Genomic DNA, 438,411 nt, shown 5'->3' with positions numbered 1-438,411 from the left:
ACAGGGCACAGCTCCCAGCAGGAGCAGCAGGGGCTCCACTGGGAGGGGTCTGAACCGGGGCTGAAGGAATCCAGACTGGTCTCTGGTGGTGCTGCTGAGGGATCAGGGCAGCACCTACCCAGTGATGGGCACGGTGCCACTGCCCGGCTGATCCCAGCGCAGCTCCCTGGAGCAGCAGGAATGCTCCCAGCAGGCAGGCAGGGATCAGCCCAGCCCTGCAGGGATGGGCCCTGCAGCCTTGAGCAACCTCCTGCAGCCCCAGGCGTGTTTGTGGTGGCTGCCTGAGGACTGGGGTTTAGAGGAACCCTTCAGGTAAGCAGGGTAAAGAACGCCACGCTGGTTTATGGTGTTGTCACAAGGCACTGGGGATGGGAAGGAAATTTCCACTGGTCTGTCCCTGTGGCCACACCACAGACAAGGGTCAGGCAGGAGAATCCCAGTAAAGGCACCTCTAAAGGAGCCCCCATCGGCCCATTTCCCCTCCCAAGAGCTCGCTTCCTACAGCCAAGAGGTCTTGGCATCAGCTTATAGATACCACTGGGATGTGGAGAGTGAGAGCTGGGCCTGCCTGGTCCTTGGGGCCCCCATGAACCCCCTGACCTGTGGGACAGGGAAATGCCTGATTCCACCCTGTCAGCTCACAGGGCACCATCTCCCAGGGCCAGCTTCCAACAGGTCCATGGAACCCATCAGTCACCTCGGCTCCCAGCACGACCAGCCGAGTGTGCCTTTGGGAAGAAACTGAACTTGGGCAGGAGGAATCCAGATTTCATTTATTTCTGGGGTACTTACTATGAGAGATGAATGTAACACATCTCCAGATTTCAGCTGGTCCTTCCTTGCAGCAGCTCCCACGGCGCCGCGCAGGCGCTGCCAGGAGCTGGGCTGTCCCAGAGCCCAGGGCCCAGAGCCCAGAATCCAGACACCAGACCCCAGATCCCAGACCCCAGATCCCAGATCCCAGATCCCAGATCCCAGACCCCAGATCCCAAACCCCAGACCCCAGACCCCAGATCCCAGATCCCAGACCCCAGATTCCAGACCCCAGATCTCAGATCCCAGACCCCAAACCCCAGACTCCAGACCCCAGACCCCAGATCCCAGATCTCAGATCCCAGACCCCAGATCCCAGATCCCAGATCCCAGACCCCAGATCCCAGGCCCCAGATCCCAGGCCCCAGATCCCAAACCCCAGATCCTAAACCCCAGATCCCAAACCCCAGATCCCAGATCTCAGACCCCAGATCCCAGATCCCAGATCCCCAGAGCCACCAGCAGCGTGGGTGACACCAGCACCATTCAGGACACCTCCCTGGCCAGGGAAAAGGCACCCAGGGCGCTGCCCAGGGTGGTGCCACCGTGCCCATGCTCTGCCTCCCACCTCAGTGGTGGCTGCAGAGCACGGCAGGGTCACAGCCCAAACGCAGGATTAACCCCCTGTCCTTGGCTTTTAAACATTTACCACTCTCCAGGGAGCGGGGATGTTTGCCTGAGGCTTGCAGAGGAAACGCTCCACATTCAGGCAACAAAGGCATTAATTATTGCTGAGCACAGGCCTGGCACGGGACAGAACAGAAGCACAGCCTTGAGGGAAGGGTTTCCCTTTGGTGGGAGCTTCAGCCTCAGCACCTGCCTCGTGTTCAGAGGTGCCACCAACACGCAAAGGCCAGAACCCTGCTCTGAGCAGGAGGTGGAATCCCCAGCAGCAAGGTTTGCTCAGTAAGATACACGGAAACTCTGCCCGTGGGAAAAGGCGTGGGGATGAGAACAGATAAATCTGTTCATATCAGCAGACACTTATTTTTGTCCTTGTTTGGGCTTGCACCGATTTGTTAGATAAGTGACAATAGCAACTGTGTCAATTAGTACAGGAAGTGGTGGCACCAAACAAGCCAAGGCTTCCAAGAATGGTTTTTAGGAATCACAGAGAACGTTTCCCTCATCCATCTACCTGGGCAGGAAAGCCAGAACACCCCTATTTTATCCACCCCCTGTGTTTCACTCCTCTCCTCATTTCACCCTGCAGATCTGCCACCTTTCCTTTGCTTTTCCATACAAACCAAAGCACCCAAATGAGGAGGGTCTGTAGAGAAAACCAGATTTGAGGGTTGGATGATCTTTAATGTCCCTTCCAACCCAAACCATTCTGGGGTTTAAACCCAAACCACCCAAAATCCAAAAAGCACTGAAGCAGATGCTAAAGAACATCATCAAGTACTGTTAACACTCAGTTATAGACTCCCAGGCTGGTTTGGGTTGGAAGGGACACTGAAACCCACCCCCACCCTCCCAGGGAATAATCTCATCCTAAAATGGAATCTAAACCTCCTCTCTGCCAGTTTGAATTCTTTCCCCTTTTTCCTGTCACTCCATGCTCTTGAAATGCTTCGAGTGCTCTCTGTGAGTCGGTGCTGGTACATTTTATAGACCAGAATTCCAGCTGGTGTCTATAAAAAAAGTTATTCCAAACTATTCTGGTGCTGCACAACGTGCTGCTGCAAGGAAAGACCCCGGCAAATCCAGCATGGGGGTCAGCTCTTTTAAAGAGCCATAAAGAATCAGGGCAGCTCCTCTGACACTCCTTATCTTCCCTCATTTATCTTGGAGTCCCGGGGATTACACAACCGGGGCTGAAAGAGAACTTGCAGAATGATTTGCAGCTGTGGCACAGGTGAGGTGACCTCTGCCCCTTTACAGAGCCCACGTTGTGTAAGAGTTTTCCTCCCAGTGGCTGCCTCAGTGCAGATGGAAATTTCCAGGGATCCCTAGCGCAGGCTGAGCGTTGCCTGCTGGAGAGCAGGGACGGATTTGTGCCAGTTCTGCAGCCCAGGCTGGTGTTTGAGCTGGGAAAATCACCACCCGGCTAGGATGAAGCCATTCAGACCTTAATTCTGCTATTTCTCATTCTTAATTCTGCTGCTTAGCGTTAAAATCCACCAAGATCCCACAGAAAGGGTGGATGCTCCTGGTCCCACACACCTTCCCTGCAATGACCTGGCCCCTGGCTGTCCTGTCAGCCCACCCACATTTCCATCCTCAATAACCACATTCTCCTGTGCCCCAGCAGCCCTGAAAAGCTGTGTAAACTCGAAATGGGGCGCTGGTAACTCTGCAGAGGGGCTGAAATACCAGGCACTGAGCCAACCACTGCTTTTCATTCAGCTCCTGCAGCTGGGCTAGCCCTGTCAGTTAAATAATTGAACTTCCTGGAAGGCAACTTCTTGTATCCATGTGTGCAGAGCGAGCAGGCGATGCTCAGGGATGGATGATGCAGGTGCAGGGCAGGGCCATCACCCCAAGCAAGGGTCCACAGGCAGACCTGAGCGTGGGCAGGCAGGAGGAGCCCCTGGCTCCTGCTGGAGCAGTGGGGGGCAGGCAGCTCACAGGCAGGGAGCACTGCCTCACTGTGCCAGGGACACGGGGCACAGCCTCCTCTGAGCAAAGCTTCCCAGTGCACTCCCCATCCTGGGGAACCCATCCCGCGCACGGCTCCTCGCCAGCCTCTCTGGGCACAATCCTGCCTTGGGAGGGTGGGCAGGCCCTGGCACAGGTGCCCAGAGCAGCTGGGGCTGCCCCTGCATCCCTGGCAGTGCCCAAGGCCAGGCTGGGCAGGGCTGGGAGCAGCCTGGGGCAGGGGAAGGTGTCCCTGCCATGGCAGGGGTGGCACTGGGTGAGCTTTAGAGGCTCCTTCCAGTCTGAACCATTCTGTGACTCTCAGAGATGAATTCTGTTGCCCCATCAGTAGCAATCTGCCAGGAAAAAGGCCAGGCTGGGGCAGGAGGGAGAGGCAGAGAGCCAGGGCACGTGCAGGGCTCACACATCCCAAGGGAGCAGCAGCAGAAGGCAGAGAACTGGAACCTCTCCTGCCTGGAAAAGCCTCCTGAGCCAGCAGCTTCCCAGCAGAGCAGCGCTGCTGCAGCAGCACCCTGCCCACCCAAACGTTCCCCGGGGAGAGGTGAAGGATTTCTTGATCTATTTCAGTCAGCACAAGCCTGAGCACCGGGCTGCCCACCCTGTCCTCCCCCAGCAGCTGCCAGGGTTGCTTTGATGCCGCTGGAACCCCGGAGCACGAGGTGACCCAATTCCCTCCCCGCTGCTGGCAGCAGCGAGGAGAGACTGGCAGAGCCTGGCAGGAGTGAATCCCCTTCTCCCAGCTGGGTGCTGAGAGCTGGCAGGGGAAAGGCAGGCTGCAGCAGGGCAGGGCCTCCCCTGCCAGGGCAGCGGGGACGCTGCGGGGCCACAGATTACACAGAAACAGGACTGAGAGGCACCAGGACCTGCCTCACGCCAGCACACACGTTATTCCCACACACAAAGGGATGAAATCGTGGCAAGAAAGACACAAAAGGCTGCTGGAGGCCAGGACAGCCCTGCAGTGAGCTGCGCTCCAGGCCTCTCAGATGAAAAATGCACCAGCCCAGGGGGTGTTTCCCAGGGGGGACCAGCTCCAAAGGAACACATTTGGATCTTCCAGGGCAGCCACAATTCCAGCTTGGCTCCCACCCAGAGAGGTGCTGCAGGAGCCTCAGGGAATATGGTCCCAAAGGGGGTCTGGCCAAAATGAAATTGATAGTAGAGATGGGCTGTCATGCAACTCTGCATCCCTCACTGAACTCCCAAGAAATGAGCAGGACAGGGTTGGTGCCTCTGGGCATTAGTGACTGCTCAGGAAGGGCCCTGAAGGAAAGGTCATTTCACAGGATCCCAGAATGGGTTGAAGGGACCTCAAAGCCCACCCAGTGCCACCCCTGCCATGGCAGGGACACCTCCCACTGTGCCAGGCTGCTCCAAGCCCTGTCCAGCCTGGCCTTGGGCACTGCCAGGGATCCAGGGGCAGCCACAGCTGCTCTGGGCCTGCCAGCAATTGCTGAAAAAAAATACTCCTGGTGAGGCACTGGGTGAGAGGAGAAATGCCACTAAATCAGACAGAAACCCGTCATTTCCAGCAAGTAAGATAGGAGACAAATTATAAATACTAAACATTTATTATTTTTCTCATAGGAAGGTTGCAAGATTCAATTTCAAACAACAGGACAAGGGCTTTCATTGCTGTTGGGATTTTGTTTTCCTTCTTTTAAGGGGAAAGAGAAGGAGGAACTGGTGTAAAGATACTACCAGAAGCAGTGCAAATTGAGATTAATTTCTTTCTTCAGCATGCCAGTGCTGAAACCACAAGCTAAGCCCTTCCCCATTAAATGGAGCCTATTTTCCAGTTTCTTGTGCATCACTGACCACAGTCAGGGCCCTCCTTGTCCTCCACCCTTCCCCTCCAAGAACCCCCAGCAGTGACAGCCTTGCACGGCACTGCAGCCTGGAGAAGCCAACACGGTGACACTTCATCCAAATTCGACCTGAACAGAACAAAAAAGCACAGAATTCCTCCTGCTCAGCCACCCCCTGCTGCAGCTCCCCAGGCTCCTGTCACAAACACGTGTTACACAGCCACAGAAACACACAAGAGGGAAATCAAAGAACCCAAGAACACTTTAGTTTCAGTTTTAAACGAAGGAAGGCAAGCTCTAAACAGGAGTTACTGACACCTTGTGCAAGTGCACCGTTGAGCGGCTGGGAACGGGAGGCAAGTCCTGCTCACAGGAAATGTTCCCTGAATGCACCCAGAGGCACCAGGCCCGTCCCCAGCAGCAGCACCAGGAGTGTCCCAGCCACAGCCCGGGGCTGGCACGTGCAAATCCCATCCTTTCCATGTCCTGGCCCGAGCCCTGAGCTCTCCAGGGCTCCCCTCCTGCAGCCCTCAGAAGTCGATGTTTGCCAGACCTGTGTGAAGAGAAAGAGGGATTTGGGGCAAGAAAGGAGGGTTTGTTCCTGCCCTCACTGCACCCAGGTCACTTCACACAGCAAGAAAGGTGCTTTCAGAGTTATTTCATTTTTTTAAACTTCAACATAAAGGATTTGGCGTGAGGAAAGCAGGAAACAGGTTGGGCTGTACTTTTTAACCCTTTTTTGATTGTGATGCAGCAATTAATCTGATGAAGTCAATCTGCAGGAGCACTGGAATTATTCATGGCAGAAGAAACAACACAATGTTCAGGAACCTCAGGGTCTGCCCATGAAATCAGGAAGACAAAGCAGGGGAAAGTACCATTAATGAGGGCAGTAAATTCAGAGTGGATAAAAAAGCCCTGCTTTAGATTAAGGCATACCCGTGCCAGGTCCATTGGACACTTGATGATCCCCCTTGAGATCACTCTTCTGTAACTGCTAAGATATCTCAGCCTCAGCACCCCAAATTGCCCTTTCTCTAATCACAGCAAAGAACAATGCTGAGACCCCCAAAACTGGGGCTGCTATGAACAGCTGAACTTTTGGGCCTCAGCTCCTCTCACAATAGCTTGTGTGTTACAGTCACCACTTTTCAGCCTGCAGAAATCCAACGCAGAACGTGGGGTTTTTGAGCTCAGAACTCTGGAGGACTCAGGAGAGCACCACCACAAGCAGCTCTGTCACAGCAGCAGCAGCAGGCTGTTGAAGAGCTCCTTTTACCCGTTTTTATTTGAAGATCTCCTTTCAGCAGCTCTGTCAGAGGCTTTGCTGCCCAGCCAGGCTGCGGAGACCAAATGTATTCCCATTTGCTGAGGAACAGTCAATAAATAAAATCTGCTCTTGGATACTCTGTCAGGAGCAGGGAAAGGGCAGAGAGGATGAAGGGGAGGAAATGATATAAGTGGCAGAGTTTTTCTGGAAAGACTGAAGTCCCTGAAATTGCAGCCAGAAGTAGAGACAAACTGTGACTGCAGAGTTGTCTTTCTAATCTGGACAAATACAGGCTGTGGCCATCCATGCTTCAAGCCAAGCAACAATTCCCCTCATTTTATCATTTCTTCAGCAGCAGCAACATCCAGAAAGCCTAAATCAAGTCTCTCTCTTTCACAGAAATTCCAGCCCAGGAGAGACAGAATTTTCAGAACGAAAGGAACAGGCAGGAGAGTTCATTTCAGAGGGAATATTTTCCCCAGGGAGAAAGCGGCGTGGAAAACTTCAATGTCAGATGGCTGCAAATGGGGACAGTGCAGAGAAGCCTGGGATAAGTAATACAAATTTATTTTTGTGTTGTCAGGACACTGTGCCTTCATATACCGTGTGCCCATATGGCACTTCCCATGCATGGGATTTGTAAACCTTTCAATTAGCACTGATGGGATAAAGCAGGCAGTTATTTAAAGTAACCCATACGGCATCTTCTGGTGGAAAAATTCCAACTCCCCTGTACTGGACAGGCTTCCCACTTGGATGCCCATAAAGCCTCCAAAGGCTGTGGAGGAGCAGTGGCCAGCTGGGAGGAGCTCCCAGGCCAGGGATGGAGCAGCAGCAGCCCTGGAGCAGGGGGGCTCTGAGGTACCTGGTGTAGCACCCCACCCCAGCCCTCCCACAGGACACGTCCATGGCAGGATCACCCCCAGGTGCTGGAGAACATTACCCAGGTTGCTGCTGTCCTTGGAAGCCCAGCAGATGCAGTAGTGCTGCATCAGCTGTTCAAACAGCTCCTTTTCATCCAGGAATTCAAGGGCTTCTATTCTGCAGGAATAAAATAAAAGTGGGGATTTGAGCTGGACTCTCAGCAGAATTTTTACTGAATTGTTCTCTCCATGGGAGTGAAAGCTATGGCCAGAAAGGCAGTTACATCTCCAGGGAATAGTTACAGGGATTGTCCATGATGCCACCACTGGTCCCACCCCTGTCAATGTATGGAACAAGTGACCCACAGGGTGCTTTCAACTCCTCATCCCTGAAATTCCCTGTTCCAGGACTCATCTGTGTAACTCCCCACAAATACCAGGGCTGCTACTGAGGGTCTAAGGGGCAAAAGTTCCTAAATGCACTCCCAAGTGTGAAGTGCTGCAGAGGAGCACTCTGGGAAAGACTTCTCTAAAGCAAAAGCATTTGCCTCACTGCGACTGGAGGACAGAGTTTACATAACCCTATTTCCTGGCATGTGGAACAAGTGCAAGGAGCTGAACAGATCCAAGGTAGCCAAAAATGCTGCAGAGAAAGCACGAGCTCTGTGTCTCCACCAGTGCCATATGGTCCCACCACACATCCCTGTTCCTATTTAAACCACCTCTGATTTCCACTCTCACCTGTTCAGTTCCAGGCTTTGAGAAACCCCCATAGGTGAATATTTTGACTAAGGTAACTTGCTCAGCTAATTCCAACTATGAATGACTCACAGCAATTCACGTTTCACATTATATCCCCAAGAAGTTACTCCTTAAAATTTCCCACTGTTTAGCATTTAATGCAGAAATATGAACAAAATCCAGGCAGATTAGTGACTGTTAAACAGCCTTTAGTTCCTGCTCTGTGCTCTGAGTTCTGCACACCCAGCAGTCTCCCCCTCACGATTTCAACGTGTTGTGGTCTAACCCCAGCCAAAATCTTCACAGGGAACATCGTGGGGACTGCAAAAAGTCAACACAGCATTTCTGTGGCATCTCCCATCCGCAAATTTCTGTCATGAGATGCCTTCTGTCACACCCAAATAAGCCATCACTGCTCCCAGCCTGCTCCTGGCAGCGTTCACCCTCTGGATCAGCAATGCAGGCATCACCCTGGAGGCTCTGCAGAGCTGCAGGAGTGCTGCATCCCCCTGGGCAGCACCTGGGGCAGCCTCCTCTGCTAACCAGGGGATCCCACGGCACACGTGCATGGCAAGGACCTTGGATGCCATCTGAGGATGACTCTGGGCTGCTCAAGTGGTACCTTTTGACGTCAGCCTGTGGCAGGAAGCTGTACACCTTCATCATGTCGATGGCACGGGCGTTTTCCCAGCCACTTGCCAGCAGTCGTTCCCTCTGGAAAACAAAGGGCAGCAGAGCTTTTGCAGCACTCCAGGGGAAGCACCAGGGGACAGCTTCTCCCCCTAAGGATCTCCCTGGGCAGCTGATTGACCTGTCCTTTGAAGAGCTCCCAAACCCTTCCCTAAGCGTGTGCTGCTGATCTCTGCGGGGCCAGGCAGGGCTGGGCTCTGAGCAGGTTGTTTGTGCAACCACTGACATTCAGCTAGCAAAGAGAAGCTCTGGGGTCACCTAATTGTGGCCTGCCAGGACCTGAAGGAGCCAACAGGATACATGGAGAGACACTGTTTACAAGGGATGGAGGGACAGGGCACAGGGAATGGCTTCCCACTGCCAGAGGGCAGGGATGGATGGGATATTGGGCAGGAATTGTTCCCTGGGAGGCTGGGCAGCCCTGGCACAGGTGCCCAGAGCAGCTGTGGCTGCCCCTGGATCCCTGGCAGTGCCCAAGGCCAGGCTGGACAGGGCCTGGAGCCCCCTGGGACAGTGGGAGGAGTCCCTGCCATGGCAGGGGTGGCACTGGATGGGCTCCACAATCCCTTCCAAACCAAACCGTGCCCCGATTCCACAGTAACGTGGCCAGCAAGGGGCTCAGTGCCTGCCCCACCCTGCCCTGGCCCCTGCTGAGCCCACAGGGCACGCTCAGAACTCGCAGCCAGGTTGACAAAGCCCAGTGCCAGCCCTGTGCCCCTCACCTGGGAGTCCAGGGAGCTGCAGAGCTCCACCCCGGCCAGGTTGCACTGCCGGCGCTGCAGGTTCTCGATCATGATCTGCCCGAAGCGGTCCCTCATGTTCACCTGGGGACAGGAGGAGACAGAAGTGTTCCCCTTCCCACCAAGCAGAACCTGCCTAAACCCTGCCACTGCCAGCTTGTAACTGCAGGTGAACCCGGGGGAAGGAACGCTGATGTGTGACTCCAGCTCAGGAGGCTGAATGATTTCTTTATTAGAACTATGCTAGAATACATTAATATACTATTTAAAGGAGATACTAACACTACAAACCTACTTGTTCTAACTCCCATCTCTAACTCACAACTGGTGCCCCTCTCTGAGAGCCCAGCCACAGGTGGGTTGGATTGGATTGGGTTGGATTGGGTTGGATTGGATTGGGTTGGATTGGGTTGGATTGGGTTGGATTGGATTGGATTGGGTTGGATTGGATTGGATTGGGTTGGATTGGGTTGGATTGGGTTGGATTGGGTTGGATTGGGTTGGATTGGATTGGGTTGGATTGGATTGGGTTGGATTGGGTTGGATTGGGTTGGATTGGCCACCAGGCTCAAACAATCCTCACCAGAATCCAACCAAGCCATCACCCCAGGTAAACAATTCTCCAACCACATTCCACATGGGGAAAACAAGGAGCAGAAATAGAAATTATTTTCTCTTTCTTCTCTCTGTGCTCCTCTATGAAAAATCCTGAGAGAGAGAAGAATGTGCCTGCCACAGCCTACGTCACAAATGCACAGGGTGCCAGCGAGTGGCACAGCAGCTGTCAGTCCCCAGGAGCACCCCAGTGCCAGGGGACAGTGCCACTGCCCCCAGGGACACGGGGGCTGGCAGCACTACTGCCTCTGCTGCAGCTCTCAGCACCTTGCTTCAGCTCTCCAGCAGTGATTTAAGGCTTGGAAGATCCTGTTAACTAATTCCTGGAGCCACCTAGTTCCCCCGAGGCAGTGTTTTACTTCCACAGGGAGAAACAGAGTTCATGCTGATGTGATTTTTGCTCCACTTTGCCAAAGAACACAGAGGTAATTATGTAATGTTACACACCCAGAGCCAGCACTCTGCATCATTTCTTTTTCCTCTGCTTTAGCTAAATCAATATTCTATGGTCTTTTCCACGTATGGATTAAGTCTCAATTATTTTGCTTCAACATAGTCCAGAAATTGTCTTTCAGAATAGCTGTATTTTCTCTACAATGAGCTAACCAAGCTACAAGTTAAAACACATTACTACAGAAATTCAGCAGAAACTGCTGTTTCTACAAAAGGACATGGCCCACTCTCATTCCTCAACAACTCCCACCCACGAGAGCAATTTTAATGACAACAATGCAGGTCTAAAAATGCCCCTTTGGTTTTACCTGCTCATAATTGATAACCATGGCCACGGGGAAGGTGCTTGCTGCCCACTTGAGCAGGTTTGCAGACTGCTGGGGGGTCATGTAAACCAGCACACACTCAGCCACCAGCAGCGTTGGCAAACTGTAAAACAAAACCAAAGGAGAACATGATTTCCAGCAAAAGAACAAGAAAAATCTGCTAAGGATTGTGAGCAAGCAAGTCACTTCATGTCTGCACAATTTCCTGAAAGAGCTCCATCTTTTATGAACTAGACACTGAAGATTGAATGAAATCTCTTCATCACGTTGACTCAAACTGGGCTTTCTGGCAGCTGTGAATTAATGAACCACAGGAGACTCCTGTGGCTGTAACCAGAGATTTTAGGGATCAATCTCCCCAAAAGTCAGCCTTGAGCACAGAACATTGTGCATTCTGTAAGTCCTCTCTGACAGCAGGAACTGGGATGTGTTAAAATTCCCTTTGCAGGACAACTGTGCCCTGTACACACAGCTCACACTCTTGTAGAGATCAGTGAAATCAGGCACTAATTACAAATAGAAAAAAAAAAAAAGTTTTCTTTTTAAAAAAAGTTCAAGGAAGAATTTTAATTAGACAAATTTGTTCAGTATCTGTAAAACAATCTTCACATATTATTATCTAACAAAATGTAATCTATAGTTTGCACGTTGCCTCTTCCCCCTCCATCCACAAAACAACAAAAATAGACATCTACACAAGTGATTTTCTTCACAATTACTGAGTTTGCTTTTAATTGCTGGAATGAAAGGGGGAAAAAAGTCACTAGAAGCAGGAGAAATTCCACAAGGAGCAGCAATGTAGGCAAGCAAGGCAACATTTCAGAGGATGGAAGTGTAAAGAATTAAATGGCAATTTGATGCATTCTGCTTCCCCATATGCTCTCTCCCACCCAGCCAGATCGCTGCTATTTATATTGCTTCCATTTGAAAGGTCTGTCCATCATCCACTCAAAAACTCAACTCCTGCCCCCCCAAGCCTCATGTTGAACAAGAAAACCCCGGGGGAGCTTTGGGATTCAGATCCCAAGGACTCCACTGCAGCCCCACCAAAAGGTTTAGGAAACAAGAAGGGTTTAAGAGGAGGCCACGGAAAAGAATTACAGAGATAAAGCTCAGAAATCCCAGAACCCTGGAATGGTTTGGGTTGGGAGGGATCAGAGACCACCCAGTGCCACCCCTGCCATGGCAGGGACACCTTGCACTGTCCCAGCTCCAAGCCCTGTCCAGCCTGGCCCTGACAAGGGCTTCCACAAGCCCCCATTAAAAAACCCCACAAAAAGCCAATGAAAGCTCTGTGATCTTACTGTACATCCAAGCTATGTTTCTTTAGCTTTTCCTCCAGATCTGAAGAGAAACGGAGGTCTGCTCCTACTATGGAATACCGACTGGAGTCCAGGCTGTGGGAATCTGCAAGGCAAATGTGGAGAGACTAACGTTACAAATGAGAGGGATTTGTGAATCAAAAACACTGCACGGGAGCACATGAATTGGGAGCCCAAGTTTGGTCTGTTATACCAAACTGTGAGCAGCAAACTCCTCTTTCTAAAACGTGAATTCCCCTCCCAGTTGTGTTTCCCAGTGCTCCATCCCCACCAGACCCTGCACTGAGCCTCCTCTCCCTCTGCAGCCACGCTGAAGCAGAGAGGTTAGCCCAGCTGTTACCATGGTTTCCAGGAATGCAGAGAGAAGAAAAATGGCAAGATTGAAGGCAGGGTTTTTGTTTTGTTTGGAGGGTCTTCTTAGATGGCCCAATGGATGTACATAGGAACTACATAAAAGTACATCAATTTCTGAAAAACTAAGCTAAGTGGCAATATTTCAAATATTAACAACAGATATAGCTATATAAATTAACTGTATATGTAGTTACATAATAAATATGGGGAGCAGCCATAGACTTGGGGCCAAAAAATGTTATCATTTAGCCTTTTGGTATGATTTAGTGGTGGCATTTAAGGAAAGAGCCAAATTACAGAAGTTATTCTGATTTTGTTGCTATTCCCCTGGGATACAACAGGATCCTGTGGATGCTCCCCAGAACGAAGGAGGGACAAATGCCAGAGTCCAAGGAGCCCCTGCCACCCTGGCTCAGCTGGGAGGAAGCAGCAGAGCCTCTTGCCATCAGTGATTCTGACCCCCAGCAGCACTGAGTGCACCCAGAGGAGCCCAGTGCCCACGGGAGGCACTTCCCACGTGCTCCATCAAACCCTCCCCGAGCCAAAGGCCTGCAGGAATACTGGGATGGCTCGGGAACGCCTCTGGAGGGGACTCCAGACCTCGCTGGGCAGCCCCTTCCAGTGCCTGGCCACCCTTTCCATGGAGAAATTCCTCCTGAGCCTCCCCTGGTACAGCTTGAGTGAGCAGCTGAAGGGGCAGGATGAAAGGGGTTTCCATTTCAGGAGAGGGGAACAAAACAAATGGGGACAAGTGTGGGTTTTCCCAATTGTTCCAGCAAGCAGTGATCAAACATCCCACAGGATGCACCTCTGTTCAGTCTTCAAGTGACCAAGTCCCTGGAAGTGGCACTAGCAAGGAAAATAGCTGCCATTCCAGCAACACTCGGGAGCAGATCCAGGAATCAGAAACAGTTCAGAAAGAGAGTTACAAGGGAAGAAAAGAGGAAAAAAAAGTTGTGCAGCATGCTGAATGATTCAACATTTTGAGTCAAGGCTTTTTCCATGTGCATGTTCTGTAATAGCTTTACTACTTCCCACACCCTTCTATTTAAGTGATTACATCAAGGCCATGATAATGGCATCAAAAAAAGCCACCCAAAAACCCCACCACACACAGGGAAGTGTTTAAATAGGGATTGGTTTCTGCCCATGGATACGGCACAGCGAGCGTCAGCCACCACAATTAGTAGGGAATTAATGCCAGCTCCCTGTCCAGCTTCGGAGGCTGGGTCACACAAATACATCAATGAAGAATAGAAATAAAAGCCAGAAATAAACCACAAAACTTTTTAAGTGATCCAGGAGAGAAGGAGCACAAACACTCCAAGGTGGAAGTAAACGTGCCTTGCTCACACCACACCGATTTGAGCATTTTTATCATAAAACCCTGAATTGGTCTGGGTTGGAAGGGACCATGGAGACCATCCAGTGCCACCCCTGCCATGGGCTGGGACACCTTCCACTACCCCAGGCTGCTCCAGCCTGGCCTTGAACAATTCCAGGGATCCAGGGGCAGCCATAGCTTCTCTGGGAATCTGTGCCAGGGTCTGCCCACCCTCCCAAGGAAGGAATTCTCCTCAGTATCTCACCTAAATTTCCCCCTTTTCAGTCTGATCATACTTAACCAGGCAAACTTCAACTGCTCCATCACCTCCCCCTTAGGGAGCAAACACACACTGATGGCAGGACAGTGGCAGCTGGGGACACCTGGAACTGCCACTGTCCCCAGCCCAGAGGCCACAAACATCCCAAAACCTGCTGGGACACGGTCTGGCACCAACTCCTACCTCACTGCAGAGCTGGAGGTTCTTGGGGCTGCACTGGGATGTGCCCTGAGGGTCCCTTCCCACTCAGGATATTCTGTGAAGTATGAAGTGAGCAATCTGCTGCCCAAGACTGAGCAGCCTTGCTGCAAATGGATTTTACAATTCCTGCCCATCCACAGGGCAGCTGGGAAAGGAAAAGAGAATTCCAGCTTGGCAGCGTGGCCACGTGGTCCCCATTGATTTCTCCTGAGGAACAAGAGCTTGTTTTAACTGAACTGATTTGGTGTGTATGTTCAAACCCCTCTGCTCACTCCCACTGCAGTGCTGTGACTCAGGCCAGCTGCCCTAATGCTGGCACAGCCAGTGACCTTTGGTGGCTTAAACCACTGCAAATCCCATATTCCAGGCTCTAATTCCTACCCAGGCACCACCACCTCGGGTTGTTTTTCAGTGAGGTTGTTTGGTTGGGTGCCCTCTAGAGCTGCCCTGGGGATCTGTGTGATGCACACACTCAGCCACGTACAAAGATTCTCTCTGTACCTGGCTGAAGCGAAGGTTTGAGAAACACCAGAAACTCAGATTTAATTGGAGAAAAACAAAGGAGGGGATGGAGAAGGGGAGAAAGATGAGCCCCCCCCTATCCCACCTACCCCAGCCAGGCTCTCCTGGCCTGGGCACAGGTTCAGCTCTCCAGGGATCATCAATAGAGAGTGCTCTGCTCTGGGCACACACCTGTGTGGTTATTTCCCACGACTCTGGCACACAGGTACCAACACAAGTGGTTCAGATTTCACAGGCATAGACCAAGACAAGCTTGTAGTAACTGAGTAGTAGCAGGAGCTGCTAATGGTTGCCTTCTGACCTGACCACGTTGAATCTCTTCTTCCCAGCTGTGTCAGGAGAAGTGCTGCTGTGCTGGAGGGAGCCCTCAGGCCCTCCCTGCTGCCCTAAGCCAGCTGCTGGGGCAGCACTGCAGCCTCCAGGCACACCAGGCTCTCCCTCTGCCACAAGAACTCAGCCTCCTTCTCTTACTCTCTTCTCACATTAGTGCAACAATTTCCTGGAGGTTTTCCAAGAGACAGCATGCAGGATACTATTGACTCCAAGTGATTTCATTAGGATTTTCATGCTAAGGTATCTCTGGCAGCTTTACAAAGCAGCAGCCCCTGCAGCCTGCTCTGCACGCTGCTCTCCCCCAGCTCAAGCTCCATTCCACCAGCTCAGCAGGCACTGCCACACACTCAGCTTGTCCTGAAAGGCCAGGGTCAGCCCTGCAAGTCCCCCTGACACCTACACTGGGGAAAGAAGGTCTGGGGATGGAGGGAAGCTGTGCCCAAGCTGGCCCAGATAGGGCAGAAGGTGTGAGAGGCACACAAAGGAACAGTCATGGTATGACACCGCTCAGGGGGAGCAGAACAGCAGAGAGAGCACCTGAATGGTGCCAATCCACATCAGCACAACTCAAACCAAAACTCCAAACAACCTAAACCAGTCATTCCTGGTGTACCAGAGACAGGAGGTGACTGATGTGGGGAGGCAGGCACGGGGAGGGACAGGATTGCAAAATCCTGGCCCACATCCCCACAGGAATGAGTCACATTTCCCTACCTGGCAGTGCTGCTCCCTGTGCCACTGGTAATCCCAGAATAGTGCAGGTCTAACACCTGTACCAGGTCAGACCAGAGGTCTCCCTAGGATGACACCCAGCCTTCCAGAGGCCAACAGCACCTCCAAAGGGAGAAGTCAAAGAGAGGAAACATCTACTAACAGTGGCACCTAAGTTGTCTTCTAGCTTTTTCTCAAAAGTACTTAAAATTGCTTTGTATTTCTGGACCATTACTGAGCTCATGCTTTCATCCATCTATTTATTCTAATACCCAGATCCTGCAGGAAGGCAGCAATAATCATTTACATGTGAGGCACAAACTGTTTTTCCCCCATGTGCATCACTTTCTATTAATCCACATTGAAATCATCATCAAGTCACTAATTTCACAAGATACTTCTGCAGTTCTTTACCACTCCTCAGAGTTTGGATTTGCCAACAAGCTGCCACTTACTAATCACTATTTTCCCAATTTTTTCTTAGTGTTGAACAACAACATACCCTCAAGCACAGATCTCCATCTCCTCCATAACAAAAATTAACAACATATGCTCGCCCTCCATCCCAGCTCCTCATCCATATGAGAACCATTCCTTCCCCACAACCACTGTGCCATTTCTTTGGCACACTTTGGCAGGGGACACAGTCAAAACACGTTCTTGAAATCCAAGCACTATGCTGATGTCCTTTTCCAATAGCTGTGTTGACTTGGAGAACTCCCACAGACCTGGGAAGCACAACTTACCTTTCCAAAAGCCACGGGGACTCTTGCTCAACACATCCCACGATTCCTGGGTTCCACTGAGCCTGTCTGCTGGAGCTCCTATGACTTCTTCACTAGAGACATCAGTCCTGCTGGCCTGGGGTTCCCTGGACTTGCCCTGGAGCCCATGTGAGGCATAGCCACAACCTTCCAGCTGGATTTAGCTTTAAATGAGAGGGCACAGACCAACCAGCAGCTGAGCAAATTCCTTGTCAAGCCCCTTCAGACCTGTAAGAACTCTGCTCACCTGTTTGATTTATCCACTTATTCCAGCACCTCTCCTGCTGGCACTTCCCCACGAAGCAGTTCCCTTAACTGGTCATAAACCAGAGTTCTCAGGCTCTGGCCTGTGGCTGGGGCTCAGCTCAAACTGGATTTCCACAACACCTCCACCAGCTCCCCACATCCTGGACACTGCTACATCCCAAAGATCTCGGTGCAGCAGAGCCTACACCAGCCTGGGACTGTGAAGCTGTGACACCCAGCCCTGAGAAGGAAGCAGAGGAGCAGCTCCAGAGAAACCAGTCCCACCAGTAGAGCTCAGTGCAGTGGGAACTGGCTATTAAGAGCCCCAGGTCAGAGCAGTGCAGGCTGACAGGCCTGCAGGTGCTCTGCAGTTCCAGATGTAGCTGCAGCTCTTCAGGAACACAAACCCAGCCCCTGGCACGGACCCAGGGCTGCCTCTGGGACTCTGCAGGTGCAGCAGATCTCCCTGGGGCCAGATGTGCCCCTGCCTGCAAGCCAGGGGTCCCCAGGAGCCCTTCTTCTGCTCTGGGCCTTCACCTTTGGAGGCCTGAGGTCCAAGGGAGAGCTCTGCCCTTGGAAGGACATCTGCAGGGCTGGGAAGGGAAGACCAATAGTGAGCAGCTGCTCACTATTAATAAAATAATTAATATTAAAAAATAATTAATAATAAAATCTGCAGAATGGGCCCAGAGCCTGGGCTAGAACTGTGCCCAGGGAAGGGCCACAGGTGGTCACAGCAGGAGCAGCAGGCACTGCAGGCTCTGCCAGGGTCACACTGCTCTCACACAGCAGTGCTGGGCTGCATGCAGGGAACTGCTGCCCCCTGAACTGTCCAAGGCAGCTGCTACAGCTCAGCACCTGCACTGAGAACACGACCTCAGTGGAACCCAGGGAATTTTCCACAGGTAAAAAGGTTTTCAAGTGCAGTCCTGACACAAACACACAATTATAGAATGACTTGGGCTGGGAGGGACATGAGAGATCACCCAGTGCCACCCCTGCCATGGGCAGGGACACCTTCCACTGTCCCAGGCTGCCCCAAGCCATGGCCAGCCTGGCCTTGGGCACTGCCAGGGATGGGGAGCCCACACCCTTCTGTTCCCTGATGAGGCTAGAAACCAAGAGAGCACTGCCACATCACACCACCTGAAATTATTATCCTTTTAATACTAAAATGTAACAAACAGCACTGGCTCACGAGCCTGGACTGTGCTGCAGGCTGTGTTTCTGCTGTGAAAACTGCTAAATGTAAAGATTTGTGCTCCTAATGAGACAGAAAGCAGATAAACACTCAACAGATATTTTAATCCAGTATCCATGCCTCTCTGTAGCACTTTTTCCTTTCCTGTGACAGAAAAGGAGCTACATATGAGAGAAAAAGAAAAAACCCAACAACTTTCTGCCAGAATAAAACCACTTAAAGAGAAGACATTTCTAACATGACACAGAACAAATGGGCAGGAGTCTGTAAGAGAAGAAAAAAACCTCTTTTCCCTCCCAATTCTCTGTCCAAACAGCATTTCAAACATTAAAAGCCTGCCCACATAGCAGAACAAAATGATCAGAAAAGTTTTAAAAGTGCTGCAGTACATCACTGACTGAGTTTGAAGATGACTCACCTATTAGAAGAGAGTCCCCTGAATGGGATTCCATAATTGGTTTTGACAGGGGAGGTTTTGATCTGTGGGAAGAAGGAAGAAGCATCTCAGAGCAGTTAAGCCTGTTGAACAGTGTGCTTACAGCTTTTTTCTTAACACATATATATATATGTGTGTGTGTCTGTGTGTGTGTCAAAAGCAGCTGAGGGAATATCTCTGCCCTCTGCTGGAAAGGAAAACCTTTGCAAGTCTGGTGAAGTTGGAGCTGAGTTTTGTACACAAATTCTTCAATTCTGAGAGACTCTTTCAAGAGAAATCCAGGCATTCTGTAACATGCCCTCAATAACCCTCAATGGATTCATTCCAACAGGACTTTCCCATGCAGCAGCAGCTTCCTGCTCCCAACTGAACGGGCACATCTGGGAATTCAGCGCTGTCCTCAACAGTAAGAGAAGATTTAATCACCTCTAATTGACAGGACACTGTCCCTGCCACACAGCAAGCTCTGCTTGGCTCCCTAAAGCTTCCACACATCCCCTTCAGCAGCCTGGGACAGTGCCTGCAGGGCCTGCCTGCACAATGAGCCTTTACTCTGCATACAATCCTGGCATGGTTTGGGAAACTCCCTCACAGCCCCTCCAGTGCCACCCTGCCATGGCAGGGACACCTCCCACTGTCCCAGGCTGTCCAAGCCCTGTCCAACCTGGCCTTGGGCACTGCCAGGGATCCAGGGACAGCCCCAGCTGCTCTGGGCACCCTGTGCCAGGGCCTGCCCACCCTCACATCCCAGAACATGAGGAGTTCCTCAGCAGAGATGAAGTAATGGCACTGACTGACAGCCAGTCTCCACAGCTGAACACTGGCCTCACACTTACTTGATATTATGGATTTTTCTTGCAACGATCATTGGAAAATCCACTTCAAAATATTTCCTAGGGAGAAGGTTTTCATCCTGGGAATTGCAGGAAGACACTAGAGTTAGGGACACTCAAGTTTCACGTGCACAGGACAAAACAGAAGCAAAATCCTGAACAGTTGTGCTTTGGCTTACAGTGCCATTTGTAACAGTGGTGTAACAGTGTCCCACAGCTAAAACCCCCTAAAATCCAACAAAAACCAGCTGAGAGACGTTAGCATGCCCTCTGAGAACTGAGGGAATTATTTAACACTTGATGTAGTCACAGAAGCCCAGGATAGCTGGGGTTGGAAGGGACCCTGGTGATCATCCAGCCCGAGCTGTGCCCAGGCAGGGTCACCCAGAGCAGGTGACAGGAACGTGCCCGGGGGGCTGGGATGGCTCCTGAGAGGAGAAGGACTCTACCCCCAGAGCAGTGAAACACACACTCCAGCCCTGTGCTCTGGTGTGGGAGAGCACAGCAAGCTGCCACAGCATTTACCAGGACTTCCAGCACAGCCTTCCACGGGCAGAACAGGAAGGGTTTGCACAGGCTCACCCAGACAGTGACCTCATCCCAGCTCTCCTCCAGCCCACAGCCAGAGCACAAGCAGCCTGCCAGGACTACAAAAGAGGGGAAAGCTCTTCATTCCACGCTGGCACCGTTTCCCAGCTGGAGAAGCTGTGCCAAGTCTCTCCCTTGCAGCAGTCCCTTTGTGATGGATGTTGCTGCCCGTGCTGGCTGTCAACCCGTGCCTTTCTGAGATGAAAGCAGCACTCAGAGCACTCAACACTCCAGGAACTGCCTCCCAGCTTCTGCACATTCATTACTGCACACCTGCTCTCTGCAAGGACAAAGAATTGGAATTACAGGCCCCACTTCAGCTTTTAAAATCACTGCTACCAAAACATTATATTGGCAGAGCTTTTATAGAAATGCAGGTAAGAGAAAAGCTTCACATCTCAGGGAAAAAACCCTCAGAATTGTCTCTCTTCCACTGATTGAATGAATACAATAAATTGTGACCAAGCAAAATGCTCCTCAGGCTTCCCTCCAGAACCCAGATTTACCAATGGAAATGCTAATGAGAAGACAGTTCACTCAGAGGTGTGTTCACCCAGAATGATACCATCACACAACACCTGAGTAACTGAATTTCCATGAATTACACACACACAAACACTCCTGTGTATGGAACAGGGTGCCCAGAGCAGCTGGGGCTGCCCCTGGATCCCTGGCAGTGTCCCAGGCCAGGCTGGACAGGGCTTGGACAGCCTGGGATAGAGGAAGGTGTCCCTGCCATGGCAGGGGTGGCAGTGGGTGGTTTTCCAGATCCCTTCCAACCCAAACCACTCTGTGGTTCCATGATTTACATAAATAAACTCACAGCTGGAATCCCAGGGATGTGGGCTAAGTGTGGCAGGAGGTCAGGGAGTGATCCTGCCCCTGCACTCATCCCTGGAGAGCTGCAGGGTCCAGTCCTGATCCCCAAGAAAGACAAGGAGCTGCTGGAGAGGGCCCAGCAGAGGCCACAGAGATGGTTTGGGGTGTGGAGCATCTCTGTGATGAGGAGAGACTGCAGGAGCTGGGCCTGGTCAGTGTGGAGAAGGGAAGGCTGAGAGGGGATCCCATCAATTCATACAAATCCCTCCCAGGGGTGTCAGAGGATGGTGCCACACTCTGTTCAGTGACAGGATGAGGAGCAGTGCCCAGGAACTAAAACACAACAAGTTCCATGCTGACATGAGGAGGAACCTCTTTGCAGTGAGGGTGGCAGAGCCCTGGAACAGCTGCCCAGGGAGGGTGTGGAGTCTCCCTCAGGAGACATCCCAAACCCACCCGGACACGTTCCTGTGTCACCTGCTCGGGGTGACCCTGCCTGGCTGGACTGGATGATCACCAGAGGTCCCCTCCCACCCCAGCTCTTGTGGGAGTGTGTGAGAGCTCCTGCTGTGCTGCCCCGTGGGTCAGAGCCAGCCTGCAGAGCCCAGAGCAGCCCCCCCAGCCCCCGTTACCTTCAGCCTCCAGAAGAGGGTGTCCATGCCAGCCCCGAGATTTACAATCTGACAGTTGCATTGTGTCTTCTCCAGGAAAGCCTTGATCAGGTAACTGACCCCGTGCACACGAGCATAATAACCTGCAGCACACACAGAGCTGGGAGTCAGCACTGGCACACAGCTCTCCATGCTTAACACCCGTGAAGATCCCTAGGCAGTCTGGAGGAAGAATAATGCCCTCTTTTGAAGGCACCTAAGGGCTTTTGGTTTTCTTTTTTAATTACAGACAAATCTCCATGCACTGATAAAACCCAACTCCTCGGGCAAACAGGAGTTTTAGTCAAGTTCCACCTCAAGCAGAGCAGAGTAATTCTACACTTGCAGAGACCCAGCTGTCCTGAGCCAAACCAACACTTCTGACTGCTTGGAGGAGATCTCTGCACTGGGACACGCAGGGACAGCCCATGCAGAACTCAGAAAGCAAAGGAAGAGGGTTTTGACTCACAGATTGATATTTAAAAGATCAGATACAGCCTGGAATCAGTGCTGTGAAGAAACCTCGTCTCACTCTTTCACATATTCCCTCCCTCCCCCCCAGCTCCCAGGGTGCAGGGGTTTTGTCAGGACAGGTGAGGTGTCCCCATCCCCATTCCTACTTGCCTCTGTTGATCTCAGGTGCCTTCCTTTCTTTGGCTTGTCTCACAAAATACTGGATGTAAGGGTCCTTCCAGTAGCCAACACTCACAGCAAACCTGTGCAGCAGCAGGGAAGAGACAGAATTATGAAATAAGGCCCCCAAAATTTACCCTGAAAGATACACAGGCTGGAAAGGTCCCTCTGGCCTGGGTGTGCACATGCAGGCATGGTTCAAAAATGTGTTCCATGTGTGGAACTACTTGAATTAAGAGATTATATAAAGTTTAGTTAGAAATTTTAGCTGTTGCTATGTTCAACAAGCATCCTTTTAATAGCCTCTTTGCTACCCGATGAAATTTTGTGATCAAAGACCCAAATGTCAGAAAGTCCCTCCTGGGGGACCCAGAGGATGAACTGTCTGTCTCCAGCTCCTCAGGCACACAGCTGAGGCTTTATTCCACACGCTGCTGTGTGACAAGGTGTTTGCACTGATCCCAGAGCTCCTACACGTCGGCTGAGCACAGCGCTGCCCTGCTTTATCAGCACTCACGAGTTTTACACTGACTCCCCAAGGAAAAGCCTCCACCCACCGCCCTGCTGCAAGGACTGCCCGAGCAAGCGGCAGCGACAGAGGCTCGCTTCACGGCCAGGCCCGGAGGCGAGAAGGAAGGAGATGGAAACCATCAGGCCGGCTCTCCGCTGAGCCATGCCCCGCTCCGCACGCTGTGAGCCAGCCCCGGGCGCTGCTCGGGAACGAGCCCCGGCAGCGGTGCCTCCGCCGCACCTCTCCTCACCCCGGGCTTCACCCGCGCACACGCCGGGATCAGCTCCGAGCGCGACCCCGGCCGGGCCCTGCGGCCGGTGAGGCCCGGGGCGCACGCACAGAGCCGGGCCCGCTGCCGCGAGCCGCCCGAGCCTCTGCCCACCCCCGCCACCGGGGAACACCGGCGGGCGCCGCGCCGCCCCAGCCCGGCCCGGTACCGTTTGCAGACGGACGCGTCCTCGCAGGTTCCCCGCACCGCCTCGTCCGCCTCGTCGGGGCCGGCCGCGGCCGCCATGGAGCGCGCGGGGCCCGGCCGCTGCCGCCGCCCCTGCGGCCCGCCCCCCGCCGCCTCCCATTGGGCAGCCCCCGCCGGAACTCGGCGGCCATTGGTCCGTGCGCTCACGGGTGTGCGCAGCGCCCAATGAGAGCGCGCGGGATGCGGCGCCTCGCCCCGGAAGCGGCGGCGGCGGTGGCGCAAGGCGAACCGGGAGCTGTAGTCCGGGAGCCGCTCGGCGGTAACGGCGCGGATGCCGGCTGGCGGCTGTCCCGGCACGGGCGGCCCCGCCCGGGGACTCGGTCCGGCCGGCCCTGGTGAGGCAGCAGCACCCGGCGCCACCGAGCGAGCGGCGCAGGACGAGCCATCCGGGCTGCGGGCGGGACATCCGGGCCGGGGGCTCCGATCACGTGCGGCGCGGGTGGAGGGGCAGGGCCGGAAGCGGCGGGGGCCGGGCCAGGCCGGGCCGGGCCGGGCGGGCGGTGCTGGGGCAGCGGCGGCGGCGGGGCCGGGCCAGGCCGGGGCAGAGCGGCGGGGCCCGGGCAGAGCCCGGAGCAGCGGCCGCCGCCATGAAGAAGCAGTTCAACCGCATGAAGCAGCTGGCCAACCAGACCGTGGGCAGGTGGGCGGCGGCGCCGGGGACGGGACCGGACGGGACGGGGCGCGGGGGCTCCGCTGCGCTGCTCGGCCCTGCGGGGCCGTTCGGGGGCGATGCCTCGGGGGCAGCGGCGGCCGCGGGCGCTCGGGGGGCGAAGGCTCGCTCCGCGCCGGACCCGGGGCTGTGCCTCGCCCGCCCGGGGGTCGCGGCCGCGCCGGGGTCCCGACGGCTCCGGGGGCTCTCGGGGGTCCCGAGCGCCTCCCCGGGCCCCGCGGGGCCGTTTGTATCGGGCGCTGCTTGTGTGCGCTGCGGCGGCTTTCGCTTCCTTTGTGGCGGCGGTGCTGTGGAGCTCTGTGCTCCGCCGCTCGCTCTCTCTCCCGTCTGTGGAGACTTCGAGAGCGCCTCTCCAGGGCTTCGCTTGCCTCCCCAGGACTTCATTTCAACAAAACCCACAGCAGCCCCCTAGGTACAATTGCCAGCAGTTTCCAGCTGTCGGAGCCTGGAAGGTTTTTTGACTCGGTCAGGTGGCAACAAATCCGTGCCCAGACAGGGAAGTGCCCTGCAGCAGCGGCTGTGCCCGAGCTCAGCATGCAAATGTCACCACACTGCTTCTCCAGCAGAAACCGATGCAGAAACTTCCTTCTGCTTTCAGAAAAGATTTCATTTGAAAATCAGCTCTTATGCTGAGAGTGTAAGTTGAAGGTCTGTGCTGGTGCTGACAGTGTAAAGTTGTTATCTGAGTTTGTGTCTTGGGGGCCTCCCTCAGCGGGGTGTTTGTTTTCCTTGGAGCCCTCACAGCCCAGGGCAGGTGTGCCAGCGAACAAAGCCCAGGGAGGAGATTTTTAATAGGTTTGCCTTGCTGTTAAAGACGGAACAACTCCCCAAGCAGCCTTGTCCTCTGGTTCCCGCTTCATGGGAATCGATGGATTTTTTTTTTTTTTTGTGTGGCCGGGGGGATTATCGGCGTTCCCTGTTTGCACGTGTCGGCCCCACAGCTCCAAATCCCGAGCGGAATGTGGAGCAATCCGGGCTGTCCTGAGCAGGATAAACAGCTTGGGGTGCTCTGTGCTGCCGGGGCCAGCTCCAGAGGAATGTGGGGCCGCGCTGGGCGTGTGGCTGGGGAGGCTGGCAGGGACCTTTGGCCGGGCAGGTGAGGGCTGCGGGTGCTGGGTGTGCTGTCCGGGCAGGTTCCTGCCCCACACCTGTGCCACGGACTCTGGGGTGCCCCGGGCACGCACGGGGTGGGGGGAGGCTGGTTCCACTGAAGTGCTGACGCTGCTGTCGCTGGTTTTCATTAAAAACTCTGTAAGTGACACCCAGCCGTTTGGTTTTACACGTTTGGTATTCTTTGGTGGTGACTGTTTCATATTGCTCACCTGCTGCTCACATTTCAGGTGCTAGTCAAGCATTCCTGTAGTCACCAGGGCCTTATTTTGTTTCCCAGAGCAAAACCCCATAGCTGGGATGGCTTTTAACAGGTTTCACTTGCAGGTGTCAGGGCTGAGGCTTTCAGGCTTGGTTTGAGAAGCACTGCAGGGCTCATGGAAGGCATGACAGACCTTCAGCGGGATCTCCCAGGCAGTAGTTTATGTTCTGTCGAGTTGCATTCTGTTCTGTTGAGCAGGGTGAACTCCTTTGTTAGTTTTTTGCACTGGGATGGAATGAGGAGACCAGTCCTGCATCAGGAGGACCCTGTGGTTGTGTGAATGCCTGAGGAGGTGATGATGGCTCAGTGTTCCAGGGCCCTGCACCGTGGGGAGCCCTGCAGGGAAGGAGCTGCTCCCAGGAGAAGCAGTTTTGGGAGGTGTTTGGGATCTGTCCATCCCCCTGTCCATCAGGGGCCGATCCCTGCTGGCTCCTGGTGCTGTGTTTGGAAGGGGGGTGTCTCCTCCTGCTCTGCTTTTCCCTCCCTCAGAGGTTCCTGGGCTGTGGGAGAGCAGCCACGTTCTCCTGAGGTCAGCAGGGCTGAGCGCCCTGGGGTTGTTGCCTTAATAAAGGCAAATAGTTTATCCTTAAAAAACCTTACAGAGAAAAAAAATACAGCTCCATTTTTTAGTCTATTAAAATACTATAAAACTCACGGTTTGTGAAACTAAAATATAGATAAAAACTAATAAACTTCTGAATCCAAACAAAAAATACCATCTCACACATTTAATCCCAACCCTAACAAAAAAAGGTGAAACTCCACAAGGGCTGTCTGAGTGGAGGGAGGAATGACACTGCCCTTCCTCCAGCCAGCTTCTGGGGGTCCCATCCTGGGCCTTGGACCCCAAATATCCGACCTGGCATCAGGGAAGTAACACCTTAATGTGGGAAATAAGAAAGGATGGGCAAGAGCTCCATCAAAGCTGAGGAATGGCATTTATGGGAAGCCTGTGAGTCCACAGATAGAATTACATGAGTTATGAAATACATGTAGGAAACTAATTAAAGAGGGGGTTAGCTCAGTGGAACAGGATTCCACAATAATTAATAGATGTGTTAAATATTTTTCAGCAATTACCTCATGCATGTTCTTGGCTGCCTTAAGTGTTCAATCTGCTGCTGAGGACTTTATATTTCATATATTGGACAGATTTGTTGGCAGTGCTGCTGAGGGGAGCCACACAAGCTCTGGGAAACCTAAAAAGTGAGATGTCAGAGCTTGGGCAGCGTGACTGGACACAGCCTGGCACTGGAGGTGGCATCACAAGGTGATCTCAGGGCAGGCTTAGCTGGAGGAGTGAACTGGGAGTCCTGGCGTGTGTTGGTGCTCGTGGCATCCTGCAGGCTCTCACACCCAGTCAGGATAATTCCCAAAAAGCAGGGCTGGGACCTGCAGGTGGGCAGAGGCAGGCCTTGCCAGGAAATCATCAGTTCCACAGGAGCTGAATGAATGCATTGCCATGAAGTGGCATCTTGCCCACAAGAGGCACAGGGCAGATCAGCCAGAGGAACGAGCTCAGAGCTGACTTTATCTTGGGCTGCATCCTCAATCCAGCTGCAAACAGCTGGGAAGTTTCAGTTAGGCTGAAAAAAACAGCTGGGGAGAGAGTGGAGAGGAAAGGAATAAGTTTAATTCTGAACTTCATGCATTTCAGGTGGCCTGTGATTCCTTAGAGGCCACGTGCTGGGGTTGCTTTTGGTGGGATTTCTCTCCTAATTCCTCCAAACCTTCATCTCTGTGGAGGCCCAGGGCTTGGATCCCCTGGAGCAGCTGTGTGTGCTTGGCCTGGGCACAGAGCAGTTGTGACTGGTTTAGGATCTGCTGTCTCACAGGTTTGAGGTTGTTCCTTCCCTTGGGATGCTTCCTGAGCAGATCCTCACTCCAGCAGAGCCCCTGAGTGTTAGGCTCAGAAATTTAAATGGTATTATGTGTGATGTCAGCAAAGTAATTCTTCACGTATCTACAAGGCCTTGTCTTGGTTTCCATACCCTTTTATAAATTACAAAGGAGACAGATTTGATTAGGAGCTTGGGAATATTCTCCTTTATAGCTACAGTCATCCCTAATGAAAATAAATGTTCAGAGCTATTGTCATCAAAGCTTTGCACTGATACACTAATAAGCATTTGAACTACATAGCTGAGTAATTTCCATGAGGAATGAGCCCATGGAGAGGTCTGGATCGTGCTGTTTGCTTACAGAGCTCAGGTTGGTAATTAATGACATTTCAGGCTGTGCCAATCTCCATGAGCTGGGCTTCCTGCCTCTGGGGACTGACTGCTGCTGCTGCCATCAGGATCTTTCTTCATCCTTTAGGTGCAATCCCTGAGTACCATTCTGATTAAAAATGATTCCAGACAACTGCTGGGGAGGTTTGGGTCTGGTGAAGTCGCCCAAGATCAGACAGGTGGATTTTCTTACTGCCTTTGCTGGGAGAGATACTCGATCTGCCCTGAGGCTCTTGCAGTAATTTAAACCAGGGACAGGCAGCTCTGACTAATTAGAAATCTGGAAGAGCCCACAGAGTGCCTCAGAAGGCTCTGGTTTTATGCAAGAGCCTGACTTACTGTAGCTTCTGTGCTCGTTTCCCACTGCTCAAATACAACTCCTTGTGTACAAATAGGTTTTTCCAGGCCCTGTACTCATGGCATTGCTGTGACTCACCAGGAGTTTTGGAACATGGCTTTTAATAGCTCATGTCCTGCATAAAAGTTACTGTGCTGAACTATATTTAGTGTTTCTTCAAGCCACTTGGCAATGTTTGAGTCTTGGGTTGGAACTGGAGTTGTAACATAATCATTACATTAAAGCAAATTATATTAAAATGCCTAATATTGAAATATTGTACAAGGGGGAGCTGCCTGCATTTATCTGTACATGGAAAACCTGCTGGAAAGCAATAATTTCTAGTAATACTTCATGGAAAATGTGGATGGTCCAAATTATTCCTTTTTTTTTCCTTGCTAAAGCATTATCCATTGGTTCTTGTCTTTCCCAGAAGTGCTCTGCCTGTTATTACTTAGGGAAGGTTGTTCTGCTTCTTCCTGTTGTGTTGGTAGTACTTTGAAACTCGCTTTTTCAACTGTCCAGGGTGGTAAAGCAAGAGTGCATCCATCTCTCTCAATACTCCCATCAGTATAACATTAACCCTACAGTGCCATTTAATATCAAAGAATTTCTTCTTTAATCTTTTTTTCTGGTTTCATGTGGGAGGAAAAAATTGAATATGACCCCAGTACATGAAAATTTCTGGCTCACCCAAACATCCTTTAATAGAAGTTAAATCTGCTGAGTGTTATTTACTTGCACTGCTTGTTGTGTTTGGCAGAGATATTTGAAGAAGTGGTAAACAGGGTTGAAATATTTCATATTTACTGGGAGCTTGCAGGTTGGCATTTGTCTCCATCGGAGTGCTCATGAAAAGAAAAATCTCATTTCAGTGTTTATAGTCGTTATCTTAAGCATTTCCTGTTTATCTCCAAATGAAGTTCCAGGTCTCTAATTAGGAAATTGAATTAGATCTTTCTGGATGGCAGCTGAAGCCAATGATGGGTTTAAAGGAGTCTGAGTGGATTTAATTAAGGGGATGCTGTTCCTGAGCAGGGACAGGGTTTGGGGCTGCAGGTCAGGCACTGGTGGGAGCAGAGAGTGAGGAATGACAGCCCAGGGATCACTGCTGGAATAAACATCTGGGGACGGGGCTGTGGGGCAGGGAGCACGGCAGGAGCTGCTCTGGGGGCTCTGCACAGGCACAAAACTCTGCCAAGTGGAGTTTCCATGCAGGGTGGGAGCAGGGAAAGAGCTCAGTTACCCCAGCAGCACTGCCCAGCCCCAGCAGGCTCAGCACAGTCTCGGTATCGGTGCATTTATCTGTTTCCTGCACCCTTTGGGGACCTGGGACACAATGGAATGGCTTGTGCAGCTTGGGAGTTGGATTTTTCTACCAGGACAAACTTCCAATTATAGAAAAACAGCTATTCTGTGTTCAGTTTGGGGCTGTGCTTGTGGCCAGACTTGGCACTGGTGGGGGGTTTGGGACTCTATCATCACTGTCATAAACCACAGACGATAGAAATCATTCCAGAAATGGATGCTAGAAGTTGGATCCAAGCTCTGGTCTAGATTGAATTTTGTGAGCATGTCTGTTAATCCCATTGCTTAATGTCCCCTTTGAAGCAGATTGCTGAAGCCAAAGGAAGAATCACCTGAATGTACTGAAGGTGAGGACTTTGTAGTGAGTTTATCCCAGTGTTCTGTCCCAGAACTTGGCAGCTGGGGAGACCCGTGAGGCTGAGCTGCTGCTCTGGTGGGCTGCTGGATTGCTGTGCTGGAACCCCTGGTAGGACCAGAGGTTCTGGCTGTGAACGGGGAAAAAAACATATTCTGGCCTAGTTCTGGTGTTTCCTTTAGGTTTTGTGAAGGCAGTGAGTTTATCAGGATCTTGTAATTCCTCATGGGCCAAGATGATCTCATGTTTCAAGTCCAGGTCATGAAGAATCCTGAAGATTAGACACTTCAGAAATTACGTTGTGTTTTTAAGAAACTTCTCTCTCATACCCTTACAAGGGCAGCCCCAGGTTTTACAGCAATGAGTAAGTAGTTGCTCAGCCCTCAGCCTCATTGCTTGTGATCTGCTTCCAGACCACATGAAACCTGGGAATGCCTTGCCCGGGCTGCCTGTGCCTTGCCCACGTCCAGAAGCGGTGACGTGGGCAGGGTGTGATGCCCAGGGATCCCGTGGGTGGCATTTCCTAGCTCTGAGCCAGGGGTGGCATCTGACAGCACCAGGTCTTCCCAGTGTCCCAGCTAGCCTGGGGATGCCATTCCCCCTTGGCCTGTCACTCCAGGCCCTTGTGAGCAGTCTCTCCCCATCCTTCTTAGAGCTCTTTCAGGTGCTGGAAGGCCACCCCAAAGCTTGTCTTTCCCAGAGAGAACTAAACAACAAACTAAATTTTGTTTACTTGAATAATAAATTGTTGTGAATTCCAGTAGGAACCAGCTAAAGCTGTTGCTGAAAAGAAAGAAGTAACTATATAACTTTGTGTTTGATTTGTGTGTCAGGTGCTGAGTGGGCAGTGGGTAAAATACTTGAGATTTTTGTTGCAGAAAAAGACAGTAAAAGATTCCAAGCTGGGGGATTGGGGTAGTATTAATTGCCTTCTTGCACGCGTGTCCTCTTCTCCTTTGGCCGTGTTCGAGCTGCTGCCTGATGAAACAGATGAGAGGGCTGATAAAATATTCACAATCCAGACAGACGCCGTGGGATCTGCCCTGCTGGATCAGCTCGGGCTCCCTGTTCTGCCAGGCTCAGGATGGTGTGAGGATAAAGGGAGCCTCTGTCTCGAGAAAGCCTGGTCTTGCAGAGCCTTGAAGTGGAGAATAGAGGGTCCTCTTTCTGTGCAGGTGACTGCCAGGTGGTTCCAGGAGGGTTTGAGGTGCAGGCCAGCGGGAAGGGCAGTGCCAAAGCTGGCACGCTGTGCCCGTGTCACAGCACATAACCAGAGCCTGAGTCACCACTCCTGGCTGGAGCTGCCCAGGGAGCTGGGGGAGTGCAAAGGGCTATTGTCCAGGGGGGTTAGGTGCATCCAGGGTGGAGGTTTTGGTGCCTGACATAACAGCAGGACAGGGAGGGAAGAGTACACCTGGATCTGCTTTAGTGGCAATGGCTCAGCTGAAGGCACAGGAGGTGCCTCTTTTCCTCCTGATATTTATTCATTTAAACAAAGTCATCCCCATCACGGATGATTCCTTGATTCTGACTTGATCTGGTGGGGGTTCTTCAGAGTGAGTAATTTTAGTATCAGGTTATGCCCAGAGTCAAAATCTTGAAATAGTCAGGATTTGATCTGCTGAAATAGCCAGAAGTGATGTAAGAGTCTGTTTCAGCCTGATGCTGTAATGGGATACACTTGGAATTGATGAAGGCAAATGTATTTCTTAGACACTTGCTTGTTATTTTAAGGTTATGATAATGGATCTGTGGCCAGAGCTGCTTGTTAGAGGTCATTGTATTAACAATGATGAAATGCCAAATAACAGGATCTTTCTAGGAAGGGGTTAAATGAAAAGTGTCTTTGTGTGTTAGAAATGCTTTCTAATACTCTGCAGAGTTTCTGGGAAGAAAGGAATTGTAACTTAAATGCAGTAGCTCCAATTTTTGGCGTTTAGGAGAACCTGCAGCCCACGGTATTGGACCTTGCCTAAGGCAGCAGTTGGCCATGGCACAGCTCTGACCTGAAACCATGGGAGTTTGGTTAAACACCACTTAAACTGGCTAAGGAAGTCTGATGTCAGGAATTCAGAACCAAGTGCCTTCACAGCAGCTGGTGGTGACATACCAAGTGATTTGGATGGATTACTGTACTGGGTTCCTCACTTTTCAGGCTGTTTGACTGTTATAGGTACCTGTCTTGAAGGCTAAACTCCATCCTTGGTCTCTTCCAACCCAAACCCTTCCAGGATTCTGTGGTTTTGATTAAGATTTATTCCTTAGGAACCAAATAGCCTTAGAACCTCGGAGCTGGAAGTTGCTATTCCATGGCTGATCCACAGGACAGTCGGGATACTTGTGCAACTTCTCCTTCTCACCAGGAAAGAGCTCCTCAAACCCGGGCCAGCTGGGTGAGGTCACAAGTGCTCCTCTCCTGAGGTGGAGCCTCTTTTCCTGGACAGGGATTGTTGTCTGCTGGAGTTAATTGCTCTGCAGCGTGCCAGGGACATCCTGGAGTGACTGCAGGGCAGTGAATCAAAGGGCCAGCGGGGTGCAGGATGGCCAAATGGCCTTTGGGGCAGAAGGATCAACAGAGGAGGAGTTTTTCCTTCTGTCTTGCAAATTGTCCTGTGCTCCACAATGCTGCAGTGAATTTTTTGTATTTTTTTGTATACATAACCTCACTGGTTTATCAGGATCTCAGTGATGCTTCCAGAGTGAAATTTAAAATGAATTAAAGGATAAGTGGTAGCTTGTACAGCTGAATATTGCACAGACAAGGTAGGTCATGGTGAGAGCTGAGAATGCTGTTGTACACACAGGTAACACATGCTCCATGTTTAAAGCTAAGAAAGCTACTTTAGCCAGTGACAGAAAAATGAATTTCAAAGGTGGGCTGGTTTTTAGAAGATAAATTGTCCTGCAGGCAGTTAGAAAATCTTCAGGCTGTGGGAAATACAGCAGTTACTCAAATGCAGTCTCTTCACATATAAATATCAAGCAGTTGTTAGGAAACATCAATCCCCAGATTAAAAATCCTATTTTCTGTAGGAAATGAAGCTGATAAAAAACCTGATATTCTCATGCAGAGAAATCAGTGTGTGAGCTGAGCTTGCAGCTTCTCTTTGGGTTGAGCATTGGGCTGCTCTGCCCTGCTGCAGAGTGATTTCACACGCAGATTAAGTGTTCTGAGCTGCTGGGCTCTGCTGAGCAGAACAGCGAGCTGAAGTAATCCTGCTTTTGTAACAGCAGGTCCAGGCGTGTGTGAAGTGCAGGGTCATAAACCTTGGTGAGTGCAAGGCTCCTGATATTCTCAGAAATGCAGGGGCTGAGCTGACTTCCAGTGTGGAGCCTGGTGGCAGGGTGGCAGTGGCCTGTGGCAGCACATTCTTCTCTCTCTCAGGATTTTTCATAGAGGAGCACAGAGAGAGGAAAGAGAAAACAATTTCTATTTCTGCTCCTTGTTTTTCCCATGTGGAATGTGTTTGGAGAATTGTTTACCTGGGGTGATGGCTTGGTTGGATTCTGGTGAGGATTGTTTGAGCCTGGTGGCCAACCCAATCCAACCCAATCCAATCCAATCCAACCCAATCCAATCCAACCCAATCCAACCCAATCCAACCCAACCCAATCCAACCCAATCCAACCCAATCCAACCCAATCCAACCCAATCCAATCCAACCCACCTGTGGCTGTACTCTCAGAGAGGGTCACAAGTTGTGAGTTAGAGATGGGAGTTAGAAAAGTAGGTTTGTAGTTTTAGTATCTCCTTTAAACAGTATATTAATGTATTCTAGCATAGTTCTAATAAAGAAATCATTCAGCCTCCTGAGCTGGAGTCACACATCAACGTTCCTTCCCCCGGGTTCCCCTGCAGTTACAGCAGTGGCCCAGCACTGGATGCTCTCAGCTCTGGGTGTGCTGTGTCCAGGCAACAGGAAACAGGAGCCGTGTCCAGCCGGGATCCCCAGCCCTGCCCCGGCCTCGCCTCCTCCTGCAGAAACACAATCAAGGGCTCAGCCATTAATTGTTAATCACGGCCGCGCTCAGGAAATCAGCGCAAAGGCTCCGTTGTGAAATCGTGGTCACAGGGAATAATGCCTGGTTTGTCCCCAGCTGACTTTATATAACTTCAGATCCCCGAATTCCCTTGCAGCTTTTTTTACTGTCATTTCAATGCTTCCAGCTCCTCTTTGCAGCCTGACTTTCTATTCCTGCTTCATTGTTCTGCCTTTTCTGCATTTCCTTGTTTTGCTTCTGGTGTTGATTCAGTTTGGTTCCTTCTCCAAGGCTTTCTCTTGCCAGTTTTGTGAGTCCCCAAACTTAAAATAGGTCAGGCTGGGCAATACATTAAAAAAGAGCAGCCTTACCTTTGGTGAAATAATAATTTCTGGACTGGAGTTTTTTGACACTTAAGAAAGACTGAAGCCATTGAATCCCTGGGTGCCCTGTGCCAGGGCCTCACCCCCTTCCCAGGGAAAAACTTATTTTTTAATATCTAATCTAAACCTATTTGCTGTCAGTGTGAAGCCATTCCCCCTTGTCTTGTCAAAGTTTAAAAAAAAGGAACCAAATATGCAAAAAACGCCCAGGGTTTTTTCAGCAGTTCACTGAATTTTGTTCATTCCTGTAGTGCATATTTTTCCTATTCAGACATGTCTGTCCTGTAAAAAGCTTGTCTGTGGAAAAGGCAGTGCTGCTTCTTGGAGTCCTTTCCAGCAACTGACAATGCAACACTTCTGGGAAAAGGAATCATGAAGCTTAACAATGTCTGAGTGGGTGCTAATCCACCTGTCTCATGGCTGGAGCAGGAATCAGGATCTGTTTGGAAGTTCAGGAGATGCTGGAGGGTGTTTTGGTAGTTTTTTTTTTAATTCCCTTTTCACATGTGGAGGAGTTCTCATGCCAGCAGGTGGCTTGGCAAGGGGACTGCAATCCTTGGCTGTGCCAGCTGCCAAAGGCACCTGTGGGAATCCCTGAGCCCTCCTGTTATCCCGAGCCCTCGGCTCTGCTCAGACCTGCAGCTGCACCAGTGCCCGGAGCCTGCATCAGTGCCCAGAGCCTGCATCAGTGCCCAGAGCCTGCATCAGTGCCCAGAGCCTGCATCAGTGCCCAGAGCCTGCATCAGTGCCCAGAGTTCTGCATCAGTGCCCAGAGTCCTGCATCAGTGCCCGGAGTTCTGCATCAGTGCCCAGAGTCCTGCATCGGTGCCCAGAACCCTGCATCAGTGCCCAGAGCCTGCACCAGTACTCAGAGCCTGCATCGGTGCCCGGAGTTCTGCATCAGTGCCCGGAGCCTGCATCGGTGCCCGGAGCCTGCATCAGTGCCCGGAGTTCTGCATTGGTGCCCAGAACCCTGCACCGGTGCCCGGAGTTCTGCATCAGTGCCCGGAGTTCTGCATCGGTGCCCAGAGTTCTGCATTAGTGCCCAGGGCCTGCATTAGTGCCAAGGGCCCTGCATCAGTGCCCGGAGTCCTGCATTGGTGCCCAGAACCCTGCATCGGTGCCCGGAGTTCTGCACCAGTGCCCGGAGTTCTGCATTAGTGCCCAGGGTCTGCATTAGTGCCAAGGGCCCTGCATCAGTGCCCAGAGTCCTGCACCAGTGCCCAGGGCCTGCATTAGTGCCAAGGGCCCTGCATCAGTGCCCAGAGTCCTGCACCAGTGCCCAGGGCTCTGCCAGCCTGATTCCCAGCTGCCCTGCCCTTTGTTCCCAGTCCTCTGAGCTCGCAGCCCTGGCCTCTGAGTGGAAAATGCCTTTTCTCCCAGCCAGGCGTGTCCCTGGAGCTGCTGCTGCCGGGCCAGGGAGAGGAGCAGGAGGACGCAGCCACTTGTGTCAGCAGCTCTGCCAGCTGATGTCACCTCCTGGGAATGAAACGTGGGCCCCAGGGTGCAGTTCCATTATCAGTTTAGGCTGATCTGAAGTGGCTGCTGTTGCTGAAAGGGACAGATTTCCCTGTCCCTGTCCAGCCCGTACCGCTGCTGCTTCCCCAGCCCATGCGCTGGCCAGGGAGAGGGCAACTGGGAACCAGTTTGTTGTACTGGATGTGATGGCAGCCTGAGCTGCTGCTGGTGCAGGGAGGGCTGTAAGGACCTACAGCTGACTTTTGGGAAGGGGAGTGCTTCAGGCAGGGCCCTGGAAGGACAGAGGTTGTGGGGAATTGAGTGAGGGCAGTCCAGCACTTGCTCCGTGCCCTGGGTTTGCCATGGGGTGAGTGGAGCTGGCACACACCTGGAGGGCCCAGGTGAGCAGCCCTGGCCAGCTGCTGGCCCCGAGGTGCTGCAGGATCGTTTCTTGCTCCTGGTGCCCAGGTTAAATTTCACCTGGAGCTGCTGCTGTGGCCCAAAGCACAGGAATCTCTGTTGTGGCAGCACCTAGTGTTTTGTTGGCACGCAGGGGTTGTAAAATTGCACCTGCCATTCAGGAATAACAATCCAGGAATTCCTTAGGTTGCTTTCTGCTGGACTGTGTCTTACAGCAAAGTTGTACCCAGCTAATTTTACAGAAATGATTCTGCATAAGTAAGAGGTTGTTGCTTGCTACACAGAGACCTTGTGTGAGAATAAACTTTTAAATGTAAATAAATACCTGGCAGTTAAATATTAAAAGCAGTTTCCAAGACATGGTGTGGAGTGTGTTTGTGTACCTTTTTTTAAACTAAATTATGTTAATAAACTGACATGTTTGGAAAGCTCAAGTTCTCTAGTAAAGCATAGCATAAGAAATGTAGATTGTAGTACTTAAGGAGGAAAAAGCAAAGCATAGGAAATACATCGTCATTTGATAAGCTACACCAGAAACTGTAAAAAGTTTGTCTCAGATTCTTTGGGGTTTTTTGGTCACTAATTTATGACAGCTTGTCATAGGACTTTTTTCTTTGGGGAGCACAAATGAGACCACTGCTGGATTGTAGCAGTTAGAGTGTTAATCCCCTGCAGCAGCACTTCGCCTTTCCTTCAGAAGCTATTAATAGTTTCACCAATCAAAGGCACTTTTTAGAAGAAGTCACATTGTTATTTGCCTGACAGAGGTTTGAGGTTTTTCAAAGTCAAAAAGAATATGGGGGAGAGCTTTAATAGCTGTGACTTTGTCCCAGCTATGAAATAGGAGGACAGCAGTCAGTATTTGGTTTGCTGGGATAGCAGGTGATTGGAAGCACTGAAATGTAAATTTTTATTTGTACCCAGAAGTTTACAAGCTGTTGGACTCATCAGGCTGCTCACTGAAACATCGCTTCCTTCCCTCAAACAAAACTGCTGTAAATGGCCTTCTACTTTTAGACCACAATTGTAGTTTTGCCTGTAGAAAGTTCAGCTTAAGCTCATCTCAGATTTGCAGTGCTGTGGCTCAAAGTGATCCACCCAGCTGTGCTAGACTGAAGCCCACAGTGCATTGTTGAACTGCAGTGTATTTGGTGGAGCTCTCAAGGTGTGACATTAAAACCACCCAGCGTGTGCTTTGCAGGGAGGAGCCGTGCAGGGCCTTGCTGCAGCGCCTGTCCCTCCGAGAGTGGCCTGAAAATAGGATTTGGCTTGAGCTGTGCTGGTTCTCCAGGGCTACATTTACTGCCTGGCTCTGGAGCCCAGCCTCGGATCCATCTCACCGGGGCAGGAATTTCAGTCCCCTCCTGTGCAGAGCCTGTCCTGGGTGTCCCTGCCCTGCACAGGAGCTCTCTGCTCTCCTTCCAGGATGATGCTCTCCCTGCAGCTCCCACGCCAGGGCTCAGGTGCAAGGGATCAAAGCTGAGCTTGCAGAGTGAGTGACCAGGCACAGTTTGATGGGGGAACCCACTAGAGATCATAAAGAAGGGAGGCAAAGCAGCAGAAATCTTTCTTTATCCACTCCCTGAGGCCTGAGCTGTACCTGTGCAGCTCTGAGGTGTTTGGATCACTGAAATGTCTGGGAGGTGATGCACCATTTTTAAAGCACTTCTAAAGGACTGGGAGCACAGGAGTTGCAGCTGGTGGGTGAGCTCCAGAACAGCAGCCTTTGGTGGGATTTCTGCAGCACTGAAACATCTGTGGTCACCAGATTTACAATTAAATCAATTTTAATACCTGTACTGAAACTTACATTTGGGTGAAAAATGAGAATAGGAGACAAACCAAAAGTCACGCTGATGGCTGGTTGTAGTGTTCCCTAAATACTAATACTGAAAATGAATGGTGGCTAGCACCTGACAGTGTTCTCTGAGTTAGTTTTGAACATTTGAAACCCACTTCAGAATGTTGATGTTTACCTTGGGTCATGCTGGTTTCCATTCAAAAATTAGCCTAAGGTCAAACGGGCAGGAGTGACTTGGTGGTCCTGAAACACCTTGGAGTTGTATTTTCTGTGGAGTTTGTCTTGGTGAGTGTTAGAAAAGCAAACTTTTTTGAAGGGAATTTGTCATCTAATTCTGGATTCCTTGTTTTGGAGCAGAGCTGCTGATTCTTTCATTTTTCCTGGCAGCAAGTGCTGCCTATTGTATGTGGAAAGCAGGCAGGATGTGCTGCCAGCCTGCCAAGGTGCTCGGTGTTACCTCACCAGCAGGCCGAGCTGGTTACTCCTGGTGACAAACACAGCCTTTGTTTGAGGAAAAAACCACCCAGCAGGGAAGGCTGGCTTTAATTCTGTCTCCAGTTTGGGGTGGATGTCTCCTTGCTTCCACTGAAACCTCTCCAGGGTTGTGGACGTGTCCCTGCCCTCCCTTGGCATCACCTCTGGCAGGGCCCCCGCCCAGCTGCTGGCTGAGTCAGGGGTTGGTTTCCACGGTGACATTTCCACTGAGTCACTTGTTCTGCTGGCAATGGCCAGGTTTTTATGGCTCGTGTGTCAGGTTTGCTCTCCTTCCTTCCTGGTCAGCCTTTCAGGAGGGTGGATTTCAGAGAATCTTGGAATGGTTTGGGGTGGAAGGGACCTTAAAGCCCATCCAGTGCCACCCCTGCCATGGCAGGGACACCTTCCACTGTGCCAGGCTGCTCCAAGCCCTGTCCAACCTTGCCTGGGACATTTCCAGGGATGCAGGGGCAGCCCCAGCTGCTCTGGGCACCTGTGCCAGGGCCTGCCCACCCTCCCAGGGATGAATTCCTTCCTGTATCCCATCCGTCCCTGCCCTCTGACAGAGGGAAGCCATTCCCCCAGGCCCCTGTAAAAAGTCTCTTGCAGTGGTTCTGTAGCTTTGGCCTGCCTTGGAGATCAGCCCTGCCTCAGCAGTGATGGGCAGGACCAGGGGGCTCTCAGATACCCTTTAGATGGAGCATTATGCATGGAAATGTAAATTCTTTCCTGACGGAAGATAAACACTTTTGTCTCAGGAATTCCCATCTGCTCTTTCCAGATGTACAGAGAAGACTTCTGGCCTGGAAGTGTGAAGGAGCTGCAAAATGACCAAGTGAGGGGATCAGTTTTTAACCTGTGGGGTGGGAGCTGTTCTGCCCACCCTGCCTGGGCCAGGCTTTGAGCTGCAGCAGAGCCCAGTGGCTTGGCTGAGCTTCAGGCTAGGTCAGAACGAAGGGAAAAAGTAAAGGGAATTAAAATGAATTATACCATAAAGCACTCTGACAGGAGTTCAATTAGGGCCACGTGGAATGCATTTTTAAAATATCACAGCAAGCCAAAGTATTGTGATTAACATGTCTAGAATAAAAAAATACAGTCTTTCCCTGTAAAACCAATTGCACTTTTGCTTGGAGTGAATTAAGGCCATGCCACCTGCAAGTAGAAATGGCACCAGCATTTCTGTTCCATATCCTGTTTCATGCTAAGTACTGTCTTTAGTGTCTTGGAAAGAAAATTTGCCTGAAGAACAAAGAGTTTTGTTAAAAATGAGAGTTTCTCCGTGTCCTGGGATCACGGGGGGCAAGGCTGGCTGTGCTCAGGGTTTGGGTGAGCCTGGCAGCTGAGCTGTGCTCGGAGCCTGCCCTTTGCTGCCTGCCCCAGCCTGGAGCTGTGGCAGGGAGGCTGTGTGTCCAGAGGGTGAGCTGGGGGGCTGCCTTGGCTGGGGGGCAGCTGCTTCTGTCAAATGATTGAATCCCTGCAGGAGAGGGGCAGTGCAGACAGGAGCAGCAGCACAGGGAGCTCTGCACAGCGGGCAGGACGTGGTGCTAACTCTGGGAAAGTCCTCATTTCAGAGAGCTCAGCCCTTTTATCCCCTTTTGTCATTAAGAGGATTATTATAGCCATAACAAATGGCTGTTCCGTTGTGTTTTTTACAATCAGCCTTTCAAAAGGCGCTGCTGGCTTGAGACCTCAGTTCCAGTTGATTCATGTCAAGGTTCTTGTGGTGTAGCAGAGAAGCTTCAGCTCTCAGAAACTCCTTTCCCAGGGGAGCAGCTCCATCCTGCTGCATGGAGCCCTGCCAGGCTGGCAGATATTCTGGATTTGGGCAGCTGGAGCCCCGGTGCTGTTGCTGTAGCTGGGGTGCCAGCCCTGCATGCCCAGTCCAACATTCCTGGGGTGCTGCCCGTGCCCTGCTCCGTGCCACCTGCCAGCCCCACCTCTGGGACTGCCACCTCTGTCAGCAGAGGTGGGGATCCCCATTTCCCTGGGGATCCTGTCCCCCCAAGGCACAGGGACAGCTCCTGCAGGACCATCCCGTGGTGGGGGCCTGGAGGGGCTGGGCAGGGCTAATTACCCATTAGTGATGGCTTGGAGGGACCTTTGCAGCCCAGGTTTAACTGCTTGGACCTCACTTTGCAGCCCAGGTTTAACTGTCTGGACCTCACTTTGCAGCCCAGGTTTAACTGCTTGGACCTCACTTTGCAGCCCAGGTTTAACTGTCTGGACCTCACTTTGCAGCCCAGGTTTAACTGCTTGGACCTCACTTTGCAGCCCAGGTTTAACTGTCTGGACCTCACTTTGCAGCCCAGGTTTATGTCTGGACCTCACTTTGCAGCCCAGGTTTAACTGTCTGGACCTCACTTTGCAGCCCAGGTTTAACTGTCTGGACTGAGTGGAATTCAGCTCTGGGAATGCAAACAGCCCTGGCTGCTGCAGCCTGGCCTCCAGAGGCTCAGCCTGGCCTGGGCTGGGCTCAGGGTGTCCCGTGGGGAAGGAAGCTCCAGTGCAGGCTCTCCAGGCTGGTGGCCAGTGACCAGCACTGCTGGGCTTGGGGAAGCCCTTGGGAACACTCTGCAGCTCAGGCTTCCATTTCTTGATTCCAGAAGGATTTCTTCACTGCTTCAATTAGATGAGATGCAAATAAGTCCTAAGAAGGGCTGAGGACAGAAGTTTAGCAGTGAAAAAGAAAATGTGTTCTTTTTTAGAAGTTTGCTGCTTCCCTGATGAGCTGGCAGAAGGAATTAGCATCCCTCGAAGCTGCAGTTGGATGGAAACTTCAAACTGGTCATACCTGTAATTCCAGGGGAGACAGAGGTTAATTCCAAGGGAGACAGAGGTTAATTCCAAGGGAGACAGAGGTTAATTCCAAGGAGACAGAGGTTAATTCCGAAAGAGCCAGGTCCCTTTGATGGTTTGCTGCTTTCCCCTGTGCAGAGAGGAGATGGGCTGTGCTGCTATCACAGGGTTGTGTTTTCTCTTTCATGGTTGTGATCACTGAAAAACAACATTATTTAGTGGCTCTTTCTTGGCTTCCTTATTAAAGGTGGAATGTGGGCCTGCAGGAAGGGTGAGGTCTTCCCTGCTGCACTTCCGACCCTGACATCATCACCAGGGGCTGTTGTGCCTCTGCCTGGCCTGGCCACGCTCCTGCTGCCACCCAGGGCTGGGCAGAGCATCCCACAGGGAGGAGCTCTGCCTTGTCCCACTGGGGCTCCAGCTCCTGCAGAAACCAGTGCAGCTTGAGAAAAACGAGTGCAGTCATTTTGCACTTTGCAGAATGATCCATAGTTTGTGGGTGGCCACACTTAAACTGGGAGCAAAGTTCTGCTAGCACAGAGCTGAGCCATCGTTCACTCCAATGGATAGAGTATCCTAGGAGGAAGGAAGGGAAGGAGAGATCAAACTTTGTATTACTCTAAAGTTGTATGGAAGCTCTGTTCTAATGTTTGAGGGGGTTTGAATTAAAGTTGTGGTTACGGCAGAGTGGGTTATGCAGGGATAAAAAAAATATATATAAATAATAAGTATAAATAATTGCTCTCTAACAGGATGTAATTTCCGTCAGATGAAATATTTCTGTTTGGGTGAGAGAAAAGTTTATCAGTCTTGTCTGTGTTTTCCTCAACAAATAAATATTCCAGTGCTGTCAGAGTGTTTCAGCTGCTTTTGCCTGCGTCTGGCTGAGGTTTTGAGCTTTCACTTTATTCTGGCATTTAATTATTAAACACCTTATGGTTCACAACTAGTTGAAGCAGATAGCGTGCTGTAAAATTGAAGTCACATAAATGCTATAAAAACACCAAGCCAAACCTGAAGGAATGTTGTCCTTGGAGGCTTTTGGCACGTTCAGCTGCTGGGGCCTGATCAGGAGCACGAGCTTGCCGTGCATGCCCCGCTTTGCAGTGGCTTATTTGACAGATTGCAGGAGCTGATAAAGCCTGGAGCAGCTGAGGGACTCTGGCAGCAGCAGGGGAAACTCTCAGAACAGGAAGAGAGTGTCCTGGAGTCCCTCCAAGTGCTCCGTGGTGTGGATGTGTAGTAACGGTGAGCAGCAGAGAGGGAGAGATCAGGGTGAACTGAATTTATCTTTATTTTATAGGCCTGGCAAAGGGAGACTCAATCACTGTTAGAGCCAAAGAGCCAACAACAAACAAACCTGTGTCAACATGAACCAATTTCAAGTTTGTAAAGTTTGTAAACTGGGCTGCCAAAAGGTGTGGAGGTGTGTGAGGGGAGACAGGAGGGTGTCTGCAGCCTTTGGCTGGAAGGGTGTGGGAGCCATCAGGGGTTTTCTGTGGAAGGCAGACTTTCCTGGGAATACCATGAACTCCTGCTGAGCTTGTCAAGTACCAAACCCCCTGGTTTAGTGTTAGGAGTTCAGCAGCATGAGGTGATGGGAGGTTTCTGGTGAAGGCTGTGTGTGTGTCGCTGTTGGACACTAAATGAGTACACAGAAGCTTGGTAAGCTCAAAGGAGAAAATAGAGAGTTTTATTGGAACATCTGGTATTTATAGAATTCTAAAGGTGACCGTGGATTGGAGAATGGAATTGCCACCTCTCCAACCACACTGGTCAAACCAACAGTCTATCAATTCTCTCTTCTTACAAAGAAGAATGCAAAACAATCATTATTTACATGAACAGTGCGTGAGGACTCTAGTAGAAATATGTAAACAGATCAGAAGGTTAAAGAAGTTTTGTGAGAACTTTAAAACTTTTAAAAGAGCTATAAAAGAAAACTTAACACTTTTAAAAATTAGGGCAACGTGTGTGTGTGGAGGGCTAAGGGAAGCTTCAGGCTGCCAAGGGACAAAGCTCTGCAGTGCTCCAGTACAGAGAGAGGATGGTGGCTCCCCTGCTCTTCTCGTGGGTTTAAATTCCTTTACACTCAGGTGCACTGGTTCTGTTTGCTTTGGGTTACTCCACGTGCAGCTGGAAACACGGTTTGGAGCTTGCTGCAATGGATTTGTGCTGCAGGCTGGGCATTCCAGGGATGTCAGGGCTTCCCAAACTCCCTGTGACACGGTGAACATGGTGCTCTCTCCAGCAGTGGCACTCATGGGGTCCTGACTTGGAACTGAGCAGCTTTTGTTGGAATTGTTGAGGCAGTCTGTGACCCTGAACGTGCCAACTGTCTGACAGTGGTCTTTTTTCCTCCTCCCTTAGGGCTGAGAGAACAGAGGTACTCAGTGAAGACCTGTTGCAGGTATTGTATCATGCTTCTTATGTATTTCTTTCAATGCTGTGATGTGTGAGCCTTCTGAGGTTTGTGGAGTACCCAACGTGGGGAGAAATACTGCACGTGTCAGGGATGGAACCCTGGATGTCTTTGACTTTTCAGCACCTGAAAAACGGGTACATTTTGAGTAGAAAAACTCAGTTACTTCAGTTTCTGACTCCAATCACATGGCTTGGAAGAGTGGAGGAGGAACCATTGCTGCTTTTAATGAGGTGAACAGGCCTGCTAAGCCCAGGAGCCATGGGTGCTGGTGACGTGCCAGTCTGTCTGGGGAGGATGAAGAAACCCTGGCTGGGCACAGCTGCTTTCTGTCCTCACTGCTTTCACCTGAACAGATCAACTGGGCAGAGTCTTGTGCTCTCAGAGCAATCTCTGGGCAGTTTCTCTGCAGCTTTTTCTACCCTAACAGATTTTTACTGATCTTTTTGAGCACAAGAAAGGTGGCACAGAAATCATTTTTGAGCACAAGAAAGGTGGCACAGAACTCATTCCAACTGCTCACTGATGAAGTCTGTTATTGCTTTAAGTGAGTGTACAAATGCTTCTTGTTTAGCTGTGATGCTCGTTCTCAGATTTGTCATGCTGACACCGCTTTGTTTGCAGACTTGTCATCTTTGTGCAGATTTATCATCTCATCAAACACGACTTTCATGGTGGGATTTAAACTGCAACTGTCACATTAACAAGGGTGACTGATTCCATGGAGCAAATTTGCCTGCAGACTTGTCCCACACAGTTGTCTTCCTCTGGTTTCTTGATGAAGGGTTTATGAAGAGAGCACAAATTGGCGAGGGAAGTCAGGCTGGCTGCTCCTGGCACCTCGAGTGTGGTGGTCATTTCTGATTAATGACAAAGCACCTCAGCCTGCTTGAGCTCAGGTGGAGCAGGGAGGTCGAGCAGATGATGGAAGTGCCTCTGGTTCAGAGCTCTCCAGGTTCAGGAGGCAGCTGAGGGGCTGTGTCAGCCTTCAGACACGAATTCAGCACAAATACACGGAATTACAGAATCCCAGGCTGGTTTGGGGTGGAGGGGACCTTGAAGCCCACCCAGTGCCACCCCTGCCATGGCAGGGACACCTCCCACCATCCCAGGCTGCTCCAAGCCCAGTGCCTGGCCTTGGCACTGCCAGGGATCCAGGGGCAGCCACAGCTGCTCTGGGCACCCTGTGCCAGTGTAATGCTGACCTGAAACATTTCACCCCATTTTCAGGGGGTTGATCTATTTAAACTAAAAATAACCTTCTCAGCTTGAGAGTTCTGTTGTTCATTTCCGAGGGGATGTGCAGCTCAGTGGCACAAAGGATGTCAAACACCTTGGTGGCCTGCGAGGGCCCATCTGGTTCCTTGCTTTAGCTGCAGAGTCCTAACAAGAAGTGAAAGCCAAAAGCTCTGCTGCTTGTTGCCAAAAAAATTTTGCAAGCAAGGCTTTCCCAGGCCCCGAGCAGCCGGGCTACACCCAAGTGGAAGAATTTACTCACTTGTTTGTTTGCTCTTGGGGGCTTGTGCAGGGGCAGGAGGCTCTTATCTAACCCAAGAGTTTGGAAACATGGTGCTGCTCACTTCACAAACATGGTTCACAGTTGGGCTTTTTTATATTTAGCCCCAGCTTTGCCACAGGATTGTTACAGCTTTTTTTTGTTCTGTTTTCTGAAGGGTTGTGCTCCATTTCAAGTGCCTGCTCAGTGTGTTTCATCTGAAGACAAGGGCTATAATTCAGTACTCAAAGGGCCTTTACAATAGCCCTGCTTTCTGGCACGGCCCTGTGGCAGATAATAAAGCAATTGTGTGATGTTCTGTACTCTGGGGATGGCCTGAGGGGACAGACAGCGTGGCCTGTGGGTCACATTGTCAGTTCAGAGGTGGCTTGAAGGAGATTAATGTCCTTTGTGGTTTTCTTGACATCTTTGCACTAGAAAGCAGATCAGAGAGGGGAGGGTAGGCTGTGAATTCTGGGCTCATGTTCCTGCTGCCAGTCATCTGCCCTCTCTGCAGCTCAGGGGGCCTGGAAGAGGCTGCTGGGGATGTGTGTGCTCCAGAGCCTTCCCCAGGGACCCCAGCCCCCATCCAGGGCTGCCCGGGGCTCTGGCTCCTGCCAGGGCCCCAGAGGTGCCTCAGCTCCAGGATGTCACCGGCTCAGCTGTGGGAAAACCCTGAGCTCAGTGGCAGAACTTTGAACCACCTGAGCTTGCAAAAGTGAATCCTTCTGTAACTAGAGCATGGCTTAGAGTGTGGTGGTGGTGTTTGCTCCCTGGCAGGGCAGGCAGGCCCTGGCACAGGTGCCCAGAGCAGCTGGGGCTGCCCCTGCATCCCTGGCAGTGCCCAGGGCCAGGCTGGACGAGGCTTGGAGCAGCCTGGGACAGTGGAAGGTGTCCCTGCCCATGGCAGGGGTGGCACTGGGTGGGATTTGGGGTCCCTTCCACCCCAAACCATTCCAGGATTTCATTTGGAAGACAACACAAGAGAAATGAATAATCTTGGCTGCAACAATAGACCACAAACAATACCTGCTTGTTCATTGATCTCCTTACGGGCTTTTTCCTCCTGGACTTCATTTTGAATTTGTTGCTCCATGCTTTGTAGATAAAGGCAGAGTCTTGTGCTCTCAGAGCAATCTCTGGGCAGTTTCTCTGCAGCTTTTTCTACCCTAGCAGATTTTTACTGATCTTTTTGAGCACTTCAACTTGGGTTCATTTTACCCTCCTGAAAATATAATAAAAGTGATTTAGAGCTATATCAAAAACTGGAATCTGTTCAGATTATTTCCACAGATGAAATCTAGTTTTTTTTCCCCTTGCTTTTAAAATAGAATCCATTCCAAAGGGCCTCCTGTTATTCTTGGTGAGTCATCAAAATGCAGATAAACAGCATTCTTTGGGTGCTGTGCACAGAGAGCTCAGTGCCACGAGCAGTTCTGTCCCACTGCTCATCACTTTGTTTGTGTTTGGTGTCCTTTGAAATAAAATAGTCCAAATTCCTTGCTTTAAGTCCCTTTAAAGAACACTTTATCATGTATATATTTGTCCTGTTCACAGGCTGTGTATTAAGCCATGTCTGAGTTAGATGCTGATAAACAGAGCTCTTGTTTGGGCTTTGACTCCTATTTTTTAATTCCATATCCCATTTGAATCTCAGTAGTCTCTCCCTGGAAATGCTGTTTTGCTCAGCATGTGGGAGCTTTGTCCTTGTGTGCAGCAGCCAGGGAAGGACATGCAGGAGGAGCTTGGAGTACAGGTTTGTACAGTGGGAGGGAGCTGGCAGATGTGTCTTCAGCACCTGCTCCACAAGGTCACAGTGAAAATTACGAGTTTTCCCACAGTTTTCTCTCTAAATCAGTGTCTTAGATACCTGCATGTGCCATTCATCTCAGGTGCCAAGTGTCACCCTGATTCCCTTTTGCTGAGATGCCAAGCAGGGCAATGTTTTTTCCCTTTCCCACTTTCCAGTGCTGTGAGCTCTGGCTGAATTTCTGTGCCACTGAAGAAAAAACCGATTTCAGTCTCCCCCCCCAGGCATTTTTGCTGTCAGGCACTTCTGCTAAGCAGCTGCACTTCTTGTAAGCTGGAGAATTTGAGAAATCTGCAACCCAGAGCGGCGTGTGGTACAGGGGGGGAGGTTTTCTGCTGAGGCCAGGGAAATGACTTCTGGTTTTTGTGTTGTTTTCCCTTCCTCCCCTGTGCCCGGGGCGGTCAGATCGAGAGGCGCCTGGACGCCGTGAGGTCCGTGTGCCACCTGGCCCAGAAGAGGCTGATTGCCTGTCTGCAGGGCCAGCATGGCACAGACCCTGACAAGAGACACGTGAGTACAGCTCTGGGTGCCACCTGCTGCTCCTGCCAGGGCAGCAAAGCTCTGCCAGAGGGCTCGCTGCTGGCACTGGGGACACCCCAGTGACAGCTCAGTGACACCCCAGTGACATCCCAGTGACAGCTCAGTGACACCCCAGTGATACCCCAGTGAAACAGCAGTGACATCCCAGTGACAGCTCAGTGATACCCCAGTGACACCCCAGTGACATCCCAGTGACATCCCAGTGACAGCTCAGTGACACCCCAGTGACAGCTCAGTGACACCCCAGTGATACCCCAGTGACACCCCAGTGACACTCCAGTGATACCCCAGTGATACCCCAGTGACACTCCAGTGATACCCCAGTGATACCCCAGTGACACCCCAGTGACACCCCAGTGACACCCCAGTGAAACAGCAGTGACACCCCAGTGACATCCCAGTGACACCCCAGTGACATCCCAGTGACACCCCAGTGACACCCCAGTGATACCCCAGTGAAACAGCAGTGACATCCCAGTGACAGCTCAGTGACACCCCAGTGACACCCCAGTGATACCCCAGTGACACCCCAGTGACATCCCAGTGACAGCTCAGTGACACCCCAGTGATACCCCACTGAAACAGCAGTGACAGCTCAGTGACAGCCCACTGAAACACTAGTGACACCCCAGTGAAGTCCCAGTGACACTCCAGTGACACTCCAGTGAAACCCCAGTGACACCCCAGTGATACCCCAGTGACACCCCTGTGAAATCCCAGTGACATCCCAGTAAAACCCCAGTGACACCCTAGTGACACTCCAATGAAACACCAGTGACAGCTCATTGAAACCCCAGTGACACCCCAGTGAAACAGCAGTGACACCCCAGTGACATCCCAGTGAAACTCCAGTGAAACCCCAGTGAAACCCCAGTAAAACCCCAATAACACCCTAGTGACACTCCAGTGAAACACCAGTAACACCTCAGTGAAATCCCAGTGGCACCCCACTGAAAACCCAGTGTCACCCAGTGTCACCCAGCATCACCCAGTGTCACCCCAGTGTCACCCCACTGAAATCCCAGTGTCACCCCAGCGTCTCCCCACCCCATCAGCAGCCCAGCACAGCTGGGCACACCTGAGCAGTGCCAGGACACTTCGTGTCCCTGCTGGGTGCGTGGGGCTCTCTGAGCCAGCAGGGGAAGATCATCTGCAGCTCTGAGCCAGCCCCTCAGCTCTGGGGGTGCCCTTGGGCTCTGACCCTGCAGCTGGCTGGAAATGGTTTTCTGTACACATTTCATTCTGCCCCTCCTTAGCAAAGCCAGGCTTCCTTAAAGCATCAGAGCAGGAAAGAATTCACATTGACACTTTCTCCTTTTGCTGAGTAACAGAGACCTGAGAGCAGGGGCACACAGGAGAGACGTGACAAGCTGGGTGCTTCAATCTCAGCTTAAAGCTGTTTATCTCTCCTTGGCAGTGGCTGAGGTGCTCTTTGGGCCAGTCATTCCAGCTAAAACTGAGAAGAAAGTGCTTTTCAGAGTGCCTGAGAACAGGAGTCTTGGGGCTTGAAACTTTTTGTGACTTGGCATTTTCTTGGAGTCCAAGAACGAGCTGTGTTTGTGGAATAGAAACCACATGGAAGAGGAGCAAAACCTGAGAGGGGAGGTACTGGGGAGGCTGGAAAGAGTGAGCAGCACTAAGCTAAGCACTGTTCCTTCTGTTCCACAGAAAAAACTTCCTCTAACAGCTCTGGCTCAAAACATGCAGGAAGGATCCATCCAGCTGAGTGATGAAACTCTGCTGGGGTAAGTGTTTGCCTTTTTTCCTGACTTGCTGTCTGACATCTTACTGCCTGCAGGGCTCTGATTAGACCCTCTGGGTGCACAAAGGCTGGTTTCAATCTAATAAAACTTAATATTTCTAGATTCTTTCATCCAAAGGGAGAAACAGTGAGCAAGCAATTCTTCTGGAACAATTTGGGGACAAGTTTTAGGCTGAATTGCATTCCAGAGGATTCTGATTCTGTGCTATCATAAAAGCTTTTAAAATGGCTTTTTTCCTTGTGGGTTAGTAGAATGACTGTCTCCATTTGAAGTTTAAAATATTGTGTATTCTACAATGAAACTGCATTTTTATTTTAAACTGTGTTCTGTAGGTTTGAATTGATGACTTAAAATAATGTCAATTTGCATTAATGGCTCCTAGTTCAAAGGAGCCCCACTTTATCTATCCTGGCAAAGTGGTTATTTGCAATTTACAGGAAAGTGGCTGAAACAAATGAACCTCCCTGTGCTGAATTCCTGGAGCCAAGTGGGTTTTTTTCCTTGCTGGTGGGAATTCTTATGGAGACAGTGTAGAATGACTTTAGAAACCTTTGAGAACTTATTTCTGAGCCACTGCAGGAGATTTAAACCTGGATAAAAATCTTACAGAAGAGGGGTTTTCCTTATAAGAAGCATAAAATGAAGGTCAGGTCATGGGTTTGGAGCCTGAGACTGCTGGGGATGGGATTGCTGGGAATTAGGGTGTTAAGACCTTCACATTAAAGGGGCTTAGGAGAAAATGAAATACTGCATTGAGCAATTTCTCTTGCATCTGTGAGATGGAAGGATGGGCTTGGAAATAAATACTGACATCTGTGCCCTCAGGGCTGGTATAATCACCTGGATGTCTAAAAGCCTCCAAAGAGTTGTCATGGCTCAGGAATTTAGGAGAAAAAGGTTTAATAACACCACTGGCCTGTCCCAGATTTCTCCAAGAGAGCACAGAGCAGTTTGGGTTCGGGCCATGAAGGGATGCTTTGCTTTCTACAGCACAAAGCTTTCCAAAGCTCTGCTCTGCCTTCAGTCCTCCTTCTTCAGTGGTAACTGCCATGACAATTTCCTGTAATTCTTACAGGAAAATGCTGGATACCTGTGGGGATGCAGAGAGTAAACTGGCAATGGAGCTCTCCCAGCATGAAGTACAGATTGAGAGAGAAGTTATAGACCCACTGTGCCAGCTGACAGAGGTGAGACAGCTCAGCCTGGGAGGAGGAGCACATCTGGATCGATGCATGAACTGAGCAAAAGTGGTTTCTCTCCGTGCTGGTATTAAAAAACTGCTTTAAGGAGCCCAGTGTCAGTGGTGGAAAGTGGGTATGAAGCCTACAACGTGCAGTTTGTTATGGTGCACAGTTTAAAATTCAATGTAAGCCCCTAATTCTCGTTTCAGACAGAAATCCCCAACATTCAGAAGCAGAGGAAGCAGCTTGCAAAGCTGGTGCTGGACTGGGATTCTGCAAGGGGAAGGTAGGAGAGCATTTTAGTTCCTGGGTGCTTTTCTGTCCATGTGAACTCCTTGTTGGCATCTCATGGCACCTTCTCTGCTCTGGTGCTTGCTCCTGAAATGCTGCTCTGAGCAGGCAGCAGGTGAAAAAAGACAAACTTACATTGAAGTTACACCAGAAGAGGATCCATGACTGCTAGATCCAAACAGAATCAAGATTTCAGAGCTCTTACGTGCGTGTATATAATTGGAAAAATGCTGGAAACTCGTCCAGTTTCCAGTTCATGCAAGTGCTTAACTTAAATAAAGAATCACTGAAGTTTTCAGCTTAAAGAGGGAACAGGAATCTCTCTGTGTAACCACACCAAGTGCTTTTACAGCCCTGTATGGAACCATCTCATTGGGAGGCTCCTGGTCGTTCATCTGACCCTTGAGTGCCTCTGAATGGTTTTACACTGCCCTGAGAATTGCTGGAGCCATTTTCAGCATATTCTACAGCCATGTTACAGGGCAGACACAGGATTCCTGGTGATTTTTATAGCTGCTGGTGGATTATGTCAGCAAGTCATGAATGGTGTGTTTGGAACCTTTTGGTTCTGTTGGAAAACCTCTGGAACTGTGGGGTTTGTTTCCTGTTGAAGGAAACCAATTCCAAGCAAGGAAGGAAACCAATTTATGGCTCCCTTGGAGCCATAAATGCACATTCGTGTTGAATATTGACTCTCACAGAATGAAACTTTCCTTCCCCAGATACAACCAAGCCCACAAGACTTCAGGAACAAATTTCCAAGTGCATCCTTCAAAAATAGAATCCCTTAAGGAAGAGATGGATGAAGCTGGAAATAAAGTAGAGCAGTGCAAGGTAAGGACAGGATGAGTGTCCCTTCCACACCTCCCTTGGAATTGCCCAGTTGTGCAGCTGCAAATCATGTGGCTGTGACAGTGTCTGTCCTGGGGGTATTTTCATGCCAGCTGATCTCTGGATTGCTTCAGTTCAATGAGGAACTCCATCCAGGGTGTTTCTAAGTTGGGTATTTGACTTTATTTTCAGTTTCAGTCTGAGCCAGCTGTGTCCTGGCCATGAATGAATGTTCAGGGTGTCTGGGTGCTCCAAGCCATGGAGCAGCTGTGCAGTAGGAGGCACCTGGAGGAAACTGAAGCTGGGCCATCCCAGGACCTGTGACACCTCTGAGCAGCTCACATTCATTTTCACTTCTCAGCAGCAAATGCTCCATTGAGTACTGAGAACTGAAACCATTTTTATGAGTACTTGTCTTTGAGTGCTATAAATAACTGGACTGAATGGCAATATGGTCTTGACTGAAGGGGAAAACTGCTTTGCTGGATAAAGCAGAGCTGAGATTTTGAAATCATTTTGCTTGAAGAGCACTTGGAGCAGAGCAGGTGCATTACAGCTTCTTAGTTCAAACTTCCCGCAGGCAAAATAAACACAAGAAACCTGTCTGTCTGTCCTGTCTGAGATGAGTAAATGTGCTGTCCTGGTTTGCATCTTTCCCAAAGGATCAGCTGGCTGCAGACATGTACAGCTTCGTGTCCAAGGAGGGGGAGTACGCCCGCTGCTTCGTCACGGTGAGTGCTGCCACGGGGGCTCTGTTCAGCACGGCTGGGCACACACACTCACTTCTCAGAGATGACATTTTGTGTGCTAAACCTTTCGTTTTGTCTTATGTGCTCATCAGAAGCTAATGCTCTTTTTGTTTTTAAAATGTGGCTTCTGTTCTCAGTTGTTAGAAGCACAAGCAGATTACCATAGAAAAGCATTAGCAGTCATAGAAAAGGTCCTACCCGAAATTCAAGCCCATCAAGGTAAAGTAACCTGTGCTCTGGCTGATGCTTCTCCTTGCCTGTGCCACCTATGCACAATATTCTCCTCCTCTATCTTGATTCTCTTGCATGCAGACTGATTTAATAAGGCCATTTTGATCTGCTTAACAATTTTACATTCCCGAGCATAATTCCGTCTTCGTGTTCTCCAGAGTTCCCCAGCCATGTTTAACACACTAATAAAATATTAACTGAGGATCTCTCTGATACCCAGGAGGGTAAAGGAAGGATTTTTCTATTTGCTTACCTGTCTTCCTTTTGCCCTTTTGTTGAGTCACAGCTGGCTCTTCAGGCCAATGAAAGTGTCATTGTGATTTGGTTCTTGAGTGAGTACAGGTGATTGATCAGGATTTTAAGGAGCTTCATTTTTTTCCCCCCTCATTTTGTGCAATCCTCTTTCCCAGAGTGCACTGCATGCAGGGAAATGGAGAGTTTGGGTTCTTGTGCTGATTATCAGTTGTTAAAAAAGTGAATTGTACAGCTTCATTTCTTCCCTAAGAAGACCTGGAACTGCTGCTAAGCTTCCACTGTCAGGGGACTTTCAGGTGTATCACTGATGATGTGGGATGAAGATGCACGGTGTGGTTTGGAACCACTCTCCAAAATATTGGCTGTGCTGTCCCTGAATCTTTAGAGAAATAGGTGAACAGAGTCTGAGGGAAAGCACAATCTGAGCTGAGGGGGGCTCAGGTATCTTCAGCTGATGAAGGTTGTTAAAGATGATCCAATCAAATACATAAATCAGTAGGAGCATTGTGGGAAATGCTGTGGGATATCTGCTCTGTGGGAGAGAGGTGATGCTGGTACAGCAGCAGGGCTGTGCAGGAGGTTCTTTGTGGATATGGCTGCTTGAAATTTGTTGTTGTTGCATGGGAAGTTTGGACAGAGCAGCTGAGCAACAAATGCTTCAGAACAGACTGGTGGCTAGAAGGGGGCTGGGAGCCGTGGTGGCCAAGTGGGTGAATGTAGGGGATGTCTCACCTTGTGTTTCTAGCTGCAGTGTAAATTAGAATCCCCTAAAGGTTTGGGTTTGCAGGGACCCCAAAGCCCATCGAGTGCCACCCCTGCCGGGGGCAGGGACGCCTTCCATGATCTCAGGGTGCTCCAAGCCCCGTCCAGCCTGGCCTGGGACACTGCCAGGGATGGGAGCTGGGACTGTGAACAGGCACTGAGGTTTCTGCTCGTGATGTTTGCTGTAATTTGCAAAGGTTGGGAAATGCCATGTGCATCTCGTGGCGTGTTAACGAATGAGAGGGACTAAAACGGGACAAGGGAGGTGATTGATGTGGTTTGGTAAAGAAAAGGGGTGAATGAAATCCTTTGCAGAAACACTTTGCCTTCAGAGCACTCTTTGAAGTCCTCTGAAGTTTTTGTCCTTCTTGGCCTCTTTTCCACATAAAAGAAATAACACATCTGTACTAACAATAACCTTTTACATCTGCATTTTTTCAGTTAAAATAGCAGAAATGGGTCAGAATGTAAATCGTAGGAAAGAAGAAATTCACATTCAATTTGGAGAAATTTGTGCAAATTGGAGTTAAACAAGAGTTGAAGAATCAAATTGAAACTTTGAATGTCATGGTGCTGGGCTGTTACCATGGTAGTTCTGACGTGATACCCTGGGGCTGTTAACATCCATTGTAATTTGCTGATTTAAGGAATCACATTTAAGGAATAAAACAGCTCAGTTTTTATTCACTTTAAATACAGTTAAAACCAAAATCAGCCCAGGTCATGCAGTCTGGGCAAAATTTGCCTCACAAATTCTTGCAGACCGGAGCCCAATCAGTGTTACTGGAACACGCAGCCTTGTGCTGGCACTTGTTGAGGTTTGTTATTTATAATTCCAGTTATACACAGAATTTGTATGTGATATTCCATCCAGAAAGATGCAGAAGTATTTTTTCTTGACCACCAGCAGCCTCATTTTCTCTTTGCTCATTATCCAAGGGACTTTACCAATCAAGGGCTGTAAAACTCCTGCTGTAGTCTGAATATTCCTGTGCTGTACTAGAGGCTTTCTTCTCTTCTTGCCTGGGCTGTAATTCAGGGGTTTGGTAGATATCCTGCTCAGTGTTTTGATACTCTCCAACATAGACAAATGGACTGAAAAACCAGCTTTTGGAACTCCCCTGGAAGAGCATCTCAAGCGCAGCGGGCGGGAAATCGCAGTTCCTATCGAAGCCTGTGTCATGATGCTCCTGGAAACAGGGATGAGAGAGGAGGTGGGTAATTCCAGATCACATGAAGCATGGCCAGGAAGCTGGGGGAAGAGGGCCCAGTGAAGCTCATGAGCTGGTGTCTGTTTGTTAACACGGTCCTTAACTAATCTCTTCATTAAGTAGTTGGCAAATGTTTTGCAACAGAATAACCTCAGCGCTGTGTGAAGTGTCTTGGAGGTGGATGCACATACAGTGAAATTAGGGGTGGGCCAAGGGTGGGAAAGAGCTGAACCATGGTCAGGTGGCAGTGACAGGGCACATGAAGGGTCAGCTGGGTCATAACTGTCAGGGGAAGGCACCAAAGCTGGAATGTTCTGAAAGAGGCTGTTGTAAAACCGGTGCTGTTCCAGGCTTGTGCCAATGTGTGGTTAGCAGTCAATACATTTTATTTCTCTGGTGCAGGGCTTGTTCAGAATTGCTGCTGGAGCCTCCAAGTTAAAAAAGTTGAAAGCTGCCCTGGACTGTTCCACGTCCCAGCTCGATGAGTTTTACTCAGATCCTCACGCTGTTGCAGGTATTGGGAGCGTTCTGAATCCAAACCAGGTGTAAATTGACACAGCACAACGTCGTGCTGTTCAGGTGTTCATGTCCACAGCTGGACTGGAGAAGTGACAGCCAGTGGAAAGTTCACTGCACAGTTTGACACAGATAAGTGTAGGGTGCCCGTGCTGATCACAGCTGATGTATTTGTGACAATGGTGTGTAAAATTCAGGTGATCACAATGGCCCAGCTGTCACGCCTCTCATGACAAGAGTGCTAACGTGGTCAAGGTAGATTAGAGCTGTGTGTAGACCTTCAGTACATCTTTATAAGAAGCCCTTTGTCTTGAAGAGACAATTCAGAGTTTTACAGCCTGTTTCTGCCAAATTGCACCAATTACTGACAGACCCTTTGTGCTGAGATCTGAGCACTTCCACCGTGCAAGTGTCAGGTCTTGCCACTTTCCCCGGTCCTTGGAATTTGTTGCACGGATAAAACTGCAAATGTGAGGGCAGAATTTTCCCTGAAGTGTGAAAGCAGTGGCTGAGGAGCCAGCCTGTCCCTGTCTGCATTGCAGGTGCCTTGAAATCCTATCTGCGGGAGCTGCCAGAGCCTCTCATGACCTACAGCCTGTACGAGGAGTGGACACAAGCTGCAAAGTAAGCATGCTAGAAATAGCTGTAGAGGAAGTCATGCTGCATATTTCTGTTTAATTTGATTCTTCATAGATGAATTCAAAAGAAACAGCCAAGCTCACACAGTTATGAATTATTTCACTAACAGGTATTTCATGTAACAAATTATTTTAAATAATAAATAGCTTCATACAACTTGCACCAAATGTGGTGAAATATCTGCTTTGTTTAACTGTTAGGGCTGCTTCAGGCTGCTGGCTGCACAGTATTGATGCTCAAGGAGTTTTGTTGCAGGTAGAGATAGTTCAGGGATCTGACAAGCAGGTTACCGAGTACAAAACATTTATTTGGCATAAATGGAAGTTGATACCATCATCTCTTTGTCACTGCAGAAACGAATTCCTGCCCTGAAAGTAAGGTGTCATGGCATTTTTTTGTCCTTTCAGTATTCAGGACCAGGATAAGAAGCTCCAGGAGTTATGGAGGATTTGTAACAGATTACCTGAGCATTACCGTGTTAACTTCAGGTGGGTGTGAACACCTCTTAGCTCAGCTGCTTTGCACCTCAAAGCCAGTTAAACTAAACTCTAATCCAGGTGTGCTGTTCTTGGCCAAATTCAGTGAGATTTATAAAAATACCTCTTATTTCATGCAGCAGTGGCTCTGCATAGGAGGTGTCCTCAGATTAATTCCCTGTCAACTGTCAGGAAATAGTGATGCACAGAGCCTTTCTACTTATGGCTCATGCTCTGCTCTTTGCTGTAGTTTCCACTCTTAGAAATCACCTGGATCTATCTTAAACATCTCATTTTTCCTTTTGGTTTTGCGTTTTGGAAATGGACCGGAGCAAAACCAGCTCTGGTGATTCCTAGAAGCATGGAATTTCCATTACAGGACATAAAACTAGCTGAAATGAAGCATTTTTCTCTGGAAGTATAATATTTCTGTGGTTCTGTTTTGCTAAGATGGGAGCTGCTTTCTTTGCTACCCAGTTCAACTTTTATGAGTCAGGAGCAGAAGCTTTGGGCAGCTGCCAAGCAAGAGGGCTGCTCATCTCATTTCCGTGTGGTTGGGAGCTCTCTGTACAAGTTCTTGAATTTTTATTTACTTGCTTTCAACAAGAAACACTCATGGTTCCTGCTGTTTAACTATTTCTTTCCTTTTTGAAGGTATTTAATCAAATTTTTAGCCAAGCTTGCCCAGAACAGTGACGTTAACAAAATGACACCGAGCAACATCGCCATAGTCTTGGGCCCCAACTTGTTGTGGGCAAAGAATGAAGGGTGAGTTCTTTTAAGAAAGCTACAAAGCAGAACTGGGTGAAGCTGTAGAACTGATAGGTTTAAATCATTTAGCAAGGAATTTAGCAATTCACAGCAACGGACTGTTTACCTAAAAAACATTTGAAGTGTTCTTTCAGCCCATGCCTCCAGGTCCTTTGAGGCAGGAGGGTTTTTAGGGGTGTTTCCAAAAGCTGGGAATGTCACTGAATAGTCTGGAGTCCAGCACAGTTGCTCTTTCTCTGGAACTGAGGAGCTGATCCATCATGCTTAGCCTGAGTTGTTATTTAGGTAGTCTGAATTGATTTTATTTTTTTACTTTGACGGAACTCTGAACGGAGCGTTGCCCAAACCTCTCCTGCAGATCCCTTGCTGAAATGGCAGCAGCCACTTCGGTGCACGTGGTAGCAGTTATTGAGCCCATTATTCAGCACGCAGACTGGTTCTTCCCTGGAGGTGAGTTCCTGCCACAGCTCAGCAGTTTTACACTACCCTCCAGCTCACCCTCAGTGCCCTGTGCAGTGAGGCACCCCTTGGGCTGTGTGTGTGTCTGAGGAGGCATTCTGTCTGTCCCTTTCCAGATGAAGATTTCAATGTGTCTGGGGCGTTTGTGGCAGTTCCTGCTGTAAATTCCAATCACTTGGCACACACTGGGAATGACTATGAATGTGGCACCCTGGAGAGGAAGAGGCCTCTGAGCATGACTGTGATGGAAGGGGATTTGCTGAAGAAGGAAAGGTAGGTGTAATTCTCTTAGGGGTCCATTACAGCCCTCTTCCAGTGAGGCTTCAATCAGACACCTTCATTGGTGTCAGGAGAGGAATTTCATGGAAATGCTGTAGGTAACCACAGTGATTTATTTCCCATTGTTGCAGCCTGAGGATGGCTCAAAGGTAATGTACTGTTACTTCCTTCCAGTTACACTCTGTGCATGATAAAGCCCAAGCAGATATTGCTGCTCCCAGTCTCCATCCTCCTGGTACACATTGGGGGTGGTCTGAGATTCACTGCAACAGAAGTGTCTGCAGTAGCCTCTCTCAGTCTCTAACTCCTGGTATTCCATGGCTTCTCTTTCAAAGCCCATAAGCTGAGGTGGTGTTACCTGGTGCCTTCATGATAGGACTTCTGAGTTGATGATGGTACAGTATTGCCACAGCAAGCAGTAGAATGCTAAAAGTTCCCAGTAAAACGTGCTGTTTCCCATATAACATGTAGTGTAACGTTCATTCTTATCACTCATCATGAGTATTCAAGTGATGTGCTTGTTTTGAGCTGTTGGTGCAAATGTTGTTACCTGTTAGCTATGACCAGCCACATGCAAATTTGTCAGCACTCACAGAGGAAGAAGAAAATCAGTTCAAGATTCAGAGTTTAACAAGACAAGAATAAAATAATTTCTAGAATGAATGTGCTGTATGCATTCTAAAATCTGTTAGAGTTGGGGTCTGTTTCTTCTCCACTGTTCTCCTTGAAACACAAATAGAATGATTTGGGTTGGAAAGGACTGTAAGGATCTCTCTTTCCAGCCCCCAAATCACAGCCTGTATCCAGTAGCTTTTTATTTTTTAATCTCTGCTGCAACTTAGTGCGTGATAGAAACAAAATTCATGTGGCAAAATACATTTGGTGAGGAGCTGCTCCGGTATGTAAGGAAACATCTGTATTTACATGTGAGATTCTGAGTGCTCTGACCTCATTGTCTTCAGTGTTTGTCTCCAAATGTAATTGAGTAGTTCGTTCACTGACGTTTAGCTTATCCCTCTGTGGGGATAAGCCAAATCCTGTTGCATGTCTTAACATTGCTGGTGTTCTGCAGCCAGTGGAGGCTTTAACATCGCGGTGTCGTGCAGCCAGCGGAGCTTTCCTCGTCGCTGCTTTGCATGTCGGGGTTTGTCTGGGGGTGGGACACCCACAGTCCTGCTGCAGCAGCACCCGGGGGTGGCCGCCTGCTGTGTTCACTCTCTCTTCTCTCTGTAGCTTTGGTGTGAAGGTGCTGGAGCTGCCCGCGACCCCGCGGCGATGTGGCACTGTAAACAGAAAGCTCACATCGCCCGCCTTCCAGCCGCCGCTGCCGCCCTGCGAGCCCGCGGCGGCGGCCGAGCAGCACTGCCCGCCTGCCGGGGCTGAGCCCGGCCCCGGCGCTGGCCCCGCTCCCCCTGCCGCCCCGGCGGAGCAGCCCCAGGCTCCAGGCACGGAGGATGCCAGGTAAGAGGCACGGCTTGCGCTGGCAGCGGCTTGGCAGCGCACTGGTGTCACCTGTGCCCCCGGGGCTGCGATGCGCCCTGGCAGGTGCGGGCAGCAGCGCCCTGCAGGAGCTCTCCTGCCATGGGCGTGGCTCCACAATTGGCCCTCTGGAACAGCACACAGAACTGGTCTAATAAAGTAGCGTCCGTGGTTCTGGGTGTTCCGGAATTCATCTGCTGATATGGCATACACAGTTCTGTCCGTTCTGGAGTTCATCTTCTGAGATACCGGAATTCTCGGGGGAAGAACTGATGATGAAAAATACACTCTGTTTCTACTGCCCACACTGACCTTCCCACGTTATGTTCTGGAGATGTGCACACAGGTGATACCAGTTTGCTGCTGAAAGAGCAAAACCTACGGTGGCGATACCAGAAACCTGTTGGTCTTGTTTGTTGTTTCTCGTACACGTTATCTGGAGATGTCTTGTTTTGTTTATTTGTCTGTGGCAGGTGTTAGTGACGAGCAGACTTGCTTACTAGAAAACTGGCAGTCAGTTTATCACATTTCAGGGTTAGTTTCTTTAGGACAGGTAGGTACACAGGCTCTTTGCTGTTTAGTTTCTCTTGAAGCTCTGCGCTGGTGTCCCTGGACTCCAAGGCTAATTGCAGCAGCCTGACTTCCTCCTGTGAGGTGGAAGCAGCACTTTGCTGTCAGCTCTTCAGTGTTCTGAGAGCTGTGACAAGCCACGTGTGAAGCCTGCAGTGTTTCCAAATGTCAGCCTCAGGGTGAAACCCCACCGTGGGGTTTGATGCAGCACTGACTCTTGTGCACAAAGCTTGTTCTCAGGTGACATATTTACAAAACCAGCTCCTCTGGAAATCCCCTGCACACCAGTATTTCCTCCACAGATGGCTTTTGCAGCAGAGGCAGCTGAAACGAAACCTCGGGGGTTGTGTCTGAAAGTGGCACTTAAAATCTGCACAGCCTCTGTGCAAGTACTCACAATTTGTTAACAGCACCTGGAGAAATGGGGATTGCAAAGTGCCAGTGGAAGTGAGTAAAGTCGGTGCTTTAGAGGGCTAAATTGAAGGGAGAGAAGCCTGCAGGTGCATGGCCACAGGAGGGGACCCTGCCCAAACCACCTCACCTGGCTCATCCTCCATCATCACCCATCAACACAGCACGCCACCACTGAACCATGTCCTTGAGTGCCACATCCACGTGTTTTTTGAACACTTCAGGGACTGTGACTCCACCGCTTCCCTGGGCACCTGTGCCAGGGCTTGACAATGCTTTCCATGAAAATTGTTCCCTCGTGTGTGATCCACAGCACGGTTTGTAAGGGAGCAGCTGCAGCTGAGCCAGACAAGGCACGTCACAACCATCTCTAACGTGGGCTCTTTCATTTCCAGTACCTCAAAATCCAAGGACAGCTCGTCTGCAGCCACTCCTCCCCCGGTGAGGAACGGCGGCCAGGCAGGGCCTGCCCCGGGCCAGGCAGCCCCCAGCAGCTCCCAGCTCTCTGTCAGCCAGCCCCAGAACGCTGCTGGTCCCAGTCCCCACGCCCTGAGGAGAGGTGTGTGTCTGTTTGCTTTCCAAGCCTTCCCACTATGTTCCAAGCCTTGATGTACTGCAGAAATGCTGCTGAAATAACTTCATCAGCATCTCTGCCCTTATACAGACAGCAGTTCAATCTGTTGGCTTGTCCCTAAGGCCTGGCTGTAAAGCAGCTGTGACTTTTGGACTCTCTGAATGGTGACAGTGTCACCAGTGCTGTTTAACAAACTCTCTCAAAAGCTACTGATCAGTAAATGCTTATATTTCATAATGCACCATTTTATTTTCATAACATTGCTGGGGGTGTTTTGTGCTGCTGATTGTTTTCTTTGGGAACTTAGTTTGGAATCGTAGAATTCCAAAATGGTTTGGGTTGGAAGGGACCTTAAAACTCATCTTGTTCTTTCTTTGCCACGGGCAGGGACAACTTCCATTGTCCCACAGTGCTCCAAGCCCTGTCCAGCCTGGCCTGGGTCACTGCCAGGGATCCAGGGGCAGCCCCAGCTGCTCTGGGCACCTGTGCCAGGGCCTGCCCACCCTCACAAGGACTAATTCCTTCCCCATATCCCATCTCACCCCAGTCCCTGGCAGTGGGAAGCCATTCCCCGTGTCCTGTCGCTGTCTGTCCCTGTAAATCCGCCGGTCCCTGATGCTGGACTCTCCCCTCTTCTCTCCACAGCTGTGAAGAAGCCGGCGCCAGCCCCCCCCAAACCAGCCAACCCCCCCCCGGGGCAGCCAGGAGGCCAAAGCTCTTCCCCAGCTGCTCAGCCACCTTCTGTCTCCCCAAAACCACCGGCCAGAAGCTCTTCTCCTCCTGCCCAACACGCCAACCAGGGAGCGGCCCCGACCTCCTCCCCGTGCCAGGTTTCTGCACCTCGGAGATCCTCCAGCAGCCTGTCCCCGCTCCAAGCTCCCAGCCACCCCCCCCCGCAGCCCCCAGCGCAGGCAACTCCTCCCCTGCAGCCCAAGGGCAGCAGCCAAGCATCTCCAGGCGAGCAGGGCCCCGAGCAGCCCTGCTGCTCCTCCGTGCCCCTGCCGCAGACTCCGACTCCGCCCGACACGCCGCCGCTGGGCAAGCGCCCGGGCAGCGTGCCCCCCGAGCCCTGCCCGGCTCCCTGCGTGCCCCACGGGGGCACCTTGCCCCGGCCACGGCCCGTGCCCAAGCCCAGGAACAGACCCAGCGTGCCCCCTCCGCCTCACCCTCCCTCGCAGCTGCCTGCGGACGGGCTGGCTGCAGCCCCCACGCAAACGGCCTCCAAAATAGTCACAGGTGAGTGCATCCCCCCTCCTCCCCTGGCTGCTGCCTCCCTGGGGACTGGCAGTGCAGGAAATAGTGCCTGGAGCTGGGGGTTCGTGGGGGGCAACCTGGAAAGCACAAAACCACAGCTGGAATGCTCGATAGCTCATTTCCAGTCAGTGCCCACCCAGCTGCTCTGCGCACCAGGGTGTCGTGCCTGAGGCAGAAGTGTCTGGGGGCAAGTGGAGATGAACTTCTGTTGGTTTTTTGGTCTTTTTTTTTTTTCCTGTTTGGAAGCTTAACGCTGTGACAGCAGCTCCAGCTCGGCATCTTGGCAGTCAATTCTGCTTGTACATCTGTTGCCAAAAAGCAAATATTTAGAGGAGGGAGAAGATGTAGCCAAGGATGGTGGATTTCAGCACATACTGAGATAAGAAGAGGGCACAAGTGGTCACTGACACGTGTTTTAGCAGGCAAAACATGCAGAGAATGTTTTACCTTGTGAGAACACAGCCTTCTGATGTGCATTTAAGTTGGACATCCAGAAGCTGAAGAATCACCTGTATTAAACTGTATTTCTTAGGCCAATATTTACAGAGCCTCACATTTTAAGTGCAGCCCTTGTTTTAAGACAACCATGAAGTAAAGAGAAACTTTTGTCTTCTCACAGAAGATTCACGAAGCTTGTAGTTACCAGTTTGGCTGGGACAATGTTACTTTAATAAAGTTTATTTTTTTTTTAATGTAGTTGCTAAGGCCATTCAAAACCAGCAGATTTTGGAATGTTTTCCTGCTGAGTCACTGCTTGTTCTGGGAAATTCTGAAGGAAGAGATACTGAATGTGGGAGACTAATGCTTTTAGATCTACTTATAATTAATAATGGTTGGAACTTTCCCATGACACTGCAGCTTCTCTAGAATTAGACTAATGTATTGGAATGCAGAGTATCAATTCTGTTGCCTAACAGCTCTACCCCAATGCCTTCACAGGTGGGGATGGTTACTGCGAATAAGGTTTGTACTCACAGAAACTGCAACTGCAGCTGAACTGCTCCTGTTTGTAGCTTTGAGTTCAGATGTGTGCTTGGCACTGTGCTCTGCCAGCCCTGTGTTCTCACCCTGCATAGGAAATGTGCTCTGCCAGCTCTGTATCACCCCTCCATAGCCTGCAAGAGGCTTCAAGGCCTCTGCTGCTCAGCTGCAATGGGCCAGTGCACATTCAGTTACTCCTGGAGTCCCTGGAAAGAATTAACCCCTGACACCAGGCCCCCAGCGTGAGCCCCCAAGTCAGGTGTGATCAGTGACCCCTTTCCAGCAGGCTTCTCCTCCTCAGTGCAGGCAAATAATGATTTTCCCCACAATTTGGTGGTTTGTGGTTCCGTTTTAATGTAGCTCTCACTTTAACTTTGCAGTTATTTTTAACCACTTGGAGTTTTTGTTTTTTTTTTTTTTTGGCAAAATCCAGGCTGATGTGCCTGAACCCATGGCAGAGCAGCCCCTGCAGCATGGCACGTTGGCCTCCAGGCTCCCTGCTGGCCCTGCCTGCTCAGCCCCACTCGTGCACACCCCACTGACATCCCTGCTGGGCTGGGAGGCCCTGGGCTGCTGCTGCTGCCTCCTGGGGAGCAGCTGGGGAGTCAGGGCTGCCTGAGAGAAATCAGGGCTTGCCCCTTTGCAGCCAGGACACTGACATCAGGGTTGCACTGGGAAGTCAGGCTGGAAGTCATTCAGGTTTGGGGTTTCTGGTAATTGGAGAAGGAGGTTGCCCAGAGCAGCTGTGGCTGGCCCTGGATCCCTGGAAGTGGCCAAGGCCAGGCTGGACAGGGCTTGGAGGAGCCTGGGACAGTCAGAGGTGTCCCTGCCCATTATAGGATTCCATGAAGGAACCTGCAGTGAATGAGCTGGAAAGTAGCTTTGATTTTTAAAATAACTGACTTCTGATTGTACTTTTGTCAGTATATTTAAACTATGAGGATAATTTATTCCCAAGCTGAAGTCAGAAGTGAGGCTGGGCTCTGAATCTTGACAGCACTTTACAGTGAAGTTAACAGCAGCAGCTGTGCTAATGAGTCCAACTTCAAGGAAAGGCTTAATCTAAATTTCCAAGTGTTTCATAGTTTGACCATATTTATTTTCGGTTTAGGGTTTTCCTGGTTCTGAAGAAATTGCTTCAATGCTAGCAGACAGGGAGGGTTTGTTTTACCCCAGTGCAATGGGAGAAATCCTTATCTTGTAATTAACATCCAGCTGGGGCTGCTTCATTAGAATTGGGCACGGCAAGCACCTGCCAGAGGGGACTGCAAACCAGAGCAAATTGGCCCAGGTGTGTGCTGTAAACACAGTGTGGGAGCTGCCACGCAGGGAAATTGGGAAAGGAAAGCTGCTGAGGGAGGATTCTCTCCAAAACTGGTGAAGGGACCTAGGAGATCCAGCCTGTTTAGAAAAAACCCCCTTGGGGAGGGGTTGAAGTGACACTCGGGCTCACCTCCAGCAGTACACTCCATGCTAAAGCATCCACCTTTTCCAGATCAATGTGTTTTTAAAGGATTCATAATCTGAATTAACACCACCACCTGTCACATAAGAGTGTCTGCTCTAATATGCACACCTGCACATACCAGCACTTACAGACTCACTAATTCACAGTGTGCAGCTGCAGGTTTTAATTTGGACCTTAACGAGTGGAATGAGGGAACAAACTTAAGGTGCCAGGAAACCTCATCCTGATCATGGGTTCTGAACTGTCCTCAGGATACTGTTGACTCCTTTGTCCCTGTACTGGGCTTTAGTAATGCCTCAAATTCTGTGTATGGTGTTCAAGTAAGAAGCCCTAGAGTATTCTAATCAAAGGTTTTATTAAATAATCCAGATGTTTGACCAGCATTCAGTAGGAACTGTATTGGCAAGTGCAATGGTAAGGAAAAGGCCCCTGATTGGCCGCCACTGCTGCTAATTGCTAATTGCTAATGATGTGTGTGCTAACTACTAACCCCCCCCCAGTGCCCTGCTGTGTGTGTGCCCGGCATGGCCAGAGAGGGGCTGCTGCTGCCCCCATTAACCCACTAAAGCGTTGGAGAGCAGAATGTGAAGCTCTTGGTGTCACCTTGTGCTGTCTCCGTGTACAGAAAACCCAGAACTGTTCCATGCTGCTGTGTCCGGTGTCACTGCCCTGTCCTGTGCCACAAGTGCTCCCTCCCCGTGTCACAGCCTCCCAGCGTGGCTGCTCCAGGGGCTGGGGCCACTGGGAGTGTCCCTGCCCACGCAGAGGCTGGGGTGGGATGGGATTTCAGGTCCCTTCCAGCCCGAACCATTCTGGGGTTCTGTGGCTGGAGCTCCTGCTCAGTGCCAGGCCAGACCAGGATGGGATTGCAGCTGCTCTGTGCAGGATGCCAGGACACAGATCCCTGAGGCTGCTGGGCTGTGGGGGCTCAGGAGCAGGGCAGGCTGCACTCAGGGGCTGCTCTCCCCTCTCCCAGGTCATTTAGCTCAGAAACCTTCAACGTGAGCTTTCCTGCAGTAACTTCTGGGTTAACTTCAGGATTTCATGCTTGAGTTTTGAGTCCCAGTCTCTCTAGGATGCCTGTCTGCACCTCCTGTGCTTGAAAACAAGGCATTTATTTGGATTTTTTGTTGATCTAAGTGATCTAAATTACTTCCTATGTGGAGCAGCTGCTGGACTGTGGTAAGGGTTGTCATGGCATGTTGTAAATCAGCTTTCCAAAATCCTGACAAGATTTTCAGTTACCTTTTTTTGAGCTGCTAGGGATTTTTCTGGTCTGATAATTCTAGCTGCCAGGGCAGTCAGTCACCAGAGATGCAGCATTTTGTGGTCCCTTTTGGACACCTTGGCTTGAACAAAATTCTCTCCTCAGAAGAGGCAAAGACCATGACATGCCCTCTTTACACAGGAGAGAGGTTTAATCTGCACTTGGTGTAAATAACTTCTGCCTCCTTTTGACACCATCCTTGTTCCTGTTGCTTCTCAAAGTCACAGGTGGTGTTCCCTGGTGCATGATTTAGGTGCCAAATGATTTCGCTGAGCGTTTTGACACGAAAGTCCAGAGTAGCTCTCCAGGGCCATTGAGGAATCTGATCCTAAATCAGACTCGCTGTCCTCCCTCCTTCAGGAAGAAGTGGTTTGTTACTCTGCCCAGGGCTGACCCAGGGTCTGTAGGAGGAGCAGTTGGGCTCAGCCCTGTGTGCCCACAGGGGCCAGCTCTGGTCCAGGAGCCTTCCTTGACCTTTGCTCTCCCTTCTCTGTCTAAGGAGATGCCCGGGAACTCCCGACTCAGTGAGCTGGCCCTGGCCCGGCTGCTAAACTTGCTGTTCCCTTTTTGTGCAGACTCTAATCCCAGTATTCCAGAACCGCTTCCAAACCCTCCTCCAGAGCTTCCTGCAGAGCTGGCGGGCAGAGAGCTGCACAACCACCTGCTGCTGGACATTGACAACGACACGGAGAGCACCGCGCTGTGACCCGGCGCTCCGGCTTCCCCGGGCTCCTCTCCGGGGGGAAAACCCGCAGACCTACCAGGGAAAGGCTTCTTCTGGCAGCGTGGCACAGCTGGGCACAGCTGGGGCTGGAGCCTCCTGGGGACGCTGGTCTCCAGGGTGGCCGAGGTTGGAGAAGACCTCTGAGAAAATGGAGCCCAACCTCTGGCCAGGCTCCGGTTTCGCCCTCAGAAGAAGTTTAATGATCTGGGTCTGGACAACGGTTTTCAAACTCTTGGATGGAAGGAATGAATTCCTGCAGGAACTCGCCTAGGAAGCGTGGTCAGTGCTGATACAGGTGGTATTAGCAGAAATTCCAAAAGAATAAGGAGCAGAACAGTAGTTATTTAAAGTGCATGTCTGTATTACGGAAATAATCCTTCTCACGGCACGGTTAGAGGTTGGTTGTAGTTCTTAGCCCGTACCAGGAGCTGCCTCCCAAGGGACATTCCCTCTCGGATTTGCTGCAGATTCCCCTCAAGCCATGAACCAAACCCCTGCCCCAGTGCTGGTGGTGACTGCTGGTTCTCAGTCACCCTGTGGAACTGTGGATGCATCCAGTGCCTTGAAGGACTGTCGTGCTGTAGGAGGAACTTCTGTCTCTTTAATCATTTCATTGCTACTTAGGATCAGTACTTACCCTGATTTCATAGTTATTTGTATTAACCTGCTTTGTTCATGTGCAACTGGCAACTGTTTCACGAGGAAACCGTGGAAATGGGGTTTGTGCTTTTGTTGAAAACGGTTGAATGTTGAAAGAACTTTGAAACAGCTGTTTGGATTCAGAAGTTGAGTGAACATTTATAAAATTAAAGATTGTTTTTTGTCAATTTAAGGCATCTTTATTCTAGTTTTGTTGCTTCCACTTGGTCCTGAAGGTCACAGTGATCCCCTGGACTGTGTTGCTTGGAGTCACTGGCTGCTCAGCTTGGTTTTCCCTTCAGGACTTCAGTGGGAGCACTTTGGGACCTTCCTCTGTCACCACACCAGCCCTGTAACAAATCTTTGTAACTCTGAGTTCAGTTTGAAGAGCCACAGGCTCCAGTCCTGTGACTGATGTTGGTGTTTATCCCCCACACTGTGCAGTTCCTCTCTCCCCCAGGGTTTCCAGCAGTGTTTCACAGGCTCAGGAAGGATCCCCAAGTGCCAATTCCCCTTATAAGGGTGGTTTAACAAGAGGATTTCCTGACTCTGTGGACTGCTGCAGGTTTCCAGGTGCTGCTGCCTGTTGGCACTGCCTGCACACACAGCTCTGGGGGTGATGTTTGCTACAGCCCTGCAGTATTTAATGAATTCTGGCCACCCCAGCAGCCTGGGGAGGGGAGCAGGAGGCTCTGCAGGGAGCCAGGACAGGTGAGGGGCTCCAGGAGGAGCTTCCTCCAACCTGGGCGTGGGGCCCAGAGGTCGTGGCAGCCCCCCATGCCCACAGAGTCCAGGCAGACAGGGAGCAGCTCTCACTCTTTAATGTTTCTCTGCAGCTGCACGAGGCCCAGGGCCAGCGATGGTCCCAGCCCAGGGTTCTCTGCTGAGGCACTCCCAGAACAGCTGTGGGTGCCCAGATGTGGGGGGCTGCCCCTGGGCACCTCTGCCCTGGCACACCCGGTGGGTTTGGCTGGTTTAGGTCCTTCAGCAGCAGCTGTGGGGCGGTTTCCACGCTGGGTGCTGGTGTTGGTGTTGCCATTGGAGTGTCAGAGGTCCCAGACAGGCCCAGCAGCACTCGCTGCACACAGGGAAGGAGCTGAACAGGCACAGAGGCACAACAGAGCCCAGACAACAGCCCTTGGCTCTGCTCCGGGCACTCGAGGTGTCACTCTTGTCCCTCAAGGCCAGAGGAGCTGAACCAGAGGGAACCCGAGTGGTCGTAGCTGGTTATAGAGGCATAAATAGGAAGAGAGTCCAGGCTTCCTGAATTCCAGGCAGTGCTCTAAGGCCAAAGAGCAAAATTAAATATTTAAAATAACCAAACCAACCTTCCTCAGCTGGTTGGTGCCAGGTGGGCTCTGACGGTGCCAGTGCCAAGTGCTCGGCCCCGGGCACAGCCAGGCCCCCATTAGAAATAAGGAAAATATTATGTCTTTAAAATGTCTTAAATAAAGAAATAAAATTTAGAAAGCATTAGGAATTACACGAACCCTCTGCTAATCATTAATATTTACACCAGTTAGGGTTAGATGGTGCTGTGTGGCCTGGCAGCCCCCTGGCTATGCGAAGTATGCCCAGAGGAAGACCCCGGCGCACACACACAGGAGCAGGTTGGCGTTCAGGACGTGCTTCACCAGCGGTTTCTCCTCCAGGGACACCGCGGGCAGGGGCTCGGCTTTGGGCACGTTCTCAGCCCCCTCCTGCCTGCTCTCCATCCCGCAGAGCCACAGCAAGGTGCTCAGCAGCTTCCAGCTCCCCTTGGCCTCGGCACCTGGAAGCAGAGACGAGGGGTGAGCCTGGCCAGCACGGCCAGGAGTGCCTCGTGCTCCTGCGCAGGGGGCTTGGTGCAGAAACGCCCGTGGTCTCCACGTGAACACCCTATTAACCTGTATTAACACCCTATTAACCTCTATTAACACCCTATTAACCTGTATTAACCCACACTGGCACCCCCAGTCAGCACCTGCAGCACCAGTTCCATCCTCCCTGCGGCTCCGAGCTCAGGCTCTGCTCCTCCAGCAGCCACGGAAACGATAAACCAAACCTCAAAACTGAGCTGTGGCTGCTTGGTGCCCCTCAGTTGAGTGCTGCTCCAGTCCATCCTGCCACACCTCTAAGCTGGACTTTCCCAGTGCCTTGGGACACACGGCATGAAACGCTGGGAAGGCAGCGCTGGTGTCCAGCAAGTGTGAGGCTTCCCAGCAGTGGGAGAGCTGCACCACAGCTCATTAACCCACACCAGCTTGTCACAGATCAAAGGGACACGCAGCAAAAGCTGACACGTTGCATAAACAGGGGCCTGAGCCTGGCAAAAACAAGGGGTGGGAATCACGGCTGCAGAATGCACGGGCAGCTCTGCCCGGTACCAACGAGCACAAGCTGTAAAAAATGCAAGTCCTCCTTCACTGATCTGCCAAGAGCTGGGCCCAGGGCTCTGGGCTCTCCCTGCTGCTAGAGCTGATCAGAGAGCACCGCTGGAAAACAGAAGGGGAATTTCATCAACATGACTGCGTTTTCCTCCACCCTCCCCTCTTCCAGCCAGTTCTGGCAGCAGGTGCCAGGGCACCAGCCCCGGGATAGTGGCCGTGGCTCTGTATCCCCTCCAGCTCCTTTGTTTCAAGCTTTTGTAATGCCATCAAGAGCTGGAAAAGAAACTCAACTCCTGCTTGGGTAAAATGTCAGGTAAAGCCTTTTTGCCCCTGGACAAGAGGAGATGGAGGTCAGACCCCACTGAGCTCTGCAGCTCCTCCCGAGGGACAGCTCCCATCCCTGCTCTGGGACAGGGACAGCACCCAGGGCACGGCTGGAGCTGGGCCAGGGAGGGTCAGGCTGGATTTTGGGAAAGGCTCTTCCCCCACAGGGTGCTGGCACTGCCCAGGCTCCCCAGGGAATGGGCACGACCCCGAGGCTGCCAGAGCTCCAGGGATGCTCAAGGTGGGGTTGTTGGGGGGGTCTGTGCAGGGCCAGGGGCTGGGCTGGATGATCCTTGTGCGTCCCTCCCCGCTCAGCAGACTCTGTTCTTTAACTCTGTGACTCTGCACACCCTGAGGCTCCAGAATTCCAGAGGAAGGAGCTTTAAGGCTCGCTGTCTTGCAGGCCGCTGGGAAGGGCTGCGGGGTGGGGGTGACCGAGCACTGACCTTTGCTCCCGTCGGAGCTGCTCTCGGCAGCGGGGCTCAGCTCCAGCTGCAGCGGCTCCTTGGCAGCGCCGGGGCCGGCTGCCGGCTCCTGCCGGGGCAGGGCATCCCCACGGGTGAACCAGGTGAGCCGACTTATCTGATGGCATGAAGAGTGCAGGTCAGGAACCGCTGGCCCGGGCTGCCCGCGGAGCCCTCCTGCCCCGGGAGCAGCCCGTGCCCCCGGAACGCAGCAGCTGCTCGTCCTCCACCTCCGGAAAATGAGTCTGAAAGGTCTGTAGTGAGGGGACAGCTCGGCCCCTGGGCACAGACTGACAGCAGGTCAGGGAGGAGCAAAAAGAACAGACATTGTGGCCAGGGAGGGCTGGCTTGAAATAGGGGTGCTGAGAGAAGAGGCAACAGGTGGGAAATAGGGGGTTTTTCCTTCAAATATCTAAAAGACTCATTATAGAGGGATGTCGTCAGTGGCACTGTGGATAGAGAGGGATGAGCACCACATAAAGCTGGAAAGATTTAGGCTGGAGATGAGGAAAAGCTGTTACAGGGAGGGCAGGTGAGCTCTGGCCTGATCACACACCTCTGGGCATCTCCCTTGCTGGGCACTTCTGAGTTCAGGGTTAGTCCTGTCCTGAAGCAAGAGGATGTGCTGCTGTGTGAGCTCTGAAGCCCCCCTGCCCCTCCTTTCTGCTCTCAGTGCCTTCCTGCAGCCTCAGCACCAGGACATCTACTGAAAACAGTCAGACTGGCACAAACCTGCTCCAGAGGAGAGGTGCTCCCTGCACTGGGCTTCTTTTCTGCGAGGAAAAATGTTTCCTCGCTGAGTTAGTAAGAGAGCTGGTAAAGATGACCCAGAAGCTGGAACTTCTTGGAAAATAGAGGGGGAAAGGCTAATTTGTCGTGGATGAAACACACACGCTTGAACTTAACAGCAGCTCGTGGTAGAATCTACTGCTGACCAGATCCAGGGTGGGATTTATGGGCCCCAGATCAGAAAGAGCAGCAAAGGGGCCGGAGCAGAGGAGGGGTCACTGCTCCAGGTGTGCCCATAAACCAAGAATGAACTGAGGCTTGCATCTGCAGCTTGCTTCTCCCCGGGGAGGCAGCGTGGGGCACCCTGGAAGGCGTTTGGGGCGCGCGGGGGGGGGGACGCACCATTTCGGGGGCCGGGGGCTCGGTGGCCACGCTGACCACGAGCACGGTGAGGGCGGTGATGGCTCCCAGCACCATGGAGAAGTAGAGGTAGTGCATGTACTTGACCACGCCGGGCCGGCCGTCGGGCTCGCCGCACCGCGGCTCGGGGTAGATGAAGTCCAGCACCAGGCGGACGCCGCCCAGCAGCAGCCCCAGCAGCAGCCCCCAGAAGGCTCCCTGGGAAGGGGAGGGAAGGGATTCTGTGTTGGAGCAGCATCCAGCGGGGTGCAGGGCTGCTCCCGGGCCGGCAGAGCCGCTACCTTCTCGTTGGCTCTCTTCCAGAAGCAGCCCAGGATGAACACCACGGCCACGGGCGGCTGCAGGTAGGAGCTGATGGACTGGATGTAGATGAAGAGCTGCCCGCCCTGGCCAGCCTGCACCAGGGGGATCCACAGGATGGACACCACGGTCAGCAGCAGCACAAAGACCCTGGGGAGACAAAGGGGCCCTTCCTGTGAGCTCAGGCCCTGCCCCTCCTGTTGCTCGGGGTGAGACTGTGACCAAGGTGTCCCACAACCCAACAGCCTCCGCTGCGGTCCTGCCCAAGCTGGGCAGGGTGGTGTCACCTCAGCAGCTGTGCCCAGCTGTGTCTGGCACCCAGGCTCTGATCCAGCTCATCCCAGTTCTCCCCACCTGCCCACGACCATCAGCTCCCACTCAGAGCAGCGAGGACGGAAGTGCTTCCAGAGGTCCATGGTGAAAATGGTGCTGGAGCTGTTGAAGATGGAAGTCAGGGAGGACATGAGGGCTGCAATCATCACGGACATCATCAGGCCCCTGAGTCCTGGAACAAGGAGAGGCAGAGCCACCCTGAGGAACCCTCAGTGGCTCCACTGCAGGGCGGCCTCGAGGTCTTCAGTGGGCTAGAACAGACTTTAAAACTGGCTTTAGCTCCAATTTAAAATGACAGTGATAGGTGCATCTCACACAAACCCCACTAAATGACAGTTCCAGGCTACTTGCCTCTCTGAACTTCCCTCCCAGACTCCTGTGCCAACCCCACCAGTGCCAGAACCATCACCAGGCTCTTACCCACAGGCAGGAGCTCCAGCACCAGCTTGGGATAAGCAATATCAGAACAGCCAGAGGGGTTCCCACAGATTTTTTGGCAAATTTCTGGGTCTGCACAAGCCACCAGATCTGAAACAAGCAGTGGGGAGTGAGAGGCAGCATTGCCAGGCACAGTACACCAGTGTCTCTGAACAAGCTCCTCTGCTGAACGGTGTAAACTGCTTTCTAAGGGAAATACTGGAGAGCCTGGGGGGCTTCCAGCCAGTGACACAGGGCTAGCTCAGCACGGGCATGTCTGGGGCTGCTCTGGCAGGACCTGCATCCTCCAGCTCCTCACTGGAAGGAAATTTCTCCGTGTGTTGGGCATTTGATGCGTTGGAACCGCCCAGCTTATTGAGGAAAGGCTTCTCCAGCTCAGTGCAGTTGGCACAGCCAGAGGGAGGGAAGAGATCTCTCCCTCAGCACTTACCTGGGAAGAGAACCCGGCTGATCATGCCTGGCATTACCATCATAAAGAGGGGCAAAATCTTCAAGTAGGAGGTCATCAAGGAGCCTCCTTTGGCGTGGGAGAGGTTTTTGGCAGCGAGGGACCTCTGAACAATGACCTAGGAATGAAGGAATGGGTTTGGTTGGCTGCCAGCAGCAGGAGCTGGCTGGGATGGAGCGATCCTGACTTTGATCTCCACTGAACTCTGGAAGTCTCAGAGGGTGATCACAGAGCTTGGCTGTGCCTCTGGAGCCCTCGCTTTGCATCCTGGCTCCTTTCAGAAGCACAGGCACTGCTTTGTGCCATTCCAGCCGAGCCTGGGAGGACACTGTGCTGCAGGGCCTGACCCTCACCTACCCATGCCCAGGATTTTCCATTCTTGCTGCTCTGGGGACTTCCCTGACCCTGTGGAGGAGCCTGGCCAAGGAGCAGGACAGAGCTGAAATGGGCAGAGTTAAATAAGAGAGCAAGAAAGCACAACTGGAGCAGCAGGAGGTGTTTTAGGGCTTTGGGTCCCTGGCTCTGATGGTGTCACTGGGAGGGATGGGAGCCAGACCCTGGGAAAGGTGAGAGAAGAAATTCACAGGTGGTTCACAAGGAACGAAAGGGTCAAGTTAAAAAAGCAAATAAACAAAAGGCTTCTTTATAGACTGGGATTAACACACAAACACATTCTTACCCCTTTTTCCACGGAGATGATTAGTAATATTTACTTGTGCATATCAAGATTTCCTTTTTAGGGCTTAACCATCTGCTTTTGATGATGGTAAAATAAGATTTTACTGATGATACCCCTCAGAAAATCAGTCCAGGTGAGGTGGCAACCCCCAGGTTTGTAAGGGGATTCAGCCAGCCACAGGAAGGAGCAGTGACCCACCTGATCTGTGCACCAGTACCACAGGGATGGGATGGTCATTCCCACCAAGACTCCTGGCCAGGGCAGGTCAGAGTCCACAGGGTCTCGGAAAATGTGGAAAGCATCTTCCCTGGGCAAGCCACAGCTGCTGTTCTCCTTGCGGATGCTGGGAATGGCATCAAAGTATTTTGCCTGTAAACCTTCAAGGCCACCAACTTCAATAAAACCTGAAATGGGTCATGAGAAGCTGTTACTGCATCCCCCCGGGTCAGGACTCTGATTCCAGTCTCTGGGTCACTGTGGGTGATGCTCCACGAGCATTCCTTAAAAATCAGCAGCTCTTGATTCTCCCACCGGGCCGGGGAAGATTCTCACTGCTGGCTGGAGCAGGTGCTGCCTCTCCTATGGAATCACAGAATCCTGGCATGCTTTGGGCTGGGAGGGCTCTCAAAGTCCACCCAGTGTCAGCTTAAAGCCCACCCAGTGCCACCCCTGCCATGGCAGGGACACCTCCCACCATCCCAGGCTGCTCCAAGCCCTGTCCAGCCAGGCCTTGGGCACTGCCAGGGATGCAGGGGCAGCCCCAGCTGCTCTGGGCACCCTGTGCCAGGGCCTCACCCTCCCAGGGAAAGGATTTCCCCCTAATATTTAACTTGATGAGGCTTCTGTCATAGCGTAAGTGACAAAGCCCCAGGCAAACACTCACTGAAGACCATGAGGGACACGGCCCCGATGAGCATGATGAGGGTCTGCAGGGCATCAGTGTAGATCACGGCTGCCAGGCCACCTGGGGAGCAGAGAGGCACAAACAGCCATGAACTGGGCTTGCTCTGTCACAGCACTTCACACTTTGCACGAGTTCTTGCCCAGCAGCACAAGCCGAGCCCTGAGCCTGGCTGGGGGGTTCTGTCCGTGCTGGGGGCAACTTTGGCCAAAGACACTTTGGAATTTCTCAGGATTTGAGTCATCACGAGTCACCATTTTGTCTCTATAAGCCAAAAGCAGAAGTAGTTCTACAGGAACTACATGGAAAAGCTCTAAAACAAAGCCCAAGCTGAAAAAAAAAAAGGAGGAAAAAAAAAAAGGGTTGTGATTTTACATCACTGGGGGTGAGCAGTGGGAAAGGAATAACCTTTATTTGTCTGGGATTTCTGTGTGGCTGTTTTCCATTTGGCCACTCCTAAGCTCTGAAAGGGCATCCAAGCCTGGAGTCTTTCCTCATTACACGGCTCATTGTGGTGCAAATCCCTCACACCTCCGCGGAGCCCCGGGGAAACAGGGGACGAGAATGCCTCGGCAGAGCTTCTCCTTGAGGCACAGCAGACCTGCACCCACCTGGGGTGGCCTCTGAGGAGGCTTCACTTACCCTCACCTGGCAATTTTTTCTAAAAGTGGGAGTTTTCAATCGCCTTCCCACCCCAGTATCCGTACCCATGGCACAACCAGGCTGCTGTGGGGCAGGACACAGTGCATGGCATGGATCCTGGAGTCCCACAATGGTTTGGGGTGGAAGGGGCCTTAAAGCCCATCCAGTGCCACCCCTGCCATGGCAGGGACACCTCCCACTGTCCCAGGCTGCTCCAAGCCCTGTCCAGCCTGGCCTGGAACACTTGAATGTCTCAGCTGAGTGGGCAGGGCAGGGCCAGGGTCAGTGCTGGTCACTGCTGGTCACTGCTGGTCTGGTCAGTGCTGGTCTGGTCAGGGCCAGGTCAGTGCTGGTCACTGCTGGTCACTGCTGGTCACTGCTGGTCTGGTCAGTGCTGGTCTGGTCAGTGCTGGTCACTGCTGGTCACTGCTGGTCTGGTCAGGGCCAGGTCAGTCCTGGTCACTGCTGGTCAGTGCTGGTCACTGCTGGTCTGGTCAGTGCTGGTCACTGCTGGTCTGGTCAGTGCTGGTCAGTGCTGGTCTGGTCAGTGCTGGTCACTGCTGGTCTGGTCAGTGCTGGTCACTGCTGGTCTGGTCAGTGCTGGTCACTGCTGGGCAGGGTCGGCTGTGTCCCCAGCACCCACCGGCCACGGTGTACACGGCAGTGATGGCCAGCAGCCCGGCCACGGCGATGTACAGGTCCCAGTGCAAGGCCTGCTGGATGAACAGGGCCCCGGCGTACATGTCCACCTGCAGGGACAGCAGGGACAGTCACACACTGCAGGGACAGCAGGGACACACACTGCAGGGACAGTCACACACTGCAGGGACAGCAGGGACAGCAGGGACAGTCACACACTGCAGGGACAGTCACACACTGCAGGGACAGCAGGGACAGTCACACACTGCAGGGGCAGCAGGGACACACACTGCAGGGACAGCAGGGACAGTCACAAACTGCAGGGACAGCACAGACACACACTGCAGGGACAGCCACACACTGCAGGGACAGCAGGGACAGCAGGGACAGTCACACACTGCAGGGACAGTCACACACTGCAGGGACAGCAGGGACAGCAGGGACAGTCACAAACTGCAGGGACAGCACAGACACACACTGCAGGGACAGTCACACACTGCAGGGACAGCACAGACACACACTGCAGGGACAGCAGGGACAGTCACACTCTTCAGGGACAGTCACACACTGCAGGGACAGCAGGGACATCCCCAGGGACAGCAGGGACAGTCACACACTGCAGGGACAGCACAGACACACACTGCAGGGACAGCAGGGACATCCCCAGGGACAGCAGGGACAGTCACACACTGCAGGGACAGTCACACACTGCAGGGACAGCACAGTCACACACTGCAGGGACAGCAGGGACAGTCACACTCTTCAGGGACAGTCACACACTGCAGGGACAGCCACACACTGCAGGGACAGCAGGGACAGTCACACACCGCAGGGACAGCAGAGTCACAAACTACAGCGACAGCACCACCCAGCCCCTCCCGGTGCGCACATTCAGCCCCCAAACCCCCCCTTTACTGGGCCCAGCCTGGTTTGGACACGGCCCCGGCCCCACAGCAGCACCAGGACCACTCCCCGGGCAGTTTGTCATTGCTGCTGGTCCCAGCGGTGACAGCGAGGGGGTGGCAGGGCTGTCCCGGGAGGGGACAAAGCTCTGGGGTGGGGGGAGCTCCTCTCTTTCCCCAAGCCCCAGGGTGGGGGGGCTGGGCTGGGCAATCTGCACTCCAAGCCCCCCCTCCCCGGCTCCCCCCGGGAATTGTCCCTGCTGCCATGGGGACAGGGTGATCAGCAGCAGAAGTGTCCCCAGGGCCGGGCCCAGCCCTGCCCAACCAGCTCTGCAGCTACGTGGAAATGCTGCGGGTTCGGGGAGCTCCGGGACAGGCGGGGGGGAGCAGACAGGGCTGAGAGCACCCTGAGCACAGGAGCTGCGCTGTCCCACATCCCAGCAGGTGGAAATGGAGTCATTCCGTTCAGTCCAGAGCACAAGCTGAGCCTTCCCCGTCGGTGCCATCTGAACCCCGGGACTCACACATCCATTCCATGCAACCCTGGAGTGCTTTGGGTGGGAGGAGACCCTAAAGCCCATTCCAGGGACACCTTCCCCTGCCCCAGGCTGTCCGAGCCCTGTCCAGCCTGGCCTGGGGCACTGCCAGGGATCCAGGGGCAGCCCCAGCTGCTCTGGGCCTCACACCTCCCCCGGGAAGAATTCCTGCCCAATATCCCATCCATCCCTGCCCTCTGGGAAGCCATTCCCTGTGTCCTGGCACTCCAAGCCTTGGTCAGAAGTTCTGGGGGGTTCAGAGGCAGGGTCAGACACCGTGTCCAGCTCTGGGACAGGAAAAACCCCAGCAGGGATCCGTCTGTTCCACGGATCCATGCCCTGGCTGGCAGTTAATGAACAGCCCCCGGGCTGTTGTGCAAGGCTTCATTCAGTTATTTATTCAAACAGGTGCAATTAAGGAATGAAAACTTCTCTTCTAACCCTGTCCCAGCTCCTCCATCCTGCCATAACAGCCCCTGGTGTCTGCACAGGCAATAAATGTGCAAAGGGGAGAAACTGGGGGAGCTGCCAGGGCTGCAAAATCTAACAACCAGCACATCCACCCTCGCAGCCTCACCTTTCCATGGACTGTGGCTCAGGACACTGACACGAGCTTTCCCTCCTCCTGTTAGCATTCAGGTGCTAACTGAGCACGAAAAAAAGAAGCTACTCCTTTTTGTGTAGGGTCTCAGAAAAACAGAGTCTCTCTTCCTTGATCACAAACCCTTCTCTGCTCATTCAGGCAGAGCCACTCCTTGCATTTCTCAGCCTCACTGGTTTGAATTCACTTTGGAAATGTGAGCAATCTGTTTCCTTTTTTTTTTTCCTTCTTTTTTTTTTTTTTTTTTCCTACTTACAGATATTTTGGTGAAGATGTAGATGAACAAGTAGAGAATGGCCAGGAATATCTGAATTCTTTTGCCTCCAAAACGTCTCTGCAGATACTCCGGCATGGTCGTAACCTACGGAGGGACACGGGGTGAGGGAAGGTGGGACAGTCCCTGGGGCATTCCCAGAGCTGCCAGGGGCTCCCCGTGGAGCTGTGGGGGTGTTTGCAGTGGGACAGGAGCAGGAGAGCCCCGGGGGTGTCTGGCTCTGCTGCGATGCTGGCACAGGGCTCTCCATCAGCCAAGAGTCTCCATCCCCATCCTCGGGACATGGAGGGACTGTGCTCACTGCCAGGGGCTGGGGGCAGCCTGAGCCCCCCTGCCAGCAGCTCTGTCACCCCGGCCAGGCCAGGGGAGCAGCGGCAGGCCCCGCAGGAGCAGCGGAGGGAGCTCATCCATCACCACCCCGGGGCCACCCAGCGCGCACCTACCCCCGAGGCGATGTAGATGGGCAGGAAGAGCCAGGCCAGCACCAGGACACAGAACATCCCCTGCGGAGGGAAGGGAGGCTCAGAGCGGGGCTCGGGGCTGTGCTGGGCTGGGCAAGGTGTCCCCGCAGCTGGGGACTGCCAGCCCCGCGGCAGGAGCGCGGCTGAGCCCCGCTGTCCCCGCGGGGCAGGGCGGGCTCCAGCTGCCGGTGCCGCACTCACGTTCCACTCGTAGGCTGTGGCCGCAATGCCCGAGGCAGCTCCCGAGCCGGCCAGGCCGATGAAGTGCCCGCTGCCCACGTTGCTGGCAAACAGGGATGCACCCACCTGGGGAAAGGGAGAAATCAGCTCTGGCTCCGGCGCAGGGAGCACAGGGAAGCTGTTCCCACTCCTGGCTGCAGAGGACACAGAATCCTTGTCAGCCTCTGCCACCTTCTTTTCCCTACAGGTTCAGTGGCCTTGGCACCTCTCTCCAGCTTCTTTCACCATTCACTGCCAATTTGTGGGCGTGTTTGGGACCATCCTGCTTCCAAAGCATCCAATCTCGCGTGGGTGAGCAGAGAAGGTGGGGGGAGCAGGTAGAAATGCCAGGTTCTGGCATCAGCTCCTGCTGAGGGACCAGCCCAGCACAGGCTCGGCACAAAGCTGTGTCCGTGCTGGGGGCCCCAGGGAATTCTGGAAATCTCCAGGAGCAGCCAGGTTTTGTGAAGCATTGGGCTGGGCCTCGCCCTGGAGTCTGAAATCTGGGGGAAAAGCCAACGTGAAACTGGCAAAGCACAGGAGTAACTTCTGGTTGTTTATTCCTGTTTGGAGAAGTGGGCAGTGCCCCGGCAGAGGTGTTGGTGCAGCTCAGGGCCCTGGGCAGGGGGCACAGGGGTACTCACAGGCCACCAGACCATCTGTCCCCCGGCGAGGAAATAGCCCTTGACGGTGCTGCGCTGTGTCTTCCACATGGACTGCGGGCACACAGAGGGGCACGGCTCAGGGCTCCACCCAGGGACTGCCCAGCACAGCCCCCGAGCTGCCTCAGCTGGAACAGAAGGCTTTCCTTGAGGGACACTTGCTGCTGGAAATCCTGGGGCTGGGGGACGTGCCCTGAGCCACAGGCAGTGCTCCATCTCCTCGGCGCCCTGATGGAATGTTTTGTGTAACGAGCAAACTCGACCGCTCCGGGTCAGAGAGGAAGGCAAGCAGTTTTGGGCAAGAACTGCAGGATCCCTGGGTGTCAGGAGCACTCAGGAGGAATGCTGGGCACTGCACGTGTGACTCGTGGGCTCCCCTTCCCCAGAGAGGATCCATGCAATACCCTGAGAGCTGTGCACCACGGCCAAGGGGAGCAGCTATTCCTCTCTGCCTCCCGACAGCCAGGCTGTCACAAAAGCCATGCCAAAGGATGTCCTTCTGCCTTAATTATATATAGACAATGCTAATAATTTAAGGAATCTGCTGTCGGGACCCCTGTGGACAAGCACAGGTGATTTATAGGACAGCGATTCCTTCCTGGACGAACAAAACATCATTGTTAGCAATAGTTTGTACTCAGACAGCCTCTTCCTCACAAGGGTTCTCAAAACCTTGGCTAGCACAGGCCTGGCCACTCCCCAGGGACAGTGAGGACACTTCCCAGGCTGAGGAGAGGACAAGGACCTGTAAACTCTCCCCTTGTTGAGTGCAGTGAAAAGCAGCCCCATTTCTCAGCACAACGGGGCACGAGGACGTGTTTGAAGCGTCTGCTCACCCAGAGCCCCACGGCGAGGACGAAGAGGAAATAGAGCACGAGCACGGCGATGTCCACAGGCTCCAGCGTCTGCTGGGGGAACACGTCCCACGAGGGGGTCACAGAGGCCGGGGGGACGCTGGTGGGGTCCATGGCTTCCTGAGCACTCCTCTGTCCTGCTGCATACACCTGTGGAAGGACGGGTGAATGGGCAGGGAAAGCCCCGGGCAGGCGTTAACGAACAGCCTTTGAGGAGCTCGGGGTGCTGAGGTGCTGCTGCTGCCAGAGCTCTGGGGCAGCTCCTGTCTCTGTCATTTGCCCCCATCCACGACTCCCTCGCTGTGATGGGGGTGCTGCCAGCGGGCAGGCCAGCTGCGCTGGGGGATTTCTTGTGTGGTTTTCTGACTGCTGAGAAACGGGGGCATTAGAGAGAAGGTGGAAACAGCTGGAACAGGCAGAGGGAAGGAGCAGAGGTGGGGGTTACAGCCTGAGGGGCACAGGGTGGCAGCACTGCAGGACTGGCCCCAGTGAGGAGCTGCTGCCAGAAACGTGTCCCTTGCAAGCCAGCAGAGTGTGGTGGCACCTGAAGAGCCCCAGCAGTGCTGGCATTCTCCTCCCTTGCCACAGCAAGAGCTCGAGCCCTGTGCAGAGCACTTGGGTCTCCTCCTGAGCCAGGGAACTGTCCCCTGCTCCTTGTCAGGAAGAGACTGGCAACGTGTCACCAAGGAACACAAAAACCCATTTTCTTCTCCACAAACCCCTGATGGTGAAGTGTGGCATCACTGTGGGATCCCCGGAAGGGCCCCCTGGAGCATCCTGTGGTGCTGCCCCTTGGCAGAAGGGATGAAGGATGAAGTCCAGGCAGGGAGGTTGGTCGGGTGTTTGAATTAATGGCAAGCTCCTTCCCATTTCCTCCTTCCCTCAGCTCAGGCACACTTTGGGAGCAGGACAGGAGGTGAGAGGCAGCCGAGGCCACCTGGGCAGTCCCTGGCTCAGCAGTGGCCGCAGTCGGTCCCCAAGGAGCCCTCAGGGCCGCACAGAGCAGGTTTGGGATCGTTCCTCTTACCCTGCTGAGCCGAGGAGAGGCTTCCCCCGGGGAGGAGCAGTCACCAGCCCCGCAGCCGGGCCAGCCCCGGTGTCACCGCCAGGTGTCTGCTGGTCCCTTCCTGCACGTCTGGCCGGGTCCTTTGGCCTCTCTTGCACTTGTAAGGGGACACTTATAGGCTGCCCCCTGCCAAAGGGCTGCAGGAGGTGTGGCGAGGGTGCCGGGACACCCGGCACGGACGCTCGGATCACAAGCGGTCGGACAAGTTCTTCCTCTGAGCCGAGGGCAGCAAAGCCCGGCCGGGGCAGGGCAGCCTCCTGTCCCACGGGTCCCACAACACCCTCTGTCAGGTGTGGGGCTGAGCTGAACCTGCCCTCAGCTCCCCTGTGGCCTGAGGACTCGCCCAGAGCGTGACCGGCCGCGCTCCTGCCCTGGTGGCACCGCGGGGCTGCCCAGGTGGGTGAACCACGAGAGCAGCAGAGCGGAGGAGCTGGAGGATGGAGGTGCTGGAGGATGAGGAGGGCAAGGCCCGCCCCGTGTCCTGCAGCACCACCTGGGCTCATCCATTTGCCAAAGGTCGGGCAATAAATAAATAAATAAATAAATAAATAAATAAATAAATAAGGAATTCCCAGTGGCAGGAACCATCCCAACACCCCTTTCCCACAGCTGGGAGCTGTATCCTGACTCTGCAGCCTCCAGCACAAGTGCCAGAACTGGTAGAGAGCCGTGATCCAGTTGAGGGCAGTGGTCCCAGCACCAGGCTGGGACTGGGGACACTCAGCACCTCGGCAGAGCCTTTTCTGTGCTTTATGAGCCCCCTGGATCCCTCGTGAGCTCCTGCCTGGCAGGGATGCAGGGCACTGATGACCAGACCGCTGCTGTCTTACCTCTTTAAGGGCCAATGTGTCTTGGCTGCTGCTGAGTTTTTACTGGCACGCTTAACCTCTAACTAGGAAAGGAAAAACAGGGTTTGGTATGGCAGCCTGGGGAAGCTGCTAACCCCACTCCCACACCTCCAGCTTCCCCCTGGCACCGCTGTTTCCTTCCAGCCCGGGACACCTTCCCCCTGAGGACCCAGAATCTCAGAATCAGGGAATCTCCCGAGCTGGGAGGGACCCACAGAGATCACCCGAGTCCGTCTCGGGTCACAGCACGGTTCGGCCGCGCACAGCGCGGGGGCAGCAGGGCTCGGCCCCGCGGGAGGGACAGGGCTGCGGCTGTCCCTCAAGAGGTGTCAGACAGGGGGACAGGGCTGTGGCTGTCCCTCGAGAGGTGTCAGACAGGGGGACAGGGCTGCGGCTGTCCCTCGAGAGGTGTCAGACAGGGGGACAGGGCTGCGGCTGTCCCTCGAGAGGTGTCAGACAGGGGGACAGGGCTGCGGCTGTCCCTCGAGAGGTGTCAGACAGGGGGACAGGGCTGCGGCTGTCCCTCCCAGAGGTGTCGGGCAGGACACAGCTGTGTCTGTCTGTCCCTCCCAGAGGTGTCGGGCAGGACACAGCTGTGTCTGTCTGTCCCTCCCACAGGTGTGCACACAGGGGACAGCCCCGCAGCACCTGCCGTGCCCGCGGCACAGGGAGGGAGGGAGGGCGGCTGCCCTGCAGGGACATTCCGGGACTGCCGCAGGTGCCGCTCCGGCTCCTCCCGGGGCAGGAAAGCGCCGCGGATTCCCAGATCCCGACTCTGCCCAGTGGAAATTTTGCCCGTTTTGTGAATTCAGCTCACAGCCCGCTGTCCCCCGGTGCCTGGCACAGGCGGCGGCGCTTTCCTCGCCAGAGATTGTGAGGAAGGAACATCCGTGGCATGGGAATGAAGCTGCCGCAGCCGGCCCTGTATCAGCAGCGCCGGGGGCGCAGCCCACGTGGCTCTCGAGTAACCCGGCGGCACCGCAGCGCTCTAAATGCCTCCTCGGGGGATTTTTTTAAAGCATTCCCAGGTCCATCCACCTCCTCCGGCCACCACGGCTCGCCGGGGCCCAGAGCAGCCCGGCAGAGCCCCGAACCCGACGGAGCTCCCGACTCGAGGTAGAAGCTGAAAGGGAACTTACTGCGCTCAGCCGGGTCTTATTCTGCTCCCCGCGCCGGGCACCAGCAGGGCTCTGCCAACTGACAGGCAGCTTAAATATTGCCAGAGAATCGGGGTTTGCCAGCGGAGCTGTTAACAGGGTCACAAGGAATGAGAAGGAATATTTATAGTCAAAGTTAAACTAATTGACCGAAGTTACTCTTTTGGTCTCCCGTGGCTCTGGTGAGAAGTGCATTATTTTCACTATCAGGGCTCCCGGGTCAAACTCCACGGAGTGCCATTCTCTTAAGCAATCTGTGCGGCTATGCGAGGGACACAGAACAATAAAAAATCAGGGCTGATGTCCTCTGGAGCTGACAGCCCGTGGCACAGGGAGGAGCTGACAGCCAGTCCTGTCTCTGTGTTTGTGCCTGAGCCTCGCAGGGCGCAGGATCCATCCGTGGGCTGGGATTTGTAATACACTGCTGAGGCTGTAGGTTAATCCCAGAACCGAGTCCCTCTCTGGCAACAGGCTGGAGGTTTGTCTTGAGCATCATCTGTCTGAAATCCCTGACAAACCTTTAGGGCCAAAACACACAGAGAGGGATGCTGGAGAGGGACCTCACAGCACAGTGGCCGTGGAAGGAGCAGCTCATAAATCCCTGGAACTGGGGTGCCCAGGTCCCCAGCAGCACTACTGAGGAGCCCCTCGCTGGGCAGGTGACCCACGAGCCTGGAGGGCACATGGAGGATGGGCACTGTGCCCTCACAAGCCTCATCCATGTCCCAGCCTTGACCAGCAGGGATTTCACTGTAGGTGACCCACTAAGGGGGTGTTTTAACCTGCCAGGGACAGGCTTAGCTGGGATATTGGGAATAAATTCTTCCCTGTGAGGGTGGGGAGGCCCTGGCACAGGAGAAGCTGTGGCTGCTCCATCCCTGGAAATGTCCAGTGCCAGGTTGGACGGGGCTTGGAGCAGCCTGGCATGGTGGAAGGTGTCCCTGCCCATGTCAGGGGTTAGGGGTGGGTGATCTTCAAAGTCCCTTCCAGTGCAAACTTGATGATTCCATGAAAAACCAGTGCCTGTATTTTATCTCATTGTTTCCCAGCCACAGCTCTGATGAACATAAACTGTAGCTCTTTGAATCTTGCAATTGGAGATGCGTTCATTTGATCTGCTAGGATTTGGAAACCCCAAATTTTCCTAAAGGTGGATCCTAAAGGTGCTGCAGGTGCCTTGTGCTGCCTCCCCATCTATGCCCCCTTTTCCCCCTGACTTACAGCCCTTCCAGCCTGAAGCAGAGATCCTTCTTTGTCCCTTTGGCATCTTTCCTGGCACCTGGAGAGTGATTACAGATGGTTGGGCCTTCAAGCCACAATCAAGGTACTTAGAGGGAGGTTCCCAGGTGGTTCCACTTTGCCCTGGAGGTGCCTGGTGCAAATGTGTCCAGCTGTGATCCACCCTGACTGTGATCAAGCTGCTGTTTCCTCTCGGAGCTCTTTTCCCCTCTGCTCCTTGCACAAAAGAGAGAAATGCCTAAACCACCTGAGGTTTGGCAGGTGAGCTGGGATTTCCAGGGACATGATTCCCGGTGTGTGTCAGAGCGTGGAAGTGGCACCCGTGGAGCAGGAGCAGCCAGGCCTGCACTCCCTGCCCTGCCCTGGCTGCTGCCCGAGTTGTTATTTCCTTTCCAAGGCCAGGCTTTCCTGTGAGGATGATCCCGTGGTCAGGGCTGACGCAGGAATTCTGTGTGAGGCTCAAAGGTGCCGGCTCTGGGCAGGAATTACCTCGTGTCTGTCTGCAAAAAAAGTTACCAGAGCCCAGGAGAAGGGGAGCGTGCAGGGAACGGCGTGGGTGCTGTGTGGGACGTGGGGAATGGAGGCTCGGGGACACTGGGACATCATTCCTGCTGGTTTATGGGCTCAGCCCGGGCACCGCAGCTGTGACAGCCACGCTGGGCCGGTCCCTGGGGGGCAGGAGGAGTTTGAGCACTTCAAATGGAATTTCAGCATGGGTCAGGTTGCACGGGACCCTTGGAGGTCACCTGATCCACCCTCCCCGCTCCCCGGAGCGCTCCCCTCGGGATCCTGTGGTTTCGGTAGCTCCAGGGAAGGAGATGCACGTGCCCAGCAAGGGACACTGTGGGTGACTGTGCACGGAGCTGTTCCAGCCTCCGGGGAGCTCCCAGGGCTCGAGCAGGCTGCTGTGAACCAGCACCTGATAGGGAGCTGCTCCTGTCCGTCTGCTCCAAGTGTCACGGGAGATAAATCGCCCCAGGACATAAACTCAGCCTCAGCCAAGAATTCTTTTTCAGAGGGAAACAATTCACTGGCTCATACAGTTCACTAAATGTTTTCTTCTGAAGGCTGGAGTTAAAAATCCATACTATTTTAAGAATTTGCTGCTCATTTTGATCCCTCCAGCCTGGATGCTGTAGTGCAGGAAGGTCCTTCTCCACACCAGCCCCAGCCCTGCCAGGTGTCGGAGCCAGTATGAACCAAGTGCACAAGTGGCAGGTGCAGAATCCCTCCCACCATCACCAGCAGCACTTCTGGACAGAAGACAGAGGTCTGTGCAGTCAGGAGGCAGAAGGCAGTAGCTTTATTTTAGGAATAGCACATAGGCATTGGGTAGAGACTGAACTGTGACTATACATCGTCCCATTATCAAATCATATCACCAGAGGTTCTGGCTCTTTGAAAATATTCACATAAAAATACCAAAGGGGTTGGAGTCCTAACTATTTCAGAAAGTTACAACATGTAGCAAAATCTATGTACAGCATCTTCTGTCAGGACAGTTTCAAAAGAACCTCTGGCGGTTTAAATATTGGATATGTTTTAAAAAAAGAAAAAAAAAAAAATCAACGGAACGCAGTGTGCAACATCCAAAAGGGAAAGAGGAGCAGAGGGAGCGTGGCCCTGTCCTGGACCTCTGGGAACACAAGGCTACCCACTACCTGGCACTTAAAGCTGTATAAACGGAGAACACCTGTGAAAATATACTTCACTTTCTACAGCAGGGTTTAAAAAAATACCAAAACCCGGAGGTTTGAGGGTGGTAAGGTCTCCCGTAAATAATGCACCGGTCGGTGATTGTGTCCTTGGCGGAGGCTGCAGGACGAGCCCTTGCTCTGGGTGACCTACGCGGCGTTTGCTGCGGGGCTCCGCGGGCGGGATGCGGGAGCGGGGCGGGGGTCGCAGGGACACGGGCGCGTTTTGCACGGAGGAGATGCTCACAAAGCAGCGAGAGCTCGAGAGCCCCCGCAGGCGCATGCACTGGCCGCGGAACGCTGTCCCTCCGTGCCGGGGAAAGAACGGGGGGATCCGGGCAGCTGGGAGACACAGCCAGGCCACGGGAGAGGGACGGGCACACCGGGAGGGGGTGGGCACACCGGGAGATGGGTGTGCACATCGGGAGATGGGTGTGCACATCGGGAGGGGGATGTGCACGGTGAGAGGTGGGTGTGCACATCGAGAGATGGGTGTGCACACCGGGAGGGGGCTGTGAACATCGGGAGGGGGATGTGCACGGTGAGAGGTGGGTGTGCACACCGGGAGATGGGTGTGCACGGTGAGAGAGGGGGTGTGCACGGTGAGAGAGGGGGTGTGCACACCGGGAGATGGGTGTGCACATAGGGAGGGGGGTGTGCACATCTGGAGATGGGTGTGCACATCGGGAGGGGGCTGTGAACATCGGGAAGGGGGTGTGCACATCGGGAAGGGGGGTGTGCAGGGAGGGAGGTGGGTGTGCACGGTGAGAGGTGGGTGTGCACATCGGGAGGGGGGTATGCACGACGGGAGATGTGTGTACACACCAGGAGGGGGGTGTGCACATCGGGAGATGGGTGTGCAGGGTGGGAGGGGGGGTGTGCACACCGGGAGGGGGGTGTGCACATCCAGAGGTGGGTGTGCAGGACGGGAGATGTGTGTGCACATCGAGAGGTGGGTGTGCACATCGGGAAGGGGGTGTGCAGGGTGGGATGGGGGTGTGCACACCGGGACTGGGGTGTGCACACCGGGAGGCGGCCGTGCGCGCTTCTGGAGCTCCCTGGGGTATTGCCCATGAAAACCGGCCCTACAGTAAAGGGGCTCCAGAGCTCCAGACTGCAGCAGGGCGGGGGATGCGTTCCCCGCTGCCTCTGCCGTGCCCTGGAGCAGCACCCGGGGCTGCAGAGGACTCCTGGTCATTTTTAGGCTCTCGGGGATTCCGTGCTTTCCAAGGAGGCATCAAAATGCTCAGGGCTGTCTGCTGGCGAGTTCCAAGAACCGCGTGCTGATGGTGTTACTTTCTTGGGAAGGTTTCAAGGTCCGTCAGCCTCTGGCACAGCTTTAAGCAGAGCTGGCGGCCAGGAAGGACCCGTGAGCTGGAAGGATCACACCGGATCCGTCCTCGGGACCACGTGGATGTGCCAGAAGGGTTCTGCAAGCTCCTACTGCTTTCCATTGCCACTGGCTGGCAGGGGAAGGGAATTGAAGCTTCCGGGCCACCTCCAGTGATCTCTGCTCCACTGTTCCCGTCTGGGCAGGTGCAGCTCCAGCCCCCCCGTGTGCTCTGCCCCAGGGCAGAAGGGCTTGGACAGGGACGGGACAGGACTCAGCAGCGTCCTCAGGGCCCCAGAGGAGCTGGAGGTGGCCGCCCTCCTGCTCATCCCCCCACGCTCCCTTCCCTGCTGACCTGCTCTGCTTCCCAGGGACTCTGTGCCCGGGCTCTCCCCACCCCAAGGCTGCCCGGGCAGAGCCCCCACGCTCGGGCAGTGGCCGTGGGGGTGTGGGGAAGGTCTCCAGCAGCTGCTGGGGCCAGTTACAGGTGTCTGGGAAACGCGTGACAGTGGGATTTTACCGGATGGACGCGAAACCCCTGGAAGTGGAGGGTGCCAAGGAAGCTCTGTGGGGACCAGTGCAGGGTTTGTCTTCGTGTCACCCTCACGTCACCCTCTGTCCCCTGCGGTGCTCTCTCAGTGTCCTCCTGCCCCGACCCCTCTGTCCGTGACTCTGCTGGGTGGTAGCAGGTGGCGGCAGCGTATTTACAACCAGACTGGACAGGAGCCAATTGCACTTTGTTGGCAATGAATTGTTGCACCTCAGGTGGCTGCAGGCCGTCACCAGGCGAGGGGGGAGGTCATCCTGGGGCTGCGCTGGCTCTCGCCCACCTGCACGTCACTGAGAGCCCGCTGTGGGACAGAAAGGGCAGCGCTGAGTGGGGCTGTGTGGATATTTTCAGCTCAGTCAGAGAGAAAGAGAAAGGTTTTCTAACCAGGCAAGAGCCTGGGAAACAGTTGGGAAAGAATGTAAATAATTTTCTAATCTATCTTGTTATTCACATTGTTTATAGATATGTTTTGCTACTGTGTGTCATTCACTGCACACCAATGGTGTGACATGTTTTTAAGACCAATGAAATTAGCCTTCTTGATGTTCTCTATATATAGAGTGGTACATTTGAAATAAAGAGAGAATTCATTTTCTTAGCCTTCTGATCTAGAGTTCTCTGTTCCTGTCCTGCTCAACAGCGTCAGGGCTGCTGTGGCAGCAGGAAGTTCAGGGCCCTGGCACAGGGTGCCCAGAGCAGCTGTGGCTGCCCCTGGACCCCTGGAAGTGCCCAAGGCCAGGCTGGACAGGGCTTGGAGCAGCCTGGGACAGTGGGAGGTGCACCCAGGGCAGGGGGTGGAACATGGGGTGACCTTTAAGGTCCCTTCCAACCCAAACCATTTCAGAACTCTATGAACAACCACATCACTCTCCCCTGGGGCTTGTGCTTGAGGCCTCCCTCTGTGTCCCACCCTGGCCAGCTGATTTGTGTGTTAGAAAAATTCACCTTATCAGCATTAGAAAAGTTGCCTCTAACTCGGGCACAGCTGCTCACAAAACCCCATCCCACTCACACACAAATAACACAGCTCACTGACACCCCACAGGAGATACCTGGCTGCCTCGGAAAGGTTCAACTCACCTCAAACTTGCTCATGAATTCTGCAAAAATGCCAAAGAAGGCTTCAGAAGTTGTCATTTTTGAGTCTTCCCCAAAGAAGGACAGCACCTTGCTGAACTCCTCCATGGCCTTGTGCTGCAGGTCGTCCAGGGAGCGCATGGCAGGCTGGGCACTCTCCAGGAAGGACTGCAGGAATTGGCTTAAGGACAAAGAGCTGCCCCACGGCTGGGCTAGGGATCCCAATCCCTTATCAATCTCCTATCAAAAGGCTGGCTTCCAGCCCAGCTGGCAGCAGGGAGCTGCTGCACAGGCACATGTGGAGGTGCTGGCAGGCTCAGCTGGCCCTGACAGCACAGGTCCCAAGGACAGAAGTCCCAGCACGTTCCCTGGGGCTGTGCCACGCAGGGGCACCCAAACCTGCTCCCCACCCTGGCTGAGAGCAGGGGCAGCTTCCCAGCAGTGCCAGGCACAGCCCTGGCCTGTGGTGACACGTAGCTACACAAAGGGCAAAAGGCTTTGTCAATCTGAAGTCAGAGAGTTTCATTTCTGTATTTTCCTGAGTATTCACCCCTCCCCTGAGTAATTCCCACTGGATTTGACCTGTGATGTATTCAGGCTGGACACTGTCTCTACTGGTTTTACCTTATCACCTGTACTCCCTATAAAAACTGTAACCAGACCCGTGCCCAGGGTCACTTGTCCCTGCGGTGTTCGAGCAATACAACTCTCTTTGAGCTGCACACGGGTGTCCTCTCTTGGTCTCTAGCTCGGTCCTAGTAGCGCTCTCAGAGCAGAGCTGCCCATGCCACAGTGACCCAGCTGCTACCTGGAATCTCAGCAGAGACCCGGGGCAGCGGCGTGTGCTGCCTAACACTGGCCACCCACGGCAAGCCGCTGGCCAGCGCCTTGGGGACGGCCTCGTGGGAACCAAAGGTGACACTGGCCTTGCAGGGAGCCCCCAGGCAGTGGCAGGGTGTCACTGGAGGGCACTCGGTGCCGGGTTTCCCCTCTCACAGAAGGATACGGTCATGACAATGGCAAACCTGTCCTCGGCGGTGGCTGGCATGCTGTGACAGGCCTTCTGGATGTCACTCACCGTGGTGTGCAGGTCCTTCAGGTCGGCCGTCAGGGTCCTCTGGTTCACTGCGGGAGAAGAGCGGGGTCAGCAGGGCTGGCACACCCGGCTCTGCTCCCACGGCGCGGTGAGGGTGAGCAGCGTGGCCGTGGGTCGGGGGTCAGTCTGTCTGTCCGCTCTGCTCTGCACCCATGTCCTGCTGCCCGGGCGGGGTGGGCAGCCAGCCCGTCCTGCTGGGACCAGAGGGTTACCAGGAGCTCTTGGTGCCCACGCCCAGAGGAGCCGGGAGTGCCAAAACTTGCCAAGGACAAGGAGCACGCAGGGCTCCTGGTGATGGACACGCAGGTGCCTGGGAGGGGACGGGGGGGACACAGGACCTGGGACAAGGGGGGGACACAGTGGCAGGAGTTTGGGCAGCTGGGAGCCTCCAGTGTTGGAATGGTTATTTTAGAGTTAGGCCAGATACAAATTCCAGCTGGGAAAGCTCCAGGTACAGACGTTCCTCCAGTGGAAATGCACAGCTCCAGGCCGGAGTTTGCTCCTTTATTTATCCACTGTAGCACTAATTCCCAAGGGAATTGCTCACAAACACCAGGGGATGGTGTGCAAGGGGATGCAGCTCGTGCTTTGTAGAGATTCAATGCCTCATTTAACATCACAGAATCGTGGAATCATTTAGGTTGGGAAAGCCCTCTAAGGTCATCCAGTCCAACTGTTTCCCCAGCACTGCCAAAGCCACCCCTAACCCAAGCACTGTCCCCAAGTGCCACATCCACACAGCTTTTAAATCCCTCCAGGGATGGGGACTCCACCCCTGCAGCCGTGCCAGGGCTGGGCAGCGTTTCCAGGAAGGAATTTTCCCTAAAATCCCACCCTGAGCTCCCCTGGCCCAGCCTGAGGCCGCTCCCTCTCCTCCTGTCCCTGTTCCCTGGGAGCAGAGCCCGACCCCCCCGGCTGTCCCTTCCTGGCAGGAGCTGTGCAGAGCCACAAGGTCCCCCCTGATCCCCCTTTTCTCCAGGCTGAGCCCCTTCCCCAGCCCTGTTCCCTTCCCTGGCCACCCTCCAGCCCCTCGGTGTCCCTGTTGTGAGGGCCCAGAGCTGCCCCAGCACTGGAGGTTCCCCAGCAGTGCCAGCACAGGGACGGGCACTGCCCTGCTCCTGTGCCACACCTGAGCAGCCTCTGGTGACACCCCCAGCTCCAGAGCGTGCAGAACGACTCCAGCAGGTGTGTGACTGCTTTTCATTGCAGAGAGCTGAGCCAGAGGCTCCTTATTCAGGGTGACCCAGCTGTGACTGCAGTGTGAGCCCTCCCCGAGGTTCTGCAGCACAGGTGACCGTGGCAGTGCAGTGCTGGCACCTGTGGCAGCACCTGCACACCTGGATGGAGGCTGGGGCACACCATCTCCTGGCACTGCCATTTCCTCTGCCTCCCCTGCACTTCCCAGGTGCCTCTGGACTTGGGAATCACCGTTTCAAGGCAGAAGGGAGCACCAGGGCAGGGGACAGAGCCTTGTCCAGGCACTGCCACGTGCAGCAGTGTGGGATGGGAGGCACCTCACTATCACTGAGCTCGTCCCTTCCTCAGGCTCTCCTCCTGCTCAGGGCTGTTCCTCACCTGCTCTGGCTCCCGTCCTGCTCCTGCCAAGGCTGTGCAGCTCCTGGCTGAGCCCAGGCTCCAAGCAAGCCCAGGGGCAGTGCAAGGCCACACGGGGCTCGCAGCTGCTTCTCATCCTTTACCTTTGGCAGCGAGCGGCACGGTCGGAAGGTCCTTGGCAAAGCCCAGGAGCTCTGGGAAGTGTTGGCTGAGGGATTTGGCGAGAATGTGCAGGAAGGTGGATTTCCCATCGACAGTCTTGGTCGTGTTCAGCTGCAGCAAAGCACAACAAGTGAGGACCCCCCTGCAGAGGGAGCGGGGCTCAGCCCCGTGCTTAATGCTTGAACTGCACATTTGATGTTTGCACACCACCCGTGCCCAGACCAGTGCTGTGGCAATGCCCCTCCTGCAGGGCAGGGCTGTCCCCCCGTCCCCGCCCCTCAGGAGTCCCACGTTGCCCTGATTTTTAAAAGTGTTAAGTTTTCTTTTATAGTTCTTTTAAAAGTTTTAAACTGCTCATAAAACGTCTTCAGCCTTCTGATCTGTTTACATATTTCTACTGAAGTTCTCACGCGCTGTTCATGTAAATAATGATTGTTTTGCATTCTTCTTTGTAAGAAGAGAGAATTGATAGACTGTTGGTTTGACCAGTGTGGTTGGAGAGGTGGTAATTCCATTCTCCAACCCACGGTCACCTTTGGCATTCTATAAATACCAGATGTTCCAATAAAACTCTCTCTTTTTCTCCTTTGAGCTTACCAAGCCTCTGTGTACTCATTTCGTGTCCAACAGCGACAGCCCCACTGCAGCCCCTGGGGGGTGAGGACCTTCTCCCACCCACAGCCGGGCCCTGGCCAGCCTGAGCTGGGCAGGATTCCCACCAGAAGCACCAGAGCCACAGCAGAGCCTCTCTGAAGTCCCCGCCGTGGATCAATCCAGCCCCTTCCACCCCTCCCTGCACGCCGGGCTCTCCCATGAGAGCAGCTTTGCTGGACACGAGGAGCTCCCGGGCTCGGTGTCCCCTGCGCCGGGAGCGAGCCTGGCTCTGCTCACCTCGGTGAGGAAGTTGATTTTAAAGCCCGTTGTTTTGCTGGTCTTGGGCTGCCCGTTGTTCAGGTAGTTTCCCATGGCCAGCACGAACTGCAAAGAGGAGAGAATGAGGGGCTGGTGACCTCCTGCCCCTGTGTGCTCCCATCTCCCAGCCCCTGGGACTCTGAATTCCTGTTCCCCACCCATCCGTGTGCAGACAAGCATTGCCCCCATGGATTTAAGGAACTGGTGGGAGGTCACTGGCCAGGAGCTACTGAGGGGTTTCATCACCCATCTGCAAACGCCTCTGAGCACACAGCGACCTCATTTGCCCCACCTGCTTTTTTTTTTTAAAAGCAAAACCGAATGAATGAACAGCAATTTGGGACAGCTCATCTGAGGAGGGTCATGGAGGACCTGCAGTGGAATTTGTTCTCCCTCTGCCAGGCACAACCCACCCAAGGACCCCAAAAACGCCTCCTCAGGGGGACAGGCAGTGTGGGGGTGCACAGGGACCAGCCTGCAATGCTGCCCAGACGTGGGGCACAGCCATGGGGCTGGAGCTGCCCGTGGGTGCTCCTGGGCAATGCTGAGGGCCAGTGGTGACTGCAACAAGGAGGAGGCACCGCTCTGACCTCCAGGATCTTTGCCAGCTTCTTGCTGCTTTTCAGCTCTAGGGAGGCCTTGCAGATGCACTCATAGCTGGCTTTGATCTCCTCGGTCTTCTCCTGCAGGGTGGTCTTGAAGTGCAGGCTGCGCAGGCGGATCTTGTACTCGGGCACCGACAGCATCTGGGCACCAGGAGGGCAGAGTCAGCACCCCCCGTGCCACAGCCCCTCCTGCACGGGGCTTCTCCTGCCCTGGGCATGGAACAGGAGCTACAGCTGGCACGGGGAGTGGCTGGGCTGCTGTGCTGCCAGGGGATGGGCACTTCCACACCAACATCCGCGGGTGACTTTGCCAACAGAAAATAAATCAGAGCTGGGCAAAGTCACTGCTGCCAGGGAGTGATGACAGCCACAACCTGGTGGTGGCTCTGCAGCTCTAAACCAGCTCCTGGGAGCTGCCAGAGCCCTCAGGCATCAACCGGGCACCAGTGCCACCACCCCAGGTGTGAGTGTCCTGCTGGCAGGACAGGGCACACACAGCTTCACCCAGGTGTGAGTGTCCTGCTGGCAGGACAGGACAGGGCACACACAGCCACCCCCAGGTGTGAGTGTCCTGCTGGCAGGGACAGGGCACACACAGCCACCCCCAGGTGTGAGTGTCCTGCTGGCAGGACAGGACAGGGCACTCAGAGCTCCAGGTGTGAGTGTCCTGCTGGCAGGGACAGGACAGGGCACACACAGCTTCACCCAGGTGTGAGTGTCCTGCCGGCAGGACAGGGCACACACAGCTCCGGGTGTCAGTGTCCTGCTGGCAGGGACAGGGCACACACAGCCACCCCCAGGTGTGAGTGTCCTGCTGGCAGGACAGGGCACACACAGCTTCACCCAGGTGTGAGTGTCCTGCCGGCAGGACAGGGCACACAGAGCCCCAGGTGTGAGTGTCCTGCTGGCAGGACAGGACAGGGCACACACAGCCCAGGTGTGAGTGTCCTGCTGGCAGGGCAGGACAGGGCACACACAGCTCCGGGTGTGAGTGTCCTGCTGGCAGGACAGGACAGGGCACACACAGCCCCCCTCCCAGAGCACGGCCCTGCCCGGGCACCTGCAGCACGAACTGGTCGGGCTCGCTCAGCTTGCCGGGGTTCTCCTTGTAGCTCTGGAAGCGCTGCACCTCCTCCCCGTCCGGGGCGTAGAGCAGCAGCTGCTTGATGTGGGACGGCTCCAGGCGATCCGTCTCCATCGTCATCAGGATCTGCCGCAGCTCGATGTGCGACAGCTTCAGGTGGGCGATCAGGATGGCTGGGGGCAGGGAGGCACGTCACTGTCACTGGGAGGGGAAGGAGGGGACGCCGGGGGTGTGGCGGTGCTGGGGACACACGGGGACATCAACCTCCCCACGGAGTGAGACCTGTGCGGGCACAGCCCTGGGACAGGGAGGGCTTTCCCCTCCCTGGGACCCTGCAGGGGCTGCGTGGGCACCCCACGGGTGGCTCTGGTCCTGCAGCCCCCCAGGACACCGCGTGCACCTCACTCAGCCCCGGCTGGGCTGCCCTGGGACCGGCCCTGCTCCCACATCCCCCACAGCCGGAGGGGGGGGATCCCTGGCAGGGTCCCACCGAGCCCCCCCACCCTCCCCCCGACCAGAAACACACCCTGGAGAGGCAGCACCGCCCCTCCACTGCCCGCTTCCCTGCGGGCTCTGCCCTCCCCAGGACCACGAGGCACATCCCATCTCCTCCTTCCCCCTGCCCGGGGCTGAACGCAGTCTGGGGCAGCTCTGGGCTGCAGGAAAATCCATCCCAGCTGAGCTGTGCTCATGGGATCGAGCTCCTGTTCCTTCCCTTTACCTTTCCAGTTCTCTACATCCCACCTGTGGGCCCCTTTTGGGGGTACCTCCACCGTGCACTTCACTTACATGTGTTGTAGGCCTTTTTGTGGGACAAAATTTCAACCACGTCTTTCTTTTTAAAGTTTTCAGGCATGAGAGTTGGCTCTGGAAGAGAAACTGAAAGATTTAATCACGGGTAAGGACAGGCTCGGGCGGCTCCAGCGGGAAGAAAACTGTCCTGCAAACAGTGAAACCATGAATGAAAGAGAGGAGGACGGATGCTTTGCACACAGCAATGGCTCCAGGAATCCTTGAATTCTGCAATTCAAAGATCTCCCCAATGGAGGACTCAGCTGGAGCTGAAAAAGGTAAAACGAGAGGTGAAACACACAGAAAATCCCAGACTGCTCAGAAACAGCCTAAAAACTGTCCCCTGAGATGAGTCCCATTTCCTCCCACTGCCAGCCGGGCACCGTGGCCCTGGCAGGAGAGCTCAGACATCCCTCTTGCTTTGCTGGAATGCCTCCCACAGGATCACCACCACTCCACAGCCCCAGCCTGGACCCCGCTCTGGGCTTGTGGCACCCAAAAACTCCTCTGGGTGGAGACCCCAGTGGGTCTGTGGGAGACCCCAGCTGAAGAGTGATGGGAGCTGCACAGGCACAGAGCTCCAGGCCCGTCACAGCTCCTGGGGGACACCCACTGATGATTAGCATAAATCGTGAAGTGCTGCTGGTGATGATTTCTTTGGACACAGGAATGTTTTCACGGCTTTTCCAGCATTTCCAGAGTTCTCCAGCACTGGAGCTGCAATTGCTGAAAGCCTCCAGCGGGGTTTCAGTGCCCAATGAAATGTGGAGAGGAAATAGATCGTGGCAGCAGAGATAATGAAGGGAGATAATGAAAGCATCTCCACCTTAATGATCCACTGTGCCACCAGCCACAAAATCCTGAGGATGAACAAATTCATGCCAGGGGTGATGTCACAGACAGGCATTGCCTTGCTGCCCATCGAGCCCCAGTTCCTCCCAGTCCCTCCCAGTCCCTCCCAGCTGGCACCAGGACCTATTCTGGGGCTCAGTACTTACTCGTGGGCTTCTGAGTCCCGAAGTGCAGCTCCAGGTCGAGGTATTTGACCATATCACTCAGCTTGTCGTAATCCGAGTCTTCCCCGAGCTGTGGGGGAGGAGGAGTCAGGAGCTGTGCTGGCACAGGGACAGCCCCGCACTGCCACCGGTGCTGGCACATTCCCTGTCCCCACGCTCAGCTCCGTGTCCCCAGAAGGAACCAGGACAGGCTGGTGGCACCATCCTGTGACTGGAGGCTCGGCCAGTGCCCTGCAGATTCACTCAGCTCCTGGCACAGCTGAAATCCTACAGAGCACCTCTGTGTTCACTTGCTCCTTGGGCATGACCCCCTTACTGAAGGATGAAATGGGAATTCCAGGAGCTCCGGGAATTTTTCCGCACACAGAAAAATCACTGTGAAGAAGTATCTTCCTTCCTTCCTGGAGTGCTGGGGAGAGGGACCTGCAGGGTTTCAGTGCCTGGGGGACTGGAAGATGATCCCACAGCTCCCCTCTGGCTGCTCAGGGCACAGAGAATATGAACACCGGGAGAGGCTGGGAGTTAAACCCTGGGAAGGGACTGGATCCACCTCAGAGTTCCACTCCACTTCATGGCCACGATGCCAAGGGATTGTCATGTCTTGTCTCACCCCTCTCCTCTGCTGCCCCCTCCACTGTCCTGCCCTCTCGGGGCTCTCCCATCACTCTGCTCCAACCATCCTCATCCTTTCCCACTGACACCCACCCCCACAGCTGCAGAACACATCTGGAGGCAGCTCCTGGCTGTGGCAACCCCTGAGGGCAGGGGAGTGCTCCCCAGGATGCTGCAGACAAAATCAGCAGCTCAGAGGCTTTCCAGAGCCTCTCCCCACCCCAGCAGCTCGGTCCAAACACCTGCAAGGACGAAGCGGAGCCCTGCAGAGCCTCAGCACAGGTCACTGCTCCCCAGGGCGCGTCTGGGACCCCCGTGCCTCACCCCACGCCCCTCTCCCGGGCCATACCTGCCCCCAGATGGTCCCCTCCGAGTTCTCCACCTGCTCCCAGCGCAGCCTCTTGACGCTCATGTGGTTGGACTCGCTGCGGCGGTGCAGCAGCCCCCGGTGCAGGGGCGGGGCGCAGGGCACGGGGGGCGGCGGGGGCGGCGGCGGCGGGGGCGGGACGGGGTGCAGGTGGCTCACCAGGGACTTGGGGGCGGGTGCCGCGCTGGCCTTGGTGGCCTCAGCCTTGGTGGGGCCGCTCTGGGGGTCGTGGAACTGCAGGGGGGGCGGCGGGGGCGGGGGGCTGAGCGGAGGAGGGGGGATGTGGTCCGAGAGCGTGGAGTAGGTCAGGGAGCTGCCCTCGTCGCTGCTGCTGATGTACTCGCTGCTGCTGACATCGTTGGTGACGTAGCTGCCCTGGTCATCCTGGAAACTCATCTGCGTGGGCACAGAGCAGAGGCTGAAGGTGGCACCTCATCCTCCACCCGCCATCCTCCATCCTCCTCATCCTCATCCACATCCTCCTCATCCTCCACCCGCCATCCTCCTCATCCTCCACCCACCATCCTCCATCCTCCTCTAACCACCATCCTCCATCCTCCTCATCCATATCCTCCTCATCCTCCACCCACCATCCTCCTCATCCTCATCCACATCCTCCTCATCCTCCACCCGCCATCCTCCATCCTCCTCCAACCACCATCCTCCATCCTCCTCGTCCTCCACCAACCACCATCCTCCATCCTCCTCATCCTTCACCCACCATCCTCCTCATCCTCCACCCACCATCCTCCTCATCCTCCTCATCCTCCACCCACCATCCTCCTCATCCTCCTCATCCTCCACCCACCATCCTTCCATCCTCCTCATCCTCATCCACATCCTCCTCATCCTCCACCCGCCATCCTCCTCGTCCTCCACCCACCATCCTTCCATCCTCCTCCTTCTCCATCCTCATCCTCCACCCACCATCCTCCATCCTCCTCGTCCTCCATCCTCCTTGTCCTTCATCCTCCTCATCCACATCCTCCATCCTCCTTGTCCTCCATCCACATCCTCCATCCTCCTCCTCCTCCATCCACATCCTCCAGCCTCCTTGTCCTCCATCCTCCTCATCCTCCATCCACATCCTCCTCATCCTCCACCCACCATCCTCCATCCTCCATCCTCCTCCATCTTCATCCTCCACCCACCATCCTCCATCCTCCTCCTCCTCCGTCCTCCTCGTCCACATCCTCCATCCACATCCTCCATCCATCCATTATCCATCCATCTATCCATCCATCCACCCACCCAGGTGTGTCCTGCCCCTCCCTGCCACCTGCAGAGCCCAGGACGTGTCCCCTGAGCCCGGCCGTGGGCGGCTGCGGGCCCAGGGCACCGAAGCCGGTGCTCTGAGCACCCCGTGCCACGCTCACCTCCTCGTAGTCATTCTCGGGGGTGAGGAAATCATCCACGATGGTGACGCGGTGCCCCAGCTGCTCGCTGAGGGCGTCCAGGAACCGGTCGGTGTCGCGGCTGCGCGGGGGCCTGGAGAAGGTGAAGAGCTTCTTGCGCCGCGCCAGCGGCGAGTACTCGCGGTGCTTGGGCGACGGGGCCGGGCTGCTGTCCAGGCTGACGTAGGGGTTGGACTCGGTGCTGCACGGGGAGGCCACGCTGCTGTGCAGGCGGTAGTAGCAGGGCTGGGTCGCCAACTCGCTCGGCCACGCCAGCCCCGGCTTGCGGCCACCTGCGGGACAGAGCCGAGGGGGCTGCACGGGTGTCCTGCAGCTCCCGAGGAGAGGAGAGGAGAGGAGAGGAGAGGAGAGGAGAGGAGAGGAGAGGAGAGGAGAGGAGAGGAGAGGAGAGGAGAGGAGAGGAGAGGAGAGGAGAGGAGAGGAGAGGAGAGGAGAGGAGAGGAGAGGAGAGGAGAGGAGAGGAGAGGAGAGGAGAGGAGAGGAGAGGAGAGGAGAGGAGAGGAGAGGAGAGGAGAGGAGAGGAGAGGAGAGGAGAGGAGAGGAGAGGAGAGGAGAGGAGAGGAGAGGAGAGGAGAGGAGAGGAGAGGAGAGGAGAGGAGAGGAGAGGAGAGGAGAGCTTGCCAGGCTGTGCTGCCATGGATGCACCATCCCACACGCGGCACTGCCCTCTGCAGAGCCAGCCCTGCGCTCACACGCGGAACCATCTCTGCTGCCTTGTAGAACGGCACCAAGAGGACGCTGCCTTCTCCCCCACCACCTGGCCAGCACCACCCACCATCAGCTGAGATGCCCCCGGAGGTACCTGCAGCGTGTGGCAGCTCTGGGGCGGGGGGGCGATGTCCTGTGCAGGGCAGCGTTGCCCACCTTGCCAGCAAAGCCGCCGATCAGGCGGTTCTCCAGCTCTGCGTACACAGCCGACATCTGGGGAAGGACACAGAGCTGCTGCCATGCCCAGGGCCTGGGGAGCCCCAGAGACCTGCCCCAGGACAGTCCCCACAGGCCAGGCTGGCCAGAGCAGCTGTGGCTGCCCCTGGATCCCTGGCAGTGCCCAAGGCCAGCTGGGACAGGGCTTGGAGCACCTGGGATGGCAGAAGGTGTCCCTGCCCAGGGCAGGGGTGGCACTGGGTGGGCTTTAAGGTCCTTTCCAACCCAAACCTTTCTGGGACTCTCTGGCCCACCAGCACCCATCTCTTGCTCTTTAAAGGGGGACTTCACCCCAGCCCAGGCTGCTCTGCCCTGTCTGAGCCCCCCCAAGAGCCTCTCACTGATGAGGCTGCAGGAAGACCCTGGCAGACATCAGCCTCATTAAAGGTGACCAATTGCCCAGGGAGGTGACCTCAGAGAGGGGCTGGGACACCGCCAGCCCCCTGCAGGTGTTCACCCACAGACACATCATTCCCCTTTTCCTGCTGCCCTGTGTTCACAGGAAAGGAACCAAACTGCCTTGCTGCGGACACACCACCCCACACACGTGGGCAAAGCCCTGCCAGAGGTGTCCCCAGCCCCGTCACACCATTTTGGGGTTGGGTGTCTCCGGGAGGGACGTGCCATCACCAGCCTGTCTCTCTCCAGGGATCAGGCGAACGGGGACCTCCACGGTGTCACTGCCTGCGGGAGGGAGAGACAAACCACTCACTGCTCTGTGTGTGCCCCAGCTCCCCTCAGCCCTGACCCACAAAGGGCCCCTGTCTCTTGCTGGGACCCAGAGTGACCTCCCTGCCCCAGCCCCTGCTCTGGGGGTCCCGGGGGAGCGGTGCAGGGCGGGTTTAAGGTCAGCAGACAGTTTCAAGCTGCTCCGCTCTTCCCTCGGGGCAGCTGAGGACAGGGCTGCTCCCCACAGCTGGCCAACATCTGCCCAGACACACACACAGCTGTCGGCTGCTCTCCGTGCTCTAATCCCCACCAGAAAAGCTCCTTGGAGCCAGGGCAGAGGATCTTCCCTGGGGAAATGTCTCAGACCCCCCCTGACAGCTGAGGGGCACCACATGCCCAGGAGGTCCTTAGGGAGGTCATGGTCAGGAGCACGGGTCAGGGGCCCTTCAGCATCAGCCAGGAGCGATGGGAACAGCCAGGGCTGCGTCCCCTGAAGGGAGGCAGGGCTGGTGCCACGAATGGGGCTTGTCAGGAGTCCCAAAGTGGCCCTGAGCCATGATCTCCTTCCTCACATGGATTTCACAAATGTGGTTTTCCCTGTTAATTTCATGGAATCTGAGAATGGTCAGAGGGAAGCCATAAATTTAACTCCCAGAAGGGGGGGCCCAGACCAGCAGGACCAGTTCACATCTGAGTAATGGAAGGGGTTGAAAATAACATTCAGTGGTCTCTTATTGAATTGGTTCTTTCCTTATGGAATCGCTGTCCCTGGAGGTGTCCATGGCACCCCTGGGTGTGGCACTCAGTACTCTGGGCTGGGTGACAGTCACAGGTTGGACTCGATGATCTTGGAGGGCTTTTCCAACCTAAATGATTCTGTCATTCTATAATTCTGTGATTCTGTTTTCTGAAAACATGGATTCCCAGAGGATGCCTCAGTGCTGACCTCCACCTTTTCCCATCGTTCACGCTTAGGAACAGGTCAGGAATTTGGCTCGGGGCAGAGCAGGACGCAGCAGGCAGAACCCCCAGGTCCCAGCCCAAGTCACCCACCTGCTGCCCCCTCCTCAGGGCGGGGGGTCCGCAGGCTGCCCCGGCACAGGGAGGCCCCTCGGACGGAGCTGCGGTACCGATCCTCGGCCTCCGCCTCGGCTGCAGCAGGAAACACCTCTGTGAGGCACAGCCTGACCCCACAGCTCCCCACTGCTCCTCACCCCGCACAGGCACCCCCAGAGCCCCCCAGGGCCCCCCGGGCCCATGGGACTCAGAGCAGCTGCCATTCCCGGGAAGCTGCTCGCTGCATCCCCGGGGGCTGAGCAGGTTCCAGGTGCTCGTGCCAGCACAGGGCAGGGATGGATGCACAGGGATGGGACATCCAGTCCCTTTTTCCAGCAGGATTGGCATCCACCAGCTCGTGGCCCACATGAAACTCCAGCCCTGAGCTGGGCTGGTCCCAGTAAACCCTTCCTGCCCCCAAAGGAAGAGAAGGAAGTGGGGCCAGCTCTGGAATGCTGCCTGGAAGGAGCACATGGCCCATGCATCGTCCATGTGCAGCTCGGGGAGGCTCACAGCAGCACGGAGGGAACGGGGCATCCATCCCTGAGGTACCCAGCAGAGCAGACTGGGACAGGGGAGAGCACCGGAGTTTGGAAGCCCAGGGGAAGGACCAGCCCAAATCCAGAGATCTCTGGCCACGGTGCTGCCAGGCACAGACACACAGAATGGACCACAACCACCAAAGCTGCTCATGCTCAGCGGCTGCCCCTGAGACACTGAGAGGAGCCAGGGACCAGCCTGGAGCTGGGAACAGCAGCCTGGGACAGGGAGATTTGCTCCTTTGCTTCCTTCCTCCCCTGGCTGGGGATTCCTGCCCTGCATTCCTGGAATGCAGCTGTGAGCTTCTGAGGTTATACACTAATCACAGGGCATGAATTCCTGGGAATCCACAGCCCGTGGCTGAGCTGTGATTCTGCACACACAAAGCAGAGGTGGCTGAGTGCCAATCCAGTGAGCATGGAGCACAGCATCCCATGCACAACAGGAAGGATTTGCACCAGGACTTGGAGCTGGTTCTGTCTTCTGCTAAAATCACTGTTCCTCCAAAAGCCTCTCTTCAAACAACACCTCTTTTACCTTTGCTGAGTCTAAAATTCACACATCTGTGTGAGCAGCTGAGAACAGGAAAATTGGAAGCAATTAAGAGTGCAAACGCACAGATTAGGACGTTTCACTTCAAACCTGCTCTCCCCGGTCCACCACTGGCTTTGTGCTGCCACAGAACCAGGTGAGGGTGATGGTGAGGGGACAGGGGGACCAGGGACAAGGGGCATCACCAACTGCCTTTGTGCTCTTGGGAGAGCAGCACCGCCTCTAACAACCATGGATGTTTTTGTGACATCCCAAGGGATGCTGCGTCACCCTTATTTTACCTCTCTGATCTGAATGCTGCCCTTACACCAGCTGTTCCCTTCCTGGGCTTCCTCACCTCTAACCACCTGAGCAGCTTCCAAAAAGCCTTCGCTCCCAGAGTCACCCTCTCAGGTACCACCTCTCCTGTCAACGCAGTTTCATTCCAAAACTACACCAGCACAAGGGACTGAGCTCCCAGCAGCCGGCAGGACACGACGTGTCCGTCCTGGAGCACGGGGGCTTCCTCTCACCTGCCAAGGCCTTGTACCCCAGAAACCTGTCAATCTTTTGCTGGCAGTGCTCCTGCTCCTCGTAGCTCAGCAGCTGGTAGATAAACTGCCAGAGGACTTGCTTGGCTGGTGTGTCCAGCACCGGGTACACATCCACAATGAGAGTGTCAATGTTCCTGAAAAAACAGGAGAGAGCTGGGCAGTGACAGTGTCAATGTTCCTGAAAAACAGGAGAGAGCTGGGCAGTGAGAGTGTCAATGTTCCTGAAAAACAGGAGAGAGCTGGGCAGTGACAGTGTCAATGTTCCTGAAAAAACAGGAGAGAGCTGAGCAGTGACAGTGTCAATGTTCCTGAAAAACAGGAGAGAGCTGGGCAGTGAGAGTGTCAATGTTCCTGAAAAAACAGGAGAGAGCTGGGCAGTGACAGTGTCAATGTTCCTGAAAAAACAGGAGAGAGCTGGGCAGTGACAGTGTCAATGCTCCTGAAAAAACAGGAGAGAGCTGGGCAGTGACAGTGTCAATGTTCCTGAAAAAACAGGAGAGGGCTGGGCAGTGATCGTGTCCCTCTGGCACAGCCCCTCCTGCTTCCCAGCCTCGTCTTTGCCAGGGACTGCTTCCTTCACTGCAGAGCTGCAGCGATTCAAAACCACCTGGATGTGGCACCTGGGGACATGGTGCCACATGGTGGTGGCCTCAGCAGTGCTGGGGGAATGGTTGGACTCAGTGGTCTCAGAGGGTTTTCCAGCCTAATGGATTCCATGATTTTATGAGTAAGAGGGGTGGGGGAGCACCAGAAAGCTGAGAGAAGCCCTGAATTTTAGCCAGCTGCAGGTAAACAGGCTGTGGGAGAGATGCAGTGGGGAGGGTGGCTGGGCTGGCAGCTCCTGGGGCCAAAAGCTCCATCTGATTTTGGTGTGTAGAGCAGGGAAAAGGGCTGCTGGGAATAGCTGAGCACCCCATCCCACGAGGATAGAGCAGACTGCAACAGGATGAAATTCTGCCCTGGCACAGCGTGCCCAGAGCAGCTGTGGCTGCCCCTGGACCCCTGGCAGTGCCCAAGGCCAGGCTGGACAGGGCTTGGAGCAGCCTGGGACAGTGGAAGGTGTCCCTGCCCACAACAAGGGGTGGAAAAGGATATTCTTTAAGGTCCTTTCTAACCCAAATCATTCCATGATTCTGTGACAGCCTCTGATAAACACTGCTGGAAGACCAAGCAAGGGCAGGAAAGGAGGTCACTGATGAAATCTGGAGTGTGCCTGGGGATGTGGTTGCATCCCTGCACAGGACAGGGGGAAGTGCTCCACGGCAGGACGAGGGCTCTGCCAGCCACAGCCATTCCCCTGCAGCCACCAAGGAATGCTGCAGCCGGGATTCTGGGAAGAGTGAGGAGACAAGGATGGAACATGGAGGGATTTACTGAAAGAGCTGGAACAGGATCTGTCAGGGACAGCCAGGCTGCAAGACAGCCTGCACTGGGGGATGAGGGATAAGAGGTGACCAACTTTAAACCTAAAGGAACCAAAAACTGAAGGATCTGCCCTATCCCCAGGCAGGACACCTGGCCTGAGGTGAGCTTGTGCCCAGAGAAGAACCCTGCCTGGGGAACCTGGAGAGCACAGGGACAGCAGAGCTCGTGTGGCAGCCTCCCAGCCCAGCTGTGCCCTGCCTGACAGCCAGCCTGGCACGGGCACTGCTCCAGGCCAGCTCCCGGTGGGAGAGGTCCCAGCTGGCAGGGAGTTACCGGTGTTGGAAGAAGCCCTCCAGTGCCTTGCAGACGGCGAAACGCTCGGGCGGGGTCAGCAGGTGCTCCAGCTGCTGCGTGAACGTCCTTCCTTGGATCTTGATGCTAGAGGGGAGAATCTCTGCAACCCACTGCAGGGAGGTGAGGGCCGAGGAGCTGCTCGGGGACTCAGCAGAGTCAGAGTCTGCAAAATAAATATTCCATCTTTCCTTGGCTTCTTTTGAGGGCAGTGGAGCAGTTTGAGTGCCGCTGGCTGTGTGCTTTGAAGTAGGTCAGCTTGGACGGGGTTTGGAACGACCTGGTCTGGTGGAAGGTATCCCAGCCCAAGGCAGAGGGGTGAAATAAGATCATCTTTAAGGTCCCTTGCAACCCAAACCGTTCCAGGCTGCTGTGGCTCTGTGCAGCACGGAGCTGCTGGGGTTGGTGTGAATACACCTGCAAACGATTTGGGGCATCCCAGGGCTCCTAACGTGGGGCTGAGGGAGTCCAGTGCTGCTCCAGAGGGAAGAGCCAGGCCCCGACTCCCAGCTCTGTGCATTAGGGAGCAGCACCCCAACAGCACAGGGACCCTCCAGCCTCCACGGGGCTTGGGGACCGCGCTGTGCCCGGGGGATCCTGCCCTCCACGGGCACCCTCTGCTGCCCAGACACCCCGAGCTCTCGGCAGTCACCGATCCCTGCAGCAGGGTAACAATCCCGCACGGCACAGCCCCGAGCCGCGGGCTCGGCGCAGCCACGGCGTTGGATTACTGCAGCCAAGGACACAGCGCACAGGAAGGACGCTGCAAGGGACACCGAGGACAGCCACACAGCAGGATGAGCCCTCCTGGAGAGCAGCCAAGCCTTGAGATCCAGCCTGATCCCACAAAGCAAGGGGCCGCGTGCCCTGGGGAGAGGAGCGTCCCCCAGGCAGCGCGTTAAACCTGCTCAGCCTACGGAGGCGCTCGGCAATTCCCTCCTGCACCAGGAATTCGGGAGCTGGCCTGGGCTTTCTGCTCTCCAGGCCCTCCTCCCTGCACTCTTACCGTTGGAGAAGTTGACGATGCCCTCTTCCACCACCAAGGTGGGCATGGCCCCGCTGCCCTGCAGCATCGACACCACCTTGTCGTGGGAGCAGTTCCTGCGGGCACAGCAGAGCCCGGTCAGAGCTGCTGCAGCTCCGGGGCAGCAGTGAGGACACACAGCTGGCAGCTGCCTTCCTTCACCTTGGAAAAGCCTCCTCGTGCTGCTCACAGCCAGAGGGGTTTGGGCCCCGCTGTGATTCCCTGGGTTCTCTCCCCCTTTGCTTGGCTTTCCCTGCGCTGCACAGGGAGGAGCCTCCCGAGGGAGAGGCTGGACCTGGCCCATGAGTGAGCCCCGAGGAATAACCACGGGAATGCCTCTGGCCACCCTGAGGAGTGTCATGGCACGGGAAGGCAGAGTTAAGCTACACCCAGACCCAGAAAATGATTTTTCCTTTAAATAACACAGCACTGCAGGTCTGTCCTCGCCTGTCCCAATTCTTCACGAAAACAAAATGCAAGGTGAATATAAAGTGTAATTTTGTAGGTGAAAAACTCTCGGGATGCCCTTGGAGAAGGGCATGGGCCAGGCTGGGACAATGCCTGCCAAAAACAGGGCTCAGAGGACAATCCTCAGCCCGGTCTCTTTTTTCTGGCAGTGCTGCATCAGCCAACAGTTCGCTGGATCAGCTGAAACGTGAGAACCTGATCCCTGACAGAAGCAGCATCAGCTTAACCTTTAAATATTCATCACTCTCTCTTGTCCTGTAGCCTCCTCTAACCCTTTGCTCTTGGTTTTTATGCAGAAAGACACACCCGAGGACACAGCACTGGTGAGGGGCACAAGTCCCTCTGGTCCCATAGCTTTGGTGCACAAACAATACACAGAATTAACTTCTGGGTACAAATGGGATTCCCACGTGGCTTTAAGCTTACGATCCCGTTGTGGGAGTGATTCCTGGGCTGGATGGGGCTCTGCTGCTCTCCAAAGCAGAACCTCAGGTGTTTAACACATACAGATTAACTCAGAGTGCCTGAAATTGGGCTGGGCTGCACTCAGAACCCAGGCTATATAAACTGTCCTGCACAGGGCACTCAGATGAGGAGCAGGGGTGGAGAAAATGCTCCTCTTAGAGCCAGGTGTTGTACAGCAGCACTAAAGGAGCTGTCCCCAGCTGTCCCCACAGGGCAAACCCCTGTGCATGGCAGCACACGGGACCAGGGCCAGCAGCTCCTGTTCCCCTTGCCCAAGAGTGACCACAGCGTGTGCTCAGCCCCTGCCCCGGCCCTGGTGCCCTGCACAGCTCCTACCTCATGTCCAGGCCGTTGAGGAACAGGATCCTGTCTCCAGCTTTGAGGGCAGCCTTCTCCGCCGGGCTCCCTAAAGGCACACGGACAAAGGGGCTTCAGCTGCAGCACCTCTGGCTGGGATGGGGGTCCAGGGACACCCCCAGGCGGGGCACCCCCCTGAACCTGGCTTATCTGAGTGGGCTGGGACCGTCCACCCAGCTGGGTGCAGCAGCCAGCCTGCACTGGGAGTACTGGTGTCCTTTCAGCGTGGTCACTGGACACATTTCCCACTCCTCTCAACAAGGAGTGGATAAAGCCAAACCAAACTGTACCAAAGATGCTCATTATTCCGCTGGAAGAACTCCACCACTGAGCCTTGGGAAAGTCCCTTTTGCTCTTTTCTAGCAAACGGCACTTAACATTTCAAGTTCAGAGCAGAGATCAGTAAGTGATGCCCCGAATCTCGTGTTCCTACCTGGCAGGACAGACTCGATCCACACCGGGGCATGGCCACGGAGCGTGAAGCCAAAGCTCCTGTTGCCTTTATAAACCCGCACGGTTCTGTGGGTGAAAAAGGCAAACAGAATGTCAGAGTGGAAGATCCAGCCCTTGTTTCGTTCCCCAGCCCCTCCACAGCCCTGTTAGCCCAGGTTCTCCTGAGTGCTCAGGTCCCCAACGCTCCCAATGTCCCCACAGGTTCCTCTTTGGTACCAAAGTGTCTTTCAAATGTGGTTTCAAAGTGGAATATGGGATAAATATATAAACTTAAATAATAAATATATGTATAAAAGCTAAAATTCATCTGGTTCCAGCCCCCCATGGCAGAGAGTTGGAATTGGATGATCTTTGAGGGCTCTTCCAACCCAAACCAGTCTGTGATTCTTTATTACAGAGAATTAGACAGACAATGTGGTTCAGGGAGCAAAGGTCTCGTAGGCTGATGAGAGAGGAATTAAATTCCTCGAGGAAATTTTGGAAGGAGCATTAGGAAATCTCCCTGCTGGGAGGCTGATTGGAGCTGGGAGCTGTCCCTGCAGGGAGCTGGGGGAAGGCAGCATTACTGAGATCATTTCCAACCAGCGGGATCCTGTGCTGGCAGGGAGGGAGACTGGGCTGGGAGCGCATTTTGGACAAGTCACAGGGAAGATCAGCCTGGCAGGAAGGCGGGCTGGAGCCTGGATCCCCCTGCTCTCCTGCTGCCTGGGTCGGGGCAGGGTCTGCCGGCAGCACGGGAGCTCCCCGCCCTCCGGGGCGCTGCGGTCTGGCCATCTGGGCACGGGGAGGGAAGTGGGTTAATCCCTGTGCTCCAGGGATTGTCCCGCCTTCCTCCCACAGCCTGGCCAGACACCGACTCGAATCAGGGAACCTTAGGGTCGGAGAAGACCTTTCAGATTATGAAACCCACCTGTCGAGCCAGCACCACCCCCGTGTTCACCACCGCCCCATGTCCTCGAGTGCCGTATTCACCATTTCCTCACCACTCCCAGGAGTGGGGACGCCACCACTGCCCTGTGACACTGTCACATTGCCCTGTGACAATGCTTGACGACCCTCGCTGCGAAGGAATTTTCCCTGATATCCAAACTAAACCTCCCCTGCTGCAACTTGAGGCCATTTCCTCTCATCCTGTCACTTGTTACCTGGACAAGACACCAGCCCCAACTTGGCTCCAACCTCCCTTCAGCCTCCTCTGTGCCCTGAAGCCTGCTGGCACAGCCAGGCATCCTGGATCCTGCTGGCACAGCTGGGTACCCGGAACCCTGCTGGCACAGCTGGGTACCCGGAACCCTGCTGGCACAGCCTGCATCCCACCCAGCGAGGAGCAGAGATCCGCTCTCAGCCCGCCGGCGCCACCCCAGCTCCTCACACAGCTCGTCCGGAGCCAGCCCTGCAGAGCCGAGGGGACGCAGAGCGTGCCGCGGAGCCGGGACGAGGGGCACAGAGCTGCCCAGCCTTCCAGAGGGAGAGGTCTTTGTCCATCCCGATCGCAGGAGAGCTCCCCAGCGAACGCCCCTCCCTTTCCCTGGCACCCCTCCCCGCATTCCATCCACGCAAACCCGGGCCCCACAGAGGCGCTACCTGCGGGCAGCCCCCGAGGCCACATTGCTGGTGATGAGCGAGGTGGTTTTGCGCAGGCTCTTGCTGAGCTCCTCGTGGCTGCGGGGCACGGAGCTGGCGCGGGTGGACACGAGCAGCCGCTCCTGGTGGTCCTCGCTGCGGCTGCGGCGCAGGCGGTTGCCGTGCTCGCTCTTGGAGCGGCACAGTTTGCTGATGAGGCTCTGCGACACCACCTCGTCAAAGCGCTGCCGGTGCTTCTTGGGGATGAAAATCCTGGGGAAAGCGGGCAAGGGAGGAGGGTGAGGAGCGGGGCCCAGGCGGCTGTGGCACAGAGCCGCGGATCCGGGCATCCCTGGGAGGGAAAGATGTGAGCTCCTCGCGTCAGCTTGGCCTCAGTCCTCGCAGAGTTGTGAATGCTGGGGACACCGGGGGTGCTGGGGACACCGGGGGGACACCGGGGGTGCTGGGGACACCGGGGGGACACCGGGGGTGCTGGGGACACCGGGGGGACACCAGCTGCATCTCTTCCCCCATCCCATGCAGAGCTCCGTTGGAGCAATGATGTCGGAACCTTCCCCCAGACCTGCTTCTTCTGGGACCCCCAAAACGCTGCCCCCCATCTCCTGCCCCAGACTCTGCTCTCCTGGGCCCCAGCCTTGAATAGTCCCACATTCCAGCTCCCTCCACAGCCAGGCAGGAGCCTCGTGCCCCTTGGGAGATGACGGCGCTGCAGGGCCGGGCACGGCGATGCCGCAGGCAAGGGGACACCCCAGGAACTCGCTCTGTTTTGGGTCACCTCCCCTCTGCCTGGTAGGAGCAGCCAAGTGGCCTTTGTGCCCCTGCAAGGACCCCCAGGACGCTCAGGGGATGCACGGGGAGTGCACAGCAGGATCCCAGGAGGGAGGGAGGGAGGAGGCACCGCTCCCACCTGGGCCGGGGTGAGCTCCATAACCCCGGGAGACACTTTTCCTTTTCCTTCTGCCTCACAGCAGCCAGACCCCAACAGCTGCTCACCTTCCCCTGGCCCCCACCCGCACATTTAGGGGCTTCTGGAGGAGCTGTCATCTCCGAGTGTTTCTATAGCAACTCCTGCAGCTGCAGCTCGTTTAGACAAAACCAGCTCGGGGGGTTCGGCAGCGCAGCTTCGTTAGCGCCCGGCACCTCGCGGGGTGTGAGAACAGGGCCGGTGTTATCACAGCCTCGAGGGGTGTGAGCACACCCCCGGCTGCCTGGGGACCACGTGTCCCACCGGAGCGGGAACTGGGCCAAACTGGTGCCAGAGGACCCAGAGGAAGCTGCTCTGAGGGGTGGCACCAGCGGGATACAGCTGGGGCTGGCAGGGGATCCCACAGGGCTCCCTCGGGCAGCTTCACCAAGGGAACACAAAATCCTGGGTGGAGACAGAGGAGGAGAGGCTTCAAATCCCAAATCCACCGGGACCGGGACATCTCTGTTTCCCCCAGCCAAAGGCAGAACTCAAAACAAGAGCTGGTGCAGGAGAAGGCAGCCCACAAGCCACCCGAGGCTGGCAGATGCTCATGCGGAGCATCTGGTGACAATTTAAAACAAGTACCACACTGGTGCAATTCACAGGTGATTTGTCATTAAGCAGCAACTGAAAAAGAGTGAAATTTTGCTAATAAATAGTTCACTCTGTGGGACAGGGGAGGATGTGGGTCCCCCAAGCCTCTGCCCCGGGCTGGGCACCCACCAGGGAGAAGTCCGGGTTCCTCACAGGCAAAATGAGCACAATCCCATTTAATTGGCCAAATTACATCGGCCCTGCTCGTTCCAGCAGAGCTGTCCCACTTTGCACGAGCCTCTGCTTCAGCACTGGGCTGAGGAGCTCGGCTCCAGACCCGGCCCAGGACCGGCACTGGCACTGCCCCAGGACTGGCTCAGAGCTGGGGCACAGCAGGGCCCAGACAGGAGAGATCTGACTGACTGCTGCAAACAATCCCACCAAAGCAGGCCAGACACTTTCCGTGGCTGTTCCTGCAGTGTCCTGCCATCCCGCGGGATAAACCTGCCTTTGTCCATTGGCATGGCACCAAGGAGCAGCACCCAGCTGGGGTTTGCCTCTCCCAGCAAATCCCACCGGGATTCACGGAGCATGGACGTGCCCACCCTGACTGTGGAGGTCAAGCAGGAGCAGGGTCATACAGTGCTGGCCTTGTGCCTTCTGCTTCCTCTTCCTCAGGTGCTCCGGGTCAGCCCTAGCTCTGTTTCCTGTTGGAGAGGGGATGGGAAAGGCACCCCCATCCCTGAGCCCTGTGCCCGCTCCCACGCCGGGTGCCACTGAGCCCCAGGGCACCAGCCCTCCTCTGCAGCAGCTTCTGCACTCATTCAGGAGAACTCAGTCTGCTCGAAGACGTGGATGTGAATTCAGGGCGTTTTCCAGGCCAGGAAAGGTCCCAGATGCTCCAGGCTGCTTTACCTTCACCCCATCCCCAAAGCAGCCCAACCAGGATGGTGGCAGAGTGCCACTGTGCCCATCCCCTGCCCTCGGCTCCTGCCCGGGCTCCCTTTGGCACCTCTCAGCCTGTGCCACACTCCCATTCCACAGCTGCCAGGTGGGTCACTGGCCACCCACCCCTGCACAGACAGTCCCGTTCCTGCAGCCCACCCTCGCTGGGAGCTGCCTCCCCCATGCCCAGCCAGCGCTCTGGCCAGCCCCTGTGCCACGTGCACATGTCCTGCGAGGGGCACCGAGCTGCCCTGGACAGTTCCACCCGGGATGCCAATGCTGGGGCTCAGCGGGACAGGACCTGTCCCTGGGGAGGGCAGCAGGGGCGGCTCCAGCCTGGCCGGGGCGGGTGAAGCTGCCGCAAGTTTGCTCAGCCAGAGAGCGAGGAGACAGCGAGCCTCGCTCCATCACACCCCCAGCCCCACGTCCTCATCCCCCCGGGCTGCCCTACAGTCCTGGAGACAAAGCAGCCCCAGACGGGCTCTTCCCACCCCAACTCCCCATCCGAGCTTGGCCCGACTGCCCGTCGGGGAGCAGCCGGTGCCGCGGCGGGCGCGGGGCAGTGGCAGGGCTGTCCCGGGGACACAGCGGGGTCCCCACAGCCCCCAGAGGCAGCCGAGCCATCCCAGGGACGCCCGTGGGGCACGAGGCTCTGCCAGCACCCCACGGGCGGGCACCCGCGGGGCAGCGGAGCGGGGACACGTACCGAAAATGCCGGGAGAAACTCCGGTCCTTTCCCATTTGTCAGGGTGCGGCGGGAACAAAGGGGAGACGCTTCAGATCCTCATGCAGCTGAGCCTCGGGCTCGGCTCACGCCCACGACGCGGCCGCTCCGACAGCCCGAGCGCCAGCCGGTGCCGCCCCGCGTGTGGCACCCCCGCCGTGCCCGGGGAGCGCGGCCAGACGGGCACCTCCAACCTGGCTCGGCCCCTCGGCCCCGCTCCGCCACGCTGCCAGCCCCGGGAGCAGCTTCAGCATCGGCCGAGAGCCTCCGCTCGCCTCCGCCGGGCTCCGGCGCCAGCTCTGCCCTCGCTGCCCGGCTCAGCCCCGGCTCGCAGCCGCCAGCCCTCCCTCTTCCCCTCAAAACTGCAGGCGCTGTAATTTCCAGCTGGAACGGTCTCGTCGATCCTCAGAAAAAAGGAGGGCACGGCTCGGCGCCGAACTCCGGGGGGATGCCTGCCTGGTGCTAATTAGTTGACTTCTAAAAGTGCTCGTGTTTAAATTACGTGCTGCAGAAAGGGGTGAGAAACCTTAAAGGCAAACGGCAGCAGGGGTGCGGGTTTTGGGCGGGGAGGTGGAGCTGCCAGGCTGGACCAGGAGCAGGAGCAGAGTCATGGGCCTAAACCCCCGCGTGGAGCATCCTTTCAGTAGGTATAAAAGAGAAAACCATTCTTTAATTTAAATAACGCCATCTCTAAGCACATCACTGGTGTTTGATGAAGAGGATGTGAGGCTTCCCAGAGCTGCCAGCATCACACACAATCCCCAGGTAGTAGCAAAGGAAGGAGAAATGAAAAATGGATGGTTTAGCCCCAAAACAACCAGCAAAGACCCGACCTTGAGTTTGTCAGTTGTGCAGAAAAACACGTCCCAGAGTGGAGTAAAACACTGAGCTACACTTGGACTATGCCTAAACTGTGCTGTGGAAACCACTAGCAGTCCTGAAAAGCTCTGCTGGTCCAGCCAAATGCTAAAATCCGGGAGGGAATAAAAGAGGGAAAACTCTTGCAGGCTTTACCCCCAGAACAGGAATTCTGCTTATGAACCCCAAACGCTCGAACCTCATCTACCCGTGTGTGTGGGACGGGGGTCACAGCCCCGGGGCGTGCGGAGCCTCCGGCCCCTCGTGCAGGAGCAGAAGTCGCTCCAGCCCGGCAGCACCCCGGAGCTGTGACTCCATTCCCGTTCTCCCCGTGCTGGGAGGCTCCACAATCACTCATCTGGCTGCGGTGCTTTGCAGATGGGACCACTGTCACCAGCTGCCAGGAGTGAAGGTGCTTTTCCGCCCGGGAGTGCGGGCAGGCTGGGAGGCAGCGGCTGAGCACAGGGCGGGGAGCCCCTCACAGCCCTTCCCCGACCACCCTGCTCGCCCCCGGGGACAGCCCAAACCCCCCCGGCACCTTCTGGAGAGGGTCACCCTCTCCTGACACTTCCCTGCTCCAGCTCCGGTAACGATTCATCAAAGGGTCCCCCCGGAGCAGATGCACACCCCGTGCATGGCTGGGGGTCCCCTTCCCCATCAGCACCCCAGGGTGCCCTCAGCTGCCCCAAATCCAGGCTCCCTGTGCCCAAACCACGCTGTGCACCACGACCTGGGGGCTTTGTCCTTGCCCTGGCAGGGACAGGCGGTCCCACAGCTCCGGGGACACGGAGACATTCAAAGAGACCCCCAGAAAGGCTTTTCCTGCAGCTCCAGGCTGCTTTCCCTGTTTTCTTTAAGACACTGGAAAACTCATCCTAAGTAACCACTTCCCAAAATAAAAGTTGTGACTCCAGCAGGGCGCAGGCGGGCCAGGCTGATCCCATCTGCATCCCAGCCGGAGTTTGATTTGCCAAAGGAATTTAATCTCCTATCAGGAGATTTCCCACCGAGGCATTTTGGTCATGACCTATTTGAACTCCACCAATAAAAAAGGAACTCGCTCCCAATTATCTCACTGCTGACACGTTTTGTTCCCTGCCGCCCTAATTCCCCTATTTTTTTGGGCAGTTGAGCATATGCTGGGCCATCAGATTAGGGATTTTTTTTTTTTTTAATGGAAGCAAACAAGAGCTGCTTTTCCTCCATTGCCATCCTGTGATCCAGGTGGTTTTCCAGTGGGGATGCCGGGGCCGTGGACAGGAGGACAGTATCAGTGTCAGTGACAGCATCAGGGACTCAGGGGGTCTCTCATGCTCCATCCGCATCCAAAAGAGCTGGGAAGCTCCCCCCAGCCCTGGAGAGGTGGGTACGTGGAGGGGGGTGGGAAGCAGGGAAGCAGCACAATCCATAATATATAAATCCTAATGGCTGGAATGAAATTTCTGATCCAGGGCCGGTCACAGATGGCTGGAGCAGTTTAATACTGGAACACGCCAAGCGGTTTTATTGCCGTGAAAAAAACAAGCTGAGACAAATAGATTGTGTTGGGAGCGTCATTAACACGGACTCGGTGGAATTTCTCCCGTAATAAGGGAGCCCCCGATGGGCAGCGATCTCAGCTGTGCCGGCGATCAGAGCTGGCTGCGGTGGGAGCGGGCTCAGCCCAGCCCAGCCCAGCCCAGCGCGGCTCCCTTGGCTTTTCCCCGGGAGCAACCGGAGCGAAACCAAAGCAGTGAAGAACAAACTGCCCCAAACTGTCCTAAGCACAACACGACTTACAGGAGACCCAAGACAACACCTCACAGTCCAAAGAGAGCCAGAGCTTTCCCCTAAGGATGCAGCCGGGGCGAGGGGCTGGATCACGCACATCGCCCATGCCAGCCCGGGCTAACAGGACTGGCTGTGTGACCACCAGGGCCAGTTGTTGTTCCCGGCACTGCGGCTCGGAGGATGGGATCTGAATTTCCCCCCCAGTTCCACTGCAAACAGATGTTTTTAACCCAAACGGTGCTGCCGGGGGCTGGCGCATCCCTGGCACGGCACCGCCGGGAAAACCCACGCTGCGAAGGGACACAGTGCCCGGGCCGTGGGGGTGGGCGAGTGCACAGCCCTGCGTGACACCGAGGAGGATCCCCCGTGTCCCGCTCGGCTCCGAGGGTGACTCCTGCCCCCGGAGCCCAGGGGTGGGCTGGGGGTGCTGGCGGCAGCTCTGCAGAGCACCGGCGCTGCCGGAACCGCAGCTCTGCCCTGGTTTGGAACCAGCTCAGAAATCAGAGCAGCACCGAGGGACGTGACCCCCTGAGACCGCGGCCGGCCCAAAATAACCCATCCCCGCCCCAGCCCGAGCGGGGCACAGGCAGCCCCGGCGCGGGGAGCAGAGGGGACAAAGCCCTCGCTCTGCTGTCGCAGGTGATGGAATAACCCAAATTAGAGCCTCCTCCTGGCGGAGTCCGCGAGCGGAGCAGCTCCGAGGCAATACGCATGCTAAGAGTTAATTAACTTCCAGCACACCTTGTTTTCGCAGTGCCAGGGGCTGCCACATTCCAGAATGGACCTGATTTAAACCCACTTCCCTCACCCCCGGGAAAGGTGCGTTCGTTACTCACCCGAGACAGCTCATCTTCCCCCCCGGCAGCCGGATTTCAGCATCCTTGGGCAGAACTACAGCTGTGCACTTTGCCTACACACATCAGCCATATGGGCAGGGGATGGGAGCGGGGAGGACCCGGCACAGCACGTGCATTATCCCCGCTATCCACAACCGGGCAGATGAAAAAAAAAAAAATGTCAGCAAATTAAAATCTGCAGGAGCTTAATTCTGGGCAAATGGGATGAAATCCATTTGAGATAAAAAGAAAGGGAGGGGGGTGGAAAAAATATCCGGTAGTGGAAAAGCCCGGCTCGAGGACAGAGGAGACGTGGCTGCAGCCCCGGGAGGATCCGTGTGCTGAGTCGGGGTCTGGGGTTACGCTGAGCCGCAGCACTTCGCAGGGAGCGCGGTAAAGCCCGGGGGGAGCCCAGGGAGGGGACAGCAGGGGAGGGGACAGCAGAGGACAGCCGGCAGCAGCGACAGCACAAAAATAAATACAGCCGGTGCAGAGGGAAGATCCAATCAGGCCAGCGCGAGGGTCAGTGGGAGACGGGGACGTACCGGCGCCTGGCCCTGCGTGACATGGGACACACGGGCACACACAGCCCGCCACCACCGTGTGCCCATGCCAGGGCTCAGCCGCCTGCCCGGGGCACGGAACAGCGGCGGGGACCCATCAGCCCGGCCCCCATCCCAGTCCCTGGCCGATGGCACGGCCGTCCTGGGGAGAAGAGGCTCATCCCAGCCCTCCGAGGGCTCCTCAGGGCGAGCACGTGGATGAGATCACGGGGCTGTGCAGGACTGACCCCGTCTCAGGTGGAAACAGTCCCTGGAGAACTGGGCACAGCCTCACAGCGATGCCCGATGGGAACTCCCCAGGTCCCAAGTCCCCCCTGAGGTGATCCCACAGGACGAGCCCCAGGACTCTCGCTGGGCCAGGTCTGATGGGCTCTTCTGCCCAGGCTGCACCCACATCAGTGCCCGGGGTGGCTGCCCTGTGCCCCAGGACAGCACGACGGCCACAGCAGCACCCCCACACTGCTCCCACCCCAGAGCCAGCGCTGGAACCGGGACACCCCCTGCATGAACCCCCCACGGCCCTTCCCAGCCCCGTGTGCTGCTTCAGGGCCCCTCCTCACTCAGAGACAGACTGAACCGGCTGGAATCACCCAAGGAATTCACAGCACCCTGAATCCAGAGCTCCTGGGAGCTGCTCACCACCTTCAGTGAGAGTAAAAGCAGGGACAGCTCTTGCTTGGCAGCGAAGCCACCGGAGAGACCCCGGGATCAGCAGCTGGGATCAGGCACAGCAGCACGCCTGGCACTGCCCCCAGCACCCACAGCTGGGAAACCTGGTCTCCAAGGCACCTCTTTTATTTATTTTCCTGACTTCATTTCATTAAGATTAGACAGTAAATCTTTTCACTGAGCTAAATATTTAATTTCCATTAAACCCAGATTAGCTGCCAGACCCACGGCACCCCTTGCCCCAGCCCTGGCGTTAACCTTTCACACGGGGGCAGGGGGCAGTCAGGGGGTTTGACCCTGTTTTGGGGAGCCATAACGTGGTGCTGCCCCTGGCATCACAGGCTGGGCATGGGGCAAGCTCGGGATGGCAGCACCGGGTCCGGCCACGCTCTCCTCACTGACACAGGGATTGCTGGGACAGGGACATCCTGGGGGGAACCTGCTGTGCCCCCCACAGAGGGGCTTGGGTCCGGAAGAAGATTTGGACACTTATTCAAATCCCCTCTGTGAGGGGAAGTAATCCCACATAATTCCCCAGGGATGATGACAAAGGGGATATCCGAGGCATTTGAGGCATTTTCACGGATCTTGCTGGGGGGAAAGAATTTTCCTGAGTTGTGGGTGGCGGGGGCTTATTTTGTGATTAAGTTTGGGGTGATGGTGCAGGCCTGGCTCGGTGCCATCCATCCCTGCCCCCAGCCCCAGCTGTTGGCAGGTTGGCTCCCTCCAGAATGCTCAGTGGGGACAGGACAGGCTGGACATGGGCGCCTGGACAAGGTGACTGCGGGCAGCTGACTGTCCCCTCTGCAGGGCTCTGTGCCTGCTGTCCCCAGGTGTGGGGGGCTCTGGGGGACCCTCACGCAGTCACAGCACAGCTGGGGGACACTGCATGGCCAGGGCCCCGAGCCACCCCCCACCCTGCCCGTCGCAGCAGAGACCCTGCACGGGGACGTTGTTATGGAAACTGTAATATCTTGCAATTCCTCTGATTAAAGCAGCAATTGGAAAGCTGGGCCCGGAGCGAGGCCAGATGGAGACCTGATTCCCTAATGGCCATCGTCTCAGCCTGGCTGTAATCCCACCACGTGTCCCTGGGCCAGCCCCAGCTCCGGCCTCGCTGCCAGATCGGCTGCCGTGGTGCCGGGGACCCCGAGCCCCAGCAGAGCAGTGCCAGGGCATGCCGGGGTGAGTGACCACTCCCTGGCACCCCATGGCTCCAGCAGAGACCCCCCCCCCAGCCCCCCCAATGCCAGCAGTGCTGGCCAAGCCCTCGCCCGCACCAGCTCTCACCCTGCAGAGCTCAGATTGTTTTCTGGCCAAGCTTCTGGAGAATCTCCAGTGGCTCTGCAGCTAATCCCATCTCCCTTCCAAATCACAGCCAAGAATGGGAGCCACATCCCTGCTGCAGGCAGAGGCAGTGGGTGCAGGCCCCCCACACTCCTCCCCTGGGCAGGAGGGCACAGGGGTGCTGGGCTGACCTCTGCCACCAAGCTTGGCTCAGCTGTCCCTTGGAAACTGGTTGGCATCTTCCCTGCAGGATCCTCCCAACCCCTTCCCTGCAGGACCCTCCCAACCCCTTCCCTGCAGGATCCTCCCAACCCCTTCCCTGCAGGACCCTCCCAACCCCTTCCCTGCAGGATCCTCCCAACCCCTTCCCTGCAGGACCCTCCCAGCCCGCCCTGCTCCCCGCAGCAGCAGGCACGGGGAGGTTTGATGGCCCCAGGGCAGCGGGGAGGTGCCCCTGTACCTGATGCTGTCGATGAGGGGCTGGTGGCGCTCCTGGGTGAGCACCAAGCACAGGGCGTGGGCCAGGCACTCCACCCTCCTCTCGGCCGCGTACTGCTTCAGCACGGTGAACACCTTCTCCTTCAGCTCCGGCTGCTCCCCGAGGATGGCATCCACCTGCAGCGTGGGACAGGGCACCAGGGGAGAGGGGCACTGAGCGGGAGGGCGTGGGACCGTGGGCGAGGGCACTGCCACACGGAAAACGTGTCCCACTGCCCGCTCAGCCAAGGTGCAGGGAACCACGCAGAGGGACGCTTGAGAGGTCAGCCCACCACAGAGCCCTGCTCTGCTCCCACGCGTGGAACTGCTGGTCCAAGCAGTCCACCAGAGCAGTGGTGTGACCCCAAACTCTGCCGGGTCACTGGCCCTGCAGGAGTGGCTCTGGCACAGCTGGGGTGGGATCAGGCTGGAGTCTGCCTGGCAGAGGATGCTGCAATGGGCTTTTGGAGCTATTTAAGCTTCGTGCATCGCTCCCTGATCCCTCTGGGCAGCTCCGTCCTGCCCTTAGCGCTGCCCCATCCTCTCCAGCTGCGACAGGCAGAGTAATTAGTTAATTACCATTGAGCCAATTACCCTACCTGGGACCCTCCTTATTCACCTCCTCCCACACTGGGGGTTGCCCCTTGTCCTTGGGCAGCGGGAGCAGGTTCCTCACCGGGACCTCTCGTGTGGGATGCAGGAGCTCCCTGTGACCTCCCCTCGGTACTTGTGCGTGCTGGGCTTTCCTGAAAGGCGACGTTTTTGTGCTGCCAGCAGATTTCACTGCAGCGTTTACCTGCAGGAAGGGCAGAGGAGCCCCTCACCCTTCCCCGGGGCACTGGGGGTGTGTGCAGGGCTCCGTGTGGCCCTGTGGTGCCAGGGAGCCACAGGCATCACTGCCTGGGGAAGGGGAAGAGCCATTTCTTGCAGGTGTTGTCCCACTTGGCAGCTCCCCAGGGAGGCTGACACCGGCCCCGGGACCCCGGCAGAGCCCCCCGGTGCCGCTGGCCCTGCACAGGCACTGACGGGGGCTCCCGGCAGCAGCAGCACTTCAAGGTTACCAAATCTGGGGCAGCCACAGCAGCAGCGTCCCCTGGGCTGGCTCGTGAGCACGGTCCCCAGGTCCAGCACAGGACTGACAGACTGGTGCTCCTGGTGGGATGGATCCCGGAGCACTGCTGTGAAATTTCTGCCTGGGCTGGGATTGCAGGGGTTGGTGGGTGGGATTCACAGAATCACAAAATCATTTCAGCTGGAAGAGACCTCCCAGATCCTCGAGTCCCAGCTGTGCCTGATCCCCACCTTCTCACCCAGCCCTGAGTGCCGTGTCCAGCCACTCCTTGGACACCTCCAGGGATGGGGACTGCACCACCACGGGGGTACTGCCAGCCCTCATGCGGTCCCCAGCGTGTCCCTGAGCACACAGGGGACAAGAGAAGACGCTGCCCTGGAACTGAGACTGTGAGTACTGCCCTGGCTTCCCGGTGATGCCCTCAGCATGCCAGGACGCTGGCACAGCCCCGCTGCAGTGCCACTGACACGGACACCACTGTCTGCCAGGCAGGAGATTCAAGCCGGGGCTCTACCAAACGAAGGAGGCTGGGAAAAGGTGACCCGTGGGCGGTGCAGTGTGAAACACAAACCACCAGCACCCTCCGACCTTCCAGCCTCGCACTGGGCACCAGCAGCACCTGGGTGCTCACAGCACCAGCAGCACCGACCAGAGCCACGGTCCCAGGAAAAGGAGGGGGTAAAACACCCCCTGTGCCTGATCCCCACCTTCAGGATTTTCTACATCATATAGAAACTGAAGCCACTTCAAACATCTGCGCTGTGAATTCCCTCTGGAGAGGCATCTGCCAGCCGAGCTGTGCTCCAGGAGCCAGCAGCTCTGCGTTCCTGCTTCTGCCCACGCTGGTCGGGGCTGTCCCGGGTGGCTTTGTTGGGCTGGGGAGGGAGGGGACAGAGGTGCTGACGGGGGTGCTCGCAGCGCCTTAACAAACTTGCTCTCCTGTGACCCTCCGGGAATCTTTTACTTGGTTTAATGTGACTTCAGAGATGGAGGCGGCGCGGAACATCCGCCCCTCGTCGTTAATCTCCTGTAATCAGCAGGTATCTGTTTCCCACGCCCATGAATCCAAACCTCAGTGGGTTCTCGTGAATCTTTAATGGAGAAGCTGACTGAGGGGATTTGCCTGATAGCCAGAAATCTCTTTATGGATGTCTTGTTCCTTTATTAACTCGGGATCAAAAAAAAAAAAAAAAAGCCCTACCAGCCTGGTTATTTTCATAACAGCATTTTAAAAAGCTACTTTGAAATGGAAATTAGAAAGATTGAAAAAAACAACTGTGATCAAATTAATAATTAGCACAAGGCGAGGTGTTTGGTAAAATACCCACTAGGAAGCTTGCAGGAGCACAATGAAGATGTAATCACATTGATGTTTTCCCTTTTGCAACAAAATAAGAACTAAAATGTCTGCGGGGTGACAGGCTCAGACTTTCAAGGGACATCCAGGCAGGATCTGCCCTGTGGGTCTCTCCACACTCTTGTAGTGCAAGTGAACAAGAATTTGGGGTCACCCCCAGGGAACCTCCAAGGGTTAGGGTTAGGGTTAACCCTTTGCAGCACCCATCCGTTCTCCCAGGTAATTGCCAGACCCTTCTCTCGGGTGTTCGTGCCCCAGATCTGCACCCCAGCCCCGTGACCAAGCCGGGAGCGTTCCCCATCCCCGTGCCAAGGCTGGAGGTGAAAATCTCCAACCCGCTCGGCGCAGGGGGAGCCCAGCGCCCCGGCCCCTCACCCCACACCCCGGCCTCACCTTCCTGCTGAACTCCTGCGCCTTCTGCCTCCTGTCCCGGCGCGGGGGGCCGGCGCTGGGCCCGGGGTCCCCGGCGGGGTCCCCGCGCTGCGGCCGCAGCAGCGCCAGGCGCAGGGAGCGCCCGCGGCACGACCCCACCAGCGCGGCCGCCGCCTCCGGCAGCGCCACCGGCGTCCCGTCCACCTCCAGCACGTAATCCCCCGGCTCCAGCCCGCAGGCCGCGGCGGGCGACTCGGGGCTCACGCTGGCCACGCGCGGGGGGCTCTCGCTCGCCAGCTCGAAGCCGAAGCATCCCCGGGGCCCGGGGGGGATGCTGGCGTGCTGCAGCCGGGACACCACGCCGATGCTGGGGGGGACGTTGCCGCAGCGCCGGGCCAGCCCCAGCAGCGCCTCGCAGCCCAGGGAGGACACGGGCTGTCCCTCGATCTCCAGCACTTCGTCCCCCGGGCGCAGCCCCGCCAGCGCCGCGCTGCTGCCCTCCTGCACCCACAGGATGTAGCACGGCCCGGAGCCGCTTATCCGGAACCCGAAGGACTCGGGCCAGCCCTGGTTGGTTGCCGGCATGGCTGCGACTGGAAAAGAAGGAGGGAAAGAGAGGAGTTGTGGTGGCTTTTCCATCCTTTGGGGTCGCTCCTGTAGATGCCACGTGGAGCCCACGGGTGGGGGGGTTACAGTGTGTGCTGTGTCCCCCTCACCGTGGGAAGAAACGCCCCAAGAGCCTGTATTTCCTCCAAAATTCCTTAAAATAACAGCTTTTACTCTATCTTTGGCTGCTGGCGGTGCCACTGGGGAGGCCACGTTGGCTGGGAAGGTTGGGGCTACACGTGGCACTCAGATGTGACCTGGCACAGCCCTGGTCTCACCTGGGGCACACACCTACCCCCTCTCCCCAGGAGCCTCACTTAGGCATCTTCTTGTATTTATTTGTCTATCAAAAGGATTAGTTCATTTCTCTGACATGTTACATTAATGAATAGATGATCCAAGGACTTAAACCGGCTTGATTTTAACCAGCTCTTCTCAAAACTCAATATTTTAGCTGTTTGCAACTACAAAATCGCTGTTAATTCATCAGAATTTGCCAGATCCTCTCAGCTCTCCCAGGATCATTTCTTTGTGTCCTCTCAGTCCCGTGTATGAGTTGTCCTGATGGCAGCATCCCAAAATGGCAGGATGATGGTTTTCAGCAGGACTTGTTTGTGGTTCACGTGGAGGGTTTGGACTGGCTCCAGGGATGCTCAAGGAGACATCGGGCACATCAGCCCTGGACATCTGCAGGAGTCGTCTTTGCCCGAGGTGAACCCGGCCAGCTGATGGGCACAGCACACTCGGGTGCCCTTTCCATGCTGTGCTGGCCAGATGACCTCGCTATGGCCCCTTCCAGCCCCCCCGTTCTGTGGTTCTGTGATGTGTAAGTGCCTGCACTGTCTGCTGACACTAAAATCATTCACACGTGGTTTTCCTCTGTGGCTGATCCCAGCTATCTGTGAGGATGCTTTTTACCCTCGTGTTTGTTCCATCTGTGTCACTGAACACACATTAAGCACTTACAAAAGTGAAACTCGGGCAATTTTACCTGGGCAAATTATCTTACAGAGACTGAGACTCGGAGGGGAAGAGCTGGGGGTGAAGCTCGGGGCACGCCTGGCAGCAGCGGGACGAAACCCATCTGCGACCAAACCCCATCCCCGGGGGCTGCTGAGCACGGCTTCAGCAGGAGCCCAGTAAGCACTGGGACGGTCCCAGCGCTGCTGCTCCGGGCCGTGCTCCAGGGAAAGCCCGGCAGATCAGCGGGGAGCTGCTCCCCTTCCACCTCGCCGCCCTCGGCTCGAGCACTTACAGAAGTCCGCGGCCATCCAGGCCCGCCGGGGGCTCTCACCGGCGGCAGCTTTGTCCCACCAAGGGCTCGGAGCTTTCTTGACTCTCCTCCATCACCTCCGGAAGCGCTTCCCGTGTACCCGCAGGGCTCCTGGGAGCATCTTCCCGGCTCCCCCGTCCTCGCTGCAGCCCCCGGGGTTGGGGTCGGTGCAGGGTGGGTGAAACGGCTGCCGTGGCACCGGGACAGAGCGGGCGGGGGGTGGCCGCCCCTTCCCGGCCTTCTTACGGGAGCCCTGCGCCCTTCCCGCTGCTCCAGCTCAGCGCCAGACACGCTCTAGGGTCTTTCTGGCCTTTTCGTTTCCTAATTAACTTTATTTTCATCTCACAGAGGAGCGCGGGCAGACTAATTGCCGTGCTCGTCCTGGCTGAGCCTGGTGCTGACCTGAGCCTGCAGATCTGGGGGGAATTAGGAGCTGGAAGGAGGGAAAACAGATTAGTGTCCGTGGAGGGAAATCCTTTACCCACAGGGCAAATCCGAAGCGACAGCGCTGTGCGGAGCAGCGGGGACAGCGCCGGGGGGACCTGGGCGTGCCGGCACAGGTGGGTGACACACCGAGGGCTTGGGACTACAGCCTACACGTGGTTTGCCGCAGGGATTTGGGGGCCGAGGACTTTGGGGCTCACCAGGAGAGCTGTCCCCAGCCAGCCCTGCCCTGCTCCTGCCCTCGCAGGGGGGAGCAGCCGAGCGTTTGGCCACAGAGCTCCCGGCGCTGGCACCGACTGTCCCTGAAGCTGCTATTTCTGATTTTCTCCCCGGCTTCCTCGGCACTGAGGGATCCCAGGGCTTAGCACGCTAAGAGGTTTTAGGGAATTACACGTCCTGCTGCGGCACCAGCGGGAGCAGGGTCTGCATCTTTCCATGGACCACGCAGTGATCCGGCCTCCCCTCGGCTCCGGCACGGGCCGTGCTGCCGGCGGCGATGGACGGGGTGGGAAAACCTCCCTGAGACAGCTGGCACAGCTGGCACAGCTGGCACGGGGCTGGGCACGGCCTGAGCAAGGAGAGCTGCGGGGTCTTCCTCCTTCTCGGGACCTCTGTGGTCACGTCACAGCTTCAGGGGGTTGAAATCCACTTCTTCCTCCTCTTCCTGCTCCTCCTGTCCTCTGCAGCTCCTTTTTGGTAGGTTCTCCTGCACAAATCTCCTTCTGAGCAGCACTCCTGGGGCTTTGGGGCATCTGTCCTCCCGTGCTGACACTGACACACACAACTCCTACAAACTCTGTTACTATTCCCTGCCCAAACAGTCAAAACTGCAATTATTTCCCCTTTTTTTTTTTTTTTTTGGTTGTTGTTCAGCCAGTGAGGTAATTGCTTCTTTTCCCTCCATTTTTAACTGACTTGAGCACTTTAAACACTGACAGAGAATTTTAATCCTTGAAAGAGCTGAGTTCTGGGATCCCATGTGAGTGGATGTGGCTTCCATTAAGACCTTCTGCCAGACTTTGACCAGATGAGACTTTCTAAGTGATTTTCACAGTGCTTGGACTGAATGAGCCTCATCCCTCTGAGTCTCAGCCTCTGTCCAGGTATTTGCTGGCTGGTTGTCCTTGAGCTCAGCCTGTAAGGGCACCGAGAGGGGGCCAGCTCCCCTGCAGTGCTGGTGCCAGTCCCGGGGTGGTGGCCCTCCCTGCAGCTCCTGGCCTGGCTGTGCCCAGGGACCGTGGCACACACAGACCCTGCCTGTCCCCCCACAAACAATCCCCCTTGTGCCCACCCCAGCCCCTTCTGTGCCACCAGGCTCGCCAGGTGACATCCAGCGACCCAAGCCAAGCCATTTCTGTACCTGCAGAAATTCTGCTGTCTCAGCAGGATGGGGGGAAATGGCTTTTTCCCTCCATCCTCCATCAGGACCCAAGTGTCTTGGGCTGCACTCCAAGACAGCTGTGCCCCGGGAATATTTTGCCTGCATTTCTCCCTCTCATGTCCTGCTTGGTGCACTGGGTTTACCAAGGTAAAAAAAGAGACTCCTCCTTGAAACTGAAGCTCCTCTCCTGCCTCCCACCGGGACGATTCATCTCCTCTTTGGCCGAAACCCCTGGAGCATCCCTGGAGGGCTTACCTGTGCTGTCCGAGCTCCAGCCAGCGGCACAGCGGGACCCGCAGCTGGGAAAACCATCCCAGCAGTTTGGGAGCCTTTGGCTCGGCGGCCGCGACCGGACGAGTTTCTCTGGCAAGTTCCAGGCGGGCGCCGTAACCCGATCGGCCCCGGCGGTTTCAGCTGTCAGAGCGCACGGAGGGCCGGGCTCAGAGCACCCTGCGCCTTCCCACCTCAGCCCGGCCCCAGGTGGGAGCCGGCAGGTGCGGGAGCGAACCCCCCGCGCCTGGGACGCGGTGGGACCGGGAGGATCCGCGTCGCCAGGGAATGCCGCGCTCACAGCTCTGGGAAGGCGCGGGGGTTTTGCTTTGGAGACTTCAGCAAAGGCCACAAGGCTGCAGGAATTTCTGGCGACTGCTAAGGAACGGCCCGGGACGGGCAAGGGCAGCGGGTGGCCCCGCGCTGGGAGCACGGCAGCAGCGCATCAACCGCGCGGGGCTCGCACGGTAACGAGCTGCGGGGCCGCGGCAGCGCCGGGGCTCCTGGGCTGATTTCACGGATGTTTTCACGGCTTTACCGCCGCTCAGCCGCGGCACCGGGCCGTGCTGTGCCCCCGTTCCCCGCCGGGGCGCCGGAGGGCGCTGGAAGCGCCGGGAGCCGCGAGCGGCGCCGCTTCCGCAGGATGCTCCGGACCGGCCCCGGTGACCCCCGCGCCCCCGGGGCTGCGGCGTGGCCAGGGAAGGGAACGGGGCTGGAGCCCCAGGAGGGGCTGAGGGAGCTGGGAAGGGGCTCAGCCTGGAGAAAAGGGGGATCGGGGGGGACCTTGTGGCTCTGCACAGCTCCTGACAGGAGGGGACAGCCGGGGGGGGGTCGGGCTGTGCTCCAGGGAACAGGGACAGGAGGAGAGGGAGCGGCCCAAAGCTGCATCAGGGGAAGCTCGGGTTGGACATCAGGAGGAATTTCTCCATGGAAAGGGTTTCAGGCATGGGAAGTGCCCAGGGAGGTTTGGAGCGCCCATCCCTGGAGGTGTCCAAGGAATTCCTGGAGGTGGCACTCAGAGCTCTGGGCTGGGGACAAGGTGGGCGTGGGGCACAGCTGGGACTCGATGGGCTGGGAAAGGATTTTGGGATTGTGTGTTTCTGCCCTCACGGATATAGATAAAGCACTGCCCCCATTGCTGGCTGGGCTGCTCCATCCCCGGGCTCAGGGAATGCTGCAGGACCTGGCACCCAGGGGTCCAACAGCTGCTCCTCTTCCATTCCAGGGCTCGGGATGGACTTCCTGACGCTCTTCCTGATTTACCTGTGCTCTGTGCTCGCCCTCACTGCCCTGCTGTGCCTCTGCTCGGGGAGGAAGGAGAGTTTCCTCGCAAGGAGTGTCAACAGGGCAAGCCAGGTAAAGCTTCAGGGCTGGGCTTCCAGGCAGAGAAGGAATTTCCAGGGGAATGATCAGCTCCCGTTCTGGTAATCTGCCCTGCTTTGTTGTGCTAAAATTAGTGCAACTGCTATATTTGTTCTCAAAAAAAAAAAAAAAAAAAAAAAAGCCGGTGTGCGTGGTCAGAGTGACAATCTATTAATCTATTTCATCCTGTTTTAATGTCTGCTCTCAAGGAAGTGAGACAGGAAGCAGAAATACACTTCCTTTGAGATGGTTAAATCCTGCCCAAGCAGGTAGTAAAAATCATTTGGGTCTCCCAGCTCCCGTCCCTGCCTGTGCCTGTCTGGGGTGAGGATGGAGCTTCTCACCACGCCAGAAGTGCCTTCTTCACTAACACCACAACATAACCTTGGAAAAGTAAAGAAGAATCAGGCCCCAGGAATTTGCAGTTTTGTGGTATTGCTGTTGTCATCAAGAGGAAAAAGGTGGGGGAGGTTTGAGGATTAAAATAGGGAGGGAATCACAAGTGGCAGCAGATATTTGAGGGAAAGCTCTTTAATGTGTGTACTAATGCTGCAGGCTCTTGTTCACTAAGAAAGAAGCAGGAATGAAGAAGAGCTTTAAAAGAGGATTAAGAATTGGCATTTTATTGTAAAAACAGGGAATTGGGAAAGCACCAGTTCATTTTTCTGTCTGTTGGGCTGTGTCTGAATAAAAAGGGAAAAAAAAAGCTGTAATATTCCTGGAAGGTAAAGGATGAGAGAATTATCACTTAAATTGTAAATTATGTTTAATGATTTTCACAGGAGTTCAGACAGACTTTTTTATTACTGGTATTATACTTCTTTTTGGATTACAGACACACTGTGCAGAGAAATTGATTTTTTCCCCCCCATATCTTAATAGCTGCTGCTATGAAGTGTTTAAACAGCAGCAATTAAATTACTGCTGTGGTATGAAACCACTGTCTGGAAGAATCTAATCAATACTTGTGCCTGGGAAATAAATATTTTCTGGAGGAATCCTATCAATACTTGTGCCTGGGAAATAATATTTTACCTGGGATATAAATACAGGCAATGCTAAATGTAAGGTCACAACATAAGATAAATTATTATACGATCAGGACCAAAACAATGCAAACCCCAGAGTATCAGAAGGGTCTGAAGCTCTTAGAGAGCGTCCAGGGGATGGACACGAGGGTGGTGGAGGGCCTGGAGGGGCCGTGGAGGAGCAGCTGGGGGCACTTGGCCTTTGCCTGCAGAGTGTTGAGGTTTCCTGCAGGTTCTTTTCTGCTGGGCTGTGTTTCCTCTTAGAGCACACTTGGGGGAAAAAAAAAAAAAAAAAATTGCTTTTTGCAAACACTCGTCCCTCGAACTGCCGAGCTGAGACGCACCCGCTCACACCAAAATATTTAGCATCTTCTCAGCTCCACATATGCTTTTTGCCTGCTGGTCTTTCACATCTGAGGCAAGAAGCTCTCACTGCATATTTTCCCTCCGTGTCAGCTAGAAATAGGCTCAGCCGCTCTAATTCCCGTGTTGCTATAGAGATCTGTCAGCTCGGAGCAGACAATTCCAGGCACACCCAGGCTGGGGGATTCACTCGAGGAGCCCGGGCAGGCTCCTCCAGCACGGCCAGCTGTGCTACAAAGGGCAATTAGACACGGAGCCATGGGGCTGGGGCAGGGCTGCAGCTGCAGAAACTGCATTTTTGGGGGTTTGGCTGGCTCGTGGGTTTTTTCCCCTCTTTTTTCTGGAGGCCACAAGCTTTATCCCTTTGCTTATCTCCCCTTGGTCTGTCAGATGGGCTGATGGAGCATGTTGTAGCTGGGGAATTGCTCGGTTCTGTCCCCTGCTTAAGCCAGCCCCACCCCACAGCCACCCTAAGCTCCTTAGAACTTTCACACATTAACCCAGATATGTTTGTTTGGGCCTGGGGGGCTCCCAGGACTACGGAACCTCAGTCCCATGTGGAAAACCCCAGCAGCATTCCTGCCTCTCTTCCTTCTTCATGGAAAGGGGGGTCAGGCATGGGAAGTGCCCAGGGAGGTTTGGAGTGCCCATCCCTGGAGGTGTCCAAGGAAGGACTGGATGTGGCACTCAGGGCTCTGGGCTGGGGACAAGGTGGGCATTTGGCACAGTTTGGACTCGAGGAAGTTGAAGGGCTTGTCCAGCCTTCTGTGATTAGGTGTGTTGTGGCTGGACTTTGTGATCTTGAAGGTCTCTTCCACCTTTGATTCTGTGGTGAGAAGCTCCTGAAAAGGAGCCCCCTCCCCAGTGCTGTGGCTGTGCAGGTCCAGAGCCGAGGGATGGGGGACTTGTACTTAAATCTGAGCTTGCCCCAAGGCAGCAGTGATGGCCAGGTAACACAGAGCTGCATTTCCTCAGGTCTTGTCACTGGTGATCCCCACCCAGCTCCAGAGGGTGACACACCGGGCGCTGCACAGGCTCTTCCACACAAGGTATTGCACTTTTATGCCTTTGGCATTTGTTTTTACTCTTATTTCTGGTTACTGTTGGGATCTCCTGCCACCATCGGAGCTCTCAGTATTATCCTTAGATATTCTGTCTCCATTTGGGATGCCAGTCAGGGATTACAGGTTCCCTTTGAGGCTTGCCACGCTGCTGTCTCTCCCTTCCTTGCTCGTTGTTTAGAGGGTGGTACCCTGAAATGTTTGAACATATTGACAAATGAAGATAAAGTGGCTCAGTGACAGATGCTGGTCACGCTGGTGGGCTCCTGCATCCCCACAGGAATTACCACAGCCTCTGTGGCAGCTGCAGATGGAGTCAGACAGACTCTCAGTCTCCATCCTCTCCCTCAATCCCATTAGTCTCAGTCCAGCAGCCTGGGTGTCCAGGTGGCTGAGGGGGAAGCTGCACAGCAGCCAGCGTGCAGCCTGCTGGATTCAGGTGGATTCTGTGTGTCTCTCAACTCTGGTGCCTCAGGAATGATTTCAACACCTTTTCTCTGGGGACAGCAGCTCTCGGTGGCAGCGACTTCAGGGCTGTAAATCTGCAGCTGTGTTGTGAGTGCTGGGGTGGTTTCGTGCCTGTTCTGCTCATCCTCTGCCCTAACACAGCCTGAGACAGAGAGGTGACACTGTCAGAGGTGCTGGGGGCACTGGGATTCTCCACATGCCCTGGAACTGGTGCTCACTGCCCACCTCCTGCCGCCCTTATTTCCTAACAGCTGGTTATATTACTGCAGAGTTTTAAAAGATTATTTTTGGGGCTTTCTCTTTGCTTTCAGAGTAGCAAATGTCTTCTGGCAGAATGTTTTGTGGCCTATTGCTGCGGCATATTTTGTCAGCAGCAAGCGATTATAGGACTTTGTACTGACAGGGAAAAAAATCCAAAGTACATGTGAATAAAGCAGGGAATTTAGCTGACATATTTAAAGGAGTATATGTGGGAAGAAGAGAAGGAGAAGCCAGTGGATGGAGAAAACACTATTAATATGCAATCCAAGCTGGCCTGAAAACCTAAAAGAGGTGTCTCCTTGCATTTGGAAAGTCTTTGATCACCTCTGAGTGTACTTGACCTGTTAATCAGGATGCTGAGTATTAAATAGACCGTCCCCTTTCCTTTCCAGGAGCTGTTTGTTTGTGGTCCTGCACGTAGCCCTGCAGGCAGCAGTGTTTGGGGAATACACCTGGGAAGTGTTTGTGTACTGCTGGGAGCTGCAGTTCCACCTCCTGCTCCTGCTCCTGCCCTACCTGCTGCTGGCTGGGAACCTGGGCTGCTTCCTGCTCTGCTCCCGGGCCAACCCTGGTGAGATCACGCCAGTGCTCTTTGAAAACAGAAAAAAAATGCTACAAATCCCATTTTTTTAGTGCTTTTTCTTGTCTCTTTGGCAGGTACAGTAACGAAATCCAACGCTGCATCCCTGGTTAAGGTTTATGCCTATGATGGGGTGTTGTTTCAGAGAGGCCTCGTGTGTCCCACGTGCACCGTGGAGAAACCAGCCAGGTCCAAGCACTGCAGTAAGGATCTGAAATTCCTTGATAACCGTGGCAGTAAGAGCTTCCCAAAGGAATTCTCCCCCAGGAGCTGCAGTTCCCACTACAGCTGTTCTGTTACCAGCTCAGTGCTCACAGGGCTGTGTTTGTTTTCCTGGGGTCCCAGGTCACAGCTGCATGTGCCCATCCGTGGAGCTGGTTGGGTGCTGCTTCTTCTCTCAGAAATTACCAGTTCTCAGGGATAATTCAGGGTCAGGAACAGCTGATAACAGAAATTATCACCTGTCAGGACCTCAGATCAGGATTTTCTCTTTCATAGTCACAGAATCCTGTAATGGTTTGGGCTGGGAGGGATCTTTAAATCCCACCTCATGTCACCCCCTGCCAGGGGCAGGGACACCTTCCACTAGCCCAGGGTACTCCAAGCCTGACCTGGGACACTGCCAGGGATGAGAAGTCCACCACCTCTTTTTATCATCTGAAATAAAGGTGGGAGCTACAATCTCTGCCTTTCAGGTGCTTTGCCAGGCAGTACTGTCAGAGAAACCAAAGTCTTGGAGCTGCAGTCTTGGTGAATAAAAGAGGAAATGGAATATGTTGTTTTTCTCAGGATACACAATTGAATTTATTCGCTTCAAAAGCTGCCAGCTAAACCCTGACTGCAACTCCCACGTACTTTCAGCTTAAAAAACACACCTAAAGATCAAACCGCTCACTTAAGAACAAAGTGCCAAGACACTTGTTTTGCCCCTGCCTCCTCGAGGTGTCTGCAGGACGTGCGTGCATCGCTTTGACCACCACTGCGTGTGGGTCAACAACTGCATCGGGGCCTCCAACGCCGGCGTGTTCCTGCTCTACCTGCTGTCCCTGACGGCCACCGCCGGGGCCGTGGCTGCTGTCACGGCTGCGCTCCTCGTCCAGGTGCTGCTGCTCTCCAACATCATGCAGGGAACCTACCTGGATGCCCAGGGACAGGAGCACCCCGTGGAGATTGCCTTCCTCGTGCAGGTGGGTCCGCGCTGCAAAATGTTCTGGGTCGCACTTTGCTGTCAGGAACCACGTCCTGTTCCCCCAGCACGGGGACAGACTGCAAGGTTTGGGGACAGACTGCAGGGTTTTGGGACAGACTGCAGGGTTTTGGGGACAGACTGCAGGGTTTGGGGACAGACTGCAGGGTTTGGGACAGACTGCAGGGGTTTGGGACAGACTGCAGGGTTTTGGGACAGACTACAGGATTTTGGGACAGACTGCAGGGGTTTGGGACAGACTGCAGGGTTTTGGGACGGACTGCAGGGTTTTGGGACAGACTGCAGGGGTTTGGGACAGACTCTGCAGGGGTTTGGGACAGACTGCAGGGTTTTGGGACAGACTGCAGGGTTTTGGGACAGACTGCTGGATTTTGGGACAGACTGCAGGGTTTTGGGACAGACTGCAGGGTTTTGGGACAGACTGCTGGATTTTGGGACAGACTGCAGGGTTTTGGGACAGACTGCAGGGTCTTGGGACAGACTGCAGGATTTTGGGACAGACTGCAGGGGTTTGGGACAGACTGCAGGATTTTGGGACAGACTGCTGGATTTTGGGACAGACTGCAGGGTTTTGGGACAGACTGCTGGATTTTGGGACAGTGCAGGGGTTTGGGACAGACTGCAGGGTTTTGGGACAGACTGCAGGGGTTTGGGACAGACTGCTGGATTTTGGGACAGACTGCAGGGGTTTGGGACAGACTGCAGGATTTTGGGACAGACTGCAGGGGTTTGGGACAGACTGCAGGGTTTTGGGACAGACTGCTGGATTTTGGGACAGACTGCAGGGTTTTGGGACAGACTGCTGGATTTTGGGACAGTGCAGGGGTTTGGGACAGACTGCAGGGTTTTGGGACAGACTGCAGGGGTTTGGGACAGACTGCAGGGTTTTGGGACAGACTGCAGGGGTTTGGGACAGACTGCTGGATTTTGGGACAGACTGCAGGGGTTTGGGACAGACTGCAGGATTTTGGGACAGACTGCAGGGGTTTGGGACAGACTGCAGGGTTTTGGGACAGACTGCTGGATTTTGGGACAGACTGCAGGGGTTTGGGACAGACTGCAGGATTTTGGGACAGACTGCAGGGGTTTGGGACAGACTGCTGGATTTTGGGACAGACTGCAGGGTCTTGGGACAGGTTTGTAGCTGTTTTGTACATATAACTAGATTTAGAAAACTGCCACTGCTGAATACTTTAGAAATGGGTTTTTTTTTCTCACAGCACTTCCCATCCTACAGATTCCTGTCTCCAGATCTGGTTCACAGAGAAGGAATTTCCATTCCAGTGACTAGCTGATGTAGTAAAGTTTAGGAAACAGCTGGGAGTCCCTGAGGTCCCTTTGTGGAGGTGTTAAAGCAGGACACACCACCCTGGAATGCAGATAGTTCCACGTGCACACGGATGTGCATTCCAGCTGGGGCTCTGCAGTGCCCCTGGGATTCAACCCTCCCACATTTTAACTTGCTTTTCTCTTTCTCTGCAGCACCTTTTCTTGACTTTCCCTAGGATTGTCTTCATGCTGGGGTTTGTCATCCTGCTCACACTCGTGCTGGGGGGATATTGCTCCTTCAGTCTGTATTTGGCCCTCACCAACCAAACCACCAATGAATGGTGCAAATCCCGAAGATTTGGGGGCTCCCCCCAGCTCCCCTCACAGCCTCATGACAGACCCCTCGTCTACAAAAACATTTATTCTAAAGGGATCTGGAGGAATTTAAAGGAAATCTTTAACCCTCCTACCGTGTTGGAAAGAAAGAAGAAAACATGAAGGTATTATTGTTTCTCTGGGCATTTTTAAATGTTTTCTAAGACTTTAGTTCAGCAGTGGACTTGGCTGCCCCAGAGAGATTTTGGAACATGATTACTGCAGAATTCACAATATTGGTGCCTCAGCAGAGCATCATTTGAGCTCCCTCCCTCAGTGAAACTCAGGGCCAGTGAAACTCCTGGCCCCTGAATACAGGGATTTGGTCCATTCCAAAATGAATCTTTCTCTCTGGGAAGGGCTAACACAGAGCTCCTGTGAATTTTGAGGAAGCAGCATCTTTTTGTATCTTTCTTTGGGAAACAATTAACCCATGACTGTTAACGATGACTACAACAGGTTGTGTGTATTTAGCTGAAAAAAATGATTTCTGGCAGGATCTTACCTGCAGAAACCATGTCCTACTGCAGCTTTGAAGCACTACCTTCAGGAAGGAAATTAAAGTGTCCCTGTTCTCCTCTCCTGCCAGAAATTCTTCTGTTTGAGTATAATAGAAGAGAAATTGGAAAAAAAAAAGTAGTAAGAATTTTAAATAATTTTATTTTTAAAAATGTATTTATTTACATGCCAAATCTGTACAATATGCAATTAAAAAATCCATATATGGTTTAAAAAAACCAAATTCCTATACAATATGGCTTTCCAGCCCCCAGGCTGGCTCTCAGAGCAGCCTGGCTGGCATTGCAGGGTACAATGATGCATTCATAGACCAGTACATAAGGCTACTTGTCCAGGATACCAAAGAAAAGAGAAATACTGTAGTACCATGCCTTGGGAGGCCTGAAGGAGTGAGGTTAAAGGCATGAGAGTGTTTCAGTGGTGCTCAACACACACCACAACTCCTTAGGTTTGGTTTTCTCAACTTGTTTTAAATGCATATATTTAAATAATCCCTTGTGAGACCCCACATATTTGCTATACTTTCTGAATCCTTTTAAAAACCAGACCACTGCTGTCCCAGTGGTGGGCAGAGGGGGCTGATGCCCAAAAGATCTTCCTTAATTCGAGGCTGCTGTACAGAATGCCGAGTGCCACTTGTGACCTGTCAGTCTCCTCAGTGTGACCAGGCCAAGGGTTTAACCCCTGGCAGTGGTTTTAGACTGAGAACACCTCGGGCCTGCCCTGTCCTATCCTGTTTTAGACCTGTCCTATCCCATTTTCGACCTGTCCTATCCCGTTTTAGGCCTGCCCTGTCCCCTTTTGGGCCTGCCCTGTCCCCTTTTGGGCCTGCCCTGTCCCCTTTTGGGCCTGCAGTGCCCCACGAAGCCACTTCCCTCCGGAACATTCCCCTGGCTCTCTGAGCAGGGCCCAGGTTTGCAGCTGCCCCTGGCTCACACGATCACCGTCTGCACCTCCACCTCTCCCTCCTGCGAGGCGGCGATCACGAACTCGCCCGCGTGCTCCATGATCTCGATGTCCTCGGACGCCACCATGGTGACGGTGGCCTCCTGCGCGGCCAGCCCGCCCTCGGTGGCCAGCACGGCGCCGTCGCCGATGGCCGAGGCCAGGGTCATGGCCACCTGCTCGGTGAGGCTCTCGGGCGTGGCGATGGTGATGGTGTCGGCGGCGTCGGCGGCCGCGGCGCCCTCGGCCACGGTGACGTTCTGCACGATGATCTGGTGGCCCTGGTTGGCCTGGTTGACGATCTGCTGCACCACCTTCATGATGTGGCTGTCGACCTGCGAGGGGACAGGGGGCTGCACTGATGCTGCTGCATTTACTGGGGGAGTTGAGAAGAGTTATGGCTGCAGAGGGCCCTGCCAGGCACGGGGCAGTGACAGGAGCAGCTCTGCGTTCCAGGCTGCTCCAGCTGCTCACCCCAGAACAGACTCTGCTATGTGTCACCCCTCCTGTCACTGAAGGACTGCTTTACCTCGTGTCTTGTCCCCTCTATTATTTCAGTGGCTTCGCTGGTCTCCATGTCTTCAGTAGAAGTCTGGAAGACAAAATAAGACGATTCCCTTTTTAGGTTCTTATAAAAAGAATTTTATCACCAAGATATAATTCACTAAGGTCTTTTACACGAGTCTTTCCGTTCCCCTCACATGCAGTAGCTACTCCAAAAACAACTCCTTGACATTCCCTCCCAATCCCATCATCAGGAACTACTTAAAATGAATGCACAATGTTCAACTGAGAGAGAATGTCCTCCCTCAGCAGGATTTGGCCACACAGCAGATTTTTCTCCTACAGCAGCACTCAGTAACTGAGCTGTGTTACCCTGCTGGGATGAGAACTGGCTCTGTGTGACAGAGGGGAGAAAGTGAAATCCAGAATTCATTGCTTTTGGCAGCTTCTGTTAGAAACAACAGAGATTATCTAGGACAAAGTTAGTAAATAGAAATGGGAGAAAATAGGAGGGAGAGCTGAAGCAAGCTTGTGAGGACCTAAAATCTGGTGTGGTCAGGAGTTCTCAGGCCCAGCCTCCTGCTGAACCACTGTGAGTCTCCCTTTCTCCTTTTCCTGGCACACGCAGCACTTTGGGAGGGTGGGGAAGCTCCAAGTGCTTTCCTTCCAAACAAGGCCAATCCCACTGACTGCTGGGGCCACGCAGGCAGGGCAGAGCCTGTTTTACCTTCTCCCCAAAGCCTGGAGCAGGAACATGAACAGCTGCAGAGTCCTTCCTGACCAAATCCCGTGCTAAGTTCCCAGTGAGCAGGCTGGCTGCCCCGTCTCACCTCGATGATGTACTCCTGGGTGTCTGCCACCACCGAGGAAAACTCCACCAGAACCGTGTGCGGATCTTCCGAAAGGACCGTGGCTGCCAAGTTGTCAGCAGACTGGCTCTCCTCTGACACTATCACTTCTTCCACCTCCTTCATAGCAAGGAGGCAGCCACCTGCATGGAATTCCAGAGAAACACCATTTTTTGTGACCATCCCCAGTAGCAGCTGGAAGATGCTACAGAGCACCAGCAAAGGGATGCCATGGACGAGTGACCGGTGCCACTTGAGGGGCTCTTGGCCCACCAGGAACAGCCAAGGAACAGCCCAGAAGAGTCCACGTGACACCAGGAGCAGAGGAGCTCTTCAGTGCAATTCCAAACACCACACGGGTAAATTCAGGTGGTAAAACCACTCGGGGTTTCCAAGCCATGTGTGAAGAACACACAGGAAGAATTTGGGTGTATTTTAAATTATTGATCTTTTCTGCTGATGCATCTCAGTATCTCCTACAAAAGTCCATTTTCTCCTCCAGTAAACTTGTATTATTCCTTTGGAATAACTCCGTCAGCACTACCTGAAGAAGTCTGGAAATCCCTGCTTAGGAGCTAAAGGAGCAGCAAGTCCAGTGCAACTAATCCCACCAAACCAGATTATTGGTGAGAACTTAACCCAGACATTTCCTTCCCAGAACATGCCCACTTCCATGTGGGTCATTAGATGCACAGAATTCACAGAATCACTGGGTTGGAAGAGACCTTAAAGATCATTGAGTCCAACTCAGCCCCAACACCTCAACTGAACCCTGGCACCCAGTGCCACATCCAGGCTTTGTTAAACACACCCAGGGATGGTGACTCCACCACCTCCCCAGGCAGCCACTCCAGAACTTTATCACCCTTTCTGTGAAAAACTTTCTCCTAATATCCAACCTATATTTCCCTTGATGCAGATTGAGACTGTGTCCTCTGGTTCTGTCACTTGCTAAGATCCACCCTCACCACCATTCCCAGCCAGCTCAGGGCCAGCCTGCCCTGGAAAGGACAAGAATCAAAACAACCATATTGAAACCCAGCACTGTGTGGATCAGCTCTGTGTGACAGGCTGAAGAACACGTTCAGCTTTCTACAGCACACGGCTGTTCCTATCCCAGAACCTTCCACTGCCTCCCAGCACCCCCAAATGCCGGGGAGCTCAATGATCTCAGCTCAGCAAAACACGGGAAGCAGCAAGGAACTCCACTGGAAGGCAAATGGATAACCACAGACAGCTCCAGTAACGAATGCAAGGCCAGAGCAGGCTCCCCCCAGGGCAGGGCTCCCCCCAGGGCTCACCTTTGGTTTTGAGGTGCCTGTTGAGGGTGCCGTGCTCGGCGAAGCCGCGCCCGCACTTGTAGCACTTGAAGGGCTTCTCGCCGGTGTGGTGGCGGATGTGGCGCACCAGGGAGCCCTTCTCCCGGAACCCCCGGCTGCAGAAGTGGCACACGTAGGGCTTGTCCTCCAGGTGGGTACGGAAATGCACCTGCTGGGCGTTCTGCACGCACAGGGAGGCAAGGGAAGGGCTCAGGAAGGACACGGCCAACTCACGGACGCAGGGGTTTAGCTCAACGTCTTTTGTAGGACACAAGGGTGATTTTCTTGGGTGGTGGTACTTCCCAAGTCAGTGCTCACAACATGACTCTCCAAGCCATGAGGCACTGCCTTGTTCCCCCTCTCCCTCTCCCCATCCCCTTGCAGTGGGGGCTGGAGAGAATTGGAGGCACAAAAAGTGAAGATCATGGACTGAGAGAAGAACAATTTACCAGAAACAGAAATAAGATAAAGAAACACTACTGATGACAGAGCGTACAAGAAAGAGGCGAGCGACTCACCTGCCCTGATAACAGACAGAAGGAACCCCTTTCCCCCCACACCAGAATGTTCTAGCCATACACCCTCTTGGCTACTGCAAAAATTAACCCTGTCCTGACCAGAACCAGGACACTGTTATTACATATTTGTTCCAACAGTTTTTTCAGAAATGTGATGGTTTTACAAAGAGTGTCCTTCCTTTTGCCTACTAAACCAAAACATCTTTCTGGAGTTTCAGATCACAAAATCACTGAAAGAACCTTAAGGAACACATTGTTCCACCCCCCTCCTATGGGCAGGGACACCTTTCACTATCCCAGGTTGCCCCAAGCCCTGTCCAACCTGGCCTTGGACACTTGCTGGGATGGAGCAGCCACGGCTTCTCTGGGCATCCTATAAGCGGCAGGCGAGCTCTTGGAGGAGCAAAGCCTCCTACCCTCTGCCAAAGCCTGGCTCTGGGGAGGCCAGTGTGGAGGTTTGGCGAGGGGGGCCCACCTTTGTCTTGTAGCGCTTGCCGCACTTGGGGCAGGCGTAGGGCCGCTCGTCCGAGTGCACGCGCCGGTGCCCCTTCACGTGGGCAATGGTCTTGTAGAGCTTCCCACACTCCCCGCAGCGGAACCGCCGCTCGTTCACGTGCACCTCCTGGTGCTTCTTCAGCAGGTAGCCCTTGGTGAACTCCTTGCCACACTCCTCGCACTTGAAAGGTTTGTACTCTGGAGGGACAGAGAGAAAGATGTGTGGTTGATCCAGGGCAAGGTGCAGCACAAGGCTCTGGTACGGGTGTAACTGAATTGTACCAGAAAGCAACCTGGAGCAGGGGAGGAATTGTATTGTCAACCACGTGAGTGGGCTTTCACAGAACCCCAAAATAGCTGGGGTGGGAAGGGAGCTCTGGTGATCATCCAGTCCAGCTCCCTGCCCAGGCAGGGTCACCTGGAGCAGGTGACACAGGAACACAGGTGTCCAGGGCTCTGCCACCCTCACTGCAAAGAGGTTCCTCCTCATGTCAGCATGGAACTTGTTGTGTTTTAGTTCCTGGGCACTGCTCCTCATCCTGTCACTGAACAGAGTGTGGCACCATCCTCTGACACCCCTGGGAGGGATTTGTATGGATTGATGGGATCCCCTCTCAGCCTTCTCCACACTGACCAGGCCCAGCTCCTGCAGTCTCTCCTCATCAGAGGAGCTGTACACGGCTGAGGTCACCGAGCCACAGCTCGTGTCACACAGCAGCCCCAGCAGCACTTTACCTGTGTGACTCTTGCTGTGACTTTCCAGGGCAGCAGCTTCGTTGAAGGCTTCATTACAGTGAGAGCAAATGTAACGTTTGTACCCGTTGGTTCTTTCTGCAGGCGTCTGCTGGAGAGAAAATGGGAAAACTGATTTTCTTTTTTTCCTACTGGTGTGTCCAGTTAGGATTGCTACCCAAATTCCCAATTACACACTCTAGCTTTGACAGGAAAGAGATCTCTGTTGTAAAAAGAGACAGCACGTGTGTGAAGGAACATTTCCCTTAAATCACACCTGCACAATGTAACTCTAAAACCTGACCCAAAGCCACAGGCACAGGCAGACACATGAGGACAACAGTGCTGCCCACAACCAGATACAGACAGGGAAGGTTAAAAAATTCATCTGTTGATGGAATACAAACATACAGACTCTGCTCCTTCCAGCTTAGCACACTGCTCCCCACACGGCTCCTCTTCTACTTCCACGCCTTTGTTTTCCAACTCTTCTGGAGCAGCTGCTGCAGGTTCATCTGGCTTCTGCACCTCCTCCACAGCCACTCTCTCGATGACAATCCCCGAATTCCTCATGGCCTGCCTCAGCAGGTTCTCACTGTTCACTTCCCCCTCGCACGGCAGCTCCTCGGGATGCGACTGCTGAAGGAACAAAGAGGAAGTCTGGCACAGCAAACCCAGGATTTTTTATGGGAACACTGCTGTGAGGGCCACCCTCTCCGGGGTGTCCAGTGCTGTGCTATGGGGTTGGAAGACACACCCAGGAATACCTTGGGCTGAGGAGGAAGATGAGGTGGATCTGTACTCTGACAACCCACAAGGGATGACAAGCCCACCACAGGAACCCCTTCATTCCACACTCAGATTGACTGTCAGTACCCAAGACACTTCTGCTCACGAGGTGAAACTTTCTTTGCACAGAACACACGGAGGGTGTTTGACACAAACAACACTCACATCTGGCTCCAGGGGTTTTGCATCCACCACGGGAAGCTCCTGCATCTGGACATGGACCTCATGGAGCACGTTGCCTTTTGCATCTGTCACGAGGTGGATGACAGGGGAGGCCTCGATGGATTCGCTCGCTATGGAGGACAACGTGTCTGTGTTGGAGCTGCAGGGTCCTGCAAGGGATGAACCACGTGGGGAAATGCACCCCTCAGCAACTCCCTGTGCCCTAAAAAAATCTGCCTTGGAGCACAAGGTGCCTGTTAACACCACCTTTGTACCAGATTATCAAACATTCTTGAGTTCACGCCCGGCTTCGAGGTAATAACTTTGCTGTATAAATTACTTTTTTCTGGTATAAAAAAATATAATTTCAAAGCCATGGGATTACTTCTTATCATAAGTAAGAATCATGGAATGGTTTGGGTTGGAAGGGATCTTACAGGCCATCCAGTTCCACCCCCTGCCATGGGCAGGGACACCTTCCACCATCTCAGGCTGCTCCAAGCCCTGTGCAGCCTGGCCTTGGACACTTGCAGGGATGGGGCAGCCACAGCTGCTCTGGGCACCCTGTGCCAGAAGGAATTTCTATTCCAAGTGCTCTGAGGGTTTGGCTTTATCAGCCAGGAGGCAGGTCCTGGCAGCATCACTGACCTGATGGCAGATCATCTTTGTTGACAACTATTTCTTTGGTCATGTTGAAGCGGATTTTTTCAGTGCAAGGTGTCAGAGATTTAAGGTGCCGAGTCAAAGCTCCCGATTCCCGGAAGCTTTTCCCACATTTCTTGCATTTGTAAGGTCTTTCATCTGGAAATGACAAGAATCAAAACAACCATATTGAAACCAGCACTGTGTGGATCAGCTTTCTACATGTTCAGCTTTCTACAGCACGCGGCTGTTCCTATCCCAGAACCTGCCACTGCCTCCCAGCACCCCAAATGCTGGGCAGCTCAATGGTCTCAGCTCAGCAAAACCTGGGAAGCAGCAAGGAACTCCACTGGAAGGCAAATGGATAACCACAGACAGCTCCAGTAACAAGGAACTCTTATTTGGGAGAACTCTTACCCGTGTGCCGCCGATGGTGGCGGATCAGAGATCCCTTTGTCCTAAAGGAAGTCCCACAGAGTTTACACTCATAGTCCTTCCTGCTGCTGTGAGTGATCATGTGAGCTTTGAGGATGCTGGCCTAGGGAAAGAATTTCCTTTAAGAGACGTTCCAAATAGTTTAAAGATTTTACATTTTAGCTGCAAGGAACAACAAGGCTCCTTGTGAAAGCAGAACTTCCCTCTGGGAAGTGTGGCAGGCATTAAAGCACTCTGTTACTGGGTCTTGGGATCTCTTGGTTCACAGCCAGCCTAAAAGGCTCCCTGAGCCACACCAGCAGAGGGGATACTCACAGTTTTAAATGTCTTCTGGCACAGCTCACACACGTATCGCCCCTCCTTGTTCACCTGCAGCTTGACCTTGATCAGCTCGGTGGAAATGTCCTGCTCCTCGGGGCTGCCCTGCTCCTCGCTGACCTCCCCATCCACGTGGCCATTGGGGTTCTCAAACACATGGTCTCCTGCTACAATGACCTCTTTGATGTGCCCACTGCCTGGGAAAAGGTGGGGACACAGTTGGGTTCTTTACAGGCAACAAACCATCTACTGTCACTTGCAGGAAGAAGGAGAAAAGGGATTTTAAGCCTGCAACTTGAGTCTTTGCAACCTTCTCGTTATGGCAGCATAAAACGGGCACTTCTGGAACAGAGTTTAACATCTAATTTGTATTAATTAGTTGTATTAATTAAGCTGAAGGAGAGTAGATTTAGAATAGAGATTGCAAAGGAATTGTTCCCTGGGAGGGTGGGCAGGCCCTGGCACAGGTGCCCAGAGCAGCTGTGGCTGCCCCTGGATCCCTGGCAGTGCCCAAGGCCAGGCTGGACAGGGCTTGGAGCAGCCTGGGACAGTGGAAGGTGTCCCTGCCATGGCAGGGGTGGCACTGGGGGGGTTTTAAGGTCCCTCCCAACCCAACCCATCCCACGACTATTGCATGACCCTGCTGGGGGAGGATTGCAGAGCTGGCCCAGGGCTGCCTCCCAGAGCTCTGCGGGAGCAGCCCCAAATCCCGGTGACACAGAGGTGTCCCCACCCACCCACGACCCAAAGCCACCAGAAGAGGTCACAGCTGAGGGAACAGAGCCCCGCGGCGTGCCAAGGCACCCCAGAGCTCACCTACGATGGCCGAGGCGTTGCTGATCTCCTCTGCTATGGAAGATGCTTCAACAACAATGTGAGCAACCGTGATGGACTCCTCGACGGCAGGAACCACCTGCCGGCACAGAGCTCGTGTCAGCAGGCACGTTCTGCTTGTCTGAACACGCTGCTCCCTCCCCTCCAACCCAACAGACCGTTGCATCCTAATTATTTCCAGCCCCGGCTCGGAGAAGCCGCTGTCACCTTTTGTCCTTCCTGGCCGAGGAGCCCGGCGAGCGCGTCGGGAGGGCGCTGGCAGCCCTTCTGCAGCTTGTGCTGCACGAACTCCTCCAGGGAGCTGAACTCCGACTGGCAGCGCCCGCACTTGTGCACGTCATCCTCGTCTGCGGGGGAAAGCGCCGTCAGCGGGGCCGGGGCACCGGCAGCGGGGCCGGGCCGCGGCCTCCGGGATGCCGGGCCGGGCTCAGGGTGAAGGCACCGGTCGGTGCCCCGGCAGGGCAGCCGGCCCGGGATCCCGTCCAGACGGGCCCGAGCGGCTCCCCAGCCTCTCCCGGCACCTCGGCACACGGAGACCCCGCCGCCTCCCGCCCCGCTGGCGGCACCGGCCGGCCCCCTCACCCAGCGGGCCGCGCCGCCCGCAGGCCTGGCGGTGCCGGCCGGGGCCCTGCGAGGGCGGTACCTTGCTCGCCGAAGGGCGGCGGGAGGCCGATGAGGGCGGCGGGGGGCGCGGGGGGCCCGGAGCCCGCGGCCGCCGCGCCCCGGCCCGGCCCGGCCGCTTCTGCCGTAAGCGCCGCCGGCCCCGCGCCCGTTGCCATCGCGGCCCCCGTGTCGCAACGCGCCGCAAGATGGCGGCTTTACGGCCGTGTCGTCATAACAACGGGACGGGGCTCGGCGGGGAACGCGCCCGCCGCGCGGGGGGTTCCGGGCGCCGGCGGGCGGTGCCGGAGCACGGTCCCTCCGCTCCCCCCCCCTCCCACCAGCGGTGACCGCCGGGCCCCGAGCCCCGGCGGAGCGCAGCCCGGCCAGTTACCGGCGAGTTACCGCGGAGTTGCCTAACGCGTTACCGACCGAGCCGCGGGGCGCCCTGGCCAATAGCAGCGCGCGGGGGGCGGGCCCTCGGGCAGGGCGGCCAATGAGAGCGCGGCGCGCCGGGCGCCGTCGGCCGTGGGGAGGGTGGGGGGGGGGGGAGGACAGCGGGCGCCGGCTCCGGGCGGGGTGGGCGTGGCCGCCGGCCCCGCCGCCCAATGGGGACGCGGTCCGCGCGGCGCGCGGCCAATGGGGAGGCGCGGTGCGGCGGGCGGGGCGGGCATGGCAGGCGCGATGGCGGCGGGCGGCCCGCGGCGCTGCCGGCGGCTGGAGGGCGAGGCGGCGCGCAGCGCGCTCGCCGACGCCGACACGCTGCTCTTCGACTGCGACGGCGTCCTGTGGCGGGGCGAGGCGGCCGTGAGCGGCGCGGCGGAGGTGCTGGGCCGGCTGGCGGCGGCGGGCAAGCGGCTGTGCTACGTGACCAACAACAGCGGGCGGACGCGCGCGGCCTACACCGAGAAGCTGCGGCGCCTCGGGTTCCCGCCCGCCGAGCCCCGGCACGTCTTCAGCTCGGCCTTCTGCGCCGCCCGCTACCTGCGGCAGGCGCTGCCGCCCGGCGCCGCCGCCTACGTGCTGGGCAGCGCCGCGCTCGCCGCCGAGCTGGAGGCCGTGGGCATCCCGCACCTCGGGCCCGGGCCCGCCGCCCTGCCCGGCCCCGCGCCCGCCGACTGGGTGGCGGCGCCGCTGGACCCCGCCGTGCGCGCCGTGCTCGTGGGCTTCGACGAGCACTTCAGCTACGCCAAGCTGTGCCAGGCGCTGCGGTACCTCCTGCGCGGCGGCCCCGAGTGCCTCCTGGTCGGCACCAACCGCGACCACCGGCTGCCGCTCGAGGGCGGCGCGGGCATCCCCGGTGCGCGGGGCCGGCGGGGGGCTGGAGCGGGTGGTCCCGGGGCTGGGCGGTCTCCGTGCTCTGCTCTGCGGCTCGTCACGCCCCGGTGTTGTGTTGATAGAACGCGACGGGTTCCACCTCAGCCTCGGGAAGGACCTTTTCCCCTGGGGAGTGGCAGAGCCCCGGAGCAGCTGCCCAGGGCAGGGAGGTCACGGAGTCTCCGTCTCTGGAGACGTTCCAAGCTCGCCTTGGCACGTTCCTGTGTCACCTAATCCAGGTGACCCTGCCTTGTAGAGGGGTGGGACTGGATCGTCTCCAGAGGTCCCCTCCAGCTGTCCTGGGACTCTTTGAGGCAGCCTGGGCATCCCAGAGCTTTTCCTCCACAGCACCCCTGAAAGAGAGAGAATCCTTACTGATCCTTTACTTGCAAAAAGGAATTCCCTTTTGACGGAATTCCCACCTCCTGGCAGGCTTTAAGCACCACCTCTGTCCCTCTGCCTGTAAAGCTGAGGCGTCCATTCCCTGTGTCCCGAGCGGGTTTGTCCTGGCTCGTGTGGACGCCGAGAACCTTCTGCCTCTAAACCCTGCTGCCTGTTCCTGCAGGGACTGGGTGACTGGGAAAGGCAATGGAGACTCCTTCTGTCCCTAATCCCTGCTGTTCCTGCACGGACAGGGTGCCTGGGGAAGGCAATGGAGACTCCTTCTGCCCCTAATCCCTGCTGCCTGTTCCTGCAGGGATGGGGTGCCTGGGGAAGGCTGTGGAGGCACTTTGTCCCTAATCCCTGCTGCCTGTTCTGCAGAGATGGGGTGCCTGGGGAAGGCTCTGGAGACTCCTTCTGCCTCTAATCCCTGCTGTTCCTGCACGGACAGGGTGCCTGGTGAAGGCCATGGAGACTCCTTCTGCCTCTAAATCCCGCTGCCTGTTCCTGCAGGAATAGGGTGCCTGGGAATGGCAATGGAGACTCCTTTTGCCCCTAATCCCTGCTGCCTGTTCTGCAGGGACGGGGTGCCTGGTGAAGGCTGTGGAGGCACTTTGCCCCTAATCCCTGCTGTTCCTGCACGGACAGGGTGCACAGAGGCACTTTGTCCCTAATCCCTGCTGCCTGTTCTGCAGGGACGGGGTGCCTGGGGAAGGCCGTGGAGACTCCTTTTGCCCCTAATCCCTGCTGTTCCTGCATGGACAGGGTGCCTGGGGAAGGCCACGGAGACTCCTTCTGTCCCTAATCCCTGCTGCCTGTTCTGCAGGGACGGGGTGCCTGGTGAAGGCCGTGGAGACGGCGGCGCAGCGCGAGGCGTTCATCGTGGGCAAGCCCAACCGCTTCATGTTCGACTGCGTGGCCGCAGAGTTCCCCGTGGACCCCGCGCGCACCATCATGGTGGGGGACCGGCTGGACACGGACATCCTGATGGGCAACAGCTGCGGCCTCACCACGCTGCTCACCCTCACCGGGGTGACGGCGCTGGACGAGGTGCGGGGCTGCCAGGACAGCGGCTGTGCTGCCAGGCACAGCCTGGTCCCCGACTACTACGTCGACAGCATCGCCGACCTGCTCCCGGCTCTGGGGGAGTAACGGGAGCGGCCCCGGGCAGCAGCCCACGACAGTAATGTATGCACTAGATGCTCCCCGGAGTTAGAACCCTTAGCTTGTCTCCTCTCTGTCCTCTCGGTATGATTCTGTTTACATCTCAGTCTGAAATGCACTTTGAGCAAAGGGGGGCATTACAGGGGCTGGGGCTTGGGGCTGGGTTTAGTTGTGAATGCATCGATCCAAAGCTGGTGGTGCTCCACGGCAAGGCTCCTCTGGGCTGAGCTGGGGAGGTGGAGCTGGTTGATGTGAGGGGAAGGATCATGTCCTGGCCAGGCTGGGCCATGGATCAGCCCGGTTTGTTCAGGGAAAGGACTCTTGGGATGTGCAGTAACTCTGGCTGTGGTTGGAAGCACTTGTGGAGCTGGTGTTTGCCCTTGGGGTGACTCTTTTTTCCCAGCTGGGGCCCTGTTGAGGGGCACAGCCCCACGTGAGGTCACACAAATTCATCTCCTTCATTTGACCACTGCACGTTGCACTTGGGATGCAGATTGGGATGATCCCACACAATTCCAGACCTTGGCTGCTGCACGCAGTGTCTGTCCAAGGTCGAGTCTCTGTAAAGCACATGTACACAGAGGCACTCCCTGAGCATAAAGTTAGAGCAGAATATATTTAAATTATAAATAGAGTCTATGATAATATATCTTATTTCCCAGGAGGGAGGACGAGAGGAATGTACTTCACTGATTTAATTCTCCTGAACGGTTGCATTTGGTAATGCAGCGAGTCTGCAGCCTTGCAGGACTGTCCCTCACTCCTGCTGCTTCCCAGAAATCCCTGGATCGATGCGTACCGAGCTCCTGCACTTCCCTCGGCATCAACGAGCCACTTGCCTTGCCTTTAGCTGCACAATCCCAGTTCTGCTCAGTCCGTGGATGGATGTAGTGCCCAGGACAGCTGCAGGGAGCCCTGTGGGTGCTGGCTGTGTGTGACAATAGCTCGTGCTTCCTTCCCATCCCTGAGGTTCAGATCTTCCACGTGTGCCGGCGGGGGCCGGGCACGGTGGGTGGTGAGGAGTGCTGGCTTGCTCAGGGATGATTCCATTTGATCTCCAGGTGGGATTGGGCAGTGAGGGGCTCACCACAGGGTGGTTTTTGTGCTGCCAGAATCCCACAGTGAAAGCTTTTGCGTTACAGAATTAATTGAAAATGATATATGCAAATAACGTGCTTTTCTTGCATAGATTCCAGTACCTACAGTTCCATTTAAGCACTGGTTTTCCTTCCTGTCCAGCTGAGGAGCTCGGGCAGTGCTGATGCCATTTCCTGCCTGGTAACTTGTCACCTTCTTTGTACAGCAATAACCCTGCAGTCCAGAGGGTCTCGGTGTTCCCAGAGCATTGGCTGAACCTCTGAAAGGCTGTTTGTTTGTAATTTGGAGTTGTGGAAGGAAGTGTGGATAATCTCTTCTGCAAAGTCCCAGAGGCAGAGCTTACCCTTGATCTGGGTAACATGGAGATGGGCATTATGGACTCACTGCAGGTCGTGTCTTATGTAACACTGTGGGTTTGGATTCAGTCTCTGTTTCTGGTGCTTTCTGTGTCAGGAAAAGGCCAGGAGAGAGTCCAGCATCCCTCAGGCAGCTCTGTCCCTGCTGAAGGCTCTCGCTGTCAAGGGAGGCATTGCCTGGGCTCAAGGATGCTGGAATGTGCTGGTGGCGTGCTTCAGTCGTGCTTCAAATCTCTGTTCTGACTTCCAAACAGTTCTTAATCCTCTACTTGAATTCCCATTAAACTCTCAAACCTGCTCTCCCCAGCGTTGTCTCACTGTGTGGTCTCGTCTGCGTGAGCTGTGGTGCAGCTGTGCCTTGGGAATCCTGGGAGTCAGGGATGGTTTGGGAAAGGACCTCAAAGCCCACCCAGTGCCACCCCTGCCATGGCAGGGACACCTCCCACCATCCCAGGCTGCTCCAAGCCCTGTCCAGCCAGGCCTTGGGCACTGCCAGGGATCCAGGGGCAGCCACAGCTGCCCTGGGCACCTGTGTCAGGGCCTGCCCACCCTGCCAGGGAAGAGTTTCTTTCCAACACCTAATCTAACCCTCTGGCATTGCCCTTTGCCCTGCCCATGCCCTTGGCCAAAGTCCCTCTCCTTTCTTGTGGGCTCCCTTCAGCCAGTTTGTTCTGCCCTGGGTTGTGCTTGATTGGAAAATGTCCAAAACCTGCATTTTCCCTGGATAGACATCACATGAAGGAATTCTTGGCTTTTCCTTGCCTCCACACCTTTGTTGAGACTGGCTGGCAGGTCTGGAACATTCTGGGGGCTCCTGGACTGCTCGGGATTTGGGTGCTCAGGGAACATTGCTCACACAGGGACTTCCTCAGGACAGGACACGGGTGACAGTGTGAGAGCAGTGCAGGCTGTGGCAGTGACTTTGTGGCATGGCCCTTATCCCTTTTCCTCCGAGGGTGGCACAGGTGTGCCTGTGCAGGGAGAGCAGGATCAACACCAGGGACAGCAGGATCAGCACCTGGCTCCGGCAAGCACCGGGTTCCCGTTGAAATGTGGGAATTGCCGCTGCCACAAGGGCAGGCTGCCACTGTCCTCTGGTCATTTGATCTCTCAAAGAGCCTCACCTGGCCGGTGTTGGGCCGTGCCAGCCCCGGGGGCACACAAAGGCCCCGATTGTGGCTCCTGCCCGTCCCGGGGCTGAGCAGGAAGAGCCGCGCCGGGCACTGACAGCAGCGCTCAGCTCCCGCTCCGGCCTCAGGTTTCCCCTCCCGCGGAGCCCTTTGGCTGCGAGGGACAGGTATTTATGGCCCACGGCCACACCTTCAGGTTTCCCAGGTGTGCCTGGAGCCGGGATCATGCCCAGCCTGTGCGCGGGCAGGAGGCAGAGCGGCAGCAGCCAGGTCCTTGCCTGAGGTGGAGGATGGAAGGAGGGGACGGTGCCGGCCGTGCTGCCCCTGCAGTGAGTATTCCCTGTCCCATCAGTGAGTATTCCCTGCTCCATCAGTGAGCATTCCCTGTCCCTGCAGTGAGCATTCCCTGTCCTGCAGTGAGCATTCCCTGTCCCATCAGTGAGTATTCCCTGTCCTGCAGTGAGCATTCCCTGTCCCATCAGTGAGTATTCCCTGTCCTGCAGTGAGCATTCCCTGTTCCATCAGTGAGCATTCCCTGTTCCGTCAGTGAGTATTCCCTGTCCTGCAGTGAGCATTCCCTGTTCCTGCAGTGAGTATTCCCTGTTCCATCAGTGAGCATTCCCTGCTCCATCAGTGAGCATTCCCTGTCCTGCAGTGAGCATTCCCTGTTCCAGCAATTCCTGGGCAGAGGCTGTGTCCCTTCCTCTGGACAAGGGTGTGACAGGACACAGGGAATGGCCAGGTTGGACAGGGCTTGGGGCACCCTGGGACAGTGGAAGGTGTCCCTGCCAGGGCAGGGGTGGCACTTTAGGGTCCCTTCCAACCCAACCCATTCCAGGATTGCATGGTTCTATCACAGAGCCTGCTCTGTGCTTGCCTGATGCCCCTCAGAGGGGACAGAGCTCCTGCCATTCCCAGGGATCCTGGTGGGGTTCTGGTGATCCCCAGCATCCCCAGCTCAGCTCCTGCCAGGAGCTGCTGTCAGCTGGGCTGAGGCACCTTGCAGGTGCCGGGGCTTACCCGGGATGAGCTGGTCAGGAACCAGGGCAGAGGAGCCACGGCCAGGCTGCTCGGGATGGGCTGGGAGCTGCTGGAGTTCTGTATCCGCACCTTTCCCACCAGAGGGAATTCCACTGGTTATTGAAAATCTGCCGGTTACTGCAGGGCTGGGCTCTGCTCTGCTGGAATTGATAGGATTTCAGATACGTGCACTTTAACTCACTGCTTTTCTGAGCAAATTATCTGGAAGTTCCCTGTTTCCAATAAAGATCCATAACTGTCCCAAGGCTGGATGAGCCCATCCTCGTGCAGCTCGAGCACATGTAATCCTGGGCATGGATTGAATTTCTCTGTCCTTCAGAGGATTGAGAAACAGGTTATTTTTTAAATGTGGGCTGTGTTTGAGATTATTGAAAGCACATTTTCTGCTTTGTAAAAATCCCGTTATGTGCCATGAAGTTAAATTTAATTGCTTCAATACAAGAATTAAAGTAAATTAATAGAGCCAATAGAAATGTCACAGCGCTGCCAAGCTCTTTTCCTTGGTCTCATGGAGAACAATTTAGGAAGAAAATCCAGCACAGAGCAGCACAGGGAGGGAGACAGAAGCAGGGTCACTCCACACGTGGTCTGATTCCAATGCTGACTGTCCCGCTGGGGATTTCTGCTGTAAACCACAATAATTTAATTTGTTGTTCCCTGTGTCTGGAAAGCTGCTGCTCCAGCCCTGCCCTGGGGGCTTTGCAGCTTTGCTGGCTGCGGCAGTGCTGGTTACCAGGATGCTGGATCTGGAATTCCAGTGCTGTGGGATAAAGGCTGCGTTATTCCAGGTGCTGCAACGGTTTGGCAGCTCTGCACTCCAACCAGTCTGCACAAGGCTTTGTGTCACAAGCTGGAAACGTGTTTGATGAGGAAGAATTGGCAGAAGGGTCAATTTTAACTCCTGTTCCTCCTTCTTTTGCCCTGGCTCCCAGGACAGGAGGGCCACAGCACACTTCCCAGCTCCCTCCAGGACCTTCTGGATCATCTTGTCCGTTGCCTTGTTGTTTTTTGCAGTTGTTGGTGTCAGTGTTGTGGGGGTTCTCAGCTTCTCCCCCAGCTCTGCCCAGGTAAGGGATCCTGATCTGGGCAGGAAGCCTCCTCCTGCCTGCAGCCCTGGGCTGTGTGGGAAGCAGTTCCCAGGAGGGATGGGTGGGCTCTGAGCTCTGGGCCGAGTCTGGCTGGATCAGTCCCTGGACAGTGCAGGGAGGTGCTGGCAGGCTGCAGGCAGGGCTGGGAGTCCCCTGGCCCTTTCCCCCAGCACCTGGGGGTGAGGAGCTGTGGACCATCCTTCCCGTGGGTCAGAGCCTCCTCCTCTCCACCACTGAATCAGACAGGAACAGGGGCCAGCCCAGGGCCAGCTGGGGATGTTGGTGGGAGAGGCTGCACACAAGCACGGAGCAGCTGATGGTGGGTGCTGCCCTCCCACTCCTCGTGCCCAGGCTGGCTCCCAGCTCGTCCGAGTGACCCTCCAGGGCCAGCAGGACCTGCTGAGGAATCAGACAGCCGTGGTGGACAAGGCCAGGAGCACCATCACCTACTACATCACCTCACAGAGCAACCTGAGCGCCGTGGTGCTGTACGACAGCAGGAACGTGAGTGCTGGGGCACCTCTGCCTCCTCAGCTCCTGTTTGCTGCCTTCCTCTGCACCTTGAGTCGTGAACACAGAGCAGGGGAGGGGAGAATGTCCACTTCAGGGGTTTCCTGGGACAGGGGTGGGCATGTGCTGCCTGCTCCAAGGGGCACATCTGTCCACAGGGCTACGTGTGCTACAAGCCGCTGGAGCAGCGGGCCTGCTACCTGAGGAGGATGGACCCCTGGGACCTGCAGACCCTGCAGATGGCTCTCAACACCTCTGAGCACAGCGTGAGCAGCTGCTGCAGCATTCCTGGGATAGCTGGGGGATGGGCTGGGCTTTGCACAGGGCCGCTGAGCATTCTCACAGAATCTCCCCTGTGTGGATTTGCAGGAGTGACCCTCCACCCCCAAGGAGCCAGGGCAGGGCTCTCCCAGCCGGGGGGAGCAGTGGCAGCCCCTGTTCTGAAGGATTCATTGCTCACAGGAGCAGAGCTGTGCCCCCAGGCTGGGCTCTCAGCCAGCTGTGAGCAGCAGCTCCTGGGTTTATCCATACCCTGATTCCTGTGGGAAGCAGCCTGGGGCAGGGGGATGTGTCCCATGGAGGTGAATAGCAGGGCTCCTGCAGGACCTGCTCCCACTGGATTCTGTTACCTGCTCAAAAATCTGGGGGAGGAAAAACAAAGGGGGTTTGTTACCAACTCCCAGGGAAGAAAGTTGGAGGCAATCATGTATACGGACCCTCAGAACAAAGTGTCAGTGGATGCCTGGGCAGGAGCAGATTCCATTTCCAGAAGACAGAAAGCCACATTTTTTTAGTGCCCCTGCCATCTGCTATCCATTTCCTCAGTGGCTCCTGGGGGCTCCTTAGTCCTCACCTTACTCCCAGAGAAGTGTAGGCTCCCAAAAGGGGTGCAGGGAGAGGAAAGCACCTGGCCAGCCCTGGGGCTCCTAAATGGAAGTAAAACTGGGTAGTGCTGGGGTTGCCAGCACCCCACAGACAGAAAATGAGAGCTGGCAGGAGAAACCTGCTGGGCTACAGAGCACTCCTGGGCTGTCCTGGGAGCCAGAGCAGGGCCTGAGGGACAAAGTGCCTTGGGAGGAACCAACGGGGACATTTCTTTCAGGCTGAGCAGCTGCTACACCCCAACAACCAGACCAAGTTCTACCAGGAGTTCCTGGGCATTGTGGCAGGGGAGCAGCTGGAGCCCAGGGGCCTGGGGGAGGCTGTGCAGGCCCTGTGTGAGCACAGCTCCGTCTTCTGGGTGCGCCGAGGGCACGGTAAGTGGGGCACTTCCCTTGGCAGGGGAAGCAGGAGCTTTTCTAGCACCTCTAAGAGGATCAGGCTCTGCTGCACAGCAGCTGATGCATCCCAGGACAGGCTGCCAAGGCCCAGGACAGGGACGGGTGACCTCTAGTGCAAAATCAGCCCATTGTTCACCACCCCTGAGTGCTGGCTTGTACCCACCCCCTGTCCTGAGCCGTGGCACTGGGATGGGCTCTGAGCTGCCCCAGCAGCACAGCACAGCACAGCCAGCACACAGAGCTGTCCCCTGAGACACTGGTTAGTCTGGTTAATCCCTGTCACCTTCATCCTCAGCCAAAGCAGCCTGCTGAGCTGCCAGCCTGCTCCATCTGACCCCAGCTTGAATAAGAAAGGTCATTCCCTGAGGCTTTCCTCTTGCTCAGCTCCCCAGGGACCCTGCAGCTGCAGGACCAAAGCATCCCTGGGGACTCTGCAGCTGCAGGACCAAAGCATCCCCAGGGACTCTGCAGCTGCAGGACCAAAGCATCCCCAGGGACTCTGCAGCTGCAGGACCAAGGCATTGCTCTCACTGCTGTCCTTGCTCCTTGGCAGGGCCGGGGAGGCAGCGCCTCATCTACCTGTGCATTGACATCTGCTTCCCCAGCAACATCTGTGTCTCCATCTGCTTCTATTACCTGCCCGAGTAAGTGCTGCAGCCACGGCCGCCCTCTCTGCCCTCACACTTGAACTGGATTCCTGAAAAGCCTCTGACTTTCCACGAGGAAGGGAACACCTGCAACATCCCCAGAGCTTCCTGCTGATTCCGTGCTGCGGTTCAGGAGAGTTTAGAGAAACAGGATCAGGAGAGTTTAGAGAAACAGGAGGCCTCTGCTCAGCACTGCCAGCACAGACACTGCAGCTCTGCTCCAGGGCTGTGCCTCATCCGTAGGAATTAGGAGACCCAGGCCCAGAGGAATCCCAGGAAGCAGCTGGAGTTTTGGGGCTCCAGGCTCTGTTCAACACAAGGTGGTTGTTGTTACATCTGGGGGGTGGTTGGCTTTAGGAGAGCAGCTCTCCAAGTCACTGTGAAACACTTTGAATAAAGGGATTGCAAACCAAGACAAGAGCTGCTTCTCCTCTTTGATCAGCCTCTCCCATCACTGGCAAAGGCTGACTTTTATTTTTTTCCCACTCTGGGGTACAAGAACATCCAGAGCAGTCAGCAGCCAATGCCCCAGGGATTCCTGCAGCTGAACTGTACCCGTGTCCCTGCAGTGGGACCGTGCCTCCCTCTCCCATTCCCTCCCTCAGGGCCACACACTTCAGCAATGTCCTGCCTGGAGCTGAAGCCTGGTCTCACCCCAGGCAGCTGCAGCTGCCCCTGTCAGAGCCCCAGCCCTCTCCATGCAGGAGAGGATGGGTACAGAGCGTGTCCCAGGCTCTGGAGAGGGTCTGGCAAGGCAAGGGGAAACAAGCAGAGGTCCTGTCCTTGCCACACGTGCCCGTTATCCCAAGACGCTGTCATTGAAGGCCAGGCACACCACGGCTTTCTGGTGGCCACTGTATTCCCTCTTGATCTCTCCTGTCTCCACACACCACAGTCTGGCCAGGTTATCAGAGGAGGCTGGAACACAGAGTGAAAAGAAGAGTGGGATATATATTACCTTTTAAGTTTCTTTTTTACTATTATTCTAAGAAATACTTTGCTCTTGCTTCCTTCAGCCATCCTTAGGGCTGGTGATAACCAGCAAGGCAGAGCAGCTCAGTGCATTTCTCTCTACGTGGGGTTTCATTCTTTTGGAGAGCAGTGAGCGTGGAAATGACCACAGGTGTGTTCAAGGGCCTAACAGGCTGTGGGCTGTGAGATGAACAGCACAGCTGGAGCTCTCCTCTCCAGTCCCAACACTGCCCCACTGCAGCAGCACAAAATGCTCCAGTCAGAACTGGCTGCTCCCACCTCACACCCCCTGTGCCCCAGGCTCTGGCCACGTCCCAGCCAGGGTAACTGGGCAGGCCTGGCTGCTGCAGGGCCCTGGCACAGCCCAGGTGGTGCCTCACCTGTGACGATGTACTGGGAGTCCCCGGAGAAGGCGCAGTCCCACATCCAGCCCCGCGACGTCTCCCCAGGGTTGTTGCTCTTAATGCTCAGCTCCGTCATCAGAGAGAAGTTTGAGGTCCTCCAGATCTTGCACGTCTGATCTGCAGAACAGGTGGCCAAGAGCCTGCAAGAAGGAGACATCTGAGGGCAACCTCATCAGTCACTGTCCCCCTGTGGGCCTCTGGTTACCACAGACCTGGGCCAGGGCCAGTGACAGCCTGGAGACCTGCCCCCATTGCAATCAGATCTCCCTACACCTGCACTGTCTGATTTAGCAGATTCCAGCTGAACAGACTGCGTGAAGGAGCTCACGCTGCAGCAGCTGAAGAACAGCTCACGGCTGCAAACTTTGCTGAGCTCGGGGAGCACGAGTGGGACACCCCTGACAGCAACCCCCTGGTGCCACATCCCCTGCTCCTGTCCTGCTCCTCCCTGGGGACTTGCAGTTTGGAGCCAGCACCAGCCACAGCTGGAGGCACAGCTGGCCCCTGCCTGCCCCAAAAGGCCCCCGCTTGCCCTGGGAGGGAGTGAGGGGCTCCACACTCACGTGGAGTCGGGGCTGAACTTGCACTGCAGGGCGTAGCGGTTGTGTGCCGGGATCTTGGTCTTGGGGATCAGCTGCGTCACCTCCTCGCCGATGCCGCCCGTCAGGTTCCACACGTAGCAGTTTCCCTGCAGGGACACGGCGGGATGTGTGCCCAGGCTGCTGCTGGATGCCCACCTGAACCCAGCTGCCCGCCCCGGCAGGGCCCGGCGGAGCTCACCGAGCTGTTCACGGCCGCCATGTAACTGGCATCGGGGTCGATGTGCACCGAGTTCACCGACACCTCGGGCTCGGGGATGAGCTGCTCGTTGTGGTCAGTCTTCAGGTCCCAGATGTGGATGGCCCCGCTCTGGTCGCCCACGATCAGCTCTGCCTGCAGGGCACACGGCCGTGTCTCTGTGGGCACGGTGAGCAGCAGCACTGCAGCACCACTGCAGCCCTGCTCTGGGGTCAAGCAGCACGGTCCTGTCCTGCCTCCTCTCTCCCCAGCTCAGGGCTGTTTCACACCCTGCCTGTCCCAGACTCCCGTGACACTCTACAAAAGGCTGTTTCCCTCCCCAGAAGGGTTTGCTGATTTTCTAAACCCCAGAGCAAACAGAGCTGTCCCGGCTCCAGGGCTGTGGCACAGCCACAGCTCCAAACGACATCCACAGCAGCCAGGTGGTTTTCAGCACGTCTGAGAGGCAGCATTAAGAGGCAGGTTGGCCACTGAACAGCTGAAGCACTCAAGGGTGCAGATACCAGAAAAACACAACCTGAAGTGGGTTTTTCCTCTCTCCCCCCCCTTCTCAGGGGAAGGACAAGAGCCAAGGGCAGGAGTCCTGGCTCTGATCCCGTGCTCAGAGCAGAAGACAATGCTGGCATGTCTCCACTCAAACCAGGCCTTTATCGACAGCCCTGCGCTGCCCATAATTTTAGCAGAATCCCTAGAGGAGATCAGGTCATCAGGCACAGCTAATCCTGTCCCTGGGAGCAGAGGCTGCTTCCGAGGAGACAGACACCACTCAATGCATTTATCTGACTGCACAAAAGTCTCTTCTGGGCTCCTCAGCCCCCTCTCAGCAGGTGTAAATGATGAGTCCAAAGTTTTCATGGCTTTACTCAGACCGTGAGGAATCTCTGGATAATCGGATCAGCATCTCTGCAGAGGGAACTGCAGAGCCACGGAACTGCCCGAACAAATGCTGCCACCTTTGGTCTAATTAACCACCTTCTGCTCACAAACCAACACGCTGCACCTCAGCAGCACCGTGGTCAGGGATTATTTCACATCTAAGACCTGTGTTCAGCACCATTCATTTAACACAACACACTCTGGCAGCACTGACACTACAGGACGGTGGATTGTCTGCATGATTTGGATAGCCTGGTCCAAATAACCCATCTCAAATTTCGCCTGAAACTCCCTGATCTGCAAAATTAAACCTTTGCCAAATGAAACGCAAGGGAACGTTTCCATTACTCAGGACTTTACAGAGGTTTGCACAGCCCTGTCTGCAGGCAAAACCACAGCCCTGCAAGCCCAGCCCAGCCATTAGCACTGACTGATCCCTATTGATTTCCCTGCTCCTGCTCCCTTCAGCCTCTTCAAGTGCCCCCACTCTCCCTCTGCTCAGCAACAGCTGCTGAACCCACTGGGGAATTTCAATCCAAGCCTCACCTGAAGGGAATCACAGCCAAAGGCCCCAGGATGCTTTTCCTTGGCAGTGTTGTCACCCTCAAGCTTCCCAGCTGCCCTCACTCTTCCAGCTTTGCTCCCATCACATCCCCAGGGCTGCTCGGGGGCAGAGCCCGCTCCAAGGGCGTGCATCCTCCCATGGGATGAGCTCAGTGCAGCCCCTGCACTGTCCCTTTGCAGCAGCCACTAGGTCATCAGCACAAACACATCACATGAAGCCCCCAGCCCACGTTGGGCTGTACCCCATCTTCTGCTGGGATACATCTCTGCAGCCCCTCAGGTTTACCCAGAGGAGCCACAGGAACAGCCCAGAGCAGCTGTGGCTGCCCCTGCATCCCTGGCAGTGTCCCAGGCTGGACAGGGCTTGGAGCAGCCTGGGGAGTTGAAGGTGTCCCTGCCATGGCAGGGGGTGGAGTGGGATGAGCTTTAAGCTCATGTTCCTCAGGATTCTCTGAGCTGGGATCCCCAGAGGAGGCAGCTTCCTCACCTGGTTGGGGTGCAGGCAGACGCAGTTGATGGGAGCGTTCACCTGGAAAATGCGCTGGCACTGGAGGTTCCGGGACCTGTGACAGGGAGGGAGGGATGCTCAGGGGTTGTGGGACCTGTGACAGAGCCAGGGAGGGGTGCTCAGGGGTTGTGGGACCTGTGACAGTGGGGTAGGGGTGCTCAGGGGTTATGGGATGTGTGACAGAGCCAGGGAAGGGTGCTCCGGGGTTATGGGACCTGTGACAGAGCCAGGGAGGGGTGCTCAGGGGTTGTGGGACCTGTGACAGTGGGGTAGGGGTGCTCAGGGGTTGTGGGACCTGTGACAGTGAGGGAGGGGTGCTCAGGGGTTATGGGATATGTGACAGAGCCAGGAGGGGTGCTCAGGGGTTGTGGGACCTCTGACAGAGCCAGGGAAGGGTGCTCAGGGGTTGTGGGATGTGTGACAGTGGGGTAGGGGTGCTCAGGGGTTATGGGACCTGTGACAGAGCCAGGGAGGGGCGCTCAGGGCTGCAGGCTCGGCCCCACAGCCCGGGGGCGCTGCCGGCCGGGCGGGGGAAGCCCCGGTGCCCACCGGAGGTCCCAGATGCGGGCCATGCAGTCCTCGCCGCCCGTGTACATCCAGCGGCCGTCCTCGTGGAACCCCACCGAGGTGATGTTCTTGCTCACGCCGTCGTAGTTGATGACGGGGTTGGGGTTGTTGGAGTTCAGGTCGTACATGCGGATGTGCTGGTACCCTGCGAGCACCGGGCAGCGCCTCAGCACCGGGCAGCGCCTCAGCACCGGGCAGTGCCTCAGCACCGGGCAGTGCATCAGCACCGGGCAGTGCCTCAGCACCGGGCAGCGCCTCAGCACCGGGCAGTGCCTCAGCACCGGGCAGCGGCCAAGCACCGGGCAGCGCCTCAGCACCGGGCAGTGCCTCAGCACCGGGCAGTGCCTCAGCACCGGGCCACAGCTGAGCACCGGGCAGTGCCTCAGCACCGGGCAGTGCCTCAGCACCGGGCAGTGCCTCAGCACCAGGCAGTGCCTCAGCACCGGGCAGCGCCTCAGCACCGGGCAGTGCATCAGCACCGGGCAGCGCCTCAGCACCGGGCAGCGCCTCAGCACCGGGCAGTGCCTCAGCACCGGGCCACAGCTGAGCACCGGGCAGTGCCTCAGCACCGGGCAGTGCCTCAGCACCGGGCAGTGCATCAGCACCGGGCAGTGCATCAGCACCGGGCAGCGGCCAAGCACCGGGCAGCGCCTCAGCACCGGGCAGTGCATCAGCACCGGGCAGCGCCTCAGCACCGGCGGGGCAGGAGCGCTCACCTGCGGCCGCGATCATGCTCCGGTCCGGCGTGATCTCCAGGGCGTTCACCTGCTGCGGGCGCCGTTAAGGTCGGTACGGAGCATCAGCCGGGCCCGGTCCGGGACCCGAACGCGGGGCCGGCCCCGAGCCGCCGGGGCGGCGGGGAAAGAAGGAAGGATACGGAGTCCTGGTGCTGCACCGTGCGGGTGCAGATGCCGCTGTGCGCCTGCCAGAACCGCACCGTGTGGTCGTAGCCGGCCGTGGCCAGGATCACCGGGTCGCTGCCCACCGTGCCCTGCGCCGCGTTCATGGTGCCGCCGCGCCGCGCCCGCGCTCGGGGGACTCCCTAAAGCCTGCGGGGCCTCTCTGACGCCGCGGGGTGTCGGCCCGGCCCGCGGGTCTCGCTCACCCCGCGTCCCCCCGGTCCCGCTCCCGCTCCCGGGCCCGGTCCCCTCACGGCTCCCCGCTCTGCGCGTGCGCGCGGCGCCGCCCGAGCGCGCAGCCGGCCCGGGCCGCGTCCGGCGGGAGCGCGCATGCGCGGGAGCGGGGCGGAGGGATGGACCACGGCCGGGGCGCGGGGGGAGCGACGGGCGAGACCACGGAGCGCGGCGGGGGGGGGGGGAGGGGAGCGCGTGCGCAGCGGTGCCGCCAGGGGGCGCTGTGCTGGGAACGGGATCTGGGATGTGGGATGTGGGATATTATGGGATATTATGGGATACGGGACACAATATGGGATATGGGATATTATGGGATACGGGACACAATATGGGATATGGGATATTATGGGATATGGGACATTATGGGATATGGGACACATTATGGGATATGGGACATTATGGGATATGGGACATGAGATGTGGGGCATGAGATACGGGACATGGGACATGGGACACACACTGGGCACAGGGCACACACTGGGCGCCAAGTATGGGACACGAACTGTGGGACATGGGACACACACCGGACACACAACAGGCACGGGACATGGGACATGGGACACGGGACACGGGACACGAGACATGGGACACAGGACATGGGACACACACCGGACACACAACAGGCACGGGACATGGGACATGGGACACGGGACACGGGACACGAGACATGGGACACAGGACATGGGACACACACCGGACACACAACAGGCACGGGACATGGGACATGGGACACGGGACACGGGACACGAGACATGGGACACAGGACATGGGACACACACCGGACACACAACAGGCACGGGACATGGGACATGGGACACAGGACATGGGACACAGGACATGGGACACGGGACACGGGACACGGAACACGGGACACAGGACACGGGACATGGGACACAGGACATGGGACACAGGACACGGGACATGGGACACAGGACACAGGACACAGGACACAGGACACGGGACATGGGACACGGGACATGGGACATGGGACACAGGACACGGGACACGGGACACGGGACACGGAACACGGGACACAGGACACGGGACATGGGACACAGGACATGGGACATGGGACACGGGACACAGGACATGGCACACGGGACACGGGACACGGGACACGGGACACGGGACATGGCACACGGGACACGGGACATGGCACACGGGACACACACCGGGCTCCAGGCACAGAGCCCACACCGGGCATCGCTGTGCGGGGGCGGGCACTGGGCGCGCACCGAGCCCGAACGGGCACTGGGAACCGGCACCGGGCACGCACCGGGCACCGCGGAGCCGCCCCAGAGCCGCCCCTTGTTGCCGGTGCCTCCCGGTCAGGGCGGACGGCGGCTCCGCGCTCTGCCGGTGCTCCCGCCGCGGGCGTGTGGCACCGGGGCGCTGGGCACGGTGCCCGCTGTGCGCGGCGGGTGGCGGAGCCCGGTGCATCCCTCCTCACTTGCCGCACCGGCGGGCACCGGGCCCTTTAAGAGCGGCGGCGGCGGCGGCCGTGCCCGCGCCCGCGCCCGCTCCCGCTCCCGGCGGTGCCCGCGGCCGCCCCGCACCTGCCGGTAAGGGCCGGGGGAGCGGGGGATGCTCGGGGCCGGGAGATGGCCGGCGCCGCGGTGGGGACCGGTACCGGGAGGATGCGGGGATGCTCGGGGGGATGCGGGGCCCCGGTGCCGCAGGGAAGCCCGGGGAAGATGCAGGGATGCTTGGGAGGATGCGGGGATGCCCGCGGGAGGACGCAGGTGTGCCCGGGGCCGCAGCGCTGCCGAGCAGAGCCCGGAGGGTGCCGTGGAGAGCGGGAGTGCCCAAGGTGTCCTTGGTGCGGGGCGCTGTGGGCTGTGCCGGGTTGGCGGGGTGTGGGTGGTGCCCCGCAGCACGGAGGGATGGGTGGGGTGTGCAGAGGGTCCCTTGTGCCCAGGGGCTGCTCCATGCGTGCTCCCGGGAGGGACCGGGATGGGACAGGGACCAGCTGTGCCCAGGGATGAGGGAACAGCCCCCGTCCTGCAGCCCCACAGGGACCTGCAGCCTCCCCACGCAGGAGTGCCCCGGCTGTGGGGCTGCAGCCCCGTGACCCCTGGCGAGGGGCAGCTCGTCCTGGGGGCACAGGCTGGCAGCACGGGCTGCTCACGGCCAGGCTGGCCATGGAATGCTCTGGAAGCACGCCAGCGTGCGCACGTGTGTGCGAGCGTGCCCCCCGAGTGCGCACGGAGCAGCACGGCTCCCCCACGGCCCGGCGTGCCGGGGCACGGGGCTTCGGCAGGGAAACGCCGGGGAGCACCGCAGCGGGGCTGTGGGCAGCCGGCTGGCACCCGAAACCCTCGCTGCCAGCCCACGGAACGCAGTGGCACCTGCCACCCACGGGACACTCGGCTCCCTCCCCCGCACGGCCCCTGCCATGCCCTCAGAGCTCAGGTTTGGGTTTGTTTGCTCCCATCCTCCCCTCCTCGGGGCTCTGGAAGGTAAGCGGGGAGCCGGGCTGGATGCAGGGGGCTGGCACCTGGGGGCAGGTAGGGGGCCGGCGGTGCGGCCCCTCCTCGCCCCGCTGCCGGTGGAGCGTTGAGTCAGCCTGGCCGGTTGTGCGGAGCTCCTCCGAGCCTCCCGGGGCCCGCGGCAGCGCCGTCCCCCAGCGCTGGCAGCGGCAGATGTGACGTTCATAAATACAGCGGGTGCTCGCGGCGAGGTGCCGGGTTAGAGGCGCGGCATCCATCGGCTGAGCCCTCGCTGCCCAGGGATGTCCCCGTGGCGCAGGGACGCGGCCCCTGGCTGGCCCCGGCACCCCTTGGGACTCCCCGCTCCGGCCAGCGTCCATCCCTGGCCCTGGCTGTGCCAGGGAGCTCCAGCCCTGAGAACCTGCCCTATTTAAATAAGATAACGTGCATTAAAAACACCGAATCCTGGCGAGCTGACAGCGTCTGTCTAAATATTTATCCCTGCTCCGATCAGGCGCTGCGTTCCCATGACAGCGCCATTAGCACTTGGCATATTTATGGCCTTCCTGGGTGCTGGGCTCCCCATGCTGCGTGCCCAGGGGCCACTGACCCCCCTCCTGTGTGCCCTCTCAGCCTTTCCGTGCACCCAGTGGTGACCGCTGGGCTGGCAGCCATCTCCAGCCCGGCACATCCCTGCTGGGCTGTGCTGGAGCTGCCAGGAATATCCCGAGCTGGGCACGGCAGGGAGCGGGAACCACATTTGTCCCCCGCAGCACAGGAGCTGCAGTGCCACGAGGGAAGGAGTGCAGCGATCAGCCTGCTCCCCAAAAAAACCGGCTCCTGCTCCTCCTCCTGCCCACGGGCACCGAGGGACGGGGTACCCGCGGGCACCGGGCCGTGGGGATGGAGCAGGGATGGAGCACGTCGCTGTCCTGCCCTGTGACCTGCTCTTGCTCTGGGGACAGCACGTCCTGCTGCCCGGGGGGGTCCCGGGCGCTCAGCCCCTGCCCCCCGCGGCAGCAGGGGTGTCGGGAGGGATTAGGGCTGTGTCTGGGAAAGGGCTCACTCGGAGGCGCGGGGCGGCTCAGCGCGGCTCTCCCCGGTGCCACCGCTCTGGCAACACAAACAAAACCCTCGCGATCAGCTGAGCCGCTTGGGCACCCGCAGCTGCCAAAATCTGCTTTTCACTTCCCCAGTCTGCCGGAGCTGGATTTAACCCTGAGCTCGGGTGTGTTTGGGTGGCAGCTCACCAGGAGCGCTGGCGGCGGTTCCGCGGGGCCGGGGGGGCTGCGCTGCCCTGTCCGGGCCTCACTGAACACTCCAGAACCAGAGAAACAGGAGAAAGAAGGGGCAGAAGTGCCTGAACGTGGCTCCCAGGAGGATCCGTGCTGCCTCTCACACGGCCCCTGCGGGTGCCAAGGCGGTCCGGGCTGCCACCCTCACCCTGCCAGTGCCGGTGCCACCCCTGGTGCAGCCCGGTGCTGGCATGTGCCCGGGTGGCTCCCAATCACCTCTTCCCTACCCGCAGGGATGCGCCGTGCCCACCCCGTGATGCCATCCCATCCAGCCGCCCTGTGACACGGCCCCTGGCTCGGGGGTGAGCCGGCAGCTGCTCGGGATCCCCGGTGGGGACCTGCCCTGCCGCCACCGCCCTGTTTGCTCGGGCTCCGGCCTCACCCGTGCGGGCAGAGGGAGAGGCGGAGCCGGCGCTGGCCCCACGCTGGGGCACACGAGGTAGGAGGGACACACGGGGCACTGCCGCGCGTCCCCGATGGGCACCAGGCTGGCCAGAGGGGTTGCCCCCATGTCGCCTTTCTCTGGGTCTCGTGCTGCCCCGGGCAGGGGAGCAGGGCACGGTACGTGGGGCTGGGTGGGCTCACCTGTGCTTGGGGTCCCTCTGGCCACTGCTGGCCACGGACTACCAGACCCCGTGTGTGTCCCCAGAGATCCCAGAGATGGCCTTCCAGCGGAGCCACCGGCTGAACCTGCTGCGCCTCGTCGTGCTGCTCCTCGTTGCCTTGGCTGGCATCAAGTTCCTCTTCCGTGACAGGTGAGGTGACAGCAGGACCCCAAGGGGGTCGGGGTTTGTGGCACCCCCTGGGCTGAGCTTGTGTGGTGCCTGGTGCTGGGGGCAGCTGGTGCCCCCATAACCCCACGGACACCCCCATCCCTGCTCCACTCCCTGCAGCTTTACCCTGGAGCTGCACAAGCACGTCAGCAAGGACAGCGCCTTCTGGGGGGACACCGGTGACGTCGTGCAGGACATCATCCCCCAGAGCCACGTTCTGGAGGTCCCTGCAGCAAAGATAATGACCCTGAAGCAAAAGCAGCAGGTCCCCAAGGATGTCAGTGCCACCGAGATGAGGCTGGTCCACCTGGACCTCAAGGGAGCTGCGCCCAGAGTCTCCTACCTGGAACAGGTGAGGATGCCCAGGGACAGGGAGGAGCTAAGGAGGTGATGAATTGACAGGGCTCGGCCCCTGCTGACACCTGGACTGTGCCATCCCCACTGCTGAGCCCACCCTGCCCACCCTGCAGGTGTTCCCCCTCCTGTCCCAGCTGGGAGCCAACGGCGTCCTCATCGAGTACGAGGACATGTTCCCCTTCAAGGGGGAGCTGGAAATCCTCAGGTCCCCGTACGCCTACAGGTGAGCAGGGCTGTGTGCCGAGCTGGCTGTGGGGCTTGTGGCCCCCGCAGGTCCCGGTGTGCCAGGGGCTGGGTGTGACCCACCTGGCGCCATGCCCACGGTAACCACGGCCAGAGTGCCAGGCTGTGCTGCTGGGCACACCAGCAGGTCTTCCTGCCCTGGCAGGTCAATGTTTGTGCCCCTCAGTAAAGTGCACACATATATGGGGCAACCGGGGCCACGTGGGCAGGGTGCCAGAGGAGGGGGAAGTGCCCCCACGCTCTGCCCTCTGCCCTGGCATCCCCCTCTGAGCCTGTCCCTGCCCTCCCAGCGAGGAGGACATCGAGCGGATCCAGCAGCTGGCGGAGCAACACAAGCTGGAGGTGGTTCCCCTGGTGCAGACCTTTGGCCACGTGGAGGTAGAGGGCCCCAGTCCTGCTCCCCATCCCAGGTCACGGGGGTTCCCCCTGGACACCCCCCTGATGGCTCCTCCCCACAGTTCATCCTCAAGCACGAGAAGTACCAGCACCTGCGGGAGGTCGAGCGCTTCCCCAACAGCTTCAACCCCCACGTCCCCGACACCCTGGCCCTGCTCAAGAGCATCCTGTCACAGGTGATCGAGAAGCACCGGCGCTCCACCTGGATCCACATCGGTGCAGACGAGGTGGGCAGGGGCTGTGCAGGGACCCCAGCCCTCACCCCAGGCTCTGGGGGTGCTCCCAGGGGCTGCTGAGCATGTCCCTTCCCCCAAGTCCAGGTTTTCCATCTTGGGGAGGGGATGGACTCCAAGAACTGGATGAGCCACAACAAGGGCGACGTGGGGACCGTGTACCTGAAGCACATCAAGGAGGTTCTGGGCTTCCTCACGGCGCAGTACTGGGGGCTGCGGGTGCTCATGTGGGACGACATGCTGAGGAAGATCAGCGTGGGAGCCCTGCGGGGTGAGGGGAACAGGGACAGCAGTGGTGGCACCTGTGCCAGGCTCCTCAGCCGCACCCGCTCTGTGCCCACCCTGCCTGGCATCGTGCCCAGTGCCAGCAGGAGCCCATGCCCTGCCCTGGGGGAACGTGGGTCTCGGGGAAGCGTGAGGAGCCCGAGGCTCCCTCCTGCTGCCGGCACCAAGGTCCCCTCGCTGCTGTCCCTGCAGAGTCGGGGATAGCGAAGCACGTCTCACCCGTGGTGTGGTTCTACGCTCCCGACTTCGAGGCTGAGCAGATCGGTAAGGTGACGTGCCGGGCTCCTGGGGGTGGTGGGGGGATCCCCCCCGAGCCCCCCGCAGCCTCCTGGGGACAGTGGCACTGGTGGCTGGCGCCTGTCCCGCTGCAGTGCAGTTCCTCACCAAGTACGTGGAGAGCGGCTTCGAGGCCGTTTGGTTCGCCAGCGCCTTCAAGGGCACCACGGGGCCGGCGCAGGCCTGGACCCCGCTGAGCTACCACCTGAAAAACCACCTGAGCTGGCTGAAGGTGATGCAGGCCGTGCCACGGCTGGCCCCGCTGCGCTTGCAGGGCGTCGTGCTCACTGGCTGGCAGAGGTAAGGGGTGGTGGGACCCTCTGTGCCCTCCGGTGCCCGCAGAGCCATGCTGGCACGGTGGTGGCTGTCCCTGTCCCTGTCCCACAGGTACGATCACTACTCGGTGCTCTGCGAGCTGCTGCCCGTCAGCATCCCCTCGCTGGCCATCTGCCTGCAGACCCTGGTGAACGGTGAGCCCCCAGGGGCATGGCCGGGCTCATCCCCACCTCCCACCGCCTGCCGGACCCCGTCCTGCTTGGCAGGGAACTGGGGGAGCTGGGAGGCAGAGGAGGAAGAGCTTCAGCTCACTCAGTCTTGGGGGTGTGGTGAAGCCGGGGTGAGCCTGATGGTGACGTGTCCCTGGCTCTTCTGTCCCTTTCCTCGCTCCCCCAGGGGGCTTCACAGAAGAGGCAAAAAGGAAGGTCCTGGATGTGCTGGGCTTGGAGAGCGTGCAGCTGGAGCAGAGCACCTGGTGCGTGGCACGTGGTCGGGGCAGTTCCATCAGAAGGGATGCACTGGAGGGAAGCAGAGGCTTGGTCGCCCAAATGCCCTGGTCCCAGACCTGCCAGGGTGCTGGGGTTCACCACATCAGTGCACCCCACGTGCTGAGCCCTCCCCTTCTCCTCCCTTTCCCCAGCGAGGGCAGGGGAGCGTTCCCTGGTGTGGAGATCTACCACATGGTGGAGCAGGTTAATGGGCACCTGAAGGAGAGCATCCTTAAGGCACTGGAGGAGGAGAGGTAACAGGCGGGGGGAGCAGTGGCATTGGTGCCTCTGGCCGTGTATTTCCATGGGAGGGAACCTGCCTGATGTGCAGCTCCCCATCCCCGGTGGCCCCCGCGCCCCCAAGTCCCTCGTGCCTCTCCAGTGCCATCAAGGGCTGGTTCAGCCCCTACCACCGGAAGCGCCAGTTTGGGAACCCCCGCAACATGGAGAGCTTTGGCAGCAAGGTGCTGAAGTACGTGGTGCTGGGGGCTGGGAGGGGGCTGCATGGGGCTGGGAGGGGTCCCTCGCACGAGGGAGCTGCACCCCCTGCTCTCCCCCCTCCAGGCTCCACGAGGACTGGGAGAGCTTTGTCCGTGACCTGCGTGCCCAGCTGGAGAGGATCTACTTCCCTGACACAGTGGAGGAGTGGATTGAGGAGAACATCAACCCCTACCTGGACCAGCTGCGGGACCTGGTGCGGGACTACCGGGCCATCATCCGCCTCAACGGCCGGCCCAAGGCCACGTAGGGGCTGCAGCCCCCGGCTCCCGCTGCCCCCCGCCTTTGGGGGCCACCATCGTGTGTCTGTCTGCTGGTGACGCCCGTCTGCACTGTACAGAGCCCCTGCACTCCCCCTCCACAATAAAGTATTTTTGTAGATACTGCTGCTTGCTGGGGGGGGCCACGGCTCTGCCCCCCTGTGCAGGGAGAGGGAGCTCGGCTGGTGTGGAGGGCTGGGCTCTATCCTGTGACAGCTCCTGGGCCCCTGCTCAGGCTCTGATGGAGCCGGAGGGGCTGCGAGCCACAGGGCAGAGTGTGACAGAGCTCGTGGGGACACCCGTGTGCCTCGAGGGTGGCCATGCCCTCCCTGCACGGGATCCAGCATGTGGCTGCTGCGTGCGGCATGTCCCAGGCAAGGGCTGGCACCTGGGACGGAGCAGGGACAGAGGGACGTGCCAGCGCTGTGTCTGCTTTCAGCCTCTGTGCATCCCTGATCGCTGGGAGGGGTGTGAGCACAGCGGTGGCTTCTTCAGCCTCCGAACTCTGCCTTCATCTCTTCCTTCTTCTCTGTTATTCCAGCACCCGGGCCCCGTGTGCTCCCAGACCCCGCCGCCTCCCGAGCCCGGGCAGAGGCCCTGCTGTGCTGCTTTCCCATCGGAAAGGCAGCTGTGCTGGGGGGATGCGTGGGGATCTCTGCGTGGGATGAGCCCTCCTGCTGCTGGTGCTGTCTCCAGCTCCCACAGTCAGGTTTCCACGTGCCTGTTGCCCACAGTGCCCATCCCAAACCCCCCGTGCCCCAGGCTCTGCCCGTTCCGGGCGCTGGTTTCTCTCGGCGTGTGCAGGGCAGGAACGGGGACATTTCACTGCACATTCTTCTGCTCTGCAAAGACCAACCCGACTTGGCAAGAGCCCGAGGGAGCCGCAGGAACGCCAGGCTGGAGCTCCTCCCGCAAAGCCCGGCTCAGGCGGGGAGGAGGGACAGCGTTGGTGCACCCCACCGGCCCCACGCGTGCTGCCCCGTGCCGTGCCCCGGTCACAGAGGTCCCGGTGCCCGGCGAGGCCGCGGGGGCAGGAGCTGCCCCCCGTGCTGGGTGTCCGGGTGTGGGGGCCCAGCAGGAGGGAGCCGTGGGGCACAAAGGGACCTTTGTTGAGGCGCTCCGGTTGTTATCAGGTGGTGGCAGATGTGAAGGAAGCCCCCGACCCGTGCGGAGCCCCAGCCCCCAGCCCCGGGAGCCCGGCCGCGGCTCAAGGCCCCGTGCAGCGCCCGGCTGCGGGATTAGAGGGCAGATTAGGCGGCGTTCCGTGCTGGCAACCCAAATGTCCTGGATTGGAAAGCGGGGGTGGGGAGAGGAGACGGACCCCGCCATCGCCGCGGGGGGGTCAGCCCGGAGATGGGCACTGGGCGGGAGCTGGGGGCTGTGCAGGGGACCCTTGGGCTCCAGCGCGGGGCGGGCGGGCAGGGGGCATCGGGGGACAGCTGGGTTCCCTCCTCCATCTTCCCGTCTGCCACGGCGGCTCACACGGGGCCGCAGCTCCCGGTCCCCGGACACTGCACCCACCTGGGACCGCACCCCTCAGTGCCCAGCGCCGTGCTGGCCAGTTGGCTAGCAGCCTTCCGGCCCCGTGTGCCCCAACGCCGGTTTGCTGGAGCTGGGACTGCACGAGGCTTTTAGCTAGGAACTTGTTCGGGAGGGCAGAAATTCGGGCTGATTTCGTGCGAATGATGTCCGTGCGCTGCCCTGATGGCACCGCGGGGACGTTAGAGCCTTGTCCATCACTGGCCCATGTCCTGTCGGGTTCCTCAGCTTCCTCAGCCCTCGGCACAGCCGGGAACCCTCCGCAACTGTAACGTCTCGGTCATTTCAGCCTTAAAAGTGAAAGAGACGAATGCCACCGGCCATTGTGTCAACAAAAGTGGAAAATGACGCGGTAATGAGCGCTTTATTTACAGAAATAATGAAGGCTGCTCTTGCCCGGTTTCCGTCATCGGCACCGCAGGCTGCTGCGATGGCCAGGCGGGACGGGGAGCGGCGAAGGGCACCCTGGATCAGGGCTGGGGAGCACGGGGTACCCCGGGAGGGGGTCTGCTGGACCCCCCCGGGATCCTCCCCGAGGAGGTAGAGGCCCCGAGCAGCCGTGTTGCCCCCGTTCCCCCCGGCCGCTGAGACCCGCCAGCTCGTTACACGCCACGGCTGCGCGGCGGCTCCCACCGGGGCGTCCCCCGGGCCCGGCACCGGGGAGGGGGATCCCCGCGCTCCGCCCGCAGCACCGGGCGGCCCCCGCCCTCTCCTCCTCCTCCTCCTCCTCCTCTTGCTCGTCCTCCTCCTCCTCTCCCTCCTCTCCCGCGCTGCCCCCCGCGCTCCCGGTGCGGCCCCCCCGCCCCGCCGCGCCCCGCCCCGGGCGCCCGCCGCCGCCGCCGCCCCCGCCCCCGCCTCCGGAGCGGGCGGGCTGGGCGGGGGGGCTGCACCGTGCCGAGCCGAGCCGTGCCGAGCCGCGCCGAGCCGCCCCCCGCCGCCCCCCGCCCCTCGCCGCGCCGCGCCGCGGAGGATGCTCGGGCCGTGAGCCCGCAGCCGGCAGCCCCGGCGCGGCGCAGCCATGGGCAAGGACCAGGAGCTGGTGCAGGCGGTGAAGGCGGAGGACATCGCGGCCGTGCAGAAGCTGCTGCAGAGGCCCAAGCCCGGCAAAGCCAGTGAGTGCGGCGGCGGCGGGGCCGGGCGGGGGGCGGCGGTGTGGGGGGACACACGGAGGGGGGGCACGCGTGGGCTCCGGCGTCGCAGCAGCGGGCGCGGCGGCTCGGGGCCGCATCCTAGCGCTGCTCCCGGGGCCCGGCCGCGATGCCGCCCTGCCCGCCTCGGAGCATCCCCGGCCCTTCCCCGGCTGCGGCTCGTCGCGGGCGGGCGGGGACCGTAGACGTGCTGAGGACCCCCGGCGGCGCCCCGGGAGGGGCGGGGGGCGCTGCCCGGCGTGGGTCTGAGCACGCCGGCGGGGCTCGGAGCATCCCCGGGCGCTGCGCGGGTGCGGAGCCGCAAAGGGTCTCCGGCCGGGCTCCGGCCGGGCTGCCCTTGCCCCGTACCGGGGAGCAACTCCTGACTCCCCGGGAGCCGGGCCCGGTGCTCCCGGGGGTTTGGGCAGGGTTTGCGGCCGGGCGCATCTGCGTGTGCGTGCCGCGAGTGTGCCCGGCCCGCGCGGGAGAGCGCCGGGGCTCGCTGCCCGCGCACCTCTGCGTGTGTCCGCGCTGCCGCGGGTGCGTGTGCGGCTGTGTTTGGGTGCGTGGGGTGTTTGCGTGGCGGTGTGTACCCTGGCATCTGTGTGTTTGGCTGGGCTGTTGGTGTTTCTCGCTGAGGGGGTGTTTGGATGTCGCTCCGCGGGTATCTCCCGGTGCATCCCTGCGGCTGGCTGTGCACGGCTCCGCGGGTGCGCCGCGGGTGCGTGGCCAGGTGTGAGGCTGCGGGGGCGTGCGTGTGGCTGTGCGTGTGCGTCTCCGGGTGTACGTGTGTGTAGCACCATGAGTATCTACTCGCTGTAGGATGTAACTGCTCCGTCGAGGCGTTCCGCCCGGGACTGAATAATTCATGGTGCTGATGCAGCCGCAGGTTTCAGGCCTGGTGCCGGGGACGAGCTGGGCGGCCGGGGAGCGTTCCTGGGTACGGACAGGGACCACGGGGAGCACTCGTGTGGCTCTGGGTCACTGGACACTCAGTCCCTCCACTGCTGTGCCCACTGTCCCTCTCTGCAGGGCCGGCACTCCCCAAACGTGGGCACCCCTGGAGCTGTGCAGGACTGGTGAGGTGTCCCCTGTCCCTGGTCATGCAAGGCTGTTTCTGGCCAAGCACGGCCAGCGTGGTGTCCCATGTCCTGGTGCTGAGCAGGGCTGGCATGGCATTCCCCATGTCCCTGCTGTGGTGTTGCATCCACCGTGTTCATGGTGCCAGCATGAGGCCAGCATGTGTTTCTTCGTGCCACGCAGGGCTGGCGTGGTGTCCCCCATGTCCCCAGTGCCATCGTTGCTGTCACTGCTGAGGGACTGTGCAGGGCAAGAAGAACCTCCAGCTCAGAGCCCACTTCATCCCAACCCACTCCAGACACTGCTGCTGCCGTGGCCTCCTGGGGCAGTGTGTGGGTATGGGGACAACGCCTGGCCTGTGCCCAACAGTGTCCCCACACACCCTTCTCCAGTCCCTGCTGGCCTGGGCACACAGCTGGCGTTGCTGTGGCAACAACCAGAGGTGCTGGAGTGCCACCACCTTCTCCTGCATCCCTGTCCTTCCCAGCACTCTGCTGCACATCCCACGGCTGAGCCCTCTGGACACCTGGCAGGATGGCCACAGGGGCCAGCAGTGCTCCCTGTGCCAGGATCACAGGTTAGGGACAAGGGACACCCAGTGGGGCTAAACCTGCTGTTGGGGTGGATGCTCACCCCATTCCCTTTCTGGGCTGCCCATCTGCAGCTCTGCTGGACCAGTTGGTGCCAGTGCTGGGCTCGTCTGGGGCCATTTCCCCACGGGATCCCGCTGTCCCCTGTGGCAGTGGGTGCCACGTGTGTGGTGGGTGCTGTGCTCCCAGCCTGGGGTGCTCAAGTACCTCTGGCCATGGCAATGGGGCTGGAGTGGTGCATGGAGTGGGAGAGCACGGAGCAAGGCTGTCCCCACGCCGTGGTGTCCCCACGTCCCCTCCAAGTTCCGGTCCCACGCATGCCTGCGGCGCTCCCCGCGCTGCGCGGCACCAGCAAGATTTGTAACTTAGCTCTGTTATCTGGATAATATCCTATTCATGTGGGGTTTAATAAATGAGATTTTAAAAATCCTTGCGTGAATTAGCGCGGGTTGCTATGGTGACATGGGGCCCCGTTTGGTGTGAGTGTGGGTTCGGGGCCCGGGCCGGCCGCAGCGCACACCGCGCCTGCTTCCCGGGCATCCATAATTGATGAGGTTGTCTGAAAGTTGCGCAAATCAGATGCAGGGATTTGGCAGCAAACTGTTTCCCTCCCCGTCCCCTCCTTCTCGGTGCTACCTCGAAGAAATGTGGTGACTTGGCGTTTTCCCCTCAGCCCCAGCGCCGTGGGGTGGGATGGGACCGTGGGGTGTTTCCAGGAGCACCCGTGCCCACTGTGCCATCCCTGTCCTGGGCACGCTGGGCTTTGGGCGGTGGGAGGTGAGCCGTGCCGTGCCGTGCCGTGCCGTGCCATGCAGAGGATCCACAGTTCCGTGGCTGTGGAGGGTTGGAGCGAGCTGGCTCCTTCCCTGTGGGGCCGGCGCTGCCAGCAGCTCATCCACGTTGGGAATGGCTCCTGTGTGGTGCTGCCTGTGCCGAGTGTGGGACCTCCAGCCAAGGGTTGGATCCTCTGCCCTAGTTTCTCCTCCAGCCAGGCTGGGGGGCTCTGTAAAGCACTTCCACACAGGGCAGCTTCGTGTGGCCAAGGAGATGTCCCAGCACGTGGCCCTGCAGGACTTGTGTCCTGGTGTGTTGTTTGAGCTCTGGGGCCACCCAGGGCTGGGTTAGCCTGGGTGGGATCAGGGCTGGGCACGGAGCTCTGCATCCCCTGTGTCCTGCCACGTCAGGGTGACCCTGGGTAACCCAGCCCAGCCTGGCCCCACTGCCCGGGGTGCTGGTGCTGAGGCCTGGGCAGCTCTCGGTGTGCCCCCACTCGGGGCAGGAGAGCCCTGTTCCTGCAGTGCCACCTGTGCAGGGCTCTGCATCCTGCCCTCAGTGTCACTGGCAGCAGCTCTGGCATCTCAGGGCTTGTCCCATCAGTCCTGCTGCCATGTGCTGGTCCTGCCCTGCCTAGGAAGGGAGCTCAAAGCTCAGCAAGAACACTCAGTGTCCTGCTGTCCCTGAGGAGCCATCCTGGGATGTGAGTGGAGCTGCACTGGCTGGGTGGGGATGTTCCTTCACCGGTGCTCCAGGATTCGGGGACAGTGGGAAGCAGAGCCAGAGCGCCTGGGGACACAGGTTCTGGGCAGGGCCTCACCAGCTGCCTCCTGCCCTCCGGTGTGTCCTCCTGCCCAGTGGCCAGTTAATTCTGGGTTTTCTTGCCTGCAGTTGATTGCATTCATAATCTGCTCTGATAACAGTATTTAATAAAACCGGGCTAATATGGCGCAGTTAGGAAATGTCTTTGACATTTTACAATTCAATTTCCATGCAGTAAAAGGCAGGGCAGATGCAAATCCAATTGTGGTGCAGTGCCCAGGGCACACATGGCTGGCAGCCACTGGAGCTGCCCGGCTCCCCCGGCCCTGTGGGAAAGCAGGAGCCTTCCCTGGGAGGCAGCCACCCCTGATGGCTCCTGCTGCTGCTCCCTGGACACAGGCACTGGGCAGAACCTCCCTGCTGACAGAGAAACCCAGGCAGAGACGAGCAGATGATGCTCACTGGAATGCTGGAGCCCCTGGATGCTGCTGCCTCTGGGGCCATCCAGAGGTGCTGGGCAGGAGGAAGGGGCTGGGGGGCCAGATCCTGTGGCAGCTTGGCCAAAGAGGTGCTGGGCCCGTGCATCCCCCATGGCGTGGCCAGGCACTGCTCCCACGCCTCCCCCCATGCCCTTGGCAGGGATGAAGGGGCGGAATGCCAAGGGGATGGGCTGGGACTCGCGGGTGATGCCAGCAAGGGGAGATGCCGGTGCATCCCAGGCGTGTCCCCGGCACGGGCTGTGCTCTGAGCTCTGCTGACAGGCAGGCTCCCGTCAGGGCCCAGCAGCTCCGGCTGCTGCCCGACTCATCCACGTGTCAGCGGGTCCCTCATAAACTTCTTGGGGTTTCCAGCCCGCGCGCGAAGCCTCGCTCCCAGCAGGACTTGGCAGGCGGGTGTGGGCTGGTGTGTGCCAAGTTTCCTTCCAGAGGGGCACGATTGCTCAGCCTGGGGTGGCTTCTCCTTATTTTACATTTCTTGCCTCTGTAGCTGGGCCGAGCTGTGCGTGCAAACCCTCCCGTGCCCCCCTGCCCCCAGCACAACCCCCGTGTTCCAGGCTGGCCGCAGCGCCCCTGCCCAGCAGGAATGCTCTGGGGACCCGGGACAGTTGGCCACTGCCATCGAGGAGCAGCGGGCCGCGGGCCGGCGGCTCCGTTCCCAGCTCCCTCACTGGCCTGGATTTTCTCTCAGCAGTCCCAAATTCACCTGGCTGGACACCAAGCAGCCCTTTGGCAGCCCCTCGTGCGGGGCTCTCCCACGGCTGCCGGCTCTGGCTGTTTGCTGCACGAGGACCTTGCTGCCCCTGTGCTGGGGGGTGACACTGTGGGGGACGTGGCAGGGCCAGCCTGCACCCAAGGGTGACAGTGCTGGCAGTGAGCAGGCCTGAGTGCTGAGGGTGCCCTGAGCTTCTCTCCACAGCCGTCCCAGTCGCTGCCAGCCCATCGTGGTTTCCAGTAGCCAGGCTGGCGTCTGGCTCCTCTCCTCCTCCCTGCACTCCGTTTAACCCTTCCTTCCCCTTCCCAGCTGCTGGGAATGGCTGTGATCAGTCCCCTGCCCATCTCAGTGTGCCCAGGTGCCCCCAGCCCCTTCCCCCTCCCCACGTGCTTGCAGCAGCCGTAGCAGCAGTGCCTGGGGATGGCAGCTCCATGGTGCTGTGCCAGGGCCCGAGTGGGTCCCAAAGCAGTGCTGGGTGCTCAGTGAACACATTCCTGGGCTCGTGGCAGGTGGGAGCTGTGGCAGGGCTGGTGGGGTGAGTGCTGGAGGGGAGGGCCCAGCTCTTGGGTGATACCTGAGGTTGTTTCCCACAGCAGTGTCTGTCCTGGTGCTGGTGCTGGCTGCTGTGTGCTGGGAATGGTGCTCAGCACTGTTGGGAGAATGTTGGAGAATAAATTTGCTGATATTTAATGACTGGTGCTGGTCCTGCTGGGCCAGGTTTCCATTCCAGTGAGGGAGAGGCATTGGGAAGGAAGACTCAGGAGTGCCTGCATGGACACTGTTGTTCTGTCACTGTTTTGTGTCCTGTTCCTGGCCAAGCGCGCTGCAAGGGTGGGCCATGCCCAGCAGGTCACCGAGCCAGTGTGCAGCGCTGATGTCACCTCTGCCCTGGCTCACCACCCTGTCCCACGTCTGGGGCACGTGGGGCTTGCCCTCCTGGTTCTCCTCTTCCCAGAGGGATGGGGCCAGTGCAGCCCACCTGGCACAGGAGTGATGCCACCCGCGGGCTGGCTCATTGTGCCGCGCTGAGGGGGATTTTTAAGCTCTAATGAAATGTTAATAGTATTTTCCAACTCAATACGGGACTAGGAAATGAGGTGTTTAATGCTGGGCTCTGCAGCGACAGGAGCAATCAGCCTGAGAAATGGGAAGCTGGGGTGCAGAGCTGGCCTCGCCTCGGCCTGACAGCCCCGTGCTGCCGGGACTGCTGTGGTGATGGATGGGTACCGGTGCTGGCACGAGCCATCCGGTGGGGCAGCACCGTGCTGGGAGGGCGTGGGAGAGCGGCTGGCCGGGAGCGCCAGCTCTGCCCGGGTCTCCTTGGGTGTGCCCACCAAGGTCACTGCCGGCCGCCTGGAGAGCGCCGAGCAGATGGAGGTGGCTGTGGGGCTGGGGTGCCCTGGGGCACAGCAGGATGAGGGGACCCCAGCGCTGTGCCCTGCCATGGTCTGTGTCAGCTGGGGATGGGCCAGGCTGGAGATGGTGCCCAAGCAGCCACCGCAGGCTCCGCTTCTCGGCGCTCGGGTTGCCGGGCGCTCCTCCCGTGTGCCCGCGTGTGCCCCTCCGCATCCCTGCGCATCCATCGCTGTGCGACGCACCCCGTGCGTGCCCCAGCCCCCGTGCATCCGTGTGAACGCGTGTGCATCGTGTGCCCGAGCGCCTCTGCCCCGTGCCCCTGTGCCCGTGGCCTCTCCGCTGCCCACGCCGGCGCTGCCTCCCGTGGGGCCGGGCGCTGGGCACGGCCGGCTCGCGGCGGCAGCAGCCGCTGATCCCTTCCAGATGTGGCCGCCGGAGCGCCGCGCCGCCTCCTCGAGAGGCCCCGCGGGTTCCCGGCCCGCGGCCGCGGGAGCCGCTGGAGCGGAGACAAAGCGGCGGCTGCCCGGCTCCTGCATTGCAGCTGGGCTGTTTACGGCAGGCGCGCTCCTCGCAGCCCTGCAGCTCCGCAGCAGCCCCGCTCCCTGTGTGCGCTCCGCGTCTGCCCGAGGCTCGGTCCCGCTCGGCCCTGCACCGCCCCTGCCAGCGCCCTTCCCGTGCCCGCCGTGCTGGGGACGCTGGGGACACTGGGGACACTGGGACGGGTCCTGCAAGCCCAGCGCCTCCCCTGCAGCGCTGCCAGCCCGCCGGGAGCAGTGTGAGGCCTCCGGCCGCGTTCCTTGTGCTCCTGCGTGATGCACGGCATGGCCTGGCTGCACATCCCCGCTGTCCACCCACCCCGGCGGTCACTGGCACGCCGCTGAGCTGCCAGGCCGAGCTGCCCATGCCTGTGCCCGTGCTGCCCCTCCATTCCCGCCGGGAATGCAGCCCTGAAGCAGAAGGTGGGCACGGTGCACCGACCGTGGATGAGGACAAACGACAGCTCTGAAGGCATCACGTTTGAAATAGAACCTGGGGCCTGTTTCGCCGTGCATGGCTGGGAGCTCAGAGCCGGCGCTGCAGCAGCGCCCGGAGACTCTGATGGATCTGGGCCGCCTGCACACAGATGTGCACACGTGTGCACACGCTCAGGGCACACCGGGAGCTGATCTGGGCCGCCTGCACACAGATGTGCACACGTGTGCACACGCCGGGAGCTCCCGCCACTTCCCAGCGCTGCTGCACCGTGCCGGGTTCATGGGAGGCCAGTGATCACCGCCGTGTCTTGGTTAATGATGCTTTAAGATGCACAAAGCTCCACGTCCCGCCCTGCAGCCGGCGTGGACAGGGTCCGTCCGTCCTGCCAGGGATCCCTGGCCGCGCAGAGGGGGTGAGGACGGGGAGGAGCCGGGGAGGATGAGGATGGGGATGGGGCAGGATGGTCTCTGCCCAGGGTGGAGGTGAGTAGGGTGTATCCACCTCTCTCTGCTCCCGTGTCCCGAGGAGGTGCAGTGCCAGCTGCGCTGGGATGGATGGACGGGCAGACACAGGTGACAGTGGCCCTGAGCAGCCACGTCCCCATCCCTGCCATGCCAGCCTCGCTGTGCCAGCAGTGGCTCCTTCCAGCCAGGGTGATTACTGAAAATTACCTGTTTGCCACAGGCTGGCAATTAGGGCTCCCTGTAAGCGACACCAACATTCATTTCCGCGGAGCCGAGTGTGGGCGTGCGGCTGGCACCGGGCACGGCTGCGACGCTCGGTGCTGGTCCCTCGGAGCTGAGCACGACCCCTGGTGCCCCACCCGAGGGGGACAGGCAGCACAGCCCTGCGCTGTGCAAGCTCCTGCCCGTCCCTGCTGCCGTTCCCCGCATTCCTGGGTGCCCTGGGCAGAGTCACCAGGGAGCCCCTGCTCAGCAGAGCCCCGGGTGGTACTCGGGGGGCTTGGGGGGCTGGCACTGCCCCAAAGGAGTCCAGCTGATGCAGCGTGGCTTGGCCTGGCTGCATGGTAGCACACGGCAAAGGTCAGGTGAGGATATGACTTGGGAATACAGGGAGAGAGCGGGGATCTCCACAGGAGCTGCTGGTGGGTGCTGGGTCCCCTGGACAGCTCCAGCCCTGGTGGGTCAGCTCTGCCCTGGGAACATCCGTGTCCCCTGTCCCTGCCTGCCCCGGCAGCCCATAGGCTCAGCCTCGCACCATCCCATGGGACTGAAAAGTTTCCTTTTTGTAAAAATAAAAGCATCACAGTGGAGTCCCTGCTGCTTCTTGAAAGCTGCATTTAAGCTGCTTCCTGCAGCCCCAGGGGACAGCACTGCTCGGTGACTCAGGCTGCCAGAGCCCAGCCAGCCTCCAGTGCATATTTCACCACTCCCTGAAGAAGGCTCTGCCAGGGACGGGCATCCGGAGCACCTGTACCTGTGCTGGGCACATGGGCAGCATCCCCTAGAAGTGCCTTGGGATTTGGGGAATGGCTGGTGATGGGCAGTGGGGCACACAGCTGTGGGTGTGCAGCCCTGATGGGCAGTTGTTATCCAGCTGTGGTGGGCACTGGCAGGTCCAGCTGCAGTGAGAGGTGTACATCCAGCTGTGATGGGCAGTGGATATCCAGCTGTGATGGACACTGGGCTGTGCAGCTTTGATGGGCAGTGGATATCCAGCTGTGATGGACACCGGGGTGTCCAGCTGTGGTGGGCAGCAGTTATCCAGCTGTGCTGAGTACTGCTCTGCAATGGCTCCATCCCATCCCAGCCACCTCTTAGCCCCAGGCAATCCCTTTCCCTGTACAACGAGCTTCCCGGTGCATTATTTATGCAGTCCAGATCGATCGGAAGATGATAACGGCTTCATTAGCATCTGAGCATCGCCGGCCTCAGCGCCTGACACGACCTTGGCTGCAGGAGTACAAGCTTTTCCCTGTCAGGACCAGCTCCCCGATGTCACCGTCATCACCAGACCCAGCCAGGGCTGCTGTGGCTGCCTCACTGGGGTCCCCACCATGGCCCCTGCCGCCGTGGGGACCCCCATCCTCGCAGCAAGGAATAAGACACCCCCATGCCAGGGCTCCTCGTGCAGTGCCCGTTGTTGGCGTGGCGCTCGTTAGCAGGGATATAATTAAGAGCAGCTATTTTGGATGCTTCCTTTATCCGGCAGCTCCCAGCGATGCCGCTGCAGGATCCTCCCCCCTGTCTCTGAAGCAGGCGCTTGTCTTGAATGTCTTCCCTGTGGATATTCACTGCTTGTGGGGTCCTGTTGTGGTTGTGGGGGGCACACGCAGGGGTCCGGCTGCCCACGTGAGCTGGGGAGTGGGGAAGCAGCAGGGACGGGGCTGGAGGGGAGAGGGGTCACTGCAGAGGGGTGAGGGAAGGGATGGAGAGGAGGATTTGGGGGGGTTCTCCTGGCTGATCCGCTGCTGCCATGCTGGGGAGGGGGCAGCAATGCTTTCCCCTCATTAAGTAGATGTTGATTTAGCGGAGGCTGGAGCCATCTGCTTGGAGCAGCCGCCTGCTGCCTGCCGGGGGGAGCTGGGTGAGGATGTGCTTCGTCAGCGGGGGCTTGGCCGGGAGCCCCCACGCTCCGGCCGGGCATCGATCGCTGCTGGCGCTGCGCTGGCTGCAGACGCAGGGGCTGGCGCATGAGCACGTGAGGGGGTGCTGGGAAGGGAGAGGAACCCCCTGAGGAGTCCCACCATGTGGGGCCGTGGCCTTGGACACGTGTGCAGGGAGGGGACGGGGCAGCCGGGGACAGGGGTTTCACTGCAACTTGCACTGGGGTGCCCAGAGCTGCGCTTGGCCACTGGGGTCCCACCGTGGCATACACCTGGGCTCAGGTGTGTCCATACAGCGTGTTCTGGGATACCTGGAGCAGTGGCTGGGCACAGCGGTCTCCCCCTGGCGTGTACAGGGATTCCTGCTTGGGCATGGGGGCCTCCACGTGGCCATGCATCACAGTGCCCGGAGCCGTGGCTGGGCATGGGGGTCTCCTCATGGCGTGCTCCAGGACACCCAAAGCAGCTGCCAGGCACAGTGCCAGGAGCCAAGGTGACGCGTGGCTGGACCCTGGGGTCGGGCAGATTGGCTTGCCCATGCACAGGCCCCGCACGTGCCAGTGGCTCGTGCGTCGCCCGCGCCGCGGTGCCCGCCGGGGCCGTGGCTGCCGCAGGGCCCGGCGCGTGGCGGGGGAGCTGGGGCCGGCGAGGAGCTCGCTGCTCACGGAGCGCCAGGCTCAATCCAAGCGTGATTTAGCTCCTGCAGTCCCTGCGCTTAAGCGAAGGCATTTCTGGGAGCGGTGGCAGGGCCGCTCCCCGCGGCGGTGTTTACTCTGGCAGGCGCTGTTTATAGCTGGTGTCGATGGCAGACGCTGCGGCTCCCGGTGCACACCGCAGCCACGGGTGATAGCTGCACCCGGTGGTGCCAGGTCCTGTGTGTGCCCCCCTTTACTGGGGCTGGCATCGTGGTCCTTCCCCAGGGTGTTTGTGGGGTGCAAACTGCTCTGAGAATGGTGGAGAGCTGGGCCACGAGGTATCAGGGGAGCCCTGTGATACCGCAGGGCACAACCATCACCCGAGCAGCCCGTGGGGAGCCAAGAGGGGACATTGGGGTGTCCCAAGGATGGTAGTGGGGCTCAGGCTGTCTGAGCAAAGAGGTGACAGCACCTTCCTGATGGCATCTGATTCTGCATGGAGAGGGCAGGATGGTGACTGCAGGTGCTCGGTGGTCCCTGCCACCCCTGCAGTGATCCCAGCAGAGAGGACAGCCGGGAACACACTGGGTGCTCAATGGCAGTGTGGCCATGAAGGAACTCTGCTCTCGTCCCCACTGTGCCCATTTCCTTTTGTAGCCGATATTTTTAATTGGAAGCACTCAGCTCCCTTCTCTCTTGTTAGTGGAAGAATTTTCCTTGTCATTAATTCCCAACCATTAATGAGCTCTCGTGGCTCTTGTTGCCCCCAGACAGGCTGCAAGTCTCACTGTGGACCTGGTGAGCAGGACACCCATCCTTCTCTCCTGCTCTGGGAATTGGGGTTTTTCTGAGACCCCAGTTGGGCTCCATGCTCCAGCTGCCTTCGGCATGCTGACGGCCACTTCCAGAGCTTTAAGGAAAGTCAAACCACTGCATGGCTGGAAGTCACTGACTAAGCACTTGGCACGGGCAGTGATGGAAGTGCTAAACAGATTTTGGCAGCCGCAGCCTCTCCTGCAGGTGCAGGGAGGAAAAATTTGCCGCTACGGTGCAAATTTGGTGATGGTGGTTTGGTGATGCCGAGGGTGACACGTGCCTGGGGAACGCCAACGGCGTCACCACTGCACCCGGGCAGTGCCCCATGCCAGCCCCTCGCTGGGATCAACCCGTGGGAAAGGCCAGGCACTGCAGACCTGCTGACAACGTCCGTCCGTCCATCTGCAAGGACCCATTAGCCCGAGCGGGGCCCGTCTCGGGGCCGGAGGTTGGAGCCAGCGCCGGGCACGGTGCCGCTCCTGCGCCCACGGCTCCTTTTGTCCGCTGGCCCTTTGCATCCCTGGGGGGCAGCTCGGCCCCTTCTCCTGGGAGCTGGTTCTTGGCGCGGGGCGGCAGCGGAAGCGGCGCTGGGCTCCTCTCCACCGGAGCTGAATGGCACCTTTGTTGGGGACGCTGGCGGCAGCACGGGGCTGGCGGGGACTGGGTCATTCCTGGTGTCACAGGGGCTCTGCCCACCAGTAATGTCCAGTTCTTCCCAGGGGAGCATGGGGATGCTATGGCAGCGATGGCATCTGGGGGCTTCTGTGGCATTCCTGTCCCTCCCTACACCCTGGGGACCCCATGGTGTCCCCGTCCCTCTCCAGGCACACTGCAGTGCTGCTTCTCATCCCACACGAGTCACCTCATCTGGGAGGAGAGCCTGGGGACCTGGTGGCTGGAGGGTGGTTGCTGTGGCTGATAGAACCCGTCCTCTGCAGTTGTCACCTGTCACACCGCGCTGTGTCAGCATTAGCAAATGTCCTGCAGCTCGGACAGCTGGGCAGCCCTGGAGTGCAGGAGGGAGCCAGCTCTGGGTGCCAGAGCCTCTGTCCTGGGCCCATCTGCGCTGCGTGGCCTGGGCAGGGCTGGCTCAGCCTGGCACCACTCCCCAGGCTTGAGGGTCAGGGCTGGACACAGCTGCCCCTCCTGCTGCTGGTGCCCTCTGAGCCCCATTTGTCCATGCAGAGGCTCCTGGGCTGTGGCGCAGCCCTTGTGTCCAGTAATTCAATAAACACGGGGACACTGGCAAGGGGCCGTGGTGGAGGGGGAGAGAGAGAGAGCAGGGCCACGGCCAAGGTGCACAGGGAGTGTCTCTGGCCTCACATTCCCCTTCCCTGCCTGAAGTAGCCCCTTCCAGCCAGCTTCTCCCAAAAAAAGCTTAGCTTGTCCTGCCTTCGTGTGCCTTTGCCCATTCTCCCTGCTGGCCATGCAGCCTTTGGGTCCTCTCCCATGGTCTCAGGGCCGTCCTGGAGCTGTGCTCGCTGTGTTGGGTTCAAGGGCTGCTGTGTGGGTCCCCCACCCGGGGCTCTGCCGTGCTGCTCCCACCCTCCTCTTCCTTCTCCTCCTGCTCCCGCTCCCGCTGTGGGAAGAACAGCTCACTGGAAAGCCTGAGTGGCATTTTTCGGGTAAATCTTATGTAAATCTGGCTCCATCCCTCCTCGTGCTGCTAATTGGATTGCCCCGGCGCGGTTTAATTTCCCAGAAGCGTGGGGAGGGCAGCGCCGGGGGGGCTGGGGGTACAGGGAACGTGCTGAGCTCTGCCCGGCGGGGGCTCCATGGGGCCGTTCCGGACCCTCAGCCGGGTGGAGGAGCCAGGGGGGAACCCCAGGCAAACCAGGGGGGAATGGGCAGAACCTGGAGCCAGGAGGGCTCTGCCACCTTCAGCAGGGACCCCCACCCTGAGCCTCCTGAGCTGCAGGGAGCCCCAGCCTTGGTAGGGCAGGGAAACCTGGAGCTGCCACCACGTCACCTCCCTGGTGTGCCCCGTGTCCCTGCACCAGCCACCTCCTCTAACATCCTGCCCCCTTCCCTCCCTTCCAGAGCTCCTCGGATCAGCAAAGAAAGTCAACGTCAACTTCCAAGACACGGACGGGTGAGTGGGAGCCCAAGCCCGGGCGTGGGTGCTGTGGGGTGCATGCCAAGGGTGCTGTGAGCAGGGGGTGCACCTGCGTGTCTGCGTGGGAGTGCCAGGCTCTCCAAGCTGCCAGCTCCAGTGCCAGGACCCTGGCCCCCATTAGCCCACGTGGCCTGCGCCCAGAGCCCGTGCTGGCCTGGAGCAGCCACGGGCACCAGAGGAGGCAGAGGCAGGGCTGTGCCCCACATCTCACCACGCTTTTCCCAGCCCTGTGGGGCTCCTCGGGAGCCGTGCAGGGATCAGCCCTGTGGGGTGCCGGCTGGGAGAGCCGTGACCCCGCCAGGCGGGAGCGGCGCGGAGCGGCCGCGGATCACCCCCGCTAATTACACTAATGAGGCTGCAGGGAGGCAGCCGGGGCCCCGCGCAGGAGGGGGCTGCCGTGGCAGTGGGAGTGCTGCTTGTGGGGCTGGGCAGCAGCTGCCCCCGGCTCCCCCCGCCCCGAGATCCCGCTTGGGCCGGGCAGCAGCACCATGCCACTTGTTTCCCTGTGGCCAGGGAAATGCCAGGGAGCACAGCACAGCAGCTGCTCAGCAACGGGAGGCCATGCCCTGGGGACGTATGGCCACAGCAGCCCGGGTGCCTCCTCATCCTCCTCACCAGGGTGGTGGCCGTGGGCATCCCCTGGTACCGGCCAGCTCATCGCTGTGACGGGGGCATCACCCCAGGGGCCACCTCGTGCTCCGCAGAGCCAGCAGGCCTCAGGAGGGCTGAGCATCACGGCAGGGCTGGGGAGCTGCAGGCAGGGCCTGGCTCGTATCCGGCTCCTGGAAAGTTCAGGGGGTGCTGAAGCAAAAGGGGAGCAGCCTCCAGCCTCTGGCGCTGCTCCTGGAAAGGATCCCCCCGGGATCCAGGCTGCAGCCTGGCCGTGCTCTGCTCTGTGTGACCTCAGCCAGCCCCGTGCCTCAGTTTCCCCACCCCAGCCGTGCTGGCTCATTCCCGGCCGTGCTGGTGTCCCCGCGCTGGCCTCGGGGCCAGTGCCCTGCTCGTGGCCGAGGTGGCCGACTGGGCCACGAGGTGCCCGAGGGAAGCCCCGAGGCAGCCCCGGGGAAGGCTGCGATTTGCACCATCTTGAGCGGATTTGAGCAGGGCGCTGGAGCGGAAAATGTTGACATTTCCCAGGCAGACGCTGGGATCGGCCTCCTGCACAGGCTGTCTGCTCACATCGCCGCTCCCCGCCGGGGATCGCAGCCGGCAGCTCCGCGGGCACCGCGCTGCCCGGAGCCCGCTCCCCACGGGGACGCGTCCCCTCGGCCGGGGGCCTGGGGAAGAGGGCCAGGGGGATTGTCACCCACACCTGCCCCTCGGGCAGCGGGCAGCCACAGAGGCCAGCGCGTCCTGGGGGCTCTGCGGCCCGTTCCCATGCTCCGGTGACACCGGGGTGGCCCTGGGGAGGGGATGGGGACGCTGTGCGCGGCCAGGGCCCGGAGCAGCGGCACAGTGGGTGCCAGCGCAGTCGCACGGAGGACGCCGCTGCCGGGAGCACAAGTAGGTCAGCTCCTGGCTCGCTTCCCAGGCGGGAGCCTCCGGCTCCGGGAGCTGCGAGAGCACAGCGGCTGCGGGGCCGGGGGCTCTCCCCACCCCACAGCCAGGCCTGACACCGGGCAAGGCAGCGCTGCCATCTGTGCTCATGGCCGCGCTGCTGGGGGAAGTGGGTCAGCGGGGAGAGGGGGCTCCCCGGCACCCCCACCCTCAGGGGGACGCCCCTGTGCCTGCCCTGCCCGCCACCTCCAGCCCGGCGGGGTCTCGGCACTCCCAGGCCTGCGGCAGCTCTCGCCCCAAAACCTCACAGAGGCACGTGGGGGTGGCTTTCCCGGGGACACGGGCGCATGGAGGTGCAGGTTTGAGGCCGTGGTGCTGGGCAGGGGTGGGCAGGGCTGCGGAGGGGACAGGCCTGTGGCCCCTGACACCCCCTCGGTCCCCAAGGTTCTCGGCTCTGCACCATGCGGCGCTTAACGGCAACACGGAGCTCATCTCGCTGCTGCTGGAGGCGCAGGCTGCCGTGGACATCAAGGACAACAAAGGCGAGTCCCCGGGGGCTGGCTGTGGCCCCCTGCCCTGTGCCCCCCTCAGGCTCTGCCTGCTGTGAGGGCACATGGAAGGCTCATGGCTTCTTGCCCCTGCAGGCATGCGGCCCCTGCACTACGCAGCCTGGCAGGGCAAGAAGGAGCCCATGAAAATGGTGCTGAAGGCAGGTTCCTCTGTGAACATCCCGTCGGATGAGGGCCAGATCCCCCTGCACCTGGCAGCGCAGCACGGGCACTACGACGTGGTATGGAGGGTACGGGGTTGGCGAGGGGGGGGTGCCACCCCTCTAGCCGTGCCCTCACCGGGTCGGGGTCTTGCTTGTCCGCAGTCGGAGATGCTCCTGCAGCACCAGTCCAACCCCTGCATCATGGACAACTCGGGGAAGACGCCCCTGGACCTGGCATGCGAGTTTGGCCGGGTCGGGGTAAGTTCTGGCAGGGCTGGGCCCTCCTCTGGGGACTGGGAGGGGACAGGGGCACTGTGAGGTCCCCAGATGGGGACAGGGACACTGTGAGGTCCCCTGGGCGGGGGACAGGGACACTGTGAGGTACCCGGGGGGGCTGGAGGGGCACAGGGATGACCGGTGGTGTGCGGTGCCACCACTGCAGGGGAGCTCCGGCCGCTGGCAGGGGGGGCAGGTGGGGGCCGGGGGCCGCAGCCCCGGGGGGCGGCCGAGCCGCCCTTGCAGCCCTGCTCCGTCTGTGTTTGCTGAGCCAGGTGGTCCAACTGCTCCTGAACAGCAACATGTGCGCGGCACTGCTGGAGCCCAAACCGGGGGACACCACCGACCCCAACGGCACCAGCCCCCTGCACCTCGCCGCCAAGAACGGCCACATCGACATCATCCGGTGGGTGCCGTGGGCAGGGGTGGCGGTGACGGTGCCCCCCCCGTGCCCCGCTGACCCCACTGTCCCCCACAGGCTCCTGCTGCAGGCTGGCATCGACATCAACCGGCAGACCAAGGCGGGCACGGCGCTGCACGAGGCCGCTCTCTGCGGCAAAACCGATGTGGTGCGGCTGCTGCTGGATGTAAGGGCCCCCCTCGGCACCCCCAGATGCCCCCAGGCGCCCCCAGCCCAGCCAGGGGCTGTGGGAAGGGGGTGACCCCACAGCTGGAGGCTCAGAGCAGCTCCCAGGGAGCAGAGCTGAGGGTCCTGGAGGGGATACACCAAGGCACTGAGGGTCCTGGAGGGTGCACATGGAGGGGCGAGGGTCACAAGGGGGGTACACACGACGGTCTGAGAGCTGTGCCCTCCAGCTGCGGGTCTCCTGGTGGCCTAGGGAGTCCCAGGGGTGGCAGGATGGGGACCAGCCTCCTCCCAATCCCTCTCGGTGCCATTGCAGAGCGGGATCAACGCCCACGTCAGGAACACCTACAACCAGACGGCTCTGGACATCGTCAACCAGTTCACCACCAGCCAGGCCAGCAAGGAGATCAAGCAGATGCTGCGGGGTAGGGGGTTGGAGGGCACGGAGTGGCCATGCTGGCACGAGGGGCGCCGGGCCGGGGGTGCCAACCCCCGCGGGGTGAGCGCCTGGTGAGGCTCCCCTTCTGCCCCGCAGACGCCTCTGCAGCTCTGCAGGTCCGGGCCGTCAAGGACTATTGCAACAACTACGACCTGACCAGCCTCAACGTGAAAGCCGGGGACGTCATCACCGTGAGTGCGGCCGGGGGGGCCGGGGACACCCCGGTGGCAGTGCCAGCCCCTGGCCCGGCCCCTGACCCGGCCCGTCCCGCAGGTGCTGGAGCAGCACGCCGACGGGCGCTGGAAGGGCTGCATCCACGACAACCGCACCGGCAACGACCGCGTGGGCTACTTCCCCTCCAGCCTCGTCGAGGCCATAAGCAAACGAACAGGCAAATAATCCCCCCTACAGCCCCGGGGAGCCCTGTCTTGGTTTGGTGGGCACCGGGGTGTCGGGGGCCGCAGCGGTGAAGACAAAGCGGGGCGATGCCCCTCATGCATGTGGGGTGGGTGTCCCCGCCGTGTGCACGGGGACGGTGCCCAAAAGCGTGTGGGGTCAGCGTCCTCGTTGTGCCTGTGGGGCCGGCGCTCCCATCGAGCGTGCAGGGCCCGTGTTCCCGTCGTGTCTGTGGGGTCGGTGTCTTGGGGGTTGGTGCTGGCAGCCCTGGGGTGCTCGAGGGTCAGCCCTGGCTGCCCTCGGGCTGGGGGAGGCGTTTGAGGTGCCGGGATGTTGGTGCATGAGGGGTGTCACTGGGGTTTGGGGGGACGGGCACAGCAGTGGGGTCGCAGGAGTTGGTGCTCAGGGTCTGTGCAGGAGCTGGGCACCAGTGCCAGGGAGCTGATGCTGCCACACAGAGACCGTCTTTCCAGCCAGGGGCCATCTCAGGGATTGGCCCCTGCTCCCCTGCCCTGTGGCTGCTTGTCCCCCTCCCCACTCCCATTGTCATCCCTTTAGGCTCCTGGTGGGGTGTGCAGCCCCCTGGGATGTCCCTGGGCTGTGTCCTCTGCCAGGAGCGTCCCACTGGGGCTGGTGCCTCTGCAGGCAGCGCTGAAAGGCCCCACATCAACCATCTCACCCCAGCCCTGGGAGTGGGTCCTGGGGGCAGCCACACCACGGGGACATGGGCAGGCAGTGGTGGCACGTGAACAGTGTCTCAGGGGAGTGGCAGCACAAGTGGCTGCCGGGCAACCCACAGCGTCCCTGGAAGCACCTGGTGCTGGACAGGCAGGGGCAGAGCCCACCCTCCAGGTGTGGGTTGTGTGCCAGTACCAGAGATGCCATCCACGTCTCCTGGGCTGTGCTCCGTGGCTCCAGGGCTGCAGCTGGCCCACAGCAGTGTTAGCCAGGCTGTGGGGTTCTGTAGCCACGCCGCTGGCTGCGGTGGGGCAGCAGCGTGGGGTGCAGGCGCTGTGTCACGGCTCACCCCCTGGACACGGGGGTGCCGCTGCTGCGGCCCCGGCCCGGCCCTGCCTGCAGCCCCGCTGCCCTGGGATGGCCCTGCAGGTCTGGCTGTGACACACAGCCTGGCTGTGACACACCGTGAGCTGGCCCGTGGGGCTGTCCCAGTGTCCGTGTCGGATCTGCGGGGTGTGCGCGTCCCCTGCGCCGGGCTGTGCGTGTGCTGAGCTCCCGCTGCTGCTCCTCATCTGTTGGGTCTCAGTTCTGGCTTCTCCACATCCTTTTGGTCGCTTTTTTTGATTTGCTGCCTTTTCCCCCCTTCCTTTTATTTTCTTTTCTTTCCTTTTTTTTTTTTTTTTCTTTTTTCTTATGGTGGCACTGAGCGTGTCTCTATTATTTTGATTCTTTTCATTTTGTCTCTTGTTATGTTTTATTATCAGGTTCATGGGAGACTGTAACAATCCCCCAACACTTCCAAAAGATCCCGCTCCCGGCTTACGGGGCTGCTGTGCTAAACGGTGACGCCTCGTCCCATCCGTTCCATTCCCTGCCTCCACCTCCACCTCCACCACCACATTCCCATCAGACTCTTTTCAGTTCCTTTGGCTATCACAGGCTCTCCCCTAGCAGTGCCGACGAGCCGCGTTACGGACAAGGTAGTTCACCGCTCGCTTCGTTGCTCTCCATGGATTTTCCTTTCTTTTCCTTTAAAAGCGTGTGTCGAGTCTTTTCTCTCTGCTCGGCCTCTCCCCCTCACCGGGGGGCTGCAGGGCGTGTGTGTGTGCATGCAGCGCGTGCATGGGCGTGCATGCGTGCGGTGGGGGGCAGCGGGGGGGCACCCGGGTGGCACACGCGTGCCATCGCTCCCCCCACACCCGCTCCAGCGCCGCTGGCACGCCGTGTGCCCAAGGCACAGCCCACCCTCCCCACGCCGGCGTCCCCGTGGCCCCTGCGCTCCTGTCCGGGTGCGCGGGCACCCCAAAGCACTCACGGCCCTGTGCCGGGCGGGGCTGGCAGCGCAGTGCCACGGGCTCTGTGCCACGGGCTCAGGGACCCTCCGCCGGCCACAGCCTCCTGCAGGGCCCAGCTCTGACCAGGTCGTGGCTGCACACGTGGAGCTGGAAAGGGGCTGTGGCTCTGGGGGCTTTCCCAGATGCTCTCGGGGCTGGCTCAGTGCAGGCAGAGCCCAGCTGAACCCTGGGGACCATCCCCGGGACACAGGCAGGTGACGGATGCTGCAGGGCTGCGCGTCAGGAGCGCCCAGGGGCAGGGGGCTTGCAGGGGTGCAGTCCTCGATGGCTTGGGCCAGGAGTCTTTGCACGTGCCCTGGTGGCAGCGGCTAAGGAGGTTGTGTTGGGGGGCACTGGGTGGCCGTGCTGGCTCTGGGGACAAAGGAGCACTTCTTTTCCCTGGGGCTTTCTCTCCTGGTGGGGTCGCATGGAGCTGCACAAGCCCAGGCTCCTCTTGGTGTGACCGTGGCATGTGCAGCTCAGGGATGTCCCAGTCTGAGTCAGTGGGGCCGTTTGTCCCCTGCTGTGCTCCTTCCGTGACTTTATCACCTTGTACCACCTGTCCCCTGCTACGGTTGGTGCTGTTGGAGTGAGCAGCTCCATGAACAGAACTGGCCTGGCTGGCAGTGGGGTGACAATGTCCCACAGCTGGTGGTAGGGTGGCAGTACCCCATGGCTGGCAATGAGGTGGTAACACCCCATGGTTGGTGGCAGGGTGGCAGTGCCCCACGGCTGGCAGGACAGTGGCGGAGCCGTGGTGCAGCCGTGGCAGCACTGGCCTCGTAGGACTGTCGTCCATCTCACCTGATGCTGTTTTCCCCCCTGCACTCGGAGCTGGGTGTCCCTGGTTCAAGTGGGACCTGGCAGAGGCGGCCAGCACAGTGAGCTGGTGAGGAGCCGTGCCCTGGGGTGACGCTCAAGCTGTGCCCCAGAGGAGGGCCAGGTCCTCTCATCCACTGCTGCGTCCCCTGTGTGTCACCAGGGTTCCAGCACCCGGTGCCTGGTCCTGCATTGCCCCTGTGTCCCTGCAGATGGGTGCAGGCAGTTCCAGGGACATGGCCAGCACTGCCTGGGACTGGGGACAGTGGGGTGAAGACCTGGGTCCCACTGCTTGGGTTTGCCCAGCTCCCTTTGCTCCATGCTCTGGATCATGTCCCCATCCTGTCCTGTGAAGGGATGACACAGTCCCTGTCCCTTGTCCAGGGCACTGGAACACCCCACTGTGGGTCTGTCCCTGGCTGGCAGTGAGGAGGGGATGCTCTGCACGACAGGGCCCAGGGCTGGTCACTGTCACCTCTGCCAGCTTGGGGTGGGACAGGGCCCTAGGATGGCTCTGGCATCCCTGGGCACGGACACAGCCGGGGTCCCCACACCTTCCCTGTGGGGCTGTTCCCACGCGCAGCAGCGCCAGACCCGGGGCCGTGGTCACCGAGCGCAGAGCCACGCGCCTGACGGCCGCTCTCTCTGCTCTGCCACCAAGGGTCCCGCGGGGCCGACATGAGCCCGTCCCACCTGTCACCGTCGCAGGGCGGATCGGCCGCGCCAGCCCCCGCCGAGGAGATCTGGGTGCTGCGGAAACCCTTCACAGGTACGGCGAGCCGCGAGCGGCCGGGCCGCGGAGCACGAGCCAGGACGCGGCGGTGGCTCCAGTGGGGCACGGCCACACCGCGGGGCTCAGAGCCCTGACAGCCTCTCCTCTGTGTGCAGGTGGTGACCGCAGCAGCCTGGGCAGCACGGGCAGCGTGGCCTCTGCGCGCAGCTCGGGGAGCGGGCAGAGCGCGGGCAGCGGGGCGCACGCCCTGCACGCCGGCTCCGAAGGTGTCAAGGTAAGGCGAGCCCCGAGGTGGCCGTGCCAGCTGCTGTTGGCTGCAGTCCTGCAGTGTTTGCTGCCTGCCCTGAGCTCAGCTGGCGCTTGACCAGGTGCTGCGTGGTTTCATCGATACCCTGTGTGCCACCAGCTACGCTGTCACCGACAGCAGCCACCAGTGTGTCCCCTCCACCGGGCCCTGAGTGCTGCCTGGATCTGGGCTCAGCCCCTGCAAAACATTCAGAGCTGCTGTGCCACGTCTCTGCTGCCACTCGCAGGGGCCTCTGCACTGCGCTCTGCACTGCCCTGCCCTGCACACACTGCTGACACTGGCGCGGCACACTGCCACCAGTGTGCTGCTGCCACCAACATGGCACACTGCCACCAATGCATTGCTGCCACCGGCATGGCACACTGCCACCGGTGCGCTGCTGCCACCAACATGGCACACTGCCACCAATGCACTGCTGCCACCAACATGGCACACTGCCACCAGTGCACTGCTGCCACCAACATGGCACACTGCCACCAATGCATTGCTGCCACCGGCCCGGCACACTGCAAGCAGCACCATGCACTGCTGCCACTGGCATGGCACACTGCCACCAGTGCCCTGCGGCCACCAGCACCGCACACCGCACTGCACCCTGCCCTGACACCGCTGCCCCAACAGCCCTGCACTGCCCCTGGGCTGTCCCGTTCCCTGGCAATGGCACCTGCCAGCCCACTGACCCCAGCACCCACCAGCCCACGTCCCCTGGCACCCTGCCTGCCATGCCCACGTACTGCCCCTGAGCCACACCATGCCGCCAGCCAGGGGGGCTCGGTCTTGTGGGCACAGGGGACCCCACAGCCCGTGCCGGCAGCCTGGTCTCGCATGTGCCAGGCTGGCTTTGGGGTGCGGCGCTGCCGTGGGCTCCTGCTGCCGGCAAAGCACCATCTGCCGCTCCCGTTCTCCCCGCTGCCGCCGAGATCTGCTGCAACCCTCCCTGCCCACCCTCGCCCGAGCTGGCAGCACCCGCAGCACCCGCAGCACCCACGGTACCCGCGACACCCGCGACGCGCACCCCCCGGGCCCCTCCGCCCGCCTCACTCCTGCCTGCTCTCCCCCTTTCCCGGGGTGTTTTTCAGCTGCTGGCAACGGTCCTTTCCCAGAAGGCTTCTGCGCAAGAGTCTGCCGTGGGCGATGGGCCGGCCAAGGCGCAGGACATCCCCGCAGGTGCGTGCTGCGGCCGCCCGGCTGCCGGAGCAGGAGGAGCCCTGGCCGTGCCGTGGATCCAGGGATTTGTCTTTTTTTTTATTGCCACGGCACCCGTCGCCAGAAGAAAAACGTGTGGGTAAAAAATGACTCTCTCGCCTTTCGGCTGCTGCCAGGCCTTCTCCTGCCTCGGTTAGTGGGGGCCCGTGGGGGGGCGGGGGGGCGGCGTGGGGCGGGCAGGGGGGGCACCGCTGCTCCCCGGCCCCTTCCCTTCCCTGGCCCCCCCGCCAGCCCTGCTGGAGCCCGAGCGGGGTCCCCCCCCCCCAGCCACCGCCGTCTGGGGGGCTGCGGGGAGCATGGCCACGCCACGGGGGTGCCCACGCCACGGGAGTGGCACGTGCCCGGGAATCGGGGGGACAGACGGGAGATGCACACGTGGGGGTGGGCGAGGGGGGATGCCCAGAGCTGCCCGGGCCGCGGGGAGGGAGGAGGCAGCGGGCAGAGAGACCTGGGGAGGGGGGGATGCGCTCAGGGGAGGGGGTGCGCACATGGAGGGGGGGTGGACACGCGGGTAGAGGGGCGCAGACGTTGCTAGGGAGAGGGGGAAACATGCTGGAGCGATGCAGACGCAAGTGGGAGATGCAGACGTGAGGGAGATGCACACGGCAGAGGGATGCACATGTGAGGAGGATGCCCACGCGAGAGGGATGCAGATGCCCGAAGGATGCACACACAGGGAGGATGCACACACGCACACACGCACACACACACACACGGAACATGCAGTTGCTGGTGGGGGGGAAGGGGCTTCTCTTGTCCATCCTGATCAGAAACATGAGGGAAAAAATTCAGGGCAGCCTTCCTTACCCTGGAGGGAGAGCACCAAGGTGAGCCAAAGGGATGAACAGCTCGTGCAAGGCCAGAGGAGCGGGGCCAGAGGGTTTTGGGCAGAGGGAGCGCTCTGGCTGCTGCCTGGGCGCCGGGGACACTCGCTCTGGAGGACAGGTCTGGCTGAGTCGCACTGCTCGGGGCCGTGCTGGGTGCAGCAGCTCGCCTGCCCCTCCCCGAGGAGCAGCACCCTGCCCAGGGCACCGCGGGTGCTCCGGGCTGCTGTGCTGGGGTGGGTGTCGCCCTCCTGTGCCTCCCTTGGCCCTGCCAACCTCGGGGGCCGAGGGCAGGGCTCGGCTCTCCCTTCCACTTGGCCAGAGCCCGGGGCCGGGCAGCCGCGCCGCGCTGACCGCTGCCCCTCCGGCAGGTTCGTCGCGGTCGCAGAGCGTGGCCAGCTCCCCCTACGCCCCCCAGCCCCCCAGCGAGCCCCAGCTGAAGAAAATGGAGCCGCCATCAGAGGGGAAGGTGAGCGGGGAGCACTGTGTGCCGTGGGGAGCGGGTGGTGGGGACAGCCTGGGGGACATGGGCAGGAGTGGCGGGTCCCCATCCCCAGAGCTTCCCCCATCCATCTGTCCCCTCTCACCCCAGAGCTCGGAGGCCGTGTACCAGTGGCTCTGCAAGTTCCAGCTGCAGCTCTACGCGCCCAACTTCATCAACGCCGGCTACGACATCACCACCATCAGCCGGATGACGCCGGAGGTGGGGCCGGGGGCGGTGGGAGGGAGGCACGGCCGGAGCAGGGCGGCACTGACCCCCCCTCTCTGCCCCAGGACCTCACGGCCATCGGGGTCACCAAGCCGGGGCACAGGAAGAAGATCGCCTCCGAGATCAACAACCTCAACATCCCCGAGTGGCTGCCCGAGTACAAACCGGTGAGGGCTGTGCAGGGCCAGGGGGACAGAAGCCACATCCATGGTGGCAACGAGTCCCCCCCTCTCTTCCAGGGAGGGGTGGTACTGGACTAGGGTGGGAGATGGCTCCATGGTCCCAGAGCTGCCCATGTTCCCTCCTGGCAGCTCCCCAGGACCATCAGGATGATGCCAGCAATCATCCATGTGCATGTGGCACTGTGACACCCCTTCTGTCCCAGTGTCTGGGCACAGTGAGAGGTTCCCTTGGGAATAGGGCTGGCAATAGCCCAGGATGCTTGTGGGGCACAGGGACAGGAGAGTCCCCTGGAGCTGTGATCCCCCAGCAAGCTGGGATCTCCGTGGCTGCTGGGGTGCCTGGGGTGGCGGGGCCAGACCCTGCTGCCAGCTGGTGCTGAGCCGTGCCCCGCACCCCACCCCAGGCCAACCTGGCGCTGTGGCTCTCCATGATCGGCCTGTCCCAGTACTACAAGGTGCTGGTGGAGAACGGCTACGAGAACATCGACTTCATCACCGACATCACCTGGGAGGACCTGCAGGAGATCGGCATCACCAAGCTGGGTAAGGCCCCGCGCGCGGCGCTGGCTGCGGTGGCCTTGGCCGTGACACTGATGGCATGTGCCGCCCACAGGCCACCAGAAGAAGCTGATGCTGGCGGTGAAGAAGCTGGCGGAGCTGCAGCGCGCCGAGCTGGGCAAGTACGAGCCGGGCACGCTCAAGAGGAAGGCGTCGGGGCCGAGCCCAGAGGTGCTGGCCATCGAGTCGCCCCCGCCAGAGCCGCCTGAGTGCCAGTCGCCCAAGATGACCACCTTCCAGGACAGCGACCTCAGCAGCGAGCTGCAGGTGGCCATGACGGGAGAAGGCCCCGAGGAGCCCCCCGAGAAGGCGACGAACCCCGCGGCCCCCGGTTACCGCTCGCCGCCGGGGCTGGGCGGCCGCGCCCGCCTGATGAGCAGCTCGCAGGAGCTGCTGGGGGACGGCCCGCGGGGCCCCCCCGCCGCCACCATCTCCAAGAGCCAGGAGTACCTGGCGGAGGGGAGCGGGGAGAGCCCCCCTGCGCCGCCCAAGGAGAGCCGCCCGCCCCGGCACGGCCACCCCGTGAAGCGCGCCAGCGTGCCCCCGGTGCCCGGCAAGCCCCGGCAGCCCTTCCCGGCCTCCGCCGGGCAGCTGACGCCGCCGCAGACCCCCGGCAAGGCACGACCCTCGTCCCCACAAGGCCCGGCGGCTCCTCACGCCACCGCCAAGGTGAAGCCCACCCCGCAGCTGCTGCCGCCCGGCGAGCGCCCGGCATCGCCCCGCTCCCTGCCCCAGTCGCCCACGCACCGCGGCTTCGCCTACGTCCTGCCGCAGCCCGCCGAGGGCGAGGCGGCGCCGCCGGGGGTGCCCGTCCTGCCCGTCTCGGTGCCCGTGCTGTGCCTGCCGCCGGCGGGCGAGGGCGAGGAGGAGCCGGGCAGGCCGAAGAAGCGGGCGCACAGCCTGAACCGCTACGCCGCCTCCGACAGCGAGCAGGAGCGGGACGAGCTGCTGGTGCCGGACGCGGGGCCCTACGCCACCGTCCAGCGCCGCGTGGGCCGCAGCCACTCGGTGCGGGCACCCGCCGGCGGCGACAAGAACGTCAACCGCAGCCAGTCCTTCGCCGTCCGCCCCAAGAAGAAGGGACCCCCGCCGCCCCCTCCCAAGCGCTCCAGCTCTGCCATCTCCAGCGCCGGCATGGCCGAGGACTTCCCCAAGGAGGGTGAGGGCGAGGCGGCCGTCGGAGCCCCGAGCGCCGAGGGCGAGGGCCGCCGGGAGCAGCGGCGGGCGAGCGACCTGGGCGGCAGCGTGGACACGGGCAGCGCCGGCAGCGTGCGCAGCATCGCGGCCATGCTGGAGATGTCCTCCATCGGCGGCGGGGCCCGCGCGCTGGCGCTGCAGAAGCCACACGTGGCAGCCGGGCCGGGGCCGGCGCCGGCCAAGGCGCCCGAGGGCTACTACCTACAGCCCGGCCCGCCGCCGGGCAGCCCCGACCGCGCCCGCGTGGCCACCGTCCTGGCCACCGTCAAGCATAAGGAGGCCATCGGGCTGGACGGGGAGGTGGTGAACCGGCGCCGGACCATCAGCGGCCCCGTCACCGGGCTGGTGGCAGCCGCCCGCCGCGAGCGCGCCGACAGCGTGCGGTCGGAGGCGGCCGCCGACGGCCCCGGCGAGCGGCTGCGGGTGGAACGCGGCGGCTCCCCCGACGGCATCCCCTTCGCCGAGGACGGCACGCTCACCATCAAGCAGCGGCCGCGGCCCCTGGGGCCGGCCCGCGGGGAGACGGGCGAGGGGCTGTCCCCGGCTCACCGTCACGGGGATCTGGGCAAGGTGGAGGCCAGCGCCACGCTCAAGCGGCGGATCCGGGCCAGGCAGAGCCAGCAGGACGGCGTCCGCTTCGTCCTCACCGAGTCCGACACCGTCAAGCGCCGGCCCAAAGCCAAGGACAAGGAACAGGCGCTGGAGCCGGCCACGCTCGCCGTGTACCAGAACGGCACCGGCACCGTGAAGCGGCGGCCGGCCTCGGAGCTGAGCGGGGCTGAGCCGCCGCCCACCCCGCCGCCCGCCATCCGCCCCGACGGCCCCGAGTTCGTCCCGCCGCCCGCCGAGCCCAAGAAGCCCTTCAAGCCGCCGGTGTCCCCCAAGCCTGTGCTGACGCAGCCGCCTCAGAAGATGCCTGGGCCGCCAGTGCCCGTCCCCAAAAAGGTGCCCATCCCAAGCCCCGGTAGCCCAGGTAGGTGCCCCGCCAGCCCCCTGCGACGGGCGCTCCGCGGGGCGGACGCCGGGGGTCCCAGCCGGCCCCGCCGCCCTCCTGCCCCTCTCCCTTCTCTCCGCAGAGGTGAAGCGGGTCCACGGCACGCCGCCCCCGGTGTCCCCCAAGCCCACGCCGCCCCCCACGGCGCCCAAGCCCCCCAAGCCCCACGCCGCCATCCAGTCGGTGAGCGCCAGCTCCACGCCGGCCCCGTCGCCAGCCCGGCAGCTGAGCCCCGCGGCCAAGCCCTCCAGCACCCCGCCCTCGCTCTGCTCCAGCCCCGCCAAGCCCCTGTCGCCCGGCGCGCAGCCCCAGCAGGTGCCGGTGAAGCCGCCGCGCTCCACCATCGCCAGCCCGTCCGTCGACAGTGCCGGCCCCGAGCTGGCGCAGCAGAAGCTGGAGGAGACGAGCGCGTCCCTGGCCGCCGCGCTGCAGGCGGTGGAGGAGAAGATCAAGCAGGAGGACAGTCAGGCGGCAGAGTAAGGGGGTGCAGGGGTGGGTGCTGGGCCCCGGGGAGGCTGCGAGGCCACTCGGTGCCACCGTGCACAGGGGTGGCAGATGGCAGGTGCCATAAGGGCCGTGCACAGGGGGTCAGGCTGTGACACCGCGGTGGGAGTGGGATGGTGCTGGGGGACACTGGTGGAGCATCAGGGGACCCTGGCTGGAACCGCCCTGGGGAGGTGACACTGAAGGACATCTTGCTGGAGCAGCATGGGCAGGGGGACCTAGGCACGTGGTCTTGGAGAGGGGACACTGGGGACATGGAGCCAGAACACTGTGCCGTGGCACTGGGGACACGGTGCTGGGCACCGCAGAGGGGCAGGAGGGCCGTGCCATGGGGCAGAGCGGGCTGTGCCGTGCCCCCGTCCCTGCCCCTGCCTGCCCTCACCCGTCTCTGTCGCTCCCCAGCTCGGCCGTGGAGTCGAAGAGCACCGTGAGCATCCTGGACGACATCGGCAGCATGTTCGACGACCTGGCGGACCAGCTGGATGCCATGCTGGAGTGAGGGGCGCCAGGGCCCCGAGAACCTCAGGGCTTACGTGGGCACAAGGGCACAACGATCCACGACCCCCCGGCCCCGCCGCCCTCCCCCCGTCCCCTTTGTACAGCCGTCCCCTCCCGGACATCCCGTCCCTCGGGGTTTGCACAAAGAAGAAGATACCTCAGGATTGTGCTCACGGACTCGGCGCCGGCTCCGGCAGGACTCCCTTTTGCAGAAGCAAAAAAAAAAAAAACCAAAACAAAACAAAACAAAAAAACAACAAAAACCACAGAAATAAAACCCAACAGAAGAAACAAAGCAACACGCTCCGGACCGAACCGCGGCCGGGGCTCCGGGGGGCTCCCGACGGACCCGTCCGGTGGCCGCCCGCGCCCTGCCAGCCCCGGCGCCGCGGGTCACCGCCACCCGAATGTAGCACAAGCCCTGCCCGGCGCGGTGGCTCCGCCAGCCGCGTGTCACCGGTGGCGTTTGCTGGTGGCGGGGCCGGGCGGGCAAACGCACTTGGGTTTCTTTGCTCCGTTTTTAATTTTGATTTTTAAACTTTGTTTTCTTTCTCGGTCGGCGTTGGCGGGGGCGGGCAAGGCTGGCGGTGGCCCTGGGGGCAGCGGGACGTGCCCCTGCCCGGCCCCTCCCCGCCCGGGGACAGGACGGTGATAAGCTATAAAAAAAAAAGTATTAATTTATTGGAGGGGAAAAAAAAAAAAAAAAAAAAAAAAAGATATAAAGCAGATTTCCCCCAACCCCAAAATAATAAAAAAGAAATAAACTTTAACAAATATATATTTAAAAGATTTAAAAATATTAGCAATTATATATAAAGCAGTTTAAAAGAAATCAAGAGAAAACTGGATTTTAGCTTGAGAAAAAACTATTAGATTATACTAAGCTGTGTGTCTTGTGGCAAACTCATTCTAAGAGTAGCACAATATTTACCTTTTCTCTGGGTGGAAGGTACGTGCGAGCGGTTCTGGTCGGGTTTTCCGTTGGGATTCAGTGTCGCGTCTTTCTTTTTCCACCGTTACGAACTCAAAGGATGTGCCTTGTTTTATGGAGGTTTTTGTTAATTCTTACACTGGAGGTGTTTCATTTCTTTTGGAGTGTCTTCAGCGTTTGGTTCAGTTCCTTTTCATTGCTTTTGTCGTCGGTCTCTGTCTGGGTGCGTGTGGGTGTGCGTGGGTGTGCACGCGGGGTGCGTGTGCCCGGTGCGTCCCGCGGGACGCGCCGCTGTATATTCCTGTACAAACTGGAGTTGGAGTCTGGTTCAGTCGCTTGAGTCCTGATGAATGCATTTTTTGCTTGTGGTTTCCAAACAAAAGTGTTGCTGTTCCTTTCTTCCTCTCGAGACGTGGAGTGGTCTCTGCCTCCTTCCCTCTTCCCTCCCTGCCCTGTCTCCCCCGTCTCTCCCGTTGTGGTCGCTGATCCAGATGTGTTTGGCACAACTTTGAAATTTCTTTTGAAAAAAAAAAAAAAAAAACAACAAAACACACAAAAAAGACTTTAAAAATAATTTAAAAAAATAAATCACCCGCCTGAAAATATCTGTTGAAAAGAAAAAAAAAATATGTATCTAAAAAAAAAAATCCATAAAGTTCTACATGATGGATATATACATATATATATTTTTTATGATTAAGTTATGGACTCTGTATCGTATCCCATCTGTCCAGCTCTGCATCTTGGTGCTGCTCCCTGCTCTTCTGTGCTTAGATTTCACTTCTACTCGTCTTTATTCTTCCTATTCTGAATTGTAGATGGCTCGTGGTGCTGTGAAGACGTTTGCTCCTATACCAAGTCTGGCAACAAATATTTAAACAAAAATAAAAAAAAATAAAACCCCTGCCGGCCTGGCACCACTCTTTGTCTCCCCAAGCCCTCCCGAGTCCTCGTGGCGTGCTGGGTGTTTGTGCTGCACGGTCTGAGGGCACCCCTGGGTGCCTCTGTGGGGTGCTGGGGCCTGGCTGGGACCTGTCCCCCGTGGAGTGTAGGGCCCAGGCACTTCAATTTTCAATTTTCACCCCACGGGGCCAGTGCTGGCTGCTGGCTCCCAGCAATAACTCACACTGGGCAGGAACAACTCTTTCTGCTTTTATTGTCAATGAAGAAATAATCAAATCTATATTACAATCTTAAAAACAGTAGAAAATGTGAGTAAAAATGCAACGGAGGCTTTTTGTCTTTAATGTGGAGACCATTATTACAGGGTGGTGAACAATGGGCTTGTGGAACTTGATTTGAGAACTAGCTGTGGCATAAAAATCGTACCTGGCTACTCAAGGAAACACCTCTTCCCAGATGGATCGGCCCGGCGCCTTGGCAGTAAAATTAAATACTAGAGACAGAAAGGGGTCGGGTGCCCACCCAGGGTACGGCCTAAAGCTCAGTCCTGCCAAGGACAGGGGCCCAGCCTGTCCCCACCAGGACACACGGATCTGTCCAGTCCTGGCGCTGGCCAAGGGCTGCGCTCGCCTGGCCCCGAGCCCCGAGCCCCAGTGTCCCCCCAGCCCCAGCCTGGGGGGCACAGGCAGAGGAGGGCACTGGCACTGGAACAGCTTCCTCTTTTCCAATCATCTGGGGCAGATCTGAGGGAACACCTGGAGCGTCCGTGGGGCAGAGCCGTCCGGAGAGCCGCCGGCCGAGGGGCAGCAGCAGCAGGCAGTGGTCGGTGCAGGAGGAGCTGCAGCAGTCGTTTCAGTGGTGTGGTCACCCACAGGCCGATGGAAGGGAGAGTTTTTGGTCTTTCAGTGTGCAGGACTCGTGTGACGCTCTCGTTAGCACGTCCAGACCTGCGGACAGACAACGGCACCGCAGGCAGTGACTCCTGAGCAGCTCTGTGGGCTTCTCCTCATCCCCCACGGAGCTTCCCTCTGCACTGCCAGCATCACAACACTGTCAGGAGGGAAACCTCCTGCCCATGGGGAACCACCCCCTTGTTTCAAAGAATCCCAGAATTACTGAGGTTGGAAATGACCTCCAAGATCATTGAATCCAACCTGTGACTGATGCCTACCTTGTCACCCAGCCCAGAGCACCGAGTGCCACATCCAGTCATTTCCTGGACACCTCCAGGGATGAGGACTCCACCACCTCCCTGGACAGCCCCTTCCTTAGCAACCCGTTCCATGAAGAAATTCTTCCTGATGTCCAACCTGAACCTCCCCTGGCCCAGTTTGAGGTTATGTCCTCTTGTCTGGTCACTTGTTCCCTGGCAGCAGAGCTCTACCCTCACCTGGCTCCACTCTCGTGTCACTTTGACTCCTAACTCATTTAACGGATGATTCCAGCACTGGATGAGCCCAAACCACGCAGGACAAGCCTGAGCAAACCCACCTTTACAGTGCTGTCCACGGCGCCGGAGAAGAGGCGGCCGCGGGACACGGCCAGGGCGGTGACACTGCCCTGGTGGCGCAGCAGGGTCTGGGTGCAGATCATGTTGTCCATGCTCCACACCTGGGGGGACACGGGGAGCGTGAGCCGAGCACGGCGCGGAGCACCGGGAGGGACGGGGATGCGGCGTGTCACGGGTGACACGGGTGACACACGGAGGCCCCGTGACACGCAGGGCTGGGGATCCCCCCCGCCCTTCCCTTGGGCCGTCCCAGACTCCGCGTCCCGCACACGCACCCTGAGCGAGCGGTCGTAGGACGCGCTGAAGACTTTGGTTTGATCGGGCGTGGAGATGACGGCGAGGGCGTAGACTGTCCCCACGTGCCCGGTCAGCGTGCGGACCTGCTCCTTGGTCTCGATATCCCAGACCTGCGGGGCACAGCCGGGCTTGGGCACTGCGCTGAGGCCACCCAGCTCCCCTCTGAGAGCTGTTCCTGCCTCCACGCACAGCGCCAGGTGGGTGCTGTGCCCGAGGGGCTGCCAGAGCCAGGTGCTGTGCCCGAGGGGACAGCCAGAGCCAGGTGCTGTGCACAAGGGACAGCCAGAGGCAGGTGCTGTGCCCGAGGGTCAGCCAGAGGCAGGTGCTGTGTCCAAGGGACATCCAGAGGCAGGTGCTGTGCCCAAGGGTCAGCCAGAGGCAGGTGCTGTGCCCGAGGGGACAGCCAGAGGCAGGTGCTGTGCCCAAGGGACAGCCAGAGGCAGGTGCTGTGTCCAAGGGTCAGCCAGAGGCAGGTGCTGTGCCCGAGGGTCAGCCAGAGGCAGGTGCTGTGCCCGAGGGTCAGCCAGAGGCAGGTGCTGTGCCCAAGGGACAGCCCAAGCCAGGTTCTGTGCCCGAGGGTCAGCCAGAGGCAGGTGCTGTGCCCAAGGGACAGCCAGAGCCAGGTGCTGTGCCCAAGGGTCAGCCAGAAGCAGGTGCTGTGCCCAAGGGACAGCCCAAGCCAGGTGCTGTGCCCAAGGGACAGCCCAAGCCAGGTGCTGTGCCCAAGGGTCAGCCAGAGGCAGGTGCTGTGCCCAAGGGTCAGCCAGAGGCAGGTGCTGTGCCCAAAGGGACAGCCAGAGCCAGGTGCTGTGCCCGAGGGACTGCCAGAGGCAGGTGCCCACCCCCAGGCCCCTGTCCCCACTCCCAAGCCCAGGGGCCCATCCCAGCTGATCCATACGTGGATGAGGTTCTCGTAGGTGCCGCACACGATGTGGTGGTTGGTCACGGCGATGGAGTACACGCTGCCTCCCGACGTCTGCAGCACGTGCACACACTCCAGGTTCCGGATGTCCCAGATCTGAGAGAGATCGAGCAGAGGCAGGATGAGACCCTTCTCCACAGGGGAGATCCCTTGCAGCCATTCTGCCACGCACAGAGTCAGCCTGGCTCCCCGTGTGCCCAGATCACACCTTTAGGGACAAACCTATCCAGCTGGGAACGTCCAGCACTGAAGAGCAAATCCCTGGTATCTTATTTAGCTGCCCAGCTTTAAACATTCAGGTTGGGAACGTTGTGTGGAGACTTCACACCCTTTGTGTGAGACTGCACACATGTGTACACACAGCCCAGTCCCTGATAGAACTAAAAACCAGTGCAGACCAAATAACAGAGATTCATTAACACTGAGAAGGGCAACTTCCAATTTTCCTGTGTCCCCCAGACAGTTCACCCCTGAGAGGTGACCTATTCATCAAAACCTGAGCCAGCACAGAGGAGGGAGGGCACTGGGAAGCCTGACACGGATTTATGGTAACTCTGCAGCCAGCCAGTGACCTTCCCCTGTTATCAGCAGGAGTGTCAGTGCAGATAAGGCTGCGGCAGCCGCGAGGCGCCGTGGCTGAGGCCCAGTTTGTCCCAGTGAGCCTCCCCAGCAGCTCCCGAGGCCCAGCCTGCGGAGATGGAATCAGCACAGGAAAACCCCACGTGTCAGCAGTGCTCTCACATCCCTGCAGCTGCCTCTGGTGCTGCTGCCCCAGTGCAGAGCACAGAGAGGAACGGGGAGAGGGGGCTCAGGGTGTCACCAGTGCCAGCGCCCCACCTTGATGGTCTGGTAAGATCCACTGTAGAGATAGTTCTGGGAAGCCACCAGTGCTCGAACCCAGTGGTTGAGACCTGTCAGCTCCTTCTTCAGCTTGAGCTCAGTACCCACAATATCCCACACCTGTGGAAAGCAAGGACACACACACACAGAGGGAGGAATCTCAGTGGGGCTGGGCAGGACACGGACAGCAGTGCCCACCCTCCCTGCCCACCCACCCTCACAGCTCTTGTGGGGATTCTTGTGCCAGCTCTCCTGCCTGATGGGAACTGCCTGATCCCACTGACTTGCTGATAAAACCCAGCAACTGCTGAGGAAGCACATTCCCTGAGGGAGCCAGCCCAGAGCCTCCATTACTGCTGGCAGAGACCCTTCCCTAGCAGAGCCACGGGCTGCAAAATGTACACCACAGCTGCAGCACGGAGCTGCCCTGCACTTCCACTCCCACAAAGCTCCTCTCCCACCCCTGGCACACAGGGACTGGCAAATCTCACTCCCCCACTCACTCTGAGCCTGCCTGGCTCACTGGCAGGAAGTGGCCAAGGATGACAAACCCAAAAGGCCCCAAATTCTCCTTCTGCTGTGTGGCTGCTCCAGCCTTGAGCTGTCTCCAGAGCTGAACCACTCCAGGCCCCAGATAAAGAAAAGAGCACAGTCCTCTTACAGATGGACGGGCCCATAAGCTGTCTCACCAGGAGCTGGAAGCAGAACCACGGGAATCTAGCCAAGGCTTTAAAGGGCAGCCTGAAAAGCTGCTCCTGATTTCTGCATGTTTTAGGTAGGGAATGCAGACTCAAGATCCTTTGGAGGTGGTTTCAAAACAGACAGCTTGAATCTCCAGCCAGTTCTGGAGCCCAGACACAATTCCCAATGGTCTGGGCAGGTCTGTTGGGGGCCTGAGGACACACATGCTCAGGAACTGCCAGGATAGTCCAGCTGCACCTCAGGTTTACAGAGGTGGAAGAAATATAGTGCTTTTGCAGCCAGAGAACAGCTTTCCCTTGAGCACAGAGCATGGGCTAAACCTCTGCAGGGCTGGCTGTGCTGTGGCTCAGGAGACCTTGGCAACAAGGTCACCTACAGGTCAAAATGCCACTTCCTTCCTCTTTGGACACGTCTGCCTGAGAGTTTGTCCCCAAGCAGCCCCAGAGGAGCCCTGGAGCTGCACCTTGATGGCTTTGAGGGAGCCACTGAAGAGCATGTTGTGTGAGGAGACCAAAGTGCAAACAGGATTGTCGTGTGCTCGGATCGTGTTCACCTTCTGCAGGTTTTGAATATCCCAGACCTGCAAACAAGAATCATGGAATGGTTTAGGTGGGAACAGCCCTCTGAGATCAAGTCCAGCACTGTCAAGCCCACCAAAGCAGAGCACCCATGAGGGGCTGGGCTGGCCACCCTGCCCCAGCCCAGAGCACAGCCCCCTGCCCCCAGGCAGGAGCTGCAAGGAGGAAATCCAGCCCCAAGCCTGTTGCATTGCTCTGGGGAATGTTTTTTCCACCCCCAGAGACCCCTGTAGCTGTAACCATGTTAGTTTAACCCTTCCTTCCTTTCTGGACCCAATTGGCTGGGAGCCAATTGTCCTTTCCTGAACAGGAGGGTAGAAAAGGCCATGCTCCTCCATTGTTCACTCTCTTTCCCTCTTCCTCCTATGGAATAAATGTCTTGGACCACATCAGGGGGTTAGAGCCTCTTTTGGCATCTTTTGCCTTAACCCTGTAATATTTCCCCCCAAAGCTCTCTCAGATCTGGGCTAGCCTTGTAACTCCAGAGGGCTGGGGGGGTAAATATTAACACAAGCCCACCCCAGGAGTGGATCCAGCAGAGGAGGGTTATGAGCCCCCCACCCTGGCACGGGAGGGGCAGTCCCCCTGTGGGTGCCCCCAGGGGTACTCACGATGATGGTGCAGTCAGCAGAGCCACTGTACAGCTTGTTCCTGCAACGACAGCGGGACACAAAGCGGCGTCACCGAGGGCCAGCACCATGGCAGGGGCCCACCCAGCTCCTCCCTGGCACTGGGGGGACAGGAGCTGCACCCCCATGGCAGCTCGCCCACCCAGAGCAGGCCCAGTTCCTGTGGGAGGCCAGGCTGGAGTGGAGCAGGGAGCCAAGCACCCTGCTGGTGACCAGGGGAGGGAACCAGGACACAGGGGAGACCACAGAGACACACTCTTTGTCCCATTTTTCCACAGCAAAGAGGCAAGATACGCCTCTCGTGCCTCATCTGGCACATGCAGGGCAGACCATGGGAATTGTGAGGGCATGCTCAGGGGCCCCGGGGCTGTCCCCACTCTCCCCAGGGACAGGTGTCCCTCCTCACTCACCCCTGGATGCAGAGAGCCAGCACAATTCCATCATGACCCTCCAGGGTCTTTTGGCACTTGTATGTGGTACAGGTATCCCACACCTAGCAGAAAACACGAGGCAGAGGCTGGAGCCTGGGCAGGATGTCAGCACCCAGAGGAGGAAACTGGGGCACTGCCTGTCACCTGGGCACTGCCTGTCACCTGGGCACTGTCACCTGGGCACTGTCACTTGGGCACTGCCTGCCAGCCCCCAGGCCTGGAGGCTTGGCTAGCAAAGGGAATGGACTGCAGAGGGTCAGGCTGAAGCTAACAAGACACAGGCCAGCAGCTGAGACAAAGGAGCAGCTCTCAGGCTCCTGCTTTAGCACTTCCCACCCCATCCCAGGGCTCCAGTGGCACAGCACAGCTTCCTCTGCCACTGCAAAGGCTTTTCCCCTGAGCACACACTCTCTCAAGTGGGAATGTGGCGCCCAGAGCAGCCAGGACAGGGGAGAAATCTGCTTTCCTTCCCTAATGTACAGCAATATCCATTTCCTGCTATGTGGCTCTAAAACCAACGAAACCAAAGCTCTGCTCCTGGCAGGGTTAGTTGTGGCAGCCCATGGGGGTCCCCAGCCTGGCCAGCAGCCACCAGCAGCCACCACGGTGACACTGGGAAGGGCTGTTGAGGCTGCACCGGGGCAGGGCTGTCAGTTTGAGTTACTGCAAACAGGACAAAGAAAAACAAACATGCCATAAAACAGGGAAAGGACACACTGGATCAGGGACAAATGTTTTGTTCAAAGATGACTTTTTATAACAAAGGAACATCAAATCAGAAGCTGAAATAGTCCTGAATACCCTAAATGCCACATAAAGCAAAACCAGCAGCTGCAGGAATGAGATTCTAATCAGGGCTTTGCAAAGATCTCTGTCTCTCAATTTCACCAGCACATAATGTTTCCTTGCAGAGAATTTTGTCCAACTATAATCACAAAGAATCATTTGATTCTTTGGAGAAAACTTTAGGAAGTGACATCTTCCCACCCCACAAGTGAACTCAGCTTCTGTTCCACGTGCAAATGCAGAAGGTGCATGGAAGAGGGAAGCTCTTACCTTAATGGTTTTGTCTGAGGAGCCACTGAAGAGCAAGTCTCCTATGGAGTACACACACAAACACCACACGGGGCCCTGGTGGCCCACAAAGGTGCCCTTGCACTTGAAGATCTGCTGAGGATCATAGGCTGCAGAAAGGAGAGGCAGGTGAGGGAGGGAGAGCAGTGCTGCTGCTCTGCACAGCTGTGTCAGCAGCCAGGAGGGCTCCCTGGGCATCCCCCACACCCAGCCCCAGGCAATGGGGATACTCACATCCAAGGATGCCCATGTTGAGCCGAGCATTGATGTGGGAGAGCTCATCCTGAAAAACACAACAAGCTGTGTGAGCTGTGGAGCCATCCAGGCCAGCCCACCCTGGACATGGCTTCAGGACTGTCCCCTCCACTGCCACAACCCCTCTTGTCTTCTTGATGCCCACAGGGCCCTTCCTCAGCAGCCAACTCATCCTCTGACCCAGAGGTCTCTGCTCTACTCTGTGACTGCCACCTCCCTCTGTCACCTCCCTCCAGAGACCACGGGGCTCTGACAGCACCTCACACCTGCATTAACCTCTCCAGTATTCAGAGAGGCCCAGAAATACCTCTCAGAATATACTGTCCTCACTCTGCAATTCACCAGACTGCTCGGATCTGCTTATCCCCCTGCTTTCTGCAGGCAGGGAGGAGGGGACAATGCCCCTGTAAAAGGCCCAGGCTTTGGAGCAGAAGGCTCTCCCCAAAGCAGGAGAAGCCCAGCTAGGGGCAGAGCCAGGTAACTCCAGCCCAGGGCCCGTGCTCACGTTCAGCATGGAGGCATCCCTGCGGAATTCCATCAGGTCCTCGCTCAGCTTGCTCTGGTTCTCATCCAGCACATCTGCGAGAGAGGGACAGGCCCACGGTCACTGCAGAGCCACTGGTGGCATCCCAGGGAACAGGCAGAGGGCAGCCACTGCCACCCAACCTCGCCACACACTGTGCCATCAGCAGCAGGGAGAGCAACCCTGAAATGAGCAACCCCGAAGAGCTGCCCTGTCCCTACAGCTCTGACCACAGAGCTCGTCTGGTGCACGCTCACCAAACTTCAGCTCCAGGTTCTTCTCCAGCTGGTCGATTTTCTCGGAGAGTTTCCCCAGCATGGAGCGCAGGAAGGCGATCTCCTGGTCCTTCTGGGCCATTGCCACCTGCATCTCGTGGAAGCGATCGTCTGTCTGCTGCAGGAACTCCTTCAGCCCCTCGAACTTGCAGGTCTCCAGGTGGGTCTCATAGGTGTCCTGGTTTCCTATGAACGCACACCTGAAGGGAAGGCAGATGCTGGCTGGAGCAGGGCTCACCTGGAGACTCCTTGCTCAGCTGTCTCCTCAAGGGAGCTCCCAGGCCTGTGTGGGTCCCCAGCTGTCCTGCTCCTCCTGCCAGCAGCAGGGATATTGTGGCTCATGATCCTTCAAAGGGTGGACTTGATCATCTTGGAGGGCTTTTTCAATTTTAATGGTTCTATGATCCTGCTGGGAGAGGCAACTGCAGGACAAGAGAAGCCAAGTAGCTGCCAGTTTCCAGCCAGGGCATTGGCCCCAAACTAGACTGTTTGTCTGGGAAGTTGCAAGGAAAAGCAGTTCTTGGGCAGGAGACAGCGTGTGGCATCAGTTTGTTGTGTTCACCAGGAGCCATCAAAACCAGTGGAAAAAACTGCAGCTGACCTCAGCAGATGCTGACTTGGGCCTGCAGCATGGCAGAGTCAGGGCTGCTCTGCCAGGACTTGCCTTGCTCTGCCTCTGCCAAGACATGGCTTAGGATCATGGAATCACAGAACTGTTGGGGTTGGAAAAGGCCTCTAAGACCATCGAGTCCACTCGCTCCCCCAAGGCCACCACTAACCCACGTCCCCAAGTGCCACATCTACATGGCATTTAAATCCCTTGGGGGTGGGGACTCCACCACTGCCCTGTGCCAGTGCTGCAAGAACTTCCTGTGAATTCTCTTTCCCCCAGGCAGGGGTTGCCCTGGGGCTTGGGTGACAGGGAACCCTCTGAGGTGGATCAGCACTTCCCTCACCTGGGACAAGGCCTGCTTGGCAAGACACAGCCATGGTGCTCAAATTACTCTTGTCCTCACCCCCCTCTCTTCATGCTCTGACTCTCCTGCAGCTGTTCTGCCTGTGCACTCACCCTCCTCCTCCTCACCGTGACCTGCCTGTTCCCACCCAGAGGCTCCGGGGCTGCCTCCTGCAACCCCTGCAACCCCCAGCTCAGCCTCAGGCCAATGCACAGCGCTGGGGAGAGCTGCTCAGAGGCCTCAAGGCCACCCCAAGGCTGCAGCAGCCAAAAAGCAGCTCAGTAATGAGCTCAGTGCAGCTTCCCCACCCGAAAACATCAGCTCCTTACCCGTATTTGGAGTGGGGACACTTGATGTGCTCACACTCCTTCAGGTGAGCCTCCAGGTTCATTTTGAGGAGGGGAGGGCAGCTGGGGTTGTTGGGGCAGCGCACGGGTCTGTAATCACAGCTGCTCTCATGATCCCTGTCCACGGAGAGAAGCAAAGGCAGGGAAAATCAGCAACGAGCAAAAATTATTGAGAACAACACAGACCATCAGGAGAGGAGCAAACCAGCCCTGTGAGGCTGTCAGATGATCCAAAGCCTCCTGCTCTGAGACTGCAATTCCAGCTTTAAATTCTCATTTGGCCAGAAAATGGAGAGTAACAATAGGCCACATCTGCACAGGGCACATCTACTTCTGCAGCTGATGGGCTGAGCCTTCAGGCAGCCATCAACAACAGGCAACAGACAGGGAAAAGAGGGAATGCATTTAGGATGGGGAGGGAGGTAGATTTCAAATTCACAGGATATAACCAAGATAATTCCTCTTACAAAAAGAATGCCAGGTTCTCTATTTGACCTCAGCCATGGAGTTTCATCCCAAACGCGCGGTGGCCGCTCTCACAACGCACCCCCTGTCCCAGTGCTGGCACTCAGGGAGCAGAAAACAGCATCCTCCCCCTGACACCAGCCCACCTGCCCATCTGAGCCATCCCCTGAAGCCACCCTGCCCATCCCCGTGGCACAGCCAAGAGAGCAGCGCCAGCAGGAGCCGCACGGCCCCAGAGCCGCAGGGCAGCCGGGGCAGGCCAGGCTGGCACAGCCCTTGCCCGGGAGAGGAATTTTGAGAATTCCTGGCTGCTCCAGGCTGGAAGGAGCACTCACTTCCTGGCACTCAGCTTGATGGTGAAGGGGCAGCCGCGGGGGTCCACCTCGAAGGCGGTGGGCTTGCTGCTGGCCGCGGGCCGGCAGCCGTACTTGCAGTGGATGAACAGCTCCCCGATCTGCTCGGCCACCGCGATGTTGTTCACCACCACCGTCAGCTTGGCGTTGTCCACGGGGCACTTCTCTGCCACGGAGGGAAGGGAAGGGAAGGGAAGGGAAGGGAAGGGAAGGGAAGGGAAGGGAAGGGAAGGGAAGGGAAGGGAAGGGAAGGGAAGGGAAGGGAAGGGAAGGGAAGGGAAGGGAAGGGAAGGGAAGGGAAGGGAAGGGAAGGGAAGGGAAGGGAAGGGAAGGGAAGGGAAGGGAAGGGAAGGGAAGGGAAGGGAAGGGAAGGGAAGGGAAGGGAAGGGAAGGGAAGGGAAGGGAAGGGAAGGGAAGGGAAGGGAAGGGAAGGGTGACACGGTCAGTGAGGGCTGAGACAGGGCACCAGCATTTCCCAGAGCCCCTGCGTGGAAATGGTGGTTGTCTGCCTTCCCTGGTCAGGTCAGCCAACTGCCAGGTGAGTGGCCATGGAAAGAGCCAGGAATATTCACCCAAGGTCTGCAAGCCTTTGGTTTGTCTTGGGGGCATGGAAAAGTTACAGTTTATGTTAATCCACAATGATTTGAGGGAGCTGCCAATGAAAGAAGCCCACGCTGATTCAGACTGCCTTGTGCTGGCTGAAGGGTGAGTGTTCACAGGCAGTGAGCACAAGTCACCAGATGCCCCAGCCATAACCTGCTCCTCACCCAGGCCTGGGCTCAGCTCCTGCTGCCAGCAACCACTGAAACCCATATCCTTTAGATTGGAAAACACCTCCAAGATCATCGAGTCCAAGCCTTGAACCGATCACCACCTCATCAACTGAGCTCTGCCTCATCCAGCTGTTTATGGAACACTCCAGGCATGGGGATTGCAATGGCAAAGCCTTTTGCTACAGATCTGTGGGTTGGGGTTGATGTGGCAGAGCACGGTGAGGGGATTAACATGCAAAGCAGAGGCACCTCTGGCATGTGGAACACAAAAAAATCTTAAGGCAGAAAGAGCAGCTGCTCTGCAGGACTCCCCAGGGAGCCTCCTCAGGGCTCGCTGTTCTGGTGATGCCAATGGCTTGGCTCTGTGCTGAACAACAGCTTGCCAAGAGGGGCACAGGCTCGTGCCAAAAAAATGTCTTTTTTTTGTAGCCAAAGTCCAACCCAAGTGGGAGCTGGTTAGCCCAGGCCAGCAGCCAGGGGTGTGGGCTCTCCCAGGGTTCTGGGTGAGCTAAAGCAGCTCAGTGGGGCTCAGTCAGGGGCCAGAGCCCTGGCACTGAGGGGATGGGGGAGAAGGGGTTGATGCCAAATGAGGCCCCTGGTTCTTTACCCAGGCAGACACAGAGAGCTTTCAGTTTGAAATCAGTGGGTCAACTCTGGGCGAGACATGTATTATCCTGGGATTATCCACTGCATTTTCCAGGATCTGAGAACATCCTGTGCCCAGCCCTCTCTGCAGTGCCCATGCTCCAGAGTGTACCACTGGCCCCCAGCCCCTCACTGCTGCAGTGGCACGTCTGACTGACAGCTTGTTTTAAGCCCTTTGGACATTTTTCTGCAGGTTTCTCTTTAGGTGAAAGCAAATCAACCAGGAAATAACAGTGTTTTGGCTGCATCACACAAGAACAGCTCTGTACTCACCAGATGTTAAGGCACATCTCCTGCAAAACGTGTGCTGTGGAGACAGAGAGGAACAGCAGCGTCAGCGTAAAACGAGAGCGGGCAAATTATTCCCTGTGGCTACCGATGGGAAAGGTGGGAGATAGCAAAGCCTGAGGCTCAGGAGCCTCAGCAGCTGTTCTGCCTGTTTTAGCTCAGCACCACAGGGCAAACCCCAGCTGCTTGCTCAGGCAGCTCAGGGTGAAGCACAGGTCCTGAACACACAGTCTGGAGCTTTGACGCTCTCCCCGTTCAGGATCAGGCCATGATTGTGGTGCAAGACAAAGCTGGGGGCATGTTCTGCCACACTCTGATATTCACGGGATCACAGAATCCTGGAATGGTTTGGGTTGGAAGGGATCTTAGAGATCATCAAGTTCCAATTCCCTTCCAATGGGCAGGGACACCTTCCACCAGACCAGGGCTCAGAGCTCCATCCAGCCTGCTCTTGAACACATCCAAGTCTTTCCTACCCTCCACATCTGCACAGGGTTTCTCTACTTCACCCTCCACTGTAGCCCATGCCATCCCTCCCATTCCCCTGAGAAGCCCTCGGGGGAAGGGGAAGCCTGGCCTCTCCCTGTCCTTGCCCAGTCAGCCCATCACATCCATCCCTCTGGAGCCCTCTCACGGCAGCAGAAGCTGCCCTGTCCTGCTGCCAGGCAGATGGAACAGCTGGTTTGTAAGCCCATTAAGTGCTCTGTAAATTTGAGCACTTTAAATAGCTCCCCTCTCCGTTCTGACAGCTTAACTTGACAAAATAGCAAACACACTAATGAACATACAGGCTGCAGCATCCCACTGGTCCTGATCCTGCCCTGTGCATTCCCTGGAGCCTCCTCAGCCACGTTCCCCGGCCACAGAGCCAGCTCTTGGCAGGGCTGTGAGTCCCCCTCTGGAGCTGTTATCTGCTGCCCTGCTCCCATGGCCTTTTCCTGCCCGGCACAGCTGCACTGAGCTCCCTCCAGAGCTGCCAGAGCAGGACTGCAGATGAAGCCAGGCTGCTTCCTGCAGTGGGCTTTTTTTCCACATTAACCAGTAAATCTCAGTGTCTCTGGGCAGAGCTGCTTACTGGAATGGTGCAGCCAAACTGCAGCAGCTTCCAGCACTTTTGGGGAATAGCACCCTCACTGCAATAAACAATCCTGAGCTCTGCTGCTGTTGCTGCAGCCCCATCCTGGTGATCAGATCACATCAGAAGCATTAGAGCCATCTCAAAGCCATCTTTCTTCACAAGTAGCACAGGAATAATATACAGCTTCTATTAAATCCCAGTAAAATGGAATCCAGAAGCACATTCATAATACCTCGTGCCTTTCATTTAAGGATCTCAAATCCCTTTGCAAGCATTAACTAAATGAAGCTTCAAGCCATTCTTGTTTTATAAGCAACACTTCCTTCACAACAGAGCACAGTCATTCCTGGGGTGCCCAGGAGCTCCTGCAGAGCCCTTCAGGAGGAGTTTTCAACCTCATGGAAGCCACAGCAAGGAGACTGAACATGGCTGGGATGGGGTGGCTGACAGTACAGCTCTCCTGGGAAAAGCCATCCCACTTTAAGCAAGCCCTAGTTTTGCTTGGCAGACCCCAGGGAGAGACAGAGGGGACGGCCCAGGCTTGGCTGTGGCTCACACAGGATTATTTGGGAGAGCCATGCCTTACCCCACAGGTTGTGATGACGGGATCCTTAAACACACTGCAGCACAGCTGGCAGCACAGCTTCACGGACGGCTGCTCTGCAAACACCAGGGGCTCCTGCAGGGCACACACAGGGACACAGACAGCGTGCATTAGTCCAAACCAAGAGCCTGCAGCTCTGCAGAAAGAATAACACAATCCCTCAGTGATGAGCCTCGGGGAGCCTGGGGCACACTGAGGGTTTTATTACATCAACATAAAATTCTGTCTGGATCTGCTGAGTTCCGGTAGGGGAAGAATGAACTTGGGAATGGCTGAAGACCCTCAGCTCATCACAAACTGGGGGCCACGAGCATCTGGCAGGATCAGCACCTGACAGCAGACTGCACAGACCAGCTTATTTGCCAGTGATTCAGTCACCAGAACTGCATGAGCTGCACTGGCTGGGACTTTGTCCTTGGTTGGCCTGAGCATAGAGTTGTCAAAATTGTGCTAAGCCTGAGCTTAAGAGCAATTTTAAAGCAGCCTGCACTCTTGTGTTTCTGAAGCATTCTGAAGGAAGGGCTCCTTCACTCCTCAGGAAGCAGAAACAACATTGTTTCTGCTGCAATGGGCCCATCTCTCCAGTTTTGATAACCAACTAGGACGGCCAGCACAGGGCTCCAAGCACGTCCTCCCAGAGCACCATGGCTCTCCGTGCTCACATTTCAGAGCATTTCCAATCAATCTCTGCAGTTTGCTCTGTCTTTTCATCCTGTGCTGCTCTCAGAAATGCAAACACGGCCCCCTGGGTTCCCAAATATGAAACAAACTCTTATCCCAGATCAGTGGCAGAACGCCGCCTGACCGATTATTCATCCAGTTTGGGGTTGGTTACTGGGTCACAAGCTAAGTTCAGTTTAAAAGTATCTTCCCCCAGCATGTAGACAATTCCTTGCACCCTCCTGGGGCTTACATTCAAATCTGTGGGGTGCCACACAGCCCTGAATGGGGATGGGGCTCCAAATCCACAGGGAATTGTATTTTCTTGCTGCCTGGGGCCAGACCACCAGCCTGAGCCTTGCAACCCACCCTGCTCTGCTGCAGGACTCAGGCAGGACTTTGCACAGACTTACAGTTTTTCTGGGAAGCAGAAAAGCCTCACCATTGTCCTCGCATTCCAGGCAGGGAAATGGTACACGAGGATGCAAAGTCAGCGGTGGGATCAAAGCTAAAAGCAGGAGTCTGAGCCAGGCACCGCACAAAATCTGCCCCTGAGAGCTCCGGGTACTCACGACAGTCCACTAAGTTACACTTTTGACACTGAGCTTCCTAATCCTGCTCCTTCAGACAATCCCAAATACCTACTGGCTCCTCCTCTTCCTCATGGAGTGAGAACGTGGAGCGCAAGGACATGTTGGACTCGGAGTGCAAGGAGCGGACGGAGATAGCGGAGTCGGAGCGGCGCGGGGTGCTGATCGGAGGCTGCGGACACAGAGCAGCTCTGGTCAGTGCAAGTCATTCCCAAACTCCAGGCAGAGCCTTCAAGTTCAGTTTTCCCCCTCCACAACACTCAGCTGCTCCACTCCCAGCTGCACTGAGTGGCCCTGCTGCTGTGTGCCCTTCCCTGCACCGTGCCCAGAGACAGGAATCACTCGGGTTTAACTCCCTAAGCCAGGCTGACATCGAAATTCCAAGCACATCACTTTCTCCAAGGTGCATTCCCTGCACACTTACCGTGCACACCCGCAAAGCAACGGTCTGGAAGAACTAATCCTTCATGGAAAGCTCTGTAAATCTCCCCCAGAGACTGCTCCAGCTCCTGCAATGCCTCTAATCTCTGCAGCAGCACTTGTTGTTGCACTCACTATCTAACTTCTGCCAAATTTCTTTGCGTAAGTGTGGAGACTTCCTTCTATTGAATTCTCTGTGAGCCCGGCTCTGCCGCTTCCTGCTCGGGAGGGGAGAGCGGAGCGGACACGGCGCGCGCCAATCCAGAGAGATCCTCTGCCCACGGCGGCCTTGGGATTGGCTTTGAGGCAATGCTGCTGCTGGAATATCAACCAGCACACGTAGCCAAGGTGCCATTCCGTGTCAAAGCGCCACTGGAGACTGCAGACCATGGGGAGACTGGATTTGAGGATCCAGTGCAGTAACTGCGGGGTTACTCTGGAGGAGACGCTGCTGGTGGAGTGCAAAAGGTGCAGAGAGCAGGAATAAAGCTCTTCTATGAGCAGAATGGATGCTCGGACAAAGAAATGGAAGAATGAAGCCAGAAGCTTCAGACACTTCAGACAAGGCACGATGGATGAGCATCTGCACGTGTCGTACTCTCCAAGGCTTGGCTGTAGCCTCTGTCAGTCTCCTGAGGAGTGCTGGCTGGAAGGAGCTCTGGAGATCCTGGCTGCCCACTGGAAAAGGGACTCTCCCTGGCCCTGGCCCAGGCCAGGCCTGGCACTGCCCAGGGAACAGGGAAAGCTGCACAGACCAGACCCTGCTGAAGTCCTGTCCTGCACCTTGTGGGAAAAACGCTTTTCCTCCTGCTCCATCTGAGCCTCGGGAGCTGCAGTCTGTGTGCCTGCCCTGGGGCAAAGTGGGTGACATCAGAGCCAAGGCCAGACAAAGAATGCAGGAGGGCAGTGGGGCCAGCAGGAAATGCAGCAATGGAAGCTGCAAGATGAGGTTCAGAGGCTGCTGCCCTCCCCAGAGACAAAGCACGCTGCAGTCCCAGTGCAGCCTGGCTGGGCTGCAGGAGAGCAGCAGACCAGGATCCTGCTGGTTCCTCACACTGCTCTGCTGCTTCATTTGTATGATCCTGGGCTCCGAGGAACTCAGAAATGCTGCATCTGCTTAGAAGCCAAAGCATAAACGTCTTTCCTTTAAAGACAGCATATTTATTGACTAAATACATAAACCTTAAGGAGGAATGGTTATAATGAGGTAAATCCATTTTATGTGAATCCATTCATTTTATTATTTTCCTCCACTAGTAGCAGAAATTATTAAAATAACTAGAATGACTGTGCACAGTTCCCACTCTGGAGGTGACAGGGGGGTGAGGGCAGCAAAGGCAGGCTCTGCAGGGAGGCAGGTTTGTCACCAGCAGCATCCAGTGAGGATCACCAACAGAGAAGGGCCTGCAGGTTTCCCAGGGGGCAGGGGTGTGAGACACAGAAGGTTTGTGTAAGACTTGGGGCTCAGCTCCCTGCGTCCTGGTTTGGAAAATGCTGGTGTTAACTGCACAGCAGAGAAGGGGATGGGCTGAGAAGGATCCCTCACTCCCCCCAGGCTGTGGGGACAACACAGAATGGCAGAGGGTGTGCTGGCAGTTACCTCTGGGTATCTGCAGCCTTGGTTTTGCCAAGCAAACAAGGATAAAACTCGAGACACCTCACTTCTGCACTAAACATCAGGCACACCTTCAAGCAGCCCAAGGATGGAGCACTCAAACATCTGATGGAAGATGGAGAGTTTTTTGCTGGCAATTCAATCCAGCCTGTGGCTCAGAGGTGAAGCTCCCTGTAAAAGACTTTGAACAGGCAGGCAGCCTCCATCCATGGCATCCAATTGTTCCAGTATTCAGGTGCAATCTTTAGCTGCAGTTCCCACCACCTCAGCGACAGGAGCAGCCCCCAGCTGGAGGCTCCAGCACAGCCCTGGTCCCAGCTCCATGCAGGCACAGCAAGGTGGGAACCTGTGGCACTGTGTCCAGGCAGGACAACACCAGCCACGCAGCAATCCCTGCCCTGCACACAGAGCACACTGCTCTGCTTTTTTTTCATTAACAGCAGCTTTACAAGGAAAGAAAAGGGGGTGGTGGAGGTCACAGGAGGGCTCTGACTGGTCTCCAGCTGTCTCTCTGATGGCTGAGAAGCCCTTGGCAGCTTCTGGAGGAGGGAAAACTCAGTGATGAGGAAGGGAAATCCCAGATTATTTCTTGACAAAGCAAATGAAGCTTCCTAAGAGGGTTAGTGAGTCTGCCTGGAGCAGCAGGCAGAGGAGGACTGAGGCGGTTCTGGCTTGTCAGCACCTCACACTGCTTCCTGAACCACTCATTAATCCTCTCATTATTTTTGCTAAAGAATATTTATCGCTCCAGGGGAAGTGGGCTGAGACTGCCCAAGAGGATTGAAGCTGGCTCCCAGCAGAGATCTCCCCCATTCTTGGCTGCACACCCCAGTCCATGCCAGTGGAGTTTTCAAAGGAGTCAGAGAGTTTCTTTATCAGACCTGGCTAAATGAAATATTCACAGCATCCCCTCCTCTGGAAAAATCCTCCCCTCTGCCCTGTGAGAACTGCCCAGCTTGTGAAAAGGGCACTGTGAGCCCAGCATTCAGCCCAGAGGGGCTGTGCTGACAGCCAGGGGTGGCCTGAACACTGGCCCAGCTCGTGGGGTCAGTGGTGGGCTGGAGAGCTGCACTTGCCAAGGACACCAGGCAAATTTTCAAAGAACTTGTTAGAAAAAAGACCAACAACAAACAAAACCCCCACGGGCTCACATAAAACACAGCAAGACCTCTGAACAACAGAAGGAACTTTATAGGATGCTGACAATAAAATTCTTTGCAATCTGGTGTCAAATTTATTTTAAGAAGTGCTGCAGCTCCACGCTGTTGCTGACCCCAGTCTCTAACTCCAGCAGCAATGATCCATTTATGCCTGCCTTGGAAATTGGGTCTTGTAACCTGACTATGTCTACAAATACTTAATTTGAAGTTTGTTACTAACATGTTTAGATCTGAACAGAGCTTGTGGTTGTGAGATGTAGCTGGAGCACCAGGGAGAAGAGAAGGTCCAGCCTCAGAGCTGTCCATCCTTTCATCAACGTTTGCTTTGCTGATGCTGTTCTTGATTTAATTGATGTAGCTAATTTAATGTCTCTCCAAGCAGCTAACCTTGAAGACTGTTCAATCACTAAATTACCCAAAAAGAACGTACTCAGAAGTGAGTGAGAAAGCTGGATACAAAACTGGGAACTGCTTTACCACCAAGATACTGGGAGACCCGGGAATGGTTTGTGTGGGAAGCCCAGCACAGCCCGTCGTGTCCAACATCCCAATCTGCAGGTTTCAAACCCGCTCCCCGTGGTCAGAGGCCCCATCTGGAGGTGGGAATAGGAATGGATTCTGTGGCCAGCAGAGCCAGCTGGGATCCATCCAACACGGAGAGTGCCTGGCCCCAGTCTCAGCCCAGACATCCCTGGCAGGGGCTGTTTCCTCCCGAGCTCCCTGCTGTCCCAGGAGCCAGGTACTCCCTCCCCAGGAGGCTCTGGGATTTGTAGTTCCCAGGCTTTCAAGCAGTGTGAAAAGCAGCAGCAGCAGCTCCAGCCTGAAGCCCCAGGTGAGCGTGAGCTGCTTCCCCACGGCACCAGCAACGCTGAGGCTGGTCCTGCCTCTGGGGCACACGTTACACAGAGAATGATGAGGGAGGCAGAGGAGTCCAGAGGAGCTCCAGACACCTCTCATTTCACTTCTGATCTGCTAAGCCAGTCAGGAGGGTCCTGGCAACACCTACCATGCCATCATCCTCATCCCGTGGGGAGTAGGTGAGGGTGCTGGAGGAGGACGGGGTCCGACGGTGCTGCTTGAAAGTATTGGTCCCATCAGCTTTACAGGGAATTTAAAAAGAAAAACAAGCATTTAGGCTCCTCAGAAACATTGCCAAGCTATGGGACAGCCTCTGTAGCTGTAAGTGTTCCTTAGAAAAGGAAAAGACTAGGGATGCTCCAATGCTAGTTCATGACTGGACTTAGAACAACCCTGATCTCTGAGAGCTTGCCCAGAAAAGAGCACAGGTAATATCCTGTCAGATCCACAGCTTAAAAATATTATTAAAAGGAAACTTTATACTCCCACATATCTCAGTCACCAGTAAAAATCGCCTGGATCCAGGGAGGTCTGGATATCCCTGAGGCACAGGGGAGCCATGCTAAATTAAATATGAAATATTTGTATAGAGATCATGTAACTGACTCTAATACGTATAAAACTCTGAATGTAAATATTTGGGAGTCCAAAACCATCCAGAGTCCAGGACAAATGTAATCCAAACGTTTTTCTCAGGCAGATGTTCTTATCCTTATCAAAATCAGTGTCAAGTCTTTTTGTTTCTATTAAAGGAAGGATATTTGTATCCCAAAAGGAAAACAGGCCTCTTCCTACATTCACCCCACGTGCCAGGGCTCAGGCTCCCCTCACCTGCTGAGCTTTGAGGAACAAGGCACAGGAATTGTAAATGAGCAGGGACATTTGCATCCCCTCCTGCCTGAGCTAAAAATGGCCACGAGGTTTTACCAAAGCTCCAGAGTGACTCACAGTCAGGCACAGAAGGAAGATGGAAATTTTCAGCATTGGTGATGATTGTCACAGGGATCAATACGATTTGGTGCTGAGCTCAGCATCAAACCCTGTTGTACTACTCTGTTTTCAGCAAGGGCTTCCCAGTGGTACTGAGGAGAGAAAATTCCTGTGCCTGCTCATTTCCATCCTGTCAGGACCCTTGGGCTGCGTAACGCCAAACCCAGCCCCTCAACACCTGGTTAACGACCAGAGAGATTCTCCCAACAGCTTTATGATCTGTAAAAGGACAACAACCACGCTGGGATCACACACAGTACACATGAAATACTCACCCTTTGTGATGGTGGTCACAGCAGAGAAGGCTGGTCCAAAAGTTGTTTCCATTCTTGTCTGAAATATTGAAAAAAATGAATGTCAGGGCATTTAAAGCCTTCAGACTTTGCCTGAGCTGGTGAAATACTGCAGACACATTCCCAGCTTTCATCTGTGAATAGTGAGATTTTAAGTGGCAAGAAAACGGCCTATTTCAAAAGAAAGGATGAGAGCCCAGGAAGCAGCCCTGTCCCCTGCCTGTGCCTGCAGCAGTGGCCTTACCCCGTTAGTGTTCTCAGAAGTAGTGATGCTTGTTGTGCCACTGGAGAAACGATTGTAGCGACCGTTCTTGTTTGAGCTCATAATCTAGGCCAGCATCTGTTAGTCATGGGAAGCTTGCTCTGTGGGAGAAGGAGGACACAAAGGGAGTTAGGCTCCTTGTGGGTATTTCCCTGGGCTCAGAGAACGCTCCCCTGCAGCACAAAGCCCAAGTGTTTACCTGAACTCAAATAAACCTGGATTTTCAGAAGCAAGAGGCGAGGACAAAGTCAGATTGCTTCAAATTGTTCTTAGGAGAGTGTTCAGCATTTTTTTAAGTATATGATTATCTTTTAATAAGAGTCTCATTTCTCTCCCTCCACTGGTTCATTAAGTTTGCAAAGTCAAGAATTCCACAAAAATAATCTGCAGAAACACGTGGAATTTGCTTTCTTTAACCTCTGCTGAAACCTGATACTGCTTCAGGGCACAATTATTTTGCTGTCCCAGCAAATCTGACAAGATGCTCTCAGTCTCCTTCAGAGACACCCTCAGGAAGGAGCTGCAGCTCCTCTGCCATCACACAGAGGTGCTCCTGGCTCGGGCAGAGAGGACAAAGCTCAGCCTGGCAGTGGGCAGGTGAAGTGTCTCAGGTGTTTCTAGCAATTGGTTTTCTCTCACCTGGGAGTGACAAGTCCTAAATCTCCAGGCTCTTTTATAAAAACACCACTGCGATTTCTCCACTTTACAGAAAGGGAAACTGAGGCTCACAGAGAGACAGCACGCAGCTGTGGCCTGGGATTTGTGCAGGGATTGCCACCTCCCCGGAGAGCCCTGGCACACAGGGCTGGGCACACCTCTGCATTTTGAACACTGCAGAGGTGACACTGGGGCTGTCCTCGGCCAAGGCTCTGCTCAGGGCCTGACACAGCACTTCCAGTGCTCCCTGCAGCTCTGGGTCCCACAGCTGGCAGCAGCCAGGAACAGCAGAATCCTGAGCAGGGGATTGCTGCTCAGGTCTAAACTCTCAGAAACAACTATGCTCAAAAATTAAAAAAAAAAAAACAAAATTCCAAAGAAAAACCAAACAAACGGAAACCCCGAAACCAAACCCAAAACCAGTCTGAAATCCAGGGATCTGGATAATGTTTTCCACACACGTGACAGCGCTGTCCTGGCTGCTTGCAAATGCCAGATCCCCGAGGAGGTGCTGAGCACAGAGTCTGGAGTTGTCTCAAAAGCAGCAGGAATGAAGCAGAGTTGTGCTGCAGCATCAGGGAGACCTGCAGAGTTTAAAGCTGGGCTCCAGCAAGCCACAGGTTTGGCTTTGGCCACTGGATCCTTCTATTCCTGTCTGTGCTCCTGAGGGCACAGAGAGCAGAGGGAGGGTGGGAGGTGGCAGAGGGCAGACAAAGGGTTTGGGCCACTGGCCCCAGGAGATCTGAGCCCCACTGCCTCAGCCTCTCTCCCTCTGGCAGCCTTGGATGAGCCACTGGAGCTCTCGGCTTCCTCCCAGCAAAAACTCCCCCCTTGTGCACAAGCCTGATGATTCCCCTCTTCAACTACAAAGGCTGAAGATGAGAGGTCTCCAGCTGGGGTCTCCAGATGATGCAGTGCTCATGAATTAAGCAAAGCAAGTAGTTCCACGAGCGACGGCACGAACTGCCGCATTTCCTGGGATTTCCCGTCTCAAGGCTGTATTATCTCATGTCCATTAACGTGTATATCCCTAAAATTCCCCTCTCCACAGGTTCCCTACATCTAGCAGCACACCCAGGCTCAGCACTCTGCTCTGGAAAAGGGACTCAGCACTCTGCTCCTCCCATAATTGGCTGGAAATAGAGAAATATTCAAATTTCCAGGGATATGAATCCATGCAACACCTACCCACACACCCTTTATCCTGCACTGCTCCAAGGCAGGAGCAGGCATTTGCTCCCACTTCATCAGCCATGTCAGCTGAGGTTAAGGGAACCTTGCACATCAAATATTCCTCTTGGGGTTTAGGGCAAACAGTCATTCCCAGATGGGAAGAGAGGAATCCCACCCTGATGGAGGATCGTGGGCTGTCTGGAGACTCAGGCAGAGCTTTGTTCCCTCTCATTTTCAGGGTATGTATCACCTTCAGATGGAACAGATGGAGACTCAAGCAATGGGAAACACTCAGAGACAGGGAAAACAAAAATGGGGGTGAACTGACAGCATGAGGAGTTCTGTGATAGCATTAAAGGCTGGAGCAGATGTGCCACAAACAGTGACTGCAGCCACTCCAGCCACTGCAATGACCCTTCAATCCCTGCCTGGAAACTCCAGTAAATCCAAAGTGGGGAAGGGAATGTGGAATACATTTCCTACTCACTGCTTGTAAGCTTGACTGTGCCTGCAGCTTGGCTGAGCAAGGTACCTGCAGCAGCAGCAGCAGCAGGGAGCCTGCTGGTGTCTGCTGCAAGCAGAGACCAGAGGAATGTGAGCAATGGAAAAAACGTCCAGCAGAATATCAGCCAGGCTGCCACAGCAATACCTGATTGCAGCCCAAACCTCTGCACCACCACAGACAGGAGCATTTCTGCAGAGCAGATGCCTCTTCAGAGCATTGTCTGACAAGCTCCTCACACCTTCCGTTCCATCAGAACCTTTTCCAACTGATATCAAAGAATTTAAAAGGAGGCAGAAAAGAGCTGATGGTGCCAACATTAATACCAACTTCCTACAGCACTTGTAAAAATCTCTGCACCTTTGCTTGGCATCTGAACCCTGCCAGCTACACGGTCCTGTGCTCCCAGGCCTGGAGGATGAGTGTCCCTCGTGGGTGGCTGGTGCTGGGAACCCAGCCTGTGATCCACATTCTCCTTGCCTGGACTTAATTTTTTTTAACATGCAACATCATTGTTTTTTACAGTAAACAAAGAGGGAGGGGGGGGAAATCTCCCCTGGAAAAAGGAAGCTGTGGGGACCCAATATTCAGTAAATCCCACAGCTGATCATAACCAGATGTGAGAGGGGGGCAGGGATAGGTTTCAGCATTTGCACATCACAGGGATCAACTCGAGGCTTTTGAGACTCAATGAGAAGAAAAGCCTTAAAATCCTACTTTAGTAATTCAGGCAAGAAAAAACCCAACCAGCAGCAGCTGCAGAGGCAGCTGCAGAGGGAAGCAGTGCTCCCTCTCCCCACTGCTGAGGGGAGATTCAACAGGATCAGCCACAGATCACTGCAGAGCTGGGAGGAGAATCAGGACCAGTGGCCTGGCTAATTCCCTCTCTCTGCCCACTGAAGCTCTCTTGGAGGTTACTCACCCCCAAGGAAACTGCTGGGCTGGCAAATTGTCCCACAGCAGGAGTGCCTGCCAGTGGGAGAGGCAGGCATGGTTATCCTGCCCTGGCTGACGTGAACTTCCTTATCTCACTGCTTGGGTATTTATGGCGTAAGACACGAGCTTTTACAACAAGAAGGGTTACACATCCTTGAGAGTATTGGCACAGCCCCAGGGAAATACTCCCACAAAAGCACCGACAGCTCCCTGGGACAAGGGCAGCACAGGCAGGTGCCAAGGGCACAGGGTGTTTGTGGGGTAATTAACTACTCTGGGACCATCAGGGTGACGAGGACTGTCAGCATCTGGTCTGACCTGTACAGCACGGGGTGAGGAATGCAGAGCTGCAGCACATCCCTGAGACAGGCTCCTCTCGATGGACGCCTGTCGCCCTGGTTATCAAGAGTTTTCTAAAGCCTTCTGAGTTTACATTCTTGTAGAGAACTTTCTCACACAACTTTCTGTAAACAACCTGTTGTTTTGCATTCTTTCATAGAGGCGGAGAAATTTGATGTACAGGTAGTTTGTCCAGTGTCCTTGGAGAGGTGGCACGTTCACCCTCCAACCCACTGGCACCTTTTGAGAACTATAAAAGATTGGAGTCAGAAAAAATAAATGAGTCTCTTCATCGTGACCAAGGCTGTGCTGCGTCGTTTTTGCTTGTGTCATCTGGTGTCAGACGCCAGACAGAGGCAGGCAGTGGAGCCCACTGGTCACTCCTCAGCCCAGGGAGCACCAGGCCAGGGCTCCCAGCACCACTGCTGAGTCAGCCCGGTCCTGCCCCCAGGTGAAGATGGGCAATAAAAGCCAGCAGTGAAATCACCACGTCTGCAGGTGACACTCAGCTCTTCCCAGCAGTCAACACCAGCTGGTGGTGGAGAGCTTATGAAAAACCCCACAAAACTCAGGGGACAAAGAGGTTGCAGACGAGCTAAAACCTAAAACACCTGACCCAGCAGGACATTTCTTACACTCTTTAGGTGTCAGTCAGTGCAGGAAGGACATAAAACATGAACAGAAGCTCAGCCTTACTGACAGGACGTGGCACCTCCACCTGATGAATCTCTGGAACAGTCTTTTTACTGTTTATAAGCTTTTCTTATAAGTCACACCAGCTTTCCCGAGTGTCTTACGGTGAGGCCATAATTGTACTGAGCCATCATCAATAAAAATAAAAGGGATATTTTTAATTGCTGCTACTTTTACCAGCGCTTGCACTGACTGCAGGACTGAGAGAGCACATTCAACAGCTGTTTGAACACTGCCATGCCTTTGAACAAATGGAGTTCAGAAAGGAAAAGCATTTCATCTGGTGCTTTTCCTAAAGGATAATGAAGCCTTGGGATAGAAGAGTATTTGCAATACCTCATGTTAAAACCTGAAGCTGTAGCTTTCAAATGTTCCCATGGCTGGATCAAAAGTGATTGCTCTGGTGAAACGAAGCACCTTAATTTTCCCAGAAAAATAAAACTAAATTAGAAGTCAGAACAGATGCCAATATCCAGTGCTGTTCCATGACACAAAGCTACATTTGAAGTTTTATTTCCTTTTCAGGTAACCTGGGAGGATCCACATACAAAACCATTTTTGTTATGCAGCCCAGTTCTGACCCTGCAACCGAAATTGTCCTGTGTGGGCTCAGCAGCTCCTCAGTCACTGCTGGGCAGGAACAGGCACATCCACAGCTCTGCCACACAAGGACCTTAATCAAAAGGTGCTTTAAAAGTTGGCCCTGCCACTGCACAGCTGTGTGCTGTGCCTCTCACAGCTTGTGCTCTTCCACATGCTCCCTCAAAGAACAGAGAACATCACATTGCTAAATTGTGGATTTGGTGAAGGAAAAAGAATAAAACCCCAGCCAAGCCCTGAAACCAACGTCCTCCCCCTCCAAGGCAAAAATCTCAGTGCTGCTGCAGTTCCTCGGGAGGGAGCAGCCAGCTCTGTGCAAGGCAGACCCTGATGGAAGATACCAGCTCCAGAAGCTGAGAACAGCCCCCCTCACCACTCACACCACAGCTGGTGCTCACTGGTGCTCCTCAGACCTGTCTGACAGAGAGAACAAACGGCTGCCAAGACCCCACGGGGTCCTGTGGGCTGGCTCAGCTCTGCTCTTGGTCTCCCTGCTGCAAATCTGACAGAGAGAGGGGCTTGCAGCTCAACTGAAAACCTTTGAAGACATGGCAGGGCAGCAGCAAAGACCAGGGGATGGGGAAATTTGGCTTCTGTTCTTCCAAGGAAGCCAGAGCAATGTTTGTCTCACCTGGATTCTGTTCTCCTGGAGTCCTGCTAGAGCCAAAGCAATCAAAGCTCCTCTCTCCTTTATTCCCCAGTTCCTGTGCCATGGCTGAGGCCTTTTCAACTGCTTTGCCTTATGGCTGGCTGCACTGCATCCTCTGGAAAGCTGCAACCACCCCACCACACGAAGGGATTCTTCCAGATTCAAGTCATAGCAAACCTGAGCCCATAACCATGACTCAAAAAGCACAAAGTAGCACTTCCACCCCCTGTTCCCCCCAGCATCCTCCAAAGATTTGACACCTCGTGACACACACGCTTCTCTGCCCTCTGGATGCAACTAGAGCACTTCAAAAATCCAGCTGAAATGCATCATCTCCTTCAGAGAAAAAAAAAAATCCAGCAAATTCCTGTCACCTGCTCTTTTTTTGTACAGTTCCCTTGGGCTTTGCCACTGAGAACAAGCAGGAGGCACCTGTAGACACCAACACTCATCAATCAAGTTAGTGATCCTGGGAGAAACAACACCAAATCCTTGATTCCAAAAGAAATCAGGAGATGTGGACACTTCCACCATGGCAAACCTACTGACAGCTTTGAGACAGAAGCACCACTCAGTGTCCCACAGCCCCAAACACCACAGATTAAACTCTCCCCCAGGGTGACTCAGAATTCCAGGGGACACGGCCTCTCCTTACAAACTTGGCTTCTGTGCTCACAACTCTGCCTAAGGAACATCGAGGGTTTCCCACTTCTGAAACACCAGACCAACCTCAGGACACACTTGCTGGGTTGCTGCAATCAAGCACTCCGTGCCCTTGCAAAGGTCACTCTGAAGGACTGTAAAATCAGTGTAACACAGCTGCAGCTGCTGGAGGGGCCACAGGTACCCCCTTCCAAGCTGCTGCAGGACTCCAGGTACCTCCTGCTCCCCACGGGGGGATGAAAACAGCTCCTCCCTCACTGCTGAAGGGGAGCAGCTTCCCCGGGAATGCTGCCGACAGCCTGACGCCCAGCACCCGGATCAAACACTTCTCCTTGGAGCAAACTCACCCTTGGCCATCCTGGAGCGGGGGAGCCCGGCAAGATGCCACCACCATGCCGAGTTCCTGAGCTGGGGACAGGCTTCTCCTCGGCCAAAGTGCCTCTTCCGCTACGTGTGTGCGTGTGTGGATCGCTCCCCAGTGATGTAAACACAAAGGCATGCGGAGCAGTGGGCGATATGTAAATCCAGCTGGAAAATCCCACAGCTCAGCCAATCTCCACGCTGCCTCCCGGCTTTGCCCCGGCTGCTCCGGGTTCAGTTCAGTGCAGGAAAAACAACCCTCTCCAAGCACACACGGATTTATTCCCCCCATCAGAGAAAGCTCCGAAGACAGAAAAGCCCTTCGCTTGCTTTAAGGGGAGTTTGAGTTTCTCACTCTCTTTTATAGTTCCCAAACTATTCAGAATTCTGCGTAACGAACAGCAACGCACTCTCTGCCTGGAGAGACAACCCAGGGAAATCCAGTTACCCAAAAAGGCAGAGCTGGGGAGCAGGACTCGGCCAAAACACAGACACTGGTGGTGGTGGGGGACTTCCACTGCCAGGACAGCCCTCCCAGAGCTGGGGCTGTCCCAGGAGCAGGCACTGCCCCGCTCCAGCCCCCAGGACACCTCGTTCAAAGGCGGCTCTGAAGCTCCAAGGTTGTGCTCAAGGCAGAGCAGGAGCAGCCTGAAGGGGTAATTTGGGGTGCTGCTGCCTTTAGGCTCCTGGGGGACTTGCTGAGCTCAAAGAGGGGTGACACGTACCCGTGTGAGCAACCAGCTGCCTCCCTCCTTGTCCCAGCTGTCCCCTACGCCCCCTGATGCAACCCACGGGCACAGGGACGTGCTGGTGTGTGCCTCACCATGCCCATGGCAAAGGGAATAAAAACCGGGAGGGAAGAGCTCCAAGAGACTGAACACGGCCACGTAATCCGAGTACTGGAACCCAGGAAGGATTTTCTCTCCAGTGCCCTCCTCCTGCCACACCTGGGCTTGGCTGGGATAACGCGTGAGAAAGGCGCAGTCACGCTCCAGGAAATCCCACACCCAGGGCCAGCAGGGCTTGGAAGGGCCCTGGGAACAGGGGAACGCTCAGCCCTCGGGGTGACCCATGGCTGAACCCCGCTGAGGCTGCAAAGTGCCCAGGAGCAGCCCCAGGAGCAGGGCAGAGCTGGCACCAGCACACGCTGCTCTGCAACCACCCAGAGCCTGCAGGGCTCCCTGAGGCTCCGGCAGCACCTCGGGGTTGTGGAGCCCGGGGAAGGGAAGGGAAGGGAAGGGAAGGGAAGGGAAGGGAAGGGAAGGGAAGGGAAGGGAAGGGAAGGGAAGGGAAGGGAAGGGAAGGGAAGGGAAGGGAAGGGAAGGGAAGGGAAGGGAAGGGAAGGGAAGGGAAGGGAAGGGAAGGGAAGGGAAGGGAAGGGAAGGGGAAGGGAAGGGAAGGGCTGACTTCAGGCAGGGGACACAAACTTCCATGTGGAGTTCACACATGGCTCGAGGCCACCAGGGGCTGTGCTGCCACAGGAGGGCTCACCCTGGGATCCCCCGGGTCAGGGAATCAAACCACCCCACAGCCATGGCTTGGGGTTTTTTCTTTTCCTTCCTTGAGCCCAATCAATATGAAAAGCCCTGTCTGAGTGTTAGCAGTGAAGGTACCAGCGTCCCCTGCCTGGAAACACCACTGTGGCTCAGGTTTCCCATTTCCACAGGGTAAAACGTTCCCTCCCTCAGGTGGAGGTGCCACATCCTGTCAGTAATGCTGAGCTTCTGTTCATGTTTTATGTCCTTCCTGCACTGACTGACACCTAAAGAGTGTAAGAAATGTCCTGCTGGGTCAGGTGTTTTAGGTTTTAGCTCATCTGCAACCTCTTTGTCCCCTGAGTTTTGTGGGGTTTTTCATAAGCTCTCCACCACCAGCTGGTGTTGACTGCAGGCAGTGTCACCTGCACACAAACCAAACGCAGTGCTGGAGCTTCAGCCTGTCCCTTCCCTGCTCCAGACAGGGGACCCCAGGGCCTGGAGGGAATCCAGCAGACAGGACCCGCTCCTGCAGCTTCCTGAAGGATTTTAGGAATTTCCCTTGCCAGGGGAGGTGCAGGTTGCACATCAGGAGGAATTTCTTCATGGAAGGGGCTGCCCAAAGAGGTTTGGAGTCTCTGTCCCTGGAGATGTCCAAGGAATGCCTGGACTTGGCACTCAGAGCTCTGGGCTGGAATCAGGCACAGGGTGGACTCCGTGGTTTTGGAGGTCTTTTCCAACCTAAACAGTTCTGGGATTCTGTGATCTCACACTACCTTCACTCATCAAGGGCTTTCTGGAACCATCCTTCACCCCCAAACGCTCTCCTGTAAGCCCCACCATCCTCGCTGTGCCTGGAAGCAGCAGCCAAACACTCGAGGCCAAAACGCTGCAGCTGTCCAAGAGGAACCCGAGTGCTCAGTGCAGCCTGGAAACACATCGCCGGGGGGAAAACGCACGGGGAGGCAGAATTACACTGCTGGGACTGAAACAAAGGCAGAGCGACGCTGCCACAGCGGGCAAGACAACTGCTGGGTCACGGTTCTTAACACAGCTGCGCCCGGACCTGGTGCCAAACCCACTCCTGCAACACCCACCGGCCCTGCCGCTGGCTGTGACCCCGGCAGAGCTCCAAAGGGAGCGGAGCCCAAGGGAAATCCCCCCCGGAGCCCAAGGGAAATCCCCCCCGGAGCCCGAGGGAAATCCTCCCCGGAGCCCAAGGGAAATCCTCCCCGGAGCCCGAGGGAAATCCTCCCCGGAGCCCAAGGGAAATCCTCCCCGGAGCCCGAGGGAAATCCTCCCCGGAGCCCGAGGGAAATCCTCCCCGGAGCCCTTCCCAGCACACCCGTCAAGGATCCCACCGTTTGGCAGCGTCTGTCAGGGGCAGGGGACAGAGCCCCAGAGCTGGTTTGAGGCGAGAAGAGGACGGCACAGCCCCCGGCCCACAGTTCACAGCCCCCAGCTCACAGTTCACAAGCCACAGTTCACAACCCACAGTTCAGAACCCACAGTTCACAGCCCCCAGCCCACAGTTCACAACTCCCGGCCCACATTTCACAGCCCCCAGTTCACAACCCACAGTTCACAGCCCCCGGCCCACATTTCACAGCCCCCAGTTCACAGCCCCCAGCCCACAGTTCACAACTCCCGGCCCACAGTTCACAGCCCCTGGCCCACAGTTCAGAACCCACAGTTCACAGCCCCCAGCCCCGATCCACACCTGCACTTCTTCTGCGGCAGCCGCGGAGACCCCCGGCCAGCCCACATTTTGTACACTGTGAACCCAAAGCCCAGGGAGATGGGGTTCCTGGGAGGGCAGGAAAGAACCAGCAGCAACACGTGCTGCGCTCGGACGAGGAACGGAGCAGGAAAACGACAAAACTGAGCAGAAAAAAAGCCAAAGCTAAGCGGAGTCCGCGAGGAGACCCAGCGAACACACCGGGGGCGGTGAGCGAGACCCCGGCGGCATTCACCGGGGACAGAACAGCGCAGATGATGCTCGAGCTGCTGTGAGCGCCCCAGCGGAGCTGCCGGCAGCCCCGGACACAGCGGGCGGCGGGCACGGGGAGCCTCCGCCGGCACCTCCCCGGCCCTCGGCCCAGCGCCCCCGGCCCGGCCGGCCCCTCCCGTCACGGAGCCGCCCGGCGCGGCCCGCCCGGCTCCCCCCGGCCCGCCCGTACCTCCCAGCGGCGGCGGCGGCCGCAGCGCCGGTGCCCGGTCCCGGCACATCGCGCCCGGGCCTGCTCCCCCCCGCCGCCCGGCCCGGAAGAGCCGCGCGCAGCGCTCCTCGGGATTTGTAGTCCCGTGCGCCGCTTCCTGCCCGCGCCGCCGAGCCGCTTGGACTACAACTCCCAACACCCCCCGCGGACAGGCACTCCATGCTACAACCGCTGTTGCTACTGGTTCTGCCCGGCCTCCTGCAGTGACCAATCAAAAGGCGGCAGCTGCCGCCTCGGGCCACGCTGCGCTGCGCGTCGCCATTGGCGGGGAGCAGAACGGCGACCAATCAGCGCTGGGGGAGGTGGGGCGGTGGTCACGCCAAACGCTGGCGATTGGCTGTGCCCACAGCAGCCTGACCAATAGCGGCATCGCAGTGGCCATAAAAGACGTAGCGTGGACCGCGTGCGTTCTTTCCAGCCAGAGGTGCGGGGCGGGACGGGAGTGGCGGGAGCGGGGCCGGTAACGGGGATATTACCGAGGGCGGGCCGGTGATGATCCACATTTACCTTTCTGACACCTCGTCTGAGGGCGGCGGGCGGCCGCAGCCCCTGCTGAGCAGCCACGGCTGAGGCCCGCGGTTCCCGCGGCCCGGCCTGGCGGGCGGACTCCTCCCCTCACGCGCTGCCTTCTCCCCTCAGGGCTCGGCGGGAACCGGCCGCGACTGCGGCCCGGCGGTGGCGGCGTCCCGGAGGCTCCGTGCCCGATCCGCGGCAGTCCCCGGCGTTCTGGGCCGGTAGAAGGCGGTGTCCCCTGTTCTGGTGTTTGCGGTAAGTGGGGCTGAGCCCCGTGGGGAAATGCTCCTGCTCTACAGCGAGGCACAAAGCACAAAGAAACAGCCGCGGAATGGGCTGGAGGAAAGAATTCACCGACCTGTAGTCTGCCTCATGGGTTAGTTCAAGGTGAATATCCTGGTAAGGTGGTGGGTGCAGTAGTGTGAGTAAGTGAAGGGATTTACACTCTTAACTCTAGTGCTACAGTGTGTAGGTGGAGGATTTAAATATTTTTTTCTGTTTAGCTCCGTGGAAGATAAGTTACTCCTGTAATGTTTTCCCAGTCTCAAGAGCAGCCTTACTAGTAAATGCTTTACTATTGTATTTTACTTTGGGTTATATATAAAGCAAATTTTGTAGCTTACAGGTGAATAAAGTTTTGAAAAAATCTGTGTTTTTCTTCTGTTTATCAACATTTCTATGGGCGACATGTACCTCCACAGACTGACTGGAAATGTGTGGGTACCCAGTGGAACTGGAGCACGTTAAATTTGCTGCACTTTGCTCAGCCCCACTCCCTTCGTTGGACTCTTGGGTTGGATGGCAGCTACAACACCGTCCCTGGCAGCTGTGCCAGGGCTGGACAGCCCTTTTTGGAGAGAAATTCTCCCAATATCCAGTTCAAACTGTGTCATACCCTGGTTCTGCTTTGTAAATCCAGATGGTTTCGAGGCTGAGCTGAAATACTTGAAACGACTGACAGTGCTTTGTGTTTAGACAATCAAAACGCCGCTGTAGCCATGGGGATTATTAAAAAATTTTATTAACAGGAATGAACCAAAAGCTGTAAACAAAAGCCAGCAGAAATGGGATGTTGCAGGTGAGGCCGGGTCCTCGCACGTGGCTGGTTGCACCGAGCAATTAACTCGGATAATTAATTGAGCAGTTCCGCGTGGTGGCAGCAAAGGCCCAGGGAAAATCCCAGACGGCCGTGAGGAGGAGCTTTGGGGCCGGGCACTGGGAAGCCAGTCCCACACTGGGAACTGGGAGGGAGGGGCTGAGCCTGCTCCAAGTTCAGGTCTAAACCACAAACAGGGCTCTGAGGCCTCTGCTGTAGCAGAGTCTGCTCCCCACGGGCAGGCTGGAAAGTGCTCTAAAGGGAAACATTTACATCTTGCTCGTTTACGGGAGTTTTTATTGGTTTTAGACTCGCACTGAGAGAGAAGTTGAGCAATTGTCAGCTTTGTAACCCAGACAGATGCCAGTCTGAGGGAGAGGGAAGGTAGCAACCTGACATTAGGAATCCTAATCCATTAGGAATCCTAAATTTTGCTTTAGGGAGACTCCTTGTCACCTCAGGACTGGGCTGCTGCTGCTCCAAGGGCAGGATGAGGAAACACTTGTGGAGCTGCCTGGCTGTTCCCTGCTTCTGCCAGGCTGGTCCTGCCCCACACAAAACCAAATCACTGGGGTGAGGGGGCCCTGACAGCCCCCCCATCACAGAGCTCACCTGGCTGCTCCTGCAGGACTGGCAGCAGAGTTTGCCAGGAATGCAAACGTTCCTGCATGAATGGGTTTTCCACGGGTGTTTTTAAAATTTAAATCGGACATTTTTAAGACTTGTCTCTCCCTTAAAATACTATTTAGGGAAAATAAATAGTTCATTTTAAGATCCTTTTTTCACCCTGTGAAGCTCAGAGCACGTGGGAGCTGCAGAGGCTCCTTGTGCCCATTGGGAAGGTGGTGCTGGAGCCAAAATCCCAGGAAAAATGAGGGGCAGGAGCATCTGAGTCAGCAGCTGTGGGAGCTGGTGCTGTCTGGAGGGCAAAGGATGGGTTATTCTGTTTCATTTGGAGGAGCCACTGAGGCTGGGCACAGCGGGCACCTGCTGATGTGCGCGTGGAGTTTTCAAAGGGAAAAATTGCCAAAGGCCAAACGCTTCATCCAGATTCAGATTTGTACTGAGAAGTGCAGCTTGACAAAAAAAAAAAACCAGCCAAAAGCCTGACACAGACCAAAGGGGTGAGGAGGCCCTTGAAGAGAGCTGGCAAGAGTCTGCAGCCTGTAAAATCACTGCCTGCAGCTTCCCCCCAGCTCTCTGCGGTGAAAAGAGAGAGCTGCCCAAGAGAACTTTGAAGATATCAAAGCGTTGTTGCAGTTTGAAAACACCATCACACTTACAGGGAGGTATTTAGAATAAGCTGCAATGCATTAGGTTTCTTCTCAAAGTACTAGAAAGGGCGGAAGGGGGAGAAGCAGAGCCTTTCCCAAAGGGATGAACATTCAGAAATCTCTGTACGCAGCCAGGTGTGCAGGAGCTCACTCGGACAGCCAAGCTCAGCCTTTGCAGGGAACAGGAGAATCCCTCACTGTGGAAGCTTGTCCCACCTCACAGGGATGGACAGACAGGAGAAAGCAACTACAAGAATGGCTGCCTTCAAACACATCCTTCCTGCACGCCCCAGGCCAGGGCTCTCAGCCGAATTCCAGGTACACAGGGAATGAAAAGGGAATTCAGGACGTTCTCCTACCCAGAAAAAAATCAGGACCTTTTTCCTCCTAGGTGGGGAGAAGCTGTTGGTTCCCCTGTGTCACACCCTGGCTCTCACAAAGGTTACAGCAGCCTCACAGAGCAGGCACAGAAGGAGACCCCAGCCCCTTCCCAAACACCCACCTCCCACCTGTGAGCAGGGCAGGAATGCTGGCGAGGGGAGCCGGAGCCGATGGATGCGACGGGGCTGCAGAATCCGAGAGAGCTTTTCCTGCTGCTCCTGTGCCCTGCTCTCAGCTGGCCTTCGGGGCAGACACAGACACGACAGACAGACAGACATGCACACACTGCCCACGGGCCTGAGTCTCTGTACAAACGCACGTTAGGACCTGCAGCAGCCCGAGCCTCGCACTTCCTTCTTCACGTAGTCGTGGAGCTTGAATTTGGGCTCGTTGGGCAGCTTCATGGACCTGTGCTTCAGCTCCCTGGGAAAAGGGGAAAGGTGTTACTCTTATGCTGCTGCTTCTGGCAGGGAGAGGATTTTGTCTGAAGGAGCCAGAGAGGGAGTTTGGACAAGGGCATGGAGCGACAGGACACAGGGAATGGCTTTCCCCTGGCAGGGCAGGGATGGATGGGATCTTGAGAAGGAATCCTCCCCTGTGAGGGTGGGGAGGCCCTGGCACAGGTTGCCCAGAGAAGCTGTGGCTGCCCCTGGATCTCTGGAAATATCCAGACTTGACAGGGCTTGGAGCAACCTGGGATGGTGGAAGATGTCCCTGCCATGGCAGGGGATGGAACTGAATGGGCTTTAAGGTCCCTTCCAACCCAAGCCATCCCAAGATTCTATGATTCCAAGCTGCCTTGCCCAGCTCAGTTGATCTCAGCGTGGCTTGGACACTGCTAAAGCTGCTTTGGATGACAAGGCCACTGCTGTGGTCACTTACTTGGCGATGGCTGTGAACGCTAATTCCACGTTGAGGCCGCTCTTGGCACTGGTCTCCATGAAGGGCACTCCGTACTCCTGTGGGGTGAGACACAGCCCTGTCAGGAGTGCCACCAAGGGTGTTCCCAGGGGCTCTCAGGGAGTAATTTTTGAGGACAAAGAATCACGAGATGTTAGTAGAAACTTAAAGGAAGAACAGATGAGGAGAAAGGGGAGAGAGCATGACAAGGGAAAAAAACGCCAAGTGTTCCCAGGTGTATTTTGGGTCAGATTGGTCTCCAGGTGACCATTTCCTGTGCACATCCTCAGGGACATCCTCGGGTACCTCACCTACCTTGGCAAGCTTCTCTCCATCTTCCCTTTTCACCACTCTGTCCTGGGCTGAATCCACCTGCAACAGCAATGGCAAAGAGCAATTTGGAAGGTCACCAGCATGTACCTCCCTGTCCCCTCATGCCCAGCCAGGCTCCCCTGCCTGTGCCTCCAGCGTGGGAGGAAGAGGAGGCCCTGGCAAAGCCAGGCTCACCTTGTTTCCCAGTAACATGAGGACCACATCCTGCTGTGCATATTCATGGATCTCTGTCAGCCAAGCCTGGAGGGACACAGCCAAAGAGAGGGGTTGGCAATGGCTCCGGGAGAAAGAGGGGAATGGGAGTGATGGGGAGCTGCCCCAGTCCTGGCATGGACTCCCTCAGCAGGCAATGCTGCCATCCCAAGCAATGCCAGGGATGTTCCACAGATGATCCTGTCAACAAGGGGGTGCCCTGGGGTTCCCCTGAGCCTTGGGGGACCCACTTTGCTAAGCAAGTCCAGCACCCCACTTCGGCAGCTACCAGGTCCCCATTTCCCAGGTAACAGCAGCTTTCTGACCTCCCCTGCCCATTCCATCTGGTGCTTGTAGGGCTTTGCCCCCATTTCCCCCTCAGCTGGGATGTTCAGACTGAACCTCCTTTCAGAGGACAAGGCCGAGGGCTGGCTCTGGGATGTGCCCTGTGCCCATGTCCTGCACGTGCTGCCCCTGTGCCGAGCACACTGCTCCCAGCAGGCACCCAAACCTGCCTCCCTGAGCTGTGGGGTGGCTTCCCTGCCCTTTAATCCAGCCTAATCCAATCAAACCTGCTCTAATTCCCTGTAATCCCTGACCCCGTGGTGTGAGCAGCCGCCTGCCATCTCCAGTGCTGTTGCCGGGCTCATGGCGATTCCTGGTGATCCCCGGTGGTCCTGGTGGTCCCTGCTCCAAACCCAGCAGGAGCCCAGCACATGAGGCTGCAACCTCAGGACAGCACTGCACCCAGGCTGGGCTCAGGGTGCTCAGTTCCATCGTGGGTTGGAGTCACTCCTGACTCCCTTTGGCTGCCCTCTGACTCCACTCTGGCTCCATCCCTCTTTCCAAAGCCTGGCAATTCCCCTGGGTGCTCATTCCTTCCCACTGGGGCTGTGTGTCCTGCAGGGACATCCCTCCTGTGTCCTCAGAACTGCTGATGCTGCAGGCAGGGCCGTGTTACCCAGCAACGTGAAACCTCCAAAGGATTTTCTTTCACAGGGTCACCAGCCCCGAGCAGACCCAGAGCCTGGGTAACACGCAGCACTCACCCTCCTTGAGCCATCCAGCTCCTCAGGCTGGAAAACACCACCACTGGCCAGTCCCGGCTGGTGGGAAGCATTCCCAGCGCCGGTGACACAGGAGCAGGGTGGCAGGACGTGCCCTGTCCCTGCCCTGGGACTGCAGGGGTGGAAGATGTGCTGCTGCTGAGGGAAGGATGCTCTGGAGCAGGGAGAGCTCCAGGCCCACAGGGGATCAGGAGCTGTGGGACCCCAGGAGCCCGTGTGACACATCCCAGCCCCAGGGTGTTGATGTCACCATGGCACGGGGTGTTTGTGCAGGCACAGCTGCTCCCCGTGGATGCACACGGCGTTCTCATGCCCGGGACACGAGCAATTACATCCAGTTCAGTCAGGGATAATTGCTCCCCGGCTCAGGACATGCTCTGGCAGCGCTGGCACAGGTGGCCTCCAGCAGCCACATGGGGCCAGTGGGGTGAAGAGAGGGGACACTGAGTGCCCAGGTGTCCCTGACCCCCCTGCTGCGATGTGGGCAGCATCTGCTCTCCCCCTCTGCCAGGTTTGAGAGCCCCAGCACCACTGCCCAGCTGCCCTGAAGGACCCAGGGGAGGGGGCAAACTCGGGCAGCACCAGGAAGCCCCCAAAGCTGGCAGGAAGGGCAGGTGGGCTGGGACCCTCTTCCTGCCAGGTTTGGGCTAAGCTGGGGGGGCAATGAGGAGCCCAACCCCGACCCACTGTGACCTGAAGGAGCAGAGGGGGATGAGGGAGCAGCTCGCTGGGGAAAGCTCCCATGCTCAGCTACTGCAGCAAGTTCTCTGCCAGTGCTGAAATTACACGGTGTTAATTGGCCCGAGCAGTGAATCCATCACCCTTTATGTGCTGTGAAAGGGAAAACCTTCTCTGCCTGTCCCTTGCCTGTCCTCGCAGGTGGCTCAGCAGTAACCACAGCCCTTCTGCAAGTGCCCACAGCTCCCAGCAGCAGCACACACCTCCTGAACGAACCCACCACCACAGCCCAGCCAGTCACACGTGAGGGACAGCAGGAGGGGCTGGGGATGCTGCTGTACCTGGATGTTGTCAAAGGACGCTTTGTTGGTGACATCGTAGAGCAGGAGCAGGGCTGTGGAGAGAGGGACAGGCTGTTAGTGCCTGTGCCAAACCGAGCCCATGGCTCAGAGCACACAGCCCCTGTGGCAGGTCACTGCTGGGGACGTGAGGTCCCTGTGAGATACAGAACACACTGAAATCCAGCACAGCAGCACCTCGCACTGCTGGTGTTTGCAGATCCTCCTCCATCCACAGCAGCTGCTTCCCATGGAAAACCACTCCAGTGATTCCTGGCTCACCTGGCCTGCAGTGGCAGCTCAGGGCCCCCAAGATCTGGAAGAAGGGGCTCCCCAGGAGCAGAGGTGGCCGTGCTTACCGTGGGCATCCCGGTAGTAGGCGTGGGTGACGCTGCGGAAGCGCTCCTGACCGGCCGTGTCCCAGATCTGGAAAGCAGACAGGAGCAGAGGGATCAGACCTGAGCAGAACCCACCCAAACCAGCCCAAACAGAATGGTGCAGCCCCAGGAAGCTTCTCCAGCTTTTGCTCCCAGGGACACCAGTAGGAAAAATTACCAGAGCAATATACGGAAGCAGCCTATTCCCGCTCCTCGGTGTGGGAACACGATGTGGCCAAGGGCTCCCAACACGGCCATTAATTGGAAAATCCATGGAGCAGATGGATGCATGGGGACCTGCTAATGTGATTTATCAGCCCTTAATGCAGCAGGAGGTTTGCAGAGTGCACACTGCTGCCTGGGGGATCTGTGTTACCGAGCTCCGGGCAAAGGGCTCGGAGAAACTGTCAGGTCTAAGGGGGCTGGAGCAGCTCTGGCTGCAGGGGCACACGGGCTGGGATGGGGATCACTGTGGCCAGAACAGCACCCAGCCCTGTGCAGGCTCCTGCCAAGGGGACAGAGCAGCCAGAAGGGTCTGTAAGGCTGTCCCAGGGCAGGAGACACCACCACGAAGGATAGAGATGGGGCCCCATTTTGGGGGTGCTCCTCTGCTTTGTCCTCTGAGGGGCTTTGGCCATCTCTGAACATCCAGGGCAGCAAGGGAGATGCTTCCAGGGACATGGGGACATACCTGCAGCTTCACCTTCACCCCATCCACTGTCAGCACCTTGTTCTGAAAGAGAATGGAAGGGGTGGTGAGGGCTGAGCGCAGCTGCAGGACGCCAAGGGAGACACAGCCAGCCCCCATCCCAGTCCGTGTTTCCCCCAAACCCTCAGGCTGGTCTCCTCTCCTGCTTCTTAAACTCCCATCCACTGGTCCCAGCACCTGCAGAGCCATTTTCACCACAGCCTAGCCAGAGGATCTCTCCCTGTATCAGCAAAAGTTGCATCTATTTGGGTACCTAAACCCTGGCAATGCCACACCCAGCTCAGGCTGGAGACCTCTGGCCGTAAATTAACAAGGAGCATCAGAATCCCACCTTAATAGCCTTCAAAAGACAGTCAACCACTCCACATGCAGCCAGCAAATGAAAAACAATACCTGCTCCTGCCTCTTGGACCTGTTTTTCTCCTGGTTTCTCTCTTAGTATGTGTTCCCCCTGTTTTGCTTGGTTTTAGGAAAGGTGTAACCGAGGAGGAGAGGGGGAAGTGTCCCTCCACAATGGGTTTTCCCCAAAGCCAACAGGATATTTTGTGTGGAAGGATGCCCTGGCAGAGCTGGGAGCTGTGTGGGAGCCCCTCAGTGTGGCTGTGCCAGAAGGGAGGGCAGGAGATGGATCCTGACCACGTCCCAGAGCAACCACCATCCCAGCAATCTGCACCAGCCTCTCCAAACATTAAAGGAATGCAAGCCTACAGACCAGGGGTCCCAGGGGAAGGAGCAGAGAAGAGATTAATTTGCTCACCAGATCCATAGAAATTAGCACAGTAATCAGTGGGACGTGCTGGAAACATGGCCAGGGAACAGCACACCAGTGGGACCAGGCAGCTGGTGGCTGCTCTGGTGATAATTGAAATCCCATTTCCTCCAATTGCTCTGGAGCTGGTGTGGGATGCTCCCATCTCCCGTGTCACATGGCCATGACCCCAGCTGGGCTCTGCTGGCTCAGCCCTGGCTCATCCACCCCTGGCACTGGACACGCCACCAGCCACTCCAGTGCCACCAAACCCCCCCAGGGATCCACGCCAAGATCTATCCCTGCACATCCCACACCCCTTCAGGTGCTGGCGAGGCTCTTCATTGATAGTTTTAACGAGGGCAGAGGGATCATCTCATCTCCTGCACATCTACACAAGGATCTGGCGAGGAGGAGAGGGCAGGAGAGAGCCGGAGCGCCGAATCCTCCGTCTGCTCAGGCAGGCGCAGGGAGACGGCCGAGGTTTATAAATACCTTCAAAGGCAGCGACTGAGACGGGGGAGAGAAGTGATTCACAGCCCGGGAGCTGTAAAAATAGGCAGCCAGGGACCGGGGTGGGGGAGCAGGGAAAAGCCAGGGCCTGGGGAGCCAGCCGGGGGGTTAGGGCTCCCCACATGTGGAGCTGAGCCTTTCCCAGGATGTGACACCAGGGCTCCTGAAGGCTTGAAGTGCCTAAAACCCAGGGTTCCCACTGCCACAAAGTGCTCCCCGGACCTTGGTGCTTCTGCCTGCGGCTCCCAGGTGAGCAGGGACAGAGCCATGCCCAGGGCAGAAGCACAGCCTCAGCAAACGGCGCTGAGCTGCACCTCCACCTCGTCCCAGAGGCTGGGGAACAGCCCTGTCCTAACCTGAGCCACAGGTGAGACGGGGCAGGTTTATGCTCTGCAGGAGATCCACTCTCCGAGCTCACCTCGCTCTCCAAAACCCTGGCTCCTACGTGCAGGTGCCGGACCCCCAGGCTCATCCCGCAGGCTCTGCACCGGCACAGTGCCATTCCAAACACCACTGCCAGGTGCTGGCAGCCAGCTGCCAATACCACCTGCCAGGGATCATGCCAGGGACCGTGCCAGGGACTGCAGAGGAAGGCAAAGGTGCTATGTTTCAGCATCGGCCCCAGCTCTTGGCACGAGGGGTTGAGGACACCTGGTGTGATGGATGGTGACAAGGGACAAGGACACAGTGAGCGTCATGTTAAAACCAGCACCAAACTGGTGCCCTGCCCCATGGCCACACGAGCACCTCCAGCTCAGAGCAGAGTGTGTGGCTGTGCCCAGGGACGTGGCCATGTCCCCAGCGTGGCCGTGCTCCAAGGCTGACAGAACACCATGGGTGGCAAGGTCAGAGAACATGGCCCTAGCCCTGAGCACGGACCACCCAGGCCAAAGCCACCTTGAAGCATCTGGTGAGCAGCCAAAAAAGCTGAAGTTTCAAAGGTGCCCCACATGCGCTGACCTTCACTTCAGGAGTTAATTAACACGGAGCCAGCAGCAACAGGAGTCACGCTAATTACGACTGACCTATATTTTAGGGAGGTAAATGCTTAGACCTAATTAAAGTCTGCACAGGGATCCAGGTGCTGCTGCACCAGCCTGGGGAAAAAAATTGATTTTCTGAGGATTGGGTGTGGAAGAAAGCAGAGTTCCAGGGTGAGAAGCTGTAGAAGTGCTCCTGCAGGCAGGAGACACAGCCAGAGTGAGCCAGAGCATCATTCATGCTGGCATCCCTGCCTGCATCCCAAAAAAGTTTACCCAGAGCAGCTGTGGCTGCCCCATCCCTGGAAGTGTCCAAGATGTTCAGATGAACCAGATGCCCAAGTCTCCCCCACACCACACCTAAGTGACTTTCCAGCTTCCAAATTTTTTTCTTTTTTTTTTAAACAGATGCCTCAATTCCCTCCTGTCAGCCCTTCCAAGGCACAGCTGGGGGCTGAGATCCTAATAAGCATCCAAAGACAAAAGATGTCGTGTGTCAAGGCACTGAGACGTGAAATGTGCTGCCAGCCCTGCCGGCGAGGGAGGGGCTGTGCTGCTCAGGGCTCCTTGCTCATCTCACCGTTTCTTAGAACAGAGGTAACAGTCCCAGCAGCCTCCTGCCACAATTCGGGCAGCAAAACCACCCCTGCACCTCAGCTCTGCTGTCGCCCTTCCCAGTTTCAGTTTTTGTGTCCTTTTTCCTGGGGCAGTGCAAACGTTATTGAAGTCTCGTCTAGCAGGGGCTGCAGTGGAATGCCTGCAGTGCCTGGGCTGGACAAACACGATGCTCCGAAGTGAAATAATCTTCAGGACATCAGATAAACAAAGTTGGAACCTTGCAGACGCAGGAAAAATTAAATTACCAAGTGCAGATGGTCCTCAATTAAGAGCAGCATTATCACACAGCGAGGCCCCGCTGGCTGCAGCCCTGGCACGATCCCACAGCCACGACTGCCCGGGAGCAGCAGGAGGGAGGGAGGGGAAGGCGATGGGGCGAAACCGCGCCGCTGCCGAAACGTGCCCAGACGATGCTGCCACACAGAGCCGGCGCTGCCGCCCCGCTCTGCCCCCCACAGCAGCTGCAGGATGGGCAAATGCCACAGCCCGGATCACACAGGGTCCCCACAGCGCCCGCCAATCCCACCAGGAGCAACTGGCACGTGCCCAGGTGCCTGAGCCCACGGCACCGAAGCTGCAGCACAGCCCAGGATCAGCATCGCCGACGGCCCGGCTTCTCCCAGCTCTCGCACGCATTAACTCATTAATTAAAGCCTTTAAAGTTAAATTGGATACATGGATCAATTTGCTTCGCAATTAACTGGACAAATGGGAAGCTGCTCACTGGCGACCTTCAGGCTCCAACCAGGGGACCCCTACCCTGGAGCCTGTGACTGGTGCTGGCTTCAGTGGTGCTGCCCAGCAGTGCCCACTCAAGCACCCCCTGCACAGGGGGCTCCACTTTTACCATGAAAAAGAAGCCCAAATGTCATTATTGGGCCTTGGAGGCATCTCCTGCAGCTGAGGGGGGGGCAAATTCCTGTCAAAATGAGGATGAATGGCATTAGTGACTGTAGATCAAAGCGGGCGCAGGCGCTGGGGCAGCACAGAGTTAATTAGTGCCAGTAATGAGCTGTGGGACTGACAGCGCAGCCACCCAGAAATGTCATTAGGTTGTGGTGTCACCAGGCCAGGCCACCCGGGAGCAAGGGATAGATTGGGTTAAACTTTATTTCAGGAAGCCAGAAGACACCTGAAGTGGAGGACTGGCTGAAGGGATGCTGGAGCACCCCAGCCCCACGCCAAGGCCAGACCAGGAGCCAAATTGCTACCTGGCAAAGCCCAGGGAGCCCCTGTGAGCACAAACACTCCTGTGCCAGGAGGAAATGGGATGAGTTGTGATATAGCAGACACACAAATAACCACCACCTCCAACGGCGGCTGCAAAAATAGATCAAGGATCGATATGGAAATCTGCCCAAAACAGCAGGACACTGCATTAATTTGCTTGTTAAAACCCTGAGGTTTTCCCAGACATGCGCAGCCAGGGAGCTGCTCCTGATGGTTCAGCATCTCTTCAGGCACAGCACCTGGCTCAGGGACATCCCGACCCGTTGCCAAGGCCAGGATCCAGGAGCAGCCCCACTTTGCTCCCTCAGAGCTCCAAAAACCTGTTCCCTCTAAATCCAAGCAGTGCCCAATCCTGCACAAACACCCAGCCATCAGCACCTCCATGGAGAACACGGCCAGCCTGGGAAAGCCCTTCCAGGAGCACAGTCCCTGCAGGAGAGGGGAGGGCACAGCCTGACGCTGTGCTGGAACCTGCAGAAAGCCTCTGGGAATGAGGAGAGCAGGGCAGGGATGTGGCTGGAGGCAGGGCTGGACATGGTTCTGCTCCAGCCATGCTGTGTGGGGCTGGAGGATGTCCCAGGCGCTGGGGATCGCATGCAATGATCCTCTTCCTCCTCCTCAGCTGTGCCACCACCAGAGACACTCATCAGCAGCCTGGGGGAGACCCTGGTGGCCAAAACACCCCAGCACGATTCCCTCTGCCTCTCCCATAAATCTTCCCTTCAGAGAAAAATCCCAGCCATCCATCTCCCGGGGCAGGTGATGAATTCCTCAGCAGCTCTGTGCATTTGCACTGTGCAGCTAAAAATAGAAACTTCTGCCTTGGGATGTTTTCCTCCCCAGGCCTTGCACACTCCTGCCTGCAGCCGCTGCAGCGCCGGTGCCAAGATCCTTTCAGAGCCCACAACGTGCTCTGGCTGCTCAGCTCCTGCTCAGCTCCTCGGCAGAACCCGGGAAATGCAGATTAACAGCACGGCCCCTCACAGCACACAGCGCTTCCAACCTGCTCTGGTGCCAGGGCCACCCCACAGCCCCTTGGAGGGGTCACCCCGTCCTGTCCCCTCTGCCACGTCCAGCCTGGAGGAGCCACAAGCCTGGCCCTACATAAATGCCCCCCAGCCCTGGTGTCCAGCTGGGCACAGCCCCTTCCCCACAGCACCCAGCAAGGGATGTCAGCAGTACCAGCCTTTGTCCAGAGCCTGTTCACTACATTAAATCCCAATTAACTTCTCCCTGGCTGCCAGCCCTGCCCAGATTAGAGTCCAGGCCCTTGTTCGAGCAGACACACTGAAGATTTACTGACTTACCATCTTCTAGTCACATCAGTCTGCAAATAAAAGGGTTTTCTGGCAAGAAGAGAATCCTGTCTTAGGGACAGATTAGAGGTAAGAGGATCTGCTTAGGATCACACATTTTAAATTCAGCCCTGCTCTGCTTCTCAGCATCACCCGCAGCATTCGCAGTCCCGGGTGGGGCTCGTGTTCCCTCCCAGCCTGGCTGCTCCGTGAAAGCAGCCAAGTCCTGGGATGATCCACGGGAAGGTTCCTTGGGGAAGGCACAGGCAGATGAGACTTGGTGCTCCCAAGCCCTACGGGGCTGCTCAGGCTCATCCCAGCAGGAGAGAGACACGGCCGTGTGCGGCTTTGAGAGTGGGAGTGAGCCTGAGCCCCAATCCCACAGGCAGCCAGAGAAACCCACCCCCAAAATTCCTCAGGGCAGGATCTGCTACAACCATCCTGGAGACCAGAGCCCCCAGAAAGCACCAGCCAGCAGGAAGGCTGCAGCCCATCCCTGCAGCTCCAACACATGGGATGGGATCCTCCCCACCCTGGCATGCTGCACAGTCCCCCACCACCCTGGCCTGCATTACTCACCCCTTCCATCTCTTTTTCCCCCACTTTAAAAAAGAAGGGACATTTAAAAAAATATCTCTGCTTACTTCTAAACCAGGAAGCCTTGGAAACAAAGGGGGCAGGGATGGCTCACGCAGATCTGTGCCAATACCGGGAATAAGTAATGTGGCACTCGAGATATTTATCTTCATTTTCCTCATCAAGGCCACGCCACGCTGCAAAGCTGAACAGGGATCTCCATGGAGCATTTATTGCTCTATCATTTCTCATCTGTAGCAAACACGGCCCCTTCAGTGCCACAGAAATGAAAAATGGCTCATCAGGTCCTATTAGACAGGGAATCGTTTATCTGGGGAGAAATAAAGCCTAGCAGCACTTGTCTGACCTTAAAGGTCTTTTCCAACCTAAACGGTTCTAGGATTTGCCTCAGTGACTGCAGCCAGCCCTGGGCTGAAAACTTGCCTGAAGTTTCTGAGAAGACTTTACAATCCAATTAAAGAGAAATCAGGGCTGAACATCCAACAGCAAACATTCTGTCAGCACCCAGCAGTAACACAGCAGCGTCTGCAGACAGCACTGCAAACAGCATTATTAAAGAGCACTTCTCATCCCTAAAGAAAATGAAATCCCCAAAGACCTGACAAAGGAATCTGTACCTTTTTATCCCAAACGCTCCCATCCTTCACCCACAGCCAAGGCAGACAGCTCCCAAAAACTGCTGTGCAGCAAACCTGAGCCCAGATTCTTCGAAGGATTCAAGGAGAAGAGGGTGACTGAACAGCTCTGATGAGATTTTCTCATGGCTGTACGAGTCCAGTCAGCCTCCAGGGCTGGCACCCATCAGGTCCCAGAGCTCCCTGGTACCACAGCCCCTCTCTCCATGGTGCAGTGGCAACAGGGACAGCCGGGGCTGAAATGCAGCAGGTCCCAGCCCCCTCTGCAGGGCAGGACCCTCCTCACCCTGTGGCTGCTCCCCGAAGTCCAGAGGAGCTTTCTGAGGTTTCACCTCCTCCTCACTAACCACAGTGGTCTCACTTTGCCACGCGTGGCAATGCCACCATGGTCCTGCCTGGCCACGTGCCCCTTGTGCAAGAACAATCCTGAATTCCCCCTTGGACAGAGCTGGGGACGCAGGGGCTGAGCGGGCAGAGCCCTGCCCATCACTGCTGTGCCAGGGTGGCCACTCAGGTGCCCCACAGGTGGCACAAGGCAGAAGCCACAGCACAGGAGCAGGCACCGTGCACTCAAAGCTGTGATCTTTGCAAAGCTTTTCCTTCTCCCTGGCAGCAGTCCCAGCTCTCCCGTTTTCTGCTCTACTGGAGCAGGCTCTTCCCCAGGTTTGGGCACCACTGAAAGCCCCAGGAGATGCAGAGGTGCTGAGGAATTGCAGCACGCTCAGCACATCACCACCACTTCCACACCAAAACCATCCCAGTCGGTCAAACCAGTTTGGCCAATCAAACTCCACCATTTGCTCTCCCCATGTGGGGCTCTGGAGCAGAGCTGCAAGCCAGGACTGTGCTGGGAAATCACCCCAGGGAGGCAAAACACCCCAAATCCTTCACTGTGGGTGCTGGAGTGCAGACCAGGCTCCTGGGAAGCTGTTGCAAGACACTGCCAATCCTTTTACAAACAAAACTGAATCAAAATCCACACACGATCACGTTGATTTGTTTTGTTGCATGTTTGGGAAGCCCAGCCTCAGCCAAGACTCCAACTGGAGCAGCGAGGTGCTCAGGAGAGGATTTCCACCTCTGCACTGGGCTGTGGGGCTGATCCCCTGAGAATCAGCCCTCCCAGAGCTGCTGTGCCCCCACTGCTCCCCCCCAGCACACCCGGCTGTCAGGAACAATCTGACCTCACGTGTGTGTTATTCAGGAGGGAAAAACACATCACATCTGCCAGGCATTAGCGCTTGCTTGGGAACAAAGTTATTTTGGGCATTGTTGAGCACTTCTCCCATTAATTCATGCACATTGATAAGTGCAGCTCATGAATGGCTTGGAGGAAGTTCGGGCTGAGCCCCAGAGCCACTCACTGAGCCCCAGCCTTGCCAGAGGCCACCTGGATGTGTCACCCTGATGCAAAGGGGTCTGGGGAGCAGCTCCACAGAGCAGGACCCCCCCTCCAAGCCCAGCTCCTGGCACTGACTGAACAGTACTCTGGGCAGGGAGGGCACCCCCCTGCCACGCTGCTGCCATGGGCAGGTGCAGGGACACAGGGCACGGGGGGCTCACATCCCCCACCAGCCTGAAACAGCCCTTCACCAGGGCTGGGGCTGTGGGGGCTGCCCAGCACTGCTGCCAAATCCGGGCTCAGCTCTAAAAATTGGCACCAGGAGCAGCAACAATCCCCCAGCTCTTCCTCTGAGGAAAACGGGGTGATGCAGAGCCCAGGGGCCGCAGCTCGGCTGCTTCCCCACAGTCCCAGAGCCGAGTGTGCTCAACAGCAGGGATGAAAGATGAACAGATGAAAGCCTGGCCATGGGGCTGCACGAGCTGCAGGAAGGGCTCCCCGTGCTCCCAAGAAGAGCTCTGGACTGACCCTGCACTGCCCAGGGCACTGTGGATGGATGCTCATCCAGGGACCGTTCCCCTCCTAGGGAGATCCCTGGAGGGGATGACTTTGACCCCCCAGCAGTGAGGCTGGGCTGAATTATTCATCCACACATGAAGCTGTGTTTTTCTTAATCATCAGCTCCAAGGAAGCAGCAAGGCACGGAGGCACCGGTGGGACCGGCTGCTGCTGAACGGCACGAGAAGCAAATCCAGCAATTTCCACCAAATTCAGCATCCAACACAGGGCAAAGCCCTCACCGGTGGGTCTGAACTCCCCAGACAGGCTGGAGCTGCCCAGGTACCTTCAGCAGCCTCCTGCACTTGTTTTTTTTGGGAAAAAAGATCATTACCAGGGAGTTCCCGAGGTTGGGAACACAGGACCCACAGCCAGCTCTCCCTGGGGGGATGTGCCAGGCACTGGGGCCAGTCCAGGCTGGGTCCTGGTGAGGAGGAGCAGCAGCCCTGGCGTGGGGCAGGACCCCCAGCTCCTCCTCAGCCTGGCACACGGCACACACGGGGCTCACGGCCACGGAGCAGCGGCTCTTCCCGGTAACAGCGTTAATGCCACAGAGCCTTCCTGGGATCGTTGCCGTGGTGATGCTGCGCAGGCAAAGCTGGAGAAGCCAAAGCCTCCATTTCCCCAGCGTGTCACTGAGCCTGGGAACATCGAGGCTTGGCAGGCGGGAGGAAAACGTCCCGAGACACAGGCAGATAGCACAAGGGTGGTGAGGTGGGTGAGCGTGGCATCTGACCCGAGCAGCTGGGCACGGCTCCCGCCACTCCCCTCCTTTCCACAAATTAAACAGAAAAACCCCACACGAAATGGAACGAAACCTGTCCAGGTGCTCACACCAGGACCAGTCACATCCTCAGAGACGTGCCAATGGTTTTGTGGCCCCTAGAAGACGACCCTTTCTGCCTACTGACCTCCTGCGGGAAGAACTGACTCAGCCCCGCCACACCAACACCTTCCTCAGGCTCAGAAGCATCACTGAGACCCCCAAAGCACCCATTAAACTCCTCCTCACCCTGGGACAAGCACAGCCCAGGGCAATGGACATCACCCTTTAAAGCTGAAGCACCACAAGCTCCCAACTCATGTTAGTTATGATCAGGGAGAAACACTTTTTCCCAGTGGAGGCATAAAGATGAATTATTTGCTGCTGCTTCCGAGAGATTCACCAGTGCCTCAGGGCAATGACTCGGTGCTGAGCCACGATTAAAAATGCTGTATGTCCCTGGTAGACAAACAAAGCTGTGTGAGCTCCAGGGCTCCTCTGGGATCCTGAGCCAGGGCAGCTCCAGCACCCTGGGATGGGGCCAGGAGCTGCACAGGCAGTGCCCAGCAACAACAAAATGCTTCCAAAGGCTCTGCAGGTAAAGCTCTCAATCCCCCATTGCCATAGGAACTGTGTGTGCCCCAGCACCATCCAAGGACAGGGACACACCACACCGTGGCTCCCTCCACTCCAAACACAGCTCTGACCTGCCTGGATGGGAGTGGTTTTTCCCAGTTTTTTCCCCATTTTTTTTCCCAGTTTTTCCCCATTTTTCCCCAAGGAGGATGTCCTGCTGGTGCTCACTGCTCCAGGCTTTGGCACGTTTGATTGCTGCCCTGCCTTTGGCCATGGTGATGCTCAGTGCCACCATCACAGGGTCCAGCAGAGCCCCATGGATGGGACCAACCCCGTGGCTCAGCTCTCAGGGAAATGGCTCTCTGGGGAAAGGGGAACAGGGAAAGGTGTTTTTCAGGGAAGAACAGCACACAGCAAGCAGCCGGTGAGCTCAGCCAGAGTCAGCTCCTGCCACTGCAGCAGTGCCAGACCTGGGACTGGCACCTCACCCTTCCCCACAGAGATCATCAACATCCACCCCAGGATTAACCCAAAGCCTGCTGGGAGCAATAATTAATTTACAAAATGAGGCAGCAGCTCAGCAGAGAGGCAGCAAGGGCTCAGGGGATCACAGGAGCTGAGCAAGGCAGAGCCACAGGGCAGGGATGCCCCAAATGCCCATCCCAGGAGCACTGGGGGGCTCAGAGACACCCCAAAACCCACCTGTCCCACCTTTCCTGGGCGCCTTCCCTCTGCTTTCAAAGAACAACCCAGTTCTGCACAGCCGAGTTCAATATTTTATCACAAATAAAAGATGAAAGTGAAATTAAGCCAAATGTATTCCATTAAATATTGAAAGCATTTAGACTTACTCTGGCCCCATTTAAATGTTTTACTGACTATAAAACGCTCCCTCACAGGTCCTGGCTCCGGGAGTGGATCCAGCCCGGCTCGGATCCGTGGCAGTGGATGCTCCAGTGCCCAAATTGGCCTCTCCAGAGCCAATTTCCCACCTGGCAGCAGCCAGACAGGAGCCAACGCAGCACAGCCGTGTGCCCACAGCCTTCCCCAGCCCAGCTCGAGCTCACCCTGCTCCTTCACAGGGATCCTGCCAGGCTGGAGCAGGGCAGGAGCAGGGATCTGACCCACACCCCCAAACACACTGTGGATGGGTGGGAACTGCATTTCCCAGCTGAGTTTCCCATGGTTCCCGTTCTCTGTAGGGGTTTTGGGCTCCCACACAGCTCTAACCAGGAGGATACAGAGGCAGGTCATGCTGAGCACTTTTACAACCTCCCTCCCTGCACCAGCAGCTCCCAAGTTGGTGTTTTCCTCGCCTGTGTCCTGGCACTGCAGCTCCTGAGCAGCCCAGGCCTTCTGCTCTCCCCCTGAGCTAATTAAATCCATTATTCCAACCAGCCCAGGTCAGGACAGACCCACGGGGACACCAGCTATCAACAGGCACCAGGAGGCCACCAAGCACCAGCAGGGCTGCAGGAGCCTGGAGACACTGGTGCTCTTCTAGAAGCATCTTGCAAACCCCCCATCCCCAGTGCTGTCATGTCAGCTGGAATGGATGAAAAATTCCACATCCAAACTATTCTGGGTGGTATTTCTGACACCAGGGAGGTGGAGAAGGCACCTTCCCACCATCCTGCAAAGAGGATTAAGCTGGTTAAGAGTTTTCTTAACCAGGCTCTGGGGCTGGCTGCCACTCCAGCTGCTCAAGCACTTCTTTGCTTTGAAGACACTCATCTTTTTTCTGTGCCTTCCCCAAGGCAGGAATGGAGTCCCTTGCCCGCTGGGATCACCGCCTGCACACGGGGGTTTGCATCTTCCTGCTGTGCTGCAGAACTGGGGGGGGTTTATTTTCCAAAAGCAAGAGGCAAAGGAGGATGGATAAAAGCCCGGGAGCTGCGAGGAGCGGGCGCAGCCGCCACGGGCACCGCTCGCAGCATCTCTTGGCAACTGAGCCCCTGCATGCAAATGACAGGCACCGACTGCAAAGCTGTCAGTGTCCCTCTGCGAGGCAGCAGCAGCCACGGCAAGAAAAGCAGGGCTTGGCTTCCCACGGAAAATGGATATTTACTGCCCTGAGAGCCCGTCCTGGGAGCGGGGAACAGGCACCAGCAGCAGCTGTGGAGGAGAGGTGCCCTCAGAGCCACACACGGGGGACAATCCCAGCTGACCAGTGCTGCCCTCCCTGGGCAAGACTGCCAGGATCTGCCTCCCCGTGCTGGATTTGGGCACAGCTGGCCCCTAGAGCACCGGTGACAGCATCGTGTCCATACCCTGGAACCAGGCAGAGCTGGGGGAGCATCACAGGAACCATCAGAGACTCCTGGAAGGGTCTGGGTTGGAAGGGATCTCAAAAACCATCCAGGTCCAACCCCCTGCCGAGAGCAGGGACACCTTCCACCAGACCAGGCTGATCCAAACCCCATCCAACTTGTCCTTGAACACTTGCAGGGATGGAAATCTCCTCTGGGCAAATTGAGCCCAGCTCTCCATACAGTGAGAAATGCAAAAATATGAAATCAGCTACTGGCTGCTATTAAAATTCATCCAGCAATGGGAGCTGCAGAGCAAACTGATTTTCAGACAAAGAGCTGCTGGAAACACACAGAAACATGGAATGGTTTGTGTTGGAAGGGACCTTAAAGGTCATCCAGTTCCAAGCATTTGCCATGGGCATACTCAAGGTGGGAGCACAGGCATCCCCTGCCTGCTCCTGCCCCACCTTCCCCATCCTGGTTGCACCTCTGTTGCCACTGGCATGGCCCCGTGAAGGGGCATGCACCAAGATGTTTCTCCCAGGAAAAGGCCACTTCCCTCCAGAGCTCTGGCCCTGGAGATCAACCTAAACCCACCCCCCTGCAGCAAACCCCCATCCTGACCCCACACAGCAAAGGAGAGACTAAACACTCTGCCCAGTTCCTTCCCCCTAACATCCAGGGCTAATTTTGCACAGAAAGACGCTGAAATTAATTTATTTCAGTTTCTTTCTTCTGGCCTAAGCAGCTCCCCTCCCACTTTTTCCAGATTGATCCATCAGAAAATGAGCCCTGCTAATGCTCTGTGCCAACCGCTGAGATAAAAGCCAGCCCTGGCTTTCAGGAGGCTCCAGGTTGCTCCAGTCCTTCAAAGGGAGGCACCAGGCAAAGGCTGTGAGGGCTGGGATGTGGGCTGGGATGTGGGCTGGGATGTGGGCTGGGATGTGGGCACCTGCTGGGGACAGGGGACTGCCCCAAGGGCAGGGATGTGGGTGCCCACTGGGGACCAGCAGATGCTCAGGGCATCCACAGCCCTCTCCCAGCACATGCACGCCCAGGACCAGTCTGGGTGAATCCAAACCATGGTCCCTGCTCCTCTGCACACCCCGCAGGGCTGCAGCAAAGGTTCCCATCCTCCTGCAAAGCTCAGCTCGCTGCCCGAGCCGGGGGCAGCCCGTGGAAGGGGCACACACAAACACAACAACAAAAAAAACCAAAAACAAAAACAAAAAAACAAGCAGAGATGCAACGAATCTCCCATGTAAAAAAAAACAAAAAAAAAAAAAAAAAAACAAACAAACAAAAAAAACCCAAAACAAAAAAAAAAAAAAAAAAAAAAAAAAAAAAAAAAAAAAAAAACACATTACGCACTGCTGATTCCACCCCTGAGCCGCACAGGGCTGAGTGTAATCAGGAGTCCTTAGAGCTCAGGGCCACCGGGGACAGGTTTTATTTACAGCACGTCCCAGATTAAACCGCGGCACAGCCAAGGCACTGCTGGGGGGCAGCGAACCCCCACCGCAGCGCTGCGAACCTGTGCACATCAAAGCTGAGCCTCCAAAGGAAACGTGCCCTGTGCCCAGCGCCTGCCCGGGCAGCCTGGAGCCGCGCCGAGCTCCGGGGCTGGCTCCTCCTGCTCCTCCTGCTCCTCCGGAGCTCGGAGCCGGGACGGTGCTGCTTTGCTCCCTGTGCTCGGGGCAGCAGCAGAGCAGTGACGCCGCCGCGCACCTGGGACAGCGCCAAGAGAAGCCACCCTGCTCTGAAACTCCACCGAAAAGCTTCCCAGTGCTTTCATCCCCCCGATTAACACAGGAGCCATCACCCCTGCTAATGCAAAGAAGCTCATTAGCACCTCTTCCCAGGGAGAAAAGGCTCATCCTTAATTTTTTTTTTTTTTTTTTTCTTTTATGTTCTTCTCCTTTCAGGTCCAATTAGTACAAAAATCTTCCCTTGCACAGCCCTGCAAAGCTCGGGGCTGTGAGGGCCGGGCTGGGCAGCCCCGGTGTCGCTGGGGACAGGGACACAGGGGCTCCACGAGGCCCTTTGGCTTCTCTCTTTGGTGAGACTCCCATCACTCAGCTGTCACGACAGGACACAAGTCCCCCTGGCTGCACAGCTTGAATTTCTGTCGAGGTTTCCGAAGCGTTGCCAGCATTGCAAGAAGAGGCAGCTCCTGCCGTGGCACTGAGGAAATCGGGGTTCACGCCCCTGAGCACCAAACCTGCTCTTTTCCAGGAGCCCCTTCTCCCTGGAACCCGAATGGATGAAGCCAGGAAAGCACACACAGCCTGCCCAGAGCTGCTCTGCCCTGAGCAGTGGGGATCTGTGGGGAGAGACCCCCCCAAGCACAGGCACCCAGACAAGACCTCGTGCCATGCCCGGCACAGCTCACGGAGGGCAGTAATTAAGCCCCTCATTATCTAGCAGTGCAACCTTGAAGGTGACACCTGTGATCCAGACGCAGAGAGGGGTTTGTCCCCCAGCCTGGGGGGACAGCTCAGGAGCTCAGACAGGTTTCTGCTCTGAGGTTTCTGCTCAGCCAAAGCTCTGCCGGGAGCAGGACCCCTCGCCCAGGGCTCTGCCCCCCTGGCACCCGCACCGGGGGCTCACCCACACTGCACCCCCAGCCAAACCCTCAGCCTGGGGACACCTGGCCCTGTCCCAGCTGAACTGGGAAGGTTGGAATCATCCCCAGGAGCTAAAGATGCTCCCCCAGCAAACCAAATTTTCCCGGGACGGAATGCTGAGGACTCAGCGCCTTCAAAGCTCAAAGCTAACAGGTGCCATTTTGATGCCTTTTTTAATATTACAATCATCTTTATTTTCCCAGCATCAGTGGTTTGTTTTCCAAACACATTCAGATCAACATCCTTCTTTGTTTAAGAGATGATAATAAACAAACACGTCGCGGGAGGTTCTCCCTCACATAAAACAGTAGGAGGGAACAAACCTCAGGGGCCATTAGGAATAGTAATGCCAGATTAATTTTAAATGGATTTCTATTCATTTACATTCGCTCTGGCCTGTGTAATCCATTAGCCATAGCTTTGGGTGCCTCTGATGGTTTGACATCCTTGAAAATGAGCAATGGACCCTGGAGCCCACTGGGGCCAGGGGATGGACTGGGAGAGGAGGAAGCTGGGCTGGCCTGGGGGCTGCCCCCAACGCGGCTCCAGAGCACTTGCAGGGACCAGATGGCATCAGGAAGAGTGGAGATGGTCCCCAGGACAGTGCCTGGAGCTGGGCAGCTCCGTCCCCGTGGTTTCCTGAGCCAGGATGGGCCCCAGGGACCCGGCAGGTCCCGAACAAGGCCGCGCGTGCACAGGAGCGCAGCTGCCACACGCGCTGGCCTTGGGGAGGTCCCTGCACTCTCTGGTGCCAGCCAGGCTCAGAGTCTGGCACAAACCCTGCCAAAACCCCAAAATAAACCCCCTGTGCTCGCTCAGCACCCTTCACAGCGGGCCAAGAGAACACAGCAAACCCCAGTGACACCTTCCCTCGCCTGCTGCAGCCAGCAAACCCCCTGCCAAACTCCGGGGTTGCAGAGAGGAGGAGCTGTGATACGACAGTTCCGTGATTAAAAAGACACAAATTAAAACCAGCAGAAGCCTCCAGTGTTGCTACCCCAGAGCATCATCTGCATAGCAGTGCCCACGGCAAGAGGGACAATTACCAAACGGGATTATCCTGGTGGGAATGCAGAGGCACATCAAAAAACTATTTCCATGTCCCCCCAAAATTATGAATGCCTTACAAGGATGATAATAATGAGTTTTAGGGCATACACATGATCTCCCCCACTGTATAATCTGCCCATTTCAGAGACATGTAGCTCTAGCAGCTCTAATAGAGAAGTAAATTAACTCTAATTTGATTGCTTCTCAGTAACAGTCATTTCAGCACTCTAATCAATAAGTCACAGGGCTTTATGGCTGCCCTCTGTATCAATCACTGCAATCAGTAAGAAAACGCTTTTATTTGAAGAACACCTGAAACACTGTGTAATTACCTTTGTATGAAATTACAGACCCCAATTTACCCATTTCACCTGCAGCAGCCCCCAGCCTCGCTAGGCATGGAGCATCCCTTCCTTCCTCAGGGCTTCCTGAGCTGTCCTTCACCCCTTCCCAGTGTCACTGCACCAGAGTTATTACTCACACCCCAGCCAAGCAGCAGGTTACAAGAGACACTCATCTCCCAGAAATCCTCCAAGAAAAGTCAAGATCCGAGATCCTGCTGGGAAGACACAGCACTGGTGTGTGGCATCACCAGCAGCTCCTCACAGCACCCACCAGAGCCCCCAAACGAAGCCAAATCCATCCCAGAGAGAGGGCACAGCTGGTGCCCCGGGAGCAGGGCAGGGAGAGCAGCACTGCCCAGACACCCGGGGAGGTGACAAGCTCTGCTTTGGAGGGAGCAGATGGTCGGGGGACTGGTGAGGGACAGGGAGCAGCTGATCCTGGCGAGCCAGGCGTGCTGCTGGCTGCTGCTTTGGTGCCAAAACTGCCTCGTGCCCTGCACAGCTGCTGGAAAGGCTCTTTGGTGCCACTTCTGTAAAGTCACCACTCCTGTGGCTCTGCTGTCCCACCCCACGGGTGGGGATCCCCTTGGACAGGGCCTGAGGGAACCACAGAGACCCCAGGCAGCCCCCCCCAGCACAGGACTGACAGGGAAACACGGCCAAGAGAAGGTTACAAGGGCCCCAGCCCGTTCTCAGATGTTCCTGCCTGGCAAAGGATGGCCTGGGCACACTGGGGCATTGCAGGGCGTGACGTGATCCCCCTTCTTCCCCCCAGTCCAACTGTTATTGCCTGTGTGGAGCAGGTTCCCACTGTCCTCACTGGAGCTGCGCAGCTCCGACCACTGCCCCCACGACTCTCCCAGCATCAGGATGCTCCAGTTCCTCCCAACCAAACAGAGACCTGAGAGATCCCTCAGCACAACACACCCCCATCAGCACCCCAAAGATCCCTCAGCACAACACACCCCCATCAGCACCCCAAAGATCCCTCAGCACAACACACCCCCATCAGCACCCCAAACCTCCTGTGCTCAGCAGATTTTTCCAGGGCATTCTGCTTTTTATCAGTTTCAGTTTTGCTGTTTCAAGAAAAAAAACTAACAACTCTTAAAAACCACTGAAACTGCCTTAGGGAAATATTTTCATGGGCAGATGTCAGGCCTCAGTTGTTACAGGAATTATCCCCAGGATCCTGAGCAGAGGACAGGCTCCCCCACCCCTGTGCAAAGCCGTAACAAAGATGCTGCTGCTGCTGCTGCTGCTGCTGCTGCTGTCACACCCCGAGTGCCCCGGCTGGAGAGGTTCAAGTCCTTGGAGCAACGTTCAGTTACTCCTCTGCAAAACCCATCACTGACCTGGCAGAGCCCCGGAAGGGCCGAGGCCCCGGGCACTCACCCTGAAGTCGATTCCCACCGTGGAGATGAAGCTGCCGGCCAGGAAGGCGCCGTCCTTGAAGCGCACCAGCAGGCAGGTCTTGCCGACCCCCGAGTCGCCCACCAGCATCACCTGCAGGGAGGGAGGGAGCGAGGGAGGGGTGTCAGGCTCCAGGTTTTTGGGAAGGCAGCCCCGCTGCAGCCGTCACCCTGCTCCATCACAGCAGCGGCAGCAGGTGCCTGAGGGCACGGAGCGATGTCCTCGGACCCAGGGGAGGGTGGGGAAGACACACAATGGGATTATTCCCCACCCTGCACCATGTCACCAAACCGGAGACACTTTCCCCCGACAGGCACTTAACAGATCCTTCATGGGGGCACAAAGCCCCTGAAAACCAAGAGTGACACCAGCTGCCCACGCTGTCCCCACAAAACTCCCCACCACGTGTGGGGCTTTCTGCAAGGGCAACACTGCCCGTGGGGAGACTTCAGGGGCTCCCCAGCCATGAGTGCCACCTTCACCTTCAGTGGGACCCACACTTGCCCACAGCCACCCTCCCAGTCGTCCATGGATAGCAAGGGAGCAGCTCCCGGTGCCACCTGCCTCAGTTTCCCCACCCAGCAGCCACCCTGGGCACAGACAGGGCAGGCAGCTCCTCTCCACAAAGCAACCACGGCAGAGCTGGGGCTGCTTCCAAATGCAGCTGCCCAAAACCTCTGCCCACCCCAACAGCCCTGCTGCCCCCCAGGGCACTGAGCCTGCCTCCCTTGGCAGGATGACACCGAGAAATCCGGGACCAGGGAGCCGGGCTGTGCCAGCTCCTTCCACACCTGCCGTGCCAGGTTCCTTCTCTCCCAAGGCTCTGCCATCAGCCTTCCACGAGCCATTAACCCGTGACAGGATTTAAATGGCTTTACGGCAGGGACTGCCCTGGGTCACACCGAACCCTCCCAGGAGCTGCCAGAAGTGGCAAATGCCACCACCCCTCTGCAGGCCAGCCCTGAGAGGCAGTAGCAGCCCCAGCCGCAGGTGCAGCTCGCTTTGGCACCGCCAAGGAGGGCAGGGTCTGCCCACGGTGCCCCACACCCCAGCAGAGCCTTACACTGCTGTCCCACAGGAGCACCAGGCACCGAGCCCTGGCACAGCGGGGTGAGGGCAGCCAGAGCCCACGGGAGTACCAGTGTGAAGCCGAGGGAAGAGGGGGGGAAAAAAGTCATTTTACTACAAAATACTAATTTTAAAAAATATTTTCCAGACATCTTTCTGGAATAGGTGACCCTCAACAGCAGTTTCTCCCCACTCAGCAGCACCAAACCCGGGCACGCAGAGTGCCCAGGGCCAGGAGCCAGCCCAGGACCTGGCCACTGCATCAGGCAGAGATCAGGAGCCTCAGGAGAGGGGAAGGGAAGGAGAAAGTTTAATAAACCAGGCTTTTAGTAGATACAAAGCAATTTCTGTCTACCACTGGGTCAAAATCAGCCAGACCATTGGCAGATGTTTTGTCTACCCGGTGCGTTTGGGCTTATCTGAGACACATTTGGTGCCATGGGGACGATCCCTAGGGAAAGCCCCGGCCTGGGCAGGCAGAGGTGAGCTCCAGGAGCCGAGGACCAGCACAAACACAGAGGTGGCTCCATTTTAGGGAAGCTGTTGAACCATTAATGCAGCTGTACCAGGACCAACCGCCTACAGAAGCAACCAAGCACATTTCTGGAGCGTCCCTCTCCAACCCCACACCCCAAACCTCGACACCTCCTAGCCCGCATCCCAAACCTCAGCACCACGAGGTGCACCGACTGCACCACGGGCACCAAGCTCTCACCACCTCACACCAAGGTGGGAATTGCCACAGCAAACCCGCGCTGGCCAGGCTCGACCCCCCGGGCTCGGCACAGAGATCCGTGTTACAAACACACAGGGGTTTCACTGAGTCGTGCCCCCAGCCGAAATCGCTAAATGAGCCCCAAAATCGCTAAATTCATCACCCTAAATTCATCAAACGAGCTCCAAGCTGGCTTGCAGGGTGAAGAGGGGAGGAAGCAGATACGGTTTGCTCTGTGAGTTGCTCGCCAGGGTCTGAAGCAGCGAGGAGAAGCCATCCGAGCCCGAAAGGCCGGGGACATCTCAGCAGCAGCCGGAGCACATTCGGTGCCCCTCGAGGGGTGCCATCGCCCTGCTGGCAGCCCCGGGTTTCTGTAGGTTAACGAGGATCCGGGGGGCTACAGCAGCTCCCCGGAGCAGCCTTTGGCCGTCTCTTGCACAAGTCCCGCAGCCCCAGCCCCGCTGCCGGGGGCTCTGCGGGCGCAGCCCCCGCCGAGCGAGACCCCGACCGGGCGGCTGCGGAGGGGCGGGATGCTGGGGCTGCGAGAGAGGGAAGCAGGGATCCAGACAAGTAGGGACGAAGGGGTGCAGGCACGGAGGGATGCAGGCACGGAGGGATGCAGGCACGGAGGGATGCAAGGATGCCCGCCCGGTCCTGGCCCCCGGGAACTTCGGCGACGCTACCCCCGGCCGCGCGCCCGCCTGACCCCGCACTCCCGCAGCCCTCCCCGGTCCCGCACCTTGAAGGCGAGGTCGTAGAACTCTCCGCTGCTGCTCAGCGAGGGCCGCCCGGCCGCCGCCGCACCGCCGTTGCGGGGCACCTCGGGGGCCGCGGCGGCGGCGGCGGCGGCGGAGCTGCCCCGGGGGGCGGCGGCGGCGGAGCGGCCGGTGCCCTGCGCGGCGGGAGGCAGCGCGGCGGAGGGCGCGGCACCGCCGCCCTTGCTGCGAGCCGCCTTCTTGCGCGACATCCCGGGGCCGGCGCCGCCGCCGCGCCGGGCGCTGGGGGGGCGCGGGAGCCGCCGCCGCCGCCCCGCGCCGGCCCCGCCCCCGCACCGCCCCTCCGCCAATGGGAGCGCGCGGAGGGCGGGAAGGGGGGCGTGGTCTCGCGGCTGGCCCCGCCCCCGCAGCGCCCCGCAGCGCCGGCACCGGGAGGAGCGGGGGGCACCGGGGGCACCGAGGGGAGCGGGGGGCACCGGGGGCACCGGGGGCACCGGGAGGAGCGGGGGGAACCGGGGGCACCGGGGACACCGGGGGGAGCGGGGGGCACCGGGGGCACCGGGGGCACCGGGGGCACCGGGGGTACCGGGGGGCACCGGGGGCACCGGGGGCACCGGGGGGAGCGGGGGTACCGGGGGCACCGGGGGCACCGGGAGGAGCGGGGGGCACCGGGGGCACCGGGGGGCACCGGGGGGAGCGGGGGTACCGGGGGCACCGGGGGGAGCGGGAGGAGCGGGGGGCACCGGGGGCACCGGGGGTACCGGGGGGAGCGGGGGGAGCGGGGGGCACCGGGGGCACCGGGGGCACCGGGGGGAGCGGGCACGGCGACAACGGGGCTGCGGAGGGGGGGTCTGTAGCCGCCCGAAGGGAGGCGAGGACGGGGGCACCGCTCCCCGCGCCGCCCCTGCACGCCCCGGCCCCGAGGCGCGTTACCGTGGCGGCACCGGGAGGCGCCTCCGGTGGGTCTGCAGGAGCGAAGGGAACCGCGAATGGGGGCTGGCAACCGCACCCCGGGGAGCAGCGCGGGGTGCCCCACGCCGCACACGCCAGCCCCGCGGGCGGGGTGCGCAGCGGGGCGGGGGAGCAGCTCCACAGCCCGGTTTGGGGTCCGTCCCACAGCCCGGTTTGGGGTCAGTCCCGCAGCCCGGTTTGGGATCAGTCCCGCAGCCCGGTTTGGGGTTAATCCCGCAGCCCGGTTTGGGTCAGTCCCGCAGCCCGGTTTGGGATCAGTCCCGCAGCCCGGTTTGGGGTCCGTCCCACAGCCCGGTTTGGGGTCCATCCCACAGCCCGGTTTGGGGTCCGTCCCACAGCCCGGTTTGGGGTCAGTCCCGCAGCCCGGTTTGGGGTCCATCCCGCAGCCCGGTTTGGGTCAGTCCCACAGCCCGGTTTGGGGTCTGTCCCACAGCCCGGTTTGGGATCAGTCCCGCAGCCCGGTTTGGGTCAGTCCCACAGCCCGGTTTGGGGTCTGTCCCACAGCCCGGTTTGGGGTCAGTCCCACAGCCCGGTTTGGGGTCTGTCCCACAGCCCAGTTTGGGTCAGTCCCACAGCCCGGTTTGGGGTTAATCCCGCAGCCCGGTTTGGGGTCAGTCCCGCAGCCTGGTTTGGGGTCTGTCCCACAGCCCAGTTTGGGGTCAGTCCCACAGCCGCGTCCATCCCTCTCGGGTTTTTCGGCACGGTGTGGGGGCGCCACTCGAGGCGGTCTCAGACCCTCAGCCGCCGGCAGCATCCCTCGAGGGGGCAAGGGTGGAACCGGGTCCAGGCCAGGGGGGGACGGAGCGTGGGCTGCGGGACCGGGAGCCCGGGTTCCCCCAGTGTGTCTCAGCAACAGAGAGCAACATTTGGCGTCTCTCTCTGCTCCCGAATGTCATCCGAGGCGCTGGCGGTCTCTCGCTGGAATAAATGTCGTCAGCTGCGTGACCTGTTCGGGCAGCACGGCCCAGCCTGGCCGGGAACGGAGGTCTGGACAGGCACAGCGAAGCGGGAGCGAGGGGTAAATCGCTGTCAGGAGAAGCCAGGCAGGCACACGGTGAAGATGGAGTAAGTGACAGCACTGGCACAGGGAGTGACAGCTGACAGGGCAGGGATCAGCGTCCCAGAGAGCCCGGGGCCAGCGCCAGAGCTCGGGTGACAGCCGTGGTGATGCTGAGGGGTCATTCTCACTGTGGGCATGGATGAGATTTTCCCTTTGGGAGCACTTAAGTCTATGGTTAATCCCTCTTTAAGGGCCCTGAAGCACCTGTGGGGAGGAGGAGGAGCAGGCAGCAGGGTTCTGATGGATTTGACCATGGAAAAGGAAGATGGGCCAGGTTAGGAGCTCCTGTGCACGGTTCCTGGCTGAGATCCCCCCGCTGCCACCCCGAGTCTTGGGCACGGGGGTCACAGGTTCCAGGGAATGCTGAGGAGCCCTGGGTCTGCAGCACTCCTCCGACACAGCTGAGGCTCAAGGAAAAGCTGTCACGGTGGAGGCTCATCATCCCACTCCCCTGGATCCCGGCGATCCAGCCGGGAGATGGAAGAGCTGCCTCGGCAGAGCAGACTGGATGCCACGGTTTTGCACTATAATCTGATTTTCCAGGGCAGCTGCGGTCGACAGAGGCTGAGGCCGCGGAACAAAGTGCAGTCAGTGCTGGAACCATCTGTGGGCTGCAGGTTTCTAACCAAGCCCCTGGGCCACGGCCGTGGTGCGGCTTTTCCTGGCAGCACCCGCCGGGAGGAAGGGGGCACACACTGCCCTGGCACCCCGCACCTTCGGGGCGCGCCCGGCCGGCTGCGCGAGGACTTTGCCCCGGCTCCCATCCCCAGGCGAAGAGGATGGAAATCTCCATCAGCGGCCCCGTGCTCCGGAGCAAACAAAGCCAGCTGTTTATCGGGGCAACGCCGGAGGACGCGGCTCCTCATCGGCGGCGGCAGCCGGGAAGCGCCCGGATAACTCCGCCCGTGCCAAGGGTCGTGTGCTCCCGGCGCTGCCGCAGGGCTGATCCCGCTGCCCCCGGCCCCCAAAACCAGCCTCGGCAGAGCTCGGAGCTCCGCGGCGAGGAGCGTCTCCGGCAAGTTTCTCTCCTGGAGGAAAGGCGTGTGTGCAGAGACGCAGCCTGCTCAGAATCGCAGTCACGCCTGGAGATGTTGCTCCTCAGATAGTTACAGGAACTAATCAGATAACGGCAGCTGAACTAAGGGGGATATATTTGCTAAAAATAGCTTAATGGAACAACAGACGCCTGGAGAGACGGCGTGCCTCGGGGAAGCAGGGCTCTGAGCGGGGCTAGCCGCTACTCCGAGCCATCTACATATATGTAAATTTGTCCTTAAAGGCAGAAAAACAGCTTGTCCCCGTCAGGGTGGTCAGCCCAAGAGGGCCGTTGTGCTGCTGTATAAATGTGAGCGCCGAGAGGCAGATGGTGCCAGCAGTGCCACCTGTGCCAGCAGCCACGGGGATGGCACCTGCCTTTTGCTCAGCCACCCCCGCCAGGGAACAGAGCTCTGCACAGGGCTGGAGACACCAGGAGCCCAGCCGGGGCCTAGCGCCGCGCTCTGCCCAGCTGCTCTGCACAAACACTGCGCCTCAGGGCTTTAAATCTGGCTGTTTTCTTTGGCATGGAACATGGCAGGGTTCTGTGCGCCAGAAGTTCCACGCCGCGCTCAGAGCCAAGCAAGATATTTCGGTGTGAGGCCTTCCCTCCCTCCCTCCCTCCCTGCCTCCTCCTGCTGCTCCAGGTTGTTCCAAAGCTGGCTCGTGCCACAGCTGCCCCCGCGCTCCCCGGCCTCGGCTGCTCCGTGCCCCGGGCCTGGCCGGGCTCTATCCATCCCTGCCTCTCCCAGCCTGCTCCCCTCCTGGTGCCAGCTCCTGCTGCCAGCTCGGAGGGAGCAGAGCCGTCTCTCCAGCAGGCAGCCTGCAAGGACGAGCTATTCCCCACCAGGCACGATGTCAGCTCTGCCAGCTTGGAAGATATTCATCTTCCTTGCATGGTGACTGCAGGAAGGATGCTGCAGGCTCTCTCCATGTGCTGCTCGTGGTGCCTCTGCTGTCACCCGCTGCAGTGCCACCAGCCAAGGGCTGGGGGCTTCTCTGTCTCTGCTGGGCGCTGGTGAAGCTTTGCTTCAAATCCTGGGGTCAGTTTTGGGCCCTTCATGACATGGAAGGGCTGGAGCATATCCAGGGAAGGGAACAGGGCTGGGGAAGGGGCTAGAGCCCCAGGAGGAGCTGAGGGAGCTGGGAAGGGGCTCAGTCTGGAGAAAAGGGGGATCAGGGGGGACCTTGTGGCTCTGCACAGCTCCTGCCAGGAGGGGACAGCCAGGGGGGTCGGGCTGTGCTCCAGGGACAGGGACAGGAGGAGAGGGAACGGCCTCAGGCTGGGCCGGGGGAGCTCAGGGTGGATATTTGGGAGAATTTCCTCCTGGAGGGGCTGCCCAGCCCTGGCACGGCTGCCCAGGGCAGGGGTGGAGTCCCCATCCCTGAGGGGATTTAACAGCCCTGTGGATGCGGCACTTGGGGACACGGGACAGCGGTGGCTTTGGCAGTGCTGAGGAATAGTTGGGCTGGATGGACTTCAGAGGCCTTTTCCAACCAAAACCATTCTGTGACTCTCCCAGTGCCGTGTAACTCTGCCAGCCCTGCTCCAGGTCCTCTGCCAAGGGCACACGGAGCTCTGGCTCCAGAGTGGCTGCAGAGGAAGAGCCTGAAGGCAGTGGGATCACCTGGATGGGAGGTGTGGGAGGGCAGCTGGGCCTGACAGGCAAACCCAGAGAGCTCAGTTTCATCCTGCAGAGGAGCAGATATCCCCCGGAGAGGTCAGACAGAGGGGACAGCCCTGCTGCAGCCAGCACGTCCCCATGGAGGGCACAGGGAAGCACAGGGAGGTGCACAAGGCACGGGACACAGCTGGAGTTGGATCCCAGCTCCCTGCCAGGGTGGGCAAGGACTCTGCTGCCTTGGGAAGGGCCCAGCCCACGCAGCACCGAGCAGGCACCGTTCCCTCCCTCGCCAGTTATTGTTCTCCCCTCCCATCGCTCACTTACCTCTGAACACTTCAATCTCATCGCCTTTGTCAGTGTCGCTGGCTTTTAATTGAAATTCCTCAGACATCTCCTCATCAGCGCAGCCCATCAGTGAGTTTTGTGTGGGAAGGCATTGTTTTCCTTCTGCAGCTGTGAAAGTTAAATTCCAGCTTTTTGCTCGGAGAGTGCTTTTGTCTCTTCCCTTTCTTACACTGCCAAGCCCAATCTTACAATCACAACCTCTTCCCTTTCTCTGGATGTTTAATCTTCCATCTCTCCTCTGCAGAGTCCCTCTGGTTCCATCTCAGGCTCCTCCACTTCTCTGGCCCATCCTGAGGGGCAGCTCCCACCTGTGGCTCCCTGCAGCCTCTGCCAATGTTTTCCTTGGGGAGGTTTGGAGAGCCCAGCCTGTTTCTGACTCTTTATTTCTTGGTGTTCAAATCCATAAGAGCAGCATCCAGCTCCTCAGGAGGGGTTGGACACCGTGGAGGTGGGCAGACGTGGAGATTTCAGCAGCCCAGGGGCAGAGCCCGAGCCCTCCTTCCCCACCAAACTGCCCCATCAGCCCCTTCTCCCTCTCCAAAAGGCAAAGGCAGGCAATGGAAACGCCATCCCCACCAGAGAGGAGGACTCACGCTGGCAGCAAAACCACGGGCAGCAGGAGGATGGCATGGGGGCTCTGCCCCAGTGCCAAGCCAAGGGTGCTCAGTCCCCTCCTCCGGAGCAGAGCTTTTCTCTAATGCCTGGCATGTCCCCAGGGGCATCCCCAGGGAACCTCGGCCCTGCCCTGGGCCCCCACTGCCCCCTCCCACCAGTAAAAGGGTGATTGTGCCAGGTCCTAACGAGCCTGCACTGGGCTGAGGCCAGGAAATGGATTTTCCTTGTGCCAAGGCTGACACGAGCCAAGGTTTCAGGAGCAGAGGGCTGAGTGCAGGGCAGTGCTCAGCTCAGCAGTCACCCACGAGACCTTGAGACAGGATGAAGAGCTGGATGTTCAAAAGGCCTTTGAAACAGAGGGAGGGCAGAACAAATGCCCAGCCTCCCTAATATGAGATATTTTCAGGCTATTTTGTATATTTTAGATGCTTTTCAAACATGCCTCAGCGGCATCAAATATTTTAGGAATATAAATATGTCAGCTTGGAAATATCTGAGGTATTTTGTAGCTGTACACAAACACATCCTGAGCCAGGGAAGGGTTAGACTGTGGTTGTGGTTCCAAAAGCAAGGGTGGAAATGTCACAGGTGCCTCTGTTATCCGTGCACACTTGGCCATTTCCATCCCAGAACGATTCACACCAGCCAGACCGTGGCTGGAGCACGAACCCAGCCAGTGGCCCTGAGCCTGGCACTGCCTGGAGCCACCACAGCAGAGCCCAAGGAGCTGGAACAAATAAATCCCTGAAAACCCTCATCTTCGGAAATCAGTTTGGCGCTGCAGAGCTCAAGAGCTCCCACGGGCCAGCCCTGGGATGCGAGCAGTGCTCTGGGCCCTTGTAAAACAATAAACAGTGGTAATGAGCAGCACGGAAATGTGCAGAGGCTCGCAAAGCTGCTGCTCCGGAGAGCAAGTCACCGCTAAGGGCCAGCTGGGCAGGAGCTCCCGATGGGGCGGGGGATGGATGAGTGGCTGCCGGTGCTGCGGCAGCGCTGGCCCAGGGGCTGTCCGCGGGCACATCCCGCGGGAGGAAGAGCAAGCCCAGCTCCGGAGCCAGCCGGGGACATGCAAATGAGTGCCCGCAGCGTGCCCAGACGTTCATCAGCGCTAATTGGTGGCAGATGGCCGATGAGACACGGGCGGGATCCATCGGCCTCAGGAGCAGCAGCTTTTGTCTTTCTGCTCTGACACAGCTGAGGTGACATTCCCAAGCTGAGTGTGAGCCAGTGGCGCTGCTCCAGGTAATTAACAATCTGGGTGATGACCATGACCATGTAGCTCCGAGTTTGGAGGCTGTTTGTTACTGTTTTCCAAGGAAGGCTGGACATTTCCTCTCAGCAAAAATCTAGTGAGCTTTGGCAATTAGTTTTGAATTCAAAATGACAGTGAGTGAGCAGCACGGCCAGCCCGGAGCCAGGCACTTCCAGGCACTCAGAGCTCTGAAGAGCAATCAGTTTCCTAATTCCCAATCTATCCCCGCTCTCTGTCCGCGGGAAGCCGTTCCCGCTTGTCCTTTAAAAGACGTGGATGGATGGAGGGTGGGTGCGGCACTTGGGGACACGGGTTACATTGGCACTGGCTCTGCTGGGGGAGCAGCTGGACCGGGCGGTCTGAGAAGGCTTTTCCGAGCGACCGCATTCTGTGATTCCGCGATTGCCGGCTCGTTCCGGGTCTGTTCCCGGTCTCTATCCCGGAGGCGGTGCTAGAGGGCGCCCGGGGCCCGCGAACCGGCCCCGGGAGCGGGCTGAGCCCGCCGGGGCTCGGGGCCGTGGGAGCTCCCGGATCGGCCCATCGGGGCGATGGCTGAAGCAGAGCGACGGCAAAACGGGGGCAAGGAATATGAAGGAGCCAGGACTGGGTGATGGAGATGGTCCCTGTGGGGGTCACTGTGACATTCACATTCTCTGGACAGAGAGACATAGTTCTGTCTCTCAGGAGAAGCACGAAGAGAAAAAGAGAAAACAATCTTTATCTCTGCTCCTTTGCTTTCCCCGTGTAGAATTTAGTATAGAGATTATTTACCTAAAGTGATTGTTTAATTAGATGCTAGTAAAAGTTATTTAAGTTCAATAACCAATCGGATCCAGCTGTGTCTCAAACTCTCAGCAGAGAGTCACGAGTTTTGCAAGTTTTTTTAGTGAGAGTTAGGTAAGTAAGAGGTATGTGTTAGAATAAGATAGTATCTCTTCAAATAGTATATTAATGTAATAAAGTATAGTTTTAATAAAGCAGATCCTTCAGCCTTCTCATCTAGAACCAAACATCATCATTTCTTGCCACATCTGGGGTCTCCTGTTTTACCATGGGAGTGCCATTGCCCCATCCCTGGGGGGATTGGACACATCCGTGGAGGTGGCACTTGGGGACGTGGGTTAGCAGTGGGCTCGGGAATGCTGGGGGAATGCTTGGACTCGGTGGTCTTGGAGCTCTTTTCCAAGCTGAATAATTCCATGATTCTATGATCACACAAGAAACGGGGGCACAAACTGCAGCCACGTTTTGTGCAAGAGCCTGCAGGGAGGGATACGGCCACTTCCTCCCCGGAGGAACAGGGATCCCCAGCTCCTCTGGGATCCCTGCATCCCTCTCCCACTGGAGAGCTCTTTCCCCCAGACACTTGCTAAGCACCAGCTGTGCTACTTCCACCAGGTGAGAGTTACCTCTAAGCGGGCAAATAACAGCAAATGGAGCTGTTACTACAGCCATACAGAAATACAGCTGCTCTCCAAGGGCCACAGCTCTCGGCAAGGGACCAGAGAGGTCAAGAGGGGCATTTTCCCTGCCTTTTGCAAGCCCCACACGAGGTACAGTGGATGGCTGCTGCTGGGGGCAGAAGGCTCCCTGTCCTGGCTCAAATCCAATTTCCAGATGCACAAAGTTTCCCTTCCATGGGCCACAAACACACCTGGACAAGAAGGTGCCTGCACTGGCTGCTCATGGACCTGCACCTGGTGCTGTAGGAGCCAAACCGTGTTTCATGTACAGAAATGGGTGCTGGAGAGAGGCTGCTGCAGGGTTCCAGGGCTGTCCAAAGCCATCTGCAGTGCTTTTGGGATCTGCCTGGGGGATCTGGAGGCAGCAGGGACATTCCTGGTCAGCCACGGCTCTGTCACGTTTTGCTGAGCGTGGTGTGTCTGGGATGTGCCTGCATGCAGGACTGGGAGGACGGGGAGAATTAACAGCCTCTTCACTGGGGTTTTAATTCTGCTTCAAGTAAACAGCGTTGAGAAACTCTCCTGTTCCCGCCAGTGGGAGGAACCAGCAGAATCCCTTCCCCACAACAAGCCATTCCCAGCCTCGCAGTGAGCAGCAGCCTCCCAACCCCAGAGTACATTTTCCACTGCCATCATTTTCCCCAGCTGCTGTTTTAAAACCCATCCCAGCAACAAGACTTTCCTCCAAGATGAAAAATCGGGATTTGATGTGAACAAATGATTTTCTCGCCGCTCTGTCAAGGTTTGCTCTCTCCTTGCACACTCACTCAAGCATTTCCTTGCTCACTGCCCTCCTTACAGCTTGGCAGCCCTGGCTTTTGGGGGAGAGCCCTTAACTTCATTCCATCAGCTGGATTCCATTAGCCAGCTAATCTACTGATTACAATCCACACACAAGACATTTTCTCCTTGCTGTTATCTGAAAGAATATGGGCATCAGTACAAAAGAAAGGGACAAGAACCCTACAAAAAGCAATTCACAATTGAGGGAGCGGAAATAAACATACCGTAGTCACATGAGGAAATAGTAACCATGGAGCTATTTTGGGCACAATACATCATGCAAAGGATGATGTGTCTTTCAAGCACTTTTCAAGCCCAAAATTCAAGGCACAAAATGTTTTTGGAAAGTAAATTCTCACATACATTAAGCACCATGCCAAGGAGTGGGGTTGGATGCTGTCAAGCTTTGCATTTCAGGTTTATTCAGAGTTTGCATACAGGAAACCAGAGCCTCAGCAGGACGATCCCAAAGCTAAAACCACCCAGGTGCTGATGGATTCTGTTGGATCAGGACCATCCTGGGGCAATCCCACTGGGTAGAGCCAGAGCTGGGGTCTTTTCCAACTTAAATGGTTCTGGGTGGGATTCATAGCCCACAGTGGATGCACACGCAGTGCTGGAGGGTCCCTAGAGAATCCCACATACCCCAAATCACAAGTGCCTTCAAAAATCCTTTGTGGTTCAAACCCAAACCATCACCTTGGCTAACCCTCCTCTGTCCTGAGTAAACACAGCACATGTGGAACACCAACAAATTAGGGTGCAATAATCAGCTGTCACAGCTGTTCCACCCTTTCCAGGTGGGGCTGGAGCTGGTTTTGGGGAGATGCCCTCTGTAATGATGCTTCCTTTGGTTGTATGGAGATTTTATTTTAGTTATATCTTTTAATCATTTAAAATCAGGAATAATTCGGCTTCCCGAGGAGATGCTGTGGGATGATGGATTGATCTCGCCAGGTGTGAGCCACAGCCAGTGCCCGGGGCCAGTGCAGGGTGAAAGTGACATTGGAACCTGATAGATTTGCTGTGTTTGAGGGTAAAAAAGATGCACTGGAAAGTACCCGCCTTGTTCTTCCTCTCTCTCCGAGTTACCTGCTGTGCTGGGGGTGTGACACACACCCCGCAGCTCTTACTGCATCCCACAGCCCTTGGGAACGGGCACCAGCCTCGGGGAGGGCTCAGGTGGGCACACGGCCCTGTGTGCCCAGGCAGGGGGAGACAATTCCCTGCCGCATTCTCTGCCCTGCCCGGTGCCTGAGCTGCCCCCCACGGGGATAACCCTTGTTTCCCGGGATTCTCCTGGCCCGGGGATGCTCATGTTCCCCGGGATGCCGCTGCTGCCCGGCATTCTTCTGTCCTCAGGATGCCCCTAGGCCCCGGGATGGCTCCTGTGTCCCGGAACCCCCTGTCCCCCGGGACCCTCGTGTCCCACGGCATCCTCGTTCTCCCGGGACACCTTTGTCACGCACGACCTCCCTGCCCCCGGGACGCTGCTGTCCCACGGGATCCCCCCGTTGCCAGGACATCCCCATGGGACCCCGCTGTTCCTGGGACACCCCTTCCCCACGGGACCCCCTGTTCCTGGGACACCCTCACGGGATCCCCCTGTTCCTGGGACACCCCTATCCCACAGGATTTCCCTGTTCCTAAGACATCCCCACGGGATCCCCTGTTCCTGGGACACCTCCACGGGACCCCCCTGTTCCTGGGACACCCCTTCCCCACAGGATTTCCCTGTTCCCAGGACATCCCCATGGGATCCCCCTGTTCCTTGGATACCCCTTCCCCACGGGACCCCCTGTTCCTGGGGCACCACCACGGGATCCCCCTGTTCCTGGGACACCCCTTCCCCACGGGATCCCCCTGTTCCCAGGACATCCCCACGGGACCCTCCTGTTCCTGGGACACCCCCACGGAACCCCCTGTTCCTGGGACACCCCTTCCCCACAGAATCCCCTTGTTCCTGGGACACCCCTTCCCCACGGGATCCCCCTGTTCCCAGGACATCCCCACGGGACCCCCCTGTTCCTGGGACACCCCTTCCCCACAGGATTTCCCTGTTCCCAGGACATCCCCATGGGATCCCCCTGTTCCTGGGGCACCCCTTCCCCACGGGCTCCTCCCGCTCCCAGGACCCGCGTGCTGTCCCGCTGTCCCGCTGTCCCACTGTCCCGCTGTCCCGCTGTCCCTCTGTCCCGCTGTCCCTCTGTCCCGCTGTCCCGCTGTCCCGCTGTCCCGCTGTCCCACTGTCCCTCTGTCCCGCTGTCCCTCTGTCCCGCTGTCCCGGCACACGCCGTGCCCCGCGGCACCCCTCGCGGTGCCGGGCCGGAGCGGGGGCGGCCCGGGCTGGAGCGGCGCCGCGCTTCCGCCGGGCGGGAGGCGGAGCGGGGGCGGCCGCGGCCGGGCGGAGCAGCGGAGCCGAGAGCGGCGCCGGGCCGGGCCGGGGCTGTCAGCGCGGCGAGCGGGGCCCCAGCGGGCCGGGCCATGGCGGGCGGGCGCTGAGGCGGCGGCGGGGCGGCCGGGGCGGCGGCGGCGGCGCGCCGGGGCCATGCCATGCCCGTAGGGAGAGATGCCTTTGGGAAATGGAGACACTGGAGCACAGCGCAAACATGGCGCCCCGCGGCTGCCGCTGCCGGGCTGGTGCCTGCTCTGCTCGCTGCTGTGCGGGGGGCTCGCCGCGACCCCGGCCCCCGCCTGCCGGCCCTGCGCCCCGGGCTGTGCCTGCGCCGCGCCCGCCTGCGCCGTCAACTGCTCGGCCCGCGGCGTGGAGCGCCCGGGGGCCGCCGTGCCCCCCGCCGCCACCGCGCTGTGAGTACCGGGCACGCCGGGCACGGGCGGGGGGCGCGGGGGGCGCGGGGATCGGCCCGCACCGGCAGCTGGGTCACCGCGGTGTCCCGCCCGGGTGGGTGCAGGGAGCGGGGGGTTCCGAGCCGCGAGTTTGGTTCGGGGGGTTCCGAGCCGCGAGTTTGGTTCGAGGGGTTCCGTGCGGGGAGTTTGGTTCGGGGGATTCTGTGCCGAGAGTTTGGTTTGGGAGGTTCTGTGCGGGGAATTTGGTTCGGGGGGTTCCGAGCCGCGAGTTTGGTTCGAGGGGTTCTGAGCCGCGAGTTTGGTTTGAGGGGTTCCGTGCGGGGAGTTTGGTTCGGGGGGTTCCGAGCCGCGAGTTTGGTTTGGGGGGTTCCGAACCGGGGGTTTGGTTCGGGGGGTTCTGTGCCGAGAGTTTGGTTTGGGAGGTTCTGTGCAGGGAATTTGGTTCGGGGGGTTCCGAGCCGAGAGTTTGGTTCGGTTGGTTCTGTGCCGAGAGTTTGGTTCGAGGGGTTCCGAACCGGGAATTTGGTTCGAGGGGTTCTGAGCGGGGAAATTTGGCTCGGGGGATTCTGTGCCGCGAGTTTGGTTTGGGAGGTTCTGTGCAGGGAATTTGGTTCGGGGGGTTCTGTGCCGAGAGTTTGGTTTGGGTGGTTCTGAGCCAGGAGTTTGGTTTGGGAGGTTCTGTGCCGAGAGTTTGGTTCGAGGGGTTCCGAACCGGGAATTTGGTTCCAGGGGTTCCGAGCAGGGGAATTTGGTTCGGGGGATTCTGTGCCGCGAGTTTGGTTTGGGAGGTTCTGTGCAGGGAATTTGTTTCGGGGGGTTCTGTGCGGGGAGTTTGGTTTGGGTGGTTCCGAGCCCGGAGTTTGGTCCGGGAGGTTCCGTGTGGTGAATTTGGTTCAGGAGGTTCCGTGCGGGGAATTTGGTTCGGGGCGGTTCCGTGTTCGGGCGGTTCTTGGGGAATAACGGGAGGAGGGTGTGCGGGAGCGAGTGTTTGAATGGGGGTTAAAGACACTTTAAAGCAAGCCCGAAAGACGCAGCTACCGAGTAACGAACGTTTCTCCGTGGCAGCGCTGGGGTGGGATGACAGATGTGTTTGTGTCTGGGGGCTCTGGTAGCTCAGTCAGGCGTGTTCGCGGAGGGGCACTGGAACGGTCCATGTGCTCTGTCACTGAAATCAACTCACTGCGTGACGCAAAAAGCAGACCTAGGGGAAAAGTTTGGTTTTCCGTAGGGAGCGACTTTTCAGTTCTTGACGAGACAAAAGCATCGAGTGATTCATATAAGAAAGATGACGTGGGGCCCGGCGCGGTGGATAGATCTCACATGAACTAATTTCTGGTGATATTTAGCTGCTTTAAGGGTCTGCTTCTTCTATTTGGATGTTCTCAAGTAAGCTTCCACTTTTTGTGTCAATACAGAGATACTGCAGAAGTTTTGGAGCACCACAGTAAACATACATTCTAAGTTCTGCAGGCTGTGTCTGGACTAACTTCAGGAAACTGTGCACATCTCTGAATCCTGCAGCCAAGGTGTTTTCCAGCTCTTTTCTTGCTAGATATATTTAGACTTCTGCAAACAAACCAGCCATTGTTTGTTGCAGAAAGCCCCTAACTGGAAAAGACTGGTTTTTATTAAGGAGGTTCTGGATTTCTGTTATCTGTTGTTGGTTTGAGATGGGGATCTGCAGCTCCCTGGGCTGCTCACTGGTCACTGTGGAGCAGCCTCCTGAAGGCTGTGATGATCAGTCCTTCATTTAGCTTTTCGAGGATTTGGGGCTATTACAATGTGTTTCTGTGGTAATAATTTTGGTAGTAAGTGTTTGAGACTGTGTTATTGTTGTTCAGAGGCGCTGAGTTGTAAAAGCTCCCAGAATGTTTTGGGTATTGTGCAGCGACAGATGGAAGTGGGACATAAAGCTCCTGCAGGTGAACAAAACCATGGGAAGGGGAAACACTCCAGAGCGATGGATGGCGTTAGTGGCACCGTGTTCTGATTGCAGAAGTGTTTGTGTAGGGCACAGAGCTTGTGTTTGGAATTCAGGCTGTGGAGTCGTCCCCGTCAGGCAGCTCATCGCTGTGTGGGTGCTCGTCCTCTTCTGAGGGCTGGGCTAAGATGTGCTGAAGTGGGTTTCTTTCAGGTTTACTGCCCTGTTTGGCCTCCTGGTGATGGCAGAGAATGCAGGTGCACCCACTCTCCTTATAACCATGGAGAGTTTACAGATTCGTTTCTGTTGGGGTGGAAGGGACTCTGGCTCATGGCTCAGGGAGGTTATGCGAGTGGTTTTGCCTAATAATTTCACATTCCCTTTGTTGAACACGGACAGATAAATAACTTTTCTATATTCTCTCATTAGAGGAAAAATTATTTTTTAATATCTCAACAACCCGTTTAAAAAAAATTAATTATTCTGAAATGAAAGCAGCCTTTAGGAAGGCCGAATTCTACAAATTCCCAACTCCAGAATTCCCGGGCGTTTGCTTCCAGCAGCACTCAGCAACTGCGATTCCGAATTTCTGGCTGTAGAAGCGAGGCCTAGGAAATTAATTCCTCTTGTATCCGACGTTTTAGACGGAGCAACTTTGAGGAAATAAATGCCAACTGCGGCCGCGCTGTTACCAGGAGCACGGGGAAATGTCCCATCCAAAGAATCACTAAGGAAATGGGCTCTGCTGCTCGCAGACACCACATACCTCGCTGGAAGCAGTCTCCAGGCAGACCGAATGGGAATATTGGCCCCTTCCCGTGGCCAGAGTCAGGTTCTTGAAGTGTAACGCAGAGTCTGGCTGGAACCAGGAGCGAAGTCTGTTTTTCCCAAATAATCCGCAGTGCGCAACGCGCGGAGCTGGACGGGGGGAGCGACGCGCTTCGAGCGGCAGCATTTGCACTTCTGAGCTCCTCCATCCCAGGAATGCTCTGATCCGTCTCTTTTCAAGCGCTTTGCTCTCAGCGCTGCCGGATTTTGTTCGCATTTATTTGAGCCTGAGCTGTTTCTTGAGCTTTCATCGCTTGTTTCACTCCTCAGGTGGAAATAAATCTCATCAAGGCTTTCCGACTTTCCCTTGCAAATACCGGCTCTTTCTGACACGTCTTCGGTGTCGTGGCGGGTTTGAAGTGGAAATTAGAATCTCAGTGTAAAAGGATGAGAGTGGAAACTTCCTTTATTTTCCCCTCATTAGCATGGAATGGTATTTGTGGATGGGTGAGAAGGAGAAGCTGGGATCAGAGGAGCTCTGCTGTCACCAGGCTCCTGCAAAAGCAGATTTGGGGGTCAGAACTTTCATCCAAAACCCAGTGGGGTTTTTTGTGGATTTGGCAGTGAGCCCTGGGGTTGCACTGCCCAGCCAGTGACTTCACCTAAATAAACCTTAAAATAAACAGATCCTATGATTCAGGAACCTGCAGTCTGGTATTTTAAATTTCAAGGGTCAGCAATGATTGGTTCATTTAGATATTACTACATGATGCAGGAAAAGCCTTTTCAAGGCTTGAAGTGTCTTCCAAAGCTATCAGGGGAAAAAGAATCCAATTTAAATTAAAATCTAATTCAGGTAAACCCACAGGCAGTGGAGTGTCTGTACAGTAGTGTCCAGGCCACAAAAGCAAAATAGCTCTATTGCTGTTCCTAGAAAAAACTGAGACAGCCTGGAATGTCATTCTTGTAGGAAGCCATATCCCAGCAAAAACAAGGCTGCGTTTCTCTTTTCTAAGAGATTTTGGAGAGGGAAAAAGGCCCAAATGAGGTGCTAGATAAATATTTTGCCAGCGAGATTCTTTCAGCCTGTGGAAGGGACCAGTCCCATAAGCAATTTGTAGCTATAGTTTTGAGCGTGAACAAGGAGGCGATTCTGTGGTGTTGTGTCAGAGCAGAACGGGCTCCGCTGTTAGAGAGGGCTGGGTTGTTTATTGTGCTCCTTCCTAAAGCTTCAGAGAACTCTCAGTGCTGTTCCCACGACTGAGAAACTTTCTAAAAATTAAAACTTTCCTTAGTGGTGTTTCAAAGTGTATTAAGAAAAATGTCCGGCTCAGGAAGAGCAGGCCTCCACCGGAGAGGTGGATTTGAAGGTGGCTCCTGCTCTGTGGCAAAAGTTGTGATTGAATAATCCTGAGCAGCATTAACATGTCTCACTTCTGTGATCTGTAGTTTGGTGCAGCCAAACCTACAAACCCTGGTGGTGACAAAACCCCACATGTTAAAGAAATGTAATTAAACATCTCGGACATCCCCTCAAGGCAGGGCGAGCTGCTGGTGGAACCCTCTGGGTTTCCCCTCACACCTGGTGTTTTTTTTTTCCTGTGCACTGTTTGCACTGATTTTTCCCTGTGTTTCCTGAAATTTTTAAGTTTCCTGGTGGTCTCTTTCTGTGTGTTGCTTTTTCCTTGTTGGAGTGAAAGTGAGGGCTGATCCTGCTCTTCCCCTGCTGGCAAGCCCCCGGCAGGTCTCGTTGCGTTTCACTCAGCTGCTTTCATTCTGCTCTCACAAAGAGTGGCTTTAAAAGAAAACCACTCACTCAGAAGGTAGAACTCATATGGTTTGTTAATGCTCCTCTGCCTTTTATCCCGTTTAATGGGATTCCTTGTTTTTATCTCTTGTCATGCCTCGTTTTCCACACTGTGGTTTCCATAACGCATCTCGGCGTCATCCTTTCTCCATCCCTCCAAGCTTTGTTGTCCTTTGATTGATTGTTGCAGTTCAGCTTGATTTTGTGTTTTATTTACTCCACATGTCCCCAAACATTTATCTGAGTTGTAGTAAGTGAGTAACAAAGTGAGCAGGGGAAGAAGGACAGCTCAGGAGCAAAGCCATGCGTTCCAGTGCCAGCGTGGAGTGGGCTGGGAGCTGCCTGGATCTTGCTCTTAATGTGAGGAGAGTGCATGGAGCAGTGGGGGGAATAGGGTGGGTTTTGGGGGACACAGCACTTGTGAGTTAGTCCCTCCACGGCCAACAGCACGATTTTAGGCAGTCGCTGTCAGGCTCAAGGGGAAAATTTCCCGTCTCTTCCCCAGTGGAAAGTTGGCAGCTCTGCTCCCGGGCTGTGCTTACGGTGCTGTTGCTGTTCAGAGGAATGGCTGCTGCTGCTCACCAGCCCACCCTTTTCTCCCCCCACATCAAACCACCCTTGTCTCCCTCCCCACCATCCCTCCCTTCTCTCCAGCCCTTGCTGAAATGCGGCTCCAAGGCTGGAAAGCCGCAGTGGCTGCGGAGCTGCCGGCCACGCTGCCCTTCAGCTGCATGGACAAGCTGTGCTGAAGGTCACTAGCCTGTCCCAAAGGAGGGTGGTGGTGTCCCACCAGACCTCTCCAGCCTTTGTTTCTCAGCCTTCCTTTGCAGTAAGGAATGAGCCTGTTTTTCATATCGAATCACTGTTCTTTACGGAGACGCTGAAGCGAAGTTGGCATCTCTGTTTGCCAAAACTAAAAATGTCAATTGAAACATAATGTGAGTTTTCTGCTTTGCAAAGGGCACAAAAAGCAAAACTCATGTGATTGCTGCCATTCACGTTTATTTAAAGGATAGCTGTCATCAGGAAGAGCATCAACAACGCGCAAGCTGTAGCATTTGCAGTGTATTTATAGGAACCGTGACCAGGAAAGAGATTCTGTCATAAATCACAGAATCCTGGAATAGTTGGGGTGGGAAAGGACCTTAAAGAGCATCTCATTTCACTCCTCTGCTATTGGCAGGGACGTCTTCCTTTAGACCAGGTTGCTCCAAGCCCTTTCCAGCCTGGCCTTGGGCACTGCCAGGGATCCAGGGGCAGCCACAGCTGCTCTGGGCACCTGTGCCAGGGCTGCCCACCCTCACAGGGAGGATTTTTTTCCATATATCAAATGGAAATCATTCAGTTTTTCCTCTTTCAGTGTGAACCCCTTCCCACCTGTCCTGTCACTACAGGTGCTGATGAACAGTCCCTCTCTGGCTTCCCTGTGGCCCTTTCAGATACTGGAAGCTGCTGTGAGCTCTCCGTGCAACCTTCTCTGCAGGCTGAACTTCCTCAGCTTTCCAGCTCTTCCCTTTCCCTTGAAAGATCGCATCCTTTTTGATTATGTGCAGATAAGCAAAACACATAATTAAAACAATTCCCTCAGCCAGCTGTTTGTGCTGCATTAACGGCAAAATAGTTGGCCTCAGGTTAGGAACAGGTAAATCTCTTCTGCTTCCTGGCATCAGGCCTTGGAAAAATCTCACTCGGCAGTGAAGTTTCAGACGTGGCATATGGTCCTGTGTGATTCTGTTTAACCTGCTGTCGTGTTGAACTCAGTTAGCAGCCCGTGCTAAGGCAGTGTGGTAGGCTGGGGTGGTGACAGGGCTGGATGTTCATTCACTCCGTGGTAACAGATCTCCCACCTGCGGCATTGCTGGGCGTTGGAGCGTGGCCCTGCTGTACCTGCAGGCTGGGGCTGTGGGTGCCCGCTGGCAGTGCAGCTTTGGGAGCTGGTGGGATCCTCATTTCTCACTGCAGTTGTGCTGGCAGATGCTCTGGAGGACCATGGGGACAGGGCTGTGCTCGCTGTCCCAGCAGCCGCAGCCTGCAGCAGCTCGTTCCTGCGGGGCAGCCTGGAGTGACACGGAGTCTGGATCCGAGCCACGACTCCACCAGGCTGTTCCTATTCATCCAAAATTGTCCCTGGCCACCACACCATGGCCTTGTTTCTCCTGGTGACAGCTGGGCAGCTCATTTTCTGCCAGCCTGTGCAGGCAGCTCCTTGTGTGAAGCACTCTGGGCTCTGTGCGGTGCAGTTTGTGTGTCTGTGATGGAGTCACAGAGGCTAATCCCTGGTTTGGAAGGGACATTTCCAGGGTGGGGTTTGTAGCCCTCCAGAGCCTGTGCCCACCTCCTTGGACAGACCTCCTGGTCCTTCAGAGAGATCCAGGAGAGCTGGAGAGGGACTTGTGACAAGGGCATGGAGTGCCAGGACAAGCCTTCCCACTGCCAGAGGACAGGGCTGGGTGGGATACTGGGGGGAAATTGTTCCCTCTGAGGTTGCCTGGAGAAGCTGGAAGTGTCCCCAGGCCAGGCTGGACGGGGCTTGGAGCAGCCTGGGCTAGTGGAAGGTGTCCCTGCCATGGCAGGGGTGGCACTGGATGGGCTTTGAGGTCCCTCCCAACCCAGAGCGTGGGGTGATCCCCTGCTTCTGTGGTACTTGCAGATCCCCAGCAATGGCCCCTTCCCAGCTCCATTGCAACATCCCCTGGCAGCCCCTCAGCCCTGGCTCCCGCAGGATCCCTGCGGCTGCTCCGGGCTCCTCTGGCAGGGACAGCACCAGGATCCAGAGGCCAAGGAGGATTTTCCCTGCGGGGACAGGCAGCGGCTCCTCTCCGTGCTGCCCCTGGCCTGGGGGCTCGCCTGGGATGCTGTGGAGTCCTGTGCCAGGGCTCTGGGAATGGGTTAACTGGGCTGCTGGGAATGGATTAACTGGGCTCTGGGAATGGGTTAACTGGGCTCTGGGAATGGGTTAACTGGGCTGATGGGAATGGGTTAACTGGGCTCTGGGAATGGGTTAACTGGGCTCTGGGAATGGGTTCTGCTCCTGCTGGGAATGGGTTAACTGGGCTGCTGGGAATGGGTTAAGCAGGCTCTAGGAATGGGTTAAGCGGGCTCTAGGAATGGGTTAAGCAGGCTCTAGGAATGGGTTAAGCGGGTTTGGGAATGGGTTAAGCAGGCTCTAGGAATGGGTTAAGCGGGTTTGGGAATGGGTTAAGCGGGCTCTAGGAATGGGTTAAGCGGGCTCTGGGAATGGGTTAAGCGGGTTTGGGAATGGGTTAAGCGGGCTCTAGGAATGGGTTAAGCGGGTTTGGGAATGGGTTAAGCAGGCTCTAGGAATGGGTTAAGCGGGCTCTGGGAATGGGTTAAGCGGGTTTGGGAATGGGTTAAGCAGGCTCTGGGAATGGGTTAAGCGGGTTTGGGAATGGGTTAAGCAGGCTCTAGGAATGGGTTAAGCGGGCTCCCCGGGCCGGGGCCGTGGGAGTGGCGCTCTAAAGAGAGGACCCAGGGTGTGGGCTGAGTCCTCCGGAGGGAGGAACCCGAGGAACAGCTAAGCCTGGGAAAGCAGAGCCCAGCCGGATTGTGTTGGCCGAAGCTGAGCGTTTCTCTCTCAAACCACGCCTCGGGAAGGGGGTGGAGTGAGGCCGGGCTGGAGCTGCGGATTTGGGTTTGGGGCAGGTTGGTGAGAGCATCTCGCGGGAGATTCTTGCACTGACACAGCCCCAGGGTGGTGGGCTGGGGGGATGATCCCTTGATCCCTAAAACTGTTGGGAGCACATGGATCCTTCTGAGAACTGGGGAAAAAAAAATCCCGTGGGTTTTTTTTGTTTTGTTTTGGTTTGGTTTTTTTTTGGTGTATTTTTGTAGTTCAAAAATGCTGCTTGAAGAAGCACTACAGAAGTGCCTATTTTTGTACCTCTCCGTTCACCCGCTTGCCTCACAGCTGCCTGGGTGTGTGTTAGGGCTTGAATGCAGCCTTTCCACGCGTGGCTTGGAAAATCCAGCTGTTCCATTCCTGCCCCTGCTGCCGGGGCTCCCAAATGCCACATTTCCAGGAGCAGGATGCCCGTCCTGGCACAGGCTGGGGACCCTGTGGGGCGTTGGGCTGTCAGGAGAGGTGCCAAACAAGCCTTCCCCTTGCAGGGGATGCTCATGGCCCCAGCGTGCAGCCCAGGGCTGGCACCCAGCTGGCATTCCTCTGGGAATGTTCGCTGGTTTTCCCTCCTGGCTTGCTCCAGTGCTGGCCCTCCCATGAGCAGGGGCTGTGCGGCTCTTTGGGAGCAGAGGGAACCATCCAGCCACGCTCTGCAGGCAGTGCCAGGCCCTCTGCGGGGTGATAAGAGCAAGAATCACGGCCCTGCTCCGTGCCACGTGCTCCCAGCACAGCGCGTGTGCCACGGTTCCTCTCCTGGGGCTTGGAGAGCCGAGGGAACAGCTGGAAACCACAATGGGATGCAGAGTGGAGCCTCTGAGAAAAGCTTTGCAGCCTCATTCCCTCCTCGTTGCTGTGCTTTGCACTCCCTCAGCCAAGCTGTGTTGTTTCACCAAAAGAGGAGAGGGACGGGGTTTTTAGGGTGGTGACTGCCTCGTCACCCCCAGACAGGTCCCAGGGGCACAGTGGGGCCTGGGGAAAGGCTCTGAGCTCTGGCAGAGCCCTGTGCGGGCAGTGTGGTGCTGCTGGCCCTCAGCAGAGTTGGGTTTCACCCCTCCCCAGCTGAAAAAAAAGGGTTGGAAAGCTTTGTGGAAAGAGTGAGCTTGCAAAGGAGGGGTTTGGATGCGGAAAGAGCAATCGACTGGCACGTTCCGTGTTCCCTATTGCTGTACCCGCTCTGGGACCTCATGGACTGGTGCAGGCACAGCAGAAGGGCAGCTCTTACCTGAGACCTGCAGGTGATCCAGGCAATGCTGAGAAAGCATCACTTGCAATATGGGCACTTGCCTTGGAGCTTGGCAGAGCTGCTGCCGTTCCAGCCCCCTCGGTGATTCCAGCAGGATGTGAACTGACTCCTCAGTGGTTTGTGTCCCTCACACCTAAGCATAGCACAGTTAAAAAGAAATCTCCTCCTATTCCCTAAAGCCAAACACAGCACTCAGCTGAAATATGGTGCAGAGTGATTCCCTGGGAGAAGAGTTTCCATTGGAAAATACCCTGGCTCCCACCCAACGCTCTGTGAAGCAGTTGTAGAGGACAGCTCGTTGCTGCTACCTGGGTGATTTTCTGGAAGCGGACTGTTAGCATAAGCAGGAGCTGGTGGAGCCATTAGTCAGGATCCCTTCTCAGCTCCTTCACTACACAGCAAAAAGAAGATTCCCTGTCCTCCCAGACTCTGGAGACAACTGCAAATAGAGAGCCACTGCCATGAGAAGAGTGGCGTTGGCCAGAGATTCATAAGTAATGAATTAAATCTGTGCAGAGCAAAGGTTTCTATCAGAGTGTGGGAACATTATTTTACTCCTACGGAGGGAAAACATGAAGTCAGTGGCTTTATAGACTGAGCTCTGCGACCTCTGATTGCATGGATCGGTGCAAAGTTTGGATCAGAAGTCTTAAAAAAATTAGTGTAGACAAAACTGAGGTGGGAAAACAAAAGCTAGGAGAGGCCAAGGGTTAGGCTTTGTTAGTCTCTGAGTTGTGTTAAGAAAATTCACTGTAGCTGGTATCTGTGGTGGATTGTGCTCCTACAGCAGTAAGGAAGGGCTTTATTTAAGGAAAATGAAAAGGAAAGGTGCTTCTCCTGTGTAGGGCACAGCACAGATCAAGCAGCACTGTGGAGACAAAGCTGGAGCTCTCTGGGTGGCACTCGAGGTTCTGCTGGGCTGACATAAGACAATTCCCAAGGTTTAATTGAGAGGGAGGACACACCCTGCTGTCTGCAGGGAGTGCCAGGAGCATCACTGCTTCCTGAATCTGTGTTTCATGCAGCACAATAACTTCAGTAGCCCAAGAGCCAGCCCCCGAGCTCCGAAGCCCTCTCTGTGTTCCCTCTTGTCACTCCCTGCATCCACTCATTAACCATTACTTGGAAAGCTCTGTGCCTTTCCAATGCTTGCAGGACAGTGAACTGTCAAGGCAGCAATGCCACTGGCCTTGGGTAGTTGAATTTCTGATTACATGCACGGATTGCATCGGGTGCAGCCACAAATTTGAGTGGCATTAACTTGGCTTTGCTTTGCTTTGTGTGTTGTGCCCCGTGCTGTGCAGCCAGTCAGGTGGGAATATTTCCCTCTGGCATAAGTTAGTCTTTGCAGCAACTAAAGGGTTAATTACAGCTGGCCATCAGATCTCTCAAACAAGCCAGCAGAGCCCACTGCTGTGCTCTGTCTTCCTGAGGATTAGCCAGACACATCCAAGTCTGCAGCTTGATGCCATAACTCCAGAGAGAGCTGGGAGAGTTTGGAAATTCCCCTCCCAGCACCGCTGCTCCCACAGGACCCACAGCTTCCCCTGAGGCAGGTCCACTCTGGTGCTTGGGAAGGCCGTTCCATAAGTCATCAGAGGATCTTTTCACAGCACCGTTTAGGTTGGAAAACACCTCCAAAGCTCACTGAGTCCATGCCGTGGCTGGTCTCCCTTCGGAGGACGCGCAGCCCAGCTCTGCATCCTCCTCTCGCAGCTGGGTGCTCTGGTCAGCACCTTTAGCTCCCTGTGCAGACTGACCACGCTTCCTCTGTTCCCACGGAGCAGGGGGAGCTCCTGGAGCTGCTGTTCCCTCTCCTGGCTTGCTCTGCAGCTCCTGGGTCCTGCAGCAGCCATGGAGGCTGTGAGCAAGGCCAGGAGTTGCTTCCCCTGGGCGCTCAGGGAAGAGCAGTGCTTACCTTGGCTTGGGAGGAAAGCCGAGCTACTGGGGGCAGTGTTGTCTAAGAGCTGGGACGTGCAGGGGGAAGCAGGACTCCTGCTTTTGTTCTCAGTTTGACCCTGGTGGTGTGGGCTGGGCTGTCAGGGATTCATTCCTCTGCCTCCCTCTCCCTGCCTGAGCCGTGGGGCTGAGGCTTTGCTGAGTATTGTCCTGGTTGTTGGTGGGAATTAGGTGCTCGTGGAGTGCTTGGCTGCCCTGGATTTGTAATTCCTGCTTGCCTGGTGCTCTGCCATCCTCCTGAGGAGGCAGTAAAACATCCCCTAGCTGCTCTTGGGAAGGTGACCCATCAGGCTGAGCAAGGTGAGCATCAGGGCAGCAAAATGGAGATGTGGACTCACTCTGACAGGTTCATTGGTACCCTTGGTCCTGCCTTCCCACTCCCTGCCTTCAGCCTCTTCTTCCTCATCCTCCGAACCAAACACAGCCTTGTGCTTGGGGGAACATCCCGAGTTCAGCAGGGTCCCACTGTGCTCCCACACCTGGAGAACCATTAATTTTGCTTTTAAAGGATCTGAAAAAGAAGCAAAGTTTTGTTTTCTGCCCAATTTGTATTTTTTGTTCAGGGCAGAGCCATCAGTTTCCCGAGCAGAGACACCCCAGCCCCAGGTGGGAAGTCAGTGTTGTGTCCAGTGCAGGGGAGCAGCTCCTGAGAGGAATGTGGCTGCATTTCAGTATTCCCACTGGAGTTTGAGATGGCAGGGATGGCTCCAGCCCTCCTCCTTGCTGCAAATCCACCCGTGCACTTGTTTCTTTTGACTTCTTGGACTCCTAATTCTGGCTGGCTCGCAGGCTGTGTGACAGGAGAATCATGGAATAACAGGGCTGGGAAAACCCTCCAAGATCATTGGGCCCAGCCATTCCCCCAGCACTGCCAAGGCCACCACAAATCATGTCCTCAGCCATTTCTGGGACACCTCTGGGGATGGTGACTCCACCACCTCCCTGGGCAGCCCCTTCCACTGCCTGAGAACCCTTCCATAAAGAAATTCTTGCTGATGTCCAACCTGAGCCTCCCCTTGCTGTTTTCCAGCTGGGGTGAGGCTGTAGGAGCTCCATGCACAGAGCAAGGGAGGTGCCTGGGGTCACACAGGGAGTTTGTGTCCTGAGGTGCAGCAGAGTGTGACAAACACGTGGGTTGGCACGTGGGGCTGCTGTGAGGTGATGGGGCTGGGGCTGCTCATGGATCCAGCTGCCCCTGGAGCATCTTCAGGGTGCTGGAGCTGCATCCCCGCTCCCATCCTGGTCCCAAGGGTGGCACAGCACGGCTGGGATGTGGATTGCTGTGCAGTGGGAGTAGCAGCAGCTGGTCACTGCGTCCCTGGGCCTGCCTGTGAAGAGCTGGCCCTGCTCCTGGTGTCCCTGGAGGTCCCTCTGTGGTGACCTCCAGGCAGCAGGACTCACTCGGCGCGACGAGGGGAGCCACGTTTCATCCTGGACCTGTCCTGGGGTTCTGGATTAATCATTGCTGCACTTTAGGGGTTGTAGCTCAGAGCCAGAGCCATCCACATCACCTGAGCACTCTGCACAGCAGTCACTGGGGATCAGGTGCTGGCACAGCTCTGCTGCCCAGAACTGGGGCTCCCAGGAGGTGGCAGGGAGTGGAGGCAGTGGTTAATAGCTAGGATGGAGTTAATCATCCACTGAATTCCTCAGCTACAAGCTCTCTCCTCAGTATTTTTTCTGGTGCTGCTGCTGGAAAGGAAGTGGGGGTATGTGAAGCAAAACCACACGTAACAACTCACAGTAGCCCTGGTGTGTGCAGGATTTCTTGCCTTGTGCTGAGGGTGGAGCTCCCCTCTGAGAGGAGACGCTTGGATGAGCTGGTAGAGCTGAGCAGTGCTGGGATATTTGATATATCTGCACCTTTCCCTTCGTGTGCCTGGGCCAGGCCCTGGAGAAGGAAGTGTCTGCACTTCCACCTGCCCGAGACCCAGGAAAGATCTAGATTTTTTCTCACAGTAGTCAATCCCCAACAACTCAGACAAAAGTGAGAGAACTTATCTTAATTAATAAAATAGCAAGGATGCAATTACTTACAAAAGTCCAGCTCTGCCAGCCCGAACATGAATCAACTGCCTCTCATAAATCTTGAGATTAAAAACAAACAAAAGAAGGCCAAATGCTGGTGCCTTTTGTGTTTTGAGCCTGAACTCCCATGTAGGAGACATCTGGAGGCATCTGTGTCTCTCACTGAGGAGATAGAGAGGAATAATAGATTTCAACAAAATAGCAGAGAAGGAAAAAGTAGAGATTCTAATTTAATGTCATGATTCCAGGAGACAAGGGAACCCACCACTTCTTTTAGGACAAAGACTGAGTGTATTTCTAATTCTTTTTGGGGTAAAGAGGAGTGATGTAGAGCCACGTACCACAGGACCAGGTAGAGGAATTTTTCACATGTGAGTGAAAAATAACCCAGTTGGTGTTAGTCACGCTGCAGAATGTGTTAGCAGATCAACAATGGCCTTAAACACCGAGTGGGATCCAATTTAAACCCATAAAAGTGAGGAAGTCTGGACTTGGAGCCTGTTCTTCTACCTGTGTACTCAGCTGTGCATGGAGTAGCTGTGGCATAAACAGCCCAGGATGGTGTTGGGATTTCTTTTTACTCCATTAAACAGTTGTCATTTGTTTCCAAGGGCTTGATTTTATTGCTCCTCCTGTTTCACACAGCAGGAAATTAAAAAAAAAAAAAAAAAAGCAGCCCAACACACAAGAAACAGATGCAAATTCTTATTTGCTCAAATTCAGCTGAATGTAGGAGCTAGGGCTCCAAGTTGCTTCACAAAAGATGTCTTAATGCCTGATGATTCTGAATGTAACAAAAACATGTGAAATCCATGCTCAGGCCTCTGAGGTGGAGACCTTAGAGGACTTTTCTAACCATGGTGATTCTGTGATTTGCCTTTTTGTCTTACATGGGAACACCAGTCAGGAGTACAAAACCCACTCTGCAGTTCCAGCCCAGGCTGAGCATGGACAAAAGATGGTTATCTTGCTTCTGGTGCCTTCCCTTCCCTCTTCCCATCCCTGGAAATGTCCAGGGCCAGGTGGAATGAAGCTCTGAGCAACCTGGTCTAGTGGAAGGTGTCCCTGCCCATGGCAGGGGGTGGATCTGGTTGATTTTTAAGGTCCTTTCCAACCCAGCGGTTCTGTGGTTCTACAATTCCCTTCTTTTGCTGATAGCCTCAGCATCATCCCTCTGTGCTGCAGGAGCTGGGGAGCTGCCCTCCCTGCGGAGCTCCCCAAATGCCAGATGTGCTCCAGAGCCACCCCGTGCCCTCCCGAGCCCCTGCCAGGCTGTGGGAAGGCTCTCAGCCCCGTGGTCACCCCGTGTGTGCAGGCTGCGCTCTCCGGGGCTGCTCCGCTTGGGAAGCGCTCGCCAGACAGGCCAGGAGGCAGCTCTCAGAGTTCTCCTGGCAGCAGGGTGTGGAAAAGAAAAGGAAGAGTGGAAAGAAAAGAAAGGAAGAGTGGAAAGAAAGAAAAGAAGGGAAGAGTGGAGCTCGGGCAGCGTGCAGCCGCGTGTGCCTCGGGAGCAGCGCGGGGCCGGGCGCTCCTCCATCCCTGCACCTTCCCCTCTGCTCCCCACGCCTGCCTGCTCCCAGCTGGACCCTGCTGTGAGGAAACAGGAGCTCTCTGACAGCCTTTATGGGCTGAGGTGGGACAGACAGACTGCTTGTTGGGACAAGCCTTGGGGTCTCTGTGTTCCTCCATCCCTGCACCTTCCCCTCTGCTCCCCACGCCTGCCTGCTCCCAGCTGGACCCTGCTGTGGGGAAACAGGAGTATTGTAAAATGCAGGTGAGCCTAATGGGAAGAAATGCTGATGTCTGACTCCAGTTCAGAAGGCTGAATGATTTCTTTATTATAACTATGCTATAATACATTATTATATAAAGGAAGATACTAAAACTACAAACCTACTTTTCTAACTCCCATCTCTAACTCAAAACTCGTGACCCTCTCTGAGCCCAGCCACAGGTGGGTTGGATTTGCCACCAGGCTCAAACAATCCTCACCAGAATCCAATCAAGCAATCACCCCAGGTAAACAATTCTCCAAACACATTCCACATGGGGAAAACAAGGAGCAGAAATAGAAATTGTTTTCTCTTTCCTCTCTCTGTGCTCCTCTATGAAAAATCCTGAGAGAGAAAGAAATGTATTTACCACAGAGGAGCTCTTTGATAGCCTTTCATGGGATGAGCTGGGACAGACAGGCTGCTTGTTGGGACAAGCCTTGGTGTCTCTGTGTCCTGAGCTGCAGTGACACCGAGCAGTGACAGAGCCGTGGGCAGCTGCTGGCACAGGCACGGCTGGGCAGTGATCCCAGCATCACCGAGCTGAAAAGGGACCTGCTTTGTCTTTTGGTGCATGGCCCAGGAGCTCCTCTGACCACAGGTGCCCAGGTAGTGTTTTTCCCACCTGTTTTGCCACTTGGGCTGGGTGACAAGGTGGGGGCAGCTCACGGGTTGGACTCGTTGGTGTTGGAGGGCTTTTCCAACCAGAGCAGACCCTGGATCAGCAGCGTTGTGGAGGGTTCAGTTCTTGCCCTGTGCCATGCCTTTTCCTCGGGCACTGCTGATCCTTCTCTCCATGTTAAGCTGAGCTGTGGTGCTGGATCCTCAGAGCAGTGGCTGTGTGGGTTACATAACCCCCGTGCATGGAGCCCGCTGCAGTGAAGTCAGTAATGTCCTCTTGGATCTGAGAGGAAGAGGGGTGCTATGGAAACCTGACTTGTTATTATTATATGGGAACAAAATTTATTATTTCTCTCTTGTGCCTCAGTTTGTGATTACGCCATGGAGCAATTTTTAGCCTTGGCAAGAAGGTGGTTTAGCATGAGAGCAAAGATGCAGCTTAACTCGGTGTCTGCTGCAAATCCTGAGAGCGATGCTGTGTCTGAGAGAGCTGGGCAAGTTCTCCTTCTGCCAGCAGTGCTGATTTATGAGTGTCATCCTTCTTGACATTGCTGTGGTGTCCAAAGTTTACCAGGGACGTTTACCCAGACCTTGCAGAGTGTCTGTGAGGAGCCTGAGGAGGGGTCAGGCTGCACTTAGGTGTCCTGCTGATCCGAGCCTGCTTCGGGAGCCTTCCAGTCCCCACAGGGCTGGGCACGGAGCACACTGCCTGCCCTGGCTCCTCGGGGCACTCTGTCTGTCCCATTTTATTTGTCTTGGCCTTGCCTTGGTGTTTCCTTGCTCCTCTTTCCCTTTTAAACAAAGCAGATTTGCTGGTGGTTTGTGTGCGCCGCGAACACCCTCTTACACAATCACCCTTGTGGCTTTCTGGAGAACGGGGAAGAGTAATTTGGGATTTAATCATTAAACTGAGGCACAGTCCAAGACAGTTACCTGAACCTGGAGTGAAGCATCAGCCTCCCCAGAGGCTCCTCAGCCAGCACTGTCCATGTTTGAGTCGCCCTGTGCCAGGGAGGGGGCTCAGCCTTGGCTTTCTGTTTTAACCAGCATGAACTGAAACAACAACAACAAAATCCATCTGTTTTACTGTAGGGAAAACATCCATGAACCATAAGGGGTGTGACTTTCTCTTTTTTAAGATGTCTGTGTCAGCTCCAGGGGTCTCTCATGGTTCATTTGCCCTTTCTTGGTGAGTTTTTTACTGTGTGATGTGTGGGGACTTGGGGTGTTTGACTTACACCTGGATTACAGGTGAATCAACACAGGGCCTGTGCTGGGGGACTTTGGAAAAGCCCTGAGCTGAGGAAGATTTAAACTGAAAATTAATTAAATTATGAAAATTAAATTTTCATAATTAAGAAAATATTTCTGAGAGGAAGAATCAGTACCAGTGTCAGTCCCAGCACGTGCTTGTGTGGCGAGTAGGCAACAATTTAATATATTTTATATATTTAATATTGCACATATTTACATATATTTATATACTGAGCTGGGAAGGAAATGTCTCTTGGCTGTGCATATGCAAAGAAAAAGAGAAGAACCAGCACAAACAAGGCCCGTGAAGCCACCTCAGCCTTACTCTGAGCTCTCCAAAGGAATGGAGTGTTCCAACCTCATTCTGGTCCCATACACGAGGGAATGGCCAACCCTGGCTGGCTGAACCCAGCCTGGGATGTCTCACCAGCCTGTGCCAGATGGGGAAATCAAACAGGGGACTTTGGGATGTGCCCTGTCCTTGTCAATGTGATGAAGAAGTCGGAGGGGAAAAGTGTCACAAAAGCTGCAGCGAAGAGCTGCTTGCCAGAGAGGTGGAATAATTAAAGGAAAGGGGTGGCTGCAGTAGGAGGGAAAATGCTGATTGTGAATCATCAACTGTCCGTGACTTTCGTGCTGTAAAAGGTTGAATGGCCCAGGCTGTGTATTTGTGCTGGCAGTGAGAGGTCTCTGCAATCACGGCCGTACCCTGTTTAGCTTTGCTACTGTTTGCAGGATCTGTGCCAGGACTTATTGGAATCCCCCAGGCAGACCTTTAGAAGATCTTTTAAAACTGGTGGGGCTGTGGGATCAGAAACCCTCGCTTGGTCTCCAGAGAAATTGGCTTTGTTTAAAAACAAGATCCACAGTAGGATGCTGAAGTGTGTGAGATGTTTTGTACAGCAGCATTTAATGGGATCAGGAAAGGGATACCTCCCAGTAGTACTTGCAGGTATTAAATCATTAAGAAGATTAGCAGAGTTGCAAGATTTTTTTTTTTTTTTACTCTAGACAGTTTATTCCACCTAATGATGTTCTTATAAAAGGATTAGAGGCATTGGTCCTGTGAGAGAAGGGAACAGGCACTGTGGTGATCCTCCCTTTTACAGATCCCTGTCAGGACCTGTAGTCTGAAGTGAATGGAATTATCCTTCCTCTGATTCCTCACAGAAAAATCACAGAATCATGGAGTGGTTTGGGCTGGAGAGGACCTTAGAGACCATCTCATTCCAACCCCCTGCCGTGGGCAGGGACACTAGACCAGGTTGCTCCAGGCCCTGTCCAGCCTGGCCTGGGACCCTCCAGTTGAGTCTGGATCATGTTTTATTTGAGGGAGAGACCTCTCTTTCCCCAGGCTGCCCAGGGAAGGCAGCCTGCAGGAGCAGCAGCTCCCTGTGGGAGAGGGATGTGGGTCCAGCCCGTGGCACCAGCTCTGTGCCTGCTCTGGTTCCACCTGGAAGAACACTGGGGCTCCTTCCCGTGGGCTGTGGAATGGCTGCTGTGCTCTCCTCCTGCTTCTCCTGGGTCTGGGTTGAAAAGGATGCTCTGGAGACAACCTGTCCTGGAACACGTGTGACTTACCCACAGCTGTGGATGATAACTCGTGTGCCAGGACAGGGGATGAGTCCTGGCTCTGGGCTGTGGAGGGTGGAGGCTCAGAGCCCTCCGTGTCCTTCCCCAAGGCAGCGTGGAGGTTCTCGTTGTCCCTGAGGAGGAGCACACCCATGTTCTCAGCTCTTTCTAGAGCCCCACGTCTCCCCTGAGCTGCAGCACGAGCCCTTTGGGGCACAGGAGGCTCTGCAGTTGCTGAAGGGCTGCACAGGAGCTGCACAGGAGCTCTTTCACAGCCAGCACAGACAAGCCCAGGAGGGTCTGACCGAGCCAGAGGTCAGAGGTAAATTGTTCTTGTCGCTCTGGACAGATGGAGATCAGTCCAGGCCAAGGGGAAGAGTTGAGCTGAGGGGAGCAGTGCAAGCAGGTTATCTCGAGGTCAGCTGCATCTTTCCAGGATAGGCTGATGACTTGGTTGGAGCATTCTTCCAGAGCTCTTTCCAGGGATCTGTCCTTTGGTCTCCACCCCATACCTCCAGATACGTTGCAGAGTGGATTTCTCAGCCCCTGATACTTGGCAGAAGTGTGGACAATAACTCATCTCAGGCAGCTCATTGTTATAGTTTTGGCTCTCTCCTATCTGGAGTTCAGGTTTTCCAAGGAATGGGCAGAACTGGATGTGCAAGTCCTGCTGAACCCAGGAGATCCAGACCCTTGCTGGCTGCGGTGTCAGGCTCGTGCCATTCCAGCTGTGTCACTGCTGAGGAGTCACTTGTGCCACTTGAACCCTTGGGATTTTAAGGGGCTGGTGGATATTTTGATGTACAACACGTGGGAGGGGGTGGATCCCTGGATGGATCTGTTGGTCAGGGTGGGTCCAGAGGAGGACACTGAGCAGGCTCCTGTGCACAGTGGTCCGGAGAGAACCAGGAATGTGCATCACCTGCACGTGATCTGACTTGAGAGCACTCTGAGGAGTAGATTTAAATGGGATATTGGGAAGAAATCCCTCCCTGTGAAGGTGTGGAGGCCCTGGAAGTGTCCAAGGCCAGGCTGGATGGGGCTTAGAGCAACCTGGGGTAGTGGAAGGTGTCTCTGCCCATGGCAGGGAGCGGAATTGGATGGTCTTTATGTTCCTTTCCCACCCAAGCCATTCCAGGATTCTGTGAACAAATCAAATGGTTCAAATGGTTTTCTGTCTCCCAAACCTGTTCAGAAAGTCTGCTAGAGGGGCAGCTGAGGCCCAGGCAAGCTGCTCCTTTTCCTCTGTACCTACTCTGGGGCCTCTGAACATCAGCGTTTTTGAAGCAGAAATATTCTGACTGCATCACAGAAGACTTTCTAATGCTAAAAGGAAGCAGCCCAACCACACACATTATTAATGCCAGAAACATGCAAATGGCTTTTGTACGGGAACCGGCAGCTCTATATTGGGTTCTAATTGGGTTTTGTTTTCAGAAGGAAGATATTTAAGGTTCTATACTGAACATGCTGCAAAAACATTGAGAGCAGAGCCCTCCAACCCAAACAACCACATTTGAAAATTTGAAAAAAAAACTGGGGGAGCTCGAATCGGTGTCGGCACGGGCAAGGGGGGATTAGGGGAAGCCTGTCCTTTGGCCTCCTCAGGCCAGGTCCCTGTGCTCTGTCTGCCCTGGGGTCTGCCCTGCCCTCAGATTTACAGCACTGAGCATCAACCAGAGCTGCAGCTTAGAGGAATTCCTTGAGTGTTTTTGTTCCAGTAGGGATTTGTGGGCCTGACTTTGAGTTATGGAGCCTTTGTGCTGAAGGGATGTTTACAACTGAACGGTGACTTGGAAGCCCTTTCTCCCACGGAATCCTGGAAATGCTGTTATCTCAAGCTCCAGGAGGAACTTCTGCACAGAGACCACCCAGCACTCAGAGCTACCTGTCACCAGAGCACCTCTGCTCCCCCGTGTTCCTGCGGGGAGACTGAAATTTGGCACGGGTTGGGCTGAGCCCTCAGCACCCAGAAGGGCTGGATCAGCTGTGGAACAGCAGAGATGGAGACATCCTCATCAGCATCTGCCTACGTGCGTGGTATCTTCAGCCTGGTGGGCAGCAGAGTTCTGCCCTTGTTTCTGCTGGGGGAACTTCCCTCCTGAGGGCCTGCAGGATTCTCCCCGTTCTGCTGGATTTGTTTTACTCCTTCTCTTCCTGCTGCTGGTTCAGGCTGCCAAGCATTGCCTTCCTTCCTCCCCTGGAGCTGGGTCTGCATCCGCTGCTGTTGGTGCTCCTGCTTTCCTTCAGAGGCTGTTTTAAATTTTATTTTGAGCATCAGTTGCATTGTTATCATACTTGCATCCTGCCAGTTAGTGATCACTGCACGAGGAGAGGACAATGTCCCTGTTCTGTCACCTGTGCCATGGCCAGACCAGGTGGGCCACCAGCAAACCAGTTTAACCAGTAGACCTGTAGGACCACAGTGGGAAGCAGCTCCCTTTGCTGCTGTGATGGATGCTGCTTTTCAGAGGGGATGGGGAAACACCCCTTGTCCTTTTCTCTCCTGGGATTTCCTTTAGCACAAGAAAAAATTGGACACCGGGAAGAGATGTGGTCCCCACGCCTGCCTGGAAGAGACCTCAGAGAAGGAGATGTCTGTCCCCATGGCAGCAGTGGGAGCCTGGTCTGTCCTGGCTCTGGGGGAGGGCAGGGGAGCTGGACAGCAGGATGGGACTGGAGCAGGGCTGGAAAGTGAAATGGAACTGGAGCAGAGCTGGGCAGTGGGATGTGGCTGGAGCAGAGCTGGGCAGTGGGATGTGGCTGGAGCAGAGCTGGGCAGTGGGATGGGACTGGAACAGAGCTGGACAGTGGGATGGGACTGGAGCAGAGCTGGGCAGTGGGATGGGACTGGAGCAGAGCTGGGCAGTGGGATGGGACTGGAACAGAGCTGGACAGTGGGATGGGACTGGAGCAGAGCTGGGCAGTGGGATGGGACTGGAGCAGAGCTGGGCAGTGGGATGTGGCTGGAGCAGAGCTGGGCAGTGGGATGGGACTGGAGCAGAGCTGGGCAGTGGGATGGGACTGGAACAGAGCTGGACAGTGGGATGGGACTGGAGCAGAGCTGGGCAGTGGGATGGGACTGGAGCAGAGCTGGGCAGTGGGATGTAGCCAGAGCAAAGCTGGGCAGTGGGATGGGACTGGAACAGAACTGGGCAGTGGGATGGGACTGGAGCAGAGCTGGGCAGTGGGATGTAGCCAGAGCAAAGCTGGGCAGTGGGATGGGACTGGAACAGAACTGGGCAGTGGGATGTGGCCAGAGAAAAGCTGGGCAGTGGGATGGGACTGGAGCAGGGCTGGGCAGTGGGATGGGACTGGAGCAGGGCTGGGCAGTGGGATGTGGCTGGAGCAGAGCTGGGCAGTGGGATGGGGCTGGAGCAGAGCTGTGCTCCGGGTGGGAGCTGGCCCAGCGTTACATAACGCACCAGAGACACGTTCAAGTGATTAATTTGAGGCTCTGGCAGCCGCTTCCCTGTAATAATATTTTAAACATTACTTTTCCACTGGCCCTTGCCAGCGATCGTTATTTTGCGCTGTGGAGGCTGTAAAATTTCACTTCAAGGATGGGTTTCACTCCCGTTACAGAATGTGTCTGGAATGTGCAGATGTTTCCTTCAGGGAATAGGGAGCCAATGGGCTCTAACACATCAGCCCTGCGGGGAGGACTCAACGTGCTAAGCAGCCCTATTCACAAAATCCCAAACAAACACACACACACACACACACAGAGCCCCTGGAGCTGCACCCGCACCGGGCTGTGGCTCCCGGCCCTGGGCATGGAATCCCAGGGGCTGCTGGAGCTCAGGAAGGTTCTGGGCTGGGGTGGTCACAGAGGGGTCCCTCAGCAGGCTCTGACACAGTCCCACATATTCCTGTTTTCTGGAGGAGTTGTGCAAGCTTTGGCTGACTGGGTGCAGATAAGGTGGCTTGGAATGATGTAGTCTCTGAGGTGCCTTCCAACCCAAACCATTCCAGGGTTCTGCTGGTTTTGAACTGGAAGAGTGCAGGGTTAGATGGGATATTGGGAAGAAATCCTTGACTCAGAGGGTGGCGAGGCCCTGGCACAGGTGCCCAGAGCAGCTGTGGCTGCCCCTGGATCCCTGGCAGTGTCCAAGGCCAGGCTGGACAGGGCTTGGAGCAGCCTGGGACAGTGGAAGGTGCTGGGGTTGGAACTGGATGAGCTTTAAGGTCCCTTCCAACCCAAACCATTCTGGGGTTCCGTCGTTGCCCTCCCACAGGTATCCAGGGGTTGTGCATGTCAAGGACAAAGCAGCTGCTGTGGATGTGCCAGAATTGGAGAAAATGGGAAGATGAGATTTAATTGCACAAAAAAAGAGTTTGCATGGAGAGTGGAGAAGACTGAAAATTGCTTTTTACGGAACAGCTTCAAATTAAGGCTGTAACCATCCCTGAGGGATATGTGGTAGGGCTGGTTCTCTTTTAATAGGATTGATACAGCAGAGCGTTATTTTTTTTACTTCTCTGATTTTCTCTTTCCTTATCATCTTCACTGCAAAGAAGGGGAGAGCAAAGCATTGGGGCATCAGGTCCTTAAAGAGGAGCCCTTAAAGGGTCAGTCATGGACACAGGGAAAGCTGCAGAGGGACTTTGGAGGGCCAGGAGGGCCAGGACAAGGGGGAATGGCTTCACACCAGCACAGGGAGGGTTAGGTGGGAAACTGGGGAGAAATTCTTCCTGTGAGGGTGCTGGAACATTTGCAGGGCACATGTTGCCCAGAGAAGCTGTGGATGCTCAAAACTCTGCCTCTGGCATTGTGAGAGCCTGAATGAGAAGTGGAAGCTCTCACAGGAAATAGATATACAAGATAGGAAAGAGAAATGTTGGTTGTGATGGGCTCAGATCAGGCCCACTGAACACTGATAAGCAAAAGAATCTTAAGGAAAAGTCTGTGTCCAGCAAGGTTGAGAAGAGTAAAGAGTTTTTCAAGTACACTGGGAATTAAAGGAGTTAGATGATACTGGTCTGTTAATAGAGGAACATAGTCAAATTATCAATGGAAATACAGAAAAGGCAGCACTGCTCAGTAAATATTTCTGTTTTCTATTTGGAAAAAAGCCAGGTGATGTATTTGTATCATATGAGGATGATGAAACACTTTCCACTCCAACAGTAACCGAGGAGGATGTTAAACAGCTGCTATTAATGTCAGACCTTCTTAAACCAGCAAGTTCAGATATTTTGCATCCAAGAATTTTAAAAGATCTGGCTGAAGAGTCCTCTGGGCTATTAATGATCGCTTTTAATGGATTTTTGGGCCTTAGGGACATTCCCAGGGACTGGATCAAAACAAACATGGTGCCAGTGTTAGCAGAAGGTAAATGGGGAGGTACAAACATTTATCAGCCCAATGTCCTGATTTTCTGTCCCAGGGAGAAACAATGCTGTGCCTAGCATGGCATTAGCTAAAAATTAAAGGGGATGGTGTAATTAGTGGCAGTCAACATGGAAAATCCACTTGTGGAAAATAGATCTCCCAAACCTCTGCCTTTTAAGTAACTTTGCAGATGGAGGAGCAGAAGATGCTGACGTTGATGTAATACACATCTGATTTTTGCAAGAAGTCAGATTTTGAATTCTGAGTCAAATTTTTGAGTTTGACTCAATGTCACATGTATTTGTTAGGAATTGGAATGAAAGAAACCAACACTGCAGATGTTAAAGGGATTAAACATTGTCTTGAGAATGTTTCATAGGATGACAGACTTGACCCAAACGATTGTTTGGGTTGGAAAACACCTCAAGGCCATCCAGTTCCAAGCCCCTGCCATGGGAAGGGACACTTCCCACTAGATCAGCTTGCTGCAACCCAAACCTTTCAGTGATTCTCAGTCTTCATGTGAGATGGGAACATCCTCTGGAAGGATGGGAGCTGCCTGCTCGGGCTTGATGCAGGAATAGGTGTGTGGAACCTGATGGTTTGCAGTGTTTGAGCTGTTGGGATGAACCATCAGGAACAAACATCAGGGAAACTGCAGGGAAAACACCACAGGATTGTGCTGCAGCTGTGGTTTGGCCAGGGCTGGGGGTCAGAACGTGCTGCACTTTGCTTTTTGCTCCCAGCCCTCCTGCTCTGGGGATTTTCTGTTGCAGGCAGTGGCTGTGAGCTCAGGGCTGTGCTCAGCATCACAGAGCAGCACCAAAGTTTACTTTGGGCTATTTTTAAACATGTCAAGTACTAATCTGACAACCCCAAATCCATGAGTTTTCCCTCTGGGAGGAAGAAAATAAGTCAAGAGGCTCATCAGCTCTCCAGCACAGGCTGTGCTGCAAAATCCTGCTCAAAGTTGGTCTCTGACAACGCCCTGCCAGGCCTGGGCCTGAGTGGCTCTTCCTTTCTTCTTGTCCTTTTCCCCATCAGTGTTTTCAGGGAACATCCCATGCTGGAGCTGAGGGATGTTGGTGAGAGCCTGAAACGGGGAGCCTCTTAAATGAAATGTTGGTAAAACAGATTGGGGATGAAAATCAAGAGACAGACGGGGCTAAAATAGACACAAAACTGTTTTTCTTCAGCAACCACCCAGGAACCTGGAAAACTTGGAGGTGCTGGAGGGGGCTGTTAGCTGAAGGTTGAACAGATTGGGACTGTCAGCTGTGAAGGGGAAAGGTCTGAGGAGCGTTGCCTGCCCTGGGAAGGGACAGTCCAGGTCTGGGGACGGGGGCAATGGGAGGCAGGTCCTGGCAGGTCTGTGTGGAGCCAGGCTGGTGCTGGGGAATGTGGGAACAGCATGTGGAGCTCAGACTTTGCAGAGGACTCGGGAGGAAATGCCAAAACCCTTTCATTTGTGCTGCTCCAGCAGCGGGAGGGATGTGGTGACAGTGTCCTTCAGCCACCTCGTGGCTTTGGCCAGGAGCCTCTCCTGTGTGCCCTGGATCCAGTGTGCCCTCTGTGTGCCGTGAGAGGCTTTGCCTGCTTGCTGCTGTTTCTCCTAAATCCTCAATCCTTCGTGAACTCCAGGGCTTGGAGCAGCCCTGGCTAGTGGAAGGTGTCCCTACCTGTGGCAGGAGGTGGAACTGGGTAATCTTGAAGGTCCCTTCCCACCTAAACCGTTCCAGGATTCCCTGATTCCCTGTGAGGGCTGCGTTTTGCTGCTTGTGCCTTTGTTTTCCCTTTGTTTGTGCTGCCGGTGCCTGACAACGCGCTGACTGTTCCTGCCTGAGAAATGGGAGAGTTGTTTCCCAGCTCTTTGAAGAAGTGACTTTTGATCTGGTGCTGCCTTATCAGTCTCACATTCTCTCAGCTGGGTTGTGAATTCAGCTCGGAGGGGAAGGTTGTGACAGATCTCCCCGTGTTTTGGAGGGTCAGGCAGTCCCTGGTTTGTGGCTCTCATTCTGCATCAGTGGCGCCCAAATTGTTCCCCTCTTCCTTTTGGGCTACAGAACACAGATACCCCAGAATGCTTCCAAGGAACAACCCATTCAGGCTTTACCAGTGTTTGCAGATGGGATGTGTGCTTTGGAGAAGAATTCCTGGAGTTCTCCATGTCCCTTGGCTCCAGCTCCCCTGTCAGCTCAGTGACACATCCCTGTGATCAGTCCAGCATTATCCTGAGCCTCCTGCATCCTGTGAACCCTGCCTGTGGCTCGTTTCTTGTGGACTGCAGAGTTTATAGTGCTAGGACTAAATAGCATTGGGAGTTTTACTGTTTTTCATGTCCCTAGAGGACAGCTGTCCAAGGAAAAGCCTCACTTACAAAATAAATACAAATTGAGTAATAAAAAACCAGGAGGCAGAGATTATCTGCGCCATTCCCTGTCCCAGTGGTGAGTTAATATCAGTAATACCTAAACATTTATTGAAAACTCTTCACTTTGTGTAAGGAAGATTAAGCACTGAGTAGCTCAGCTGTGTAATCCCTAAATTACAGCTTGCAGAGGGCTCCCTTTTTGTGGTGAAATCAAATGTTCCTGGGCTCCCAAAATGCTGGAGAGGTGCTGGGTTTCCAGGGGAGCGGAGCTGGGCACTGGGATTGCTGTGTGCTGGCACACAGTGGCACAGGACGTGGGAGCAGAGGTGTTTTGGGGGAAGAAGTGGGGATCTGCGTGGAAAGCAGTTGGCTTTGGGCTGCAAATAGGATCTGCTGTTCCCTGTGCTGGGAAGATACTTGGACTTATCACATCTTTGGTTGCTTTGCAGACTTTCCATGAAACAAAGGGGTGTTTGCAGGGCTGACATTTCCCTGGCTGGAGCTGCAGACAGCTCGTTTGCGTGCGGCGCTAATTACGGACATCGGCTGGCTTTCAGTGTTTGGGTTGCTGCTCTCCCGAGCTGGAGGTCTCTGCTGTTCCCATCCTTTGCCGTGGTGTCACAGGGCTGGGGTGGTGCCTGAGGTTTCTTCCTTGCTTTGTGCCACATGAAGTCACCCCCTGGCACTGAGGGAAGGACTGCAGCCGGGGCCAGCCCTGGCCAGTGCCAGCTGCTGCTCACTCGGGCGGCTCAGAAGGTGGGAGGGACCTCTCAGAACGGTGGCCACCCCTGTATCCACCTCCCTGTCCCCCTGGAGCCCCTTCCTGGCCTCCCCAAGCGCCCCTGGTGACACCCCAGTGGTGTTGGGAATGCGGAGATGGAATCAGCTCAGGGTAGGGATAACGTGTAAGAGGAGCCGAGCTGCGGGTCCCGGATTTTGGGAGCCCCCTCGCAGCCCCCTGGGCAGGGGAGAGGGATGGAGCACACGATGCCATGGCTCCAGGACAGCCCTGCCAGAGCATGACGTCCTGCATGAGGTCACACGTCCCCTTTGTTCCAGGGCCTCCATCCCTGCTCCGCTCCACAGCCATATTTGGGAAAGCCTGCGGGAAGCTGCTGGCTGTGAGGAGCTGCTCCTGCAGCACAGCTGCTCTGCAGACAGCTCCCACCTGGAGGGAGGGCTTCTCCTCACCTTGCTGGGGCTGCCCTGGCCGTGGTTTGAATGCCCCATCCATGGCTGGGATGCCCTGGCCATGACAGGGCTGCCCTGGCTATTGTGAGGATGCCCTGGCTGTGGTTGGGATGTCCTGGCTGTGGTTGGGATGCCCTGGCTGTGGTTGGGATGCCCTGGCTGTGGTTGGGACACTCTGATCATGCCTGGGACACCCTGGCGGTGGCAGGGGTGCCATAGCTATGCCCTGGCTGTGGTTGGGGTGCCCTGGCTGTGCCTGGGACACCCTAGCCAAGGTTGGGACACCCTGGCTGTGATTGGGGTCCCATGGCTGTGGCAGGGGTACCATAGCTGTGACCTGGGTGTAGTTGGGACACCCTGGCTGTGATGGGGGTTCCCTGGCTGTGATGGGGGTCCCCTGGCTGTGATGGGGGTCCCCTGGCTGTGCATCCTGCAGTGTTTGCAGCCTCACCTCCTCTGTTTGCTCCAGGCTGAGGCACGGGCACAGGAGCAGGGGGAGTGCAGGAGGGACTGCAGGAGGGACTGTGTCACCTGGGGTGCCCTGAGCTCAGTGTTCTCCCTGCTGCTCAGAGCACAGGCTCTCACAGCCCCCTTTCCTGAGCTGGGAAGAGCCTGTGGTCCCAACCTTGGGTTTACTCCTGCACATCCAAGGGTTTTGTTGTGCTGGTGCTCAGGGAGAGACTTGAACAGGAGGAGGCAAGGCCGTGAGGTGAGGGAGGAGCATCACAGGGAGCCCACGGTGATGGAGTGACCTGCTCGTGGCCCTGCAGGAGCTGGGAGAGACACCTGGGTCTGCTCCTGGCACTGCTGCCCTGCGAGGGCATGTTGGGAGGGCTCTGCTCTCCTCAGGAGGGCACAGGGTGTACAGAACATGGCAAAGATGCTCACCTTGCCTTGCATTCCGTACCAACAATCAGGATTTTGCTGTAGGAAGAAAAACATTCCATTTTTAGATGAATTTTTGTGAAAAAGTTTTTTTTTTTTTTGGGGCAAATTCCTCAGAGAGAGCGAAGGACTTGAGCCAGCATTTGAAACTCATCAGTTCCAAAGGAACAAATGAATTGTCATCGTGCTGTGACAGCCTCGGGGAGGTGAGGGTGCTCACAGCTGCCTGCCACCACAAAAGGCCCCTCTTGCAGCTCTTGGGGGTGATGTGTGGTGGAGCTGGAACCCTTTTGCCTTGGAGAATCCCTGCTTCAGCATGACTGAAACCAGTAACTGGGGGTGAAGATCTCCATGTGCCATTTCCCCCCCTGTCTGTGTTGAAAGGCAGAGAACTGCTGGTGCAGGAGAGCTGTGAGGCTGTCCCTGCCCCTGCTGCAGGACCACAGCATTGCTCCCTGTGCCCTGCACACAGGAAAATCCGTGCTTTTTCAGATTTCCAGAACCCTTTGTGGAAATAATCTCTATCCTCACCTCTGCACACAAGTGCTGCTGCTTCTGCTGTGCTTCCTTGGAGAGGTGCAAGCCAAAAGACGAAGGAAAAAAAGGAATCTGATCAGCAAAAACCTGTAATTTTTCCTGGCTCGGGCAGGCAAAAGCTCAGAGAGTTTTTCCTGCTCTTTTCTGGAAAGTCTGTTCTGTGTGTCAGGCAGGATCAGCTCCGTGCTGCCTTTTGTTCCTGGAGACAGGCAAGTGTTTGCCATGGCAACGTGGGAGGCAGCCTTGGGGCTGTGCAGGGCATCTCTCGGGCAGTCTGTGGGTCTGGCAGGCGATGGAAGGCTCTGGAAGCTCTTGCTGTGTCCCACCAGCCATCTCACGTGTCCCTGTGCCCCTTGTTCTCACCGGCCACAGGGTGTGGAACGGTGCAGCCTGGCTTTTCACAGAATCCTGGAATGGTTTGGGTTCAAAGGGACCTTAAAGCCCATCCAATGCCACCCCTGTGGGCAGGGACACCTTCCACTCCCCAGGCTGCTCCAAGCCCTGTCCAGCCTGGCCTGGGACACTGCCAGGGATGCAGGGGCAGCCACAGCCTGTGTGATGGGGTGAGAAATGGGAGCACTGCTGGGCTTTGCTGAGGGCTGTGTTTCCCTGGCCCCTCTGGAGCTTTGCTGCCCCTCAGGAGCCTCAGCCTTGATGGTGGCCCTGACCTGGGGCTCCTCTCCCGGGCCGTGCTCTGCCCCAGCCGCGCGGGCTCCTCTCGCTCCGACGCTTCTCCGTCTCCGGATGCTTTTCCCATTACTGTTCTGGCAGGGCTCCCTGCACCAAAGGGGCCGGGGAAGTTCTGCCCTCCCTCTGCCTCCCTCCCTTTTTTGTGAAACGGAGGCAGAGCGGGCCCACAAATGACATAATGAGAGCATGACATCAGGCTTGGCAGCGGGGCCGCCCGTGCTCCGCCGAACGCGAGATGTCCCGTGGAACGAGGGAGCAAACAGCAGTGCCCAAAGCCAGCCTGGCCACGGCAGGAATAACCCCCGGGCTGGCACTCGGGGGGCTCCTGAGCATCAGCGAGGGGTGGAGTGGGTGGCACTGAGCCCTCCTGCTCCCTCCTGTTGCCCTCAGTGCTCTCGTTCCCTCCCTCGCTCCGCGGCGCTGCTGCGGGGCAGCAGCTGGGAAAGGAGCCAGCTCTTGGTGCCTTTTCCCCCAAAATTCCCCGACTCCATCGGCAGCGGGTCGGGCTGGCTGCCTGACCCAGCCTCGCCCTCTCTGTGAGCTGGGCTGTGGGTGTGCCAGCTCCAGGATGCTCCCAGCATCACACAGGGAGTCCTGGCAGGGCTGGGATGGAGCTGAAGGCTCCCAAGGCTCAGGCTGACGCCCTCATGACTGAATATTCCCTTATTCCCCAAAGCTTCACCTTCCTCACTAAACCACCTCCCTTTTCCAGAAGTATTTGAACCTCTCCCTTTGCTGGGCTGGGAGGTGGAACGTGGCAGTGTGAGGGGCTCTCGGTGACACAGTTTGTGTCCCGTACCGTAGCTGTTGGTGAGTCCTGGTGCCCCATATCCCACAAAATGACATTGCGTGGCTCCATTTTACAGCTGTGGAAACTGAGGCAGGACTGAGCAGCTGTGACTCGTGGCTGCCCTTCTCCAGGGGGCACAGCCTGTTCCTAAAGACCCCCGAGCCACAGGAAACGACATTTTTCTTTCTCCTCGTGAGGAGGGCATCAGGCTGTGTGTGCAGAGAATGTCAATGGAGAGCCTTGTTTGCTGCTGGCTTCAGCTCTGCTTTGACCCTGCTCCGAATTTCCTCCGGCCTGGCAGTGGGCTGGGAAAATACAGTCGTGGCACTCTGTGGTACTGCCAGGCTGAGCTCTGCCCCACAGCCTTTGCCTTGGCTTTTATTGCTCAGCCTCTCCTGGTTTGTTTTCTTCTCTGCAGCCCAGCTTGGTTCCCAGCCACCTCTCCCATGCCAGGAAGGCGTAAGATGATTTTCCATGCACGTTGGAGAGGGAGCAGTGGGAGAGGGCAGCTCCCTGGCTCCTAGCTGGAGGTGGCAGGCGCTGGGTCCACCACCATTCCTCACTTCTCCCAGCTGTCCTGTCACCAGGAGCTCTGCTTCCCTTGCAGGAGGTCAGGGAGGGTGAAAACTGAGGGGTTTTACACCAGTTCCTCGTGGGATCGTGAGGGCAAGGAAGCAGCAAGGGGGCTGCCCTGGTTGGTAGGTGCCAGTAAGGAATTGTAGGAAACAGCAGGGGAATTGCCCTGGTTTGTAGGTGCCAGTAAGGAATTGTAGGAAACACAAGGGAATTGCCCTGGTTGGTAGGTGCCAGTAAGGAATTGTAGGAAACACAAGGGAATTGCCCTGGTTTGTAGGTGCCAGTAAGGAATTGTAGGAAACACAAGGGAATTGCCCTGGTTTGTAGGTGCCAGTAAGGAATTGTAGGAAACACAAGGGGGTTGCCCTGGTTTTGGTGCCTGTCCTGGATGGAGCTCAGCAGTGTCTGTGGCAGCCAAGGGCTGGGGATCCTTGGGCAGCATCTGAGCTGCAGTGAGGTGACAGTGTCAGGGTTAATTGCAGCCTCCAGGGGTGCAGCCTCTGGAGCTGAGCCCCAGCTCTCCCCTGGGATGAGCAGCTCTGCACGCTGGGCTGTGGGTCAGGGTGCTCAGGTGAGCACACCTGATGTCAGCTGGGCCCTGGAGGGTGCAGGATGCCAGCCAAAGTCCTCTGTCAGCAAATAAAGGACAGTGAGGCACAGGAGCCCTCTCCAGCTGTGAGACACCCCAAAGACAGGATCCCAGTGTCTGACACCTTCCCAAGCTCCCCTTGCCCCACGCTGCCCCTGCAGCCAAGGAGCACCTTGGAAGAGGCTCTTGGAAATGGCAGAGCCCTGTTTTTGTAGCAGCTGAACAGTTTGTTTTGGAGGTTCTGCTTGTCTGGGCGAGGAGCAGGAAGGCATCTGAGCTGAAACTCCCATTTCCTTTCCTTGGACTTGAGGTGCTGCCTGAAAACCAGATGGGCGACTTCCAGGTATTTCAGAGGAGAAGGGAAATATTTGTGCTGGTCTCCCTGGAGGGTGGCTGGTTGGAGCTCAGGTGCTTCCCCACACGGGTGCAGTGGGGACAGAGGGGTTCAGTGTACAGAAGATGCTCAGCAGAGGTGGAGCTGGGGTGTCCCCAGGGAAGGGGCTGTCCTGGCTGGAGCTGCTGGGATCCAGCCCGAGCTGTCTCTGTGCTCGTCTCCCAGCTGGAAGCAGGTTTGGGGGTGACTTTGCTGTCCCCTGTGCAGAGTGTGGCTCAGCCAGGGATGCTCTGTGCTCCTCCAGTGCTGTCCCAGCTGCTCTGAGACGGAGATCGCTGGCGCTATCGGATATTTTTGTTCATGTATTTACTGAGCTGTTATTTTGCACATTTCTTGGACTTCTGTATTGGTATTGCTGGTGAATTTTTTTGAATCCACTCTCAGCTTGGCAAATAACTCCCAGACAGCAAAATCAGGGAAAATAAACCTTTTAAAGAGGCATCCATCCCTGTCACTTATCCCCAGTTTCCTGGAATCGTATGTAATTTTCCTGTCAGTTTGGCAGAATTATTTTCATTTGGATAAATGAAGTTTAAATGTCAGATCAAACCAATAAATAATTGATTAAGGGGTAGAAATAACAGCTGAGACAGCCAGGAGAAGTGAGAGGAGGTGTCTGTAGGGAAAAAGGTGAGAAAGGAGCATGGCAAAGTGTGTCCAGCCCTGTCCTCTCCTGGGAGCTCAGCCAGAAATCCATGAAGGGTAAGAACCATCACATGGGCTTGGAGGAAGTGTTCTGATGCTGCTAAAAGGAAGTTTAGGCCAAAGGAGATTTTTCTGAAAACGACCAGTGAAGTTTATTGGGAACAAGTGGAGACTGATGAACGAAACTTTCGCTTCTTCTCTGAGTGCCATTTAAATTTGGGGAGGAAGATGGGTGAGGGGAGAGCTGGGCTGGATGGGGAGAGTTTGGTTTGGAGGAGCTGAAGGCTGTTGGTGTTACTGGGAGCAACTGGAGACTTTTTTAAGCAGCCTTCCTTTTAGAACGACAATCTGCCCTGATTTCAAATGGAAAACATTCTTTATTGCTTCTTCTTCCATTTTAAGCTTTTCCAAAGAGAGACAAAAAGATGTTTAAAACGTGGAGTTGACGCATCAATTTTGTAATTACTGATCAGGGCTTTGGCACGAGAAACACACTTGGAAGTTCATAATAAATTTTTCTCTGAGTTAATTACTACTTGCGTCTAAAGCACTTCTTAATGACTTCTTTGAACATAGATTAGACTTGAATATCTCTTAAGAGGGTGCATCACATTTAGTACCACGTGTGGCATGGTGTAATTGCTCCAGGTGTGCTGCACAGTGGGGGCACATCCTGAGGCTCCTGATCTCTTTTTGCAGGTTATATGAGCAGCAAATGCTTTATGGTTTTGGGAAAGGTGTTTTCTTTGGCTGGGAAAAATGCTCTGCCTTCAACACATCACGTTTCCAGTCAGGATTCTGGCTGGGGTTTGGAGAGAGGCTCTTCTGAGGTCTGCTAGTGGAGGTGTGACAAAACGGGGTTGAACGAAGCCTGAAATTTCTTTTTTTTTTTTTCCTTTCCCTAGGGATCTTTCCAATAACAAGATCAGTGGTTTAGATGTTGAGCTATTCAGAAGCCTGACATCTCTGGCAAAGCTGTAAGTACTTGCTGTGCCCCCCAGTGCTCCCAGTGCCCCCAGCACGGCTGAGCTGGGTCCTGGCTCGTGTTGCACTGCTTGGCTTTGCTCTTGCTCCACCTCATCTCCCCAGCCCCACGTGCTCCTGTCCATGGGCTCCTGCCCTGAGCCTTTAGCTGCTCACTCCAGTGATTTGGGAATTGGTGGCATTTGGAGTCGGGCAGGGTTTGACCCTCTGTACTGCTGGATGGAGAGAATCTCAAGGCTAGAGAAAGAGAATTATGACAAGATGTCTGTTGGTACTGGAAGGGACCTTAAAGCCCTTGAAGATCACCTTCCACCATCCCAGGCTGCTCCAAGCCCTGTCCAGCCTGGCCTTGGGCACTGCCAGGGACCCAGGGGCAGCCACAGCTGCTCTGGGCACCCTGTGCCAGGGCCTGCCCACCCTGCCAGGGAAAAGCTGCACTGACAAGGAAGTTGCTTCTAACATGATGAACTTTTTCTCTCCTTTACAGAGATATAAGCCACAACCAGATTTCTACATTAGAAGATGGAATATTTGATAATTTATTTAATTTAAGTGAAATGTAAGTTCATCTTCTTTGTTTCCCAGTTCTTTATTTAGACCTTTCCTTGAAACATCCCTTCCTTTCCCTCTGCTGGGGGAGGCTGTGCTGACTTGGGGAGATACTGGGCAGGTGCCCACCCAAGCAGCTTTTTGGGGTGTCTCCAGTTCCTTCCTCACGCTGTGTCCTGCTCCTGGGTCCTGTTGTCCTTCAGTCCTGACCTCTTCCTGGTCTCTGCCTGTCTCCTGGCTATCTCCAACCTCTGTTGCTGCCTTCTTGTCTTCCTGGCTCCTCTCCCACACCAGCTCTGCTGGGCTTCTTGTCTCTGACCGTGGTCACTCTGTCCTGCCTGCGTGGTCACCCCTTGGCCCTGGAGCATCCAGTGGTTCCTGCAGCATGGTAGGTCCTCACTGAGGTGTCTGAGTCACTTGAGGAGGTTGTCCTTAAGTGATTCAAGTTCTCAGGTTTTGTTTTTTGATTGAAGTCTAAGTGAAGGGAGATGAGGGGGAGCCACACATTTCTGGGAGGGATCCCTGAAGTCACAGCACAAATGGCAGTTCTGCCTCTGGATGAGCCAAAGGATTAACCCCGTGCAAGCCCTCTGGGCAAGCAGGAGAAAAGCTCAGCCCCACCTTGTCCCTGAGGACACAAAGAGCATCCTCAGCTTTGCAGTTTGGCTCACAAGTGGCTCTGGAAGGACGCAGGGGCCCAGGGTTGGGTCCCAGGGAGCTGTCCCTGCTCAGCCTGGTGGCAAAGTGGTGATTTCAGGGTCAGGGTTGAGCCCTGCAAGGGCCCAGCCCCGCTGGCATCAGCTCCACACACAGCTCCAGCTCTGTCCTGCTCACAGCTGAGTGCCAAAGGCAGTAATTTGGATCAAGCTTAGCTGCAATTAAAGTTTTCCTCTTCTCATTGAACTGCCACATGGAAAGATTATCATTGACTTTGCATTTCTTTTTTTGACAGATCAATTTTATTCTCTTAGCTGTTTTTTAATGGGGCTGTAAATAGTCTCCCCGAGCAGGAGAGGCTGCCCTCATACCCTGGGGCTCTTGCATGGCAGATTTTTTTAGATATATGATTGTGTCTGTCATTTGCTTCTAATTGCAACAATTATTTGTAGAGTTAAAAAAAGTACTTGGAGTACTTGCCTAATTCTAGCCTCTAGAAAAATCACGTTAATTATTGCTTGATTCCCTATTCATTAACTCCTCTCCCAGTTATTCCAAAGCCTTTCAGTGGAGTGGCACAGATGGGAACACACTGCTGTAATTAAGGCTTAGCACATGTCACATTAATCCCTAACTTGTTCTGATCTCCCTCTGACAGAAACTTAAGTTGGAATCCATTTGTTTGTGACTGCAAACTGTCCTGGTTGCCCCGTTGGGTGGAAGACAGAAAAGTGAGAGTCCTTGAGGCGTCAGACACCAGATGTGCCCACCCCCCTGAGGTGGCCAACCTGTCCCTCTTCGATGTCCTGTTCCTCAATGCCACCTGTGGTAAGGAGGGGCTGTGGGGTGGAGCTGGCTGAGTGGGACTGATGGGCTCAGGGGCACCTGGGGCCTCTTCAGACCTTGAGTGACCACTTCCACTCTAATTAATCAGGTCACACACTCTGTACCCTGGTGCCCTAAGGAGCAGGGTGGTCACACCAGGGCTGAGATCAGCCCTGACCACAGAGCAGACACCACAGCACTGTGGCTCTGTGACCTGCAGCCCCAGGCTGTCACTCTGCCAGGGTTTGAACAGGCTGACCTCAAGCACTGAAACCTCATGGGAGGTGGTGGCACCCGGGGACGTGCTGAGTTGGGAATTTGCAGGTGGCAGGGCTCCACTTTGGGAGAGAATGAACTGCCCTGATCTACAGCCACCTGCTCCAGGGGCATTTTGCTGACTGCTTGGCCAGGAGAAATGTAATTCACTGGAAAAGGGAGAGCCCTAAGGAAACTGATCCTGCCTGGATGCTCGGTTACTCTGGAATAAGAGAGAGGGAGGGAGGGCAAGGGCTCCCTATGGCAGGCAGCAGGCCTCTCCTTTAATTTGGGGGCTGTGTGACAGGAGGATGCAGGGGTGAGGAGCCAGAGCTGTGTGACAGGAGGATGCAGGGATCAGGCTGAAGGACCCAGCTGAGGCTGCTGGGAGCCAGCTGAGCTGCCTGGTGAGGAACAGTGTTGCCCAGGACCAAAATCCAGGTGTTGGTTGTTCTTCTTCCCCCAGCAAAGCTACCCCAGCTTGCAGCATCTTGCAGGAATTATCAAAGGGAAAAACACTTGGCGCTGTTACTGCTCTTGATAATTAGTTGTTCCCTCTTGAACTACTTTAAGCCAGTGTGGAAACAATAATGTGAGGCTGCCTTCTGGGTAATTCAGTGTAATGGGAGTAGGCTGGGACAGCCTGCCAGCTCCTGACAGTTCTCAGGGACCAACAGGGGATGAAGAATGACCAGGCTGGTGGTGGAAAACAGAGCAGTTCCCGTGCCGTGCTCCTCTCTGGGGACTGTTCTTAGGAGAAGTGGCTCAGCATTTGCAGGAAGGCCGTGGAGGAAGCTGGACAGCTGGATGGGTTAGATCTGGGAAGATCACACGAGGCTGGAGCTGTTGAGATGTTTGGGGGAGATGTTGTAGCAACCAGCAGCGGCGGCGGCGCAAACGTGGCCGGGCCACGTGGGCAGAGGCCGAGGGAGAGGCCCTGCCTGGGTGTTTGTGGCAGGGAAACGTCCCACCCCTGCAAGCCAGAGAGGGGGGATGACACTCAAGGGAATGAGCTGATCCTCCGGCTCTGTGTCCCTGTCCTGGAGTTGTTCCCGTGCATCCTTCCCGTGGGCATCCCTGCACCTGGGCCTGGCATTGCCCTCCTCCCCAGCACCACTTTGTCCTGCAAGGAGGGAGACTCTTGGCACTCCCCATGGAGAAAAGTGCCTCAGGGGGTGGGCCTGGCGGAGGGTCCATCGCTGTCTCCCCTGTGTCCCCAGTGTGCCACTGCCCAAAGGTTGGATTTGCTGCTGGAGGTCTCAGGCAGCACATGGTGAAACATTCTGCGCTGACCAAGCCAGGGTACCACCAAAGGACATCCTTTTGTCATGGTCTCACTTGGTAGCGAGTCCTGTGGGCTCCTCTGAGTGTCAGACTCGGCGGCTTCATGTCCCATGGGAGTGTCATGCTCTCCAAAGCCCTGTTTTATTTACTGAGTGCTGCTGCTCCATAAATCTCTGTGACTGGCTTGTTATTTCTGTCATCACTAATTAGCATAAAGAGTTTGGAAACTGTTGCTGGGGGATTAAAGACTTCCCAGGCAAGTCTCAAAAAGGAAACGCTCAGAGTAGGAGCTGAGCAGGAGAATTCCATTCCCAGGAGTGCAGGGTGGTTCTCTTGGAGGGTCTCACCAATCCATGGCATCCCAGAGTCTGTTTTGCAAGAGGATCTTGTGTTCTGTCCTGCAGGAGCTCAATACATCACGTGTCTGACAGGAAACTACACCGAAGAAGCTGAGCTTATCATCCTCTTCACACCTGTCCACCCTGGGAACCTCAGCGAGGAGACCTGCAGTGCCCTCTGTTACTCCCAAGACCAGGAATATGGGGGTTTCAGCCCCCAGGGGCAGTGTTTGTGTGGAACCGCCCACGAAACAAACTCTTCCTCCGGCTGTTTGCCATTTTGCACTGAGCATTTGTCTGGGCAGGGCTGTGGTGGCCCCTCACTCGTCCCCTCGCCCTTCCAGGCACAGCTGCCTGTGTCTTTCACGGGGCTCCAGCCCCGCTACAGCCTGCAGCAGCCCGTGCTCTTCAATGTCAGTATTCCCATCGCTGCCAGCACTTTACTGTGGGAATTTGGGGACCAGAGCGAGGTTCTCAACACCACTGGACACACAGCTGTGCACAGCTACGCCTTACCCGGGCACTACAACATCACTGCCACCCTCCTCGTGGGCTCCAGGCTCCTGCAGGAGCAGGCAGAAATTGAGGTGGTGGCTTCACCCCAGCAGCTGGAGCTGCAGTGTCCTTCCCTGGTCGTGGCAAACGAGAGCCTGGACATCCGGATCCGCAACAGAGGCGGCACGGGGCTGGCGGTGCTCTACGGGATCACCGCCGAGCCCGGGGAGCTGGGCAGGGGTGAGCAGGGCTCCTGGGGGGCTGGAACGGGTGGCACTGCCTCCTGGGGTCCCCTCCTGGTGAGGGGTGCCTCCTCTGGGCACTCCTGGCTCCCTAAAGTTCTGCACTTTAACAGCGACGGGGTTTGTTGGCTTCGGGGCTGGGACATTCCCGGAGCCTCCCTGCCCAGACTGGGCTGGGGTGCGTGGCCCGTAGAGAGGACATCACCCTTGTGTTCTCTCTGCAGCAGTTCACCCCATGTGCCCCCCCGAGGGCTTGGTTTTCCCGGGAAATAACCACTGCTACCAGCTGGTGGTGGAGAAGGCGGAGTGGCTGGAGGCGCAGCGGCACTGCCAGGAGCTTGGGAATGGAGACCTGGCTTTTGTCAGCAGCCCCGACATCCAGAGCTTCCTGGTGGCTCATGTCATCAGGTGGGTGAGGAGGGGAAGGGTTGGCATCACCTAGGCACAGCTTTTGGCTTCCTGAGGGCGGAGGGATCTGAGTGTGAGGAGATGGTGGGGGTGAGGCTGCTGAGCAGAGAGAGGAGGAACGAGCAGAGCTCGAGCCCTTGCTGGACTTGGCTTCTTTCCTTAAAGGAGGGAGGAGGAGGAATGGGGCAGAATGGCTGGAAATCACACTGGGAATTGAGAGAGTGGTGGGCTTCGTGTACCCCGTGTTTGTGCCCGTGGATGCCTCTGAAATGTGGAAAGGGATGCTGTGCCCTTAGACACGGCTGCAGCCCAAAGCCCAGACCCTTTCCCCTCCTGCCTCTCATCCTGGGAAGCAGCAGTGCTCCTCTCCAGCAGCATCTGTTCCACCTCAGGACGGGGATTTATAAACAGAGAGTGCTGCAAGTGTCAGCCTTTGATTAAATCCGCCCCTCTGAGTGCCCTTTCTCCAGCCAGTCATTCCGGGGGAGGGAGGACAACCCGGAGAGCTCTCAGGGCCTGCCAGCCCTTGTCAGCACTCCCAGCTGGGAGATGGGCTCCTCACAAGCACATCCCAGAGAGCACGTGGAAGGGAAGAGCTGCGTGTGGCTTCGAGCGCTCCCGCTCCAGGGCTGACAGCCCCTTCTTCCCAGAGCCCGTGCCCTGTATCCTGAGGCTGCAAACTCGTGTTCCCTGCCCCGGGGAAGGGAGGCTGTGCCCCCCCAGGGGCTCGGAGCTGCTCGTGGGTGCCGGGCCGTGGCAGGAATTGCGTGTGGAGCTGCCGGGCTGCGGAAATCGCGAGAGCTCGGGAGGGAACCAGGCTGTTCCCCAGCTGCTGCCCCACAGCCTCTGCTCCCCAGCCCCCTCTAGCCCATGTATTTGTTTTATTAATCCACGCAGATAAACATGAAGGAGGCAGCTGCAGGATGCGATTTCCCTGGTGATAAAAGGCGAATGGGCCGAGCTGCAGGGTTTTGGAACGTGCAGCTCCCTTGGTTTCTTGTGGGATGATGGCAGAAGCAGGAAGCTGTTTCCCATCAGGGCACTGGGCAGGTCTCCTCTCCTTTGCTCCTGGGGTGGGATGGCCTCCCCAGGAGCAGCATGTGCTGAGCTGGTCCCTCCCTGCCTGCAGAAGCAGAGGATGGGACCATCCAGGGGACCCCACTTTCTGGGCAGCACAGAGAGCCCCTCTGCCCTTCCAAGGGCTTGCTCTGCTCCTCCTGCCCCAGCAGGGCAGCTCAGTCCTTCCTCAGAGGCAGAGGAGAGCTCACATCTTGCTTTAAAAAAAGGGTTGTTCAGAGTCCTCCTGTTCCCCCTGCAGTGGAATGGGCTGGGCAGTGGGGCAGGTTGGGCGCCAGCCAGCAGCTTGTCTTTTAGTTATTCCTTTCTTCCTTTCTTTTTGATTTTTTTTTTTTTCCTAATGACTTGCAGTTAGATCATAGCTGGAATTAGAAAAGGAAAATCTCCACTGAGTTTTCCTGATGGCAGCAGGCAGGCGGTTTCCTACCCTGCTCTCCCCAGTTCCCTGCCAGTGGTTCAGGAGCAGAACACAGCCCTTATTTATTTTTTAATCTCATTTGCAGTGAAAACTACTGATTCATGGAACAAGTTATTTTTGTCATAGTTTTTCAGCATGACCTCATGAATCATTTCATCTGGTGTGAGCCTGGGGGTGGAGAGGCACCAGTTAGCACCAGTTATCTCCCCAGTCTGCTTTGCAGAGCTGTGGTACCACCCTGGGAGCACACTGGGGCAGGCAAGGGCATGGTAGGATTGATTTCCACCTGCAGGAGGGAGCATGGAGAAGGAGCTGAGAGCTTGGAAGGGTGCAGGATGTTAATATGGAGAAGTTAATAGAAGTTAACATGGAACAAATGCCTCCCTTTCTGCTGGGTGAGATTAGAAACAGCTCTCCAGGGTCTTTGTGGCCGTGAGAGACCTCTCAGCACTTTCCACCAGGATCTCTGCTGGGATTGAGCCAGTTTCCAAATGGGGCAGGGACATTTCATCTCCTAAAGGAGCCTGGCAGTGTCCTGTGTGTGGGGTTCAGCTGCCTGCAGTGCTCCAGCCTCTGCTTGTCCCCTCTGCCTGCTGCCTTTCCCTGGTGGCTGAGGAGCTCATCATCTCCAGGAGCTGCATCCAGGAGAACTCCCAGACCTGGCACTGCTGAGCTTTAATCCTGTGCTGGTGCCACTCCCACGTGCAGTGGAGAATGGAGTGGTGGTAAATCCCCCAGGTCTGCACAGGAGAAGCACAAGTTTTCTGAGGGGTTCAGCTTTCCCAGGCAGTTCTGCCTGACCAGGTTGGGCTGTGACTCAAGGCAGGCTTGGCAGAGTCTGGGAGGGTCATTTGGTGGCAGAGTGGAAGTCAGCCTGAGCCGTGGAACCATGGAATGGTTTGGGTTGGGAGGGATCTTAGAACTCAAACAGTTCCACCCCTGCCATGGCAGGGACACCTTCCACTGTCCCAGGCTGCTCCAAGCCCTGTCCAACCTGGCCTTGGATGCTGCCAGGGATGGGGCATCCACAGCTTTTCTGGGCACCTGTGCCAGGGCCTCAGCCCCCTCCCAGGCTCTTGGGACAGAGGTGGGAAGGCTGGAGGAGAGCAGTGCTGTGCTGTGGAGGGGCAGTTCCTGAGGTTCTGCTGCTAGAGCAGATACTGAAACCCTTCAGTAATTAAAGGCTCCATGAAATGCAGCCCATGACACCCCGATGGAGCTGTTGTTATTATTTTTAGAGAGAGCCATAGATGGCAGCTGTCCCAGCTCTTTCTAATACTCATGATTTCCTGAAACCCCCCCTCCCCCTTCTTCTTCTTTAATTTTTTTTCATTTTTTTTTTTTATATTTTGCAGGAGCCTCGACGTCTGGATTGGATTCAATGATTTTGCAAGCTCTGGAGCGCAGCAGAGAGGGGAAGGATTTAATCTGGAGAGCTGTCAGAACTGGCTGCCAGGAGAGCCCCATCCCTCCAACGCTGACCACTGCGTGCGCATGGGCCCCACGGGCCAGTGCAACACGGACCTGTGCATGGCCAAGCACAGCTACGTCTGCGAGTACAAGCCACCAGGTGGGCTCTGCTGGCCCTGCTGCCACCCAGGCTGGGCAGGTGTCCCCTCCCTTGCACTGGTGTGGGAAAAGAGGGATGCGTGGAGAGCTTCCTCCAGGGCATCACCACAAAACGAGGAGAGCTTCCTCCAGGGCATCACCACAAAACAAGGAGAGGTTCCTCCAGGGCATCACCACAAAATGAGGAGAGCTTCCTCCAGGGCATCACCACAAAACAAGGAGAGCTTCCTCCAGGGCATCACCACAAAACGAGGAGAGCTTCCTCCAGGGCATCACCACAAAACGAGTGTGACTTGCAGCACTATTCCCAAACCCAACTTCTAGAAACCCAACTTCAGCCCAAAACAAAGAGTTTGGCTTGCTCCAGTCTTTGCCAAGACAGAGGAGCGAAGTTCTGAGGCAAAGCAGTGGAAATAGCTTCTCCCTCTTGCTTGAGCAATCTCTGCTGGTGGCTTGGTGGCCTTCACTGTGTATTTTGGGAGGTGCTGGGGTGGCTCAAAAAGTTGATTAGGCGAGGCGTGATGTGCTGTGCAGGTTTGTGGTTATTCAGCCCTCCAAATCTTCCACACCGGTGTAGGAAGTAAGAAAGAGAAGTAGAATGGCCATGAAGCAGAGGAGAAGATTTATGTAAGAAGGAAAAGCCATGGCCAGAGAGGGCACTGGCCTGGTCAGAGGGGCAGCAGCAGCTGCCCAGTCCCCAGAGAGCCACCAGTGTTTGCCACTGGTGGAAACCTGCTGGTTGTGGCCACGTTTCCCAAAAAGTCCAGGGGCACAGGGAGGATGAGAAGGTGCACCTGGTGCTCAGAAATTCCAAGCAAATCATTAGTTGTCGAAGGGAGAATTACTTGCACAGTTCCTAGAAGTTAGAACATTGCAAATGAAAATGTTATTTGTGCTGGATGAGAAAGAAATCAAGATACCTGTAAGGAGGAGGAAGATACAGGATTCTGGAGCTGCTGCTCTCCTGAGTGGTCCAAGCCCTGCTGCAGCTTCACAGGGTGGAGGGGATGGCCTCGGGCCCTGCTGAGTCTCATGGGCTTTGTTCCAATATTTCCTTTGTCAACAGGAGTTCTCCTAAACGCCGAAAACTTCTTTGAGGGGGACGCTGAGCTGGCCACACAGGAGGCCGTGAGGAACGTGAGCGAGGCCGTGCTGGCAGATCCGTGGCAGGCTGAGGAGGTGAGGGGGGCTTTGCTCCTCCTGTGCTGCCCGGGGGTCCCTGGGGACACGGGCAGGTGAGAGCTGTGCGTGTTCTGCAGGTGCTGCAGTTCCCGGAGCTGGCCTTCAGGCACCAGGGCTTTCTCACTGCCCTGGAGTTTGTGACGCAGGAGCTGCACCAGCCCGTCCAAGTGAGGTTCCAGGTGCACAGACTGATGGATGGAGAAGGTGAGGCTGCTCCTCAACGCCTGTGGGACTCTTGGAGGTGACACCTGGGGCTGGCCTTGTGGCCCCTCTGGTCCTCTGGCCCTTAAAGGCTCAGAGGTTTGGTTCTGGTTTTTTGAGGAGATCAAAGTGTGGGATCCACAGCCTTGGAGCAGTGGTTATCCTGGAGAAAATAACAGAGGAAAAACCTCTCTCAATGCACGAGGAGAGTGTGAGTGTAGGGACCATGTGGAGAAGCTCATTAATCTTCTGAGTTGTACTTTTTACTTTGTGAAGACACATGTCAAATGTGTTCTGGTCCATCTGGCCCCACGGGTTAACAAGGAAGAACATTTTCCTGAGCCCATTTCTTCCTGATGGATGAGATAATCTAAAAAGCCTTTTATTCCTTGTACAACAGCTCAACAGTCACAGTTTTGGCAACAATTAATTCTGCAGCAGAATGTTTGTTGTAGCCGTGGGGTTGGCTGGTTACAAAAGGATCTTTTTTGACACTGACAGGCTGATACTTTGACATGGAAACATTAACTTCAGAAAAGTTGCTTAATGTGTTTTCAATGTCAAGGCCAGCTCTTGCTTTCACTTGGACTCGCTTCTGTTGTAGCACAGATCCTTTCAGAATGCAAATTGGTACGTTCTCACTGGAAAAGAGACAACTTTGGGTTTAATGATCTTGGTGGATTTTTCCAGTAAAACAGGACGTTTATGTAGCAGCAGGACGTGCTGCAGTTGCAGCTTTTGCTAAGAGTGGAGCCATCATCAAAATGGAAAAAAAACGGTGAATTTGGAGCAGAGGAGAGCAGTAGTAGTGTTACTCGCCAGAGTGGCTATCACTGATTTCTCTTTCACTTCTTCCAGACTACCAGGAGGAAAACAATGCTACAGAACCCTTCCCCAGCGCTCAGGATGACGGGAACTGGACGCTGCTGGAGTGTCCTGCTGGTTTCCAGTGGTGTCCTTTGACGAATCTGTGCTCATCCCACAACAGCTGCTGCAACGGGACCGAGTGTGCCAACAGTTCCTTTGGCAGCAGCCCTGCCCCCGGGTCCCTGCAGCCCAACGACAGCCAGCCCAGCCATCAGCTCCTCAAGGAGTTCCTCTTTGTGGTACCAGCTGGCCCCTCTTCCCAGTACCAGGTCAGTGTTCACTGCTGTCACCAGTGGGTGGACGGGGCAGTTTTCTCCTGAGGGTTTTGGGTGAGCGTCGCTATCAGACACGAACTGAGTACACAGAAGCTTGGCAAGTTCAAAAGAGAAAAAGAGTAAACTTCAGTTCTGACTTTGCAGTATATAGAATTTTAGAAGTGACAGTGGATTGGAGGGTGAAATTGCTACTTCTCCAACCACACTGGTCAAACTAACAGTCTATTAATTCCCTCTTTCCACAAAGAAGAATGCAAAATAATCATTATTTACATGAACAGTGCGTGAGAACCTCAGTAGAAATACGTAAACATTATCAGAAGGTTAAAGAAATTTCATGAGAACTTTAAAACTTTCAAAAGAACTATAAAAGAAAACTTAACACTTTTAAAAATCGGGGCAACAGGTAAGTTTGGGTTGTTCCCGTGTGGCAGATGGAGCCACACAAGCCCGTTGGAATGAAAGGATGTGCCCAGTGGCACACGAGCCATGGGCTCCCTGCTGTGCCTGGGGTGCTGGAAGGTGTCCCTGCCCATGGCAGGGGCTGGAGCAGGATGGGTTTTGAGGTCCCTTCCCACCCAAGCCATTCCGTGTTTCCATGGAAGGGCTGTGCAGATTCCATGGGCTATTCCCGCGTGCGGATGCAGTATAAACCCGATTTCTCTGTTGGCACATTTGATTCAGAGAGGCCAAGGAGGGTGGGGTGGGTACAGGCTGTGTTGGGATCTGCACCTTTTCTGCTGGTTCCCACCTGGCAGGAAAACCCAGCATTGTGCCCGGGCGGGAGCTGGGTGCTGACTGCTCTTAACGCCAGGCATTAACCCAGACCCCCTCTCCCCCTCTCTGCAGGTCACATTCAGCAAAGAAAACATCTTTGTCAGGGCTGGGGACGTTTTCAGCATCCAGCACAACGCAGCCTCGGGCTCCTTCCTCCAGTGCCACCGCCGAGCCACCTCCCAGGACAGAAGGAGCTCCTCTGAGTGGCCAGCGGCTTTGGCGAGCGGCCCCGCGTGCTCCGTGCGGGTGCGCTACGCCGAGGAGCAGCTGGTGCCGGTGCTCAGCCCCAACAACGCGGGGCTGGAGCAGCCCGGTGGCTACGTGCTGCGGGCCAGCGTGGCCAACGGGCTCTTCAGCGCCAACCTGTCCTGCGGCTTCCGCGTGGCCTCCCGCGTGTCCGGCCTGCGGGTCATCCACCCGGCCCCCCAGGGCTCCAGGGTCTACCTGCCCACCAACCGCACCACGCTGCTGCTCAAGCTCTCCTCGGGGGTCGACGCCACGGCCAGCTGCCTGGGGGACAACCGCACCGTGCCCTTCGTGGCCACCTGCCCGGCGGCCGTGGCCCCGCTGTGTGCCAGGGAGACCAACGACACCTGGTTTGCTGTGCTGCAGCTGGGCGGCCTCGGGGAGGGCGTCAGCACCCACGTGCTGGTGGCAGAGAACTCGGTGAGCTCCCAGAACATCACGGTCACCGTGAAGGTGGAGGAGCCCATCCGCGGGCTGAGGGCCACCCCCGACCCCGAGAGCAGAGTGCTGCTGAACACGCGGGTGGTGAGTGCTTGCTGCTGCTCTGAACCCGTCCCTCGTGGGTGTTAGCCCTCCCCTGGAGCTGTGGGGGTGTGTTTGCCTCGGGGCAGGGGGGGCACTGCTTGCTGCTAAGCTGCCAGGCCGTGCGCTGCTGCAGGCACAGCATGTGGCACCAGCACTGGCGCTCTCCAGCAGGAAGGCAGCTCAGCTGCACGTCCCCCTGGGCCCCCTGAGGCAAGGCAGTGCCTGCTGAGAGGCATCACTGCCTGTCCGGCTCCCCAAGACACCAGAGGCGTTAGGAAAGGCCAGTCTTTGCCTTGTTTTACCTTGTCCAGGTGGTCGTCCCTTGAGGTGTTTAGATCTGCTCTGCTAAATCCTTACATCAGCTGGCTGAAGCTGTAGAGATGTTTCACCCCTCCAAGTCTTGGAGTTCCTCTGGTGTTTGCAGTCTTGTTTTTTCCAGTCCCCCCATCCCCAGAGCTACAGCCCTGGGAAGCTGCTCAGTAGCTGCCCCAAATGCTCTGTACAAGCTCTGGCTGCTTCTGGCAGATCCTGTGCCTGCACCTCTCGGTCTCACCCTTCCTGCTGCCACAGGCTGCTCAGGAGGCACTGTTGGAGTGAGGAGGGACCTGCCCTGTCCAACCCCTTCAGTCTTTGGGTCAGCCACCATCCCTGGAGGAGGGTCAGAGGCTCAGCTTACAGGTGTAGCTAAAGCCAGGCTGTTTCTGCAAAGATTTCAGAAGGTTTTTTAGTCAGCAAGAGGGACCTGATCACAAGAGCAGAGTGCTGGGCTGTGGGAGCAGGGAGTGTGGGGTCTGCTCCCAGCTCTGCTGGGGATTTATGGAGTCAGGGTCTGCATTTCTCCATGAGCAGCAGAGCCACAGATGATCTGTCACCTCTGTGCCATGCTCTGAGGGCACTGCAGGTGTGGGAGCCTCCCAGTCTGCCTCTGCTCCCTCTCCAGTTCAGCTGGAGATCTCCTGGGAAGTGCTGGGCTTGCTTTTCTCTTGCACTAGTGTGAAATGTTCTCGTGCCTTTCAGAGCTACATCCCTGTGATGGAGGCTGGGTCAGATGTGACTTTCCGATGGACAGTAGATGATAAGCCATCTTTCACTTTTTACAATGTTGTCTTCAACGTTATCTACCAAAGCCCAGCTGTGTACAAGCTTTCGGTAAGCCAAGGCTTTTCCCCTGACACCATTTCACCCCTGGGTTTCCATCTCATCCCACAAACTCCTCAGGAAAAGCAGCAGGGAGAGAAGGCAGAGTTGGGTTGAGGTTTTCACTGTGCTTGTCTGTTCTTTCTCACGGAGCTGCTCTTGCAAATGCAAATAGTTTCTTCTCCTCTTACATTACTGTGCTGTGTTCCTCCTCTCTGCTTTCTCCTCTTTCCTCCAAGCTCCCCTTTCTGTTCATGGGGTGTCTGTGTTTCCCCCTCCTCCCCAGCAGGAATTAGCAGGGAGCCCCTGCTCTGGCTGGCAGGAGATCTGGATTCAGAACCTGGCAGAGGCAGGATGCATCATAAGACTTCCATAGGCAGGCCAAGGCTTCTCCCACGAGCTCCTGTGTTCTCTGTCCTGTTCTCCTTCTCCTGGTGCAGACTGGAGTGCTGGGTTTTGCCATGGCCCCTGAAGGATGGAGCAGAGTCTGGGCCAGGGGAGCTGTCTGTTGTGGAACAGGAGTTGATCTCTGGCCAGCACATCTTTGAGTGTGGTGCCTTGCAGAGTCTGCTCTGGTCCAAGGTGCTGGATCTGCTCTCAGGGTGACTCTTGGCCTCCTGAGCAGACACCAGCCCAGCCCCGAGGCCACGCTCACACTAATTTGCTGGGTGCAGCACTAATTTGCTGGGTGCAGCACTAATTTGCTGGGTGCAGCACTAATTTGCTGGATGCAGCACTAATTTGCTGGGTGCAGCACTGTCCTGAGGGCCTGGGCTGCTTTCACTTGCTGAGGTGCCATTAGCCTGGGGGGCTCTGGGTTCAGTGCAGCACATCCACAGAAGCCCAGACACGAGCTGCTCTTCCCTGCTGGGCTGGGAGGTCTGTTCCAGTGGGTTAGAATGACCCCTCTGCCAGCAGCTCTGCTCTCCTGCAGGTGAGAAGGTGAAGATGCTCTGTCAGTGTTACATGCCTAGAAAGTCGTGAGGGTTCTGCTCTACTTCTGTCATGTCTCTTCTTGTGTCCCTTTCTTTCCCTCCTCTGCCCAGCCTTGCTCTCCCTCTCTGTGCCCACCACACCAGGATCCTGGAGCTGCACTTGGTGTGCTTGGTTTTATGAGCTTCTCCCATCCCTGCTCTGTGCTTGCAGCCACTTTTCTGCCACTCTCCCGAGGAAATTGGATGGCTCTTGTCCCCTTGGTGGCAGCAGGTGCCTGTGCTCAGCAGCTGGAGCTGCAGGGCACATCGGGGCAGGCAAAGGGGCAGCTGGCAAGTTCAGAGCCAGAGGAGGCTCAGGATGAGGAGCTCCTCTCCTTGTCCTCTTGCTGTAGCACCAGCCCTTCCTTGAGTGGTGAACATGTGGCCACTCTCTCTCTGCCCTGACCTGCTCGCTTGCCCAGTGGTGCTCCTTCAGTCCAGCAAAGCCCCACTCCGAGGGCAGCAAGGGCACCCCAAACCCATTCTTTGTCCCGCTGTCCTTCCCAGCTCACCGCCTCCAACCACGTCAGCAACTTCACAGTCAACTACAACGTGACGGTGGAGATGATGAACAGGATGAGGAACCTGAGCGTGGTGGGTGCCCTGCCAGTGGTGCCCCAGAACAGCAGCGTGGAGTTCAGCGCCAGGGTTCACGTGGACTCGGCTGTGGAGGCTCTGTTCCTGTGAGTCCTCTGCTGCTTGCCAAAACTTAGGATCTTATGCATGTCACACCTTGCCTGCACAGTTTCTCTTCCCAGGGCCAGATGGTCCATCTCAGCTGCTGTTTAGTTAGTGTGAAATCTCTGTGAGTGGGGGTCGGTCACACACCTGTAATTCAGGCTGAAATCCTTTCCATTTATGCGAGCATGACACTGCTTTAATTTGGGTTCTTCCTCCTCTCAGCACAGCTGCTGCTTTGATACTTGGCATTCTGCCTCCTGTGTTTTTTTGGGGAACCCAGCCCTGACCTGAAAGACAAGCCAGGATTCCTCTGGGATTCCTGTGATTCTCCTGTTGTGCAGTGTAACGTGGTTTGCCTGCTTCTCCAGGTGGGATTTTGGAGATGGTGTCCAGGAGACATACCTGTTCAAACCTCCCTACAACAAGTCTTTCCTTGTTCCTGATCCCAATGTCCATGAGGTTGTCATTGAGCACAACGTTTCACACATCTACCAAGACCCAGGTATGCTCAGCAAGGTTCTTTGGGGAAGAAGGGGCTCAGGCATTTTTGGTATGAGGGGTGTACAAGGCACCTTCCAAAACAACCAGGGCTTGGAAATCATTGCCTGATTCCTGAGCAAGCAGCCGGAGTGACTGAAGTCTCCAGCAGTTGCCATCCTCTCTGTGTTTCCCAGGGAAGTCTGGCCATGCTGTAAGAAGCAGACCCACCACCCTCAGCCCCTTTTTGGGCAGTCTCAGCAGAAGGACGAGGGGCAGGCGGGCACCAGGCTGGTGGGAGGGGCGGGCAGCAGGAAGGGTCTGCTCTGTGGGTGTGCAGGAAGAAAATCTTTTATCTCTACCTGTTGGACTGGCTCCTTTCTTGGTGCTTGGTCCCCATATACACGACCTGGTGTAATTCCTGCTGGTCCTGGGCTGGAGCAGGGCAGCCCAGAGTGTGCACAGCACAGGAGCAGAGTGTCCCCTGCAGCCCCTGTCACACCCCCCACCCCACCACAGCACTGAGAAGCTGTTGACAGGCATGTCCTCACCCTGCCCTTGCTCTGCTCTCTCCCAATGCAGGAGAATATGCCCTGATGGTTGTTGTGTCCAACCAGTATGAGAACCTCACCCACCTGAGCCCAGTCCAGGTTCACAGTTACCTGATTGACGTGAAGGTGGAGGCAGAGGAGGATGTTCTGGTCGTGGGCCGGCCGGTCACCTTCCGAGCCACTGCCCTGCCGTCCCCGTACGGCGTGGTGTACACCTGGGACTTTGGGGACGGCTCCTCCCTGCTCACAGAGACCCAGCCCTCAGTGACCTACAGCTACCCCCGCAGAGGGGTGTTCAACGTCACCGTGACAGCCAACAACACCGTGAGCAGCGTGGAGACCGTGGAGTGCTACCAGGTGTTCGAGGAGATAACGGGGCTCCGCGTGTCCGCGGACGAGGCCGCAGAGCAGGGAGCAGCTGTCACCATCAACGCTTCCGTGGAGACTGGGGACAGCATCACCTGGATATTTGACATGGGGGACGGGACGGTGCTGAGGAGTCGGGTGCCGGTGGTAGAACACGTGTACATAAAGGACGTCAACTGCACCGTGAACGTGACAGCTGTGAATCCTGTGAACTCTGTCTCCCAGGCGGTTCCTGTCCGGATATTTGTCCTGGAAATACTCAAAATAGAGCCTACTTCTTGCATCCTGGAGCACCCGGACGTGCAGCTCACTGCCTACGTGACGGGGAATCCTGAGGAGTATGTCTTTGACTGGACTTTTGGAGACGGCTCCTCCAATGTCACGGTCAGCGGGGACCCTGTGGTGATGCACAACTTCACCCGCAGCGGGACGTTCCCGCTCACCCTGACCCTGTCCAGCAGCTTTAACAAGGCTAACTATTTCACCAGTGTCTGTGTGGAGCCGGAGATCCTCAACGTCACCCTCCTGCCTTCCAAACGCTTTGTGAGGCTCGGGGAAGAGGCCTCCTTCCAGGTCAGTGCCGTGCCTCCCTACCAGTACCGCTACCGCTGGGATTTCGGCAACAACGAGTCCGCCAGGTCGAGTGGGACTGAAGTGACCTACACCTACAAAAACACAGGAGTCTTCCTGGTCACAGTGACCGTCTCCAACAATGTCTCTTTCAACAACGACACGGCGTTTGTGGAGGTCCAGGAGCCAGTTGGGGTAGCAAAGATTGAGTATAACGGGACAGATGTTCTGGAGCTGAACCAGATCTACCTGTTCTCTGCCAGCATGAATGGAACCAAAGTGAGTTACTGCTGGGACTTTGGGGATGGCACTGTCCAGCCTGGCCAAGTGGCCACCCACTCCTACAACAGCACAGGCCACTACAGCATTACAGTGACGGGGCAGAACGACGTGAGCTCCAACGAGACCACCATCGACGTCACCGTGAAACGGCGGCTCTTTGGCCTGACCGTCAACGCCAGCAGGACAGTGGTGCCGCTGAATGGGTCGGTGAGCTTTGTAGCCACGCTGGTGGCTGGCACTGCCACCCGCTACTCGTGGATCCTCTGCGATCGCTGCACTCCCATCCAAGGCTCCTCCACCATTTCCTACACCTTCCGCTCCGTGGGCACGTTCAACGTCATCGTCACGGCCGAGAACAAGATCAGCTCGCTGCAGGACAGCATCTACGTCTACGTCCTGGAGCAGATTGAGGGCCTGCAGGTGGCCAGCCCTGACCTGGTGGAGGACATGTATTTCCCAACTAACAAAACACTCCATTTGCAGGCCGTGGTGAGAGAGGGCACAAACATCTCCTACAGCTGGGTGGTCCAACGGGACGGCAATGCTGCGCAGACCTTCACTGGGAAAACCTTCCCCTTGAGCATCCTGGAAGCTGGGAACTACACTGTCTACCTGAAGGCCACCAACATGCTGGGCTGTGACACTGCTAACAGGACACTGGAGTTCATTGAAAGCCTTGGTGTCCTAAAGCCCTATGCCTTCCCCAACCCAGCTGCTATTAATGCCTCTGTGAACATAAGTGCCACCATAACCAGTGGCACTGGCGTCGCGTACGTGTGGTACCTGGAGGATGGCTCCTCTCGTGTCACCTCTGAAGCCTTTATTATACACTCCTTCCAAAGCTCTGGAATGATTGAGGTCATCGTTGGAGCAGAAAACAAGCTGAATTCAACCAATGCCACTGTTTCTGTCTGTGTGGAGGAGGTCATCGAGGGGCTGAGTATAGGGACAGCAGAGCTGGACTGTAGGTACGTCTCCTCAGGCTCCACGGTGGTCTTTGAGGGGGAGCTGCAGAGGGGGACTGAAGTGACCTGGCTGTGGCAGGTGCCAAATGGCACACTGAGTGGCCAGTCCGTGGCAGTCACGTTCCCCACGGCAGGGTTGTACACGGTCCATCTGAACGCGTCCAACGACATCAGCTGGGCTCTGGCCAGCAGGAACATCTCAGTGCTGGACAGGATTCAAGGTCTGGAAGTTGTCGCCAGCAAGAAGGTGGTGGAGCCAGGGGAGCAGGTCACCTTTGAGATCAGGATGCTGTCAGGTACCTCTGTGAGTTACCTGGTGAGCATTAGTGGGGACTACTCCGTGGTGCTCAACGGCTCCAGGTACAGCCATGAGTTCACCAAGAGCGGCGATTATCTGGTGACCGTGACCGTGCAGAACCAGATCAGCATCGCCCACGCCCAGGTGCTCATCTCTGTCCTGGAGCCCATCCAGGACGTCAGGCTCCTGAACTGCTGCGAGGAGGGCATTCCCACGGGCATGGAGAAGAGCTTCAGTGCCCACGTGGGCAGCGGCTCCCGCGTGTCCTTCTCCTGGCAGTTCTGCCTGTGGAAGGAGCGAGGCCGGTCCGTGGTTGCTGCGTCAGGAGAAAGAGTTTCCTATGCTCCAGAAGCTGCAGGGCTGCTGGAGATCCACCTCACTGCCTTCAATGACTTGGGAAGCGTCAACATCACCAGAACCATCCAGGTGCAGGACCCCATAGTCCAGGTGTCCCTCAGTGCCACCAATGCCTTTGTCAACAGGACGGCGCTGTTTGAAGCCGTGGTGGTGCCCAGCAGCAGGAGCGTTGAGTTCTTGTGGAGCTTTGGGGATGGCTCTTCCACTCAAACCACCAGGGCTGCAGTGGCCAACTATTCTTACCTGAGCCCAGGGGATTACCTGGTGGAGGTGAATGCCACCAATCTCATCAGCTTCTTCATAGCCCAGCTCACTGTCACCGTCAAAGTCCTGGAGTGCGAGGAGCCCGAGGTGGAGCTGGCCCTGCCACCGCAGGTGGTTATGAAGAGATCCCAGAGGAACTACCTGGAGGCACAGATTGACCTCCGAGGGTGCATCAAGTACCAGACAGAGCACCTGTGGGAGATCTACCGAGCGCCCAGCTGCATGAACTTGGACGACTCCAGCAGGATCCGGCTGCCGAACGTCGACGTCAACAGGCCCCAGCTGGTTATCCCAAAGCTCGGCCTGGAAGTTGGGAACTACTGTTTCATGTTTATTGTCTCCTTTGGAGACACCCCGCTGTCCAAGAGCATCTTTGCCAATGTGACTGTGATCCCGAGCAAGCTGGTCCCAATCATCGACGGGGGGTCATACCGTGTATGGTCCAACACCCAGGACTTAATCCTGGATGGGGAGAAATCCTACGACCCCAACTTGGATGACGGGGAGCAGACCCCGCTGTGGTACGAGTGGTCCTGCACATCCTCCTCCAAGGTAAGAGCAGCCTTGCCCAGCCACAGTGACCATTTGGGAGCTCCAGCTCCACCACAAACATGCCCGGGGTGAAACGGTGTCGGGGGGAAGCTTTTGTGAGCTTTTGTGAGCACCTTTAACAGGGCTGCTCTGGGAGGAGGGTTGCAAAGGTTCAGTTCCCAGCTCAGGATGATGATACAGAAATTGGTGTGAGGAATGGTGCAGCGCAGTTGGCCCGTGGGCAGGGCAGGAGGGCTGGCTCTGGGAGGGAGGCATGGGCATTGCTGCTTCCCTGGCACTTGGCCTCCGGTCCCCGGTGTCAGTGCTGCTGCTTCCAGGCACTGAGGGTGTTATGGAGCTGCTGATGCAGTCTGGGAGCTCAGGGCTCTGGTCCCTCTCCCATTAACAGTTAAACATCTCTAACGCCATCAGGGGACAAAGTTAGACTTGGGAGAGGTCAAGTGACCACAGCCTGTGGTCACTAGCAGGTCACTGTGCTCATGTGCTGAAGTGATCTGACCCTGCACTGATGGAAGGGCAAGGGAGAACTGCCTGGCAAATCCCGATGGGAATCCACCTCAGCAGCATTTTTGATTGAACGTGGAACCCTTTTGCTTGTACAATGTCATGTTTTCTAGCTTTGTCTCAGAATAGCAAATTTGAAGTGTGTGGGGATTGGGCTTTTTAGTTTAATGTGAGCTTTTTGTGTTGCTTGGCAATGTTTGTAAGGTATTTAATGAAGAATTAACTGCTGTAAACTACAAATACGAAACTCAGATGAAATACAGGAGTACTCCAACTACTGTTTACTAACCTGAAGAGTAGGATAATGTGTTTTATTGTCCACACACGCCCTGTTTCTCCCACCCCAGTGGTGGCACTGCACAGCAAGGTCTGTGACAGTGGCTCTGTGTGGACCTGAATGTTTTGGCTGTGGACTAACCCGATGTGCACCCTTACCAAGGAGGGTTTGAAAGTTCTTTTCTCCTTGCAAGCAGAGCTCGGCTGCAGGGTGCTCTCTGAATTTCAGTGCCAAGGAAGGAATTGTCACAATTTCCAAAGCTCTCTTAGAGGCAGATGTGGAGTACACGTTCGACCTCACCGTCAGGAAGGAAGGGATGAGTCCCGAGGCCACCAACCAAACTGTACGTACCACGCACAGCTGTTATCTTCTCTGCTTGGCACAGCCACCTCTGAGGCACAGAGTCATGGGATGGCTGGGTTGGAAGGACCTTAAAGATCACCCAGTGCCACCCCTGCCATGGCAGGGTCACCTTCCACTGTCCCAGGGGGCTCCAAGCCCTGTCCAGCCTGGCCTTGGACATTGCCAGGGATCCAGGGGCAGCCACAGCTGCTCTGGGCACCCTGTGCCAGGGCCTGCCCACCCTCACAGGGAACAATTAGTCCCTTTAGTCCCTTTCCCAAGGAAATTCCTATAGGAGAAAGGAAACTTCCTTTCCTGCTCTTTAGCAGTCCCAGCTGTTCACCTGCCACAGGCTCTGCCCTCGTTTTACCCAGAGAGCTTCCTAAGAGCCAGGGCTCAGTTTTACTGTCAACAATTCCTCTCTTCTCACCTTCCAAGTTCTTTTAGGGGAGGATTTTTTTCAGTGCTCGTTGTTTATGCCCCACGAATCCCAACGCCGAGCGCACCCGCACGGTTCCTGTCAGGCACATCCATCGTGGTGCAGCTGGCAATTGGAGATGGACTCGGGCTGGGAGTGGAAACTCTTACAGCCTGGGTTTGAAACCAGAGCTGCGGGATGAAAAGAGAAAAAATGAAATTGATAGTCTTTCAAGGACATTCCGTCCTATCTGGTTTCCATGCAGGAGCACAAAACAATGCTCCCAGTGTCGCAGGAAATCTGCAGATACTGGCGGCATGAATGGGGCTCCAGCGCAGTGCTGGGGAATATTTATCCCCTTTTTAGAGTCTGCCATGTTAAACAATGTCTTCATTACTATCTTTGAATTCATAACACTCATTATGCCAGGGCAGAGGGCTCAGTCCAGGGCTGGACAAGCCCATTTCCTCAGGGATTAAAGGAATTCAGACAGAGCTCAGGAGTCAGAGTTCAACTGCTGTTGTGTCTGAGCCACCAGTGCCTCTAGAGCTCTGCGAGTGCTCTGCCAGGAAGGTGTGGTGGATGTCTGGAGATGCACAGTTGGATTCCAGCTGAAAGCCTGGAACAACGTGCTGCTCCCTGGAAAAGGTGGTTCTTCCATCCCCACCTGCAGCACAAGCAGGGTTTGCTGGGAGTTCAGCACCAGGGACCCAGAGGGACATTTCAAAAGTCATTTATGTTGTTAAAAAGTGTAAATAAATAAATAAATTCAGAATAACCTAGATCAGCCCAGCTTGGCATTGGGTGGCTCTTGCAAACCAGTGATGGAAACTGGGCAGTGTAAGAGCAGAGATGCAGCTTAAATCTGACCCCAAATCCTTTGGGAATCCCTTCCTGCTGTTTCTTAGCACAGGCTGGGCTGGTGCAGAGCAACTCCTCCCTGCAGCACCAGGTGCTGGGGTGTGTCCTTACTTGTTAGGTGTCTGTGTTTTGGTGTCAGACCTTCTGATGGAGCCTCTACCCTTCCCAGGTGTTCATCAAGAGGGGAGGAGTCCCTATTGTGTCCCTGGAGTGCGTTTCCTGCAAGGCTCAGTCTGTCTACGAGGTCAGCAAGAGCTCCTACGTGTACCTGGAGGGCACCTGCCAGAACTGTCACAACGACTCCAAGCTTGGGGTAAAGTCACAGGGCTTTGCTTCACCTCTGGGGGGCTCTGGGAGAAGGAGCAGGCAGAGGGGTCAGGGTGGAAAGGGAAAGAGAAGCAAAGTCCTGGTCCTAGATTGTCATAGAGACAAGGAGGGGAAGCAGTCCCTGGCCACAGGCAGCAGCAGGTGGGTCTGGCTGAGTCCTTGTGGGGTCATTTCTAAGCCAAAGCTGTGAGTGACCAGGTCTTTCCACACAAAAGCCACTTTTTTTTTTTTTCTTTTTTCCCTATAATAGATCTGTAAAGTGGTTTTTCTCCCTGCTGGTTGGCATTTTGCCCATTATTCTGGTGGTTCAAGCAGAGGTGGTTCAGTCTCTCCACTTGTGCCCACCTCTAATTCCAGCTTCCACTGCAGCCTGTGGAGGGGAGCAGCTCTCAGCACTGGAAGTCCTGTTGCTCCCAGCAAGCCCAGCATGTCCTTGCCTGGCATTTTCTGCCTGCTTATCTCACTGTTTCTCCTGTTATCACAATTGTAGGTTTGTGCTATTAACAGTAACCACCCAGGCCACGTTCAGCTTGCAGCACATAAAACACGGTATCCCGTGGAGACTCCACCAGTCCTTCATTTATTTCCTGTGTTTTGTACTCTGTATTATGAAATACTCTTTTGGAAGGTGATGTAATTCCAGAAACTAAAGTAGATCTCACAGTGGAAATATTCCCACCAGACATTTTGGAAAGGTTCCAGTTCTTGTTGCTGTAGCACACAAGACTAAAGCCGAATTATCAACTGCAAATTTGGCAGACGCTCCCACTAGAAATCTGTTACTTTTTATAAAAGGCTCAATCTGAAAACATTTTAAGGACATAACTTCAGCTTCAAACCGAACCTCTCGTGTCTTTCCCCCGTCCATCCCTGCAGAGGTGGGCAGCTCACAGCTTTAAGAACAAGTCCCTCATCCTGGACAGAACAACCACGTCCACCGGCGACACGGGGATGAACCTGGTGCTGAGGCCAGGAGCCCTGAGGGATGGCGAGGGCTACACCTTCACCCTGCACATCACAGACCTCACCACGGGGGAGGAGGGCTTCGCCTCCATCGACCTGCTGCCCAACCAGCCCCCCGTGGGGGGGTCCTGCCGCCTGTCCCCCGAGGGACCCCTCAGGGCTCTGGTGACCAAGGTGCACTTCGAGTGTTCAGGTGAGAGCACCTGCCAGCCCCTCCTGCTCCTCATTACCAGCTGCTCGTCCCTCAGGTGTTCCCTTCACCCCAAACTCCTGCCCCGGGGCGCTGCTGGCCAGGGCTGGGCTCAGCAGTGCTTTGGACCATGAGCAGCTTTGTGTGCCCGAATTGTGGAGCTCCCAAACTCCCCATAGCGGGCAGGCAGTTTAAAAATTCCTAACTCACGTAGGTGAGCGGTGATATCCAGGCCAGGCCAGTTCTTGTGGAAGGGACTGGTCATTTCAGTGCAGCAAAAAGAAGATGGTGTCCAAAACTGAGTCACAGTATGTGGGAAGAATCAAAAGACAAAGCAGTGGGGCTGTTTTTGCTGTGTGGGCTGGATGTTCCCACCAGAGCCACCTTCCCAACCAGCTGCAGAGACAGCAGCAGTGAGCCCAGCTTTGGAAAAGTGGCCTGGCTGATGTCCCATAGCCTTGGGCCAAGGACTAAGTGCCTCTGGAAACCAGATTTCCCCAAATGATCGGTGCTGGAGATTAGAGCTGTTTGTGCACAGTGCCGGGAAGCCACGCTGGGAGGGGATGAGCCCTGCTGCTTCCAGGGGGCTGGGCACCAAACTGGGGGAGCAGCAGAAACGTGTTCAGGGTCATGGGGTTCTAACTTTGGTATGTTTTGAGCTACCCAGAATAATGCTGGAATCAATTCCTCTTTGGAATGGTGGGGATTTCAGCTCTTAGTGATTGTTTTTAAGCTGAAGTGACAGATACGGGACACAGTGGCAATGCCAGCAGCTTCACTGGGGCTCACTGGCCAACACACAGTGAATTTCCCAAGTGCCCAGCTCCCATCAGACTCCCCATAATTCCTGGGAGCTCCAGGGAAACCTTTGTGCAGGTTTTATCCTGGACCCAGTTGTTCCTGAGATGCTGAGCTGCCGGAGGGCTGAGCCTCTGTCTAAAGTCAGGCCTTGCAGGGCTTGTAGAGAAGCTGTGGCTTTTGTCAGTGCTGTTCCCAGTCCCAGCAGAGTTATCCCCCCTTTTTATTTTGATCATGAATTTTTCATGATCCCCTTAAGTGTTACAGAACCCAAACACCCAAGGAGAAACCCCTAAACATCACAAAAAATTCAGAGAGAACGAAGGCACCCATCCAGCCTGATGGAGTCCATGAGCTGTCCTCATTCTGGGGACAATCTGCCAGAGCAGGGGACCCTTGCTGGGACAGCAGCAAGGGCAGGTCCACAGAACCACCAGGGAATCCTGGAATGGCTTGGAGTGGTCTTTGAAGAGCATCTTGTCCTTTGCTGGGGACACCTCCCACTAGTCCAGGTCGCTCCAAGCCCCATCCGTGCCGCAGGGCTGGGCAGGACGGGACTCCCCAGGGAGGGCAGGGGCAGGGGGCAGTGCCAGCTCCTTTGGGGCGCTGTCTGCAGCTCCCCACGGCCCTGTCAGAGCCCGCTGGGCTTTCCTTGCAGGCTGGCGGGACACGGAGGACGCGGAGGGGCCGCTGGTGTTCATCCTGCTGGCCTCGCGCCACCGGCCCGGCCACTTCCACGAGTTCTGCGTGTACAAGGGCAGCCGGGCCGAGCACGGCGCCTTCCTCCCCCCCGGCTTCCACGAGAGCGGCTTCCAGGTGTCCGTGGCCGTGCTGGTGCAGGACCAGCTGGGAGCCACCGTGGTGGCCGTGAACCGGTAAGAGGCCGCTGGGCTGGCCCTCGGCCCTGTGCCCAGCCCCAGCTCCCCAGTGCCAGGCTCGTGGCGGGTCCCTGTCCTGTTCCTGGCTGAAGGGATTGCCTCCTGGAAGAGGCTGTTGGCAGGAAAGGGAGGGGAGGCTCAGCAGAAGTGCACACAGGGAATTCCGGGCTTTGTGGGGCGTTGCTGGAGGGGGGAGGCTTTCCCAGGAGTTCGCTGCTTCCGTAGAATCGTGGATTTGTTAAGTGGGAAAAGACTCCTGGGATCGTGGGCTGGGCCGGAGAGGAGCCAGGCTGCAGGTCCGTGGTGTTCCTCACGCAAATGGGGCAGCAGCAGCAGTGCTGCCTTTGTGGGTCACCCACCTGCCTCCCCTCCTGTCCCTTCCCAGCCCAGCCCACACTTCACCCAAATCCCTCTCTCCTTGCAGCTCCATGGAAATCGGCCTCCCCGAGGGCTTCCCCAGCCTCTCCCACTGGCTCTACAATCAGACTGACACCGTGCTCCAGGGCTTGGTGAAACAAGGGGACCCCCAGCAGGTCATTGAGTACTCCCTGGCCCTCATCACCATCTTAAATGAGGTAACACAGCTTGTTCTGCCCAAGAGAGGCCTCCAGAAGTCCTTGCATTCACCAGGAGAATTTTTGGGCCAGATTTTGTACAATGGTCTCTGTAGGCAGGGCAGGAATTCGGGGCTATATTCCTATTTCCCTGCCCAGGAAGAGGCTGCTGCACACCTGGAAGCCAGGCAGGGATGATCCCCCTGGGCACGGGCACCCTGCTTAGGTGGATAAGGACTGCACTGTACTCGTTAGCTGCTGAGTGCCAGGCTGTTTAGATAATTGCTTGGAGAGCAGAAGTGACATTGAGGAAGTTCTGCTGGAAAACCAGCTCATGAGATCCCTCTGGGGAGCAGCAGAGGCAGGAGATGTGGAGTGCAGGGAGCAGGTGACTCCAGCTCAGCTCAGCAGCCCCTGAAACCTCTCTTTGCTCTGTCATTCTCACTCCACCTTCCTCAGCTCCCGCTGTTTTGTTTTCCACCCCCCAGTACGAGCGATCCGTGCTGCTGGAGCCTGAGGCTGGGCAGGAATTCGAGCTCCGGACCTGGACTCGCAACAACATCACGGAGACGCTGAACTCGCTGAAGGTGAACACGGTGGATGACATCCAGCAGATCTCAGCTGCCCTGGCACAGTGCACGGTACGGCCCCTCCCCACCTCTGAGCCTGCAGGTGCAGCCCCTCGGTCCTGCCTGTGCTGGCCTGGCGCTCTGCACACGCACAGGGGGCAGGTGTCACTGTCCACCCCATCAGGGTTCCTGTGGTGACGTCCTGGGCGCTGCCAGCTCTGCCCCTGGCAGCTCTGTGCTGCTCCTCTGGTGCCTGCCCTGGTTGGCAGCTGCAGGAGAGGCCTCCACAGGCTGGAGAATTGGAGAACCATGGAATGGTTTGGGTTGGAAAGGATCTTAAAGCTCATCCAGTGCCACCCCTGCCATGGCAGGGTCACCTTCCACTGTCCCAGGCTGCTCCAAGCCCCATCCAGCCTGGCCTTGGGCACTGCCAGGGATCCAGGGGCAGCCACAGCTGCTCTGGGCACCTGTGCCAGGGCCTGCCCACCCTCACAGGGAACAATTCCTTCCCAATATCCAATCTGATCTACCCTCCTTCATAAAGCCATTTCCCATTGTCCTGTCCCTCCATTCCTTGTCCCAAGCCTTTCTCCAGCTCTCCTGGAGCCTTGAGGCACTGGAAGGGGCTCTGAGGTCTCCTCAGAGCCTTCTCTTTTCCAGGCTGGACACCCCCAGCTCTCCCAGAGCAGAGGAGCTCCAGAAACACTGGAATAAATTGCTGTGGGAGTCACAGAATCTGTGAGGACAGGCTGGGCTCCCATCAGGAGTAACACAAGTAGAGCTGCTTTGGGCCAGGGGCCAGTGCCCAGGTCTGATGCTCCTCCCAGCCCTGTTTCTGCCCTACAAGATGAGAAACCCCTCTCTGCTCTGCTCTGCTCTGCTGCTCCCTGGGAGCACCGAGATCCTGGCAGTGTGCAGCACCGGTTCCAGTGCTGGGGCTGCTGCCTGGTGGGTTTAGGAGAGAAGAGAGCCCAGCTGGGTAATGCACTTGTGCCTTGGTGCTCAGCCAGGCTGCTCTGGCTCCTCCTCCTTCCCTCCCTAATCTTTGCTTTGGGGACTGGTCAGGTTCCTTGGCCCTGGCTGTGCTTCCCCTGCAGCCAGGTCAGTGGTGGGCAGCACTGCATCCCACCCACAGGGTCCTGAGCTGCTCCCTTCCCTGCTCCTGAGCCTGCAAACCTCAAAAACCCCTTCTTTCTGTCCCCCTCTGCCTGGGGGTTTGGGGTTGAGCACATCCCATTCCGTGCTGGAGCAGGTTGTTTCTGTCTCTCCCACCTCCTCCTGCCTCGTGACTTGATTTTGCTGTGGGAGCTTAGGTCTAGAAATAGCATTTTTGTTCCATGGGGAAAGCTGACATTCCAGGATTACTTTCTGCTCTGGGCTGGAATGAAAAGCTTAGGAAAACAGTACTCCAGAAACTCCCAAGTGGCTGAGACAAGTGGAGTTCACACATTCCTTTCCTGCACAAGTGTCCATCGGGGCTGATACATTTTTGATTTTACCTACAAGGGAGAGGAAAAATCAGAATTAGTTTCTCCTGGAGGGATAAAAAAAGAATCTTGAACTTCTTGGTCGATTCTCCTCCCTAAGTAGGAGCTGCCCTTGGGTGGTTCCTCCCCATAACCCAGTGTCTTCCCCACCTCCCTGCTTCCTGACTCCGATTCACACAGTCTGTCCTGGCTCCTCAGAGCTTACAAATAAAGCAGAAAAGGGGGAATTCAAGACCTGCAGATGCTGTTTTGATTCTTCACCAAAACATATGGTGAATCATGGCTGAATCCTGTGATGATTAAAAGAAAAAAGATGAATAAGAGCGAGGAACGGGGTTGTAACAGCTTCCATGTGTTCCTCAGTCCCTCCCATCCAGCCCTGGAGAGTGCAGGAAGCTCCGGGCCATGGCTGGAACATTCTGTTTCTTGGACACATCTGGGAGCAGAGGGAGGGACATCCATCATGCCTGAGTGGCAGGATTCCTCCCACAGCCTTCAGGAGGATTTGGACACTGAAATGGATTCAGTTGGGGCTAAATCCTGCTGCCATTGGAGGTTGTGGAGTGGATGGAGGAATCCCATCCAGCTCTTCCTGGTTGGTTGCTGTGTGTGGTCCCAGAGGGGAGGTGTGCCTGGTGCACACCAGGGAACATGAATTTAGAATCACAGAATCCTGGAATGGCTTGGCTTGGAAGGACCAGTTTGCTCCAAGCCATGTCCAACCTGGCCTTGAGCATTTCCAGGGATGGAGCAGCCACAGCTTCTCTGGGCAACAATTTCCTGCCTTTATTCCTCTTCCCAACCCAAAAGCATCCTCTGCCAGGCATCCTCTGCCTGCCTGTACACTGGCACTTTGGGAATGTCACGGGGGGGAGATGGAAGAGCCTTGGAGCCACAACAACTTGCTGGCCACTGTCAGTGTGAGCTGGGCAGCCTCTGCTGGCCCCTCCCCAGGGGCACTTCCAGAGGGAAAAGGTCTCCTGAGGCCAGAGCCAGCTGGGCTTTCCCTGGGCTGCTCCAGCTCTGTCAGACCCTGGTCCCTTTGCAGGTGGTGAGCAAGGAGCTGGTGTGCAAGTCATGCCTGACAAGGACCCTGAACAAGCTGGAGACCATGATGACCATTCTGCAAGGGGAGACCACCCAGGGCACGGTGACACCGACCGGCATCGCCGACAACATCCTCAACATCACAGGTGACCCTTGTCCTGTGCGTGGGGACAGGGGACAGGGGACAGGCTCAGGGGCAGGAGCAGGCTGAGGGGAGCTTTCAGGCTCCTTCCTCTGCCATTTTTAGGAAGTTGCATCTGCCATTTGGAGCGTGGCATCCCAGCCCTCTCTTCTCCCTGTGCTTTTCCCAGGGTTGTCCTGGCTTTGGCAGCTGCTCTGCGGACATTTACATCTGACAGTTGTTAGTATAACTCACTAATACTCCTAATAAGCTCACTAATACTCCAGGGGATTCTCTTTTTAGTAAACAATGAGTAACAGCTATGGCTTCCAGATGCTTGTCTTCCTGGTTGGAGTCCAAGGAGGCTGTCAAACCTCACTGGGGCACCTGGGAGCACTGTGTGGAAATTCCCACCTGGGTGACCTGGGGGGAAGCAGAGACACCTTCTCTGCACCCCTTGTTACCTCTGCACTCCTTTCTGAGTGTGGTGCACTTAAGAGTGCAAAAGCTTAGGAACACATTTTTGTTTTATCCGTTCTCTCCCAGTTTCCTGAGCTGTGGTTCTCTTCACTACACAGGAGAGAGATCCAGTGTGCTGTGATTAAGTATTCCTCACCAAACCTGGTAGATTAGAGAGGCTGCAGGAACTGCTGACAGCTTTGCTTTTAGCTCTGGGCTATGAACACTCCAGTGGGGAAGGTCATGTGCAGAGGAACAGTGAGAAGACAGCAAGGAAAACCTCGTCTGATTGCTCTGGGAAGGGTCAGGTCCTGACTGTAGCCATTTACCAGGCCATTTACCACTTCCTCTTCTTTTCTCTCCTGGCAGGTGACCTAATCCACCTTGTCAATACAGTTTCACAAGAATCCAAGCCCCAGGAGCTGCTGGCTGATTCCCACAATTTGCTGCTGGCTCCCAAAGCCTACAACCTGTCTTCCAGCCTGATGCGAATCCTCATGAAATCCCGGGTGCTGAACGAAGAGCCCCTCGAGCTGGTGGGAGGAGAAATTAAGGCCACAGGCAAGAGGTCTGACCCCTTTAACCTGCTTTGCTACGAAAACACACCAAACTGCCAGTTCTCCATCCCCCAGGCCTTCAACTCCACCCTTTCCAACCTGACGGATGTCATCCAAGTCATGTTCCAAGTGGACTCCAACCCTTTCCCTTTTGGCTACATCAGCAACTACACCGTGTCCACCAAGGTGGCCTCCATGGAGTTCCAGACACACAACGGGGTGCAGATCCCCATCGGGAGCCTGGACTCTGAAAAAGCCATCACTGTGATGGTCTCAAACAGCACAGAGCCCGAAAATCTCGTGGCTGGCACTGAAGTCATCGAGGCAAGAACGTCTGTGAACCTGATTGTGATCATGGAGAGCAACAACAGGGAAGCAGGACTGCACTTTCAGCTCACCTACAGAGTCCTCAATGGTAGGGCTGACAAATCCATCTCTTTGTTAGTCCTTCCTGTGGGAGAGGAGGGCTGGGTGGGAGGAATAACCAGTGTGGGAAGGGATGCTGGGTGTAAGCAGCGGGTTCCACACTGCATGGTTGAGGTTCTGGCTGTCCTGGACAATCTGCATGCCCAGTGTCATCCTTGCTTGTGGATTCCAGCCCTGAGAAGCCTTTTGCTTTTCCTAGCCCTTCTGTTGAGCCACATCAGCCCTGGAAGGCATTGTCCAGTCCCTCTCCCAGGCAGGCCCAGTGGTACCCAGTGCTCAGGCATCCTCTGAGGAGCACACTGAGGGAGCACAGTCTGGAGAAGCATCTCCCACAACTCTCTGCATTCCTTCCTCCCTGAGCCCCAGTGCTGACAGCAGACCTGTGGTTGAGCCTGCCAGGGGTTTTTAAAGCCCTTTCTGTTCCTTCCCCTCCCCACAGAGCATTACCTGGCCAGTGAGCCTGAGCCCTTCATCATGGCCTATCTCCATCATGAGCCCGAGCCCAACGAGCACAACTGCTCTGCCTCCAAGAGAATCAGCCTGGACGCCCTGGCTGGAAGTGACCACAAGCTCTACACCTTCTTCACCTCACCCAGGTAAGAGAAGCCTCCCTGGTAGTCCCTGTCAGCCTCAGGCTGTGCTGTGGATGCGTGTGAGGGGTGCTCAGGTGGTCTGTGGAGCCCCTGAGTACCTGCACAGCCAAAGGGTGTAAATCACACCACGTTCACTGGGCTTTTCCTCCTTTTTGAGTGCATCCCTGCCCTTGTGGCTGGAAGCTTTCCATGGGCACACCTCCACCAGAATGGGGCTGGTGTCCCTTCAGGAGGCAGGGGAGTCATCTCCTTGCTTTTTCCCTTCTCCAGAACGGATGACCCCATCCAGAAATACTACCTGAACATCACCAACCACTTCAGCTGGTCGGCAGTGGAGGTGACCCTGGGGCTGTACACGTCCCTGTGCCAGTACTTCAGCGAGCAGGAGAAGCGCTGGAAGACAGAAGGAATTGTCCCCCTGGAGGAGACCAGGCCAGACCAGGCCGTGTGCTTGACCCAGCACCTCACAGCCTTTGGGGCCAGCCTGTTTGTGCCCCCAAACTCTGTCCAGTTCATCTTTCCCGTGAGTACAACAAAGCAGAGGCTGTGCAGTGCTGTCACACATAGAACGGGTTGCTGTCACCTGGAGCAAAGCCATCGGCTCCTGTTGGTTTCATGTCCAAGCTGGCACCAGCACAGGCATCTGGGAGCCCTTGGGAGGTGCAGATGGGCGCAGCTCAGAGGAAGCTGTGTCCCCTGGTTGGGAATCCTGGCTGGAAACAGACCTTTGCAGATGGCTTTAGTCCCTGCTCTGGACACCTGGCACTGTGTCTACACAGTGTGTCTACCATGCCAATGGTTCCTCCCAGCTGTCACCCAGCACTGTTTGATCCCAGGGAGTCGCACCTGCCAGCTGCTCCCTGCTTCCCAGGGGCTTCCAGCTCTTCCTGGCTGTGTCCCTGTGACGTGAGCAGGAGCAGGGAGCTCCTGGCAGCTGCTGCTGCCAGCTCTGCGGGGCCGCGGCTGTGAGCAGGGACACGGCCAGGAAGGAGGCAGGGAATGGGAACGGGATCCTCCCGGGGTTGCTTTTCAACACTTTTCCCTTCTCCAGGCTCCAGGCCCAGGGCTGAACTACATCGTGCTGCTGACGTGTGCTGTGTGCTTTGTCACCTACTCGGTGGCCGCGCTGATCGTGCACAAGCTGGACATGATCGACATGAACCGCGTGGGGGTGATCCCCTTCTGCGGCAAGAACGGGATGTACAAATACGAGATCCTGGTGAAAACGGGCTGGGGCAGAGGATCAGGTGAGCCCGCAGCCTGCTCCCCTGCCTGCTTCCCAGGGGGACACTGTAGCTCACCTGAGGTCCCACGTGCTGAGGGCACGTCACGCTCTGAATGCTCCCCGCAGGGCGCAGAGCTGAGCTGCAGATTCAGTCCAGGGCTTCCCACAGCATTCCCAGGTTTTATCGTGTGGTGATGGGGCAGGTCAAATGAATGGTTTGGGTTGGAAGGTTCCTCAAAAACCTCCTGGTTCCAAATTTGTGACATGGGCAGGGACACCTTCCACTAGCCCAGGCTGCTCCAGCACTGGCTGTTGTGGTGGGACAAGCAATTGCTGCTGGAAGGAACCACCCAGGAGAGAAATTCCCCCATCCTGCCTTACTTGTCTGGGCTGTGGTTGCAGAGGCAGAAGGTGTTCCTCACTTGTGACCCTCTCCTGCCCAGCTGGCCCTTTGGATGGCTCCTTTTGCTGTCCTCCAGGATCCATCACTTTGTTCTGAATCCTTCCCAGCAGCAGGCAGGCACAAAGTTTGGCTTCTCCCCGCGGGCTGGGTTTGTGGATAGAGCTGTCACAGGCAGGGCTGGGGAACAGCTGCACCTCGGGTGGGCTTCCCTGAGGGAGCTCCTTCCTTCCCTGCAGGCACCACGGCCCACGTGGGCATCGCCCTGTACGGGGTGGACAACAAAAGTGGGCACAGACACCTGGATGGGGACAACGCCTTCCACCGCAACAGCCTGGACGTGTTCCAGATCGCCACGGAGCGCAGCCTGGGCAGCGTCTGGCGCATCCGCATCTGGCACGACAACAAAGGTGGGCACGGAGGGGCCACCTGCTGGCCCTGGACAGGGCGAGCTGGCCCGTGGTGACTGCTGCATCGGGGGGACATTGCAGGGGGACATGGAATCTCCTTCACAGACTGGCCAGGTGCCACCCCAGACACAGAGGATGCAATGTCCCATGCACTGTGACCATAAATGTCACCTCAGACACAGAGGATGCACCATGACCATAAATGCCACCCCAGACACAGAGGATGCAGCATGACCATAAATGTCACCCCAGACACAGAGGATGCAATGTCCCTTGCACTGTGACCATAAATACCACCCCAGACACAGAGGATGCACCGTGACCATAAATGTCACCCCAGACACAGAGGATGCAATGTCCCTTGCACTGTGACCATAAATACCACCCCAGACACAGAGGATGCACCGTGACCATAAATGTCACCCCAGACACAGAGGATGCAATGTCCCATGCACCGTGACCATAAATGTCACCCCAGACACAGAGGATGCAATGTGCCAGGCACCGTGACCATAAATGTCACCCCAGACACAGAGGATGCACCATGACCACAAATGCCACCCCAGACACAGAGGATGCAGCATGACCATAAATGTCACCCCAGACACAGAGGATGCAATGTCCCTTGCACTGTGACCATAAATACCACCCCAGACACAGAGGATGCAATGTGCCAGGCATCGTGACCATAAATGTCACCCCAGACACAGAGGATGCACCGTGACCATAAATGTCACCCCAGACACAGAGGATGCAATGTCCCATGCACTGTGACCATAAATGTCACCCCAGACACAGAGGATGCAATGTGCCAGGCACTGTGACCATAAATGTCACCCCAGACACAGAGGATGCAATGTGCCAGGCACCGTGACCATAAATGTCACCCCAGACACAGAGGATGCAATGTGCCAGGCACCGTGACCATAAATGTCACCCAGACACAGAGGATGCAATGTCCCATGCACTGTGACCATACATGTCACCTCAGGGTGAGGTGGCTGTGCCACACTTCCCTGGTGGGTCCTGTGCAGCGCCCACCGATGGCAATCGTGTCCCTGTCCCACTGACGGTGCTTATGTGGCCCCTCAGCGTCGCGGGCTCACGCAGGGAATGTGTGCCATGAAGTAACTCCTTTGTCTCCCCCCGTTCAGGCCTGAGCCCCTCGTGGTACCTGCAGCACGTCATCGTGCGGGACCTGCAGAGCAGCAAGAGCTATTTCTTCCTGGTGAACGACTGGCTGTCGGTGGAGAGCGAGGACAACGATGGCCTGGTGGAGAGGGAGGTGTTTGCTGCCAGTGAGTGCCCCACGTCCCCTGGCTCCTTCTCACCCCTCGTGCCTGGGCCCCTCCTTTTCTCCAGGCTGAGCCCCCCCAGCTCCCTCAGCCACTCCTGGTGCTCCAGACCCTTCCCCATCTCTGTTCCCTTCTCCAGACACGCTCCAGCCCCTCCAGCTCTTTCTTCTTGTGAGGTTCACAGAACTGACCCCAGGACTGGAAGTTCCCCAGCAGTGCCCTGTGCAAGGGACGGGCGCTGCCCTGGGGCACAAGCCAGGTGCCATGGGCCTCTTGCCCACCTGGGCACAGCTGGGCTCACGTTCAGCCCCTGTCCCTGCCAGATCCTTTTCTGCTGGGCAGCTTTTCCAGCCACTCATCCTCAGACCTGGAGCACTGCACGGGGAGGGCCCCTGTGCATGGAGTGTGGTTACTCTGGACTTCCTGGGATGGATGTGGCTGGCTCTGCCAGGTCCCCACGGCGGTGCAGCCACCCTGAGCGTGTCACTTTGTCCCCAGGTGAGAGCGAGCTGAGGAGCTTCTGGCGGATCTTCGTGGCGGAGCTGCAGCGCGGGTTCTTCGAGAAGCACGTGTGGCTGTCGCTGTGGGACCGCCCGCCCCGCTCCCGCTTCACCCGCGTCCAGAGGGCCACCTGCTGCTGCCTCCTCATCTTCCTCTTCCTCTGCGCCAACGCCGTGTGGTACGGCGCGGTGGGCAACGTCCACCTCAGGTGTGTGGAGGGCAGTGTCCACCTCAGGTGTGTGAAGGGCAGTGTCCACCTCAGGTGTGTGAAGGGCAGTGTCCACCTCAGGTGTGTGATGGGCAGTGTCCACCTCAGGTGTGTGAAGGGCAGTGTCCACCTCAGGTGTGTGATGGGCAGTGTCCACCTCAGGTGTGTGATGGGCAACGTCCACCTCAGGTGTGTGAAGGGCAGTGTCCACCTCAGGTGTGTGATGGGCAGTGTCCACCTCAGGTGTGTGATGGGCAGTGTCCACCTCAGGTGTGTCCATGGTTTGGTGGGCAGTGTCCACCTCAGGTGTGTGAAGGGCAGTGTCCACCTCAGGTGTGTGATGGGCAGTGTCCACCTCAGGTGTGTCCATGGTTTGGTGGGCAGTGTCCACCTCAGGTGTGTTTGGTGTGGGCAATGTCCACCTCAGGTGTGTAATGGGCAATGTCCACCTCAGGTGTGTCCATGGTTTGGTGGGCAATGTCCACCTCAGGTGTGTGATGGGCAGTGTCCACCTCAGGTGTGTCCCTGGTTTGGTGGGCAATGTCCACCTCAGGTGTGTGATGGGCAGTGTCCACCTCAGGTGTGTCCCTGAGGTGTGGTGGGCAGTGTCCACCTCAGGTGTGTGCTTGGTGTGGTGGGCAGTGTCCACCTCAGGTGTGTCCCTGGTGTGGTGGGCAATGTCCACCTCAGGTGTGTGCTTGGTGTGGTGGGCAATGTCCACCTCAGATGTGTCCCCAGCCAGTCCCACCTGCTCGGGGCCCTCCTGCCTGTCCCGTTGGGGCAGGACACATCTTCCATCTGCTGGGAAGAGCTTCCTTGCTTGTGCCTTGGCTGTGCCCTCCCCATTCTAAGGAGTCTGGGACCAGGACATGGACCGTGGATGACCAAAACCAGCCTGATTTTGGTTTTCAGGCCCATTTCCTTCTCTGCACATCTGGAATTCCTGGTTGTGCACTTTTGTCTGCTGCTTGCTTACCTGGCAACCCCAAATGCTCCTGCTGCCACTTTCTCTGATCCCTCTTGCTTCCCTGCAGCAACGTGGCCGTTTCCAGCCTGATCCCTGTCAGTGTGGACACGGTGGCTGTTGGCCTGGTGTCCAGCGTGGTGGTTTACCCTCTCTACCTGGTCATTTTATTTCTCTTCAGGATGGCTCGTGGCAAGGTAAGGAGCGGGGGGAATGGTTGCAGGCTGCTCAGGTGGGTGGGAGGCCACCAGGTTTGCTTCTGGGAGGCAGAATTCTGCCTTTCCTGGGACCTCACTCCTCCAGCTGGGCTCTGCACTTGCCCGGTTGTGCTGCACCAGGGCCAGACCCTTCCCTGGCCTCTGCCCCCCTGCCTGAGCTCAGATCACTGCTGGCCTCTGTCGGTGCCCAGGCACCAAAAGGCAGATTTTAGAAGCTGTTTGGGCACCTCCTCCCTCAGGATGTCAGCGTGTGTGACAGGCACCCAAATGCCCAAGGCAGGAGCCCAGGAGCTGCTCAGTGGAGCCTCTCTGATGTCTGCCCTGGGCAGAGCTCAGCTGGCTGAGCAGAGCTGTGCTGAGGCAGCTGGGCAGGGATTAGCTGGGGATTTACCGACTAGTTAAGCACAATTAGCAGCCCCATTAAGTATTGCAGCCAGCTGCTTGGGGACTGATGAGCAGCAAGTGTGGCTGATGCTGCTGAGAGCACACAGGAAAAGCTTTCAGACTCGTAGCTGGGACAGCCTGGATGGCCCTGGCTGTGGCAAGTGTGGCTACAGGTGTCTGGGAGGCAGAGGAGGATGGGCATGTGGCTGCTCTCAGTGGCAGTGTCACCTCTGCCCCTCCTGTGTGCCCTGCAGGTCTCCCTCAGCCACACAGTGACTCACTCAGACCAGCAGTCCCTGGAGATCGACAACTACCTGGACTCCTCAATCCTTGACAGCTCCTTCCCCACCTTCCCCGGGCTCCAGGCAGAGGTAACTGTCCCTCCCTGCAGCTGGGCAGGCTCCTGGAGGTCTGGGCCCAGGGCCAGGAGCAGCTCAGTGACTCCTGACGCTCCCAGCCCGCTGCTTGGACCAGGCACAAACCTGTGTCGTGCTCCTGAAACTTTCCTGTTCCCCACAGGCCTTCTCTGAGCAAACCAAAACAGATCTGTTCCTGGAGGACTCCAAGAGGTGAGTGGCTTTCTGGAGGTGGAGCAAGCAGGATTTCAGTCTGTGCTTTGCTGGGCTCCCACAGTTGTTTCCCTCTTCGGTTCTGAGAGGAATAGCAGATTTGTCTTTACAAAAGACAAATCTGGGTCTGCTGGTAGATAAAACTAGCACTGAGAGATAAAAGAAACAATGGGAAGGATTCCACTGATTGATGAATGATAAAACATATCTGCTTTTACAAATAAACTTCAGGGTTGCTGATAAATTAAACTGGACATTGAAAGATGAAAGAAACAATGGGGGGAAACCCCTAAATTCCATAAGAATTAAAAATTAAAAAGGGAGGGTTATACATTAGAGGGAAATCTTCAGGATCAGGCATATTGGGAAGTCTGAACCTCTCAAGTACCTCAGCCAGTGGGGAAAGAGAGAAGGGAGACGCAGATGGGAAATTGGGATAAAAAGAAGGCTGTGTCCTCCAAAAATTTGAGAGACCCCAGGGGAATGCCCCATGGCCTCTCCCTTTATTCAAATGAAGTAAAAGGACTCCTCTGTCTGCTTTTTGGGCATAAACCTCTGATGCTTGTGGATTGACTTTCCTGACAGTTCCTTTTCTCGTGCTCCCCTGGTTCCTGACCGCCCCCGTTGCCGTTTTCCCACAGCCTGGTGCCGTGGCCCTCCAGCGAGGCCCTGCTCAGCTGGCCAGACCTGCTGAGTGACCCCTCCATCATGGACAACACCATCCAGAAGCTGAAGAGAGGCCGGGCCAGCCGCCACCTGGGGCTCGAGGCCCCGCTGGCCACCGAGGAGGATGCCTTGTCCCTTGGGGTGCACCAGGGACAGCCCCGCTACTTCTCGGCCTCAGGTGAGCCCCCCTGGCGTGGGGCAGAGGTGGAACAGCAGAGCTGCTGCCATCACCGCTGGCTGCACTCTGGAGGGCAGGGGAGGAGGGTTGTGTCTGCTCCGTGGGGATTTTAGTCTGGAAAACCAGAAATCCTGGTGGGCATCAGACTGAGGTGGGTGGTCGCACGGTGCCAGCAGGCTGGGAGCCAGGAGAGGTGTGTTCCCGTGGGAGTGCTGCAAGCAACCAGCACTTCCTCACTGGTTTCAAAGCCACATTGTGTCCCTGAGGCTCTGGAAGCAGCTGGAGAAGGAGAACTTGGCCTTCTGAGCCAGCAGTTCTCTGCCCAGCTCTGTGGCCAAGCTGGGATAGACAGGAGCTGGAGGACAGGGAGCAGGGGAGGGCTGTCCCAGGGAGAAGGACATGGCTGTGACCCTTCTCCTCCTCCTCCCTGGTTCCAGCAGGTGGCTGAGCCATGCCCTGGGGTGCTGCTGGGAGCTGAGCTCCTGCCAACGCTGTCTGTGCTCTCTCTTTCCCAGATGAGGATCTGATCCGGCAGATCCTGGCAGATGGAGCCAGCGGCATCTCCCAGGACCTGGGGCCGTACATGAGGGCAGAAACAGATCTGATCTCAGGCCTGTGAGTGTTTGGGGAGCAGAGCCCCACGGGGCCAGAGCCTCCCGCCCCCTGCCCTCACACCCAGCTGAGCTGAGCTGGCTTTGGGATGCCTGCCAGGGTCACTCTGTCCCTGCTGGCCGTGGCTCCTGCAGCCCCCACAGCCACAGCTCCAGGAGGGCACTGCCACCCTTCCAGGAGCCACCTGGAACCTGCCCTAAAGCCACAGCTGTGTCTGCAGCAGTTTTGGACTGTGGGCAGAGTGCTGGGATGAGGGCTCCCTTCGTGGCACTGATGGGAGGGAGAAGGGGATTCTCCCCAAATCTCTGCAGTGTTACCAAGGCCAGGACACCCTGCTGGGCACCCTGCCCACCACCCCCAGGGCTGGCAGCCCACCAGCCACTGCAGAGTGGCAGGCCAAGGGAAGGGAGGGGCTGTGCATGAGACACAGAGCAGTGTCTGTGCCTTGGGGACGTGTGTGATGTCCCTGCACTGCTGCTGGCACTGGAATTCAGCCCCCTTGGTGCCAGCCTGCTCAGCACAGAGCCAGCAGTGGCCCAGCTCTCAGCAGGCTCCCCCTGTGCCCGGCAGGTCCAGCGTGTTCGGGGAGAAGGTGGAGACTGTCATGATGCAGAGGCTGAACGAGAAAGGGCAGAGCGTGGCACCTCCTCCCAGGGAAGTGAGCAGATCAGCCAAGTCCACCTGGACAGGTACCAGGGCTGTGCCCCCGGGGTGTGCAGGACAGGGCCCATCCCACACTACAGCACTTGGAGGCACAGTGGGGTAAATGGGAAATAAACCAGAGAAAGGAGCCTTGGGAAGGGCTGATCCCTGCCTGGGATATCACTGCTCCTGCCAGCTTCTCTTGGAGCCTGGATCTCAGTAAGCCCTGGGCCAGCACTTGTGCTGTGACAGTCCCTGCAGTGTCCCCTGGGGAGGCTCTGCTCCCTCCTCCCCCAGTTGCTCTGCTCCCTGCACCCTCTGCAGCCGCCAGTGGTAGAAATGTGTGGAATGATAACTCCAAACTCTCCCAGGGCTGGTGGCGGGCTCTCTGCTGGGCTGAGTGCTGAGCCCAGCCCTTCCTGTGCCCACGGGGGCCTTTGCAGTGGTGTTCACACTGCTCTCCCTCCTCCTCCTGCCGCTCCCAGTTGCAGACCAGACGTTCAGGAAGCGCCTGCTCCCACCCTGGTGCTCCCTCCTGGCTCATGGCATCAGCCTCCTGCTCTTCGCCACCGCCGCGGGCGTCTCCGTGTGGATCGGGGTGGGCTTCTCCTCCAGTGTGGCCCTCATGTGGCTCATCTCAGGGATATTCAGCTTTCTGGCATCGTTCCTGGTCTGGGAGCCCCTGAAGGTGAGCGTGGCACGAGTGCAGTAGCGCAGACCTGTACGTGGAATTAACTTGTCCAGCTGCTAATCACAGTCGTGGAATTGTTAAGGTTGGAAAAGCCCTTTAAAATGATCAAATACATCAGGCACCACCACTGTGTTCACCACTAAGCCATGTCCCCAAGTGCCACATCCATGTGGGTTTTGAACACTTCCAGGCATGGTGAATCCACCACTGCCCTGGGCAGCCCCTCCCAATGCTCGACAACGCCTTCCACAAGGAAATCAGGTCAGAGTGGACACTGTGTGCACTGAATGGTCTCTCCCATCCCCTCAGGAAGGGTAGGATGTGCACACCAGAGGCAGGGCTGGTGGCAGGGCTGGTGGCACTTGGTTTTGAAGGTCCAGGTAGGAGCTGTGCCGTGCTGGCTGTGCCAAGGGGCCCACGGGAGCTGCTGCTGCAATGCTGAGGTGGCACAGCTCCCTGCAGGCTCAGCGCTCTCCCTGTGCCCCAGGTGCTGCTGGAAGCCCTCTATTTCTCCCTGGTTGCCAAGAGGCTGCACCCAGAGGAGGATGACACCTTGGTGGAGCAGCCCTGCGTGGAGCACGTGTCCGAGAGGATCAGCAAGGTCCGGCCCCCGCAGGGATTTGCCCTCTTCCAGGCCAAGGAGGAGGCCAGGAAGGTCAAACTGCTGCACAGGATGCTCAAGGTGGGACATCTCCTGCTGCCTGGTGCCCAGGGCTCAGACACGTCTGAGTGTGGATCCTCCCAGTCCGGCTGGGATGCCTCGAGTGCTTGGCTCCAGCTCCTGCCTCAGTTTCTCAGTCTCTGGGTCTGATCCTGGTGCACGGCCATGGAAAGCACTGCTCTGCTGCAGGACTGGGATCCAGCCCTTCCATGCAATCCCATTTTTACTCTTTGCTTCCCAGAATTTCCTCATCTACATGATGTTCTTGCTGGTGGTCCTGCTCACCAACTACGGCGACGCCTCCCGCACCAGCCGGGCCTTCCTCCTGCAGAGCTCCATCAAACAGCAGCTGGGCAGCAACGACTTCCTGCTCATCAAGAGGTACCTGCCAGCCCCTGGCGGGGTCAGGGGGGTCCTCTCGTGGGCTTGTGCTCCACAGTCTGTCCCGTAAGAGGTTCCTTGGTGCCCATGTGGAGCTGGGCACTGCACAGCAGTCAGCAGGTCCTGTTTGTGGTTCTGCTGCTCCCCTGGAGAGCAGAGGGGCCTCTGGGGATTGAGAGGTTTAATTTCTCTGAGGTTTCGTGGTTTCCCCAGTGGGAAGGGGCTGTGGGAGCTGATGTTGATCTTTCTGGAGCTGCTCTAAAGCACAAGAGTTTCTCTGTCTCCAGAATTTACAGCCACAAGTTGTAGCCATGAACAGGGTCACTCACGAGAGCCCCCAGAAATGACATCTTGGCCAGAGCCTGCCTTTCCTCGCTCTTCACATGGGTTTAACTGGATTCAGTTTTCCCAGCTGATGTTCCACAGCCCTGGGAGCTCCCAGCAGCCCAGTCTGGCACTGGGGATGGCTGGGCTGAGGGTGTGTCCCTGCAAAGCCCTGGGCTCTCTGTGCACATCAGTGTGGCTTGTTCGTGCCCCAAAGTGCCCGGAACTTTGACTCGGCAATGTCACCCCTTCCCCCCTGCAGGTCGGATCAGTTCTGGGTGTGGATGTCTCAGGTGTTCCTCCCTTACCTGTACAACAACGGCTCTGGCCAGGAGAGCCACAGCACCACGCTGGGGACAGCCCGGCTGCGCCAGCTCCGCCTGCGGGGAGGTAGGAGGGAGGAGGGAGGGCAGGGACGGTGGCTCTGCTGTCACAGTGCGAGGTGACAGTCCTGGAGGGCTGAAATGGGCAGCTCTGGGTGCAGCTGGGGCTCGGGGGAGGCAGCACACGTTGTGGAGGCAGTGGTTCTGCTCTGCAGAGATGAGTGGGGCAGTGGATCGTGGAATGGTTTGGGTTGGGAGGGACCTTAAAGTCCATCCAGGGGCACCTTCCACTTCCTGGCCTTGGACACTTCCAGGGATCCAGGGGCAGCCACAGCTTCTCTGAGTGCTGGGGCCTCCCCACCCTCCCAGGGAAGATTTCCTTCCCAATATCCCATCTAGCCCTGCCCTCTGGCAGTTTGAAGCCAATGATGTATGCAGGGACCAGAGTGCAGGTCCCCAGTTTCCCAAGGCCAGTTGGGAATGTCTCTGTTCTCCTCCACTTGTACCCACCTAATCCACTCTGACCTGGAGGCGTGGCTATATCGTGACTCCTAAATCAGACAGCTGTTTTCATTTTTAATATCCATCCTTTTCTGAATCCCTGACTTGTGCATGACCATTCGCTCACCCTGGTGCGCTGGTGGGGATGGGTTTGGAGGGGTTGGGAGGGAAGGTGAGCTCCGTGCTGGCTGTGCTGGGCTCACAGCCTGGTCTCATTGCAGCTGAGTGCCAGCAGAGTGCCCAGGACATCCTGCAGGGCATGGGCAGTGCCCAGAGGAGCTGCACTGACCAGCACAGCTTTGCCACTGCTGACTATGGAGTGGGCTGGGAGAGCACAGCTGGGAATGGGACGGCGGCGTGGGCACACTCAGCGCCCGACCTGGCGGGGTAAGGGCTCTCCTGCCTGCTCCCACCCCTGCTCCCACCCCTGCTCCTCCTCCAGGGACCCTTACAGACCTCTCCAAGGTCTTTACAGGCACCCTGGGTTGTTCCCAGCCCTCACCTCAGCCCCTGAGCCTGGCAAAGGGGGGATGGAGACAGAAATTCCCAATGGCCTGAACAGCAGCATTGTGCTGTTCTGGGGGCCCAGGGGGGCAGGGGGTTCAACTCTGCTCCTTCCAGGGCACAGACAGGGCGGGGGAACCCAGCACCCCAGATTTCTGCTCAAGGGGGTGACAGTAGGTTGTCCTGCACCCCAGGCAGGACATAAATCACCCTTGGTTTCTTCTCTGGTTTGTCCCCGGAAGCATCATCTCCATGCGGGTGTGGGCCACCACAGGGCTTGGGGCTGTTCTGAGGTTGGGAGCACTGAGGTGGATCAATGCACCCCTGTCATCTGTCTTGTGAAATAAATCCTGAGGGGCAGGATCTGCATCTGCCACGTAGGAGGGCAGCCAGTGTCCTTCAGCCTCACCCAGGGCTCCTCTTCCTCTGCAGGATCTGGTACTGGGGCTACATCTCCTTCTACGACAGCAGCGGCTACGTGCAGGAGCTGGGCCCTTCCCTGGAGGAGAGCCGGGCTCAGCTGGAGTTCCTGCAGCAGCACACGTGGATCGACAACATGTGAGTGTGGCAGGGCCAGAGGGGGTGTCCTGCTGTCACCTGGGCTCCTCAGGGGTGCTGTTGGAGCGTCACAGGGGCGCAGGATCCACGTCCCACCCAAGAGCCGGTGTTGTGCCAGCCCCTGAGCTGCTGCTGTCCCTCTGCAGGAGCCGGGCAGTGTTTGTGGAGCTGCTGCAGTACAACCCCAGCGTGGACCTGCACGTGGCCCTCACCCTGCGCCTGGAGTTCCCCGGGGCCGGCCAGGCCATCGCCGCTGTCACCATCAGCCCCTTCCCGCTGCTGCGGCTCAGCGGGGGGGTCACGCTGCAGCTCCTCATGATGGTCAGTGTGGGGCCTCCCCTGCGCCCCGTGCGCTCTGCGTGGGGGGCTCTGGGGACCCTCACCCACGCCGGTCACTGTGGACTGACTCCCTGAGGCCACTTGTCCCCACATCTGTCGCCCTGCCTGGGTGTGGTGTCAGCAGAGCCCTCATCCCCTGGGCGCTGCCACCCTGCCACAGGGACATTGGGTGTGGGCACTGGGGGCCTTCAGGAGGGACTGGGGTGCTGGAGGAGCGAGGAGGGCAGGGCAGGATGCAGGGGCTGCTCCAGGTGTGCAGTGGTGGAACTTGGCCTGGTTTGGGGGGATTTTGGTGTCCTGGGGTGCTTGCAGGGTCCCCCAGTGCAGCACAGCAGTCAGGGCTTGTCCTCTCATCTCCTGGTGACTTCTCCATTCCTCCTCTGCTGGTAATGTCTCCATAACCTCTCCTGTGACCGCTCTGTTCCTCCCCCAGGTGTTCCTCATGCTGTTTGTGGTTTACTTCGTGGTGTCTGAGTCTCTGGCCATCAAGAAGGAAGGCAGAGCCTACTTCACCCTGTGGGGCAACTACGGCCAGTGGGTTTTCATCCTGCTCACCACGTGCACCGTGCTGGTGCACCTCAGCCAGGCCACCCTGGCTGACCAGCAGTGGCTCAGGTACCTCAGCAACCGCAGGGGCTTCACCAACTTCTACCAGGTGGCCTTCCTGAGCTCCATCTTCAGCAGCCTGGCCGCGTCCCTCCTCTTCCTCCTGACCGTGCAGGTACAGGGGGGCTGGGGGAGCAGCACGTAGGTGCTGGGTGCTTTGGCCCTGCTGTGCTTGTCACCCCTGCACAGCCCTGCCAGGGGAGGGGGTGGCAGGGAGGCCACGTGTGTCTCTGCTGGGCACTTTGGGTCTCTCAGGCCTCTGGGCCCTCGATTCCCTTGGGGAATTCAGCCAAGTGTGGCCGATGGGATGGTTCTCTCTGCAAGCAGCCTGCAGGCTGGGCTGTGTGTGCTCTGCTGGGGTTTGGGTTTCTCACGTGTTTGAGAGACCCTTCCTGGGCTGGGGGTGTGTCTGTAACTCCCTCCTCTCCCCTCCCAGGCTGCCCAGCAGCTGCGCTTTGTCCGGCAGTGGTCAGTGTTTGGAAAGACCTTCCAGAAGTCCATGAAGGAGCTGATGGCTGCAGGGGTGGCCTTCGCCCTCCTCCTCCTGGCCTACGCCCAGCTCGGCTTCCTGGTAACCACCCCGTCCCCCTCCCTCACAGAGGGGCTGCTGGTGGTCCTGCTGCCCCTTTTCCCTCACCCTGGCACGACGTGAGCAAAGCCCCTGGGTCCCCTGGGCACTCTGTGCCCATCCTGCCACCAGCACCTTTGGCCAGTGTGCGTCCCTGTCCCAGCCCGTTCGTGGGCCACCCCTCAGGGCCCACGTGGGAGGGGATGTTGAAGGTCAGGGGAACGCTTTGCTGCTGCTGCCTTCTCACACATCTCCTCTGTCCCTCCGCAGCTCTTCTCCTCCTCCTCCGAGTCCTTCCGCAGCGTGGGCAGCAGCCTCCTGCTGCTGCTGGCCCTTCTGCGGGGCAGCGCCAGCCTGCGGCCCTGCCTGCCCGAGGCCTCGGGGCTCTACTGCCTCTTCTGCACCTCCTACGTGGTGCTGGAGGTGTGGATCGTGCTGCGGCTGCTGGCGGCGGTGCTGATCCACAGCTACCGCGAGATGCACTTCGAGCTCTACCGGCCCGCCTTCGAGCCCCAGGACTACGAGATGGTCGAGCTGTTCGTGCGCAGGCTCAAGATGTGGATGGGCTTCAGCAAAGCCAAGGAGGTGAGGCCAGCCTGGGGGCTCTGTGGAGAAGGGGCCCGGTGGCACAGAGCAGCATCCACCATCCTTAGCCTTTCCCTGCCTCTGGCTCCTTCCTGCAGCCGGATTCCTCTGGCAGGCGAGGGCTGGAGCAGTGGCCACGCTGGGGGCCCAAGAGATGGGGAACTGTACAGGCAGCAGCTGCCCATTCTCAGCCCCACAGTCCCACGTGGCTTTATCTGGGATCCAGCCCATGCCTGTCACACCAGGAATGGCTGGGAGCAGCCCTGGAGCTGTTAGGAGTGCTCCCCATTCCCAGCTCCTGCCTTAACCCTGCCCCTTTCTCCTCTTCCCTCCCAGTTCCGGCACAAGGTGAGGTTCGAGGGGATGGAGCCGCTGCCCTCCCGAGACTCCAGCGACTCCAAGTCCTTCCGTGGCCCCACTCCCAGCGCTGCCTCCGACAGCTCCAGGACCTCCACGTCCTCCAGCCAGCTGGACGGGCTGAGCCTGGTGCTGAGCGCCCGCGACAGCCTGGAGGTGGATGCTGACATCCAGCGCCTCCTCTCGCTCTTCGAGATGCTGCTGGCGCAGTTCGACCGCGTCAACCAGGTGACGGAGGACGTGTCCCGCATCGAGCACCTGCTCGAGTTCTCCCGCAGCCGCCGCGCCCGCAGGCGGCACCGCGGGCCCGAGGGGGGCCCGGGCCGGGGCTGCCCGGGCGGCTCGGAGCAGGGCCCGTCCCCGGAGGTGCCGGACACGGAGCCGCCGTCCCCGCGCTGTGCCGGGGCCGTGCCCGGCGGCCGGGGCGCGGTGCCCGGCCGGCTGCTGCGGGCCAGCCGCGGGGTCAGCGCGGCTGCGGGGATGCCGGGCAAGCCCTGCGCGGCCAGGAGGAAACGGCCCCTGCGGGCCAAGAACCGGGTGCACCCCACGGTCAAGTAACGGGGGTGCGGGAGCGATGCCCTGGCAGGGCTTCGTTGGGCGGGCTGTGCCCGCCCGGAGCTGCCGCGGCGGCTGGGCCGGCCGGGCACGGGGCCTCTCCGGCCACGCCGCTGGCACGGCCACCGGCCCTCCAGAAGCGGCCCCACGGGAGCGTTCCAGTGGTAAAGATGGAAGGGGAGAAGGCCGAGCCTTTCCCCGGGGCATGAGCAGGTGCAGGAGATCCCTGCTGGCTCACAGGGAGCAAGCTGGGGGTGTTCAACGGCCCCGGCTGCAACCGGCCACAGGTGGGACTGGGCTGGGCACAGGGGGACGGGACAAAGCTCCCCCCCTTCCCTGCTGGCTGTGCCGGATGGGAAAGGGAGAGGAGAGCCCCAGGCCTTGAAGGTTTGAACCAAGTCTTGGATTTTTGTCGACCAGACGCACTGTGGAGGAAAGCGACAGCTTTCGAGAAGGTATTTAACCCACCTTGTTTTTTAAGCATAAATAGATATATAGAGAAATGCTATCTACACCCAGAGCAGTTAATTTCCAGTATTGGCTACTTTTATCCTCCAGAAATTGGTACTATTATTTGTATTTAAAGAAATCCAATATTTAAAAGAAAGGACATTGCAGCGAGCTGGGGACGAGAGACCCCCTGGGCTGCCTCAGCCACCTCCCAGCGTGGGGTTCCCGAACTCCCAGCGTGGGGTTCCCAAACTCCCAGCGTGGGGTTCCCAACTCCCAGCGTGGGGTTCCCAACGTGCTGGTGTCACGGCGGTCCCCACCCGTCCTGTCCCCCCGCCGTGGCCCCGGGGTGCAGGCGCCGCTGGCTGCTTGGCTTCTCTAACCCAAGGAATGTATTGCCCCAAGTATATGTATTTTTTTTGTTTTTTTGTTTTGTTTACTTGTTCCTATGTACTGCCCAGCACTTTAAACAAGGCTTTCCTCGGCTACCAGTGACACGTGCGAGCTAAGAATGGGATAATATATCACAAAAGCAGTATTTTGTTTGTTTAAATCATAAGCTGAAATGGGCAGGGAGGAGGGGAGCGCAGCCCCAGCTCAGGCAGCAGTGCCAGCACCTTCCCTGAGCACAAAGGAGGCAGGTGAAGCCCTGAGGGAGATTTTTTTGGGGTCCCTCCAGCCCTGCCAGCTGGGATTCACCATGTGCTGGGCTACAGCTGCTGGGCTACAGCTGGCCTGTGCCATGGGGCCCCCCAGATCACAGCCTGGGGGTGCCTGAAGCCCCCCCCCAGGGGCTGCCTTCCCCTCCTCAGCCCCATTTCACCTTATGGCTATTGTAAGTAATTTATATGGGGTTTGTTTGGTTTTTAAATGTATATATTTTTGTATGTTTGCTATATTTTCATAGCATCGGTACCGTGTTTGAAACATGTAGATAGGAGACAGAACACTATTGTCAGAGTTATTTAAAGGATGTATTAAGTGCTTCTTCCTGGGAATGTCCCGTGTATATAAGGATGTCTGTGTGTGTGTGGTGTGTGTGCTCTCCTGGGCTGGCTCGGGGCAGTGGCCACAGGTGGATGGGGAAAAGTCCCCAGTGGACTCCTCTGTGTGTTCCAGAACCTGCTCCATGCTTTGGACAGGTGAGAGGGTGGAAGGGAAGGCTGAGGGGGGCAGAGCTGCAGGGCAGGGGCCTTGGGTTCAGCAGCCTCTGGTGCTGGTGGGCCTGGAAGCACCTTCCTAGGGCAGGGAGACTTTTCCAGGTGGAGAGAGGGGGCTCCTAAAGCACTTCCATTGCTCCATCCCCTCCTGAGCCTCCCCAGCTGTGTTGGATCTTGTGAAGATTTCGTTCCAGCATCCATGTGCTCCCTTGGCCGTGTGAGTCAGGGTGGCTGCAGGGGGACACTGGCTGCTCTGGGATGCCTTTGGGACAGGTCTAAGTTACCTTTGGAAAACTCAGGTGCTGTGCAGGACAGATGTTGTGGAAAGGTTGCAGAGGGATGAGGGCAGGAGAAGACAAGTGAGGTGGTGCTTGGTCAGCGTGGAGGGGTTGGAAGAGCAGAGGGCACAGAAAAGTGGAGTGCAGAGGGGAGAAATGCAATCCCAGTAACCAGGACAGGGGGGAGAGGCAGAGAGGGGCCCAGAGAGCAGGAGTGGGGCAGGGAGGTGCCTGCAGCAGGCAGAACCAACAGCTGGAGGCTGAGCCCGGGGCTGGGACCAGGTCAGCTCTGTGCTCCTGGTTTTCAAGCCAGAGATGGAAAACTATTTGCCTTGGATTTTTTGTTCCTTTAACTTCCCAGGCAGCACAGCACCAGGCTCAGCTCTGGCACATGTCCATGACTCCTTTTTGGTGACAGTGCCATGTTCCCAAAGCAAGGCAGTAAGAGGAGCAGCGGTGAGGTGTCCCAGAGAGCTGGGATGTCCCCAGGGCTGGCGTCCCTCCAGCTCCAAAGCTCCTTTCCCCACACACCTGCCCTGGCACAATCTGTCTCACCTGTGTGGAGCACCAAGGGTGTAGATCCAGCTACCCCAAGGGCTCTGTGGGAATGTTCAGTGATTGAAATGTCCCAAATGAACCAAGCAGGTCTTGGAAGTCTCTTGAAGAGCTAAGAAAGTGCAGTTCCTGATGGTCAGTTCTCAGCTCGAGTATCCTCATTAGAAGAGGTTGGGAGTCAGAGGGAAGGAGGGGCCAGCAGGGCCCCAAATGTTTTTGAGCAGCCATTCCTAAGCTAAGGGGCAGCTGGAACAAAGATGCTCCCCAAATCCATCTGGATTTTTGTTCCCAAGTGCCTGTTCCTTGCCCTGCGTGCGTGTGTGAGTGTGACTGGGTGTGTGTGACTTTACCAAGTGCTCCTCCTGATCCCAGAGGAGCAGAAAGAGGATCAGACAACTGCCCTACTTCCCTGAAGTACGGAGAGCAGCTCTGCCACCCACAGTTCCTTGAAAAGCCCAGCCCTGCGTGGCGGGCAGCACCCACAGCTTCCAGCACTCACAGTTCTCAGTGCAGCAGCTCCTGTGCCAGCTCCAGCAGTGTCCCAGGGTCCCCTCCATGTCCCAGCTAGGGCTCCTCTGCAGCCAGAGGGATTCAGTCATGGAGTTACACCCTCACAGCAGTAAACTTGACTCAAAGCCCATAAAGCCCCCTGAATGTATATTTTTGTGTCTGTAGTCACTGAGAGATGGTGTCTTATTTATTGCCTTTGATCTCGCAGTGATGTATCAGGATCAAGCTGCTTAAATGAAAAATGAGACCCCCATCCATTCATTCCAAGGGAGAGGGAGGGACTTCTGTAAGTGCCTTATTTTTTCTAATTTTTGGGTTTTTTTTAAAGAACAATAATTGTGACCAAAATGCCAACAGTTCCTGTCTGGTCAGCATTTCACTGCAAACAAAAATGATGTATTTTGTAACTGTGGGGATGTTTCTTACAAAGTGACAAAGTCAAATAAACACTTGACTGCTAAAACCTGGCTCAGGTGGTTTTGTCCTGCTCCAGATGCTCCTCTCCACCTCATCCTCATTCTCTCTTCATCCATAATTTTAATTAAGGTCTCCTGCACAGCACAAGACACTTAAATCCTCCAGCCTGTCACAGCTGGTGTTAATGAATGAGCTCGCCTGTGGTCAGTGGGGGTGGCACAAGGACAAATTGTCAAAGTCCCCTCCCCAGCACAGAGGGAATATCCCAGTCCAGGGACTGAACACAGCCAGGAATCCGTGTCCAGCACTGGGAGGGGTGGGGGGTGGTTCCATGAGCAACACAGCTTGGGAAACTAAACCAGGACAGGAGGAAGGATTTGTATTGAACGCTCCCAGGACATCAAGACCACACTGATCAGACAAATCTTTTATTTCCTTTACGACTCATAAACACTCGAACACAACGGACACTTGGTGTTCCCACACACCTGCACAGGTGAGGGCTGTCCCTTTGTCCCCTCGCCTGTCCCTTCACAGTCCCACATTGTGCACATTGCACTTGTCTTCATCTCCCTGCTGGCAGCCATTCCCAAAGCCACGCTTCCCACTCACAGACCAAGCAGGAGATGAAGTTCTCACAGTATAGTCCAGCTTATGAGGTGCCTCCCAGTTGGGTGGTGTAGTGTCTGGTGCCCTCCTTGCCTCAGGATGGGCTGCAAGTCCCATTCCAGCTGTGCCCACCTGCCCTGGAAGCTCCAACTGAACTGCTTCAGCCTCCCCTGAGAGCCTCCCAGTCAGGGAATAAGCAAAGCTCGTGGGGAGATGATGCCCCTGCAACCAGGAAGTTCTGCAGATGGCCACAACGAAGAGAAACCTTGGGAACTTCGGCAGCATTTTGGGCAGGAGAGAATCCAAATTAACTCTTTCCAGAGCTGGCAGCAGAATGAGTCAGAGCCTGAAGAGTCCAAGTGCTGACAGCCCCAAGGTTCAGGGAGAAGCTGAGATTCTGGGGTGCTCAGAAATAGCAACTGGCTTTTCAATACTTCATATTTCATTCTCAATAAAGTCCTCAAAAATCCCACAATTCCTGTACCTTCACATGAGGATTTGAAGAACATCAGCCTTTGTCTGCTTCCACCAGGAGCTGGTGTGGAAGGAGTCCAAAGAAAGGTTCTGTGGGGAATTTCCCAACACAGAAGCTTTGAAACAGCCCAAATCAAACCAAACACGGTGGGTTGGTCCTCTGGGAGCTTCTGCTGGGAATTCAGTGTCGTCCTCAGGGGCACCCAAAGCTCCTGGCAGGTTCAGTGCCAAGTCCACATGCAAGGAGCAGCCAGGCTGCACATCCCAGTCCCTGTGTCCATGCAGCTGCAGGGATCAGCAGGCAGGGAATGCAATTCCACAGCCTCAGTGTCCCAGCAGCCTGGGACCTACACGAACTCAGTGAAGTCGTCCACGGAGGAGATCAACCTCTTCCTCTGCCCCGTCTCGTAGGTGGGAGGGGGGTCCTGGGGGATCTGGGGAGGGGGTTTTGTGGGGGCAGAGGGGTGCAGCTGCAGGGGAAGGCCAGGGCTCTGGTACTGTGTCTCTTCACGGAGCTGAAAGGCAACGGAGAGCAGGTGAGCTCCGTTCTCTCCAAAATTCTTCCAAATCTCCATCTGGGCAGGGCAGGTTACCAGGACACTGGTAATGCCACTTTGTGCCCAGGAATGGGACATCAGGAGGAATTTCCCCATGGAAAGGGTGGTCAGGCACTGGAAGGGGCTGCCCAGGGAGTTTTGGAGTCCCCATTCCTGGAGGTGGCAATCTCTGGGCTGGGGACAAGGTGGGCATCGGACACAGGTTGGACTTGATGGGCTTGAAGGGCTTTTCCAATACCAGTGATCCTGGGATTCCAGGCTTAAGCTTCCCAAAGCCCTTACTGCCAGTGAAATTGTTTAACATTGCCACACTTGAACTGGATGATCCTTAAGGTCCCTTCCAACCCAAACTCTGTGATTCCATGACCAGCTGGATTCTAAGCTCTGTACACACAGCCCTCCTCTCACTCAGCCAGTTCTGACAGCTGGTTTCACCTGCCTCAGCTGCAGCAAGTCCCAGTCAAGCCCAGTTCCACCCCTCAGAGCAGCTGCACTCACCCGGTGCCGCAGCCTCTTGATGTGGCGCAGCCTCGCGATCCATTTGGAGGGGTAGGTGTCCGTGGGGTTGGATCTGCTGTGGTGGACCTGGGAAGCCATCTGGGTTGGGAAGGGTGGGGAGAAGCAGGGAAAGAGAGGAGCCACATTAACGCAACCACCACAATAAAATAATCCAAATTTTCAGTGCAGGTTGACAGCAACTGCAATCCAGCTCTGAGTTAGGACTGTTCAGGTGCCAACTCCGGCTTCAAGGTCAAGTAGCAAAGTTGTTTCTTTGCTTTAGCAGGCCCTGCCTGGTTCCTTGGAAGCTGGTGATGGGCCAAGGCAGCAGCTGGAAGCTCAGGGAGCTGTGGGTACTCACGTTGGCATGCAGGGCCATCTGACGGGCCACGAAGGGCAGGTTCTTGTCAGAGATGATCTTGGCAACACTCGTGTCCACCAGACCCTCCATGTCTTTAATTTAAAGGAATAAGAAAAAATTCTGGTAAGACAGTTAAGAAGGAAAAGGTTCTCAGTACCTAAATATCTAAGTCAAATAAACCTGAGGAATTGTATCAAACAAGTCCCACAAGCTCCACAGCTCCCGCTCTAACAGAACCTGCTCTGCAGTTCTGGCTCCCAAATTCTGGCTGCTCCATGAAGGTTTGGGGAGAGCCTGCTGGGCTCTCACATGAACCAAGTGTGAGCCAGAAACATCCAGAAGAACCCCTTTGGGCACCTGCACCAGCACTGCTGAACCCTCCACGTCCTCCAGCATTCCCAAGCAGCTGTTGGAGGGAGATATCTGCTCTGCTGCTGGCACTGGGTCCTGAGCTTGAGCACAGCACGAGCAATCCAGAGAAGGTACGTGAGCAGGGCAAACCCAGATGTAACTGGGCAAATTGGTTCCAGAGAGTTTCTCCTGGAAGTTTTAACTTTTAAAACTCAAAGCAAACTCAAAAACTCAGCAAAGGCTGAGGAATTCCCACCTTTCCGGCACTGCAGCGTCACCAGGTTACAATCATAGTCCAGGGGGGTGATGATCACATGCACAAAATTGAACTGCCCCTAAGGAGAAGCCAATGAAAGAGTCAGAAAGATTTCCCTGGCAGCATCGTGGTTTGAGAATGCCATAAACACACACCAGTGAACCCACCACAGCCAACAGCTCCCCCCATAATCCCCACACAGCTTTTAGGGTAACAGCCACACACATGATGGTTGCAACCCTGTGCTCCTACTGTAAAACACCCACGAGGAAAATCCCCTACCTTTATTGTGCCCAGTTTAAAATCCTCTCCAGAATCATTGTAAACAATGGAAACAAAATCATTGCCCAGGTGCCTCTTCTTGTCACAGCGGTATTTATCCAAATCCTTTGTGGGCATCAGAGTAGCAATGTGGAAAATGGCTGGAGAGGGAACACAGAGATCCTTAGGCTGGGCTGGGAAAGCAGCAATGGTCACATGCCAGTAATAAAAATCCAAACTGTGCTCCCTCGATAGGTTTGTCCCCATTTGTGACAGCTGAATCCAGTCCCACTGGATGCTCCAGGACTCCCTGGAGCATGGAGTGAAGCAGCCAGTGGGAAGGACACAGCAGCACGGAGAGGAGACCCTGGGTTAGGGAGAAAAAGAGCTTAAAGCAGGACTTGCCCTAACTGAGCTCTGCAGAGCCCCAGGTGGAACTGGACTCCATGTGATGAGCACAGAGCTGTGCAGAAAATTTGGGAAGTTCACCATATCCTGCTGGATCCTGGATGATTTCTGCACTGCTTGGTGCTGCAGGAGCTGGGTGACACTGCAGTGACACGAGCCATGCCCACAGCAGTGACAACTGAACTGCTCTTCAGAGAAACACAGCAATATTGACACCACCCTCAGTGAACAGCTTTTACAGCAGCTGGGGACAGCAGCTACATCTCCAAACCAAACCCTGCCAGACTTTAAAGAGCTGATAATTTCACAGATTTACAGAGCAGATCTTTTCACAGAGCAGACTGTTCCACAGAGCAGACCATTATAAAACTGATGTGATGTTTCCTTGCTAAGTAAGGCAGGTATGTTTTGGCCTGAACTTTACCACATGGCTTGCATGTGATCTGGGGATCAGAGCCCAGGACATCCTCACCACCCCCATGGGAAGGAACCAGTGTGGAAGGCAGATCAGTTAAGGTGAGGAGACACAAACCATCCTTCCAGCTCACCTTGCATGATGTCATCATGCCAGCAGTAGGTGAACTGCCCATCCTCCCCACACACGTCCAGGCCACCCAGGTAGATCTTATCTGGCTGGCAGTCCTTGAGCTCGATGAGCTTGCCCAGGCCCGTGAGGAACTCGGTGTAGCGGTAGGAGCCGTGCTCGTTGGACAGGATGGCGATCTCGTTGTTGCTCTGGGACAGGGGGACACGTCACACTCAGTGCCAGCAGCACTGCACCAGCACCAGAGACCCCTTCCTGGGATTAGGTGATGGCCCTCACAGAAGGGTTTCATGCAGGTGCTGATTTTTAGCACAGGAAATTAAGGAAAAGGAAGGCTGCTGCAGGAACAGGGCAAATCCCACAGCTGGAGTGTGGATATTCTCAGCTCAGGCAGAGAAAGAGAAAGGTTTTCTAACCAGGCGACAGCCTGGGAAACAGTTGGGGAAGAATGTAAATAATTCTCTAATCTATCTTGTTATTCACATTGTTTATGGATATGTTCTGCCTCTGTGCATCATTCACTGCACACCAATGGTGTGACATGTTTTTAAGACCAATGAAATTAGTCTTCTCGATGTTCTCTATATATAGAGTGGTACATTTGAAATAGAGTTCATTTTCTTAGCCTTCTGATCTGAAGTTCTCTGTTCCCGTCCTGCTCAACAGCGTCACTGGAGAGGTTCCCAACATTCCACAAGGATTCAGGCCCCTGCACACACTCACCTGGCCCTCCCCAACGTAGAGCACTGCAATCTTGTGTGTGTCATAGGATGGGATCTGATCCAGGAGCTGCACCGACCTCTCAAACGTCTGCAAACAAAGCAGGGACCCCACATGAGCAGCCTGGGAGATCCCTCCCAACCCAAACCATCCCAGCATTCTGCCAGCTTTAAATAATCCCCTCCACAACCCCAACACAGAGACCTCCCACCTGTGGCACTGCTGGTAGGAAACACCTTTAAACTGCAGCACCTGAGCTGGATATTTGTAATTATCATCTGCATTCCAAGAAAGTCATGAGGTTAAAAATAAGGATTTATACAACTCCGTGCCTACCTCATTTGGCAACAAGAGGGGTTTGTTGTTTTCATCACCAAAGAAGGGGGAGTGGTACAACTGTAAAAACACAAAGCTGAAGGAGAGAAGGAGGAAAAAGTCTGTTACCATAAAAATTAAGTCAGTTTTGATCTGTTGGAGGTAAGAACGTTATGTACAGCAGAAAAAATGGGAGGAATTAAAATGCTAACAGGGTATTATTCATCTTTTAGAGACTGGACTACCTGCAGTTTGCAACAGACCGCTGTCAGAAAAACAATGATGTGTCAAACAGCAGCAGCCACACAAATTCCCTGTTCAAAGGCACAGAATGGAGGAGCAGGAATGCCCTCCACAGCTCTGGGGATATTTCTAGGCTCTCAGACACATGATTGTACTGACATTTGCATTTTTCCTGCCCTCAATCAGATGAAAATTGTCTCATCATGAAATTTTGGACAGCTAACAATATCCCAGGTTCAAAAAGCAACTATTACAATCCTTCTTTTCCTTCTTCTCAGGATTTTGCACATAATGTTTCTTGAATTGCAAAATTAGCAATCCACCCCGCTCACAGCAAAATTAACTCTGGGTAACCTGCGGTCAAACCACAGCCCCCTAAATTAAGCACATTAAGTACAGGAGGAAACCACCCATCTACTTCTTTCACCATTTGGGAGTTGTGTTTTCTAACCCCGAAATCCATTCGGTGGTAGTGTGCTCAACAGGTCTGTATCAGCTCCTGAATAAAGCAGGTAATCAATTTTTTAATCGGATGCTGTCCAGACCCCCCTGAAGGAGCCGTGATGGAGCAGCTCAGGGGCTCTGCACCCACCTGGGGTTTATCCCAGGCACTTTCTCCGCGTTGGACGCTGCTGCCCTGCCCTTGAGCGCGTCTCTGTCGATCCTCTTGCCCCTCCTGGACGGGGCAGAGTCGGAGATGGTGTAGCCGCGGGGCCGGTGGCCCGAGGGCGAGCGGGGCGAGGTGACAGCCGCGCTGCCACCGCCCGGCCCGGCGGCCCTGCTGTCCTCCCCCCTGCCCAGCCAGCTGCCCAGCCCTTCCCCTTCCAGGTTCCCCGACTGGGATTTGGATTTCACTTCCGTGCTCAGCCTGCGGGGCACCTCCCGCCCGTTGGCGTCCTTGAGCACCTCCTGCAGCGTCTGGAGCTCCGGGGAGGAGCTGGATTTGCTGAGGGGCTGTGAGGGCTGGAAGGAGAGCTCCTCCAGCGCCCGGCCCTCCTCCCGCCCGATGGGGATCCCGCCCTCCGCCAGCTCCTCCGACTTCAGCGACTTGTCCTCCTGGCTGGACGTGGAGGAGGACTGCGGGAGAAAAAAAAAATGAAAATATTAACAGTTTTCATGGAATCAGAGAATCCCAGAATGGTTTGGGTTGGGATAGACCTGAATGCTCATCTCGTGGTTGCTCCAAGCCCTGTCCGACTGACAGGGATCCAGGGGAAGCCACAGCTTCTCTGGGCACCGTGTGCCAGGGCCTCCCCACCCTCACAGGGAATGATCCCTTCCTTTTCCTGACAGCCAGAATAAAAGGTGACAACAGCAAGGCTCAAGGCACCCCAACACTTCCAAGGAAAGGTGGGCAGGAAGGAGCACAAAGCAATGTGGATCGAGGTCCCTGATAAACCAGGATTTTCTGGGCACCCTCTGCCAGGGCCTCCCCACCCCTCCTTTTCCTGACAGCCAGAATAAAAGGTGACAACAGCAAGGCTCAAGGCACCCCAACACTTCCAAGGAAAGGTGGGCAGGAAGGAACACAAAGCAATGTGGATCGAGGTCCCTGATAAACCAGGATTTTCCCCTGAATGCCCCCAGTGCCACCAGCGAGCAGTTTCTGAGGGTGCCATGAGGGAGTTCATGGCTGGCTGTTCCCCCCTGCTCGCCCTGGGCCTGTCCTTACCCTGCTGTACGAGTCCTGGGCGTTCCCAAACCTCTCCTCGCTCAGGACGTGCTCGGAACACGAGGTCTCCACGTCCTCGCTCTCGGGCGACTCGGCGGGGGACTCGGCCTCCCTGAGCTCCATCTCCCCCGGGCTGCCCTCCTCCAGCACCACGGCGGATTCTACGGAGACACGGGCACGGCAGCTGTGGAGAGGGGACGCGGGGACAGGCCCCCCTCCTCTCCTCTCCTCTCAAGTACCAGCCTTTTCCCTACGGGATCTCAACGGAAGGCCATGCCGAGTGAGTGCCCTGGCATCTCTTGTCACGTCAGACTCGCTCCTGGCTCCCCTTTTTCCAGGGAATAAATCACCTCTCCCTCACAGCCTGCCTTGGGCCAAGGAAGTGCAGCTGGTTTTTTTTTCCAATTGTTGCTGATGGACAACAGGGCGCGGGATGAGGAAACGGGACCTTGGACGTGGGTTACCAGGACAGACAGGAACTACAGAGATGCAGGAAAGTACGGGATAAAAGCTCACTGGAGACATCAGCTCTCAAAGGGAGCTTTTCTTGTACTGAAATGCAACGCTGCCGTGCCTTGAGGCCTACAAGGAGATAAGAAATTTTCCTAGGAGCCGTTTCCTTGCAGTTTGGCAGCTTTCCTAGAACGTCTCAGGAGAAGCAGAACAATTCAGCCCTGAACACGTGGAAGGACGAGAGCAGGGGTGACAGGGGCACTGGTGGCATCTGCTCAGACACACAGGGAGTGGAACCACACTGACAAAAAAGCTCCGTGGAAGCCCTGCCTACGTGGAGGATTTAACCTTGGATCTGCTCCAAGCACTGACCACAGGGATGAGTCTGACCAAAGGCTCCTCCTGGCCTTGCTTTTTGTCCTGAGGAAAAGGCTGGAGAACAGGAGGCTTCCCATTATGCACACAAGGGACTGGAAGACCAATCTGAAAGGCCAAGATTTGTTTTCCAAAACAATAACAATAAAAGTAATAAAACCAAAAATTAGCACACACAAAAAATACAAAGAAAATCAGCAAAATTAAAAAAAAATATACAAAGGAAAAAAAAATCACTAAAGCAGCTTTTCCTGGATTGATTTCAGCTCGCAGGACCAAAGTTATTTCAAAGAAGCAATTAAGAGTTAGCATTGCACACACAAACCTTCTAAAAATACAAAACAAACCAAAAGGAACCAAAACAACGTGCTGATCTGGTTAGCTGTCCAAGCCAGAACACACCTGCAGATACCCAGTGCTGCCAAGCTCCCCTCCTACACCACTGCCAAGATTGCTGGTGCTTTGAAACAACCCAAGCACTAATTATTCCTTAGGTGGGAAGAGAATAACAGGAGCAGAGGGAAGTACAGAAAAATATTGAGCTGCAGCAGCTTTGTGTTGCTTTGAGAGGCCTCTGACAGCAACCAGCAGCAGCTCAGAACACCCCACTGCTCTGCTGGGAGTTTTCCAGTGAAGGAAAGAGGCAGAAAGACATTTGAACCCTCTAATTAAAATCACAAAGCATTGCAGGTTATCAAAGCAATGCAGGTGTTGTGCTCATAAGGTGTGTAATTTGATCTCCACTTCATTTAATTATGAAATCAATTTTACTGAAGTGGAGAAAGATTTTATGTTATTATAGAGCTTCTAAAAGGTAGAATTTAGCAGGTTTTCTGCTGAAATATATTTCTTTTTTATTTCAAAAGCTCTTAACCAGGCTCCATGCTGGCTGAACCTTATCCATATATGAAATATATACATATTATCAGCTGCTTGTATCTTTCTGTGCCCAATTCTGGCAGATCCCTGTGGGCTGAGCAGCTCCAAGGGGAGCCTGTCCTGCAGCACACACTGCTCTCCTCACAGCTGGGAGCTTTTCCACTGGGCAGAACACAAAGCCAATTGGAAAATGAAGCTGCAAATGAAGAATTAATTAATCCAGCCACGTTTTGACAGGTCATTTAACACTGGCCTCATGACTCACAAGCCAGCCCAGCTAAAAGCAAAGTTGCTTTGAGGAACTGTCTGCACTTGCAAATGTTGGATCTGGCTTGGACTTCTTCATGCTAGTCAAGATCCCATTTGTTGAGAGTGATGAGACTGGGGACAGACAGGAGACATGGAAGGGGAAAATGAGGGATGAAGGATACATTTTCTATGAATCAGAGGTGTTCTTCTATGGCAATACTGTTTGGTTGGTTTTTTCCTTAAAGATATATAAATATACCTGCCCAGGATATGCTCCTGTGCAACTTCCCTTGACAACTGGACTGGTACATGGAAGAGAAAGAGGCCACTGCAAAGGGAAATCAAGTGAGCAGCTACATCAAAAGGAAGGAGAGACTATATGAAAAAAATATAAAAAAATTAAAAAGCACAGAGTTTAAAATGTAACCAAGAGCCTAGTTTAAAACAAACAAATAAATAAATGAAACAAAGGAAAGAACAAGCTGGGATAAGCTCACCAGATGCCAAAGGGATACTTTAAGGGCACAAGATCTCAACAGGAATAAGGAGGAATAAACACATCCAACAGTGCAGGCTCCAACTCCTCCCTTTGCAGAATGCATTTCGTGAGGCTTAGGAACAGAAAATCCCTTCCTGACATCCCAACACACACAGGAAACCAGGCTGAGCCTTTCCTGACCTGCACAAGGTCACTTTTAAACCCACACAAGAGTCTAAAAAATCTGGGTAAAGACTCCCAGAGGTTTAACCTCTAAAGGGGCAGAACAGGCACGTGACAGGCTGACAGCAAAACTTCTTCCAGTCACTGCCCAGCCAGCTCCAGCAAGTATGGTTAACAAGGATGTGGCCAAAATGACTCCCAGAGTGGCACAGGAGTGGCATTCAGGTGGCATGGGTTCAGCTCTCCACTTAGCTCCATATACCACAAATTTTTAGAGTCACAAAAGTGTTTACGGAGAATAATTTTTTTTGCTTGTTTGTAAGAGGTGATAATTTGATTTTGACTCCAATTTTGTGTTTACACGTTCTGAAATACTAAAACACACCCTGCCCCGCTTAAAACAAAGCTGAAAACTGGCATTTTTACCAGATTTCCAGACAATCCATCCCATTTTCACCAGCAAAGTCTGGTCTGCTGGTACCACTGCTCAATTCTGATGGTGCCTGCAGTGCTCAGAGCCTCAGTGTTGGATATCACTGATAAGAGCTCGAGCAGGGACTGCAGAAAGCTTTAAAAACTGCAGCTGTTGGTCAACACCACTCTCCCAACATTAACAGCTTTTTAAGAGGAAGTAGCACCACATTAAATACAGTGAAAATCCTTGGCCACTGTGTTAAAATCAAGCCAGCAAATGAAACTCGAATGGTTCAAGTGCAGGCTGAACAGTCCTTTTCAGAGGTGAGTAAATCCAAGAGGATTTGCATTCTGCTGTAAAAGCCAGAGGCAACCAACTCCTCGTGGCTGGCAAGGGTTGGAACAGGCCATGCCCCAGGAACCTGCAGCTCCGAGCGCCCGACACAGACTCCCAAACTGAAGACAAATGGAAATGGAAACACTGCATGGAAAGATCCATCCACAAGTGGGATGCCCAGATCAGCCCCAAACAAGTGGGAGAGGGAACAGATCCATGACTTTGTTCATTTTCATTTGGGGAACACACCGAACACACGACTCCTCCAAAGCAGCTCCGTTACTCCCCCCGTCCTCCTCTTCCCCCACGCGCCAGCAGAAGCAAGGAGGAAGGGAATTTTTCACTTCTAGGGACAAGAACTGATTCCCTTTCTCATTGCTGGCCCCCCTGAGACTCCCAGCTGCTCTGGAAGGGCTGCAGGGACCCAGCAGAGCCCGGAGCTGTCCCTGCCCTGCCAGCAGCCCCCACCTGTGTTGGAGCGCTGCAGCAGCGAGGGCTTGGCCGTGCCCGTGGCCAGGCTGGAGGAGGGCACGGACAGGGATTTGTACAGAGCCGTCTCCCGGTGCTCCTTGAAGCGTTCTGCAGCCATCAGGGCGTTGGAGAGCTCCTGCAGGGGCATGTTGTTGATGTCTGAGGAGAAGGGGCTCAGCGGGTTCTCCAGGCTCATCAGCCAGCTCGTGTTGCCTGCACCAGACAATGGGGGAAGTGGTCAGCACGCCCAGCTCTCCCCGAGGTTACAGCTCCTGATGGAAGTGCTCACATTGTTTTGGAATTTGCTGATAAAAAGTCCAAACGGAGCAAGTTCTGGGTTCCTCTGCAGAATGACTCGATTAATTTGCTACTCCCAGTGCTCTGCACTTCTCCCCATGCTCCTCAAAGCCCACCCCTGGTAACTCACTGCTACAGCAGATTCCCAAAGGCATCCAAAACACTCAGGTGTCCTAATTAACACCAGGTCAGTTATTTTCTCATGAAACAGCTTTCAGTTGAAACAGATAATTCCTGTTAATCTCCTGGAACACATTGGTGTTGAAGCATTTTGACCTTGAACAAGTTGTTATTCTTTCCCTAAGAGCAAACACAACTGAGCTGCCCAGACTTGTGGCTGCCCCTGGATCCTTGGCAGTGTCCCAGGCCAGGCTGGACGGGGCTTGGAGCAGCCTGGGACGGTGGAAAGTGTCCCTGCCCATGGCAGGGGTGGCACTGGATGGGCTTTAAGGTCCTTTCCAGCCCAACCCATCCCATGGTTCTACAGTTTCAAAAGGCACTAAGCCATAAACAGATTCATTTACAACTAAATATGGATTTTTCTCCTTCCCCCAGGCTCGGGTTTCTCCCCAGGATCCCACCCCACACTCAGGTACCCACCTGTGGGCCTGCGCACCAGGATCTCTGCCCAGCCCTGGGTCAGCAGTGGCACGTAGGCAGCCAAGTTGGCTTTTTCCTTCTGCAGGGCTGTCTGTGGAGCAGGACTGGCCTTCTCTGGGCGGGCTGCAGCAGCAGGAGGGCCCTGTGTCCCTTGGGAAGTTGAGCCACTGGGAAAATGGGAGGCTGAGCTGTCTAAGGCACCAACACGTAAGGCATGACCACCTGGCAGGACAGACACAATCCAAGGGAGAGACATGCTTAGTTAGCCCCAAAAATATCTCAGGAATCAGGCTTTTAACCTCTTCTAGCAGCTGCATACACAATATATTGGTTTTATTTCCCTTGTCATTACAATTATTACTGTTAGTATTATTTCATTTTAATTATTAAACTTGTTCTTCTCTCAATCCACAATTTTTTTTATTTTTCCCCTTCCAACTCTCTCTTCCTTCTCCCTGTGAGGGACAGAGTGAGCACCTGGGTGGGGCTTAGCTGTCAGCTGGGGTTAAACCACAAAGAAAATTTGATGTTCCACGTGTTCCTTATAAACCAGTTTATGTGCTCACCAAAGCTCTCCTGCAAAGAGAGGGAAGCAGGAAGCCTGCATGAAGCCTGAAGCCAACAGCTCCTGCTACCTGCCCCTCATTAAACACCAGACAGCTCCAGATGTCCAAAAAACTCAGCCACAGGAGGCACCTGGTCCTTCAAGCTGTGGCAGGGAGAGCCCAGGATGGGAACTCACCCGACATGGATCGCACTCTGTTGCGGGAGCTCCTGCAAACCTGCTGCCCAGCCTGGGATTCCAGCTTGGCTGGAGCCTCCTTGGTCTGTCTCACTTGCAAAACAGGGTCTGAGCTGTAGGAAAGGAGATATTGGTGATGTTGAGTGAGGAATCAGCCCTGCTGGACAAATAACACATTCCTCTTATGCCAAGAGGAAGAACTACACAGCTGTAGCAGTGGTTTAGGTGGCTTTGTCAGGTGGAGATTTGCAGAAATGGGAGCAACACCTACCTTGATTCTGGGGTGCTCTGGAATTCTCCAGAGTCCAGGCCAAGCAGGGACCTTGTCCCTGTTCCAACACTTGTAGTGATGGTCACCAGCTTGTTACCAACCAGCCACGTCTTGGTCCTTCCTCCAGCCAGCAGAAACTCACCCACGGGAGACCTGGGAACACATTTGGGATGAAGATTTCTCAGGAGGCAGAGAACAGAGCTGGTGCCATTAACCATGCAGGAGGTGCTGCCTGCTCTCCTTCTTTACACAGCATTTGTGCCACCCCCCTTGGCTGTTATCCAAGCCCCCCACATCCCCGTTATCCATCAGGATGATGGATGAGCTGCTGCAGCACACTGGGATTATCCTGCAAGGACATGGAGCAAGCCCTGCTCCCACACCTTCAGGGCATCTCCTCCAGACAGGTCCAGGCTGAGGCAAATCCACTCTCCAGTGGATTTGACAGAACCACAGAATGGTTTGGGTTGGAGGAACCTTAAAGTTCACCCAGTGCCACCCCCTGCCATGAGCAGGGACACCTTCCACCATCCCAGGCTGCTCCAAGCCTCATTCAACTGCCCTGGAACATTTCCAGGGATGGGGCATCCTCTGGGAAATCCATTCCAGGGTCTCACCACCTTCACAGGAAAAAAACCCATCCAATATCCCACCTATCCCTGCCCTCTGGCATTGGAAGCCATTCCCTGGATCCTGTCCCTCCACCCCTTGTCCCCAGCCCCTCTCCAGCTCTCCTGGAGCCCCTTTAGGCACAGGAAGGGGCTCTGAGGCCTCGCCACAGCCTTCCCATCTGCAGTCTTCCCTCATCTCATCTCCTTTTTAGCCAAGATTTTATCAGTGAGGAAAGGCTTCAGAGCCTGAGCCTGCCAGAATCCCAACGTTTTTCCACACATAAAGTGAAACATGAACCTGAATCCCACCCGTGTGTCCCTGGTCCCTGACTGACCTCTTGGGCACAGCCGTGAAGTTGGAGAAGACGTATCGAGCCATCATGTCCAGGCAGGTCTCTGTCAGCTCCAGGTGCAGGTTTTTCAAGTTGTCATCAGCCTGAGCCATGGAGTTTTCATCTGCAGAGCCCAGGCTCGAGCTGGTGATGGACGTTTGGATGCGGCTGGAAGAGAGATCCCCAGGTGACAGATGAGATGGCACCACGTCCCCGTCCCCACAGCCGGCGGGGCGCAGACCCTGCTGTGCATGCACGTGCCAGCCATCACACCCAGGCCTCGGGAAACAGATTTTGGGATCATCTGGGATCAGCCTCGTGTTGTGCTTCCCAGGCTGTCGCTGCAGGAAGTGTTTTTTCTCTGGAGAGACTCCAGTGCCAGCCGGCCAGGCCAGCGCTCTGTGATGTTGGTGGCCCATGGGCAAGTGCACCAAGCAAGGAATGAGTGGCAGCTTTGAGCTCCTAATCTATGCTGAGGGCAAGCATCCCATGACCAGCACCAGCTTCCCAGGCTGCAGGTTGCCCATGAGCCAGAAACTGGGGCACTCCAGACTTCACTTTATAATCCTGTGGTTTGCTTTTTTCTCTGTTGCACCTCTTCCGTCTATTGTTTTTGTCCCCTCCAAATTCAATAGCTAGGTAAAACCTAATTTAACTTGAAATAGGAAAAAACATTGCACTCTGAACAGGAAATTGGCACAAGAATAGAGAGAAGGTCTGCCTTCAAATCAGCCAAATGAGCAAAGCAGTTTAAAACCATTTCTGTTTTAAGCTGGACTGCAATATTTTATAAAGACAAGTCCTTATGTCATTGTAATACAAACTAAGCTGAGGCACAGCCAAAATTGTTATCATGTGGCAACTTCTTTGGCTTCATTAAGGGCAATTATCTGAACTTTTCATTGCTACCATTTACATGGAAATGCAAGAGAAGAAAATCACCTCATGATTAATGGGGAAATCAGAGAATCCTACAAGGGTTTGGGTTGGAAGGAACATCAAAGCCCATTCAGTGCCACTCCCTGCCCTGGCCAGGGACACCTTCCACTGTCCCAGGCTGCCCCAAGCCCCATCCAGCCAGGTCTTGGGCACTGCCAGGGATCCAGGGGCAGCCACAGCTGCTCTGGGCACCTGTGCCAGGGCCTCACCCCCCCAGGGAAGGATTTCTCCCATAACATGAAGTGTCAGAACTATAATTGCAATTCAGTCACTTCAGCCTCTCTCCCCCAAACAACACATAGAGCCAAAAATAAAAAAAAAAAAAAAAAATCAAGTTCCACTGACAACAATCCTACAGGTTAAGGCACAACCTTCAGGTTCAGCAGTTTAACACTCAAGGGGGAAGTGATCCAGAAGTATGTTTTAAATCTGGCATCAATTATTTCACATCTTTCATTGGAGCAGATCAATGCTTGCCATCAAAACCTGTCAATCAACCAAATCAATCTCTGGAATCAAATCTTGTTTTCCTTAGTTGTGAAAGCATCAATTCATATGGGCTGAGCACACCCCTCACTGCTCTCTGGAAAGACAAATCCAGGTTTTTCATGGCATCATTCTTGAGACCAGCTCCTTCAGAAGAACAAATCCTAAACTGAGGCCAGAACTAGACTGGAAGGAGGGCTCTCCATGACTTTGCAGAGCTTCCAAAGCCTCTCGTGAATCAAAGCCCTGCTTGGGAGGCTCAAGTTTTAGTGAGCTGTACCCAGGATTCTCACTTGTGCAGAATGCAACCTTTTTCCTTTTTTTGTGCATGGGTTTTTTTTGTTTGTTTGGGTTTTTTTTTTTCCCCCATTCACCACCTTTACTTTGAAAATAGAATCTTTCATTGCTAAAGCACCAGAGAACGTGGCAAAGTGACCACAGACACCCAGGGTGTGACGTGGCCTTGGGAAGCCTCGGGATGCTTTCCCAAAACCCTCGCCTGTGGCTGAGGCCGGTTTTTCATGGGATAACCAAGTCATGCAAGCATCCCACATGCAAATCCACCCTGCTTCCACCCACCCTCACAGCAAAACCTCCAAGGGCCCAGCTGCTCTTGGATTGTCCCCATCCAAAGTGCCTCTACCTGCGGACCACATGTTCAGACACACTGATGCTGCGGGATCGGAAGGCATCAACTGCAGAGGGTTCTTTCAGCTCTTTCACTGGAGGAGAGTTATTCAAGCCTTGCTTTGCATTTTTGGCTAGTCTTAAACTACTATGTGGAGAAGCACCAAGCCCCAAAAGAGGTCACAGAAGGGAGGAAACCATTGTAGGGATGTAGGTTGAAAGGTCACAGTCACAGGGTCAATATTGGGGGATCCCGGAGGGTGATGGAAAATAAAACAAATACCAAAAAAAAAAAAAGGGAAACAAAAATTAAAACATACAAACAAGCAGAGCTTGCAAAGCATTAAAAAGACAAACCACATTTTGAAAACAAGAATTTAAATGTGCTACAAAACAAATGAAATTAGTACAAGTTAAAAGAAAAAAACTGGCTGAAATGAGAGTTGGAATACTGGGCTGTTCAGCAAAGGCAAGGGCACCTGAGGGCTCCCTGGGCACAAATTCCTCAAGGCTGAGGAGTTTTGTGCACTTCAACCCCCTCTTGTGTTGTCCCAACTCACCATGACTCAACACCTGAAGGCTTCCACAGATCCTAAAATGCTTTACCTGGACTAGGTCACAGCAGTTTTTAATAAGAGACAGGGACCACGACACCCATCTCTGTCCACACTAAGCCTGGCCCAAAGCTGAGCTTTCCCCCAAGTCACAACACACCCAGGGCCTCCCAGAGGAGTCCCTCAGCCCAGCTCGGGGTCCTGGGGACACTGAGCCCCCTGTTCCAGACCCTGCCACACTGCAGAGCCAACAAACAGCCCTGGGGATGCTCCTGTGCCACCCCAGCTGCCTCAGCCCGGGCTCCAGGGAACCCCCTGGGCTCTGGGCTGGCACAGAAAGGAAATTACTGCACACACTGGCAAGTGCCAGGAACACGTGGGAGATGACAATTAAGATCTAAGAGGCACTTTAATTAGTCACTGAGATGCACGCCAGGCTCGGGGCTAATTTGGGCAGAACAGTTGGTCCAGCAGCTCCCATCCCCAGGGATAAAATGCAGGCTCTAATTTAACCCTTCTGGCTTTTTCTAAACACAATTTATTTGCCATCCTCATCTCAGTGAGCTCTTACATCTCAGATTGCCACCTGGAGGAAGCAGGATTTCTTTGTCCTTCTCCCAGCAGCCTCTCCCAGATCAGTTTTGGCCACAACTGCTGCAGAGAGCACAGGTTCATGCTCAGGGATCATCACCTACACCAACACCAGGACATCCAGCAGCCCTGGGAACTGCTGGGATCGTTATCCCTTGGAACACCCAGCACCTCAGCTATGGCAGGGAAACATTCTTTGGGCTTCGGGACTGCAAACCAAGCCCAGAAGCTTCTCAGGCAAGGAAACTGGAATCTGCTCCAGGCCTTTCCTCTGTGCCCTGGCCAGAATCCAAGCTCAGCCAGACCCAGAGGCAGTGGCATCCTGCTATTCCAGTGCTCTGGGCACTGCCTGAGTACAGCCACATTCCTCAGCAGAGATTTCTGTGGAAAGTGATCCAGCAAAAGCCTTTAGAGACAGTAGTATTCCAACCTGGTAGAATTTAACAAGTTTCTTAGGGGAAAAAAAAAAAGAAAAAAAAAAGATTAGTTGGAATTCTAATTGGAGAGATGAGTGTCAAAAGGCTTCTCTTCCAAGTTTCTGGATGAAAGAGGAGGAGATGGGAGAGATGAGACACAACACAAGGTTTACAGCTGCAGCAGTAGGGCAGGGATGGTGTTTCTGCATTGCAAGACTCTGCTGCAGCCTTGCAGGTGAAGTAGAGGCACTTTCCCCAGGGCTCAGATGCCACCATGTGCTCACTGCTCACAACACTGAAGCAAGTTAAGTGAACCAATTTAGGTAATCCCTGCAGGTAAAAGGACATTGGAGAAACCCTGAATGCCTTCCAAGGAATATCTTCCTCCCTGGCAAATGTTACTTTAACTACTGGCAAGAATTAATCTGACTTCTGAAGGCTTTGCTTAAAACTGTCATGATGGCTTCAAAAATTAAAAAAAAAAAGGGATTGGGACATCCAGACAGACAGAAAGCAGCTGAGTGCCAGCCAGTGCACTGACCTGACTGGGAACATCATGGAAAAACACAGTACTGGCTCTCTAATTTATCCAGGTCGTTGATCACAACCATTTCTCTGGCAATCATCTGAAAATGACTCGTTACAGATCAACCATCAAAAGGAGCTCACACAATCCACATGAACATGGGATTCTGTTATCTCTGGTATTACCCTCTTCTCTCATCTCTGGTAACACTGCACTGACACACCCCACCCTGACACGAGTGTTCCTTTTCAGAAGTGAACACCAAAAAGGCCCCCACTGCCTGCACAGGCCTGCAGGACAGGCAGTGCTGCCTCACCAGGCTGCCAGCCTGGCTGGATCCCAGCTTCTCACCAACCTCATTTGTCTTTGACCTAAAGAGGTTTACTTTGCTTGCTTACTGCACTGCCAGATTGGGATCACTACACCCAGCCTCCGTCAGGGACACGCAGGGAAGGGAGAGAGCACGAGAGTGGGGAACACCAAACCCTGCTGGGGCTGAAGAGAATTTACCTCTTTGGCCTCTCATTCAGGCTGGTGCTGCGAGCCCTGAAGCTGTCCTTCTCTGGGGTGTCATCGAAGGACAGGAGCACGTTGGAGCGCAGGCCCTGCCGTGGGGACAAGAGGTGACAACGTGAACAACGTGCAGCTCAAAATCTGCAGCTCAAAGAGATGCTGACAAGAAAGCCAGAATTCTGCTAGCTTCAAACAGAACCTTCAAAGATGTCAGATCAGTTTTGATAAGTCAGTTCTCCTGAGTGCTGCTGGACTGAGCAGTGCCATTACCTTGGTGATGTAGGGGACAAAGTCCTTGCGGAAGGGCAGGCGGCAGCGGATGAACCACATGGCGATCACGTGGTGGGCCAGGCAAACGATGTACTGGTTAAACCTGCAGCAGCAGAGACACCCAGAGCTCAGTGTGCACTGCTCAGCCTGGCACACAGAACTGCTCCCTTACCTACTCACAGTGTAAAGGGAAAAAAAAAAAAAAATCCTCAAAAATTCTGTTCAAGAAAAAAACGGTTTTTGTCCAAGGTGATGATGTCCCGGAATTGTATCATGGAATTACAGAATGGTTTGGGTGGCAAGGGATCTTAGAGATCATCCAGTTCCACCTTCCACTATCCCAGGTTGCTCCAAGTCCCATCCCACCTGGCCTTGGGATCCCTTTCCAGGGATCCAGGGGCAGACACAGCTTCTCTGGGCATCCTGTGCCAGCGCCTCCCCACCCTCACAGCACAGAAACATTCCTTCTTCAGGAAAAGCCTGGTGACACCAGAATGAGCAACATCCTATGGATAACTTTGAGCCAAGAACTACAAGAAAAGGCTTTCCAAGCTCTCAGTTTCACAGATGAGAGAGAAGCACGTTGCTGTGGCCTTACTTGGAGGGGTTTGTGTAGGGCAGGGAGATGGCGAAGACGCTGGCGTACTGCTCTGCCGCGAAGTTCCGGTACAGGTGAGGCAGCCTGGCCAGAGCTGCAACAGTCCAACAGCAAAACCAGCACAGTGAGCCCTCAACACAACCCTTCAACATCCTAACGCAGTTTAATTTCTAATTTTTTGGTTTTTTTTCTGAATGATCAGTGACATGGAAGTTAAAATCACGTCACGCAAGGAGAAGAAAGCAGATCGTATTTCCATATGGCTGCACAATACAGAGTGTGTTTCTCTCTTCAGAGCAAGAGCTTCATACAGAAAACTCGTAACAAATGAGGTGATCCAACGTTTATAACCTGAGCAAGGGCATCACAGCACACTCCATATGACCAACACCACCAAACCCCCCACATTCCACACAACAACCGCACCTCCAGGAACTGAAAAGGAGAACATCACGACTTACTTGACAGAAATTCCAGCAGAGGGATTGCCATGTTGGCTGTGGCAGAAATGTGGGTGAGTTTGACAATCAGGACGGGCAGTGCCTTGATGATGATGTCGGGCATCTCCACGCTGCAGACTGACAGTGCCACCACGCACTGGTTGGCGCAGCGGTAGATGAGCCCGTGCTCCAGGCAGTACACGATCTCACGCTGGCAGAGCAGGGAAACACTCAGCACACCAAAGAACACCCTGGCACCACCTCCTGACTCCTGGCAGCACCCCAGAACACCCTGCAAGGCACCCCTGCTGCAAGGTACCCCTGCTGCAAGGTACCCCTGCTGCAAGGCCTGTGTGACACAGCTGAGTGCTAACACTGAGCTTTAAATAATGCTGCAGATACCCCAGGCCAAACTCTTATCAGGGAACTCCAGTCAAGTAGGTAGTTGAGACTTAAAAGTTCCTGATTTAACAGAAATTCAGTGTTTATAAGGGTCTTATGCAGTGGGTAAAGTCACTCAGTGACCTGTGAGGGGGAGAGGTGAGGAGTGAACTCACAGTTAATCCTACATGGAGTCACCAAAGTGTTTTTTCACCCCAAATTCAGCAGATGCAGCATTTCCCAACAGCAAAGGGCAGTGTTACCTTGCACTTCTGTCTCCTAACCAGCTCCCAGGCTAAACCATGCTCTACAGGCTCTGCCCTCCCCACACCCTCCCATCTCCCCCACACCTGCTTGGCTTTGTCCAGGTAGTTGTGGTAAGATATCAGTGCTGTCAGAACAGGGACCACAGCCAGGTGCAAATCCGTGCGGGAAAAGCCTTCGGGGGTCCCGTGGAGCCTGTCCGTGGTCTTCTTGTCTGTGAGCTGACACATCACACAGCCAGTCAGGGCACCTCTCACTAAAACCCCCTCTGAAAGCAGAAAGCACTGCCCACAGCTCCCCAAGACCTGTACATACACATATTCATATACATGCATTAAAACACACGATTATTACCTATTCTGTACCTAGGCAACCCTCACAAAACAGAGGGCGAGTGAGGATTGACAACCAGCCTGCTAATCTTTAAAATATTTGTCTGAAGAGAAAAAAAAAAGCCACTCAAAAATCCCCTCCAAGCAATTCCCAAGCAAAGCAAGGAGCTGGGGACTGTGCCTCAGTGGCATTACCATGTAGCTCAGCGCAGAGGCCAGCTGGTCTATGTTGCAGGGAGAAGTTAAAAATAGCACTTTATAGCGGAGGGACTCGGGTAATTTGTTGAGAACCAACTTCAGCACCTTCCAGTCTGTCTCCTGCAAAGACAGAAAATGTTAAGGCTGAAAATTTTTGCATGATTTCACTCGAGTTTGGAAGATCAATCAAACTGCAGACAATGTGTCATTTCCTAGGCAGATGTAGGTCTTGTAGTGGTTGATACAGAAAAAGAAGAGGCATTTAGCTGTCACAAGTTTCTCCCTGTCTGTCACCCAGCTCTAGGTGCAATATTGGCACCACAAACTGGAAGAGAAATTATATTGGGATCTGACAACCAGAATTCAATTCTCCTAAGCTCCAGCACCAATTAACTCCCAGAGCAAGCCAAGCCCTCAGCACAGATCTGTGTCCAATGCCACCCTCAGGAACAATTTCTATTTACAGTTTATTGGTGATGAAACATCCACAAATTCTCAAAACACCTCACAAACTTGCAGTGAGAGAGGTTTTCATTCCAAATGCCCTTTCAGAAGCAGGATGGCTTCTTGGATCTTGTTTAACAAGCACAGCTTTTGCCCTTGCCTGCTCTGAAGCAGTGCAATGAAAGCTGTGCTTATTTTCTGAAGAGCTGGACTGCTGCTCCCACTGGTGGCTGTGGAGCTGCACAATCACACCCAGATTTTGAGCAGGAGGAGCAGAAATTGCTTTTCAGGCTTTATTTAAGATCTCTGGGCTGGAATTTGACAGGCAGCTGTCAAATTGGTGCCAGGAGGGGACACAAAGATGCCAGGTGGGGACAGAAGGATGCCAGGAGGGGACACAAAGATGCCAGGTGGGGACAGAAAGATGCCAGGAGGGGACACAAAGATGCCAGGAGGGGACACAAAGATGCCAGGAGGGGACACAAAGATGCCAGGAGGGGACAGAAAGATGCCAGGAGGGGACAGAAGGATGCCAGGAGGGGACATACCTGCTTCAAACACTGCAGGAGGACCCCAAAGACCATGGAGTAGGGCAGGTGTCCCACCCGGACAGTGCCACCCTGGGAAGGCACACTGGGGCTGCCTGAAGGTGGGGAAAGGGTGCCAGGGGGCTTTTTCTCAGAAGCCCTTTTCTCTGCCTCTCTGCAACACAGAAAGGGAGAAAAATACATGTCATTTTTACAGCTTATTCATGTGACCTACAGCACCATCCTGTTTGGGAGTCAGGTTAAAGACTGAACAATATAATCTGCATTTTCAATTTTAAAAAGCACAGGATTGCCCAGCAGACACACTGCAATCAGCCAGTTTGATCAATGAAGGATTTTTCTATCTAGTTTAGAAAGGTATCTTTTGGGCTGTGTTACACAACTTTAGACAAGCTATAAAATTAAAACTTGCCAGATTTGTACAAATCATCCAATCAAAATTCAGTGTGGAACTGGTTTGAGGCAAAAATTTGAACATTTTTGGGGTAAGTTTTGTGAACAGGAACTTAAATTTCATGTCTGAGACTGAGAGCTCTGCAGGTAAGTGATTTGTAAGAACAGTTCACCAAAGCCTTACTGGTTCAGACAACCCTAGGCTGTAACTACAGACTGGTCCAGGATTTGGAAGATTTAGGAAAAACTGCAGATTGCTACTGATGGAACATTAAGCTTAGTGAGAACACAATTTAGTTTGAAAAAAAACATTTTAAAAATAAAAAATAAATTAAAAAGTGCCCAAGACCAGGTTGGGTGGGGTTTGGAGCACCCTGGGAGAGTGGAAGGTGTCCCTGCCCATGGCAGGGGTGGCACTGGATGAGCTCTAGGATCCCTTCCAACCCAAACCACTCTATGATTCTTTTGCCTAACACAATGAGAAACCTACACAAAATCACAGAGGCAGTAGGGGCTGAACCTCACTGCTCCATCCTTGTTGGAAAGGCCGAGGCGGTGCAGGGAGTCAGCTCGGAGCATCAGCAGGAAATCAAACACCTGAAACAGGGAAGACACTGGAGTCACTCAAACCCTGAGCCACTGCAACTCTCCCACCCCACGTGATATTCTTCCAGGTGCAAAAGGGTTTTTAAAAGAAGCCACGGCTTGCTCTGCAGGAGGCATCACTGCTGGTGTCACACTGCACTTACATACCCGTGTGAGCCAAGGAATGTTTAATTCTACTTCTTGCCAGCTCCAGAGCACCCAGTCCCAACTGCCACCCAGGAATCCCAGAGGATTGTGCAGCTCTGGGAGCACAGGGGCTGCTCCTACCTGCAGCCTGATGCTGCTGGCCACGGGGAGGCTGTAGGAGTACTTGTAGTGGCGCTGGACGTGCTGGATCAGCATCTCGTACACGCGCGTGGCGTGGCTGGAGGGCAAACTGTACAGCTTGGTCTGCAGGCACAGAAACACAGCCCAGCCCCAGGGGTCTGTCACAAACCCGGGGCTGCGCTGCCAATTCCAGCAGAAATGCAGCAAAAGCTTCATCCTCGTCGTAACATGAGCAGGTGGCTCTGGAAGGAACCTCTGCAAAGACTCCAGAGCAGCTCTGGCTGCTCCAGAGAACAGCCTGCTCTTCTCCTTCACTGCCCAAACACAACAGATCTATTAAATCTATTCAAGGTTCTGAACTCCTCCTTTCTGCTCATTTATGGCCACATTCTCCCTCCACACAGGAAAACGTGCTCATCTGGGTTGTGCAATGGGAGGTAAGAAAATACAACACTTAGCAAACAGTCCCACAGTGCTCAGCATCAAAGGACTGACCAAAACAAGACTTACAATATTAAATAGTTCAAAGTCAGAATATTTAGTAGTGGGAGAAGAGTTATCTAAAAAGCCAACTCCAGCAGAAGAGTTATGTAAAAAGCCAAGTCCAGCAGTATTATGAAAAAATTGTGTTTAATGCTCTGCAGCATTTACCTGAAGAATTATCAGGAGCCCAAGAACTGCTGTCTTGACATCCTCCAGAGAAGCTGAATATGACAGCAAGTCCCTCTCTTCCAGTTCAGAAGGAGATGACAGAGAATGTGCAGCCACCTTTGAAAGAGAAAAGCAACACATGGTTTAAACCTGCAGCACATCCTTTCTCTATTTCCATGCTGGAAGGGGAGGGAAGCCTCAGGAAGTCACCCCTGCTGGGAAATTCACCTTCTCTATGATATCCAGCAGGCTGTTGAAGTGGTGAGTGTTGCAGCCTTCAGCCAGGTCCACCAGCAGCTGAGTGGCCAATTTTCGGACCTGATGGTCTTTATCCTCTGGGATGTGAGCCAGCTGGGAGATCACCACCAGGTTTATCAGCTCTTCCTGCAAGAGGACAGACCCTCCTAAGCTGTCAGATGTTCAGCACGTTAGAGAAAGAATTGCAAACAAAAGAACTCAGCTATTTTGGTACCAGGCTTGTTCCTCCACTGCTCCATTCCTTCATCTCCTCTTCCATCCAACAGGTATTTCTGTCTGCCAACCCTCCAGATATTTGTGACTTTTATTGAACTTTTCAGTGCTTTGGGTTTTGTCTGACCTATAGATTTGACAGCCCAGGCTCAAACAGACAAGTGATTACTAGGCCTTGGTTTTTTTGAGAGAGAGAGGAAACAACAACAGCTTCACATTTTCACAAATCTTGAAGGAGTCCAAGGAGCATCTCTGCCCCTTCCTGCCCTCTGACACTTCAGGCACATCCTGAGGAGCTCAAGATATCCCTGGGGCTCTTCCCTAACTCCTCTCTCACAGAATTTCCATCTTGGACAGCAATTAAACTGCAAGCACCAAGGCCAGTCACTGCTCAGTTGTCCAGTCCCCATCCTTTGAAAAAGCTTTTAAATCAGCTTTGCACCTCTCACATCGACTGTCAATTCTTCCAAAACAAAATGGACATGGAATTAATGGCCTTAAAACAGGGAAGCCAAGACACAACCGGGTCTGTCCTCAAAACCCTGCAGCTCCCACTGCAAATTGCACATTCCTGTATCCAGCTAAGGACAAATAATGGCAAATCCCCCCACAAGCATCCCAAAGAAACAGGTGTGTGGGGGTGAGATTTAGAGGCCAGGGCTGTGCCTCCCCCAAGGGCAGAGGTGACCTGAAACCCCCATGACAATGTGCCCCACCAAAGGCTTTCCCACCCACCTGAGACCTCAGCTGGGACCCCCAGGCAAACACCCACCTCATAGAACTGTCTGTTGATGCTCAGCACAAAGGACAGCACATCCAGAACCTTAATCCTAACAGCACTACGGCTCTCATTCCTAAAACAGGAAAAGCAAATCCAAAATGAGCAAAATAAAGAGTTGTTGGTATTTAGGGAAGGGGGAAAAGAAAAGTAAAACAAGAAACTTCTTCTGAGTTGGAGCAATGAGAGATCAGCTGAGCCCTCAGTTAATGTCTCTACACCCGAAATCAGATTCAGGAACAATTGGAAATTCAAATCCCAGTTCAGCTTTTGCTCCTTCTGCAGACCTGTAATTGCAGCTTTCCCATTTCCAATCCAAACCAGGAAGCACATGTCAAAGGAACAAGTGCTCTGGTGAGCAAATTTAAAACCAAACACATGGCACTGAGGAAGAGCTGCTCTTTGGCAGCATTTCACAGAGGAGACAGAAGTTTGTTATTGCTCTGTGTTGATGTTTCAGAGCACAGAATCCCTCAGGGAGCACCAATTCAAAACCAGATAACTGGAATACTGGATAACCATATGCAATCCTAATGCTTAACAGGAAAATCTTGTTTGGTGTCAGAACTACAAAGTGCTGTGGAGTGGAACACAACTGCCTCAGCTAATTGGAATAGTACTGAATGGAATGAAAGAGAAGAAGAAAAAAGCAGCATCAAGAACTCAGTGGAAAGCTTTTCTTCTGTTAAATAAGTCCTTTCATGTGCTGTGCCCTGGGACTACCACTCTTCTCAGCAGCCACTTACTAACTTAGAACTTCAGAACGTTAGAACTTCAGAAAACAAGATTATCTAACACGACAAGGTGGCAAGAAACACTTGAAAGTGCTTCTTAAAAGTAAGAAGTTCCTAAAGTTCTGATTTCCTACCTGAAGAATCTCTCCATTAAGAGCTGCAGGTTGTGGATCCAGCCATCTTTGGCAGGGTGGATGGACTGAGCTCTGTATGTTATCAGGTTTAACACAGAAGATTCCTTCATGAAAAGACCAAACAATGTTTTTAGTGTATAAGCAAACATAACAAATCCATTCCCCCAACCCCCTCCATGGGAATAAGGCTCATGGAGGCCCTTGCTGGGATTTTCCGACCATTTCCTGTTTTAGGACTCTCAAATTTCAGCTCTAACAGAACAGACCCAAAAGGAGGATAACAAGAAAGCCTTACTGGTCTCTGATCAGCACATCTTTCCACCAGCTCAAAAAATCTCTCTTCAGAGCCATGAAAATCGTTCTGGTCACAGAGTTCTTCTACTGTGGTCAAAAGATCATGTACAATGGACTTCAGTTCTTGGCTCTCCAGAACCTGAAAAAAGACAAAACCATTCCTGAAAGAGTTCCACCTTGCCAAAAAGTGCTAATTTTAAATACAAACAGCAAACTCAAGAGAACCACAGCAGTGAGAACTGGGCCAAGCCTTTCTCAGCTTCCATTTCCCCAGAGAGCACAAACAGATCAATTTGCAGAACGATTTTTGGCGAAGCCTTGGGACTGAAAGCACATCCAGGCAGGCCCAACAGGCACCTGCAGCTGCTGCAGCAGTCTCTCCATGATGTCCAGGAGGATATCCCAGGTCACAGCCTGCAGCCCCTTGCCGTATTTCTTGATCAGGCGTGTGATGGACAGAACGATCTCGTAGGACACGACTGCGTTGGGACAGGTCATGGCCTGGAAGCCAAAGCACTTGAGTCAGTGAGCAGGTGGGGGGCAGAGCCCACAAACCCTCTGCACCCCACTGCAACACGCCTTATTAATTAGGAAATCAGCCTGGAGGCCTGAGAGAAATCCATTCGAGTCTCTGCACACAAAGGACACAGCACAGAACCACTTTCTCCAAGCACTTCTGCTCTCCTGCTCAGAGAGCTGTAGCTCAGATGGCAGGCACAGCCCCATCCTACAGGCAGACAAGGGGGTTAAAGCCAGTGATTCCTGCTTGAGGCACTCAGATGAGGAACTTTTGAGAGCTCTGAGGCTGCCCCTGGAGACACTCTCCCTCACTTTTTTGTACCACCCACTGGGAAGAGTGAAAGTTGTTGCTTTGTATTTTAATTTTTCAGGTGAAGTACCCACAATGTAGGTATTTGCTAGAAAGGATTCAGACTTTGCTTTTCTGGCCAAAGATATGCGAGGAGGAGGCCTCAGCTACAGACATAAATCCTCTTGTTTTACTTGTTTTACTGTTTCTCCCTGCTTCACCCCACACCCAATTTCTCCCTCTCGTCCTCCAGGCCTACAAAGATCTCTTCGGTGTAGGGGGCCGCATTTTTGGTTTAAATTTGTCCAAGTAATTAAAAAGTTCCCCCAGCATCCCAACCTACCTTGAGGAATGAAGGCAGCACTGAAGTGGGGGAGTTCCTGAGGGAATTGAGGCGATGAGCCCCCCACAGAGCCATCCCAACAAAGAACACAGCTCCTCTCAGCAGGGCTGCATCTGCCATGTAGGATCTAAGGACAGGGGGAAGGGAAGACTCAGACCATGCCACAGTTATTTCAGCATACAAAGTCAATAGGAATATGCACTGTCCCAACAGGAATTCCCAGCTGTTACACATCAGGGCCTTGCACAGCAATGGAGAAACATGAAAAGCAGAAAATCATTCACCACAACTTTAAACAGAGGGAAATTAAATTCAGAAAGGCCTTAAATGAGCACTTCAGCAGCATAACTAGAAAGGGAAATTATTTCTAAGCACCAGAACCTTCAGCTTGTCCTACTGAGGTTGGTGACTCCCCATCCATCTCACCAGGACTTCACTGAATTCCTTGATTTGTTGGATCCTCCTCCCTTACCTGTCTTCCATGATCCTGCACATGTTGTAGATGGCACTGTGTCCCAAGTGAGTTCCCAAGAGGTTGCGCATGAGCTGCAAATTCAGAGAGAACACCTCAATCCCCAGTTGTTAAAACACTCAGTGGCCTAAACATGGATTTAACTGGCCATGCTTCTGCAGTAAATGTGTCCTGCCTTTCCCAAGCCAGGACAGGAGCCTGTCACAGCAGCTGAAACCAGGGGAGAATCCCATGCACTTGAATCCCATGGACGCTGATCCCTTCAATACTTCAACAGTTTTTAATTTACTCTTAAAACCAAGCTGAGACTGGTGGCAGATGTGCACAGGTAAGTCTGACACTTCATCCAGGAGTGAACTCATGAAAGCAAGCAGGGCTTCTGACCTTCCAGCAGGGCTCACAGAGCTCCTTCACGTTGATGGTGCGGCACAGGGTGATGATGAACACGGGCAGGTTCTCCGAGGGCAGGCAGTTGTAACAAACAACTGCATCCAGGACTTGCAAGGAAATCTTTGGGAAAGGGAAAGACAAAATGGTTGTACACTTTCCTGTGATTCAATCAGGTCAAATCCTCACCTGGCACACCCAGGAAATCTTCTGGAAGTCAAACGGGATGAAGATTTTTTTGGTTTGTTTTTTTTTTTTTTCCTTTTTAAAAAGCATTGTCCATTCATTTATCAAATTGATTGATGCTCTGTTTGCTTTGGAATAAATTAATAGGGTATGAGATTTACTGGCTTACAAATAACACAATATTGCATCAGCTCTCTTGAAAGATGAGAATAAACCCAGAGTCTGATGATCTGATTTTGTTTGTAAAAGTTACAAAGAACTTCAAAGAGTTCTGCAGTACTAAAAGAAACTCAGATCACTGACCTCTATGTCCATAGATGATGAAGTCTGAATGCACAAGAGGCAGATCTTGCTGTTAAGAAAGAACATTTAATTAGAATTGTTTGCTCCACATGATTCTGGGCAAATTACAAAGAGCCAGAACAGTCAGGTTAATTGCCATTTTATTTAACTCCTCACTGCCCTTCCTGTGGCAATGTTGGTGGCACCCCAAGGGACACTGAGCTCTGCAGGCTCTTTTATAAAGTTCAAGGGAGACTTAAATGCAGCTCAGGTAATTCAACAGCACAGATCCTTGTGAGACTAAGCAATGCAAACAGGCCCACCCCACAGAATGGGAAAAGCACTTTAAGTTAAACTAAAACAGATCTGAACACCGCAAGAACTGAAAATCAAATATTTGTCAGAAATCACCTAGGATGAAACAGATCCAGATGAGGACAAAAAATATCCCAGTTGTCTGTATATTGACCTTCAACTTTCTCTCTAATTTACCAGGAATAAGCAGGTAGGAGTTAAAAAAAAAAAAAAAAAACAAACAAAAACAACTCACTGGACCATGTCAGCTACGTAGTCTTCCAGATAGCAGCTGTTGAATTTCACCAGGTTCACCAGAACCAGGAGGAACTCAGAAGTCAGCCCAACATCCATCCACTGCAGCACAAAATCAGCTAAAGAAGGAAAAAAAAAACCCTGTTACAATAGGCCTTCTACCCAGGGATGACAGCACGACCTTTTTCTGTTATCACTGGGTGCCTCTGCGTGGATTTATTCCCCCCAGACTGAAGAGGGGCTGGGACAACACTCACCCAGCTCCTCCTCTAGGTAGGTGATGTATCGTCCGTTCTCCGTCAGAGCCTTGAACACTTCCAGCCGTTCGTGCAAATCTTCATTGGAGGGATAATCCTTAATAACCTTAAAAAAATGGGCTCTGAGGATCCCCAGCCTCTCACCCTTCAAATGAAAAAAGGGAAGGGGTTAAGGCCTGGACATTAGCAAGGTATACCTCGGCAATCTTCATGTTTTAAAACAGCTTTTTGTTGAATCAATGCCTATTCTCTTCATAAGCACCCACCCCTGTTTTCTCAGAACACTGAGAACGACAACTTTGGGCTGATTCAGCCCCTTGTTTGTGCAACACGTTGGGAAATCTGAAGAATTCGTTGTGTGCTGAACTTGGCCAGGCTGGCAGTGTCTCACACAGAACCCCTCGCATACCTGAAACATCAAAACCAGCTGCAAACTGGGACTAGAAGGTCTGGGCAAAGACCACATAAAATCTGCTGAATTATGCTGAACTTAACCCAAAGTATTTCCTCCTTCTCAAGAGCGTTACCCCAAACCAGAACAGCTTTCTGTGAGTTGTGTGAAAAGTTTTGCTACGAGGTCAAATCAAGACTTAAAACTAAAATGCTTCCTCTTCTCATTTATGAGGCACAACCGAAATTACAAATATGAACCTTTGCAGAGAAGAGCTCCCTGGTGCTTTTCCCATTTCCCCCTGACAAAGCCCAGTTTAGGTCAGTGTCCCCTGCCCCGTGGGGCTGTTGTCACCTGTCCCTGCACGATGGACTTGAGCAGGTGGAGCACGGCGTGCCTGGCCTCGGCGGGACGCTCCGGCTGCAGCAGGTCAGCCACCACCTTCCACACGGCCTCCACGGCGTGCTGGGAGCAGAAACAAAAACCAAAACCAAAGCAAAAGCATGAGGCAGGAAAGCCCAGCTCCTCCAGGACCTCCAGCCAGCAGGTGACAACGAATTATGGCAATCCCTGGCGAAGATCCAGGCGTTCCACGTGCGGAGCTCTCTGTTCTGAGGGACACTCACCCACCTGGTCACACACTCAGATCAAGCCCAGGAGACACCAAATCCAGCCCTACGCCCCAGGAACTGCAATTGCTCATTCCACACTCACTGCAAGTGGGAATATTTGTGCAGAAGCCTTCAGCCAGCTACAAGAGGAGTCCAAAACCAACTGGGGGATGCTTATTAATGAGCCAGGAGATAAGGAAACCTCTCCAAACATCATCTCCCATGAGCTGTCCCGAATATCCCCAGCATTCTCCTTCCAGGAAGGTCCAGGAAGCCCAACAGCTCCATCCCCTCTGCTGCAGAGCTGGAAGGCTGGGCAGACTAATTCCCTTTTACAGCACAAAGCAGCCTCTGGGATCACCCATTTTAAAAAGCTTTCTAAACAACAGGAGTCCCTTACAATAGTTTGAGAGCTGCTGCTTGTATTTCCATCCTTCCAATACTCACGGAACACTTTGGAACTCACCTCTTCAATTTTTTTGGTTTTTGCCACTTCACAAATTTGACTGATTGCTCGTATCCTGTTACTCAATCCACACTCTATGCTCAGTTCCTGGAAAGAAATGGAGAAATAAGCTAACAGTTTATCTTACCAGAAATACTTATCCATTTCTCCAAGGGGAGAAGGAATTCTGGTCTCCTTCTCCCTTTTTTTTTTGTATTTTCCTCCTCGTGTGCCAACTATTCTGCTTACAGACTTGTGGTACCAATTACTGGAATCAATTATTTTATTCTTCATTTCCACAGAACCGTAAGGTTTTCATAAAACAGAAACAGTTCCCAGCTTGTGGAAATTGCCACCACAGAAACTTCATCAAGCTCAGACCATAAAAAATCAAGGGGACAGGGAAATAACCTGTAGCCCAACATAACAAATATCTCCAAAGTATTCAAAGAGTGAATAACTCAAATGCTGGAGCTGCAAACTAGGTGAGTTCTACATCCAGTTCACCAGAGAATGAACTGAGAGTTCAGGAGAGGGAATGATGGAGAGGAACTGAGTGCCAAAAAACCCAGGAAAGGAGCAAGCTCTCCTGATGCCCTCAGCTGAGGTACCCCCGCCTTCACTCCACTCAGTTCTCACACCTTGAGTATTTCAGCAGTGATGATAAACTCTGTCTGCTTGCCCTCCGACGACTTGGAGCTCCCCCGGGATGTTCCCAGCCCCAGGAGGTTCCTGAACTTCTCCTTCAGCCCGGAATCCTTGCTCTGAGGCTTTGCCATTGCTGCCAAGCGCTGAGGCCCTGCAAACACAGAACAGGGATCTGGCAAGGGAGGCCCAAGGGGAATATTTCAGCAGGAAAACCCCAATAACAGCATCACAGCAGGGCTTTTCCAAAGAGCCTGGGTGTCTTGAGCCTTCTCAAACACGGGAGAAGCCCAACACTGAGGAAACACAAGGAGCTTGTGCTGCTCCTGCCTTCAGCACTCACATCTGCAGCTCCCCATGGAACACGGGGCCTTTGGGATCACCTTTCCTGGGAGCCGTGAGTGCCCAGCCCAGCACTCAGGCTGATTCTTGCACTATGTCCACGTGCACACACTTTTTGGAGGGTGTGAGCTGGATACTTGTTCCCAAAGCAAAGGCCAAGCTCACCGTGCTGTGCTGTCCATGTGGAAGTGAGGGAGGACTTACAGCTCTGAGTGTTGGAACATCCAAGTGCTGCCACGGCAAGAGAAAGATGGGGCAAGAACAAGGACAGCCACTGCAACAACAACCTCCAGAAAGTGCCTCCCCTTGCCCTGGGCACACGACCCCGCACAACCCCAGAGCCCTCTGTGCCCACGGACGTGCCATGGCCTTCCCACAGCCTGGGCACAGCAATCCCTGCTGCTCCCGGGGATGCACCACACAGCCTGTCCCTGCATCCCGGGGGACGCGCCACGGACCCTGGCACTGTCACCAGGGGACACGCCATGGCCCCTGGCACTGTCACCAGGGGATGTGCCATGGACCCTGGCAATGTCACCAGGGGATGTGCCATGGACCCTGGCAATGTCACCAGGGGATGTGCCATGGACCCCTGGCACTGTCACCAGGGGACACGCCATGGACCCCTGACAATATCACCAGGGGACACGCCATAGACCCTGGCAATGTCACCAAGGGACATTCCATGGCACCCTGCCCAATGTCACCAGGGGACACGCCATGGACCCCTGGCAATGTCACCAGGGGACACAGGCAGCCCCCAGCCCTCTGTCCCCAGGGACACTCGGAGTGCACCGCCCTGGGGACCCCCACAGCCCTAACCCACCCCGGGCGACGGCACACTGTCCCCCCGCGACCCCCAGACAAGCCGGGACACGCCACAACCGCTTAGGGACACACAACGGGGGTCACACCGCAGAGCCCCCGAACACAACGGGGGTCACACCGCAGACCCCAACAAACACAACGGGGGTTAAACACCCCCGACCCCAACACAACGGGGGTTAAACACCGCAGACCCCCCGAACACAACGGGGGTCACACCCCAGACCCCAACAAACACAACGGGGGTCACACCCCAGACCCCCCGAACACAACGGGGGTCACATCCCAAACCCCCCGAACACAACGGGGGTCGCACCGCAGCCCCCGGACACGCAGCGGGGACACAGCGCGGCCCCAGAGCGCGGCCCCCTCCCCGGTGCCGGGTCCCCCCGTCACTCACCCCGAGCCCAGCCCGGCCCGGCCCGGCCCGGTCCCGCCGCCCCGGCCCGCTCCGCTCGGGGCCCGGTGCCGGTCCCGCCCCCGTGCTCGCCCCGCCCGTTCCGGCCCCGCTGCGCCCCGGGCCCGGTAGTTCCCGGAGCCGCCATGAGCGCGGCCCGGCCCGGGCTGCGGCGGCTGCGCTCGGCCGCGGGCAGCGCGGGTACGGGCAGGGAATGGGGTACGGGACAGGGAGGGGGTACGGGACAGGGAAATTAGGGTACGGGCAGGGAGGGGGTACGGGGAGGGAAATTAGGGTACGGGCAGGGGATGGGGTACGGGCAAGGATGGGGTACGGGGAGGGAAATTAGGGTACGGGCAGGGGATGGGGTACGGGACAGGGAATGGGGATGCGGGCAAGGGGAATTGGGGTACGGGCAGGGGATGGGGTACGGGGAGGGAATGGGGGTACGGGCAGAGATGGGGTACGGGCAGGGAAATTAGGGTATGGGGAGGGAATGGGGTACGGGACAGGGAATGGGGTACGGGGAGGGATGGGGTACGGGACAGGGAAATTAGGGTACGGGGAGGGAATGGGGTATGGAGAGGGAATGGGGTACGGGACAGGGGATGGGGTACGGGCAGGGAATGGGGTACGGGGAGAGAATGGAGTACGGGCAGGGGATGGGGTGCGGGCAGGGAATGGGGGTACGGGGAGGGAATGGGGTACCGGACAGGGAATGGGGTACGGGCAAGGGGAATTAGGGTACGGGCAGGGGATGGAGGTATGGGACAGGGAAATTAGGGTATGGGGAGGGAATGGGGTACGGGCAGGGGATGGGGTGCAGGCAGGGAATGGGGGTACGGGACAGGGAATGGGGTATGGGGAGGGAATGGGGGTATGGGCAGGGGATAGGGTACGGGCAGGGGATGGAGAGTATGGACAGGGGTGAGGATACAGGACAGGGGATGGAGAGTATGAGAGAGGGATCGTGGCTTCCTGAGGGTACAAGAAGAGGGGATCGAGGACACGGGGCGTGCGTGAGAGGGGGAACTGCTGCTCTGGGAAGGGGGATCGGGGCTGTGCTGGGCACGGGGAGCGGCTGGGGCTGCACCAGGCTGGGGACAGGGGCTGGGTGTCCTTGTCACGACCCCCTTGGAGCGAGGGATGTGGCTGTCCTGGGCTGGGGATGCACCTCCAGCAGCCTCAGCTGTGTTGGGACACGTGTCCCCGTCGCGTGACGTGCGACCCCGCTGTTGTCACCCGTTGCCACCTGTCTCACAGGTCCTTCCGCCCTCCCTCGCCCCGTGCTGGCTCTGCCTGGGACCGGGGCACGTTCAGTGTTTGGGCTGGGACTAAGGGCAGGGAACTCACCCTGGTCAGGGTCCCCTGGGTGGTTGGTGGCACACGGGGCCGAAACCGAGCTCTGTGAGGGGTAAGGCAGCTTTCCTGCAGCCTGGAATCTCTGCTGTGCCGTGCAGGGAGCCAGATCCAGGGCACACGGCAGAGCAGGAGGAGGAAGAGCCTGGCCATCGCCTACGAAGCGGGGCAGGGCGATGGGGCCGAGCCCCAGCGGGCGCGCTGGGAGCCGCCGCGCTGGCGGGAGCAGCTGCAGCGCATCCGGGACATGAGGAGCAGCAGGGATGCTCCCGTGGATGAGATGGGAGTGCAGAGGTGCTACGACAGCAGTGCACCTCCAGAGGTAACAGCATCCCCACAGGGAACAGCATCCATGGGTAACAGCATCCCCACAGGGAACAGCATCCATGGGTAACAGCATCCCCACAGGGAACAGCGTCCTGCTGCCAGCTCCGGCAGGCACAGCAAAACACAGCCTCCCTCATGCTCATGCTGCCCCTGGATCTGTCCCACTTGGGATATTTCCAGGTCAGATATGGGATCAGGACTCCTGGCTGGGATTGGTCCCAGAGGACATGATGAATGTGAGGGGCGGCGCTGCTTTATGGAGCTGGCTGGCAGGGCATGGAGCCACATTCTTTTTTTTTCCTTAAAAATCTCTGTAGGAGTCCAAGGAAAGTATTCAGCCAGGTGGAATGTGGAGGAATATTGGGAGTGTCCAGGGGCAGGCTTAGAGGAGCAGTGGGAGCCGCTGGAGTGGGAATGTGAGGATCACAGAATGCCAGAATTGATAGGGTTGGAAGGGACTTTGGAGACCAGCTAATCCAACCCCACAGACTTGGAGCAGCAGGAGCCTCTGGAGTGGGAATGTGGGGATCATCCAGAGGCAGGCTCAGAGGAGCAGTGGGACGTGCTGGGCTCTGAGGGAGGGCTCTGGAGGACACAGCTGGACAGCCTCGGCACATGGAATGCTGTCCTTGCTGCTGGCATCCCGCCCTGGGCTTGGGTCCCTGGGGAGAAGGATGAGCTGTGACCCCGGAGCCAGAGAGCATCACACGCTCTCAGCCACGTGGGTTGGCAGCTGTGGGGCCAGGGGACCACACGGAAATAGCTCCTTTTCCCTGGGGAAGCTGCGCTATTGCTTCCAAGAAGAAGTGGGTGTTGTAACCCTCAGCTCCTCAGACCATTTCTTTGTACCCTGAGATTATCCTGCTTCCGCGCACGCAGGGATTTTTCCTGGTGCACCTGTGGTTTTGTAAACTTTGCAGGAGAGCTGGAGGGAGGATTGTGTCCCACGTTATCCCGGGTCATCTTGGGTTAGTTGCATCATCCTCCTCACTCTGGTGGGATGGAGTCACATCTGGGGAGAAAGAATTGGGAAATAGGAGGTGATGGCCTGGCTAAACCCTGCGTGGCTGCAGCAGAGGAATTCCTGGGATTTGTCTTTTCTTCTCCCAGTCTCTGTCTTCCCAGTTGTTCAGAGTTGGTTCCCTGAGGAGCTCACTGGAGCCAGACACCCAGTTCCTACTGAATCCTAGTGGGAAAGGGTTGGGATCTTTTCAAAAGCTGCTTAAAGATGCAGCTTGCAACAGATGCATGAAAAATCATTGGGCGTTTGTGCCTGTGCATCCTGTGGCTCTCCTGGGAATGCCATCCTCAGGAAAAGCTTTGTCCAGCCCTTTGTGGCTCAGCACTGGTGTCTTTGGAGTGAGATCCCAGCAGGCAGAGCTGCTCCCTGCCCTCTCACAGCTACTGACAGCTGAGCTGGAAGGTGTTTCTTTTCTCCCTTTACTGGGTGGTGGAATTCAAAGGTTGTGGATTATTCCTGTTGCAGCCTTCTGGTCTCTTGGAGGCGGATAGGGCTGAAGGGTGGGAGCACACCCTGCACTGAGGGTGGTGCCAGAGGTGCTGGATCCTCCCAGATCCCCCCAGGGCGTCTCAGTGTCCCCTGTGTCCCCAGGTGGTTGCCCTGATTTTAAAAAGTGTTTTCTTTTATAGTTCTTTTGAAAGTTGTAAAGTTCTCATAAAACTTCTTTGACTTTCTAATAATGTTTACATATTTGAGAGTCAAAGTTCCCACACAATTTCATGTATAAATAGAATAGTTTTCATATTTCTCTGTGTGTGGAGAGAAATGATTGATTGATCTTTGCACCAGTGTGGTTGGAGAGGTGGCAATTCCATCCTCCAATCCACGTCCACCTTTGGAATTCTATAAACACCAGATGTTTGAATAAAACTGGCTCTTTTTAAACTTCCCAAGCCTCTGTGTACCCACTTTGTGTCCAACACCACCACCAGGTGATGCGCTACCAGGTGCTGCTGGCCCTGATGCTGTCCAGCCAGACCAAGGACCAGGTGACGAGCGCTGCCATGCTGCGCCTGCGCCGGCGCGGCCTCACCGTGGACAGCGTGCTGCAGATGGATGATGAGACCCTGGGGCAGATCATTTATCCCGTGGGCTTCTGGAGGGTGAGTGCAGCAGCGCCACAGGGACGCGGGGCAACCCCCCTGTGCCCTCCCTGTGGCAGGAGTCGGGCTAGAAGCTGGATTTTACACCAGTTTTGGGGCTTTGTATTGCCAGCAGGGTGAAATGTTGGCTGCAGGGCCTGCAGTGTGCAGGGAGGTTGGAGCTCCCAGCTCTCAGCGTTTTCATTTCATGTAGAAGTCAAGGCTCTGTCTCCTCCACAGCTCCCATGTGTGGCCTCACCTGTAACACACACTCAGGACTGGTTGCTTTTCTGGGCTGTGTGTCTGTTTTCCCTGTGCTGGAGGGCAGCTTGGACTGTGTGCCTTTCCCCTTGGTTTTCCAGAACAAGGTGAAGTACATCAAGCAGACCACAGCCATCCTGAAGCAGAAGTACGGGGGTGACATCCCCAGCACTGTGGAGGAGCTGGTGCAGCTGCCAGGAGTTGGGCCCAAAATGGCCCATTTGGCCATGCACATTGCCTGGGACAGCGTGGCTGGGATAGGTAACCTGCACTGTGTTCTTCCCATCCCTCTCCCAAATCCCCATCCATTCCCCAGGCACAGGGGAAGCACTGCAGCCTGGTAAGATCCCTTTGGTGCAGGGTATGTGGGTGGGGGAGCAATGTGACCCTCAGCCACTCACTCAGGGAGCTGCAGGATTTGAGCAGCTGCTGTTTCACCCCAGATTTGACAGCAGAAATTCCCAAGGGAAGTCACAGCCCTGGGGAGCTGGTGCCACATGGGGCTGGACCATCACCTGCAGGTCCTGGCCTGGGGCCCCTGGGGGCAGATGAGTATTCCAAAAGGATGTGCTGCTTGGTGGAAGAACCCTGGGAAAGCCAGGAGGAGCGAGTGGGTGGGAGCTGGATCCTGCAGCCCCTCTGGTGACCATCAGCTGGACAGGCCGTGGCCCCTGCCCTGCATCCAGCAGCCCTTGGGGTCTGTTGTTCTCCTGCTGTGGGGGAGGGAAGTCCAGAGGCAGCCAAACCAGCCAAGAGCTTTCCAAATAATTGTGTGCTCGGTTTTGATTTGGGAGGCAAGGCTTAGTCTTCCTGTTTACAGCAATTTCCTGGGGTTTGCCCAATTAGCCCCAGAGACAGGTTTATCACTGCTGATCTAACAATAATACACTTTGCATTCAGAGCTTTTGAGCTCAAAGCACATTATAAACACTGCTCTAAGCCTCCCAAGCCCTCTCTGCTGGTGGGTATTATGAAATGTGTTTTCCATGCGGGCAGAGGAAGGGGCAGAGATCACAATTTGCGTAACTTCAGCTGAAACTCCGGGAGGATGAGAATGTGGAGAGGGAACAGGGGCCAGGCCCTGTGCCTGCTCCGTGGAGCAGGGGAGCCTTGGGAGAGAGGCTGGCTCCGACTGTGTGAGCCTGGGGAGACACAGCCACACGCCCCAAATGCTTTTGGCTCCAGGCCAGGGAAGAAAATGTTTGTTCTTGGAGTGAGCCTCCCCTGCCCTGTGCTCCTGCCCCAGCCAGCTGCTCCTGCTGCCCCAGGGGGAGCCCTGCCCTGGGCCTGGGGGCTGTCACAGGCAGCTCTGGCTCTGCTCTCTCCGTTCAGGTGTGCCTGCCCCACCTAAACTCTGGGCTCTCCCTCCCCAGCTGTGGACACCCACGTGCACAGGATCTCAAACAGGCTCAAGTGGGTGAAGAAGGAGACCAAGAGCCCCGAGGAGACTCGGGTGGCACTGGAGGAGTGGCTGCCCAGGTGAGCCCCTGCTGGCTGCAGGAGCCATGTGTGCACAAAGCCCTGCTTGGGGCACTTTCAGGGACTGCATTTTGGCTCCTTCCTCCTGCCAGGCTGGCAGTAGCTGCAGGTGTTTCACCTGTCCCAGAGCTACAGCAGCAGCATCTCACCTGCGTGGTGGTTGTGTTGCTGTCAGATGGATCAGTCACCACTAGTGGAGCTCTTGATCCCTGATTTTTGCCTTACCAAGCTGACCATGACCCAAGCCAGGTGCTGAGCCCAGTGGCCACAGCAGCCTCAGCCCAGGGCTGGATTTTGGCCTTCACTGGTGGTTAATTTTCAGTATCAAACACCAGCTGGCACGTACAGAGGGACATCTCCACACCTGGCATGTGCCTGAGCACAGGCATTGCTCCCCCCAGCCCAGCAGGACCAGGAAAGGCTGGGAGGGCTGTTCTTAGCAGGGATCAGCAAGGCTGGGAGGGCTGGGACTCACCTCCAGGAGGAACAGGCAGAAAGGGAAAGGGATCCCATTAACACCACAGGCTGTTCCTCAGCCCTTCCAAGCAGCTGCATGGCACCAGTGCTGTTTGTCCCCTCACTGCAGGGACCTCTGGAAGGAGATAAACTGGCTCCTGGTGGGCTTTGGGCAGCAGACCTGCCTGCCTGTGAAGCCTCGCTGCAGCCAGTGCCTCAACCAAGACATTTGCCCAGCTGCCAAGAGACTCTGAGGGATCATCCAGCCTTGGGAGAGCCACAAAGCTGCTTGGGCTGAGCCCTGCTAAAGCTGGGCCTGGCACAGGGCTGGCAGTGTGACTGCAGGGGACAGGAGCCTGCTGCAGCAGCTCGAGGGAACAGCCACTGGCAATGCTCAGCTCTCCAGAGGGAAAAGGAGCTTTGAGAGGCAGCAGTCCTGCTGGGACACAGCTGAAGGCTCCAGCCTGGGTGAATGGCTGAGCACGGCCCAGCTGTGCCACACTGAGTCACTGGAGAGAAAAGCTTTGTCCTCAGGGACTTGCTGCTGCTTGTAAATACTCCTTTAATAAAGGTGGTGAGGGCTTTTTTTGCACCCACGAGGTTTGCTGGCATTTTGTGTGACACTGGCTGAGGGGAGGAGAACGTGGGGTGACCTCAGCAAGGCTGAACCATGGCAACCTGCCCTGCCAGGCTGAGAGCAGGCAGCACACACCTGCCCAGCCCTGCCACGGAACCAGCTGTGCTGCCAGCAGGACAAGAGCTGTGCCAGGGGGCACAGCAGGAGGAATTTCTTCATGGGAAAGGTTGTTAAACCCTGGAAGAGGCTGCCCAGGGAGGTGGTGGAGCTCCCATCCCTGCAGGTGTCCAGGGAAGGTCTGGACGTGGCACTCTGGGGATGGGGCACAGGTTGGACTTGATGATCCTGGAGATCTTTTCCAGCCTTGGTGATCCTGGGATTCTGAGGTGCAGCTGAAGCCTTCCCAAGCCAGGAGCAGGGGGAATCACTGCCTGGATGAGCGACCTCTGGGTCCTGGCAGCAGGACAGGGGGTGGGTGATGCAGAGCAGGGCCAGGAGCTGAGCCAGTGCCACTCTGTGTGTGCCACCAGGGTTACAGAGCCAGGCTGTGTCCCCAGGAGCTGACAGAGGGACAGCACCACCCCTGCGTTTTGTTCTTCAAAGAAAGGGCAGTGCTGACTTCATTGTGGAGCTTCAAAGGCGTAATTCCAGCTCCTCTTTAAAGAGGAAGCAAAGTTTACAATGTGCTAAAGGGCTGCAGTTCCGCCCCGGGCTCCCTGAGCAGCTGAGGAAGGAGCAGATAAGTGCTGGGTACATGGCAAACCGAGTTTATTACTGACATTACAGTGTACATGGTGGGTTTGCAATGCTGCTGCCAGCCTTAGACTTTATTGATTTTTCTTCTCCAAGTTAAGTGTACAGGAACTGAATAATCACTACTGAGCTACAACAAGATGTCAGGAATGCAGTCATGCTTCAACCAGGAGCAGTTTCCACGGACTAAGAGATTAAGATTTTCAATTTTACCAACACGGATTCGCACACCTGATTTCTTTTGATCTACATTCAACACTACACAAGTTTGTTTGTTTTTTTTTTTTCTTTCCCCCCCACTCAACTCCAGCAGTCTGGGGTGAGAAATGGGGTGCTGAGACCAGGTCTGTGCTGTGTGACGTGCACCAGGCTGTCCTGGGAGAGCTCTGCCCCGCGCAGCCCGGGCGCTGCCGGGGTTTGGCGACGGGAAGCACGGCATGGAAAAGAAGGGCTCCTTCCAAGCATTACCCGGAGAGAGAAGACAGTATTTTGGGGGCCAGAAAGAGAGCAGGTAGCTTGAAGTGGGATGGGGAAGAGGTGTCTTGTTAATGGCAGAGCCCCGAGGGGAGGCAGCCTCTCCACATCCCTCATCACCCCAGTGCCTGTCTCACCACCCACAGCCAAACACCTGCACCAGCTCCTCTCCAAAGTCATTATTTTCAACCTGTTCAGCCCATCAACAATCCTAAAAGATAACTTGCATCGAGAGAACTCATCTCCTTCACCCCTGAGGCTCTCCACACTCTCCTGGCAGCAGCGTAAGGCCACAGGCACCAGCTGCCACCCAGGGGAGCCAAACACCCTGTGCTGAGCCCCAGCCCGCTGCTGAGGAGAGCAGAGGATGGCATAAGGCACCTTTTAGCTCCACAGTTTGGAAATACCTTAGGAAATCCGTGCAGAGCCGTTCCCACACCCGCAGCACACTGACCAGCCAAGGGTTCTACCCTGGAATGCTGGAGTGAGGCAGGGCACAGCCACAGCTCTGTGCTCACACCTCATCCATGGCCAGCTCGCTGGGAAAAGTGGCTTTGTGTTCCCACAGCAGGGCTGGGGTCGCTGCTGGAGCGTGGGAGGGAGTGGGGCAGCCCCAGCCCCTGCCCTGGTAACTCAGCTCTGCTTCCTGGGAGCGCTGCTGGCTGAGTCACCTTCACCCACACAGCCAGAGGCAGCAACAAAGAGCTTAAATGGACTTCATCTGTAGTGCTTTAAAGATACACTCTGAATGCCCGGAGCGAGGCTTTGGAGGAGGCCACGGGAAGCCAGAGGTGCTGCCCACTCCATCACACAGTGCCTGCTCCACCTGCAGCCCCACGGCTTCGGAGCGTGTCCTTCACACGGCGACACTCCCGGGCTGGGGACACCAAATCCCAGCCCAGGTGGGACCTGGAGCAGCCCCCGTGCCCAGCACTGAGCCTCAGAGCTGTATCCCTGGGCTCCCTCCTGGAAGCAGATGTTGGATCATCCCCACTTCCAGGTCTGTCCAAAGGGTTTTTGTGGCATCTCGTGGTTCTCATCTTCGTGCTCCGTGGGGCAGGACTGGCCCTGCTCCTCCTTCTCCTGCCACATCCATGGCTGCAGGTGGGGAGAGCTGTGGCCTTTGGGTTGGGGTTTGCTTTTAAACCCCACCCTCTCCCCTCTGCAGAGCTGTTTGGGGTGAAAAATGGGTTTTTACTGCCTGGGCAGGAGCTGCTGGTGCGGGGAGATGTTCCTAAACTAACTGGAAACACATGGGACTTCATTAAAAAAACAAAAAAAACCCAACAAAACAAACATTTTTGCTTGAATAGCAAAGCCAACAAACGATTTCCAGCCACAGTCCATTTTCCCATGGTGGGAGTAGCCAATGCTGGGCACGGGGAGCTGGGGAGGGGGTCCCTGGCACCCCCACCACGAGCTGTGAGATGTCCCCACAGGGGCACCGAGCATCCCTTGGGGCTCAGTCTGGGACACCCACAAAGCCAAAAACACCCCACATAAACAGTAAAAAAGAAGTAACAGAAGCCTAAATGATGCAGGTAAGAAACAAGAGTTAAAATTCTTCCAGTCCTTTCTCACAGGAACGGGGGACGGCGGGCAGCCGGAGCCGGGCTCAAGAGCAAGCGAGAAAAGGAGCTTTGGTCACATTTTTTCTTATGAGAATCGCTGGTGAGTAACAATAATAATAATAATAACAACAACAATAATAAAAAATAAAAATAAAAAGGACTTTAAAATACGCCTTGTAAAAGCAACCAGTGAAGAGCAGAGCACAAAGCATCTCACGTGGACACCGAAGGACGGGGCGGAGGCCCCTCAGAAACGTCCGAGCTGGGGCGGGAGGGGGGCGGCCGGGGGCACCAGCAGGGCTCAGAAATTGCTGAAAATCTCCCGTTTCTTGTTCCAGTCCATCTGCGGCGCTCGCTTCTTCACACGCTTGGCCCTCACCTTCTCCTTGGCCTCGGCGGCCGTGGGGCTCAGGCTCAGCCCGCTCTCCTCAAACGGGTCCTTCTTGTCCGTGTCGCCGTCCTGCGAGGGAAGGGACAGAGCTGCCAGAGCTGCCCGCGGCCCCTCGGGGCATCCCCCAGCCTGGAAACCCCCCCCTGGCATCATCAGCCCCATGGCCACCTTGTCACCAGCCCAGAGCCACACCCAGGTGTTCCTCTGGGGACTCCACCAGCTCCCCGGGCACTCCAGGGCTTAACAACCCCTCCCACGAAGGATTTCTGTGGATATTCTCAGTTCAGTCAGAGAGAAAAGGAGAAAGATTGCTGAGAAGAAGTCCAAGAAGAATATAAACTATCTATTATCTCTCTTTCTATTCATATTGTTTATAGACATGTTCTACCACCGTGTACTATTCACAGTACACCAATAGCATAAAATTATTTTACTTTAAGACCAATAAAATTAGTCTTCACAATATTCTCTAGAAAAGAGAGATGTACTTTAGATAAACATTCATTTTTTACCTTCTAAACACAAAGTCATTTCATTCCTGTCCCTCCCTCAACAGCAACAGATTTCCTCCAGCCTGCACAATAAGCAAATGCTCTGGGATGTTTTTTTAGGTCAAAGCCCCCTCCCTGTGCCATGCCCATGGTTTCACAGCATCCGTGTGACCATGGAGCTGATTGCAACACTGCATTTTGTGGGGGTGTTTCTCCTGCCTGAAGCTGTGTGACTGCACAGCTGGAAGTGGAAAAGCAGGAGCACAGGAGGTGCTGCACTGGTGTCAGCTGTGGGTAAACACACAGCACGGAGAGCTCTGCTTTTAGGGAAACACTGCAGAGCTCTCCTGCTGGCACTGCTGCCCCTCCATGCATGCCCAGCTCTGAAACTGAGTGCACAGACCCTGCTGATAACCTGGGCAGGGCCTTCCACCAGCACGGAGATAACAGCACTGGCCTTGCTGGGCTGAACTGAGCCAAAGTGAGCCCAGGGAACCCCCACGCCCCCAGGGATTTGCCTTCTTGCCAGGACAGGAGCCCTGAACAGCCCCAGGGTGAGTCCATGGCAGGAGGGCTCTGGCACAGCTCCCTCCTCCAACTTCTCCACCCCAGGGACTCTGACTTGTCGTGCAGTGACCCTGCAGCAGCCCAAGGGTGACTCGGGGGGACAACACAAGGCTCCCCACAGGACAGGGCCCAGCCTGGATCTGCCAGGGCAGAGCATTGCATCAGGACATGCATTATTCAGGGAAAGTGGCAGATTGCAGGCACTTGGCCACAGCTGGTGCCCGAGAGGCTCTGGGTGCCCAGAGAGGCCCCCCAAGCACTTGGTGCTGGCACATTCCTGCTCCCAAGTGTCCTGGGGTGGGGGGACAGCATGGCAGAGACCCCCCCAGGGCACCTGCATGGAGACTTTGCTCTGTTCATAGCAGAACCTTGTGCTAAAGAGAAATTTTTGAGCACTCTGCAAATCCCCTACTTCTTAATACAAATCCCCACTTCTTATTTTAAGAGGAAAAAAAAACTGCTAAATCATTAACACCTGAGAATGCCAATCTGTGCCTTGTGTTGACTTTTGGTTGCCACTTCACCTTGCCCAACAAGTTTTGTCCCTTTCCAGTGTCGAGCCACACCACAGAAACCCCTTCAGCCCAGCCTGCCACCAAAAAACAACTCCTCCCCTCCTTTAAACACCGTGATAAATTCACCATGCTCCAAACTGAAAAAAAAAAGAATTGGCTTTTTTTAAAATTTTAGCCTGTCCTGCCAGCAGCACTTGAGCCTCACAGCTGTGTTCCTCACGGATCCCCAGCCTTGCTGTGGCTCATCAGTGTAAGTACACCTCAGATCCCAAACCCTGCAGACATCCCTTCACTTCCCAAACTGCCCAAGCAGGAATCACTGCCCAAGAAGCTGCCAGTGAACCCCCAGAGTGCCAGGGATGAGAGAAAACCCTGGGTTTTGGTTGCTGGGTGGGTAGAAGTGAACCCAAGTCTGGGAGATAAACTGAAACCTCATCACTACCCAGCACGGTGAGGCAGGACTGTCCCCACAGCAGGCTGGAAAAGGGACAGGAGGTGTTTGGGGTTTGTACCTCAGATTCCTTCCCAGGACTCTGCAGGTCGCTGTGAGATGAAGATGTGGATCCTCCGTTCAGCTGCAGGAAAGGAAAATGTCAGTCTGGTGTTTGCCAGGCAGAGTTAAACACAGCAAAGCCCCAGGGCTGGGCTGCTCCAGGGATGGAATGGAGCCTGCAGGGAGGGGATGCTCCTGCTGAGGGGACCCTGCACACAGGGGAGCTCCCTGGGGTTCCCAGCAGAGCTGCTGCTCTCCCACAGCCCCAGGCAGAGCGTGGTCCCATCCTGCCACAACTGGGACACTGCCACCTCCTCCTCCTCTCTCCCTGGGATTAAATGGTGAAATTGGCCTTGTTCAACCCCTAAATTAAAGCTGTAGTGGGGAGTAATTAAAACCAGGCAGCAGTAAAGCTGAGCTAAATGAGCCTTGGGGACCTGAGCATCCAGGCTCACCTGGCACAGGTGGGAGGCAGGGACAGACCCTGATCCCTCCTGGTCCCTCCAACACATCCCTGAGGCTGCTGCCTCTCTGGGGCAGGTGAGGACTCACCTGAGTCTGTGCAGATCCATTGGTCATGGGCTGGGGTAGCACACCTGGGCACAGTAAACACAGAGAACACACAGTGAGCACCCTCAGCTGGGACTGCTGCCTCAGCAGCATCACCTGCCACCCCACACCTTCCTCCTCCCTGCCCACCCACCAGCTCATCCTGCCCCTTCACTTTGTCCTGTGCTGTTTTTCCCAGCCCACACAAAAGCCTTGCCCCTCTCCCTGTGCCCTTCTAGAACCACATCCCTGCCAGATCCCCTGAATTCACTCCACTTCACCCTTTTGATAAGAAGAAAACATCTGCAAGGAAGAGAACCATGTAACCTCCTTCTATAGCCACCAGCACACTCCTTTTTTTTTTTTTTTTTTTTTGGACCATTAGTTTTTTTTTCCATAAGTTCTTTAATCAAAAATCTTAAAAGTCAGCTCAAAAATCTTCATCAGAATCAGCACCATGGTGTTGTCACAACAGTGTCTGCCACACAACCTGCTCCCTAAGCACTCTGGAATTTTTTTTTTTTTTTGCTCACTTCCAATGATTTACTCTAACAATAGCCCACACAAAGGCAAATTTTACGCATTTAAGCTGCCAGTCACCACGATCAAGTCATCACCCCAGTGTCTCACTGTCCCAGACTAACAGATGTGTTAATTGGGACAGGATTAATAACTGAATCATGTCAAGCATGGACGCTTTCCCTAGGGACTGGTTGGGGGCTGCATCACTGCAGACTGCAGGGATTTCTGGAGCAAAGCAGAAAAATAAACCTAAATCGTGATTTTTGAGAGTGTGCTGGCGCAAAAACCTCCGTGGGGCTTTGGGATCCTTAAATATTTTATTGCAGTGAATGCTGCTTGTGTTTAGAGTAGGATAAGCTCTGAGTATGAGAAGAGTCAGCTCACACAGATGTTTATGTCTCTGGTATCATAAGTAGCTAAATTTTAGATTATTTAAATGAAAAGCTTCAGATGACATGGAATAAGACAAGTGGGACTGGACTTGAAAACCAAATTAGCCATATCTAGAAATATTTAATCTAAAAGCCACTGATTTGGTTAAAGGCTGAGGTGCTCAGGACGAGCTGCAAGGCTTGGGAAGTGTCAGTGTGAGGTCGAAGCAGACCAGTTCAAGAGGACAATTACTATTTCCTCTCAGCAAATTCTTATTTCCCCAGCAAACAGCAGAATTTACCAGAGCCCTTTGGCACCTGGCAGGTGCCAGGCAGACCCAACTCCTGCTCCGTGCAGGGCCTGGAGCCCCCAGCCACCCTCCCCAGGGCTCTGTCCCCTCCCTGGTGGAACAAGGGCTCCTTTATGGCAGTGCCAGCAGCCAGCCCCGGCTCCTCCTCGGAGCATCTGACACCCTGTGGCTCCCCAGCAGGGCCTGACCCATTTCTGGGGACAAATCTGCCCATTGAGCATCCCGGGGATCAGATAAGGAACAGCTGTGCTGGGAAACAGAGCTGCCCATTGAGCAGGGGACAGGCCAGGCTGCGAGCCCTGGCCCCACCCGCAGTGGGGCAGGTTGGGCAGTGGATGAGCAGCTTTCCCTGCCAGGTTTCAGCAGCCTGGAAAACATTTCCTGCCCCAGGCACGCCGTGACCAGCCGGCGTGGAGCCCTTCCCTCTGCACGGGGACTCTCCAGGTGCCCACAGGCTCCCTCACTGGAGCAAAGAGCCACCAGGGAATCAGAGAATCGTGGAGTCATTGGGGTTGGAATGGACCTTAAAGCTCAGGGACACCTCCCACTGGAACAGCCCTGTCCAACCTGGCTTTGAGGGCTCCCCCCAAACCCCAGCACACCTCAGTCCCTTGGTGGCAGCGAGTTCCAGAGCTAATCATTCACCGTGTAAAAGCAACAAAGTGCTTTTTGGCTGGCTGAGGGTGTATTCTCACTATTTATAAATAGCTGGGTGGTGCTCAGGAAACTACTGAGGGATGAGGCAGGAGGGAAATGTGACTCTCCCTCCTGAGCTCCCACCCGCCGCACCGTGAGTCACGGGGCAGGCTCAGCCTGGGAAAGGAAGGTCTCACCTTTGGTGTGCTCCTCCGTGGGGGTCACCCCCAGCTTCTTGAAGTACTCGTCTGTCTCGGGGTCCACCACCAGGAGCCTGGCTTCGCTCTCCCTGGATTTGATGTGGGACACCACCTCCGAGTGCCGCAGGCCCTCCACGTTTATCCCGTTCACCTGCATAGCGACAGCGTCACAACCCGAACCTGTGCCCAGCGGGGCTGCTCCTGCCTCCCACACGCCCCTCTGTCCCTAAGGGGTGGCATTTTCCTTTCTTTATTCCTCTTGGGATGATAGGAAGGCTGCAGGCTTTTTCCTTTCCCCTCCCCAGCTAAGTATGGGGGGAGGTTCCTAAACCCCCTCAGTGTCCTGCCAGAGCATCCTCCCTGTTACCTCACACCTCTGGCTGCATCCCAAACACATCCATGGGCAATCACAGACCCCAGGCTCCCACCAACACCCTCTGCCTGCCCTCTCTGGTGCTGTCAAACCCAGCCTTCCCCTTGGACGTGCCCCAGAATCCCAGACTGCCTGTGGGCACAGGCACAGGGCTGGGGGCACCCCCATGTCCTGTGGCATCACCGTGCCATCCTTCACCCTCTGCGATGGAAATTTATGCCCCTGCGGGGATTTTTGTGCCCCTGATGGGCGAGTCCCTGTGCCTGGGGCAGGGATTCATCCCTCCCAGGACCTCCAGGGAACGTGATCCCGATTGTTCCTGCAGCGAGGGGACAATGGTGACTCAGGACATTGTTCGGTGGCAATGAATCACCCTTTGTCCCGCCGGGAAGGGCCCGACAGCCTCGGCACGACCCAGTGCTCGTCCTCACCCAAAGGGACGAGCAGAGCCTGAGCTCCAAACTCTGGGATCCCCTTTGCAGGGAAGCAGGTTCCCCCTGCTCCTCAGGGCACAGCTACAAGGGCTGGGATGAGAAGAAACCCTTTCCAGGCTCTGCCCCCCCATTCCAGGGGCTGCCAGCCTCAGCTGCCAGCTCACAGCCCCTCTCCATCCCTGTCCTGCCACTCCAGCTCACCCCAATCCATGCCCAGGGCTGCTCTGCCCCCACTCTGGCACAGGGCTGGGGGGCATCAAATATTTATGCCAGCCCCAAAGAGCAGGCAGGGAGGGGATCGGGTTTCTGAGCTCACCCCGAGCTGCTTTGTGTGTGCCAGGCCCTGGGCCAAGGCCATCAATAAATAACACGACCCCTGGATGTGACACCACCCAGCCACTGCCACCCGTGCCCCGGCCCCACGCTGCTCCCAGCATTAAACTTTCAGCTGCTGGGAAGAGGCAGCAGCTCCCACGGGCTGGGGAATGATTCTTCATGGGCCTGCAAAGCAGGAGAGTGCTCTGGTCTCAGGATTTTCCCAGCTCATGCTCTTCCAGGAGTGCAAATCCCATTCCTGCTCTGAGGCAGGAGCAAGGGCCACAGCCTGGGCTCTATGGGGTGGTTTTGGGGTGCAAGTTCCTGGGGAACAGCCCAAGCAGGGGATATCCATGTGCTCCCACAGGGAAAGGGGTGATGGCTGCTGTGTCAGTCCCTGCCTGGCCCTCTGCCCAGACAGGCAGCTCTGGGTGGGGGAACCTCCTTCTCCAGGAACAACACAACCCACAAGCCAAAGAAAGGGCAATTCCCAGCCCCATCTTGGACAAAAAGTGTTGTCCAGCACGTGGTAACCAGCAAAATGCTTCCAAGAACACTTTTCCCCCATCTTTCATGATTTTGTGTCTTAGAATCTCTGCAAAGCCTCTTCTCCTGTTTTTCCAAGCATTCCCTGGCAGGGCATCAGCTCAGTTGGGCAGCACCAACCTGGCCTTGTGCCCACAGTCCCCTGCCCAACCCTCCTTGGTGCCAGCCAGAGCCACCACAGCACCTTGGGGACACAAGTGGCCTTGGCAGTGCTGGGGAATGGCAGGACTCAGCAGTCTTGGAGGGCTTTCCCAGCCTAAGGAATTCCAAGTTTCCACTCTGTAATTCTGTGCAGAGCCCACAAATGCCCGCTTGGCAGGAGAGGAGGGAGCACAGAGGCGGAGCGGCCCCGCCAGCCTCAGGACTCCGAGTGAGAGGAGCACAGGGGGGATCAGATGGGGAAGGTCATGGGCTGGGGGTGGTTCCAGCTTGCCCAGGGTCCCACCCGTGCTGCTGCCCCCCCCCGTTACCTCCACCAGGCGGTCCTGGGGCCGCAGCCCTGCCCGGGACGCTGGCGAGTCGGGATCCACGGAGCGGATGAACTGCCCCGGCCGCGACTTCTCGCTGTGCAGGTTGAAGCCGTAGCCATTGGGGCCTTTCTTCAGGTGGCACAGACGTGGGCACAGCTCCTTCTGGCCGTTTAAATCCTGGTTCATGGAGAGGAGAGGGTGGGGGAGACGAGGCACGGGGGTTAATGGATGGCTTTGGGGTGGCTCTCGGGCAGATGTGACCATAAAGAAAGCCCCGAGGAAGCGCCGTATCTGCCCCCCGTCCTCAGCTTGGGGACAGGTTAACAAATGGATTTCCTCTCATTGAGTCTATTTTCGAAACCCAATTGTCCAAAACCACTCCAGAAAGATGAAAACAAAACAAAAAATGCATTTCCTTCAGCAGGAGTGGCTCAGATTAATCCACCCACAGGCTGGGACCCCCCCGGCAGCGGCCAAGCCCCAGCCCCAGGCAGGGAGGGACCAAGGCCCAGTTGTGCTTTGCTCAGGTTCACCCAGACCTGGGATTAACCTCAGTCAGGTATTTAAGGCAGTGCCACTCCCTTGGTCTCGGTGACAGCGGCATCACCCACTGGTGCCATCCCCTCCCTCCCCAGGAGGAACCCGGAGCATGAACCCGAACATCCAAGAGCTCCCTGCAGCTGGGGAAGGCTGAGCTTGGCAGGATGAACAGCACAGGGGCACGTCAGGAGCTCAGTGCTTCTCCTCATGCCATGGAAAATGCTTTATGGCTCCTCGGGGTGGCCAGGGAGCAACAAATCCTGGTTTTCTCCAGGTTCTTCAGGACCCACTACATTCCCACCAGCAGCCCTCGTGCCAGGCAGCTCCAGCTTGTGGCACAGCACCACATCCCTGGAAAAGGCACCTTGGAGATTCAGGGTGTTCATTTTCACCCAGGGTTTAAGGAAAACATCCCCCCTGGATGAGTTTTAACCTTCCCTCAGCAGGAGCACCGCTGCTCCCTGCCTGCCCACGGAGAGGATTTGTCTGGGATCACATTCACAGGGAAATCTCTTACAGCCTTTCCCTCCAAATTAAAAATCCAGGCAGCAATTTCCCCCTCCTTCCTCTCTTGGCTGAAAGGCACCACGAAACACCAAACCTCCCAAACCCTTCACCCCCTCAAGGAGGGATTTTACAGAGGAGAACAAAGTGGGGACACACAGAGAGATCTCCACCAGGGATCCTGTGCTGGGGGGTGGAATTTGCATAGAATTCCAGATGGGGTGGAAGGGACCTTAAAGATCACCTTGTTCCAGTCCCCTGCCATGGGCAGGGACATCTCTCACTGTCCCAGGCTGCTCCAAGCCCTTCCCAACCTGGCCTGGGACACTGCCAGGGATCCAGAGGCAGCCACAGCTGCTCTGGGCAATTTTGGCTGTGGCTGCAACGCCCAGCGGGGACAAAAGTGGATCAGGGCTCAGCCTGACCAGCCCAATCCCAGGAAGAAACAGGGATGCAAAATGACCAGCCTTTACACACAGAATGGCTCAGGTGGGGAGGAACCACTGAAGCTCATCCAAGTTCAAGCAGAATTCCCCAGAGCCCATCACTCAGGACTGTGTCTTTCCTCAGGCACAGGAGAGGCACCTTAACCACCAAATTCCTCAAAAACTGCTCTCACACGAGGGTCACCACCAGCAGTGCCCATCACAGGCATGGGGGCACACTCAAAACTGCTGAATTTTACAGAGATCCCCTTAGCAAATGAGTTTTTAATTAAAAACCAGCTCGTGGTGTTGACATCTCAATCCCAGATTGGTTCCTAAAGGGGAAAAGTTATCAGTGAACAGCCCAAACCAGGATGGGGCTCCAAGCCCCTCCTCTACCTGCTCACACACCGGGGCAGCCCTGCACCCCCATCCTCTCCCTCTGCACGTCTGACCCTGCTGCACTTTTCCCATGGCCCCGCAGCAGCCAGTTCACCCTATCTGCAAACATTTCCAGCCTGCCTCGGAGTTCTTCAAAAACTCAAGAAAACAGGAAATGATTCAACTGGCCCAAGAGGGCTGGACTCGAGTGACCTTAAAGGACACACGGGGCTCTGTGTGGCAGGACAAGGGGAGCCTCTGGGGTCACCAAAGTGCAGCTGGGATCACCAAAATCCACCTGGGATCACCTATTCGGGTTTTAAAAGGACACTTTAAAACCATTTTCCTCCTGCTCCATCTGTACAGGGGCACAGCTCCTGCAGCAGTGTGAAAACACAGAGAAACCCCTGAGAATCACCCAAAAATCTGTGCTGGAGGTGCTGTCCCAGCATGGGGATCCCTTGGGGACACCCTGGCAGGGTCAGTCCCTCCTCCTGCAGGACATCCCCTGGGATCAGCAGTGAAATCAAATTACTCACTAAATAAACCACAGAGGGAAAAGCTTCAGTGCAGGATCCCTTTGGCTGGGAGGCTGCTGACTTGTGCCACGTCCTACGTGGGCTTGTGCTGCTTCCACTGCAGAATCTCAAATGTAAGGCCCTTAACTGGAATGAATTCAAGGCATTTATTTTTAAATACATACATATAAAAAAAAAATAATCCCGATTCAGCATCTGTTCTGAGCAGAAATCCTCGGGGGAAACTGCTTATCCTCCCGCAGAGATGATCCAGGGCTTTTGCTGGGCTCTTAAACCTCCCAGCTAACGCAATCCCTTGCTGCTGGAAAAAACAGCTTTTGGAGCTGAGCTCTGCAAAGCCCCTCTCTGGGATGAAGCAGAGGCTGACACTCCCCTCAGCCCCTGCTCACACCCCCAGAGCCACTGCCTCTCCTGCCAGCTCCACTCTCTATTTTCCTTTCGACCCGTGCCAGCCTTTCCCTGGCTGTGTTCTGGGAAGATATTTCCCGAGTTCCCCGGGGGGGGGATTTGGCCTTTGTGAAACCCAAGTTCCCCTGGAACAGCAGCGTTATCTGGGCTTCCCAGGATCCTGCCTGCAGAAGGGCTCCAGAGGAGGCTGCGCCGCCTCTCCCAGCCAGCTTGGATTGAGTTACATCCACATGGATGCTGTAAAGCAACAAAATTCAACTCGATTTTTTTGGTCTCAGAAAGCAAAAAAATTGCCCCACACGCACCAAAAAAAAAAATTGCAAAAGGAAGCTTTTTTTTTCTCCCCCCTCCCAGCAATCCAGGCACTTCCAGCAGCCACTGATTTTATGAGCTGGATTAAGCAGGGCACACTCCATCCCTGTCTGTGCCATCCCCAGGAATGTCTGTGCAGATAAATGCTGCCTGCATGATGAACTGCACTCACACCCCATCCCTGGAGCTGCAGCTTGGGGCAACCCAGCTGCATTTTCCAAGGAAAAAGGTTTCGGAAGCGCAGCTCAAGCTGGTCCATTTAAAAATGCACAAACAAGACATTAAATAACAATGAAACGCCTTCAGTAAAATTAAAAAAAAACTGATTGGGTGTTGCCAGCTCTCACAATCTCATGGCAACTCTTTGCAGCATCTGATTTTTTGATTTCCCTTAGGGTTTCCAGCGCTGCTGATGGGAATGGGGGTCCCTCAGGGACACCCCCCTGGCTCATGGGGTCACCTGGGGCTCCCCAGAGCTCCCCCTTGGCCCATGGGGTGCCCCAGCCCTGGCTCTGTGCCACCCTGTGCAGGTCCCTGCAGTGACCAGGGCCCTTCCCATTCCGTACCCCTGGGGCTGGTGTCACAAATGTCACCAGCTGCGATTAACGAGGGGTTTCCACACCATTAATTAGCACGTGGCAGCCTCCATGCAAGCCCCAAAAGGAGCCAAACTCCCCTCGTGGGTTTTGAGGGGCAGCAGAGAACCCCCCAAGATCTGTTACCCAAACCCTCCTGCCCCTCCAAAAGCCACCTGAGACCCTCTTGGTGCCACTGCTGACCCAGCCCTGAGCCACAGTCCAGGACAGGGACATCCCCTGCTCCCCACAGCCCAGTGTCACCACTGTCCCCAAGGTCAGGGACTCACAGAGCCAACCTGCACCCCCCAGCCTGACCCTGAGCAGGGCCAGGGATAAAAAGGGCATTTCAGACCAGCCCAGAAAGCTGCAGGACCACCCATGGTCTCTCCACACTGGGTGCCACACTGGTGGCCAGGTCCCAGGTGTGTCCCCAGCCCCTCTGCCCCACAAACTCAAGCCCACAATGGGCTAAAACACCTCGAAAGCCACTTAGGGCTCTATTCCAGGAATAAAAAAAAAACATTCCACACCAGTGCCAGTGTGGACACCAGCTCTCCTGGGTCCTCCAGGAGAGGAGGAGGAGGAGGAGGAGGGAGAGGAGGACACACACACACAGAGCTACTCTAGAGGCCGAGGCCAGGTTGGTACCATCACCCTGGGATCCTGGTGGCTCCTGCCGTGCCTTGGCCACGATGTCACCGAGCCCTCAGCACGGGGGTCACCCCAGACCTCCTCCCAGGCTGAGGGGACGCTCTGGGCCAGGCAGGAGGGGCAGGGTGTCCCTCGGGGTGTCCCACGATGGCAGCAGGAGCTCCAGCCCCGCTCGTGGCCCGGAGTGGGGATTTGCTGAACTCCACCGAGCTCACCTCCTGGGTGTGCCACCCATAATCACCGGGGTCAGGGCTCTAATCGGCTCAGTCCTGCCTGGGAACACCTCACCCTGCTCCTGACACCAGCCTGTCCCCCCGTGCCCACCCCAGGGGCTCTGCCAAACAGGCTCCAGTTGCCCCTGCTGGGAATTGCAGCACCTGGATGCACTCCAGGATCAGCCAGGACAGGTCAAACCTTTCCATCCCTTCTTGGCAGAGCTGGAGAAAACCCAGGCAGGAGCATTCCTGCCTAATTTACATTGCTAACATACTTTAAATCAGCAGCCACGGTGTTTCCTCTCCTTTTCCTGTGGTTTTGGGCAGAAAATGGCTCCTTTGCTCCCTCCAAAACAAACCTCAGCAGCAGAACCCACCAGGGCTGGGGGACACCGGGCTCCTGCCCTGCCCTGGGGACACCTTGGGACACAGAGATGTCCTGAGGGGACAGAGAATGCTGCTCAGAGCCCTGGTGTCCTTTCCCACTGTCTGGGAAATGCCCATTTGCCCCCAGCTGGGACTTCTGCACCCCTGCACTTCGGGCTCTCCAGTGCAGGCCAGCAGGGAGGGATGCAGGGAGGGGGATGCACAGCCACCTTCGGGGTTGTGGGGCAGAAATCCTGACCCAAATCCAAACCCCAGCAGGCAGAGGAGTGAGGGGCAACACCGGGAGCCTGGAAAGAGCCAAGGAAAGGGAGAACCCAATGCAGGAAATGGGCCCAGGGGTTACTGCACCACCAGAACAAGGGACCCATTTACACCCCCTGCCAGGGCACCCTCCCTTGGCAGTACTGGTTATACTGGGAGCTGAGCCGAGCCTCAGGCGAGCTTTAATTGCCACTATTATTACCACAGCTCTGTTGGAAGCTCAAAGGCTGCTGCCTGTGCACGGATTTAGGGATGTGCTTAACTTTAAGCAGATTTTTGTCACCGGTCTGGGAAGGGGAGGGCTGAAACCCCACTTTCTTCCACGCTGCAAAGATGAGGAAAGCTGGGAGAAGTGGGAGCCCTCACCGTGCTGCCAGCAGTGCCCATGAGGAGCAGGAGGCTTTGGGATGGTGCCACGGCTGGAGTGGGATTGCTGCCTCCATTCTCCTCCTGCTCAGCAGGGCTGGGCTCCCTCCCCCTTCCCCTTCCCCCAGGAATGACTCAAATTTTCCCATTAAAGCAGCACCACAAAGGGGGCCATTGCAGCCCTGCATCCCCCAGGGCCAGGGCACCTCGGTGACACTCGGGGAGGGGGACAGCCAGTGCCAAAGGAGCCTCAAACCCACCCAAAGAGGGGGACAGCCAGTGCCAAAGGAGCCTCAAACCCACCCGGAGAGCAGCACTGAGGCTGGGGGGAGGCAGAGCACCCCTGGGTGTGCTCTGGGGGGAAGAGGACACAGCAGCTCTGCTCTCATCCCCAGGGCTGGCAAAGCACAGCCAGGATGCTCCCGGGGCTTCCCAAGGTCTGGCTGGTCCCAGCTCCACGCTGGGATGCTGCAGCCCCCTGCATGCTGCTGGGAGGGCTCGGGGCTCCTTCCATCCCTCCCTCCCTCCCTGCCGGCCCCACACGTCTCCCCCAGCCCCATCCCCCGGCCAGAGTCAGTTCTGAGCGGGCTCAAACTCCAGATGTTGGGGAAATGCTATAAATAACAGAGGGGGAGGGGAGAGGGGGCTGGTGGGACGCCAGCAGCACCAAACACAAGCAGATGTTCCTCCCCTTCCCTGCAGGGCCTGAGCTGGGACGGGGCAGGAAGGTGGCGGCTCCAGCACCCAGAGACCCACCCCAGGCAGAGGTTTTCCACCAGCCAGGAAAAAATCCTTGGGCAGGAGCTGCAAACTGGAATAAACCCTTGGGCAGCAGCAGCAAACTGGAATAAACCCTTGGGCAGGAGAAGCAAACTGGAATAAACCCTTGGGCAGGAGAAGCAAACTGGAATAAACCCTTGGGCAGCAGCAGCAAACTGGAATAAACCCTTGGGCAGGAGAAGCAAACTGGAATAAACCCTTGGGCAGGAGCAGCAAATGGGAATAAACCCTTGGGCAGGAGCTGCAAACTGGAATAAACCCTTGGGCAGGAGCAGCAAACGGGAATAAATCCTTGGGCAGGAGCAGCAAACGGGAATAAATCCTTGGGCAGGAGCTGCAAATGGGAATAAATCCTTGGGCAGGAGCAGCAAACTGGAATAAACCCTTGGGCAGGAGCAGCAAACGGGAATCAATCCTTGGGCAGGAGCTGCAAATGGGAATAAATCCTTGGGCAGGAGCAGCAAACTGGAATAAACCCTTGGGCAGGAGCAGCAAACGGGAATAAATCCTTGGGCAGGAGCAGCAAACTGGAATAAATCCTTGGGCAGGAGCTGCAAATGGGAATAAATCCTTGGGCAGGAGCAGCAAACAACCTGCTCCCATTTTCATGCAGCCAGAGCTGTAATTACCACCCACCCTGTTGCAGAGGAGGTGTTTCAGCTCTGACATGAATGGTCAGAAGAGGAAAACCTCACATCACTCCCCCAACACAGACCTGGCAGCCCAGAGGCACTTGGGGAACGCTCCTTCTCTCCAGCATCTCCCACGGTCACGTCTCGGCAGGAGAAAGTTCCAGCAGCTCCCAGGGACTGCAGAGTGCCCACAGTCACCTCCACCCCGCAGAAAAGGAGGAGCTCAAACGTGGCTGAGCTGCCACCAAAAAGCCTTTGGGAGAGCCTGTGATCACCCTGGAATCTGCAGGGTTACCTCCAGTATCCCCAGGAGGAGAGCAGGGTGCTGCAGGCTCCCGATGGTGACAAACTGTGCCTCACCTGGGTGTCACAGCCCCCTGCCACCACCAGGCCCCTCACCTGCCTGCCCCCAGCACGGGGCTGCTGCAGCTTATCGAAATCTCTTGCATTATTCAAATTACTCCAATTATTTAAATTGCTCCAGCTGAGCTTGAGTGACAGAAACATTTTAAAAATTATTTATTTTAAGGGCAGCGGACCCCGAGGTTTGTGCTGTTCCCCCAGCATCCTCCTGCCACCCCAGGGGGCTGCACCAGCACACACCCAGTGCCCTTTGGATGCATCCCTGCCTCCCTCTGGATGCATCCCACCACTTTCTGTGCCAGCAGGCAGCACAAAGGCAGCGGGTGAGGATGGCACTGAGCGACTCCAATTAACAATGGAACACGTCCAGCCACGGCTCCTCGGCAGGACCCACGGCCGAGCTGCTGCTGATGGGGTAATTTGGATATTTCTGGGATTTTTCTGATGGCAGACCCTGAGAGGAGGAGGAGGAGGAGGATCAGCCATGCCATGGAAAACCTGGACTTGCACCATGGCTCCCTTGAGGAGGGGAAGGACGATGCCCAGAGTGGGCACAAGCCTCAGCAGGGTCCCGCTGGCCCCAGGGACACCTCCCCTGAGCCCTGCAGCACTTTTGGGCACAGCTGAGGGGACAGTGGGGGTCACTGGTGCCAGGGTGGTGCAAAAGTCACCACAAGAGATTAATGAGGCCCTTCAGCATCCCACGCCACCAGAGCAGCAGCAAGAAGAGCTTTGCACTTCCCTGTGCCCTCCACCCAAGCGTCCAGCCTGCTCCTTGCCAGGTGCTGTGGGGTGCAGAGCTATGCCAGCGCCCTGCCAGAGCCGTGCCCCAGGCACTGCCAGGGGGTTGTGATCCCAAGAAAGCGCCAGGCAGGAGAAAACAAGAGCAGGAAGGATGTGGAGGGCGGGGAGGCGCAGCCCGCGGTGGCAGCGCTGCCAGGCTGGGGGATGGCACCGCTCCCACCCCGGCACTGGGAAAAGCACTTCCCTCACAGCTCCCACCACGGCCTCACCTCCAGGAAACCTCCTGACCAAAAAAAAAAAAAAAAAAAAATCACAGCTCAGCCTTACCCACAGCTGCCCCCAGGGGCGGGGTAAGCCAGGATTTGCCCCTCTCCGACATCCCTGCAGCATTAGGGAAATCCCTGAACACAAAGGGGCCTCTCAGCATGGGGCTGCAGGGCCACAGGGCCACATCCTGCCCAGCACCTCGTGTCCCCATTGGGGACAGGCCCAGTGAGAGTCCCTGATGGAGCTGCAGGGCCTCATCCTGCTCCCTGCCTGGCACCTCGTGTCCCCATGGGGACAGGCCCAGTGAGGGTCCCCAATGGGGCTGCAGGGCCTTGTCCTGCTCCCTGCCTGGCACCTCGTGTCCCCCATGGGGACAGGCCCAGTGAGAGTCCCTGATGGGGCTGCAGGGCCTCATCCTGCTCCCTGCCTGGCACCTTGTGTCTGCAGTGGGGACAGGCCCAGTGAGGGTCCCTAATGGGGCTGCAGGGCCTCATCCTGCCTGGCACCTCATGTCCCCCGTGGGGACAGGCCCAGTGAGGGTCCCTGATGGAGCTGCAGGAATTTGTCCTGCCCAGCAAATCGTGTCCCCCGTGGGGACAGGCCCAGTGAGGGTCCCCAATGGGGCTGCAGGGCCATGTCCTGCCTGGCACCTCATGTCCCCCATGGGGACAGGCCCAGTGACAGTCCCTGATGAGGCTGCAGGAATTTGTCCTGCCCAGCACCTCGTGTCCCCCGTGGGGACAGGCCCAGTGAGGGTCCCCGATGGGCACATCCCCGCTGTGGGGACACCAGCTCTGCCCAGCCCCGCAGAGTGCAGCTGATCCCCCCTGGCAGGAGCTGTCCCACATTCCCTGGCAGCCCCACAGCTGGGGAAGTTTCTCAGCCACAAGCTGTGGGAAGCAGCAATTTTTTCCCCCTCTTTGCTGGCGTTGGAGCAGACTCAGCCAGCAAAGGCACCCACGCTCTCCCCCCGGGCAGGGCTGGAGCCAGCAGCAGCAGCAGCACAGGCTTGGCTGGAGCAGGGAGCAGCTGGCCCAGCCCAGGGAGAGAGGGAGGGAGGATGGAGGAGAGGGAAAGCGCCACGTGCACGTGTTTTCATGGAGAGAGAGACAACTTTTCCAGCAGGGTCTGCCAAGGCAACACGCAGCCAGGGTACCAGAGAGCTCCTCTGCTCCACAGAGCCCCAGCATGATGTGGGGCAGCAATGCAGGCCCTGGCAGGCTGGGGTTCGAGAGGAGAAACGTGGAATCTCCATTCCGGATTGAAAGGGATTTCAGCAGATCCAGAGGGATCTGTTTTCCACTGGGTGGGTGGGAGGGAAAAGAGCATCGGTCACTGAGCAGGGCTCGAGCTGCTGGAGCAGGGGAAAAAATCCTTCCCACGCTCACCATGAACCCCCAGGCCGGAGGAGGGATTGCTCTGGACAATGGGAAGGCAGAGGGAGATGCTGGGAATAAAATTCCCCAATCCCACAGCGTTCCCTCCCTCCACAGGGGCTGTGCTGCAGCACAGAGCTCCTGTCCCACACTGTGACATCCCCCAATGGCACATCCCAAACGGAGCCCCCTGCACAGGGCAGAGCTGCCAGCCCAGCTCAGCACGGCTTGCACCCAGGTCTGTGCTGGAGCTGGACTCCAGGCTCTGCCCAGCCCCCCTTCGGCCTCCCCAGCTGCTTTTGGAGGCCAGGCCTTGAGCAATCCCCAAACACTGGCTGGAGCTGGCCCCAATTCCTTGCCTTCGGTGACCCCGGGTCACAGCAGGAATCCAGTCCTGCAGCTTTGTGCTCCCACGGAGCTCGCTTGGCACCGCGGGCTCCCAGGAAAACCCCTGGAGGTGCAGGGGGCTCTGTGAGGCACCAGGCACTGCAGGGAGCACCTCCCACCCCCGAGAACACCCCGGGACTGGGAGGGCTCCTGGGAAAGGAAAGGTATTTTCCCAAGGACTGAGGAAAATACCTCTCTGCTCCTGCTTTTCCCCGTGCCAGGGCTGTGGGACCGGGGTCACCATGGCAGGACCACAGCAAACCCCACAGCCCACCAGGGCCAGCACCTCCTGCTCAAACCCACCCACACCTGCCCCGAGAGCCTGATTTTTAGGGAGAGGGTGCAATCCCAGTGCCCTGCAGGAGGTCAGCTGTTAGTCACACAGAATAGGGAAAACTGATCTGCACCACAGGCCAGCGAGGACACAAATCCTGGTCCCCTCCACGAGCCCCCAAACCCCCACCCTATAGGAAGAGGTCATGGGTGCTACACTCAAGCCTTGCAGAGCCCAGTAAAGCACACACAGGGTAGGAAGGAAGGCACAAGCCACCCTGCTGTCCCTTTGGGGCCGGTTTTCTCCTCCTGCTCTGCCAGCCAGCTCACCTGGCAGTGAGGGGTGTGCTGGGCACGGGGCAGGGGGACACATCTGCACCCCCAGCCCGGCCCCTGCCCAGGCAGGGGGAGAACAGGCGCTGCTCTGTGAGTGCTGGGCCCAGGGAAGTTCAATAGTTTACTCCCAATATTTGTCTTGGCCGGGCAGCCCAGCTCGCTGGAGGAAATGGGGCAGGGGGAGGGCTCCAAACATCCTCTGCATTCCTTGTACGAGAGCAAAGCCAGCGCCGGGGCACCCGCGCTCGGGGTCACCCAGTGCGAGGCCTTTTGTGTTTAGAAATCCTGCAATAAAACTTCCAGGGGTGCCATTTTCCAGAAAGCAGCAGGGGGGTGAGGGGCCTCGGTCCCAGCCCTCAGCTCCACACGTAAACTGCTCCCTTCTCCCAAAAGGCCCCAAGTCACAGCTCCTGCACAAGATCCGCTGAGCTGGGCACAGCACCCCGAGGCTCCCGTTCTGCCGGGGGTTCCCCTTGACCTCCCCCTCCAAAAGTCAACCCTGCTGTCACTGCCCCCATTGCACAATGCTGGCACCAGCTCCATCCCACAGCACTGCTGGGAAACGTGGGATCAACCCAGGACCATCAGGGTTCCGAGCTCCAAAAATGACATTTTTTCAACCAAGCTCCTTAAAGAGACGAGGGATGCCCCTTGCCAGGGAGCTGAGCTTATCTCCAGCTGAACAGGGCAGGGGCAGATAAGGGGCTGGGGTGGCCGTGGGAGCTGGGCAGGCGAGGATCTCCTGAGATAACCCCAGAGCCAGCTGCTCCTGCTGATAAACCCGGGCTGAAGGGGGTGCCAGTGCCAGTCCTGGGGCGCTGGGCACGCTGCCATCCGTGCCTATGGCAAGGGGAACACAGAGCCCCCAGAAAGAGGGAACAGCCCCAGAAGGGCGCTCACAAAACCCAAAGAGGGATTTGGGTGCCCAGCACGAGCCAGCAGCCACTCCGAGGGGGCTTCATCCCCACACTCCAGCACCTTGCAGGGTCTCCCACATGCCCAAGGCTCAGCCAGTGCAGCCCAGCTGCCGGGCAAGAGCAGGGAACTCTTCCAGGCAAAGCCAACTACTCACCCACTTACAACTAATTAGGGCTCGTCTTAATTAAATCCTGCTAACCATGAACGGCCCCAAGGCCAGAATAAACTGATTTACCCGGGATGGCCTCTGGCTGCTCGTGAGGGGCTGCTGGTCTGGTGGAGAAGGAGCCAGCCCTGTGCTGGACACACGAGGCAGGAGCTGCCAGGGGTGGGGAAGAGCCCCTGGGGAGCTTCCCATCAGTGCCCAGGGAATGCCAGCTCAGCCAGGTGGCAGGGCCACATTCCCAAGGGTGGGAGCTCAGCCTGCCAAGGCTGGAGCAGAGGCATTAGCCCTCCCACCACCTTTTGTGCTGCTCGTGGCTTTAAGGGGATTAGTCCCTGTAATTCCAGAGAGGGTTTAATCACAGAACACCCCGGGGAGCAGCGGGGCTCTGGCTGGGGAGGCAGTGACCCCACTCCCAGCAGATGGGCATGGAGAGGTCCAGGAATACCTTTGGACACCCAGGCACTGCTGCTCCTGGCCCCACTCCTTCCCCAAGCATCCCCGGGACAGCTCAGTGCCAGGCTGGAGACCCTCCCAAGGGAAAGACCCAGAGCCAGGCAGTCCAGATTGTGCAGCCTGGAGAAGAGGAGGCTCCATGGAGACCTCAGAGCCCCTTCCAGGGCCTAAAGGTGCTCCAGGAAAGCTGGAGAGGGACTGGGGACAAGGGATGGAGGGACACTGCCTCTGCCAGAGGGCAGGGATGAGTGGGATATTTGGATATTTGGAATAAATCCTTCCCTGGGAGGGTGGGCAGGCCCTGGCACAGGGTGCCCAGAGCAGCTGTGGCTGATCCCTGGCAGTGCCCAAGGCCAGGCTGGACACTGGAGCTTGGAGTGTGGGATGGTGGAAGGTGTCCTTGGCATGGCAGGGCTGGATTAACTGACCTGCCCCTTCCACCCCAAACCATTCCAGAATCCTCTGCCCACTGAGCAGCCTCTCACACTTTCACAGCACTGGCACCTGCAGGGAATTGTCTTTCTCCCCTTCCCAGTGCTCATAAAGCTACTAAAATTTGGCTTTCACAGGCTCACCACTAACAAACATCCCACACCAGCTTATTGCACCTGGAAACAAACTCCTGCAAAGCTTTAGTGGGAAAAGAAGACACTGAGCCAACAAAACCCAGCTCCACGTCTGGATATGGTCTGAACAGCAATGGAACCAAAACATTCAGGAGTCCAGGCAAAATGTAATGAAATTAAATTACAATATGGATCTTGCCAGAAAGAATTATGTCAACAACTTGAGGTTCAATTCCTTATTTATGGAGACCTGTGGATCTGGAGAAAGCCTCAACTGATTGCAAGTTTAATTTTTGCTCTCTCATATCCCAGCCTGGAGTCTCCCACCACCAGTGCCTGTAAAATCTCCAGAGACAGAGCAAAGGACTGGGAGACAGAACCAGCTCAGAACAGACCTTCACTTACACCCTGAGCTCTTTTATAGTGCTGGGTACATCATTGCCCCTCACTCCCCCAGACTGGAGGGCAGGAATGAACAGCACAGAAGTGATGCCACATCATCAGGGCTGTGAGCACTCAAGGAATGGTGCTTTATGGGTGAAAATGAGCTCTTTAGAACCTCTTTTGTAAGTCAGGAGTGTCTGGAAGCCTTGGCCCCCTCCAGCCTGGGAGTTCACACTGGAAGTCAGCAGCACTGGCACCTTTGCTCCCCGCGTTTCCATTCCCCACCAGCAATCCCACAACTCCAGCACCTCCTACCCAGGTGGGAGCAGCCCCACGTGCCAGCAGGTCCAGATCCTGCCCCTGGGGATGATTTATCCCTCCACACTGCACAGCAGCACTGGGACAGCCCTGGATAACCAGCTGGGAGCGTGCAGCACATCCCCTTCTCCACAACTCGCGTGGGTCTCAGGAATAAACAGAGGATACCAAAAAAAAAAAAACAAAAAAAAAAAAAACACCAAACCAGCCCAAACCCAATATTGTTTTAAGGTTTCCTCTGCCATGTCAAGCCCACGAGCCCGAGCAGGCTGGAGCAGCTCCAAGGGATGGAGCAGAGGCACAGCAGAGGCTCTGTGCCGCTGCCAGGGCACACGCTGAAGGCCCTGCCGCTGCCAGAAGATTTTTAATTTATTCTAAACCATTTAATAGTTCTGCCATTGAACAGAGCCATCGACAGCTGGCTGGGAGCCCACTAGTGAGCGGGGCTGGGTTTGAAGGAAAGCTGCTGGAGCCCATCCCTGAGAGCCGAGGGGGCTGGGGAGAGCTGCACTTCCAGCAGCTCCTAGTTAATATCAGCTTCCCAATCATTCCGAGGGAAAGTTTTTGATTACTCGGGGATGCAGAAGGGATCAGCACCGGCTGGACCACCCGCAGCATCCCCGGGTGTCAGCAGCAGCAGCAGCGCCCTGCAGCCGGGTCCGGGCTGGGGGCAGCACCCCCGCACCCTCCCGGGGAGCTGGGGGGTCCCGGGGTGACCCCACCGTCCCCTCGGGAGCGTGTGGCTCGGGGAACAAAGGCTCTTGGCAGGGCACGGCTCCTCGCGATGCTAATCTGCCTCTCGCCTCCCCCCCGGCTTTGTGTTTCACTAAAAATACCGCGGCGGAGGAAGTTCGTGCGGCGGGGTGGATGCTCTCCTCCCCGGGAGGGGCTTCCTGCGCTGCCCCGGCACCGAAATAGCCCCCAGCCCGCTCCTGCGGGGCCAGCCGGCAGCGGGGGACGCCGCTCAGCCCCTGCCCTGCCCGTACAAAAGGAAGCTCTTGGCATCCGAGCCCCCTTCCCAAAGCACCGGGAGGATGCGCGACCCCGGCGCTCACCCTGCCCGGCTCCTGCGCCTCGCACTCCCCGGGGAAACGGCTCGTCCAGAACCGGGAGCGCTTCCAGCAGGATTGGGCTCAGCTCCCCGCCAGCACCTCCTCCGAGTGTCGTGGTGATGCCCAGCACACGCTGCTCATCCCAGCCAGAGCTCCGCGAATCCCACTGGCGGCCCCAAACTCGCACCAACAGAGGGAACAGGGTCAATGCACAGGGGACGGGCACCGGGGGCTGTGTGGGGCACGGGATCTGCCCCATCCTCTGGGATGTGGAGCCTCCCAGCCCCTGCAGCAGCGCGAGCTCCCAAAATCATCCCGGAATCCTGCGGATGGAAAGGGACCTCCGAGTCCAGCTCATTCGGACGCCTTCCATTACCCCAGGCTGCTCCCAGGTCCAGCCTGGCCCTGGATACTCCCAGGGATGAGGATTTGCATCCCCACGTGCCCCAGCCCCCACTGCCGAGCTGGAGCTGCTCCAGAGCCCACCCCAGCCCGGTGACACGCGATGCCACAGCCCGGCGACATCAATAATGCAGCGGGGTCAGCACCAGCGTCCCCACAGCTCCGCCCGACTGCTGGCGCTGCTTTGGCATGGAAATCCCAAAAGGAGGGATCCCTGTGCCGCTCCTGGCTGAGCTCCCACCCAACACAAACCCCTCGGGGCCACAGGGGTGCCCATGGCAAGGACTCTGGGGCTTGGCAGAGGCTCTCCAGGCGCTTTCCCTTCCTCATCCCATCCTATGTCCTCAGCCAGGAGCAGCGCCCACGCTGCAGGTGCACAGCTGGCTTTGCAAAGTGTGTTTTTTTTTTAAGGCAGAAATGGGCAGAGCCCCCAGGGTGGCACATCCCTGCTGCCCCCTGGGCACAAACACGGCTTCCCCTCAGCTCTGCCCTCCCAGACCCACGGCATCCCCAAAAACAGCTGCTGTGGGAAGGGCAGGGAACACACCAGGACACAGCCACAGCTCCTGGGGCTCTGTGCCCGAGGGCTTGCCCACACCTCTCCCTGCACAGCAGGAGCCTCACCAGGCTGTGCCAGGGCTGAGCTTTGCCATCCTCCCCCTCCCACAGACCCGAGCCTGCCGCGGGCAGTGGAAGATGCTGCAGGGAAGTGCTTTAACTCAAACCATCCACTTATTTATTTTTTTTTAAATTGCATAATTGCTGCAGACATTTCTGCTCATGTTTGGTTTTATTACATCTCTGTGGTTATTCTACAAGCCCTAAATTTTGGGCCTCAACTGAGCTGGCAAAGTGCTCCAGAAACATCTGTCCTGAGTTACTCCCCTCGCAGAGCTGTGGCAGGAGACATCACAACACAGGGGGTTATTTGCAACAGACAAAAGTTCTTACTCCTGACCCAAAGAGAAGGGTAAATATTGACTGCCTTGAGCTCAGCACTGACCCTACAGCTGGTCCCTACAGGCGCCCAGCCCTCGTCCTTCAGAGAGCAGCACAGCTGTCCCCGGACAGGCAGGGGGCTCAGGAGCTGCCACCACCCCCGTGTCACCCCAGGGACACCGTGTCACCCCAGGGACACCAGCCTGCTGCCTCCAGTTCCTGCCAGCAGCGATCCTCAGGTGACACATCCCTCCCCAGCACAGGACAGTCAACAACCAGCCACTAATTCCCCTCCACTGAAATTCCCAGCAGCTCCAAGATGCGGGTTTGTCCTCCAAAGGATAAACTCTGGAGAAGTTTATCCTTCACAAAGGTTGTAAAGGTCCCTTTGCACACCCACCCCCTGCAGACCAGAGCATGAAGGAAGGGAATTGCATCACCCCCAACGCCTCTCTGGCTTTGCTGTTGCTCTTGTTTCTCCTACAAACACACCTGGAGAAGGCAGCAAGTCCCAAGGACATCCCTAATGGCCATAACAGGGTCCCAGTGCCAGCACATCCCTCCCAGTGCCCAGCAGGAATGGGACAGCAGAGCCACAGCCCCTGCAAAGGTGCTGCCAGCCCTGGCCAGGACACCTGCCCACCACAGACACCTGTGGAATGACCAGCAGCACCCAGGTGAGGTCCTGGCAGCCCTGCAGCTCCCCTGCCTTTCACACACCACCAGCCCAGGTGTTTAATGACAGCCACCCATGGCCCAAAGGCACCTTTGCCATCAAAGCAGCTCACACCCAGCACCTGGAGCAGCCCCTGCCACGCTGGGACCCCCAGCCCCCACCTCTGCACCTGCCAGGCAGGGCACAGCCAGAGCCCTGGGAACAGCCTGGTGGCCACCAGAACCTGCTGGGGACAGGGGAGCACCTGGCATGGAGCACAACGTGCCCTGCCAGGGGACAGAGTGGGACAAACCCCCCCAGCCCAGCAGACACAGGAATGGGCACAATTCTGTGGGACAGGGCAGGGCAGCCCTGGCTCCCCGTGCCACCACGGCCACACAGGGCACTGTCCCCACGGCGCTGGGGACAGCAGAGCTGTGACAGCCACAGCTGCTGGCTGCCAGCCCTGCTCCCAGGGCAGGATTTTAAATACGTGCTGAATTATTCATGGCATCACCGAGGTTCCTGGAGCACGAGGTGCTGGGCACCAGGTCCCTGCCGGGGTGCACGGTGACCTCCCCACCCATGGCAGCTCCAGGGGGGGGTGGCAGGGCTGTGCCCACCCTCCCTGCTCCATCACAAGCACCAGATTTCCCTCCTCGTTTTGTTTCTGCTCGTCTCTTCAGGCTGCCCTGAAGAACCCCGGCCTCAAATCCAGGCAAACTCCAGCCTTTCTATAAACAAACGCTGCTCACAAAAATGCAGCTCCCTGGAGCAGCCCGGAGCACCGGCCCCGGTGAGCAGCCTGGGGCCACAGGTCTGCAGGGGGGAAGGAGCTGCCTTCTTCTCCTTCACTGAACGCCTCCAGGAAAGCTCAGAAAAGCCCTAAATCTGGCTGGGGACAAATCTCTGAGTGTATCCCAGCTGTCACAGCCTCACTGCAGCAGAGATCTCCCAAAAACCCCCTCACACTCGGGAACTGAACATTCCAGTGCCTGTGATCTGCTGGATTAGGGTCAGGCTCGAGCTGCCCCGTGGGGGGACACAGTGCTGGGGGCTGAGCAGGGCAGAAATCGGGGTCCACCACCCCTTCTCCACCACGCCCTGGCCTCCTGCTGCTTTGGCAGCCAGCAAGAGGGACACACCAACCAGCCCAGGCAGGATGGCAAAGCACAGGAGCAGGATGCAGGTCCTGCTGCTCCGGCCACCCCTGACCCGATCCCAGAGTCACACAGGGCCCTGGCACAGAGAAGTGACCGTGGCAGGACAGCTGGCAGTGCCCAGCTCTCCCGAGAGCTGCCGAGGCAGGAGCAAACCACCCCAACGTGCTCAGCAGCCCGACCCCATCCCCACGAGGGAGGAATCCCCCCTGGAGCCAGCTCCCCTTGTCCAGCCCAAACATCAGCCCTGTCTCCAGCACAGTGAGCACTGAACAGCCCCTCTGGGGGGGAACACGGGCTCTCCTCCCCACTCCCAGCCCTGCTCTGCTCTGCTCTCCCTGTCCCACCCTCTCCTTGGAGGAGCCAAAACCCAAAGGCCGGAAAGGACCGTCCTGTTCCCCCGGCCTGACTTCCCGTCAGCTCCCGCTGCTGGATCCCGACCAGCACACGGAACAGAGCAGGAGAGGAAATGCCCCGTGTGGAGAGCCACCCTCTCCTTGGGAATGGCTCCTCTCCCAGCCCTGTCCCAGGGGGGATCCAACCCCCAGGGGAAACACAGCCACCACCACCCTCACACAGGCCTGCCGACAGCTTCAGATCAGGCAATACATAAAGAAAAACAAAACACAGCCTCCAAGCCTGCCCCAGGGCAGGGGGATCCTTCTGTGCAAGAGCCCAAACAGCTCCAGAGGTGAGACCCCGCTCTCCTGCCGGGCTGCTCTGCCTCACACCAGCATCGCCCCTTATCTGCACAGGGGGATTTCTGCACGAGGGGCTCCTGAGGACACAAGGCTTTCCCGACTTTCCCATGGATCTCCTCCTGGCAGCCCAGTGGCCACTTCTGGGCCAGCACTCAGCCACCACCCCCACTGCGAGGGGACAGAGACCGACCTGGCAGTGCAGCCCCTGCAGGGCCCCCAGGGAGGAGGAGGAGGAGGAGGAGGAGGAGGGTGCCCAGGCAGCTCCCTGCTGAAGAGGCTGTTGAGCAGCCCAGAGCAGCAAGCACAGGACAGGGGGGACACGAATGGGAGGGGACAGACGGCCGTGGAGCAGGGTGACACAATGCCCACCCAGCTCCTGGCACGCTCCCAGCTGGGGCAGGGGCAGCCCGGAGCCAGCCCCGCTATCAGCCCCGCACAAGCCTGCGCCGTCTCCGCCAGCCCCGCAGCCATGGAAACTGGACGTTTTCCACCCCGAATTCCTTCCCTTTTGGAAAGGAGTTCACCAATAAAAGGCACTTAGTGCCGAATCCCAGTCCAGACCCAGGCCGCTTAAAAAGAGCCAATTAACTTCCTATTTCAGCAAAAAAGCTGCGAACATGCTCAGCCCAGATGTTCCCTCCCTCCTGCAAATAATGGAGGGAGAGAAGCTCATTCATGAGCTCCAGCTTGGCCACAGCCCTGCTCTGGGCAGCCTGTGATCCAGGCTGGGACACCAACCTCGGCTGAGGTCACTGTCCCCAGGACTGGCAGCCCCCCAGAGCCCCCCAGCAGCTCAGGAGACACTCAAGGGCAGGGAATGCACAGCCCCCAACAGCCAGTGCTGCCTGGAGCGAGGGATTCCACAGGGCAGCTTGGGACACCGGGGGTCCCCAGGGTGACAGTCACACACAGAAGGGCTTTCTCTGACGGGACAAGCCGTGCTCAAGGAGGAAGGAGATGCCAGGGGGGTCCCACGCGCTCCCCACAGCCCCGCTGTGCCCTCACCTTCCTGCTGCCGTGCGAGGAGAAGCTGTGGGAATGCCTCTGGAGGCTGCCCCCGCTCAGATCCAGCTGCGGCTTCCAGACCTCGCCGTTGTCGCTGGCCAGGCCCTTGGCAGGGGGCACGGCCGAGCCCAGCAGGATCCCGTTGTGCACCATGTCCTCGGTGCAGGTGAGCCGCAGGCTGCACAGGTACTCGTCCGTCTCCTTGTCCACCACCAGCAAGCGCGTCTCCGTCTCCACGGCCTTGATGCGCTGCACCACCTGGGAATGACAGGGACAGCTCAGCTGGAGCCCGGGGGACGCTCAGGGGGTGGCACCCAAGGGCCATCAGCTCCCCCCCAGTGCTGCAGCCCCGCTCTGGGTAAAGGGTTATGCTCCTTTCTGGGGCAGGAAGGGCAAGAACGCAGCTTTCGGAGATCCCTGGGGATCTCTTCCAGCCACACAGCAGCGCTGCCCAGACCACCCAGGATCACCCTGCCCAGCTGCCTGGGATCACCCCCTGCTCAGCCAAGAGCTTCCAGAGGCTGTCACTGCCCCTCAGGCATCAGCAACCCTCTGCCTGGCACTGTCCTGTGCAGGGACAGCCCAATCTGTCCCACCAAGCAAACACCCAAAATCTCCTCAATCCAGGGTGTCCTTCTACTCCTGTACCCAGGGCAGGGCATGAGCCAGGGGGCACAGGAAAGCTCCAAGCACCAGTGTGGGCAGTGAGGTGCTGGACTGTCCCCCCTCACACCATTGTGCAGGCTAGGGGTAGATTTAGGAAGGAAACAGCCCAATCCATGCACCCATCCCCAGCCCGTGCTGGGGACCAGCAGAGAGAAGGGGAGCCAGTGCTGGGAGCAGGAGATGAGCCCATCCCTGGCAGGATCCAGCTCCAGGCAGGGCTGAATGGGGACATTGTCCTGCTGTGCCCAGCTCCTTTGCAGGGATCAGGGACTGGCAGAGGCTCCGACAGGCACTGACACTGCAGAGAGCCAGGAGGAGCTGATCCCACAGCCAGGCAGGGGGTAAATCCCACCAGAGCAGGCTGGGATGGAAACGGGGAAAACCCAGAACAGCCACAGGGAAACCACCTCCAGACTCGCTGCTGGCAGCTGCCAAGGGCACCTCCTCCCTGCACAGGCCTTCATCCCGAGGAGGAGGAGGGGTGGCATTGCTGCTCAGCTGCCATCCCCAGCCATGGGGCGGCCCTGAACACCCCAGACGTGCTGGGAACCCCCCAAAAGCAGCCCGGGGCTCCTTGCAGGGCTCCTGCTCTGATCTAGGTCACAGTGGCCAGACACGCCAAGGTTAGAGCGACAAACGAGCTTAATACACAATTAACCAGCATTTATTTACTCCCTGCAGGCTGCACTCAAGGTCAATAGAGCCGGTATCTGCAAACAAGAAAAAAAACAAACAGCCTGCAAGAAATGTACAGGCTGCAGACAGAGCTGAACTAACTCATCCACTGCAGCCCCTGCCCGCACGGCAGCGATCCCAGGCTCCCACCCGAAACCAGCCTGGACTGTGCTGATCCATCAGGCCCAGAAAATCCATCTGCTCCCGTTCAGATCCGTTTACATCTGACATCCCACGGTGCTGCTGACACCAGCAGTGCCTGTGCAGGGACACTTCTCCCACAGGGGACCTGGCAGCAGCAGCAGCCAACGCACGGCAGCAAAGATGCGGATGGGGAAGGTGCTGGCCCTGCAGTGCCATCCCCCAGAGCCTGCAATTGAGGTGCTCCAGGCAGCACAGGGGATCACAGGGGTCCCACAGACTGCAGAGAAACTCAGAGGGTCCACAGAAGGGTCCAGAGCTGGTGTGGAGCAGTGCTGGGCTCAGTCCATGGCCGAGCCCTCCAGCAGCCACAGCGAGAGCGGCGATGGAGCAAAGGTTCCAAAAGTGCCGGGGGCTGAGCCAGGCAGGGTGGAGAGTGGCACAGAGCAGCCCCTTGCCCCCTCCCCACGAGCAGGATGAGCAGAAGGGGCTGTGAGGAGCCCCCCAAGGCAGCAGGTTTCCCTGGGGACAGAGCAGAGAGGTGGGAGGCAAAGCAGCAGCTCCCGGCGAGCTCCTGCCCGGCACCGTACCCGCTTCCGAGCCATGCTCCCAGCCTGGAGTCCCGCAGGCTTCTGGAGACAATGCAGCCCGCCCTGCTCATCTGGGACCTCCTCAGCACCCGACCCAGCCCCAGGATTTCCGCAGCTCCACCCAAGCAGACTTTACCCCTGGCGACGGCAGCGCCAGCCCGGCAGCGCCAGCCGCGGGCCCTTCCACCCTTGCCAAACAGCAGCGTCCAGGAAGGACTCATGGTGCCACCAGCAGCAGCTCCTGCAGAGGTGCCCGTGCCCTGCTCCATGCTGCCAGGCTCCCCGGGCACCAGGAGCCTTTCTGTGCTCAGGAGCTGTGCCTCTGCCTGGTTCTGAGGAAGCCAGGATGCAACTCTGAGACAGAGCACGCTCTGCCTTCGCTCCTTGGGCAAGGCCAAGAAAAAAACAGAGAACAAAGACAAAAATGCTGCCAGCTTCAGCTGGAAACACAGTTACACCCAAGGAGCAAGGCCTTGTGTGCTGCGGGCTCCCCGATGCAAGTGGAGAAGTGTTACTTGTTCAAGGCTGGGCAAGGAGCAGCACGAGGAAGGGCCACGGTGAGGTGGCTGCTCAGAGCCATCGTGTGACCCGCCAGGGCATCGCCCTTGCCATGGCCCATCAGTGCTGGGTGGTTTTTGGGGGAAGGAAGAGGTTCTTGTGGTATCGAGGCAGGAAAAAGGGTGATCCCAGAGCAGGCAGGGCTCCCACCACTTGCACTCTCACTCTCAGCTCCCAGTGCCACGGCAGCCAGAGCGGGCACCGAGTTAGTTCCTGGGCACCCTGGATGGGGACACCCTGTTCCAATCACTGCTCTACAGCAGCCAGCGAGTGCCAGCGCTCCATCCTGCCGCCAGCAGCAAAAACAAAAACGAAAAAAAAAAAGCAAGAAATGGAAATTTCCCCCTCCCATTTCACTTGACCTACTGGGAAGCCCCAGCACGTTTCAAAGGCACAGCTGGCTCCGCTATCGCCCGTCCCCAGCAGCCCAGCGCCAGCAGGGAGCTCTGGTGGCTTCCAAGGCACCACAGGAACACAGCCCTCCTTCCTGCCCAGCCACATCAAAGATGGGGATCCTCCTTCAAGGGGTTTGAAATCGCGCTCAGGACAAACATCAACTTTCACACGGCCGGCTCAGAGCATCAAAACAAGCTCAACTCGCCACCAAACCCCACCAGGCTCATCCAGAGGAGTCCAGGGGGCTTTACTGGAGCCACCTGGAAGGCTCAGCTTCACCTCCAGCACAGCAACATCCACACCTGGGCTGAGGTCTGGGAACACACAGCCCCCCAAAACTCTGCGGGGTCCAGGCACATCCCAGCTCTGCCCCCATGCAGCGCTGGCAGCAGGGCTGAGCAGATGTTTTAAGTTACTAAAACACCAAATCCTGCAGAGCCCCACAAACCACGAGGCAAATTGTGCCCCTGCCAGGCTCCGAGCGTCCAGCAGGAATGGAGCAGCTTGAACTTCACTGCTTGCTGTTTTGTTTTTTTCCTCATTGCTCGTTTTTTTTCCGCATTTTTATTTTTTTTTTGGGTTTTTTAGACTAAACTGCCTGACAAATGCAAGTTTCAATTTTACAAGGAGACAATACCACAGCCTGAAACAGCTTCTGTTGGAGAGTAGAGAAACGGCAGCCTTGGACCTGCCCAGTCCCAGCGTGGTCGGGAAGAGCCCCGGCTCCCCTCCGAGCCCTATCGCCCTCTGGCCAGCCCAACTGCTGAACATCTGCACAGCTTTATCTGGAGATTTTCAGGCATCTTCCTACACTCGGGGCTGCACAGGCAGGCGCAGCTCGCCCAAAGCAGCCAAGAAAACCCACAGCAGAGCCGGAAATAAAGCCCGGGTCTCCCCATTCCTTTCCACCACAGATTGCATAACGCGGCAGAGCCCTGCCCAGCCCCACACACACCTTCGCCTTTCCCACCTTGACACGGCTGCAGCGTCCCGCAGCGCGACCCCGCACGGAGCTGCGGGTCCCGGGCCACGCAAAGCCCGGCCCTGGCATTTCTGGGGGGGGGCATCCACCCCAGCGCTGCACCCACCCCAGCGCTGCCAGGCCGGGGATGCTCCAGCGGGGATATTTTGGGTGAAACCCCCGCCGCAGGGAGGCTGGAGCGGGCACAGCCCCGCTCGGCCCGGGTGCCGCGGTGCCCGTGGCCGTGTCCCCCGCTCCAATCCCGCACCTGGTGATGCGTCTCCTGCTCCACGTTGAGCCCGTTCACCTCCACGACGCGGTCCCCGGCGCGCAGCCCCGCCGCCTCGGCGGGCGAGCCGGGCTCCACTTTGCGGATGAACTGGCCGCTCTTGCCCTTCTCGCCGTGCAGGTGGAAGCCGTAGCCGCTCTCCCCCTTGAGCATTCGGCACAGCCGCGGCTTCAGCTGGTCCTTGGCCATGGCCGGCGGCGGAGCGGCGGCGGCGGCGGCGGAGCTGGGCGGGCGCGGGGCCGCTTTTATGGGCGGCCCGGGGCGGGCGCCGAGGGGCGGGTCGGGACCGGGGCCGGCGCCGGGGCCGGGGCTGGGGCTGGGGCTGCGGCCGGCGGTGGGAGCGGGGCAGCAGCGGGGCGAGGGGCCGGGGCCGGGGCGATGCGCAGCTCGGCCATGCTGCGGCTGCCCCCGCGGCACCGGGAGCGCGGCGGGCGGGGACGGCGGCGGGACGGGAGGGGACGGGGCGGAGCAGCAGCGAGGGACGGGGCGGAACCGGCACCGGCAGCGACACCGGCACCAGCGGCTGATGGAGCCCCGCGGCCAAAACCCTCCCAGCAGCAGCGATCTGATGGATCCCTGTGGCACTGAGAAGCTGCGGCTGCCCCTGGAAGTGTCCCCAGGTTGGACGGCGCTTGGAGCAGCCTGGGACAGTGGAAGGTGTCCCTGCCCAAGGCAGGAGGTGGCACCGGGTGGATGGCACTGGACCTTTAAGTCCTTCAAGGTCCTTTCCAACCCAAACGGTTCCAGGATTCGATGACTCCTGGTGGGGAAAGGCTCCGGCTCCATCCGGAGACGCCACCCGGGTTTCACCTGGGCTCAGTTTGTTTAGTGAAACACAGAGATCCCCGTCTTCACCTTTTTGCATTCCTCACCTTCATTTCCTTGAAATCTTTTACAAGAAGGACGTGACCCAGAGCAGCTGTCACAGTGGTGGCCCTGAGTGTCACATTCCTTTGACACAGCTTCTCAGGCCTTCTTCTGCAGCTTCTCCTTCCTCAACAGCTTTCCTATCCGATTTTACAGGGCTGAAGCAAACACAGCAGCCAGCTGGAGGCTGGAAATAAAAGGCTCCAGAAATTAATATTGATTTACTTTTAATGTGTAGTTTGCTTAAAAAACCCTACTTCCACTGCAGTTATACATAAATTCACTCTTAAAAACCCTGGAACCAAAAACATGCTTGGAGACTGTATCCTGGAGAATCACAGCATTATTTATCCCTGCCAGTCCTTCCCACCCCATTCCCTGCAGGCAGTGTGGCTCTGGGAGCTGCAGAGCAGGCAGGGGCTGGGTGGGGGCACTGGGTGCTGTCCCTTGGGGTGTCTGTCACTGTGGGGTGGGAACGGGCTCAGGCCCTGGCTCCAGACACATCTGGCAGCCTTGAGGCCCCACCAGGAGTGTGATGTGTGTGATGTGTGTGATGTCCCACCAAGAGAGGATGTGATGTCCTACCAAGGGAAAATGTGATTTCCCACCACGAGGATGTGATGTCCCACCGGGATGACGTGTGTTGCACCATGAGGATGTGATGTCCCACCAAAGTTGGATCTGATGTCCCACCATGAGGATGTGATGTCCCACCATGAGGATGTGATGTCCCACCAAAGTTAGATCTGATGTCCCCCCAGGAGGATGTGATGTCCCCCAGGAGGATGTGATGTCCCACCAAAGTTGGATCTGATGTCCCACCAAAGTTTGATGTGATGTCCCCCAGGAGGATGTGATGTCCCACCAAAGTTGGATCTGATGTCCCACCAAAGTTTGATGTGATGTCCCACCAAAGTTTGATGTGATGTCCCCCAGGAGGATCTGGTGTCCCCCCAGGAGGATGCGATGTCCCACCAAAGTTTGATGTGATGTCCCCCCAGGAGGATGTGATGTCCCACCATGAGGATGTGATGTCCCACCAAAGTTGGATCTGATGTCTCACCAAAATTGGATCTGATGTCCCCCAGGAGGATGCGATGTCCCACCAAAGTTTGATGTGATGTCCCCACCAGGAGGATGTGATGTCCCCCAGGAGGATGTGATGTCCCCCAGGAGGATCTGATGTCCCCCAGGAGGATGTGATGTCCCCCAGGAGGATCTGATGTCCCCCAGGAGGATGTGATGTCCCCCAGGAGGATCTGATGTCCCCCAGGAGGATGTTTTAGTTCCCCCAGTGACGGTGCTTTGGTTCCTCCACTGCCCGTGTCACTCCAGCAGCGCCGACCTCAGCACAAAATCCTGGGTGACCCAAGAGGAGAGCTGAGAAACTGAGACCGTTTTATTTGCTGTACAACACAACTGCTCCCCTGAGCCTCTTTGTGGAGTCCTGAAGCTTTTTGTCGGGCTAGAGGAGTGCGAATAATTGATTTTTCCACTCACTGGCTAAACCAAAATACTGGAGGGAAGGGGGGAGGAGAAGGAATTGTTTCAAGTTTATTTGAACCAAAAAGTTTTTCTTTTGATTCGGCACAATAAAAACACGGTGGGAGAAAATCTTTCGGGTGGTCAGAGTGAATATTTTAACCCTTTTGAATATCTTTTTTAAAGCATTGGGAGCATGAAAAAATTTTTAAAAGATAATAAAACAGAGAGAAAATATTTCAAAAAGGGGCGAAACAGTTGTTTAATTTTTTTTTTAATGCTCTTTTTTAAGCACAAGCATTTTCTCAAGTGTGCCCTGGATTTATTGATTTTTTCCAACCTCAGTGTCTCCAAAAGGCATTCTTTCCCCAAAAACCCCCATCTATTTATTGTGGAGAATGTAGGGGACTCTCTAGTCAGCTGTAGCTCTGACTCAGCACTGGATCTTTGCCTGAGCACCCTGTGATCCTAAAATAAAACATTGATTTTGTGATCCCTCTACTTTAGGAGCTGTGGCTGTGCCTCTGGCGCACAGCTCTGGGCTGTCCTGCCTGTCCTGGGACACAGCCTGTGCATGCCTTGGCACAAACATGCATCACAGGGAAATCCTGCATTTTTTCCCTGCAGCTGATGGAGAAGGAGCTGGAAGGAACAATAAAATACGTCGTGCAAAGGTGCATCCTCACGAGGTACAAAATCCCTTTGGTTCTTCCCATCCTCCCAAGTCTCTCTGAGAACAAAACAAGAGAGCACAGAGAGGTTCCTGCACCTGGAATGGCAGAGCCTTGGGTAAATCCAGCAGATCCTGCTCAGGCAGAAGTTTTCCATTTAAATTTCTGTGTCTTTTGATTTGGGCAGATCTCTAAGTCCAGACTGGGCCTGCCTGGAGGCAGAGGCAGTCCAGGGCCCTGTGAGCTCAGTGGCTTGGAAGGGTTTGGAGCTCTTTTTGGCCGACACCTGCTTCCAGTCCCCTCCCTGCACTTGGTTGAGCAGTGACAGAGAATCCCACCTGTGTCCTGCTCCGTTTGCCCCAGGCCTGATGCTGTTGCAACACTAATCCAAAATGCAGGTGCTGGGAGGGCTTTCCCAGCTGCAGAAATCAGAGTCACCCTCCAGGCTCCCTGGCAGCTCCAAGTGGGGATTTTGGGGAGCCCACAAAGTCCATCTTCATGCAGAAGTTGGGAAATGCTCAGCTGACCCCCCCAGCCTGCTCAGTCAGGTTTGTTCCTGAGGCAGTGGGAGGGTGAGGAGCTCTTGGAGGAGGAGGAGGATGGTTGATGATGGAGTCACTGGGCTGTGTCAGAGCTTCCAGAGGGACGGGAGGTTTTCCACGTGCCTTTGGGTCCCTTCTGCACGTGCATTGCTGAGATGCCAAGAGCCCTGTGTGTCACTCGTGGCTCCGTGAGTGGCTTTGGGCAGATCTGGTGGCTTCTCCGTGTCCCACTCGGCTCATCCCTGTCCCGGGATGTTGGTCACTCCCTTGAGCTCATCCTGCTCGGAGCTGGGAGCTTTGCTGGCCGAGGGCTGGGCTGGACACTGCTCCCAGCTCTCCTGGTTCCTTCCCAGCTGTGGGAGCTGCTCTTCCTCCCGCTCAGCCTCCTCCTCCTCCTCAGTGCTGGTGTTTATCCACACCCAGCTTTCCTCCCCGCAGCTGGAGCTCACCGGGCTCCACTTCCCAGGGCAGTTTGGGCACCCCCAGCACCTTCTGCTGGCTGTGGAGGGAGCTGAGCCCGAGCTCAGGGCTGCTCCTCGTGCTGATGATCCTTGCTGGGAGCTGCAGAGCCCTGGCCACTGCCGGGATTAGCTCTAACTGGGAATAAATGAAGTCCTGGGATTTCCCACTGGCTCGGATGCTCCGTGCTCATTCCTCCCTGTTTCACCATCACTCAGCGTGGGGCTGCTGGGCCTGGCTGCTCCCAGGGGATGATTTCAAAGGGGATGATTTATTTGTGCTGCCGGAGGAACCAGGAATGAGAGGAGAGCTCATAAAAAACACCATCTCATTTTCCCTGAGCCTCTGTGTGTGGCACTATTGAGCTGTAAACATTCCCCGGGTTAGATTGATGGGGATAGAAGGAGAACCGATCATTAGGAGGATTAATTACAGGTTTTGTGGGTTGTGAAAGTCCAGAAAGTTCAGCCACGCTGCTGAGAGCAGGGAGATCCGTCTTGCACACGCTGGCAGCTCCTTTATTGTCTGCAGGAGGTGGCAGAGCTGGGGGAGCTGAGCTGAGCCGGAGGGGCCGGTGCTGCCGGGTGCTGTGCGGGCGTGAGCTGGCCACGGGCCCAGCCAGGCTGGCCACACCTGGGGCTCCACGTGGGAATTCCGGGGATGCTGCTCCCACACCCCAGCACGAGCCACCCTGCTCCACGCCCAGAGTCCCCGTGGGACAGACACCCACTGCCCCTGCCAGGCAGGACAACGCCTTTCCCCGGAGGGGCTGGGATGTGTCTGGTGGCTCCAGGAAAGCCCCATGGATAATGCAGCTCCAGAGGGACCGGGTCCTGAGGAGGCTGCTGCTGGCACAGCCCATTCCCTGAGCTGGTGCTGCTGATGGTGCCACACTGGCACGTCACCGTACTGCCACAGCAAGGGCATGGATGTCACAGCAGCGCTGGCTCTGGGGCCCTCTGTCCCTGCGAGCACTCATCCTTGGCAGCATCCACCTCCAGGGGCAACCAGTCCTGGAAGCATCCATCCCCACAAGTGCCACCTGTTCCTGGTGGCACAGGTCCCCTCTGTTCCCAGTGGCACAGGTCCCCTCTGTTCCTGGTGGCACAGGTCACCCGTGCTCCTGTTGGCACAGGTCCCCTCTGTTCTTGGTGGCACAGGTCCCCTCTGCTCCTGGTGGTACAGGTCCCCTCTGTTCCTGGTGGCACAGGTCCCCTCTGTTCCCGGTGGCACAGGTCCCCTCTGTTCCTGGTGGCACAGGTACCCTCTGTTCCCGGTGGCACAGGTCCCCTCTGTTCCTGGTGGCACAGGTCCCCTCTGCTCCTGGTGGCACAGGTCCCCTCTGTTCCTGGTGGCACAGGTCCCCTCTGTTCCTGGTGGCACAGGTCCCCTCTGTTCCTGTTGGCACAGGTCCCCTCTGTTCCTGGTGGCACAGGTCCCCTCTGTTCTTGGTGGCACAGGTCCCCTCTGTTCCTGGTGGCACAGGTCCCCTCTGTTCCTGGTGGCACAGATCACCCATGCTCCTGTTGGCACGTGCCCGTGGCAGCTGAGCTGCTCAGAGCAGAGCGGGCACTCCCCAAACACAGCCCTGTGTACACTCAACATGGGGGTGGCACCTGCAGCTGGCAGGGCCTGGGGACACCTGAGGGGCCTGCAGGAGGGTCCCTGATCCAGCATTTCCCCTTGGGCTCCCCAGGAACGGCCCTGGGCTGCTGCAGGGGACACCTGTGACAGGGTCACAGCCATTTGGCAGTGCCCTGGACACCCTGGAGACAGAGGTGTCGTCATCTCCTGATCCCTGCAGCTCCCACCCCTTATCTCCAGTGCCCGTCAGTTCTCTGGCTGGTGGGACAGGAGGGGATGGGAGGGATGGGATCCCTGGCAGAGCCCAGCTCAGCACCAGTCCTGCAGCCCAGGGCTCCCCACAGGGCCATTGGGACCATTGCAGGGACCATCCAGGACAGCCAGCTCCGTGCAAGGAGCTTCCATCCACGGCCAGAGATGTGCTCAGTGCTGGCCTGCATCCCTGAGGAACAGCTTCTGAGCAGAGCCGACGGTGGAGGAAATTCCTTGGGGAGTTTTCTTCCTCCTGGTACCCGCCGGGGCCATTGTGTGTGCCCGGGCCAGCCCTGTGTGAGCTCACAGCTGCTCCCCAGGGCCGGCCGGTTCCTGCCCGGCCTCTGCCCTTCCCAAAGCCCCCACTGGCTGCTGCTGCTCCCCTGGGAGAGGCCAGGGAGCCGGGAAGGAAAGGGAGCTGCCCCGGCTTGGGGTGGGACATCTTCCTGCCTGCCACGACCCCTGGGATTCGCCCGCCTCTCGGCCTGGAACAGAACCGCGGGCATCGCCAGCCCCTGCTGCAACCGCAGAATGCCAAGGCAGCCTTGGCACGGACCTGGGCCACCTCCAGCTCCAGACCCCAGGTGTGCTGCACGGGCATCCCGAGCAGCCTCATCCCTGCGCTGCCCAAATCCACGCACGGGGCAGGGCGACGGGAGAGAGCCGGAGCGTCCGTCCCTCCCAGGACTGTGGCCTTGGCTGGGGTCACGCAGGCAGAGGGGCACCCACGGGGACAATTCCCCGCTCTGCAAGGGTGCAGGGATGGGGACATGGTGGCGGGGCTCATCCTCACCTCCGCGGTGGCCACAAGAGGGCCTGGGGAAGCCACCGGCTGCCACTGAACTCCTGGCACCTCCTGGCCACCGCCCCCCAGCCTCCGGGACATGGCGGGAGGGAAGGGATGATTTGTGCCACTGGCACTTGGGGGTTTCTGAGCTCCTCACCTATCCCCAAGTGGGATAGGGAATTGCCCTCCTCGGCTGCAGTTTTCCCTGCACAGCTGCTCTGGGGGATGGGGAAGCACCAGGACCCTGAATGGGGCCAGGAGCTGATGTGCTGCCGCAGCTCTGGGACTCTCTAAAGCTTTTGTCCCCTCACTTTGCTCCCAGCTGCAGATCCCAGATGTTGGCATTCCCCCTGAGCATCCCTGTGGCTGCATTTCATTTTGGAGCATTCGCTGGGGCCTGGACAGGGGCTCCCCGTGGCCCAAGCCGTGGGATCCCCTGGTCCGGGCGCGCAGCCCCTCGGAGCAGGGGGATGTCACGGGAAGAATGTGGGATCTCCCTCAGGACCAGCCTTTAGAGGGATCAGATTAGCATCCATTAGGGATGGCTGAGTCCTGCCCCGAGGTGGGAGGGTAATTAAATGCCTTTTTAAGCTTCCTTCCTTTTTATTTGGCTCATTGACCCCCCAGGGAAGGCCCAGGTGTCTCCAGAGAAACAGGAGCACAGAGGAAATTATTTTACAGCCCCGGTGGGGAATCAGCTCAAGAACTGCAGGAAAACTGATCTTCCAAGGTGAGGAATGAAGGGTTTGTGGTTCACTGAATGTCTCGCAGGGTTCACTCCAGCAGCTGGCACGTTCAAGTGTTTGCTGCCAACAGATGAGGGTCTCTCATGCCATCATCCTTCACCCCCCCGTGCACCCTCCTGTTCAAAGCAGAGCTTTACCTGTTCTGCCTCATTTTATCCCTTCTTTTCCGGGAGAAATTGGCCTCCTGGCCACTCCAGGGGCTGCTGGCTCCTGCCAAGGATGGATTCAAGTGCAGCAGTTGTGTCTCACCGGCCCATCCCAGCACCGCGCCATCGAAGGGCAGGAGCTGGAAAATTGTGGGAAGGGGGAAGGAGAGGGGACATGGAGGAGAAACTGGGGGGGAAACAACTGGGAGAGAACGATCCTTCATGGGTTACAGCCCCTGAAATCCTCCCCAAGAGCCTGTGAGGGGTGACAGCAGCCCTGGGGTGAGGGGAGTGTGGCAGGGAGGGCTGGCCCTGGCCTGGCTCCCCTGACAAGCCCCAGGAGAGGTTTTTCCTTCCAGACCCCAACCAAAGGCAGCACAAACCTTGGCAGGAGCAGGGGGTTCATCTAAAATGGGTGGAAATGTTTCTTTTTGTCAAATTTCCTGCAAAATCCGCTGGCAGGTTAAAGCTCAGCAGTGCCAGACTCAGCCCCCCAAACCTCAGTTTTCTCTAAATCCCAGATCCCACCCGCTCCAACGCCTCTTCCCCAAGTGCTCCTGCCCAGCCCTGAGGCTTCTCCCTGTTTTAATGGGGATTGACATTTATTTCCATCAGTGGGAATATACAGAAATTAAACCCTAAAACACAAGCAGAGCAGTGAGGGCTCACAGAGCTTTTGTACAGCCCAGTTGAGGAAATATCCCGAAATTTTGTCATCTGAGTTGGCACTTGGCCTGGCAGTGACTCCCCAGCAGGCAGTAAAAGAGATTTACTGTAAAACTGCAGAAAAAATTGTGTCAAGGAGTTAAATCATGTCAGAAAAATCTGGGAGTGACCCAACTGCTGACGTGTCTGCCCCGTGAAGAGCCAGACCAGGTTTTGCTCTCAAAAAAACTCCACCAAGACCCTACAACAGCACCAGGAAGCCAAAGTTTCCTTTGATCACATCTCATTTTAATGAGGACAGGTTCTGAGGAAGCGAACAGTACATGTTTCTATCAGATCGCAAACAAGCCAGTACAGAAATGTAAAAAAAATAAACAAAAATAAATATCTCCCCTGTTTCTTTCTCCCCGAGTTCATAGCACAAGGCTGACCTGGAAACAAGATGGATTTACCGCTGCGGCTGGGCAGCGGCCGTGAGAAATCAGATTTTTTTGGGATGTCACCGTCTGTGTGGTTTCAGAGAGGTCAGAGTACCCAGAGATCCGCCGAGGAGACCCTTCCCTGGCAGCCAGGTGAGCAGGTCCCACCTGGGGCAGTCCGTGCTCCTCCAGCACAGGAAGCATCTCCACCACGTCTGTCAGCGGGTCAGAGCCAGGTCTGCAAGCGGGAAGAGCTGGAAGGAGAAGAGGGATTGGATTATTTTGGAGTATCCAGCTCCAGCACCACCTCCCTCCCCACGTGGGACCCCGTTTCCCCTCAGTGCAGTGTTTGAACCACAGCTCCATTCACAAGTTTCATTAAATCTCCTCTTCCACAGGCTCAGATCTGACCTGCAGATTCCCTTTCTGCCACCGTGCATGCAGATAAACCCCACACAGATAAACCCCACTCAGATAAACCCCACTCAGATAAACCCCACACAAACCCAAATTCCACGTTTGGACTTGCCCACAGGGCTCCCAGTGGGAATTTGGCTGGGAAATCAGAGGGATGCAAGGGTGTACCCAGGTCAGAGCCTGCGGTGCCCAGGACAGCACAGACGTATCCAGAGCTGGGCTGACCTGTCTGGGCTTTCCCAAAATGATTCTCATCCCAGATTTCCTCCAAAAAAATGAAGTGAGGGAGGAATACAGCTACATGTTTCAGGGGCTGATCCAACAGCTCAAAGCCTCGGTGGATTTCAGCTGGATGCTGGCTCCAGCTTTACATAAGAGGAAAGAAATGCAAAGCCTGGAGCCGGCCCCGAGGCAGTCCCACTCAGGGCCAGTCCCACGCAGCCTCCCGAGGGGCAGGAGAAGGGTCCTGAGCAGGGGAGGGCCATGCTGGGAGCATCCCGGCATCACCGGGCTGCCAGCCCCATGGATAGCCCATGGATAGCCCATGGACACCCCTCGGGCACGGCCAGCTCGGTCCCACAGAGTGCGGGTTTGTGATGCACCAAAAATGCACAGAAGTCCTACAGTCCTGGAATGGTTTGGTTTGGAAGGGACCTTAAAGATCCTCCAGTTCCGCCCCCTGCCACGGACAGGAAAACTTCCCCTACACGAGGTTGCTCCAAGCCCTGTCCAACCTGACCTTGGACACTTCATCCAGATCTGTTTCTGCCCTAAAGGCAAAGTGCAGCCCCTACAAACACGCACTTACCGGGTGACGCCCTCCAAGGCGCCCTGAACCCAAATTTCCTGATGAAACCCCTGCAAGGCTCCACACTCCCCATGACCCGGTGACCCCCCGGCACCCCGGGTGCCGCGGAGTGACCGCACGACTCCACATCCCGTGCGCGGATCGCGCCCCTCGAGCATCCCGGAGCACCGCGGACCGACCGCTCCCCCCGGATCCCCCCGGATCCCCCCGGGGCCCCGCTCCCGCACGCCCGTCCGTTACCTGGGGCTGGCGGGGGCCGGGCGGGGGTCGGGCGGGGGCCGGGCGGGGGCCGCCCCAGCCCCAGCCCCGCCGGAGCAGGCGCTGCAGGAGGCGGCCGGGGCCGGGCGGCGGCGGGGCCGGGGCGGCGGCCGGGGGGCTCTCCCCCGGGGGCGGGGGGCTGTCCCCGGCGGAGGTCCCGGCGTGCCGGGGGGGCTCGGCCGGCAGCTCCCGCCGCCAGAGGTAGGGAGAGCGGCGGACCCCCATCAGCAGCCCCGAGGCGCGACCCACCGTGTGGTACCGGGGGCTGGCGACGTGCTTGTACCAGGCGCCCGCCGGGGCGGCCGGCAGCATCAGCCCCAGCAGCACCAGGGCCCCCCAGGCGCCCCCCGACAGCTGTCCCCTCGCCATGGCGCAGGGCACGGTGCGGGCAGGGCTGTGCCCGGCCCCGGGCACCCCAGCGACGGCTGCCCCGCGCCCGCGCCCCGCCGGTTTATAGCGCCGTCGGGAGGGGCCCCGCGGCTCCGCCCCGGCAGCCCCCGGCCGCCCTCCCGCGGCAGCCCCCCCCCGGGATGCCGGCACCCTCCCCAAGGCCCTCTGAGCATCCTCGGAGCATCCCCGAGCGTCTCCCTGCAGCCCGCAGCATCCCGCGCACCCGTGAGCATCCCCCTTGTTGCCTTTAGTATCTTCCCCACGGCCCTGAGTATCCTCTGAGCATCCCCCCTGAAACCCAGAGTAACCCGAGCGTCCGTGAGCATCCTCCCCGTAGCCTTCAGCATCGTCCCCATGGCCTCGAGCATCCTCTGGGCATTCCCCAGCAGCCTGGAGCATCCCAAGCATCCGTAAGCATCCTCCGTGTTCCCCGCGGTGAAGTGCTCAGGACTATTTGCAGTGGCTTTGTCAGGCTGCTTGCCCTCCTCTTCTGCCACTCAGATCTTCTTAAATACTATATCACCATCAATTCTGCCTTTGCAGCCAGCTGATTTCGCCCCCCCCCCCCCCCCCCAGATTCCTTAATGAAACTGAGCAGGTCAAGTTCATGCTCATCAGAGAGCAATTCCAGTTCCTCCTGCTTATTAGGGAACTTCTTGGCTTTATATGCTGAACTAGGACTAAATAATTTCTGGGTGGTTTTTTTTTTTCAGGCCACACAGAGGTTAATTTTAATCTCAGCATTTTAGAATTATGGAATGGTTTGGTTTGGAAAGGACCTTTAAGCCCATCTAATTCCATCCCCTGCCATGGCAGGGACACCTTCCACTATCCCAGGGTGCTCCAAGCCCTGTAAAACCTGGTCTTGGACACTGCCAGGGATGAGGCAGCCACGGCTTCTCTGGGCAGAGGTTGGAATTGCTCCTTGTGGATTTTATTTTAACATGGTCCAAAGGAATCCCATCCAGGCTGCTTCCCATCATCGGGATCCCCCAGTCCTTCACCATCCAGCCCCCTCTTCTTCCACCCAACAAGCACAAGTTCCCAGTGGAAACTTTCTCTATCAGCCCAGCCTGCAGATGCTGGTGTTCTGTGCCACTCCACTCTGGGGGATGCTTTTCCAGGCTCGCAGTGGGCACAGAACCATGCTGAGGATCCCTTGGAGTGTGGGATCTCAGCCAAGCAACGTCCTGCTCCTGTAGGAGCCAGCCCCTTGGCCCGGCAGGGATCAGGGCATGCAGGGATGGGCAATGTCAGTGTGGAGCCTCTCGATTTTCCTCTTCTGAGAAGCCTGGGAGTGAATGCAAATCCCAGTGGGCAAGAGGGGGATCCAGCCTTTTGTGAGAGCATGCTGGAAGTTACGTCTGTGCAGAGCACAGCTCGTTCCTGTAATGAACCAGAGCAGAGTCCAGCTCAGCCACGGCTCGAGTTCTTGGAAGCGCCCAGGTTTACAGTAAGGATGCGGCCGGCTCCCGTCTCACTCTGAGCCAATCCCTGCTGGATGGGCTATTTTTGTCACCCCTTGAGTGCTCTGGACATTAGAAGGGCCTCAGCACTTTCCTGTTTGCTAGAGCCATTAATGAATGGCAGCGGTACAGCACATCCCCCGGTCACCCGGCACGGGACCCGCGCTGCCTGCAGGGCTCTCCTCCCTCCAGTTAAGTCCATTACACTCCCTCCTCCCCACGAGGGAAGGATCGATCAGGAAGCACCTGATGCTCCTCTTGGCTTGTTCTGCACCTGCCCTGTGCCCAAACAAAGGCAGGTTTAGCAGCTCCTGTTTCACTGCAGCCACACTCTGACGTGGGCTCAACCTTCCCAGCCAGGAACAGAAGATTTCCTCATTCCCAGGGATCTGCCTGAAGTGTCTTTTCTGTGGGTTTTTTGATGTGACTTGGGTAACTTGTCACCCTGATAAACTCTCCATGAACTGAACTCTTTCCTCCCGGGAATGATCCCTGCTGCCAGCCAGCAGCTCTGTCCTCAAGGCGCCGAGACCCTTGGGATCCAGCACGGCTCCGGATCTCCAGCAGAGCGCACGTTTCCTCTCCCAAGTATTTTTAAATATCTTTCCAACGAAACAGCTGATAAGCAATTTGTCTTCTATTTATATTCTAAGTAAGTAAAGATAATTTTAGGATTCTTCTTCCCCTCGCAGAAGCCGATGCTCCGCAAATACCGTAGCACGTCAGCGGGCA

The 438,411-nt window shown here is 56.4% G+C and overlaps 17 protein-coding genes and 1 non-coding gene across 40 annotated transcripts; 9 read left to right on the top strand and 9 right to left on the bottom strand.

Moving 5' to 3' along the window:
* Positions 1–4,966: 4,966 nt before the first annotated feature.
* Positions 4,967–23,210, bottom strand: LCMT1 (leucine carboxyl methyltransferase 1). Its single transcript, XM_053992338.1, has 11 exons — positions 23,086–23,210; positions 22,129–22,220; positions 21,487–21,608; positions 19,451–19,527; positions 18,597–18,658; positions 12,225–12,327; positions 10,903–11,023; positions 9,509–9,610; positions 8,719–8,810; positions 7,436–7,533; positions 4,967–5,775 (listed from the first exon to the last, which is right to left on the bottom strand). The coding sequence occupies exons 1-11, from the start codon at positions 23,160–23,162 to the stop codon at positions 5,753–5,755; spliced, it is 969 nt and encodes a 322-aa protein (XP_053848313.1). The 5' UTR covers positions 23,163–23,210; the 3' UTR covers positions 4,967–5,752.
* A 439-nt stretch (positions 23,211–23,649) lies between these two features.
* On the top strand, positions 23,650–66,953 carry ARHGAP17 (Rho GTPase activating protein 17). Of its 9 annotated transcripts, none has more exons than XM_053992320.1 (21): positions 42,045–42,138; positions 43,083–43,122; positions 46,845–46,949; positions 48,648–48,724; positions 49,818–49,929; positions 50,133–50,209; positions 50,937–51,048; positions 51,708–51,776; positions 51,932–52,013; positions 54,129–54,256; positions 54,656–54,767; positions 55,312–55,393; positions 55,816–55,896; positions 56,539–56,652; positions 57,014–57,105; positions 57,231–57,387; positions 58,627–58,854; positions 60,249–60,412; positions 61,073–61,663; positions 62,621–62,644; positions 65,973–66,058. In XM_053992320.1, exons 1-20 carry the CDS (start codon positions 42,083–42,085, stop codon positions 62,641–62,643), a joined length of 2,502 nt encoding a protein of 833 aa, XP_053848295.1. In that variant the 5' UTR covers positions 42,045–42,082; the 3' UTR covers position 62,644; positions 65,973–66,058. The 9 variants fall into 9 exon arrangements, with proteins under 9 accessions (XP_053848293.1, XP_053848300.1, XP_053848295.1 ...); XM_053992322.1 differs by lacking the exon at positions 62,621–62,644 and adding an exon at positions 64,500–64,544 and having other exon boundaries at positions 65,973–66,055; XM_053992321.1 differs by lacking the exon at positions 65,973–66,058 and adding an exon at positions 65,897–65,948.
* Positions 66,954–67,753: 800 nt separating this feature from the next.
* SLC5A11 (solute carrier family 5 member 11) lies at positions 67,754–83,109 on the bottom strand. Its single transcript, XM_053992331.1, has 16 exons — positions 83,009–83,109; positions 79,938–80,105; positions 79,084–79,155; positions 78,422–78,526; positions 78,203–78,262; positions 77,742–77,846; positions 75,451–75,556; positions 74,148–74,228; positions 73,463–73,668; positions 72,568–72,703; positions 72,120–72,227; positions 71,721–71,871; positions 71,348–71,516; positions 71,049–71,264; positions 69,900–70,035; positions 67,754–68,531 (listed from the first exon to the last, which is right to left on the bottom strand). Exons 2-16 carry the CDS (start codon positions 80,067–80,069, stop codon positions 68,320–68,322), a joined length of 1,995 nt encoding a protein of 664 aa, XP_053848306.1. The 5' UTR covers positions 80,070–80,105; positions 83,009–83,109; the 3' UTR covers positions 67,754–68,319.
* Positions 83,110–86,981: 3,872 nt separating this feature from the next.
* Positions 86,982–125,341, bottom strand: GRID2IP (Grid2 interacting protein). Its single transcript, XM_053992397.1, has 23 exons — positions 125,263–125,341; positions 121,325–121,896; positions 118,486–118,640; positions 108,873–109,124; positions 107,269–107,354; positions 106,815–106,884; positions 105,528–105,622; positions 104,504–104,687; positions 102,785–102,939; positions 101,178–101,276; positions 100,045–100,139; positions 99,338–99,452; positions 98,493–98,803; positions 97,099–97,512; positions 96,120–96,207; positions 95,119–95,196; positions 94,306–94,502; positions 93,231–93,386; positions 92,620–92,706; positions 91,710–91,839; positions 89,923–90,041; positions 88,920–89,084; positions 86,982–88,140 (listed from the first exon to the last, which is right to left on the bottom strand). Exons 2-23 carry the CDS (start codon positions 121,886–121,888, stop codon positions 88,069–88,071), a joined length of 3,687 nt encoding a protein of 1,228 aa, XP_053848372.1. The 5' UTR covers positions 121,889–121,896; positions 125,263–125,341; the 3' UTR covers positions 86,982–88,068.
* A 107-nt stretch (positions 125,342–125,448) lies between these two features.
* ZDHHC4 (zinc finger DHHC-type palmitoyltransferase 4) lies at positions 125,449–133,487 on the top strand. 4 transcript variants are annotated; one of them, XM_053992335.1, is made up of 7 exons: positions 125,449–125,487; positions 126,503–126,633; positions 129,006–129,079; positions 130,213–130,391; positions 130,478–130,603; positions 131,343–131,587; positions 133,090–133,487. In XM_053992335.1, exons 2-7 carry the CDS (start codon positions 126,511–126,513, stop codon positions 133,372–133,374), a joined length of 1,032 nt encoding a protein of 343 aa, XP_053848310.1. In that variant the 5' UTR covers positions 125,449–125,487; positions 126,503–126,510; the 3' UTR covers positions 133,375–133,487. The 4 variants fall into 4 exon arrangements, with proteins under 4 accessions (XP_053848310.1, XP_053848309.1, XP_053848308.1 ...); XM_053992334.1 differs by lacking the exon at positions 125,449–125,487 and adding an exon at positions 125,672–125,744; XM_053992333.1 differs by lacking the exon at positions 125,449–125,487 and adding an exon at positions 126,135–126,316.
* Positions 133,488–133,891: 404 nt separating this feature from the next.
* Positions 133,892–143,585, bottom strand: E4F1 (E4F transcription factor 1). Its single transcript, XM_053992396.1, has 15 exons — positions 143,344–143,585; positions 142,955–143,127; positions 142,519–142,658; positions 142,294–142,390; positions 141,475–141,674; positions 141,142–141,262; positions 140,731–140,883; positions 140,086–140,252; positions 139,543–139,770; positions 139,135–139,240; positions 138,380–138,597; positions 137,369–137,567; positions 136,050–136,210; positions 135,245–135,307; positions 133,892–135,050 (listed from the first exon to the last, which is right to left on the bottom strand). The coding sequence occupies exons 1-15, from the start codon at positions 143,583–143,585 to the stop codon at positions 134,703–134,705; spliced, it is 2,616 nt and encodes an 871-aa protein (XP_053848371.1). The 3' UTR covers positions 133,892–134,702.
* Positions 143,584–150,355, top strand: PGP (phosphoglycolate phosphatase). 2 transcript variants are annotated; one of them, XM_053992340.1, is made up of 3 exons: positions 143,584–144,211; positions 145,436–145,797; positions 150,331–150,355. In XM_053992340.1, the coding sequence occupies exons 1-2, from the start codon at positions 143,584–143,586 to the stop codon at positions 145,759–145,761; spliced, it is 954 nt and encodes a 317-aa protein (XP_053848315.1). In that variant the 3' UTR covers positions 145,762–145,797; positions 150,331–150,355. The 2 variants fall into 2 exon arrangements, with proteins under 2 accessions (XP_053848315.1, XP_053848314.1); XM_053992339.1 differs by lacking the exon at positions 150,331–150,355 and having other exon boundaries at positions 145,436–147,533.
* BRICD5 (BRICHOS domain containing 5) lies at positions 149,649–153,305 on the top strand. Its single transcript, XM_053992395.1, has 6 exons — positions 149,649–149,679; positions 150,413–150,465; positions 150,838–150,990; positions 151,155–151,262; positions 152,099–152,252; positions 152,830–153,305. The coding sequence occupies exons 1-6, from the start codon at positions 149,649–149,651 to the stop codon at positions 152,922–152,924; spliced, it is 594 nt and encodes a 197-aa protein (XP_053848370.1). The 3' UTR covers positions 152,925–153,305.
* Positions 153,306–153,348: 43 nt separating this feature from the next.
* Positions 153,349–158,720, bottom strand: MLST8 (MTOR associated protein, LST8 homolog). The gene is made up of 8 exons (XM_053992337.1): positions 158,490–158,720; positions 158,329–158,380; positions 157,595–157,757; positions 157,025–157,100; positions 155,080–155,232; positions 154,863–154,987; positions 154,276–154,439; positions 153,349–153,841 (listed from the first exon to the last, which is right to left on the bottom strand). The coding sequence occupies exons 1-8, from the start codon at positions 158,616–158,618 to the stop codon at positions 153,723–153,725; spliced, it is 981 nt and encodes a 326-aa protein (XP_053848312.1). The 5' UTR covers positions 158,619–158,720; the 3' UTR covers positions 153,349–153,722.
* Positions 158,721–160,238: 1,518 nt separating this feature from the next.
* On the top strand, positions 160,239–166,677 carry LOC128815531 (hexosaminidase D-like). Its single transcript, XM_053992332.1, has 15 exons — positions 160,239–160,307; positions 162,703–162,908; positions 163,119–163,224; positions 163,363–163,594; positions 163,713–163,822; positions 164,133–164,220; positions 164,301–164,465; positions 164,559–164,742; positions 164,949–165,020; positions 165,128–165,332; positions 165,420–165,502; positions 165,705–165,783; positions 165,949–166,050; positions 166,179–166,268; positions 166,361–166,677. The coding sequence occupies exons 3-15, from the start codon at positions 163,130–163,132 to the stop codon at positions 166,542–166,544; spliced, it is 1,689 nt and encodes a 562-aa protein (XP_053848307.1). The 5' UTR covers positions 160,239–160,307; positions 162,703–162,908; positions 163,119–163,129; the 3' UTR covers positions 166,545–166,677.
* Positions 166,678–169,069: 2,392 nt separating this feature from the next.
* Positions 169,070–198,384, top strand: CASKIN1 (CASK interacting protein 1). Its single transcript, XM_053992343.1, has 21 exons — positions 169,070–169,205; positions 182,027–182,078; positions 184,044–184,141; positions 184,244–184,389; positions 184,474–184,569; positions 184,863–184,993; positions 185,066–185,174; positions 185,490–185,598; positions 185,709–185,803; positions 185,886–186,003; positions 187,451–187,666; positions 189,501–189,608; positions 189,728–189,846; positions 190,959–191,046; positions 192,281–192,378; positions 192,502–192,612; positions 192,684–192,785; positions 193,205–193,343; positions 193,414–195,528; positions 195,632–196,025; positions 196,456–198,384. Exons 1-21 carry the CDS (start codon positions 169,112–169,114, stop codon positions 196,550–196,552), a joined length of 4,635 nt encoding a protein of 1,544 aa, XP_053848318.1. The 5' UTR covers positions 169,070–169,111; the 3' UTR covers positions 196,553–198,384.
* A 237-nt stretch (positions 198,385–198,621) lies between these two features.
* On the bottom strand, positions 198,622–229,091 carry TRAF7 (TNF receptor associated factor 7). 3 transcript variants are annotated; one of them, XM_053992328.1, is made up of 21 exons: positions 229,006–229,091; positions 218,761–218,879; positions 218,499–218,556; positions 217,382–217,473; positions 213,236–213,352; positions 211,913–212,005; positions 210,234–210,267; positions 208,525–208,708; positions 207,707–207,841; positions 206,404–206,621; positions 206,129–206,202; positions 205,603–205,651; positions 205,351–205,478; positions 204,274–204,356; positions 203,846–203,885; positions 203,120–203,236; positions 201,952–202,074; positions 201,091–201,210; positions 200,171–200,302; positions 199,877–199,996; positions 198,622–199,332 (listed from the first exon to the last, which is right to left on the bottom strand). In XM_053992328.1, the coding sequence occupies exons 2-21, from the start codon at positions 218,839–218,841 to the stop codon at positions 199,318–199,320; spliced, it is 2,013 nt and encodes a 670-aa protein (XP_053848303.1). In that variant the 5' UTR covers positions 218,842–218,879; positions 229,006–229,091; the 3' UTR covers positions 198,622–199,317. The 3 variants fall into 3 exon arrangements, with proteins under 3 accessions (XP_053848303.1, XP_053848304.1, XP_053848305.1); XM_053992329.1 differs by lacking the exon at positions 229,006–229,091 and adding an exon at positions 225,338–225,409; XM_053992330.1 differs by lacking the exon at positions 213,236–213,352.
* A 437-nt stretch (positions 229,092–229,528) lies between these two features.
* LOC128815656 (small nucleolar RNA SNORD60) lies at positions 229,529–229,619 on the top strand. The gene has a single exon (XR_008439693.1). It is a non-coding gene; the product is annotated as a small nucleolar RNA SNORD60 (small nucleolar RNA).
* Positions 229,620–230,560: 941 nt separating this feature from the next.
* Positions 230,561–257,193, bottom strand: RAB26 (RAB26, member RAS oncogene family). Its single transcript, XM_053992341.1, has 9 exons — positions 256,966–257,193; positions 254,426–254,536; positions 236,885–236,926; positions 236,176–236,242; positions 235,820–235,872; positions 233,716–233,781; positions 233,524–233,580; positions 233,191–233,267; positions 230,561–232,731 (listed from the first exon to the last, which is right to left on the bottom strand). The coding sequence occupies exons 1-9, from the start codon at positions 257,191–257,193 to the stop codon at positions 232,629–232,631; spliced, it is 804 nt and encodes a 267-aa protein (XP_053848316.1). The 3' UTR covers positions 230,561–232,628.
* Positions 257,194–268,661: 11,468 nt separating this feature from the next.
* On the top strand, positions 268,662–352,145 carry PKD1 (polycystin 1, transient receptor potential channel interacting). The gene is made up of 46 exons (XM_053991897.1): positions 268,662–268,900; positions 302,391–302,462; positions 302,957–303,028; positions 304,334–304,503; positions 306,444–307,112; positions 307,339–307,522; positions 310,373–310,587; positions 311,653–311,765; positions 311,846–311,972; positions 312,828–313,105; positions 313,961–314,659; positions 315,677–315,808; positions 317,278–317,453; positions 317,820–317,953; positions 318,511–322,133; positions 323,111–323,257; positions 324,705–324,848; positions 325,739–326,018; positions 327,472–327,688; positions 328,116–328,266; positions 328,734–328,886; positions 331,350–331,494; positions 332,298–332,900; positions 333,351–333,507; positions 333,775–334,027; positions 334,556–334,751; positions 335,369–335,539; positions 336,694–336,837; positions 337,333–337,543; positions 338,578–338,704; positions 339,364–339,480; positions 339,629–339,678; positions 340,320–340,522; positions 341,038–341,137; positions 341,705–341,823; positions 342,262–342,464; positions 342,955–343,149; positions 343,370–343,509; positions 344,096–344,223; positions 344,879–345,044; positions 345,594–345,719; positions 345,866–346,040; positions 346,492–346,779; positions 347,101–347,235; positions 347,503–347,817; positions 348,154–352,145. Exons 1-46 carry the CDS (start codon positions 268,662–268,664, stop codon positions 348,730–348,732), a joined length of 13,041 nt encoding a protein of 4,346 aa, XP_053847872.1. The 3' UTR covers positions 348,733–352,145.
* A 366-nt stretch (positions 352,146–352,511) lies between these two features.
* On the bottom strand, positions 352,512–385,524 carry TSC2 (TSC complex subunit 2). Of its 7 annotated transcripts, none has more exons than XM_053991606.1 (42): positions 385,459–385,524; positions 383,888–384,045; positions 383,268–383,354; positions 382,545–382,655; positions 381,800–381,944; positions 381,544–381,661; positions 381,015–381,063; positions 380,523–380,648; positions 380,139–380,212; positions 379,667–379,793; positions 378,873–379,016; positions 378,517–378,654; positions 378,222–378,325; positions 377,348–377,429; positions 376,333–376,488; positions 376,105–376,221; positions 375,454–375,576; positions 375,071–375,177; positions 374,188–374,341; positions 373,193–373,315; positions 372,752–372,886; positions 372,042–372,231; positions 371,581–371,674; positions 370,983–371,085; positions 370,710–370,804; positions 368,129–368,260; positions 366,064–366,228; positions 365,118–365,270; positions 364,847–364,959; positions 364,105–364,326; positions 363,205–363,420; positions 361,584–361,652; positions 359,369–359,529; positions 358,289–358,773; positions 357,475–357,550; positions 357,142–357,228; positions 356,423–356,609; positions 355,488–355,627; positions 355,206–355,284; positions 354,599–354,690; positions 354,238–354,336; positions 352,512–353,697 (listed from the first exon to the last, which is right to left on the bottom strand). In XM_053991606.1, exons 2-42 carry the CDS (start codon positions 384,023–384,025, stop codon positions 353,530–353,532), a joined length of 5,484 nt encoding a protein of 1,827 aa, XP_053847581.1. In that variant the 5' UTR covers positions 384,026–384,045; positions 385,459–385,524; the 3' UTR covers positions 352,512–353,529. The 7 variants fall into 7 exon arrangements, with proteins under 7 accessions (XP_053847581.1, XP_053847582.1, XP_053847583.1 ...); XM_053991607.1 differs by having other exon boundaries at positions 368,129–368,257; XM_053991608.1 differs by lacking the exon at positions 361,584–361,652.
* A 55-nt stretch (positions 385,525–385,579) lies between these two features.
* Positions 385,580–392,039, top strand: NTHL1 (nth like DNA glycosylase 1). 2 transcript variants are annotated; one of them, XR_008439586.1, is made up of 6 exons: positions 385,580–385,656; positions 386,916–387,136; positions 389,095–389,265; positions 389,607–389,766; positions 390,838–390,984; positions 391,571–391,657. XR_008439586.1 is itself a non-coding variant. In XM_053991751.1 (6 exons), exons 1-6 carry the CDS (start codon positions 385,602–385,604, stop codon positions 391,692–391,694), a joined length of 837 nt encoding a protein of 278 aa, XP_053847726.1. In that variant the 5' UTR covers positions 385,580–385,601; the 3' UTR covers positions 391,695–392,039. The 2 variants fall into 2 exon arrangements, 1 of the variants encoding a protein (XP_053847726.1); XM_053991751.1 differs by having other exon boundaries at positions 390,879–390,984; positions 391,571–392,039.
* A 729-nt stretch (positions 392,040–392,768) lies between these two features.
* On the bottom strand, positions 392,769–426,033 carry NHERF2 (NHERF family PDZ scaffold protein 2). Of its 2 annotated transcripts, none has more exons than XM_053991749.1 (7): positions 425,699–426,033; positions 421,444–421,701; positions 402,000–402,176; positions 399,859–400,012; positions 397,825–397,868; positions 397,292–397,354; positions 392,769–395,275 (listed from the first exon to the last, which is right to left on the bottom strand). In XM_053991749.1, the coding sequence occupies exons 1-7, from the start codon at positions 425,906–425,908 to the stop codon at positions 395,117–395,119; spliced, it is 1,065 nt and encodes a 354-aa protein (XP_053847724.1). In that variant the 5' UTR covers positions 425,909–426,033; the 3' UTR covers positions 392,769–395,116. The 2 variants fall into 2 exon arrangements, with proteins under 2 accessions (XP_053847724.1, XP_053847725.1); XM_053991750.1 differs by lacking the exon at positions 425,699–426,033 and adding an exon at positions 423,516–423,545.
* Between the last annotated feature and the right edge of the window lie 12,378 nt (positions 426,034–438,411).

This window comes from Vidua macroura, chromosome 16 (assembly GCF_024509145.1).
Source record: "Vidua macroura isolate BioBank_ID:100142 chromosome 16, ASM2450914v1, whole genome shotgun sequence".
Classification (NCBI taxonomy): Eukaryota; Metazoa; Chordata; class Aves; order Passeriformes; family Viduidae; genus Vidua; species Vidua macroura.
This window is presented reverse-complemented; position numbering and strand designations above follow the sequence as displayed.

What these genes read in the sequence shown, in the direction of transcription:
- LCMT1 (XM_053992338.1), bottom strand. Translation starts at nt 23,162, where the DNA reads ATGGCGGCCGCGGCCGGCCCCGACGAGGCGGACGAGGCGGTGCGGGGA. An exon ending in GACGCGTCCGTCTGCAAACG is followed by an intron (nt 22,221 to 23,085) that starts GTACCGGGCCGG and finishes GCTGCTGCACAG; the next exon opens with GTTTGCTGTGAGTGTTGGCT. An exon ending in AAACATAGCTTGGATGTACA is followed by an intron (nt 11,024 to 12,224) that starts GTAAGATCACAG and finishes TTTGTTTTACAG; the next exon opens with TTTGCCAACGCTGCTGGTGG.
- ARHGAP17 (XM_053992317.1), top strand. Translation starts at nt 42,083, where the DNA reads ATGAACCAATTTCAAGTTTGTAAAGTTTGTAAACTGGGCTGCCAAAAG. An exon ending in TCAGTGAAGACCTGTTGCAG is followed by an intron (nt 43,123 to 46,844) that starts GTATTGTATCAT and finishes CGGGGCGGTCAG; the next exon opens with ATCGAGAGGCGCCTGGACGC. An exon ending in TTGTGGGCAAAGAATGAAGG is followed by an intron (nt 56,653 to 57,013) that starts GTGAGTTCTTTT and finishes CCTCTCCTGCAG; the next exon opens with ATCCCTTGCTGAAATGGCAG.
- SLC5A11 (XM_053992331.1), bottom strand. Translation starts at nt 80,069, where the DNA reads ATGGACCCCACCAGCGTCCCCCCGGCCTCTGTGACCCCCTCGTGGGAC. An exon ending in TGCCGTGTACACCGTGGCCG is followed by an intron (nt 74,229 to 75,450) that starts GTGGGTGCTGGG and finishes TCTGCTCCCCAG; the next exon opens with GTGGCCTGGCAGCCGTGATC. An exon ending in GGAAGAGAGCCAACGAGAAG is followed by an intron (nt 71,265 to 71,347) that starts GTAGCGGCTCTG and finishes TCCCCTTCCCAG; the next exon opens with GGAGCCTTCTGGGGGCTGCT.
- GRID2IP (XM_053992397.1), bottom strand. Translation starts at nt 121,888, where the DNA reads ATGCCGGCAACCAACCAGGGCTGGCCCGAGTCCTTCGGGTTCCGGATA. An exon ending in CCGAGAATGACTACGAGGAG is followed by an intron (nt 97,513 to 98,492) that starts GTGAGCGTGGCA and finishes GTGCCCACGCAG; the next exon opens with ATGAGTTTCCAGGATGACCA. An exon ending in CGGGACTCAGAAGCCCACGA is followed by an intron (nt 95,197 to 96,119) that starts GTAAGTACTGAG and finishes TTTCTCTTCCAG; the next exon opens with AGCCAACTCTCATGCCTGAA.
- ZDHHC4 (XM_053992333.1), top strand. Translation starts at nt 126,205, where the DNA reads ATGGAAAGGGTTTCAGGCATGGGAAGTGCCCAGGGAGGTTTGGAGCGC. An exon ending in AGCTCTGGGCTGGGGACAAG is followed by an intron (nt 126,317 to 126,502) that starts GTGGGCGTGGGG and finishes CTTCCATTCCAG; the next exon opens with GGCTCGGGATGGACTTCCTG. An exon ending in GTGTCAACAGGGCAAGCCAG is followed by an intron (nt 126,634 to 129,005) that starts GTAAAGCTTCAG and finishes GCATTTCCTCAG; the next exon opens with GTCTTGTCACTGGTGATCCC.
- PGP (XM_053992340.1), top strand. Translation starts at nt 143,584, where the DNA reads ATGGCAGGCGCGATGGCGGCGGGCGGCCCGCGGCGCTGCCGGCGGCTG. An exon ending in GGGCGGCGCGGGCATCCCCG is followed by an intron (nt 144,212 to 145,435) that starts GTGCGCGGGGCC and finishes CCTGTTCTGCAG; the next exon opens with GGACGGGGTGCCTGGTGAAG.
- E4F1 (XM_053992396.1), bottom strand. Translation starts at nt 143,585, where the DNA reads ATGCCCGCCCCGCCCGCCGCACCGCGCCTCCCCATTGGCCGCGCGCCG. An exon ending in CCACCATCGGCGGCACACGG is followed by an intron (nt 140,884 to 141,141) that starts GTAAGAGTTCTC and finishes TGTCATTTCCAG; the next exon opens with ATGAAAGACCTTACAAATGC. An exon ending in CCCAGGAGTACATCATCGAG is followed by an intron (nt 135,308 to 136,049) that starts GTGAGACGGGGC and finishes TTTGTCTTCCAG; the next exon opens with ACTTCTACTGAAGACATGGA.
- BRICD5 (XM_053992395.1), top strand. Translation starts at nt 149,649, where the DNA reads ATGAGCCCATCCTCGTGCAGCTCGAGCACAT. An exon ending in TGCTGTACGACAGCAGGAAC is followed by an intron (nt 150,991 to 151,154) that starts GTGAGTGCTGGG and finishes ATCTGTCCACAG; the next exon opens with GGCTACGTGTGCTACAAGCC. An exon ending in TCAACACCTCTGAGCACAGC is followed by an intron (nt 151,263 to 152,098) that starts GTGAGCAGCTGC and finishes CATTTCTTTCAG; the next exon opens with GCTGAGCAGCTGCTACACCC.
- MLST8 (XM_053992337.1), bottom strand. Translation starts at nt 158,618, where the DNA reads ATGAACGCGGCGCAGGGCACGGTGGGCAGCGACCCGGTGATCCTGGCC. An exon ending in CGGTGCAGCACCAGGACTCC is followed by an intron (nt 158,381 to 158,489) that starts GTATCCTTCCTT and finishes CGGCGCCCGCAG; the next exon opens with CAGGTGAACGCCCTGGAGAT. An exon ending in AAGTTCAGCCCCGACTCCAC is followed by an intron (nt 154,440 to 154,862) that starts GTGAGTGTGGAG and finishes TCCTTCTTGCAG; the next exon opens with GCTCTTGGCCACCTGTTCTG.
- LOC128815531 (XM_053992332.1), top strand. Translation starts at nt 163,130, where the DNA reads ATGGCCTTCCAGCGGAGCCACCGGCTGAACCTGCTGCGCCTCGTCGTG. An exon ending in AGACCTTTGGCCACGTGGAG is followed by an intron (nt 164,221 to 164,300) that starts GTAGAGGGCCCC and finishes TCCTCCCCACAG; the next exon opens with TTCATCCTCAAGCACGAGAA. An exon ending in CAGCGTGGGAGCCCTGCGGG is followed by an intron (nt 164,743 to 164,948) that starts GTGAGGGGAACA and finishes CTGTCCCTGCAG; the next exon opens with AGTCGGGGATAGCGAAGCAC.
- CASKIN1 (XM_053992343.1), top strand. Translation starts at nt 169,112, where the DNA reads ATGGGCAAGGACCAGGAGCTGGTGCAGGCGGTGAAGGCGGAGGACATC. An exon ending in GCCCAAGCCCGGCAAAGCCA is followed by an intron (nt 169,206 to 182,026) that starts GTGAGTGCGGCG and finishes CCTCCCTTCCAG; the next exon opens with AGCTCCTCGGATCAGCAAAG. An exon ending in GATCGGCATCACCAAGCTGG is followed by an intron (nt 193,344 to 193,413) that starts GTAAGGCCCCGC and finishes TGCCGCCCACAG; the next exon opens with GCCACCAGAAGAAGCTGATG.
- TRAF7 (XM_053992328.1), bottom strand. Translation starts at nt 218,841, where the DNA reads ATGAGCTCAAACAAGAACGGTCGCTACAATCGTTTCTCCAGTGGCACA. An exon ending in ATCAAGCTGAGTGCCAGGAA is followed by an intron (nt 207,842 to 208,524) that starts GTGAGTGCTCCT and finishes CTCCGTGGACAG; the next exon opens with GGATCATGAGAGCAGCTGTG. An exon ending in CCTACGACCGCTCGCTCAGG is followed by an intron (nt 199,997 to 200,170) that starts GTGCGTGTGCGG and finishes GTGTCCCCCCAG; the next exon opens with GTGTGGAGCATGGACAACAT.
- RAB26 (XM_053992341.1), bottom strand. Translation starts at nt 257,193, where the DNA reads ATGTCGCGCAAGAAGGCGGCTCGCAGCAAGGGCGGCGGTGCCGCGCCC. An exon ending in GGGTGAAGGTGAAGCTGCAG is followed by an intron (nt 236,243 to 236,884) that starts GTATGTCCCCAT and finishes TCTGCTTTCCAG; the next exon opens with ATCTGGGACACGGCCGGTCA. An exon ending in GCGTTCACAGCCATCGCCAA is followed by an intron (nt 232,732 to 233,190) that starts GTAAGTGACCAC and finishes CCCTTTTCCCAG; the next exon opens with GGAGCTGAAGCACAGGTCCA.
- PKD1 (XM_053991897.1), top strand. Translation starts at nt 268,662, where the DNA reads ATGCCTTTGGGAAATGGAGACACTGGAGCACAGCGCAAACATGGCGCC. An exon ending in CTGTCCAGTTCATCTTTCCC is followed by an intron (nt 334,028 to 334,555) that starts GTGAGTACAACA and finishes TCCCTTCTCCAG; the next exon opens with GCTCCAGGCCCAGGGCTGAA. An exon ending in GAGGGAGGTGTTTGCTGCCA is followed by an intron (nt 336,838 to 337,332) that starts GTGAGTGCCCCA and finishes CTTTGTCCCCAG; the next exon opens with GTGAGAGCGAGCTGAGGAGC.
- TSC2 (XM_053991606.1), bottom strand. Translation starts at nt 384,025, where the DNA reads ATGGCAAAGCCTCAGAGCAAGGATTCCGGGCTGAAGGAGAAGTTCAGG. An exon ending in CATCATCTATGGACATAGAG is followed by an intron (nt 380,649 to 381,014) that starts GTCAGTGATCTG and finishes CCTTTCCCAAAG; the next exon opens with ATTTCCTTGCAAGTCCTGGA. An exon ending in TCAACAGACAGTTCTATGAG is followed by an intron (nt 376,489 to 377,347) that starts GTGGGTGTTTGC and finishes GTCCTCTTGCAG; the next exon opens with GAAGAGCTGATAAACCTGGT.
- NTHL1 (XM_053991751.1), top strand. Translation starts at nt 385,602, where the DNA reads ATGAGCGCGGCCCGGCCCGGGCTGCGGCGGCTGCGCTCGGCCGCGGGC. An exon ending in ATCCCGTGGGCTTCTGGAGG is followed by an intron (nt 389,266 to 389,606) that starts GTGAGTGCAGCA and finishes TTGGTTTTCCAG; the next exon opens with AACAAGGTGAAGTACATCAA. An exon ending in CTGGAGGAGTGGCTGCCCAG is followed by an intron (nt 390,985 to 391,570) that starts GTGAGCCCCTGC and finishes CCCTCACTGCAG; the next exon opens with GGACCTCTGGAAGGAGATAA.
- NHERF2 (XM_053991749.1), bottom strand. Translation starts at nt 425,908, where the DNA reads ATGGCCAAGGACCAGCTGAAGCCGCGGCTGTGCCGAATGCTCAAGGGG. An exon ending in CCCAGGACCGCCTGGTGGAG is followed by an intron (nt 400,013 to 401,999) that starts GTAACGGGGGGG and finishes GTCGCTATGCAG; the next exon opens with GTGAACGGGATAAACGTGGA. An exon ending in CACGGAGGAGCACACCAAAG is followed by an intron (nt 397,869 to 399,858) that starts GTGAGACCTTCC and finishes TACTGTGCCCAG; the next exon opens with GTGTGCTACCCCAGCCCATG.